Source organism: Harmonia axyridis, chromosome 6, assembly GCF_914767665.1.
Source record: "Harmonia axyridis chromosome 6, icHarAxyr1.1, whole genome shotgun sequence".
NCBI classification, from domain to species: domain Eukaryota; kingdom Metazoa; phylum Arthropoda; class Insecta; order Coleoptera; family Coccinellidae; genus Harmonia; species Harmonia axyridis.
Genome location: NC_059506.1, coordinates 24,486,764 through 25,063,479, shown reverse-complemented (window position 1 = coordinate 25,063,479; position 576,716 = coordinate 24,486,764). Strand labels below are relative to the sequence as shown.

General features: G+C 34.8%; 12 protein-coding genes and 2 long non-coding RNA genes across 24 annotated transcripts; 5 read left to right on the top strand and 9 right to left on the bottom strand.

Moving 5' to 3' along the window:
- Positions 1 to 84,116: 84,116 nt before the first annotated feature.
- LOC123682625 lies at positions 84,117 to 84,562 on the bottom strand. Its single transcript, XR_006747840.1, has 2 exons — positions 84,433 to 84,562; positions 84,117 to 84,378 (listed from the first exon to the last, which is right to left on the bottom strand). It is a non-coding gene; the product is annotated as an uncharacterized LOC123682625 (long non-coding RNA).
- A 48,054-nt stretch (positions 84,563 to 132,616) lies between these two features.
- Positions 132,617 to 138,310, bottom strand: LOC123682423 (poly(A)-specific ribonuclease PARN-like). Of its 2 annotated transcripts, none has more exons than XM_045621025.1 (13): positions 138,058 to 138,310; positions 137,958 to 137,988; positions 137,704 to 137,896; positions 137,490 to 137,653; positions 137,286 to 137,436; positions 136,904 to 137,192; positions 136,163 to 136,284; positions 135,988 to 136,106; positions 134,900 to 135,010; positions 134,717 to 134,842; positions 134,256 to 134,342; positions 132,968 to 133,286; positions 132,617 to 132,911 (listed from the first exon to the last, which is right to left on the bottom strand). In XM_045621025.1, the coding sequence occupies exons 2-13, from the start codon at positions 137,974 to 137,976 to the stop codon at positions 132,824 to 132,826; spliced, it is 1,788 nt and encodes a 595-aa protein (XP_045476981.1). In that variant the 5' UTR covers positions 137,977 to 137,988; positions 138,058 to 138,310; the 3' UTR covers positions 132,617 to 132,823. The 2 variants fall into 2 exon arrangements, with proteins under 2 accessions (XP_045476981.1, XP_045476980.1); XM_045621024.1 differs by having other exon boundaries at positions 137,958 to 137,993; positions 138,058 to 138,308.
- Positions 138,311 to 138,636: 326 nt separating this feature from the next.
- Positions 138,637 to 141,580, top strand: LOC123681602. Its single transcript, XR_006747696.1, has 4 exons — positions 138,637 to 138,804; positions 139,072 to 139,193; positions 140,284 to 140,464; positions 141,298 to 141,580. It is a non-coding gene; the product is annotated as an uncharacterized LOC123681602 (long non-coding RNA).
- LOC123681600 (stimulator of interferon genes protein) lies at positions 139,216 to 144,777 on the bottom strand. Of its 2 annotated transcripts, XM_045619789.1 has the most exons (9): positions 144,656 to 144,777; positions 142,918 to 143,018; positions 142,735 to 142,846; positions 142,638 to 142,679; positions 142,099 to 142,391; positions 141,739 to 142,011; positions 141,334 to 141,508; positions 139,566 to 139,679; positions 139,216 to 139,514 (listed from the first exon to the last, which is right to left on the bottom strand). In XM_045619789.1, exons 2-9 carry the CDS (start codon positions 142,951 to 142,953, stop codon positions 139,435 to 139,437), a joined length of 1,125 nt encoding a protein of 374 aa, XP_045475745.1. In that variant the 5' UTR covers positions 142,954 to 143,018; positions 144,656 to 144,777; the 3' UTR covers positions 139,216 to 139,434. The 2 variants fall into 2 exon arrangements, with proteins under 2 accessions (XP_045475745.1, XP_045475744.1); XM_045619788.1 differs by lacking the exon at positions 144,656 to 144,777 and having other exon boundaries at positions 142,918 to 143,532.
- Positions 144,778 to 146,825: 2,048 nt separating this feature from the next.
- Positions 146,826 to 150,648, top strand: LOC123681601. 3 transcript variants are annotated; one of them, XM_045619793.1, is made up of 6 exons: positions 146,826 to 147,592; positions 147,646 to 148,368; positions 148,631 to 148,912; positions 149,065 to 149,509; positions 149,569 to 149,751; positions 149,803 to 150,648. In XM_045619793.1, exons 4-6 carry the CDS (start codon positions 149,367 to 149,369, stop codon positions 150,440 to 150,442), a joined length of 966 nt encoding a protein of 321 aa, XP_045475749.1. In that variant the 5' UTR covers positions 146,826 to 147,592; positions 147,646 to 148,368; positions 148,631 to 148,912; positions 149,065 to 149,366; the 3' UTR covers positions 150,443 to 150,648. The 3 variants fall into 3 exon arrangements, with proteins under 3 accessions (XP_045475749.1, XP_045475747.1, XP_045475746.1); XM_045619791.1 differs by having other exon boundaries at positions 148,444 to 148,912; XM_045619790.1 differs by having other exon boundaries at positions 147,646 to 148,912.
- A 735-nt stretch (positions 150,649 to 151,383) lies between these two features.
- LOC123681598 lies at positions 151,384 to 164,355 on the bottom strand. Of its 2 annotated transcripts, XM_045619786.1 has the most exons (4): positions 164,030 to 164,355; positions 159,951 to 160,424; positions 155,372 to 155,700; positions 151,384 to 151,926 (listed from the first exon to the last, which is right to left on the bottom strand). In XM_045619786.1, the coding sequence occupies exons 2-4, from the start codon at positions 160,415 to 160,417 to the stop codon at positions 151,535 to 151,537; spliced, it is 1,188 nt and encodes a 395-aa protein (XP_045475742.1). In that variant the 5' UTR covers positions 160,418 to 160,424; positions 164,030 to 164,355; the 3' UTR covers positions 151,384 to 151,534. The 2 variants fall into 2 exon arrangements, with proteins under 2 accessions (XP_045475742.1, XP_045475743.1); XM_045619787.1 differs by lacking the exon at positions 164,030 to 164,355 and having other exon boundaries at positions 159,951 to 160,471.
- A 2,221-nt stretch (positions 164,356 to 166,576) lies between these two features.
- On the bottom strand, positions 166,577 to 185,283 carry LOC123682940 (SET domain-containing protein SmydA-8-like). The gene is made up of 8 exons (XM_045621793.1): positions 184,984 to 185,283; positions 181,566 to 181,684; positions 175,686 to 175,826; positions 174,892 to 175,261; positions 173,932 to 174,126; positions 171,767 to 172,020; positions 169,286 to 169,545; positions 166,577 to 166,925 (listed from the first exon to the last, which is right to left on the bottom strand). The coding sequence occupies exons 1-8, from the start codon at positions 185,005 to 185,007 to the stop codon at positions 166,684 to 166,686; spliced, it is 1,605 nt and encodes a 534-aa protein (XP_045477749.1). The 5' UTR covers positions 185,008 to 185,283; the 3' UTR covers positions 166,577 to 166,683.
- Positions 185,284 to 187,976: 2,693 nt separating this feature from the next.
- LOC123682941 lies at positions 187,977 to 190,822 on the bottom strand. The gene is made up of 3 exons (XM_045621794.1): positions 190,668 to 190,822; positions 188,916 to 189,181; positions 187,977 to 188,399 (listed from the first exon to the last, which is right to left on the bottom strand). The coding sequence occupies exons 1-3, from the start codon at positions 190,723 to 190,725 to the stop codon at positions 188,214 to 188,216; spliced, it is 510 nt and encodes a 169-aa protein (XP_045477750.1). The 5' UTR covers positions 190,726 to 190,822; the 3' UTR covers positions 187,977 to 188,213.
- On the top strand, positions 190,788 to 195,769 carry LOC123682942. The gene is made up of 3 exons (XM_045621795.1): positions 190,788 to 190,945; positions 193,188 to 193,438; positions 195,480 to 195,769. The coding sequence occupies exons 1-3, from the start codon at positions 190,891 to 190,893 to the stop codon at positions 195,669 to 195,671; spliced, it is 498 nt and encodes a 165-aa protein (XP_045477751.1). The 5' UTR covers positions 190,788 to 190,890; the 3' UTR covers positions 195,672 to 195,769.
- Positions 195,770 to 199,796: 4,027 nt separating this feature from the next.
- Positions 199,797 to 209,038, bottom strand: LOC123682939 (neurogenic locus Notch protein-like). 2 transcript variants are annotated; one of them, XM_045621791.1, is made up of 8 exons: positions 208,884 to 209,038; positions 208,251 to 208,439; positions 207,768 to 208,058; positions 206,518 to 206,841; positions 205,261 to 205,572; positions 203,777 to 204,103; positions 201,337 to 201,596; positions 199,797 to 200,066 (listed from the first exon to the last, which is right to left on the bottom strand). In XM_045621791.1, the coding sequence occupies exons 1-8, from the start codon at positions 208,954 to 208,956 to the stop codon at positions 199,860 to 199,862; spliced, it is 1,983 nt and encodes a 660-aa protein (XP_045477747.1). In that variant the 5' UTR covers positions 208,957 to 209,038; the 3' UTR covers positions 199,797 to 199,859. The 2 variants fall into 2 exon arrangements, with proteins under 2 accessions (XP_045477747.1, XP_045477748.1); XM_045621792.1 differs by lacking the exon at positions 208,884 to 209,038 and having other exon boundaries at positions 208,247 to 208,433.
- Positions 209,039 to 210,819: 1,781 nt separating this feature from the next.
- On the bottom strand, positions 210,820 to 214,633 carry LOC123682938. Its single transcript, XM_045621790.1, has 3 exons — positions 214,474 to 214,633; positions 213,218 to 213,465; positions 210,820 to 211,060 (listed from the first exon to the last, which is right to left on the bottom strand). The coding sequence occupies exons 1-3, from the start codon at positions 214,520 to 214,522 to the stop codon at positions 210,869 to 210,871; spliced, it is 489 nt and encodes a 162-aa protein (XP_045477746.1). The 5' UTR covers positions 214,523 to 214,633; the 3' UTR covers positions 210,820 to 210,868.
- A 6,611-nt stretch (positions 214,634 to 221,244) lies between these two features.
- LOC123682937 (SET domain-containing protein SmydA-8-like) lies at positions 221,245 to 231,318 on the top strand. Of its 3 annotated transcripts, none has more exons than XM_045621786.1 (7): positions 221,245 to 221,591; positions 224,191 to 224,451; positions 225,668 to 225,922; positions 227,198 to 227,508; positions 228,042 to 228,409; positions 230,340 to 230,443; positions 231,103 to 231,318. In XM_045621786.1, the coding sequence occupies exons 1-7, from the start codon at positions 221,451 to 221,453 to the stop codon at positions 231,268 to 231,270; spliced, it is 1,608 nt and encodes a 535-aa protein (XP_045477742.1). In that variant the 5' UTR covers positions 221,245 to 221,450; the 3' UTR covers positions 231,271 to 231,318. The 3 variants fall into 3 exon arrangements, with proteins under 3 accessions (XP_045477742.1, XP_045477744.1, XP_045477743.1); XM_045621788.1 differs by lacking the exon at positions 221,245 to 221,591 and adding an exon at positions 221,601 to 221,713; XM_045621787.1 differs by lacking the exon at positions 221,245 to 221,591 and adding an exon at positions 221,661 to 221,763.
- Positions 231,319 to 234,119: 2,801 nt separating this feature from the next.
- Positions 234,120 to 246,217, bottom strand: LOC123682936 (cell division cycle 20.4, cofactor of APC complex). Of its 2 annotated transcripts, none has more exons than XM_045621785.1 (8): positions 246,101 to 246,217; positions 245,102 to 245,286; positions 244,017 to 244,198; positions 243,550 to 243,767; positions 240,717 to 241,007; positions 239,575 to 239,748; positions 236,275 to 236,422; positions 234,120 to 234,350 (listed from the first exon to the last, which is right to left on the bottom strand). In XM_045621785.1, exons 2-8 carry the CDS (start codon positions 245,137 to 245,139, stop codon positions 234,226 to 234,228), a joined length of 1,176 nt encoding a protein of 391 aa, XP_045477741.1. In that variant the 5' UTR covers positions 245,140 to 245,286; positions 246,101 to 246,217; the 3' UTR covers positions 234,120 to 234,225. The 2 variants fall into 2 exon arrangements, with proteins under 2 accessions (XP_045477741.1, XP_045477740.1); XM_045621784.1 differs by lacking the exon at positions 246,101 to 246,217 and adding an exon at positions 245,932 to 246,078.
- Positions 246,218 to 276,151: 29,934 nt separating this feature from the next.
- LOC123683465 (Ig-like and fibronectin type-III domain-containing protein 2) lies at positions 276,152 to 573,200 on the top strand. 2 transcript variants are annotated; one of them, XM_045622528.1, is made up of 17 exons: positions 276,152 to 276,407; positions 362,750 to 362,795; positions 443,566 to 443,671; positions 500,938 to 501,144; positions 532,508 to 532,648; positions 533,401 to 533,562; positions 536,267 to 536,494; positions 547,016 to 547,383; positions 548,957 to 549,246; positions 562,660 to 563,002; positions 567,257 to 567,584; positions 568,468 to 568,643; positions 568,785 to 568,923; positions 569,009 to 569,138; positions 569,227 to 569,666; positions 569,722 to 570,830; positions 571,709 to 573,200. In XM_045622528.1, exons 3-17 carry the CDS (start codon positions 443,626 to 443,628, stop codon positions 571,901 to 571,903), a joined length of 4,302 nt encoding a protein of 1,433 aa, XP_045478484.1. In that variant the 5' UTR covers positions 276,152 to 276,407; positions 362,750 to 362,795; positions 443,566 to 443,625; the 3' UTR covers positions 571,904 to 573,200. The 2 variants fall into 2 exon arrangements, with proteins under 2 accessions (XP_045478484.1, XP_045478485.1); XM_045622529.1 differs by lacking the exon at positions 362,750 to 362,795 and having other exon boundaries at positions 276,154 to 276,407.
- The last annotated feature ends 3,516 nt before the right edge of the window (positions 573,201 to 576,716 follow it).

The following is a 576,716-nucleotide window of genomic DNA, read 5'->3' as shown; positions in this document are numbered from 1 at the left end:
GGCACATGCAAGTGATATTTTCACTGCTGAAAAAAAGGGAAAAATCGGTTTCACAATTTTCACGAAATGTATAAAAAAGATTCCAAAAAATCATTATTATTTTGTTTGTTCAATTTTTTTTGACCTGCACAAATACACACTTGGCAAATATAGGGTTATTCTCTGTAGGTTTCTTCATTTTGATCTGATTTGAATACTATGTTGAAAAGAGATATGATTTATTTGAAATAAAGTTCATTTTTCACAATATTCTATGGAATTCAAAGGAAATAAATAAGTTTTAGGAACAAATTTGAAATCATAAGTGCCAAATTTGAGATACTAAAGTAAACGAAAAATATCAATAGAAGACTAAAAGTTTCAATAGATTAATATACACTGTGTCCGTAAAGTATGGAACAAATTCATTTTCAGCTAAACGGACCATTTTAAGGAATAATCCTGAAACACGTCGATCCTTGTTTTAATTCACCGTATTTTAAAATAATAATCTAATATACAAGCTGAATTACTTTCGAGTAATTTTCTTTGAATGTAACATCCCCATTTTGTCTCAATTTTTCGATTACTCTAGCTGAGCTGATTCCAAAAATGTATCACATATTGATTCAAATTGGTGCAAGGTGGACAAAAATACAATAGTTTTGTGTGTGCTCATAAAGTAACTCGTAACATTCTTTATCAGTTAAATTAACAATATTATCCAAAATACTTATTGTCTAGCGGCAATTGGTTTGAATGTAACACCCTGTAGTTTGTTGCATTTTTAGATCAATAAAAATGAGCTGTTTCCAAACATGTTTGGTGCATGTGGTCTAGCAGACAGTTTGGTACATGTGGTCTAGCAGACAATATGAAAGAAATCATTTCTTATTTTCATACATTTTTATTAATCTGAAAATGTATCGAACAAACTACAGGGTATTACATTCAAACAAATTGCCGCTAGACAATAAGTATTTTTGATAATATTGTTAATTTAACTAATAAAGAATGTTGAGCGTTACTTTATGAGCACACACAAAACTATTGTATTTTTGTCCATCCTGTACCAATTGGAATCAACATGTGATACATTTTTGGAATCAGCTCAGCTAGAGTAATCGAAAAATTGAGTCCAAATGAGGATGTTCCATTTGAAAAAAATTACGGTGGCGTCATTACTCGAAAGTAATTCACCCTGTATATTAGATTTTTGTTTTAAAATACGGTAAATTGAAATCAAAAATCGACGTGTTTCAGGATTATTTCTTAAAATGGTCTGTTTAGCAAAAAATGAATTTTTTCCATACTTTAAGGACCCAGTGTAGAGTATGTCCCCCTCTAGCGTTCATCACAATCCTATATTGCCTTTGCCTAGGCATACATGAAATCAAATTATGGAATTGTTGCTGAGGTAAATTCTGCCAAGCTTCATGTAGGGTAATTCTTGTTTGTTGCGTATCCCACGCATCCTCAATCGGATTGAAATGAGATGACTGTGCTGGTCACGGCAAAGAGTCTGGGTTGCTTGATCATTTAGAAAATTGGTCGTTTTGTTGTCAAATAATCTGCAGACAAAATTTTTTTCAAGAAAACATGAAAACCGAACAATATGGTAACAAAATATTATCAACAAGAGAGTAAGAATTAAAGTAATCTTTACCGAGAAAACTGAAGAAATAATTCACCTGGTTACCTGCAGAGTTGGTATTTCTTGCAACCTGAACTCGACCGGTAACAATTTATTTATCTAAAGTAAACGTCATCACTGAATTAATTCGTGTCATGTCTCTTTCCGTAATGAAACGAGCTCATTTATGAGTTAAGAATCAAGAAACGATTTCTTCTTGGAAAGTGGTTGGCAGGTATAAATTGAATGATTGTTGATGCAATTATCCGGATAAACAACATATAGCTTGAAACCAGAAATAAAGAAAACCATCTTTATTAAAACGAATGCAACCTTCAACGGATGGCATCATAGGAACAATACTTCTTTGCCATTTTTTCCGATTCGACTCGGTTAAAAAAATGACCATTACATCAAAATAGCAGAAATTCGAAGAACCAACTCTTGAATAGAAGTTGAATACTCATTAATGAATATTTGACCATTTCGAAAAATAAAAGTATTCCCCATATTCTCATACAATGCGTCAATTTTGGATATTTAAACTGAATACTTCTGGTTTATTTTCAATGCCAAAATCAAGATGAATCAAGTAGTAGAGTTCAGTTAAGGTGTAGGTACCAATTAATAAACGAATTTGATCACAGGTGAAGTCTAACTTATCAATTATTCGTTGAATACAAAGTCATAACAGTCTTTCAATTCATTTCCATATTTTCATATTGATGGTTTCAGAAATATCGAAGCAATAATGATGCAAATCATAATTTTCATATGAGATAGTTGAAACAAATCGAATTTTTCATTTTATAACGGAATTGCTTTCGATGAGAATGAAGTGTACATCCAACACAGTAATTCATTTTGTTTCACACAATTTTTTTGGAAAATGTACTGAAATTTATTGAAATTATGAACCGAATATCCAGCTTTTGTGTTTTTGATTTTTTTCAAATCTTTGACAATTTTCATTTCATAAGATAACTTTCTCTGGACGATAACGATAATTACAATGGATAATACATAAACAAACAAACAGTTCAAATATCTGAGGTTAGAACTTAGATTATTCTAACATAGATTTAGGATTTTTTTGTCATTTTAATATACTGTGTTTTCAAATTTGGCAATACTCGAAATTTTAAGTTTAAACTTCGAACGTTCAAAAATCAGTATCATTTATTTATCGAAAAATATAATGTTGAATGGTAACTCTTGTACGAAATGAAATAAAGAACGATAATAAAATTAATGGAGATGAATACCAAAGCTAATATGGGTGGTTGCAAGCTCAATTCATTATTATTATCGAAAATGGAATAAAAGTCCAGAGAATAATATTCAATATACGAAATTGCATTAACTCATTCATTGTATTATAAATAATAAATACAACTTCGTTCAACAAATGGAATGTTAAAAGTGAGTTTATGATGGTTTTTCTAATTTAGTATCTTATTTCCAAGGTTGAACCGATATACCTTATGGAAAAATTTCAGTGTGCCGGTTTTCAGAGGTGGCATACCTCATTGTAAAAATTTAAAATGGATAAATCTTTTCATCTAGGCTGAATCGGAAAAAATTTTAAAGGAAAAAAATGTTATTTTGACTACAATAAATAATAATAATAAAATTAAAATACTCACCCTGTATATGAACATGTACTCTCAATAAAAATGAGGAAGCGTCCTTTTCATATTGTGTAAGTGAAATTTTACGCTATCCTCGATTTTTATCAGTAATAACGATGATTCTAATAAATCTTAAAAAAAAAGCCGAGATGAACATTCTCAGTTTTATGATCAGAGTAATTACAGTGAGACAAGATTAAAAAGATGTAATGCGGCATAAACCTGAAAGAAATGATATAATCATGCAAATGAATGAAATATTATATAAAATAATGCAGGAGACGAAGGATTTAGCATTTATAGTCACCTATTTTATGTTCTTTTTTTCTTGAACAGCACAAATTATAAGGGGAGCTTGATTGATATTTGAAATAATTCTATGGAAATATTTACTGCCGATGTGTTATAATCTCTCATACTTTAATTCATGGTAGTGAGGAGGCATTGGGAATTTCTCCTCGAATATATGATTCAAAGCAATAAACATTCCCAAAGTAATAACTGAAGAAGAATTTTATCGATTTAGTTTATTGAACTATATAAAAAATATGTGAAAGATTTATGATCTATTTCCAGCAAATAATTTTAAAACAGTTTGATATAAACGTCTTAGATATGCCTAAAGAACTATATATAAATGGATATAACGTACATCTCCAAAATTCGATTATACCATAATTATCACATTGTTCATATGAAATGAGAACTGTTTTTCTTCTAACAGAAATTTTGCGATAAATTGAAAAATATTCAGAACAATATAAAACCACATTAACATCTAATGAATATTTGTATATAAAACTGAAATAAGCAAATTAATTATAAGCAATATTCCAACCCAAAAAAGAAAGATATGGGCATGCTTTCCTCAGAACTACTCAATAATTAAAAATAAAAAAAAAATTTTTGGTTGATTCATCATCATTCATTAAAAGGATGTTACTTATCCACTCTCATACTTCCTTCGAAAAAAGGATGACTCATTTCGAGTCCATTATATAAATTTAATCATGTGTTATGACCATTTACGTTTCAGCAGTTTTTTTGAAACGTATAGTCGTCAATTATTATAATTAGGGAACGTATACACGTTTTGAAGCGATATAATGACAAGTTTCATCGTTCGTATTGAATTTCCAATATCAAAGAGCCTTTCATTCTTCATATACACGCCTGGTTGTCACACACGAGGTGAGTTGAATATACAGTTGCATCGTTGAAGGTTTTCGAACCATGCAGGAAAGAATTTTGCAACGAGAGCTGTAGAAATTTGATTTCCAACTCAATTTTTCTATAATTCAGACAATGTGATGCCTGAATTTGGTCTAGCAAAATAAATAGGTCACCATTAAAATGAAAGTTTTTGCCAATACCTACTCATTTTGAGGATATCATTAGTAAGTACTTAGGTACATAAAAATCTCATTAAAATTCAAATTTAATATTTGGTTGAATATATCAAAATGCTCAATCAAGAATTGTTATCGCTTTTTAAACTCTACAAACTAGACACTAGTTCCAAAAAATGGTCAGAATCGGAGAATATAGGAGCCTAGGGTTTATTTACCCATATTTCTGACTAATAGATAAAACAGAATAGTTATTTTCCTAACAAGTGCGGAAATTGGTACTTTACCGCACGAAACTGCCAGCAGTTGAGTGATTTTGTATTGAAAAATGTGGGTTTGGCAGAACAATTTTCTGTATCACAAATTTAACATATAATATAATAATAGATAAATCCGTGGCAGTTACCAATAAATAATAAGGAATTATAACCATGAAATCTATTCGAATCTGAGATATTCTCTCTCAATTTTGTTCTATAAGATGTGACAGAATGAACAGAGTTGCCACGGAATTAATTAGAGAAAAAGTTTTATACAAACATTATCTAGATCAAGTTGTTTGCCAAAGAAAGCCCCACAGTATTTTTACTGAGAAAATTGAACAGAATGTCGGCTAATACACAGAGCCGGCGCGAGCAATATTGGCGTCTGAAGCGAAGAATTTTTTGGCGCCCCTGCTGAAAAAGTATCATTAAACATCGCCACCCAACAAAACTCCTGCCTCGATGATAATTCGCCATTTTTTATTTCTTTAGCGATTTTGCTAATCGTTTCTTTCTAAAGTCGTTTTCACTGGGTTTCTTTATTTTTTTAATAATTTAATTCCTGGATTTCTTCGAAGCCGATGAACAATGCGTAAGTAATATATCTGATTCTCACATTCAAAATCAATCACATACGATCGATGAAAGATTACCTATCACACCACAAGGTACAAAGGGCGGTATGGCATGAAAGCTTCGAAAACTAAATGGGACTGAAAACATATGTTCTGCTGAAAACATTTAGCATTCATCAGTAACTAGTTTCGAATTCAGAATCATAAGAATTTTCCATATGTTGAATGTGTAAACAGCTTCCACGTAATTCGAAGTATTGTTTTTCGTTTTTGTGAAATACATTCCATCCCTCAGTCAATTAGGGTAATAGGCAATACTGCTTATATTTGTTAGGTTGCCATGTGTTATTTATTGAACAGGCGGCTTATTAATGACGGTTTGGAGATTATTTTATTGCAACCTTATGTTGTTTTTAAGAATCAAGATTATATTTTTTGAGAAATATGAAAGGGCGGCCATAAACTAGGCTTCCACAGTTTGGACTACTCAACCTGTAAATTGTCCAAACATTCAAAAACGCAACATTAAATTGGTCAAATATATGAAGTAGTTCTATTACTTCTGAGGAGATCGGAGTTTGCTGATCATTATTACAAAGACTAAACGTAAATTGGATCCAGATATAAATCTGGACATGAATGACACTGGCAGGTTGATCGACCCCATGCTTATTCTGTGATATTTTCCCAAATATTTACTTTCCAGCACGAAAGTAAATGGAAGAGGCATAAATATTCAGTCTGTTCATAAATTCTTCATTACCATAAATAATATTCCACATTCCATCAAATTCAGTATGTAGGTAATAGAGTATTCTCCATTTCTACCTCAATCTCCCAAGTTTAATAACATCTCGAACTATCTCAAATAAGCTACCGAATGCAATAAAACTCGTAAACTTTACTCCTCACTTAAACTCCTCAACCGTGAATCATTAAAAATGAAACTCTCATAAAACGATAAACACATCAAGTGATTAAAATCAATTGAATATAACTAAATATCTGTCAGATACAGTTTATTTAGCGTTAAATTCTTTCAGGAAAGCCGCCAAACGGATACAGGGATCATAATTATCGCTTAAATTGCAATTCGAAGGAGATAATCAGAATAAAATGAGGAAACTAACCAATTTGGAAGAAAAGGAGCCTTAGAGAAACACATTCCTTTGAGATTTAATAAATTAAGTTTATATCGCACGCATAATATCTTGGTTTTCGTGATTTTGAGAGATGTTATGAGGTTGTTTATATACAACACGCTTTTTCATTAATATAAATATGGTTAATAACATGAATTGAGAACATGATAATAGAGTTCGGATAATATATTGCAACAGAGATACATCAATTAAGAGAGAACACCACCACGTGAGTGCTCGGTTCGAAACGAAATTAGAGATATATCTTCTTAGGAATTACGGATTTTTATGAGGTTTCCTCATAATATTATTCAAACAATAATCTGCATTGTAGTATTTCAATATTTTCAATTTGCCAAAGAAAAAATAATAAATTTAGTAACTTTTCGTTTTTCGCAAAGAAATTGACGATATAGTATAGTATAGTATAGTATCTCTACAATGCACTGATGTCTTTTTATATATTTATTATATTCGTGACAATTTCAACAAAAAATCACTATAAAAGCGGCAAAACTCTTATTTTATGGAAATTTATAAAAAGACTCCTGAAGTACTTCCTTCTTCTGATAATTCATTCATTCGGGTTACTCTGCACAGTATTTTTGTCCGTGCTTCTCTGGGCCAATAGTGACAGATCACGAGAATGGCACGTGATGCTGTTCCCTCTTGAGGTTAATCAAGAATTTCAGTTGTACAACTTTGCTTCTGCCTTCTTGCAATAGATGTCTGTAGCGGTAAATGGTAGTGATAGATAGATCGTTGATAGCATACAATAAGCTTAGATATTTATAAACATAATGCCATCGAAATATTAGTCAATTTGTGTCTGCATTATAATGTTATTCTTGATTAAACATGTCAGCTTACGAGCCAAATTCTCGTTATTAGAGAAAAAACGTACCGAGTGTGGTTTCAACGTTTCAAGAACAGTGATTTTGACGTCGAAGACCAGCATGCCGGTGGAAGACAGAAGGTTCTCGAAGATGAAGAATTGTAGGCGTTACTTGATCAAGATTCGTGCCAAAAGCAACAATAATTGGCAGGATCATTGGGAGTGACACAACAAGCCATTTCAAAACTCTCGAAAATCATGGGAATGATTCAGAAACAAGAAATTGGGTGCCGTGCGAGTTGAAGCCGAGAGATGTTGAACGACGTTTGTTTGCTTGTGAACAGCTGCTTGCAGAGCAAAGATGTAAGGGATTTATGCATCTCATTGTGACAAGAGACGAAAAATGGGTTCAATACGATAACCCCAAGCGCAGAAAATTATGGGGATAACCCAGCTATGCTTACACGTCGACGGCCAAACCGAATATTCACCATTCCAAGGTCATGCTCTGTATTGGGTAGAACCAGCTCGACGTAGTGCATTATGAGTTATCAAAACCGACTGAAATAATCACATAATAATATCGTTATTGAACGCAATTAGTGCTTTTGAGCCGAGAATTGCAAGATAAACGGCAACGAGATACATGATGAAGTCAATGAAGTGCTTTTACATCATGACAATGCTCGAGACCATGTTGCGAAAGTGGTCAAGACATACTTGAAAACGTTGAAATGGGAATTCGTACCCCACTCGCCGTATTCTCCAGACGTTGTTTCCTCGGACTATCAATTGTTTCGATCATTGGAACACGGCCTGGCTGAAGTAAAAAATTGTATCGTTTCGTGGATCGCTTCAAATTATGACCATTTTTTTCAACGCGGGATTCGTTCACTGCCATAAAGATGGGACCTCTCCCATCTTTATGGTACCTAGTACCTAGCGATGGACAATACTTTGAATCATGAATGTATAACCAGTTTTTTACAATAAAGCCTCGAATTTCGGAAAATAACGGCGGAAGCTGCAAAGTTGTACGCCTATGTAGAAGGCAGTTGAATGAGGAAAAGAAGACCAACTGTAGAATTCTATAAAGACCATATCACACAGTTTTAAGTTATTCATAAAAGTTCTTGAAACTGAAATTTTCCTCTATTCTAGATAATATTCACACAGAAGCTTGCCAGTTAACGTTAGCACTTTCATTCAATATCATTGTCCACAAACTTCGACAAATTGAAACAATACATATCAAACAACGACAGATACTCAACTTTCATCACACCCTGTTCCCATTCAACAAAAGAACATGTATTAATTGCTGTCCACCCAAGCAGCCAGCTATCTGTCCGATCGCCTAACGTCAATAACAAAATTTCAGTTGTCGCAAGACAACTGTTCTCTACTTGATTGAATATTTAATTGACAATTCAATTTATAAAATTAATATCCAGGATAGGAACTTCCGAGAAATGCGGGCTCTATCGGAGTTAGATCTTGATTCGTGATCGTCAGCGCAAAATGAACAATCATTGTAGAAGTCGTAACATTGATGTTGAGATCTGAAAGGAATTCAATCTCCTTTGAGATGTTCCGAGAACTATCTTAGGTTAGACGTTCGCTCGAGATGAAGATGATGTTGATGACGATGGAGATGATAGTATCTCAGGGAATTTTATTATTCATTATCCAGATGTACAATATTCTCGTTTGTCATTCTCTTCTTTTCTGAGTGGTTGATACACCTACCTTAATTTTTCTTATATTTATTATTTTTATCTCTCTTACGTATTTATTTTCCAAGATATGAATAAACAACTAAAAAAGATGATTATATCGATTTAAACGAAAGACAAAATAATCCAAGAGTGGAACTGTTACCTATGTGAATGATATCAGTGTAACAGGCCAATTGAAAAGTCCCCAGTCTACCATAGTGAAACACATTTTTTGGCAAAATTCGATTTTATTATTCAACATCGTTGCATTCGAGAGCGATTATAGCGATCTTCCAACTTTTCGATACCATTTTTGTAGTACGATTTGTCTTTCGCTTCAAAATAGGCCTCAGTTTCGGCGATTACTTCTTCATTAGCGCTAAATTTCTTTCCAGCGAGCATTCTATTGAGGTCTGAGAACAAGAAAAAGTCGCTGGGGGCCAGATCTGGCGAATACGGTGGATGCAGTGCAATTCGAAGCCCAATTCATGCAATTTTGCCATTGTTTTCATTGATTTGTGACACTGTGCATTGTCTTATTCTTTTTTTTTGTTCAAGTGGGGACGTTTTTTAACGATTTCATCCTTTAAACGATCCAATAACACTACATAATTATCGCTGTTGATGGTCAAGCCCCTTTGGAGGTAGGTAATCAATGAATTTTATACCTTGCGCATCCCAGAATACTGATGCCTTAACTTTGGCATCTGACTGCTGACTGTTGGGTTTTCCTTGCTTTGGATTCGGTTCATTGTATGCAGTCCACTCAGCTGACTGCCGATTGGACTTCGGTGTGAAATGATGGAGCCATGTTTCATTGTCACATATCGACGCAAAAATGCAGGTTTATTGCACTTGAACAGCTTCAAACACTGTTGAGAATCATTAACACGTTGTAGATTTTGATCGATTGTTAGCTCGAGCGGAGCCCATTTTGCACACAGTCTTCTCGTGTACAAATATTCGTGAATGTTATGATGTACACATTCAGATGATATCTTCACAATGTCTGCTATCTCGATCAACTTCACTTTACAGTCATTACAGAATTATTTCGTGAACATTTTAAATTTTTTCGTTTTGGGAGACCACTGCGTTCGCCGTCTTCGGTGCTCTTTTCACCACGTTTAAACTTAGCATACCAATCAATGATAATTGATTTTGCTGGTGCAGACCCCGGAAACTTTTCATCAAGCCAAGATTTTGCTTCAACTGTATAATTTCCTTCAAATAGCAATATTTTATCAGCACAGGAAATTTTTTTCCATATTTTTTCAAATAACAAAAGTAGCTACACTCACAACACAATATCTCATAAACTAATGGTCGGACTGCTGTCAAATTTTGACACGTATCGTTTGAGGGTGGGTACTAACTAAAAATCATATGGATTTAATACTAGCACCCCCATCTGTGCATCAGACCGGGTACTTTTCAATTGACATAATATCATTCCTTATTATTTAGTGTCGTTTAGAAATGTTACAATTCAAAATGATTATATTGGTAACAACCTTGTGGTTCACCGCAACAAATACGAGTATCTAAAGGATCTCCAAAATAGAAGTTTACAATCGAGTAAATTAGTTCTAATCACTCATTTCTTCATATTAGGTTAGTAGAAAAAGAAGAAATATTCCGAAAAATTTCACTATCAAAGTTGCAGTATTTTACTCATAATTATCCCAATCAACCTGCAATTTTATTCTAGTAATAGTGGCTCAGAAATCACTTCTTAGAAATGGTTCACATTAACATTTATGAAGCTCAAGCGTAAGATAGATTTTTTGTCAAACCTTGAACGAGAAATTCAAAAATTACGCAAGGAGATACAATTTTTCCTTCAAAAAAAGAAATTATTACCCGTATGCTCGAAAATTATGAACATAAAATTATTAATTGCATGTCAATAAATACACCATAAAAACCTTTCGAAACCCATCAAATTTCGATTGAATATCTCGACCAGTTTCATAGCATCAAATAAATCAGTCAGTTCTCAAAAGGAACTTAAACGTCCCATATCTCGAAAATGATGCATTTTCAACAAAAATTATTCACCAAACTGTCATTATGTTATGCAGAATCATCCCTTGAAGTTTTTCGCACCTATTCTCTAATGCCCTGTATAAATCAGCTCCACTAAGGCTTTTGCATTTTTAAATTTTTGGACCCAACACTGTACCTTGTGGTATTCCACACCGAATATTTAAAGTATAACCAAACTAAATCATAATCGAATAAATGAGTTTTAGTCTCCCACTACTCCACTTTCCTCATACCTAGTATCAAGTTAGTTACTAAGGCGGCGAGTATTTCTACATCACAGCGAAACCATGAATAGAAACGACCTCAAATTTGTACCCTGTCTCTGTATCGGCGTCGTAGTCGCCTCCATAAATCAAACATGACTCGATACCAAATTGAATTTACGAGGGAACCCGGTGACATCGTAGCGCGGCAGAAAGTTGGTAAAAGATGTCGTTGCGTCCTCCATCTAGAACACGTGCAACTTCTACTCCATAAATAAGATAAACTCATTGCGCCAGAGCCAACGTTTTCTAATTAAACTCGGATGATAAACCCCTCTTTTTCATGTATGTTGAAGGATATCCCGAGTAATTTCTGCGGCGGTCTTCCCTCTCTTTCTACCTCTTCCACGCTACTTCCCCCTCTGATTGGCATGAATCGCCATTTCTCAGATGTCGACCTTTCTCTCGTCGCTTGACTGAGCCTAGACGGAATTTTGAGGATTTTCTATGGATTATGGTGGGTTACGTTGGTCTGTGATTCGTTGCTTCTTGTTGGATTTTTCTGTGAATTGTTGTTCTGTAGGAGGGGACAGTATGAGTACTCCTTCAACGGTAACGCTGCAATTGTGAGCGTTTCAAATCTTTACTTCGTCATTTGTTGTGGATGGGGATTGTTGGAATTTAGTTGGATCGAAATCTGAACGAAAGCCCTTTCATTTAACATATCTGAGAACTCTATACACCAGACATAGACAGAAGACTTGGCCCCTAGGTTTCTTGAGAAATGAAAAATCTATATTCTGGAAATGAGATGAATATTTTCCTCTAATTCAACTGCAATATATTTGAAAGAAAATCTCTCTTTGTTACTTTTTGCTTCATGCAAGATGAGAGGAAATAGGAAATATAAGAAAAAATCTAAATTTATTGATTATTTATTTTTGATGAATCATAGTTATTCCACAACTGAATCCAAATTTCATTGTCCGTATTACCACCTCTTCTTTCAATCAACTGCCCAATACGCCTAGGCATCCTTCGAATCAAGTCATTAATGAAATTTTCAGGCATATCGTTCCAATCATTCTGAAGGGCTAAACTCAATTCCTGAAATGTTGAAGGTGGGTTTTGACGATTGAATATTGCTCCCCTAAATAATACCATACGTACTCAATTGGAATCATGTGTGGTGAGTTTGCTGGCCAGTTCATTCTCTGAATATTGTTCTTTTGAAGAATGTTTTGAACCCTTCGTATGGGGCGTTATCATCCTGATAAATGAAATTATCCCCAAATTCGTTGCGCAGAGGAAAAATGATTGGTTCAAAGATGTTTTCCACGTAGATGGCACCAGTCGTTGTCTTGCTGGTGTTCTGCCCATTGCCGATGGGTAGCTCTATGTCCAGGTGATAACCGAGGTACTATGAATGGTCTTCTTGCCCTTGAATTTGAGGAATGCAACCGTCTCCTCATGGTAATGGTTGAGACTACCAGTCTATAGATCCTCAAAAAATGACTTCGAACAGCTGTTACAGATACCGTTCGATTCCTTGGAGTAAAATTTTCGATATAATGGTCTTCCCTTGCAGATGTTACTCTGGGTTCACCAGGCACAGGTTTGCGGGCAACACTACCGGTTTCCAGGAAAAGGGGCACTATGCGCCTCACTGAAGTCCGTGGAATATTCAAAAGTTGCGCAATCTGGTGGTTCGACAAAGCATCTTCATGTAGGGCTGCTATTCTTACCCAGTCAAACAGAGAAATTGGATGTCTCTGCATTTTCCTCGGAATATTCTCAATATTACAGCTCTCGTAATTCGCTGAAAACTGATTAACTTGAAGGTTTATTGTTTTCATTTAAGTGATAAGATATTGAAGAATCCACACATGCGTATTTTTTCATATTGTTTCGAAAAAGACAATGTATAATATTAATATTTCATCAATATACCTGATGAGCTTCTATGTGAATGGCAGTAATATCTCTCTCTTCTTAGTTTGTTTTGACAATGAATGAAATATGAATAGAGCATCTATTTTAGATTTCACATAACGATGGGAATTGCTCTATCAAAATTGACTCTTTTTGATATAAGACTTCTGAAGGTTGACCTTTGCAATCGTTCAAGAAAAAATTCCTCTATAAAATTATCATAGTTTATGTATTGTAATGTCTAGAATTCAGAAACGATGCATGGGAATTTCGTTGACCCCATTTTAGCTGGAAAACACGACCATAAACTCAACCTTATTCCCTTGGCATTTCGAAAAGTGACTACCTCCTTTTCCTATCTCTCCAGTCTCTGCAACTATACGATACTTGAGAAATTGAAATGTCATGTTGATGTCATAAATACTCTAAGTACTATAAGTATTCCATCAATTGTTTGATTTCAAATTTATATATTCTAACAGTTATTCCGTCAACCAAAATTAGTGTCAAAGTGGAAGAAATTCAACTGAGTGTAAGGGTGATAATTGGCCGGAGTAATAGTGTATTTATGGTTTGTTTTGTTGTATTTTTCTTTATTTGCTGTAAAAAAATACAAAGTTTTATGGTTTTTTGTTATTTTACAATAATATATTCGTAAAGCTTATTTTCATATATTCAATATTGCTTGCACTCACAAACAAACCACTCAGGGTGTAATTCTTTAGGATTTACGATAGACCCTGCTCATGCACTAATGCCAAATACCTCAGATTCCAATATTTTGCGTTGTGCTACTCCAAATTTAATGAAATTTGAAGAAATTTAGTTATTCAAGTTGACATATGCAATATTCCTCCATAGAAATATAAGTTTTTTAAGGAGGAGGTGCAATCATTGGCAAAGAATTCGTTCATGTTACATATCTACTTGAACCATTATAACTTGATCTTGATTTTGAATTCAAGAAATGAACCGAAGTGAAATCGAAATTTATATAGCAGTGATTGATTTACTTCTAATAAACATAATGAAAACGATCACTGAATATCTCCTGTATGGTGTTAAAAAAGGAGTATTTCACGAAATAACATAATCTTTTCTTAGGTGAAGTTCGTTTTTCAAAAATTAATATGCCTGTTGAATTATATTACACTTTCTGCTTTTTGTAGTGAAATGACATATACGCTGTTGAATTATTATCAAAAACCGTAACCTTAATTAACGCATCTCTAACACCATTTACCTCAATCCTATCCAATGAGACAAGAAAACTCCAACGAAATCAAGTTAACCATCAATCAAAACGCATCGAACTGAAAAATTTCGCAGTCACCCATCTGATCCACAGCTGGACCCATTTAGAAGTCCTTGACCAACAACAAGTCAAGCCTGAACTTGACCCGCATATGATCATTTTTGATCCGGTTTCCAGTGACTGAACAAGAATTCCCAATCACTACTGCATTTTTAATCATGAGTCACAAGAGTGCATCAAAAATGCCAATATACGTCCGCATTGTACATTATACGACATATCCTATTTGGCGTCCTGTTTGCATGTCCGTCCCTGATTATTCCTTGAAATACCGAATCGACAAATCGTTTTCAATGGGAATTTCATATTAGCAGGCCAATTGAAAAGTCCCCGGTCTACCATAGTAAAACACCATTTTTTTGCAAAATTCGATTTTATTATTCAACATAGTTGCCTTCGAAGGCGATACAGCGATTATAGCGATCTTCCAACTTTTAGATACCATTTTTGTAGTGCCATTTGTCTTTCGCTTACAAATAGGCCTCAGTTTCGGCGATTACTTTTTCATTGGTGCTAAATTTCTTTCCAGCGAGCATTCTTTTGAGGTCTGAGAACAGAAACAACTGGCTGGGGGCCAGATCTGGCGAATACGGTTGATGCAAAAGCAATTCGAAGCCCAATTGATGCAATTTTGCCTTTGTTTTCATTGATTTGTGACACGGCACATTGTCTTGATGAAACAGCACCTTTTTTTTCAAATGAGACAGTTTTTAACGATTTCATCATTCAAACGATCCAATAACGCTATATAATATTCGCTGTTGATGGTCTGGCTCTTTTGGAGGTAATCAATGAATTTTATACCTTGCGCATCCAAGAATACTGATGCGATGCCATAACCTTGCCAGCTGACTGTTTTTCCTCTCTTTGGATTCGGTTCATCATGTGCAGTCCACTCAGCTGACTGTCGACTACGGAGTAAAATGATGAAGCCATGTTTCATCCATTGTAACGTATCGACGCAAAAATTCATGTTTATTGCACTTAAACTGCTTCAAACACTGCTCAGAATTATTTACACGTTTTTGCTTTTGATCGATTTTGATCTCACGCCGCACCCATTTCGCAAACAGATTTCTCATGTACAAATATTCGTGAATGATATGATGTACACGTTCAGATGATATCTTCACAATATCTGCTATCTCGATCAACATCCCTTTACGGTCATTCAAAATTATTTTGTGAACCTTTTTCGTCAGTGACAGCCTCTTTTCGGCGTCCACTGCGTTCGCCGTCCTCGGTGCTCATTTCACTACGTTTAAACTTAGCATACGAATCAATGATGGTTGATTTTCCTGATGCAGACCCCGGAAACTCTTCATCAAGCCAAGATTTTGCTTCAACTGTATTTTTTCCTTTCAAAAAGCAATATTTCATCAGCACAAGAAATTATTTTTTTCCATCTCTTTTCAATTAAAAAAGTAGCTACACTCACAACGCAATATCTCACAAACTAATGGTCGGACTGCGCTCAAATTTTGACACAAATCGTTTGAAGGTTGGTACTAACTAATCATCATATGGATGTAATACTAGCACCGCCATCTGTGCATCAAAACGGGGACTTTTCAATTGGCCTAATATTCGTCGATATCCTGATACCTACGCAGATATTGTCGATTATCAACGTGGGACGAAGTCCTGCGGAACATCGCATAGAAGAGCCATTAGAATTAATAATTTCTTAGTGTTGGCCGTTACACCCTACCGTTTTCAACGAATACTACCGGGACCTCCTCTGGCGTCGGTATAATTAACTCATCACATATTCGGTGTAAGACGAAACCGCATAAAAACAAATTGGATTTTAATCACTTGAAAAACTTTCATCACCTACGGTTTCGAACGTTTGGGAAGTGTGGGATATTGATTTCTTTGTGTGGATTGGACACACTGCTCAACGGTCTATGTGGATTTTTCCATGCCCATCGTGAGAAGTGATGACAATTGAAGAAAAAGCTATTATTCCATACGAGGTTAATTAATATTAGAAATTATCGTGTAATTTCTATGGAAAATTGATTAGAGATTGTTACAACCATTCAATGCTGTTTGATTCAGTTCAAAAGTTTTTGATTCATATTTTCATTCAGAGATGCAAATGAAAACATATTATTCAACTCTGTGATACTTTCGATACATGTCATTCATCACTTTTCGAAAATATTTTTCTTCATGAAAGAAATAACACATATAGTTGGGGAGATTTAGATTTTCCCATTTCGTCCTATGCCATCATACAAGGTATTTCTATCCTTTGTTATGATCGGATTCCTTAGCCTAAAATAAGGATAGATTGTAATATAAATTTCTCTTCCAAGTATGTAGGAATTGCACAATTTTGATTTTTCTCATGAACTGATAATAGCCTCAGGACAAAATCAGACAGAAATGATAACACAACTCTTTTCCATTTTTCGGGAATCTTAAATAAATTCCTAGGAAGTCCTAAATATTCCAATATTAGAAGCACGAATTATTGAAGGCTTCTATAACGCCACCGAGCTTTTGGAATATTTGGAAATATTCGGCAAACTCTAGCATGTCGAGTACTTGTATGTTTAGTTTTGGTGATTACTGTGATTTTTTTATGTTATGTTCCTCACCTATTTTTCTGCCACATTTTCCACTTTTGATTTTTCAAACGAGGTTTCAATTTTTTGAGTTTAAGTGAAGTGCAACTATTGAATTGAGTTAATTTTTTGTTGAGCTGTGATTTATTCAAGAAGTATCGTTTTCAGGACAAAAAAAGGAGAATTTCAAAATGAAATGAATGAACTGTACACTGGTTCTAACATATATCAAAATCTGTATTCATCGAACAGGAGCTGAACTTTCGAGAGAAATTTATATGATAAACTACCATTATTTTCGATTAAGGAATCTGTTCAAAAAGTAAATATATCATTTATGAATCATCCTATATATCAGTAACAAGTCTTACTGTTCATCAGTTCTTCAGGAATATTGATCGCATATAGCATATAAAGTGGCATTTTAGATAAAATTCCATAAATTATTCCAACGCAAGATGATAAGCAATTGAGGAAACGGAAAAAACAATATACCTTCAAATCACAAATTGAATCATTTTTTTCTAATAATTCAAGAAACAAGATGAGCAGAGTTTGAAAATAATATATTCATCATTTTGAATATATATATCCGAACATAGCCATAAGCAGCGAGTAAATTTGAACTCAAAATGCACAGTACCAAATAAAAAACAAACGAGAAGACGTTTCCTCTCAATCATAAAAAGCGGAAATTCCACAAATACCAAAGCTATGAAAAACGCTAAAATTTTCAAACGTCCATTCGACTTGTCGGGCAGTATATTACCGCGCGTCTGCCCCAGCACTAGTTGCTCCCGAGATAAATGTTTTCTGCGAGAGCGTCTAATGGCTTTCATCACGCAGATAATCTGGGCAATGTAGAGGTCTGCAGCTAGGTTATTTCCCGATGACACGGTTCGTTTTTTTCAACGGCAATAACTGAAGACGGTTCCGTAACATATTTTAAACTGGACGGGTGTTATAGCATAGAGAATGGGAAATAAGTAGTTATATGTACGATATAAATCATTCGAATATCAACTACTAAATTATTCATTCATTTTTTTCTCATCAACAAACATAACTCACTTGTGATTTGTTTCCCAATTATGACCTGTGAATTCAATCAGTTCAACGAACTGGAAGAATGTTTGTTATCGATATAGCCGTTGACTTGCTCCTCGTTTGTACTTTTGACAATTTTTTCATAATATAGTTTACGGAATCTTACAGAAGATTTTCCAAGACTGTAGAATTACATTATTCTGATTTACCTACACCTACGAATGTTAATTCTTTTATGCGCTGAACTTTGTTGAATAGATAATTGAAACCATAGTTCGTTACTATTCATTTGATATTTTGTTTGTGCTTTGTCAACATTCTCTTGTGTCATAATCATGTTCGCTATTCACAAAATATGATGAAAATATGAATATTGGTTTTATTTATGAGTACAATAAGTAGTTGAAGTAAAATCCTTTATTCCATCATCATTCTGGTACTCATATTTTGTTTTTCCTTTTCTGTTTTCGTTTGTGACTAGAATCCATTCTAGTCACAATCAAAAACTAAAAATGAAATTTTCAATTAAGCATCATAAAAAGATAGATTTCAGAAAAAACGAAATCATATCAATTGGCACCCAACGTGGGGCTAGATAGTCCAACAAATTATTAATTTGATAAAAATTCACATCCATATGAATTATTTCATTTTCTTTAAGTAATGAAAAGACTCATTCCTGAAATAATACATGAAATATCATTTGAAAAAAAATACGAAATTCTTTAAAATTGAAAATTTAATTTTTATTTTTTAATTATGACTATAATCCACCCCAATTCCCAAAATTCAAAAGAAATAATAGATAATCAACATGAACATATAGATTTCAGAAAACCAAATCATATCAGTACCTACTGTTTTTCACCACCTTGTCTGTCATTCACATCGACTAGCTACTCCATTCCGTAACATCTAACGACCTGAAAAATCCAGGACGCTCCTTCATCCAGCCTCAGATTTCAGAGGAGTCCTGTTGTTTCAATGCTCGATGAAGTTTATTAATTAAAAGGTGGTATTTTGAAGCATTTTCGATAAACTAAATGATGACTTTATTGTAAAATCACGATTGTGAGGTCTATGTATACGAAAATTCTTGATGAAAATAACATGAAAACGAGGTTTTTTTCAGTAGTTCAGCATCCCTTTTTGGTCCCCCAAAGTTTGCACTCTTGGTGTAGGTATTTATATGACTTTGTTCTTTCTGAAATGTATTGTATTATGTTATTTCTTTTAAATTTCAAAATTGGGATGGAATCAAGTCATAATCGAAAAATGGAGATAAAATTCTCAGATAATCAACATGAAAAGATAGATTTCAGAAAAAACTAAATCATATCAATTGGCGCCCAACGTGGGGCTAGATAGTCCACCAAATTACTAATTTGATTAAAATGCACATCCATATGAATTATTGAATTTTTTTGTAAGTAATCAAGAGGCTTATTCCTGAAATAATACACAAAATATCAATCAAAAAAAAAAAATTCTAAATTTTTTCAAATTGAAAATCTGATTTTTATTTGTTTATTGTTACTTAATGTACCCCAATTCTCAAAATTCAAGGGAAATAATAAATAATCAACATAAGAAAATAGATTTCAGAAAACGAAATCATATCAGTACTTATTCACGATTTTGTTTATCTTTCACATGGACTAGCTATTCCATTCCGAAACATCTACGATCGAATTCAATACTTATCTTTTCTCTTCTCGAAATAATAGGTGACACTTATGACATTCTTACGACCTAAAGAATCCAGGACGCCGCGCGTTCATCCTACCTCCGAGTTCAGAGGAGACGTGTTGCTCGCTGGATTAAAGTTTCGAATTAAAAGCTGAATCACCAAATGATAACATTCAATTTTTCAATATCTCTAACATTATAAATAAGTATAACCGAGCAAAAGTCAATTACTTGATTGTAAAATCACGATTTGAAGGTCAATACGACCTTCGGTGTTCGGTAGTTCATTCATCCTTTTTTGGTCCCTCAAAGCTTGGACTCTGACTGTACTTACTGTTTTTCACCACTTTGTCTAATCTTTCACATCAACTATCTCCTCCATCCGTAACAGCTACGACCAAATTCAATACTAATATTTCCTCTTCTTGCAACAAACTACTCACATAGGTGACACTTATTCTTACAACCAAAAAAAAAACCAGGACTCCGCTCATTCAAGGGAAGACGGGGTGTCCCCGCACAAGCCAGTTCACCGCTCCGCTGAAATCTATCTTTTTATGTTGAATATTTATTATTTCTTTCAAATTTTTAATATTCGGGTGGATTCTAGTGACAATCGAAAGATGAAAATAAAATATTCAAAAAATCAACATTGAAGGATTGATTGGAATAATATCAATTGGCGCCCAACGTGGAGCTGGATAGTCCGACAAATTATTAATTTGATTTCCAATTTGATTGAAATTCACATCCCAAATAAATTATTCCATTTTTTCAAGTTAAGTTAAGTTTTTTAAGTTAAGTTTTTTAAATTTTTCAGATGTCAGGAAACGAAATCAGATCAGTACTTATTCACCAATTGTCTATCATTCACATCGACTAGCTACCCATTCCATAACACCTACGACCGAATTCGAAACTAATCGTCACTCTTCTAGCAACAAACTACTCACATAGGTGACACTTATGACTATCTAACAACCTAAAAAATCATGGACGGTGTTCGTTCATCCTGACTCCGAGTTCAGGGGAGACGTGTTGCCCCAACGCTCGCTGGGTTGAGGTTTTGATTTGAAAACTGAATAAGGTATTTTGAAGCATTTTCGAAAAACCAAATGGTGACGTTCATTTCTCCAATATCTCCAAAATGATAGATAACTACGACCGAGCGAAAGATGATTAATTTATTGTAAAATAACGATTTGAAGGTATACGACAATTCTTGATGAAAATAACATGAAAACGAAGTTTGTTTAGTACCACTTTTGGTCCCTCTTACAATCTTGCTGTATGTTCTGATATGATTTCGTTTTTTTCTGAAATCTATCTTTTTATGTTGTTTATTTATTATTTCCTTTAAATTTTGAAAATTGGCGTGGATTCTAGTCACAATCGAAAAATGAGAATGAAATAATCAAACAATCAACATAAAAAGAAAGATATCAGAAAAAACGAAATCATATCAATTGGCGCCCAACATGGGGCTGGATAGTTCGACAAATTATCAATTTGATTCCCAATATGATTAAAATTCACATCCCATATAAATCATTTCATTTTTTTCAAGTAAACAAAAGGCTCATTCCTGAAATAATACACAAAATTTCAATTAAAAATATAATTCCAAACTTTTACTAGTTCCTCGTTCATTTTTGGTCCCTTAAAGTTTGCACTCTTACTGTTACCTACAGTTTTCCACCACTTTATCTATCATTCACGTCGACTATCTACTTCTTACATTCCATAACACCAAATTTGGCTATTTTCTTTCCTCCCAACAAACTACTCACATAGGTGACACTTATGGCATTCTAACAACCAAAAAAAAATAAATAAATTCAGGACGCCGCTCGTTCAGGGGGAGACGTGGTGCCCCCGCACACGCTAGTCCACCGCTGCTAGCTGGATGGAAGTCTTAAATCATGTAAATAATTATTTAGATGGCCGGCGGCGTCGTCGGTCATAAATCGAACACTTCCGCCACGGACGGGCTCGTAACCTGCACCGAATCATTTGCTTTTCGCATCCTTCAGTTATCGTTTTCCGCCGTCGGTACCGCGACCGGTGCGTAGACGAGGGACGCCTCGGGCTCTGGCAACGTAATGGCCTTTGATGAGGGCTGGGATGCGTTCGAAGGCGACTCCGGGTCCAGTGGACATGCTAATCGGTTTGGAGATGCGCGCAACGTGAATTGGGGGCAGCAATTAATTTCCTACTGTTGAGCGTGGATCGGTGGGTTAGGTCTTGTAGAGCAGCTTGAGGAAGTTAATTAATAATAAGAGAAAAAAAGTTTTTTGTTATACTTTGAATTTAATGTAGTGGTATTTATGAGAATTTCACCGCTGAAAAACCATCATAGAGGTTTTGCTGACAAGAGTGAGGGGAAAGAGTTTCGCCATTAGAAAACAAGACGTTTCATCATTCTAATGAAATTTATCAAAGAAGGATACACAAAAATAAAGACACTTTGAAATTTCGAGAGATCTCCAAAACAATTGAAGAGGTAAATATTGAATGACTGAGCTGCGAGAAGAGAAAGAAGCATCTAGGAAAATAATTACTATTTCAGCACTAACAGAAAAAATAAAAGAAATGTTGGGTTTATAAAGCCAACGAATCATCTTTCAAGGTTTTTACAATTCATTGAAAAGAACATTAGAGTTCAACGATAAATCAAAAAAAAAACTTTTCGACTCAATTTACGTAGGCGTACAACTTTGCTTCCGCCGGTTTTTCCGAAATTCGAGGCTTTATTATGATTATGATTAAAATTCAAAGTATTGTCCATCGCTAACCACTACTTTCTCTTTCGGGCATCGTACGAATCCCGCGTTGAAAAAACTGGTCATCTTTTGAAACAATACACGAATCTATAAATTTTTTTACTTCTTCATAAAATCGGAAGTGCTGGTGCAAGTGATAGTCCGAGTGAACTAGGACTTCCCATTTCAACGTTTTCAAATATATCTTTACCATTTTCGCAACGTGGGGTCGAGCATTGTCATGAAGTAAAATCACTTTGTAATGTCTGTCGTTGTACTGCTGCCGTTTGTTTTCCAATATTCGGCTCAAAAGCATAAATTGCGTTCGTTGACGATCACCTGTGATTGTATCAGTCGGTTTTAAAAACTAATAATACACTTCGCCGAACTGTTTCCACCAAATACTGAGCAAGACCTTGGAATCGTGAATAATTTTGCCGTCGTGGAAGCATGGCCAGGATATCCCCAGGATTACTGCGCTTAGGATCATCGTAATGAACCCATTTTTCGTCTCCGGTCACGATGCGATGTAGAAATCCCTTCCGTCTTTGTTTTGCAAGCTCCTGTTCACAAGCAAACAAACGCCGTTCAACATCTCTCGGCTTCAACTCGCACGGCACCCCATTTCCTTGTTTCTGAATCCTGATCCTGCAAATTCCTCAACATCAAAATCACCAATCTTGAAGCGTTGAAACCACTCTCAGCCCGTTCTTTCACTAATAGCGGCTTTACCATAGGTATTTTAGAGCATTCGATGAGCCTCAGCGGCAGATTTCTCCATATTTGAGCAAAAAATTAAAACCTCCCGCAAATGACGAGTATTTGGCTCATAAGCTGACATGTTTAATCGAGAATAGCTTTATGATGCACAAATCGACCAATATTTCGATGGAGTTATGTTTACAAATACCTAAACTTACTGTATGACATCTGCGATCTATTCATTTCATCTACCACTTACCGGTACAGCCATCCTCTGCAAAACGGCGGAAGCAAAGTTGTTCTCCTAATATTTTTTCGTTAAAATTACATGATATTTCATATGGAAAAGTTTTCCGGTGAGATGATAAATCACCCTGTATAAGACAACAAACCATCTTTCCAGGTTTTAAAAATTCATTAAAAACAACAGTGTAAGCTTTAAGAAGCTTTAGTTCATTGAGGGTACTCAATATTTGCTACTTAGGGGCTCTTGGTTACAAACAATAATAATGATGAACCATCTTCATCCTGCTATACGATACTGATATTCTTTCACTACTAGTTCTTAAGGAACACTTCACAATCTGAATCAAAATTCTATTCTTCATATACCAGGGGTTCAATTGTTGGGTAGTATACTCTTCCTTTGTGGCTTTACATTGAAATTTACTATTCTAAGATCTATGACCTCCATTGGCTTCGCTAAAGATCTTGAAGTACCATAGGCGTGCAATTTGTAGCAACTTGCTTATTGTTTTTTGCTCATTGTCATTTCGAGCAGCATAAATCCACATTTAACAACTTCACTTGATCTCTAGACCAAGTCTTCTTTCGACTTGTCGTGGTCCACAGTTGACGACCACAAGGATTTCATCAACTTTATCAAGTTAACATTTCAAATGATCAACATAAATATGAAAAAAACTATTATCGCATCAATTCCTAAACATTGATTCAATTCCAATCATTCACGAAAATTAATCACAAATAGTTTCTCATTTTACTGATTCAAGTGTGTGCCCAATATCAACTATTGTTTTCAATCTAGTGAATGCAATTTTAGTTTTTGATTATTCCCAATTTTTTATTAACCGTTGAACAATAAAGTCAAACCATTCATTTCAAAATGAAATCATCCCAGTAAACAATCACAAAGCTTCAAACTATTATTTGTTCCCGATGTGCGCCTTCGTATTAGACAGAGAGAAATGTTTAATATATCTGTTCAAACACTCTGACATTTGGATCATACATTTATAGCTCGAGGGAAAAGTGCTCAGTCATTCAGAACAATTTAATATCCATTCATCTGGCGTAATATAATATACCGAAACATAATTATTGAGTCGAATAAAATAGGGAGTAGCCATTGCGCAACCATCTACGAACATTGGTTTCTATCTGGTTGTGGAATCTTATTGCTTACGATCAATTTCTATCAGGGGTAATATGTAAGGTAATTGCTTATTGTATTGATAGCGATACTGGTGATAATTTATTCGACACTGATTACTTGGGTGCAATGAGGCAGAGAATAAATCTGTAATGAAGACCGAACATTATTGTCTTTAACGCTTTTCGATTATTTACATCACCGTTTTACCTCATTAATTTTATCCGCTTTTCTTTTATCTTGATTATTTTATTACAAGTCATATGAATCCATCATAGGGTGTCATCGAATGAGTGGGAACGTTTTTAGGAGTTGAATCTTTGCCAAAAATTAAAAGGGGTCTTTATTATCAACAAAATTTGGGACTTTTCTCGAAAAGTTAGAGGCTTCTAAATAATAAAAATAATTTATTTCTTGTAATTGAAGAAGATTTGAAGTTGATATTTTGTATTGTAATGATGTTCTTCCTAAAAAAAAACCATTCGTGTATAATGTTGTGTTTTCCTTTTTTTACTGCACTTATTGCTTTCACGAACACAAACACAAATTTATAAATGTTTGAAATGAATCGTTACTTATGTATATATGAATTCCTAGTATCCGTGGAATATCATTATGCTGATACTTTTATATCTATGAAGACATTGAAAGATACCAATATGTAACTCGTTAATTTTAACACATATTTTTTCAAATTGAGAAATTTTGTTTCGTTGAAAAGTTCTTGTAAAATAATGAATGCTACACCTCTGAATAGATCTTCAAAAATTAAATAATACTCATTGGTAGCCTTTTCATTCGTAAAATATTCACACAATTCTAAGAAATAAAAACAATTTTTTTTTCTCATTCTTGAAAGAATGCAATTTTTCAAGAAGAGAGCATTGAAGTGCTTTTGTTTATGAAAGATTCATCCTCTGAAAACTTTCCTAATTGGGTAACACCCTGATGTAGTGTAGTGATATTGCCGATATTCCAAACCTATCATTCTCCTTCGAAATTTTTTGACAATAACTCGAACAAATGAACACATTGTTAACCTTTCAACATAATTTGCCAAATAGCCCTCGAGGTTCTAAATTATTGTATGCGAGCAGAATCATGAATCTCTCATGATATCATTATAAATACATCAAGTTCCAAGTATTATGTAAATTGATACAAAACCAATTAAATATTTTACTCCCTCTTATTCCTCTGAAGATTTTCATGTTGCTGATCAAAGCCAGGCCAAGGTACTGAAGGATACATCAAATTTGTTGCTAAACAGATCAAATTATTGTCTATATGAGCAGAATACCAAGTCTAATCATTTAACGATGACTACACTATTCTGCAGAGTTATCACAAACTCAACGCTCTTAAGAAACCACTTCTATCACGTGAATTGACTTGTCTAGCACCAAGAGTTTGTTTCTTACAGCCTATCAACATGACCGAATATGGACGAACCTCGAGCACCAACAAAACAGAGAATAAGCAATGATGTGAGATGTATCGGACGAGCATTCATTAAAGATACAATCGAAATTTTCAGCCTTGTTTTCGAAATCATAAATTCAAAAACAACTGTGTATTGTTTTTTGTTGATTTGTAATATTTCTCGAGGTAATGAGATGTACCTGAAGGTGTTTTTTCATTTTCATGTTACTTATTGACAGCAATCCGGAAAATGTACAAATTTGACGGGAATATAAGCAACTGATATCAACTAAGTTGAAAACGAACGATTATCATGATTTAATTTATTGTTGCTAATACTACTATTGCTATACGTACATTCATTAGTTTTCTTTTTCCCTCCTTTTTTATCAAATGATATAATATTCAGATAGGTAAAATCTGATGTTATAACAGTTATCAAAATTATGACATCACTGTGTCTAAACTTTCACTATCTGATTATATTTTTGATGCCCATATCATTTTTTCTCTTGCAACACAATTCTAACTGAATATTTTAACTAAATATTCCAATAAAATATAATATTAACCAACCGAAAAAATTGAACAATACAATATTGTACAAATTGATTGTACGGTTAATGAATTGAATTAACATGAAAACGAACGTGAGTTTTAGAATTTTCAATAAAATTTTTCCTCATCAGTGTATTAGGTACAGTTATGGAAATATACTGAATTTGCACCTTTACAATTTGTATAATGATTTTCTAACTTGTATTTGAGAAGACTGAAGGCTAATTGAAAAATACTGTTTCTCTGATAAGATATTACAGGGACAGCAGTCTCAACAAGTAGTCATAAATCTTCCCTCTTACTCTCCTGTGGAATGGGTGAACAAATCAATATTTATATTATAATTGAAATAAAACTTTCAGAAAATTCAATCTTCTTAAATGATCACTTGAAATTATAAAGGTCTAGAAATTCAATTTCAATCAAAAAAATATTTATACCAAACATAAGAAAAATAAATTATCCAAAACTGTACAAATTGAGTAAACGGTTAATAAATTGAACAAACGATCAAAACATTCCGATTTATGAATACCTAATCTTTACAATCAACATAGCGCCTAAATCACTTGTAATCTACGTCTAGAATGAACACAGAATATCAGTCAGTCCTGTCACATAGAACCATAGAAGGTTCATAGAACATTATATCAAACAATACCAATTGAACACATCGACCGAGTACGTCCTAAATCAACGTAAGCTACAGAAACAGGAACGACACTAATATATCCTATTAAGAAATCCGTTCTTCTTGTAACTGATACTGATTATGCCGAAACAAAACTAACAGAATCCTACTCTCTTTCCAGATCAGGGTCCGAACAAAAGCCGTCCATATCAGGATTCCTCCGTTCTGGTAAGTGTCTCTTAAACCTCCGTTTGTTACATGTACAGAGTACGACAGACACATGTAATCAGCTTATGCGCTATTATTTCCCTGTACGTGAGTGTGGAGGAGTCGCTAAAACCTAATCAGTGGCGTGCTTATCTCCACGAGAATAATCCTGCATTCCAGTGATTTATAATGTTGTTAGGAAAAAGGATACAATGGGGAATCCTACCTTAAAAGATACATTTCAAACATGCTATTTAAATATTTATTTGAAAAACTTAATAACCTCAAAAGTAAAATAAATATGAGGATTTAAAATTTGAAGTGATTCATTTTCATTACACCACGTGGCAACATCGACTGTAGATTGCATGGATTTAAAAGATCAAATCTCACATTTAATTAGCCATTTTTAATGCTCTATGATATAACAATAACATAATAAGAATTCATATTTAGCCGTTTTGCATTACAATTCAATTCAATCAAATATAGGTATCAGAGATTCACTGTTCTACTTGATATTCAAGCTACTCAACTTGGCTTGACTTTAAATCAAGTATTTATTTATCAAGTACCTTATCTATCAAGCTACTTGATCATCAGCAGTTTTATTATGTGGTGTACACATCAATGAAAAATTATGTTATTAAATCAACCATGCAAAAATACACCAAAAATAATACCAATTTGAAATGGAAACACAAATAAAATCACTATAGAACATAAAAAAAAATATAAAATAAAAAAATATATATAATTTTTTAATACTAGTATTAAAAACCTCCAAGCACTATTTGATTACGTTATTTTCCATTCAGGATCTAGACACCTTATGAATTCAACAGGAGCTGAAGATGATGGCGTTGATGAAAAATCTTTGGCCATTTAACTAAGTTTGGAAAAACGTTTGCGTAACTCTTCCACCATTCTTAAATATATTCAGAACAAACTCAGTATTGAGAATATCCTAATTACGTCATAATTACAAGTTTCTCACTACGGTACTGAATTTCGTCTCTAACTCGTTTGTTGACTACTCGAAACGTCTTCGTTTATCACGTCTTCGTCGTACTTCAAGTTTTCGGTCTTCTCGTCTTTAACTTGTTCGCGACTCGGCTTAATCTAGTCCGCGAAACGTCTTTTCGTCTTACGTCTTAAGTTGACCGCCCGAACTTGACTCGTCTTCGATTTAAGTTAAACTGTACCGTCTGTACCCGTCTTCGGTTTAATTTGAACTCCTCTCTGCTGATTGAAACTACCCTGTCTCGAATATCGACCTCCCTTCTCTCGGTTTGACCACACCCTTAGGGAAAGTACCATCCCCTTGTCCAATAAGAGCTTTGCCGTACCACCCACAAAGATCTTCGCGGATTCCTGGAAATCGAATATTCTAGAAGGACTAGAACCTGATTCACAGATGTAACACATCTGGTACAACCGTCTTGTTCTCGAACTTTCCCAACCCCAGTAAGTCTCTTAATATTTACAACCGACATGACACATCTTCGACACCCCGAAGAATTACACATCCTTTTAACATTATATGTACAATAACAATTCGCTCCCTGTAAATTCATTGAAACTGTCATGCCCTCGAAACTTGAAGAAACTTTTAGGTCTCCAAGCATCCGGTTGACCATCTCAATTATTTACAGGGAACAATAACTGGATCCTACATATGTATTCACATATATTCTCTCAATTTTCTTTTAAAACTATACATAAGTCATGTTTAGCTTTTTGGAAAATATACATATGTTTCTATATACAACTTTTCAGTTTTGCGGGTGTTGTGGTTATTTATTTTCAAAATCAGGTTTACTCTTTCTTCTGAATAAACCATCAAAAATCCTTCATCATTAATTTAGGTACAGAAACGAAACGATTGAAAACCATATTTCGCCTTAAAGAAATAACTATAATAGTTTACAACATCTGCTTCACTGAGGAAGAAGTAAGTTTGTTTTTATTTCTATTTATTTCAATGCTTTATAAAAAGTATTACAATCACCCATTTAAAGTCAAATATGTGTTCGATAATTTCTTGCAAACGAAAATCCACCTTCATAATGCCTCCCTCGTCTAAGCCCTTGTACCTATTGGCAAAAACTGGGACAATCAATTTTCACAGACCTCTATGGAGGCCAAACTTAAATCCCCAAACGCGTTGATCACAGATAGGAATAGGTGGTTGTCACTTGGTGCCAGGTCCGGACTATGGGGTGGATACATAAAAATTATCATCCGAGCATTTGGAGCTTCTAGCGCCTCATCAAAAACGTATGCAGTGTGGCGTTGTTCTGATGAAATTCGATTCCTCTCCTATTCACCAATTCTGGCCACTTCTGTTCAATAGCCAGCTTCAGACGGTCTAGTTGTTCACAGTAGAGCATTTGACCAAATACAAGCAGTTCATAGTAGAGTATTCCCTGCCATTTCCACCTAACACAAAGCAACACCTTCCTGGACGTCAATCCAGGCTTGGTCACAGTATGGGCTGCTTTGTTGGCTTCGACCACGACCTATGTCGCTTGACATTGTCATAAGTTGCCCAGTCACCATCTGCTTCAGAAATGGGTCGATTTTGTTGCGATTCAGCAGCTATTCGCAGATAGAAATTCAGTCCATGTGGTTTTTTCGCATCAGAACGTGTGACAGATCGAGCATTTTTAATCCAGTCAGCAGGAAATGGTTCAAAACGGTTATAGGTCATAAATGATTAATGTTCAACTCCTGGACAATGCTAAGATTGTTAACGACGGACAGAATATAGTGGAAGCAGCTCATTAAGTTTAGATAGATGTTCAGAAATTGTTGAATTGATTTATTATACTCACATACCCGTAAGGCTTTACGTTTAGGCATATGTTATATGGTGAATCTTAAAGTGGTTCCCTTAAATATTAACTATAGATTTCTCTCATCAAATAAAACACTTTTTCATTCATCATTTTTCCAGATTCGGCTCAGGTAAAAAGATATAAGCATTTTATGGTCTCATAATGGGCTAATGCACTTCTGTCTTTTCGATGTTTGCACCACCCAGATAAAACAGAACTCAATCGTTTTGAACTTATGAATAATAAGAAAAAATGTATTTCAGAATAGGAAAGTTTGATTCAGGAATAAATTGGATTTCAGGATAGTTTATCCAATTTCTGAAAAATGAAATTGAAATTCAGATAGTTCAGCAGTAGTAAAGAATAGTGAACTGAATTTCATAAACAGCGGGTTATATTTCAGAAGAGTAAAATTGTATTTCGAAGGTCATCAATACAATTTCAGATAATTGAAAAAACTGGTCATCTTTTGAAGCGATCTACGAATCCATCCAATTGATTCAATCAAGTCATAGTCCGAGAGAGCAACGTTTGGAGAATACGGTGGGTGGGCTGGGACTTCCCATTTCAACGTTTCCAAGTATGTCTTGACCACTTTCGCAACATGGGGTCGAGCATTTTCATGCTGTAAAATCACTTTATCATGTCTCTTGTTGTATTGCAGCCGTTCGACATTCACTGCTCTGCTCGAACGCAATAATTGCTTTCGATAACAATCGCCTGTGATTGTTTCAGTTGGTTTTAACAATTCATAATACACTACACCAAGATGGTCCCACCAAATACAGAGCATGATCTTGGAACCGTGAATATTCGGTTTGGCCGTCGACGTGGAAGCATGGCCGGGATATCCCCATGATTATCTGCGCTTGGCATTATCGTTATGAGCCCATTTTTTCGTCTTCTGTCACAATGCTATGCAGAAAACGTTTTGTCTCTGCCTTGCAAGCAGCTGTTCACAAGCAAACAAACAGCTTTCAACATATCTCGGCTTCATCTCGTCCGGCACCCAATTTACTTGTTTCTGATCTTCGAAAACCTTCTGTCTTCCACCGCCATGCTGGTCTTCGACGTCAAAATCACCGAATCATTTATTCTTCAGCAGTCGTAAAGAAAAATTCTTATTTTAATACCCATCGTGAGGAACTAAATTATCTAAGACTTCAATTATACAAAAGAGGTGAGCTGTGTCCTTTGCTCAAAGATGGATCCATAAAGGTGCAAGTAATTTATCGAATTTTTCACTGATTTTCTTGAATAATCGAGAAGGCATTCTTATAGTAACTTTAGATTATCTTGCTTGATTGCTTTCTTCATACTAATTTCGTACAGTTTTATAGATCAGTGAGGCTACACCTTAGATACAATTAGAACCAAAAATCAAATTAAATTGATAAATGATAAATGTCTCTTAGATATAAAAAAACCTAACTAAACTAAAATTAATTTCAATACGAATGAATTTTTTCCTGGTAAATTCAACAAAAAAAAGAAGAACTCTGTATATACCTATTCACATAGGTTTTGTCGACGTTAAATCTAATGTATTCAAGAAGCAGTGTTTCAAATTGATCACAACAAAAATGGACTAGTTTTCATTTTTTTGTTAAGGATCAATTCTAAAAATTTAAGTAAAATGAAACAAAAATGTGGAAGAATCATTGAAATATCTCTAGAAATGAAAAAGTTATGGGACTTTGAAGTTGCACTTGGAAGAATAATTTCATAGTACGTGTAAGTGGCGTGACGTCACACACTAGATGGTATTCGCAGAGTGCTTACGAATTCATTGGTGTACAATCACTTGTGCCGTTCGTGTCGTGTTTTGTTCGTTACACGATGGCTGAAATAACTTACTATATACATACATATAAATTACTTTCTTCTCTTTTTACTTTTTACTCCTCACATAAATATGTTTTGCCATTGATAGACTTCAACAACCAGTACTCAACTACATACTGTTTATGAAACGTTATAAGTTGATCCATGATGAAGCAAACTCAAAAGTAGATACTTACTTGAAAAGTTTAACTCCTTTTATTTCAGCACTGACATAAGATGGATTTGAAGAAAAAAACTCCATCACTGCGAATATATCTATTTTAGGCAAATTGTCACTTTGTCCTTTCACGAAGCCTTCTTCCATTATGGTGACATAAAAACCAAAACTCGAGTTAAAACTACTCTGTACAACTACAAACGGCGCGAGAGCCTTGGCGCGGCTAAGTATTTAAACGTAATTTATGGTGTAGCGATCACAGGCGAGTGCTGTGACGTCACAGACCAAAGACGTTCCGCGCTAAAATACGTAAATTTAAATAATCTATTTCTCAGTCATTTATTGATGGATTTTCAAAGTTTTTCACTGATTTATCAGTTTTGCTCTATATTTTAATTCTATCGTGTCAAATATAGTATTATCAACATCACTAAACTAGTCCATTGAAGAGAATAACCCATTGCATTGTCATTAACCTTTCATCGACATAAATCATATTCTTTCTCCAAGCCCTCCAGTAATTTACTCCACCGCATCAAATCTTCTTTTGTACGTTCGTTACGGAACGATCGTCCGAAATTTATTACCGAATGAAACGTTAATGTCTCCCTTCATTCAATTATCAACAAAGTAATTCCTCACTCAGCGTGAACGCCACTGTTTTAAGCAATCAATTACACCGTGTAGTTATTTCAGCATTGTCATAAATTATGGACACTTAGGCTGTTCATCCTTTTGGTTATGCCGACTGTTGGCCATCTGTGTTATCATTTTTAAAATAGGTATTTGATTTATGCTCGTGGAAGCATAATCAGGTTGTGTGTGGGTGAGTAGATGGATGATTTTGCATGTGAGGTTCTCGGGCTTACTTCTTTCAAATGTGATGTGCATAAATCATTGAGTATCGTGGGAAATGAATGGGAGAAGTTATGATACCGATAAATTTTAGGTTTTCAACATGCTGATGGGTGACATTGCCTTTAACATTTCATAGGGGAACTCGTAGCTCGTGCATGATAAGCTGGAGTAAGGATTAAATTCCTCACTTGAAAAGATACAGATGACCTCCAAATGAGGAGTTTCATTAAATTTACACAATTAACATTGTTATCCGGAAAAGCTTTTCTTTCTAGAGACTCAATATACTCTTCCTGTAGAATAGCATAGTAATATTCGTTGATTTAAAAAGAAGGCATTTGACATTTCTGTGTGAAACAGCACTCGTACCTACTCTACTGGATTTCAGTAACTCTATTGAATACATATGGCTATATTTCGTTCTATATTCTAATTCTGGTCTTCAGTTCTTCAATAGTCTCAAACATTAGTTCATTTTTTCATATTTTGAATAATTAAAGAATCTCTGTCACTGAGGTGGCACTATACTTGCTATGTAGCACTACAGTAGGTACGTTATTTTAGGTCTTGTAACATTATACCTCTCGGAAAGATCTAATATGCGCAATGCACTCTGTAAAATCAAAATAGCTGAAGTTAGGTACTTTAATATCCTTACTCAAATAATGATATCTCTCTGGATATTTTTAATGGGTATACTTTCTTGTTTTTTTAAAATATAGAAAATTTACAATCATGTTTTCAATAGACCAGTTCATTCTAATAATTTCCTTGTTAAATTTCTGTTGATTTATAAACTTTTTTCTCTAACATTGATGGACGTATGATAGTTTGGCATGTAACACATTTACTTCCTGATATAGCTTATCGATTTTTTTCAGGATAATTTTTAGTATTGTATTTTGAGTTGTTTGTTCAATATTGAGTGGGTTGTTGATAGCCTCACTCTATAACGTGATGCAGTAAGACAATATTAATTCGGCCAGGGAGTTTAAGAGACTATTGTATTTGCTGATCAACGACTACTCCGAAGATAAATGACACATCCACATAAGTTTTTGTTACATTTTGTATTGTGTATTTCCATTGACGAATTATGTAGTTGACTTACGACCGTTGGTGTGAAGGCTGCAAATTTAGTCTCATTAATATTCAGGATGAGCTTATTCAAATGTGTGATTAGTATGTCCTACCAAGTTTTTCCCGTGCAGATCGAAGTAGTATAGTCTGCATAACAAAAAAGGTGTCCCGTAACACTTATTTTAGCCATATTTTTCATGTATACAAAAAACAATATGGGACCCAAAACCGTTCCCTGAGGTACCCTAATCTTCATTATTGACTCCGTACTAACCTCATTCCGAATTTTTACTCTATGAACTCTATTTATTAAGTAGTTTGACATGAGTTTATTTGGGAGAGGCCTTGGCGAGACTCAGAAAAACTGCAATGCGTTTCGAAGATTCATCCAAGGCTCTGAGTGTTTGTTCCAGAAAATCAACAAATTCTATCAATCTTCTTCAAACTACTTTCCCAAAAATTTCAGCTAGATTATTGATTAGAAATATTGGTCTATAGTTATTTGTTTGACCACGGTTCTTCTTTTGAAAATTGGTATGATGACTGATTCTTTCCATTGAGAGGCATAAATTAATTATATGAATAAGTGGTGGTACAATGTATTCATGAAAATTTTCATAGTGTTCACAGAGAATTTATCCGAGACTGAGAAACATTTATTCTTCGATTTTGATATATCATATTTTCGAAAGAGCAAGTCACTTAACAATAGTCATCAACATGGGACTAGTAGAACGCGACATACAAAAATTCGGGTAATTTAACCTTTGCGCATGCTCAACGCGTAGCCTCCATATAGCTGAAATCAAAATTTTCATGGGACCATCTACAGTCCAAAGTAAATATTCAAACGGATCAAATCCGATCGAATTGAAATTTTTCGTTGAGATGATAAATTTCAAAAGTATTTCCTTATTTATACGATTATAATAATGCGTTCTTCTAGGATTCAGTCGAACGAAGGTTAGAGCCAATTAAATTTGAATAAAATAACCCTTCAGTCCCAAATGAACTATACATATTCATGCGAGAATATGAGGTAGCCATTAAACTCACCATTAAAACTAAGTTCAACCTCAAAAGGAATGAAATTACACGAAGAAGCTATCCATAATCAAACTGATAATTGCTTCAATTAACCTAATTGAGCAACGAACGTCTTGAGAAGGAAAAACTGCAACCCTTTTCTCGCCAGTCATACCACATTCCCACACATAATTCATCTAATCGATGAAAAACACCAAACTTGATAGCCAATAACGATTAATCACGTGGTAATTTCGCCATAAACCATAAAATAGTTTAACCACCATCAACTAACCATATAATTATCGATAACCAATAATAAGATAGTAAGACTAGAAGTGAAATAATCAAGGATCAGAACTCAATATGCTGTTAGTCGAACGGCCACAAGTTCCATATTCCAGGCACGATCACAAACTCGACCAATAGTTGTGGGTCGCACTTTTCTTCTTCTTCCTCCTCCAATCCCTGTGCTTTACATTTGTATGGGCCATTAGTGGCTAATCTGCGCTTCTTGTGCAAGAAGTGACGCAAAGAGCCTGTTTGCCATTCCTCAGAGATCAGCTGCCGATAGAAAAGCTCTCTTAATTGTTATTGTTCTCTTTTTAGTCTAACTATTATTGTTATGATTGAAGCTTATGTTGGGGTTTTTGTGATGCCCCGCATTCCGATTCAGTGTTCTGCGTTCGCTCTATGCTCGAGTACTGGCTATAAAACTCTGAGAGCCTTGGAACGCTTCCTGTGTATCTTCTTTCTGTTTATTTACGATGCTTTAGAATTACAATAAATCAGTCGTTTAATTAATAGCCTGGTTCTTCTTTCACTATTGCTGCTTGCTGAATGGAGCACTGAAAGATGAAAAAAGAAGAGGAAAAATGAAGCTCGCCGGATATCGGAGATGAAGGAAATTACGAATGAATTTTTCTATGAGTTGTCTAGAAATTCACAGTTCGCAATTGTTAGTCAATGTGGAGATGTTGATTTATGAGAATAATTGGAACTGTTTCTAACATGATAACATTTACATATACAAGTAATGTTTGAGGCTGAAGTTCTAGCATTTTCATTGAATACATAAGATAGATTAAACTTAAATTTAACATTTGAAATCTCTCGAAAAAACCAACACTTTCCATGTCGAAAATATAATACATAATAAGTATTATTCAACCGAATCTATTGAGTGATAATCAACAAATCATCTAATTATGAAGAAAATTTTCAAAAGCACTTCAAATCGACTTCAGTTCATCTAACTGATGACTTGGATCAGAGTCAAGCAAATTTCTCACCATATCTTGACCGCTTTCGAATGTACTGTACGCTTTGGTTTTTAATATTTTCGCCACCCAAAAATTTCATCATCTACAATGTTAGATTTTTTTTGTTTATTCATTATAGAAATCGCTAAACTCGATTGAAATTAACCTACAAAATGGGACACATTGAATACCAAACTCCGCGTCAGTTGAGCCAATTTGATTCACAAAGAAATTGGAACAGTATATGTCGTACACTATCTATTAAAAATATGTGTTTGTGTTTTTTTTTGGGGTAAGTAAAGGGTACCCAAAGTAACTTCCTCGGAAAATAACTTATTTTGTAACTACATATGGATTTTTTTAAATTATCTTCAACGGATCTGCTCTTTTTATGGAATTAATTAGAGCAAGTATAAGAAATCAAATTGTAGGAATTATCTGATCTTTTGATATGGTTAATTTTTCATCAATTCGATTGATGTAAAAAAAAAGTTTACCGTTCTTCATTTACACGGCACAATGAACTTTCCCAAATGTACCTATGGAGCTATTTTGTGCATTCCTTTGCGAAATGCTAGACCACAATTCAAACCGCAAACTACCACATCAACTGACTTGTAACCCATAGTCATAAAACAACACAGTCAATCAAGTTTCATTCAAATTCACTGGTCTGGTAGACTGAGTTAGAAGTTGCTATCATTGTCCATAAACATAAACATTTCCATAGCAACCAATCGCGCCAACGATTGTCATTTCTATCAAATTTTGTTCTAATTTTTTACCACGAGAAAAATAAAAATTTCGGGAAACTTTTATTAATTTAAAAATACATATATCATTATAAACAATCTGACAAAAAATTATATGTTTAACTCAGCAGCAAAGTAGATTGAGTGGCTTGGCTGAATATCTAGACTCGCTATGCTCGCCTATGAACTATCAGCCGAGGCAGTCAATCTACTACTTTCCTTCCTAGTAAAACAAATAAATATTTATCTAGAATCAAAACCTCGAACAGAGAGGGAGTACTTTTTGCAAGAATTTAGGTACTGAGATAACTTGAAATAGAGAAATTCAGGTAATCAGTCCGATATTTGAATGTAAAGACCAATCAAAAATTAATTCTACGAAAACTAACTGACGGTTACAATATTTTTATATATAGCAATATAAAGGGTGTTTTTAGAGCTATAGAACTTTAAATTGCAATAAATCAACTATGGATTATTCGATTGACATGAATTTTATTTATCCGCAAGATAATCTTGTGGCATTACATTTAAATATGACTTCTGGCATATGACCGCCACGGCTGGCTCGGATGTAGTCCAATCTGGACGTCCAATTTTCGATGACTTTTTCCAACATTTGTGGCCGTATATCGGCAATAACACGGCGAATGTTGTCTTCCAAATGGTCAAGGGTTTGTGGCATATCCGCATAGACCAATGACTTCACATAGCCTCACAGAAAGTAGTCAAGCGGTGTTAAATCACAAGATCTTGGAGGCCAATTCACAAGTACAAAACGTGAAATTAGGCGGTCACCAAACGTGTCTTTCAATGATTGTGGCACGAGCTGTGTGACATGTTGCGCCGTCTTGTTGGAACCACAGCTTCTGGACATAATGGTTGTTCAATTCAGGAATGAAAAAGTTAGTAATCATGTCTCTATACCGATCACCATTGACTGTAACGTTCTTGTCATCATCGTTTTTGAAGAAGTACGGACCAATGATTCCACCAGCCCATAAAGCGCACCAAACAATCAGTTTTTCTGGATTTAACCGTGTTTCGACATACACTTGAGGATAAGCTTCACTCCAAATGCGGCAGTTTTGTTTGTTGACGTAGCCATTCAACAAGAAGTGAGCTTCATCGCTAATGGACGTAGTGCGCGATACGTATTCCGCACAGAACCATTATTTTCGAAATAAAATTGCACTATTTGCAAGCGTTGTTCAAGCGTGAGTCTGTTCATGATGAATTGCCTAACTAAACTGAGAATAAATCACTTGACAGCTGTTAAATCGGTCGTCATCTTGAACAGTAATGCCAACTTAAAGTTATATACCTCGAAAAGAAACACCCTATATAACAATAATTTAAATCATTCTCGGCTATGAAATTTTGTGAATTTTTTGTTTTCCATTTAAGAATAAATCTCAATCAAATACAAAAATCTCCATAATTCTTGACCTAAAACGTCAAATGTCAAAAAAATCTGTCAGTCAAACCTGCTCCAGTTTTTTTTTCGACCAACTCATCACGAATTTCACCGGCATTACCGATATCGATTCCTGATCAAAAAAAAAAACGGGATCAAACTGTACTCGGCCGTTATTTTTCATTACTGCGATCAATTGGCTACGCGATGATAACAGAATTATGTATGGGAAATAAAAACGGAATGCCACGGTATAATAACACTTCGATTCCACGGTTGACATCTTTCGTTCCGTGAGCGCGCTGAAGAAATGTCATTGTTTGTGTCACCGTCCAGGCGGCTGTGCACGTTCGACAATGAATGATTTGATTATTCCGCTGAGACGCCGTGATTTAGTCCGTCATGGTACAGAGATTCTGCAATATGTTCGAACAGACGCAAAAATTGATAGCGGCTTTCGTTCTTGGACGCTTCGGAATCGTTATGGGAAAAAAAAGTGTAGAATCAAAAAATTAAAAGAAAAATCCACCTTATTAACGGCTTTTTTTTATATAAAATATTCAGAATCAGACAAAACGAAAAAAATCTGGAGATGTCAAATCAGGATATCTTGAAGGTCGTTCAATAGAACCTCTTTTTGTCATCCAATTCTCGGAAATATGTTCATTCAAAGAGTTTCATTACATTGCAGTAATCAGGGTTGCTGTTAGGACCAGCATACCGGACAGTTTGCCGGGCGGCAAATTTTGGGGTCGCAAATTCAGTTGATAAACTAAGACATACTTTTTGACATAAAATGTTTTCTAAGTGAAAATACCACTCTTTGAAGTGAAATAAAAATTTCGAAGCGTCAATTTTATTGAAATTAAATAGGTCATCAACTACTTGTAGCGAAACTCGTAGTTATCGAATTACAAAAAGATACTCAAATGTACCTTCAAGATCTACGTCGTCTGTTTACTATAAAGCGTCCTACGTTTTTCGATGATATCTAAAAAACGTCCTTTCAGATAAATTAGCCAGAGCAGGGCGGCGAAATTTTATTTTGCCGAGGCGCCAAAATATCTAGTGCTACTCCGATAGTGAAAGTGATTACTGCCGATAATCAATCAACAATTGGAATATCCTAAGCTTGAATTCATTGGTGATAATTTGAATATTATCACTATTTCATTTTTAACAATAAGCTGTTATATTATAACGTGGAATTTAATTTTCATTTTCAAGTTTTTTAGATTATCCTGATCAATCCATGTCTCCTTCAAGCAAAACTCAAAAAAAAAGTTTTGTTCATAGGATGATCTTTTTTGTAAGTATCTACGTTCTTTCTCGAATAACAATTCATTTTCGTGGATATTTTTCATTGATATTATATACGAAGTATTCTAATTTTCACCAATTTATCATTAATAGGGTTTGATTTTGAATTGCCCGCTATTTAGGCAGCTATCATTTTGAAGCTGTCATATTTCGACATTTGACATATAAAAACTACGCCATCACTGAAAATGTAACGATATACACTTCAACAACGCATTGAAGTTGTTAAATTTCAATACAAAAATGCAGTCACAGTTCCAAAACTGAAGCACTGTTGGATCGTCGTGAAGCAATCTCTCGGCCGAAAATATTGTAGCTGTTGGAAATACTTGAGCTGTTTGGACAATTTAGCGATGTGAAGAATCGAAACCTGTTCGTTGATCAAAAACAACTAGGAATGTTGCTGCTGTAGCCCGTAATGTTGCCAAAAACCCAGGTTTGTCAATTCCACGTCGAACTTGGGAATTGGGCATTCCAAAACGATATTTCACCGTATTTTTCATAAAGACTTAACTCCTTTGAAGTTCTGTTAACACAAGAACTCAAGCCGGTCCATCACCAGCAACATCTGTGCATTGAAGCATATTGATGTGGACTACATTTTATTCTCAACAAGATGACGCAACGTGCCACACATGCAATGAAACAATCGTATTTTTACATGATAACTTTACTGACCGTGTTATTTCTTTAAGAAGTGATTACTATTGGCCACCAAGATCTTGTGATTCAACACCTTTACACTTTTTTCTTTGGGGCCATTTGAAAGATAGGTTTATGGCAATGCTGCACAAAAAATTCAATTCGAGAGGTTATCGAGGACATACTGCCGAAAATGTACGAATTGATCATAGAAAATTTCATGAAAAGGATGTGCTGCTGCATCCGTAGCCGGGGCCACCATTTGGTTGATTTTTTTTGTTAATGGCGTAGCTTCCTCTTTAGAATGAAATAAATATCTATTGATTTCTGTCGAAATTTACTTTTTTTTCCATATTATAATGAAACGTTTTATTGGAAAACCCCATATTAATATAATTGTTTCGCTACACTGTAGCTTCTTCAGATTTCATGAATTTCGAATAACTTATTTATTCAGATTGTACTAGTCTAGAGAAACATTTATTAGGTATTTACATAATAAAATAATGTGAATCAAAATAATATTTGATAGCAATTAAATGGATTTCCATCAAGTAACGACCAAGTCAATCAAAGAAATTTTATATTTTTATATGAATAAATAATCTAGATTGTTGCTTTACATTATCATTCATTGGTTATGATACTTGTGAAAAATATTCAGAAATAGAAAAGATGAACATTTGAACTGTTCCTTTTTGTTGACTGTATTTCTTCCTGCCTAGAAAAACATCAAAAATCTTCAATCAATTAAAGGAGAACAATCTCCAGACAATAAGATTAAACACAATGCAATACGCTCGACTCCAGAAATTATAATCTCATTGTTTGTCATTACCAGCTTTTGAAGTGTCATTAGATGAAGATAAGTTCCTTTAGAGTTAGCTGATAAATAGATGCGATTGTCTGTTGAAGGATTTATAAATCAGTAGGTACTTAAGAACTTATATCTTTCAAATTTATCTGGGTACTGAAGACTGAACAATGAGCACGTCGACAGTTTTTAATTCAACTAATGAGGATTGACAGCTTTAGAGCACATGAATACAGCCAGACATTGGACTGTTGAGGTTCTTTTCAATCAAAATCCCATTCTTTCGATTGTTAGCGTTGCGTTGAAAAAATAAGGTGTCAAAATAAAAATGATTTTCTATGGTGGCCAAAAACATTTGATTTGAATTGAAAGAATTTATTTGGTTGGTACAGGTCAAAGTACTATGATTATATGTTAGGTATCTAGTTAGCCAATAACGTAGGTATGACATACTTGCTGACATTTTAATGATTAGTTTCATATGAATTTAACCCGTACTGTATCTATACAATCGTGAAATACTATAGAAGATCATCGAATAATAGAGGAGAAATTAGATATGTTAATTAAAAAGTTATCGCATATCGAACTGAGTGAGATATTTTCTTCAACATTCTGTTTGATTATATTGTTTTTTTCTACTGAAAAAGAACTTATAGACCTTTTTGTTACCATTACGCAATATATATTTTTATAAGATGAGAAATCTCTGCTCCTTTCATGATTTTTTCATGAAGGTTTGCAATAGATATGTTTATTTTTCGACCTTTATGGAACTTCATAAGATATGAACTGAGAGAAACTGCTCGCTAAGATTCTCACTAATCCTGTTAAGGAGCCAAGTACACACATAAGTACATAACAACATTTTTTCGATATCTGATGGTACATGTTCAATTCATTTCCACATATTGCTTTGAATTTTCACTAGGTAATCTACTTCAATACTGAATTTGCTTATCTTTTCGAATGAAATTTCATTTTATACCTATGTGGAAAGTTATAGTATGTATTACTGTGCAATTTGAAGACAAAGGTCAACTGTATCTCAAGGAATATCGGAAACAATCTGAAATTTTCGAAATCTTATACTGTTATATACTTTTTTTTTCCATATCTTCTTCCTAGGTATTATTATCATGAACTAAAACAGTATCTTCTTATTGTGAGAACATTTTTCCATATGATTACTCTATTAATAGAGAACCCAGTGGGAAAATTCTTTTCGTGGATAACTTTGGGTGAAAACAAGTGAAATTTTCGCTGTTTATTATTTTGTCTATTCATAACAACGAAATATTGATATTTATATATACATATATATATTGATGTTAAATTGAGGTTGAAATTGATAAATAAATGATTATTTGTGTGATTTCCAGAATTTATGGTAATTTATTTGGTGAGGCAATGCCTCATCTGCCTCATGGACAAGCCGTCACTGGTTTCAACATCTCACATTGAATTTTTTATATTACATCATCAATAGAAATGAGAAACTCAGCATATCAGCAACAATTTCTATCAATAACATTCAGAAACCACACCAGTCTTTTCATAATTAATATAAATAAGGAAAAGTATGGGCCCCGGAACTGATCCTTGAAGTACCCCAAATTCACCCCCTGCTCCGTTGAAAAAACATAATTCCACTCGACTATCTGTTTTCTCCTGCTCAAATAACTCAACGGCACTTTGAACATTATGTTTCATTCATTATAATTGCACTCAACTCGAAGCACCGATTAAACTCAATATCATTTCTCGATAAAAATCTACCGGAAAGATTGACCGTTTCAAATTGAACCACCTAGTCAGCTCACTCTTCTCTCCCACATTGGGCCATTCAATTTATGCAAATAATTCTTCATTATTGGTGCCGCCGAAGAAAGCCGAGAAGAAATTGATTCATCATCTTAGAGTCATTATTAACTCAACGGCACTTGAACATGAACTGAATTTCAAAGAAAAAAATTAATTGATATTGCATAAATTGACAATAATTGTAGGCCGTAATAATTAAAACGATACCAGTGCTCGAATATTCAATTAATGTATAAATTGGTTTCCATCATACATAAATAATGATGTCGATCTGGTCTGAGGCTTGTTGGTAGTAAGGGATTCTTCACATGTTGCCTCCTTGGTTCATTACGGTTGAGATTTCAGATATTCAACCGATGCCAGGAATACAGAAGAGTATACATTTTTTGTTAAAGATACACGACAATTTGATCGACCAATCAATTATATATCGTTAAAGATCTATAATAAATTCCAACCTGATTTCATGCACCAGCAAATTAATTTGAAGTTCAGTAGATCGGAGAAAAAAAATTGGTTTCCAACAATACAATTTTGTTTTCAATTATGATGATTTTAATCAATTATAAATTGTTAAGAGTTTTTTTGAAGTACATATATGTTTTCAAAGTTGTTTTTTTGCATACCATACTCGCTTGATACTGTTCATTATTCTGATAAATCGTGTAAACTTTTTGGCGTTAAATCTTAATCGTGTAAATCATCACTTAATAACCCATCAATGATGTTGACTTTGATGAATAAAAATATAGAGCAACTGTTTGAGGTTTGTCAGGGCTTCTCTGGGGCTGGCGCTAGGTATGACAGCATGCGGTGGCAAAGTGCTTAGTCGACGGACATATGTCGAACAACATGCTTTCGGTACCACAAATTCAACATTCAAGAAAAAAAACACCAATTTTTCCGACTTGCCACGCAAGATTCTGAACCTGCACTCACCCAAGCAGGTCTACTTAGAAGACGTAGGTCTACTTAGAAGACGCATGAAGTGACAAAAAAGGAGAAGGATGAAATATGCTATCGGCAAGGCTGTTTGTAGAATTTCAAAAGAACTACCCTGAACAGAGTAGCAAATCAATAATTGGTGATATTAAGAAATAAACTTCAATGAACAATATGAGACTGAAAACCATAAGAAATGAAGTCCTACAGAACACGAACCTAACAATGGAAGAAAACCACTAATGTGGCTAAAATCAATGAGACTCAAAACCATAAGAAATGAAGTCCTACAGAACAGGAACCTAACAATGAAAGAAAACCACTAATGTGGCTAAAATCAATACCTACTACATCAATATCAATACATATAAACATCAATACTATGACAACATTGTGCCAAAAACTTCACTATCTGATATATTAATAATGTAGGATCCAGTTATTGTTCCCTGTAAATAATTGAGATGGTCAACCGGATGCTATTAGTTTCTTCGTGTCGAGGGCATGACAGTTTCAATGAATTTACAGGGAACGAATTGTTATTGTACATATAATGTAAAAAGGATGTGTAATTTAATGTCGAAGTTGTGTCATGTCGGTTGTAAAACTTAAGAGATTTACTGGGGTTGGGAAAGTTCGAGAACAAGACGGTTGTACCAGATGTGTTACATCTGTGTATCAGGTTCTAGTCCTTCGGGAATATTCGATTTCCAGGAATCCGCGAAGATCTTTGTGGGCGGTACGGCAAAGCTCTTATTGGACTAGGGGATGGTACCTTCCCCTAAGGGAAGTCTATATTCGAAAGAGGGTAGTTCCAATCGGCAGAGAGCTTAGTTCAAATTAAGCCGAAGACGGGTAAAGTTGAAGTTGAGTCTAAGACGGGAGACAGAACAAGTTCGGTCGGTCAACTTAAGATGTACGACGTAAAGACGGTTCGCGGACTAGATTAAGACGAGTCGCTAACAAATCAAAGACGAGACGACCGAAAACTTAAAGTACGACGAAGACGTGATAAACGAAGATGTTTCGAGTAATTAAACTAGAGTTAAAGACGAAATTCAGTACCGTAGTAAGAAACTTGTAATTAAGACGTAACTAGGATCTTCTCAATACTGAGTTTGTACTGTATAAGTGTGGCTTTGTAAATAGATGTAAATAATTGAAAAGAGTTAAATTATTACAAATCCAACCAAGTCACGGAGAAAAAGACGAAAGGCCAGGTAATCGAATCATACCTCTGGACGATCGATTAACCAAGCCTACATTAATTTGATATATAATTTTTTGTTGCGAAATACAACTTCCAATGACAAAATTTCAAAACCAACTGAAAGATGAAAGGAAATTCTTTAAAATTGTCATTTCAATTTCAAATAATGATTTGCATATTCATTTCACAGAAGAGTAAGAGAAAAGATCTATGAATATCTACTTGCAAAACTTTCATTTCAGTTATCCTACGGTTTTCTCAAATGCAAGTTGGTGAAATGAATATTCGAATTGCAAGTTTGTGAATTCAATAACATTGTTGAATTATAAGACACTGATGAGGAAAAATTGTATTTTGGTTGGTTTTAATATTTTGTCAGTTGGAATTGTATTTTAAGATGAAAGGGTATATATCAAAATATATCAGAAGGTAAAGCACAATGATGTTATATTAATTTTGAAATTTATATTAGATTGCCTCTATCAAGTAAACTCATTTGAAAAAAATATGATTATATGATTTAAAAAAAAATTATGGAATGCTGCATGACCTAACACCTACATAATAATCAAATTCTAAATAGAAGTAAATGAACAAATACGTAGATATCAAATTTATTCATATCCTTCAGAGGCGATTCAATATATCTCTTCACGTTATTACTGAAAACATGACCCAACCTAAGTAATAACAATGATGATAATAATATGTTGAACTCAATGCACACCTCAATCGACCTAGTGAACTGATCATAGACTCAAAGTCTATAACTCCTTTCTTCAGTTCAATAAGAAAGTAAAGGTTATACTTTAACGACTACAAATAATGAAGGGTTGAATAAAAACACCATTGGTGAAAAACTACAGAACGTAAAATCATAAAATCTAATGGGTGTGTTGGCATGATGCTGATTTAAATATAATTACAATAGAGGATAATGTTTGTGATAATAGTTTTGGTTTATGACTGGAAAGAATAGTTCATATTTCCTAATTTGTCGTTGATATTCCCGTAGAGTACATTCAATCATTAGCGCAATTTGAATATCAATTTTGATTTTGTGTTGTTGGATTCCTCAGGTATCTATTCGTTGAAACAATTGTTCTTATAAATAAATATAGGTTATTTCACTTTCAATTAAGTTTAAATGAATATTCGTCAAATAGAGCTCAAAACTGTGAAATATATATTTCACAGAGGTTTCAGTTTAATTTTCCAATAAAGTTTATAGTGTTGCCCAGAAAAAAAACCGTTTTTATACTTTAGGATAGTAAAGAATGAGGAGTCAGGAGCTTTTGAGCACTCGTTCATTCAAGCGACAATAATTGTACACTAGTATATCCCAGAACAAAATTTCACATGAAGCGTTAAATTGCTTTTTTGTATTCAGTCAACTGAGTCCGATCTGTTGTAACAGAATTATTAGGTATTTTTTTTTTCAATATTTCGATTAATTTTTCATGGTTCTGATTACATTTCATCAACATTAAATTTCGAAGCAGGCTTCAAATTATCATTCGAAATAATATAAATGCAAATATTTGTTTCGTTCTAACCTGCAATTTTTTAATCAACAGTAACATATTCAAGATCCGAACCAACCCTGAAAATTTCAAGTTTCTACGTCCTTCCGTTCGAAAGTTATCGTGTATATGGCCGGCCGGACAAAATTTAATTTGACGAAGGATTCATCATCAGTGAACCTAATCATTTGAGATCATTCCCGCGTAAAATACAAACGAAATGCTAGAACGATCATTTCAGAGAACGAACGCTGAAAAAGTCAAACCTCTTCAAAATTTGATCGGTCGTGTGTGGAAACCTTTAAAGATGCCACCTCATAATCTCTCCAGCTATATCCACCTTTTTTTCTTGCATATCTGCCCGTGTCTACTTGATGGAGAAACTGGATTAATGACGCACCATTAGTATTAAAAAAGTGAGATAAGTTTCTTGCTACTGTATCTCCTAGGGATCCATTTCTCATTTGGTTGGATGTTGTCAAGCCTCTTTTCCCGAGATTATATTCATACCTTACGTGGTCATTGTTCATTATTCATCGAGGTAAGAGATTAATTTTGTAGACTAGGTACTGTTATTTATTAAATTAAAAATCATGTGTCTCTGAAATGATACTTCCTCACAAATTACTATTGTGGAATTTTATGTGGGACGAGATTGTATGAAATATATCTGAAGAATGAAACGTTACTGTGAAAAATGAAAAATAAAGAAATAAACTTGATAGCTGAAGTAACAACTATTTAGTTTAGTTAGTAGTCTTACATTTCTATTCATTACCATCGTAATGAATTGGAATGTAAGACTGGCAGAAGTCTAGGTTATGTATTAAGCACAAAGAACATATTATAGTCTTCGAATGTGAGTATCGATATTTCTTTCTTTATAGAACTCATCATTTGAAACAGGACAACCAGCTGATGTGTGGGTATTTCTGAATAAATTCATGCAATATCTGGTGGTTTACAAAAAAAAAACCGTGAGCCACCCAGTGTTAACAGGACAAAAAACTATATTTCCCCAAATGTATCTGAAATGTTAGATTTTGAATAGAATTTCTCACATTTCTATTGAAGTTAAAGGAATTTTGAAGCCGTTAATGCTGTGTTTTGAGACTACAACAATAAATCAAAAATATTTCAACGTCCATTATGCTTGAATATTAAATATCAATTGCATAATTGAATAGAAAGGTTTTTAATTTTGAGCCAGAAATTGTCCAAAACGATGAAGTTCGATTCACCAATAAATTAATTATGTCCGTTGTTCTTCGGTTGAGAGGGATTACTATCACATGGCTTCTCGCGTATCAGTCAAACATAAGGTACCCATTCATTTCCCCTCTGGCGCTCCTGAGATGACCAAACTTTATACGGTGTACAAAGTTGGACATTTACCCTACTTTCTTTCTCTTTACGGAGCGTATAAGTAGAGGGCAGTACCCTACCTTTTTTGTAATGATTTTTTTAAAGTGTTTTTCATGAATATTTCAAAAATATATCAGTGCTTACTACATTTAGCATATCATCAATTCTTTTGCGAAAAACGAAAAGTTATCGACATTTTTTTTCATTCTAAAATTGAAAATATTGTCATTCTACCATAAAGATTATCTGTGGTTGTGAGGGAAAATCTATAATTCCATTTTGGAATGAGCAGTCTCGCGGTAGTATTTCCTCTTAAATTAGTGAATGGGCAAATATTTACGTGAATTGTGTGAATATGGCCCTCCGAAATTTTGTTTTTTTTTTCAAGACTACGCTTTTGATCAAGATGAAATTCAATACATTGGTGTACAACTTTACTTTCGCCGTTTTTTCCCGAAATCGAGGCTTTTTTGTTTAAAACTAGTTATACGTTTATGATTCAAAGTATTGTCCATCGCTGGCCACTGCTTTCTCCCATCTTTCAGGAAGCGTACGAATCCCGCATTGAAAACACTGGTCATCTTTTGAAGCGATCTACGAAGCGCTGGACCGAGCTGGTCCCACCAAATACTGAACATGACCTTGGAAGTGCGAATAGTCGGTTTGGCCATCAACGTGGAAGAATGGCCGGGATATCCCCATGATTTTCTGCACTTGGGATTATCGTAATGAACCCATATTAGGTCTCCTGTCATAATGCAATGCAGAAATCCTTCCAGTTTTTGTCTTGCAAGTAGCTGTTCACGAGCAAACAAACGCTGTTGAACGGCGTTTGTTGTTATTATAGTAATGAGCCCATTTTTCGTCTCCAGCCACAATGCAATCCAGAAATCCCTTCCGTCATTGCCTTGCAAGCAGCTGTTCACAAGCAAATAAACGCCGTTCAACAACTCTCCGCTTCAACTCGTACGGCACCCAATTTCCTTGTTTCTGAATCATTCCCATGACTTTCAGGCGTTTTGAAATGGCTAGTAGCCTCACTCCCAATGATCCTGCTAATTTTAGTTTGACATAAGTCTTGATCAAGTAATGCCTACAATTCTGCATCTTCGAAAACCTTCTCTCTTCCACAGCCATGCTGGTCCTCGACGTCAAAACCACCATCTTGAAGCGTTAAAACCACTTTTGGCACGTTCTTTCAATAATAGCGGCCACACCATAGGTATTTGAGAGCATTCGATGAGGCTCAGCCGCAGATTTCTTTATATTGAAGCAGAAAATTAAAACCTCACGCAAATTACGAAAATTTGTATCGTAATCTGACATTTTCAATCGAGAATAACTTTATGTTGCAGACACAAATCGACTAATATTTCGATGGCGTTACCTAAGCTTATTGTATTGCAAAACGGAAGAAGTAATAATAATAAATAATATAAATAAAATTAATTGGTCTTTATATGGAATAAAATAAATCGTGACTGAATTTTCCCTATTCTCAGGAAAAATCGCCAAACCTGGCATCGTTGACCCCGCCACGAGAGCCGCATCTAGACCGCTTCCTCCTCGAATAAACCACAACAATCGCTTAAATCTAGGAATCTTCCCCGCAATTAGTATCTACGTTTCCTCTCTCGATCCGAAACAAAGGCATTCTAGGCACAAATCAAGATCTCACCGGCCAATTCCGCGAGTCGCGGAGGCCTCGTTTGTTGCAACGCCGCGGCATCGGGGGCCCCCGGCTCGGGGCCAAGCGGTGCGCGATGGCCCCATCGGAATTCGAGATCTATTTTGAATTAATTAGCGCTAGATGGGCCCGCTGTCTGCCCGGGCACGTTTTCCCAGTAAAAGTGCACCTTTATTACATTATTCTTCGGGAGTTTTACCGAAGATCGAATTGCGTTTATTACCATTCCTTGATCCAGAGTGGTGAGGCATTATTTCTGCTCGCGGTTAGCCTCAAACGAACGGTGCTGCAGGTCCGTATCGGTAGGATTTCGGTTGTGGTTGATTTTTGAATTTTGTGCTCGTGCTTTTGGGACGATTTCAATACGTTATTAGAACATCAATAGTGACCTCTAGTGAATCACTTATTCATTTCAGATCAAACAAACCTTTTTTTGTTTTAATGGACACCCAACAAATCTCGACAGCTTCTGTTGGCACTTTTTGGGTAGTGTGAAGCTCTCGCGAAAGGCATAGATGTAGGATCCAGTTATTGTTCCCTGTAAATAATTGCGATGGTCAACCGGATGCTTGGAGACCTATTAGTTTCTTCTAGTTTCGAGGGCACGACAGTTTCAATGAATTTACAGGGAACGAATTGTTATTGTACATATAATGTAAAAAGGATGTATTATTCTTCGAGGTGTCGAAGATATGTCATGGAGTAGTGAATCTTGAAGATATTTACTGGGGGGTGGGGAAAGTTCGAGAACAACATGGTCGTACCAGATGTGTCACATCTCTGTATCAGGTTCTAGTCCTTCGAGAATATTCGATTTCCAGGAATCCGCGAAGATCTTTGTGGGCGGTACGGCAAAATTCTTATTGGACTAGAGCATGGTACTTTCCCTAAGGGTGTGGCCAAGCCGAAAGAAGGGAGGTCGATATTCGAGAGAGGGTTAGTTCCAATCGGCAGAGAGACAGTTCAAATTAAGCCGAAGACGGGTAGAGTTCAAGTTAAGACGAAGACGATTGAAGTTCGGTCTAAGTCGAAGTAAGAGTAAGTTCTGTCGGTTGAAACTTAAGACGTAAGACGAAAAGACGGTTCGCGGACTAGATTAAGAAGAGTCGCGAACAAATCAAAGACGAGACGACCGAAAACTTGAAGTACGACAAAGACGTGATAATCGAAGACGTTTCGAGTAATTAAAACTAGAGTTGAAGACAAAATTCAGTACCGTAGTGAGAAACTTGTAATTAGGACGTTATTAGGATCTTCTCAATACTGAGTTTGTACTGTATAATTGTGGCTTTGTAAATAGATGTAAATAATTCAAAAGAGTTCAATTATTACAAATCCAACAAAGTCACGGAGAAAAAGACGAAAGGCCAGGTAATCGAATCATACCTCTAAACGATCGATTGAACAAGCCTACATAGATACTTAGTGAAAACCTCCATTACACTTCCGCCAAACCCACAGAGAAAGGTTCCAACCTTCCTCTTACGCATTCAGCCTCAGTGCGGCCGGCTCACCAAGGGTTTGGTACTCTACGGCGGAATACCCGTCTTTGTGTAACGCTGTCCTACCCTGAGGAGTGTGGAATAGGGTAGATGCAATTCGTTTCTGGTGGTAGAGCCATTCAATAGATAGCCTAAAAAGCGTGAGGCAACTACCCATCAATGGGCTCCTTTGTTCCATGGTTTCCCCCATAGCTCTGAGTACGGAACCTAAACCGGTGTTAGTTGCCCGCAGGGACTTGGTCGGCAAGCCTCCTCCTCCCTTCGAACTTAATCCTCCACGAGGAGACGCCTCTTGGCCCTGGTCTCGACCCAAAGGTCTTGCAACCTTTGCGAACTAGCATAACTAACGCAAACCCTAAGTCCTCACAGAATAGGATCTGCCTCAGTTCGTGCCAGGAGATTTTCTCAAAGAAATTATTGATTGTTTTTTTTATAATTATTTTTTTTTTAATAATTTTAATGTTGGTATCTTCTTGTTTCCTTTTCAGCCTTTTGTGTCTCATTCTTCTAGACTTGTCAATAGTTTCCACCTACCTTTATCGCCACTGTCTGGTCGGTTCTGCGCCTTTATCTCCCCTTTGGTGGACCCAGCTTGCTCGTTTTGCTAGAACCTGTCGCTTAGAAGGGTAGAGCTTAGAGGATGTTCTTAGGGGTCTGTAAGGTTAATGGCAGGAATGTGGTTTTAGAGGGAACATGGGATTGTTGAGGTATGAGGAATGTAGCAGGCTGGGATTAGCCACGCCACATTTTTTGGTAAGTCTTAGTTTCACTGTTTACTTTACAGCAGGCAGTTACTACAGCCCTCCCACCATGACGAGGTGCTGACTTCGGGAGAGGTCATACAAACCTTAACCTACCATAGTCCATCAAAATCCGATCTATATTGAGTCAGATCGGGAAAAAAAAGTTAGCAAAACTAGGGCAGCAAAATTTTAATTTTGCCGCGGCGTCAAAATGTCTGGCGGTGGTCTTGTTGCTTAGTTAACAATGTTATTATTGCGTATCATGTACTCACCGTGCATAACTTATTGCCCTTGTTCATAAGCAGAAAGACAGTGTTCATAACATTTATTTTATCGACAATATAATAACAAATCATGAACACTATCAGCAATTTTTCTTCGAATTATTATGAAATTGATAAATGCCTTCAATCATTCTTTGAACCTCTTTTTTTAAGATATAGTATAGTTATATTCTTCAGAAAGAGACGTATACTTCCAACTACCATGATATTTCAGCATAGTCATACTGACTCTTGTTTCTGCCAGAAGAGTTGCTGAAGTTCGACACAGATAATGATATGTATATTTTTAGAAATCGCACAAACTCAAATATTTCACAACGGTACATGAGATTTTGCCAAATGTGTTTTTTCCAACTGGTTTAAGGGTACAATGTTCTAGTCAATAGATGAGAAAAAGCCTCCTTTCTGAACAATCCCTATACTCTACCTTTATGAGCTATAAACTATCCTTTTCATCTTTTTCAACAATTTATTGTGAAAAAGCACTTTTTATCAGTATTTGTTTTTGTATGTCCCTTTGATATTGTATGAAAAGTACAATAAACCTCAATAAAATGGTAAAATTTCCAACGGTTTCATGTGTTCCTTTTCGATAATATTCTTCTGAAAGTTAGACGATTGGAAAAAATTGTAACAACCTGAAACGGTTTTGTATCTCTAGAAATTTATTTTTATTTTCCCTCTGATTATCTATTATACTCATTGTAAATTATATGGAGCAACTTCGGTATTAGCACCTTCGAAAAGTGAGAATTTATCGTTCTGTTCATTGAACAGTTTGTTAATTCTATTGTTTGGAAAGATCAGTTTTTCTGTCGATAAACTGAAACTAAACCTTCTTGCTTATACAAAATTGTTGTATTATGTATCCACGGAAGGAGGAAACAGATTATCATAAAGAGGTTGTTAATACTGTTCATTGAAGCAACAATTCAAAAAATCAGCAAAATTCGACCGAAATATTTCCTGAACCAGGGGTCAAATAATCGAAAGATGGGACCAATGTACCAATTTTGAGTATTCTACAACGGGTACGATATATTAAATATGGATTCACTTCAATATCGTAAAAGTAAACCAAGATAATTCAGTGAATGATAAAATAGTTAAAAACCAGCCATCTGCTCTACGTTTCACCGCTTCCACACATATCGGTGTACCAACTATTAGAATAAAAGCAGACCGAACAGCATTCAGCAATTAGATGCGAGAGCGTCTGCGTTGTAATTTGCATAGGTAATTTCGGGAGATAGCTATCTGAAATTGACAGTGACATGTTTTAATGGTTCTGGAACCGCTAAACTGATTACAATTGAGATTATGCGAAACGCCCTAACTTGGTAACCCATTAGCATATGGTTATTTATATGTTCGTATATACGTGGCGGATACCTACAGTTTCATATGGAATCCCACTCTGCTTCGATGGTGTATCCCTGAAATTGGACCGTCTTCTGATTTGATACACGTATCGCATTATGTATTCAAATTCCTAATGAAGATGGACATGGAGGATTTGGGCTTGTTATTATTTCTTCATGGATTTTAAACCGCTTAATGGTTCTGATCTTATATGGTCCTGTGTGTGATGAGAAAATGATATTTCGGTAAACGGTTCATCAAAATGCTTGTCGTTCGTGATATTAATCTGAAATAATTACGGTCGAAACGAGTTGGGGCTTCTGGTTTTTTAATGGCGAATTGAGCGTGTCTTTTCGTTTAGAAACCGAAAGAGAGATAAGTGAAAATTTAAGGTGAGGCATTGGAAGTTTAGAAGAATTTTGTTGGGTGATTTCATTTTATTTTATTGGTCGGGTTTCGTTCCTTATCGACTGTTGAAGTCTCCACAGAAATATTCACATTATCTTCTAAATGTTCAACCATGATCTTCAATTCAAGATATTCTTCTGACCCAAATTTCAGAACGAGGTCCAATATTTGTATTTTCCTTTGGTTGCATTGAGTGCATTTCTAGAAAATTCAGAATAAGGGAAGCTTGAGAATTATGACTAGTCAGGAGCTTTTCCCTTCTCTCTGATCCAGATGTTGATCTTGCTCGAATTTTATAACTACAGAGTGTTTGGTGACCAGTGAAACAACACTGAGGTTTTCGAAACAAAACCTCTTTTCATATTTTCTTTGTCGTGGTAGTGTTATCAGCCTTTTAAAAACCATAAAACTGACGCCGTCGAGTTCAAGCAAACATTCAGGGTATTCATCTCAGTTCAAAATCTATTGAGCAATTGCGATATATAAATGTCAAAGATATTTCTTCAGAGAATATCTTTATTTCTTGAAATATGGAAAGAGTTGAAGGTCTTCTTAAAATGTACCAATTGTATACTCATATGGCACAGAGTGAGAATTTCATTATCAATTTTCTCTGTAGAGCGATCATTCTCAATTCAGAAGGTGATGACATTGTACACATTGCATGGTTTTTCACTTTGTTGAAGGTCTTCACACTTAGTTCTATTAGATGGTCTAGGAATGCTTATTGCAGGTCTTCATGTTTCCAAACGTTGCTGACTAACCATGGTGCAATTACGACTCGTCTCAGGATTGCATTTTGCAAGACCTGAAGTCCTTGCAGTTGGGACTGTGTGGCGTAAGTCATGACCGGTCGAATGAAGGACTTAAAATAAAAAAGTTTGTTGGAAAGAAACATTTTGCTGCTTTTGCAACGAAGCTGCTGTTGTCTTTTCTTTCGTAACCCCAGCTTTGACGTGTTGTTTCCAAGTATCGCTCCCAGATACTTGACCTCGTGTTTCCATTCGATCTTCTAATTCGTTGCCATTTTGGGACACCACTATCTAGAATGGAGAATCGTCAGCAATGCAGGTTTTTTCCGTTTTCGGCATGTTCGATGCATATAATGTAAACAATAACGTTAACAGCAGAGAACCATGGGGGATTCCGGCTGAGAATGCTCTGTCTGAAGATAACATTGATCTAAACTTGCAATAATACAGGTAACAGGTTACAACCATGTAGAATGGACAATCGGTAGCAAGCAATATATATAACAATCCTTTATACCGTCTTACGATTTGGGCATGTTCAATAACACAGCCCCTGTGAATTGTTTGCAGTTGAATCCATCCGTGATTTATTCCACTATTTGGAGCACAATGGATTGTTGACTTTGAGAACCGAACAGCTCCAGCTGTATAATCTTCTTTTATCTACTACGCCAGCAATCTGTCACAACTTTATCTTTCTATGTGACTGGAGGTCTAGATTGTTCTAACTTGGTTCTGACATAAGCTGGTAGTGCTGCATCCAAATTTACCTAAATTATTCCGTTTTCTTTGACATTGACGCTTCTCTTTTTGACTGTAATAGTGACTATTGTGATTTGGTTGACAGAGCATATTTGATAGCTAAGACAATCACTGAGCTTCAAATATCTCGAAGTGGAAATCACCAGCTACAGAGATCTCTATGCACAAGCTATTGAGGCAGGACAAATTACTGGATTCCTGAACACAATGGTTTGGCAAAACAAATACATGCTCAAAGGAAGTAAGGTGAGAAGGTATAAAACAACGATGCGGGAACAGAGAGAACCAAACAGAAGCTCGAAACGGTAAGAATGAAGATCTTGAGGAAAATTTCTGTGGTAACATTGACAGAAATAGACAGACCAGCAAGTCAATAAGAGAAAAAAACTGGACGCTCACCGAAGATATGGGTACATAGTTGTTTTTTCTCATCTACTGAATAGATGCCTAGGCCAGACAAACAAGGAAGAAGAAGATAGCTAAATAGTCAAAACTTTTTGGACTGAGCATTGAAGAAATAAATGGATGGAGTATGTCTTACTCAAAATCCAAAGTGTCCAAGGAGTGGAAAAGTGCATTCTCAATGTTTTGAAATTTGTGTTGCTACTAATTTCGCTCTACAGCACTGACTCTTATATAGATGTGGAGCCACTCCTTATTGCATTATTAAAATTAAACAAATTGCGCTTTCAACTGTTTGATCAGCTTTTTCTCGAGATCTGGCCTCCAGCGATTACTGGCTTTTTACAGACTTCTAAATGATACTTCAGAGAAAGAAATTTGGCTCTAATGAAGACAAAGAAGGGTAAGTGGAGCTGTCCGCCGTGCCTGAGTAGCAAACGATTGCTACGGAGTAACTCGCAATCTGATCAGCCTGTAACACTCGAACATTTTTCTCTCCTAATGAGTAAAATGAGTTCAGTATCTGAGGATATAAAATCAATAAAATCCGATCAGTCTCTAATTTTGGCCGAGCTGCGTGAATGCAAAACAACTCTCGATGAACATACCTCGCAGTTGAGTAGCCATAGCTCCATTATTGACGAGTGTCAAAATAAGTTGTCTCAAATAGAGTCATCACAGAACGCTGTGGTTTCGAGAGTTGATGAGATGACTTACGATATAGTAAAGATTAAATCTACTCTATCCGCTGCTCCCGATAGACTACCATCTGTATGTTCTTTGGATTCCGCTGAGATTTTAGAGCGAGTCAAACGTTCTTATAACATTTTGCTTAAAAATGTACCTGAATCTGACCCAGAGGAGGGTGACACCGACGTGGCTGTCAAGATACTGGAATCTATTGATAACTCTATACAAAGCGCGATTGTCAAGATTTCCCGTATTGGAAAACGTAATCCATCCCACCCACGTCTGCTGAGGGTTTCCTTTTCGAACAACGGGGTTGTGGGAACATTGCTGAGAAACAAGAAGAAGCTTCTCAATTCTGGAGATTTCAAGCGCATACTAGTTTCTGATGACAAGACTCCTCACCAGTTAGCAACTCAGAGTCAGCTTCGCCTTGATCTGAAGGAACGCGAAACGTCCGGAGAAAGGGACTTGACAATAAAGTACGTCAGGGGAGAGCCAACAATTGTATCCCAGACTCCAGAAAACTGAGTGGTAGTGGTGCCATGCAGGAATAGAGTTTTATTTATACTTAAATTCAATCTCTCCATTCGAAATATCATGAACTTCTCTCATTTGTTAGAGTGCATGGTCCATCGCTCATTTTCATTACTGAATCTTGATTGCATACTGATATTTCTGATTCTGTAGTCCTTATTCCGAATTACCAATTATATGTATATATTATACGATGGATGGTGTACTCGGCGGTGACTTTGTACATTTACCTTTGTGCTTTTTGGTTTACTTTAGTTTACTTTAGTAATGTACTTCTGTTTAATTTAATTTTTATTTTTATTTTTTTTCTCCATTTCTGAGCTTTTATAGGTTACCAACCTCAGCTCTTATTCCATGTAATAATAATAATAATAATGAAAAAAAGAAGAATCTTTGAACAGAAAAGATATTGAAAAGTTAGGGGATCATTGGAGGTACTTACATCTATTGCTCTTGAAGGTGGCTTTGTTGATGAATAAATATGAATGAAGACTTTGAAAAAAATATGTGTTTTTACTGGTTAAACGCTTGGGACCTATTGAATGAAGTATTAACAATGTTTTTTCAATCTTGTTTTTTATAAGAATATCATAAAAAACGAAATATAATATTATTATATTTTGGTTTTGAATGAATGAATAAATGAATGTTGAATCTGAGTTCATTCTAATAAATCCATCATATTAAGAACTATTCTCACAGAATTTACACTTTTGCATCTCCCGAAATACAGATGGAGCAGCATCTCTCCAAATACGTCTCTGCACAAACCTCCTTCCTACAAGCCTGTGCATCGACCCAATAATCCTCATGATATCGTGCCAAAACGAAGGAGCAGCCTCGTATAATCATAACTTAGAACGAACCCGAAAAAGCATGATATGATCTCCACTTACCGCGAAAATCACGATCCAAAAAAAAAAAAAGAGTCGAACTACCAAACCACGGTATCCGCAAATTGTCTAGCGGTTATTTTTCGCTGCCACTGATTAATGAACTCTCGCATTGACGAGAGCATGTTAAGACGTTACCAAGGCGAGATAACTCGTAATAATGCATGATTGATTGATGGCATTCGCCGACTTTGACCCCACGTTACTTCGGCACGCTCTGCTATACTGCGGTTGTGTTAGCTTTTGCTCGACCTCTGCGAACCGACCTCATTGTGGACAACAGGTATGTAGCTGATTGGTTTCCCGCTATGCTCTGGATTAGACCGCCACGGTGTGGTATTGGGATCGTAGGGGGTTCTATGGTTGCTAAGGCTACGTTGATGTGCGGAGGTTCATGTCTTTGGATTACTCAATATAGGTTAGATGATTGTGGTTGATATTTCGTGGATTAATGGGTGACAGGTGACAGGTCTGTTCATTGCAATTCAAATTCTGTATTATGGTTATTTCGGAAAAAAATAGCGTGATGTTTTATGTTATGCAGAATCTGTTGTGGATCTTTCACTCAGAAAAATCCAAAAAAATGTTTATATTCCAAAAATATTTTTCCATAATCTTCACAACATAAAAAAAATACATAAAATGAGTTATTACATGAAAATTCAGCTGATTATTTCAATCTCTTGACGAACATGAGCCATTATTGACTCTGGCGTGTCTGGTTCGTTGTTTTCAGATTTGTGTATTAGACAACTCAACATCAAATACAAATAAATCTGTCGTGATTTCAGGTTTTTCCATTTTAATTCCGTTTGAAAGGGTCTAAAAAAATTTCACTTATGATGGAATTTATTTTATAAGTGCAGGGCCGTCGCCTAGGGCGCCAAAATTCAAGGACGGCATTTGAAGCATGATCAATTAAAATTACATGTGTATGAGATACAATTCGGTAAGCAAGGCTTGTCGGCCTTCGCCTGCCGACGTTGACGAGTTTTATTGCCACTTGGGGCAGCTTCTGGATTTTTTTTTCTTTTCAATGCTCCAATCAGAATATTGATTCTTCAGAAAGAACGTGCCGATACTGGTTTCAACGCTTCAAGAACGGCGATTCTGACCTAGAAGACCAGCAATGCGGTGGAAGAGAGAATAATTGGAGGCATTAATCAAGACTCGTGTCAAACGCAACAAGAATTGGCAGCATCATTGGAAGTGATGCAACAAGCCATTTCAAAATGCCTGAAAGTCGTGAGAATGATTCAGAAACAAGGAAATTTGGTACCGTACGAGTTGAAGCCGAGAAAAGTTGAAAGGCGTTTGTTTGCTTGTGAACAGCTTCTTGCAAGGCAAAGCCGAGAAATGTTTAACGGCGTTTGTTTGCTTGTGAACAGCAAGGCAAAGACGGAAGGGATTTATGTATCGCATTGTGACTGGGAACGATAATCCAACGCGCATAAAATCATGGGAATATCCCGGCCATGCTTCCACGTCGATAGCCAAACCGAAAATTCACGGTTCGAAGGTCATGCTCAGTATTTGGTGAGACCAGCTCGGCGTAGTGTATTATTAGTTGTTAAAACCGACTGAAACAATCACATACGATCGTTATCGAACCCAATTAATGCGTTTGAACCGAGCATTGAAAGACAATCGGCCGCAATACAACGAGAGACATGATAAAGTGAGTTTACAGCATGACAATACTCGACCCCATGTTGCGAAAGTAGTCAAGTCCTACCCCACCCGCCGTATCCTCCAGAAGTTGTTCCTTCGGACTATCACTTATTTCGATCAATGGCCCACGCCCTGACTGACCAGAACTTCCGGTCTTATGAAGAAATGAAAAATTGGATCGATTCGTGGTTCGTTTCAAAAGATGACCCACTTTTTTCCACGTGGGATTCATACGCTGCCCGAAAGATGGTAGAAAGTAGTGGCCAGCGATGGACAATATTTTGAATCATAATTTCATAACCAGTTTTTCACAATAAAACCTTGAATTTCTGAAAAAAAAGGCGGAAGGCGTTGTACGCTTGAGTATTTCTATTGAAAATTATGATAAGTGTGGGATATACGATTATTCTGAAATTTTGTACTTTGTTATCCTTTATAATTGTCACCGAAGAAAACAATAGAACTACTCAAATCATCTTACTTTTTACTATGAATGACTGAGACGTTACTTAAATTTAAAATCGAATTCACTAAACATAGATATTCGTTATCAAATCGAATGTCATTTGGGATCTTACACCATGAAAGATTCAATAACATCCGAATTACAGTATAAAATTACAACGATATGTGCAAACCTCACAATAATAATAATAATAGTCGTTTATTGATCTCATAAAACATAAAATATGTGTGAGATAAGTCAGAAAGAAAAGAAAAAAAGTAAACACAAATAATAATCAAATGTATCGTTTGAAAATTCATCAACTCAATTACTGAAATTTATGCAACCCCGCTTCAGTACTTCTTTCAAAATGTTCCCAATACAAATATACCAGATCCCTATCGACAAACCAACCGTACAGACCCAGAATTCCACACGAATACCACTAAAATCCCCACCAAAACCACAAAACCCCTTCATTATCCACCATAATCCCAGTGCGCCACGTGAATTGAATTACATTAGTCACCCGTCTTCATTAGACGGAACCCAATCAGGACCGACAACGCGCCTTGGTCGTTGCGCCTCACACGCCGTCGCTTTGTCTCCTCAGCTGATCATTACCGACTTTCTATGTCTTCGGGAAGCCTTTGTTCGCCTTTCATTGGCGATCCGCGATCGTTTTCGTACCTTGTTATCGGGACTTTCAGACCTCCTGTAAGGTGACTACCTCCGTTAACAAAGCAATGGATTCTCCACTTGTCGCGCCAAGTTGCTAGAGGTGCCTATTGTTGGTTGCTGATGAGAATTGTTTCTGGTACTGTCTTTGTGATTGTTTAATTTGGGATGGCATTTACTATCATCTTCAGGTGCTTCTATAAGTTGTGAATGATCGTACTTGGTAGACTCCTGAGAACGGATATGGTAGAACGGGTAGAATAATCTATTCCACAGATTATTGAATTAGTCGGATGTCTGATGCAATATATATGATTTCTTGAAATATCATTAAAAACACGAGAGTTTTATATTTCTTAAAATATCTTCTTATTCCAACTTTCCTCCTATAAACTCAGTAGTGTATCAACACTAGCAAAGAGATTTAGATTGGATCAGATTAGAGAAGGGGTGAAAGATCATCCTACCTCGCAAGCACCTTGACCTAAAGATCAATTGTGCTTCCTAGCGCTCTTTACCACTCCGGTAGTAATGTTTCAATGAACTTTATTTCCTTTCTGGGGTCTACATTCATCACTTCGTCTTCTTCAGGTGCGTCTTCGTTCCGAAGTTTAGCTATCATCAAAGCTATGCCTATTTTCGATACTGCAGATCTAAACAATTGGCAGTTGATGCAATTGTACAATTCTTGGTATCTATCTTTCTTCATAATATGTCCCAGGTAATGCAGTTTGCGCTTTTTGGGCATTCTCTGCAAAATCTCCACATTCGTTACTCTTTCTGTCCATGATACTCTTAGAATTCTCCAGTACATCCACATTTCAAATGCTCTTATCCTTCTTCCATGTCCACGCTTTCATTCCGTAGAAACGAATCGACAGCACGTAACATCTCACAAGGCGAATTTAAAGTTTAAGGCTTATATTTTGTCTATAGAATATCTTTTCCATTTTTGTAAATATGGCTCTAGCTTTTTCCACTCTGATCCTGATTTCTTCACAGCTTTAATCACTTGTTCTGGTTTTTAATACCAAGAGCCAAGGTGTTGTAGCCTTCCTCGATGAACAGCTTCACATTCGCATTGTGTTTGGCTGCCTCAGTGGCTTCATGAGAGACGCTTTTCCCATGTTTTTCAAATGATACCTTACGGGACCTCACTTTACTGAGTGGGAGAAGTTTTTTAGTCCAGTTCGTCGAGTAAGAGAGAAGTCTGTCTTTGACCATGGACTCAAGAGCTAGTATGGCTGTTTTGCTCTAGCATGCTATATATATTTTTGCTCTTTGGTAGTTGCACAAAGAGTTAGATATTTGCCTTGTCTGACTAGTTGCTAGGTGCTTATTGTTGGCTGCTGATGAGAAATATTCCTGGTACTGTATTTGTGATACTTTCATTTAAAATGGTAATAACAATTGGTGATCTCGATATTTATCTCCTGTTTCTTGTCAAAGTCACTCTTTTTACTTTTGCTCTGGTGATGAACTTGATACACCTTGACCGGATTTCTTTCAGTCTCTGCAGTTATTTGCATAAATATACCTTTTTGTGACTTGCAATATTTTACTTCTATTTTTTTAACTTGTTTTATTTCATCAGTTTCAAGAAGTCTTTTTGTTATCTCTTTTATATATGTTTATTTTTTAATCTGTTCCATGACCTCTGTCTGCAGATCGTTCCTTATTTGTCGGTTTATCATGTACCATGCAGCTTCGACATGTCATTTCCAATCATTTTGTCAAGTGCATCTTGTAAAGTCTTTTTCTACATTGGCGAATATGCTTTCTGCAAACTCCAAGAATATGCTCGTTGAGTTTAATAATTTATATAGACCTATGAGATTTTGCGTTATTATCTTATTATTATACGTTATTATTACCACAAGTATGAAAACAAATTATTATTATGGTCAATATTTTCCAATCAAGTGGAGTATAATTGTTTCATAAGACGTATTATTCTCAACGAACCGCATATCAATAAAAAACTATTGGTCATAGAATAAAAAATTGATAGAACAATCGCAAAAAGGCTTCATTAAGAAAATGGTAACTAAACCTCATTTAAATAGTTTAAAACAGATTATTCATTGCAAATACCTACTCAATAAAATAGATGTGTCAACAAATGGAAAAATAAAATAAATGATTTACAATCCATAAAAACGCTTAGATTTAAAAACCATTACAGCAATAAATCGCTAGAAAAAAATGCAGAATATAATTCAGTTGAATTCTGATTTGAATAAATATTCTTAACATATATCTAATATCATCCATTCAATAGTGATGAATGAATTGTAGCGTAGGTGCAATAATGTTATATTAACATTGGTTGTATCATGCTCTAATGTCATGTAAATTTATACAGTCGTCTATTCTAATGATGTTTTGAAATGTCCGTCAAACCCTTGAGTACCTGGATGATACTTAAGCTTCATCTTCAAGTATTATCTAGACTCTAGAGAATAGACTCAATGATGCATTTTGAAATACCGAAACACTAACGTATGTGTAATTTTGTTGCAGGTTATGGAAGCTGCCTTGAAATCTTGGTAAGTTTTCAACGAAGTTTTTTCTCAACATCCAAATCAATTACTGAAAAAATCTTGGAGAATCCTAAATGAACATTTTAGAAAGTCCATACCTGACAGAAAAAAAAATAGAATCAATAATGTTGCCTCAATTTACTGTGCAAATGTAATTTTTTGTAATGAAAAACTTCTTCATCGGATGAGAGTAAGGTGGTCAAATGCTCAGGAAATCTCATCAAAATACCAGTTCAATCCTCTGATATGGCTCCGAACGGTTTTTTTCTATTTCTAAACTTAAATTCTCACTTTTAAGAGTTTTGTTTCAGTCAAAACAAGACATACACAAGAAGTCACTGCGACTGCTGAATCGCAGTTTGCCTGAACAGATCGCTTTATTATTTCATCACAATGCGTGTTATTCTCGAATTTTGAGCCAGGCATGTTTTCAAACGATGGCCGATTTGAAAGAAATAGTTTTGTTATCGTATTTTCAAGAAAAACAAATAATTCAACCTTGTGAAGCATTATTATAGTCCAAGGAGTCTACTTGATGAAGGCAATCTAATATAAATATCAATCCATCATTTTGCCAAAACCTTTAGCCCCGGTGCACACATCCGACATTTGCAGTTGCGACATCGTTGCGGTGTCGTACGCTAGTGTGCATGCTCCCATTTGATTCTTTGTACCACAGCCCGTATGATGGCAGTTACGATGTCGCAACGGCACGGCGGGTAGTGTGCATGCTCCCATTTGATTCTTTGTACCACAGGCCGCAAGTACGACACAGCAACGGTGTCGTAACTACAAAAGTCGGATGTGTGCACCGGGCCTTACTGTCTGATAATGTCTTTCTGATAGATAATTTTTCTTTAAAATACAATTTCAACTATTTAGACAAGAAGTATTTATCAAAAAAATTTATTGGAATGCAGGTTTTGGCACAATGATGTCATAATTTCAAAATTTATTATTACTGCCGTAATCAATTAATCTTCGTCGACTTTTATAATTTATCATATATTGATTAGGGCCCGGTGCACACATACGACTTTTGCAGTTACGACACCGTTGTGGTGTCGTACTTGCGGCCTGTGGTACAAAGAATCAAATGGGAGCATGCACACTACCCGCCGTGCCGTTGCGACGTCGTAACTGCTATCATGCGGGCTGTGGTACAAAGAATCAAATGGGAGCATGCAACTGCAAATGTCGGATGTGTGCACCGGGGCTAAAGTCGACATCAACCGCACGATAAAATTAAATTCTCGAAAATTGTAATTTTGATAATCATAAATGGTGATTTACATATCCATTTCACAGAAGAGTAAGAATGAAGATCTATGACTTCAGCTGTTGATATTCCCAGAGTAACTTCCATCTCAGTTGACATAAGGTGTTCTCAAATGCAATTTAGTGAAATCAAATCAAATATATTTTTCAACGGTTTGACATAGTAAGTACATACAATTCATTGCAAGTTACGACTTTGTAAATTCAGCATGATTTTTGAACTATAAGACACTGATGAGGAAAAATTTCATTGACAAATACATAATATCGGAAACGTATTCCTGTCTACATGCTAATTCAATTATTCCATTGATTACCCGATTGGATATTTTTTCTGTTGATTTAAATAGAGAAAAATACGTTCTGTCGTCAAATGTTAATATTTAAATGAGAAATTCCAAATTCTTTGTATACCGGTCACTTTTTCTGTTGATCATCGACCTTTCTAGGATTTTGCAGCTGTTTTGCTGATGATCAAACAGCATGGGGAGTGAGATCCCAATAAAAACTATGTTGTCAATTGTCAATTGGGGTCAATATCACTAATTGTGCAGATTATATCATAAATACTTATAAATAATTTTTTATATTCACATGTTTGAAATGAATAAATTCATAAATCTTTTCGATTTGTAATACATAATATTTAAAAATAATACATAGGTAGTTCAAGTAGTAATTAGCTATAAAAAGTAAATCGTTTCAAAACGGCAACGAGTTTTAAAAAGACTCAGGTCATATGTCAAAATTGAAAAGAATGTTTTATCGAATTCCCTCGAGTGAATTGATTGATTTATTCAAAAGCAATTAGAAATAATCCTCTTATTCCTTGGACGCAGATTACAGTCAACTAATGCAAATGCGGCCGTTTGAAAAACGATGTCGATAGACCATATAAGCTAAGCCCCATCAAAAGATCTCATCAATGTTTTGTTTAATGCTTATACCATAAATAATTCTGCTCGTTAACACCACTCATCGTCCTCTATTCAAATTCGAAAACAAGCAAGGATTAAGCTAATACCATCCTTAATCATCGAAAAAACTGTCGTCCACTCTATTCTTCACTCGCTTATCTGCATTTCTCCAACCGGCCAGAAAAGCAGATCGGAATCTGGAAGATTTAAGCCGTCCAGATATCGTAAATATGGCTGAGTTATTAAAATGACGGCCTCGGGTGTATACAGATAGAGAGATTTCTAATTGGACTCATTTCCTTCCAATAATTGTGATTATAAAAACCGATTAGGCAGGTGAAATACGCCAGGCGACTCCCCATACAGAAATCTTATCGTGAGGATATGGGATTTTTTGAGTTGCGTTGAGTTTATTATCGAGTTTTCTGGTTTTTGTGGCACTAAGAGCGGGATTATTATTATTGCCGCCGGGTGATTGTGCAGAGATTGGGATTATGCCGTATTGGCTGGATATATATATATGCAGGTTTTTGCCGGCTTGTTCGAGTTTTTAACGAGTTTCTACGGTTCGTTACTCAGAAGTTACGGTAGATGTAATTGGCAGATTAGAATCATCGTTGCGAATTTTTAACCCCTCATTTGGCGGGTCAGAGTATTCTACCGTGTTCGAGCACTGTAGGCTTTATATAGAGTTTTTGCTCAAAGTTCATTATGAACAGATTTGCGTAATTTGCGTTCCATAATAAGATTAAAGGTATTGAATCAAATATTCTTTGGGGAAAAATATTACAACATAGAATTGGAACGGTATTTCCAACGTATAAAGTCTTTACTGACTTATAAAATGCATAAACTTTAATTTTAATGAATATTAATGATGATAAAAAACTATTTCATTCACGACTAAACACAATGTCACATTGATAGGACAATGGAGGTTTTCTCGGTGAGAAAAATAAAATTTGCTGGGAGTACCGCAAGGTTCAATTTTAGGGCCTATTCTTTTTATTATTTATGTAGGCTTGGTTAATCGATCGTCTAGAGGTATGATTCGATTACCTGGCCTTTCGTCTTTTTCTCCGCGACTTTGTTGGATTTGCAATAATTAAACTCTTTTGAATTATTTACATCTATTTACAAAGCTACACTTATACATTACAAACTCAGTATTGAGAAGATCTTAATTACGTCTTAAGTTGACCGAGTTTCTCACTACGGTACTGAATTTCGTCTTTAACTCGAGTGTTAATTACTCGAAACGTCTTCGATTATTACGTCTTCGTCTTAGACTTGCCTTGAACTTTGCTCGTCTTCGACTTAACTTGAACTGTCTCTCTGCCGATTGGAATTTACCCTGTCTCGAATATCGACCTCCCTTCTTTCGGCTTGACCATACCCTTAGGGAAAGTACCATCCCCTAGACAATAAGAATTTTGCCGTACCGCCCACAATGATCTTCGCGGATTCCTGGAAATCGAATATTCTCGAAAGACTAGAACCTGATACACAGATGTGACACATCTGGTACGACCGTATTGTCTTCGAACTTTCACAACCCCCCAGTAAATCTCTTCAAGATTTACAACTCTTGACATATTTTCGACGCCTCGAAGAATAACACATCCTTTTTACATTATATGTACAATAACAATTCGTTCCCTGTAAATTCATTAAAAGTGTCATGCCCTCGACACTTGAAGAAACTAATAGGTATCCAAGCATCCGGTTGACCATCTCAATTATTTACAGGGAACAATAACTGGATCCTACATTTATTTTTCATAGTTTGCGAAGTTCATTTTGTCGCACAATTACGCGAATGATACTCAACTGTATATCTCCTTCTTTTTGAATTAATCTTCTCAGGCTATTGCAGCATTGAATTTTGACTTAAATATTATCAAGGATATATGCATAATTAAAACAGAATAAAAACAAATTAATTTTTACAAATATTCCATTGTCTGCGACAGGATGTTGTATATGTCTGGTGATGGTTAATAAAATTGAAAAGAGTCTTATAGAAAATGAAATGTTGGTTGTGTTGATGGTGTAGAAACGCCTAGCACATATAAAAAAAAAAAATTGTTCCGCCATACATTGGCTCCATAGAGTATTAAAAATAGATAGAGGAAGTATACGCAATTTTACATGTCCTTACATTTGAGTGAATCTAAATTAAATATGCAAATTTGATTATTTGGAATCCGATATTTTGCCTAATTTTCAAATTTATAGTATGCAAAATATTTATTATTTTCTGTGTCTACCTGCTGAAATCCAAGGTTTGGCAACTTTTGTTCTCCTATAGTCATTTGTTTCACGTCGTTTAGCGCGATAGAAGTTTGTTTTCTGAATTTTTGATATATTTAGGTGTTCATTTCATTATATTTTGGGTAAATATGAAACGTTAATTCACTATGGGACATAAGAAGTGCGTTGTTCGTGTAGAAACTCGCGAATTGAGTGAAATATCGTATCACTGATATGTTTTTATTTCCGCGCGCTTTATGTCAAATTTGATGGTTCATGTTGTGAACGAAATTTGCCCACTGAAAATGACATATGCTCCCTCTATATATGTTTATTACTCTGAGTATAACACCACATAAGACCTCTACGTATCTAGATATTGACCAGACTTAAGGATGAGCAAATGGCTATTCTAACTGATTCATATTTTTTTATTGCACACAATTGAAATTCATTTATTTTCATTCATTTTATGTTTTGCTGGTTACCATATATATGAATAATTTTTCTATTTTTGAATCAATGAATCGTGGGACTATATTTAATGCTCGATGAAGTGTGTTGAATCTCATACTTTCAATTATTTATATTACTATGATAGTTTGAATTTTGTTTCATGAAATTATCCGAATAAAGACCTTCATTATCATCATTATTATTTTGGAGAATCGCTCAGATCCGTCATACGAAATGTAAACCGTTAAAAGATCAAAACTGAAGCAGTTCTCCTCCAAAGGAATTATATCGAATAACAAATCTAAGCAGCTCTTCCCAAAGCCATGAGTCAACATTTCTCTGGTCCTCCTATCGAGGATCTCTTCACTTCAATTGAATTGTCGCACAGGGCTAATAAATACTTATGCGCCTAGCGTCATTCAACAGGCCACTTTAGACACGTCCGAACACCAGATCTTGTCCAAGCCGAATGGTGCAGCGAAATTGAGCCAATAACATCTATCGGTACAACAATACTGACATGAAAATGCGAACCACGCCATGGTCTGCGGTAAATGTACCTACATTTCTTGCACGTGCTGTGCTGAAAATTTTTAATACTGCTGCGCTCTCGTCGTTAATCTGTTGAAGTTTATTCAGCTATTTTCCTCTATCTCGTAGTAGGAAGTGCCATCTATGATTAGTTGGATAGCCTTGGTTTTCTTAGAAATAGTTTCTCCAATTGGCAGGAAAGTAGGATTTTGTTAGTTTTGTTTCGAGATAATCAGTGCCAGTTAAGAAAAACGGAATTCTCAATAAGATAATATTATTGTCATTCTTGTTCCCGTGGGTATTGTTGATTTATGACGTACCCGATCTGTTCAATTGGTGTTGTTTGATATACAGGGTGATCCAGATTTTAATGCAATAACTTTGGCATCGGATAGAACAACTCTTTTCATAAAAAAAATGTTGTTATATACACAGAGCTACATTGAAAAAAAGGTCTCTTGAATTATTTTCATAGAGTGTACCATTTTCAAAATAATCGATTACAAAGCAAATAGGTACTATCCACAAAAATCTATGGAAATTAATTTTTCAAATTCTCCTATAAGTGATAAATGAAAGTACAAAAATTGGCGAGTGTATTACAACGCTTTCAGATGGCATTTAATTTTTGTACTTCCATCTATCGCCAATGGGAAAATTTGAAAAATTAAGATTTTAAGTGGATACTGGATAGTATTTGCTTTGTATTCGATTATCTCGAAAATAGTACATTCAATTAGAATAATCCAGGAGTCTTTCATTCAATGAAGCTCTTTTGATTTCAGAAATGAAACAATTTTTTCGAAAAAAGACAGTAGTGTAGATTTTCAATAAGAAAAGGATCACCGCACCCCTATACCTACGCCACTGGATAAATTTTGCTGGAGACACCTAATTCGAAACATTACATTATCAAGATTTCAATAACTAAAAATTAAAAAAAACTGATTATTCTTTCAAACTTTAACACCCTGTATCTCAAAAACGGAGGTTGTTAGGATATATGTTTATAGGAACTTTTTTCATGAAAAGAGTTATTCTATCCGATGCCAAAGTTTTTGCACTTAAATCTGAACCATTTCTATGGTTCAATGTGACAGGGCTGAGAACTGATATGATAACGTGCTCATTGTAGACGTAAATTGAAAGTGAGTTAAGGTCAGCTTCGATAGTGAAGATTAGGTTTTTGTAAATCCAACTTGTTAAAACTTGCCTAATTTTATACTCAAAAAGTTCTTCATCAGCTCGAAAAAGCAGGATCTCCAATATTCCAATTCTTCAATACCAATGTCGAGACGAACAATTAAAATAAATTCGACCACCCAACCAAATTCCAAGGAATTTTTGTGAAACTCGGCAATTTTTCCAAGTGTACCTACTGCTCAGCGATTCTCGAACTCAATCTCAAATCCGAGGCTAATGAGATCTGAGCCGGTATGTTCAAAAGAACAGCATTCCACCTATAAGATATTGGACGACTCATTTTTGAACCGAAGATACCATCGCCAACACAACAGGTGACGTTGAAAATACGGACCATTTCCATACCCAAAATTTAAAAGACGTAATCGCGTCAGCCTCAATAAGATGAAAAGAATTCATTACAAGAAGAGAGAATATTATAGCAAATGCAGGGTTTAACATTTTTACTCAATTTTTTCAATTTCTGTATTAAAAAATAGGGAAGGGAGTATTTGAGCGCTCGTCAATGATGCGTCAATTGTTCCCTTGTGATGAAGACGACAGTTCTGTTTATGTAGTAGGTATATGCAGTTTCCAAGAGCGCAAATGACGTATGAATACAATAGAGCTCGGAAGCTCCTGGTTTCATGGTGGTGCTCCCCTCATTTGCTTTAGAAAAAAATAACATAATATAAAAACAAGTAAAGTTCCTGTGGATCACTCTGTCATAATGAAAATTGGACAATGTAAGTGAATATATGTGAATTCCTCACGAATTTCAATCGTTTTCATATAACCACTGTTACCGCTAAATTCAAATAAGACCTTATAGCAAGTGTTTGAAAATAATTGTTAATCAGTCATAGTAATTTTATTGGATAAATAATATCAAGACTAAAATTAAAATTTTGCATTCAATTAGTACAAATTCAAAAATCAGTTTTCTCACATGAGAAGTCCTATATCCTGACAACAGTGGATACTATTGGCATGCGCCATGTGGAATTGTTCAATCAAAAAGGGCAAAGATCGAGTCGCTTTAAAAAGATTTCTGTTGTCAGTTACCCAATTTTTTTGTTCGTTAATTCATTCTTACGTTGGAGATAATTAGTTCATGCACGTAAGAAAGCTTCCTCATATCTTCAGTTAACTTAATTGGTTCCTAGAACCGCTCGGCGTAGTTAGTGAAACGCGCTATTATAGCATTTTTTTCACCTTTCATCAGTTAGTGGGCAGCAATTAACTCCCTGGCTACTAAAATCGAATTAAATTAATTCAAGAAGGAACACGCGCATTCCTGCTATTAATTGTAACGTATTAGGGAAGATGGAATGATGGACGAAAAATCATTCATAAAGTAATTATTTTTTTGTCAGGAAACTGCAACGTGTGCTGTGTCATGAACACTCCAAACTACACATTATGGTTTATCATTTTGTCATAGCTAAAATACTATCACTAATATACAAGATGTTTCAAAATGAGATGCTGACCCTCAACAATGTAAATTTGTAGGAAAAGTTCGTATAAACATATGTCCTAAAGCTGAACTAAAGGGCAGATAATAAGCCAACATCAAGCAATCCAACTTAGATTTACTTGAAACTCAATATTTGGAACAACTTCCAAATAAGCCCTATAATAACTCTCGGTACTGACGGTACTTACATCAATACCAAGTAAAAAGTTTTTCATTGCAATTTTTAATTTTTAAATTTAGACAAATGATCCCATCAATGTGAGAATTTGAGTTGTTCTGCTTTCCATACTACTGAATCAGTATCTACAATACGAAATTACCACATCTGTGATGACCATTGTACCATCAATCATATCTACTTGAACATATATATCGAACGATATCAAGAACTACAAGTAGTAAAATTTGGAATAGAACTGGTCCCTACAAAAAACGGTATAATAACTCCCGGTACTATTGGTACTGATATTGTTCATCGGAATTTTTTCATTGCCAATAATAAGCCAATATCAAACAGTCCAACTTGAAGACAAAACCATTTGAAACAATTCAAATCCATCGTACCTTTTGCAATAATTTCGTATCTACTAAATTTTAGTTGATTCCATTTATGTAGACATTTGAGTCTTTTTTTCTTAGAAGCAGATCAGCATCAGCAATAGCCATTCAACACGAAATTACCACATCTGCGATGACCATCGTACCATCAATCATAACCGTTCGAACACGCAGATCGAACAATACCAAAAGAGGTGTTAAATCAAGAAGTACCACAGCAAAAGCGGATAAAGAGAAAGATCTAATCGGCCGTAAAATTTCGAAACAATCTGGTCATCCCAAAAGAACAATATAATAAACGGCATAATAACTCCCGGTACTGACGGTACTAATATTCAAACATCGTAAGACTTTTATCTTTGCAAGCAGTACCATTTGCAATAATATCAGATTTTCTGAATTTAAATTGATTCCTTTTATGCAGATATTTTTTTCTTATTTTCTAGAAGCAGAATATACGGATTTTTAACTCCCGGTACTGACGGTACCGTAATACTTTTATCATTGTGAAGAGTAGGTACCATTTTCAATAATTTCGGATTTACTAAAATGAAATTGATTCCATTAAGGTAGATATTTGTGTCTTATTCTCATAAAAGCAGAACAGTATCAGCAATAACCATTCGACACGAAATTACCACATTTGCGATGACCATCCTACCACCAATCATAATCGTTTGAACACGCAGATCGAACGATACCAAAAGAAATCTTAAATCAAAAAGTACCACAGCCAAAGCGGATAAAGAGAAATATCGTATCGGCCGCAAAATTTCTAAGAAAATCAGGTCACCCCGAAATAGCGACAGAATAAACGGCATAATAACTTCCGGTACTGACGGTACGACCATTCAAACATAGTAAAACTTTTATCATTTCAAACAGTAGGTACCATTGGCAATAAATTCGGATTTAATAAATTTTAATCGATTCTATTTAGGTAGATATTTGTGTCTTATTCTCATAGAAGCAGATCAGCATCAGCAATAGCCAACCAAGACGAAATTACCACATCTATGATGACCATCGTACCATCGATCATAACCGAACACGCTGATCAAACGATACCAAAAGAGATGTTGAATCAAGAAGTACTACAGGAAAATCGGATAAAGAGAAAGATCGTATTAGCCGTAAAATTTCGAAACGATCAGGTCACCCCGAAAAGAACAGCACAATAAACGGCATAAAAACTCCCAGTACTGACAGTTCGACCATTCAAACATCGTAAAACTTTTATCATTATAAAGAGTAGGTACCATTTGCAATAATTTCAGATTTAATGAATTGACATTGATTTCATTTATGTAGATATTTGAGTCTAATTCACAAGAAGCAGATCAGTATCAACAATAACAATCCAACACGAAACTACCACATCTGCGATGACCATCGCACCATAAATCATAACCGTTCGAACACGTAGATCGAACGATACCAAAAGAGGTGTTAAATCAAGAAGTACCACTGCAAAAGTAGCAAAGGAAAGATTGTATCGGCCTTAAAATTTCGAAACAATCGGGTCCCTCAAAAGAGTTGCAACAATTTCAGATTCACTAAATTTTGATTGATTCCATTTATGTAGATATTAGTGCCTTATTCTCATAGAAGCAGATCAGCATCAGCAATAGCCTTCTAACACAAAATTACCACATCTGCGTACCATCAATCATAACCGTTCGAACACGCAGATCGAACGATACCAAAAGAGGTGTTGAACTAAGAAGTACCACAGCAAAAGCGGTTAAAGAGAAAGATCGTATCGGCCTTAAAATTTCGAAACGATTGGGTCAACCCGAAAGAACAGCACAATAAACGACATAGTAACTCCCAGTACTGACGGTATTAATACTCGAACCTCGTAAGACTTTTATTATTGCAAATAGTGCCATTTGCAATAATTTCGTATCTACTTAATTTTAATTGATTCCATCAATGTAGACATTTGTGTCTTTTTTCATAGAAGCAGATCAGCATCAGCACGAAATTACCACATCTGCGATGACCATCGTACCATCAATCATAACCGTTCGAACACGCAGATCGAACGATACCAAAAGAGGTGTTAAATCAAGAAGTACCACAGCAAAAGCGGATAAAACGAAAGATCGTATCGGCCGTAAAATTTCGAAACGATCAGGTCACCCCGAAACAACAGCAGAATAAGCAGCGTAATAACTCCCGGTACTGACGGTACTAATATCCAAACCTCTTTAGACTTTTATCTTTGTAAGCGGGCACAATAGACTATTGGGTAGCAGTGAAACGAAATCTCCTTAATCAAATCTAATCTATCATTGCAAGTAGTACCATTTGCACCAATTTGTGATCTACTTAATTTGAATTGATTTTATTCATGTAGATATTTGCGTCTTATTCTCATAGAAGCAGATCAACATCACCAATAGCCAACCAACACGAAATTACCACATCTGCGATGACCATCGCACCATCAATCATAACCGTTCGAACACGCAGATCGAACGATACCAATAGAGGTGTTAAATCAAGAAGTATCACAGCAAAAGCGGATAAAACGAAAGATCGTATCGGCCGTAAAATTTCGAAACGATCAGGTCACACCGAAACAACAGCAGAATAAGCACCGTAATAACTCCCGGTACTGACGGTACTCATATTCAAACCTCCTAAGGCTTTATCATTGTAAAGAGTAGGTATCATTTGCAATAATCTCGGAAGTCAGGTCACCCCGAAACAACAGCAGAATAAGCGGCTTAATAACTCCCGGTACTGACGGTACTAATATCCAAAACTCTTCAGACTTTTATCTTTGTAAGCGGGCAAAATAGACTATTAGGTCGCAGTGAAACGAAACCTCCTCAATCAAATCTAATCTATCATTGCAAGCAGAACCATTTGCACCAATTTGTGATCTTCTAAATTTAAATTTATTTCATTTATGTAGATATTTGCGTCTTATTCACATAGAAGCAAATCAGTATCACCAATAGCCAACCAACACGAAATTACCACATCTGCGTTGACCATCGTACCATCAATCATAACCGTTCCAACACGCAGATCGAACGATACCAAAAGAGGTGTTAAATCAAGAAGTACCACAGCAAAAGCGGATAAAACGAAAGATCGTATCGGCCGTAAAATTTCGAAACGATCAGGTCACCCCGAAACAACAGCAGAATAAGCAGCGTAATAACTCCCGGTACTGACGGTACTCATATTCAAACCTCCTAAGGCTTTATCATTGTAAAGAGTAGGTATCATTTGCAATAATTTCGGAAGTCAGGTCACCCTGAAACAACAGCAGAATAAGCGGCTTAATAACTCCCGGTACTGACGGTACTAATATCCAAACCTCTTAAGACTTTTATCTTTGTAAACGGGCACAATAGACTATTAGGTCGCAGTGAAACGAAACCTCCTCAATCAAATCTAATCTATCATTGCAAGCAGAACCATTTGCACCAATTTGTGATCTTCTAAATTTAAATTTATATCATTTATGTAGATATTTGCGTCTTATTCTCATAGAAGCAGATCAGTATCACCAATAGCCAACCAACACGAAATTACCACATCTGCGATGACCATCGTACCATCAATCATAACCGTTCGAACACGCAGATCGAACGATACCAAAAGAGGTGTTAAATCAAGAAGTACCACAGCAAAAGCGGATAAAACGAAAGATCGTATCGGCCGTAAAATTTCGAAACGATCAGGTCACCCCGAAACAACAGCAGAATAAGCAGCGTAATAACTCCCGGTACTGACGGTACGTAATATTCAACCTCTTGATTTTTGCGTGATGGGCCGAGGAGCGGGTTCCGATAGGTACTACAGGTATCGCAGGAATCTGAGATCGCTATCTCGCCCACACGCTCGCCATTGTTGCGCTCGCGGAGACGAAATCGGTATCGGCGAGATAGAGAGCCTGGCAGCACTCTTTTTATGGGCGAGCGTGCAGGTGTTCCGCCGGTACTACCGTATCAATGTACACACTCCTTAGTTATGCCGGCTAATTATAATATCGAAACGTGAAGGATGCTCCTTTAAACCTTGCCTGGCTTTGCATAATGTAAGGACTGCACGGAGATCGGACGGGCTGCCGAGATTTTAGCGAAATTTATGCAGATCGTAATCGGGCGATGGTGGGGGGATATTTGTGCGGAACGTTCCTCAATTCGGATTGATTTAAGTACCCGCGATGCGCATCTGGATCACGACGTGAAGTACGGTATGCAAATGCGTTTTGTATGAAACATACTGTGTTATTATCTGCCTGTTGTCCGTCGGTTGGTGGTGGGTTTCGAATTAGCCTTAAGAATTGTCGTGACGATGGGATTGGTGGCTATTTTGAGGGACAATTGAATAAATAAGTCAGTACTAGTTTCTGTTTACCTGTTTCTTTCGTGAAATTACCCAGGGATCAGTTGTTGGGCCATATTGATACATACCGTACATTCTAGCATTAGTTAGCATGTTTTTTATGTCTCGATAAAGAATAGGAACAAATTACCACCGACTTGTTTCAATTTCACCCTCAAAGTAGCCTGATACATCATCTAGTGGTTTCAGCTACAAAGCTTAAATACCTACTTTATGAAACAGAGATTGGTGTTGAGTTCAGAATAAAATATACAGGCTCACTTCCCATTTCAACGTTTCCAAATATGTCTTAACTACTTTCGCAACAAGAAATCGAGCATTGTCATACTGTAAAATCACTTTATCATGTTTCTCGTTGTATTGCTGCCGTTTGTCTTTCAATGCTCGGCTCAAACGCATTAATTGCGTTCGATAACGATTGCCTGGTATTGTTTCAGTTGATTTTAATAACCCATAATACACTACATCGAGCTGGTCCCACCAAATTCCGAACATGACCTTGGAACCGTGGCTTGGCCGTCGACTTGGAAACATGGCCGGGATGTCCCCATGATTTTCTGCGCTGGGGATTATCGTGATGAACTCAATTCTCCTCTTTAGTCACAATGCGATGCAGAAATCCCTTCCGTCCTTGCCTGGCAAGCAGCTGTTTACAAGTAAAGAAACGTCGTTCGATATCTCACGGCTTCAACTCGTACGGCACCCAATTTCCTTGTTTCTGAATCAATCCCATGACTTTCAGGCGTTTTGAAATGGATAGGTGCGTCACTTCCAATGATCCTGCCAATTCTTGTTGCGTTTGACACGAGTCTTGATCAAGTAATGCCTCCAATTCTGCATCGTCGAATACCTTCTCATATTGAATGGCATCTACGATCTATTTATTTCAACTACCATTTACCGCTACAGCCATCTATTGCGAAAGGTGTACTGATAATAGAATATTATATTTAATTTCCAAGGTTCTCCAGACGAGATCAATGTATCCTGTTGCGGGTTCATTTATTAAAGAGCCAAAAATAAAAAAAATTAATGAAAAAACATAAGACTTCAATATTTCAAGGTTCAAACAATATTAGATGGCAACATAATAAAGAAAATCAAGTAACCAAATGATTGAAGAAAAAACATGTCCGGAACTAAGGAGCGTTGGAGATCTTATTACTTCATATAATTATATATGTGGTCTCCAAAGATGCAGTTGATGACATGAATGAACGAGCATTGAATTCTTGAATTGGTATCGAATCTTATGACGCTATCAGCACGAAATTCTCCAACAGACTTTTCATTAATCTTCTCAAAGATCTACACGATGATTGAAACTGTCATTCTTAATTATTATCATCAAATCCAAATTTCATCTTGATAGAAATTACAGTTTTGAAATCAACAGAAGAAAAGAGAATGTTCTTATTTGCAGAACTCCTAGTCAGATTTTACCTGTTATGGGTTAACGCGAACTTAACTAAAGCATTCAAGATCCAAATCTACCCTAAAAACAGCACCTAAGTTAAAGATCATAATCACAACGTATGCAGGAGAAATCTGGTACATTACGAAAAATTTCAACTATTGTAAACTAAACGCATCAATAAGAATATCATTGGTAACCCATGGTACATAAGAAAACCAGCAAGTCAGAGAAGAAGTGAGAATTCAAACTATTGAGGATATAGTTATAAAACAATAAAGAAGCTAATAACACTAAAGAAGCACGACAACAGTGAATTGAGAAGAATGAAAGAAAAGAACAATTAAAAAAGACAGATATGATTATCTATCTTTCCCAGAAGAGCGAATAGACGAAAATTTTGACAAGTAGAAGATAGAAAGTTCTCTTTAACAATCAATAGTAGAAAAACAATTAAATGATAGCAGAGGCGGAGGGAATCAAATGCCAGTCCTCATACAATAAGAAGATCTATGAGGATATTCAGATTGAAAAGATAATACCCTTTCATCCATTAGCAGAATTGAAAATGAGGAATCTAGATTCGAATACGACGATCAAAACCATCGTAGGATCAGATTACATTCCTGATTATATTCGTCGACATTTTCCTGGTTGCTTTCCATTCAAAGCCCAACCTTATAAAATTTGACTTCTACCATGCGTAAGTTCCCCAGATACCTCTAATCAATCATCTGGTGCAGGTGTGTGCTGTCATAAGTAGATACGCCAAAGTAACGATTCGTTACTGTTGTTCCTGTCATGCGCTCGAGAGTAATACATAGATGCATATTCTAAATAAGTCGGACATGATATTTTCCAAAAGAACCGAATACCTGAATTAATCCGTACTACTGATTTGCTATTCATGGAATGTACTCTCTTGGGAACTTGGGTAAAATGCAAACAATGTAGGGATATCAGAAACTGTCTGTCCGGTGACATGCGTTCAATAATATGAATATCTTGTTTGTTAGTCGGAATCCACGTCAGATATAATTGGCAGCCACTGATGGGGATATAGATTTCGATCCACAGATGACTGTTCAATATTTTATGATTCCTAATCTGGAGGTTTCACATTGGAAGAATGTCGGTTGGAACTTCAACAGATCTCCGAAGAGGGCGATACTGTCCGTCGTATCCGAAGACTAAAGCAATGTAAAGGACCCGGCACGTTTAGTATGGGAAATGGCTTTCCGTGAATTTGGCTGAATTTTGATAGACAATTTGATGTCTCGAAATTGATGATAGCATCTCACAGACAAACGAATCCGTGAAAATGTCTGCAGTTTTGATACAATATAGTACTATCCGGGTAGAATATAGAAGTCCAAGTGTTGGAAGCAAACTATGAATGGAACTTCCGATATTAACCCACGAATTTTTGATAATAATTTTTTTTTTCTATGAACTTTTTGAACTTCACACATACGTGGTTAGTTTACATATATGTATCTACAAATTACATTTCAAATTCGTCGGATCTATTTCATGAATATTGAATATTTTTTCCCCTAAATTATCTGCATGAGGTTTGAAATTACTACTGTATACTGTGTATATCTTAATGCAGATTTTCATCTAGATCGAATACGTAGTTATAGTATATCTACCTAAAATGAAAACTTTAAGAGTTATCGAGGAAAAACTTGAACTAAGGAAAAACTGAATGGAGTAGTCCATAACCGCAGAAAACATAGAAAGAAACTTGAATTCGACATTTCATGAATTGTAATAAGTTGTTCGTTAGGATTATTGAGAATCCATAAACCAATAAAATTTTCAATACCAAATAATTAATGACAATTCATAAAACGTCAAATTCAGTTTTCCAAATTTCTACTTCTAGTTTCTATGTTTTCCACTGCGTGATATGCGTATTCTACATGATTACTCAAACTGGTAATAACATTGATAAAATCAGAAAATGTAGTGAAAAATAGCACACTGTAAAAAATTTGTTGGTTAACCTCATCTAGCCCTTTTGTATTCCACCAAAAAATTTTTCTTCAGTAGTAATAAGGTCTTCAGCATGCGAAATCATTTTCTACAGAACTCGGCGTATCAATCCCTACTCCAAAAGCAAATGGGGGAATAGATTTGTTCGCAAAATATTCACCTTTTTTCACATAAGCCATAGAATTTTGCCAAACGTCATAGTCGAAATCATTAAATATATATATATATATAAAAAACGAACTAAAACTGAGTAAAAATGCATTTCATTTTTACCCCAAAGGACCACACTGGTTTATGAGAAGCATTAGGAAGTAATTAAGAAGTGAGTGTAACCAAAAACGCCCCCGAAGTGGAGTATTCAGCCAATAGGAAAAACCAAATCGGAACATTCTTGTTTCCAAGACGGTTTGCTAATTACTTGAGTTCATTTGAGACTTAGGCAATAATTTTACTGGCTGCAAAGGACCTTGGATAACCCTTGTTCAATTGATAACCCACTATGTGAGTGTGGTGTAGAAGAAACCATTGACCACTTGGTGAATAATTGTCCGATTGATAAATTTCATGGTGGTTTCCAAGCTATCCATTCAGTTTCAGATTCTTTTTTAGAATGGGTCGCTAACTTCGATATAATGAAAACTAATATTTAGTACTCCTTTCTGCTTCTTTTGTTTGTTTTAGGATCCAATTGGAAATTATAGAGTCGTCAACCGTTGATGAAAAGAAAGGATGAAGAAAATTTTGTTTTGGTTGAAGGGGAAGTCCTTCAATATAAATTATGTCAGTTTATTCTGTAAACGTTTACACAAACCAGTCACTACACCGATACGGGGAGACAGAGTTTTTGCTGAGGTTTTTATTTGTTCTCTTGTATCATACGTTAAAATGTATGATGCCCCGTTACATTTCCTCTGCTAATACTGAGATTCATCGCCACATATTATTCATTATTTGAAATTAATAATTTGTATTGCTCTTTCTCAAAAGAATATATATATAATTGAAATATTCTGGATTCGTCCAAGTGACTTTGGATATACTATACAAAATTATCAGAAAAACCATATTTCAAATGGTCATACTTACATAAATCTTGGACAGATTTTATTACTTCGATCTTTTCAGCTATAGAACAAAATTCATGAATTTTGAGGCTAGATTTGAAGGAATTTGAAAAAATCATTTTTTATTAATACACAATTAATTGATCAGTAGCATTAGATCAATACAGGTTCAACCTTCTGTAGGAATTCTATGTTTATCGTTAGCTAGAAACTAATTAATTAATTTTTGATTATTTCATTAGAATTCCGAAGAGAATAAACATAAGTTCGAAGTTTTTTTCAAGAATATTTTTTCTCAGTGAATATATTCTGTAACGTGGCAATTCTCAGGAGGTTACAATATTGAAACATTGCTGCAATACCAATATTGTACAAGATTTAGAGTTGATATTTCCTCAAAGCAATACATACATTGATAAATACAAAATAACCTCAGCCACAACAAACAAATCAAAATTCTTATATGAATCTAAAAAAACTGTGGGAAATAAACATGCAATATCTGACGCCAAGCTTGCACGTGCATCTATAAATAAACACAATTCCCATACAATTTGTAACAACTTTTTTCATCTTTATGTAACTTTCAAAGAAATACACGTCTCGGTAATAGCAAATACACACCTAAGATACCGCAGTGCAGACCTACCTGACTTTTTCATGGATATCAGCAGCAAATTTATATCACATTCAAAATTGTTTCATGGATAAAATAGTGTGAAATTGCATTGATCGAGAGTATGGATTATAATAATGGGAAGTTATGATGGGAAAACAATCTATGTGGACTCAAGATCCAATGCTGGATCAATAGAAGATAATTGAGCATACACATAATTTGCATTCCTTGGTAAATGAGAATAGCAATATGCAATAGAAATGAAATGCAGTGATCAAATAAATAATATAAATAATAAACTTCATTTAGCACTCGGCTATTGAAAACAATACAAATGTAATCCACTAACTTAATTAAATTCTTCATAAATATAACTCATTAAACATTTTTTGAATTCTCTATAATTATTACAATATTTGATTTTTTCAGGTAGTTTATTGAGGATAACTAATCCCCTGCTAAATGTGGATTTATTCATTAATGTTGTATTAACTTTTTCTATGTAAAAATCATCTCGACGTCGTGTATTATAATTATGTATCTCATTAGCAAATTTTAGGTTTTCACTCAAATATTCAGGTAACATTTCATTCCTTGCTTTGAATATTAAATCTAATGTTCTATAAATAATCCTTTGATTAACACTCATCAATTTCAAACAATTCAACATATTTCTTATGGGAGTTCTTTTATTACATTTCAAAATAATTCTCATACCTCTATTTTGTACTTTTTGTAACCTATCTATGCTACCTTCATTTAAATTAAACATAACTGACGAGCAATAATCCACATAAGGAAGTACCAATGATCTAAACAACATCAGTGACGTATTCATATCAATTTTACCCCTTATTCTAGAAATGAAACCAACCTTTTTGGACATTTTATTTGCGATATAATCCACGTGAAACTGAAACTAAATTCTCGTCTAAAATCAATCCTAAGTATTTCATTTTAGTAACCCTCTCTATTTCATCTTTATCAATATTAATTCTGAAATTACTTATGTCGGTACTACGTGTCCTATATTCACTACCTATTAACATATACTTCGATTTTTTTATATTGACTTTCAAGTTATTGTTGCAAAGCCAAATGAACAACCTATCCAAATCCTCGTTAACTAATTTGAACAAAATTTCAACATCATATCCAGAAACATATATCATAGTATCATCCGCAAACAAAGTTATCTTACAATTCCATACATATTTCACTACATCATTTATATACAATAGAAATAAAATTGTTTCCAAATTTGTACCTTGAGGTACCCCAAATTCATTTTTCCCAATTGATGACACAAAATTTCCGAATTTTACTTTTTGCGTCCTTCCTGTCAAATATGACTCAAACCACTGCAAAACTTTACCAGATAACCCTAGTTTTTTTATTTTAAGTAACAGTAATTTCCTATCAATTGTCTCAAATGCTCTTTGAAAGTCCAAAAACACTACCAATCTCATCTTACCAATATCCCCCATCTACTTGTCACAACTATTCAACAATGTAGTTTCACAAGAATGAGCCACTCGAAAACCTGATTGGTTTTTATTGAGAATTTTATTTCGATCACAATATTCTACGAGTTGTTGTTTCACCGCAATCAGAGAAATAGTGTTTTATTTTGGAATAGCGAATACAAAAAATTCAACAAGAGCACGTGAAGACCACATAGGTATACCTAAATACATCAATAAATCGTAACTTATCATTTGAAATGATCCCCACCTTAATATTCTGAAATAAAGACCTCGTGATAAAATGATTTAGAGCTTGAACAAATGCTCGAAAAATAGAAAAACTTCAATCAATTTCAAATGATGAACTAGGTCGAAAAGAACCGATTGCTGACTTTTGATCAACTTTTTCGAATCGGTTGAACTGAAAAATCCTACGAGAAAAGAATATACACTTAAATTCAATGGAACATTGAAAACATCAACAACAACAATAATTGAAATATATCTTCGACAATTTCTTCTCAAAACCTATTTCATATTCAAGTAAAAATATCAAGAAAATTTAATCTAGATGAAAACAAAATTCTGGAAATTTAGTACAGTAAGGAAAGGTAATTTCAATCTTAACTCATTTTCCATTTGATTTTTCAGCAAATTTTCATCAATAAAATAGCTATGAGACTTACTCTTTCATAATATATTTTCCATCAATTTATTGTTTGAAATAAAATTCAGACAGTGCTTGTTCACTCCAAAACGTCAAGCACTAAACTATTCTAAAAAAAATAATCATTTCATTTTATCTCAATTCCTTCCGATAGCTCTGTTTCCTTTGGATCCTCTTTGGAGGGATCCTTTCTTCTTATGGATTTCAGGATATTAGAAGCCTCATTCTCGATCTCGTTCAATCGTTTTTTCAAATGCTCAAACGTTGGTTTATTTTCCTTAAAATAAATTGGGGTATTACTTTTTTCAACTGTATATTCTTGGATTTTTACCACGTCTGTTGATGGCATCCTGCACGAAAATTTTGAAAATATCTCAGCTCAGAATGCAACTATCAATTTAAAAAAATATTTGGCATGACTAAATTATCAGACCTAAATGACATATATCAAATTTTCATATGGATTCTATGGAGAAATGGATAATTCAATCTATGATCTATGTTTGAACCTACGGTGGAGATAAAATTTGAAAAACTGAATATTTGGTCTCTATGTATTGTTGGTTTTTTGTTCGGTAATAATTTTTTTTTTCGAAAAGCAATGACATGAAACCTACAACGCTTTGAAGCGATATATCCAAGTGTATAAGTGGCGCTTGAATTACGAAAACCAAAAGCTCCTGACTCAACGTCAATGTTTTCTATGGTTTTGATTATGTATCAACATGAAATTTTCCACGAAACTCTTTCATTCTTAATATACACTCAAATTTCATCGCAACCAATCTGTTCCTAGATCTTTCGGTTCTAGAGTTATCGTGTTTACGGCCGGATGGATGAATAGAATCGGATTTGAGGACGAATTATTTATGAGTGACTGGAAACTCATCGTTTGAGACCATTTTCATCTTGAAATTTAAAAAAATGCAGATTTGTGACAAAATAGAGTTTGATCTAAAATATTTCAATTAAGTAGTACTTAAGCAATAAGGCTACTTAAAAAAAAAAGAGATGAGAATATTTTTTATTCTTCTGCATAAAAAACAGCGTCCCATACGAATAAAGTCATGCGAGATTTTTAGTCACTAATTGAACGAGGAATTTGAAAATGATTTCCTGTTTGGATTATCTCAGTGGTGAACACTTATAAAAAAATAAAAAATTACCAGCATGCACGGCAATGATGAACATAAAATTCTTAATTGCATGACAATAAATTCTAAGATAATTGGGTTCCGTACGAGTCGAAGCCGAAATATGTAGAACGGCATTTGTTTGCATGTGAACAGGTGCATGCAAGGCAACGACGGAAAGGATTTCTGTATCGCATTGTGACTGGAGACGAAAAATGGTTGCGATAACTTCAAGCGCAGAAAATCATAGAGATATTCCGGCCATGCTTCCACGGTTCCAATGTCATGCTCAGTATTTGGTGGGACCAGCTCGGCGTAGTGTTTTATATGTTGTTAAAACTGACTGAAATAATCACAGGCGATCGTTATAGAACGCAATTGAAGCGTTTGAGCTGAGTGATTTTTTACAGCATGACAAGTCCCACCCTACCTGATGTATTCTCCAGACGTTGCTCCCTCGGACTATCACTTGTTTCGATCAATGGCATATGGCCTGGCTGAGCAACACTTCCGGTCTCATGAAGAAGGTAAAAATTGGATAGTGTCGTGGATCGCTTCAAAAGATGACCAGTTTTTTCAACGCAAGATTCGTACGCTGCCCGAAAGATGGGAGAAAGTAGTGGCCAGCAATGGACAATACTATAGATCATAAATGTATAACCAGTTTTTTACCATAAAATCATGAATTTCGGAAAGAAACGGCGGAAGCAAAGTTGTACGCCTATGTAAATAGTCAGTGTAAAAAAAAAACTTTAATACCCCGTATCTTGGTATATACAGCATTTACGAAGTTGTATAGGAATCTGTTTTTATTTTATCTTGATGAATCGTCTCCTGAAACTGGTAGCACTTATTTACCAACTCCTTCTTAATTAATATAACTATAAACACCTTTCATATATTGCATAATGAAAAAATGAACTGTTAGTTGTATATTTTTCGAAATTGAATATTCTGACACAAAAATATCTTATCTATTTTCGACATCTGTACACAAGCATGCATTTTTGTAATCTTTTTAAAACAAATAACAACGGAATCAAAATTCAAGTCATCAATTGAACATCATCATGAATACTTTCCATCAAGTTTAACGCTCAATTCTAAGCGCCATAACCACATGTTTTATTGAGCCATCATTCACTTCTAGATTCTTCTCCATTCGGAAAACGAGTCAATAAGTCTTTCTCTATTCACATCCTGCCAAAAATAATATCCCAATACTGTTTGTAGCCTTAATTGCTTTCGAAATTAAAACGGACAAAGCGGATGCTCAGCTCCATCTGCAACAAAATTCATTACCTCAGAGCATGCTACACAAATAACTGAAAATATTGATGAGATGTAAATGGTCTGGACTTGGTGTTTAGAGTGTGTGTGGATTGTTGAGCTTGAATCATAAAATACACTCATCACATACTCGTACAAAAGCCGTGGCTGCGATAAATCAATTTAATTATGTTGTAGAAATATTTAATGGATATTTCACGCTTGTTGTGTAATCATCCGTAGGTACAGCTATTCAATTCGGTACGTGTTTAATTTCAGCGCGAATACATCTTCTTCATACGCTTGGCTGTCAAAAATGCGATCAGTTGATTTCCTTTAGATTCATTATCAATTAGGGATAATGAATGATGACTTCCTGGGTACTTGACTGGAACAATGAAGCTCGATCAGTCAGTGTTATATATTTCATTATTCAACTTCAATTTAAAATCTCAGCAAACGCTCGTCCTATAAAATTTTGACTGTATCAATTTTACAGCGTGAAATTGCAAAAGAATATATTTGAATGTGAAAGGAATTGAAGAAATTCTCTGAAAAATAATTATTACATAGGCGTACAACTTTGCTTCCGCCGTTTTTTCAGAAATTTGAGGCTTTATTGTAAAAAACTAGCTATACATTTATGATTCAAAGTATTGTTTATCGCTGGCCACTTCTTTCTACCATCTTTCGGATAGCGTACGAATCCCGCGTTGAAAAAACTGGTCATCTTTCGAAGCGATGCACGAATCCATCCAATTTTTTACTTCTTCATAAGACCGGAAGTTCTGGTCAGCCAGGCCGTGTACCATTGTTCGAAACATGTAATAGTCAGAGGGAGAATACGGCAGGTGGGACTTTCCATTTCAACGTTGTATTGCTGTAAAATCACTTTATCATGTCTATCGTTGTATTGCGGCCATTAATCGCGTTAGATAACGATCGCCTGTGATTGTTTCAATCGGTTTTAACAACTCATAATACACTACTCCAAGCTGGTCCCACTAAACACTGAGCATGACTTTGGAATATTCGGTTTGGCCCCGACGTGGAAGCATAGCTGGATATTCCATGATTTTCTGCTTGGGATTATCGTAATGAACCCATTTTTCGTTACCAGTAACAATGCGATGCAGAAATCCCTTCTGTATTTGCCTTGCAAGCGGCTGTTCACAAGTAAACAAACGCCATTTAACATATCTCGCCTTCAACTCTTACGGCAGCCAATTTCCTTGTTTCTGAATCATTCCCATGACAGGCGTTTTGAAATAGCTTGTTGCGTCACTTCCAATGATCCTGCCAATTCTTGGTGCGTTCGACACGAGTCTTGATCAAGTAATGCCAGCAATTTTGCATCTTCGAAAACTTTCCCTCTTCCATCGTCATGCTGGTCAAAATAACCGTTTTCGAAGCGTTGTAAAACCACTTTCGGCACGTTATTTCACTAAAAGTTGCCTCACCATAGGTATTTGACAGCATTCGATGAGCCTCAGCCGCAGATTTCTTCATATTAAAGCATAAAATAAAACCTCTCGCAAATGGCGAAAATTTGGTTCATAAGCTGACATGTTTAATCGAGAATAACTTTATGATGCAGTGGCGTTATGTTTACAAATAACTAAGCTTATTGTATGACATTTACGATCTATTTATTGCGACTACCACTTACCGCTACAACCATCTATTGTAATACGACGGAAGCAAAGTTGTACACCTGATATAATAAAAAAAATTGTAAATCAACCTGTGTAATTAAGTCAGAATTTTTAATGTTGACGTTATAATAAACAAGCTCTATGAGGAAATTTTTCAATAAAGAGAACACCGAAATTGTTTACGACAGCCGTACATCTCCTAGGCATGCTTCTTATCAGGTTATCAATCTGATTTCAATCAATTTGTGCTACTGTTCTCTCAAACAATTAAGCAGTTGATCTAGCAATTGAAACACCTCTGCAAGGTTCAAAATACACTTTTGCAATGTAATCCATTCGTGTTCAATGGGATTCATTTCAGGAGACAGTGCTGGCCATGACAAAACCTCGATTTCCAGTTCACGTAAAAAACTAGTTGTGTACGCTATATGAGAACGAGCATTATTGTGCATTAAAAGAAAGCATTTCAATTATCATAAATTTAGTTCTAATGGATTCCCACAATTACATTTTTGAATAAATTTACATGATACGTACTTATTTCCAGTTGAAATCTCATATTTGACTACCTTCAATTCTGAAGTTTGCTACTTGGGAAAGTCAAAATCTCAGAATTATTCATTTTTCTTCTTTTTCTCTATTATCAGCAACACACTGATTGTCAAACTGACATCAACCTATATGCTGCCACTGGGTATCGATTGTCAAGATCTCTGTTACCTATTCTGTCGTCTACTGTCAGATGATAGATGCAGATAATAAATTCTTCGGTGTCTATAGGTAGAATTGTCAAAAATTCAGGAAAATATCGTACCTATCACTTCTATGTACAGTTCATAAGATACAATACTACTGAAAAAAAATGATATCTATCGGAATTTCCAAAATTTCTGGATTCAGGTGTATATTTCTTCAAAAAAAATATCGAGCACCCTGTATCTCATTCAATATGTATTTAGGGACTTTTTTTCACGACATAGCCTGAAATATAGTCAAGTCTGTTTGGAACACTCGATGTATAAAACGTATTTCCTCCTACGACTCAATACAAAATTGAAAAATCCTCGCTAACTAATGTCCATTACAGATTTCTATTCGCTCATAGTGCTGACACAAGCTCCTGAAACCTTTTCATACCGTGGCATACAAATTCGTTCGTACTGCTCCGTAGCATTACCATACTGGTATCATTATCATCAATTTCAATCACCTTAAAGACTTCGGACTTACAGGTACAAACTATAGGACTATCATTTTCATTTCGATTAGATCTTCGAAACAATGCCCGGCATTCTGGTAACAATAGTAGGGGGTGGTACCGTCAGAGGTCACTGTTATACGCTCACTACCTGTAGGTATATACCGCGATAGCATCATCGGAGCCGACTGTTAATTTAATATGAATGGCTTCTAGATACTCCTACACAAAACTTTCCTTATAATAATTATTTATCTCCGTTGGGCAGCTTTGTATTGTTTAAATAATTATTTTGTGAGGATTCAGATTCGTTTCCTTCCAGCTGAGGAATGGTTTCACGATTTTCCGCGTTAGATGTGTGATATGCTAAAATGGTATTGCGGATTTTACTGCCTCTAATTATAGGTTACCTATGGTTATTGGGTCTTTGCTGGTCTTCTTCGTTATTGTTGACACAAAATGAGTCGCTTACAGTTACAGCCTCTTCGAATAAACCTTTGTTGCGCTGGTTCGCAGAAAATAGCGAATATTGAGCCTGAAATGGTTTGAAACAAGATTTGGCTTACTGATGACATACATGGTCAAATTCATTCATGTGCGTCCAGCTCTGAACACGATAACTCTCGAACGGAAATTTTTAGGATTGGTTTGGATCTCGAATAGGACAGTTCAAAAGTTCATTAAAGGCCAAAATCGGGCTAGGGATTCCGTCAATATGTCTCTTCGAAATTAGATTTCTTTATAATTTGAAAACTTTAGAGAACAATATCAAGCTCCATATATTGATTGCGTTACCAGAATCAGAATTCCAGAAGAATACGGAAAAAAAAGCTCAATATTTCAGTGAAAACATAGCTGATCGAATTGAGCATTAGGTTGTAGGTATACAGGGGGGCCACGGTCAATGGTACCCTTGACTTTTACGAACAACGCAAGGTACGATTTTATTGAAAATTAGGTTTTTTGGTTAGGAACCACTGCTCTATCAATCTGAAATATTTTCAGCCCTGGGGCGTTTCCGCTTAAATAAAAAAGTACTTATGACTTCGATATTTCAAATGGAACACTTACTTTTTCTATATATATTTATTACTCTATGGGCGAATCGAAAAAAGTAAAAATATACAAGTTTTTACTTTTTTCGATTTGCCCATAGAGTAATAAACATATATAGAAAAAGTGAACGAAATTTTTACATGTCCACAACGCGGTAAGATTACGTTCTCGGATTATAATGTATTTTCAAATCCACAATTTTACTATATCATTATGAATGTATATTATATTGAATGAAGGTTTATTTGAGTGATTCCCGATCAAATATCCAAATTTGAATATTTGAAATTCGATATTTTCCCAATTATCGAATGTTTGATAAGCAGAATATTTATTACTTCCTGTATCTACCTGCTGAAATCTAGGGTTTGGCAACTTTTGCTCTCCTAGTGTCTTCGGTTGTTTTACGTCGTTTGGCGTGATTGAAGTTTGTTTTCTGAATTTCTGAGATATTTAGGTACTTATTTCAATATATTTGTAGTTAATGTGAAACGTTGATTCACTATGGAACATAAGAAGTGCGTTCTTTGTGGAGAAACTCACGAATTCAGTGAAATATCGTATCACTGATATGTTTTCATTTCCGCGCACCTAATGTCAACTTTGATTGTTCATGTTGTGGACAAAATAAGCTTACTGAAAATGACTATGTATGTTGGCAAAAGTTGCCAAACCTTGGATTTCAGCAGGTAGATACAGAAAATAATAAATATTCCATTCACTATAAATTCGACAATTTGGAAATACATATATCAAATTCCAAATATTCAAATTTGCATATTTAATCAGGAATTACTCAAATAAATATATTTCATTCAATATAGATTCATAATAAAATAGTTAAATTGTAGATTTGAAAATATATCACAATCCGACTACGTAATCTAACCGTATTGGGGACATGTAAAATAATGAACATTACATTTCATGAACAAACATCAATGAACATTAATGAACAAGTAGGTACTCAGAACGTCCTGAAACTCCTGATACCCCGACCTCAGTGCTAATTCTCATTTTTCAGATTTTTTTAGAGTTTTCTTACTTCAAAAATACCCCACTGAATTCATAAATTGAAATTTGTACACAAGAGAATATAAAACGAATTAATTTTTCGGTTGTTTTTGGAATTGTCAAAAATTTAATAGGAACATTCAAAGCACTAATGAATTTATTAAGTACGTAATATTACAGATACACATTATAATCTTCTGTCGATCACTTCCACTAAATCAATGAATGACAGGGAATTTGTCTTCTCGCTATAAAAATACGACAAAAATAGTATTCGCTTCTACGGTCATGCGATATTTCAATGTATTTTAAGCATATTTATGAGCTGTAAACGTTTAAGTGCTCCTAATGCTGAGGAAGTGGCCATCTGCATATAATTTACCCGTACATCTTTATTACTTATAAACGTCTGATGCTCATTAACATATCCAATTTATAACATTTGGACATTTTAATTTACGTCTATTGGATGAGATATTTGGAGACAGACTAAAATTGCGTTTCAAGGTATAATTCTAGATGAAATCTTAAATTGTTATAGTCTTGTTACCGTAAAACTGAATGGCTCAATTTCCTCAATTGAAACTGTTATTTCAATGGAAGAGCGGCACTTTAATCAAGGTAATATCGTATTTTAATGTTGTGAGAACTGTTTATTCAATTTAGATTCCGGTTTTGCTTTTCAGCGCGTAATTGATATGAACTATTCAATTTTTATGTTCCGGTTATATTATTTAACTTAATTAAACGTCATTTAAACTTTGAATATTTAATATTATAATTTATTGTTTCATTTAACTCAAACAACATGAAAATTTTAACTATTGATATTTTCATGAATTTTTTTGAAGATCTTCTGTGCTTTTTTCATATTCAAACTAATTGATGTATCAATTATCAACAATGGAAATTTTCTTCGCATACAATAAAATATCTCGAGTGAAAATAAAAAAAATAATTCCAGGAAATTTGAAAAATATTGGCATAACACAGGTTGTTGCAAATTGGCGAATGCGCCAAATCGAAAGCACCGTTTTAAATTTTATTTAATTTGTGTTATCCGAATTAAAATTGAATTGTATTGAATCTAATACATAATCGAAAAGTGAATAAATGATAATTATTTACAGAACTTGAATTCAACAATATCAATAATTCATATACACTCACATGGTAAAATTTGAGGTCACATAGTTTTTTAAATTTTAGTTTTATTTTCAAAATTTTTTCAGTTAATTGTAGATTAAATTATTAGGTTCATCTTGCATATTAATTTTTCTGTTAAATTCTAGCTCATCAAATACAGGGTTAATTAGGAGTTTGTTAAACCCTAATCTTGAAACATCCTGCGGAATAATTTCGAATCAAATTTTTTTAAATTATCAATTTTAGTAAGAACCATTTACCTTCAACATTTTTTTTTAGTTTATGGCTATGGTCAAGAGCATTTTCGAGAGAAATGAACTTGAGAGTTGTAGACGTGGTAATACCAAATATTTAAGTTGAATTAGATGTAAAAAATACTTTTTTCAGGTTTTGCAAGTTAAGTTGAATTTGTTGATTTTGAACTCTGATTTTTAATTCATATTCGATAAGTTTGCATAGATGAAAAAATTGCTCATCGTTATATCTGAACAATACAGGGTGATTCACCGGGATGGTCTATTAGACGTTTATGGAAAACTAACCATAATTTTGGGCTGAAAATTTGCATATTACGGTGAAATATAAAATTTAGTTTTTTAAACATCGAATTTTAGTTTTTTCCTGTGTTTTCCGAAAGTCACATACTACTCCACACAGTGAGGAATTGCGGTTTTCCCCCATTTAAGATTCTTCCTCGATAACTCTTAAAGTATTCATTTAAGGTATAGGGTTTGCTTAAGTAACTCCAACTATTTTTTTTACGTAGAATCGACTGAAATACTAAAAAATAAAGGTTCTTATTCGAAAATCTTGAGTTTTTATGATTTCAAGTTGTCCAAGTTTATGATCTTCTTATGAAAACCCTGTACATTTTTGGTACAAACCGCAAACAGTCTTATAATACTTCGTATTTTCAGAATCGAAAAAGAAAAACAAGTTTTTAAAAAAAGCTTTTTCTGCCATAAATTCAAAAAAATGTAAGTCCTCATCGCCACCATTTTTTTGTTAAGAATTCCATTAATTCATGAACCGTTGAGTTTTCACCCAAGGTGTGATACTACTGAAATTGTCACCAAAAAAGATATTTAATGAAGCAATAATATACTGGGTGTGCTATTTGAAATAAGGAAGTAGTAGACTGTTTTCGGTATAACCGGAAGTTGTAGAGATCTGAAAATATTTCAGAGAGAGATTATTGTCTCAAACCCCAATATACAAAATTTTCCATAAACTTCTAATAGGCCATCACGATGAATCACCCTGTATATTGTTGCCTTCTCTTTGCCTACTGATTGGGTAAACTGTGAATTGGAGTTCATTTGTCTCTTAAAAAGCATGAATGTCAAAGTTGAAATTAATAATTTGATCTAAAGTTTACAGAGAAAATTTTGAAAATTTAATTAAGAATAAATATGATAACCTCAAATTTCACTGAATATCAATGTTTTTTTGCATGTTTAACATTTCAATTCAACCTTATAATTCGGACTATATCGATCTTTTCATAGCAATTTACATTCTCTTGAAAATAAATACTTCATCTTCTTGTCACTTGAGCTTTCACGAAAAATTTTTTCTTCTTGTATTTTCCTCTAACTTATCATTTTTTTGACCCTCCCTGTAAATAATCTAAAAAATCGGTCCATGTTTCTCGGGATTATCAGATTGAATAAAAATTTGTAACTTGCTTTAAGTAGTGATTTTCGAGGTTGAAGCTTATGTCAAGTGGATAGACGAATCTTTCTATAAAAAGATACTTATTGAGTGGAGTGTAATTTGAAATTATATACAGAGCAAGAAAGCATAATTATACCTAAGGCTAAATACCCAATTAGACTTCAGTTCAATTAAGCATACAATCCTCTAATATTTCCAGTATTTCTTTCTCTTCAACTATCTCTCAAACGCAATAAATAATTGTAAGTAATAACTTCAAGGGGCTTATTATTTCTCAGTTCTAAACCGGAAAAATTCATTTTGCAATCGGATATGGATATTAATTTACTGAAAACATAATATAAATTTCGAACAAATTGTCATTGAGGTGTAATAAATCTGAATTATTCATAAGGTTCAATATGTTTTTCCATACCCAGTAATGTTGAATTGACAATTATCACAGATTTGTGATTCAAGCTACGACATATCTAATGATGTTATTGAAATTGTGTTAATCATGTTATTTATTACTCAAGAAATGGACAGTATTTTTACTATCAGATTTTTTAGAATCAGTAGTAAGGATATTAATTAATGAATATTTTTTTATGTGGAATTTTTTTGTCATCAACATAAACATACTAACATACATAAACATTAATTATATTAATCGTCCATTACAAATGCACAAACAAGTTAAAATTAGATATAGCAATTTCCAATAAGAGGTTTCATTTTGAATAGCCCTCTACTGTTACTTATGAAGTTATCATATTTTGTTGTTTGATAAGTAAAAAATACGCCATTACTAAACGTGGAAAAATCCTTTGCAATTTCAGTGCTCAAAGCTAAAGCAATTTTGGGTCTCAGTGAAGCACCATCTCGGCTTTTAATAGTGAAACTGGTGAAAAATTCTGAGCTGTTGGGACAAGTGATGTGAAGAGAGAACGATGATTTTGACGTCAAAGACCAGCTGGCGGTGGAAAAGGAAATATTTTCGAAAATGCATAATTGGAGGCATTACTTGATTAATACTCGTGTCAAACGCAACAAGAATTGTCAGGATCATTGGGAGTGACGCAACAAGCCATTTCAAAACTTCTTAAAGTCATGGGAATGATTCAGAAACAAGGTAATTGGAAGCCGTACGAGTTGAAGCCGAGAGTTGTTGAACGGCGTTTGTTTGCTTGTGAACAGCCTCTTGCAAGGCAATGACGGAAGGGATTTCTGGATTGCATTGTGGCTGGAGACGAAAAATGGGTTCATTACATTAATCCCAAACGCAGAAAATCATGGGAATATCCCGTCCAAGCTTCCACGTCGACGGTCAAACCGAATATACCAAGGTTATTATTATTAATGCGTTTGATCCGAGCATTGGAAGACAAACGGTCTCATTACAACGAGAAACATGATAAAGTGGTTTTATAGTTTGACAATGCTCGACAACATAATTGGAAACGTTGAAATGGAAAATCCTACCCCACCCGCCGTATTCTCCAGACGTTGCTCCCACGGACTATCACTTGTTTCGAACAATTGAACACGGTCTGGCTGACCAGCACTTCCGGTCTTATAGAAAAAAAAAATTGCACCGATTTGTGGATCGCTACAAAAGATTACTAGTTTTTTCAACGCGAAATTCGTACGCTGTCCGAAAGATGGGAGAAAGTAGTGGCCTGGGATAGACAACACTTTGAATCATAAATATATAACCAGTTTTTTACCATAAAACCTCGAATTTCGGAGAAAATCGGCGGAAGCAAAGTTGTACGCCTATGTATTTCTTCAGAATTACAAATAATCTACACTTAAATCTAGGAAAAGTTCATTTATGGCTGGGTTCTGTTAGATCAACGGTAAAACTAGCAGAACCCTGCCTCGGATTTTTCTTGAAGGCATAAATTCAGATACTTGACAGTGGGTTCAAACGTGAGCCTTGAATGAGCCTAGAATTATGGTGTAATCAGATCGTCCATAAAAAATCGATAAGCTTGTTAGTACTGTGAGCTCAACATTAAACTAGCAATCTTTACCACAATTGAAGAGAAAAAAAATTTCAATAGGGTATTAAATTAGACTAAAATTGAAAAAAAAATTTTAATTCCAAAAGTGGTTCTGCTAATTTTACTGAGGTAGTCAATGGACCCCTCTCGAAAATTTTCCCTAGCTACGGCCTTGGTGTAGGCATATCTTCTTGAGTATCCTTCGACTAAATCCTGAATGTAATCCAAACCGGCGCCAATTCAAGCCTTCATACCTCCTCGGTATTTGCATTCTTCATTAAATCCTTCACGGCCATCTTCACGATGACAACAAAATAAAGTATCGCAACTCTGCATCAAGAGCAGCCTTGGTATCCACTGTCGTGTGAATAATGCAAAAAATTGCGTCTAGGTACCCGAGGTGCTCGGTTACCATGGGAATACGGATCGACAAATAACAGAGTATTGGCTAAGTTTGCAAATCTATCAACATAGTAATATTCAATTTTTAGGTGGTCTTGGAGTTTAAAGGAAATACCAGAACCAATTCTATTATAGGTTTTTGAAAACATTTTATTAGAGAATTTTGAATGAATATTCAGTAGTTATATCCCGAGTGCTTGCCAAATACTCGAATATTCAATAATTTGGCAAGCACTCTGCCGATTGGAACTACTCTGTTTCGAATATCGACCTCCCTTCTGTCGGCTTGACCACTCCCTTAGGGAAAGTACCATCCCCTAGTCCAATAAGAATTTTGCCGTACCGCCCACAAAGATCTTCGCGGATTCCTGGAAATCGAATACACTCGAAGGACTAGTACCTGATACACAGATGTAACACATCTGGTACAACCGTCTTGTTCTCGAACTTTCCCAACCCCAGTATATCTCTTAAGTTTTACAACCGACATGACACATCTTCGACACCCCGAAGAATTACACATCCTTTTTACATTATTTGTACATTAACAATTCGTCCCCTGTAAATTCATTGAAACCGTAATGCCTTCGACACTTGAAAAACTAATAGGTCTCCAAGCATCCCGTTGACCATCTCAATTATTTAAAGGGAACAATAACTGGATCCTACATATATTCAGTTATAATTATGCAAGAGCATATAGACAATATTCGATTATACACCGATTCACGAGACACTTTAGCTGAGCTCTCGTGATGTTTCGCGAACTACGTCGAGTGAAGAGGTTCGTATAATCGAAATATATTGTCTATGCTCGAGTGGTATTCGTTACGATTATATAACGAATAATTTCAATAACTATAACCAAACCACTGCATTTTGATAATTCAATGACATTTCACTGAGCTTGACTTTTATTTTTTTGGCGAACATTCAAGAATGTTACTATGGAAATGATCACAATATGGCAGGAGGCAAAACACAAAAACGATCATACCACGTCGTCGATGGTATATCCACTTATCAATACGCCGTAACTATGGGAAATTTACAGATTCTATTGGTTGATCAGAACATGAGTTGTATAATCAAAAATATCATTGAACTGTTGTTGGGACATGATTGGCAACAGCTGTTTGATCAATAAGAATTTTTCCTTATATTATCCATTTACTCCTTGTATCTTGTAAATTAGTACTACTCTTGTATAAATTATATTTATGTAGGCTTGGTTAATCGGTCGTCTAGAGGTATGATTCGATTACCTGGCCTTTCGTCTTTTTCTCCGTGACTTTGTTAGATTTGTAATAATTAAACTCTTTTGAATTATTCACATCTATTTACAAAACCACAATTATACAGTACAAACTCAGTATTGATAAGATCCTAATTACGTCTTAATAAACAAGTTTCTCACTACGGTACTGAATTTCGTCTTTAACTCGTTTGTTGATTACTCGAAACGTCTTCGTTTATCACGTCTTCGTCGTACTTCAAGTTTTCGGTCGTCTCGTCTTTGATTTGTTCGCGACTCGTCTTAATCTAGTCTGCGAACCTTTACGTCGTACGTCTTAAGTTGGCCGACCGAACTTGTTCTGTCTCCCGTCTTCGACTTAACTTCAACTTTACCCGTCTTCGGCTTAATTTGAACTGTACTCTCTACCGATTGGAACTACCCTGTCTCGAGTATCGACCTCCTCTCTCTCGGTTTGACCACACCCTTAGGAAAAGTACCATCCCCTAGTCCAATAAGAGCTTTGCCGTACCGCCCACAAAGATCTTCGCGGATTCCTGGAAATCGAATATTCTAGAAGGACTAGAACCTGATACACAGATGTAACACATCTGGTACAACCGTCTTGTTCTCGAACTTTCCCAACCCCAACCCTCTTAAGATTTACAACCGACATGACACATCTTCGACACCCTGAAGAATTACACATTCTTTTTACATTATGTACAATAACAATTCGTTCCCTGTAAATTCATTGAAAATTTTATGCTCTTGACACTTGAAGAAACTAATAGGTCTCCAAGCATCCTGTTGATCATCTCAATTATTTACAAGGAATAATAACTGGATCCTACATTTATGTAAATCATTTTCGCAAATTAAAACGTTATGTTGCATTCACAATGCTCACATCATTCTCCTCCTCTTGCATTTAGATATTTCAACTGAATGAATGATGCCTATTTCTAATGATTAATTCTTTTCAGATGCTTGCGCGGGGTACTATTTGGGTTGCAGAAATATAATAAGGTGAGTAATTTTCAAGATGATAACCTTATAATCAATAACACATAACTTCTATAAAAAAGTTAAACTTGAAAATTTGAAAATTTGCGTATTTTATCTTTCCCTGTGAAAACCCACTCCTTGGGTTAATTTTAATTTTTTCGATTTTATATGTTTTTTGGGGTGCCGAATCCGAATCTAACGTGTACCGCCAGGTTTTTTGCGTTTAATATCAATTTTTTGTGAATAGCCTTCCTATAAAAAATTTGAATTTGGGTACTCTAATATATAAATACTGCGACGACGGTATTATACACTCAATATATTCATTGAAATCAATATAATTGAATAAACTAATTTCAAAAACCGATATTGAAAAAGCTTTTTTCTTTAGTGATGATGACTTTATAGTTTAAACTCATCTGAATTGTATTGGAAAAAAAAATTATTGAGTAGAACACATAGCATTGATAATAAATTAAGGTTATGGAGTGGAAAAAGATGATTTTTCTAGAGACAATTGAAATACGTCAATTTTCACCTATAGTTTGAATCAGAACGGTTTATCAGACAAAACACTCAATTAAATAAATTCGTAAGAAATTTTATATATACAGAAATCCCTTCAGTCTTTCCCTTGCAAGCAGCTGGTCACAAGCAAACAGACGCCGTTCAACATCTATCGGCTTCAACTCGTACGGCACTCGATTTCCTTGTTTCTGAATCATTCTCATGACTTTTAGGAGTTTTGAAATGGCTTGTTGCGTCACTCTCAATGATCCTGCCATCTCTTGGTGCGTTTGGCACGAGTCTTCATCAAATAATGCCTCCAATTCTGCATCTTCGAAAACCTTCTCTCTTCCACCGCCAAGCTGGTCTTCGACGTCAAAATCCCCGTTCTTTGAGCGTTGAAACCACTCTCGGCACGTTCTTTCAATTAAAGTGGCCTCGCCATAGGTATTTGAGAGCATTGGATGAGCCTCAGCCGCAGATTTCTTCATATTAAAGAACAAAATTAAAACCTCCCGCAATGACGAAAATTTGGCACGTAAGCGAACATGTTCAATCGAGAATAACTTTATACAAATCGACTATTATTTCGATGATGTTAACAAGTACCTAAGCTTATTGTATGATCTATATATTTCGACTCCCACTTACCGCTACAGCCATCTATTGCAAAACGGCGGGAGCAAAGTTGTACAACTAATACTTTTTTTTTGTAGGAGGAAAAAACCGCCAAAAAATGCAATTTTTCGCATTTCCGTCACGAAATTTTGATGGCAAACGTCAGATTCGGATTCAGCATACCCAAGAAACATGCAAATCGAAAGAATCAAAACTAAAAAATATTGACGGGACCATAATCAAACAGTTTGAATTAAGAGCGGTGATGCAATGAAGACATTTAATAAGCATCAGGAATTCTACAACATATAAAAAATTCGAGCAAATTCACCACACCCAATGGACTCGTTTAGTGATGTTGATAATACTATATTTGACACGATAGAATTAAAATATAGAGCAAAACTGATAAATCAGTGAGAACATTTTGAAAATCCATCAATAAATGACTGAGAAATAGATTATTTAAATTTACGTATTTTAGCGCGGAACGTCTTTGGTCTGTGACGTCACGGCTCTTGCCTGTGATCGCTACACCATAAATTACGTTTGAATACTTAGCCGAGCCAAGGCTCTCGCGCCGTTTGTAGTTGTACAGTGTAGTTTCAACTCGAGTTTTGTTTTTATGTCACCATAATGGAAGAAGGCTTCGTGAAAGGACAAAGTGACTATTTGCCTAAAATAGATATATTCGCAGTGATGGAGTTTTTTCTTCAAATCCATCTTATGTCAGTGCAGAAATAAAAGGAGTTAAACTTTTCAAGTAAATATCTACTTTTGAGTTTGCTTCATCATGGTTCAACTTATAACGATGATTTATTTAAAAAACGTTTCATAAACAGTTTGTAGTTGAGTACTGGTTGTTAAAGTCTATCAATGGCAAAACATATTTATGTGAGGAGTAAAAAGTAAAAAGAGAAAAAAGTAATTTATATGTATGTATATAGTAAGTTATTTCAGCCATCGTGCAACGAACAAAACACGACACGAACGGCACAAGTGATTGTACATCAATGAATTCGTAAGCACTCTGCGAATACCAGTCTTCTAGTGTGTGACGTCACGACACTTACACGTACTATGAAATTATTCTTCCAAGCGCAACTTCAAAGTCCCATAACTTTTTCATTTCTAGAAATATTTCAATGATTCTTCCACATTTTTGTTTCATTTTACTTAAATTTTTAGAATTAATCCTTAACAAAAAAATGAAAACTAGTCCATTTCCCTTCGATGCAGCGCGTGGTCAAATATTCAAAAAAATCCTGTACAAAAATCAAAACCCAATATAAAAAACTGTGAACCCAGAAAAGACGTAGGAAAAGGCGCCTAAGTCTCGGCAAAGCTGCATCGAATATGCAGATAATCCCGCTCATGTTTATCAATCAGCAAGCCGCTTGAAGTTGTCAAGTCCTGCTGTCCGTTGAAAGTAAATTATGCGGACAACTTCGTGCAAACTATTCATTTGTTGATTCCTGGATCTTCTCTGCTCTTCCTCCGTATTTATTACGCAGCCACGTATTAATGTCGTCCTGCGTCTTCGATCCGCTAAACGAGGGTATTGAGTCTTCAGCGAACTGGCGTGAAAAATGGTGGATTCCATTCTGAGAAATGTCTTTGATGAATTCGTCACTGTTGGGTTGTCGGGTTGAATTAGTATCGACACTGGCATAAAAACGTCCGCGTACGTATTTTATTTGAGGATGACTTCGTTACATTGTTGCTTCGTTGAATAAAATTACCGTGAGAGGTTGGTGAGGAATATTTTGGATAGCTTGAGTTATTTCGATTGGCAGGTTGATGCAAGTTTAACGAAACTCTATGACTGTTACTTTTATGAAATATTTAAAAAAATTTTATATTGTGCAACAAGTGGGGACGTCCATCTTTTCTCACGAGTGTGGAAACACACAAGTGAGAAAAGGACTTTCTCCACATGTTGCACACTATACTTTTCCAACAACTGCACAAATTTCAATAATTCAAGTAATGTCTAATTCAATTCAAAATGGCCTACGTGCACATTGTCTGTTCATTTCTTCGTTTCCATAGAAAGGACTATCAAAAGCCGAATTTCATTGGCCTACCGAGCAAAGGTGTGGGCAAAGTGCCGTGTGGAATAATTTCTCACAGTATGAGTAAATAGTATATTGTGCAACAATGGGGAAAGTCCAACTTTTCTCGAGAATGTGGAAGTTCGTGGCACGAGCCTGAAAGGCGAGTGCCGCAAACACACCCTAGAAAAGGACTTTCTCCACATGTTGCGCACTATACTCTTCCTACAACTGCACAAATATCAATAATTCAAGTAATGGACTTGATTCAAATCAAAATGGCCTTCGTTGACAGTATGTGCTAATTTATTGCGTTTCCATAGAAACGACTCAAAAGTTCAATCTCATTGGTCTACCAAGCGAGGTGTGGGCAAAGTGTCGTGAGAAATAATATTTCCCACAATATGAGCAATACCTACATAGTTTTGAAATTGAGTAAGCTATGAAGAATAATCTACTTTTCATAGCAGTTGTAGGAAAAGTCTTTTTCTCACTCGTGTGTTTACACTCGCCTTCCAGGCTCGTGCCACAAACTTCCACACTCGTGAGAAAAGTTGGCCTTTGCCCACCTGTTGCACAATATACTATTTCCTCAAACCAATTTCACCAAAACGATTGTGGTGTCTTCTTGGTGTCATTAAACTGTGATTACCGTCAGGATGTTTACTTAAGTGAGCTACAATAGTAGAACAGAAATCAATGGACTCGGAATTGAACTATGCCTTTTCAGATGACTTTTATATTTTCCTATATATGGATCACAGAAACACTCAGAATTAAATTGAACTCAGTTACTTTCTCGGTCGATCATTGAATTCTCTATTCTGCATCGTTGGTAAATTTCGCTTCAAATCTTGTTTGTTTAAAAGGATGTAAGTTGAAATATGAAAAATAGGATCATAGGGAAACAGCTCCATTATCAATTCCGATTATCTTAGACGTTAAAAGAATTGATATCTCTCAGACCAAACTTGATAATAATTCTATGACAACTTTATGCGCTGTATGCACTCGTCAATTTTTTAATTTCATTCCATAAAAAAATGACGAGTGCATACACCATGTGTTTAGACATCTTAGTTACTAACTAAAAATTTTATGGATTTAATACTAGCACCGCCATCTGTGCATCAGACCGGGGATCTATTACTTCTCCATTCAATGGTCATATTATATATTATTCTATGGTGTGTACTAACCGATCTGCACAGATCATTCACAACTATAGAAATATTAAAACATATTATATTTGTTCCCATCCACGCCCAACCGGGAAGCGTATTTCGAAATCGGTCTAAAAATCAGGAACCGATTCCAACCGGAATCTGTGGTCTAGAATAAAGAAGGTGCGTGGGTTCGCTGTCAATATCTGGTTTATGTAACGGGCACCATCTTGCATCAAGCCCGCTGAACGTTCATAGATGCCGTATGGTGTAATAACAATATCTCTGAACGAGTTATGTGAGACCAGGCCGGACCGTACCACCAATACACATGTATTAAATGACACATCCATGAATTATACATTAAATGGCACGAGCTTTTTGCTCACGGCCTAACCTCTAACGAGATCCGTACATGATTTACACTATTTTATTGGGGGAATAATAGTCTTTATCAGCTGTTATTACTCTAAGTTACGTCAAGTGATGTAATGGTATTGTTATCGGACGCCGACAAAAAATGGTTTCATCGTTCTTTGTACTTTTCTGAATGAAGCTCGAGGTCCAAGGGCGTAGATTTTTTTTTTTGTTGGGTGGTAATCGAAAAAAACTTTCGTCAGATAAACATCAATTATTTTATCAGAAATGAATACTTATAAAACCTATATACACAACAAGAAACATTTTGAAAATAACAACAAACTTTTTTCCAGTAGAAAAACATTTGATAAATTCGTGAATAATAAACAGGAAGAACATAATTAAACAAACTAATGACTAAAAACCAACTGTGGTGAAAAGGCTATAAAATTATTTACTCGTAATATAATTTATCAATTCCAAGAATCTCCTACAACTTTGCTTCCGCCGTTTGTTCCAAAATTCGAGGCTTTATTGTAAAGAACTGGTTATACATTTATGATTCAAAGTATTATCCACCGCTAGTGACTACTTTCTCCCATCTTTCGGGCAGCGTACAAATCCCGCGTTGAAAAAAACTGGTCATTTTTTGAAGCGATCCACGAATCGATCCAATTTTTTACTTCTTCATAAGACCGGAAGTGCTGGTTAGCCAGGCCGTGTACCATTGATCGAAATAAGTGATAATCCGAAGGAGCAACTTCTGTAGAATCGGACTTTCAACGTTTCCAAGTATTTCTTGAGCACTTTCGTAACATGGAATCGAGCATTGTCATGCTGTGAAATCACTAATCATGTCTCTCGTTGTAGTGCGGTCGTTTGTCTCTCAATGCTCTGCTTCGAACGCAATAAATGCGTTCGATAACGATCGCCTGTAATTGTTTCAGTTGGTTTTAACAATTCATAATACACTACGGTGAGCTAGTCTCACCAAATATTTAGCATTACCTTGAAACCGTGAATATTCGGTTTGTCCGTCGAAGGGTGGAAGCATGGCCGGGATATGCCCCTGATTTTCTGCGCTTCTCATATGGCACTCAATTTCCTTGTTTCTGAATCATTCTCATGACTTTCAGGCATTATGAAAAGGCTTGTTGCGTCACTCTCAATGGTCCCGTCAATTTTTGTTGCGTTTGACACGAGTCTTGATCAAGTAATGCCTCCACTTCTGCATCTTCGAAAACCTTCTCTCTTCCACCGCCATGCTGGTCTTCAACATCAAAATCGACGTTCTCGGAGCGTTGGTACCACCTTCAGCACGTTCTTTCACTAATAGCCGCCTCGCCATAGGTATTTGGGAGCATTAGATGAGCCTCAGCCGCAGATTTCTTCATATTACAGCAGAAAATTAAAATCTCTAGCAAATGAAAATTTGGCTCGTAAGCTGACATGTTTAATCGAGAATAACTTTATGTGATGCAGATACAAATCGACTAATATTTCGATGGCGTTATGTTTACAAATATCTAAGGTTATTGTTTGGCATTTACGATCTAATTATTTCTACTACCACTTACCGCTACAGCCATTTATTGCAAAACGGCGGAAGCAAACTTATACACCAATATATTAAGGCCAAACCTGCCAATCTTTCCTAACCCATTGATGATCTGTACCAAGTTTTCAACCTCTTCAATTATAAAAAATTCCTCTTGAACTCGCCTCCCCTACAGGGATTACAGAGATCAAATAAAGTGCCAAGTAAACATTCAGATATATTGACTTATCGCAAAATTTTAGTGCAATCATTGCTTCATCTGGCAGATTTTCAGTCTCACTAATGCAGTTTTTATACCATAACTGTAACTCTGTTTCCATTAAACTAGAAACTAATCTTTTTTTTTGTAATTTTAATATGAATTCCGTTGAATTCTATCTAAAAACAATCAGGATCATATTTCCTTTTTAATTCAATGAGTGTGGAGGGAATTAAATTATTTATATCGAAAACTTTGGAAACGCTCATATTCATAGATGGCAAAACAAGAAGCGACAAATCGGATAGATAAAAGAAAATAATAAACCTCGAACATAGACGTGCTCATAGTGCAATAAAAATAATCATCTTGAAAGCGATAATGAACTCATAAACCGTAAAATGGTCCAATTTTTCAATGCCTTTTCGATTTCAAAGAAAAGTAAAATGATTATTGGTTCATTTTCATAAAAAAATGTTGCCTTGCAAGAATTCTGAAATTTCATATTTTGGAAGTCTTGGGGGGTAATTACCCCCAGTACTCCCCATATCTACGCCTCTGCCGCTGTCTTCGGAAAGATTGTTATTTCCATATTGAATTCGCGTCAGGGGATATTAAAGCTAATTCTACTAGTCAAAAGCGACGTTTCACACCGGTGTTATCTTTCGAACACGGCTGTATAGTTTTACACGAGAAATACGATAAACCCGTAGAGGTGAGTACATAAGGAACATTAGCTTTCAGCGGAGTGTACGTTCGTCGGGATGTAATTAAATTTCTACGAGAGATTATAACAATAACTTTCAGATCTAAGCGGTGTTTCGTTTGTAGAATTGCCCATAGACATCAGTTGGATGAACAAGGTGTCCTAAATTATATGGCTTTGAGTCAGCATACACATTGCAATTTCTTTCCATTACGTTTACTTCCAGATTGTTTTGGTTTTATCGAAAAATAGCTGGCACCATTTCACAGTATGAAACATGAATATAATCAACTCCAGGTTAAATTCAGTTGGAATTTCTACAATTTCCATAGATTGGATGTCCTTAGCCTAATGACTTGAGAAAAATATTACTATTAACCTTTTTACATCAAGACATCAAGATTTCATCATATTCTCGTAATAACTTGTACGTTCTGGTGAATGGATTACCTAAAAATACCCGTATAACATAATACGAAATCAGGCATAACAGTTATTAATAACCAAATAGCACACCATTTAACAATTAGAAGGATTACTTCACTGAAGCACTGTTAATAAGGTTCAATAATGCCTATAGACGAGAAAATTTAAAAAACTGTGACTTTTGAGCTCTGAAGGAAAATGTTTGTCCAGTTAGGCAATGTTGTCCATTAACACACACTGAGAGATGTACGTGAGCTTCATCACTGATTTGTTGAGGGATTGCCTGGCAACTTATTTTCAACATGCCTCTCTCAGTCCCTTTGGATGATTCCTGAATTATCATAATCTTATACTGGTGCATTTTGAGTTCAGTATGAAAAATCCCTTTCAATGTATCGCCTCAAACCTGAAGAGCAACGCATTTTTTGTACAGAAAGCCTGATCGATAGAAGCCATCACTCTGGCTTTGTTTCAGTGAATTCTGGATCTCTTCCTATTCATTGCCGAATCTATAATTTCAAAATTGTGGACCAAAGAGGCAGTTGCCAAACGAAGTTCTTCAAAAAATGTGGTGGAGATTCAATTTTGGTCAGAAGGTCATGTAATCTTCATTTCCGTTTAAGGCTTTTTGACAATGATTTTGATGAGTAACTTTTAATTTTTTTTTGAAAACATCGTTTTCGAAATGGTCTTAAAGCCATGTGTGGGTAATAGTGTAGTTTTTTCAATCAGAGGTATGTTTTTTAATGGACTGAGGATTTTGAATCGGTTAATCGTTCAAATATCAATATATTGGCATCAGATTTAACAAGACGCCGTCGTTCACTTCAGGATGCTCAGCGTAGGCTGATAGTATACATTATGAGTTAGTAACATAGAACCTCTGAGAAATAACACGCACACAGAGCTTGAACTGTTATTCATAAGATTTTCCAATAAGAATGATACCATTTAAATTGGTTATTTTGGCAACATTGTGTTTTATTTTTTGTTATTTTTCATGTCATTTGTGTTCAAAAGGTTATGTTAGTCAATCATGGAAAGATACACGCTTCAATAATGTTTTTTGTTATTATATTTTTGATATATAGTAATTCTGTTTAAAAATGCATTTTTAACTGTAAAAAAATTTTAAAACCAACCAAAAGAAAAATACAAAACTGTACAATTGAGTGAACGGCTAATAAAAGAGATGTAATAATGTTCAGAATCTTTCGTCAGAGAAATGGTTAAATGAATTTCCGAAGTCGAAGGCTCATGTAATAATGAAATTTCTTGATAAAATAATAGTTTCCTGTTACTTTTGGAACTCTTGAAATGAGAGCTGTATGAATTGAAGTTCTTCCAATATGCTGAGGTAATTGAAAATTTACTTCTTGTTTGCATAAACTCTTGGCATAAGTAGATTGTTTATTGGTACAGTTTTTTCAAAGATTTTAACTCTGACTTGAAGATAAAAAACGCCATCTAGTTATTTGAATTCCTCTATACATACCTGTGTCGAAGAGAAGCCCACCCTGTAAATCGATCCTTGACTTTATAACTATTCGCCTATTGAAGAAATACATTTGCAGTAATCTATTACAGGTAACACCATTCTTATTCATAAATGTTAAGGTTTCCGAGAATATTATTTATAATATTTATAGGCAAAACTTGCTGTTACGAGCACAATTGGCTTCGGCAATGACATGGAATTATGTTAAACAATTTCATTATGAGTTGCCTGCCACAGGTGTACGCCTATAGATTGTTGATGGTAATTAAGGATACAAATTTTTTTAAATATAATGAGAGACATTAAATCTCAAGTTGGCATTTTAATAGTCCAGTTTGTTTGGAATGATTGAACTGATACGGAAATAATTTGAGGTTAGAATGAATTATATTGATTACTCGACATACACAGAAGTCATAAAAGAGATGGCAAAAGTAACTTACCTAAACCGGAACGAATTCGGTTGACTGTTAATAGAGTAGAGGCGCATTTGAATATTCTAAACTGCATGAGGATCGAGAAATACACTTGGCGCTATGGTTTTCCTAAAAATTGTTAATGTTAATTTCAAAGTGCTTTTGCACTTAACTCTACACTCCTTAAATTTAATTTCAGAATGAGATTTAAATAGGTAGTTAAATCTTATGAGCTTTTGCACCATACCTACTTACTCACACACCCAAAATCTAATTTCAAAATGAGGTTAGGTTAGGTTAGGGCAATATAACTCTAATCGCTAGTTCGTTATATACTTATTCTTTTCTTATCATAACAATGGATCGAAATCTGTTCATGTTAACAGAAAATATTTTCTTTTAAATTATTTTATAGAAAAGATAAAAGCTGAATTACAGTACAAACATCGTGAAATATTTCTCGATCATTCCTATTGTGTCGATTTGTCAAAAATTGTTCGCTACTAGTGGGTTTTTTAACGTCTTTGAAATAATTACAAGGAAATAACACCATGGCATGCACACAATAGTTCAACTCCGAAAAAAGTACCTCCTCGTGCGGGACTCGAACCCACAACCTCCGAATCACTAGTCCATCGCTCCACCACAGAGCCACCTCGGTAGCTCAGTATATACATTTTTTTTAGCTTTCTTCGAGTCTACCGGTGAAATATATGTAGTATTGTGAGTAGCAATTCGCCAGCTTATATAGTTCATATCTAAACATTATCAGATACCTGCGGCCAGTTCATCAACGAAGTGTCAAGTCTAGAGAGTTATTTCAAATAAGAAATATTTATGTAATTGAAAAATACACTGGAATCTGTGGAATATACTAACAAATATCTCTATCAAGAGCGTAAAATAACTGAGTTTTTATATCATGAACCACCACCTGTATGATATAATCAGCATTTAAGAAGTAATGCCACCACGTGTCTGCTCAGTCAAAACGAATTCATAGATTTTTCCTCCTACAACCACTTATTCTTGAGGGGTTTCAACAGAATTTCTTTCAACAATAATATACATTCCAGAATGATAATTTGCGAATGAAAAAAATTTTGGAAACTTTCAGTTTTTCGCATAAGAATTGATCATATTTTCAATGTACAAAGCACTGACATATATTCAAAATTTTCGTGAAAAATCATTACAAAAGAGTTAAAACTATAATTCTGTGAGAAACTAATAGACCGTCGTACAGTGCTGCCCTCTTCATAAATCCTTCGTAAAGAGAAAGAAGATAAAGTGAATATACAACTTCGTACAGATTGGTCATAATAGGAGCACCAGAGGAAGGAAATTAATGTGCACCTAATGTTTGATCGAAACGCGGAAAACCACGTGGTGATAATTCCTCCCTAGAGCGTGAAATAACTGAGTTTTTATCTCACAAGCCATCAAGATATCATCAACATTTAATAAATACAATCAACTCCACTGTTGATTGATCGTTTAATTTGAAGTTAAAGTTTCCTCAACATCATATTTAATAATAATGATCCCTGCAACATCCAAGCCTTCCTAACAGAGTTACCCATACAGTTCTTCTATGAAGTCATGAACATTTAACTGACAAAACCGATCGGATTCATTTGTAATAAACCTCAGATAGTCGACTAGAAAAAAAGACCTACAACTAAATAATTTTTTCCTCCCAACTAACTAAATTGGAGATTCGCATTGCAAGAAATCCTAGCAATATAAAAATATGAACAACTCCTCATATAAATCAGTTACTTGTGAGTTATACTTAGCCGAGAAGAAATCATCCTAAAGAACCTTTAGGCCGGCCATCCACGTACAGTTGAAACTGTCAGTTTCGACTGAACAGTTAAAACTGTCAGTTTCAACTGTGAACTGAGATGTGCACACATGTGCAGTTCAAAGCTTCAGTTTGTTCCATGATGGATTCGAGAAAGTCCGACGATCTGGCGGTCCTCGGTTCAATTTTTGAAATTTTACCAAGAATAAAGAAGAGAAAGCATAAACAGTGGTGCAAGCAGTGGCTACAAAAAAGAAATTTATCTTCACACATAAATTTATTGAGAGAATTAGGAGAAGAACCATTAGATTTTCTCAATTATTTGCGCATGACTTTTCACTACTCTCTAAATTAGAATATAATACTCTCGGGGTGTCTTGGTCATTCAGAAAATCAAACAGGTCATAGTACCAAAGTACCGGCTTGTAAATGCTATCCACAGATGCTCCAGATTTTTTCGAAGCCTCAACTTTTTTTTTTTCTTTGCGGTAAGCAGATCTCAAGCTGTTTATTTTTGACAGCACCGATTTCTTGGCCATAAACAAGGTTCTGACCTATATAGTTCGATAAAATCGACTATAACCTAGTTATGTTTACGCGACATTGTGATGCGCACCCTTGCTCGACACGAAATCAACTGAGAACTCCACAGTTGAACCCCCACACACTGTCAGTTCAGTTAAACCTTTCAGTTAAAAATATGAACAATTTAATTTCTCTCAGTTGAACTGTTCAGTTGAAAAATTCGAGTTGAACTGAGACTGAAATACCCACTCACGTAGAGTTTCGACTGACAGTTTTAACTGTTCAGTCGAAACTGACAGTTTCAACTGTACGTGGATGGCCGGTCTTATCGTTATCTGAGACCGCTCTGAAGGTCTAGAAAAGAGTTAAAGCTATAATTTTGTGAAAAAATAAGCGATGATCATATAGTGCTGCCCTCTACATAAATCCTTCGTAAAGAGAAAGAAGATAAAGTGAATATACAACTTCGTACAGATTGGTCATAACAGTAGCACCAGAGGGGGAAATGAATGGGCACCTAATGTTTGATTGATACGCGGAAAACCACGTGGTGGTAATTCCTCTCAACAGCGTGAAATAACTGCGTTTTATCTCAAAAACCATCATGATACCATCAACATCTAATAAATACAATCAACTCCACTGTTGATTGATCGTTTAATATGGTTTGACGAATTATCTAGGAAACATATCAAGTTTCCTCAACTTCATATTTAATAATAATGATCCCTGAAACATCCAGCCTTCCTAACAGAGTTACCCATACGGTTCTTCTATGGAGTCATCAACATTTAACATACAAAACCGTTTGGATTCATTTGCAATAAACCACAGATAGTCTAGTGGAAAAAAGACCTACAACTCTATAATTTTTTCCTCCCAACAAACTAAATTGAAGATTCGCATCGCAAGAGAGCCTAGCAATATAACAATATGAACAACTTCTCATATAAATCAGTTACTTGTGAGTTATACTTAGCCGAGAAGAAATCATCCTGAAGAACCTGTATCGCTATCTGAGATCGCTCTGAAGGTCTAGAAAAGAGTTGAAACTATAATTTTGAGAAAAAATAAGCGACGATCGTACAGTGCTGCCCTCTACTTAAATCCTTCGTAAAGAGAAAGAAGATAAAGTGAATATACAACTTCGTACAGATTGGTCATAACAAGAGCACCAGAGAGGGGAAATGAATGGGCATCTAATGTTTGATTGATACATGGAAAACCATGTGGTGGTAATTCCTCCCAAGATCGTGAAATAACTGAATTTTTATCTCATAAACCATCATGATATCATCAACAAATAAATACAACAAATAAATACAATCAACTCCACTGTTGATTGATTTTTTAATTTGGTTTGACGAATTATCTAGGAAACATATCAAGTTTCCTCAACATCATATTTCATGATAATGATCCCTGAAACATCCAGCCTTCCTAACAGAGCTACTCATACAGTTCTTCTATGAAATCATCAACATTTAACATACAAAACCGTTTGGATTCATTTGCAATAAACCTCAGATAGTCTAGTGGAAAAAAGACCTACAACTCTATAATTTTTTCCTCCCAACAAACTAAATTGAAGATTCGCATTGCAAGAAAGCCTAGCAATATAACAATATGAACAACTTCTCATATAAATCAGTTACTTGTGAGTTATACTTAGCCGAGAAGAAATCATCCTGAAGAACCTGTATCGCTATCTGAGATCGCTCTGAAGGTCTAGAAAAGAGTTAAAACTATAATTTTGTGAAAAAATAAGCGACGATCGCACAGTGAGGCCCTCTACATAAATCCTTCGTAAAAAGAAAGAAGATAAAGTGAATATACAACTTCGTACAGTTTGGTCATAACAGGAGCACCAAAGGGAGGAAATGAATGGGCACCTAATGTTTGATTGAAACGCGGAAAACCACGTGGTGGTAATTTCTCTGAAGAGTGTGAAATAACTGAATTTTTATCTCATAAACCATCATTATATCATCAACAAATAAATACAACAAATAAATACAACAAATAAATACAATCAACTCCACTGTTGATTGATTTTTTAATTTGGTTTGACGAATTATCTAGGAAACATATCAAGTTTCCTCAACATCATATTTAATGATAATGATCCCTGAAACATCCAGCCTTCCTAACAGAGCTACTCATACAGTTCTTCCATGAAATCATCAACATTCAACATACAAAACCGTTTGGATTCATTTGCAATAAACCACAGATAGTCTAGTGGAAAAAAGACCTACAACTCTATAATTTTTTCCTCCCAACAAACTAAATTGAAGATTCGCATTGCAAGAAAGCCTAGCAATATAACAATATGAACAACTTCTCATATAAATCAGTTACTTGTGAGTTATACTTAGCCGAGAAGAAATCATCCTGAAGAACCTGTATCGCTATCTGAGACCGCTCTGAAGGTCTAGAAAAGAGTTGAAACTATAATTTTGAGAAAAAATAAGCGACGATCGTACAGTGCTGCCCTCTACATAAATCCTTCGTAAAGAGAAAGAAGATAAAGTGAATATACAACTTCGTACAGTTTGGTCATAACAGGAGCACCAAAGGGAGGAAATGAATGGGCACCTAATGTTTGATTGAAACGCGGAAAACCACGTGGTGGTAATTTCTCTGAAGAGTGTGAAATAACTGTGTTTTTATCTTATAAACCATCATAATATCATCAACATTCAATAAATACAATCAACTCCATTGTTGATTGATCGTTTAATTTGGTTTGACGATTTATCTAGGAAACATATCAAGTTTCCTCAACATCATATTTAATAATAACGATCCCTGCAACATCCAGCCTTCCTAACAGAGCTACTCATACAGTTCTTCCATGAAATCATCAACATTCAACATACAAAACCGTTTGGATTCATTTGCAATAAACCTCAGATAGTCTAGTGGAAAAAAGACCTACAACTCTATAATTTTTTCCTCCCAACTAACTAAATTGAAGATTCGCATTGCAAGAAAGCCTAGCAATATAACAATATGAACAACTTCTCATATAAATCAGTTACTTGTGAGTTATACTTAGCCGAGAAGAAATCATCCTGAAGAACCTGTATCGCTATCTGAGACCGCTCTGAAGGTCTAGAAAAGAGTTGAAACTATAATTTTGAGAAAAAATAAGCGACGATCGTACAGTGCTGCCCTCTACATAAATCCTTCGTAAAGAGAAAGAAGATAAAGTGAATATACAACTTCGTTCACCGTACAGAGATTGGTTTCAACAGGAGCGCCAGAGGGGAAATGAATGGGTACCAATGTTTGATTGATACGCGGAAAACCACGTGGTGGTAATTCCTCTCAAGAGCGTGAAATAACAGAGTTTTTATCTTATAAACCATCATGATATCATCAACATTTAATAAGTACAATCAACTCCACTGTTAATTGATCGTTTAATTTAGTTTGACGATTTATCTAGGAAACATATCAAGTTTCCTCAACTTCATATTTAATAATAATGATCCCTGCAACATCCAAGCCTTCCTAACAGAGAAGCCCATACAGTTCTTCCATGAAATCATCAACATTTAACATACAAAACCGTTTGTATTCATTTGCAATAAACCTCAGATAGTCTAGTGGAAAAAAGACCTACAACTCTATAATTTTTTCCTCCCAACAAACTAAATTGAAGATTCGCATTGCAAGAAAGCCTAGCAATATAACAATATGAACAACTTCTCATATAAATCAGTTACTTGTGAGTTATACTTAGCCGAGAAGAAATCATCCTGAAGAACCTGTATCGCTATCTGAGACCACTCTGAAGGTCTAGAAAAGAGTTAAAACTATAATTTTGTAGTGTTGTGTAATAAGCGACGATCGTACAGTGCGGCCCTCTACATAAATCCTTCGTAAAGAGAAAGAATATAAAGTGAATATACAACTTTGTACAGATTGGTCATAACAGAAGCAGCAGGAAGGGGAAATGAATGAGCACCTAATGTTGATTGATACACGAAAAGCCACGTGGGGGTAATTCCTCTCAAGAGCGTGAAAAAACTGAGTTTTTACCTCATGAACTACCATGATATCATCAGCATGAAAGAAATACAATCAACTCTACTGTTGATTGATCGTTTAATTTGGTTTGACGATTTATCTAGGAAACATATCAAGTTTCCTCAACATCATATTTAATAATAACGATCCCTGCAACATCCAGCCTTCCTAACAGAGCTACTCATACAGTTCTTCTATGAAATCATCAACATTTAACATACAAAACCGTTTGGATTCATTTGCAATAAACCTCAGATAGTCTAGTGGAAAAAAGACCTACAACTCTATAATTTTTACTTCCAACTAACTAAATTGAAGATTCGCATTGCAAGAAAGCCTAGCAATATAACAATATGAACAACTTCTCATATAAATCAGTTACATGTGAAATATACTTAGCCGAGAAGAAATCATCCTGAAGAACCTGTATCGCTATCTGAGACCGCTCTGAAGAAGTAAAACAAATATTAAGCCGTTCTGAACTATCTGTTTCCCGTAGCGGAATATATGAAAAGTGCCCGTTTTGATTTATTCCAAGCTATTTCCCACGGGAGCTTTACCGGCAGTCGCACGACCGAGCAAGTTATGACAGAGATGTTTTAGAGCATTCCGAGTCCATTTACGGTTCTGTTACGGAACATACAGAGTCGGACTTGGCCCATTGGAACATTTCAAGATCAACTTGACCCCCCTCTTTGTCAGACTAAGAGCAGGCAAAATGAGTAAAATTAGTGAAGAAAAAAATAGAAATTGGATTTGAAAAAATGTCAGTAACATCTGGGTTATTATGTATTTCATAGTCCCCTTGATGTCAGCAGCAACCCCATCATGTTTTAAATGTAATGAGGCCCGAACTCGGAGTAATGAACATTAAGATGGAAGTGAATCACTGATGCAGCTAGCTGGGAGGGGAATTTTAGAGTTGCAGATTTTTTAATTGTATTTTTGAACATTTACCTAATGTGAATACAATTTCATCTCCAATACCACTTGGTTATTTTCTAATTAATCTCCCAATGAGCAAAACAAAATGAATAAAAATATACAGGATGTTTCATTGAAGAATGAGTAATTTATATCAATATCTCAAACACTGCGACACCCAATAAAATTACTTATTACAAAATTCATGTCTTAGTTGTTTTTTTATGTTTTATGAGATATATTTATAAGATTCTTCATTTATTGCCCCTCTACCTATTGGTTAAGTTGAAAGGTTAACAAAATCAATCGAGTTCGAATAGGTTGAAATCATCACCGTAACTGATGCACCAAGTGTGTGAACTTTTATTTCCACAGACGTAGGAATACAAAGTCAAAAGACCAATTAAATTTTAAAAAAATAATTGATGCATGTTCATTTGAATAATTTCCTCAAATAGTGGAGAAATAATTAATTTCAAACTTCAGTTAATATAAGAAGCCAGGAAAATATAATATGCACACACTTGAACGCAATAAATTATCAATGTTATTATACTCCAAGAATATACTCGGCCAAGAGCAACAGTTTGTATTCAATACCCACCTATTAAAGTTGTATTTTTTCGAATTTGGTACATGTTTTCCACTTGCACTTAATGAGTACTTAATTCCTGCAACTCTAATCCACTTTGATCGCTCAATTAGTAGATGAAAAGTTTGTCTTCTGAATAATTTCCAGTTCTTCCGTTGTTTTTCGCTTCATAAAAAATTTAAAATGTTCATTTAGATTTACCAGAATTACTCCATAAATTAATTTTATTATCAACAAAGACGGCAATTTATTCTCATATTTAACTTTCAATTCATTCGCAAAATGGTATTCTTTTCTTATATTATTTAAGGTTTAAGAACTGAAAGTGAATTTTTTATGGTAATTGAGCTATTAGACTTGGGAATAAATCTTTTAATACGGCAACTGGTGATTAGTGAGATGTTAGTATATATTCGATTTCGTTTTATAATGGGCTGTTAGATGGTGAAATGGTTATGATTTTTTTGTAATTAGTACAATAAGCAAAAACTCCGAATGTGGTATAAAAAATACATTGAAGAAATAACAACGCTAATTGTTCGGAGAAATAACTATTTATTTATTGATGTAAGCATTACAGCGATATCCAATTAAATTGAATACTTCTGTGCTATGTGACCATTGAATATAATTAAGTGTTAACATGAGGAAATCGAAATTGAATACTTGAAAAAATCAAAACAAAACAATCTCTGAACATTAGTTATGTTATAAATGTTAAATCTTCTTGGAAAATAATAACCATTCAGAAACAATTTGATTTTATATTCTGATACTATTTTTTACTATACAGGGTCATGCAACAGTGGAGGGGTGCTCCATCTAATTTGTTATAAAGTCACCAGGTGTTAAGTTTTTCCTGGGCAAATCCAACTTATTCTTTACTTATTTTTTTTTAATTCAAACTAAATTTTTCAATTTCAAACCTATTTTTTCATTTTCGGTTTCTGCATTGAAAATAAAATATATTTCATTTCATCCTTCACTTCAAAAATATTGATTGTTTTCGTGATATTTTACATGACATTTTCTTTCAATATTACTCATTCATAATATATGACATCACAAAAATACAGTGGGTATTACCTACCAATCGGAAAACATTCTGGAGATTGAATGCTTTCAACTATAGAGGTATTGGCCTCGTATGTTCGTCACTGATAAAACAGCTCATCGACGTAGACATCCCAAATAACAACAACATGCGTCGAAAAAAATTTCAAAGATAGGGACCTTTCAAAGTGAGCAATTTTGATGAGAAATTTAAGGATCATATGGTAATCGATAAGATCTTCAAAATGAGGTATCGCAACACTCCTCATCTTTGTTCAAAATCAAGGGATTCTGCTCACCCCCATTATGGGTTTTCAGTTACGGAGATGAAAAAAGCGGAAAAATTGTTTCCCTCGAATCAAAAACTGACGGGTCCGTGCGATATTCCACATTTTCATTTTGAAGTTGGGAAATCGAGATGTTAAGTTTTCTTTGGACCACCTTGTATATACATACACTATATCTTCTTTCTATACAAATTTTAAGAAACAATAAATGAAGCGTCACTTTAATATCTCGATTCACACTCAATTCTATGTTCTGAAATTTTGACACGTATTTTTTGAAGCTTGATACTAACTAGAAAAAAGTGAGATGACACTGGAGGCGCCATCTATATATCAGATCCGGGATTTGTTCAGATTTGCAAGAGTCGTTACTGCATAACCAGTCCAAGCTTCTACGTATTATTCTTATTGGATGAAATTGATGGACTGAACTGGCGATTGGAGAAGATATTAGATAAGGTAATTCACTGACCAGAGACAATATCAGTGTAGCAATCATTCATTGGAAAATATGCGAAGAAGACAAGAACAATTTGTAAGCTTCACCGATAGGCCCATATCTAGTCCAGTGATCGTAGAGTTTCATCAAATGCCGATTCCAGTTTCTCTTTTTATTACTTCCCTTCAATCGGTCAACATTCATCACTTCAATAACAAGACTCCACTATCTAAGGAGAATATCATAAGATGGAGTAGAATTCTCTTTAATTGATTGCATAAAAAAATTATTGATTTTTGTAGAGTTTATCACTTTGAAGATCATTCTCATAAAGCTTCAACTAATCATTAAATCACCGATTTTAATATATTTTCATATAATTTCCCTAAACAATAATCTACATTGTTGTATTTCAATATTTGTAGTTAGTGAATAAAAAAATATATAATTTTGGTGACTTTTCCATAATATGGTATCCCTGCGAAGCACTGACGTATTTTGAAAATATTCTAGAAAAAATCATTAAAAGAGAAGCAAAACTCTTTTTAAAAAGACTCATATAGTACATACTTCTTTTCGACGGAAGTTGGAACTACTGTAATATTCTTAACTTCTACTGATTATTTAATCGCTCTGGCAACACTGTACGTTAGTTCTGTCCCTACTCCTCTAGGCAAATATTGTCAGATCACGAGAATGTCACGTGGTGGTGTTCCTTCTAAAATCCATGGTTTCAATGTTATCTAACGGGTGTTTTTTTTCGAGGTTTATAACTTTAAGTTGGCATTACTGTTTAAGATGGCGACCGATTTAACAGCTGTCAAATGATTTATTCTCAGTTTGGTTTGGCAATTTATCATGAATAGACTCACGCCTAAACAACGCTTGCAAATAGTGCAATTTTATTTCGAAAATAATGGTTCTGTGCGGAATACGTATCGCGCACTACGTCCATATTATTTTGTTTAGCGATGAAGCGCACTTCTGGTTGAATGGCTACGTCAACAAACAAAACTGCCGCATTTGAAGTGAAGCTAATCCTCAAGTGTATGTCGAAACACCGTTACATCCAGTAAAACTGACTGGTGCGCTTTATGGACTGGTGGAATCATTGGTCCGTACTTCTTCAAAAACGATGATGGCCAGAACGTTACAGTCAATGGTGATCGGTATAGAGCCAACTTTTTCATTCCTGAATTGAACAACCATGATGTCCAGGAGCTGTGGTTCCAACAAGACGGCGCAACATGTCACACAGCTCGTGCCACAATCGATTTATTGAAAGACAAGTTTGGTTACCGCCTAATTTCACGTTTTGGACCTGTGAATTGGCCTCCAAGATCTTGTGATTTAACACCGCTAGACTACTTTCTGTGGGGCTATGTAAAGTCATTGGTCTATATGCGGATAAGCCATAAACCCTTGACTATTTGGAAGACAACATTCGCCTTGTTATTGCCGATATACGTCCACAAATGTTGGAAAAAGTCATCGAAAATTAGACGACCAAATTGGACTACATCCGAGCCAGCCGTGGCGATCATATGCCAGAAATCATATTTAAAATGTAATGCCACAAAATTATCTTGCGGATAAATAAAATTCATGTCAATCGAATAATCCATCGTTGTTTTATTGCATTTTAAAGTTCTATAGCTCTAAAAAAAACACCCTTTATATACATATCTGTGTCGCAGATCATCACAGGATTAAATCAAGTATAAAATAATTTCATAGAACTTGCATTTCACTGATAGTTTTCGAAAAAAACTCATTTGAAAATATTGTAATTGCGTTTTCACGTGGCAATCTAGTAAATAACCTACCGCCAATATACAGACGAGGCGCATTTCAAAGAAATTAGGCCTGTTTAGAGCCTCCGCGTCTTGTAATCCCGAGTCGAAGGACCATAAAATTACCTCGGATATAATCCAAGAAAAGACCGTTGACAGAACGGGCTTATGGATTAGCCGCCTGGCCTTGTCTTGCTGATGATAATTAAGCCACTTCTCATGAGGAAGAGCCCATAATTGCTGTGGTTCCAACAAGACGGCGCAACATGTCACACAGCTCGTGCCACAATCGATTTATTGAAAGACACGTTTGGTAACCGACTTATTTCACGTTTTGGACCTGTGAATTGGCCTCCAAGATCTTGTGATTTAACACCGCTAGACTACTTTCTGTGGAGCTATGTAAAGTCATTGGTCTATGCAGATAAGCCACAAACCCTTGACCATTTGGAAGACAACATTCGCCGTGTTATTGCCGATATACGGCCACAAATGTTGGAAAAAGTCATTGAAAATTAGACGTCCAAATTGGACTACATCCGAGCCAGCCGTGGCGATCATATGCCAGAAATCATATTTAAAATGTAATGCCACAAGATTATCTTGCGGATAAATAAAATTCATGTCAATCGAATAATCCATCGTTGTTTTATTGCATTTTAAAGTTCTATAGCTTTAAAAAAAATCACCCTTTATATACATATCTGTATCGCAGATCATCACAGGATTAAATCAGGTATAAGATAATTTCATAGAACTAGCAATTCACTGATAGTTTTCGAAAAAACTCATTTGAAAATATTGTAATTGCGTTTTCACGTGGCAATCCAGTAAATAACCTACCGCCAATATACAGACGAGGCTCATTGCAAAGAAATTAGGCCTGTTTAGAGCCTCCGCGTCTTGTAATCCCGAGTCGAAGGAGCATAAAATTACCTCGGATATAATCCAAGAAAAGACCGTTGACAGAACAGGCTTATGGATTAGCCGCCTGGCCTTGTCTTGCTGATGATAATTAAGCCACTTCTCATGAGGAAGAGCCCATAATTGCCTCTTGTACACCTAGGCCTTACCGTAATTAGACGAAACCCGTGTGTGTCATTTGGCGTTCTCTGCGGCATAAATGCCGACCGGCTGAACGTGAAGGTACGTACCTATACGTTTGGTGCGTTCATGTTGGTTGGACTGGCGTGTTGTAATTCTATGATCGTGTCAAAGGATACTGTGATTGATTGATGGCATGCTCGTTTCGATCATTTTTCGAGTGATTTTATTAGGATAAGCCGTTAAGTTTCGTGAATATCAATGATAAATGTTGGTTTTGGCTTTTTGATAAACTTGTGATATGGTTCGTTGAAATTTTCATAATTCGGTGCTGTGACTCTTCGCTAGCCCGAGAGATGGCGTCGTGTGTTAGGCATCTTTCGGAAGATCGGAAATGCTCGGGATATTCGAGTATTTATTGTGAAAAAGTGGTTATATATTTATGATTCAAAGTATTGTCCATCGCTTACCACTACTTTCTCCCATCTTTCGGGCATCGTACGAATCCCGCGTTGAAAAAACTGGTCATCTTTTGAAGCGATCCACGAATCGATCAAATTTTTGCTACTTCATAAGTCGGGAAGTGCTGCTCAGCCAGGTCGTGTGACATTGATCGAAACAAGTGATAGTCTGAGGGAGCAACGTCTGGAGAATACGGGGACTTCGACGTTCCAAGTATGTCTTGATCACTTTCGTAATATGGGGTCGAGCATTGTCATGCTGTAAAATCACTTTATCATGTCTCCCATTGTATTGCGGCCGTTTGTTTCTCAATGCTCGACTCAAACGCCGATAATGATCGCCTGTGAGTGTTTCAGTCGGTTTTAACTACTCATAATACACTACGCCGAAATGGTCCCACCAAATACTGAGCATGACCTTGGAACCGTGAATATTCGGTTTGGCCCTCGACGTGGGAGCATGGCCGGGATATCACCATGATTTTCTGCACTTGGAATTATTGTAATGTACCCATTTGTCGTCTCCAGTCACAATGCGATTCAGAAATCCCTTCCATCTTTGCCTTGCAAGCCGTTCAGCATATCTTTGCTTCAACTCGTACAGCACCCAATTTTCTTGTTTCTGAATCATTCTCATGACCTTCAGGCGTTTTCGAATGGCTTGTAGCGTCACTCCCAGTAATCCTGCTAATTTTTGTTGCGTTTGACACGAGTCTTGATCAAGTAATGCCTCCGTCATAATAAATTATGAAATCCCCTAGTTTTAATTGAAACAGTTTTTTTTCCAGAAAAATACCCAACTAGGAAAACTTTTTTCTGAAAAAGAACTCTTTTATGAAAAAATAGTTGATATCATCAAATGGTATCCTCAATTGAATTTGTAGTGCCTTTGTCGGCGTATCTTGAGGACGATAAAGTAAAGAGGGTTCAATTTGAAATAGGGATTTCGAATGCAAGATTTCATTTCAAAATTTGGAAAGCTGTTTTTCATACCTAATTAATACAGGCTATTTTAGAACAACTGTCCTAGAGTTACTCATGTCTAATATTCTACCAAAAATAAATTCCCATAGGTAGGTACTTGTAATATGGAAAAAAATTGAAAGTTAAAAATCGGAGATCTGTATCAGGTGAATACAACGAAAGGATACTTCACACTTCATTAGGGAAAGTTGCCTCTTGTCGAATTGGCTGAATTTTTGATGTATTATAGTCCAAGACATTCCAAACAAAAAGTTAAATAGGCCAAAAAATTTTATAGGCTAGTTCCGACGCTAGAGACCCCTGAAAAATCTCATTTGTTCATCATTGTTAAACAATACAAAACGTTATTCTGGATAATTCTCACTATTCTGAATAATCAAGAAGTGAACAGTCATTAATATGAAATACAATTAAAAGCACACTCGAAAAAATATACGGAGTGATCTTCTCTACCATCATAATTCATAGGCATGAGAAATGATAAGAAATATTACAACGCCATATATTTTTTCGAATGCGATCTAGAATAATGTTTAAAATAGGATTCATAAACATTTTTTATTGGCGATTTGTTACCATTTTCGAATAATTGAACTTAAAAAATTGGAAGTAGCTGGGACACACTGTATATTTGACCAAATGTATCAACACCAAAGAACAATAATTTTAATAGCATCTCATATTAATGACTAATCACATCTTGATTATTCAGAATAGTGAAAATTATCGAAAATAACGTTTTGTATTGTTTAACAATAGTTATAATAATAACAATAACAATAGCTGATAGTTTTCAGGGGCCTCTAGAGTCAAAACTAGCCCGTAGAAAAACTTTTGCCTATTGAACTTTTTGTTTACAATGACTTCGACTATAACATATCAAAAATTCAGCCAATTTGGCATGAGGCCACTTTTCCAAATAAAAAGTGTGCGATATCCTTTTTTTTCCAATTTTCTTTCCTCAAATGCATAACATTTCCGTCTGTTCTCCAAAATTTACTGCAGATTCTTCGACTTGAAGATGCCAAACTGATGTGTTTGAATCTTTATCGTCAGCCGAGCAACGATTCTGTAAGGATTCTTGAACGTGAACATCACTTTTGGTCTTGTATGCTTTGCGGGGTTAACTTTACGACCTACCTTGCCGCTTTTGTCGGAATAAGATGTTAAAGGGGGTCTGATTACACAGTTATGCGGTAAATTACATTTAACTGTCACTAACGAAGGGACACGTCGTTACTTCATTCAGTTCAACATCAACTAGAGTCATTACAGGTCAGATCAAGAAGTCTACTGCAATTAATTACTGCTTAGATTTTGAGAAGGAATTTGCTCGCGAATGAAGTGGATGCTTCTTCAACAGGAGCTACTTCCATCTTTATGAAATGAAACAATTTATAGGGGAATAGTTATTTATAGTACAAGTGCAGAAGGCATTGATATTCTTCCACGAGTTCAAAATTCAAAAACGAGCCACGAAGTGGCGAGTTTTTGAATGAACGAGTGGTAGAATGAGCCTTCTGTACGAATATTATACATTATTTTCTCTAATTCATTGCATTTTCATTGAAATTAATGAAATAGTTCCATAAATATCATTTAGTGATTTTCGCATTGAAAAATATTGGTTGGCAGAGCTGATTTCTTTAAGGCAAATTGATGAATTGACAGATAAAACGTGGCGGAAAGTTCAGAGTACCAACATATAATAATAAAATATAACCATGAAAACAGTGCCTTTCTGATATATTCTCGCACGGTTTTGTTCTACAAGATGTGGAAGAATGAACGGAATAACCACAGAATTAGAGAAAAGCTGTTCTCTAATTCTGTGGTAATTCCGTTCATTCAGTGGTATTTTGATATTTTTTCTGCTCTGTAATAAGCATTTACGCCAGTGGCGTTTTTGATAACTTAATAATAAAATAAAAATTGTCGGCAATGTCTTGCGACCTGTTTTCAACCACGCCACTGAATGAATTATCGTATTATTTCTGCGCCATCTATAGCTCATGATTCAGCGCTATCTATCATCGAGTTACTTCTCCAAATCCAAATCCAACTACAGTAGCGACCCCTGGTGACTATTTCCTTGCCGTCAAACGGCGGTTGGCTTACTATCCTTTCCTTATACTATGGTACTGGTCAGCCTGACCGTGTGCTATTTATCGAAACAAGTTATAGTCCGAGGGAGAAACGTCTGGAGAATGCGGCGGGTGGGGTAGGACTTTCCATTTCAACGTTTCCAAGTATGTTTTAACCATTTTCGCAACATGGGGTAGAGCATTGTCATGCTGTGAAAACACTTCATCATGTCTCTCGTTGTATTGCGGCCGTTTGTCTTTCAATGCTCGGCTCAAACGCATTACTTGCGCTCGATAACGTCGCATGTGATTGTTTCAGTCGTTTCTAACAAATCGTAATACACTACGCCGAGCTGGTTCCACCAAATAATAATAATAATAAAATGGTTTATTCTGTGAGCTACATATATAAACATATAATCACAGAGGCATTAGACTGTACGTGACTTCTAAATAAATAATAAATACTGAGCATATCCTTGGAATCGTGAATATTAGGTCTGGCCGTCGACGTGGAAGCATTGCCGGGATATCCCCATGATTTTTTGCTCTTGGGATTATAGTAAAAACTCATTTTTTGTCTCCAGTCACAATGTATGAAATCCCTTCCGTGTTTGCCTTGCAAACAGCTGTTCACAAGAAAACAAACACCATTCAACATCTCTCGGCTTCAACTCGTACGACACCCAATTTCCTTGTTTCTGAATCATTCCCATGACTTTCAGGCGTTTTGAAAAGCTTGTTGCGTCACTCTCAGTGATCCTGCCAATTCTTTTTGTATTCAGCACGAATCTTGATCAAGTAATACCTCCAATTCTGCATTTTTGAAAACCTTCTCTCTTCTGGTCTTCAACTTTAAAATCACCGTTCTTAAAGCGTTGAAACCACTCTTAGTACGTTTTTTTACTAATAGTAGCCTCGCCATATGTATTTGAGAGCATTCGATGAGCCTCAGCCTCAGGTTTCTTCATATTAAAAAACAGAAAATTAAAACCTCCCTCAAATTTTCCTTCCATTTTCGATCTGCTTATTTCGACTACAACTTACCGCTACAGCCATCTATTACAAAACGGCGGAAGCAAAGTTGTACACCTACCTATATTATTGTACAATTATTGGTCTCAAACTCCACAATATTTTTTCTAGAGCTAGAGTCAACCCATTACATCGAACTTGACCAATCGGAAAAACCGATATTGAACAAGTTTCAAAAAAAGGAAGACTAAGACTTCAAGACACTCAAAAGTTTTATAATGGACATTCAATGTTTAACGTTCGTGTATATACGATACGCGCTCATGCTTGATGTCTGATTGAATACAACTAAGTATTTAAATCAGGCCCTAAGGACAGAAACAAGTCTGTATTTAACTTGCTACATTCAGAAGACAACTTACGATCACGTTAGGGCACTTGTCATGTTGAATATAATAAAAATTAATAACAAGCCAAAGGATAATCGTTGCATGTTTCATTAAAACCTCATTAAAATATGCATGTTTGCCATCAGGCAGGTGGACCTTATCGCTTATCCGTTATTACTCTTAGAGCTAAAATCCGATTTTATTTTTGACAATATTAGGTATGGGCAAGAAAAAATTTCAAAATAGCAGCTCTACTAATGAATTCTGATACTTAAAGCCACCTACCGCAGATGAAATTTTAATGTCTTAATGACCAATGAGTCATCTTTGTCAACACAAAGAAGCATGAACCTATAGATTGTATACTATCTTCCTATACAGGGTGTTCCTTAATGACATGCTTATATTTAAGAACTTGCAGCAGAAGTCTGTTGATTAATGATTAGACTTATTTGAAGAAAGTTTATATGGAAGTTACTAGTTATGTTTTTTATTTTGAAAATATATTTACACAGATAGATAAGATTTATAGATTCTATAAAAACTTCAATTTTATTCTAACTGAATAAAAAAATTTATATAAACCAATGACATAATATTTTGTTGTTGTTCTTTTGTTTAGTTCTGCATAAAATGAACTTAACATACACAGGTTAATATAAATGATAGTTTTATTCAATACAACCTTCATTATTTTGAAAAATATTGTCAGAATCTAAGAGGAACAATTTGCCTCAAAGGTGGAGCAACTCGCCCCAAGGCGGGGTTGAATGTTCCGCGTCGAAATTTGCTTCTGTAAAAAACACTATTGAGATATCAGTAAAAACGACTATAAGATTTCCAAAAAGGATAAATATTCTTTCGATATTATCCCAAGTTGAAAATTAAATCCTTCATTATCATGATGAAAATTCGTATTATTTGAAAATCGGAACGTCCAGCCCCGCTCTCCTCTACCTAGTGATAAATGGTTTTTCTACAGAGCCCTCAGGTGCCAAAAATATTTTTTCTGATAAATAATGAAATATGTATACATAGGTATAGTATTCCAAAGTCACTTGGAGGAAGCCAGAATATTTAGATGATACAAGAGTTGTCCAAGTTTCCAGAAATTTCGTTGAAGCCAGTGAATTTATTGCCTAACAATACTTTCAAATAAACCCCGGTATTTGGAGGATGGCGGTATTCACTTCAGAGGGACATCTATGGCCAACCGTTTTTATGGACTAGTTCAAGTGACTTTGGATATACTATACTATTGCCTATAATGAATTAACTCTGTATTGAGCCAGATAAATTAGGCAAAGCAGAGTGGCGAAATTTTATTTTGCCGGTGCGCCAAAATATCTGGCGGCGGCCCTGCTATCACTTCTTCGCAGTGTTTGTATTTTTCAAATTGAAAAGAAATATACAATTTCTATTACAACTTTTTTCAATGAAATCCAAACAAAATCAGTAAATATTGTTTATTTATTATTAAAATGATTAATTTTTTCAGGTTCCAGTGCTGCAGCTCCTCAGGCGGACAAAGACGTGATGTCAATTCGGGCCTTTCAGGACCAGTGGTTTGTTATGATACTACTGGCCTGTTAAGTCCCAAGTTGATGTTAACTTTTTACTATTTCCCTATTCATTATTGAAGCTAAACTAGATGCACAACTATTGGTGACGATTTTGGGGTTTCTAAGCGGCATTTGCCAAATAGTTTCACAATTGCAATGCCCTTGGAAATCCCAAAAATGCCCATAATTCTACAAGAAAAGAGAGAAACGCGAAGTTCTTCATGTTCCTTCAATTGAATGGGTTTTAGGTACTTTATAGAGTTCAACATAGAGTTAGAATTTTATATTTTCTAATCATTCTTTTTTTGACTTATCCCATATGTATACACTTGATAATTTCTTACAAATTCATTAAATTATGTTATGTTATATGTAATATTATGTTAATTCATATGTTATGTTATGTTATGTATTTATGAATAAAAGTTTTCACCAAAATTCTCAGAAAATTCCGGGTTCATTCAGAAAATGGAATTCAATTTGGCAACCGAAAAAAATAATCTCGAACGTTATAGGTTTTCCATCATTTTGAATTGTTATTTTCAGAGTTCTTCACCATTTCTGAATTGAGAACTCAGATAACTCTGATATGACCAGAATCCGTAACTTCAAAGGTTATACATTATTGACCACACTCAATAGAATATTGCTCAGAAATGACGTTGCACACCCTGTATCTCTCTTATGCTTCGAAAAAATCAGAAGAATTCTGTGTAAAAACTTGAAATGATCAAAGCCACACCCCTAAGGGATCCGTAGAAAGGCTTTGCAAACGGCCTGAATGCCCATAAAACTCGGCATTTCAGAGCGAATAATTCAATTGAGTTCAGTCCAGTCCGCAACTACAACTTATGTGCAACACTTGCACCGACAACAAGAAGAGTAAAGATTTTCACATCTGTTCTAGAGTTGTTAAAGAACAGGTTAAATGAAAAAACAGTTTAGAACTGTTCGGTTCTTTTAAAAGAACCTGTTTATTTAACCTGCTCTTTTGGTTACCTGTTCTTTTATGAAAGTCCACCAGGTTGCCGATCGCAGCGGGTTCAAACCCCACGAGTGGTTACGAGTGAAAATTTGAATGATCACTTACAATGGGACACTACAATATAGTGTCCAAGCGAAGGTTTTACTGCGTCTAATTAAGGATCTATTTTATTTTGTACGCCGTCATGTAACAATAATAATAATTGCTGGATTTTCCAAGAACGGGATCATATCCGACAACAGGCAGATTCAGTTTAGTACCTTCTCTTCAAACATCCAGAATGGGGGATACAAAAATCATCATCCAATTCTCGAACTAGGAATTTATTTTCTTATTTCTCATTATCAATTTCCTTCCTATTACGGATCAGACGAAATAATTCGATAATAGATACTCTTTGACAAAACGATTAATTTATTAGGCTTCAAAGAAGATAATATATATCATATCTGACAACATGCAGATTCAGTTTAGCAACTGCTCTTTTCGGAACAGCCTATTCTTTAAAGAACGGGAGCAGCTTCGGTGTTTACGGAACAACCAACAATTTGCTCTTTTAAAGAACAGGCAGCTCATACGTTCTTTACGCAACAGGCAAGAAAAGAACCTGTTCTTTTGAATAACGATGGAAGCTCCGACTTCCAAGAGCAGATACAATCTTACTTACAATTTTTCATTTATTTTAATCAATAACCCCCTGGGTACGCCTATGATCGTGTGAATAAACTAATTTTTTTCCAAATTTTGTATATCGGATATATTCAAATCATTTTTCTGATTTTATGAGTGCATATTTCTTTCGAAGCCGCAATTCAGAAAAACATAATTTGATTTTATCTTTGTTGAAATATTCACCCCAATCAAATTGACTAATTATCAATATTTTCATCAATTCCAATGATTATCCTGAAATCATGAATTTCAAGATTTCTGAAAAAAAAATTGAGAATTATGAAAGAAAAATTATGAATTGGGATTTCAACAGGAAACGAACACACAAAAAATATATGTGGAAATTGCTGATATTCGAAAAAATTTCCTTCTTACGGATCAGACGAAATAATTCGATAATACTCCTTGACAGAAATATTCATTTATTAGACTTCAAAGAATATATATCATATCTGACAACAGGCAGATTCAGTTTAGTAACTGCTCTTTTCGGAACAGCCTGTTCTTTAAAGAACAGTCAACAACCTGCTTTTTTAAAGAACAGGCAGCTCATCTGTTCTTTACGCAACAGGCAAGAAAAGAACCTATTCGTTTGATATACGATAGCAGCTCCGACTTCCGAGAGAAGATTCAATTGACCATATTCACCGTCGCCATATTGTTGTGCGACAATACCAACTACCCAGTGTTCCCAACGAAGAAATATTGAGTTTACTAAAAAAATTCCACAATAGAAAGTTCATAATTGAAGTTTATGTGTACCTTTTCTGGCTGCTACGCCACATAGGCTTGTTTGGGACAATATTTCGCAAAAATTTCAACTTTTGGAAATAAAAACATTAGTGAAAGACGGTTTTATGAACAAATTAACTGTGGCCGAGTGTATAAATGAAGGCTTCGCTCCATTTTTGGAAATAGTCAGTGGAAGAATAATCTCTATGGCTGATAGTATTTTTGATATTAGCGGTATTTTTCTAGTAAACTCAATATTTCTTCGTTGGGAACACTGGGTAGTTGGTATTGTCGCACATCAATATGGCGACGGTGAATATGGTCAATTGATCATTGCGCAAAAGCACTGAATCGTTCGAAAAGAACAGGTTCGGTTCTTTAAAAAGAACAGGTACCTGGAACAGCTAGGCTGAGCTAACCTGTTGCGAAGAATCTGTTCACTTCTTTTCGTAACATCCCTAATCTGTTCCCGAGACCGGCGAAAAAGTACCTGCGACCGAGCCGCTTCTTCTTCTTCTTCTTCTTCTTCTAGTTCCATCTCCTATCGAAGGTTGGAAACCACAGATTAGTAGTTAGTCTGTGTTGGAAACCATCATAGCAATGAGGATTTTGTTAAACGCCGCTCTAAATAGATCTGAGCTGCTGCATCCATACCATTCTCTCAGGTTCTTGAGCCAGGATAGTCTGCGTCTACCTACATTTCTTCTTCCTCTTATTCTGCCCTGCACAATGAGCTGCAGCAATCTGTGTCTTTGCCCACTCATGACATGTCCCAAGTACTCCAATTTTCTTCTTTTGATAGTCAACAGTATTCCTGGTTCACTTCCAATTCTTCTGATTACTTCGACATTTGGCACTCTTTCTACCCATATGGTATTCGTAGGATTCTTCTGTAGCACCAGAATTCAAAGGCAGCCAGTCCATTTAAATGACTCTGTTTCAAGGTCCACGCCTGCATCCCATACAGAAGCGTGGAGAACACCATAGAGTACATACTTGTTCTATGGAGAACACATAACCACAGAATAGAGAGGTATTACAGAAGCGACACTCTTTGACATTTCCTTTGTTCTCGATGTAACCAATTTTGGTGACCTTGAAGAACTCTCAGAAGGCTGGTAGTTCTACATGACCACAGAATAGTAAATATTTATATTAAAACTTCTCAATTCTATGACATGGCGGTCCATTTGAAATTACATTTGTATGATTACTGTATGATATTTGGGACATGACTGCGTATTGAATGGAAGTAGTAATTCTATTTCAAAATATTTTTCAGCCTAAATTTGTATTTCATTTCAAAATTTGAATTAATGGTAAGTTTCCGACTTTTATTATCTTACTTGAATTTCCTGAAATACAATAAAATCGCTTTTATAGAATACATTAATAATAATAAATAATAATTTTATATATATATCGTACTTGTGTCAAACGGGCAATGAACTCGAACACCGAAACACGTGGAAAGATGTAAACATAACTACTGACAATATGGCGGTTGGGTACCATGAAAAAGGGAGAGTGTCGCTTCTGTAATACCTCTCTATTCTGTGACATAACACTGAAGCATCCTCAGACGTAGCGTCAACTTTATATCTCGACGACACAAGAACTTCTTAAGTTCAATAAAAGCGGTACGTGCAATGACCGAGCCGCAACGACCCTTAAAAAGCGATTAGATCTAAATATCATCTTCTTCACACATTTTTAGTGGGTTGGAAATAAATTGAATAAGTGTTTTTATCCCGTTCTTTTATTTCCCTAATTTGTCCTTGGCCGTGAACTACTTTAGTTTAGTCACAGTATAAGGACCACAACCCACAATGTCATAAGGCAAGGAAAGTTAGGAAGATCGGAAAATGATGAGATAATTGCTGATATCATTGAGGAAAATGAAAGCTCTTACAACGAAGATGAACCTGTTTCAGAAAGTGTCCACTAAAGAGGCGATCATGCGGATCATATCAATCAATTCATGTCTTTGATGGGCAGAAATACATATTTTTATATAAAGTACATTTTTTTATGGAAATGAGTTTGCACACTCTAGAAATGTGATTCAATATGATTCCTATAATCCGAATGATTTGATAAACCGAACGGGTCCTACAAACTTTCTGTTCGTATTATCCATACATCACTGTATACGTCGTTGAAAAGCTTTATAAATTATAAATATAGCAGTTGTTGCATATAATTGTCATGGGGTTTTTACGGGGCGGAATTCAAGGTAAACTTTGACCAAAGATTATGACTTAAGAAAATTTTAATATTTTTTCCTTAACCACCCTATAACGAGTTTTTCATGAAAATCTCCATGGAATACTCCGGTCCAAGTACAATTCATTTCCAATGGAATGCAATGAATTTTGATTAAGATGAAAGTTTTCAAGTTATGCTTTGTTTTCAGTGAAAAAATTGTGAACTGTTTCAAAATATTAGAATCTTGAATTACTTTAGAACAAAAGATAATTGGGCCCTACTTTTGTTGCAAATTGCCTGTAGAATATTCTTGTGGAATTTGGCAACAGAGATAACTTGGGCATCCTGTTTATGATGAAATTGTTTCTTTTCAAGTTCATCCACAAATTTACATTGTTTACAGTCACTAGAACGTATCAAAAATGAATAAATAATCGCCAATTTTTTTTTGACCTTGAAGTTAAGCACAAAAACTGCTAGTATTGAAATGGGAGTCCTTTTGGAGAACGAAAGTCCTGTTTAGCTTTTCTTCCAAACATGCCAAGAATTTTAATCATTTTTCATGATTATTGAGCTTATCAAAAGCAAATAAAGCGATCTCTTTTGATAGATCACTGAGGTGTATATCTTAGACTTTGTTGAATAATTCTTAAACCTAACAAATAAAACACAGAAAGATTGTTGTAGAAATTATAATATCATGTCTGAATACTCATTATTTTCGAAAAATACAAAGTATCAATTGTTTAATCAGAATCAACAAATATGAATATCATTTTGTTAAGATTCTCACCCACAAATTGACATTATATATGGATATATACTGAAATAATAAATCCAAATTTATACATATATACACATAAAAAACTTTAATACCTAGAAGCTAGTCCCAATCATCGCTCACGGCAAATACCATCGGCGATTTCTTCTTCTTACTCACAACCTTTTCCTTCGGAGAATTTGAGATTGATCTGGGAAATACGGTTATCTTTTAAAATTACTGAAACCAAACCTAAAAAATACTCACCCTTCAGATATTTTGCGTTTTCTAAGATAACCAGAAGGAGTCTTAGAAGAAGTCTTAGAAGGTGTCTTAGAAGGTGTCTTAGAAGGTGTCTTAGAAAGTGTCTTAGAAGAAGTCTTAGAAGGAGTCTTGGAAGGCGTTGTAGAATTTTTTTGGAGTGAGTGAGAAGAAGGTGTCTTTTTCGCTTCTTGATGTTCATTATATGATTTTACAATACAAGTGTCGCTTTGTTTAAGGGATTTATATGCCATTGGTGCTTGATCTCTCTTATATAAAGCCACAAATGCAGATGAGTCATTTATCCATGAAACCAACACATTTCCTAGAACCAAAAGATATCATAATGCTTGAAATGTTAACATTGAATATTATAAAAATATAAAAAATATCATAAAGGGTGGAACATAAATTTTTTTATCCAAATCACGATTCTTATTTATAAAAATTTATAACTTTGGATAAATTTCCAGTTTTTTCTTATCCAATATCCTTTTTAGTTTTTACAGATTCAATTTTGACGAATTTCAAAGAAGATTGGAAAAATTTTCACAAAAAAATGTTTTTTAATTGTATAATGTAAACTAAGGAATTTTGATAATGCCTTTAATGTATTTATCTACATTACAGTACTAAAAACAGTGCTGTAATGAACTCATCACAGCATTGTTTTCAGTTATATTTTTCGTTTTGTGGTTGTCAACACAGACTATTCTATCGAATTTCAACTCACGTTATTTTGATTTTGACGATACTAAAACATCATTTGTTATTTGAGCAAATAAAGTATATTATTATTATTATTAATTGTCAATATAATTTGGATATAGTGAAATGATTTCCAACATTATTCTAGATTTCTCTTAATCCTTAATTCTAAATCGATTTTGTCAGGCATAATACATGATTTCATTGCGTAATTATAAATTATTTCAAGATTCGAAACACACCATTCAACTTCAAATTCCGTAATCTGTCAATTTTCGTAGCAGTCAAGATAAAATACAAAAGTCACTAGGATGTATAATCTGGATTTTTTGTTGAATTTCGACAATATTTCACAAAACTCGACTGAAATAGGGAGAATATCGTCCAATACTTGTAGCAGAAGGCAATTCCGACACTCATGCGTTCGAAAACTCACTCCTTTGTCATTCTTTGTAGAATTTCGCATTCGTGTTGGAATGGGAGCCCATTCTGCAACTTGTTTTAGAATATACTATTATTCAAATGGTATGGAATAATGAGAATACAATAATAGTGCCTTTATTTTTGGAAATAATCCCATACTTACCGAAAGGACTGAACATCTGTTGAATATCACTTGTCTTCCAATGAGTTGGGAAAGTAATATGGAAAACGTGATCCCGAGATGGATTGGCTGCAGAAATATACATAGAAATAGAAATATTTATTCACTATTTAGAAATATTATTCATATAAGAATATTAATAAAAAAATCTATGAAAAATTATCTTTGTAGTTCAAAATTATAAAATCTGAAACCAACTCTGTACCAGAAATTACATTTTCTTTATAAACAATCAACCCTAAAATTATCTTCTGATTGACCCAGATTATCTTCTTCCATAAAAAAAATTATGTTATTAAATCGTTTTACAGTCATTTTCAAGAATATGAGCTATAGTTACAACATTATTGAAAAGTATACCAAATAATGCTGAAGGCAAAATTATTAGTTTGTCTCTGAACATTATGTTAAAAATAAGGATGAAACATTTCAAAATTACTCACGATCCGTTCCACCTAAATGAATAAAAGGATTATCTTGTAACCTCATAAGGAATATTCGATTGTTATAAGGCAGCAATAAATCGAAATTAGAAAACGTTTCTTCAGGTGAAAGTTTTGCTTCCTTTCCTGTAAATGAATAATTTAAATTGAAGGACATATCAAGATTAGAATTATGAAATATACCTAAATAGTTCCACATGGCTAGCAAACTAACTCCTGTTATAAATGCATCGAAAGCAGCTTCATGTTCCTTTTTATCATCTAGGGAGTAACCACAACATCCATCCTCAATGACTGCGAAAAAGTAATAATGCCAAAGACATTAGGTAATGAAATGTGGAAATGACTCCAATATCAAATTAGTTTGATTGATATTAACAATATTATTCAATCAAATTATTAGCCTGAATGAAATTACATGGAAATAAATAACAATTTAGCTCTATTCTAATCTATATTTCTCCAATATATGAAAGTACCAACAATTGGAAAGACAGCATGAATTTAGTCTACCATACAGGGTGTTTCCTAAACATGCGGCAAAAATTCAGGGGGTTGTTCCTTGGACTATTTTAAGCATGTTTTGTCCTTGGATGATTTTTGGAAAACCTCTTTGTTTCGAAGATACAGGGCGAACAACATTTTTCATATTTTTAAAATTAATAATAGTTTAAATAAAAATGCGTACCGCACTGTGTTTACTAAGTAGATACAATTTATTTTTAAATTTGTTTAACAACATTCCAATTACTAAAAACGGCCAGTTTTTTGACTAAAAATTGATAAGTGCAGATGGTAAAGGAATACAGATTAAACACGGTTTTCATTTGAATTCGAAATCGGATCATTGCTGGGTGTAACTTAATAAGAAATGATCCTGGTGTTTTTGAAAGGGTTCGGCAGTCAATGAGGAGAAGATTGGATGCTTGTATGCTGGCTAGAGGTGGTCATTTTCAACAGTTTTTGTAGGTTGAGTTGAATTTTCATGTAATTTTTCATAATAAAATGTTATTATCTGAAATTTTGTTTCCCCTATATCTTCGAAACAAATAGGTTTTTCAAAAATCATCAAAGGACAAAATATTCTTAGAATAGTCCAAGGAACAACCCCCTGAATTTTTGCCGCATGTTTAGGAAACACCCTGTATAATGAAATATTGTCATAAAAATATTAACCAATCAATCATAAAAATCAAAATATGTGATATTCAACCTATAATAACAAAGTCATTGACCCAAACACTTTTTCCCATACTAAGGTGAAAACTCACCAATTTTTGGAATTTCAAAAGGTTCTTTCCTCACAGTTTCAACTAAGGGACCAAGAGCACTTGAATTGATAAGATCTCTGAATCTTATACTTGAACTCATAAATTTAGTATCTAAAATACTTGTGAAAAATATTAAATATACAAATTGAATGATATATCAAAATGGAATACATACCTTGGAAATAAATTGTGTGCACACTCCTTGAATTCTTCATAATCATCAGGTAGTGAAGTTAAAAATTTGTCTATTGTGTGAATAATATCTAACAACAAGTTGTGCCCCACAACTAATTTGCCCTAAAAATATAAACTATGAGAAAGTTTTTCATATATTAAGAATGATATCAGTATAACTGTACTGATTTAAATTCTCAAATAAACAGGAAAAGTAAATGGTTCATATCGCATACGATAAGCGATTTCCAGCAAATAATCACTAATAAACACGGTCATCTGTGGTCTTAACTTTGGTTATGGCCCTTTAGGAATAACCAAGCTCTGTTTGAACGCAGTGTAGTGATAGTCCACTATTTTTGTTAATGTAGGTCAGTGCTGTGATCAAAACAAATACTACCAACTTCTATTATAATATCATCCTTCTGTATTAACACTCTGTTTCAATAATACAAAGCTTTCCATCAACAGAAAATTGTGTAGGCTTGCATATTATTGAGTTTGGAATTCATCAAGTCTTATTTCAATCAAATTTATCCTCACTTCTTCAATGACCAAAAGTTCAACCTAACCCTTGAGTGTGGTTACCTTTGGTTATCTGCAGTGAAATCAGTGATGTTAAAGGGCAGGACGTCATGTGATATAACCAACAATGACCAAAACCACTTGAATACAGATTATTCGCTTGAAATCTCTTTGTTTTTCCGAATGATTGGTGTATTGTAATTAAATAATAACTTACTGACTCTACAATCATCCTCAACACTCTAGTAAATCCAACACATTCATTCAAAATATTTAAATCTTCTTCATACTTTTCTTTAGCAATTAATTCTAATTCTTCTTTTGATTTTATACGTGAAACATGTAAAACTCTGTCTTTGTTTTCTAATTGCTTGGTTTCAACCATTATTTTATCACCAAAAATGTCTGCTGTCTCTTGGTAAATCAACTTTCTGCAGAATGGATTACATTTTGGCAACTGAAGTGGTTTTGTCTCAGTTCCATTCAAATATTCATTGATGGATTTTCTAGAACATTTTAGATTTTCATTAGAACTGTAAAATCAAATGACAAATAGGAAAAACTTGAAACAATTGAGAAGACCAAAACAAGATACACACATAGCATCATTGACTAATGGTTGTTCTGATGGAGGAATGGCTATTTTATCTTGCTTAGTATTTGGTGTAGATGATTCAATCCTTTCAGAACGTTTTTCCTCTAAATTTTCCATGTATTTAGTTTCTTCTTCCAAGTTGAGGTATGATATACCTAAAATCAACTGATTAGAAATATTTTCATTTAATTCCGATGTCTGTACAAACCTTCCCTAAATAGTTTGTTGAAATCAAAACCTTGGGAAATCAAGAAATCTATACTAGAAGCCTGGCATAAAAATCTTTGGTCAGGAATATTCCTATTAAGTGGTCGTCGAAAAATATAAAAATTATAACTTGATTGCTTGAACAAATTGTGTTCTTGATCATATCTAAAAATCATAAATTAATTGTTGGAACTATAATATCCTAATAAAATTACCTGAATGCTGTAATTCCATATTGTATAACTAAAAATTCTCTACAATTTTCCTTCACTTTATTGTAATATTGTTGAATAGTATCAAAAGCATTAATATTCCGTATCGTATTCAATCCTGTGAGTTCACAGTCAATAGAAAGAAAAGTGGCCTCTTCAATAGATTTCTTCACTTTAGTTGAAACAGCCTCAAAATCTGCATAACAAATTAACAATTACACATCTTAGGAACATGCATTATTGGTATAAATACTAACTTTGCCTGGTGACATCCATTGCATCTGGTTTCTTTGCTAATAAAAAATTGAATAGAAGTTTCAAAATATTTAAAAAATACCAAAAAAAATTGTACATTACCACTAATAAAACGATAAACGAACGTAGAAGAACGTTTTCAAATTTTCAATTTCTTGTATTTTTCGGCATTAACGGTATATTCAGAAATACTAGTCTGAAAAGTGAAGGGATCACACCAGATGAAGAATAATCGTTGATCTAATTTTTTTAATAAAAATAGTCGGTTATAAGTGTTATAACCAAAATTGAACCGAAAGTTTATTTTTTTATTTTTCATGAGGATTTGAGTACTATTTGAGCTCTATGGTCGAACAGCTGCTAAGGACACATGACATCAAAATTAAAAAATATAGGTTTCTGTGGAAATTATGTGGAGTTTGCGGTTTCTAGTTCTGTTATTCCCTAAATAAGACTTTGGACATTACAGCGATGTCCCAAAACATTTTGTTCCTTGAGTGCGCTTTGACATGAGCGACATATGAAACGATTATAAATCTCTGTGCTTTTTTTGTGTTAGGATTTCTGTTCTGTGGTTATGATTCTTGATATTCGGATTGTTATCCGGTTATTGAAATAATTCGATTATGACTTTTGCTTTTACGAAATTTTTAGGAGTTCTTTAACCTGGAAAATGCAGACGGATCAGAAGGAAAATAATGCATTTATTTGATATCGATATTTATTGATCGAATGTTTGGTACTTTGGTATCTCCAATTCTATTAATTTTGAACAACCGAAGCTGTTTCAAGATTCAATTATTTTTAGTGGGGATTATTTCTGGAATATAGTAATTTTTAGTATTTCCTGTTAGTTTACTTATATAAAATTGTTTATCATTCTAATCAAAAAGTATCTATTCGTCTTGATTTGAATATTCATATGATGATTATTCTAAATATTATCGGTATTAATTCATTTCAGAAAGCTCTTTATGGTTTCACTTTAAGAACAATATATAGTATAGGTATATAGATAGAAGAAAGTACAGAAAAGAAATCAGTTTTTATACTGATAATTTATCAAATCTATTTGAAAAATCATAGAATATAAGCTTATTGCTTTTTCTCTTCAAGGTTCTCAACTGGAAGGGGAATCCCCTGAATCCCAAAAATGAATATTGATTACATTGTATAGACTTTGATGTGTATTTAAAGTCAAGTTGATTTGAAGTTATTATTTTTTAAAAATGATTAAGGTAGGTTTGGCAAAACACATTGTTTTCATAAATGTATATTTAAAAAAATAAGTAGTGCTGAAGACAGAAAATATAGTGTAAACAACGAAAAATATTGATAAATTTCTTTACTATTAATAATAACTAACTCAATAATCTATAAGATCGCATGAGCAATATTAATGAATTTCAATGAGAGCAAAAACTTGAAATATGAAGGTATATATATAATTCAGCTTTCAGTTCCCATATCATTCTTTGTTCAAACCAGTGATCTATTCTGTTTTTTCACTTTACTCAGTAATAACGGGGCTATATCTCTCAAACCATGTTCATCACGGTCTGAAAAATTCTTAGGATAGATTATTTTAGCACATAATTACATTACTTTACCATCATAGTAAATCAATTCACATAGATCACAAATATCAGGATCATTTCTGACAAAATCTCTCATAATCAAATAAAAATTCAATACTATGTCGTCAGCATGTTTCTTGAAAGTTTCTGGAAAAAAATATTAATATAAAAATCTTGATACTTGATTTGCTTGACAAATACTCCCAAGGAGAATTGGAATGATTGAGATCTCTTCGGATATTGAAGAAAGTATAACAATTCGATTTGGTCATTAAAACAGCAACAATGGTACCAAAAGATGAAGTTTCAAGCAACAAAGATTTCAAATTATTCATGAATAAATGTACACAATAATTACAAGGTAAATACATAAGTAAATGGGTAAGTATAAATATTCAATAAAAATTCTGTGTCGAAAAAAGGCGAGTCATAATGTAAAAAATTATTATTTGACCAATCCATATTCAAATATAGCTCTAATGGGGGTTTTTATTCATTTAAATGATAGAGCACTCAACAATATTTAGATTGTTTGTCCTTACTTATATCAAAGAAATAGAAACATACACTGAGGATTTTATTATTCATCCTATTGAACAAAAGTGTTTGATGTACCAGTGTTACCTCTCAATTTATATACTTTTAAATTGTAGCATATCACTTGTGCATGTTTCTATTTAGATTGTAATCTGGTATCGATATTGGATAGACATTAAATCGAACTAAAAAAACTGTTGTTTTCTTATTCCAGTCTATGGAGGTGAAAATTTGTTTTTCTAATAAATAAGAACAATGACCATTCAAATTCCATGATTGTGAGAACCCCTATTTCTCTTAGGAGGGAAGAACAAGTTACATCACAAACGTAAACCCCAACGATGATTCCATAACAAAACATATTTTCATGATCATAAGGATCGTGAAAATATATGGTGAGAAATGAAGTTGTACTTGAATAGTGTCCTCTGCAGTAATTCTTGATGATAAAACACAGTTGACCAAATAATCTAGAAAAACCATGCATTTGATTAATTTTCAATGGATTTTGCCTTTGTCTTTCACATATGTAAATTAAAACAAAACTTAATATCCATAAATCAAATTAGATTAGTTTTTAGGGTCACACTTCATACTACTTCTAATCCTAATGTGCGCATCAAGTTTTCCTAGGCATTTTTAGTTATGAAATAATTTTTCTCTATTTCAGTATCGTTACATACATATCATTACAGTTCTGAAAACAGTGCTGTAATGAACTCAAAGCAGCATCGTTTTCAGTTATATTTTTCTTTTTGTGGTTGTCTCTCCGGATGCCAATCCTATCAAATATCAACAACCGTCAATAATTGCCAATATAATACAATTTGGATACAGTGAAATGTTTTGTAACATTATTCGCAATTTCTTTTGATTCTGGTGGTGATAAATCGATTTCGTCAGACATAATTCACAAATTTAATGCGTAATTGTAAATTATTCTAAAATTCAAAACATACAATTCATATTCAAAGTCCGTAATCTATCAATTAACGTAAAAGTCACACCAGCTGCCAAGATACAATACATAAGTGACAAGGATATATAATCTGAATTTTTCATTGAATTTCGACAATAGTTCACAAAACTTGACTGAAATAGAGAAAATATAGTCTAATACTCGTTGCAGAAGGCAATTCCCACACTCTTTTGCATTCGTTTTGCAACTTGCCACTCAAATATACTGAATACTTCATGGCTGTCATCATAATAAATTCTTATTTTCTAGAACATGGAGGGTAAAATTCAAATTGAACACACTCACCGTTAAATAACCCACTAAAATCCAGTGATGCTTTAAAGGTACGTAAAGGAGTTGCATACTCGGCACAAACATAATACACCTTTCTAGGATTATTTGGGTCTCTTATTTTATAAACAGAGTTTTTGTATGATCTCTTTTGAACACCAGCTATTGTTAACTTCTTTTCATCTAAACTCTGAAATAATAGTATAATTTTTTGAAGGTATCATATAAATATAACTACTCCATGTTAAAGAGAATAAAATATCATTTTTTCCGAAAAGTTATCTTTTAAAGTTCATATGAAATTGTTACAAGAAAAATATTTCAAAACCTTGAGACCAATGTTTTAAGAATTTTCTACATAGGAGGGCAAAACTTCTACATTTGAAAACCTATTTAATAATTTCAATTATCATGACTTACAGAACTTTCCTCAATACTTGGACTAATTGAACTTTTTAAAGAAATTTGGCAAAAAGCTGACTTTGGAACCAATATAAAGAGTTTTGGAAACACATCAACTTTATTTCTATCAGAATATATATCAATTATTTCCATTAGGTTCTTGTCTTCTCCACTCGTTTTTGGTAATATCAATTTCAAATACCCATGATAAAATGAATTTGCCATTGCTGTACTGTAGCTCAGGCCATCATTATCTTCAAATTTCAATGAATTATAAATGGGAGCATGTTCCTGAAATACAGTATTTGTAATGATTTGGATAAATATGTATTGTATATATGTAATATATTGAAATTCTTTGACAAACAAATTACATACTATCTTCAATACTTTTCTTAGAAAAAGTAAGAGAAATAAACTTTTAAGGTATGAGAACTTATGAAGTTTCGTAGTGTCAATAAATCCATGTTCCGAGTAGAACTTGCCAACGATTGCTAATGAAGATATCATAATAAGACATGCTCCTTCACTGAAGTAAAAGGTATGCTTCAAAACCTTTATCAAACTTTTTCCATATCTTGGTTGGAAATGGTTCATCAACTCTTCGAAACTTAGTATTATCCTATCAATAAATTCCACTATGAAATAAATGGCAATGGTATAACTGAACACTAAAACAAAACATATTTCAAGAGATATTAACTTCATTTAATGTTCACTGTCCCCTGTCTTAAAATAATTTCTTCGCAAATTTTCTGATGAAAGATTTGTTATTCATAGAGATGAATTCCAATTATTACAAAAAAAATATAATGCTGAAGGTTTTCAAACCAAAAAAACTTGAGAAGAAAAGATCAGAGGAAAATTTGAATTATTTCAGAGTTTCAATGGGATGCAAGTAATTACTATATACTCACTTTCAAGAGTTAATTTGAAGTCTTTAATCTCATAAAACTCGCCTGCAATGTTCAAAACTGTCAAGAAAACTATATGACCAAATAATACAATACCTACTTATACAGCTATACAAAATAAAACATCCTAATATAAACATCCTGATTGAGCTTCGTTTCTTTGGTATTGTAGAAGGGAAAGTTAGCTTTCCTCCCTTGTCCCTAACTACATACTGCAATTTCAGAATGAAAGTTAGTTAAAAAAATGAACAACAGAATTAAATAATCCCAAAACATGATTTACCGATTTCAAATGGAGTTCAGCAACTTTTTTTTTCATCTCATTCAGCTATTTCCAAAAATTTTATAGAATTTACTTGTCGTACTCCGTAGTAGGTAATCAGTCTGTTGAATGAAAAATTTTATAGCGTTATTCAATTAACAAGTTAATTAATCTTCAATTTTTCACTAATATGCAGTATCTAGGATAGGTCATTTTCTATAAATAGTATCATCAACCCTCCTGAGGAGACATTTGACCATCGAAAATATGATTTGATTTCACAGAATATTGGTTTTCCCCCAATGGGCCTGTGGCTCCATCTTGTGCAAATGTTTATAATTTAAAGTATGTCGTACGTTAGGGAATACTGAATTCACTGATAACTTGAAATTTTACTCTGAAAAATTATACTATTTTGTACTGAATACTTATCGAGTATATAATTACATAATACGACCCCATTCTGATCATACGACATATTTTAGAATCTTCATTTGTTACTTGATATTTCATGATAGAATCACAGATTACTAGTTAGTCTGTGATAGAATATTGTTAACTCATCAATTTCAAACACGAGATAATGTGGGTGGAATGAATGCCCATTGTAACCATAATACGCTCTTTGTTCTTACAATGTATTTTTGCTATTTTAGTTATTCTTTGTGTGACGCTTAGGATCACGCCACATTTTGCATTAGAGATAAGTAATGTTATAAATTCTCAAATGCATTGTTTTTTAACCAGTCAATAATAGTTCATGACAGATAGTTTTTATTGCATTTCATAAACCGTTAGATAATTTTAAGCTTACAATTGCAAGTTAAAATGTACTGAATCATCATGATCGCTCTAACTTGTTTTCTGTTATACCTTATCAAGTATTTCAGTCCTTCGCTTTTGGAAATTCGTACGCAGGTTGCGACATCTGTCAATATACTCTATTTGGATGTAATGTCAGCTGATTTTCATATCTGGTTATCTGTGATTTTCATTTGGTGAATTGCGAGAAAAACATGTTACTTAGTTGAAATGCATATTTTTAGATATTTAAATTCTTATCGGAATAGTTAGAATGAATCAGACAATGAATTTGTGAAACTTCTGGATATTTTGAAAGTAATCTTGAATGTAGATCGTGTGTAGAAATATGATGAAAGCAATGGTAGAATTGTCAGTAAAAATAATCCTTTCTGCAGAACCACGTGAATTAGAAAGACTTTTATTCATAAGCCAGTAATATAAGCATTTACATGTTTGTGTGAAGATAATTTACTACGAAAATACGGAATCGAATCATCTTTTAGAGTTTACAAACAGAAATAACCTGGTAATAAAACTTCTGAAACAAGCATGTGAAATTTACCACATCTTGAATTCCTTGACAACACTACACATCCCTGAAATTATATTGAACTAAATTAAATAAACCCTTGGTGTAGTAAAAGGTAACAGTATTTATTTTCAATACTTATTGGTAAAAGTATATGTATAGTAGTCAGGAAAGCAATGCGAACATATTATTTGATATGTTGTACGATATTGCAAAAATTGTTTAATTTGTGAATAAATATAATTTTCATGTTGTTCCAAGAGCTCATCTTTAACATAGGTATTATCCTAAATATGGAATTTATCCAGTAGTAGATTATTTGAGGAAACAGTAATAGTTCAGAAAATACAATGTAGAATATTAATATTCCAAGTATAAGCTTAATGAGATAACCTTCACAATGAATATATTCAGATCAATATTTACCTATGTCTATCAAATATGTCAACAATAATAAATAGAAATGAAACTACAGTGGCCCTCAAAAATACAAAAAAAAAAACAATATGTGTTATTAGATCATTTTTCTCCATGTGATATATAACCACAGACTAATCTGTAATCTGTGATATAACCTTACTTAACCTAACCTAACCTAACCTTACTTAATTTCAGAGATATGCTAACGAACCTAACTTGACGTAAGTGTTTTCTTTATTTTGTTTTCGATCTTTTTATGATACTGATAAAGGTTTAATGCAAGAAATTTTGCGATAGGCTTGAGACGGTTATTCTTTATACACGTATAATCTATGTTTATATATTCTCCAAGTCGTTAAATTTCAATATTTTGGATTAAAATACATATCTTTTTTAATACGAGCAAAAAATGTGTATTCTGCAGTGTTACCAATGCTACTTCACTGAAAAATCCGAATTCTGTGTCAAAAAATCCGCGCCATCCGAAAAAAATCCCCTAGTTCAGAGAACCCTATATTTACAAAAAAACTCTTGCAATATGGTTTCGCTGGTACTGCCATCTAGCGGTAATATTTAACGAAATCGTTTGCCTATAGGTTCCTGCAATACATGTAGGTGGATTGTGACTTACAGGATTTTGAATCTAGAAGAGAGTTATTGCAACGCACAAATAAGCGATCTTTTATTAAAGGATCCTGTAATAAAGGATCCTCTATCGTGGACGTTAAAAGTGAACTATTGCAAGGTGCTTTTAACGAAAGTCAGTAAAGTGACAGATCTTTAAATTTGACATATTTATATTTTGTCACCTTTATTTTGTATTCTGATAAATAAAATAATTCATTTGGTAGAAGTTCAAAATCGAAAATGAAAGAACAAATAGCGTTAGCAATTTTAGCTGGGACCATTATTGAGGAATTGATTTTTCATAATAGATACAGTTGGTGTAGAAAATATATCAAAACCAATTCAAACAAATCGACTAGTTGACTTGGAAAATTTTTACTACAAGTCTCGCAATCATTATCGAAGTTTATTTTTATAACTGCAAACTTCATTGTGGAAAATTATGGACACTTCTAAGATAATTTGAATGCACATAAGTGGCTTTATAGAAATAGTTATCAGCTCTAGTTATAGGTAAGCTATTAGCTTAATTGAAATTAAATTATTTATTATATTACCTTAATTCGTTTTTAGTCTACCAATTCGTAATATGGGAGGAGCTGTACCAAACTACTGGGGTTTTATCGATGGACATATTAGAGAAACTTGTTGACAAAGTATCATCACTATGTAAAATATCAGTCTACTTTATGTACTTGTTTGAATGGAAGTCAATCAGGTATTTCTTTTCATGTAAAACCACCAGTATTGGAAGATTATTTTGTTTAACAGAATTATGTTATGTATTTTTGTACCTTTTCCTACAATAATTTTAAAAAAGTGTACTTAACGTATAATTTTATAATAACATTACTGATAATTAATTAGGTTCTGCATTGTGATTTGCTTTTTTTATGCTATGTTGATCCAATATATAAAAAAGTACTTAGGTAACAAGTTTATTATTTTTCTTTCAAAACAATCCCATTGGTGTTTCTATATTACAGAATAAATTACTTATATTCAATATAAAAAAATAATATTCAGTATGCAGTAGCATTCTGTAACAATACTACATTATACATATAGGTAAATTCTTATTTCTAATAAAATTCAGGATTTATCAGTATTATTTTTAATTCTTTTAGTAGGATCAAATTAAATATGATGTTTTGTTGAGAATCGTATAAGTTCTTGAAAAATTCGTTATTGAGAGCACATTTTTTTCCTCGAATGAAATGGTTCCCACAGATGCCGAAAATCAAGAAATAAAATGCAAATTTCTCAAAAAGTTTACTTTGTTTACCTAAACAGCTACCAATATTTATAGGTTAGTTCTTGCTGCATAACGACGGCAAATATTCGGCATAAACAGATATCTGTCAAAATAAAGGATCCTTAAATAAAAGTTGGTCGCCTGTATTTAAATAAAGTAAGGGACGCCTGTATTTTAGATTTAGCAATCCTTAATATCTGACTCAGTGCGCATGCGTACATGTCAAAATAAGAGATCCTGTAATAAAAGATCGCTTATTTGTGCGTTGCAATAACTCTCTATTATCAATAGGGAAGGCGCAATATTCGAAAAGAAAATTAAATATTGGAATTCTTGTCGTGAACAGATTTTTTTCTGATACAAGAAAAAAAATACAAGACATGTAATTCTAACAGTTTACTGCAATAAAAACCAAATATATGTAGGATTGCATTCTTGAAGAGAAGAAAGTTGAAATGGAAATGTTAATGCACATAATAAAACCCAGATGGAAAACATTTCTTGATTCATAACGAATCAACATCACAACATATTTCATCACATTAAAGATTCTCAATAGAATGCATAAGCCCCTGAAAGCAATATGCCTCAGAGAATTCCATATCTTTTAAACCGCATCTATTGCCTCAATCAAAAAATCGAAAAAAACCCGAAATATTTTAAAATTCGAAAAAAATCCACCAGACCCAAAAAATCCGCAAATCAGATTAAAATCCGCCGATTATCAACACAGGTATGTGTGAAGGAGATAATTTGGATTATATTTGTGTTCTGTGGTGTCAAATGTCAATGAAGTGTCTACAATTTAAAACTTGAATGTCATAATTCATAAATTAAATGTTTTCATCGTAGATGTACAGAATTATATTAAAAAAATTCTAAATTTTTCCTGAATTGATCGTATAATTGAATTGAAATGACAATCGATAGTGTTCCATCGGCTCAAATTCCTGTTCAGTCTGCAAATAGTTTAGCTGCTAGAAGAGAAGCAAGAAGAAGGAAAATCTTAGAAAATGCAGAAAATCGTTTGAAGAAGTTGACTGGTGTAGAACAAAAGTCTCGTAAATATCCGTTTATTATCATTTAACATCAACATTATAAATATTGATTTCAGATGTTCTCATTGATGATTATCGGCCTATTGATTATGAAGATACAAATACAGAAAATCAAATTGAACACAATAGGCTTGCAAAAGAAAACCTTTCTAACATAGGCATGAACCATATAAGTCCAAGTTCTTCCTCACAATCACCACTTAATGAAAACCCATTAAATGGAGTTGGTAAATTGAAATATACCAAACTTGGCAATCTGGTGGGAATCTCATTCTTAGCAAATTTGTTTACAATATTGTCTAAAATTTTCTGTGATGAAACTGAATCGAATATTGGTCTCAATATGATTTTTTTGCCGTTTTTAGGATTCAAATGTTTAGAATACTTTTTACAAAAAGATGTTATACCTGAAACTAATATTTTTCAATTACTTTTAGTGGCAAATCTACGAAATGATGTTTTCAAGCAAATATTTGTGTATACTCAATATTTGACTAGTTTTACGCAAGATTTATGTATTTATTTTTTTATCTTTGTATGTGTAAATCAATTGTTCAAATTAAGTTTAATACTAAGATGATACACATTTAATTGAATTTCTTATTAGATCTAAGTCTATTTTCATAAGAAATTTTCTATATTAGTTCATACAATAAATTGTTCCAAATTACTTTTATCGATTACAATATAGTAGCAATGATGAGATCTGCAAAATATTGACATTGTGGTTAAGGTATTAAGCGCTGCCTGAGAGGACTTCACCATAAGATCTATCTTAAGTAAGAGATTTTCATAATATAATAATAGACATCTTAATATAAACTCAAGACATTCAAATATATATTTGTTTTCAGAAATAACATGCACAAAGACAATGAATTATAAAAAAATGAGAGAATGAGAATTGCAGTCCTTCTATTTTAATGCACATAAGAGTCTCACAAATCTAATTTGAATGTTTTACACAAGAGAAATTGAAATACAGGACTGTGATTCATCAGTTTTACAGATATCTTAAATTTTCATATTGCAATATTTTAGGATGGAAGTTTATCTGATATTTTCAGAAAAAACATGAATATCGAGAAATATACACTAGGACTAACAAAACTTTGCTTATTTTGAAAACTCATTGGGCTTTCTGAAAATAGGCATTAGATATATAAAATGTTTATGATGCTGGAAATGACCACCTCTCTCTAAACATTTTTCACATCTTTTTGTGATGGCATTGAAAACATTAGCGAATGTATGACTATGGGGTGAATTGTTAACTTTTTCATACTTTTCGTTATTTCGGTCCTTCAGTTGGACCAGATATAGGTAAATAAAATAATTTCTTTGGAACAGTGTGAGTAATTTGATTATGTCTCTTCAAGAAAATTTTAGAATTTCGTTCATAGTAGAGTTAAAATAATTAATTTTATGTAATTTTTTAAAGATTATACTTCACCATACGTTAAAATTACTTTTAGTTCCTGCGTCTGATCGCGTGAGGCCGCTGATGTTAGCATGCCAGTAGGTAGAATACTTTCATTGCTGGCCAACTTAAAGTAAAAACATCAAACTGATATTCTGTGGTTCTAATCATTCGAAAGCTGCACAATTCCAAAAACCCCGATAAAGGGAACATAGATAGAAGAAGAAGAGAGCTACACAATTCTGTGAATTTTATAACCTTCAATTAATAAACTCAAATTTCAAACTGTTTATAGTATAGCAATTTGTTTTATTTTTAATTTCTATACTTCTTGTGAACTTACATGAAGAAAATACCATGAACCAAAAGGTCTCATCAAATTTACAGAAAATGGAGACACCGGTTTTGAGTAAATCTCAAAAAAAAAGATCTCTCTCTGGAAAAAAATCTAAGAAAGAAACTATAAAAAATGTAGTGGTTGATCCATACCAGAATTATTGGTGAGTTGCAATTTTTATTATCTAGAAAAATAAATATAATCTTATTCTTTCTTCAATAGGCCATTAGTACAAAGTGAATTGGAGCAATTGACAAATACTTTGAAAGATAATCTTCCCAGAGTTAGACCCTTAAAAATTAATGTTCCTTGGAGGCTTCTGCAAGATATTCCTAAAGGTGATAGAAAAATTGTTAGGGATAATTACATTGGAAAACATTCTTCTGGAGAAAAATTTACGAAGAGGTAAATATATTCTACCCTATTATAAATTATTTACTAATAGGTATTTTTTAGCGAGTTTTTGATGTTTGGAGTGAACGAAGTGACAAAATTTCTGGAGATTGATGCATGCTCTATTGTTTTAATTGCAGATGTTAAGCCCAGAATGGTTGTAAAGCACATTGTTGAAATGGCAGTGCTTAAAAGTGTACCAGTTCTGGTTGTTTCTACTTTGAAGCAAATTTTGAAGGATTCCTGTGGCTTGGAAAGTATGGCATTCGCTATCAAAAAAAGTGTTCCAGATACATCTACTTTAGCAAGGATTGTAAACACTGTAGTTGAAATAAGCAAGAATTATCCACCCAGTGCAAACCATATAAACTTGACCAGGAGTAATATTTTTCAAGATAAGAACGAGAAAACCCAATATAATTTAAATAAGCCTGCTGAAATCAAGAATGAAGTGAAACCACTTAATTATCACCTTATGAGAACATCCCCCAATCAGAGAGTATTTGAATTAAGTGAAAATGAAAAAGATATTGTTTTAACAAAAGTTAATAGATATGAAAATATACATTCTGCAGCAAATGAGTTACACTATGATAAATTGAATGAAGCTTTAGGGAAAAAGAAAATGAAGAAGCTTTATAAAGCTTTAGTTGTCAAAAGGTTGAAAGGAAATAAGAATCGACATAAGGACAAAGTTAAATAATTGAAAATTAAATGAATTGAATCATTTTAGTGATCATTGCAACAACCTAAGATTAAGGTCTCTGTTCTACAAGTAATGATGAACACAAAATAATTATTACTATATGGAGATGCTCCAATATCAAATGAAAGTGACTAGTTTATTTTATAATTGTTATATTGAAATTTATTACTTATTTTTTTACTATTAAACTGCTGTCTATATTGTTTTGAAGAAAGTTTTTTTGTTTTATATACTGGATGATATTCACAATATCTTAGTTGTGGTTTCAAAAATATCCAGAAAACATCGATTTCCCACCTCCCTATTCAAATGATGGTATGAACATTCCTTTGACGTCACTTATAATTTTCACATTTGTTTTGGGAATATAGAAAATGAAATACAAACAATGCTGATATTCTCCAACTATGTAGGTAATTTCTGGTCTAGGAATGATCATACTTGTAAATATCATTAGTAACCTGCTTATTTCTAATCCACAAGTGTGCACTCATTGGCTGATAGTTAAGTCTACTATGTGTGGCCTTTCTTAGACTCTTACTGACATCATTATTTACTTCTTTATTAGAAATAAACAGTGCATAATCTTAGATGATATAAGAGCAAAACAGCTTTTCTAATTATTATTACAAGAATATTTCCTAGCAAACCAAAAACGATAACAAGTACAAATTAATATTTTCTTTATGATTAATAAAGCAACTTCTGCAGTATAATTTGTCATAAAAACTTAGCTTTTATTCAAACTATTCTGGTTGTGATATCTATCTTCTTTATGTATCAAATCCAAGAAGAATATCCACATGATATCTAAATCAATGAGAAAATAAAATATACTGCTGAAATCGTTCTTTATTTGGTTCCAATAGAGACATGGTGGAAATATATATTTCTAGAATTTGATAATGGGGGAGTTTGGGGTAATAAATATATAAATATTAAATAACAAAATATTTTAATTGATTTTTTTAAAACAAAACATAATATCTATATGTAATAAATTAAAATAAATGAGTATTCAGGTAACTAGAAACAATGAGCAAACTAAGGTAATATCCCATGGAATGTAAAAATGTATGAAAATGAGTATTAATTTTTCATTTTAGGAAGTTCATCTTTACTTTTAATTGCGAGTGCACTTTCATCAGGTTCACTTTCTTCTTGATGATCATCCTCTAACATATATTTTTTTATATTCTTTTCTAGTACTGTTCTTAATATTTTACTTTCCCGTAGTATGTCATCATTGGTAGATTTCTTTCTTTTTCCATTTTTTTGATTAGGGGAATCGGAGTTTGTAACTTCATTAGTAAAAATAAACTTTTGCAGTATACTACCAAATATCGGAATTAAAGTCATCAGTTGATTGCCAACATTTTTGTTGTATTCTAGTCGTTCTTTCTCTAGTTCAAAGCGTTGCCTTTCCACTGTTAAATTTTCTCTTTGAATATCTACAAGATCTTTGAGGAGAATACTTATGTCTGAAAGAGAAAAATTTTCATTATTACTTTGCTTTCATTAAATTGAAGAAAAAAGAAACAGGTGAGTAGTTAAACAATATTTTAACAAATAAGTCTGGAAAACAAAATGATCAATAAGAGATCTTAAGGTTCTAATGGATCAGAAAAGCCTATAACTCTTAAGCAAAGGACATACTTATTTAACGTCACGCCACACAATCGCAAAATTCAGTATTCTCATTTGAATATTTCTCTGTACAGAAGTTGAAAATGAAGATTTTAGATTGTTCGGATGAATTTAAGCAGGAAATAAGAAAGAAACGAATCGATAGAACTGATTTGATATTAAGAAGGAAAAACATTTTTCAAATGTATTACTTAAAAATTAGGAAGGCGGTCACAGCTCCCTCTAAAATGTAGTTAACGTGTCCAAGCGTTTTGCCGTTTTCATGTAATCCGGTTCGCCCACCTACAGAGCCGCTGTTTCGTTTTTAATGGCCCACTCTATACATGTGGAGAATTTAAGAAATCGCCAATTCCCGGCATTTTCTCGATACATGTAGATGAGCGATACCGTGATTTCCAAATCACGTTGTGAAACGTGAACGTTACTTTATGATATCAGTGAAATTAAAGCGTGGCGTGATCATTGCTTAGGAATCGGATTCGGTTAAGTTCCGTGCTGTGCTTGCTAACAATATATTTGTATGAATTACCCAAATTTTAGCTCGTTTTTTTATGCAGATCGAATTGATAACATTTTCTGATAATTCCTAGCAGGGGTAAAATGAGCTAGCCAAAGATGTCTATTTTTCAGAGCTCACAGATTTGTGGAATCCTTATAAGGATATGAATAACTTTGGACATGAAATAAAAATAATTCACACAAATTCAAACGTAAATATATAATAAAAAATAAATAAATAATGAAATTTTAATTTTATTGTCACCACTAATTGGGCACTAATTCAGTAGATATTATTTCTTTGTACCTAGCAAGTATTACCTATGGTTGAACAATACAAAAATACTTCCAAAAACCGACGAAATTGCCAACGGATGCTGGGATTGTCATAAAAATATACAATTATGCTAGTCGAAAAAGGTTCCGAAGCAATAGAAAATTTCGCTTCAACATTTACGATTGCAATTTGCAACAAGGAATACAACGCTGTGAGAATAATTATTATGATACGGATAGTACAAACTGTGATCTGTTCCAACTGTGATCACGTCACGCTCTTTATTCCTTTTGCGGAACTGTGAAATTCTGATATCAGTGATTAAATCCATAGACGTATTAAATCATAGACGTATTAGGATAATAAGTCTATGATTAAATCACAGTTCGTGAAATATCGCCCATCTCTAGATTCAATATAACATAACTTGTGTTTCAGAATAAGATGTTTAATCCTGGGAATGTGAATTCGTGTAGATATGTTCTAATAAACCACTTATTATGGGTGTACACTATAAACAAGGATATTCAGATTCTGTGCGGAAATCTCTTGTTCGAGATTCTGTCAAATTTTGGAAGGAAAACCCATCGTATGGTATGTTTTTTTGAATTCGAAGGTTTTTCATTCGTATCACAATTATTTCAATGATGAATTTCAGAATATTTGGAATTTCCTTCTTCTGATGAAAAAATACAACAATCTATTTTGAGTTTTTAAAAAAAAATTTTACGATTCGTGTATTTCGATTTGAAAATACAGAATATCAATCTTTGGTAATATTACCAAATAAGAAAGTGATAAATGACAATAGGTTGAAAGTAGTGTTTTAGGAATATTGGTAATGGTGACAAAATATATTGAAATCCATCATTTAAATAACTGAGATACGATTGATGAATCTTTCAATTTTAAAAGTTATATAAAACAAAAAGTATACCTACATTTTTTTGTGAAAAAAATCGGGTGTTTATTCTGAACTGCCATACGAAGGTATCTTCCAAAAATTGAAAGAATCGTTCTAGCGATTTCGGCAAAAAATCAAAATGAATTTGCACTCGAATCTAGTGAAGAAGGTAGTGTACACCCTCTAGTTTTGAGCAACAGGGTATTGAGCAGGTTGAAAGCCCCAAAAGATTCACAACATTAGGAACACCTTTTTATTCTGAAACATCACTTTGTACAGGGTGCGGCAGAGCCGATTGACGAGTTTTGACAGGTCATTGCTCGGGATCTAGTGGGGGCAGCTAGGTGCGGAAGGGGTCTTTGTGTCCCTTAGAGTCAGCAGTTTTTATTCAGCACCATTATTTGGACCAGAGTGCATCAAGGCTTTGCCGTTTGCACGTTTTTTGGAAATAACCGTTCTGAGATCGCGACCCAGCGGGAATTTCGGCATTCCTGTCAACGTTTCAGTCACCTCTGCAAACACCACCAAAACTTGGGCTCGTCCACTTGAAGAAACAGGAAGTATACGACGAGGGCGAGGACCGAGAACGGTAAGAACACCGGAAAATGTGCAGGCTGTTCGAGTAGCAGTCGAGCATTCACCAAGAAGCACTGCACGGAGGCATGCGATAGCTTTGGGAATGTCAGACTGATCTTTGAGGAGGATTCTGCATGAGGATTTATCATTCCACCCGTATAAAATCATGCTTGTTCAAGAGTTGAGTGCTGCTGATTACGTGAACCTCAAAAATCGTTGTGAGAAAATGATTCAGCGCATCGCCCCAAGATAAACTTTTTTCAGTAGTGATAAGGCACATTTTCACCCTTCTAGAACAATAAATAAACAAAATTTCTGGTACTGGGCTGCATGTAATCTTCTTCAACTCTATGATAGGCCACTTCATCCACTTAAAGTCACAGTTTGGTGCGTTGTGTCTCAATTCGGAGTGATAGGCCCTTATTTTTTCGAGGAGGAAAATGTCACCGTCACAGTAACTTCCAAGCGTTATGTGTCAATATTGGAAACCATCCTACAGCCTGAATTGGAAGAACTTGCTGAAAAACACGATCTGGGTGACATCTGGTTCCAGCAGGATGGCGGTACAGCCCACACAGCTCGAACTTCATTAGATGTTTTGAGGCAGATGTTCCCAGGAAGACTGGTCTCACTGAGAGGGGACGTGGGTTGGCCAGCGTGCTCACCAGATTTAAGCATCTGCGAGTTCTTTCTTAGGGGCAACCTTAAGGATAAGGTCTTCAAACATCGTCCCCACGGCCTACCAGAACTGAAGCAGCGAATAACCGAAGAAATCCGGGCCATACCGCTCGAGATATGACGAAAAGCGGTCGAAAACTTCCAAAATCGACCACATCAGTGTGTCGCTGCTGACGGCCGCCATCTTAGTGATATTGTTTTCAAAACTTGAGCAAAAAAACTATATTTTCTACTGCTTCGAATGAATGAAACAGTTTTTCTCTAACTTTCACCATTTTTTTTAAATAGCCCTTTGAAACTCGTCAGTCGGCTCTGCCGCACCCTGTAAGATATTTTGAATTCTTACCATGGTTGCTGGAATTCATCGGCTGTTGCATCTGCTGCAGCGTCTGTACCGTTGCAAGGTTGGACGTCTTTGAAGAATTCGCATCTGGGTTATTCGTTTGAGGCTTTTGTTGTACTATCAACAGGGGAAAGGGCAGGGATGACACACCGTTCGGCCTGCCATTGGCTGCGTTGAGTTGTGACTGTACTTGAGTTTGGAGGGGTATGGTAAAGTTAGCCAGGTTCGGCATTATCGTTGGATATTCCTTTGTTGATGTCTTCGGGGTGTTCGCGTCTTCTTTTTTAGGTAGCGGAGACAACGGTGCAGCATCTTCACTTCCGTATTCGGACCTGAAATTTTATTACTTTTTGAATACTCTGCACGGCAATTGAAGTGGATATTTGTGTTCTGATGAAATTTGTATTAGAAATATCAAATAACGTGATAAATACGGAAAGCACTGATGTGAAATGAGAATCCTTTGAGCGCTTTTTCATTCATGCGCTAATTGCATAGTCTAAGGGCCAATGGACTGCAGACCACACATATTTTAGAAAAGCCTAACATTTTCTCGGTGAGTCTGTAGTAGGTACCTACCGACCATGATATGTAGGCAAGCTGAGTGCTAGCATGAGGTTGCGGTGGCATCAGCTACAATCAGGAGCGACAGGTGTGAAAATTTAATGAACTAAAAAAAGTATTTTAGGAAAGCTGCCATTTTGATGTCAAAAGTATTTTATGAAACTTAAAATTTATATACAGGGTGATTCCACAGGAGACCGTCAGATTTCAGGAGAAGTTTACACTAGCCAAGGCAGTTTCGAAACAATGTTTGGTTTATGGTTGGGGACCATTATTGAGAGTCTACAGGGTGATTTGTCTGATTCGACCGATTTTTCTTCAATTCATAACTCTGTTATGGCTTGATCAATATTGATGAAATTTTCATTGTAGAACAATATAATTGTCTACTTTCAATAATTCCAACACTTTCTTGATAATACAGGGTGGGAATTATGATGAGTTCAGATTGAATTTGCAGGTTTAAAAACACCCTGTACATTCCGTTTTCAAAAATTCGCTACCTGCTTCAGATTCTACCAAAAGTGGACATTACTGCAGCGCTTAATTTTTTTTGACACACGTCTAGTTTTCCTAGAAAATTTTTTTAAAGATGAACAATATCGTTATTTCGCAATGAGAATATTCTGAACTAGATAGTAAAGCCGTATCGTCCAACGATACAAAGCTATTTCTGAGTTCTAAAGTAGTTTCGAAATTCGAAATTCATATTTTAGCACTCATATTCTGATGAATAAAATCATTTGATCCAGAAAATATTTCTATACGTACCTACGTAAACAAAAAATCCACAACAACTTCAACATAATAAACATTCGAAACATATTATGAAAGGCAAAACTAAGGATTAACACAAAATTTACATAGAATGTTCGAAATCATTTCCTCTTTTTTGAATACATATTCGCGACCTTGGTATTAAATTTCCAATTGACCTTCTGATGAGGGATTGATTTTGCTTTAAGATATTATTATTATATTTGTGAATAATTGTGGCATGTTGAAATACACTTCTTGTGACAGATTATTTATTTAATATTCTCATTCTGTTGTTCACTGTGATGGTAACCATGGATCTTAACGAACTTGATTTGAATTGAGATTCAAGCATCATGGCGAATTTTCAATTTGATAAAAACTGTTTTTCATACATTCGGAAGAGCTTTAAATCATTGGACGATACAGCTTTACTATCTAGTTCAGAATATTCTCAATATTGATCAAGCCATACCAGAGTTATGAATAGAAGAAAAATCGGTCGAATCCGACAAATAACTATGTAGACTCTCAATAAAGGCCACCAATCATAAACCAAACATTGTTTCGAAACTGCCTTGACTAGTGTAAACTTCTCCTAAAATCTGACGTTCTCCTCCGGAATCACCCTGTATATTATTCCTTGAATACGTAGATTTCTTCGACCTGGCAGACAGTAAAATCTATCCCCCCTGCGAGTAGAAAAATTCAGGTTGGTCCAGATTTCAGTTCAATAACTTTGGCGTCGGATAGGACAATTGTATTCATGAAAAAAAGGTTTATATAAACATATACCCTAACGAGCTTCGTTTTAGAGATATAGGGTATTAAAGTTTAAAAAAAAAAATAAAAAATCTATGAATTATCAATATACCATACCCGAAATTTCGTCTTTCTAGGATCCCAAGTATACCGAATTGATGAATGTTTAATTGAAGCTATGCTTTGCACAAAAAAAGAAGTAAATCAATCAATTACTTGAAAACCGCTATATATAAGAACAAGAAAGTCTACCTTTATATAAATAATCAAGAGGCTACGGCAAACCGAAAAAAGTTAATATACAGGGTGTTCTATTTGAAATATCGATGTATAGTTAGTGGAGAAAGGACCTTATCTTCTTTACGGACAGGCGGACGGGTAGAATCAAATTTGAAGATGAAGTCGTCTACAGTAAGCCGAAGTTTATCGTTTTAGACCTATTCCGGTTCAAAATTATGAAATTACAAACCAAATGATAGATCTGTTCGGAGACCAGTGTTCAAAAATAATGAAACTACAGAGGAGATGCGACGTTTTCCGTAAATTCTGACAATTCCTGAAACCGGAGATATTACATATGCTCCATCTATCTATGTTTATTACTCTGTGGGGTAGGTTTTTTGCCCAATATAAGTTGACGTCAGTTTGACAGACGTTATGTTGCTGCCGATCATAGAACGGGATGGTACAACAATTGGTCAACATAGGTTGCTCTGCATTCGAAAGAATGGTCTTCATATTTTCTTTTTAACTTCTAGGGGTGAACATCTTCTGGTTCCTCTAGTAAGAAATAAAAGTTTTATCGAGTTTTTTTCAGTGCGCCTATCTGCAATTTTCGAATTTTGAAATGAATTTGGCCTCTAACCTAATCGTTCAATAATTGCTGAAAAACTCGTGGTCACAACCTCGGTCAAAAAATAGATTCTTGAAATGTTATGGTTTGAGACGGTTAAATGCGTCAATGTACCCATATGAAATGCCGATTGACGATTATATGGAATTACATTTCAGTCCTTTGTTGTGAAGCAACAACATGGAGGTTATGAAATAATTTGTGCGAATAGTTCCAATACAAAATTGAAATGTTCAATGTCTCAGAATTCAATAGCCATATACTGAAATTTGGCGTCAACATAAAGTACCTACATCGATCAAATTATTAATTTTCAGCTTGAAAGCCCTCTCATCATAAAGAAAAACGAGATATTCTCGGAAAGTTTTGTACAAAAGTGATGAATCTCGCCATTTTTGACATCTGATCCAGAATTTTGGATAACTCGAATACCTTCTTCATAATTCCAACCAATTTCGGACAAGTTCTGGGGACAGTGAACCTGCATCATTTTGAGTTTGGTATCTCAAAAATAATGATATGTAGCATATTCACAAGAAGGCGTTAGACACACTAAAACATATCTACACACGCTAAGTTTTTCACGGATTCAGAATCTAAAGAAAAACAGGGTGTAAAACAAGCGCATATAAGCACTGCTTAGGCAATAATATTTTTCGTGAAATAAATTGAGTTTTTTTTGGGAACCAATCAGGTAAAAGGTGTAATTGAAATATTTTAAGAACATGTGTGCAACACTCAGTTGATAAGACATTTATTAACTTGATTAATATAGGTACGCGATCAGAATCAACAAACTCTTATTTTAGAACTTGAAAGCCGAACTTTATGATAATGCCATGATAAAGAAATATTTGAGAGTTAGTACCTACAATAGTTTTCCAATTACGTACTTTTGTTGATGATTATTCACAAAATATTCATTTTCCTTTTGCAAGGTGTCAAAACTTCAAACACTGAAATTTTTGGCTATAATTAAGAATTTCATCATCCTGAGAGATTTTCAACAAACGGATATTCTGTTAATGGCAAAGAAGAGAAGAAAACCATAAAATGTACTTATGAGCCAGTATGAGCACTTAGAAATATTCATTTCTAGGAAAGTGAAGAATATTAATTTGTCAACTACAATTGTGGATTGAATAGATTTTTTGAAATTTGAATGGAAGCTTCTTTCGACTCTCCTGCAAAACAGTGAAGAATTTTTAGATCAAGCGATATTTGAACTGTTGTCAAGTGAAAATCTGAAACAATCAAGCAGTAAAGTGCGATCGTATTTTATGAAGAATTTTACTCCATTTTAAGCTAGCAGAACGTCAAATTGACGTTAGAAAAATCTTTTTAACGGTTTTTACTCACATAACAAGGGAATATTCTCGAAAATCGCATTTTCACTCACATTTTCTACCAGATTTCTTCGTTTCTGTTTCTTGAAATAAAACGTTCATTTGAACAACATTATGAACGTTATATATGCAGCAGCATTTCGATGCATTTGTGAATTTGCTCTGATGTTGTAGTCATGGAGAACAATTTGAAGTAGACGAAATATGTAACTGGATTATATTTGAACGATAAGAGAATGGAAAATTGGAAATTTAGAATACTGAAAGAGAATTTAGTTATATAAATCTAAGAGGTACTTACCCGTGATTGCTGGTGGTTGTATACGATTCCATATCATCCTTAATTTCTATGTCGTCTATTTCTTGCTTTATATCCTCGCATCTTGGTCCTTCCAGGACGTTATCCTTGTAGAGGTTCTCCTTCTTCATGCCTTCTTTGGATAAAATTGAATCCAATGCTCGGTAATGGGGCCAGTCCGGATCTACAGTGCCAACTCCAGCGCCGGACTGGACAGTTCGCCTAATTCGGTGGTATAGACATTTCAAATTTCTGATTCTGGTCTTGATCTCATCCGGCGTTCTGTAAAAACCATGTCTTTGCATGTTGGCGGCCAAAATTCTCATTACAGGTGCCTTGCGATGCGTCAGATACAATTTATTCTGAATCTGCGGGCTACCCCACAACTGTATGAGCAATTTGGTCTCGTCTTCGCGAAAATTCGACGTTCGCTTCTTTTGTAGCGTTCTCATAGAATGATGCGACGCCATGTTTTATCTGGGAATGATAAAGCAATGTTTTTGACTCAGCACAATTCGCTTGTTATTTTGGCAACCTAGCCTGCCCAAATCAGTGCTCTTTGGTCTGTCAGATCTGAACTAGGTAGGTCGTTTAATGAAATTTTTACATATTTAAGTGCGCCAATAACTATTCGAAGTTAATTACAAATATTGAAATATTGATTCTTCAGTATACTCAGGGTGCGCCAATTATAGTCTTTTTCAAAACCCTTATCTATTTTGCACCATAGAGTATCTCGAATCATAGAAAACAGCAAACTTAACTCTATGGTTTATAATTTCCTTCTTTCTTCAAGAATATTTAATATTATTGAAAAAAAGCCGTGGAGAATCATAGCTCATCCAATAAATTATTAAAAAAATTGCGGTGTCTATAATGAAATACTAATCTTCCAATATTCATTATTGCTAATCTATCAAGGCAGGACTTGACGATCGAAAATATTGTATGTATTTAGACAGTCTTGGCTCGAAGTCCTTGAATTTTATAATTTCATGACGTAATTTTTTCGATATATGCAATTTTGAAAATTTGATTTTATGATTCCTTAAAAACTCTTTGATTGTACCTATTCAGACTAGATGATAATATAAATGAATAAAAAACTTAATGGTTTGAAAAAAAAAATATATTAAGAGGGGTCTATACCGTTTCAGCGATCAGTTCAAAAATTAGTACGCTTTATTTTACGCTGTAGACAATCGAGTTATATAAGGTTTTCACTATTATTCATTTCAAAAAGTTCGTCATTGCGGAAAGTTATTTTTTATAAATTTTTTTGGAATGGAAAGAAAGAATTAATCTTTCTTTTGAAAAATAAATACATATATGCATGATATAACTTTCCTCACAAACCTTTATTTTTTTATGAATTTTCACATAACTATATTATACAAAAAGTCTTGTCGAAGGCTGAGAATGCGTTTTTTCTGAAATTAAAAATAATGACGTAAAAACGTATTTTGAATTCTTGCATGTGGTAGAAAAGACGATAAATCAGAGGAACATTTGAGATTGCGGTACTCAACCTGAAAAGTGGTGAAATCTCAAAAACTCTGAGGAGACAAGAGAAGTTGAACTTTGGTAGATCACGAGAAAGTAACGTGGTATAAACCCCTCTTAATAGTATTTTAAAAAATGACACTGTGTTAATTTTAACTTCGAGATCAATAATATTTTCAAAAAAGTAAATGCCATGTTATCTGAAACACCATTGATAAAGCAATGTTTTTGATTCAGCACAATTCGCTTTTTATTTTGGCAGCCTAGCCTGCCCAAATCAGTGCTCTTTAGTCAGATCTGAACAAGGTAGGTCATTTAATGAAATTTTTATTTATTTAAGTGTGCCAACAACTATTCCAATGAAGCTATTTACTACGATTGAAATATCGATTCTTCAGTATACAGCGCTTATTATTTTATATTTTGCATTATAAATTATATTAAATCTTTTAAATATTTTGCATTATAGAGTATCTCAAACCATTGAAAACAACAAACTCAACGTTGTGGTTTATAATTTTCTTCTTTTTTTTTAGAATATTTAAAACTATTGAGAAGAACCCGTGGAGAATCATAGCTCATCCAATAAGTTATTGAAAACATTGCGGTGTTATAATGAAATATTAATCTTCTGATATTCATTGATGATAATCTATTAAGGTAGGACTTGACGATCAAAAAAATTTTATGTATTTAGACAGGCTCGGCCTGCGGTTCTTGAATTTCATAATTCTTAGACGTCAATTTTTGGATATAGATATGCAAATTTCAAAATTTGATTTTGATTCTAATAACTTTTTCATTGTGTTTTAGCTCTATGATAATATAAATGAATCCTAAAAATTATTGGTTTGAAAGAAAAAATATATTAATAGGATTTTAAAAAATGACACTGTGTGACTTTTAACATCGAGATCTATAATATTTTCAAGAAAAGTACGAATTACAGCCATGTTATCGGAAACACCAATCAGAGTTTTTAAGAAATTATAATTTTGTAACATAGGGTACCTAGATTTAAGGTCTCGCATCACCAGCATATTGAGTTGTAAGAATATACAGGGAGATTTCTTCAGGGGTCGAGCAATTTTTCACCCAATAAACATTCAGCGGTGCGCCACTTTGTTTTGTTCCTGAATTCCTAAACTAATTTGTAGGCATCTGAGACCATAAGCAAGAAAAATTTCTGTCAATTTTTATGTTATGTCTGTATCCAATTGAAACAAACCTAAACTCAGGGAGCGAAAACAGGTTTGATCTCTGAAGGAATATCTCCCTGTCGATTCGCATGATCAGTTGGACTACTTTATGATATGATTCCTCAAAGGTACCTAGCCTACGTTTGAAATTTGACTTTTATATCCAAAAAACTGAAAAAGTAATGAAAGAAAAATTGAAACGTGAACTCCCTGTAGATCGGGAACAAAGCGTTTGCTAACACATATTTATGAAAAGCCCCATTTCGACCTAAAAAATGCGCCCCTGTAAGCTTCATAATAAATTTCAACCTGTATAAATTAGTGTTATTTAAAGATTGTTGTGTTTCAATTAATTATTTTAATAGGCATCAATTTTCCAGTTTTGAACCAATTTGGCCAGTTTCGTCATAAACAACAGAATTTTATTGTTTAATCATCAAAACACCTCATGAGGTCCTAGTGTGGACATTTTTTTATTATATTAAAAATATTTTTCATATGGAATTAAATCCATGTAGGTAGTGAAAACCGAATTAATCAAATACAGAGATTATTATCATTTATTTTTACATAAAATTCTCCAAGTTTTTTGTCCAACTACGGGAGCTTGTAATAATAATAATAATAATTTATTCATCCATGGCGACATATTACAAATATGTATTGGACAAGTCAATAAAACAACAATAGAATGAAAAATTTCACATACTAGCCATTATTTAAAACATATGTTGAATGATTTCAATTTTTTTGTGTGTAAATTCCCATTTTAATTTTTTCCGCCAAGTTGATAAAGTTCCATTTAGCAACATTATTTTCTAAAATTCAACAGAAACAATATACTTACCAACTACACTCCGCATCAATCAATAAATATCCCATAGAATTAAGCCTCTCATTTAAAATTCAAATAAATCATCAATTTACAAAACTCAAATCAAACACCCTGTACAATTTGAATAGGCAATTCCGCTAATAAATTAAGAAACGCACTCCTCTTAACCGAAATGCGTCAGTGTTTGTTTACATCAACGTCACATTCAAAACGTTTCTCTGAGCCACCCAGTATAATAAGCAATGAATTACCTTTGGAATTACCCATGAAAATTTTATCGAATATCCAATAAAGTGGAATAAAAAATATCCCTATTATTTGTTTGAGAATACAATGGAAACTGACTTTATTTTTTTACAGATAAAGAAATCAATTTGAAGTAAATCCTTTTTATTTTCTGTAAGTGTGAGTAATATACAGATTTTTCACTGTTATATTGTGTAAAAATTAAAAAACCACATGGTATGTTATCAACAAGGCGCGCAAAAACAACAACATAGCTCATTCTGCTGTCTAGTCGACTAATAAAACTGTAAATATCTCACCTGAATATTCAAAATATATCAGATCCAATATTGCACAGAACACTACTTAGATAAAGACAATCAGACGCATTGAACCGTTTTGAGACACTCTGATATAGGTTATAAATTCCCGGTAACTTTCGTAAACAAAATCGAATGAGTATAGAACATTTGCAATTGTGTAATCTCCGTCTGGCGCGGGTATAAGCAACCAGGGTGCTTTTCTATCACAACAAAAGGGGCTCAGCCAGAGCCCTGTACTAAACACCCTACTGAAATAAAATCGATGGGATTCAGCAAGCGCAGTATACGCTCCACTTAAGTATTAACATTTCGCGGTACATTTCGCCCTATACGGGGGACGGTGACGTAATATTCTTGAGAAGGGAGGGGAGAGAGAGAGTCCTAACGGATTCGGCTGTAAGAAATGCCGCGAAATTCAATGCTATGTATTTTCCGATATGGCTTGGATTTATTCTGCGCGCACACCTTTTGCTGACACTGTGCGGTCATACTGGGAGTTGGAGGGGTAGTAACGCGCTGGGGTTTGACTTATGGGGGAATTGGGGGGGTTGATCGATACTGGTGGTTCGTTTTGGTTCACGTGATTGTTGACATGCAGCGTTTTAATTTTTTTTAGGGGTGAGTCATTCGTTACTAACGAATGGAGGAACGTGAAGGGAGTCAACAATGCGCCAAAATGTTCACGTTTTGATTTCTTGATTTCACCACTTATTAATGGGTTTATATAATTTCGCAAAGGGGTGGAATGGTGAAAAATTTAAACCTCTAATTTTTTATTGATGTGACACTACACAATAAAACTGCTGAAAATAGAGTAGCTTGGTAGAATTCTAGTACTGTAGAGCGGTGTGACTTTGCACCACTTTTTATAGTTTTCTTGGTGTAACTTTTTCGTTTTTTTTGTGAAATGAGGCCTGTGCAAAGTATGTTTAATTTGAACATTTTAGTTGTCGAATGCTGAGGTTAGAATCAGATGAAAAGGTGCACACTTCTTTTTTTTATCTTTAAAATTGGCAAAGTGACCCGCAAATCGGTGCGAGTTTGCCAATGCCTTTAAAATGCGTTTTTTGGCAATTTAAGTGCAGGCGGTAAATGTTAGTGCACTAATGCCTCGGGGTTCGCCCATATATCTTTTGTTAATTTTATTCCAAAAAGTTCTTCTGGGAATGTTGTACACTTCGGATGCTGTCTGTATTGAAATGTTTTCATTTCGAACTGCATTGATGGCTCGGATTAGTGTTTTTTCCGTATAATTACTATATTTCCTTGCATCCAACTTCTTTTTGTATCGACGACCCATAATTGTGCCTCAAAACAAGACAGGTGAAACAAATTTGGTATGTGGCAATGTCGACTGCCAAAGGGCCACAACGAAAAATTTCCTTAAATGCCGAAACCCTCTCAACCAAATGTTTTCAATTTTTTTAAGGGGGCGTTTAATGAATGTAAAGTAAGCCGCTCAATAATATTATGATGTACCGTTCGCCATATTTTCTGCGCAACTCCTAGTATTTCGCATATATGTATATATACTCACGTTAAAAAATTACCCGCTCACATAACATACCGTGCACACCATTAAAGTACGCCAGACGACTGCGACGGTTGCAACATGTAGGTATATAGTGTGGTTAAATGTTCCGATTCGTGATTTCTTTACGAAAACAAAGTAAATTTAAAATATTAGGCAGTTCGGCAAAGTCACCTTCGTTGGCAAAGTCACACCGCTCTACCGTACCTGAAATGGACATACAATGAATGTTCACTGACTCACTGTTAGATGTACAGGGTGGGTAAATTTCGATGTTTTAACACTACAAGTTTTAAACCAGAGGAGATAGACAAAATTTGATACCCCATTCTTGGTCTCTTATCCTGAGAAACTTACAAGAGTAGTATTCATTTTCGGCCACCTTCTTTTGTTTTCGAGTCATAAGCGAAAATTGAAAAATGGCGATATCGAAAAAAAATTCATATCTCCGGTAATACTGATGATAGAGCTCTGATAATAAAATATCATAGAGGCACTTTTTTACGTAAAATCCAGTGGCGTGCTCGTCTTCTTGACAGAGTTTTCAATTACGAAGCTATGAACCAAAGTTATGTTTTCTCAAATGGGATCACTATATTTCTGTTCCATTTTTTGAAAGCTTAATTATTCCTAATTTCAAAAATATGTAACATCGTATGGTTTGTATCAATATAAATAATAAAAATGATCAAAAACCCTTTTTTCAGTTGAGAGTTTCAATATTTCTAAGGTTCCGAATGTTGCTGAGCACAGAAAAATTTAGCATCGTATTGAAATCGGACATATGTTCCCATAATGATTTGTTTTGTTAAAATAACATGTCTTTTCATGCAGCATTGTCGGTGAGCTAATAAATCACCCTGTATAGCATGAGCATTTATTTCATAATTCAAATAGGTATTATTGATGTTGAATCCAGACAATTTCTCCACACGGAAATTTCAACATCTAGTGAAACTTCTTTTTTCTGATGATGGGGTATGGAGAATATGTTATTAAATCAAAATACTTCATTAAAACCAAATGAAAAAACATATATTTCAGACCTCTTCACAAAATTTGAATTCAAAATTTCAAAATATTTCATTGAGGAAACTTAATATAAATGAAAAGTAGTTTCTTATATTCTTCCTATTATTTTTTCCCAGTCTTTAATTTGGAGTAGAGCCTCTTTTGCAGCAACTCCCATAGTACCTTCAGTGGATATCGTTGGTTCAAGTTCTAGTATGTTTCTTGCTTCGATCAAACAACTTACAACCTCTCTAAGCCTGATTTTGATCTCTTCTTTCGTGACAGTGCCCCTTTCAAACTGCCTAGTCAGTAGAACCATTAGAGGTGCGTGTAATTCATATAGGGTAACACCTAGAATAGATTAGGCATCACTAATATCTTTAAAACTGACATCACTTACTCAAAAGCTAAATTAACCACATTCATATATTCATTGGATTTCTCAATAAGTGATCAAAGCACATTTTGACAAATAAGTTGTTAATAAAATGAAAACAAAGTAATTTCCACTAAACTATTTTATTTTCTGCGACAACTGTTTCGCCACAATGTGATTTCATCAGGCTATATTTTTGACTGATAAGAATACAGGGCTAATAGAAAACTTATATGGGTTACGACAAAATTCAACATAGACAAAAAATATGATTATTGCATAGGACATCATAAATTTTATAGGTATATTGTACAATTTACGGCCTTGGAATTCCAAACTATCTGAAGAAAATTCCAGGTGGTAAATTGTCCAATATAATGGATTCGGTCCTTTCTTGGACGAAATTTATTATAAATAAAATGAAAACGAAGTAATTTCCACTAAACTATTTCATTGCCTGAGACAAAATTGTTTCGACACACTGTGGCTTCATCGGGCTACATTTTTTGACTGATAATAATAGAGGGCTCGTAGGAAACTTATATAGGTGACGAAAAAATTCAACATTGTCAAGAAAATATGAATATTGCATAGGACATAATAAACTTTACAGGTACATAATAATAATAAAGTTTATTCACCAAAAAAATGTGTTGCAGAGTTAACATAGGCGTACAACTTTGCTTTCGCCGTTTTTTCCGAAATTCGAGGCTTCATTGTAAATCTGGTTATACATTTATGATTTAAAATATTTCTCATCGCTGGCCACTACTTCATCTTTCGGGCAGGGTACGAATCCTGCGCTGAAAAAACTGGTCGAGTTTTGAAGCGATCCACGAATTGATACAATTATTTACTTCTTCATAAGACCAGAGGTGCTGGTCAGCCAGGTCGTGTGCTATTGTTCGAAACAAGTGATAGTCCGAGGAAGCAACTTGTAGAGAATACGTTCCGAAGTATGTCTTGATCACTTTCGCTTCACGGATTCGAGCATTGTCATGCTGTAAAATCACTTCATCATGTCTCTCGTTGTATTGCTTTTGTCTTTAAATGCTCTGCTCAAACGAATTCATTGCGTTCGATAACGATCGCCTGTGATTTTTCCAGTCGGTTTTAACAACTCATTATACACTACGCCGAGCTGGTCCCACCAAATACTGAGCAGGACCTTGGAACCGTGAATATTCGGTTTGAGTGTCGACGTGGAAGTATGGTCGGGATATCCCCATGATTTTCTGCGCTTGGAATTATCGTAATAAACCCATGTTTCGTCTCCAGTCACAATGCAATGCAAAAATCACTTCCGCCTTTGCCTTGCAAGCAGCTGTTCAAAGTAAACAAACGCCGTTCAACATCTCTTGGCTTCAACTCGCACGGCACCCAATTTTCTTGTTTTTGAATCATTCCCATAACTTTCAGGTTTTTTGAAATGGCTTGTTGCGTCACTGCCAACTATCATGCCAATTCTTGTTGCGTTTGACACGAGTCTTGATCAAGTAATGCCTCCAATTCTGCATCTTCAAAAACCTTCTCTCTTCCACCGCCATTCTTGCCTTCGACGTCAAAATCTCCGATCTTGAAGCGCGGAAACCACTCTCGGCACGTGCTTCCACTAATAGCGGCCTCACCATAGGTATTTGAGAGCATTCACTGAGCCTCAGCCACAGATTTCTCCATATTAAAGCAGAAAATTAAAACCTCCTGCTAATGACGAGAATTTGGCTCGTAACCTGACATGTTTAATCGAGAATATTTTATGATGCATACAAAAATCGACTAATATTTCGATGGCGTTATGTTTACAAATACCTAAGTTTATTGTATGACATCTACGATCTATTTATTCCGACTACCTCTTACCGTTAAAGCCATCTATTGCAAAACGGCTGTAACAAAGTTGTACACCTAGTAGGTAATATGTTGGACAATCTACCGCCTGGAATTTTTTTCAGATACTCGTAGTATAGAATTCTCAGACCGTAAATTGTCCAATATACCTGTAAAGATTATGATATCCTAAGCAATATTCATATTCTTGTGTCAATGTAAAAATTTTTCGCGTCACCCACAAGCCCTGTAGTATTATCAGTCAAAAAAATGTAGCCTGATGAAGCCACAGTGTGGCGAAACAATTTTGTCTCAGACAATAAAATAGTTTGGTGGAAATAACTTCGTTTTTATTTCATTTATAATAAATTTCCGAATCCATTAAAAACCTAAGTTTTCTCCTTCAGAAACTACGGTTTACCGATGATGACATTTAAATTGAAAAGAGTAGTTCAACTTTCAAGTTTACCAACACATTCTCCTATAATTATTTCATTTCTTCACTTACCTCTGAGTTTGGTAAGACCAGGTTCGATAATGTTGAAGACCTGCATGATCTCTTTGCATAATTCTATCTTGCGCGAAAGCTGCTGGTCAGAAAGCTGGTAAATGAGGTAGTTGTCTATTTTTCCGTATAGTTGACTCAAAGACAGTTTTACCGCTAAACATATGTAGTGGTTTGGATGAAGAACGTTTCTATATTTCTTGAGCAAGAACTCCAAAGAAATTACGTCATTGCAGTCTATGATCATGTACTCCTGGTTTATTCTGGAAGAAGGTTATATTGTAATTTTTGGAGTATATATGTGGTTTTCGTCTACTTAGATTTACAAATCTTGAGTCTGAATATACAAATTCGAATAAGCGGGGTAATAGTTGAAAGTTATCATTGCTAGGCAACATTTTTCCCTCCGGCGGACGCAGAGGTAATTCATCGTTGACATATTAGGCCAATTGAAAAGTCCTCAGTCTGATGCAAAGATGGCGGTGCTAGTATTAAATCCATATGATTTTTAATTAGTACCAACCTTCAAACGATACGTGTCGACATTTGACAGTAGTCCGATCATTAGTTTGTGAGATATTGCGTTGTGAGTGTAGATACTTTTGTTATTTGAAAAAAGATGAAAAAAAAATTTCGTGAGTTAATGAAATACTGCTTTTTGGAGGAAAAAAATACAGTTGAAGCAAAATCTTGGCTTGATGAAGAGTTTCCGGGCTCTACACCAGGAAAATCAATCATCATTGATTGGTACGCTAACTTTAAAAGTGGTGAAATGAGTACCAAAAACGGCGAATGCAGTGGACGCCCAAAAGAGGTATAATTTTGAATGTCCGTAAAGTGAGATAGTAGACATTGTGAAGAAATCATCTGAACGTTTACATCATATCATTCACGAATATTTGTACATGAGAAAGCTGTGTGCAAATTGGGCGCTGCGCGAGCTCACAATCGATCAGAAGCAACAACGTGTTAATGATTATGAGCAGTGTTTGAAGCTGTTTATGTGTAATAAACCTGAATTTTTGAGTCGATATGTGACAATGGATGAAACATGGCTCCATCATTTCACTCTGGAGTCCAATCGACAGTCAGATGAGTGGACTGCATACGATGAACCGAATCCCAAGCGATGAAAAACACAACAGTCCGCTGGCAAGGTTATGGCATGAGTATTCAGGGATGCGTAAGGTATAATATGCATTGATTACCTCCAAAAGGGCCAAACCATCAACAGCGATTATTATATAGCGTTATTGGATCATTTAAAGGATGAAATCGTTAAAAAATGGCCCCATTTGAAGAAAAAAAGGTGCTATTTCATCAAGACAATGCGCCGTGTCACAAATCAATGAAAACAATGGCAAAATTGCATCAATTCGGCTTCGAATTGCTTCTGCATCTCGCGTATTCGCCATATTTATTTATTTGTTTATTTATTCATTTATTCACAATAAATACAATAATAAATTGAATAATTTTAACCCATCAACATATTCCATGGGGCGTCAATACATCAGTAAATTCTAGTTCAAAGCTGTTAAAATGAGTTTCATCCAATCTATAATAAGTAAAAGTAAATATAAATAAAGTCAAAATTCAAAATGAATTAACATTGAAATAAATTGAATAAAATCAATAAATTAACGTTCAAAAGAGGCTAAATCTTGAAAAATTGATAGCCTACAATCGACTATAAGACAAACATTACATACATGACAAACTATTCAAAATGACTAATCCAAAACTCACTCATAGTGTAGAAGGCTTTATTGTACAAAATTTTTTTAAATTCATGTTTCAACTTATTATTGCTCATAACTTTGAAAGCTTCAGGGATCTTATTATATACTTGTATGGCCACATGGGGTTTATGCTTAGCTGAGTCGCCGCGACCCTATGATATGGAGTTAAAAGTTCCTCGCATTCATTGTGGTGTAATTGTGGAACTCTCCATTTCGCGTCAGTTTCTCCTTGTTGTCGTGGATGTAAAGGATGCAGGAAAGTATGTACAAGCAGGTGAATGTCAGTATGTTCTCTTCTTGGCTGTCCTACAGCTTTCAGCTTTCCCCAATCCGCACAATATACGAATGGCATTTTTTTGTTTTGTAAAAATCTTCTTCATTTCAGGTCATCTCGCCCCCAGCGACTTTTTCCTGTTCTCAGACCTCAAAAGAATGCTCGCTGAAGCAAAAGACTTCAATATACGTACTACAAAATGGTATCGAAAGATACCAATTGAATTTTTCCAAAAAATGTGTTTTACTGGTAGACTGGGGACTTTTCAATTGACCTGTTAGCAACAATTTTCCTTCTGGCGCGGCGGAGGTATTGTAGCAATGTTTTCAAAATCATGACTGTCATCAAGGATTTTTTATAGTTTTAAGCCTTTGAAATTAGTTGTTTCGGATATTCGATTATAAAAGGACTTCTGTACAGAAATTTATGTAACCTAAAATGGAAATTGATATTTTAAAAATAATGTACCTGTCAATCAGTAGCCTCACAGATTTCGAAGAAATCGTATAACCTGGACAACTGATATTTTCTTTTGTTGTATTGTAGCAACTCCAAGACGAGTCGAAATTCAAGGGGTCGTTTGGTAACACGCATCCAGTCTTACACTTGGGGCACAAAAGGGCACTCACAAAAGTATTTAGTTCGGTAGGGTCACTGCACCTTCTGCAGTAACATTCGAAAAACTTGTTCTCTAGGAGATGCTCCCTTCTTCGTATTGTGTTCTGGAATATAAGGTAGAAAAAAATAAGAAACAGGAACGTCTAACCAAACCTTTGCACACTTGACACACAAAAAAACTTGTTTTTTTTCAGAGATTTTAGATAATTTTACGAGTATTTAAATATAAAAGTCTTGCCGTAGAATTTGAACCTGAGTTTATTTCATGTTTCAAGTTCTGATTGAAATGTTGGCAATAAAGAATGTTCCATAAAATCGGATTATATTAGGTGTTCAACTTTGCTTCCGCCGTTTTGCAATAGAAGGCTGTAGCGGTAAGTGGTAGTCGAAATGAATATATCGTAGATGTCATATAATAAACTTAGCTACCTGTAAACATAACGCCAACGAAATATTAGCCGATTTGTGTCTGCATCATTAAGTTATTCTCGATTAAACATGTCAGCTTACGATAGGGCTGCCATACGTCCCAGTTTGGACCATTGAGTCCCCGTGTCCCGGTTATTTATTCAATTGTCCCGGTCATAGTAATTTGCCTGTTATTTAGATGTATATTTCCTTACATAGAGTAGGTAAGAAAAAAATTTTCTTTTTATAAAATCTCAGCGGATTCCAGTAATCATAAAGCTGTTCCCGTTGCTCTTACATTATTTTCAAAAACTAAAGGATCGAAAATAAAATTATTATAATAAAATCAGTCACATAGCCAAATAAATCGTCTTCTTCAATCACTTCAATTTGTGTTAAATCCTTAGAGAACCTTAATATTTCCATACAAAGTATTTTCGATTTCAGAGCGTATAATACGAATATTTACTTCGAAAATAAAGACGAGTTTTTTTTATTTAAAGAGGTTTTAATTTTCTACAGAAAAATCATATAATCCGTTACTAATTAGTCTGCTCGTAACATGTTCACTGAAGCAGGCCTTGATGGTCTGCAGACGTTTGGCTGGTAAGACTTGGAGATGTAACCAAAAAACACTCTGATGGATGCACGACATGATTGTGAGGCCGATAAAAACCTAGGGGTCATAGTCCGGCATACCAGAGCAAGTCAGAACAGCACGATAAAAGCCTGTGTTTGTATCACAAGAGCTATGAGAACGTGCCGAACTAGAGCATTAGAGATCGTTACAGATCTCACACATCTTCATCTAGTAATAGAGAGAGTGGTCTATGAGGCCATTTTAAGACTCTATAAGGAAGGTACCGGGAATGAGGGAATTAGGAATAACAGAGCCTGGTACTCCCTGACTAATTACAAATCATCAGCGAACCTTCCCAGATACGAGATGATAAAGGAAATTAGAACCAGAAAAACTCTCATTACGATACTTAGTAGAAATAAAGATTGGAAAAAGGAGTCCACAATCCCAGTAAAAATACCATTAAATGGTACAGAGATGGTTCCAACTGGTGGTGGAGTATTCGGGACTGGTGCCAAATGCACGCTGTCTAAGTGTTAGAAATGTGATATAGCGATACATTCTGATAGGCAGGCTACAATCAAAGCACTCAGCTCACATATCATCGATTCTAAGATATTATTGAAGTGCCGAAGAAAACTCAATGAAAAAGACAATAATAACAAGGTCTTTAAGACTTGGTTCCCGGCCACTCGGGAAATAAAAAGGCCAACACAGTTGCCAGAAAAGGAGCAAATACTCCTTTCATCGGCCCAGTACATTAAAAAATGTGTTTCAGGAGAAGGAAAAAACCGAAAGAGAAACAACCTGGCGAAATCTTTCTAGTTTGGATCACTGCAAAAAGTTTCTTCGAATCTTTGACACTGCGAGATCCAAGAAGTATCTGGATCAGAAGATCAGAACTCTGAATCTGGAAGGCGAGCTGTAGATCACGGTATGGATGCGGGGGTTCAATAGACCATTAGGTCACAGTTGAACGGAACTTCCTTTATTAAATATTAATCTAAATCTTAACATGTTCACTCACCTCTAGAGTATAGGCATAACTCAGTGTTATCGGATAGTTTTCTGGAATATCAACGGAAGCTCTCACAGTCAGTGTAAAATCAATCCCATCATCACTATGGTTTGTATTTGGCACGCAGTCATGTGACATAAGGAAGGCTGTTGGATATAGTCCCCTAACATTAATTCCTTGATGACCAATTTCGAAGGCGTTCACCTATATATACAATTTCAATGAGGCACATAGTATTTCAATGTAGGATAGTATTGGCTAAGATACCTAATGTGAGGAACAGCGATAAAATCCTATTAGTTAAATAAATATAGTATGATGCGGTAATTCAAACATTTCCCCCTCCAATATCGCTTTGAGAGAAGGTGGGTGCAAGTAGGCATTTTTGAAATGATTCGGTCTAAATCTTTGTCAATTGTTAATCAATTTCAATTTCAGAAAAGAGAACATATATTTCAGAAAAGGAAAATTGTATTACAGAAATTATTAATTCAATTTTAGATAATTTAATATGTAACTCAGAATAGTACCGGATGTGAGGTACCAGTATAATTTACAACACAGGTATTACATAGATACGGCTATTCATTTTCATTAATTTTAAAGAACAGTTACAATTTCGTATTTCTGAATTCCAAATTTACAAATCCCAATTTCAATTTATATTTTCTTAAATCAATTTTTCCTTTTCTGAATTACATACTGCTATTCTCAAATACAAATTAATGTTTCTAAATACAAAGTAATTTTTCTGAATTCCCTATTCTGAATAACAACTTCCAATTCCGATCTTCTGAAATTCAATTTATTTCCCTCAATAATATTTTACGCTGTCTGGATTACAATTGAAAAATTATAGAAGAATTGACTATTGTTATAGACAATCCCAGTTGCATAACTATAATATATCTGAGTTATAATTCGCATTCTCGGATCATATAATTGTGATCATGAAATTCAAATACCTACTTCCAAAATTCCACATAAGGTATGGATTTCTTCTTCGGTATATTCAGTCAGTTTCCATTTTCTCAAAATAGTATCGACAACTGTGCTCTGGTTCATCAACCAGACTGCTGGAATGTTTTTTCTGATTTCGTTGTGGCTCTCCATGTCCATCAGGATCTGGAAAGCTGATGGATCTGTGCTCTTCAAAATAAGACATCTTAAGGGTACTATGGAATGGTAATTTGTTCGCATTTCTTCTAAATCGTCCCATTTGAAGAAATTTTTCGATAGGCATTCCTTCAACACGGAACATTCAATTCTTGTGTGACCATAGACTGTGTCAACTTGAGGACACTTCGACGAACACATAGGCCATCCACAGCCAACGCATCTAAAGTAAAGTTAATAATAATTATGTTAAATTTTTACATGCTTTTTCGGTATACTTCCATGGAGCAAAACAATTATCTAAAACTTTAAACGCAATATGAGAATTTTGATGACAAAAGCAAACAAGTACTATCCAAAAAACAGCATTGGTACTTTCGTTAGGTTTATTTCAATTATTTAATATTTTGTAATTCTCATCTTTATTCATTCGAATAATTCATTCAATGAGCTGGTATTATTCCCGGTGAAACCGAAATCGAACGAATATTTTCCAGGTTCCAAGTTTTTTCCAAGAATTTACTTCTCCCAATGAAGTTTAACTATAAAATTTCAAGTGTTTATCTCGAGTCTTTCTTTGATATATTCTGACCAACGATTTACGGGAATCAATTTGTATAGTATAATAATATAATATTGTGGCTTACCTGTATTTCTGCTCATCATTCTCCAGGTTTTTGTAACATCCTAAACATTGTATTCTTCCACCAACGCATGGTCCCACAACCAAGGGATTCTCTCTTATAATGATTTTTCCTTTTTTGATGTCGTTTTTTGCAACCATATATCTGAAGCAAACATCATCAAAGATAGTTGAAAGACTTCATTAACCACATGTTCGATTTAAACATCTCTTTTTTGATTTCAATCCTCACGTGTTGAATTTTTATGGCTTTATGAAGAATTATATACGTATTGTGCAACAAGAATAGTATATTGTGCAACAAGTGGGGAAAATCCAACTTTTCTCACGAGTGAGAAAAGGTTCACTACATGTTGCACACTATACTTTTCCTACAACTGCACAAATTTCAATAATTCAAGTAATGGACTCGATTCAATTCCAAATGGCTTTCGTTGACTGTATCTGTTCATTTCTTGCGTTTCCATAGAAACGACTTCTCAAAAGCTCAATTTTATTGGTCCACCAAGGGAGGTGTGGGCAGAGTGTCGTATTTCTCACAGTATGAGCAATAGATAGTTTTGAAATTGAGTAAGCTATGAAGAATATGGTACTTTCCATAGCAGTTATAGGAAATAGTATATTGTGCAACAAGTGGGGAAAGTTCAACTTTTCTCACAAGTGAGAAAAGAACTTTCCCCACATAATTGCACACTGTATTTTTCTCACTACTGAAAATTCAAATAATAAAATTAATATACCTGATTCAATTCGAAATGGCCTTCGTTGACAGTGTTTCTGCGTTTCCACAAAAACGAATTTCAAGAGCCAAATTTCATTGGTCTTTCAAGCGAGGTGAGGCCAAAGTCCATGAGGAATAATATTTCTCACAGTATGAGAAATATATTGTTTCGAAATTCAGTAAGCTATGAAGTATACGCTACTTTTCATAGCAGTTGTAGGAAAAGTCTTTTTGCTTACTGGTGAGACATATTGCACACTATACTTTTCCTACAAAGAAAAGTAGCGTTTTCTTCATAGCTTACTGAATTTCAAAACTATGAATTACTCCTTCTGTGAGAAACATTATTCCTCACGGTACTTTGCTCACACCTCACTTTATAGACCAATGCTCTTGAAAACTCGTTTTTATGGAAAAGCAAGAAATGCATAGACACTGTCAACGAAAGCTATTTTGAATGGAATCAGGTATATTACTTGAAGGTATTATTTAAATTTATGCTGTTGCAGTAAAAATTCGTTTTGATTTGGTTACTTGTAGTGCGATATATTATTGCCGAGGAAATGTAGATAATATGCAAAGTTAATAAATGCCTATATCTTCGTTCTTTAATAAAAATTCAGATTATGTAATGTCAGAAGATTAAAGGAATTAAAGCACAACACTTCAAACAAAACATCTTTCATTTCTGAAAATTGTCATATTATTTTAACTAACAGCCAGATCATTAGGCATGAATTGGAAGAGCGCCATGTGGAACAGATGGTGCTGGCACGGAAATGCAAGTTTCTCTGGAAGATTTATTCAACCTATCAAACACGTTCCATACTGTATGATTGTCCGCTTATTATTCTAAATTTCAAGGAAAATGTTTATGGACAGTTTGTGGGACAAAGATATTTTTGTACTGTGCATTTGCTGGCTTCCAAAACTTATTTTCATACGACGTTGTTGATCATCATTGAATACAGAAGAATTCTTCAATATGCAAATTATTTGATTTTTTTAATTTCAGAGGGTTCTTAGTGGATTGCTTCTCTCTTAACTGATTTGATTTTTAAGGAAATTTTTTATAATGTCACATTGTTTAAAAAAAGAGAATCGAGGAATATACCTACTGACTGATTGAGCAGGAGCTCTTTCATTCGTGCGATTATTGCGCTCTTGAATATCACAAAACTGTAGGAATAACTGATATGGCATGTGATTTGTTATGATGTTCTTGTTGTCGATAACTTTATTTATATCAGGGTTTATGTTGATACAATCCTCCTGATAATCGGCATGAATATCATTATTTAACGTATAGGGTGTCCCGGAACTATAGTGCCAAATTGAAACAGAAAATTCTCCTTGAAAAATAAATAGAAGTTCCCTCATATTTTTTTCTCAGATGTCGTTCGTTGCAGAGAAACAGTGTGTTGAATAGGAAAATTTGAAAGTGATTTGAATTCATAACTTCCACAGTTTCCAAAATTTTTCAATTGAATTTGAAAGAATCTTCATGTTCAACAGGTGCTTTATTTCGAAAAAAATCACATTTTCAGTTGACACCAGTGGCGTATAAGAAGGACATCATAGTCCCTTGTCTCCTCTTCTTTATACGCCACTGGTAAAATCAGAATTTTTCGTATTTTTCATTCAAATTTGCTACTTGTTCGAACCGTTTTCAAGATAATTACGCTTTTATGAAAACAAGCATACTACTAATAATAATAATAATAATAATGTTTATTTCATGATTAGTCTACATTCAAAACAAAATACAGTCATTTTACAATGTAAGAAAATATTGAAAGATAAAAAAGAAAATCGTGACATGAAACAAACATAATGAACATAATGAAAAATGCATTTGGCAGAATTCAATTTTATAATCCCAATTTCAGGTAACAACTGGATATTAAACCAAAAAAATAATACACTTTCACATGCATTTTTTTTCACCAAAACTGCTTTCTTGCTCTGCCAATGGCGTAAAAATAGGGGAGAAAAGGACCATGATGCTCTTCTTGTACAGCATTGGTAACAAATGAAAACTTGATTCATTTGATCTATTACAATCCATATTTGAAAACAAAAACAGTATAGGGATGTGGAGCGTAAATTCACAAAAGCAGAGGAAGACCTGTTTCACAAATTAAAAATTCAATGGATTCGTGGATTTCCCTCAATTATAAATAGTAAGAATAATGGTCTAATTGCAGTTACTCTCAAATCACAAATTGTAAATTATTTCCTAATTTTTTAATGGAAAAAGGCACGACCAATTCTACTTTCTGCCACATCGCTGAATAGGTAATCAAAATACCTTTCATTTGATATATCATAATCCATATATTCCAACTTGAAAAAATTAAGTAGAGGGTGAGGGGCGTAAGGGGTGAGAAATATCAAATTCAAAAAAGCATACGATAAATTGCTTTGAAATTAAAAACTGACATTTGCGAGGATTCTCGTCCAATTCTTTGTTCACTTTTTTATTTTTTTATTGACGAGTTACGTTACTTTTTTAGCTCGCTGTAGATCTGGAGATGTAAGTTGAAATTGATATATTTTTTTCAATTTTTTATTTTTTCTCACAAAAACAGATATGTACAAGTTGGAAGTGGAGTTTGTATATCACACAAAGGATTGAACATTCATTTAGGACAATTTGTACCTTTTGAACAAAACAAAAGTGGCTGTTGAAATTGGGCTTTGCTGGCTTTGGCTGCAGTAAAGGACTCGATTATAGAGTCCAAATCAATTTTCTGTCATAGCATCGATAGTACAGCAACATGATTAAGCTGAACAAGAACGATGATAGCTAATCATTCTTGCTGAAATACTAAAACTTCGTTCGGCACTAGTAACTGATACCGGCAATGTAAAAAATATTCATATACAATACAAATATTTTAAAAATTGCTTCGATGGTCTTGATGAATATGTTACTCAACAATTCGCGTTATACACATTCTTCAAATGAATTTATTTCAGCGAATGATTCTTCAGAAACATCTACGAAGTATTTTTCGATGATAATTTTTGCTGTATAGATTTATATCTATACAGCATTTATTACCTATTTTACTACTGGATAATGGTTTAGTTAGATCAAAACTTCCAAATGGGACACATTGTAACCGAGATAGCTACCTATTTGTAAATTCTAAAATGGAAATATCATTCTGTAGGTGATATTTTTGATTAATTTAAAATTGATGCATTATGATCTCCATTCTGACAATAGTCTCCAATTGAACAACAAGAAAATAATCGTACATGAAGATGTGCCAAGTAATATCAGCTATAATGATTCTATTTACATTTGATTTTTCATTATCAAACTATTCTTCCGAAATTTTGGCGAAGCTCCATGTCATAAAATGAATCCAGTCGTGATCTGAACGTTTTCCCATTTTATGATCTCTTGTAATGAGTTCACGCAAGAATACTTGTGGATAATGCGCAATTTTAGAATCGTAAATTGGATTGTTGTATCTGTTGTTTTCGTTACTGTTTTCTAATGAGGGGGTGATCGGGTGATTTTATTTCTTTCCTCATGCAGAATGAATTTATGCTCTTTTACATCACACTATTAAAAATGGTTGCACCACCAGCAAAAATTTGTGCTGAGGTAGGTACACCACCAATCATGCGTGAAAAATATACACATTTTTGTGTATCTTTGATTGTACAATAATTCTATCAAATTTTTCATAAATTAGAATGACACTGTTAATTACGGAACCAATTCAAAAGATTTAAGTCAAGAATATGCTAATTTGATAAACAGATATCGGGAATACACCTTAAATGAATTAACACATGACTTCTCTATGAAGATCAAAATGTCACTCATTCGCATTTAAAAGTTTATTCATACACTTATAGACTAATATCAATGAACACAGGTCTGTCGGAATAATTGTCGTAGAAATTGGAATATTCGTGGGAATAACATTGTTTTATTTCATTTATAATGAATTTCAATAATTACCAAATCCAGTACCCAAGCCGGATGCCATTGATCGAAGAAAGTGATAGTCCTAGAAAGCAACGTCTCGAGAATAAGGCGGGTGGGATAGGACTTCCCACGTTTCCAAGAATGTCATTGTCATGCTATAAAATCAATTTATCATGTCTCTCGTTGTATTGCGGCCGTTTGACTCTCAATGCTCGGCTCAAACGCATTATTTGGGTTCGAAAACGATCGCCTCTGACTGTTTCAGTTGGTTTCAACAACTCATAACACACTACGCTGAGCTGGTCCCACCAAATACTGAGCATTATCTTGGAACCGTGAATATTCGGTTTGGCCGTCGACGTGGAAGCATGGCGGAGACATCCCCATGATTTTCTGCGCTTGAGATTATCGTAATGAACCCATTTTTTGTCTCCAGTCACAATTCGATGCAGAAATCTGTTCCTTTTTTGCCTTGCAAGCAGCTGTTCACAAACAAACAAACGTCGTTCAACATTTCTCGGGTTTAACTCGTACTGCACCCAATTTTCTTCTTTCTGAATCATTTCCATGACTTTCAGGCGTTTTAAAATGGCTTGTTGCGTCAATGCCAATGATCGTGCCAATTCTTGTTGCGTTTGACACGAGTTTTGATCAAGTAATGCCTTTGATTCTGCATCTTCGGAAACCATCTCTCTTCCACCGCCATGCTGATCTTCGACGTCAAAATAACAGTTCATGAAGAGTCTAAACCACTCTCAGTACATTCTTTCACTAATATCGGCCTTCCGATAGGTATTTGAGAACATTCGATGAGCCTCATCGGCAGATTTCCTCGAATTGAAGCAGAATTTGGCTCGTAAGCTGACAGAATAACTTTATGATGCAGACACAAATCATCTAATATTTCGATGACGTTATTTTCACAAATATCTAAGCTAATTGTATGTCTTCTACGATCTATTCATTTTGAATACCAATTACTGCTACAGCCATTTATTGCGAAACGGCGGAAACAAATACACCAATATTTTCGATGGGATTTAACTCCGGTAAATGGGGTTGCTACAACGAAATGTTAATCTAGGGGTTTTGTATGTAGTTATCTCAGTTCGAACATAATTGATAGGCGATTGCCAAATGATTCATTTTTGTGGATGGTATGAAAATGTTAAAAAAAATTGCATATCGTATAAATTGAAGAATAGGCCTACCTTCCAATGGCCTCTGAACTTTTCACATAAAACATAGGTTTATTTTCTCCATCATAACTGCTGACGTCGTCTATATCAGATGAGGTGAATGGTGATTTGCACTTAGAAGATTTGCTGGTCTGAAATAAAATCTGTTAGTTCTCTGATCACGAAAGATTGATGAGATATTACATCAAATATTTGTAGTTATTTATGATCATTCTATTGAAGTTTATATTAAGTAGGACAGATAGTTTATTTTGGAAACTGAAGCATTTATCGATAGCTCCCGAATTTAACATTATGTGAAAAAAGAAAAGAAATAATTCCTAGGATTCTATCTAAAATTATCGATTTCATATATTGGTTCATATCAATAGAAAACTCCACAGACCATTTTCGTGGAAAATATCGATTTCTCAAGTTGAACAATCTGTTCATTTTCAAATAAATCAAGCGGCAGAACAGGTGGACAATATTCATGCATGTAAACATTGTTTTTTGTTTGTGGAGTTGATATACGTAAGTTCACATTTTTAACTCGTAGATTAGATCTTTCCCAGAATTGTAGACGGATCTTATGAAAACTTTTGTAACTGATCTATTTCTGCAAAGTTCTATGACTCATTGAAAATTAAAAGATTTTTCTGGTCGTTCCTATTATGTGAATTCTGTCCGAAAATTTAAATCGATTTTAATAAAAAATCCCTCCGAACTTCGAAATGAACATTCGGCTAGTTATTGAAGATATACAAACCATATTTAAACTCGAGCAGATGTGGTGCTTTGGAAATATTGAGTATTTTTTTAAAAATTTTTCTAAATATCAACAAGGTCGGATCACTTCTCAAAGAAATATTTTTTTTTTGTAATATGTTTGAGTTTTTGACGAGTTTGATTACGTTATTAACACGAAATTTTGCAGGAAGATTTGAATGATTATTCTATATTGGGATGTTCCTAAAATAGAGGTATAAACAAGAACGAGAGATTCCATGGATGACTTTAATGAGAAAAAGTCCCCCAAACGCTTTGTTTTCGAGATGAAGGGTGTGTAGGCGGTGTAGGGTGTAGGATTTTTTTTTTCTCATAATATCTGCAAAATACAAGAAATTCAGTATAGCTATTTCCATTTAAAATTTACATCACTTGATATGTCAATTTCGATTGCAAATTTACGAGTAATAAAGGGTGTTTTTTTTAGAGCTATAGAACTTCGAATTGCAATAAAACAACGATGGATTATTCGATTGACATGAATTTTATTTATCCGCAAGATAATCTTGTGGCATTACATTTTAAATATGATTTCTGGCATATGACCGCCATGGCTGGCTCGGATGTAGTCCAATCTGGACGTCCAATTTTCGATTTCTTTTTTCAACATTTGTGGCCGTATATCGGCAATAATACGGCGAATGATGTCTTCCAAATGGTCAAGGGTTTGTGGCTTATCCGCATAGACCAATAACTTTACATAGCCCCACAGAAAGTAGTCTAGCGGTGTTAAATCACAAGATTTTGGAGGCCAATTCACAGGTCCAAAACGTGAAATTAGGCGGTCACCAAACGTGTCTTTCAATAAATCGATTGCGGCACGAGCTGTGTGGCATTTTGCGCCGTCTTGTTGAAACCACAGCTCCTGGACATCATGGTTGTTCAATTCAGAAATGAAAAAGTTAGTAATCATGACTCTATACCGGTCAACATTGACTGTAACGTTCTGGCCATCATCGTTTTTGAAGAAGTACGGACCAATGATTCCACCATAAAGCGCACCAAACAGTCAGTTTTTCTGGATGTAACGGTATTTCGACATACAGTTGAGGATTAGCTTCACTCCAAATGCGGCAGTTTTGTTTGTTGACGTAGCCATTCAACCAGAAGTGCGCTTCATCGCTAAACAAAATAAAATGGACATAGTGCGCGATACGTATGCCGCACAGAACCATTATTTTCGAAAAAAAATTGCACTATTTACAGGCGTGAATCTATTCATGATGAATTGCCAAACCAAACTGAGAATAAACACTCAACTGCCCGCTCTTTTTCTCCAGAACATTTTTTGGTGGACCACTAGCAGTTTGAAAAAATGTAAAAAGGAACTGTGGTTTAATACTAAACTTTATGGTGTTTTGTTGTATCTACTTCAGATTTTGAGAAGAAAATTTCAATCAATTATCTCAAAATCCTCGGGAAAATTCAAATTATCATAAATTTCAAATCAGTAAGCTGTGATGTATAAATTTATCATTAGTTTTGATGCTTATTTTCCTGATATGTAACAATTATTCATAATAATTCTTCTGTTGTATGTATTTCATTTCTGTAAAGACATTCTTGTTGCAAAATTTTACGTAGAATCCAATGACGTTAATTGAAATTTCCGCAAACTGATATTTTATGAGATATAGCTATGAAATTATTTTTACAAATAGAACACCCCGTATATTTCTACATATTTCGATAGAGCTTGAAATTATCATTCCAAGAATATAGCTAGCTAATATTTTTCTGAAGTTGTGTTTGAAATTTGAATTTTCAAATTTTATTTCTTGGATAAGTTTGCTTTGGACGATGCGATGATGAATTGGGAAATTATGAATTATGGAGAAGTTAGTTGTCAAACATTTATTGGAACACAAAGTTCTGTTCAGTTCGCAATTCAGAAAAAAATTGAAAACTCAAATGTCGAACGTGACTTCAGAAAAAAATCGAGTGGCCCGTATTATTAGAATGGTAATTTTAAGCTCTATCAAACAATTTAGAAATATATGGGGTGTCCCATTTGAAAAAAAAAATTCATAACGATATCTCATGAAATATCAGTTTGAGGAAAAATTAATTAACGTCATTGAGTTATACGTGATAAGTTGCTATGACAATGTTTCTACAGAAATGAAAAATTTTCAAGGCAAGAAAAGTTACAGCAATATTTCGAAAATGAACATCTCCAAAAAACACCCGGGAACTATGTAACGGTAAAAGTTATGAAGTTGTAGTTTTTTTATGAAAAGAGGCTCTCAGACACTGACATCAGTTTTCATCTATCTAGTATAGAAATAGGACTTCCTCTTCAGAAGAGTCACATTTGGCTCAGCCTGTACATTTAATAATATTTCACATCATATTGAAAATCTATTGTACAGATCTGTTCAGCAGTTATTAATGATTATTTCTGGATTTACATTCGCCAGACATCCGAGATCTAAAGGCGTTTTACGAGCTGCATAATCGATGTTATTTGTGTAAGTGCAATCTGACATGTAATGGTCTAATTAGCAATCATAACAATAGGTGTTGAAGAATTTTATTCAGGAAATATGAGTAGAAGGGCTGAATAGGTTGTCAATAAATTATAAGCGAATTGAAAATTATGAGTACTTAAATTAAAACAAATTGTATGTTTTGCAATGGATGTTGATGAAATTTTACTTACCCTTCTCTTATGATGTTTTCCCATTTTGACCTAACACTGACTAATCTCTTAATTGAAAAATCGGGAGTAGACGATGAATAAAAGTTCTATCACACTATCTAATTGGAAATTCTAATTTTCTGGATAACATAGGAAAATAAGCAGATTGAAGCTGGCACTCAGCACATCGTGGATATCATACGAGCACATAAGATTTTGGCAAGTTTATTTAAAGCTTATCTGAATCCCACTGTTCTTCGAGTTGAGGGAGTATACGTGAAATTGTGGCCAACTTCTATTTTCAGCCCATTTTTATGCCGGTACCTTCTTGATACCAGCGCGGGAGAAAAAAACTTCTTACCAATAACAATGGAACCAGCAGAATTCAGTCTATGGTTTCCAATAACAATCTCCAATTAGGATTTTGTTATTCTCATTGCTACTATATTTTATCGTTCAAACGGGTGAGGCAGATCTATTTTTATTTGATATAAGATTTATGGACCACAATGATTGAATTATATTCCTGAAGATGTTCTGGAGATCGTTAATTTTTTTCAGTCATTTACTCTATACCGTAATCCTTGTGACTCACTTGTAAAACTTGTAAATTTGAATTCCAAGGAGATGTAATCGATTAGGTCGCCACAGGAGAGGATTTTGAATAAACTGGACCTCTTAGTAGGGATCAATAAATAAACACAATTTTTATAAAATAAATCTATTGGCTATCGATTTCGGCAGTTACCCATCATCAAGCCAGATGAAAACAATACAATAGTGAACACTTTCATCTAAATTTTTATAGACAAAAAAATCTGACCTCACCATCAGTACACATGTTACAGTTACTAAAATCAGTTGACATTTAAAAAATAAATATATACAGGGTGAATCAATAGTGCTTGATCGGTCGATAACTCTTAGAAATTTTGGCCGTTCGATATGATCATATCTTGAAACGAGATAATTATAATTTTTTTTTATTGAATCCCTGAAAAGTTTTCAAGTCTTCTGCAAATTTAAAGATCGCACTCTACAGATGGTCCGAAAGACAATGCAATTTTTAAAAACTGTCAATGACTCCATTCATTTAAATGGCATGCTCAAAATTTTTTTTGCTTGTCGGATAGCCAAGTGAGTTGTCTTCATTTTTTGTTCAGACATGTTGTGCTTTCAATAGTTTTTAAAATGCTTCGAATTTTATAAAATATTTATTACATTACTAAACTCTATTACCTACTAATAATACCAATTGAAGAATTAGCCAAACCAAAGAAATCATAAAAATATGCATTTTGACAGAAAGAAATGTTGAACATAGACAAACAGAAACTTATTCTGAATAATCTTAAGTAGTTTGAAGTGAAATTTTAATTGAAATTATACTAAAGGGTATATAAAATGGGCTTCATTTTGAATAGCTGTCACTTTTGAAGCTTTCATATTTTGACACTTGACAAGTGAGAAATACGTCATTAATTACAATTTTTTTTCCGATCGGATTAGAAATCAAATGATTTTAAATCCGATTGGAAAAATATTTGTTTGTAATAAAAACGTTTTCTAGTTGGGGATCTCAGAATCACTTTGAGCTAGAAAAAAAAGAATGGCAAATTTTTGGGCTCGATTTTTGAAAGAATTAATTTGGTGAAAACCTCAAACTTATAACTTCAACTGTTTTCAAGCTAAAAGAGAAAAATGGCTGAAGTGAAAAGTTCTTTAATTGGGGAATGAAGAATAACTTCTTTATTATTGGTGCATTAACATGAAACAAAAACATTCTACTGGAACTTTTTTCATTATAATTCATTGGTGCAATCATCAAAGGTTTGAGTTTCACAGGTTAAATAAACTAAGTGCATTTCTTCAACAATCTGTGAACTTCAGATAATTAAAATATTCGGTGGCCACCAAGCTCTCCGGATTTAACACAGTATTAGTTTTCATATAGAGTATTTGGATTTTATTATTATATGTTGAAAGTATACTATCAGATGCATAACTTTTTCAATGTGCGTGTACCTTTTTTTGAATGATTTTCCTGTTTAAGCCATAATGAAATCATTGCAAGTCAAGTTGAAGACATCTGATTCCTTATCTTTTCTCGTTATATCTATATTATTTTTGATGGAAATTCCTGAATTAATCATGGTTCTGAAAACCATTGTGCAACTAAATTTATTTTTCAAGTATTTAGCATTTTTTTATATATGTAGGTACTATTGACATAAGCTAACAAAAAAAATTATTATTAATATTATATTGACCATAGGGTATGCTAGATGTAATGCTTGTTTTCTTTGTTAATTAATAAAAGCTATTCTGATGGCGAAACAATTGTCGTAGATAATAAAATTTGTGTAAATAGCTTTGTGTTATTTTATTAAAATTGTTAACCATAGATATTCATGCAAACATATTCTCATCAGATGTTAATTACACATCTGAAATATAAATCAAACTCTTTCGTATCGAATAATAAAAAGTCATTTCTATTTTACCCCCAACAGTGAAATTTATTCAATTGCTCTTTTTTTTTACCGGTTGTCGAAGAAATCTTTTTATCTTCCAAGAGCTCGCACATCATTGTACTATAACTACACAATTTTTTTCATTGCTATTTTCAACATTTCCTAAGTTGTTTTTAGAAAAATAAAATACTTGTATCTATGTAGAAATAACCAAATTTTTTTGTGATATTTTTGATCAGATCTACAAGTCTATGTTCATTATCAGCTGTTTATTTATTTTTGGTGTATACTTGAGATGCGGTGTTTTCTACTATAAGATTCCAGTTTATGTTGATAAATGAATAAATGGAATGAAAATAAACATAATTGAATGGAACATTGTGTACATTTTTAATTTAGAAACTTAATGTTATTCACAGTGAAATAATAATTGTTTTATTAATAAAATAAAACGAATTAATTTCCACTATATTAATAATATAGTGGAAATTAATTAGTTTTATTTTATTTATAATGAATTTCCGCCAAGTAAGGACCGAATCCATTAAATAATTGTTTAATTATCGAATAGTCGCACAAAAACTTCTCACCAAGTGTTTTTCTGACATGTTTTGGTACTTTTTTTCACATTATTGAAAAAGTGAATAATTATAAGAGATATTATTAGCAGTTAGTACAAATCAATACATCATCATACATGAAGCACCCATTGATCTGAAATGTTTGGTGCTTTAGTTCTGTAACGAATTATACTCTCCTCTTCTTCAAATTATCAATTCACACATAATTGCATTCTTTGGGAAACCAATTGTCTGTAACGTTCTTGATCCCATGTCCTTGACATCTGTCGAAACGTTTTGATAGTCCGATACTGAATTTTGATTCTGGTTTTTGAGCGAGAAGTCCAAAAACATGGGCAGCAAAAGTGTCAGCGCAGTTTCTTAAACCGTCGCAGTTGACATCCTGGAATGAGATATGATATTGAAGAAATCAGAAATTCACTGACGTCAAGAGATTTTGGTTTTTTTTTCAAAATTTCAATTTCTTCCACTCCCTCCACTAAATTAAAATCTAAGTCAAAACTTTCTAGAGTCTGATATGCTATGAACATTTCAACAAAATGTCATATACCATAAATACCTAAACATGGTAAATAAATGTGGAAGGTTTCATTTCTCCCTTTCGATATATGCGTCATATTTCAGCATCAAATTATGAGATGAAAATATCCTTTATTCAAATTCAGATGTAATTAATTGATTGAATCGATATTTTCATTGAAAATTCCATAAAAACACTTGGCCAGATGTTCCTTTGAATTGGATACCACGCTCCGCTAAATATCGGGTTTATTTTGAACTATTGTTAGGCATTATATTCACCGCTCCCAAAGGAATTTCATGAAACTTGGACAACCCTTGTATGATCGAAATATTCTGGCTTCCTCCAAGTGACTTTGGATTTTAAATACATACTCACCATATTAAGAGTTCTTAGAACTCTATCGGTGTAGTGATATATTGTATTCATTATACAAATTCTATCTTCCGTACATTTTTGGTAATTGAGATTGGAGTCTTTCAGTCTATTTTCATCTCCACCAGCAATGTTCTCTCCAGCATAATTCCAGTAAGCCTTATTTATTGTTTTTTTGGCACACTCGTATATGTCATTACAGCCACTGGATGCAATGCAAATACATTGGAAACATGCCTCATCTTTAGGAGAGACCAGGCCAGAATAACCTGTAAAACAAGTGGTTATCAAAAAAAAATTATTTTCATTAGTGGGAGATAATGACTTCTGGTTTTTGAATTCAAAGTGAAAAAAGATAATAAGATATGTTTTCTAGAATATATCCTTTTTCCAAATGCTGTAAATATATTGCCTTGAATTTTGTTTATACAAATATTGTTATTTTTAATACTGATGCTTCAATGATAGAATGCCGCCTGAAAATTTGGGTGAATTGAAAAGTTTCTTGATTGAAAATGATAACCATATAATATATAAAAGCTCTAATCGAAAATAATTCAAATTAAAATCAGAAAAAACAAGCAGAACCAAAATACAAATCAAATCAAATTTATTTTTGCAATTAGGGAACAACGATTTTTTCGATAAGAGGTGACCAATGAATACACTAGACAAAGTCTGTTTTGCATCATTGATCCCTTCAATTGTCTCATAAAATGTTTATAATATTCATAAAAACTGATATAGCAGTCCAGTTTTCTTCAAAAAGAAAACATCAACAGGAGAAAACAAACAACACGAAGGAAACCAGTGGGGACAGGTAATTAACTTCATTCAATCAAACCTACTAGGTATCAATCTCACAATTTCATTTACTTAAAGTCAATTTTTTTCACTTGTTGCATATCTGAGATTTGAACTGTTTTATTAGTAATTTTTGTCATTTTCTGAAGTAATTCACCATTTGTGAAGAAAGTCTAAACATTGTCATTCTATCTAATTGAGTTTCTCTTAAATCCAGATCAAAAATTACCTAAACCTGCCATCATTTAGAAAGAAACAGTTATTTGTGACCTTGAGATTTGGGAAATACATTTTTTCATAGTATGATTCTTTTCATAAAAGAATTCTTCAGAATATTTCATAGTTATGCAAATATTCGGCTGGCAGTTTTAGGTGAGCCACCTGTATTTTGAAAAGAAACTATGAATACTATAAAAACGATTTTGTGATTAAAAAAATAATGAAACTCATTATAGAAAATAATATATTATTGATTGAATGTATTAGTTGATGAGTCAGTAGAATAGTGAATCTTCATTTCTCTCATTTAGGCTTCTGTAGATAATAATTTATAATTTGAACACAATGAGTGCAACCCATAATACATAGTAAGAGTTTCATGAGTCGCCTACATATATTAAAGTTGCAGTTTTAATTACGTCTTATTCAAGTTTTACAATTCATTTTCAATTCAAATATGAGAATGATTGTCCTCATTAATGGAAGATATTGCAATTTCAGAAAAAAACCTTCGTTAGCTTAGTATCTCAACACAAAATAAAATTCAAAACTATTGCGTATGGAGATTCATCAAAATGAAAAAGCTGTGTTTCAAATCAATAAATGAAAAGGTGAATAGATCAAATAATGTGAGCGTAGTTATATTTGTATACGTTGAAAAATATTGGATTTTTCATATTGAAATGAATATGGTTTTCCAAAAAATGAGCAATTGCCCTGTTTATTACATACCTCTGACGACAAAAATATTCCAAAAAATAGCTAGTAGAATTAAAAGTAACTTTATCATTATTATATTGATTGACAGAACTGAAATAATACAGAAGTATCATGAATGTCCTTCAATCAATAGGGCGAATCAAGTGATAACCTCAGATTCGAATTGGAAAACCCAGGTCGAACATATAATCGACTATAAAGCAATTCAACAATCAATATTTGATTACACATCAAGATGAAAGTTCTTTGCTTATTACTAGTTCTCACCATCTTATTCATTCAGGGCGAAGGTGAGATTTGATTTTTTCAATATTTTTAGTTCATTATTATTTATTACATTTATTGTATACCTACTGATGAATTATTCATCTAGTGAAGTTTGAAATCTTCATCATTCGTCATTAATTATCAATTTGTCCGTCCATCTTATTTTGTATTATAGTTATTAATGCAACAAAACGTCTGAGGTGATTCTTTTTTCTCAAAAAGAAGAAAGCTCTGATATGAAAATAATAATTTCGGGAACGTGACCTATTTTTAAAATAAAAAATCAAAAATTTTACTAAACAATAACTATTTATTACCTCAACAATACAATGATCACTTCATGATTGAACTTAGATATATATACAGGTATTTCGCTAATGAGGAGAGTAGTGGTAACTATTCGCAAGCAATTGTTTTAATTCCAAATCAAAAATAGATTATGGATATTTTCCACCAGATTTCTGATGAAAGCGAAGTTTATCATGGTTAATTTAGATTCGATTTTTCAGAAGGGAAATGAGATGTTTGTCTTTAGCGTTCACCCAGTATATAATTTTATGATAATTTTGCGTCATCCAAATAACGTTTTTAATATTTATCCAATGCCATTGATCTCTGTGGCTTTTCGTTAAAAATATAGATCTTTTTCTACTATGCTATAGGGAACTGCAGTCGTTCAATAATGGTCAGCAAAGTTTTACATAACAAAACAATTTCGAAATAGAAAGATGAAAGCATATTGAGTGGGTAACCATCATACATATTGGATTTTATTGATCGAGATTAATATGAGTCGAGTTAGGAGCCAGTTTCCATGAAGAAAAGTCAATTTATCAGATTAGAAGTCGATGATCTATTTAAGATTGAATTTTTGAAAGTTCAATTTAAATCGAAAATATTTGAGAGCCCATATGATGGCAACCATTCTTCTTCTTAAGTTTTTAACCGTTTTTAAAAAGTATGTCTATGCAAACTTTTCTGACTGCGTGAAGTTGAATTTTCCACACTGATATACAAAGAATATTAGGTGTACAACTTTGCTTCCGCCGTTTTGCAACAGATGGCTGTAGCGGTAAGTCGAAATAAATAAATCGTAGATGTCATACGATGAGCTTAGGTATTTGTAAAAATAACACCAAATATTAGTCGATCATAAAGTTAATATCGATTAAACATGTCAGCTTTTATATTATATAAGAAATCTTCGGCTGAGGATCATCGAATACTCTCGAATACCTATGGTGAGGCCAGCATGGGGGTGGATGAGAGAAGGTTTTCGAAGAAACAGAATTGGTGGCATTACTTGATCAAGATGCAACAAGAATTGGCAGGATCATTGGAAATGATACAACAAGCCATTTCAAAACGCCTGATAGTCATGGAAATGATTCAGAAACAAGGAACTGGGGTGCCGTACGAGTTGAAGCTGAGATATGTTGACCAGCGTTTGTTTTCTTGTGAACAGCTGCTTGCAAGGCAAAGACGGAAGGGATTTCTGCATTGCATTGTGACTGGAGATGAAACATGGGTTCATTACGATAATCCCAAGCGCAGAAAATCATAGGGATATCCCGACCATACTTCCACGTCGACATTCAAACCGAATATTCACGGTTTCAAGGTCCTGCTCAGTATTTGGTGGGACCAGCTCGGCGTAGTGTATTATGAGTTGTTAAAACCGACTGAAACAATCACAGGCGGTCGTTTTCTAACGCAATTAATACGTTTAAGCCGAGCAATGAGAGACAAACGGCCGCAATACAACGAGAGACTTGGTGATTTTGAAGCATGACAATTCTCGACCCCATGTTGCGAAAGTTGTCAAGACTAATTGAAAACGTTGAAATGAAAAATCCTACCCCACCCGCCGTATTTTACAGACGTTGCTTCCTCGAACTATCACTTGTTTTGATGGGTGGCACACAGCCTGGCTGATCAGCACTTCCGGTCTTATGAAGAAGCAAAAAATTGGATCGATTCGTGGATCGCTTCGAAATATGACCAGTTTTTTCAAGGCGAGATGGGAGAAGGAAGTGGCCAGCGATGGACAAAATTTTGAATCATGAATGTATAACCAGTTTCTTCAATTAAGCCTCGAATTTCGGAAAAAAAACGGCGGAAGCAAAGTTGTACGCCTATGTATTATTTTGATTTCTGAAATAAATACGAGTAGGTCCGTTGGTTTACAATTTTAAAATATATGGCAATATATATTATGTAGGTAGTTACATAGTATAATAAATAGACAATTTTTTCTGGAATTAGCTCTGAAGAATTTGATGGGAACTGATATCCATAAGTGCATAAGTTGCCTTTGTCATGCCAGAACAGGATGCTGGAGGAGGAGAAACTGTGCTAGTTATTCGATATCTTTTGACTACTGGAAAACAGCTGGCAGTCCAGTATTAGATCCTAGCCATGATCCTGATTCCGAAGAAAGCTATAAAAAATGCCTGCTCGATGAAAACTGTATAGTTAATACAATTGATAAGTATACATCTTCCTTCGGTGAACTGGTAAGTAATAACAAATGAAAATTATTTACCTTTGCAGAACTGAAAGAATGTAATTTTATGTATTATAAAAATAATGAGGAAAGCATTGTGTGAAGTCAACTATCAACACGATAATTCACAAGCAGCTTGAAATCCTTATTGTAGATATCTACACGCATATTGAAAACAGGAATAGAACAAGAAATATAAAATATTTTTCAGCAATAAGAGAATTTCATGTGATATATCACTAAAAATGTAGAATAAATCTTCGAAAAGAATAAAATTTGGACAATACCTATATCCCAATAAAGGAAAACAGAACCAGTTTTTTGATGAAACACTGCAATCGTTATATAATCCGTGAAAAAAAAAAAAGAAAGATTCATATACCACTGACAAAAAACTGCAACATCCAGAAGGAGCTGTTTAAATTGAAATTTTTGTTTGTTGGTGAAACATAGATAGTAAAGCAAGGAGTAAATGATTGAATTTGGAGAAAAAAATCGTTAAGTTTTCTTTATGTAAACAATTTTTGTTACTGAATATTGTAGTCGTTCTTTGCAAGTTTTTTAAATTTTACAAAAAACCAGCTAATCGAGGAGATGCAAAGTCGATGTTCAGTCGTTGTTAAAATACCTAGAGCACGTGTACACGGATTTATCGCCAGCTACGTGAATTTGAAAGAGGTCGAATTATTGGTTCACGGAAGTGTCAAAATCACCTGAAAATCAACTTTGAATGACATTGTATGATATATCGTTGAATTCAGCGTTAAAAGTTATTCCGAAAAGTGTCATAAAATATGCAGGTCCGTAATGAAGAAAAATGAGGTTGAGGGTGGCCAAGAGAGTACGAAACGTTGGATACGAAATCTGTTTACTTCAAATTGAGGATAATTTACTGTCGAATAAAAAATTTCTGTAACATTTTTTGTGATATTTGAAATAAAGTGGCAAAAACAGAAAAATCAAAATGACAGAATTTACTTTTCTTATGATATCTCAATAACCGGCCCTGATAATCTCGATTTGTTTGAACTGCTTGACAATGCTTCTATGTATGCAACTTTTTCTCCATTTTGACCGACTTTCTAACTCTTATAGTTTTAAAGTTACCAATACAATCCTATTAGAAAAGTGGCCACTCTGTATACTAAACCACTTTTATATTTGTGGATTTTAACAAATCGATCCATGTTTATGTTCTTATATATTTTTTCATTTTTTTCACACTATTGGGATACTTTATTCAATATAATTTTCAACTATGTCATTGTTGCAATTATTTCCTATCAACATTTGGCATTGTCATGTTGCCAAATGTATAAAATATCGAAATAATTGTTGCATTTAAAAAAAAATAAATAAATTGAAAATTAAAAAAAAATTGAAATTAAAAAAATATCGAACTAATTGTTGCAATTAAAAAAAAAAAATTGAAAGTTGTAAAAAAACAAGTAGGTGAAAATATTCTCAAAATTATATATTATGCAAATGCACAATCAATAATGTCGTACGGTATTATTTGCTGAAGCACTAACCTGAGATCAATCTTCGTTGTGCAAAAAAGAATATTGAGAAATATGTTTTTATTAGCATATAGGGAATCTTGTAGAGGTATATTCAAGAAAAATAATATACTGACTATTTATGGTCTGTATATATTTAAATTTCTTTTATTTTTTCATAAAAACCAACATCTTTATAGTTCCTACAAGAATACAAATAACGATCATCTAGACGACTAGAACCATATTTTTACCCTAAACATTCACTATCACTAACTGAAAAACATCCAGAGCATGCTGCATTGAAGTTGTTCAATGCTTTAACTAGAGCTTTGCACCTGATAAGTGTAGATAAATAATTTAAAAAGCTAGTATATAAGTTAAAACTTGATTGTGAGCCTTACAATATGGAACAATATTTTGATTTTTGTAATAGATAAACTTTGTATATAGGGGTTATTCTTGTAATTTGACCATTTTCGTAATTTTGTCATGTTGATGTGATAATTTGGGAAATAAAGTAGTTATTATTATTATTAATTTGACTTACAGGACTGCAATTGTGACGGTAAATTCGACTGCAAAGACAGGTTTGCCATTCATCTCAATGGAGAAAGATGTGTGAATCCTAATTTTGGAAGAACATATGCAAGAAGGTTCAATGAGTGCGCACAGAGCATAGGGGTTAAAGAGATGCTGAGTCAAGAAGGATACAAGGGATGTGTGCTTCCTGATGTTCAATAAAATGGATAGCTAATGAATATTCCATAAATCTCACAAACTACTTTTTCAATGAACCTGTATGACATTATTTAGAATAATCAGATATAATAATAATAATATTTTATAATATTTATTTGCACACAAGAAAATCCTAACATGTACAAATATTTGCCATCAAAAATTTACATGGCTTGTCAATAAAAAAATCTTGAACTATTTATAATATAAACAAATAGTAATTGATAGTCAATAATATAATTGAAAAAAACATAATATAATATATAAATCGCATTGACAGTCATTATATAAATCAAAACATCATATCAGGTAAAAAGCATTGAAAGTCAATATATAAATAAAAACATCATAACATGTAAGTACAAATCATCGCACAATATCAAGAAATACACATATGCACAAAAATGACTACAAAATAAATTCACTCATTCAAGAAAAAGCTCAACTTGTATACTTTATGATCCAATAGTATTTCCTTTACTTTTTCACTGAACACAGCTGGACTCAATTTTTTGATATGATCTGGAAGTTTATTATAAGTTTTTAAACATGTATGATTCGGACCTTGTTGGGTCTTCTTTAGTCTTGCTGAAGGGATAGCAAATTTATGTTTCTCGCGTGTATTATATTCGTGGAAATTTGAATTTTTCGGAAACTTATCATGGTGTTGGTGGACGTAATTGGCGCAAGTAAGTATAAAGGCTGCCGTAATAGTCAAAATTCTCTCTCTCTTGAATACCTCTCTTCAACTGTCTGTATTTTTCATGTGGAAGATGGCGCGTACTGCTTTCTTCTGTTGGATTAAAACTCGCTCAGCATCTGTACTCAGACCCCACAGCAAGACACCATACAGGGCCATACCGTGAAAGGATGAATAATACGCTAGCTTCGCAATATCAGGACCAGCAATTTTTCTCATTCTCCTGATCATCAAAATGGAAGTTGACAGTTTCCGACAAAGGTTAGAAATGTGGTTCTTCCAACTCAGACTGGACTGGAATTCCAACCCCAGATAGGATAGAGATGTGTTAATATCAGCTTTGTCCGTAAAAATGATTGTTTGTGTTTTGGAATCATTCATTAATAGTCCATTTGCTGAGAACCACTTCCCTGCCTTCACTAAACAATCTTCCGACTTTTTGAACAAATTTTCCCTCTTTATATTATATATATTTTATATAATTTAATGTTCAGAATGAATTCATTAGATATATTTATGTGAAATTTCATCAATTAATCTATTCATAAACGATAACTTGATGGAATTATCAACCAATAAATGAATGACATATTAGAGTTATATACAAAATAATAATAATAATGAATGTCCTTATTTCTATGAGATAGTCACAAGTCATCTCTTAGATCATCTAGAGTTGTTCTTTCACTCAACCCCAATACTCGCATGCAATTCGAATATAAATTACGAGCAGTGTCGTCGAGTGACAGTATAAGATGGTAGGGCACATTAGAAAAAAATATTATTAGTGTTATTGTGATATAAATACCAGTATATATTTTAAGTTCACGAACAAAGTTCGCCTATTTACCGATTCCACCAACATCTTAAACCAAGGTTTAGTTCCTCTAATTTCCGTCAGAAGCAGTTTTCAATTCCACCAAGAATATAAACAGAGATTAGACCTAACTTATGTTAAGAAAAGTTACGCTTCTTTTTTTTTCAACGATTTTTCGTGACGTTCGTGTTGAGATTTGTCAATTATACTACTAGTAGTCTATGATAAGTATAGAGATTAGTATAGCAAGGTGTAAATGAAATTTGGTGAAACAAACACTTTTTTTGCAATTTTATATTTATTATCTATACACTCCACAACACTTCTCGGCATTGATGCAATAAAATGGTCTATCACTTCATGTCTCAGAGCCACCAAAGTACGTGGAGGCAGGGGTATATTTCCAAGTCTTCTACCCATAATAGTGCTCTGTGGGCGAAAGATCGAGGGATCTGGACGATTCACATGGATCGCTTCGAAAAAGTTTAAACTAACTCTGGCAATATGAGGTCAGGCATTATCTTGCTGAAATATTAGATTCTCTAGCCGGTTAAGGTAAGGGAGAACATATGGCTCCACTATTTCTTTGAGGTAATGCAGCGCTGTCATGTTATTTCGAATAAAGATTGAAGGTGACCTACTTGCATGTGCAATAGAACCCCATACCATAACGACCACTGTCCGGTGTACATAACGCTCAACATCAAACTGAGGTTCACGTCTTTCTCCCCGACGTCGTCTTACACTTCTTCGGCCTTCATGTGCACCCAAGAAGAATCGATATTCATCAGAAAAGATGATCTGATGTCATTCCACATTCCAATGTTCACTTTCTCTGATCCACTGTAATCGTTGCCGGCGATGCTCAGATGCGATTTTAGAGGTAACACAAGATAGTGTCGACAATGCTGCAGTCCGAAAGACCTTATCTGGCGGTAAACCGTTCGGACAGTTACAGGATGAACTTGTTCTTCTAACTCATTAGCCAAAGATCGAGTTGTCGCGAATCGGTCTCTAATGGCCATAAGTCTTAGACGTCGATCTTGAACTTCGTTTGTGCCCCTTCGACGTCCAGTGCCTACTCTTCTTTGATTTTGGGCATTATCAAACCACGCTTGACAAAATCTCATAACAGTAGTTGGAATTCTGTTCGTACGGTTAGCGATTTCTCGAAATGACAACCCCTCCACCCGTAGACCAATAATTCGACCTTTTTTAAATTCACTCAGCTGGCGATAAATTCCGCGTACACGTGCTCTAGTCATTTTAACAATCATTTACTCCTTACTAGACTATCTATGTTATATCAAAAAAAAAAATAATAAATTTAAACAGCTCCTTCTGGGTGTTGCAGTTTCGTTGTTAGTTAGTATATACAGGGTGGCCATTTGAAAACGAAACAGATGAGATTACAGACGAAATAAAGTTTTTCGATAGAAATGCTCGGACAGGTCGATTTTTGTTTCGAGGGGGACAACTTAAGATGTAGGTTACGGACGCATAGCGCTTCAATCCTTGCTACTACAACCCTCACCCCCAAATTTTGAATAGGGAAGATGGGGTGAGTGAAACCTCATTTGAAAGGTATTTTTATACTGATTTCAGCACAGTAATTGTTTTTTCATTTTATGCATTAGTTCTCGAAATATTCTCAACTAAGTATTTGAAAATGAAGTGGTGTTTTCATGGCACTTGTAGTGTTTTGTGAAAAATCGACATTTTGAGCTTCAAAACAACCATTACTGTGGCTTCCTTCCTAACTAACTAACGCATGAATATTTCGAGAACTAATGCATAAAATGAAAAAACAATTACTGTGCTGAAATCAGTATAAAAATACCTTTTAATTGAGGTATCACTCACCCCATCTTCCTTATTCAAAAATTGGGGGTGGGGGTTGTAGCAGCAAGGGTTGAAGCGCTATGCGTCCGTAACCTACATCTTAAGTTGTCCCCCTCGAAACAGAAATCGACCTGTCCGAGCATTTCTATCGAAAAACTTTATTTCGTCTGTAATCTCGTCTGTTTCGTTTTCAAATGGCCACCCTGTATAATGATAAAAGGAAGAAAAAATGCAGAGGCTTTAGAACTGGGATTTGAAGATAGCGACAGTAGTGACGAAGATTTTCAGATACGACGTCCGAGATGGATTAAAGTTTGAGAAAGATTTAATGATATTTCGTTTATCAAAAAGATCTGTCTTCTTTGTTTTAGAGCAAATTTAGAATCAGTTAGAAAATGCAAAGTTATTACTCACCTGACGTACATGGACTTCAATTTCAAACATAAATTACGGTACCAACATCTACCACAAATAAGCACAACATCTTAATTTTTCATTTGTTTCCTATAGATCTTTCAATTACAACAGAACATAAATACACCACTCGCTGTAAAACACATCAATTATTTGTTGATTAGAACCACTCTCTAATTTGACAATGGTGTATCCAACACCTAACATCAACTGTAGTCTGTAAAGGTATTGTCTGGATGATTAGATAAGCGGTCAGAAGAGGCTGAATTCGTATTTTTCCATTTTATAACTCGCTGTTCTAATCAAAATACAAAACGTCAACTGTGAAAATTTTGGGTAGGGCAAATGAAAAGAATCAAAACAACATTCTTATTATACAAAAAGTATCTTCCATAACAAGAGTGAACTTGATGGGACATTAACTGAGCAATTCTACATAAGATGGTCCAATACAAGACTTGGGAGTCCAATTGTTAGAAATATCTTTGTTTCCATGACCTTCACATTGGTCGAATGATCTGGCTTCAGAAGCGTTGAAGATTGAATCCGAAAATTTCGCAGTCAGTCCAAATTTGTGTACAGCAAACATATCTGCGCAGGTTATTTCTCCATCACAGTTTATATCCTGTATACAAAATTATATTTAATTGATACATTCATTTATTGGTAAAGAAGGAAACGGCGAATATGAAGATTTCAGTTCTACAAGGTTCTCAATAACATAAGCATCAACAAGAAACAAAATAAAAAACAGCACTTCACAACATCATTGCATCTGGATTATACTGTTACGACTGACAAAATTTTGTCTTTCTTTTCAAATCTCTAATGGTACCTGGCAACTAAGGGTTTTGGGGAATGCAATTGTACACTCGAGGATTCAAAAACACATTTTACTTCTGATCCCTCGTTTGATTCTTCGCTGGTATACAACCCATGGACCTCTGATTCTGGTATTGTAGCATACATGCTCGTTTAAATTTGCTGCTCTCAATATTTTCCTCTGGTGAACTGCCAATTTAAAAAAAAATAGCCTCACATCCATAATCCCAGCTATTTCAAAAAACTATCAGTCGGTTGGCTACCAAGGGTATGGTCCTTATATTGCCGAAAATTTCAGAGCGGTTACTAGAAGTTTTCAAAAGTTAGCCTGTTTCTTATATTTGGACAGCTTGCCACTTGTCTTTGGTTAACAAAGTTTTGCCTCGACAGAAGTTTGGAGGTTATTAAAGGTTAATTTCTTGTAATTTGTGAACAAATAAAAGTTCATAAAAAATAATATTAAAATTGAAATGTCAAGACGCGTGGGAGTGGTAACTGAGTTCTATAAGAATAAAAAAGTACGGGTGCGTTGGTGACGCTTAACACACCGAAGTTTGAGGACATAGTATCCGCTTTTTGAGGAATTTGATATATACCAACCGCCAACTTACTAACCAATGTAACCAAGGAGATATACGGACCATACCCTATATATGATCTTCAAAATCCACATCTGAGTTATCGACAATTTGTGTAGAGAGCATTTTAATATACCACCCAGGCTATCCTCCGCTACATAAGGCTGCACTGATACCAAATAAAGAGTTCTGACCTGATTTGGTTTATAAAAACTTTTGAGGTGGGTACTTGAACTTCCGCAGTGTATATGTAGATTCCTTCTTAGATTCCTGTCTATAATCAAACCCAAATGCTTCTCAGAATCTGATGCCCGCACAGAATTCTGTTGATCCAATTCAAATGATTTGAACAGAATATTGCAGAATTAGAGAAAGGAACAGAAGCACTCTTACAATAGTTTAAACTCTTAAGAGCAATCAATCAACCCTTTGGAGTATGAATCAATCAATAGGTATAAGTTTTATGTGGGTAAACCTGTAAATTAAAATACTCACATTCAATCTGCTCAGCGCTCTAGAAGTGTAATCATTCATAGTATTTAGAATGCATATCCTGTTATTCATACAAGTTAGGAAATCGATTGAGGAATTTCTGGTTCTAAATTCTTCGCCTCCAACAAGATCTTCTCCAGCAAAAGCCCAATAACCAAAGTCGATTGATTTCTCAGCACAGGAGAATATGTTATCATTACCTGTGATTGCTCTACAAATGCATTTGAAGCAGGGAACTCTGCTGGGGTTGACCAGAACACCCTCTGAAAAAAAAAAGTAGTTTCGCTTGACCTACTGGTGGAAAAGCATGTTCCTTAGTTTTTATCTGGAGCAAACTCAAGCAGATATCGAAATAATGAGTAGTAAAACCACAATTCTCTTATCAAAAATGAGAAAAGACTTTCCTGAAAATTTTGTTGTTTGAGTTCTTCGTATTGATCCAATAATTTTGAACGTATTAGGTGTACAACTTTGCTTCCGCCGTTTTGCAATAGATGGCTGTAGCGGTAAATTGTAGTCGAAATAAATATATTTTAGATGACAAGATCTGAAGTGGTGATCCAAAAATTTACTTCACTATAGATTGGTGGTGTAGGATCAGAGAAACAGGAAAATGATACTCTGTTAGTTCGCCGACGTTTCGGAAAAATTTATTTCCGTCCTCAGGGTTCATAACGGTGCTTGATGTCCTCCATAAAACCCATATTAGAGATGATGTCAAAAATAACCATAAACACATTTTTGACAACATCATCTCTAATATGGGTTTTATGGAGGACATCAAGCACCGTTATGAGCCCTGAGGATGGAAATAAATTTTTCCGAAACGGCGAACTAACAGAGTATCATTTTCCTGTTTCTCTGATCCTACACCACCAATCTATAGTGAAGTAAAATTTTGGATCACCACTTCAGATCTTGTGAAATAATTTATGGTTACTTTTGACAACATCATCTCTAATAATCGAAATCTGTTTTTTGTACCAAATTCTATGTAAATATAAAAAATATGGGTTTTATGGAGGATGAGCCCTGAGGATGGAAATACATTTTTCCGAAAAGTCGGCAAACTAACAGAGTATCGTTTTCCTGTTTCTCTGATCCTACACCACCAATCTATAGTGAAGTATATTTTAGATTTCATACAATAAGCTGTGGTCTAGTATCTGCATCATGAAGTTATTCTCGATCAAACATGTCAGCTTACTAGCCAAATTCTCGTAATTTGCGGGAGATTTTAATTTTCTGTTTCAATATGAAGAAATCAGCGGCTGAGGCTCATCAAATGCTCTCGAATACCTATGGTGAGGCCACTATTAGTAAAAAAACGTGCCAAGAGTGGTTACAACGCTTCAAAAACAGTGATTTTGACGTCGAAGACCAGTATAGCGGTGGAAGAGAGAAGGTGTTCGAAGAAATTGGAGGAATTACTTGATCAAGACTCACGTCAAACGGAACAAGAATTGGCAGGATCATTGTGAGTGACGTAACAAGCAATTCAAAATGTCTGAAAGTCATGGAAATGATTCAGAAACAAGTAAATTGGGTGGGCTACGAGTTGAAGCCGAAATATGTTGAACGGTGTTTGCTTGCTTGTGAACAGCTGCTTGCAAGGCAAAAATGAAACGGATTTCTGCATCGCATTGTAACTGGAGACGGAAAAATGGGTTCATTACGATAATCCCAAGCGCAGAATATCAAGGGGTATATTCCGGCCATGCTTCCAAGTCGACGACCAAACCAAGTATTAGTGTTTCCAAGGTCATGGTCAGTATTTGGTGGGACCAGCTGGGCCTAGTGTATTATGAGTTGTTAAAACCGACTGGAACAATCACAGACGATCGTTATCGAACGCGATTAAAGCGTTTGAGCCGAGCATTGAAAGACAAACGGCCGCAATGCAACGAGAGACTTGATAAAGTGATTTCTCAGTATGCTGAGAAATCACTTTATCAAGTGAATGCTCGACCCCATGTTGTGAAAGGGGTCAAGACATACTTGGAAACTTTGAAATGGGTAGTCCTACCCCACCCGCCGTATTCTCCAGACGTTGCTCCCTCAGACTATAACTTGTTCCGATCAATGACACACGGCCTGCCTGACCAGCACTTCCGCTCTTATGAAGAAGTAAAAAATTGGATGGATTCATGGATCGCTTCAAAAGATGACCAGTTTTTTTCAACGCGGAATTCGTACGCTACTCGAAAGATGGGAGAAAGTATTGGCCAGCGATGGAAAATACTTTGAATCATAAATGTAAAACCAGTTTTCACAATAAAGCCTTTAATCTTGGAAAAAAGAAGGCCGAAACAAAGTTGTACGCCTATGTAAATCAGAATGAAATTCATTTAGGTTCAATAATAAATTGATAATATGGGACAACAAATATTAAAGTCACGAATCATCGAAGTTATAAGACAACTTTGCTGTTTGGAATACTTACTTTTTTTTGGAAAACATATATTCAACGGATCTCCTCTGTAATTCTCTGGACATTCACATTTTGGTCTATGATTATCAGCTTTACAAATGGCGTTTATTCCACAGCCATTTTCACAAACGTCTTTGCATAGACCCTGCGCACATTTATCGTTTTTGGCACAATCTTCATTGCTTCGGCATTTTTTGACACACTTTTTGTATGGATTACCAGAATGACCAGGAAGACAAATGCATGTTTCTGTATCTCTGTATTCACATTTGGCATTTAAACCACATTGGAATGAATCGCATAGATCAACTTCTATTATTCTTGGTTCTGGTTTCGTTGCTGAAATAGAAAGTATTAATAATATCAGACTGGCAAAAATTTAGGTTGAGTCCCTAGAGTTGAGCACAGGGAAACGTACTGTCATTGATGGTGAGTAGCGATAGACACATTTTGAGCTTTTTTTTTTATTTTTCATGAATTCGACTTCAATCCAGTTAAATATTTTTGAAAGAAATATAATTATTTGATGACTCCAGTATATTCATCGAATTTGCAGAAATTTCAAATCCTCTTTCAATGGTTGAGAATCCCTCTTTATTAGGGATTCATCAAGCCAAGTAGCTTGACATTTTAACCAACTACTTGTCTTTAAAATCAAGCTCGTGAAAAATTACATACTTGAGCTTGACTTGACTTGATTTTAGATATTTATTACTTGACTTGTTATTAAGCTAATTAATATTGCTTGAGCTTGATATGCACGCGTCGCACGGCATATATTTCAGCAATCTCGTGCGCGCTTAAACTAAATAAATGGATTCCTCGAGCGCCGAGAGACTGAAGTATTCGCTAGTGTGACTTCATTAGTAGTTTTCTCACATTTTTATGAAATTTATTGTCAGATTTTGGTAGTTTCAGAAATATCTTTCCAAACTTGGCTAAAATGTCCAAGGATTTTTATCGAAGCCAGCATCTTCAGCTCCTGTTGAAAGACAGTTTTCCAGAGATTACAGTTACAAAAACCCGCAATAGGTTAGGGGACAAATCTATAAGATGCCTCATGTGTCTTAGATCATGGATGGAAAATTATGGAATCAAAAAAAGCTTGGAGGTTCCCCATTAGTAAGAAACTTTAATTTTTAATTGTTTTTTATTTTGTTTTGATTTATAGTGATTCAATTGATGTTTCTATTTCGAAAAAGTTGATATTTTCGGTTCTTTTATACAATAAGTTCAATAAATAAAAGTGTTTTCTGCAAGTTTCCTTCTCATTTAATCTTTTTTTCTTATTGATGTGACACTACACAATAAAATAGCAAAAAATTAAGTAGCTTGATATGTTTCGAGTACTTGATGAATGACGACCTTTATTTGAGATTGAAAAACTACTACTTGACTTGAAATCAAGTCAAGCTCAAGCCAGGTAGCTTGAAAATTAAGCCAAGCCGTGAATCCATACCCTTAAATGATACAATTCAAAAGTCTTATTAACGTACCATCTTTCCTACAAAATTCGAACGCATTTCCGCTGTAACCATACGGACATCTACAGAAAGGCACGTGTTTATCCATACTGCATATAGCATTCTTGCCACAAGCTGTCAGACAAGGATCTATGCAGTCTCCAGAACTGCAAGATCTATCCTCTGGACAATCCGCGTTAACTTCACATCTTTTCCGACAGCCCCCGTAAGGGTTACCAATGAATCCAACTTTGCATTTACAGATGCCATACTGAGTGTCACAAGTAGCATTTGCTCCACATTCCGGATGACAATTGAGTTCTTCATCTGCAGCGAACCTGTTTTCTGAAAAGAATAATAGATCGTTAGTCACAATTTGTGGGAAAAATACTCCAGGGAAGATGAGTATTGACTTTTGTTTCATAAACTTTGTTTCCGCCGTTTTGCAATAGATGACTGTAGCGGTAGTCAGTGGCATGTCAGCTTACGAGCCAAATTCTCGGCATTTGCGAAAGGTTTTAATTTTCTGCTTTAATATGAAGAAATCTGCGACTGCGGCTCATCGATTGTTCTCAAATACCCATGGCGAGGCCGTTATTACTGAAACAACGTGCCGAGAGCGGTTTCAATGCTTCAAGAACGGTGATTTTGACGTCGAAGACCAGCATGGGGATGGAATAGAGAAGGTTTTCGAAGATGCAGAATCGGTGGAGTTACTTGATCAAGACTTGTGTCAAACTCAACAAGAATTGGCAGGATCATTGGGTGTGACGCAACAAGCCCTTTAAAAACGCCTGAAAGTCATGGTAATGATTCAGAAACAAGGATATTGGGTGCCGTACGAGTTGAAGCCGAGAGATGTTGAACGGCGTTTGTTTGCTTGTAAGCAGCTACTTGCAAGACAAAGACGAAAGGGATTTCTGCAACCCATTGTGACTGGAGACAAAAAAAGGGTTCATTACGATAATCCCAAGCTCAGAAAATCAATGTGATATCCCGGCTATGCACCACGTTGGCGGTCAAATTATTTGGTAAATTATCCATATCTCGACTTTGATCCCTAATAAAATTTGTTTTTTGTCAAAACTCTTTTAATAAATGAAGTAACTCTCTTAATAAATGGAGTCTCACAGACTTCGTGTCATCAGAAACGTCACTTATTCGATTGTCACCAGTTAAGGGTTAACCTCTAAGCTTGGTGGGATTGCATAAAGGCTCAAAAGATATTGAGGACCACTAGCCAACTGAGATGAAAAGTTGATAACATTATTGGGACTTGTTTTTTCTTACCTATTTTCAAAGTGCATATTCGGGAAGGATCACCAGAAAAACCATCCTGACATCTACATACCGGATTGCGTTTAATCTTGTCTACAGTACATTCTGTGTTAACACCACATGCACCTTCACAAGGGTCTTTACATAAATTATGAACGCATAACTTATCAGATGTGCAATCCTCATTGGAAAGACACATTTTGTAGCAGGATATGTAGGGGTTTCCGAAAAATCCTCTTGGACAGACACAGTTCGTTGCAGTATTAGTGCTAATGCAGAGTGCATCGTTTGCACATTGATCACAAATGTCTTCCTCGGTTAGTCTTTGATGCTCACCTATAAAAAAGAGGAAAAAATCATTAAGAGGAGATCAGAAGATAATTTTTGGCGATTCTTTGGGACACATTTTGAGTTAAATTAAAATATTTGGACCTTCCAAAAGTAAATTTTTCTTTGATTAGGCAGTAAAAGGTTGCATCTAGCAATGAGAGCTGCATTGAGGTGTTATTCTCCTACTTGGTAAGATAAAATCTTCAGAGAACTCACGAAAGAGCACTGTTGAATTTATAACAAGAGTTAAGTGATATTAAACATTTTGCAACCAGATAAAAGGTGAAAGAAGCACTTTTTGCAATACATGTCAAATGTCTGAGTCTCCTGAATGTATTGAAGGCTCCTACAACAGGTAGATATTCAATAGACCATTTCTCAAATACGTTAGTCTCCAACAATTATGGATTTAAATGTGACATATACACTAATTGATCAATGTACTTGAAATCAATCACTTCAGCTGAAATCTCAAACTTTTCTAATAAACTGAAGGATAGGTTCAGTAGTGAAAGGTATTGATGAAATGCCATCAGTATTGTTAAGTCATCTATGAACAGTAGTCATGTCATATTCTTGACAATTCATTTGAATTTAGGATATCTCCTGACCAAATTAAGTGGCCTGTCAGTGATAATACTAACATTTAAATCGAGAGATCCTGAGGATCTGAAAAATTTTAGACCCTTAACAGCTGCTTCAAGATGTTTGAACAATAGCCACTCGTATTCTAGCATATTTCGAGAGTTCAAACTAGTTCAGTCCTTTACAACTATACACATCAGCTGATAATGGTTCACTCAAAATGACTTTGAAAATCAATTAAAAATCTTCTACCTATCATGCACGATCGATATACTTCTTGTATGGTTTCTTGTATGAAGAGCTTTTATCTATCTACCTAAGTATTCATATTTTGATAATATACTTACTGATAGGTCTGCAAATTTCGAATGAGTTACCAATATAACCAGGTGGACAGCTGCAAATACTGCTGTGGTTTTTCACAACACATAGAGAATTGATGCCACAGTCATTTTCACATGGATTCACACAGACACCGTTTATGCAGGACTCTTCAGAGGAACAGTCTTCGAATTTTTTACATTTTCTGGAGCAGTTCTTGTAAGGATTTCCTGAGTACCCAACTTTACATTCGCAATATCCTATGTCAGTGTTGCAGACTGAATTGTTTTCACATTCTGGTTCACAAGAATGAGATGCTGAAAAGTGAGAGAAAATATATCATGTGAGAAATAAATTCAATATCCCTCATTCCAATGAATTCCGTGAATTCGTATTGCCACTATACTGTACATTTTTTGGAGGTAAATGCTGAACCTTCAGCATGAGGAAAGGACAAAAGTTGATACTTTATAACTATTATCGAGTTATTCATCAGCTTATTAACTTACTTTTTTTTGGAATACAGCTATCTGTGTTATCTTTGCAGAAACAATATGGCTCATGATACATCACAATACATAAAGCTTCAGGTCCACATGTCTTCAAACAAGGGTTTGCACAGACATTTCCGATGCAAGAATTATTACCTGGACATTCTGTATCTACTTTACATAATTTCTGAGCACCACTATATTTACCTAAAAATTGATAATGCGAACTATAACATTTGCAAAAAATTTTCTCAGACGATTTAATGAAAATAATTATAAACACTCTTTAATTTCCACAGATTTTCAATTAATTCAACAATTGTTTCGCCATCTAAGTGGCTTCATAAAGAATAGGTCACATTGCAAAGTGTTCTCTAATTTTTTACCGAAATGTTTCTCTGATTGAAGATAAATTAGATTATGAAGAACATCGTTGCCAGTGAGATAAATCAATTAAAATATTTTTCTCAAATTTTTTTTTCTGGATATTATCTACTGCGCTTTCAGGAACATTCGTATTCACTTATGATTGTAGAATAAAAACGTAAAATGTTATCTATGTTATATGACATTGAATAAATTCAATATTATCAAATTCATGATTTACATGAATAATTTTATGCATTATTAACATATTTCCAACATTCTAACCTGCCAAACTAAGAGTAAGAAAACACAACAAAACGGAAAACATCACACAACTATTATTTTGAATGATTCCCATATTACTCCTTTAGAGTCATTAATATTTCTGACAAAGTATAACCTTTAGCCTTTAATATCTATACGTATGTAAGGAATTCTTCAATATCCTTGGTTATTAATCTTATCTTCTTATTTTAGTTCTACATAATTTCGAATTGAGGTCGCAATTTTAATATATTGTCGTCTATTCACCATTTCTCTATTATTTTTTCCTTGTTATATGGAATTGAAATATGCATTCCATCATATTTGAAAAGAAATATAATTCCTTTGATTTGTATAATATTTTGAAAAGAGAAAACAAAAACTGTCAATTTGAATCAAGCTAGAGTTTTATTATTCATTTGACTTCGAAAATTAATTAATAGATAATTTTAATAATGTTTATTGACCTAAATAAACATATACTTATTGACAAAGAAACTGCAACACCCAGAAGGAGCTATATAGCAAGGAGTAAATGATTAAAATTTGGAGAAAACAACGAAGGGTTCACAAGTTTTTTTAATACATTTGTTAATAATGTGTTTGTCCACCGCGATTATCTATATACTCCGCAACACGTCTCCACACTCATCCAATAAGATGGTCTATTTCTTCTTGCGGGATACTATCCCAAGATACCTGTACTTCATGTCTCAGAGCCACCAAAGTCCATGAGGGTGGGGTAAATTTCCAAGCCTTCTACTCATGATGTCCCAAACATGCTCTATGGGCGAAAGATCGGGGATCTGGTCAGCCATGGCAAAATATTCACATGGGTCGCTTCGAAAAAGTTTAGACTAACTCTGGCAACATGAGGTCAGGCATTATCTTGCTGAAATATTAGATTCTCGAGCCGGTTAAGGTAAAGGGATAACATATGGCTCCACTATTTCTTGAAGGTAACTCTGCGCTGTCATGTTACCTCGAATAATAAGTAAAAGTGACCTACTTGCATGTGCACTAGCAACCCATACCATAACGCTTACTGTCCGGTGTACATGACGCTCAACATCAAACTGAGGTTCACATTTTTTCCCCCGACGTCGTCTAACCCTTCTTCGTGTGCACCCAATTAGAATCGAGATTCATCAGAAAGACGAACTGATGCCATTTCACATTCCAATGTTGACGTTCTCTGCACCACTGCAGTCGTTGCCAGCGATGCTCAACCGTCAGAGGTAACATAAGTTGTGGTCGATAATGCTGCAGTCCAAAAGACCTTATCCGCCGGACAGTTACAGACTGGCCTTGTTTTCTTAAGCACTCATCAGCCAAAAATCGAGTTGCCGCAAATCGGTATCTAATGGCCATAAGTCTTAGACGTCGATCTTGAACTTCATTTGTGCCCCTTCGACGTCTGGTGCCTACTCTTTTTCGAATTTGGGCATTATCAAACCACGCTTAACAAAATCTCATAACAGCAGTTGGATTTCTATTCGTACGGTTAGCGATTTCTCGAAATGACAACCCCGCCTCCCATAGACCAATAATTCGACTTCTTTCAAATTCACTCAGCTGGCGATAAATTCCGCGTGCACGTGCTCTAGGCATTTTTAACAACAACTGAACATCGACTTTGGATCTCTTCGAACAGCTCTTTTTTTTTGTAAAATTTAAAAAACTTGCAAAAAACGACTGCAACATCCAAAAATTGTTTACCTGAAAATACCTTACGTCAAATTCAATCATTTACTTCTATACTAATTATGTGCACCAAAAAAAAAAAAAATTAAAATTTAAACAGCTGCTTCTAGGTGTTGCAGTTTATTTGTCAGTTAGTATATTATCATGTTACAGAGTATTATTTGTGCGCGTCAGTGGGTCTATGGTAACTATTAGTTTTATTCTTAATTTATCAAGAAGAGAGGGCAAATTGAAATAATTTTTGCTTTTTCAATTAAATTGAAATAATTTAATTATTTTATTAATACCTGATGAACATTCACTTAGAAAAATACAGCATTTATGGCTTTTATATTACAGCCTGAGAAACCTTCATCTACAGGTACTTTTTTTTCAACAGCACAGTTATCAAATCGGATAACTTGGTAATTTTCGAGAGTATAGTTGTCTGTCAATCCGTTGAAATGTATGGCAAGTCTATCCTTACAGTCAAATTTACCATCACAATTGGTATCCTGAAAAATTAAAGATTGGTATTAGTCAAGTTGGTAGATATGGGTAATCAATCAAGTTAGGAGTTGATAGGGGTGAAGCAGACTTTTGACAATGTCTGTATATAGCCATTTTCGTCATATTTCTCTATGTATGTAGGCTTGGTTAATCGATCGTCTAGAGGTATGATTCGATTACCTGGCTTTTTGTCTTTTACTCCGTGACTTTGTTGGATTTGTAATAATTAAACTCTTTTCAATTATTTACATCTATTTACAAATCCACACTTATACTGTACAAACTCAGTATTGAGAAGATCCTAATTACGTCTTAATTACAAGTTTCTCACTACGGTACTGAATTTCGTCTTTAACTCGTTTGTTGATTACTCGAAACGTCTTCGTTTATCACGTCTTCGTCGTATTTCAAGTTTTCGGTCGTCTCGTCTCTAACTCGTCTCAATTTAGTCCGCGAACCATCTTTTCGTCTTACGTCTTAAGTTGGCCGACCGAACTTGACTCGTCTTCGGCTTAAGTTGAACTGTACCCGTCTTCGGCTTAATTTGAACTGTATCTCTCTGCCGATTGGAACTTACCCTGTCTCGAATATCGACCTCCTTTCTTTCGGCTTGACCACACCCTTAGGGAAAGTACCATCCCCTAGTCCAATAAGAGCTTTGCCGTACCGCCCACAAAGATCTTCGCGGATTCCTGGAAATCGAATATTCTCGAAGGACTAGAACCTGATACACAGATGTGACACATCTGGTACGACCGTATTGTCTTCGAAGTTTCACAACTCCCCCAGTAAATCTCTTCAAGATTTACAACTCTTGACATATCTTCGACACTTCGAAGAATAACACATCCTTTTTACATTATATGTACAATAACAATTTGTTCCCTGTAAATTCATTGAAACTGTCATGCCCTCGATACTTGAAACTAATAGGTCTCCAAGCATCCGGTTGACCATCGCAATTATTTACAGGGAACAATAACTGGATCCTACATGTATGTTGCTGATGGTTTCAACTGATGTTTGCTATCGCTGATGTATACTTGTATGAATGTTCTCTTTATTGATTTTGTACTTGCAATAAATCTAAATAAAGATGATTCAAACAGAGCATATGGTTACATAATCTCCTAGATGCCACGCCCGTCGGTCATGAACACCATAAGCGACCGACTTAAGTGAGAAGTAGCCTCCCATACCTCAGTTCCTACAGCGTGGTGCACTTGTATTTTCATAGAAATTGAGTATCTCCTCTTGTATCAGATCATCTTCTCACTTTTTCAAACAGAATCCAGATTTACCACTGAAGACAACGAAACTCCATTCTGAGTTCTAGTTCTGCCATTATCTGTACCAATACAGTCGACCACTACCGTGCCTAAGAATAACGGGTAGGAAAAACTCAAGACGGTATAAAATAATTTAAAAACATTTGATCTGGTGATAAATTGTTCCCATTTTAACTGGCTTTCTATCTTCCCGAAACCATTGATACGGCATTGGTCTTGTATAGCCAGAAGTCTTTAGCTAAACTCGATGAGATGCTGGTAATATTCATGTCTTTCCAAACTGGTTATAATGATAAAAATATAAAGATTAGGGTAGCTCTTCCCAACGATGTATCACAATTGCAGGTATGAAAGACAACCATAGCTAAGCTATTTTTTTTATCACAAACATTAGTTCATCAATATGGTTCATTTTTTGTCATAATATGATATAAATTAAACAAACATCTTTCAATGTCATTGTATGTAATATTTCTTATTGGGAAGTTTTCAAATTTGATATTTTTCAAAAATTTTGATACTCCTTGATATAACTTACTTATTCTGAAGGCAAGATCATGTATATTCAACCAAAATTGTCGTTCCTACAATTGAATCTTTTGTAGGGATACAAAAATTTTGAGTCACGTTATTAGCTATATTGATAGTAGCTAATCTAATGTGGTGTTATGACTCTTTGCTAACTCAAGAGATGACTGTTCTAAAGCATAGTCACCACTCTTAGCTATGACAGGAAACAAAGAATTTCCTGAGAGAGGTCGCACCACTAAAATTGTTTAAGAAAGCCTCGCCAAAGTAAAATGAAGTAAGAACAGCAATGCTTCTCATTGAGAAAAAATAAATAACATTTTTCGGATTAAACCTTTCACTTACTCTTTGAGCACCTCTACCTGTGGTATAACTATCCATAGTGTTCAAAACACAGTTAGTATTTGCCATACACTTTCGGTAACTTTCTGCAGACGGTTTCTCATAATCAAGTGTTGGAGAACCAGCTTCTTCCCAGTATTGCTTAGTGATGTGAGCCTTCACACAGTTCGGTAAGTGATTACAGAATGTTGTAGCATAACAGATGCACCTGAGACACTTTTCAAGTTCAGTTCCCACCAAGTTCTTGAAACCTAAAAAAATATGATTGAAAAAAATACCTTCCTGATCTAATTGAAATCCAGAAATCAGTTTGTAAATTAAAAAAGAAACGAATATTTATTCAGAATTTACCAAAGATTGTATCATAAACCGATTCATTTTTTTGTTGTTAAATTTCGATATTATCAAGTGGGGTAATTTTAAATATGGGGTAATTCAGGGCAAATTAGACTTTTTTCAGTAATAGATAAAATAAAAAGTAGTTTATATATTTAGTTCACGTTTAGAACGATAGAATATGGTTGTTTTTCCCCTAATCTCATTCACTGTTGGCATCATTACTATGTTTGTTAAATATCTCAGAATGTTAGATTTTGCTGAAATTTTGTTTCTATATGGAATTCATCAATGAATAATATTTTCGAAATTTCTAGTTCAATTATATTGAACTATCTTTTGAATGTTTATTTATAAATCTGTCACACATTTTAAGGCGATCGATTCCATACTAAACAGAAGATTTAAATGTAGAATGTTCTTTTCATTGATTTGGTGATTTTCATACAGGCGTATTTCAACAGAAGAAAACTTCAAACTTCTAAGCATGCCTATAAGTTTCACAATTTTCACAATTGTGAAACGTTTAGTCAAGTGTTTTATTTTATTTTCAAATTTTAAAGTTATGTTGCACCAAGCGATATGGGAGGAATTAATTTTGATTCTAAGCATGCATTTATTATTTTGTATGAATTCAAAAAAATTAAAACGATGTTGTCACTCTTTTATGTTTTCGTGGCTTGTCATATTATGGATACGATCAAACAGAAATAAGTATTGTTAAATTATGGTTTGAAGGAATATGCGAAATTTTACGAAAAAACTACATGAATACATGAATATGGATTCGAAAAGGCGCAGGCGCTCAAAAGATCCTGACATAATGTCAGTACAGTTCCATTTATTTCTTCTTATAACCTACATAATGAGAAAATTATGTCTGTATGATTCAAAATGCGAAATGAGGACATAAAATAACTCACAATTCACAGAAAAAATACACAATAACAGGAAAAAAATTGCGGATTTCATCTCTTATTTTGATGCGAATTGTCTTGAATGAATGAAAGATACACTATTGAAAGGTCTAAGTGTACGATTGATAATGGAATCTCTTATCATGCATTGTAATCAAACATTGGTCAACATTCTAGTTTCGGAATACTCTGTAATCGGAATTGGTTTTCCCAGAAGAAATTTTTCGAAAACAATAATATAAAGGGTATCCCAAAGTCGCTGCTCTTTGAGAACATCTCGAGAACTATGAGAGTTAGGGAATAGTTATTTATAATACAAGTGCAGAAGGCATTGATATTCTTCCACGAGTTCAAAATTCAAAAACGAGCCACGAAGTGGCGAGTTTTGGAATGAACGAGTGGTAGAATGAGCCTTCTGTACGAGTATTATACATTATTTTCTCTAATTCATTGCATTTTCATTGAAATTAATGAAATATTTCCATAAATATAATTTAGTGATTTTTGCATTGAAAAATGTTGGTTGGCAGAACTGATTTCTTTAAGGCAATTTGATGAATTGACAGATAAAGCCGTAGCGGAAAGTTCGGAGTGCCAACATAGAATAATAAAATATAACCATGAAAACTGTGCGTTTCTGATATATTCTCGCACGATTTTGTTCTACAAGATGTGGAAGAATGAACGAAATAACCACAGAATTAGAGAAATAATATTCCAGGACTCGCGATTTATTTTTTTGAGGTAATAAATGAATCACTGCTCTTGACCTCAAGCGTCGATGACTATAAATTGAAGAAATAATTAAAAAATATTCACGGAAAAAAATGAATAGAAAAGTATTTAATTGTACCTAGGCATGAGAGAAAGTAGTTGAAGTGAGAATATTCAACATTTTCATAAAACATCGAATATCTCGAAAACTTTTAGCCTGTCAGGTAAACAAATTTTTCACATCAGGTAAAGCACATTCTGATCTACATTCTGTTATTGTTTGAAGTGGTCTTTTTGGGGCATTCTGTATACCCACATAGATATATTAGGTGTAGTTAAAAGAAATCAATTATTTTTCCAATAGATGGCTTTAGTTATCTGTATTTCGCGTTATATGAGTCCGATCAGGTTTCACTAGATGGCGTCGCAACAAAATCGACCCATTTTAGAAGCGGTTGGGGACTGGTGATGGAGACTGGATCACTTACGATAACGTCAAGCAAAAACGGTAGTGGTCTTAACGGGGTGAGCAGGAGGAAACGATGGCCAAGCTAGGATTGACTGCCAGAATAGTCTTGATGTGTGTTTGCTGGGACTGGCAGGGAATTTTTTACTATGAGCTGCTCTCCTACGGCTCAACTGTTAACTCCGAACTGTACTGTCAACAATTGGACTGTCTGAAGGAAGCAATTGCCCAGAAGCGACCAGCTTCGGTTAAGAGGAGATAAAGTGTGTTCTATCAGGCCAACGCCAGGCCACACACATTGATAGTGATTCGATAGAAGATCCGGGAGCAGGTTTGGGAGGTTCTCAATTTTTTGCCAATAGTAACGAGGGCTTCTATGAGAGAGGCATAATGATATTAACTTCAAAATGGCAACAAGTTATCGAACAAAACTTATGCCATCTTTCAGTTTTTTCGAGATATCTCGGGAACCATTGAAGATATTTTGAATCTGTTTACACCAACACACTCATCCCTAAATAACGCCTCTTTTTCGTAGCTTAAGCCACCCTGTATTTCTAACTGTTTTCGATAATCTTTTCGTGTCCCTCTAAATAGTCCAAATAGTTCTAACCCTGTGTGTCAAGTTGTCTCAAAAACTAATTTATATTTGTTCAGCTTATTGTATGAAAGCAATAATTCGGAGGGACGTGGTGCATATGTCGATCAATAGCCTGACTCTTGATAATTCAGTCGATATGTAGAGTCCCTCAGGAGAGAATCGCACGAATTTCAGAAAAATTTTGCGACTGCGGTAAGAAGAAATTTCTTCAATATTCGAGGTTGCATCACTCAAATGATTCATTTTATCTAGCTTCTCATAAACAAAGTTGAAAAATGAAGAAGTAGCTGTTTGAGTAGATCTGCCTATATCTATGGATCTCAGAACAATCTTCAAACGGGTCAAAGAAAAACCATTTGGCCATACAAAACTTTCTCTAATACTTCGGAGAATGAATAGTTGTCGACAACATTTTTTTAGAAAACAATGAAGAAAAATACAAAAAGATTTCTGGGAGAATCAATACCTTACATTCACTGTGTGTTTCCCCTGAAATTAATTGCAAAGTTTTTATCATTTTCTTGCAAATGAGCAATAGAGTGACCAAAATACCGAAATAAATTCTCTCAACTTCAATCGATTGTGAAAACTAAATCGAGATCCGACACTCGTGACTCATATGCGGAAAATATAATATTTATAAGTAGGTGTCAAATTAGATATGCGAATAAACAATGGTATAAAATGATCAACCGAAGTATGTAATTGCAGTCACTGAGAATTAGCGTATTATGTCCTCCAGAAGGTAATCCAAATAAACTTGCGAGGCCACTAAAGGATCCAGACAAGTTCAGACATATCTACCTGACTGACGAATCGTTTGGTTACGTTTATAGAATACTGTAGCCTTCGATAATATCTAGAAATGATTACAAAAATAAAATCAAAATAACATCAACTCGTACGGCGCCCCATTTCCTTGTTTCTCAATCATTCCCTTGACTTTCAGTCGTTTTGAAATGGCTTGTTGCGTCACTCCCAATGATCATGCCAATTCTTGTTGCGTTTGACATGAGTCTTGATCAAGTAATACCTCCAATTCTTCGAAAATCTTTCTTGAAGCGTTGAAACTACTCTCGGCACGTTCTTTCACTATAAGCGGCCTCACTATAGGTATTCGAGAGCACTCGATGAGCATTAGCCGCAGATTCCTCCATATTAAAGCAGAAAATTAAAACCTCCTGCAAATGACTGAAATTTGGCTCGTAAGCTGACATATTCATTCGAGAATATTTTTATGATGCAGACACAAATCAACTAATATTTCGATGGCGTTATGTTAACAAATACCTTTTCGACCACCACTTACCGCTACAGTCATCTATTGCAAAAACAAAAGTTGTACACCTAATAATAGTTTCGAAATCATGAATTAAAAACAAAACTGGGTTATTCCAAAATATTCATTGCGTTCAGTTAATAGGTACTTGATAACCTAGACATTTGCAGAATGGTCAAAAATGTTTTCGCCTTCTTTACCGAATTTTACAACACTTTTTGGTTTTTCTTGTTAGCATTTATCTACCTCACTTCATATGAATACTCTGTACCATTTGTAGAGCTTTCAATGTCTGATGATTAACTTGAAATAAGTATGCAACTTGACACAATGTGATACCTAATTTTTGGTATTAAGAAAATAAAAAGTATGTAGCTTGTTTCAATTATGATGACCTACCAAATGGTAACGTCTGACAAACAAACAATTCAAGGACAAATTTAATTGTACGGAATTTCATTTTTTATTTATTCAATCAAATTGATAACCTCAATGCAAATAAATGAATTCTTTTCTTTCCATGAAACTAATTAAGTATTCACTTATGCAACTGATTTCTCCGAATGAATAATGTTGACCTGTAGAATTTCATATGTTTCCTAGAAATTTTAACTGTATGTTACTGTTCACTTACCGTGACAATTTCAAACAGATTGGGCAGTTTGTACAAATGTTTTCTCCTTTAGATACATTGATGCGAAATAGCAATTAATTTTTCGTTCCTATTCAATAAAAGAATAATTCCTGAAAAGCATTGGACGCCTGACTAGAAGATTTTGCGTGATGAATTTTCATCTAATTTTTTCGATGCACTAAAAGTGGAAACAAAATTTTAGACGAATTGGGCGTATAATTTTTGGCAAATGAAATCTTCGTTTGTTTGTGTTTCCTATAAGCTTTTTCATCATAGTCGCAAGCCTTCCTTATGAGAGGGTTTGCGTGATTTTCCATTTTAATGAAGGTCTTCACGCTCAGATCTTTTAGATGGTCGTTTAATTATGGTATTTGCAGGTCTTCATGTATCCGTACGTTACTGACAAACCATGGTGCATTTACGGCTAGTCTCAGGATCGTATTCTGCAAGACTCTGCAGATGCGTCTTTGCGGCGTATCCCCAAAGACGCATGCGTAAGACATGACCGACCGAATGGTGGACTTATGGAGAGAAAGCTTGTTGGAAAGAGAAATTTTGCTGCTTTTGCAAAAAAGCGGATACAATACTACCGCTGCTGCCTTTCCTCTGGTCACAGCAGATGTGACGTGTTGATTCCAAGTGAGCTTCTTGTCAAGTGTCATTCCCAGATACTTGGCCTAGTTTTTCCATTCGATCGTCTTACCGAACACTACGACGTGTTCTTGAGGATCTTTTTTCTTTCTGGTGAAAAGAACGGCTTCGCTCTTCTAAGGGTTTACTTCAATTCTTCATCGAGCAAACCACGATTTAATTTCCACCAGTCACAAACGCTCAATTTTGAATAACAAATGGTTTCTAGTTGGGAAAACTGCGAGACAGCACTTGTCGGCAGATTTTTAGAGTTTACCCGTTGCAAAATTCGACAGCTGTTGCCATGAAATGAACACTTTTATACTTGAGTATGTTTTTAATAGAATGAAATCTTTTTATGAGCATATCCAATAGGTTGAGTACAAAGAGTATATACAGGGTGGCCACTTTTTCAATGGGATTGTATTGGTAACTTTTGAACCATAAGAGTTATAAGGTCGTTCAAATGAAGAAAAAGTTGCATGCATAGAAGCATTACCAAGCAGTTCAAACAAATCGAAATTATCAGGGCCGGTTATTGAGATATCATAAGAAAAGTAAATTCTGTCATTTTGATTTTTCTTTTTTTCCCACTTTATTTCAAATATTATCAAAAAATGTTACAGGAATTTTTTATTCGACAGTAGATTGTTCTCAATTTGACGTATTCAGATTTCGTATCCAACGTTTCGTGCTCTCTGGGCCACCCTCAACCTCATTTTTTCAATACGGACCTGTATATTTTATGACACTTTTCGAAATAACTTTTAATGCTGAATTCAACGATATATCATACAATGTCATTCAAAGTTGATTTTCAGGTGATTTTGACCCTTATCCAAATTTCTTTAGGTCGGATCTGTATTACATTCAGGTACCTTTAATTTAATTAACAACATGCAATACATTTCGATGAGAAAATCAACTTACTCATCTTGAACTAAAAGGAACATATCAGAATCAAATCAAGAAACAAGTAATAATTATTTACATATCTCAATTCATAATAATTATCATTTAATGAACGAAAAATCGAATGATTATTCGAAAGTAAATGAAAATGAATGAAGTAAGTGTTCGAAATGTCCACCATTTTGTAAAATGCACTTAACGGTTCTGGAACCCATACTTCTTATACATTTGCTTATTTCGTCTTCTTGAATACCTTCCAATACATTCTCAATCTTCTCGCGAGAAATCACTATTGTTGAATTTGTCGTTTGTTCCGTTGAAACAAATTACAGAATCGAACTTTATTTTGATATCATTACGATATAAGTTTTGCAAGGCTTGGTATTCAAATTTAAAATCATTGTATTCGCGTCTCTTGACTATTTTATTAACAGCAGTTTTTGATAAATTGCATTCACTACAGATCCGACCCAAAGAAAATTGGATAAGGGTCAAAATCACCTAGAAATCAACTTTGGATGACATGGTATGATATATCGTTGAATTCAGCGTTAAAAGTTATTTCGAAAAGTGTCATAAAATATACAGGTCCGTATTGAAAAAAATGAGGTTTGGGGGTGGCCCAGAGAGCACGAAACGTTGGATACGAAATCTGATTACGTCAAATTGAGAACAATTTATTGTCGAATAAAAAATTCCTGTAACATTTTTTGATAATATTTTAAATAAAGTGGGAAAAAAAGAAAAATCAAAATGACAGAATTTACTTTTCTTATGATATCTCAATAACCGGCGCTGATAATTTCGATTTGTTTGAACTGCTTGATAATGCTTCTGTGCATGCAACTTTTTCTCCATTTGACCGACCTTCCAACTCTTATGGTTTGAAAGTTACCAATACAATCCCATTGAAAAAGTGGCCACCCTGTATATTGTTAATATTCTGCATTCTTGCGGATCCGCGATATTGATAATTTTTATCCCGCGGATTTGCAGGATTGATATTTAGGTGCGGGATTGGATTCCCTAGTTCTAGTTGGAGTGCATGTTCAACTCTTGTAGTTGACTAGATGGACGAATAAAGTCGAATATTTAATAATAAATGACGTGCTTTTACTGTTTACGCCCGTGACTTATACTGACACAAATTGTAGGTGTTTTTTGCTGGGTATTCTCCCAAACTTACTTATCCTTTCTAACTAAGAATGAGGTTCTCCCTCTTACTTTATAATTGTTCGATTTTTTATCGGATTCTCTAGAATACAATCATAACTCTCGATAAAAACTCAATAACGGAGTTATTGATAGAATCCTGCAGAAACTCGATTAGTCAAAGAAATATGGAAAATCAAAATTTCGACCGAAAACATAAATCACCCTGTAGATCCGAAAATTTGATAATTGGTATTGGGGTATTACGTTTTCTCTCTAAAGGAAATGTGTCTTTAAGCAAATTGATTCCGAATCAATTTATCCCAACGTGTCAGATCACCTTTAAAACTCACCAGAAACGTCAGATCAGAACGACAGAATGCATTATTTTTAGTTCGACTCGGAACTACTCTTTTAAAACACCGACGAAATGAGTTACTCTTGAAATGAAGCTCAGTGCATAGTCACCGCTTCAACAAGCATAGATAAGTTCCCTATAACTTATTTTCGTAACAGGTTCAGTGATGGCGAAACAGTTCTTGGATCCCGTTCAAGACGTCGAATAATTGAATAATTTAGTTTTTCCCTGCTCGACATGAACCAGATAGGAAGCTGCGATCTGTGCGAGAAACCCGCAACTCAAAGATGCGGAGGGTGCTACAAGATCTTCTATTGTTGCAAGGAGCATCAGAAGGCGGGATGGAAAGAACATAAGCAATGTTGCCGGCCATGTGAGGTGAGTTTTACGCTTTCATTCATCATTTCCGCCAATTGGTTTCGTAACGCTCGAGACTAGGAGGAGTCTCTGTGGAATGACTTCAATTATTGTTGCAATTCAGTAATTATACCTGTTCGAAAGTAAGTAGTTCAGTTGTTGCTGGTGTGATCTCATGTTGAAATTTAAAATTGTAAGTTGTGTTTGTGACTTTATATGTCAAATTATACAGGGTGTTTTCAAATTAGACGAGAACCTTGAAGGAGGTGTTAGTTATACTCATTTGGTGTCGATTGAACTATATTTATTGATAACCGAAAATAAACAGTTCCCAAGATATTTGAGTTCTTGTATTTTTCAAAAAAATTCTCACCTTACTTCATTTTTTGTCAAGTATTTCTACGTTGACCAAGTTTTATTCAAATTTTGGATTATTTTCATCAGAAAAGGATATGATATGTAAAAAAAACATGTATTAGAATATTAAATGTTGAAAAAGAATAAGAACTCGTTTGCTTTGAGAGTTGGTATATGAAGAAAATAATAGCAAATTTCTAATATAAATGTGCCTGTAAATCTTGAATTTCATATTTTATGTATGACAAAATTATTTGAAAAACCGAATTCCTTCTTTATTTCCTAAAAAGTTTTCGTTAGCATGCAGACACTAGTTTTGTTTCAACAGATTTGGATTTGAAAGGGATAAGAACCAAAGAAAGGAAAGTAATGAATGGAATATTTTTTTATTGCAATTAAACTCAAAATTTCAGTAGAAAATGTATTCATAAATTATGTTTGAAATGACCTCAACCATTCCTTATACGAGCACGTGGTCTCTTTCTTATCTCTTCAGTTGTTACTTTCCGCCTGAAATCTACTCTCAATCTACTCGCTGCTTCGTCTATTCTAATGGTGTTAGATCCGGACTTCTCGCTGACCACAAAATATTAATAAATATTACAAAATTATAATCGAATTTAGTCAACGTAGAAAAAATTGACGAAAAATGATGTGAGGTGAGAAATATTTTAAAAATCACAAAAATTCAAATATCTCCTGAACTGTTGATTTTTGGTTATCACTAAATATGGCTCAAACGACATCAAAATAGCCTTACTAACACGCCCTCCAAGGTTCACTATATACAGGGTGTTACATGAGTTTAGTCTAGTGGTGAATGCAGGTATTCTAGATAGAAATTTATTTAAAAAAATAAACAGATATCACCTAAAGTTTTTGTTACCTAAGGTTTGAATACTAAATTAAACTAAATTAATACATGATTTCATCCAAATAATAGGTAGCTCACATCAGAAAACATCAACTTCATAACGCTCACTTCTGTTCAAATGCAGCAACAAGGTAATATAGACCTTTCAGAAAAGTAGTGTAAATTAAGAATGTTGGCCTTAATTTTCGATATCCATAACTTGGGAATCAGCTGTACTATTTTGTTGAAATTTTGTGGATTTGCCCACCTCATACAGCCCTCCAAAACTTTTCAAGTAATTTCAATATTTCCAAAGTAGTACTCAGATTATTGAGTTTTTCCCTTTAGACATCGAAGTCTATATTTTTCACACTCTTTAGAGGAATGTAGTTATTGCAATGAAAAAATACATAATTCATTTTAATGATTGTACTTTTTACTTTGCATGGAAACATTTTCTCCGAAAGAGTAGTAGCCAACGAAATAATTCATGTTTTATGTAACATTTTCAAAGTACGGTCCTGTTTTATTTTCTTTTCCTGCTAATATTCGATGTGAACTGCAGATATTTTGAATTTGATAGCTTTCTGTTTAACTTAAATCTAAAACCCACAGCATGAATCACATGGTATCTCCGAAATTAACTGTCTTAGGTTACACAACAATCTAATTTTCTTTTCACTAGGATATGGCCAACCACTCATTTAACATCCTGTAGAGTGTTTATTCTTCGATAATTGTCTTTATTTGAATGGTTCTATGATTTCAATGGTATTTGCCAGTAATTGCTATTTGTTTCAATGAAGTATTATCAGAGAAAATAAAGTAAACTGAAAAAAGAGATTTCATATCTCAGAGAAGATTTCAACTGTAATTGTTGTAATTCAACGCCAAGTTGTTTGAAAATGTATAGTTAGTGTGATCTTATGTTGAAATTCAAAATTGTAAGTTACTTAGGTCCAATTGTTGAGGTTGAAGATGAAATTATAGAGGGTGTGCTTGTAGCTTGAAATGTGAAATTATATATAGAATGTCTATTCTGCAAGAGTTGTCTGTATTTGGATGGTTCTGTGATTTCGATGGTATTCCTAGTAATTGCTTTTTATTTATTAAATTTTATCAGGAAATAATGTACTGAAAAAAAATTTATATCTCATATAATATTTAAACAGTAATTTTTTGAATTCAGTGTTAAATTGTTCGCAAGTACTTCAGTAGTTTAGTTACCGGGAGTGTGATATCATGTTGAAATTCACAATTGTGAGTGACAAAGTGAGAATTGTTATGGTAGAAGATTAAATAAGAGAGTGTACATTTCGAAAAAGCAAACAGCTTTCCTCGAAATCATATAGACAAATATTTGAAACTTAGGAATTTTCAACTTACCTTAAATCTTTTTTTTTTCCAAAGGTTGCTGAGGATGATCGCCTCGGCCGGCATCTGGTGTCGACAAAACTAATCAAAAATGGCGAAATTATATTCAGGGAACGTGCCATGATACAAGGACCAGCTCAAATTACCATTCCTGTTTGTTTAGGCTGTGGAAAAGCAATAAATGAATCTAACAGTCATCCTTGTACAGAATGCGGATGGCCTATGTGCAGCGAGATATGCCAAAAGAATCCAAATCACATACCAGAATGTCGTTATACCGTACAACGTGGTGATAAGGTGAGAAGTCATTTTCTTGAAATCGTTCACTGTAATCTTGTAATCTTCATTTTGAACTATTGAAATGTAGTTTGGGAGGTTTCTATGGTCAACTTTAATAGTATTTTCTAAGCGCATTTCCAAGACGAAGAAGGATAGTGCATAAAAGGTTCTGTTGAAAAAACTGCAAGAAATTGAACCAAATAATAACAAAAACCGTTCTTCTTCATCAATCGTTCACATTCAAAATGACATGTTTGACAAACAAGAAGTCTGGTTTGTGCGTTGAGCATCAATGACATGCATGGATGTCAGACATGTGTTCAACTTTCATTTCACGCATTAATGCCAGTTTATGGCAACCCTTATATGGCAAAGTCACCATGCTCCGATAGTTGCTGTTATTAAGCAACAAAATCCCTTTGAGAGAGAGCGCACCATTCAAAATTGGATATCAAAATTATATTCACGAAATTTTTCATGAACATTTATTGCAAGAGGAGACCATCTATCATCTCAAAATTCATAATCATTTGAAGTCTACTGCTGGACATACGCCTCCCTTGCTATGTTCTGCTGCGTATTTAGTTGTTCGCTATCCTGTCTACCAATGAAGTTCCCAACATTGATCTGTCCATGGCGTCCTTGAAGATGTATCTCAGTTTCCTAAATGCCGCCCATGCCAAACCTATTCTTCTTGAGCAAGTTCTGCACCTTAGTTAGGATAATATATATTGAGTTATTGGGTATAGGTGACCAAATTTATTCCAGTGAAATACTCTTTATTTTTATTCAGCAATGACGACGTTTAGGCTATTGTTTGTAGCCATTCTCAAGTCTAAAAAAATTATCCTACTCTAAATCCTACAATAAATACTATAATATCACAAATACTCTTTAAAAAACAAAAAATAAATACAATAAATACTATACAATTTTAAATACTCTTCAAAAACACAAAAAAAAATCACACTTTGTGACACTATCTCAAACGACAGAAGACAAGACATGGAAAATAGAGAATTCTCTCACCATTATGAAATAAGTATTTCTACAACAGAGTAAGCACCATCGTTATTATTATTTCATCATTCATGATCTCTAAGATGCGAAAACATATATATTATGTAATTATATTCTTGGGAAATCTTCTCGCCAAACAAATTTTACGGAAATATCAGATGGAATTAGAAAAACTGAAATCCTGTTTTATCAACTGAATTATTAAATACTGCAGGTTTCCATCAAAAACTTTGGGATGATCCATCCGATCTACCAATGCGTTACAGTATTAAGATGTTTGTACCAGAAACAATTTCTACCAGAAGTTTGGGCCAAACTAGAAAAACTTCAATCACATTCTGAGGAGAGAAAGAATACGCCAAAATATAAAAATGAAAGGGTCCAAGTAGCTGAGTTTATCAGGAGGTTCTTCAAGTTGGATCAAATTTTCACTGAGGAAGACATCATGGAAATTTGTGGTATTGTGATGGTGAGTTGAAGAATTATAATTTTTTTTCCAACCAGATTATTTCCAAATACTTTGCTAACAATTAAATAGTTAAGCGGAAATAACTTTTTATAGAACTGTTATATTTTGAGTATTAGGTTTACAACTTTGCTTCCGACGTTTTGCAATAGATTGCTGTAGCGGTCAGAGGTAGTCGAAATAAATAGATCGTATATGGCATACCATAAGATTAGGAATTTTTAAACATAAAGCCATCAAAATATAAGTCGATTTGTGTCTGCATCATGAAGTTAATTCCGATTAAACATGTCAGCTTACTAGCCAAATTCTTGTCAATTGCGGGAGGATTAAATTTTCTGCTTTAATATGAAGAAATCTGCGGCTGAGGCCCATCAAATGCTCTCAAATAACTATGGTGAGGCCGCTATTAATGAAAAAATGTGTCGAGAGTGGTTTTAACGCTTCAATAACGGTGATCTTGACGTCGAAGACCAGCCAAGAGAGAAGGTTTTCGAAGATGCAAAATTGAAGGCATCACTTGATCAAGACTCGTGTGAAACGCAACAAGTATTGGCAGGATCCTTGGGACTTTAGGTGTTTTAGCATGACTTTCAAGTCATGGAAATGATTCAAAAACAAGGAAATTGGGTGCCGTACGAGTTGAAGCCGAGAGATGTTGAACGAAGTTTGTTTGCTTGTGAACAGCTGCTTGCAAGGCAGTTAGGGACCTGCTGGGTCTGACTTTTCAAATATGACCGAATCAATCACAGGTGATCATTGTTGAACGCAATTGATGTGTTTGAGTCGAGAATTGAAAGACAAACGGACGCAATATAACGAGAGACATGATAAAATGATTCTACAGCATGACAATGCTCGACCCCACGTTGCGAAAGTGTTCAAGACATACTTGGAAGTTGGAAACGTAGAAATGGCAAGTTCTTCCCACCCACCGTATTCTCCAGACGTTGCTCCTTCCGACTATCCCTTGTTTCTATCAATGGCATACGGCCTGGCTGACCAGCACTTCCGGTCTTATGAAAAAAATTGGATCGATTCAATATGACCAGTTTTTTCATCGCAAGGTATCGTACGCTGCCCGGAAGATGGGAGAAAGTAGAGGCCAGCAATGGACAATACTTCGAATCATAAAGGTATAACCAGTTTTTTACAATAAAGCCTCGAATCTCGGAAAAAACGGCGGAAGTAACGTTGTACGCCTATATGTACTTTGAATGAAGTTTTTAAATATCTCCTTGGACATGAAATATTTTTGACAGAAAGAATCATTTTTAGGTGAATTGTCATGAAGTACCCTTAGGCGATCCACCATATATCGGAATCTATGACACCTGCTCAATGCTCGAACACAGCTGCAGACCTAATTGCAGCAAAAGCTTTGCTAACGATGGCAGCATAGTTTTGGTGGCATCAGAGGACATAGAGAGGGGTGATCATCTCAGCATATGCTATACTGATCCACTCTGGGGAACACCAAATAGAAGACATCATTTATATGAAAGCAAATTTTTCTGGTGTAGTTGTCCACGATGCTCTGACACAACAGAATTTGGGACTCACTTCTCTGCAATGAAATGCCGAAAAAAGTAGGATTTATTCATTTTTTTATAACTATTCAAACCCAAGATGACAAATTTGTGGTAAAAACGGGCCAACAAAATAGTGTTAGACAAATAATGCGAAAATCCATACAAATTTACATGATCTACTAATTATACAAGGTGTTTCAGATGTGAACCTTGAAGGTGGTGTTATTATAGTATCATTCATTTGCTGCCGATTGAGCTATATTTATTGATTACCGAAAATCAACAGTTTCCGAGATATTCGATTTCTTGTGATTTTTAAAAAAATTCTCACTTCACTTGATTTTTCGTAAATGTTTTGTACGTTGACCAAGTTTGATTTAAATTTTGGATTATTTTTATCACAGAAAATTCACGTTTTGAAGGGATGGTATAAACAAAGTCTCAGAGTTGATCATATTGGCATGATTTTTCGAGAAGGTTTCAATTCTTACTTTTTTTTAGGCTTATCTAGGCAATCCTATCATCATTATCAATGCATACAATGAGAAGATTTGCAAAATTGGCCAAATATTCTAATATGTTTTTTTTAGGAACTGTGGAGGATATCTACTTCCAAAAACATTCCTTGAAAAGACAGACAATACCAAAAATTCTGATTGGCATTGTGAAAAATGCGAAGAAACCGCCTCTTGTTTCTCAGTACAAGATATTCTTGAGAGAATAGGGACTGACATGATTGAGTTGCCGAAAGGAGATCCTGAAGCGCTCAAGAAATTCATAGATTTAAACAGTTTGTATCTGCATCCCAATCATTATTTTTTGACTGAAAGTCGACTAGCCTTAATACAAAATATTGGACAAAGCGAGGATGGTTTGGTCAATGTTTCTGATGAAAATTTGGATATCAAGGCTAAAACAGCTGCTCAATTGTTGAGCTTGTTCAGTGTGTTAACTCCAGGTGAGGGAATTGTTTCTTACTCAAACGTTGGAAAATGCGGACTTAGTGGTAGCATATAGTATAAGGAAAGGATAGTAAGCCAGTGTAGTGCTTTTTTCGATTTTGTTGATGTTGAGCGCCATCTAGTTGTACTCACGTTTAACTCGAATTTTAATGTCAACAATTGGTCCGTAAAGTGGAGCCCTCTGAAAAAATTTGTGTTATTTTGAAAAACTAAAATATTTGAAATAGAGTGGTCAGAAGATTTCTATATTTTGAATAAATATTCAATGAATATTCGAATATTCAAATGTAGTGGTACCTTAATAATAACATAAAAATTGTTGGCAATGTCATGCGACCCCTTTTCAACCACGCCACTGAATGAATTATCGTATTATTTCTGCGCCATCTATAGCTCATGATTCAGCACCATCTATTATCGAGTTACTTCTCCACTTTGGGTAGTCACGAAATCCAACTACAGTAGCGACCCCTGGTGACTATTTCCTTGCCGTCAAACGCTGGTTGGCTTACTATCCTTTCCTTATACTATGGAAGTAGATAGTGACATATTTGAATGCTGAAATGATCACAGAAATATTGGGATGGAAAGTAAATATCAGCTGAAATTTGAAAGAAAGTTACCTAATATTGAAAACGGTGACATTCCAATAATTTTAGATCATCAAGCAGTCGGTTTCGACTGCTTGAAGCAGTCCGTGTGTGGCCACACTTAGTCTGGTCAAGCATATTATGCTACAGTCATGGTCATAAAAAAAGAAGAATTAATATGCTGTTTGATAGGTATAATATGGTTATTACTGTTTGGAGAGTTGTTCTCGAGCCAAGTACGAGGTGCACCCTCTACCGGGGTTAGGCTATCCAGCGGTCTCTGCCTAAGACTCGCTTTCTCACACCATCGTGGAGAAGTGACTCGGTTGCAATTCGACGAATCCTTTAAATTCGCCGGGACCGATGTAGTGTGGCCCATACAGCGCCATCTATGAGCAGACCGAGTAACTACAATTCATTTCATACACATTTCAAACACATACATATTGAATAGAAATTTCTTTCTCTAATTCTGTGGTTATTCCGTTCATTCTTCCACATCTTGTAGAACAAAATAGTGCGAGAATATATCAGAAACGCACAGTTTTCATGGTTTTATTTTATTATTCTATGTTGGCACTCCGAACTTTCCGCTACGGCTTTATCTGTCAATTCATCAAATTGCCTTAAAGAAATCAGTTCTGCCAACCAACATTTTACAATGCAAAAATCACTAAATTATATTTATGGAAATATATCATTAATTTCAATGAAAATGCAATGAATTAGAGAAAATAATGTATAATACTCGTACAGAAGGCTCATTCTACCACTCGTTCATTCCAAAACTCGCCACTTCGTGGCTCGTTTTTGAATTTTGAACTCGTGGAAGAATATCAATGCCTTCTGCACTTGTATTATAAATAACTATTATAAGAAGGCAATATTCAGAAACTAAAGATAACATTTAATAATATTTTTTTAAGAATAATGAAAAAAATTTATGTTAATCATCACTCCTCCTTTTCAAGAAGACGGATAGAATGACAAAATGTCATTAATTTTGTATATGCAACATTTGAACTCGACGATTCTGGATTCTATAACGATGATCATGTAAGAAATCTGATGCGATGATGTTAGATGTACGATGTAGAAGCTATATTTCGATAATATTCTAGCTTTTTTTTTGGAAATTGATTCAAAATATTATGTAGGTTATCATTTCTTTTTATATTGTTAGATATTTCTCAGAGAACATATGTAAACTAACATATTTGGAACGTTTGAAACTTTTGAACTTTGGATAAATTTAGAAGGTACTTTCTTCAATTTCTACCATATTAATGTGTCGAGAATTGGTATTATTATAAATTTTTGGTCTATTATTTTCCAGCTGAGAGAAGATTAAGAGGAATGGTGTTTTTCGAGCTTCACGCTGCAGTTTCTGAAATGGGTAGAAGAAGTTTTGAACCAAATATCATGCATTCCAGGCTTGAGGTAAGTTAATGATTTCCGTATTTGAATTGTTCCGAATATAAAAAAACGATGGAGACGAAATCTTAGATCCATTTTGAATTCTACACCCAAAAATTAATCAGGCATAGTTGAAAAGTGGCGACCAGCAAAACGTCTATAGGCATTTGTTATAGTACCTTCCTTGGTGAGGCGTTCTCTGCCATTTTTATTGTGTGCTCTTTCTCGGGGATTTTGGTGTTTCATACCGGTTACATTGATGGAATCGTCAATATGGCAACGTTGTGGTCCCTGCCATATACACCAACCATCTTCACTGCAAAGCGTGGTGATTTTACCGATTGTACGTTTGGGTTCATGTCCGAAGCCGTTGTTCTGGGAAATGTCCAGCCTTCGAAGGTATCTTTCAGTCTAGAAATGAGCCAAAACAGTACCAAAATTTTTTGGGGCAAAATATTGTATTTTTTACTTTGATTAGAGTGAGTAAGTGAGGGTTTGTTATGATGATTACAATAATGAAAATAATTCAAGATCAGCTAACTTTTGCTAGTAAATAATCTAATGAAACATTGTCGGAAAATATCCAAACATATATGTATTTGACTTGTCCCATACACTAAGGTGTCTTGAGGGACCAATAAAGATTATTATTATTATTATTATTGAAAATTTTGCTGTTACAGGAAGCCAAAAAGTACTTGAACGAATGTATCGATCAGTTGAAGAATGAACCTAGTTGTTTACCAGAAGGACAAATCTTGAATCAGGCGAAGCAAAATTTGAAAGACATCGATGTAATCCTACAGAAAATCCAGAACAATGGAAGTGATTCTGTCCCGGTTATTTTATAGCTTTGTTATTCTATAAATGAAAGAATGAATATTAAATGGTTTAAGGAATACTGTAATACTTTTCTCATTAGATCAATTCTCGGTTTTGTAAATTCTCGTGCAGATATCTGTTTCGGACTGTAATAAGTAGAATGTTGACTTTAAGAAGAGAAAACTGTTGGGAGTTTACAGCACCAAAGAGAAGTTTGAAGTATTGACCCATAGGTGGCGGGCAGAGTATTCCACAAATATAGTGACTTGATTGAATATACTGGCGACAATTTGTTCGAATTGAGCCTAAAAATGGCGAATGGAGAGATAGAACCATAGAACTTGAGAATACAATTGACTGAACTGAACTGACATTTGGTTAAAATTAAAATTATTGGGCCCGATAGTCCTTGATTGTTTATAGAACAAATTAATTCAACTGAAGAATATACGGTGATTTAATAAAATGGTCCTTACATTTTTAATAGATCCCAAAAATCAGGTACACGGAGAATGTAAACGAAAAGCCGCCATGTTTAGGCTCGGCCAATTTGGAGTCAAAATTTCAGAATACAATTAGTATCCAATCAACTTGTAAAATGAATAATGGAATGATATTTTGGATAGGTACATTTATCATGTGTACGTACTATTCCAACTTCTATATCTCAAGGAAGTTCTTCTTTACGATATTTCAATCCCAATGGAGATTTCTATTGTTTAATCCCGAAGGAGGTTGTACTTCTTGATATTTTTCAATTCCAAGAGAGGTTAATAATTAAGAGAGATAAATTAAATTAAATCTCAAATTAAACTAGTGAAGGTACTTATCGTTCCTGAAGTCTCGATAATTATTGAAAATCTTTCAGAAAATTATCTCTGTTTCTTTCTCTTCATACGCGCATCCGTTGGTGTTTCATCGGCGACCAACCACACACGATGAATCGACAAACCACCGCGTCTTTGAAAATTTCAGTTGAGTAACATAAATTGAAGCGTGCAAAATCGTTGCATAATACGTCCTCCAAGGTTCACGTCTAATTCGGAAGCACCTTGTATAGGTAATACATGACTGAACTTGATTATCGTTTTACATCTATGTATACACTGATGGAAATACATAACTGAAAATTTAGAGAAATTCGACTCACCAGGAAGAATTAATTCAGGGATAGCAGTCATCCAGTGTACTATGACTGGCTAATGATTTCATTTCATCTTTGAAATACCTATGACAAAATAACTTTTCCGCATATGTTCAGGAGCTTTATCTCTAAGCAATGAATTGTTCACTTTTACGAGACAAAAGTTTTCTTATTATTGGATGATTCTGACATTTACTATAACTATTTTCATATCGAGCCATATAACATTCGCCGCATTTTAAAGTATGTTGGGTATATTAAAGTATATTAAAAAGAAATAAAGTTCTAAAGCACGAATCTCGGAGCAATAACGAGGTACAGTACAAACACCGGATCAACACAAAAACAAAGAGTTTTAGAAAATTTCCCCTCAAGTACATAATTGGAAAACCAGCGATGCTAGCGTCCTTTAGCGGACGTCACGGGAACTAAATTACTATTCCAGAGGTAAGTACCTTAGTTCCTCCACTATATATACTTACTTTATGATCCTATTCACCTTGTTTGACGCTAGAATTTCAATGAATAAATCAACATCAATTCCGTCATTCCAGGCCCACCATTCAAGAAAAATTTCCCTGAAAATTCCAATAACCTCATCTCAGACCTCCACTTCGGAAGATGAATTAACATCAGGGTAGTAATTTAAGATGTAGAGTGAAATTTCAATGAGTAGAAGCAGTATTTTCCCCTTCTGTCCTCGCCTTTAATTTTAGAGAAGATAAAACACCGGGCGACTCAAGTAAGAGGTGTGTTAATCGTTCTAATTATTCTCATTATTATATAGTGCATAATTTACACCCCTAAGAAAGTGTGCTCAACTTCATTATGAGAATCGTGTCGTTTTAACTTCCCTTTTCTACTTCGAGGGAATAATGAACGAACTACAGAAATTTATTGTGGTTTTCTTGATAAAGTTGGATGGAATTCTGCCATTCAATTTATCAAAAAGGTACAAACATACCAGGCCACTTGAAAAGTCCCTGGTCTACCATAGTCAAACACATGTTTTTGGCTAAATTCGATTTTATTATTCCTTCGAGGGTGATACAGCGATTATAGCGATCTTCCAACTTTTCGGATAAAGTTGCATGGAATTCTGCCATTCAATTCATCAAAAAGGTACAAACATACCAGGCCAATTGAAAAGTCCGTGGTCTACCATAGTAAAACACATGTTTTTGGCAAAATTCGATTTCATTACTTAACATAGTTGCCTTCGAGGGCGATACAGCGATTATAGCGATCTTCCAACTTTTCGATACCATTTTTGTAGTATCTACGATTTGTTTTTCGCTTCAAAATAGGCCTCAGTTTTGACGATTAATTTTTCATGCGAGCTAAATTTCTTTCCAGCGCGCATTCCTTTGAGGTCTGAGAACAGTAAAAAATCGCTGGGGGCCAGATCTGGCGAATATGGTGGATGCAGAAGCAATTCGAAGCCCAATATTCGCAATTTTGCCATTGTTTTGATTGATTTGTGACACGGCCCATTGTCTAATTATTCTCAATTTCATATAGTGCATAATTTACACCCCTAAGAAAGCTGAATTATTTTGAACCAAAACAATTGAAAAAAAAATTATGAAACTAAATGGACAGAAGGTATACTTAAGTTTAGATTCAAATCTCAATGATTATGTATTTGTACAAAAAGTTAATGTACCTACACAATCCAAAGTCAATCTATCGAATCAAATCAGAATCGAAAGTCAAAATTAAATCTATCAAACATCAAGCAGTAAAATTATTTAATTACAAAATTGAAGACAATAAATGTACAGAAAAACACGACATGCAATAAGTTTATGGTTAAAATATAAATAATTACAGAATTCTTCTATCTTATACTATATATGTTATCTTTGAAAATACTGGTCTCCTTGATTGGTAATTTATATTTCTTTTCCTTTTCCTTACCGAAGAAATTCCATATAGCTAAATTCTCATCAGGCCCCAATGATGCTATAAAACAAATTAGACTTTTAATTGGCAATTCCTTTTTTCTTCATTAAACCTACATCATGATAAAAAAATGGGCGATATGCGAGAGATATGCAACTGGCTGAGTCAAGCCAGTAATAGACAAATATGGAAGAGAAGGTAAAAAGCTTTCATTCAGGATGATGGAAAACATCTTAAGAAATTTCAGATGTTTTGGCTAGTGGTCCACATGGAATATTGAAATTGTTGACAAATAGCGGTGTTTCATATCATGACAACTGATGGAATCTTCAATAAGGCAGCTCGGTGGCCCCTGCCTTATAAACCTCAAATCTGTATAGCGGAACGTGGTGGTTATAACCCGAGCTCGCATGGTATGGCTTAGCAGGTTTTCAGTTCAGCTCGTTTCTCGAAAAAGAGCTTGAAAATGTACCATTTTGCTCTAACTGCTCTATTTTCTGAGATTTCATCATTAGATATCAAATTTGAACTTGCCTGTACGGCAAGTCATCCTGTCATCAACAAATTGAAAGAAACATTTTTCGGATTCCCAGAATTGTATTCCAATTATGATGCAGATATAATGAAAATAACGTATGATACATGTCTTGCAACGCTCTCAAACTTGTTGCGAGTGATTCATGCTATACCTACTGAATATGATTGCATGTAAACTCTCATTATATTGGTGTACAACTTTGCTTCCGCCGGTTTGCAATAGATGGCTGTTGCGGTAAGTGGTAGTTGAAATGATTAGATTGTAGATGTCATTCAATAAGCTTAGGTATTTGTTAACATAACGCCATCGAAATATAAGTCGATTGTGTCTGCATCATAAAGTTATTTTCGATTAAACATGTCAGCTTACGAGCCAAGTTCTAGTTATTTCCAGGAGGTTTTAATTTAATGCTTTAATATAAAGAAATCTGCAGCTGAGGCTCATCGAATGCTCTCAAATACCTAGGGCGAGGCCGCTAATAGTGGAAAAACGTGCCGAGAGTGGTTTCAACGCTACAAGAACGGTGATTTTGACGTAGAAGACCAGCATGGCGGTGGAAAAGAGAAGATGCAGAATTGGAGGCATTAGACTTGATCAAGACTCGTGTCAAACGCAACAAAAATTGGCAAGATCATTGGGAGTGACGCAACAAGCCAATTCGAAAAGCCTGAAAGTCATGGGAATGATTCAGAAACGAGGAAATTGGGTGCCGTACGAGTTGAAGCCGACATATATTGAACGGCGTTTGTTTGTTGTGAACAGTTGCTTGCAATGCAAATACGGAAGGGATTCATACATCGCATCGTGACTGGAGACGAAAAAATATGTTCATTACGATAATCCCACGTGTCCCAAGTGCAGAAAATCATAGGGCCATGCTTCCACGTCGACGGCAAAACCGAATATTCAAGGTACCAGCTCGGCGTAGTGTATTATGAGTAGTTAAAACCAACTGAAACTATCATAGGCGAACGTTATCGAACGCAATTTTTTTTACGCAATACAACGAGAGGTCTCTTACTTCATCATGTCTGATGAAGTGATTTTACAGCATGACAATGCTCGTACCCATGTTGCGAAAGTTGCCAAGATATACTTGAAAACGTTTAAATGGGTAGTCCTACACCACGTACCGTATTCTAAAGACGTTGCTCCCACGGACTATCAATTGTTTCGATAAACCAGCACTTCCGGTCATATGAAGAAGTAAAAAATTAAATTGATTCGTGGATCGCTTCAACAGATGACCAGGCTTTTCAACACGGGCTTTGTACGCTGCCCAAAAGATGGTAGGAAGTAGTTTTTACAATAAAGCCTCGAATTCCGGATAAAACAGCGGAAGCAAAGTTGTACGTTTTTGTATTATGTAGTTGAAAAATAAGATGATATGAAATTTTATCGAATGATAATGAGCACTTATCGAACTTGTATAATTATTTCACTCACCTAATCTTTTTCCACTTTTATCCCATAGTAGATATGACAATCTTGTTGAATGAAAGTTCATGTCATCTACTACTGTATTGAGGTTACTCTGTACTACAATGTTATGAGGCAATTTCCCATCTATTGGTCGATCAAGCCAAAATCCCACCTACAACAACAATGTTAAAAAAGTTTTCCAACCGTGTTTCTTCAAAAATAGTATATTGTGCAACAGGTAGAGAAAGTCCAACTTTTCTCGCGAGTGTGAAAGTTTGTGGCACGAGGCTGCAAGGCAAGTGCCGCAAACACACAAGCGAGAATAGTATATTGTGGGGCAAGTGCCGCAAACACACAAGCGAGAATAGTATATTGTGCAACAAGTGGGGAAAGTCCAACTTTTCTCGCTCGTGTGTTTGCGGCACTCGCCTTTCAGGCTCGTGCCACAAACTTCCACACTCGCGAGAAAAGTTGGACTTTCCCCACTTGTTGCACAATATACTATTCTCGCTTGTGTGTTTGCGGCACTTGCCTTGCAGCCTCGTGGCACAAACTTTCACACTCGCGAGAAAATGACTTTCTCCACATGTTGCACACTATACTTTTCCTACAACTGCAAAAATTTTAATAATTCAAGTAATGGATTTGATTCAAATCAAAATGGCCTTCGTTGACAGTATGTGCTAATTTATTGCGTTTCTATAGAAACGACTCAAATGCCCAATTTCATTGGTCTACCAAGCGAGGCGTGGGCAAAGTGCCGTGGGGAATAATATTTCCCACAGTATGAGCAATACATCGTTTTGGAATTGAGTAAGCTTTGTCCTTCATAGCAGTTGTAGGAAAAAGGACTTTTCCTACAACTGCTATGAAAAGTAGCGTATTCTTCATAGCCTACTCAATTGCAAAACTATGTATTGCTCATACTGTAGAAAATATTATTTCTCACGGCACTTTGCCCACACCTCACTTGGTAGACCAATGAAATTGGGCTTTTGTGACGTTTCTATGGAAACGCAATAAATTAGTACATTCTGTCAACGAAGGCCATTTTGATTTGAATCAAGTCCATTACTTGAATTATTGAAATCTGTGCAGTTGTAGGAAAAGTATAGTGTGCAACATGTAGAGAAAGTCATTTTCTCGGTCGTATATTTGCGCCACTCGCCTTTCAGGCTCGTGCCACAAACTTCCACACTCGCGAGAAAAGTTGGACTTTCCCCACTTGTTGCGCAGTGTACTATTCTCTACATGTTGCACACTATACTTTTCCTACAACTGCACAAATTTCAATAATTCAAGTAATGAACTTGATTCAAATCAAAATGGCCTTCATTGACAGTATATGCTAATTTATTGCGTTTCCATAGAAACGACTCAAAAGCCCAATTTCATTGGTCTACCAAGCGAGGTGTGGGCAAAGTGCCGTGAGAAATAATATTTCCCACAGTATGAGCAATACATAGTTTTGAAATGGAGTAAGCTATGAAGAATTCGCTACTTTCAATAGCAGTTGTAGGAAAACATCTTTTCCTGATGAATCAATCGATTTACGTCATAACAAAACTTATTTGTATGGAAAAGACAATTCGTCTTCTTAGTGTTTTCTTTGAGCAACTCATTCGAGTTATGAAATAGAAGATAAAATCATGAGATAAACTCAATAATGAGTGAAATTTACTCAGGATATTCCTACAAAAAAAAATATATAAGGTGAAAAATCTGGAATGACGCAGAATTATTTGTCATTGAACTGGAATCACATGCATATCTGAAACTTGACATGCCAATCAGAGACACGAGTCAAATTTGGATTATAGAAAATTCGAACATGACAAGTGCTCTTGATTGGTTCATTCTACAAAAGCATTAAATACGTACTAGTAATACCACAAGTAAGATTAAATTATGGCGATAAGTCTGTCGATATATAACTTAGCAAATGTTAGTTACTTGCAAACCTAAATGGAATAAATTCAAACAAAATTGAAATCTCTCAAACCCAATGAAAGGCAAAAATCAGAAATGACGGCAGAATTGTTTGTATTGTATTGACAGGCCACTCAAAGTCCAAGTCAAGTGTGCATTATAGATAATAGTCTGAACATGACTAGTGCTGAAATTAGTTCAAAACCCACATACATGATAATTTGCTATTGAAATTATATTCTCAGGAGGTGAGCATAAATTTTGTACTGAAGATTGAAAAAACTAGTGCCTCATCAGTTTCAGATGTCGTGTTAGCATTTAACCCTAAAACTTGCAATAGAACGTTGTGTAGAGATTAACCTAGCAATAAACTATCAGAAATGTGATATAGAGTTAAATTCTGATAGTCAGACTGTAATCAAAGCACTGACCTCACATATCATCGATTCTAAGATGGTATTGGAGTGCCGAAGAAAACTAAATGAAATAGGCAACAATAACAAAGATCTCTTTATTCAGGATTCTTGTCCACTCGGGATAGAGGGAATGAAGAGGTCAACACACTTGCCAGAAAAGACCTTTCTGTGGCATAGACAATTGTACCTAAAAAAAGGAGATTCAGGAGGAGAGAAAAACCGAAAGAGAAACACTCTGACGGAATCTTCGTTGTTTGAATCATTCCAAACAGTTTCTCCGAAACTTTTACACTGCGAGATCCAAGAACTATCTGGATCTTAGCAAGAATATACTATACCTCCTCACTGGATTCCTCACATGTCGCCTTAGGAAATATCACATGAGAATGGGTCTAGCAGAACATGACGAGTGCAGATTCTGTGAAGAAGAGGAAGAAACTTCGGATCACCTGGTGACGGAATGCCCCACCATAACTAACCAACGCGAAATCTGCTTTGTACAAGAACTTGAAGAAGTGAGGAATTAGGCTCCTTGAAGCCATCCCAGATACTGGAGTTCATTAGAACTCTGGAACTGGAAGGTGAGCTGAAGATCACGTTATGAAGATAATAGCTGTGATGTGGAGCACAATAGACCAATAGGTCGCAGTGAAGCGGAACATTCTCAATTAAATTTAAATCTGAATCCAACCCCAGAACAACTGTCATAGTATTGTTTTATAGTACTAGCAGACATTTGTGAGAAATTTAGCATGGGCAGGGGCATGAAAATGGAAATGAAAAATGACATAGGGTAATGAAGCAATAGGAAGAAGAAGAAACTCATGGTTGAAGAACTTGAGAATATGGTACAATTGCAATAACTACCAATTGTTTAGCTCTGCAGTATCGAGAATAGGCATAGCTTTGATGATAGCCAAACTTCGGAACGAAGACGGTACCTGAAGAAGAAGAATGAAGCAATAAGATTTGCACTCACCACCAACTCGGCTGAATTAGGATTGAATGCAAGACAGTCAACTCTTGCGCCATTAAGATTTATTCCTGTGTGAACGTTCTCTGGTTTGTTGATATCCCAAAGAGTGCAAAAGCTATTTCTGGTACTTTTTCCTATAGACAATACTGACTCCTTCCAAGGATGCCAATCAATTGCCTGAAAAACAGTTTTTATCATTGATAATTTGTTATCATATATATATATCAACAATTTTAATTCCCAATATACAACAATAGTAATAAATTTGATAAGGGGTGTAAGAAATTGATAAGTGTTATAATGTCACTCTTCTTTATTCCATTTAGTCGACGTTTCGATCCCGATGGGGACCTTCTTCAGGACTCTACAATAGCAATAGAAAACAGTCAAAAATGATACATTACAGAGCATGTAAAAATAAAAATAGTTAATACCGAAATACAGAGTTGTAAAGATCTTATTTGAACACAAATCAATAGTTTTCAAGAAAACAATGAACAAGAACATCAACAATTTCAGCGAAAAAAGATCTGATACTTCGTTAGCAAAGGAGTAGAAATCAATTATAATCATGTAAATAAAGTAAACAGAATAATCAAATGAGAGGTTGTCAAAAATGCTGTCAACCAGACTTTCCACAGAATACAAGCACATGACAGATGAAACATAGAATTGCATTAAATCACATTGGTCGCAGCAATTCACTCTCTCCGAACTCAGAACAGATGCGATTGTTAAAAGATGCCATGAACCGAAATCCAATATCCCTACGACTGCAGAACTTGTGGAAATTCTCCCTCCATGTGATTCATCCAATTCCCTCCCACTGAACTGGTCATAATGAATAATATTAGCTCCATCTATTCTTCTTTGATTCATTATGACCAGTTCAGTGGGAGGGATTTTTTGTTTTGCAACTCTATATTTCGGTATGTACTATTTTCATTTTTACATGCTTTGTGATGTATTATGTTTTTACTGTTTTCTATTGCTATTGTAGAGTCCTGAAGAAGGTCCCCATCGGGATCAAAACGTCGACTAAATGGAATAAAGAAGAGTGACATTATAACACTTATCATTTTCCCACACCCCCTATCAAATTCAAACAATAAAGCATGTGTAGATGTAATCTCAGTATTACTTACCATAACTGGATGTGAGTCGCAGTGAACTTGAAACATTAAGCTCATTGATGGTAAATGCCAAATACGGATGTAAGAATCATCTCCATTCGTAGCTAGGTAATTTTCATTGCATGATAGTTTAGCGCTGAATATTATTCCTTTGTGAGCCTGGCATTTGGAAATTATTTGGGTGAGATCATGGTCCCATAATATTATCATGCCGATTGTTGTGGCTATGATTAAAAAATCGGTTGTATATACGATATAGGTAATTTTACCTTTAAATGGTAGCCAGTTCGCTGTCCTCACCATCTGTGGAAACATTATTAATATAATATTCGATCCATGTTTTAACAATAACTTTAAGCTTTGCATATTGATATACATATGCTCCAATCAGTTCTTTTAAGGATTGTATACAGTCCGCACCATAGCCAATTCCGTTATTATTGATGCTACGATTTCGGTTGAATGGTCAAACAGGTAGCATTTTTAGTGTTCTTCTCGATACCGAAAACAAAAAAAATTGACAGTCGCGTTGTCATAATATTTCATTGAATGATATTTTTTTAAATGGAACACCCTATATTTTTTCATGCATTTCGATTCATAGTAACATTTTTAACAACAAAGCTCATATCACCTTTCTTCCTAAAGTGGAAAATGAGCGACTTATTCTGAAATATTTATTTCTTTCACTAGTACAAAAAATTAATTTGTTGAATAAAACCTCATGATTGTCCAAACAACCATTTTTTGTACTTATACGAATGACAATATTTTGTTACTAATAGCAAAATAAGACAGTAAAAAGAAAAAAGTGTGCTGGGATGTGAACTCGTGGAACCCGTGATCATCATATCGCAATACTCAATTGACACCACTAAGCTATTTGGTATCTATTGATATACAAAACGATAATTTCCATCTGAAAGCCATTTCGCTAGCCGCATTCATTTTGTGAATCAATAGTGTCAATAGAAGGGCCCAAATATGTGTCAACAAGAAGGAGTAGTTTTTGAACATTTACTCGATATTTTATAGCGCTTTATCAAATCCGTTTGTCATAAATGTTTCCTATTAACACAACTGTCTTATTTTCACCTTTACGAAAAAAAGTCAAATGAGCTCTATTGTTGAGAATGTTATAACGCATCGAAATTCATGAAAAAATATAGGGTGTTCCATTGAAAAAATATCATTTTATAAAATATTATGACAACGCGACTGTCAATTTTTTGTTTGTTTTCGACATCGAGAAGACCACTAAAAATGCTACTAGTTTGCCCATTAAACCGACATCAATCGTATCATCAATAAGAACGGAGTTGGCAATGGTGCCGACTTAATTTGGAACACCCTGTATACATTTAGGCAACAATGTCACATTTGATGAATGAATTATTCGTCATTATTATAGGTCCGATTATCATGGAAGAAAGTGAATTGAGTTGAGCTGTATACACGTATGATATGAAGAAATGAGGGTTTGAATTGTACCGGGTTTTTCACCATAATTTGACCCCCCCTTTAACTTTGTTACTAGAAGAGTTACAAAAAAATGTTTTCTACAAAAGTTTTACGAAATCGACTAGTGTTTTTTAAAATGATTTCACAAAACGAAATATATACAGAGTGGGCAACATATTCATAGCAACTTCATTTTTTCAAATGAAACACCCTGTATATTTCTCTATATTTGACTAGTTCTTTTTCTCCTGATTTCGAATATATAACATATGTTTGGCCTATCTCTCTTATTCTGAGTACCACAGAGTTTCAAATTCTAAGAACCACCTGGCAAAAGTAATCAATTTTCAAGTGGAAGGCTGCGATAACTCAAAATGCCCTTTTTGAATTATCTCGTTGGGAACGATATGACATACGTTTTTCACTATAAATTGGATTTGGATCATTTGGATGCAACTCCATATATTCTCCCCTTGTAGCTTTCTTATTTGATTGTTCTCTACATAAAGCGAAAATATTTCAAATTTTTCCGCTTCTGTGTAGTGCATATTCGATGAATAGTTTTTTCAATGACAAACGTATGTTATATATCGTAGCCAACGAGATAACTCAAAAAATGGCATTTTGAATATCGCAGCCTTCCAATTGAAAACAATTACTTAGCTTGCCAGGTGGTTCTTAGAATTTGAAACTCTGTGATACTCAGAATAAGAGAGATAGACCAAACATATGTTATATATTCGAAATCAGGAGAAAAGGAGCTAGTCAAATATAGAGCAATATATCGAATATGTACTACACAGAAGCGGAAAAATTTGAAATATTTTCGCTTTATGTAGAGAACAATCAAATAAGAAAGCTACAAGGGGAGAATATATGGAGTTGCATCCAAATGATCCAAATCCAATTTATAGTGAAAAACGTATGTCATATCGTTCCCAACGAGATAATTCAAAAAGGGCATTTTGAGTTATCGCAGCCTTCCACTTGAAAATTGATTACTTTTGCCAGGTGGTTCTTAGAATTTGAAACTCTGTGGTACTCAGAATAAGAGAGATAGGCCAAACATATGTTATATATTCGAAATCAGGAGAAAAAGAACTAGTCAAATATAGAGCAATATACAGGGTGTTCCATTTGAAAAAATTAAGTTGCTTTGAATATGTTGCCCACTCTGTATATATTTCGTTTTGTGAAATCATTTTGAAAAACACTAGTCGATTTCGTGAAAATTTTGTAGAAAACATTTTTTGTACCTCTTCTAGTAACAAAGTTAAAGGAGGGTCAAATTATGGTGAAAAACCCGGAACTTCGATAATTTTATTCAGGTACACGAAGTGCAATTTTCATGAGACATGCGGAAATTTTCAAGATCATTTCTTACTTTTTTCATTTTTACGTCGCATATTCCTATTTTTCCGCCCTTGAGTGACAACGCTAATAGGTCTCCCTCATTGTTCCATTGGATCACATTATCTACTCCTGGCAATTTTAACAAGAACTCTCTACCAGAGAAGTCTGGATAATGCATATAAATGGTACCATCAGGTAAGGCTGCTGTGATAAATTCACATGGTCCCCATTGTACTGCTTGTCTGGTCCCTGAAATATGATATTGATCAATTGCTTGATATGACTACATCGTCAAAAGTTTTCGCCCCCTAGGTTTCCCAAGAAATACAAAAATCTATGTTCTGGAAATGGGATGAATATTTTCCTCTATTTCAACTGCATGATGAGACAAAATAGGAAAAAATTATCGATTAATTTAGGTAGGAGATAAACATAATTTTGTTTGATTATTTTTGATCATAAGTGGTAGTAGATATATCAATTTCAATGACAACTTACCGTTTGTATAATCACTTCCTATTGCCATATCGCACACGTATTCTGGATTTTGAATTAATGGCTTTTTTCTTGACTTCACTGGCCAATGAACATCTACTTCATCTTCGTTATCTATCCTTGCTTTTTGTTTGGGTGAGAAATACAGAACTCTACGAGGGCTTTGAAATAAGGTGCTGGCTAGTCTGGAAATTAAAAAAAATAATATATATATATATATATATATATATATATATATATATATATATATATATATATATATATATATATATATATATATATATATATCAGTCCCGAAGTATTATTCAATAGCAAGATAGAAATGTTATTCGATATTATAAAATACAGTTCCTTATTCAATGACATTCATAGCTTGGAATTTTTAGAATATACTTCAAAAAATGAAATGAATCAATGTATTCTTCACAATAAAGTAAAGAGTTTATAACTCACATCAAAACGATTTTGATAAAAAAAAAATTGGACTGATTATAACAATTGTTTTCCCATATATCATTGTTTTTTTCAAGTGACGTTACTGATCCCAGGTTGCTTAAAATTATTTTAGATTCCGCTTTGAATTTTATTTGATTTATTGCCATTTTTGTGAAATATTTATGCAAATTGAAAATATGTACTGTTTATGAGATCAATAAACTTAATACTTTCATTTGTGAGATATGTCAATCAATAAATATGATGGAAATTGTTGTTGAATAGTGTTTAACAAACAATAATAGAAATGTTAGGAATACTACGAATAAAATAAAACTTGCCATGTTGATTTTCAATGTCCTGAACGAATAGGGCACGACAACAAGAAGAAACAATAGTTAATATGTAAAGTCCTCCAACGAAGCCTATACAGGAGGGTGATTCATTGGTAAAAGGGTGGAAACTGAGGCTAGAGAGGCGACACTGAGGTGAGTCAAAATAACCTATATTTGAAGGTCTAATCTCTCTTTATGAGAAAAATACCGAGTGTTTTATTGATTTTGTCAATTTCTTCAATTAACAATAACTTTCAAACCCTTTACTAATGAATCACACTTTATAAACAAGGTGGTAGATAAAATCACTTTACTCACACGTCTTTATATTGATTCTTCTTATAGAAATATTGCATGTAGTTGACCCCATATTCCTTTTTGGGAAATTTTCGGCAATAATCTCTACATGAAATGCTTACTGGAATTGGATGTTTATGAGAAACTTTGAGAGATTCGAATGTACTACCACGAAGAGGAATGAACCTTTCTGATGATGAATCGAGCTGTAAAATATTATGTTGTTACCAATAAATAATAGTTATAATTAATAATATAAGTAAAATATATGGATATGATAAATAAACAATTCTTATAGGAAAATATTGCAGTGAAATATTCTGTACATTGATGTGACTAGAAGGGACAGGTATGAATAATAAGGTATAATTCGTTTTATGAAATATCTGAAATGAAAAAAAAACAATACAAATTTACTCATATTATATTTCACTTATAGAGATCAACCTATTGATTTCAACAATTAACAATCAGATTATTTTGTATAAGCATAATTTCATCTGAGATATGATTAGTATTTAGATTTCATATTGTTTCAAATTCTGAATTAAATATATATTGTTTTTTACTTGTATGTTAGATATTATGTTTATATATTCATCAAGATATTTTATTCCTCTTGAAATGATTTAAATGTCAACTTGTTATTATCATATTCAAAACATTGTTTCTACAATTGCATTATTATTTCAATATCTCATCTATTATTGAAAACATATGATTAGGATTATTGAATATATTCATTGAGATGGCTTGAAGATACTAAGAGTACTCTTTGTTTATCACGAATGGAATAATAGAAAAACAAGAAATTTCATTGATATTTAATATAATTTGAAATAAAAACTCACACTAGTGTTTGATTCCATCGATAATTAGTATTATGTCACTAACATTCGAATTATTAATGAAAAATTATCGAACTCTACATCGATTTGACTGCAGTCAGTTGAACAAATATTATTGAAATGAACATCTGGTCCCATTTCTTATAAATCAATACAAATATGAACATCTTACCTATTGGTCTTAGTCCACAAAATTTCTTCATTCGATCTGAATATTTTGCTTTACTCATTATTTTTACTTTCAAGTGAGTTATAATAGCGATATGAAATATTGCTATGTTTATCTGATCAAACCTTGAAAAAGTCTTAGTGTTCAGGTTAATGCAGAACAAATTGTATCGAATGTTAGAAGAAATTACAAAATGCAGAGGAATATATCAGAAGGAGTGTTGAGTTCATGGAAAGAAGGCAAAGATTTAATTTTCGAAAAATTTGTGAAATCTAATAAAAAAATTGGTTCCGTCCTAAATGTAACTTTGAATGAAAGAAATTCGAACGGAGGAATATTTATACTTTTTCTATGATTTTATGCCATATTTTTTAGGGAAAATTGTTCCGAAATAGTTATAAATTATATCTAAAAAGTATCATGCCATTTTATGTTTTCATGGTAATTATAGATCAAGAAGTTCAACTTCAGATTCATCTTCAGTATATTCGAATAAAAATCTATTAACGAGATTTAATGAAAAATTACATGAATACGAATAAATCCAATTGTGTTTTCTCATTATAGATGTTTCTCGTCTTAACTACCATTTTTCCAAAATCTTCTAAAAGCTTAAGTTAATATGTCTATGCGAAATGTTATTTATTTCTTTTGAGAAATAAAATGGATGTACAAAAGTGAAAGATCATTGATGTTTTAAGGATCTAGGTATTCAATGAAAATTGTAATTGGTTCGATACCTGTGGAACGAATTGGAATATAAGAACATTTATTTATTGCATAGAAAAATAATAATTGCTGTTATTGCTTCTCAAATGATCATCGGTTTTCACGTTTTGTTCGAAACTTTTTATTCAAGAAAAGATTGGAAAATGAGACACATCCATTGATTATATCAACATCTCACTTGGATGCTAGTGGCCCTTGATTTATGTGGATCTATATGAATTCGATAAACACTTTTTTATTACAATTACAACGTTGCTTCCGCCATTTTGCAATTTATAGCCCTAGCGGTGAGTGGTAGTCGAATTAAATAGATTGTAGATGTCATACAATACTCTTTGGTATTTGTGAACATAACGCCAACGCAATATTACTCGATTTGTGTCTGCATAATGAAATTATTCTCGAATAAACATGTCAGCTTACGAGCCAAATTCTCGTCATTTGCGGGAGGTTTTAATTTCCTGCCTTAATATGAAGGAATGTGCGGCTGCGGCTCATCGAATGCTCTCAAATACCTATGGTGAGGCCACTATTAGAGGCAAAACGTGCCGAGGGTGGTTTCAACGCTTCAAGAACAGTGATTTTGAAGTCGAAGACCAACAAGAATTGGCAGGATCATTGGAAGTGACACAACAAGCCATTTCAAAATGCCTGAAAGCCATGGGAATGATTCAGCAACAACAAAATTGGGTGCCGTACGAGTTGAAGCCAAGAGATGTTGAACAGCGTTTGTCTGCTGGTGAACAGCCGCTTGCAAGGCAAAGACAGAAGGGATTTCTGCATCGCATTGTGACTAAAGACAAAATATGTGTTCAATATGCAAACTAAAGCGCAGAAAATCATGGGGATATCCCGGCCATGCTTCCACGTCCAAGTCCAAATCGAATATTTGCGGTTTCAAGGTCATTCTCAATATTTGGTGAGTCCAGATCGGCGTAGTGTATTATGAGTTTTTAAAACCGGCCGGAACAATCACAACCGTTATCGAACGAAATTAATGCGTGTGAGCCGAGCATTGAAAGACAAACGGCCGTAATACAACGAGAAACATGAGAAAGTGATTTTACAGCGTGACAATGCTCGACCCCATGTTGCGAAAGTGGTCAAGACATACTTGGGAACGTTGAAATGGGAAATTCAACCCCACCTACCGTATTCTTCAGACATTGCTCCTTCGGACTATTTTTTATTTCGATCAATGGTACACGGCCTGGCTGACAAGCACTTCCGGTGTTATGAAGAAGTGAAAAATTGGATCGATTCGTGTATCGCCAGTTTTTTCAACGCGGGATTCGTACACTGCCCGAAAGATGGGAGAAAGTAGTGGCCAGCGATGGACAATACTTTGAATCGTAAATTTATAACCAGTTTTTTACAATAAAGCCTCGAATTTTGAAAAAAAAAACAGAGGAAGCAAAGTTGTACGCCTTTGTTATTGTATGTACAAAAGCATTATATCATAATTATATCGTCTCGTTCCAAGGGATCCAAGGGACAATTTGTTTTGAATCCCAGATTCAGAGGTTAATCCTCATTTGCATGTTATCTAATCCAAAAACTATTAATTTCAAGTATTCAGCTATACGCGGTTGTCGAACACAAAATTTATGTTTTCTGATCAAATGTTCATAGAATATTCTGAAAATGTTATTGTTTTATTCTTGATGATGGACAAGTACATTCCTGAAAAAAAAAGTTCAGGAAGTTACTCTTCCTGTAACACTCCTAATGTCACTGAGTATATTTGAGCAGCTGATACAAAACAAGAGCTTTTGTAGAACATAATTTAATTCTAGACACCGTGCATTTCCATCGCATTTAATGGTACATCAAGCACTGTGGCAATCCTCTTGTATGGAAGATTGAAATGCCTGCGCACTACACAATACGCAACAAATTCTCACATTTGAAAAGCCCACACAGAAACCAAGCGTTGAAATTCACCATGAAACATAATAATGTACCATTCCACCACTTATTTCTAGGATAAATCACAGGAAGTGCTCTCTCAGTTCAGGTAAGTATTGTCTCCAAGAGGGCGAAACCGCGGTGTGTTATAACCTGCACTGTTGTGCGAGCGATTAGATTGTTTACAATTAAATATAGAGCAAAGGGATTAGGGCCCCACAAACATCCTAGTCTACGCCGGCAAATTCACCTGAATATTGCATTAACATAGCCGTTATACGTAATATATCCTCTCAAGTTCCCCCAGAAATATTCGGCAATTGTAATGAGAGACCCTAGAGTATATGTTTAATTCAACGCGGTCAAGGGTAAACTATGTTATGCGTGCTTTGGGAGTTCGTTCCTTCGTTATGGCGGTCATATAGGACCTAAAATCGATTAATTAGGAGACTGACACGAATGTGTGCTTTATTCTTTTGGTATTTTTGGAATGGGGTGATTCTGAGTTTGCTGCGTTCATTGAGACTAGCTATATTTTTGTTGCATGAATGAGTCAGTTTATGAAATTGGACTTGTATTGGACGGTACAACAACCATAATCTACTTTGTACTAAGTTTTGACGGAACAGCCCTGAGTTTTTTGAGTGCTACCATTTTGGAAGATATCAGTGTACCTATTAGGTTGCGTGACACCTTTTTGTACAATCACCTCAGAAGTTCCGCAGGGTTCTATTCTTGGTCCACTACTATTTTTTATTTATATTACTATGAGAAAAGTGTTTATTCGATATCATCGAAAATGCATTATAGTTAATAAATCATTTATTGGATATATAGACAAACAAATATTAGTCTCATGGGGATAAATAATTTATTTGAAATCCCACCAATAATCATCATTTATTATTACACTTCATTTATTTACGCATGATTAATATCAATAATGCTGAAGAAATATCCATTTGAAGACAATAAATATAGTTGAGTTGAGGTTAATATATCATTGAGTAATAATTAATAAACCTTATTTATATGTAATATGTATCCATGCTGAATAAAAATTTCAATTCAGTAATGGTTAACGTATTTCTTGGATAATTATTTTGGTTGTTTCTATTATCCGATTGTTAGGGTCTGAGAAGAACCGTTTGCCAAACTAGGTAATTTTTCAGAGTTCATATTGAGGGTATCCGGGTTTGAACCCTAGTCATTTTGATTGCATCTGTTCACTCTAACCACTGTTCTTCCAACATCACTAATAACTAAGCAGGTCAATCGATCTAAACAAGAATTCAGTACAGATGTGCTAAGCAGCGTTCAATAAGCCCATAGTAACAAAGATTTTATGTTTAAAAAGGAAATTCAAATCAAGGGAAAAGTTCAAGGACAGATCCTTCAAGGAGATGCGCTTCTCTTTGAGGGATGTGTCCTTAAACTTTTCCACAGATTGGATCGCAAGAATTATGTTTGTTAATTATTAATAAATCCTTTATTCGAATAGCAAATAAATATAAATAGCAAATGTTCGTTAAATACCATTTGAAAATTTGTTGACAATGAATCTATGTTATTTGTGGAGATAACGTAAGTTCATATAAATTGTTTATCACCGAAATTTATTAAATATTATCAAATACCTTGTAAACAAATATTTTATTATCTATAAATAAACTTTTTTGAATGCATAATTTAACTATTAATGAATATATTAAATACGACTCCAGTTCAAATAATAATAATAATATATTAATTATGAATCTGCTGTAATAGTTGTGAATGAATAACCTACAAATGAGTGCTTTATTAATAAAAAATATGGAAATCTCTCAGTGTATAGTACTTAAAATCGATTAATTAGGATACTGACATGAATGTGTGTTTTATTCTTTGGTATTGTTGGAATGGAGTGATTCTGAGTTTGCTGCGTCGAATTGCTTGTTCTTTGAAATTACCTAATGCATTATTACACGATTGAGTCAGTTTATGAAATTGGACTTGAATTGGACGGTACAACAAGCACAATCTACTTTGTACTAAGTTGAACTATTTATTTCGGTTTTGACGGAACAGCCCTGAGTTTTTTGAGTCCTACCATTCTGGAAGATATCAGTGTATTAGTTTCCGTGACACCTTTTCAGATTTTTGTCCAATAACCTCGGGAGTTCCGCAGTTTTCTATTGTCGGTCCACCAACATTTTCCATTTATTAATAAAGTAGTTACCACCTTTATTCATTGCGATGACACCCAGGTTTTTCTATCGCTTCATCCCTCTCTTGTTCTTCGAGCAGTTTAATGAAGATTTGTCAGCAATAATAGGATATTGCCAGTCAACTAATTTGAAAAACTGTTTCCACATACCTCACACCCCCAGAACGCTTTACGGTTGAAGCAAATATGCGTGGTGAGCAAATTCCATCATCGGAGGGATCATTCAGAGAAATTTTGAGGCAAAAGTTGTTAAGAGAACATATAGGTTGTTCAAGTTGAATTCACTGTTATTTTTATTGGTGCTTCGAGGATATTGTTTTTTTTTTCAATTTTTTTTGGTATTTTATTTATTTTTATTTTGGGATAGCTGGAGTAGCTTAAAGTAGCATGTTTCATTCTTTCTTACAATAAAGGTAGTATTATTATTATATTTAAATATTCGAATTTATCTAATCTAGTCTTATAGTCGGTGGTTCTTCGACCACGTTGAAAGTCAGCCTATTACCTCCGAACCGTTGTTGTCAATGGAGCAGAGTCTGAGTAACATTTATTATCATGCTATTGTTCTTCTGAAACAGTATTTTTTCCAATGAAAAAAAATGGTTTTTGTCTGATTGATAGCAAATATTAATTTTGTAGACACATATCAGCAAATTATCAGCATATCAGTAAATGGTAACTTTTCATGCTAAGGCAGTGAAATAATTATTTTCAATAGGAATGAAAAATTCCATAAATTGTCAAACTATATTTACTAGGGACATATTTATTTCCTTAGCAACCAACCATTCCAACAATTGCGATTTGTGTCAAATTTCGTTTTTATTTATCACTACAGGAAGAATAAAATGATTGTGAGAATTGTAATAATTTGCAAATACAATATCTTACATATGTATCATTATGAACAATCGATGAAAAAATGGTATCAGCAGCGGCAGTCAATATACTAGTTTACTGCCTGGTAAAAAAAAAACTATTGCATCAATTGATATTATTATGCAGAACCAGCGTCACTCATCTCAATCAACTATTTGTTCCGAAAATTTGACACCTAACTTTTGAAGCGTGTCACTGGTGACAAAAAAAGCAGTAGTAGTAGTAGAATTTACAACTTCAGTAGTGAATATTTGGTCAATTTGTTCGGATGAAAAAAATTGAAATAATAAAAAAACATTGTTTTTTATTTTCCTCTATAGATCTGATATTGCTTCTTGTGGTACTTAATTCATATCTGAAGTCGGTGAAATCAATTTCAGATTAATGGTGTTGAATTCCATCGAGAAAAAGAAATAACTGAAGAATAATTCCATAAATCCTCTTATACTCATAACTTTACTTCCGAGGATTTACAAGACGTACTATCACATTGCCATTTATATCGAGTGAAAAAATTTGAACACCACTCACTATTCTTCTCTGTTATCGTTCTATTGTATTTTAAATGTACGTTACATGGGTGAAAAATTCCTTGACAACTTCTGTTGTGTAAATAATTTCAGTGAAACGTGAGAGCCATAAAACACCATTCTTTGGTATGTCCAAGTTACTGTAATAGCCCACATATTTCCAAACTTTGATATAAATGGCGCTCTAAAGTTCGGACATATATTTGTTATCAGAGCGATGAGCAAAATCGCTTCAATACATTTAATCTCCTCTTCTTCTTTCATTTTCCATTTGAGAGTCCAGCCCCGTCCAGTAAAAAAAGAAAGAAACTCGATGGTTGATCCCGTCAGGATCGGCTCCAGGATTTTAGTTTCGCGATAATACGAGAAACGTATGAAGTTTGTCTCATTTTATCAATATCTCTGCCAATAGTAGTTCAGAAAAGGAAACATGTATTCCAGAAATGAAAAGAAGTCTGAAATTCATTTTGCGGAAATTTTGAAATACAAGACCAACTTCGTGATCACCTTTGGTAGACTTGAAAGCAATAACCCAAATATTTGCATCTGTTCTGAATTGATAAGCTTGCATATGTTGGGTAATTGATTTTCAATCATAGATATAAATTCAGGCACAGGGCCAAAAAGGAATTTTCGGAAAATTCTAATTTTCATATCAGATGAAGGAGAAGCTATGAAGCTGAATTTTATGGAACACAGTTTTCGATGAAACTATATGATGAAACAATTTCCGGAGAATGCGGCTAATAATGTCTACATTAACCAGGTTTTTTAGTGAAATAATTTCAATGAAACTTTGCCCGATCCAAGGCATTGTAATTTAAGACCTATTGAAAATTTGAAAATTGAAAGGCTATGAAGAACATTTCAGATGGATATAATTCTGAAATTCTTTGCTTGATTTGGCCGATTGATGAACTAAACTGAGATTATTTGGAGCTTAAACCTAGTGAACCACATTGAATATTTCAGTTTTCAACACTTTTTAATCAAGAGTTATGAACCCGATGGGCGATGAATTGAAAGCATTTGTTTCAGAATTAAAAAATTATAGACATTTAGATAAAATGTTAATCTAGTGTTGGCTTGGCGTATTCAGACCTCACTCTAACGTACTCTGATTTTTCGAAAAGTCTTGTCTTCCCATTTCTGAAATATTTACGAACATATATCTCCACCTAATTTGAACATTGCGCTGTAATGGCACACAGGGAGGGCACGCAAAAATTAAAAGTTATGAGTGAGAAACTGCTCAATTTTAGTACCTTATCAGAGCGAATCTCTGAAAAGAATTCAATAACTTACCAGGGTTTGATTTGAATTAGATTAACAATTGTGACTATCAGGATTGCTTTGAATTTTTATGGTAATCACCTCACCCAAAAAAATGTTTGGTAAAAATTATCGAAAGAATCGTTAATTTCATGACTACATTTATTATACAGAGTTTTATTGATCCTTCATAGTGGAGTAGTTAAGGAATCTATAATTTACGTTGGAAATAGGAATATGATAATCATCATTAATTTAAAATTGAGAGTAACGTATACTCAAAATAAATGATCGAAAACCGGAAACATCCAATGACATTCATACTACATGCAGAATGAAGAAAAACCTTTCAACATACATAGCGTTCTCATTCTCAAGTTGTCAAACTATATACCTATGTGAAATATGAATATTATGTGAGGGCATCACGTTCAAACAACTGAACCAAATTGAATAATTCTTCTTTTTTTCTCATCATGAGAAAGTTTATACAACAAAATAAAAAAAGACTTTCCTTCGTCTTCTGACCGAGCCAACAATCATAGAGTATAATTTAACTTTTCGAAGGATGTATTTTGGGTAGTCTGACAGAAAGTAGATTCGTGAATTGAAACGAAAAATTTTTTTTTAAATTTTATTTTGGGTTTTATTTGATTTCATAATATATTTTGTCCAATATATCTTTTTCATTAGTAACACCGCCTGTGCGAATCCGGGGCGGGCAGTCTAGTCAAATAATAATATGAAGGGTTAATTGAATTTAATAGTTAAATACCTTAAGTGTGTTCAGTAGGTTACGCCTTTTAATTATGGAAAGATACATGCTTCAACAACGTTAGAAATTATTTAATTATTTAAGACTTTCTGGGAGTTGTTGACGCACGTACCGTTCCACGATTAAATGGCATACCCTACTGATCACAAATGACGTAGGAAATGTCAAAAAATTGCGCACAGTGTCGTTATTGAAACCATTGGAAATTGTATAATTCCTACTGCTAAATCCTTTATAAGTGAATTGATAATGACATTATAAAGCTCTTTGATTGTATAACATGGAAATGTCTGTAGTAACCAGTTAGAGGTTTCAGTCGAGCTACGATATTATTTTTGTACAGGATTATCACGATCTAACACGTGTTCATGCACGAGTGAAAGAAAATGGAAGTTTTCAGTAATTAAATGACAACGTCTGATTTCAAGAATGACGTCATGTAGTTCTATTTCAATCCCGAACAAATACTAAATTGAGTAAGTATAAGGTCAACTCGTGAACATGGATCGAATTGCTGCGCTAAATGAGCCAACGAAGAATCTAGGTTAAAAGGAAGAATACGATTTAACGCTGAAATGTTACTTTGTGTTCTATCACCTTTTTCATTCGAATTCTATAAAGATAAATGTTTTTTTTTATTTGAGCAGTATTTTATAGGTATAATGTATCCATATAGAAGATTGATTGACAGAATTTTAATCTGACTGCTTGCAAGATGTTTTATTTATTGCCATTCACAGTCAAGGAACACAACAAGCTTCGTTGTCGGCAAATATTCGTGAAAAAAAAATAGTTCTGGAAGCTTTTGCAATTATGGGGATCGAAAAGGGATCCACCTCTGATTGCTAGAACTCCTGAAAACATTGCTAGTGTGAGGGCATCTATCATGCAGTTAACATCTCCTTCTAACATTCTTCAGCTTTCATATATTACGTTGGGGCAGATTTAGAATACTGACCTCAAGATACATCGACAAAAAAATATGATTATCCAGAAATGATCACCAAAAGACTGGGGAAGAATTTTTAATAACAATTCTCTGGAGTTTCACAAAATATCCTTCCACAGCTCATTATAATTATTTACTGAATTGGGGCATTTTATTCTGAACCCTATCTATCCATACAAATCCAGGAAGGCCGTCGATGCTGTTAATGAAACCAACGAAACCCTTAGAAGCCTTGGCTCTTACTTCGTGAGTAAGTGGTTCTTAGGCCAGTCAGCTCCAGGCATTTGCAAAATATGTGTTCGGCTGTTTCTATCTCGTTTCCACAGACACCTGGCTCAATAGAAATTGAGGTAATTTCCTTTTCAACTTTGGAAGGTGAGTGTAAATCGATAACCCTTTTGTGTATTCTCATCAGGAATCTGTCCCAAGTTTTAGAACCTTCACCACAAGGAGTTTTACGGGTGGTGAGTCTGTAGATTTCATTTGCTGACTTAACCATGCGGTGCAAAAGGTATTTGCACCGACAGTCTCCTGTCAACAGTCCCACCATTACCCGAAGCTCAGCTCGTGGTAGCTTCAGAAGCCTCCTGGTCTAGGTCGGTGACAGCACCACAAATTTCTTTGCCTGAGCAAGACCCGGAGTGTTTCTCTAGAGGATCCCTCTATTGTCCCTCTCCCATTGTTGGACCGCTGCCTCAAATTGGTCTTTCCAAAACCCACAGAAAGGCTGATGACCAACAGGTTTTAACCTTGATGCCCTTTTTGCAAGTTCATTCGCTATTTCGTTTCCTTCAATACCACAATGCATGGTACCCATAGTTGAGTTAATTTATTCTCTCTGGCCAATTGCTTTATGGTATTAAGGCACTCCCATGTCAGTAGAGACCCCTGGCTATATAATTCCGGGATCTCAGAGTGGCCTGACTGTCCGTAGAGATGTAAATATGCGCCCCTTTGAGACTTCTTTTGAGACACTTTTGGGTGCAAGTTTAGAAAACTAGTGTTTCGGTTTGTAAGATAGAGGGCTCACTTCATAGGGATCTAGAGATCCTCGTTTTAGGCACATATACCATCAGAACCCCTGAAAACATTGCCATATCGTTCTGTATGAAAACATTCTTCAGCTTTTAGGTATAACGTTGAGGAAGATTTTGCATACTGACCTCCAGATGCATCAAAAATGAATTATGAGTATCCTGAAAACAACACCAAAAGATAGGGCATAGCATATTTAATGATAACTCTCGGGAGCTTCACAAAATATCCTTCCACAGTCCAGCAGTCATAGTGGGTAGTAATGTCTTGGTATTATTGTGCCTTCTTCAAAGAAGGTAGCCTCATCGTTACAGTGAACTGACTAAACTATGACTTTTGGGCTGTGGAAGCATATTTTGTGGAGTTCTCAAGAGGTGTCTGTGAATATACTTCCCTTGGATGTAAAAATTTTTCGGAAGAAGTATATTCACAGACACCTCATAAGAGCTCCGCAAAATATGATAAAAAGTCTATCGGAAAAAGGTATAAAAGGTAAAGATTCGAGATTCAGCATACGTATATACCAGCTATGCAGAAATACCATAAAGGAATATCTGCAGACTTAGGTACTATATAGTACTTATGTTTGGTACATATATTGAATACTAAATTAATAATGTAGAATCTGTTTCATGAGGCTAAAATCATGCTTTCTCTAATTAAAATCTACAAATTGGTACATTTATTCGAAATGCTATATCTCTCAATACCTGTTAGTTCAAAGTCTTACGCCCAATGATCTTCATAAGAAATTTGAAGCCCCTTTACTTTATACTCATGGAATTTTTCCGTTTGACGCGTAGTGTTCGACAAGGACCACGTAGCCGCAAACTCAGCATTAGCATCCAGAGGACCACCGAGAGGACCACTGAGTGAGCTATACCATTTCTTTAACTTCAAAATATAGGGTGTTTTTTTTCGAGGTATATAACTTTAAGTTGGCATTACTGTTCAAGATAACAACCGATTCAACAGGTGTCAAGTGATTTATTTTCAGTTTGGTTTGGCAATTTATCATGAATAGACTCACGCCTACACAACGCTTGCAAATAGTGCAATTTTATTTCGAAAATAATGGTTCTGTGCGGAATACGTATCGCGCACTACATCCATTAGCGATGAAGCACACTTCTGGTTGAATGGGTACGTCAACAAATAAAACTGCCGCATTTGGAGTGAAGCAAATCCTCAAGTGTATGTCGAAACACCGTAACATCCAGAAAAACTGACTGTTTGGTGCGCTTTATGGGCTGGTGGAATCATTGGTCCGTACTTCTTCAAAAACGATGATGGCCAGAACGTTGCAGTCAACGGTGATCGGTATAGAGCCATGATTACTAACTTTTACATTCCTGAATCGAACACCATGATGTCCAGAAGCTGTGGTTCGAACAAGACGGCGCAACATGTCACACAGCTCGTGTCACAATCGATTTATTGAAAGACACGTTTGGTGACCGCCTAATTTCACGTTTTGGACCTGTGAATTGGCCTCCAAGATCTTGTGATTTAACACCGCTAGACTACTTACTGTGGGGCTATGTCGGATAAGCCACAAACCCTTGACCATTTGGAAGACACCATTCGCCGTGTTATTGCCGATATACAGCCACAAATGTTGGAAAAAGTCATCGAAAATTGGACGTCCAGATTGGACTACATCCAAGACAGCCGTAGCGGTCATATGCCAAAAATCATATTTAAAATGTAATGTCACAAGATTATCTTGCGGATAAATAAAATTCATGTCAATCGAATAATCCATTTTTGTTTTATTGCAATTTAAAGTTCTATAGCTCTAAAAAAAAACAACCTTTTCTATCCAGTTCGACCTTGGCTTCTCGATCTGACCTCTAGACTTAGCACCATTGCAAAAACCTCCATATCTCGAGCGTTAAATATTTCTTGATCGAATAACATCAATTCCCGATTGTTTTAATGAAATATGGTTCCATCTATCGTGAAATGGCTGAATCCCCAACATGTTTTGAAATAATAACGTCCCTGACGACTATGGTTTCCTCAACACCGAGATGCATAAACTAATTAAAAGCTACTTGATGGATTCGTGTCAGGCGTCTGCGAGCACAACAACTTTGTTCTCCTTAATTTCATTAATCATTCCATTAGGTCTCACCATATACTCCAGTTAGAGTCAGGGTAATTGATGACTCTTGGATCCAAAAGGCATTCGTTGCGTGGCTCCATTGAAAATTTCGAGGACGAATTGAAGGAACCTAAGTGACGGGAAGGATGTAATGTGGAGTGGATTCAATTTGATTGAATTATAAATATTGAGTTTCTTGATGTAGGCGACAAGTCTTAGTGGAGTTTGAAGGCGCTCATCTTGCGCTTCTCTATTCTCGTTATTTGAGAGTCATAGGCGTCTAAAATACAGCTTGCTATGTCAGGGGCTGCCGTTGCCTCTTCTTTCTGCTTCAAATTTATTTGAATAGTCAGTGACTTTGCTTTTTTTTTTCTTCGGAAACCGTTGAAAATTTATATCCTCCAAGCATGTTCAAAGCAATTTGTTGCGTCAAGTGAATTTCACACAAACTTAACGGGCAGTTGAATATTCAGAGATACGCATTTAGGTCGAAAAAGCAACCCCAGCAGGTACAGCGAGGGATAAAAATAGAACAGGAACATAATTGGCGCCACATTGGCGCTACATATGGTGCTCCTGAAGTCACATCTAAGGGCAAGGAATGCAGACGTGGACCAATCAGGGACTTGGATTGCGCTTTGGTATGCAAAATCCAAAGCGATGCTTAACATCCCCAGGAAATCGGGATACAATATTCAGTACGCTCGTAGCTGTTACCATGTAAACATGTAACTTGTACAGCCAAATTCAATATATTAGTTAAGAAATCCGGTGTTTCATTATCCCAATTTAATAGAATTACAGTTGATCGATTCAATCAAAAACACAATTACATCTGCATCAGCATTGACCAAAATTGTTGTAGAGCACCGACAGAATGGATGCAACGTAGAGTGGATTCAATTTGATTGAATTATAAGTATTGAGTTTCTTGATGTAGGCGACAAGTCTTAGTAGTGGAGTTTGAAGGCGTTCATCTTGCGCTACTCTATTCTCGTCATTTGAGAGTCATAGGCGTCTAAAATACAGCTTGCTATGTCAGGGGCTACCGTTGCCTCTTCTTTCTGCTTCAAATTTATTTGAATAGTCAGTGACTTTGCTTCTTTTTTTTTCGGAAACCGTTGAAGATTTATATCCTCCAAGCATGTTCAAAGCAATTTGTTGCGTCAAGTGAATTTCACACAAACTTTACGGGCAGTTGAATATTCAGAGATACGCATTTAGGTCGAAAAACCATCCCCAGCAGGAACAGCGATGGCTAAAAATAGAACAGGAACATCCTTGGCGCCACATTGGCGCTACATATGGTCATCCTGAAGTCACATCTAAGGGCAAGGAATGAAGACGTGGACCAATCAGGGACTTGGATTGCGCTTTGGTATGCAAAATCCAAAGCGATGCTTAACATCCCCAGGAAATCTGGGTACAATATTCAGTACGCTCGTAGCTGTTACCTTGTAAACATGTAACTTGTACAGCCAAATTCAATATATTATTTAAGAAATCCGGTGTTTCATTATCCCAATTTAATAGAATTACAGTTGATCGATTCAATCAAAAACATAATTATATCTTCATCAGCATTGACCAAAATTGTTGTAGAGCACCGACAGAATGGATGCAACGTAGAGTGGATTCAATTTGATTGAATTATAAATATTGAGTTTCTTGATGTAGGCGACAAGTCTTAGTGGAGTTCGACGGCGCTCATCTTGCGTTTCCCTATTCTCGTTATTTGAGAGTCATAGGCGTCTATAATATAGCTTGAAATGTGAGGGGCTTCTGTTTCCTATTCTTTCGGCTTTGAATTGATTTTAATAGTCAGCGACTTTGCTTCTTTCTTTTTCTTCGGAAGCCGTTGAAGATTTATATCCTCCATGCCTTTTTGAAGCAACTACATCTGCACCAGCATTGACCAAAATTGTTGCAAAGCACCGACAGAAAGGATATAACGTGGATTGGATTCAATTGGAATGAATTATTAATATTGAGTTTCTGGATGTGGCGAAACCAATTTATGACCAGTCTATGTAAGGTCAGAGTTTACAAAACTTGCGTACGCCCGATCATGACATAGGGTTAAGACCAGAGCGGACACATCCAAAACAAAGAGGATGATGCGTACTAATGAGATGAGGACCTTGAGAGCCATAACAGGTAATACCTTGAAATATAGATCATAGGAAGAGTGAGGACATTCGAGAGGAGTGTGGGATATTGGATGTGGTGAGATGATAACGTGCAAAAGGAAGATGATGGAATGAACATGTCTCCAGTATGAACGATGAGAGACTTACAAATATTGCACGGAATGGAGAGCCAGCTACTAGAAGATAGATACCCCTTCCCCCATCAATTTTCGTATGTGTTTTGTTCTCGAAAATTTCCCTTTTTTTTGACACCTGCAAGCTCTTGTACTGAATGTTCTGCAGCTTTCATTAGCCTTTTTTTCTGGTCCACTATTTATCTTCTCACATGCTGCTTGAATCGATCTGAAGCTTAAGATATCATTTATTTCCAATGCTATGTGAAAGATCACTGAAAAAATTTGTTTACTCTGAATTCAACCCATTTCAAAATCTAAGTGGCTCAAGCTTCCACACAGGCTGAATGGAGTGACATACTAAAATTTTGAATCGAGCATTTGCTAGGGCTCTTGAATGATGAAAGCAATATTCCAAGAAGAAATTTACGAGAACAAAACACATACGAAAATTGATGAGGGAAGGGGTATAAAAGAATTCATTTACGAAAATTTAAATGAGATGTCGAAAAGTATTTCTTTTTGTATGCGTGTGCCTGATTTCAGCCAGTTATAAATTTTTTTTGAATATCTAAAATTTTTCCCTTCGGTATGCTCGCGTCCCCTTAGGGAGCGCCTCCACAGGTTAGAAATGTTGCCTTAAGTCTTGATACTGAGAAATTAAAAAATGGTCCGCGTTTACTATAAATCGAAAATTCCAGATATTCAATAGCTCATAAAATATTGATGCGAAGTGTGTCATTATTTAAAATGGTTTGTTTGAAAGAGTATCCATTGTAGATTTCGAGGAAAATTTCACTTTTCGAAAATTCGATGTACAGGGTATTTTACAAGATGTGGAATAAAGAATATAATTACTCATTCCCTCAAATTTTCATGAAGATTCATGCAGGCGTTCAAAAGTTATGCCGATTGGAAGTTTTTGATAAAATACTTAAAACAGCCTGTATTTCTTAAACGAATATAGGTAGGACATATTTCAAACACTGATTCAGGCTCACCAAAATGTCCCCCATCTGACCTGAAAGCCTGTACAATCATTCGTGAAACACCCTGTATACGAGTCTCGGTCTACGCCTAGCTTATAATTGCGAAAAGATTTGACCCTTTTCCAGGACTCGGTCAACTTGGGTTCAATTTCACAGATTAATAGTCTTGATAAGAATCGACTCGGATATTGCGTTTTCTAGAGTTACGAGGGTACTTCTGAAAGAATATTGTTGAAGGATGCTGATATGAGTTTGAAAAGCTAACCTAGAAAGAGATTTTTCCTTCGATTTACCGCGTGGGATGTATTTTAAATTTAAAAATAACCCTCTGAATAATCGTCAAAACTCTTTGTATCACTGTGTTTCAAAATTGTCCTCTATATTCACGCGGAGTGTGAATATCATCTGTTATTAAGCTCAGTTACAGTTCGCATTATACTTTGACCTTATTATTTACAACTGATTAGGTACTTCAAAGCAAACGTTAAAATGCAGGGGGAAGAATACTGAATTGGATATCAAGATATGGTTGAAAATTTCTTTAATAATTGGATTATTCCTTGGCGTAGGAGTATGATCCGCGTTTTGTTGGCCAATTCCTGATTCTTTTTTGACATGGAAGTGAGTTATTCTACGTTGACTGTCAATAATATGTTGCTTGTATTGAAACGAGGACAGCGAGTGAAATTAGAATATTTCATTCAATTCCGGTATTCATACATATTTCGTATAGTGTGATAAAAAGTTTTTGTGCCATATCGGTACGTTGACTTCATTGTTATCCTTTTTTGTGAAAAATAACAATAGTTAAAACTGAGGTTTTATCTGGCTGTATTATTTTAGAATGTATATAGTGAACGTGGTGTATGATATCTAGCATATTCAAATATTTAATCGACTATGACATAAAGGAAGAGCATAAGAGTTAGTACCACATTATAGATTATAGAAATGAAATGGTAGGTATTCATTTAGATTCATCAGTACAGGGTGGGCAAATTTCGATGTTTTAGCACTACAACTTTTGAACCAGAGGAGATAGACAAAATCTGATACACACTTCTCGGTCTCTTTTTCTGAGAAACTAACAAGGGTAGTATTAATTTTTGACCACCTTCTTTTGTTTTCGAGTTATAAGCGAAAATTGGAAAAATGCCGATATCGAAAAACATTTATATCTCCGCTAATACTGATGATAGAGCTCTGAAATTAAAACATCTTACAGGCACTTTTTTACGTAGAATCCAGTGGCGTGCTCGTATTTTCAGAAGGGTTTTTAATTACGAAGCTATGACCCAAAGTTATGTTTTTTCAAATGGGAACACTAGATTTTTGTACCATTTTCTGAAAGCCTAATTTTTTCCTGATTTCAAAAATATATAACATCGTATGATTCGTAGTGAATTAAATAACAGAAAATGGTCAAAAACCTTTTTTTACTTAAAAGTCTAAATATTTCTATGGTTTCAACTGTTGATGAGCACAGAAAAATTGAGCTTTTCATAACAAAAGCAGTGTCCTTCCGGCAATCTGATTATTTCTATGCTCTTCACTTATTTCTACAAAATTCGAATCTATATTTATTTTATACAAATAGTTTCGAAAAGGTAGCTTGAACACAGTTTCAAATTATAAAAGTTATACTTTTATAATTTGATGTAATCATTTATTGATTAGAGAGTCAGTATCAACCAATTGATAAAATTTAAAATTTCTGAAATTGTTTATTCAATTGTAAATGTCGACTTGTATATGTATTTCAAAAGGAAAACAATGAAGAAATCTATGACTACCTTAAGTAATGGCGTGTTCTGTGAATCCTCACCAGAACAACTGATACGTTTAGTTAGTTTGTAGTTTCTTACTTGCAATTTTGTTGAGGTAGATATACACGTGGTAAGTTTGTAAATTTAATAATTCCGTTGAACTATAAGGCACTGATGAGGAAAAATTGTATTATTAAATACAAAAATTCCGAAACGTACGTCTGTCTTTATGTTAATTTAGTTGTTCAATTTATCAACCGTTTGCTCAATTTGTACAATTTTAGTCATTTTGAATTTTTCTTTTGGTTGATTATTAAATTTGTCATTTTTAGAATTGGAATATATTCCAAGACAAAAATAAACTGAATATATCATACAGATATATTATTGTGCAGGATTAGACACAAAGTTGTCAAATTATTTGATTTACAGTTTCAAATATTCATCTATTGAAATATCGATAAGAGGTGCCGACTGTGCATTGTGCAATTGTTGTCATTATTAGGTTAAATATTATTTCGTGTTTGTCCCTTCGTAATTAAATTGTTGAGTTCAATCATATATTTCATCTCCTCTGGTTCGAAAGTTGTAGTGCTAAAACATCGAAATTTGCCCACCCTGTACATTTGAATGAATGAATAAATAAAGGCATTTCCGAATTCTCAAAGATCAAAAATTGAATGAGTAGTGCATCCTGTAAAATTGCGTACTAGAAGTACTCGGAATCATTATTGTTTCCTCAAACAAATATATACATGGAATAAATGACAAACAGATCTCCTTGTGAGACATCGAAAAATGTTCAAGCTAATTCAAAATATGAGCCATTTGTTAGATGAAATCTACTGAAGTTGCAGAAAATAAGTCTTCAAAAGAGAGGAAATCTTGACCATCACGGCAGTTTTCGTACTCACTTGTCTCAACTTTGTCCATCAGCTTAGGTTGGAATTTCGAAAAATTCAGATTTACATGATTACAACAAGCGTCGGAAATAGTAATTTACGTAACAAGTCCGGATAATATGGTTTTTTTGGACGAATAGACAAAATGTGAGTCCAAAAAAAACATTTTCGGGCGTGTTGCGTACAATATTTTTTCGGCAAGCATGTAAAATAACACTATCGCTGCTGCTTTCCATATTTTATTGCGATTGCGATCAAAAAACATGCAAATTTTTGACAACTAATTTCATATGAGCTGTCAGCCGTTATCTCGGTTGCTATGGATTTTATGATTCTATGATTCTTTTCCGGACTAGGCCGGTAAATGCTACTTTCTCAGAGAAAAACCGTCCGGGAAGTGCTCACTTCCCGGACGGTTGCCGAAAAAATGTATTTGCCAGAATAGGGGAAGAGCCAACAGGGGCCAAACCGCACCTGTATCAAACTGTATAATGAACTTCTAGAATCTTTCAAGAAATTGAGTCCTACCGTTTTTTACAAGAGAGTTAAAGAGTCAATTTTGGAGAAAACGATATGAAGGTTGAGTGATTTTAAATTATATTAAATTTTGAACTGTGAGTTTATCATGTTTCTATTGAATTTTAACAATTTCTATACGTTGTTGAAGGGTTTTGTGTTGTTCCATTTTTAATAATGGCGTAATTTTTAGTTGTTGAATGTCAAAAGATGACAGCTTGTTTCTAGAAACCTCTTAGTGGAAAACCTTCTATTGGAAAACAATTTATATGGTTTTAGCACATTTCATGCAGAATCTTTTGTATTGAATGCAGATAAATGATAATGAAAAAATTGTGGGTAGAGTTGATTTTTAGAATAGACAAAATAGGCTGTATTTCCTATTCGAAGATATTCAGGAGACAGTCCTCAGGAGAACGAATTTTTTTATAAAATTCCTCAAAAAAATGTCGAGACAATCCTGTTCTATATTTATTACGAGTGAGGCTATATCTCCACAGCTTCTCCGATATATTACTTTTGATTTCATGCCGAATTCATTTTTGATCGTTCTTTTCTCCACATCACGTCTCTTCTTATTGTTCTACGAATTACTTCTGTCCATTTACTTCCTTGCTTTTATTACTTCTGGGAGCCAAACTTTTGACAGGGTCGAGACGAATAAATCCCAATATTGTGAAGCAACTTCACAAAACAATAATAAAGGGGGCCTATTGAACAATATTGGGTGAGCTGAAGTTGGTAAGTTGAAGTTTTCTCATTTTGTCCGCTGATGAAAGATGCAATGGCGGACGTGTTTGTATAAAATGGATTTTCATAATGATGAAAATCGTTATTATCCACTATATGTTTTTATCGAAAGAGCAGTTTTCCGCAGAGGAGAGTTTATTCACAAACTAAATTTAAAGGATACAAAATGGATTCTTGACATCATGCAATAAACATTGAGACAATAATTGGTGCTGTCTGTAGAAAAATAGTAATTTACATAACAAGTCCGGAAAATATAGGGTTTGTGAGTCCAAAAAAACCATTTTCGGGCGTGTTGCGTACAATATTTTTTCGGCAACCATGTAAAATAACACTATCGCTGCTGTTTTTCATATTTTATTGCGATTGCGATCAAAAAACATGAAAATTTTTGACAACTAATTTCATATAAGTATAAGTACGTACTTTCCGGACTAGGCCGGGAAATGCTACTTTCTCAGAGAAAAAGCGTCCGGAAATTGAGCACTTCCCGGACGGTTGCCGAAAAAATATATTATAGTAGAATCAATACTGAAAATTATTGAAAATGAAATTTCAACGGAATTTGATAGAGTGATCGAAATTGGGTTAAAAATTTTCAAGACATTCCAAATCGAATTATATTATTATTGTAATATAAATTGTTACTAGATCTTTAGAATCATTTCAAGGAAAACGAACAATCCCCATGTGTATACCCTTTGGTAGGTGAATTCGATACCTACTGAAAGTATCTCATAAGATATACGATTTTTATGGAGATATAAGATTTTTTTAAAATATCTTGGATTCTGTTCAAGATATTAAAAAAATTCTAATATGTTTTCTAAGCAATTTTCATAGTTTAAATGATAGTCATAACACATCACAGAAAACCAATTCACTTGGTTTTCTCTATTTTTTGTATATTCATGTCATTAGTCCCTCATATAAATCGATAGTTTAATTTGAGGGAGTACTTTTTGTTTAATTCATGTATATGTAAACTTTGATGATGAATATATGTTATTATTATTATTATTATCATAGAAATTTTTTATATATATATAATATATAATATAGCGGGGAATTATGTTCCTCATATGGGACATCCTATATTTCAAAGCAGTTTTTTAGCCGCAGATGTGTTAAAAGCATCCTGTTATTGGTTTTTCAAAAATTTCATCATCATCATTACCAAGATTTTGAGTTTTCCGATATTTTTTTATTCATTTTAAGATTTAATTACTTTTCTGCCCGTTGTATATAAGTATAGGGTGTCCCATTTAAGAAACATCAATTCTCCACTACATCTCTAAAACTAAGTATACAATAAACAAAAAATGAAATAAAAGTCTAAAACTGAAAATCTTTGTAACGGATTGCAATTTTGAAAAACCGATAAAGGGAAGCTTTTCGACAATTCTGGCGTTGAAAATTGCGTTGAAAAATATAGTACATCCTATCCTTCAGTATGTTTATGAGAAATTATCCCATTGATAAGATTGGAGTTTATTTCGGTAAATAAACGAAACATTGTATTGTCATTCTCCAGTTCCTATTGTAATTTAAAAAATATTTTGGTATTCTGTGATTTTATCCACATTAAATCTTGCAGAAAAAAAAGTTCTGACGTAAATTCGAACACGCCAACCAACAATAAACAACAACTCGCGAAAACGATGGAACTGTATAAGCACTCAGACTCGATTATAGTTGACACACACTTTCTATGACACTCAAAATCATTGCTTTGTATGTATAGTTGAGAGGCAGTTTGAGTGTGAAATTGGTCATTATTGTTGCCGAACACGATGCTTATTGTTCTTTATTTTCGCTTTTGACTGAATGTGGACCATGCATAATCCATTTAACTATTTGAGTATCAACAGAAATCGTAATTGAACCATTAGAAGTAACACCGGCTCCCAATGTCGTAAGAAAGTGAACAATACTCCGATATTAACTAACAATCGATGTTTTGAGTGTGGCTTTTCAGCATCTAGGCTCAATTAACAGGTCTAGTTTTGTTGAAACTATTATGTACGTGAGGTAGGTATGATCTGGAGATTTTGAATTACGTAACGAAAAACCAATTTGTCGACTTCTGCTTAATTTTATAGGTTGTTTTTTTTCGAGGTATATAACTTTAAAGTGGCATTACTGTTCAAGATGGCGACCGATTCAACAGCTGTCAAGTGATTTATTCTCAGTTTGGTTTGGCAATTCATCGAGAAAAGACTCACGCCTGAACAACGCTTATAAATAGTGCAATTTTATTTCGAAAATAATGGTTCTGTGCGGAATACGTTTCCCGATTTTCATAAGCGAATTTTGTTTAGCGATGAAGCGCACTTCTGGTTCAATGGCTACGTCAACAAACAAAACTGCCGCATTTAGAGTGAAGCTAATCCTCAAGTGTATGTCGAAACACCGTTACATCCAGAAAAACTGACTGTTTGGTGCGTTTTATGGGCTGGTGGAATCATTGGTGCGTAGTTCAAAAACGATGATGGCCAGAACGTTACAGTCAATGGTGATCGGTATAGAGGAGCCATGATTACTAGTTTTTCCATTCCTGAATTGAACAGCCATGATGTCCAGAAGCTGTGGTTCCAACAAGACGGCGCAACATTTCACACAGCTCGTGCCACAATCGATTTATTGAAAGACACGTTTGGTGACCGCCTAATTTCACGTTTTGGACCTGTGCATTGTCCTCCAAGATCTTGTGATTTAACACCGCTAGACTACTTTTTGTGGGGCTATGTAAAGCCATTGGTCTATGCGGATAAGCCACAAACCCTTGACCATTTGGAAGACAACATTCGCCGTGTTATTGCCGATATACGGCCACAAATGTTGGAAAAAGTCATCGAAAATTGGACGTCCAGATTGTACTACATCCGAGCCAGCCGTGGCGGTCTTATGCCAGAAATCATATTTAAAATTTAATGCCACAAGATTATCTTGCGGATAAATAAAATTCATGTCAATCGAATAATCCATCGTTGTTTTATTGCAATTTAAAGTTCCATAGCTCCAAAAAAACACCCTTTATCTGGTAAAGAAGTTATTGGTGCAGAATTCACAAAAGCTATCAGATTTTGTTCAGTTTGATCTAGTGCTCAATATGAAGTATTTTCATCGATTCACTTTGACTATTTTCTAGAGGTAGTCTCAATCGAATTAGAATCACAAAAAGTCTTCACATGCATTCATTAATTGAATATGATCTTCAATCTCAAATAAAACAATATAACAACTACAAGCCAAGTCCTATGTAAATAAAGGATAATATGTATACATATACCGGAGGGCAGTTTGAAAAAATAAGATGATGAGTTCAAGTAGTAAGTAGTAAATTCTTGTATATCCGAGTGATAGTATTCCAGTTTTTATTGAAAAGTTCTATTTTGACCTCAAAAATTCTTTATTTTTGAGTAATGTTCAATAACAAATTCAATAACTGACCAAATCCTATTGAATTTACAGCAGAAGTTGAGATTTTATGTTTCCGATACTAAAAAAAAAATATTTTGTTAACCTGTATACATTTCCCAGCTCTGACATCCTTCAATGAATAATACATGCACCTCAATTGGGCAGAGTCGAATAACAGATCTTCTTCTTTCTCATACATCACCTTATTGCCCCTTTTTCTCAAAATCTATATCTCTTTTTCATTCAAACCAATCGCTTTGTCGAATGAGCCTATTAATTCTGCAGCTATCTATTACTATTATTGAATTACCTTTTACCAAATCAGTTAAAATTTTATTGGTCTGTGATCAAATCATCATATTATGTAAATTATTGTAGAATAACAATATTTTCAGCTCGACCAGTTGTCCTTTATAGTCATGTTATGTAAGGAGTCATTGTGTTATGTATTACTGAAGAAATTAAATTTTTGGTGATTGAATTATTTTCTATTCATCATAGGGATCAATCTCCAAGATCCATGAATAACCCAGAACCCAACCTTTGAATTTTCTACAAAGACCATGGTCAATTCATTCATCGAAACTGATTATCCACTAGAAAAGTAGTTGTAGATATTATGAAAATTTACATTGTTGAAGCCTGACCTTCAACACGGCTGAAGAAGAAGACAATCGCTAAAGAGCACAAACAATTAAGTGAACAATAACATGAATATATCAATCTCCAATTATAAATAAATGAAGCAATTATGTTGATTACCCCATATATCAAATGATAAAGAAGTCAGCGAGATAATATGGATGAGAAAAAGGAAATCATCTTTCATAACCATAGAAGTGAATAAAATAACATATCATCAGGTCCAAGGATAAAGGAACTATTCAGAAGTCGAATGTGCAGATGTGAGTAACTGAAATGCTCAACTAAAAAAAAGGTATCCTTTGAGTACAAGTATGGAAATTCATAGTAGATCCAAAAATAATATAGCTGAAGCCTTATGGATCAACGATAATTAATCTATTAATGTTGAACCTTTAAGAACACTTTATAAAGAAAGATTATCTCTAAACTAAAACTAAACTGAATATAAGTCAATAATGATGCAATTATTAACAAGCAAATAATGACAAAATTGACTCAATAATGAAACGACACCTCATTATGTGATTCATTCAACTGAAAACTTATTCATATCCAATTGCTCGTTGACGAAAATATATATATGCATTCATAAAGCTGACTGGAACTGTTTGAAGCCAGATATGAACTTGCGAAGATACCACCTACTGTAGATTCAAAGAGCTCCTCTTCATAAGGCAGAAAACTTTTTGTAATTCGTATATTTCACAAAGAAAAGTGAGATAGAAGATCTATAACTACCCGTTGTAATTGCTTTCTCTGGATATCCTTATAGTTTCTTTCAGTTAGCCAACGCTTCCTAAAATGCAATCTTTATGAAATAAAGATATAAGTTTCAAGTTGCTGAATTCAGTAAGTTATTCGAACTTCAATAAGACACTAGGAAAAACTGTATTAAAAAAATACGAAAATTCTAAACAAACGTCTTTATGTTAATTTAGTTATGCAATTTATTAACCGTTAACCAATTCATTAAGTTTCGGATGATTTTATTCTTAATATTTTGTCAATTCAGGATTGAATTCTTAGACAAAAAAGTATATATCAAAAAGTTATGACCAATAGTTAGGTGAGTTTTGGACATTTGATAAATATATTGAATAGCCTTCACTAAGTAGACTGTGTAAACCTTTATAATTTTGGATTTCTATGTACAGTGCATCCCATTTTGGGTGAGACAGCCAGGTTTCTCGCTTGTTATTTAAGATATAGCCTTGTGGTTTTCACGTTCCTGTCCTACTTTTTCGTGAAACTCAAGTTAGTCTAATCAGATTGTGCATAACTGTTTCCGTTCAAAAGATACAGGGTGATTTTGGAAATTGATACTTTTCGGACCCCTTCTTTATCTCCGAAGTTATTAGAAATAATGCTGAGGTAAAAATTACGTCTGAATCAGAATTCTGTGTAGAATCCAGTGGCGTACTCAATATTTTTTTTCGGGGTATGGTTTTGAAGATTCAACACAAACTTATGTTTTTTTAATGGAACACCATGTGTATCATTACTTCGTTGAATTTGTTATTTTTTTCCCTTCAAATGGATATATGACACTATGTAGGTAGGATGTTCAGAAATGTTAAAAAAAAACTAAAACATCAAATTATGATGATTTTTTGTTAATGGGTTATGGCTTTCCCATAGAAAAGAAGAATCAATAATGATAACAATAATTTATAGCGATGACAGCTAGATCAGATTGGTTTTTTCCCTCCAATGCCTACTTGATAAAACAATGCTCCCAAACGCATAGTAGCCATAATAACAACAAGGATGTTTGTGTCATCAATGACCTACTACTTTTAGAAATCGAAAGTAATAATCCTCTTATTGAAACATAGAAAATTCATGGCCCATTTACAAAAAATCATCATTATTTGACGTTTTAGTGTTTTTTTAACATTTCTAAACATCCTACCTACATAGTATCATATATCATTTTGAAGGGAAAAAAATAACGAATTCAACGAAGTAATGATATATAGGGTGTTCCATTAAAAAAAATATAGGTTTGTGTTGAATTTTCAAAACCATACCCTGAAAAAAAATATTGAATACGCCACTGGATTCTACGCAGAATTCTGATTCAGACGTAGTTTTCAGCTCAGCATTATTTCTAATAATTTCGGAGATAAAGGAGGGGTCCGAAAAGTATCAATTTCCAAAATCACCCTGTATCTTTTGAACGGAAAAAGTTATGCAGAATCTGATTAGACCAACTTTAGTTTCAAGAAAAAGTAGGACAGGAACGTGAAAACCGCAAGGCTCTATCTTAAATAACAAGCGAGAAACCTGGCTGTCTCACCCAAAATGGGATGCACTGTACATATTTAATGAACTCGCAACTGAGTTACCATACTCACCTGATGAAGTTGAAATGTGATTTGACGAAACAATTGTTGTGTAATTAATAAATTCAAAAGGAATAGAATTGTTTAGTTTCTTAACATATATTACTCGATGTTGGTTATTGTCTTCCTGAAAATATATTATTAGAATGAGAGTAACGATAATTCCCTTTCCATGATCAGTTTATTGAACACAAAGAAATCCTCCTTCGTTTGAATGAAAAATCATTTTGTGAATCAATCAACTTGTGAAAAATCCATATACTTTTCTTCATTGACGAAAATATTCATTTTGGAAAGTCGACTGAAACTTATAAGTAAATATGACCTGGTGAAGATACCATCTAATGAAAATTCATACAGCTCTCCATCGTAAGGCATAAACTTTCTGTAATTTTTGAATTTCCATTTGTTCGATAAACTGATCATAACATTATCGCCCCTTTCATTTCATTGATATAATTCCACAATGACAATAGCCAACATACCTACAGTTGAGTACCGAGAATAATTGGGAGTTTATTAGAGGAAATCAGAATTCCATCAACAAAAAAACCAAACATTATCTTTAATTGAATGCTCAATGTGATCTTCATTGGACGTGGTCAACCGCTTCAATGAAACTAAGTATCTCCATAACCAGGCTGAAGGCTTATGTATCGGTGGTAATCAGTCTGGCGTCTATTGATGTGTGAAGATTGACCTAAGAAGACTAGGAAGGAAGACCATCTCTAAACAGCATAACAAGGCAATCAGGATGGCTCTATGAACAAACAAATAACGACATAATTGAATAATGAAACCACACCTTCTATGAAATCAAAACTTATTATGTGGATTAATCAACTAAAAACATATTCATATTCTCATCTTCGTTGACAAAATTATACATTTCAGAAAATCAACTGGAACTTTTCATAAGCACATATAAACTAGCGATATACTATCTACTGAAGATTCAATGAGCTCTCTATAATTAGACAATAATCTTTCTTCAATTTTTGGATTTCTATGTTATCAATAAACATGGAAATGACATTATGCATACTCTTATTGATATTTTTGACGACAATAACCAACACAAAGTTGAAGGAAATATTTTTGGTTTAAAAAAGGAAATCCATAGACAAAAAAACCAAACATTATCCACATGATGTTTCCCAACTGTGCAGAAAAACTTCAGAAGGTAATAGTACTCATTAAGATAAGAAAAAATCACATAATCATATGTCCAAAAATGCTTCCTTTTCGACTTTCATATATTTCATTTGTTCATTTTAATCATATATTTTCTGCTTTTTAATGCTTTGAATGATTTTTATGGAAATTTGGTCATAGGTGTAACTTTTTCCGGCAGATCTTATGCCGATTATATTTTTTCCAAGAAAAAGTTTAAGGAGTAGGTACTTTACTCAAAAAAAAAAGAATGGATGGGTGATGCATTAAACTCCAATTTGATATACTTACTGACAAAGAAACTGCAAAACCCAGAAGGAGTTGTTTGAAATAAATTTTTTTTTGGTATAGCAAAGAGTAAATGATTGAATTTGAGAACAAATTCGTGAAGGTTTTTCCATGAAAGCAATTATTGTTACTTGGATATTGATGTCGTTTTTCGCAAGTCTTTCAGATTTTACAACAAACCAACTCTTCGAGGAGATACAAAGTCGATGTTTAGTTGTTTTTAAAATGCCTAGAGCACGTGTACGCGGATTTATCGCCAGCTGAGTGAATTTGAAAGAAATCGAATTATTGGTCTATGGGAGGCGGGGTTGTCATTTCGAGAAATCGCTAACCGTACTGTTATGAGATGTTGTCAAGCATGGTTTGATAATGCTCAAAATCGAAGAAAAGTTGGCACCGGACGTCGAAGGGGAACAAATGAAGTTCAAGATCGACGTCTAAGACTTTTGGCCATTAGAGATCGATTTGCGACAACTCGATCGTTGGCTGATGAGTGCTTAGGAGAACAAGGCCATACTATTACTGTCCGCCGGATAAGGTCTTTTATACTGCAGCATTATCGATCCCATCTTGTATTTTCTCTGACGGTTGAGCATTGCCGGCAACGTTTACAGTTGTGTAGAGAGCGTCAACATTGGAATGTGGAATGGCATCTGGTCGTATTTTCTGACGAATCTCGATTCTCTTTGGGTGCACATGATGGCCGAAGAAGGGTTAGACGACGTCGGGAAGAAAGACGTGAACCTCATTTTGATGTTGAGCATCATGTACACCGGACAGTAGGCGTTATGGTATGGGGTGCTATTGCAAATCGAGTAGGTCACCTTTAGTCTTCATTCGAGGTAACATGACAGCGCTGCGTTACTTTCAAGAAATAGTGGAGCCATATGTTCTCCCTTATCATAACCGGCTCGATAATCCAAAATTTCAGCATAATAATACCCGACCTCATGTTGCCAGAGTTAGTTTAAACTTTTTCGAAGCGACTCATGTTAATCTTTTGCTATGGCTGCCCAGATCCCCCGATCTTTCGCCCATGGAGCATATTTGGGATATCATGGGTAGAAGGCTTGGAAATTTACCCCAATCTCCACGGACTTTGGCGGCTCTGAGACAAAAATAGACCATATTATTACATCAATGTCGCGACGTGTTGGGGAGTGTATAGATAATTGTATTGGAAAAACACGTTATCAACAAATTTATTAAAAAAAAATGGTAAACCTTTCGTTTTTTTCCTTCAAATTTTAATCAATTACTCCTTGCTATATTATACAGGGTGTTTCCTAAACATGCGGCAAAAATTCAGGGGGTTGTTCCTTGGACTATTCTAAGAATATTTTGTCCTTTGATGATTTTTGAAAAACCTATTTGTTTCGAAGATATAGGGGAAACAAAATTTCAAATAATAACATTTTATTATGAAAAATTACATGAAAATTCAACTCAACCTACAAAAACTGTTGAAAATGACCACCTCTAGCCAGCATACAAGCATCCAATCTTCTCCTCATTGACTGCCGAACCCTTTCAAAAACACCAGGATCATTTCTTATTAAGTTACACCCAGCAATGATCCGATTTCGCAAGTCTTCCACATTTTCTACTGGAGTAAAAAAAAAAAACATGCTTAAAATAGTCCAAGGAACAACCCCCTGAATTTTTGCCGCATGTTTAGGAAACACCCTGCATGTTCTACCAAGAAAAATTTAAAATTTTAATAGCTCCTTCTGAGTGTTGCAGTTTTTTGTCAGTTAGCAAATATTATTTGGAATCCGAGAAAAATTTCGATATTTTTTTTTAAATATCTGATGAACTATACGAGAAAAATGTAGTTTGTGTTTTTTCGATAAATTTCTAAATCACTGAAGAAGTAGGTTGGAAAAAAAGTAAACAGGAGTTTTATACAGTACCCATTAAATTTTTTGAGAAAACTACTCCTAAAACTTTTATTGTGAAGAAAATATATGATCAGCATAAAATCTGTCGTCAAAAATGTTGAGCCTATGACCAAATTTCCATTGAAGTCAATCGAAGTGTTCAAACATTATCGCAGAAAAAATTATATGGATAAAATGAAAACTTTAGATAGCTGTGATTTGAAGAGGGAACATTTGTGGACATATATGCTTATAGCAACTTTTTTTCTAACTTTGATGAGTACTATCACCTCCTAAATTTCAGTCCCAAAATTAGGAAACACCCTGTATAATTGAATGCTCAACACGATCTTCATTGGACGTGGTCAACCGCTCCAATAAAACTAAGTATCTCCATAACCAGTCTGAAGGCTTACGCATCAAGGATAATCCATCTATTGATGTGTGAACCTCAAAGAACACAAGGAAGGAACTCCATCACTAAACTACTTAACAAGCCAATAATGATGTCTCCAAATAACGACACAATTGAATCAAATAATAAAACGACACCTTTTATAGCACATAACCTTATGAAGTGAATTGTCAATTATCCAGAGTGAAAAAACTGCTTTCCTCCAATTCAATCCTCTAATTGGAGATCCCTCCTGCATCAATTTGATCCCATCCCGAGCACTCGGAGTGCATAGAGCGAGCGTAGGCGATCTGCTCCGATCAGATCCCCCAGCACTCTTTGTTGATATCGGCGCCGCGACGTGTTCAGTTCTTCGCGCTTCCTGTTCGAGGATAGTCGGACGCTTTGCTCGCGACGTCGCTTAGGTCCGTGCGACGCACACTTCGACGCTTTTTTCGATACGGTTACGGCGTAACCAACGGTTACAATTCTTGCGTCTCTGTACGATTTTGTGTTCCGGTTTGACCGACAGAGTTCCGTTGGTTTATTTCAAGCTGACATTTCTCGGAGAATTCTATACAAGGTGAGCGAGAAGTCTTGGTTTACTAGTAGGTGTGTTTGCTATTTGTTTTATTCCCAGTAATGATTGAGAGACCTTTGAAAACGAAAGGAGCGGAACTGTTACTTTGGCTTGTTGAAGGATCGATTTGTGTTGTAGTTGAGTACAGGTGCATATGTATTTGTTATTGTTTGGACGAATGAATACAGAGTTTTCCTACAGAGGAAATTTTGAGAAAGAAAAGTTCTCTAAATATGGCCATGCAAACGCATTTTTTTGAGATTCAAGCTGTTCTTTTAGTCCTTCTTTTTTGTGATGATTACGAGTATACCAGTTTATCGAACCTTCATTAATCTCAACTACAAATTGGGTGAATAAGTAGCAGAAATTTTAGTCAATTTTCTTCATTACAGTTTAGTGACTGGATCTTCATGCTAATTTGGATTTTCTTAAGGATTACTGCAGATAATTGTTTGAATTTTTTGAAAACTACAAGAAACAAAAAAAATTTTGTCTCGAGTGTAGTATTGAACCAAAGTTTCTTTTTACAATTTCCTAAACTACCAGTGGTCCACTGAAAGAAGTTCTAGAGGAGAAAACCGGGCACTGTGGCAGAAAAAATATCACCCTGTAAATTTGTAATGAAAACTAGCATATCGCATGATGAAAATTTTAAATTGGAATATCTATGTCAAATTTATCTTGAGTATCTTGTGAAGTGGAGGTGCTTTGAGAGAATACTTGAAAACAATTAGATTTCAGCGTTGGCGGGCCCATGTTCATAGGACTTTTTTTCTTGAAATGATTCTTGAAATGATCCGAGGATTCTGTAATTTTTGTTTGCATCTTCAATTTAGGAACACCCTCTATATGAGTAGGATATAGGGTGGTTTGAGACATCGTTTCATCATACTGAAATATAATCAGTCAAAATTCGGGAAAATGTATGAAAACACCAATATTTTGAAGCAGGGTTTGAATATTTTGAATATCGCACCAAAAACTATTGAATATTCATCAATGACACATAGAATATGATATGACCCATCCGAGGACCCATCCTACCCACAATGAAAATTATTCACATTTAAATGCTAGTCTATTATCAAAAGTAGAGTGCAAAAAACTTTTGGCTTGGCGTGCAAAAGAAGTAGAGACCCACGTTGTTCATCTACAAGGTGAAACATCTCATCGCAATCGTTTCTCATTAAATTTATTACTAATTCTATTCTTATTAATTTTTCATTAGATTTATAATGATCCTACTGGATTAATACAAATTCAAAGTTTGATGATGCTATATTTGGAATCGCAAGTATCTCCATTTCTGCTGAAAATATATGATATATCTTTTTCAAATTGAAAAAGTAATATTCATTCAGAGTTATGAAACCGACACAAGAGGTTCTCATGAAAAAAAAATAACTTTGTATATTTTTGAACTTTTTTTTTTCAACAGAAAAATCAGATTCTATGGAAATTTGTTTATTTTTTTCATTGTGATAACTCAAGAATGTGAAAGTTATTATGGTTCGACGAAAATGAAAAATTTCCAATTTTAGCTCATATATTGAAGATTTTTTCGTTTCTCTAAAAAAGGGTTACAAAATATGTCATCCATTTTTCTCTAACTGTTAGAACCACCTTTACTGTTATTCTGCATTCCTATTATGCACGATGATTTTGGTGAATCAAACAAATTTTATTGTTTTATATCACAAGTACTAGTATTCTTGATTTCGACTATTTTTGACTAATATTTTTTGTATTTCTTCAGATAATATACCTCACGATTGTCCAAAATGATCTTGTTTAATGCCACTGTAATAAAACAATGAAATTTGGACTTTTATTATAAGGCATTTGAATCAAATAGCTCGCAGATTATATCATTACATATTGTAGTCAGCTTAACATAACTCTTGTCATCTATGTCATTTATGGGTCATCAGCAATACTTATCAGGATCCCTGTATCATTGATAAACATAAGAAATAAGAGTAGTCTCAGGATAGAACCTTGCGGAACTCCTAATTTGATTTTAACACCAACTCTAACCGATATATTATTATGATCTGTAATGAAACTGAGAATATTTTGATAGCGAAATCATTCAGTCGAATTCAGCATTTCATCATATCAAGTTTCTTCGAATTATCACCAAAGGTTGTCACTCAATATTAAAAAAAAAAACAATTTTGACTTCAAACATAAACACGTAATTGATAGGTAATATTGATACGAGAAAAATAATGAATATAATTTGACGAGATACAATACAACTTTTGTTCTAGGGGGTCACCTCGTGAATCCCTCTATATAAAAACCAGTAGAAATAATACAGTATTGTTTTCGAATTGTTTTGATGATAAAGATACCGCACAATCTTGAATATTGATTTTTATCTGTCGCATTAAAATTGGATAGCTATTTCAGTTTCTCATCTTCATTTGAATAATTCAACATAAGATTGATGACTATTGTTTTATTTGTGTTTTCTTCGAGAATTTTCTGGTATAATTTTTCAGCAACAAGTATTATTATCGATTTTTCGTTTAATGAATAATTGTTGAACAGAGAGAACTATGGAAATGGTTGGTTTAAATATTGTTTCATATTTAATTGCTCTAATGATATTCAAACATGCTGAGGTTTATGATGAGATTTTATGTTAATTCCAATCTGTTTTGATTTAGTTCGGAATGAATTTCTATATATAATGAACATGAATTCAGTTTTTCTGTAACTTCAACTGGAAAATTGTGGAATGTAATATATCTTTGGGGATGGAATATCATGTATTTTTGAAATCATTAGAACGGTTGTAAGCAACTTGATTATTGCTCTTAGTTTGTGGTTACCTAGAATGTCCTCGATTTTTGGAAAAAATTACGGAAGATTCAGCGGTTAAATTTGTGGTGTGGTGATTTAAATAATTATTCAGTTCTGCCAATTGTTTCACTTCGATGAGCTGAATAATTATTTTCATAATTTGATTTTGGTATAATTAAACATGTCAATTATATTTACTTATTAATGCCGTAATCGGAAAGTTATGTAGAATAGTAAAAATGATGAACTTCGATTCTAAAAATTTTTTATGAAAAATGAAGTTTCGCCAGAAGTCGTAAGGTTCACAATTTCAACTTTTTTTTCATTGGAATATCAGCACTCCTTAGATATACGATTTATAATCCAAAATATCTTATTTTGTGTTAGAGAAGGAACAGAGATATAATACCTAACCTAACCTAACCTAACCTAACTATTAAGGGATATTTAACACAAAAAAAAAACAACAATTGTTTGTCCAGTAAAGACAATATAAATATTATTTTCAATACGAAATGATTACTCGCATTGAAAAATTTTTTACTTGAGTAATTTTTCATCATTTATTATTATTTGAATAAGGTTGAATAATAGTATGCGTCTGTTTTCTTTCGATTGTTATTATTAATTATGATCTCTCTGTTTGATCTAGAATTGGAATTCTTTTTCTCCATTGAAATAGCAAATATGTCTACCCCAAAAAAGCATTGTTTGAATTGGCAGCGTAACTGGGTTCTTCATTAAATACCAATAAAAAAACTCTATATTTTCAATTTTTCGCCATTTCATCGTGAATGATGCTTCTAAAGATGAAATCATTTGAAAAAACACATCAGCTTGCGATTTCATTTTTCAATCCATATACAGGGTGTTACAATGAAAATAGTGTAACTTTGGTCTATATCTTTGTCTTAGAACACCCTGTATATATAAAAATAATTTCAAATTGTGCTTCTACCTACCCTATACACATCACAAAAAAAGATTTTCCAAATATCATCATTTACTCCCTCAAAATGAAATCCGCGTCTGAGGTGGACCACCTGGTATCTTATGAAAATAATTGACATTCACACTCCTAGAAATAATTATTTAAATGAAGATTCTACTTCAACATCCTAGCAAGAGGAAACAAAGAACTCAACACAATAAAATTTATGATCAATGAACTTGAAGAATACCACCTTCGAGGTAAAGATCTTGAAGGTCACTCATATTTCAGAAGAATTATCTGAACGAGTTCCTTCTATATAATTATATAGGACGCCATCCTTATCTCGATCGACGTTTATAACAATCCTCTGCCAATGTCACGTGAGTGTACACAGATCAGGATGGATGTCGATCTTGGATCGGAAGCTTATCTTGGGAAAGAATCAAGAATTTGGCGGTTGCAACACGAATCCAGTGTATTCAAATATCGGAACCTGACCTTTCCTAATGAGCACTGCATCGCATCCGATTCTGATGGTACATTCTAAGTAATTAGCGGAGAGGACGAAGATCCTATCTAGAGTGTCTCCTAAGGTCGAAATGAGGATTATTGCCATTGTTTTCAACGCTCCTTAGACAATCGATCTGTTGATTCGATTTTAATTCGTTCCGTGACGAAATTGGCGAATTCTGGAATTATTGAAATGATATTGAATCCTATTTCTGCTTTATCTAATAGACGATAATTGAAATAATGTTTTCTTTTCGCTACTGACTTGTGATTACATCATGAGTTGAATAATTTATCCTTCGATAACTGATACAAGGTTTCTCGTATACGAAATAATCTTGTATGTTTTCTGGTTTTTATATCTGGTACCTGGATAGATTGGAGTTATGAAAAACAGGACGATTGGACATTTCACGGTGTGTAATGGAGTGATAAAAAGTTTGAGATAATAAGTTGTAGAAGAAAATATATTGTTTTTTATTATTTGGCTTTGTTTTGTGGCCTTCACAAAATAGCGATATTTATTTGGTTCGTGATTTCAAACGTGAATGATTCGAAATGATTATCGACGAGCACTCATAACAACTTTCCTCAATAAAAAAACAAAAAAAACACATTTTTTCCTGAAAATTGGACATCATTCGTCAACGTAGTCCCTTGCAACTTTTCTCCGGTGGTTTTTCCCGAAATTCGAGGCTTTATTGTAAAAAACTAGTTATACATTTATAATTCAAAGTATTGTCCATCGCTGGTCACTACTTTCTCCCATCATTCAGGCAGCGTACAAATCCTACGTTGAAAAAACTTGTCATATTTTGAAGCGATCCACGAATCGATCCAATTTTTTACTTCTTCATAAGACCGGAAGTGCTGGTCAGCCAGGCCGTGTCCCATTGATCGAAAAAAACGTCTGGAGAATACGGCTGGTGAGGTAGGTACGTTTTCAAGTATGTTTTGACTACTTTCGCAACATGGGGTCCAGCATTGTCATGCTATAAAATCACTTTATTATGTCTCTAGTTGTATTGCGGACGTTTGTCTTTCAATGCTTGGCTCAAACGCATCAATTGCTTTCGATAACGATCGCCTGTGATTCTTTCAGTCGGTTTTAACAACTCATAATACACTACGCCGAGCTGGTCCCACCAAATACTGAGCATGACCTTGAAAGCATGAATATTTGGTTTGACGTTGACGTGAAACCATGGCCTAGATATCCCCATAATTTTCTACGCTTGGAATTATCGTAATGATCAATTTTTTGTCTTCAGTCACAATGTGATGCAGAAATCCCTTCCGTCTTTGCCAAGCAAGCACCTGACCAGAAGCGAACAAACGGCGTTCAACATCTCTCGGTTTCAACGCGTACGGCTCCCAATTTCCTTGTTTTTGAATCACTCCCAATGATACTGCCAATTCTTGTTGCATTTGACTTGAGTCTAGATCAAGTAATGCCCCCAATTATGCATTTTTGAAAACCTTCTCTGTTCCACACTAAAATTCGATGTCCGTTTGCGAGATCTTAAAAACGAGCCTTATGACTTATGGTGCGATCATTTTTGGATCGCTTATTCTAGCAAAATTTGATCGCTTCATATTTTTATATATTACTATCCAATAGCTCTAGTGAAACCATTGAAAACTGATTTTGAAATTCCCTTCTATCGTTATTAATCATTCGAATACTACGAATTGTATTCCAGTAGAAATTTTCATTTCAGAATCAAAAATAATTCATATGTGTGTTAGCATAATTAAATACTAACCCCATGTAATACTTCAATACTTCTTCATCTTCTTGTAATACTGAGATCATAAAATCCCAAGCGCATCATGCTGAGGCTATAATTGTCAGAATCGATCACTCGCATCCGTCTCTATGATCGAACCCAATCTACAGAGCAGATACCAAGGTACTCTCGCTCTAACACAAACTGTCGAGGTGGCCGTCAATGGTATTACTTCGACTTACATCTGGCATAGTAAATTAGTTCAACTGTGTTTGTTATAATAAACTCTGCATCTTGGTTATAATATTATTTCTTACATTATAGAATTACCATTATTTGACATGTATAACTTTTCGAAGAGTATTAATTTTTGATATTCTCTAATCCAAAATTGAAAGAAACTATATGAAAACATATTATTGGCGGTTTGACAATCGACAAAATACCTCTAAAATTACCAGTTTCACCAAAGGGACCTCCATGAGCTTATAAAATGCTCTTTTCCGCAATTCCAGTACCTTACAATATCGTGATAGAATCTCGAAGAAATACCGGTTTCCCTTATTTATAGAATTTCACCATCACTTCCGTTGATTCGGGATTCGAGATAGAAATATGACATTTTCACGGAATCGTAAGAATTGAATCGGCTGATCGATAAAAATGCTCACTTCGTCCAACCGATGAGTCGTTCCAGATTTCTCTCGCATGATGTTATGAATTGAAGGATGTCGATTCGTCTGCTTCCGATAAAAACTTAAAAAAAAATACAAATATCATACATTTATGATCCGATTCCAATAATCCTAATAGCAGTTAAACAAATCTCAAACATAATGAAACAGTAGCTATATTCGTAAACTATATTTCATTCAATTATTGATGGATATTAGAAGTAAATAAATGTGACTTAAACATCCTAAATAACAATCCAATCAGAAAGCCTTATTCAATCGAACTAGTGAGACGTTGCGTCGCTTGAGCTTAGGCGAAAGTATAATGATAATATGCCAAGGACACGAAATCTACTACTATGGTAATCATCTTTAGAGGTGTCTAGGTGAAAGATTGTGACTCGACATTTTATTCCACCGAAGTGGATGTCTATTGAGTCCAGATATAGTATAATTTTTCTATTGAAGGCTATGTTGTTCATCATTTCCACTTCTGAGAGGTTTAGTTTGAGTATCATCTATTGCTGATAACTAGGCTCTATGAACTATTGGTGTTACTTCTCTTCTGTTGATTCGAATGTTTGTAGATTTTGATGGCATTCATATCCAAAATTCGAATAGTATCAACAGCAGAGAAGAAACACGAGAAGTTCTTAAGGCCTGGTTACCGACAATAGATCGTATCAAAATCACACTCAAAATGAAAAATCCTCGGAAAAATCCTAAAATATATGTATCAGATGTTTGTCAACAAAGAGATCGTATTAAAAAAGATGTTGTACTTGTCATTAGGTTGCTGTACCTCTATTGTCTCTATGTGACAGTTACAAACGATACTCACTATAAAAAGTTTTTAATTAATGCATAGTGAAAAGTGTATTAATGTTATATGTGTTCAATCTATATATGTTATAATATGTGATCAACAGCGAACAGCGGAAACAATTCATTATTGAAAAATAGTTTCATGAGAACAATATTTGTACCTCATATTTAATGATATTTGAAAGATTTAGGTAATCGAATAATTTGAAAGTGTTCGCTGTTGTTGTTCATTTGGGGGATGCAACCCGAGGCAAGTGTATAAAAATATCCCAGCTGTTTTTTGTCTCTTTCGTCATTGATTCGAACGAACTCGAACAAATTTGCAAAATTTCTAGGGAAATCTAGAATCTAATAATGCGCAGACAGGGTGAAACTTTTGATCCTGGGGGATTCGATTTGATTCGAGGTGGATGTATTTCGTTTCAGTTCGCCTTATACCAATTGGGAATTATCCCAGCAAGTGCTCTAATTTTGGCTTTTGTAATCCTTGAACTAGGTTCCGACTATTTATTTCGACAGAAAATTATGAAAGGCCTTCAAATGTGATACATGAACATTACGAATGATCTTGAAAAATACGAATTATTTCTAGATACTTAGGTGCTGATACCAGAATTTAAGAACATTATTTCAGCATATGAAGCGCTTTTGCCTATTCGTGAAATAAAAACTAATCATTAAATTAATTCAGAAAATTTTGCAGAAAATTTGAAAACTTCATGGGTAATATCATACTCATTCAGTTCAAACTTATACATGGTGTTGCAAAATTTGATTCGTATCACTGATTTCCCAACGAAAGAATTCCCTATTCTTTCTTCAAATACAAGGAGGTGTTGTTCGTTGCCTTCGATCCAATTGTAGCTGCAACATAAATTCAATACCACTACTGCTTGTGAACTATATCCTGATTAATTCACTGGGTTTCGGCTTGCCTTACTGACTGGTCCATTGAATATTCAACATTCTGATCAATACCTCTTTGCTGACAGTTTCTTTCAGCTATAATTGTTTGCAGGGATCAAGATATCTACTTTTTCAGTCGATATTCTGTTGGCTTCAAAATTTTATTCGAAATTCGTTGACAGATCCTGAAAGTTTTTTTCTGCTTGGAATATGTATTTTCGACAGTGCCTTTCTTTTGTTGCCAAAATGATGAAAAATAGGTCTAATTTTTGTATTAGAGCAAAAATTTTTCCTCTGAAAATTAAAGGTGAAATTGTATTTTCAAGCTGCTAGTTTTTTGGTGAATTCCACAAAACTGATAGACTGTTCAAATTGTTATTTGAATATGAAATCGATAGTTATGGCAAAAATTGAAACACAAAATTTCACTAGAATTAAAGCTTGATAGAGCCTGTTATCAACCTAACCTAACTCTTTTTATCTACTGTGTTATCAATCAATTTTTTAATATGACATAAAAAATTTTCCATATCGTGAAAATGATCATTTACTTCATGGAAGAAAATCGACCCATGACTTGAAACCATTGGCTGTTTGATTCCAAAATAATCTTTCGTGATTTTCATTAGATTCAACATACTTCTCATGAAAAATCTAAATAAAATAACTATGGTATGGTATAAATTTGAAGATATTTTCTACATTTTTTTCTGATGTGATAGAAGGATGTAAAATTTTAAAGCATGGAAGCAAAAAAAAAGGAAAACTTCAAATAGCAGCTGAAAATTTTCAGTGGATTTCAAACAGTATATTGTATCAGGCTGTTTGTAGAGCCACAAAGAGTTAATCTACTATGAAATTCATTTTGGACATCTCTTCTCTGCAGCATATCCCATGCATGCTCAATCGGTTACAGAACAAGTAACTGAGCTGGCCATGGCAAATTCTGGATGAAGAGAAAATATTCCCCAATTGCAGAAGCATATAAAACAACTGTACCTGTGAACTTCCTGCACATGCTGCAATATTTCATTATTCTCTGACATTTCCCAAATACGAACTCTTCTTGAATATGCATCGAGTCTTAATCTCAACTCAACAAAAAATAAGACATTCCCCCAATTACAAATTACTTATCTGCATATTATTGATCTCACTTTAAGCTAGCTGCGTGATTTTTTTTTGGCGAAGGTCTCGTTGAGACCTTCTGAAATGTAGGATGCCTTGATACAATTGTCTTCTTAGCTTGTTACTCGTCAAAGAGCGATTTCGTAGTGATATTGGTTGTACAAATCTATCTTGTTCTACCACTGTGATACGAGAGCGATTAGGATGACGACTCCTCACTTCTCCTGTTTCCCCATGAGACTCTGGTGTTAAGAGATTTGCCTACATCCAACTGTTTTATACCTGTTTGCTTTATGCCTACAGCTCTATTCATTTGAGCAGATTTCGAATGGTTTCGAGGCATTCGAATGCATAATTGTAAATATGTGAAAATACATGTGGGATCCAAATTCTTAACACCCAACTGAATAATACGCTACTGACTTGACTATACGAAAACTACGCGATCGATCCTAAAACGGTGCAGTTTTATCGATGAAGGGAGACGTAAGGGGAAGAGGTACTTGAGACTGGAGACTGAGACTGGAGTACGATACATACGAACGAGGGTGGTATTCGACGTTAGAGAATAGACGTACATAGTAAGAATTCGACGTGATAGACGCATATGATTCGACGTAAAATATATTAGACGCAGCTAGTTAGATAATTCGACGTTAGATATAGACGGATCTACTCGAATAATCAGACAATAGACGAAAGTTCAGTGGCTGTACATTCAATTGAAGTTGAATTGTACATAGTGTAAATAAACAATTGTTAAGTACCGGCGGCCTTTTTATATAAACCCCTAGACAACCATATGAAAACCCTACATACATAAGAGTTAGACAATAGTAGAAAGACTTTTCTGAACGAATGCTACTAAAGAATAACCGAGAGAATAACATAGTAACCGTATAAATCAATATGTAGTAAAGCGCTATGTTTTTGTCGGATAATCTGCAGAAATGAGATTGATTTTCATAAGGAAACTCAAAAACTCTCCATGCCAACAATATGGTAGCAAAATATTGTCAACTATTGGGCCGACCTAGAATAGCGTAGCATGAAATATTTCATGAATAAAAGAAAAACCTCAAATTCCTGCCAAGTGTAAACCTAAGTCCAAAAATAGTAAATTTAGAATTATAAAACTTTCAATAGATACTCATCTGAAAATTGAAAGCGAACATCTAGAAAAACTTCATTAGGAGTTCCAAAATATTGTCAGATGAGTTGAAACACTCCATGAGATGAACTATAACAACAATTCCCAAAAGTTTGAGCTACGTGCTTAAAAAACTATATCAATTAACGTCCTCATCAAAGCCCTTGTTCAAACTTATTCATTTTATCGTGTCTGCAATTTTAAATCGATTTTTCATCGGAAGTACCAATTATCTCCATTCACAGTTGAATTCGAAATGAAGAGTCTATTCTCCATAAAGCTGACACCTTCTTCAACAAATCATCATGCTCTTCTGCTAGTCCCAGCGCTAGAGTTGAATGCAAGCGATTTGGTCTGAAATATCTCAACATGCTAATGATATGCAATTCGCATTATAATCAAGAATTCTGCAATTTCTAGATCTCGTTTACTTCCTTTTAAGAATATCTTAAACTTTTACGCCGAGAAATTGTCGTAAAAGTCGTGCTCGTTCGGAATGTTTTTATTTCTTAGCGTGCCATGGAATTCAAATAGGAACTGTTTTATGCAATTAAGTTTGGGATGGAAGAAGATATTGGAATTTTAAACATCTTGCTGCTTATTTCAGATAACGTTATTGGAGTTGTGAAGAGGCAATGAATAGAGAAGGTTGATTATCGAACAAATGATATTCAATAGGTAATTGATATGATTTTGAATAGTGTTATGAATGTTTGATATTTGATAGTAATAATAATATTAACATTTAGAATTTGGCTAGTATATACCTATACTATTATATACCCTATACGGTTTCTTGATATACATGTTAGATTTGAAAAATATAATACATAGATGTAAATCTTTGCTTCCGCCGTATCGATCCAAATTTTTTACTTCTTCATAAGACCGAAGTTCTGTTCAGCCAGGCGGTGTACCATTGATCGAAACAAGGGATAGTCCGAGGAAGCAATGTCTGGAGAATTAAGTGGGTGAGGTAGGTCTTGACCACTTTCGCAACATGGGGTCGAGCATTGTCATGCTGTAAAAACATATTATCATGTCTCTCATTGTATTGTGGCCGTTTGTCTTTCAATGCTCGCCTAAAACGCATTAATTGCGTTCGATAACGATTGACTGTGGTTGTTTCAGTCGATTTTAACAACTCACGATACACTATGAGCTGGTCCCACCAAGTATTGAGCATGACCTTGGAACCGTTATTATTCGGTGTGGCCGTCGACGAGGATGGCCTGGATATCCTCATGATTTTTAGCGCTTTGGATTGTCGTATTGAATCCATTTTCTTCTCCAGTCAAAATGCGATATAGAAATCCCTTTCATCTTTACCTTCCTAGCAGCTGTTCACAAGCAAAACAAACGCCGTTCAACATCTCTCGGCTTCAACTCGTACGACACCCAATTTCCTTGTTTCTGAATTATTACCATGACTCTCAGGCATTTTGAAATTGCTTGTTGGTCAATCCTAATGATCCTGCCAATTCTTGTTGCATTTGACACGAATGTTTATCAAGTAATGCCTCCAATTCTGCATCTTCGAAAACCTCCTCTCTTCCACCTCCATGCTGGTCGACGTCATAATCACCGTTCTTGAAGCTTTGAAACCATTCTCGGCACGTTCTTTCACTAATAGTGGCCTTATCATAGGTATTTGAGAGCAGTCGATGCACCTCAGCCGCCGATTTTCATATTAAATTTGAAAATTAAAACTTCCCGCTAATCTCAAGAATTTGACTCGTAGGCTGACATGTTAAGCTGAGAATAACTTAATGATGCAGACACAAATCGACTAATATTTCGATGGCGTTATGTTAACAAATACCTAGGCTTATTGTATGACATCTACGATGTATTTATTTCGACTACCACTCACCGCTATAGCCATCTATGGCAAAACTGCGGAAGCAAAGTTGTAGACCTATGTATTATATTTTTCAAATCTGTTGAACCTAGAGTTCAACATTCACTCAATTCTCAGTCTAAATGGATAAACAAATCCATTTTCGAGCTCAAAAATAACACTGGAAACTGTGGAAGGATTTTGTGAGCTGCGAAATGAGTTCTGTAAAAAAAGGAGCGAGAAGTGATGAAAACATTTTTTAATAAGAATCTGCAATAAGTTAGACCAGATATATCTAATGCTACAAATAGGATACATCTGATAGCAATTTCAAGATAATTGGGAGACAAAAGCCATACATTTTTGAGAGCAGATGATAACATAACCGTCTTCAGAAATCGACGACGCATCCTTTGAAAAAATATATATTCAAGTTACATTTCCACCGAGAAAAATTGAAAAAATCCAAATCTGAGTGCCAAAGAATTTTCCAAAGAAAGAAATTGAAACATATAAGTCATAAGTGGAGCATTTGAACATGACCGTTAAAAATTTCAATGAGATAAATAAATGAACAAGAGAAACAATGAGCAATTAGTAAAGAAAAAGAAACCACCTTTCAGAAATTCTTTGTCCATTTCAATGACTTTATAACTTGAAAATCACCAGTGAGGAAAAAAAAGAGGCATAAAGGAAAAGCAATTGCATACAGAAATGAAGAAGATGTCCGAGTGATAAGAACAGACGCATAGTCGTTACACCAGAACGTTGCCTACAGTTTTCAACAAATTCGCTTAACAATTTATTCAATTGGAATTTTTAAGGATTGTAAATTTTGATATTTTACCACCTCGCCCTATACTGTGTACTGATAAACATGTCAGCTTTGAATATGACTTCTGAGTAATATATTGAAAAAACTACTTCAAATTTCGGTGTTTAGTATTCCGATAACTTGAACAATCTCATCTAATTTTTCATGGAAAATTCCGACGAAATCCAACCCCAAATGGCTGTTTCGAATCGAACATGTCGAAATCGAAAGAACACGCGTAATTTCCTGTGGGATCTATGACAGTACCAGAAATTCAACGCTTCTGCCAAACACAACCGGAAACATAAATCTATAAACATCATAACCATCACAAATCGCGGTAATTGTAACATCGTGCCCAATCCTGAGTACATGCGAATGCATTCAGCACAATGGTTGCATAGCGACAAGTTGTTGAGATGAAAGGCAGTAATATGGTCCTCCTTCCTACATGTTTGTTACAGGACAATCTATAGAAACAATTTCATGCAACAATGTTCATAGCGCTTCCATTACGCCCAGGAAATTCATCTATTAACGCGGATGTGGAAGGCATGAACGCATGCGCGGACTTTGCATCAATTCATCTCGAGGAAAAACCATAGAATACAATTTATTTCTAGTTACTGCAATAAGCCAAAGAAGAACAAATGTTCGACAATGTCAAAAAACATTACAATTCACTGTTAAGTTCTCCTAAATCACTAGGCTCTAAACTTATTCATTGGTGTACAACTTTGCTTCCGCCGTTTTGGAATACTTGAATGGCTGTAACGTTAAGTGATAGTCAAAATGAATAGATCGTAGATGTAATACAATAAGCTTAGGTATCAATTTGTTTTATTACATTTTCACACTGTTCTATAGGTGCCTTAAGATCTTGTGAAATCTACCTGACCTAACCTAGAAAACTTTCAGAGAATTTTCAGTTCTTCTACCTGTTGTAGTTACTAAGTTCAGACTTTTTGAGGTCTGATCGTGAACTGATAAAAAATAGAAAAATTAACCAATAAACCTGAGTCAAAATGCATAATGAGATTTATATTGAATTAAAAGGTGTACAACTTTGCTTTCGCCGTCTTGCAATAGATGGCTGTAGTGAAAGTGGTAGTCGAAATAAATAGATCGTAGATGTCATACATACATACATAAGCTTGAGTATTTGTTAACATAACGCCATAGAAATATCAGTCGATTTGTGTCTGCATCATAAAGTTATTCTCGATTAAACATGCCAGCTTGCGGGCCAAGTTCTAGTCATTTGCGGTTTCAATTTTCTGCTCAAATATGAAGGAATCTGAGGCTGAGGCTCATCGAATGCCCTCAAATATCTATAGTGAGGCCACTATTAGTGAAAGAATGTGCTGAGAGTGGTTTCAACGCTTCTAGAACGATGATTTTGACGTCGAAGACCAGCATGGCGGTAAAAGAGAGAAGGTTTCGAATATGCAGAATTGAAGGCATTACTTGATTAAGACTCGTGTCAAACGCAACAAGAATTGGCAGTATCATTGGGAGTGACGCAACTAGCCATTTCAAAACGTCTGAAAGTCATGGGAATAATTCAGAAACAAGGAAATTGGATGCCGTACGAGTTGAAGCCGAGAGATGTTGAACGGCGTTTGTTTGCTCGTGAACAGCTGCTTGCAAGGCAAAGACGGAAGGGATTTTTGCATCGCATTGTGACTGAAGACGAAAATTGGGTTCGTAACGATTATCCCACCCGCAGAATATTATGCGTATCTCCCGGCCATGCTTCCACGTCGACAGCCAAACCAAAAATTCACGGTTCCAAAATCATGCTCAGTATTTGGTGGGACCAGCTCGGCGTAGTATATTATGAGTGGTTAAAAGCGACTGAAACAATCCTAGGCGATTGTTATTGAACGCAATTAATGTGTTTGAACACTTTAAGATAAACGGCCGCAATACAATGAGAGTCATGATAAAGTGATTTTGCAGCATGACAATGCTTCACCTCATGACGCGAAAGTGGTCAAGACATACTTCGAAACGTTGAAATTGGTAGTCTTACCCACCCGCCGTATTTTCCAGACGTTTTAGAATGACGATGAAGAAGTAAAAAATTGGATAGTCGTGGATCGCTTCAAAAGATGACCAGTTTTTTCAACGCGGGATTCGTACGCTGCTAGAAAGATGGGAGAAAGTGGTTGCAGCGATGGACAATACTTCAAATCATAAATGCATAAACAGTTTTTCACAATAAAGCTACGAATTTCGGAAAAAACGGCGGAAACAAACATATTGTGAAATGATAACAAATAAACCTGAGTCAAAATTAGGTAATCATCGTCATATTCAGCATGGGATTTCCATCGAATTATTATATTCTGTTGAACAACCAGAAATAATCAACTATCGTTTATAGTTTGCAGTCTTTTTTGCCCGAGTTTTAATTTACCTGAATCCACTCCTCATCATTCAATCATCATATCATGAAAAAACGTACAAAATTGTTAATTCCCCATAGAATTATCGATCTCATCCTTTTCAATTCTTGGGCAGCATTCTTGCCTCGTTCATGGATCTTTAAGCTATTATTCTTGACCTTGTCTACCACTAATTATCGAGGTACCACTCCGTTATGGAATAAACACCCAGAACAATAAGCCAAGGTGGAAAATAAGATTCCGTAAAATTAAAAAACCTCTGTATTTACATGACTTTCAGTAGAGGAGAAGCGCTTTGTTCTTTTATTCATAAAGTACTTGAATCCGACTAATTGGGCGCGGATAAAGAAAATTCAAGCAGCTCAAAATTATTCGGTTTTATGTTGCTGCAGCCGAATAAACGAGAAAATTCCTTTTGCATTCGGCATAAATTAATTTTGTTTTGCACAGATGGGGATAAATGGTATGGAAAGTAGGTACGAATGCTTTACGTCGTGTTTTGTTTTTCGGATTTATGGTTACTCCAAGTTGGGGCGGAATATCCACCTGATTGAGATGGATTTCGAATGTGTTTTACTCGTTTCGGAGGAAATTTGAACAGTGGGCTTGAGGGAAAAAGGAACTTCCAAAGTTTTGTTTGGAATCAGTGCAATTATTCTTTTTTCGATTCATTATTGAACCTAATAAATATCAGAGGCGGCTCGTGGCACTCGAAACAGGTGAGGCCCGGAGAAGGAATACATTTCCACGCCACCTTGGTGCTTAGACACCTAGACGCTTTGGCCTTAAATATGGAAGTCATCAACAATATATCTACCCAAACCATTAAAAACTCTAACATTTATTTTCAAAAACAAAAACTTTTAATTGAAAAACATATAATATTGTGTATTTATGAAACAACAAAAATAACGTTTTCTGCTCCTTTGTCTCAAACCCCAACATGCAAATGTTCAGCACAAAATTATGATAAGTATTCCATAAACGTCTAATAGGCCATCGCGGTGAATCACCCTGTATAAGATGTCCTATTTCAAGAATAAAGTCTCTTTCAACGATTCATCAACTGGTAAGACTGACGGAAAATATTAAGGAGCAAATGAACCTCTCTACAGATACCGGTGCAATTGTCTTGGATATAGAAGAGGCATTTGATAAAATGTTGCATCGGGGTCTGATAGACAAAATGAAGTTGATGAAATTTTCAATCAAACTTACAAGATTAATACAATTGTACCTGGCAAATAGAAAGTAAAAAGTGAATATCGATAGTACCAGGTCAACGATTAGAGAAATAGAAGCCGGAGTTCCCCAAGGATCGGTGATAGGACCGCTGCTGTTCAACTTATACATGGCAGTTTGCAGATGACACTGCCATATACTATCACTGAAGAATGCGGAAAACAGTCACTAGGCAGTTACAGATAGATCTAGATAAACTGATGGAATACTTCAAGAAATGGAGATTCAAAGTGAATACATCGAAAACTGTTGCAATCTTCTTCGGAGGAACAAAAGTTAAGAAAAAGAAAGCAGCAGACGTCAAAAAAAAAAACCAGACGATAGAATGGAATAATATCTGGGAGTAATTCTGGATGAAAAAATGAATATCAACAAACAGATAGAAGAAAACAGAAAAAAGGCAAAGCAGGGGAGACTATTCCCGCTGCTCAACCCTAAAATCAAGCTTTCTTCAGACAACAAGCTGAAGATAATAAAAATAGTGCTAATACCAAGCATTACGTATGCAGGAGTTAACTGGTACAATACGAAAGACAATAATAAGGATCAGTTGCAAAGTACGCTAAATTCAGTTATCAGAACAGCGGTTGGCGCCCCATGGTATATAACCAACCAACAAATTAGAAAAGAACTGAAAATTGAAACTATTGAGGAAATTGTCAACAAACAAAGAAAGAAGACAATAGAGACGCTGAAAGAGCACGAAAATAAGGAATTGAGAAAGATATAAATCAAAATAAGAATGATAGATAAAAGGAAATACTTCTTTCAAAGAACTAGATAGATGAAGAAAGTGACATGAAGTAAGGAGGAAAGTCTCCTGATCAGACAACAGTAGAAAATAAGAGGTATTATATTAGAGGCATAGGGAATGTAAATTCCGGACCTTAAACAAAAAGAAGATCTGAGATTAAAGTCGAAAAACTTTATCTTCGACACGGATGACATATTAAAAAAACCGATATAAATTGCGTTGAAACTATAGGGTGTTCCTGTGATCAGTTATGAGTATCATATGAACCATAAAGACTTTTGAGAAAAACGTTTAAGAATTTTTCGAATATCTCGAACAGAAATCAAGAAATATTTGAAATAGGACCTAGATTGATGGGCTTCAATGCGTTCAAAAATTCCCGTATTTTACCCACCGTGTGCACCTAAAGCGGTATATGTGCCACGGTAGCTAGCATTTTCGAAGATATCCAATCATCTATATATATCCTTTAGCATCAGACTTAGGGCCAGTTTCATAATCCACCCAAAAGGCTCCTCTTGATAAAGACCGCTTCATAAGAAAGTCGCCTTTAAATGGAGCTTGAAGGTGGTTCCGGTTTCATGAACATATTCCGACCGTCTTATAAAGAAAGCTTTCTTTCATTGGTAAGTTTTAAATTTCGGCTTCTTTAAAAATGAGGAAAACACGTTTTCTTCCATCTCTTCTGTCTGTAGTGTATCACTAGAGAATTTTTCAGGAATCTTACAGTTTCCCTCAATGTTTACGTTTCAATTTTGACCGTTTTTCTATAGCAACGATACTGTTACTCGTAAAAAATTAATATACTCGTATGTACGTTTATTATAATTAAATAAAATTGAATTGAATTGATTTTTCACATTTGTGATGTAGTAATTAACTGATGTTCAAGCGATTGCCAAACCAGAAGCTTTCCCTCGGGTTTGCAAGTCGTCGCCCTCCAGGCATAAACATCTATTTAATGCCCTTGGTACATAAATAACTATTAATGCAATCTGGTAATTGATAACGTCCTTGTTTTCTGCTCCCAACACAATTATATCGATCTTTTCTATTTTTCCGATGATCATTGATTCATCATAATCTTACTTCACATGAACATTAACAATTATCTACTCTGATAATACCTATATTCAATGCATCCATTGAGATTCTTCTCAACTGCGTCTCTATTACATTTAAATAGGATATATTTACATATTCATCTTATTTAGATGTAGGGATTTCACAGCCACGTTTGTATGCATATTCATGGCGTTCTCTCGCTTATGCTCGTTTGTTTTTAGTGGAAATATCAGAGGATTTTCCTAACCGGGAGCTAACAAATGATGAATATTTTTTTGACACTATTTTTACTGTTTTATGCGATGTTTTTCACCACTTGAAACGTGCAATATGGCAATTAAATGAAAAAACTCTTTTATATTCTGTTTTATGTGTGGTGTACATGTTTATGATATTATTGTGAGTGTTGGGTTATATAACCTCAAATCTATGCATCATGATACTTTCTGCGACAACAGTATTGTGAACTTATTTTTAAAAAATCTATTTTAGGGAATAGACTTTTTGTTTCTATATTCTGTCACAAATGAAAAGTTTAAGTGTAAAACAATGTCATTTTATTTGCCCGTCGTGCTTCATTCTATCAGTTCATTTAATGTTTGAAAAAATCTGTTCAAAACTTTGTAATGTGAAGAGCTTTCAGCTCTTCACATTACAAAGTTTTGAACAGATGTTACTTAATTTATCAAAAAGAGATTAGATATGTAGAGAGGTAACTTTCAAATTCTGCAACGAGATCCGAAAATTACTCTATTGGGTAATTTTCCTTTCGATATTTTCTTGTAGTTTCTGTGGTTATGATTTCGCGATCAACATGAAATTTCGAACAAGGTTTCAAAAAGATTTTATTGGAAATTACCAATACCAATTTGATTTGCTGCATTTTCTTTTTCCATGGTTTGATGCCGGTATATAATGACATATATATCAGAAGTGGATAAATCTAACCCTTTATGCATGCATATATCATTTTTAATGCTCTTTATTTTCGTCATGGAAATTGGTCCAAAAATGTGAGTGCGTTAAGAGAATTATTCTATGTTTTCATGACACGTCACTCTGCATGTTAACTGAATTTTGTTTTCTACGTGAAAGTGAACATACCTACGTGTGTATGTAGGAACTTTGATACAGTAAAAGGTTTATGCAAAATTCGGAAAAATCATATATTCATATGACATAAATGTTAATTTGAAAAAGCGCGCAAAAGATCATAACTTTGGTCCTGAATAAAAAAATTAACTCTTACATGTAGTTTCAGTGAGTTATCACCCTCTTTGGAAATACTTTGAGCTGAAGGATATCATCCTCATAGATAAATCGTTGCCTTGTTAATCCAAAAGTTAACCTTTGGAACACTTTGGTTTTGTCTAGTGTCATTTATTGATGGCAGGTGTATTTTCCTTGCAACATTGTATGGAATGCAAAAGGTTCAGAACTCTTGTCTGAGATTCGCTTTTGGAAAGAGGAAATTGGATTGTATTTCTCATAAGCTATATTCTGTCGACTAGTTGAGTATGAATTATTTAATATTGCCAGAAATATCAGAGATAGAGTTATCTGTTGGTTCTTCTGAAGAGTCTTTGAGAAGAATATTGTTCAGTCAAACTAGTGTTGGAATGTTGAATGGGCAGTGTTGGTTTCTGTGTATCTTTTTATTAAATTGCTGTTATTATTTTAGCATTTTCAGAAGAATGATGATAGTTGTATTGCACAGTATATTCGCATATCCGAGTATGGAATTGTTGTCTCATTTCAGTTTTGCTATATCCTTCAAATTTCGTACCATTGTTTCCATTAGAATTTGAGTGGTAGTGCAGGGGATGCCAATTTGTGTCCACCTGAACACTTAAGTTCATATCTCAGATATCATATACTTTTGTGGGTTGTAATTTGTTTATTGATGCGTGCCTTACGAATTAATTGTATTTCAGAAACTGTTTTTCGTTATATTTTTGTGCTTCAATAAACTTATGTATTCATTTATTCATATTCATTTGTTTGATTATATTATTTTTGGGTATTTTTTTTTTATATACACCATCATTTCGATTCTGACAAACTGTCCATATAAACTATTGGTTTCATCAAACATTCCTCAGCATTCGATTTATTTCGAATAAGAGGCCAAAGACCGAGCTATTCAGCCTCGTATTGAGCTTACGCTACGGACGAATACCGGAATGATATGGAAGGCTTGATATTTCTTCAATTTCCGTTGAAATATTGACAATCATGAATTTGCCCGATCGTTATTGAATAACACTTATATTTGTCCCTGAGCACCAGAAAGGGGAGAGGAATGTATACAATGGAAACAAATCGATACTATAGCAATTCGACTTCTCGGTTCATCAACAAGATCAGCCAACATTTGGATTCCAGAGCAATAATAATTGTTATGATTCCAGCTTCGGATTATTTATTGATTCTCTTCCTCGTTCCTCCAAGGAGTTTTGAACGAAGGTGTTAATTAATTGGGAAAACATCTAGCAGTCTGGGAGACGGGTTAAACAGCAGCTGATTAGTTTTAGTTGCAAATACTGCCTCGTGTTGACTCAACTAATTGAATTTTTATAATTCATGGTGTAGATATGGATTAACGTTCCCCACTTCATGGATGTGTGTTCGGAGTAGAATAGAAATTATTTATTCGATATATTAGATGTTGATATAATGTCACTCTGTTAGGAATTCGTCATTAACTATAATTGAATCTATCTTCATTATGCTCTTGAATGATTATAATTTGTGTTAGTGCCTCTCATTTCATCCAATTTCCGAATGACCTGAAACTCTGGCTACAAAGACCCTATTTGGAAAAAATATTAGGTTATAAGGTTTCTGTGCACTCGAAATCAAAGAGAACAAAGGGGCCAATATTTGCCAGCAAGTGAGAACTAACGGCATCAACTAGCTCGGAACCATCCTGTGGTGTGTAAATAAATGTAAACTGGGGTATTGTGATATTGAAGGAAACAAAAAAGCCGATGAACTTGCAAAAGAGGCATCAAGGTTAACACCTGTTGTTCTTAAGCCCTTCTGTGGGCTTGGAAAAGACCAATTTAAGGCAGCGGTCCAACAACGGTAGTGGGACAATAGAAAAACTCTCTGGAGAAACATTCCGTGTCTTGCTCAGACAAAGATATCGACCTATACAACGAAGCTACTGAAGCTACCACGAGCTTAGATTCGGTTAATGGTGGGCTGCTGATAGGACACTGTAGCTGCAAATAACTTTTGTAATCGCATGGGTAAGTCAGCAGATGAGATTTGCAGGCTCTGTGCGAATGTCCAGGGCTGACTGGCTTAACAACCACTCACATGGAAAAGTCAGTTCTGGATACTACCTAATTCGTAACCAAAGCTCCTAAGGATGTCGTCGGCTTCGTTATTGTGTCGACGGCTTCCCTAGTTTTGTATGAATATGTAGGGTTAAGAACAAAAAATCAAATTGGTCGCAGTTTCCGGAAGGCTAACAGAGCTGCAACGATCCAGATTCAGTGAATAATAATAATATCAAAGTGCGGAAACAAGATAATAAGGAAACCAATAGAAATCTTGTAGCAAAATCTTCCAGGAATAGATTGATCCAAGAAGTCGCTTGGGAACTTACTGCCAGATCCAAATAGTATCCGGTTATCAATGAGAACATCTTCTCCAACCACTTCACTGGTTTACTAACACAGCATTGCCACCTCAGGAAGTACCTACCTCAGGAGAATAGGGTTTTCTGAAACTGATGAGTGCTGAATCTATGCGAAGAAAGAAAAAACTCGATCACTTGGTCACAAAGTGCCTGGCCATTGCAAGTCAAGACTAAAAATGCTTTGGACGAGAAACTTGTACAAGTGAGGATATGACCTCCTTGAAGCTATTCCAGATATTGGGGTTCATAAGAACTCTGAAATTGGAAGTAGATAATTGAATTGGTGCAAAGGTGAGAACAGTTATAATGGGAGTCCCAACAGACCATAAGATTGCTGTATAAGATACCCTCTCACACAGTAATCAATAGCATCTCATACAGGGTGAGGCAAGTCATTTTTTTTTCTAAAATGTGCTGAGCTTTAATCTTCCAATCTAACGTTTGCTGCCAAACTCCAACAATAAGAGAGGAATTGATATTGGATTCCCTATAGAACCTAATAGATATTCAGGCAGCAATAATACCTTCAATATTATGCTCGAAAGTGTGATGAGAGATGCCAAAGACAGTTGAGCATTATCTCTGTTGAACTCATTTCATCTGCTTTGAAAATAAGGATCACATCGTGGTTATGACTTTATATCCTTTAAGTTTATGTTGGTCTTCTCTGATGGTTTGGTTTTCATGGTGATTCGACAATCTCACCCATTTCACAATTGAAGCTTGTATGCTACAGGTTCCGAAATAGCATGATTGAATCAAAAAATAACAATTTTCAGATTAGTAAATCTTTTTCGTGGAAACAAATCTTATGCTTGAAGTATGACTGGAAAACATCTAATAAAAGAGCTCAACCTCGATACGATCTATATGAGGTCATAAAAATCTAGGACAAGGAATAAAGGGTGAAATCGATCGTTCGTCGCTAGCATGGTTTCACAGAATACCGTGTGATTGCAGTGGGATGTACATTCGAACTACTAAAATAACAATTTCCTTAATATTCCTTGAACGGGAACTGCAAAATACCCATTTACATGGAAATCCCAGAATCTCCTGTTGAATAAGAGCTTATTGCAGCTCTTATCTGGGAATATTAATCACCAGCACAACATTAGGATTGCTTTGAGAATCCTAAGACTTCTTCAACAGCTGTCGATGCGAAGACATCTGTTAATAGATCCGTTTTTCGGAATTTACCAACTCTAAAAAGATTAAATGAGAACTTTACAATAAAAATTAGTTCAAAAATGGTTTCCTTCAATTCAGTGTCGAAGATAAACTCGTATCGATGTACCATTTTTTGTAATGCTAATATTCCAAATATTCCAATATGCCATTCCAACTAGATCTCCTGCAAATATCGTAGGTGTTTTCTTTCGAAATATGATAAGAATGATTGTTAGAGACTCGCTTCCATCATAAACATAAGAAAATTGAACCATTTGGCAGCCATTCATTAGAAAATTAACTTCTGAAATTGAGAATTCTTGATGATGAGGTCATAAGCTTGAAAGATTCAAAACATATATAATTGCGTTCAAACCTGGTCAGATGATTAGATTTGTTTAGAATCTTTTTTTAATGGAAATATTGCGTGAGATTAGTGAATATCGTACTAAAATTTACTCATGGTATAATATAGAACCACTGAAATAATAGTGCTTTGTGTAGGTCTGGAGCATTTTAAGTAAAATAAGTATGGCATTGTCTCTATTCTCCTTCGTTCGTATGAACAGTTTGATTACTTCAGTTGATTGTGTGATTTGCTGCCGAGTCTATCGAAGGTAGATCGAGCTTTTTGTTCTCTTTCGAGATGAAATTAATTTTTCATCTCTTTCGAAATTTCCGCTTTGTAAATGAATTCCACACCATGTTGGATTTTCAACAATTTTTTGTACGTCTGTTGGTAAGTGTGTCCGGAAACTCTTGTAACAGCATTAATTCGGCGACGAAGTGAACAGTCACGAATCCCAAGATGATGCAACTAGAATATTTAAAACTATCTCTATTGCACGCCACTGCATATCTCATACAAGATTCACGCCATGGCCAAGCCTATGCGAGATTACATTGAAATTGAATTACTTATTCTAATACTGGTCTTCTTATACGTTATCCAATACGCAGAACAAAACGAACGCTGGAGAGAAATAAAGAGGAACGTGTTGTTCGGAAAGCGGAGAAATTCCGAAAGGTTAATTCGTTTTGCCACGCCTGCTTTTTTCACCCCCCTGGTGCATTCTCAGATGAACATGTCGACGCGCTGGGATGCGAACAAGATGAAATGAAAAAAGCATCTAGAATTCAATTATAGGAAGGGGATTCGAACTGTTGACTTTTACTAACAGCAGTTAATTATTGGCCTGAAAATTTTCACGTTCGGAGGGAAGTAATCTTATTAGGGGTGAACTAATGACTTTTGGTAGGAAGCGGATTCCAGAAATTTTCGAAAACACGGGGTTTTTCAATAAGAGGTTTCATTTTGAATAGCCCGCTATCTGTGCAGCTGTTACTTTTGAAGCTGTCGACATATGACATCTGATAAGTAATAATTTATTCCTTTTGAAATATACTGTTTTTTTATATCAAAATGTTATTGAAATTACACTAGGAGATAAAACAATAATAATGAGGATCTTCAGTCAATTAATTTCATGAAAAATAATGACAAACTCTCACAGTAATATAAATAATTGAAAGAGCGAGATCCAGTACACTGCATTGAGTGTTTCTCCTGATTTATTGACTGAAAAATAGAAAAATCATCATAACAACCAACCCCATACCAAACACTCAAAGACCTGGTGCGGCAGAGCAGACTGACGAGTTTCAAAGGGCTATTTGAAAAAAAATTGTGAAAGTTAGGGAGAAGCGGTTTTATTTATTCGAAGAAGTAAAACATATAGTTTTTTAGCTCAAGTTTTGAAAACAGTATCACTAAGATGGGGGCCGTCAGCAGCGACACACTGATGTAGTCGATTTTTGAAGTTTTTGACCACTTTTCGGCATATCTCGAGCGGTATTTCTTTGGCTATTCGCTGCTTTAGTTCTGACAGGGTGTGTGGATGTTGTTTGAAGACTTCATCTTCAAGCTGGCCGCAAAGAAATGCTTCATCACTACTGAAAAAAATTGCTCTTGGGGAGATGCGCTGAATCATTTCATCACAACGATTTTTGCGATTCAAGTAATCAGCAGCACTCAACTCTTGAACAAGCATAATTTTATACGGCTGGAATGATAAATCCTCATGCAGAATCTTCTTCAAAAATCGGTCTGACATTCCCAAAGCTATCGCATGACTCCGTGCAGCGTCTTGGTGAATACTCGACTGCTACTCGAACAGCCTGCACATTCTTCGGTGTTCTTACCGTTCTCGGCCCTCCATATCCTCGCCTTATTGTGTACTTCCTGTTTTCTTCAGGGGACTGAAACGTTGACAGGAATGCCGAAATGGCACCGAAATGCCGTGCGAACGGCCAAGCCTCGATACACTTCGATCCAAATTATGTTGCTCACTAAAAACTACTGATTCTAAGGAACATAAAGACCCCTTTCGCACCTACCAGCCCCCACCACATCCCGAGCAATGACCTGTCAAAACTCGTCAATCGGCTCTGCCGCACCCAGTATATTTTAACCACACAAACCATGATATAACTTGAATTATATTACAATTGTATTCAAAATGAAAAGTAAATGCACATTTATAAGTATAAATATACAGGGTGTTTCCTAAACATGCGGCAAAAATTCAGGGGGTTGTTTCTTGGACTATTTTAAGCATGTTTTGTCCTTGGATGATTTTTGAAAAACCTCTTTGTTTCGAAGATACAGGGCGAACAACATTTTTCATATTTTTAAAATTAATAATAGTTTAAATAAAAATGCGTACCGCACTGTGTTTACCAAGTAGGTACAATTTATTTTTAAATTTGTTTAACAACATTCCAATTACTAAAAACGGCCAGTTTTTTGACTAAAAATTGATAAGTGCAGATGGTAAAGGAATACAGATTAAACACGGTTTTCATTTGAATTCGTTTGATGGGTGTAACTTAATAAGAAATGATCCTGGTGTTTTTGAAAGGGTTCGGCAGTCAATGAGGAGAAGATTGGATGCTTGTATGCTGGCTAGAAGTGGTCATTTTCAACAGTTTTTGTAGGTTGAGTTGAATTTTCATGTAATTTTTCATAATAAAATGTTATTATCTGAAATTTTGTTTCCCCTATATCTTCAAAACAAATAGGTTTTTCAAAAATCATCAAAGGACAAAATATTCTTAGAATAGTCCAAGGAACAACCCCCTGAATTTTTGCCGCATGTTTAGGAAACACCCTGTATATCCAGATAAATATCTAACGGATAGAAATTATAATCTATTATATTATAAGGAAATCCCCAAATGTATGATATTTCGAAGAATAGTCTATTCGGGTAGAAGAAGACATTCATGGTTGCACAATCTTAGGAAGTGGTTTGGCCAGTCATCCATACAACTTTTCAGAAACGCAGCGAACAAGATAAAACTTGCCATGTTGATTGCCTACGTCCGGAACGGATAGGGCACGCCAAGAAGAAGAAGTTTATTCAACTGAAATTTAATATTCACTCATTGCAATATGCTTTCATTTTTTCTAAATTTCTCATCACAAATTTTCACACTTTATGACTGGAAAATTCTCTAAAATTCTTCGAAAACGTTACTTTACACCACTTGAACAACGGATATGTCATCCTGGCATAATTGCATATATGATATTTCATATGAACATCCGAAATTTCACCACCATTGGATTTGTAGTCTCGGAAAAATTCGGTGAATCTTTTCGTTATTTTTCTTGATATTTCTTATGATTCTGGTTATGCTATCGAAACAAAAATCTGCGAGAGGCTTGAAATTGTTTTTCTCTATAGAGAATAACTTAAATCATGATTTAAGTTCTTTTTTCAATTCAAGAAAAATAGTCAGTATTTAGTATTTTTTTTTTCATTATTTTTATTGAATTTTTCACGGTTCTGATGATGTGAACAGCTTGAAATTCTGAACGGAGCTAGGAGTTGGTATTTAATGTCAATTTCCAAAATCTCCACTCTATCGGTTTCATGGTCACGGAAATATTGATTCATTTTCTCCCGATATTCTTGAATTTTCTATGATTCTTATTAAACGATCCTTTCGGAGAAAAACACTCAAAAATAATGTTGATAAATACTTAAGGTAGGTTCATTTCTACGATTAGGACTGGTAGGTTTTCTTCTGATATTCCAGAGCAAAGCTCAAATAGAAATTCTTCACGAAGAAATATGTATATTACATGGTAGAAAAATCTCATTCAACTCGAAAACGTATATTTTGTTTGTGGAAAAAAAACACTTCATCTCAAGATGAATCAATGCCCATCCGTACCGTTCAGATGAACTAGACATTAAATTAGATTTGTATTCGAAAACTACCAGTTAGACTGAAAACTTTTGTATTTCCTCGAGGATTTGAAGGGAATGTTTCGTCGCTATAGTAATAGATTGAGTTGTTGGAATTCCGAGAACATTTCCATTTCTCTGCCTCGCTACATTTCAATATATCAAGGAGTGAGAAAATTGCTTCATTCACTTTTCAGCGATTTCTCCCCAGAGGAAATGAATGATGAATGAATGTTTGTTTAACGTTTTTCAGCGAGGAGTTTCATCCCTTGAATACGAGATTTCTTTCAGTTTTTCGAAAGGGGAATATTTCATAATGATAAATAAGACTCAAATTGGTCAGTGAACATCGACAATGATGAATATTGCTGGTAACCCACACAATTCCCTCAAGAACACCAACAATGAAAAATGAAGAAGAAAGATGATGGCACTGAAGTAAAGTCAGGAAGTTTTGAGCGTTCGTTCATCCGAGCACCAACTGTGCCCTTGGAGACCACGCTCTAGAGCTCCAGACAGTGCTTTCCTATTTTTCGTTCGATATTCTGCTTGGATTTTCTATGGTTCTTATGACGCTATAACCGAAAGCTAAAATTGTTATTCTTTATATACAAAAATGGGGGAGGCTTATGTCCAGCAGTGGACGCAGAGGGCTGAGTGATGATGATATTTTAACTCGGTCAGATCTATTGTTACTGAGATATTTTTTTTCGATATCAGGCTTAAGGTTTCTATAGTTCTGATGATGCTATCTACATTCTTCATCTACGCGCATAATCTCAATCGTACCAGATCTGTAAAAAGTAAATAGCAGGTATGTTCTTCCCAATATTCTGGTCGAAGTAAAAAATTTCATATCAAAACCCAGAATGTTAAATTCGTCGGGAGCAGTGAAAATATTAGTTTTTTATATTCTTCTTGAATTTTCTATGATTCTAATCACATGAAATAAGTGACATCATATCCTACTAAGCTAAGATGACAGCACCAAAACTGTAGAAAATTCAATTAAAATATCGAAAGCCATATACCCACTCAAAATTTCTGGAATCTGACAGAATTAAAATGATGAACAATGTCATAGTAACACATAGTAAAGCACAAGCACAAGTAAAACCTCATCTATACTCACATTGAAATTATAAAATTTTTGATTAGTTTCCTTATATTTTTGCAAATCGAGTTACAGAAAAATACTATAATCACAAATTCACAATTTAGAACAGTGCCTAATATTACGCAAGTGTTCTTAAGATGATTTATGTCCACAACATGTGTATTATTGTTAAACCTAGGAATTGAATAGTAAACACAATGCATTACTCGACTTCTTTCAATAATTTTTAACAAATCACTAGTACCAACAATTTATAATGAATTTTTTTTTGCAGGTAATGAGAGATTCAATATAGATCTTGACCAAAAGCGGACCAGAAGTATGAAAACAGTGAGTAGATATCGAGTACAAAATATACTAAGGATTCAGTCAACGCTAACTTGTCATTATTGTCATTACAGTTTTTTTGAAACCATGTAATTCTTCATGGATACGGATTATTGTGAAATGGGATATTATATTCTATAATTAGTCTTCGATGTCATATATCGAATTTGGTAATAAAGAAAAGGTTATATAACGATTATAACAGTATCATCATATATGGATGGATTTCCGTCTCAATCAAATCTTATGGAATCACTGATAGGATTTCTATGAAAAGTTTTGCTTCTCAATTTGTCTGAAAGTATAGAAAGGATGTTTGGAGATGAAGATTGTGAGATTTTAATATGGTTCCTCTGTAGGAAAAAAAACATCACATTATATATGTGAGTTTCATTTCAGATTGGAAGATATATTTCTGAACTGACTATAAGTTTTTTTTTGTTGGTATTTCTCTTAATTGATAAAAATTGTTTCGCCTTTTTGCTCATTACAGCAAACCCATTCGAACACAAATGGGGAATATTTCTGAATAAGATTATAAGACGAGAAGTCTGATCTTTAGTATTTTATTTTATTTTTTATTAAATTTCTTGCCTTAAGAAAGAAATTGTCCCTAAATTCTTGATATTGTTTTATGTATCAGGCTGATTGACGTTAAACGAATTTATTTGATTTTTTTTGTCTTTTATCCTCAATAGTGTTTGCATTTATCACATTTCGCAAGTAGCTCAAATTAATTTTCGAATTGTTTTTCAATCGATGATGATTGAAAAGCAATTCGAAAAAGAAATCAACTGAATAAGTCCTTCAAATCTCATATCCTGGCTTCATAGCCTGGCACGAGGACCATAAGTTTCACATTTCACAAAATCTTGAAGAATTTCGGTCAGAAGCAGTGTTAATTTTGGAAAATTCGCAGCGTGCTCGGGTTGTTGAACGTTTCATGTAATTTGTCCGTCACAAGTGTCACTTATAGAAATCGTGAAAAAAAATGTCATCATTTTCTTTCTGAAATGTAGAAAAGAAGTTATTGATTTCCAATTTGTCTTAAATTGGGGTCAACCCAAGGTAAATATTTGACGATGTATGGTCCCAGTCACTTTCCCTGTCGCCGAAATGAGCAAACCAGGTAAATATTTTCGAGACAATGGTTATTATTGTGTATCATCAGTCAAGAGACGATTACTGTATTCATTACGAAATCGCGAACTAGTTCATTCAAATGTAACTTAAGTCGCGACTGTATTTGAGGAGTGGCATTTTGTCCTCCTGCGGAACTGATAGATTACAGTGAAAGTAACTTGTCATTATTATTTTATCAATCAGAGTATGATGTCAACATAGCAAGGAAAATTTTTCTGGTGAAGAACATTTTCTTAGTTCTGTGTTAGTTACCTTTAACTATCTCGCTATTGACCATTTGTTTCTGGCATCGTCTGATTACAACTGAGAGCCCAATAAAACCTTAATACTTACTGGATTAAAAAAACACTTTTGGTTCAACATGAGTTGGTTCTCTCGTTTCCTCAATCTGAATTTACTTAAGATGTGGGAATATCAACCACTGGCTCTTTAATTAAACAGCTGGAGATTGCTAAAAAAACTATTTGGAACGTTTTCATAAGATTGATCTGAAGAAGTAACTCATTGTATGGGTACTACACGAGTTAACGAATTTTCATCTGCGAATTGCTGCTGAATCGCTACAAAACTGAACTATTTTTAAAGCGTTTGGTAACTGGTGATACTTACGACAACGTCAAGCGAAAACGGTCGTAGTCGAAATGCGGTGAGCTGGCGGAAACGGTGGCCAAGCTAGGATTGACGGCTAGAAAGGTTTTGCTGTGTGTTGGGTGGAAAATTGTCTACTCAGTACTGTACTGTCAACAATTGGATCGTCTGGAGGATGCAAACGTCCAAAAGCGGCCCTCTGACTCAGATCAGACAGATATATTCATTGTGCATTTTTTCTTGTAATTTCTCATTTATCAGCTGGCTCAAAGTGGTAGGTATAAAAAAAAATTGTCGAAAATTAAAAATAGTAATTTACGTAACAAGTCCGGAAAATAGGGTTTTTTTGGACGAATAGACAAAATTCCAGGACGAGCGTAAGCGAGTCCTGGAAGTCTGTGAGTCCAAAAACACCATTTTCGGGCGTGTTGCGTACAATATTTTTTCGGCAACCATGTAAAATAACACTATCGCTGCTGCTTTCCATATTTTATTACGATTGCGATCAAAAAACATGCAAATTTTTGACAACTAATTTCATATGAACTGTCAGCCGTTATCTCGGTTGTTATGGATTCTATGATTCTTTTCCGGCCTAGTCCGGGAAGTACGTACTTTCCGGACTAGGCCGGGAAATGCTACTTTCTCAGAGAAAAAGCGTCCGGGAAGTGAGCACTTCCCGGACGGTTGCCGAAAAAATATATTTTTGATGATTTATTAGATCCGAATCTCGCCTCATTCATTCATTACATAATCAACACTCATGAATTGTTGATTGTCGTGCGAGATAAAACTCTGCTGAGTTAGCTTCAACGATAATGGGATCAATTGAAAAGCACTAAATTTATAAATGAGCAATTGGATCTCTGGAAGTGGTCTTCTTTCAATTCAAGAAATGTATCTGGATAGAAGATGGTATCTAGATATAAATATATTTCTTATGCTAGAAAATCATGAGATTTCCAGTTGGACATAAAGAGTTGCAACATCCCTCACTAAAATTGTAATACCTGGGTTCCTGGATAACTTTGTTAAGAAGTTTCAAACTTGAAGCAAGAAATTATACAGGACCCAACGAAGCCTCTGGGGACAAAGTGGGTATTTTCAGGAATTAATTCTTAAATAGAGTCTTTATATATTAAAACCTGCCTATTACAGTTCATGCCCCCAACGCCAATCTCGAACACTTTGGACTTGTTTGTTCTAAGTAAACTTTCACCTTTAAATTTAATCTCTTCTCTTCAGACCGGAGAGAAGTGTCATCTTGAAGAAGGAGACTTGTAAATGATTTATGAGTCTAACCGATCGAAAGACTATTTGCGAATTGCACTGTCAATTGCTGTAAATTGACGCAGAGTTTTATGTTTTGAAGCGTGGTTCATCTGTGTGTCCTATTTTATGGAATATTTCCATTCATTGAAAAAGCACTTTAAATTACGCTCAATGTTCGATCTTGAATGATCAAATTATTTATGTTTTTGAAGTAAAATCTCATTTATATGCAGAATGTCAATTTTCAGCATAATTCATAATTTCATTTTAATTGTATAACCAGAAGCAATATTTAGCTTACAAAGTGTATATTATTGATAGGTTTATGCCCATTTTATTAGTGGGGCAAGTTAACAGCGATTTGAATGCAGAGACGTTAACATAAGATATTCAAAGAAAAACCTGTGTTGACTTCAGCAAGCTCAGCAGGGCAACTTCGAGTCGATTACGGCTGTCGAAGAGCATGCTTGAGAAGATTGAATTGTTGATGCCAGATGGGTTAGATGACAGAGGCTTCCGAAGTCTATTATGCGATAAAATAACACATTGCTTCAAGAAATTTTTTTTTTTTGACGCTTTTCCCAAGAAAGCTTCAACTTTAATTGAAAGTGGAAAAAATAACTAGTCAATTACATTGTAAGGTGCGTAACTGAGTTGCTGCTTTTTCTCATGAAAATGTAATTTTAAAATGAAATAATGGTCACAAATGAATCATTCCAGTATTGTCAATTGTTAGCTACAAATTTTTTCCATCTTTATGGTAGTGCTGGAATACCGTTACGGCAAAAGTGTTCATCTTTTGACGCTCTCCTCGAAGTCGAATTAAGCCATTTTTTTATGTCTTCATATGAGTGGAACTAGTGATGAGACAGATCATAAGTTATTGACCGGAATAAGTAATAATCTGACGGCTCAATGTGTGGGGAATACAGCAGGTGGGGTAGCACGTTCCATTTGAGCGTTTCGAGATAGATTTTGAAGTGTTTAGCAATCAGAGACACTTTATCGTGCCTCTGATTGTATTGTGGTCGTTTTTCGAACAGTGTTCGGCCTAATAACATTATTTGAAGTCGATACCCTTCTAAAGTTATTGTTTCACTCGGTTCTAACAGCTCAAAATGAATAACACCGACCTGGTCCCATCAAATACACAGCATACGCAATGAGCAGTCTGAAAATTCAGCGTCATCGAAGGTTTTTGGTCTTCCTTCATGAGTCCAGAGTAGATACAGTTTGACTTAGAAGTACTTATTCTTCCAGAAATAAGGGAGGTGGCAAAAAATATTGATTTGTCAAAAAATGTCGAATATTTTATTCTCATTGAGAATAATCGTTTGGTGCCTATAAAGAAAAGTGGTTACTTTGCTGCCTATGCAGGAAAACTGATACTTGATTGATATGCGTCTGCAAAATTAATATTTGCTGTCAATCGGAAAAAATATTCTTGTCGAATTCCCTGAAATGCTGAACAACTACTCTCAATTCAAAATATTTCAATAATCACCTATTCTCTAAGTTTCGAAACAAACAAAAAATTTCAATCAGCGATTTCTTCATTTTCACCGTAGTTACTCAACATTTATCCATATGTGCGTGAAAGGCCAGATCAGCCGACGTGCCAATTTTACGGAAATGTTTATTACTTCTTTCTTCCATTGCACAGTGATAAACTGAACCTGATATCGCGAATAGTTCACTAGATACCGAAGGTCAACAAACGGACGGGAGCTGAGAAAATGTAACCAGTTCCTTCGAAACAGAGGAGAAAACGGGGGTCCCAACACAGCTGATCCTAAAAATTTGTATTCCGGAGTCACACGAACCCAGTGTTTACATTGCATCACAATGACGTCGATGTCGATTGAAGGAAATGACCGTAACAATGGAAAGTAGACGTAAATGTGTCCAGCGAGACCTGATGTCGAGCGATTGGCAATGTCAATTCCAAGGCTGCAGAGCCTGAGGTCGAAGATAGCCGGAGGCCCTTGTCCAGAGATGGACTAGTGCCGAGGTGAAAGGTGATTTGATTTTCGAGATTTTGGGGTGAAATAAAACGCAAATATATTTTAACAACAATATAGAGAATGATGATGAATTATACAGGGTGTTCCACCATTGACGCTCTATTACATTCAAGAGGGATTATCATCGAGTGGTATTTCGCGTATCAGCTAAACTTTGGTAGCCATTCATTTCCCATATGGCGTTCCTACTATGACCAAACTTTGTAGGTGTACGAACTTGTATATTTTTTTCATCTTCTTTCTTATTTCGAAACAAATAAGTAGAGGGCAGCACTTTACGACTACTCAATTAGAATTTACTTCTTTTCTAATGATGTTCGACAGGTATTTTTCACGATTATTTTAAAAATAAAAATACATATATATACATAGGGTGTACCAAAAAAGTGTGAACGACCCAAGATATGTTTTCCTCATAGAAACACTTTTTTTTATAGAACTTTCGGATTGCAAGGAATTAACCAAACACAAGTTTGTTCGTTGTTTGCTGCTTAAAACTTAGCGTTTTTGAAATATTCTGATACAACATAAATTAGAGGTACTCCGAAAAACCGAATTATTTCGAAATGAATGAATTTATTTTAATCGGACTCTGAAAAGGAATACTAGAAGACCGGAGGTAAGTACATGAATTTTTGATAATCATTGAGAACTCTATTATTGTTGAAAATGAGGCAACTCACTGATGACTTATTCAAACGTTAATATCGGGCTTTTTCCAAATGGCACACTCTCTATTTTATGTTCTTATTTGATAGAGAATTTCTCCAAGATAATAAAATTTGTTACCTGTTAAAAAAATACAATACACGGTATGCCATTTGGAATAAGCTCGATATCAACGATTGAATTGCGTCATTTTCGACACTAAGTTTTTAATTATTATCAAAAAATCAGTACATACCTCCGTTCTTCTAATATTCACTTTCAAAATCTCATTCAATTAAATTCTTTCTTTCCAATAACCTTCCAATTTATGAAAAATCGAAATACCTCAAAAACGGTAAGTTATATACTGCTTCAATTAAACTTTGGTTCATTTATTTTATTCGATTTGAAAATTCAATAGAAATAAAACTTACCTATGTTGGGTTCACCCTGTGTTTTTCTGAAAATGTTGAAGAGGTCTGTCCTCCTGAATACGACGGTGAAACTTTTTTTTTGAGAATCAGGTTATTCTTTTACGAAATATTCAATTTGAAAATCAATTTATCTGGAGCATAAAATGATTATAAATTGTGATGAGACAATATAGGTGGGAAGAATTCAATAAGAAAAATGAGATGAGTGTTCCGAATAATTTGATTTAACAAATTTTAAACTGAGCCCCGTCTAGGAAAGTAAGGATAAAACATTGAACTAATTTTTTCATCTTAGAAATAAATTGCCGTAAGACTATATCGATATTGATAACCATAATCTGCATGCAATTTTCTTAAGGTTCTAACACAAGGTCTATAATGTTCCATATCGTTTATAACCTTATGTGCATAACAACCAAATATTTGATTTGTTCATGTGAGAGTGCTGTGTAAATTTCACTTCCAACTTCCTCAACACTTATCATCCTTTATCAATGAAACTTCGCATTTAAAACTTTCAACTAGGTACTTGTTTCTGTTTCATTGACGATTATATGCTCTTTCGTAAATAGAAAACAACGAATTCGATTACTCAATCAATCAAACAATTTTCTGTTCGATAGAAGACTAACTATTGTAGAATTTATTTGTTCTGTCTGTTTCTATAGCATATTTATGGCGGATCAATATGATCTATATCATTTATTTTTGTTTTGACTAACTTCTTCTTCGTGTTTGGTCTATGGCTGTCTGCTAATACAAATTAATAAGTTTGAGATGTAATCTCATTCAAATTCTTTTATACTAACTGTTACTTATTTATGCAATCTGATATATCCCTAAAAGGCCTTAATTTATGCATCACACATAATTTCTGATTATTTTGCTTTATATATATCTTTCTGGTGTTCCAAAAAAACACAAAATTCAGAATAATCTCGAATAAAATCATATTATTTCGTATAGAGTGTAGCTTTGAGCATGTATTAATTTGACCAAAATGTATATGCTTTTAACTAGATAAATGAGGGAAGTACGTAGGTATCATTTATATTTTCAGATCGAGAGGTCGTCTGGTTTTGGCAATAATCCATCAAACTTATTTAGGCTTACTTACATATTGTTCCTTAGAACAAAGTTGACATTTTCAGAAGCATTCACTAACTCCAGTGGAGTTCTATATATCTGAACATCATCATAACTTTCCATTTCATTTTTTTTTCCTGAAGTTAAGTAGATATTGAATCGAAATATTGCATTATTATGTGACTCTTATCTCAACAATAAACGAATCGATTGTCAAAGAAATGATTTTATAGGCAATGAGATTGTAATCGAAAAAAGTTATTCATTCCGAAAGATTCTTGATACATAATAATGTTGATTGCGATTTTAGACAAAAAACTATGGATGTAAATTGTTGGTATCGGTTTAATACCAGAAAATGACATTATCATCTGGGAAAGTATCGCTTTTACAACTGGATACTACTATTTTTGGATGAACTATTTTTGAAACGAGCTCATAGTAAAGTTTTTATACTTACTGTTTCTATATTCATATAAAGTTAGATTCTATATTCTATAGATACAAAGTTTCCGTCATAATTCGATTTGCAAATTGAATTTGAAAGAATTATTTTCCGTATGTGGAGGAGTCATACATAAAAATTACAATGTATTGGTGAAACAAAGAAGTTCTGAATATTTATTGAAATTTCATTATTCAAACGCTGCTCCACTAGTCACCATAATTGGCGTTTCTTCTTATTATGCCATGTTAGTATTAATTACGTCGTCTTAAGGAGCTCATTATTCACCACATCATGATTTGTTGAAAATACTTTCAGGAATAAAATCATAAAATATTCCTGTAATTCAGAACTATAAGATATCCAGTAGCTTGATTTTGTAAATAGCGAGTAGAACTACTGATGTTTTGAATTTTGTGGATATTTTTTCATATAAACCTGTCAGAGAACTGTAATATAAGAAAAGATAAGCGTGAATAAGAAATGAGAATTTTTCACTGAGCTCCTTCTTTATTGTATGTATTTATGTTTTTCTTTTCTCTCAACTGGAATCGTTTGATTTTCATCTATTTCACCGTGCAACTAAGTACCTTACCGGTAAAATGATAAACCAAAATTATTGCCAATGGCAGCAGCACTATTATATGTAGTTCCCTTTTTCTACGTTCACTAACGAACAGGATGAATAAAATTGAATTTGAGGACAGATTCGTCATCAGCGAGTTGAACCTTATCGTTTTAGACCATCACTGACTCAAATTTCAATACATACATTGTGATGAAATGACCGGTTCGAAAAACTAGTGCTCAAAAAAATTGAATTAGCTAATCATCAACAGACCTCTATCATCCATTGAATACGATCCTGTACTATCTCATAGAAGATTCTCCAAAGAAGACCATCTCATTGTTAGTGTTATTTTTTTCGAAACAGTGAAGGATCTTGGTTCAATATCAATGAGTTCATCAATCGCTACATGGTTATTATTTCATCACGATCCAATAAAAGAATTGTGTTTTATTGCTGTAGGAAGGAATGGTGTTACTTCATTGGTGAGGTAATTGATTGGAGTCGGATGAAATACAATCAGGTAGAAAATTGAAACAACTTGTAATTTGAGCGATACGATACCTACCTATATTCTACTCAGAATTTTTTTTAATGAAATGAAAATCTATATTTCATAATTCTTCAAAGTTTGCGTAAAGTTTGTGAACAACAAAAATTTATATAACAAATATCAAAAAATTGATAACTTTGTGTCCATTCCCTTCACAATAATGTATCTTTATGATATATTTGGTTTATTTTTGATTTGAAGAGCAATTCCAATTCAAAAAATGACAAAATTAATAACCAACTAATAGAAAATTCAAAATAACTAAAACTGTACATATGAGTAAACGGTTAACAAATTGAATAACTAAATTAACATGAAGACAGACGTACGTTTCGAAATTTTTGAATTTATTAATACAGTTTTTCTTCATCAGTGCCTTTTAATTCAGTAGTATGTTAATATTTTTGTCATTTGTAAAATTGTAATTGTATTCCAAGATAAAAATTAACCAAATATAACATAAAGACATATTATTGTGAAGGGAATTAACACAAAGTAGTCAATTTTTTGATATTTATATTGAATTACCTTCATCAAGTAGACTCAATAAACTATTATAAAAAAATACATTCTCATATCAATAAGGTAGGGCTAGCGGAAATATTCCTAATACCTTTATGAATCTCAATATGGGGATTGTCGAAGAAAAAATCTGCAAATCGCATGAAGAAATCTAAAGCAATACATGATACTGCTTTGTGACACAATGTCAGTTGGACTTACCATGTCTGTCATAAAAATGTGGAAGATTAGAAGAGAATACATGCGAGATACTTGAATATGACGTCTGTATATTCGTAATAGAAAAATATCAAGGCCTGATGCCTCGATAGCGAATCCAATCGGTTTAAAGGTATAAAGGTGGGGCCCCATTGTTATGTGTTTCTCTCATCGATGTTCAGTCACGAGTTGAATATAAGTATGCCAACAATTATATAATACGAAAGAATTGATCATTAACAAATATTCATCGACAGATGTTTTCATTGTCAGTCCAAGGTCGACTGAACTTTACCTGAAAGACTTCTTTTCTCGGATAATTCGAATGTTCGCATCATAACAAGTTACACTCTTAACATCTGAGATCACATCATTTTTATGGAGATTCATTATCATTTAATTCCTTGATGAAGGTATGTAATGGAACGTGAACGAATTATTCATCATGGTGGTCAAGGTCGATCTCTCAATATGGTTTTTTCCTTGATTTCATTGAATTAGATATTTTCATTCACGTAGACACCATTTCTGGTTTTATTGTACCAATTAAAAATATGAAGCTCTTTCAATATTTATTTCACCCAGAAACATTTTTTCTGCCTTACAAATTTAACAAAACACATCTACTAAAGATGCATGCTCTGAAAATTAGATCGAATTGCAAGACAACAACACATCTGCAAAATGGCATCCATGCTTATGCTGCATATATGGACGCTTTCGTTGAAATTTTCGATAATTTTATTGCATACATGTAGTGGAAATATCTTTGATACAGTATCTGGCTTTTCGCTCCCTATCACTCAGTGATCATGGATTTTTCGACTCGAAATTGTTGCTCGGAATAATTCTACGATAATAAGTTATAAACCCTAAGAACGTGGGGACAATTTTAGTAACCGAATGTAAGTTATGAACTGTCAAAGAGGGTCTCATTTTGGATATATTGCTTCTATATGAATCATTCGTGGATTTGGATATTCTGAGCCTCAAATGTGGCAGTTCTTCATAAAGCCAGCGAAATAAAAATGGACCTTATCGTCGAAAATGAAATTCTTCGTTAATGTTTACGACAGATCTATCACTGATAATAGTAGTGCTACTATGAACTACTAATGCCCCAACTTAGTTTACTCTCCTTGATGCTTCCTGACTGACATGCCTTCAAATTCAAACATTTCCAATATTCCTCTTCTGTGAGAAAAATTTGCCCTAGCATCTCAGTTCTTTTATCTGCTCTTCGGTGTATATCTAGCAATCAAGCAAATCTATAAGCTAGGTAGATCTACCAACTCTATAGATCACAAAAAAAGTAAATCTGCCAACATTTCATGTCCATCAGGAAGGTGGATCTGCTGGCCGACAAGTCTACTATGAATGCTAATGATGCTGCTATTAAGTCTGTTAATTTTGGTTCCACGAACTTTTTTGTTTTGTCATATCCCTATATAAGTCTTGGACCAGAACAGTAAAAACAAATTTTTTCTTGAAAATTCTACTTTATTCCTCGTTCAAATTCAATGCAGATACTCCAACGTTTCTCTTACTTTTTAATAACCCTTTTCGAAAATATCTGTGTTTGCTTTCGAAACAGACTTCAACCTCGGCATTAACTTCTGCATTACATTTGAATTTTCTTCTCAGGACCATAATTTGAGATCTGCAAGAAGTACTTATCCCTGGATACCAGATCTGAAGAATGAATTTGGTTGTCAAGCAGTTGGAAGTGCAATTCCTACAATTTGAAAACGACATTCTTCAATTTGCGACAAACAACTCTGAGTGATTTTCTTAACTGCTGCACTCAATCGACCCACTGACATGTAATATTCACTGTTAATGATTTCAACTTCATATTCAAGGAACAATATATCATGCAGGTCCCAAAATACAGACGCCATAAGCTTGCTTACTGATGTTTGGAATTCTGGTCGGTTTGAACGGCTTTTATAGCGATTGATTCCACTCAGCTGACAATGTATTTAACTCAGGAGTATTGTTATGTTTCATCCATTGTCACATATCGACACAAAAAATTCAGCTTGAACAACTATAAACAGCATTAGGAATCGAGTTTGTTCATGGACAAATGTTCAAGGAGAATAATGAAGACACTACTTCTGATATCTTGAACTCCACCGCTATTCATTCCAATTCACCATCACTTAAAATCATCTCAAGAACTTGCTTGATGTATTTCTGTTTCGAAAATTTGGCACGCATCTTTTGGAGCTTGATACTAACGAGAAGGCCTAGGACTTATTAAGTGTTGCATGACAGTTATTATGTCATGGGATATGGTTTCCGTATTGTGACATAATCTTATTGAAATATAATTTTCAAGTTTCTTCAGTTTTTTGTGTACTTATAATATGGCTTTCCCCATCAGTTCCAAAAACTAAATGTACTCAATTATAAAAAAATATTGCTCTTGTAGATGTGACAATATTATGTGACTTCCAAGTGCGTCTAAAGTAATCAGAAGCAAAATGAAGAGTTTACAATTCATTCTAAAGTTAAGTCAAACCTGAACAGAATAAATTTTTCGATGAATTAAGTTGCCATTCTGAACAACTCTTGTTTTCACCCTGAAAAACTCCAACTACGTTGATGAACCTCCAGTACCACATAAATTAGAACTGATCTTCATGTTCCCTAAACTCCTATCATCACTGATTCCATTTGGCTCCACATTTGATCAGTGAATTCGTACTGTAACATTGTTCTTAACGAACGAGGTGTAATTACTTGAGGCAATTCGAGAAGTTTATCCATTTCTCCGAGAAAAAACCCGAACAAAGTGGTGATGCTAGACTCGTAACTTGAGCATTCTTCGGCATAGCAATGTCGAAGTATCCAATAAAATCGATCCAGTGCTCGTGGCATATGTTGAGATCATTAGGTGGGGAATTGGAAGAGTCGTAACAATTATATAAGTCTAAATATAGTGTGGAAAGCTATTAAGAAGCCCTTTCTCAATGCGAAATCAGCTTTTGTCAAAGAACTTGCCTCCATCGTTTGACACAAAGGGTCTCATTAAAGTTTTAAGTGAGACCGTTTCATCTGGAGTTAACATGCATTTTCTGATTAAACATCGTGTGAAGGACTTGTATGATTAACGCAGAGAAATATTTCGCTAATACCTGTTAAAGTGGTTCAAACACATAGCTTCATTATCTGGAAATTTGTGGATACGAGGAATGTTGAGATCGATGGATAAGTTTCGAAGGAATCATCCTTCGAGAATTTGGCATGATGAAGGCTGAAGGTGTGACCTTTTATCAGGGAACTACAGAAACTGACTGTTCCACAATTTAGGTTCACCAACATGTAAAATACAGTGTGGTCCAACGAAAACTTAATAACTCGATTTTCCAGCTTTGGACCTGTTTTTTTCTGCTCGTTTCATCTCCGTAATCTAACACTAACCACTTGATTATGAATAGAGATGAGGGGTGTTGCGATACCTCATTTTGAAGATCTTATCAAGTACAATTTGATCCCGATATTCTGCGAGTACTTACTTTTGTGATTATTTTATTGAATGATGGAAATGGGCACCATTCACTTCCATGCATTGATGTGTTTTGCAGAAAACGTTCATGTACGTTACCCGAGATTTTTGGTGTAATTTGACGACATTCATTAATGACCCGAGTTCGGAAATCATCCAGTGAATCAGGCTGGGTAGCGTAAATCTTTACGCCATAGAAAAAAGTTCTGTGGAGGCAGATCAGGTGATCTGGGTGGCCACTCAATATGTCCCCTTCTTACAATCCAGGCGTTAGGAAAATTTTCATTGAAGAACATCTGGTTAAAAAATGATCGCTTGATGGTCTTCTGCATTCTTCAATACTTGCAGGAGGGCTGGATAAATAGTGTTCTCCAAGAGATCTGAATAAAATTGGACAGTGAGATAACTGGGTATAAAAAAAGGCCGATTATGTGATTCCCATGAATGTTCCCCCAAAACATTCATTTTTTGGGGACGTTGAGTATACACGTCACAAAATAATCTTGGATTTTCATCTGATCAATACAATGCAGGTTTACAATGCCATCAAGGTAAAATGAACATCCGAAAAACAGATATCGAACATGTTGTTCATTTCATTTCATTTTAATTCTACTACAAATTTACGATCGCTTTGACACACTTGTAACGTTCTCAAAAATTCACGATAGATAAATGTAAATTTGGTCCGCCCACTTATTTTGCAAATGAAATTAATACTTTCTTCGGCAACCGTCCGGGAAGTGCTCACTTTCCGGACGCCTTTTCTCTGAAATAGTAGCATTTCCCGGCCTAGTCCAGAAAGTACGTACTTCCCGGACTAGGCCGAAAAAGAATCACGTCGTATGTGTTATTGTGAATATAAAAATCTTGGTAGGTATATTTTAAAAAAATGCAGTTGATCATTACCATAGCAACCGAGAAAACGGTTGACAGTTCATATGTGGTATTTTCTGTTCTGTTTGATTGGAATAAGAATTAAAATGTATATAAAAGAAATGTGTCGTCTGATTGATTTGTTATTCTATACGGTTGCCAAAAAAATATTGTACGCAAAACGCCGGAGAATAGACTCACAGAATTTTGTCTATTCGTCCAAAAAAACCCTATTTTCCGGACTTGTTACGTAATAGTAATTTACGTAACAAGTCCGGAAAGTCCGGAAAGTCGCTTACGCTCGTCCTGGAAGTCTGTGAGTCCAAAAAAACCATTTTCGGGCGTGTTGCGTTCAATATTTTTTCGGCAACCATGTAAAATAACACTATCGCTGCTGCTTTCCATATTTTATTGCGATTGCGATCAAAAAACATGCAAATTTTTGACAACTAATTTCATATGAACTGTCAGCCGTTATCTCGGTTGCTATGGATTCTATGATTCTTTTCCGGCCTAGTCCGGGAAGTACGTACTTTCCGGACCAGGCCGGGAAATTTTGAAACGAAATTTTAGTGTCAGATAGTTCTGGATACGATATGCAATCTGCTGTTGCTGTTATCGCAACACCACTCATCCCTATTCTAAATCAAGGGCTTATGCTCACCCCCGTCAGGTGGTTGAAGTTACGGGGATGAAAAAAGCGGAAAAGTTGTTTCCCCTCGAATCAGAAATTGACGGGTTCGAGCGATTTTCCTCATTTTCATTTTGAAGTCGGAAAATCGAGGTGTTGAACCGCATACCACCTTTTATTCGTTGTTGTCGATGAGGCAGGATATGAATAACACTCACTAAGCCCTTGCTTTGCTTCCACAGTATTTTTCTCATGAAAAACAGTGTTTTTATTCATATACATTTATTTTTATCGACAAACATTCTACAATTTCAGTACGAATTCGACGAAATGATAAAGCGATTAAAACATTGGATAAAATAGAACCAATCAGTCAAAATTGTTGATTTTTCTACAAAAATAGGTAGAATGAGAAAATAAAAGAGGTACACTCGCAGAATAATGCCATTGTGTTATTAAAATTGTTTTTATCATTACATATATAGTTCAACAGAACCCTGATAGGTGATCAAATATTCTGTGCTGATATTCATATTGTAATAATATAAAGTACATGCCATGAAAAACTCAAACTCACGTGCCTTTGTTTGTGTACGCTTCATGTTTCTCAATTCAAACTGATTAACGTGAAATATTGAGAACAAAGTTGCATCAAATCTAAAGCAGACGTGACCGCTTAGAGATTTTATCTCGATTCCACCACGAACTTTCCAAAACCAGAGCAAGGAGCGTAATAAACTCATCACGAAATTTGTATTCAAATTTCCATTTTAAGCTCGGAGATACCGACGTTATAATTCACTGGCAGATTGAATAGAGGTGGTTTAACATTTTATGATGGATAAAAAGGACATCGGTATGAATTACTGTAGCATCATCACGATCATCATCTCACCTTTTTAAAATCTATGTCTGGCCAATGACAACGATTTTAAAAAGGTTTGTTGTTTTTGTTCTGTTTTGTTTGTTCGTTTTTACATGATCAGGCATTCATTGATATTCGTTGTACTTCCTTATGTTTTTTGGTGATCTGGATGTTTCAATTGATTTAAAACTTTGAACTGTGCAATCTTCATACGAATCTTCCTGCTGCTGATTGCTGAATCTTGTTGTTCTGTTTGGTAAGATGGTGCTCATGTTCATAACATTGATACATTGATGCAAAAAATATCAGAGGAATCATTAGATCCACACCTTCATATTGGTTACCACGGTACCAGTGCTATCGATTATATACTAAATGACAAAGAAACTGCAACACCCAGAAGGAGCTGTTTAAATTTTGAATTTTTTTCGGTAAAACATAGATAGTATAGCAAGGAGTAAATGATTGAAATGTGGAGAAAAATACGAAGGCTTTACAAATTTTCTTGATAAATTTGTTAATAATGTGTTTGTCCATCACGATTACCTATACACTCCCCAACACGTCTCGGCATTGATGTAATAAGATGGTCTATTTCTTCTCGAGATACCATCCCAACCTACCTGTCCTTCATGTCTCAGAGCCGCCAAAGTCCGTGGGGGCTGGGTTGAATTTCCAAGCCTTCTACCCATGATGTCCCAAACATGCTCTATGTGCGAAAGATCGGGGGATCTCGGCGGCCATGGCAAAAGATTCACATGGGTCATGAGAAAAGACGACCTGATGCCATTCCACATTCCAATACTAACGTTCTCTGCACCACTGTAATCGTTGCCGGCAATGCTCAACCGTCAGAGGTAACACAAGATGAGTTCTATAATGCTACAGTCTAAAAGACCTTAACCGGCGATAAACCGTTCGGACAGTTACAGGATGGCCTTGTTCTCCTAACCACTCATCAGACAAAGTTCGAGATGTCGCAAATCGGTCTCAAATGGCCATAAGTCTTGGACGTCGATCTTGAACTTCATTTGTGCCCCTTCGACGTCCGGTGCCTACTCTCTTTCGATTTTGGTTATTATCAAACAACGCTTGAGAACATCTCATAATAATAGTTTGACTTCTGTTCGTACAGTTAGCGATTTCTCGAAATGACAACCCCGCCTCTCGTAGACCAATAATTCGTCCTCTTTCAAATTCACTTAGTTGGCGATAAATTCCCCGTACATGAGCTCTGGGCATTTTAACAACATCAAAACATCCATTTTGGATCTCCTCGCAGAGCTGGTTTGTTGTTGAATTTAGAAAACTTGCAAAAAATGGCTATGACTGAACAGCTCCTTCTGGGTGTTGCAGTTTCTTTGTCAGTTAATATACTTGCGTCTCACATTCGTAGAAAGACTGCAGTCAAGAAATTTAGTTTTTAATCAAACATATCTTCAATTGTTTGTTACCTTCCAGATACTATAACAGCCAAATTAAAGTATCTTATGCTTTTTTCATTTGGATTCAACAATTTTTTATATTGCACCTTCTCAAAAAAAATTCCACCCAAAGAAAAAGGCGCTTTTTCTGGCTCAACTAAAATTTTCATCTCAAAGATTCAGTCACGCCACTAGCAGTTACTTTTAACATTTACTTTTAATAGCACAATATACCCTTCTCTCGATACATATGATCTCAAACTAATCTAATTAACATGAAGTTCAATCTAACCTTTAAGGACGGATGTTTAGGTAGAATAAGACATCGTTTAATTGTTACCGTTGAAGTCTCTCTCTATTGCAAACCATTTACATGTCTTCCCATTGTCATCAGCTTGCCGGTAATTTATGGATTCAGAAATTTGCTCCAACAATCATACAGTCGATAATTGATACCTGATTCCTAATCGATCTAGACCTCAATAGCTTCATTAGGTAATATGAAGGTTGAGCTCAAGACTAACACAAACATTTGCACGAGATCAAATCATTTGCATTGTATTATTTGCGGCTCTTCTACCATCATTTTTTGCTCTGGTATAACCTTGAATATTCCATTGTGATCTGAATGAGACATAGAAAGAGTAATCACTCATAATTATCATATTCATTTTTTCACCTGTATAGGTATAACATTGAATTTATACCTACCAGCCAATTTGAATCATGTTTGCATAGATGTTAGCACTGCCAGCTTAGTTATTCGTGTAACTATGTAATTTTGCCTTCAGGAATTATCCAAAAAAGAATTATATTCTATTTAGAAAAATAAGTTTACATCTGAGGTTGTTTGGTCGTCGTTTCCTTAAGGTAATGAGTTGATAGTTAGCAGATAGTCAGATGCAATAAGGTACCTATCTCAATAAATTTTCGATTTCAGATTACTTATTTTGCTTGCAAATATTGTTAAATATAGTCATACCATAAAATCTTTTCTTTCTTTCATTTTTTCTTTGATTATTCTCCTTCCACATTTTTTTATTCGGTTTCTTTTTCCATGAGTCGATTCTTGTCATTCTACTTCACGATTTCACTTTTGCTCTAACGTTTTGTTTTTCGAAAAACAACGCTTCTTTTTGGACACTTGTAGTGACTTCGTGAGTTACTAATTTACAGCTGAGAAGGACAGATTGAGCAGATCATACAGTCCCTATGATTGGTATCCAAAATGGCTGGAATATAAAATAATAATTATGGTAACCAATTATAGCGACGCTCATTTTATAGTCATAAAACAAACAAGCTGGCCAAACCAACAAGTTGATTATTCAGCTAGGGAATTTTGACATTTTTCAAGCTCAAGAAAGGGAATGAATATTTTTCGTCCATTCATTCTATAAATGAACTATCAAGAAGGTGATAAATTTGGGATTATTTCCTCAATAAAAGTTCAGAAAGACATTATCAAACTGGTGGCTATGAAAATAAAAACTTTCTGTGTGGGACCACTTTCCGGATTTCTTGCTGAACAGAAATTAATCCTCAGATAGAGATATAACTCCAGAAAACTTGATGAAATGCGCAGAAAGCTGCAAATTTCGATAGAAAAAAGAAAATCGAAGCTTTTTTTACAGAAAAGTCTTTCGGGATATTCAACTATTAACATACTATTAACCTCATGTTGAGGTTGAATCACTCGGACAACCTGAACACATTTTTGTTTCATGATAGAAATCTAAATGATACCAGATTTCAATTCAACCATTTAAAGAAAAAGAAATGTTACAGCATACTTCTCATATTGAAACACAAAGGTCAAATGTGGAAGATTCAATAACAGATGCTGTTGGTATTTTGTGCTTCAATAGTTTACTCATTATTATTTAATCTCAGCTTTGATCTCTCTATCTAGAGCTCAAATTGTTGAATAGGCAGGACATAATCAAGTTTCTAAAGTAATTTCCTCAACAGAGTCTGGAAACGACAGCGGCTAAGTAAACATTTGTTTCAACATCATTGAAAACAGCAAACTGGCCAACTTTCAAGAGATTCAAATCAATCGAAACCTCCAGTATTTGACACTGAAGATTTTTTCATTCATTTTTTTTTCCACTAGTAGATGCTTTTATTCTACATCACATGATTTTACTTTTGCTCTAACGTTTTTTCTTCGAAAAACAACGCTCTTTTTTGGACACTTGTAACGACTCCGTGAGTTACTAATTTACAGCTGAGAAAGAGAGAATGAGCAGATCATATAGTCCCTATGATTGGTATCCAAAATGGCTAGAATATAAAATAATTATTATGCCTACCAATTATAGCGACGCTCATTTTATAGTCATAAAACAAACAAGCTGCCAAAACCAACAAGTTGATTATTCAGCTAGGGAATTTTGACATTTCTCAAGCTCAAGAAAGGGATTGAATATTTTTCGAATAGTCAATTGTAGAACCCATAATGATCATATTTTTCATTCATTCATTCTAAAAATGAACTATCAAGAAGGTGATAAATTTGGGATTATTTCCTCAATAAAAGTTCAGAAAGACATTATCAAACTGGTGACTACGAAAATAGAAACTTTCTGTGTGGGACCACTTTTCGAATTTATTGCTGAATAGAAACTAATCCCCAGATAGAGAAATAACTCCAGAAAACTTGATGAAATGCGCAGAAAGCTGCAAATTTCGATAGAAAAAAGAAATCCAAGCTTTTTTTACCGAAAAGTCTTTCGGGATATTCAACTATTAACATACTATTGACCTCCTGTTGAGGTTGTATCGCTCGGACAACCTGAACACATTTTTGTTTCATGATAGAAATCTAAATGATACCAGATTTCAATTCAACCATTTAAAGAAAAAGAAATGTTACAGCATACTTCTCATATTGAAAAACAATTGTCAAATGTGGAAGATTCAATTACAGATGCTGTTGGTATTTTGTGCTTCAATAGTTAACTCGTTATTATCTAATCTCAGCTTTGATCTCTCTATCTAGAGCTCAAATTGTTGAATAGGCAGGACATAATCAAGTTTCTAAAGTAATTTCCTCAACAGAGTCTGGAAACGACAGCGGCTAAGTAAACATCTGTTTCAACATCATTGATAACAGCAAACTGCCAAACTTTCAAGAGATTCAAATCAATCGAAACCTCCAGTATTTGACTTTAAAAACTAATATAACACCATTATCACAGAAGATCACTAAGCGATCTCAGAAAAGTAATGATTTCGGTCTCAGTAATAGTCTGGCATCTGCGATCGGATTCTCAAACTTTGATCTTGCCGAAATTTATAACTCAGGAGGTGATCTGGTACTGAGGACAATCAATATCTTATCGCAACTATTTAAGTGGAGAGTTTCCCAAGCAATTCAAGTTATCTCTAGCCGTTATTCGTTATCCATTTGGATCGATCGTAAGTTCTGATTTGAAATACGCGAACCCATTCCAGCATCTCGATTTTTCCCATTTCAGCAGGAAAATTATATTATTGCTTGCAGTCTAGTCTGCACTCCAATACTGGAATGAGTCGTCTGCTCTAATTCCTCGGGAATAGTGAAAAAAGCGTGTGTTTATATTGATGTTCTATACCGAATGTTACTTCGAAAATGATTCGTCACAAATGTTGGGATCTTATTACAATACATCTCTGATACAACTCTTCGGTAGTGATGACAACAAGATGTATAATAGATAGTTGAGTGAATTATTTATAAAATCATATATTCAAAGATCTTTCCAAGGGTTTTCCACTAAGACGTTGCGTTTCGCAATTGAAAAAAGAGTATTTTTTGTGAGAAATAAATGGATGGTTATTTCAGAAGAAGAAAGTTTGAAGGCGGTTAACTGTGATCACCTCTGCGAGAATTGATATGATCAAGAAACTTTTCATTCCTAATTTCCAAGATCGACTAGGAATCGACAAACCTGGGTTTCCGACAACACTATGGTCCACATCGCCAATATTATTAGTTGTTTTTGGGCGACGCACGAGTTTTCGATGTTTCACATCACTAACTTGTCCCAACTGCTCAAATTTTTTCACCAGTTTCACTATTGCCTGCTGAATAGGTACCGGGTTTTTCCCCATAATTTGACCCACCCTTTAACTTTGATACTAAAAGAGGTACAAAAAAATGTTTTCCACAAAAGTTTCACGAAATCGACTAGTGTTTTTGAAAATGAAATATATACAGGGTGGGCAACATATTGATAGCAACTTAATTTTTTTAAATGGAACACCCTGTATATTTTTCTATATTTGACTAGCTCTTTTTCCCCGGATTTCGAATATATAACATATGTTTGGTCTATCCCGTCTAATCTCTCTCATTCTGAGCACCACAGAGTTTCAAATTTTCAAGAACCACCTGGAATGCTCAGTAATCAGTTTTCAAGTGGTAGGCTGCGATAACTGAAAATGCTTTTTTTCTTGAGTTATATCGTTGGCAACGATATGATAAACGTTTTTCACTATAAATTGGAATTGGATGATTTGGATGCAACTCCATATATTCTCCCCTTGTAGCTAGCTTTCTTATTTTTATTGTTCTTCACATAAAGTGAAAATATTTCAAATTTTTCCGCTTTCTGTGTATGAAACGTATATCGTTGCCAACGAGATAACTCAAAAAAGAGCATTTTGAATTATCACAGCCTTCCACTTGAAAACTGACTACTTAGCTTGCCAGGTGGTTCTTAAAATTTGAAAATCTGTGGTACTCAGAATAAGAGAAATAGACCAACATATGTTATATATTCGAAATCAGGGGAAAAAGAGGTAATCAAATATAAAAAAATATACAGGGTGTTCCATTTGAGAAAATGAAGTTGCAATCAATATTTTTTGTTTTGTGAAATTATTTTTGAAAACACTAGTCGATTTCGTGAAACTTTTGTAGAAAACATTTTTTTGCACCTCTTCTAGTACCAAAGTTAAAGGGGGGGCAAATTATGGTGAAAAACCCGGTACTTTACGACGATCCAAAAGTGCTTCAATTTTGCTGTGACTGCACAAGTTTCTCCATTTTTTAGTGAATTTCAACAAATTCAATGCGTTTTTGAAGCATGTATCGTTTTATGTTGAGTAATGGAGTAGTTTCGACTTGTCGAATGTCAAAAGATGACAGCTTCAATAATGACAGCTTGCAAGTTATTCAAAATGAAACCTCTTATTGACAAATTCTGTATTTAGAATCATTTCAGTGGCAATTGCAGAAATTTTAATGACCGTTCATTAAAACATGACCAGTTGTCATTCACTATTCACCAAGGTCATTCAACTACCATCAAAAGTCATTTCTAAGCTAACTTAACCTTTTTGTTGATGAAGGGAAATCCAACCAATCTCGACAAGTGTGAAACTGCTGTTGACACCTTTTGGGTTTTTTGAGGCTCTCCTGAAGGGCATACTTACTAAAAACCTCCATGGACACCTTGCTGAACACGTAGAATAAGGTTCCAAGGATGCCAATCTTCCCCAGCGTGTTCAGCCTCAGTGTCACCGGGTCACTAAGGGTTTGGTACTCTACGGTGGAATGTCCAGATTTGAGGTACGCTGTCTTACCCTAATGGAGTATGGAATAAGGTAGAAGTAATTCGTTTCTGGTGGTAGAGCTATTCAATAGGTAGCCTAAAAAGCGTTAGGCAACTGCCCATCAAGGAGCTCCCTGGTTTCCTTCAATGCTCTCCTCCTCTAGAACTTAGGCACAGAGGAAGGAGTCGCCTTTTGACCCTGATCTCGACCCAAGGGTCTTGCGACCTTTGAGAACTAGCACGACTAAAGCAAATCTCAAGTCCTCACAGCAAAAGATTCACCTTAGCTCGTGATGGGAAGTTTTTAAGAGAGAAGTTTTTCCAAAGGTTGGTTTAGTGATTTTGACCTTGTTTAGTAGGGTTGAGCAGAGTGCTAACATACTTTTTTTGGTATCCTCGTCTCCTAAAATTCGAGGGCATGAGAGTCATAGTTATTCCTCGAATAGTGTACCGAGAATAACTCTCTAGGTCCTAAACTGGCGCCTGCGGAAACATAAGTAGCCCCTATTCTACTCACAGCTGGATGTTGGAATCTTCTTGCTTCCTACTCGGCCTCTTGTGTCTCGTTTTGCTTGACCTGTCAATGATTTCCACCTACCTTTGTGGCCTTTATCTGGTTGGTTCTGCGCCTCTATCTTCTCTTTGGTGGACCCAGTCAGCCAGCCGGCTGGCTTGCTGCTCTGCTTCTCTTCTCGTGTTGATTGTTCTGCTTGAAACTGTCGCTTGTAGGGGTAGAGTTTTGAGGATGTTCTTAGGAGTGGGCGAGGCATTGGTGGGATTGTTGAGGTATGAAAAAGTAGCAGGCTGGTATTAGCCATGCCAAATTTTCTAGTCAGTTTTAGTTCAACTGTTCACTTTACAGCAGGCAGTTACTACAATCCCTCCAAATACGTCAAAGTGCTGACCTCGGGAGAGAACCTAATCTTACTTGACGCAATCTAACCTAACCTAACTGATTATAGGTAAGGTTCGTAATCTACGTCACAAAATTGTTATTCTGGAAAATTTCATTTCGTTCCAAGCAATATGGGATGAATTAAATGATTACCATTTATTTCATCAACCATATCGATACTTCAGGCACCTAGTGAATATATACGAATTATGATTGATTCGAACACAAAAACCAAATAAAATTTAGTTTTGCCTTAGAATGAATTCCAAGAAAAGCAAAAATAACATAACTAATGTGAGCTTCACAACCGTAACCGACCTAGCGAATTTCCTGAAATCCAAACTTTCTGTTAATGTCCAACCGTTGTAATTGTCCTGATGTGCTGTGAAATTTTTGACGGAATGCTCAGCATTCTTCTAGAGACTAACATGATGTTTCATGCGCTTCATGAGAGTTTCTGCAAGATTAAATTTTCTCGTAACTTGAATGGAACCAGAAATATGATTGTTATAAGTTCATGCCTACTTGAAATAGTCGAGTCGAAGTTATTCGTTTTCTGAATTGGAGAAATTAGGGTTATAATGTGGATATAAGTACTTGTGAAACTTCTGAACTCTAATCGATATTCAATTGGAATAGAAATTCAGTAAGTTTCTCTATAAAATTGATGATTAATTGGTGATTAATTAAGAATCTCCGAATTGTAGATTCTAGACCTCAAAATATGATGATTTTACCCAACATGATTGCCAATTTGAACTATAATTCAACATTGATATTAGAGGGCGCTAGTTACACTTGGTTGTATTCAGTAAATCGAAGCAAATCTTTTTGCGGCTGAGCATTATTTAAAAAAAAATTGAAATTGAAAATTGTTAGTATATATGTTTCAAAGAATTTTTTTTATAACAAGAGTTGTTCTATCCGATGTAAAAGTTATTGCACTAAAATCTGGACCACCGTGTATAATAAATACACTTCACAATTTGCATGGATTTGATTGAGAGGGCTATTCACTGGAAACGATAATGATTGATGTTATTTGAAGAATGTATCCTTGTAAACAATCTTATCTTCGAAGTTCAATAATTCCCACTCAGATAAAGACATTTTTTGCCGGTTCGTTATTATTCCAAACCCTATTTCAATTGATGGAGCAACTTCCATTAACTATAAAGAAAATATTTAAAAAAATCCATTCAAGTTCAATTTGAATTTTCAACAATATAAATTGATATTTCTATTAGATATGTTTCTTCATCGTTGAACTCTATAATAGCTCAATATCATCACAGTGATAATTTTGGTTTCAGAATTATATGAAGGAAACAAAATAGATACAATTAAATATTTTCGTGGTCTGATAAACTTTGGGTTGCTAATTAACTGTAATTTGGGGCCAACTCTTTACACGAGCGTACCCAGCCATGGGCAAGGGGGGAAAGCTGAAAGCAAAAAAATTAATCGTTATTGAATTTTGTTGCAGGAATTCATTACAATGCTTGAAATAACTATTTAACAGTAAAGAAATACTTGCACTATTGGAAATTATGAAAATAGGGTAATTTATTGTTATTTTATATAATGTCACAAACTTAATGACCATGATTTGCCCCCCTAATTTTAATCCTGGGTACGCCCTTGTAACATTACGTGTTAACGGCAGACAAACAAATTTCTGGATAATATCAAAAGTTCGTATGTGCCATTACCTTCTTTTCTTCGATAAAACCTAAGAATCGTCATAATTAATGTTTTGTAAAGTTGAAAATTCGGCTATCTAATGAAAAATAATCCGTCTATACCCATGCCCTTCATTTTTTTCTCGTTAAGCTATCGAAATTGGAGCAGATATCTACTGCATGATTAATGCAATCAATATATTGATCCTCGTAGCTGGGTAATATATTCCATGAATCTCAAAGTCTAAAAATAGAAGGACGAAATCCATAAAAAAACAAATTTTAACAGAAATAATAATGAGGTTCGAAACACTTGTTGTTACGTGAACTTTGCAGTGGTTTCATCCCAACTAGTTTTAATTAATCTATATTAACGAGAAGAACGATATCTTCCGAAAATAAAATATCAATGAAATGCACATTGAATGTTTGGTCATATTATTATCGCAGCCCATTCCTTAGAACTGTTTTGATTCGCATTCAATTCTTGTTATTCATCCTGTTGACTATTCAAATCGTTTGTTTTTAAAGTCATCCATTATTTAAAGTTCAATGAATTTTGAAATGGCTGAAAATAAGGTCACAAATAATTCTTGCTTCTTGAATCTCGATTAGGGATTCATCAAGCCAATAGGATAAACATTTTAACTACTTGACTTGAAAATCCAACTCGTGAAAAATTACATACTTGAGCTTGACTTGACCTGATTTTAGATATTTATTGCTTGACTTGATATCAAGCTACTTGACTCGACTTGAGCTTGATATGCATGCGTCGTACGGCATATAATTCTACAATCTCGTGCGCCCTTAAGCTAAATAAGGGGACTCCTCGAGCGCCGAGAGACTGATGCATTCGCTAGTCTGACTTCATCAGTAGTTTTCTCACCTTTCTATGAAGTCTATTGGAAGATTTTGGTAGTTTCAGAAATATCTTTCTAAACTTGGCCTAAATGGCCAAGGATTTTTCATCAACGCCATCATCTTCAGATCCTGTTGAGAGACAATTCTCCAGAGCTGCTCCTACAGTTACAAAAACCCGCAATAGGTTAGGCGACAACCTCATGTGTTTTGTATCCTGGATGAAAAATTATAAAATCAAACAAAGCCTGAAGGTTTCTCAATATTAAGAAACTTTATTTTTTCAGTATTTTTCATTTTGTTTAGATTTATAGTGATTTAATTTAGGTTTCTATTTCAAAAGAGTTGATATTTTCGCTTCATTTATACAATAAGTTCAATAAATGAAAGTGTTTTTTTGCAAGGTTCCTTCTCATTTCATCATTTTTTATTGAAGTGACACTACACAATAAAACTGCTGAAGTACTTGCTGAATAAATATTTGACTTGACTCGAGATTGAAAAACTACAACTTGACTTGAGCTTGATTTGAAATAAAGTCAAAATAAGCTCTAGCAAAGTAGCTTGAAAATCAAGCCAAGCTATGAATCCCTAATTTCGAAACTTGACATATATTTCCTGGAGAAGACGATTTTTTATGGAACGGAAACCATTCCTTTTCTCTAATTTTAGAAACTTGATTTCTAACATGGCTTGTAGTATGAGTAAACCGTCAAAAATCATCAAGTGAGAACAATCTTACCGACCTGTATACCGGTAGTAGGTATGTAGACGCAATAACAACTCAAGCATTTCAATCAATTGTGTATAACTCAGTTACTTTGTAATTTAACACTTCCTCCGAAGAAAACCAACTGTTTCAAGGTTCATTGTTGTCGTTGATGTGCTCCAAATTATATAGCTATGATGAAAACTTACGAATTTTTTGATACAACTCATTTGGAAACTATAATTGTGACACGGTATTTGCAGCTACGACCTACTACCGAAGTAGAGCACTAAATTTGTCCAAATTAATTATTACTATCATACATTGATATCGATTCATCTAATTGATGAACTAATTAATATGAGCTCTCACATGTTTATGGAGAGACCAATAAGGATTTCATGATAAGAGAAATCGGTAATCATACAACGTGATGATATTTTGGGTGATTATTTGGTTTGTACAGTTCTTAGATTTTCATCAATTAACTTCAATCATAATAAGTGGGTAGCACCATTAAAATAATTCGTTAAAATCTCCCTCTCAAATAACGAAGATGAATATCTGATTTCTACTTCATATTCTCGTCTGGTTGAATATAATAGCTCTGCTAATATTCATGTTTTCCACTCGCTATGAATTCAACTTCATTTTTAATCTAGATAGTATAATTACTAAACATTCACATCTTCATCGCTACAAGATCAGTCATAATGATTAATTTTTGAAGCATCAACACTTCTGATGTTTTCATATGTACCTACAATGTTTGTTCAACAAACAATGAAGAACTATACATTATAATTATTCAAACGATATTTCATTTCTGGAATATATTCGTTGAAGTTGAATAACTAGTTGTCAGTTTAACATATGATCAAATAACGTTTCAGAGAATGATTAGAAGTTTATAGATTGGCTGAGTTATTTTCTGAGAAATAAGAGAAGAAGAAAAGGAAAAGGAAAAGGAAAGAAAAAATAATAAAAATTAACACAACGTAACTAAAACTCTCGCTAAAAATTAATCAATTTGAATAAAATTGAGACTAAATGAAAGCTTAAACATTCAAAAAAGAAATAACATAAATTGAGAGGGACTATTCCGTGCAATTGTTCCGAAATTGAAAAGACAATTTTGAAAATTGTGAAAAATAATAAAAACACCGATATGAAGAATTAATTATACGATGCTTAAAAGAGAAGGAAATCTATATAATTCAAAATAAACGACTATTTTGAGCTACACTTTATTATGAATTCTGAAAAATAAAACAAGTGACTAAAAAATTATTACCGAACTGAATTGAAGTTTACTCAGCTATTTATTTACCCGTTCGAAAAAATACTACGATATGAAAATTCAAAATAAACAAAAAAGAATTGCAGGAAATAAGTTCAATTTACACCTTAATATAATTCTAGTACTTACATAACACTTTTGCTGCAATTATATTGATTATAGTGATTTCCAGAAAAAGAAAATATACAAGCGAACTATGTAATAAAATTTTTTCGACGAATGTTTTGTAAATGAAGCACTTCATTGTAGGATTGCGTGAATGCAGAGCAAGTCAATCATCACATTCTATCAGCACTGATCAGATAAATTCATTGCAGAAACAAATTAATTAAATGAATGAACAAGCTCTTTCAGTTACATTTCCTACACATTGAATTAACATACACAAATCGGGATGAACTAGTTGTTTATAGCCACACCTCGAGCATTTCAATTATTATTAATTGATGTATGTGTATCACGATAAATTTGCTGCTATGTTTTTTCAATTTTGAATTCGTTTTGCTGTATTTGAATAATTGATGCAATCAGTATTGTTGTTGTGGGTTTCCAGTTTTCATTTCTCGTTATTATTATTATTGTTGAGCTGTTATGATATTGTTTATCATCAATGATAAAACAAAAATTGGATTTATCCTGGAGTCTGGACTCATTTCCATTTCGGATAATAATTTCCACAAATATATTTGTGTACTTCAAGCTAAAATGGTACTTTATTCAATGAATTCGGTTCTTACTTAATATATCAAGACAACAAAGTAATTCACACAATTATATTAGGCGTACTTACAACTTTGCTTCTGCCGCTTTGCAATAGAAGGCTGTAGCGGTAAATGGTAGTCGAAATGAATAAATGCTCAGGTATTTTCAAGCATAACGCCATCGAAATATTAGTCGATTAGAGTCTGCATCAAAAAGTTATTCTCGATTGAACAAGTCACCTTACAAGACAAATTCTCGTCATTTGCGGACGGTTTTCATTTTCTGCTTTGATATGGAAAGAACTACGGCTGAGGCTCATCAGATGCTCTCAAATACCTACAATGAGGCCGCTATTAATGAAAGAACGTGCTGAAAGTGGATTAAATGCTTCAAAAACGGTGATTTTGACGTCGAAGACCAGAATGGTGGCGAAAGAAAGAAGGTTTTCTAAGATGTAGAAGTGTATTTCTCGATCAAGATCCGTGTCAAACGTAACAAGAATTGGCAGAATCATTGGGAGTGACGCTACAAGCCATTTCAAAAGGCCAGAAAGTCCTGGGAATGATTCAGAAACAAGGAAATTGGGTGCCGTATGAGTTGAAGCTGAGATATGTTGAACGGCGTTTGTTTTCTTGTGAACAACTCTTTGCAAGGCACACACGAAAGTGATTTCTGCATCGCATTGTAACAGGAGGCAAAAAATGGGTCCATTACGATACTCCCAAGCGCAGGAAATCATGGAGATATCCCGGCCATGCTTCCACGTCGACGGTCAAACCGAATATTCACGGTTCCAAGTTCATGCTCTGTATTTGGTGGGACCAGATCGACGTAGTGTATTATGAGTTGTTGAAACCGACTGAAACGATCACAGGCCATCGTTATCGAACACAAATAATGCGTTTGAGTCGCGAATTGAAGAGTAAATGGCCGCAAAACAACGAGAGTACGATAAAGTGATTTTACAGCATGTCAATGCTCTACCCCATGTTGCGAAAGATGTGAAAAAGTATTGGCCAGTGATCGACAACACTTAGAATGTAGAACCAGTTTTCCACAGTAAAGCCTCGAATTTTGGAAAAAAAATGGTGGAAGCAAAGTTGTACGCCTATGTAATTTGCAAATTACTTTGTTCTATTTTATTTGTTCAATTTTCAAATTTGTTTTTGTATAATAAATTCAAATATCTCATTTTTCATTCTGGTTGATGTATTGATTTCATGCTATTATAAAATTTGAATTTCTAGGGAAATAAATCTGAATATATCATATTGAGTGAGGGCTCAACACAATATCCATAATATTTTTGTTATTTATTGTTTCGAGTGAAAGAAACGAGATTCAAGTCAATCCCTATATTCACCAATATTTACTTTGTGAAGCCGAGAGCAATGATGCACATTTAATCCAAAATCAAATCATCCGAAATTGGCATAAAAATTTCCACACATAATTGCAGAAAAAATAAACACCGTAAAGCGTGAACTTCACGCACTAAATCGAAAAAAAAGGTGACTTCAAAGATCACATAAATGCTGCAAATTTTATTCGAGAGCGACTATTCATCCCCTAAATCCACAGGTGAACTCTTCCAGAAATAACAGCGAATAATTTATGGGAGCGAACGGGAAATTTCCGATTTTTTAGCCTCCCTTCTCTGGGAAAACACGTCGGCCGCAACGGCTCTCGGAAAATACGACTTTACCCGAAATAAACGACCGAACCGACAACTAATTCCAATCTCTCGAAAAGGTAGCGGTGCTCAAAGAAGTTTGAATATATAAAGTTATATTTTTCCCAATTTTCGAACGGATCACGTGTTCAGGTTCGCCCGGGAGGATGTGAAGGGTCTCGTTAGGACCCTGCGTTGCCAATCCTAAAATATGATTTCTTCCAGAATGTGTTTCGAATGTTGCCAGATCTTGAATGAAATTTCACAAATTTTCGTTTTATATTTTTTTTATATCGAAGATAGCATGTACTGGATGTTCCTAAACTGGGGGTATAAAGGTAAATGGATACTTCTTACAACTTAGAGAATAAGAAAAGGAAGAAGAAATTCACGGCATACAATATGATTTTATGTTTGTAACCCAGGTATAAAACTGGGAAAAGGGAGAGTTCAGTAAGGTGTACGAGGTGATGACCAGTTGAGTTAGTAGAGTGTTCAAGAATGTTTTCAAGTGCTGTACCACAATATAGTTCTCGTCTGTCTTATGAACATGGGCCCACAAACGTTTTTTTTTCAAGATACAAGGTGTTTCTTGTAGTCTTACTTTTATGTGATGATTAAACTAGTTTATCGAATCTTTATAAATACGAGTATTTGCTACAGATTGGTTAAATAATTAAAAAAACTTCTAATTAGGTGCTATGAGAAATAGACTGGAAAAAAAACAATCTTTAATCTCTATCTTGGGTACAAAGTGTTTGTGGGGGTTTATAAGACTTTTAAATGATCCTCGAATGTGTCATTTTCATTTTTAACTTGTGTACATATTTATTCCTTATAATTCCTTTACCTATCAAAGTTAACATATGTTTCATTTTGAATTCGTATAATTTTTTTTCGATTCAAAGTTTTTTCATTGAATCTGTGTTACTTTTGGTTGCACTTGAAACAATTCAATGAAATTTCGAAATCTACAATACGAATTGCGAATTATCAATTCAGAACACTGATAATTAAATTGAAAATATTTCAACACCCACTATGAAATTATAATCATGCATTATATCCCTGTATTATATTTTAATATACAGATAATCTTTTTGTTATGAATGAAATATCCATCTCATAAATTTAAAAAAAATCCCCAACTTTCGCTTGGTTTTGAATTTTTGCTTCTGTCTCGAATTAACATTGGATTTCCCCAGGTCTGAGGAAAAATTGCCAAATCTGGCATCGCTGCTTGTTAGACATCAATTTGGTGTTGGAAGGAGAACAGGTTCGGCGGAGTGGGGATGGTAGGGTGAATATTGGTAAAAATCATTTGCGTGTGAGTGGAAAGGATTTATTTCGGTGGAAAATTGAAGGAATTATGAATATTAAACGATCGCAGAATGATTCTTTCGAGACAAACTCGTTAGGATGGGGTGAATATGGAGATTAGTTCGAGTTCCTGAAAATATCGGAAACGCGTGAAGGTGGAAGTTTTGCGGTGTTTTATAGATCAGATATTTTGCGAATTTCATGAGGAAATGAAAATGAGGTTACTAGAGTTCAAGGGGCGCAAACCAAAATCAAGAATATATTGAAGCAAAAATAAATTCATCTTTATTTGCCTTGTACAAACAAAAGTTCATGTAAAACAATGTTTTTATGAATTATTGTGACATCGTAGTTTTCTTCGAAATATTTTTGATTAACTTATGTTGGAATTGGAGACAGATATTACATGGATGGTATATACCCACCCATCTTATGGAAGTCAATTTCTAAATTTCACCATAGTTATAGAATATTCAATGGATTCGGACTTTACTTGGCGGACATTCATCATGAATAAAATAAAAGCAAAGTAGTTTCCATTTAACTATTATATTTCATTGTCTGCGAAAATTGTTTCGCCACATTGTGGCTTCACCAGGCTACACTTTTTGACTGATAAATTCTTATCAGTCCTACTTAATCCTTATCCTACAAGCCCTGTATTCACAGGGCTTGTAGGATACTTATGTAGGTGACGAAAAAACTCATCATTGACAGAAAAATATGAGTATTGCGTAGGACATCATGAACTGTACATGTATATTGGACAATTTCCGCCTAAGATTTCCAAACTATCTTTTTATTCGTTTAACAGAATCATTTGGGAATTTTTATTTCGATGGATTCTAAGAGTTTTAATATTATACTATTATTTTCTATATGGAGAATTTTGAAGTTGTTATCAGAGGTATGGTCCCAATCTTTCAAATGATTTGCATATGTTGAAAGCTAAGCATGAGATGTATAACTCTTTCGGTGTTCGCTTATCCTTTCCTGAAAGATCTTCCTGTCTGTCCAATATAAACCATCATTGCGAATTAACTTGGAGATACCGGAATTATTTTCTTAAAAAATACCAAGCGAATGAAGGGAATAAATCCTGAGTCTACAAGAAATTTTCAAGCCAAAAATATTTCTTTCAAATACTACAAGAATGTCAAGAAATGAGAAACAGTACTTTATTGTAAAATACGATAAATTTGTACTTTATCTTTGAGAGTTTCGTTTAGCATCAGATAATGCGATAATATCGTCCATACAATTTTTTTTTTGTGGCAGAACTCCAAATTGAGGTGAAAAAAATTTAAAAGAAACTTGCTATTTTTAGCACAAAAATCGTAACTCTGTTGTTCCGTTACTAAGGATATGAATTACTTCGTCAACAAATCTAAAACAAATTATACATTCTGGTTTTTACGGAGTGTTCAGTAATTTTGATTGCTCAGTTCCAAACAAAATATTTCTTCCTACAAATCATCGATTTTTATGTGTACTTTGTTCAAAGCACTGATATATTTCGGAAATATTTATAAAAAACCTACCAAAACTCATAACAAAAAAAGGAGAATTATTATTTCGTGAAATTTGTCGTATAGTGCTGCCCTCTACTTATTTGTTTATAAAAAAAGAAGATGAGGTGAATGTACAACTTCATGCATCGTACAAAGTACGGTCATCGCAGGAGAGTCAGAAGGGCAATGAATGTGTACCAAAGCTTAACTAAAACGCGAAAAACCACTTTGTGGTTATCCCTCTTAACCAAGAATCACATCATCATCAACTTCTACTTGCAACACCCAGTTCAGAACAGCTTTTTTCTTCGTTATTTCTAATGCATTTCGGATGAACTAGCAATATAAAAAACTATGAGTAAGCTAATTAACATACAACACTTAAACTTCACATTCGTAAACAGTCCAAGGACAAAGGAATACAAACAGTCCCTTCAACAGTCTTTATGAATAATCAAGTTCTTGTAACTTATCTTTCTGAAGTTCAAAACCAATTCTAAATTGACTCATGGTGACGAATAACAGCTAAAAAAAATCATCCAGACATCCGAGCGAAGTTTTCGACGAACTATTCGCTCTCCAACAAGGAAACTCACAACCTCTGTTATGGATAATGCAGTCAAGTGGTGCTCATTACTTATGTGATTCGCCAAAGTTTCTGGCAACGGAGTGCTTTTAGATTCACATCTGTACGATCTGGAGAGTGTTAATTTTGCACATTCACCTCTTCGTGACCTATCATTGGGGTATTCAATTAATAAGTTACCAACTCATTTCATTTGCATAGGTCGTGTCGTCAAGTGGATCCATATTTGAACCTCTAATGAAGCAAGAGGTTAGGTATTGATTCATTTATGGGATGAGAGGATCGTGAAAATGACTGGAATGAGCTCGAATGTGCTTGTGGTTTTATGTTGGAGAGTATATTGCCTGGGAATTGGGAAAGACTTCAAGTTTTACAGTATTTCTTTTCCTCTCAAGAAATTTTCCAAATTTGAAAGATTGTATAGAGTTATAAAGAATGAATGGCACATTTTCAGGTTCGATTTTTGGGATAATTAATTTGGTTGGAACCTCAACCTTATGAATTCAATTGATTTTAAGCTATATAAGAGAAAATTGAAAAATAGTTGATATGAAAAGTGCTCATAACTACTTCAGTACTGGTAGTATGAACATGAAACAAGAGCATTCTTTTGTCAAAAGAATCCGTTGGTGTAATCATTCGTTTTTCATTGCTATTAGTTTTGAATTTATATAAGAGAAACTTGCATTATTTTAATGTGAACCATATAACACTTTCTATAACAACTATAATCGCTTCTTCTCCTTCTTAAAAAAAAAATATATGATTTATGAATTTCTTATCAAACTGAAAAAAATTATCGAAAGTTTCAGTTTCACGAGGCTAATCAAACAACTGCTGATCTGTGATAATCTCTTAATAGATATTTGACATATTCGGGGACCCCAAGGTCTCCGGATTTAACACCGTTCGATGATTTCAACAGTTTCAAATTGATAAATATTGTTTTTTAAAGTGATCGAAGGACCAAATCGAACAGTGATAAATCCTGAGACCTTAGTGGCTATCGAATATTTAAATTATCTGAAGTTCACAGATTATCATTGATGGGCACTTTGATTAGGCGTGTTAACCTGTAACTTTTGATAATTTTCAAAATTTGATAAGAAAAATATTTATCAAGTTATATCTATATTCTTCGAGAAGGAAGAATAAACCGATTTTATTTGTTATAGAAATGTTCATGGTTTTCGTTTAGAAAAACACAAAATTTGTATTAAAACTAATTGTAATAAAATCACTTGATTACACCAATTATTCAACTGAAAAAAGTGCCTGCAGAATGGTTGTCTTTTATGTTTATAGCACAAGTAATAAAAGAGTTATGAGAACTTCTTTTTTCACGCCATCTTCCAATTCTCTCTTATAGCTGGAAAACAGTTCTACACCTCATTATACATCACATTCGAAAAAATATATGGTGTGTTCCTTTCAAACGAAAGCGGAAGTTATATATGAAATGTTCTGTTATGAAAACGGAACTTTTTTTTGAAGATACACTCCGTTTATTTTTTAGAATTTGATGTAGAATAGAAGTTTTCCTTTCAAAAGAAAGCTAAAGTTATATTGTGTGTGTGTATATATGGAACAAGTTGTAGAATTGGATCCATACCAATTTTTTATTGTATAACACTAAAGCGATTTGTAACTATTTTCGAATACCTATTTGAACTTTAAAAATTGTGAGTAGCTAGGACACACTGTATAATTGGCCAAATGTAACAACATCTAACAACCATGCTTTTAAAATTTTCTCATATTAATGACTGCTCACATCTTGACTATTCAGAATAGTGATGATTATCCAGGATAACGTTTCGTAGCTATTGTTTAACAATTGAAAACAAATAAAAGTTTTCAGTAGCTTTTATCGTCAAAACTAGCTCATAGAAAAACTATTGCTTATTGAACTTTTTGTTTGAAATGACTTGGACTATTTTACAAATTTAGCAAATTTGACAAGAGGCAAATGTCCCTAATGAAGTGAAATAAGAATGTTGAAGCAAAAATCTATAGGTATTCAGAAATCCGTGAAGAATTACATGAATACGTATTCAAAAAAGTGCACAAAAGCTCTTGAGCAATTTTCCAATTTTTCGATGCGAAATATCACGCTGAATCAAGGATGATGTAAAAATCAACCAATTGTGAAGCGATTAATAAAATGATCATGGAACTTGAGCGCAAATTTCAAATACTCATACTTCGCCAATAGCCAAGTTATTCCACTTATTACCCTGATGAAGCGCAAAAAATGGTTGGAAATTACTGCATGGAAGCAAGAACGAATTCTGTGATAATTGTCGAGATGGGGTGCCTTGACACCATTTCGCATTCCTAATAGACTTTTTCAACCTAGTGACCGTCGCAATGATATTATGTAAACAAGATTCTCTCGCACACAGGACAATGTTAAGAGATAGCCTCAAGGTGATTGATGACACACGAAGAGGGATCTCATGTTGTGAGGCAAGAGGCAAGGATGAAATGGATATGAAATTTCGGATCTGGATGTGGATACAGATATAGGAATAATATGATTCTGGTTCTTGATATGGTAACGGATAAAAGTATATTTCAGAATATTCGATAGTTTTGGTTGAGAATATCAGATTTTTCGTAAATTGTTAAGGTGAGATACTATTTTTGAAATTTTAGCCGGGAATGATCACTAATGATAATCTTATATGAATTGATAGGGAATTCGTGGTCGAATTCAATTCAGATCGGCCAGCCGGTAGTAAGAATGAAAACTTTCGAACGGAATGAACTAGAGCCTTGAAATGTTCAAGGTACGTTAAGGATCTGATATCTCAGTTGATTATTATAATGGGCGAAAACCATAGGGTACTAAACATGAACAAAGGGAGTATACGCTATTTTTACATGTACCCAACATGGTAAGATTACGTTGTCGGATTGTGATATATTTTCAAATCCACAATTTCACTTTATCATTATGAATGTACCTACATTAAATTGAATGAAATATATTTATTTGAGTGATTCCCGAGGCAATATGCAGATATGAATATTTGGAATGCGATATTTTCCCTAATTGTCTAATTTATAATAAGCAGAATATAGTTTCACCTTTCAAAAGAAGAAGATTGATTGTATACTAAAGGTAAATATTTCATGTTTGTTTCGTCCAACTGTGAAAATAACTAGTTAGACTAGTGTTGTTGATGTGAATCTCCCAATAATCCCAATAGTGAGAATTTTGTTCGTAATCAGTTCGCAGTTATTTCAGAACTATCAAAAACATTACCCACTGGCTCTGTTGTGAATAATAATTGCCCAGTCAAGTAATGTGCGTCGCGGTTGGAAATAAATGCTGATTGAAATATTCCAGGAACATTGCCAAAATGAATTCAAAACTTTATATCACCTCATTTCCGTTTTGAGAGCTTGTCGTGTCGACAATTTGAAGGAGGTTGACTGGAATTTTGTTGATTATTACCAATATTTCGAATAACTTTCCTCTTTTTTTTATTTCTTTGGTCGCTTTGACTCCGATAAGGCAAAAGCCTTTCCGCTCGATAATTTTGTCGAAATACTCTGAGGCTAGCGTTTTCTTTCATGAGTTTGGAATTGCTTATAGTGTTCCATTTTGTCAAATTTCAATAATCATAAAAAAATCTGATTGAAAATTTTAAATTATGCTTTTCTATTGATTAAACCTCCATGACTCATTCAAATTATCTTTTGAGTTGGTGTTATATCTTTCTTCACAATAATAATGATCATATTTTCAACCATGGAATAATAAAAAAAATTAAGGAAAGAAATGACATTTGTGGTGTCCATGGAAAGATCTATGTATTTCTATATGCTATTTATTATACTCCCTCCAACGGGGCAAATGGCGTATGAATGAATGAAAGCTTAAAAGTTCCTAATTTCATGTCAGTACTTCCCTGTTTTTTTGGTTCAGATATTATTTCCTTAATTGTAGTCGAATATCGTGAGATGTAGGTACAGAAGACATCATATAATAATCACCAATACGCATTTTGTAAGCTTGTTCAAATTCATATTGATCTAATGTTCTCAAGAAATATCATTATCTGATTTAGTAGATTCCTGCTTGATTGCGTTAACTCTTTAATGCTCACTTCGATAAAGATATTGTATATTTTTGCATCAACATATTTTACTTCTTCTGAACATTAGTTGGTAGTCCATATATACTTTCTGGCTATCAATTTTCAAAATATGTGTCACCAGAATTCATTTATTTATAGATACAATTTATCTTCAATGGGACATGTCTTGAAAAATACCTATAATTTAAACGCATACGCTTCTATACACATCAAATTGAATCATGCCTTCAATTATCGAGGTTCAAATTTTGTATAGGAACATTTCATATACAGGGTAGGGAAGTATGGAACCAAGTAAATATTTTTGAACGGAAAGGACAATATTTTGAAATTTCACAGGTAAGTTCAATGGCGTAAAATGCATCTGATGCACAATTATTTGTCGATAATATACTGTCCTTTTCGTTCAAAAGATATTTACTCAGTTCCATACTTTATCCCAACCCTGTATATTTCTGTGGAATCGAAAAATCAGATTTTTTTTCAGTGTTATATGGCTTCAGGCTTAAGATATCCATTTTACAATAAAATACCAATTTTCATCTCGATCCAATATGTATTTTTGAAATGAGAAAAGAACACATAATTTACAATTGCCATATTTACGAAACCTCTATCCAGATTGTGTTTATCAACATACCTAACTGAGGCATTAGAGGTCCGAACCTACCCTGAAAATTTCAAGTTTCTAGCTATCTTCGTTGGAGAGTTATCACAATTGTGAATGAACAGAATTGAATACAATGACTCATCAGTGAGTCGAACTTTATCGTTCAATTACAAAAATTATGACAAAATTACCGGAAGCTACACTGAATCAGTTCATGCCAGAAAAATTCTTACACCACTTCCAGTCCAAAATGTTTCAACGAATGTAGCATTCAAAGCACCCCCTCATATGATTCAATAATGTTCACCGTCAAAGAGAAAAAACATAAATATCAATATAGCAAATGTGCTCTAAAACGCTGGAATGGGGAGAGAGCTTTCCATAAAACGGAATTTTGCTCAGCTTAACATTCAACATAAATCTTTCACCTTCATTTCAGGGTATGGTCTTTAGTGAAAACGCTTCCGGTATAGGGACTTATTTTTCTGGCAGTTTATATTTCGACGCTCATATGGTTTTCCATTATGCGTTATGAATGGAGTAGGGTTGTGTTGGTTATTCCGGGAATCCTTTTGTAGAAAATACCACGCATGTCGAAATAAAACTTTTTTCATCCGTTATAGCATTAAAATATATGTATACACAAAAAACCACTGTCGTGAAGTCAGAACATCAGTTTATATGTGGCCACCAAGGGTGCAATCGGCGCATTAGAGAACCATCGTTTTGAAGCTCCTGCATTCTTCATTTTTTTGGTTCGAATTATCGAATTTTATTCATGAAAATATTGAGGGCTCTATTGACATACAGGCTTGCTTAGGTCATAGAGTTTCTCATTGTTTTACCTGTGTTTTGAACATGTATTTTTGGGATGAATAAATTCATTACTTATTACTTTTCTTTATTCTGCTTGAATGGTTTATGGTCTTAACTTCTGATGCCACTATTCACACGAAATTTTAAACGAGGAAAAATTCATTAATACACTCTCTACTGAATTTTTGAGTTTAATTCCAATAAAAAATATTAAATTCGTTACTTTCCTTTCTTTTCTTCTTTCCCCTTTTTAAATCAAAATATGCTGAAACAAAACTAGTGCCTGCATTCTAAGGAAAACTTTTTCAGGAAATAAAAAAGGAATTTGGCAAATTTCAAAAATAATTTGATCATAAATAAATTGTGAAAATCGAGTGTTGCAGGAAAATTTATATCAGAAAAGGACTATTTCTTTCTTCATATACCAACTTTCAAATCATATCAAATTATTCAAAATTACTGTGCACAGTTAATATTTTAAACTTAACTCTTCAGTATTATAGAGTTTATTTATGTAATTTTCTGAATAAACTCTCTTATTATTATCTAATACAGAATAGTTGTACGTTTTTCATACATATCATATTCTTTTCTCTGATGAAAATAATCCAAATTTCAAATCAAACTAAGTTGATGTTAAAAAAATTGACAAAAAATGGAGTGAGGTTAGAAATATCCAAAAAACACAAGAGCCCAAATATCTCGGAAACTGTTGCGATTTTCGGTTATCAATAAATATGGTTCATTCGACAGTAAATGAGTGATACTTACACCTTCTTCAAGGTTCACATCTAGTTTGAAAACACCCTGTTTTGACAAATGAACAAATGTGTTTTTATTGGTTAGGTTCAGGATTTATTGAGTGAAATGTTAATAAGAATCGTTGTTGAAGTTTCAAACTTCAAATTTTAATAACACAGGGCAACAAAAAAAAAACAAAATAAATGAGAGCTATATTTGTGACGCTTAATCTGTACATGTAATCCGTTTTTCTCTATCAGCTCTACATTTTTTAGATACATCAACTTATCTACCAATGTGGGGTTTCATTCAGTATATTCATTTATGAGAGTTTTGAAATTATTATATATTCATTAATGTAGGTACAATGGTTTTATTGTCAGTCTGTAATTGTGTAAATTTCAGGTAAATATATAAATAGTGGAACCTTTGCTTATCAGGTACCTGAACTGACTCTTTTAATCCCCTAACTCGGTTATGTAAAAGTAAAAATCATACTTCCTACGTTACATATAGAGTTGGCCTTAATGAAGCAATTTGTAAAGGCTCTTGATAAGAATGGGTCATATTTTGCATATAAAGTTATAAAAATGCATCAGTTGAGTACAGAAAAACTCAAAGGGATATTTGATGGCCAGAAATAAGACATGAATTCAATGAATCAAGTTGAATCAGAAGCTTGGACATCATTTGTTGCAGTTGTAGAACATTTTCTAGCCAAACATAAAGCTCAAAACTATGTTGAAAAGGTTAACAAGATGCTTAATAATTTCAAACCCTTAGGGTGCAATATGAGTATTAAAATACACTATTTGCACAGCCACTTAGACCGTTTTCCAAAAAATTCAGGAGACATGATTGACGAACAAGGTGGAAGATTTCACCAAGATATTAAAGTTATGGAGAACAGCTACCAAGGAAGAAGGGATATGCACATGATGGAGTTTAAAAAAACATTCAAGAATGTCGCGGAAAAGAAGCTTTCGAAGTGTTCAGTGACTTTTGGATTTCTTCAATGGTTTTTGTTTGTAAGTACGACATAATATTGTATTTTGTATAACTATCTTATCTTCTTTTGTTTACTACACTTACGGATTTGAGTTTAAATAATATGTATAATTTATATTTCTCTCAAATTGTATATCTTGAAAATTTGAGGTCCCAGGTGAAAATGAATACGTTATTTGAATTCAGGACATCAAATCGATATAGAATTAGCTCAAAAAACATCGACACCAAAGCAGTTGTTCCCCTGTGAAATTTATTATCAGCTCCCTATACGCAAATTCGAGAATAAATTATCAAACCGATGCTGTCTCCCATTTGAATTGCTAAAAAGTTCATTGACTGTCTTAAACCCATCTCTGAATTTTAATCACCCTTCAGGTGCGACACTACTAATGACCACCTTCCTACCAACCCACCAGTGGTTATATTGCCACAAGATTCTTCACGGCTAGACAAGACTAGTTGCAATATAACAACTTAATGAAATTATTGATTGCTCCGAGCAATCCAAGTTGCTATCCTTGATACAGGTCGTTCCTACTATACACATCTTCACGCCAGTTTATGAACTTCCAAACGCCAGATATGGTGAAAAATGGCCGAGATGCCTCGTTAGATCCTGGAAGGAATCTGATTTAGCGGAGATAAGGGCTTCGTGCACTTGAAAAATTGCGGTTATGTTGAAGTTCGAAGAGAAGGCGTCGATGCAAGACCTCAAGGATTTGGAGGGGGGATTTTGCTGATGGGAGGTAATAATCTTGGAGGATTCATGGGTCTAGGAGGAAATATTGAGATGCATAAATTTTCGATAATTAATTTATCCTGTATTTCATTGAAATATATGTATAGAGTTTTGAATGTTCAGCAATTTTTTCTATTTTCGATTAATTTTCATTACTTCTCAGCATTTTTTTATTGCTTATCGATTTTCTCCCATTAGAAAATGTACAAGTTGCTTTCACGAGATACCTATATCACTATAACTATAACTATTGAAAGATACTCTTCCTGCATGCATTCCAGATGTGTAAACTTTCAAACTCTTCGACGTTGTCACGCTCACAAGAATATACTTTTCGATAAATCTTTCTTTTCGATTAGAATACCATTTCTCCTTTATTTTGAACAATTGTCGATCCAACAAAGATGATCAACAATTAAATATTAGGTGTACAACATTGCTTCCGCCGTTTTGCAATAAATGTCTGAAACGGTAAGTGGTAGTCGAAATAAATAGATCGTAGATGTCATATAATAAGCTATGGTATTTGTAAACATAACGCCATCGAAATATTAGTTGATTTGTGTCTGCATCATGAAGTTATTCTCGATTTAACATGTCAGCTTAAGAGCCAAATTCTCTTCATTTGCGGGAGGTTTTAATTTTCTGCTTTAATATGAAGAAATCTGCAGCTGAGGCTCATCGTATGCTCTCAAGCTCAACGCTTCAAGAACATAGATTTTGACGTCCAAATACAGTATGGCGGTGAAAAAGAGAAGGTTTTCGAAGATACAGAATTGGAGGCATTAATTGATCGACAAACCCAACAAGAATTGTCTGGATTATAGGGAGTGACGCAACAAGCCATTTCAAAACGCCTGAAATTCATAGGAATTATTCAGAAACAAATTGGGTACCGTACGAGTTAAAGCCGAGAGATGTTGAACGGAGTTTATTTGCTTGTGAACAACTACTTGCAAGGCAAAGACGCAAGGGATTTTTGAATCGCATTGTGATTGGAGTTCATTACGATAATCCCAAGCGCAAAAAATCTTGGCGATATACCAGACATGCTTCCACTTCGACGGCCAAACCGAATATTCACGATTCCAAGGTCATTCTCAGTATTTGGTGCGACCAGCTAGGCGTATTTTGAGTTGTTAAAACCGATTGAAACAATCATAGGGTATCGTTATCGAACGAAATTTATCAACTCCTTTACAGTTACACAAGGAGCATCTTTCATACAATCACCAGACAATCCCAGAATAACGGCAAGAATATGGAGAAGTTCTTGTATGAAAGACATTTCAACGAAGTGAACCAGGCTCATGTCGACATCGCAGCGTCGAGGTATTGGTTCGTATCACGTGGAATGTATCCTGAAAACAATTTAGCCTTTCAAGTCATCAAGTGATTTCAACGGGAAACTGCTACAAACATATTATGAAAGGATCGAACTGTCACTATCCATCGATGCTGATATGGATGTCCAACGAAGGAAACAATCCAACATATCTCGGGTGGATGCCCAGTGTTTGAAGGTGACAAATATAAAGTAGGACACGATGTGGTTGGGAATATATCATACGTCAACAAGAAATGACAACCATATTAGTAGTACTACAGTCCAAAAAAGGACATACCTACTTCAAGTACCAGCCAAGAATCATTCTCCAGAATGATTCTTTTGAACTGCACTGGAACAATGTGGTTTTTACTGATAAACCAGTTCCTCACTACAGACCAGATATATTATTAGTTGATCAACGTCCAGAACACACTCATTGATGTAGTAGTACCAAATAATACCAACATGTTTAAAAAGGAAGACAGAAACATTTCGAAATATGGGAACCTCGAGTTTTAGATGAATTATTAGTGGGAAATGACATCACAATATCATCCCAATTATCTTTACAACATCTGAAATAGTATCCAAAAACCTCAAGAGGGTCACAAGGCCTGTGTAAGTTTATATGTAATATAATACAAAAGGCTGTTCTCTTAAGTACAGGGTGGGCAAATTTCGATGTTTTAGCACTACAACATTTGAACCAGAGGAGATAGACAAAATCTGATACCCACTTCTCGATCTCTTTTTCTGAGAAACTAAAAAGGGTAGTTTTCGTTTTTGGCCACCTTCTTTTGTTTTCGAGTTATAAGCGAAAATTGGAAAAATGGCGATATCGAAAAACATTTATATCTCCGCTAATACTGATGATAGAGCTCTGAAATTAAAACATTATACAGGCACTTTTTCACGTAGAAACCAGTGGCGTGCTCGTATTTTCAAAAGGGTTTTTAATTACGAAGCTATGACCCAAAGTTATGTTTTTTTGAATGGGAATACTAGATTTTTGTGCCATTTTCTGAAAGCTTAATTTTTCCTGATTTCAAAAATATATAACATCGTATGATTCGTAACAAAATAAATAACAGAAAATGGTCAAAAACCTTTTTTTACTTAAGAGTCTCAATATTTCTATGGTTTCAACTGTTGATGAGCCTTCCTATAACAAGAGCAGTGTCCATCCGTCAATCTGATTATTTCTATGCTTTTCACTTATTTCTACAAAACTCGAATCTATATTTATTTTATATAAATAGTTTCGAAAAGATAAACGAACTTGGAAAAAGTTTCCTAGGTAGCTTGAACACAGTTTCAAATATTCATGTATTGAAATATCGAGAAGGGGTGTCGACTGTGCATTGTGCAATTGTTGTCATTATTAGGTTAAATATTATTTCTTGTTTGTCTCTTCGTAATTAAAATGTTGAGTTCAATCAGATATGCATTGTTTCATATGCTGTTTAAAATGGATTGGTACTTGCGCGTATTGATTCTGGAGACCTATGTAAATAATCTCCTGATACATGCATCTCAATACAACTCTTTCGATTGAAAAATTCGATCTTGTGGTTTCTCCGTTATTTCCAAATCAATTTTTAGATGAAAAATTCATAAAACAAATCTAGATTCGAATTTTGTAGAAATAAGTGAAAAGCATAGAAATAATCAGATTGACAGAAATACACTGCTCTTGTTATAGAAAGCTCAATTTTTCTGTGTTCATCAACAGTTGAAACCATAGAAATATTGAGACTCTTAGGTGAAAACAGGTTTTTGGCCATTTTCTATTATTTATATTGATCCGAATCATACGATGTTACATATTTTTGAAATCAGGAAAAATTAAGCTTTCAGAAAATGGCACAAAAATCTAGTGTTCCCATTTAAAAAACATAACTTTGGGTCATAGCTTCGTAATTAAAAACCCTTTTGAAAATACAAGCACGCCACTGGATTCTACATGAAAAAGTGCCTGTATAATGTTTTAATTTCAGAGCTCTATCATCAGTATTAGCGGAGATATAACTGTTTTTCGATTTCGCCATTTTTCCAATTTTCGCTTATAACTCGAAAACAAAAGAAGGTGGCCAAAAACGAAAACTACCCTTTTTAGTTTCTCAGAAAAAGAGATCGAGAAGTGGGTATCAGATTTTGTCTATCTCCTCTGGTTCAAAAGTTGTAGTGCTAAAACATCGAAATTTGCCCACCCTGTACAGCAAGGACGTTTAGAACATTCCTAAGAGGTTACAGGCAGGCCAAAGGATCGGTGAGATGGTGTAGATGAGGACCACATGAGCTACGAGGATCGGACACTTTCGAGCTGTATATCCTTCTGATATTCCAAATATCTGAGATTGAGTGAATGTCCCCAAATCGAGGAGTGAGAAAGGTGACTGCAAGGTTAGTTTTTTTCTGATAGACAAAAGTCGGGGATAAAATAACAATTAATTAACGAAGATCTCAGTATCAACTTTGGAAACAGCCATCTAAAGTTGTGGATCATCTATTACTTTCTTGTTTTTCCTGAAATCAAAGATGGGGCTCCTTCGACTATTAAATATTGATGAATGAGTCCAAGCGCCCATTGGAATTGACATTTCCTGAAACACTGGCAGACAATTATTTCCGATTGGAGAGACTGTCCGCTTTACGCTCCATTAAAATCAAGATCTCCTGGATAATTAGATTGCAGGGTCGAGAAGTTAAAAAGGATAAAATGCCAATTGAATATTCAGGTAAGGGGTAAAATTTTTAGACAATGCGACACCGTTCCAATGAAATGTAACTTCAATTAATCTGGAAATGTTAAGGCCTTTTTCTGACTTGGAAAGATATATCGATGCAGGATCGGTTAGCTCTGTTGGATACATGTATTTTATGCATATTCTTCGAAACTTAACATATTTTCATATGATTTCTTCAATATAAACTCTGATCATCCGATTTTAAACACAACAAAAAAACTAGTCGAAAAACTGGTTCTTCTTTTATTTGTTCATCTCTATCCCCTTCTTCTAACGTTTAAAATTGCCTCCTTTCTTTTTTTTTTGTTGGAGTTCACCATCTATGTTTGAACCTTTTCTTTTCCATATAGCATTGTTTCTGATTAACAGTTTTATAATTAAGGTTGATGTTGATGCAATATGGGCATAAGAGTTTCTAGAAATCTCTCAACAAAATACACAACGGCTAAACCACATATTCCCTATGTGTAATTTCATTTGAATAGAATAGTATTTAGAGAAAAAACAAAAAAAAATTAATCTGTTACTGAAATTGTTGCGTCAAGTGAATTTCACACAAACTTTACGGGCAGTTGAATATTCAGAGATACGCATTTAGGTCGAAAAACCAACCCCAGCAGGTACAGCGAGGGCTAAAAATAGAACAGCGCCACATTGTCGCTACATATGGTCATCCTGAAGTCACATCTTAGGGCAAGGAATGGAGACGTGGACCAATCAGGGACTTGGATTGCGCTTTGGTATACAAAATCCAAAGCGACACTCAACATCCCCAGGAAATCGGGGGTATCATACCCAGTACGCTCGTAGCTGTTACCTTGTAAACATATAACTTGTACAGCCAAAATCAATATATTAGTTAAGAAATCCGGTGTTTCATTATCCCAATTTAATAGAATTACATTTGAACGATTCACCCAAATACAGAAATCATAATGAAAAAGACTGAATTAGAAAGTAATACAAATGCTATTACAATAAAATGATACGAAACTTCAAGAACTTAACGAACATTAACAAGATTCACCCAAGTTAGTGCGAATAAATCCTCATTCATTGTCAGCCTGTTTCTTTTCCTTACGGTCCCATTCCACGTAAAATACCCACTTCTATCAAGAATTATGACCCAGTAGTAAATCTCCATGTATATTCAAAAGTTATTGCATTTTCCACCACACTCTATTCTCATCAAACTTATGTATTAACATATAAATGTTTACGGTTTCATACTATAAAAATTCACTCATCGCTCTCATCTCTCGTCTAAATCTGTTTGGGGAGTGATTCTTCTGAAACAAGTGTATTCCTGTCCGTTGAAGTCCCTAACTTCTTTTTAGCACTGACAATTTAGATTACATGCATTTATGCACCATTTTATGTTCAGCAGGTTGTAAAACTTCGGGATAATGCAAATACTCTGTTATGTTGTCGTAAATAAGCATGCTACGCTAGTCCCATTCTGGTCTAGTCGCCAGGAGAAGTGTTGGTTTGCGGAACTGAAAGAAAATTTTATCAGAGATGATGGAGAGATGGAGAAATGGTTGTTGGAATGAATAGCTTATTATGCGTTGAAACATAAGTGTATAGATACTGCTTTAATGCTGAATTCGATATTTGTTATTCGATAAATAGTTGACCTAAATTTATCTTGAAATATTCTATTGATTGATTGATGATTCCAATAATCCAAAATACAGGGAGTTTGGAAATTCGACGTGATCCTTTGAGAGGGTCATACTTGAGTTCATTGGTAATAACTTAAGTCCAGTCAACTAAGGGTTGAAAGTGATTGGATGTTAATTGTGTGAAAACTATTAGAGTATAAGTGAAATACCAGTTCCTTGATATTTCTCTCAAAATTTTTGGGTCCTATTTCAGTTGTTGAGATGATAATTGGGTTATTTCTTGTTGAAATCATTCCCCACAAACGCTTTATCTGAAACTCGAGATCCCTGTATTTCGAAATGTTTGTATTTAGGTACAGGACAATTGAAAAGACCCCGGTCTACCATAGTTAAATACATTTTTGTCAAAATTCGAATTTATTATTCTACATAGTTGCCTTCGAGGGCGATACAGCGATTATAGCGATCTTACAACTTTTCAATACCATTTTCGTAGTACGATTTTTCATTCGCTTCAAAATAGGCCTCAGTTTCGGCGATTACTTTCTCATTGGCGCTAAATTTCTTTCCAGCGAGCATTATTTTGAGGTCTGAGAACAGGAAAAAGTCGCTGGGGGCCAGATCTGGCGAATATGGTGGATGCAGAAGCAATTCGAAGCTCAACTCATGCAATTTTGCCATTGTTTTCATTGATTTATGACACAGCTTCAAATGGGGCCGTTTTTTAACGATTTCATTCTTCAAACGATTCAATAACGCTATATAATAATCGCTGTTGAATACTGATGCCATAACGTTGCCAGCTGACTGTTGTGTTTTTCCACGCTTTGGTTCGGTTCATCGTGTGCAGTCTACTCTGCTGACTGTCGAATGGACTCCGGAGTGAAATGATGGAGCCATGTTTCATCCATTGTCACATATCGACGAAAAATTCAGGTTTATTGCACTTAAAGAGCTTAAAACACTGCTCAGAATCATTAACACGTTGTTGTTGTCGATAGTGAGCTCGCGCGGCACCTATTTCGCACACAGTTCAGATGATATCTCAACAATGCCTGCTCTCGCGATTAATTCCAATTTATGGTAATTAAAAATTATTTTGTGAACTATTTTTATTTTCCTAGTGCAGACCTGGAATACTTCATCAAGCCAAGATTTTGCTTCAACTCAATTTTTTCCCTTCAGAAAGCAATATGTTTTCAGCACACGAAATTCTTTTTTTTTTCTATCTTTTTCCAAATAAAAGTAGCTACACTCAAAACGCAATATCTCACAAACTAATGGTCGAACTGCTGTCAAATTTCGACACGTTTCGTTTGAAGGTTGGTACTGTGTAAAAAACATGGAATTTAATACTAGCACCGTCATCTGTGCTTCAGACTGGGGACTTTTCAATGGGCCTAATATCACTACGTCGTTGAGCATCTTTTTTAATGTAGATTTGGCGTAACTCTCCTATAATTCAATACTGAGGCTAATCTATTTATCATTAATTTTTGTCACGGTATTCTATTAGTATGCTTATAAAGAGTGTGTTTCATGATATTAAACATTATTGCAGAAATCAAATATAAAACTACTCTCCAATCGTGCATAACGAACATGTGGTCAAAATATGAAAATTATGACATCATAAATCAAAATTTTGCCGAAAGCTTCATGATATACTTCGTCATCGATATCAAAATTTTGATATTCATAAAAATATATATTAAAAAGATATATCAGATAAAATGCAGGTTTTGGCAGTGATTTCATGAATTTGATTTTCATGTTAGATTGCCCTCATGAAGTAGAGTCCTGGAATCTTCTTATTTAAAAAAAAAATTTATTGATTTGAGTCAACAAAAATCAAAAAATAATATCAAATTCTCTTAAATCGTTATTTCAATTCAAAATATTGATCTGTATATCCATTTCACAGAAGAGTAAGAGGAATGATTCATGACTATTTGCTATGTCTGTGAATCTTACTATACAGGAACATCTTTTTAAGTAAGTCTAACGTATCCTCGAACACAAGTTAGTGAAATTGATATACAAGTTGTAGGTTTGTAAATTCACTTACTTTAAGATTAGACACTGATGAGGGAAAATTGTATTAAAAAATATAAAATTCCCTATCGTTTGTCTGTCTTGATGTTAATTGATTTATTCAACTCTCCGTTTACTCCACGTCAGTGTTTTAAGTTTGGATATGAGGGATAGCAAGTTTAATGTGTAGAGGGCAATTCAGTGATATCAACTCATTAAAATATGATATTCAACTCATTAAAATATGAAATAATTAGCTCTCTCATGAATATCTCATTAGGAAATATTACGAGAACTTTCTATGATCAAATCGAAACTTTCTAGTATACGAAGAAGATCAACAAAATTCAACGATCTAATTTCTGAAAATAAACACTTCACGTGTTCCATGTCACTGATAATGCAAATTACCAACATGTAAAATCGAGGAGTTATCCGAATTAAATTTCGAAAGTCAGCGGCAAATGCCATCCCTTGAAGAGTGCTCGAAAATACGGTTGGAGCTGCTCAAATTAGAATGTCCTCCAGGGCTCAGCAAATATTTGTTCAGGAAAATGTTCAGACTATGAATAATGCACCTCTCTTTTCTGATAGGATCGAAAGTTCGTGTCGTTAAACTGTTTTACATCTATGAATTCTGAATGGAATGAAATGGTAATGGAATTGAAATAACGATAGTTATGATTACGGGATATGTTTGAACATAATTTAATTCTCCATTCCATATAATCGATTCGATTCGACAACTCATTTTTAACTCAGATTGAGTTGATTCACTACATTTTGAGAATCAAATTACTCATTCGATTTTGAACATTGGTTCTCCGAATCATTTCGTACTAATTTTTTAATTTTGATCCTGAAATGGTCTCAAACGGTAAGGGTCAATCATAGAGTAATAAACATAGATAGAGGAAGTATAAGCAATTTTTACATGTTCCCAACATGGTTAGATTACGCTGTCGGTTTGTGATATATTTTCAAATCCACAATTTTACCGTATCGTTATGAATGTATATTATATTGAATGAAATCTATTTATTCGAGTGATTACCGATTAAATAAGCAAATTTGTTCATTTGGAATACGATATTTTTCCTAATTGTCGAATTTATAATAAGTAGAATATTTATTATTTTCTGTGTCTACCTGCTAATATTCAAGGTTTGGCAATTTTTGCTCTCCTAGTGTCATCGGTTGTTTCACGTCGTTTGGCGCGCTTGCAGTTTCTTTTCTGAATTTCTGATATATTTAGGTATTTATATCAATATATTTTGAGTAAATATAAAACGTTGATGCACTATGGGATATAAGAAGTGCATTTTTTGGAAAAACTCGCGACTTGAGTGAAATATCGTATTACTCTGATATATTTTCATTTCCACGCGCTTCTTGTCAAATTTGATAGTTCATGTTGGGGCCAAAATTTGCTCACTGAAAATGACATATGCTACCTCGATCTATGTCAATTATTACTCTAAGGGGTCAACTCACTGATGGTGAATCCTTCCTCAAATTCAAAGTTATCCATCCGTAGATATACAGGATGGTCCTGATTTTAGATCAATAACTTTGGCGCCCATAAAAAAATTCATATTCATATAACTATATATCCTAACAAGCTTTGTTTTAGAGATACAGAGTGCTTAGGTTCGAAAAAATATCAGTTTGTTACACAGAACTCGTAGATATAGGGGTGCGATGATAGTTTCACTATCAAAAATCTACATCACTGTCTTTTTTTAGAGAACATTTTTACATTTTTTAAATCAACAGAGATCAATTGAAAACAAAAGGTCCCATGAATTCATTTCATAGAATATACCATTTTCGAGTGCAAAGTTAACACTAGCCACGAATTTCTACAAATATAAATTTTCAAATTAAGGACAAATGAAAGCACAAAAATTGCTGTAGTGTATGATAACGCTTTCAGCTGGCAGTCAATTAAACATTTCAAAAAGAACATTTGTCATACCCTCGAACAATGAAAAAATACTCGTTATATGAAAATATAATGACATAACAGAATGTGAAAATAAATGTTGAAACAAAGACACTGTTACTGTCTAGAATTGAACGCTGGGTCATTTGAACAGCTTATCAAGTAAAATTCGTCAAGAAACTTGACTCGAAGTGATCCCTCAGAAAAGAAAGACAAACTGAATTGTTTCAGCATTTTCATAAATAGAATTGAAAATCCTTTAAAATGATGTGTCACTCAACATCTACTGCTATTCACGACTCTTGAGAGGGTTGCTACCCCGCTTAAGGGGATAAAATGCAATCACAATATGTCTCCCTCTAAATGAGAATTGACGTGTCTCTACGGATAGATTATCGTGTGCCATACATAATGATTGATGCTGAAATGGTTAGTTTTTTTAAATTCTTTCACCATTTCTAGATTGGATGGCGACGCTCTCATTCCATTTTCAGCTAACTTCGAATGATGCTTACTAGGATATTACCTTCCTGAAAATTTCTCCTCACCACACAATATTATTAATATACTCTCAGTTGGAGGGAAAATCCAATATTCATAGGGATTATTAAGTCGAAAAAAAAAATAAATGAGCAGGGATGGAAGTCAGGTTTTTATCGATAAAGTCTCGGTAGGTTATAAAGCCACAGTTTATTAAATTATGGCTTCGTTCACGCTAGATATAACGAGCTTCATGCTAAGAAATTTCGAGTTTATATCACCCGATGATAAATAATGCAAATACAAGTTATGTTAGTAGTTTGAATGAATCTCATTTGAAGATATTATTCCTGAGTTTGAAGAGCACAATAAAAGTGGGTAAAAATCTGAAGAAATATCGAGACAAGCGTCATGAGCTTTGGAACATCCATTCATTCATGCGTCCTTGGATACCACAAATTTTTAATCACTTGAATATTTTGTATTTTCTTCTCTTGATTCTTCTCCAATTCCAGTGACACGACTAATATGAAATTTGTACCTAAGCTTGAAATGATATCTTGAATCTGAATGCATTGTTTCATATCGTTCGTTATTATTCAAGATTCGAATGTTACCTGAAAATTTCAAGTTTATTTGATTCGAAAGTTATCATGTTTACAGCCGATTGGATGGACAGAAAGAACTAAATTCTAACATCTTATCATTGTTATTACTGGGTAAATCCTTATCGATTTAATGTTCCCAATTGCAGACGAATGTCTGTAGATATGTTCCATGAACAGGCGCTAACAAAACAAAATTGTCTGCATATATTTATGATAACAGGCATACAGAGAATTGCAAAACTGTTGTCCCTTGATATTAAAGGTCTATATCATCAGTTAGCTTATCGTGATTTTCGCGTGAGCAGAGTATAAAAGCCATGAGTTTCATGATAGCAGTTGCCTCATCAGGTGGATAGCGATGAAATGAATTATTCACGTGTCGTGTTTCAAGTTTCAATATGAACTGTCTGGCGAACAATTGATGTTATTGATATAATTTTTTTGAACCGAAAATTTACTCTCTATCATCCATTATTTGAGGTTGTGTTGAATGATAACAATAAGATTGAATGAGTCAAAGAAACACTGAGTTCACTTGAGCAGATTTGGAGCACTTCTCACCATAGATCTTTATATGTATAGGTATAAATGGGATGTGATTTATTATGATGATATCGTCGTCTGTTTTTTTATCTCGATGAGGAGTTCTGACGTTCTGTTTCTCCTCCTGAAATATACTATGAAGTTAGAGTGATTGCTGTTGCTGTTGCAATACTTGCGGTTATTATTTTTGTATATTCTGCTTCTAATTAGTAATTGTAGTTACGCTATCAAGATGATAGGGTGCATGAAGTTTGAAACTCATCTATATTTGAAAACGTTTTTGTAACTAGTAACGAAAAGTTGAATATTTTCCAACACTCGCGAAATATACAAACTGTTCCTGAATTGCAAGTATAAACAAAAATGAACATTCAATTTTGAAAACCAATTTGCAAAAAAAATTTTTGGGAAAACGGGTTTTCCTCAATAACTTCCATGATTGTGTTCGATAGTTTTTCTGATAACCTATTCGAATGGCCCAAGAAAAATACTAATCATATTGATGGGTCACTTTTCAATTAGCTCGAAGAATTAATCACAAAATCCAGTGACCTGTTCACATGAACGAACATGTACGAAACTTCTGGTATGTTCGTTATGAGGAAGAAGATTTATAATACAGAGAGCCATTTCGAGTGACCTGAACGTACAAAAATTATATTTTTCATATTTATCTGTAATGTCCAAGCATTTACACACTAAGCGGTTATTTACTATACACACTATACACTTCTTGTAAATCAGTGCTAGTCTAGCAAAGTCACCCATATCACGCTGAAATTGTCAGTTCACGTGAGGTTAGAATACTGGAGCCAAGTGGCGCGGTAAGGATGGGTGACAGTATAGGAACACCACTTGTTGTGAGCAAAAAATTAGCTTGATTCGAGTACGTCTCGCCCAACATTGTATTTGAAATATTCCGAATGTAGCAGATATATAACCAGAATAATTCATAAGTGTATATTTTATGTTCTGTGAATATATAAAAAATTGTTTATATTCTTAAGTGTTTGATTAACGTTCCTGCTGATATCATAATAAAAAAGTATATATATGTTTTGAAATAATATTGATAAAATACATCAAGAAAATAAACGTTTTTTTTTCTCGAAATTTTTACTGATAATGAACTGTTGGTTACACAACCATTTTACAACGTTATATCAACGTACCTGTGCCCATTGAGACGGACGTGTTGAATCAATATGAATTCGCAATGCAATTTGATCAGGAAATAGCCTGATTTTTGCCTAATTGTTTTTTTATTCGCCCTATTTGCAGCATTTCGTTTACCATTGCTGCCTCATCCCCGCATTATTCTTAAGAGTCGAATTCATGAATATGCCAGTGAGACTAAGAGAACGAACCTTATCAGAGTCTTTCAGATTATGATAAAGGCTGTCGAACATCCAATTACTCCCTGTGCCCCGTCAATTTGAAGGAGGATCAAGCAGCAAATCCCAATTTTCCCTTTCGGAGGGAGATCTTATCGGGTTTATCAGTTCTTATGGAGCTGCACCCTTAATAGAAGGCCTGTTTTTCTCGGAATTCCCGGAAATTTCCCGCCATAACGAATGGAACTAATTGATGGAAAATTCCGGAAAATCCGTTCGTTCCTTCTATGGAACACACGTTTGTCGAAAGCGGATTATTTCGGGGAAATTTTCACGTTCATAATTTTCCTTTTGAGGACTGTCATCTTTCAGATGGCATGAAGGGGGAAAGCAGTTGCCAAGCCAGGAGAATTCAGGGTATTTGCTTCGGGTTTTATTTTGATGAAAACGTGGAGCTCCGGTTGTGGCATTATGTGGAAATCTTCTGGTGAATATAATCTAGACGGACTGGAGAAATATAATGTGTTATAGTTTATTTCCCATTAAATTATTTGGAATCGTTCGAAGGAGAATTCTTAGAGTTTTCAGCGTTTGAGTTCTGTAGACATCGACTGTTGTCTCTCACTTAGGTTTTTCGTGGAATATCTGAATGATTACAATTTCATATTGCTCATTCTGACCCATTTTTAGTATTCGTAAGAAGAGAATGAAATTGAATATTATTCAGATATGAAAAATTAATACAGACTAGATTTTGATTTCGAATATACATCATAAGGTAAGGCATCAGAAAACAGTGAATAAAACAAAAAGGAGAATTTGAAATTTTAAAATGACTACTGCACCCACCAGTTTTCATACTTTTTTTCAAACAAGGTATATCACTTTATACACGCTGAAAAGTATCGTTTTCAGATTTTGGAGTTTTTCCACAAAATCAACATCAACACGTGGCTGTCAAAATATTCCCACAGTTTGAATTTTGAATTCGATTTCGTAAACATTCAGTACTTTTCATCGATGAAAAGTACTTGTTATTTCAAAGGAAATTACAAAGTAGAAATCTACAAATTCCAATTTCAACAAAAATTGGTGGACACCAAAGATAACAGTAAAGCAAGCTAATGTCTCGAAATTTGTGGATACTTCAAGCAGTAACAAGAAGATGGACCAAAATCTCATTCTCCATCTCACTAGATATAATTTGATATTCAAAATGAAAATACTATACGCGTTATGTCTTGAGGTCAAAGAGAGTCAATTTGAAGTTGGATAATAAGTTAATCGAATTCTTCGATACGACACCTTTGGACTTTTTTCTGAGACGGTTTCCCAAAAAACTGGTTTTATGAAATAATACTAAGTTTTTTCCCTATTTTAAACATGATCAACTTGGGTAAATATAAATATGGAATCTAATTATGACAAGACAGTTTAGTATGTATGGTTTAGTGAATTCGAAAAGAATATTGAATTCTGGATGCCATTATTCAACCATTTTTGAGCGTTCGTTGATCGCACAGATCGCTCTAATGCATTCGTTTGTATTTTTCCAATTTCGAGCAAAAAATGATCTCGAACGATAAGTTCGGTTGAAAACATGATAACCTCCGTACCTATAAAATAAAATCATTCATCGTTCTGACGTCTACAATTTGAACATTCGTTTCAAGAGCACCTTGAAGCCACCCATTCATTTTAGTGAATTATTCAAACGATATTTTTGATATATTACAGTACAATGTGTTAACGATGTACCAATGGATTTCGAAGCTATTATCAGTAGAAGCCTTTTCAGGGTTTTACTATTCAACTTGCACTTTGATGAATTGATGGTAGTTTTTGACAGGGCAGATTTGATATTTTATGTGGTAGATTTATGACATTTTTTTCTCTTCCATTTACATGTCTACAAATAATATACTCTTCCAGTTGCTGTTGTTTCATTTTTTTATTATCATATTCGAAACCTTTGAATGAAAGAATGAAGACATTATTATTATCATTATTAAGAGAGTTAGAAACTTTAAATTTTGATATAGCTTCGGATTTGAATACCACGTTTTCTAATGGGAAAAGGCCGACTTGGGGTTCCAAATTTTTTTTTGATTCAAGTTCAGCCTTTGGACACCGCAAACACCCATATTCAATTCTGTGGCCTTCAAAGATTCAATTGACACTTGTATGACTAGCGCTCAAAAGCTCCTGGCTCCATGTTAGTGCTTTGATTTTTTTTATAAAATTAACGGCAACTGATGAAATTCTAATAAAATTCATGAATCAACATTCAATTTCACTCTCAAATTAGAAAAGAAACCCTTCAGTTTGCACTGAAAAGTCTGGATGGAAGAACGAATTAACAGTTCTTGTTCAATTTGATTTTTGTTCCTGAATCTATCGGACTAAACTAAATGAATACTGATATAATGTATGTTCTGTGTGGTTCGATTGTGTTTGAGACGGACTGTGGGTTCGTACCTTTAGCGGATGAACAAAGGATGATTTTGAATGCTTGGCACAGAAAAGTATTTCCCTGCATTTGAATTTTTTCTACCTTCCATTTCTCTGTTTTAATTCAAAAAACGTTTGTCAATTGTCTGTTCCCCAGCGAGTGGTTTTTAACCATCGGATATACAGATTTCCTGCTCCACTCTCAATGCGAATCAACTTCAAAGGTATATCCGCTATCTCAGGTATTTCTTTGAACTTGAAAACTCCGTTCCATCCAATCCTTTTTCCTTTTTTCACGAGTTTGACCACCGAAAATGAGAACCTGTTTATTTTTCAGGTTTGCTGATGCTTCGAGGTTGATAAAATTGGTTTTCCAGATATAGGTGAGTGTTCAATCTCTTTTTCGGTTTATTCATGGGAATTTCAATAGGGGTATGAGATCCAAAGAGAATTTCGTGCCAATCAGGATTAGTATTTCGTGAAACTCCTCCTCAATGCCTCTTTGAAAAAATGTATAATCTCAAGGAAAGTAAAACAAGATGGACTTCTTTGATCGAATTGAAGCTGCCAATAAAAAAAATCCTATAATTCACATTCCATCAAATAAAATAAATATTGATCAATTAATCGAATGAAGATGAACCAGTTACACTATTTTCAATATAGAAAATACAAATAATTTGCTCCACTGTGGGCTTACTCCAACTGACGTTTGATGTTAACCGAAAAAATCCTAGAATTAAAAATTGTTCATGAAAAAGGTTTGAATCTTTGTGGAGGTTTTTTCTAGGTGAACAGTGGCCTATTCCTTTGCCCAAAAATAATTTGGGGACAAAAGAGGGTACTTAAGTGTAATGGTAAATCCATTATAGACCATTTGAAAAGTCCCCGGTCAGAAGCACAGCTGGTGGTGCTAGTATTAAATCCATATGATTTTTAGTTAGTACCAACCTTCAAACGATATGTGTCAAAATTTTACAACAGTCCGACCATTAGTTTGTGAGATATTGCGTTGTGAGTGTAGCTTCTTTTGTTATTTGAAAAGAGATAAGAGAAAAAGAATTTCGTGTGCTGATGAAATATTGCTTTTCAAAGGAAAAAATTTCAGTTGAAGCAAAATCTTGGCTTGATGAAGAGTCTATGGGATCTGCACCAGGAAAATCGACCATCATTGATTGGTATGCTGAGTTTAAACGTGGTGAAAAGAGCACCGAAGTCGGCGGACGCAGTGGACGCCCAAAAGAGGCTGTCACTGACGAAAACTGCAAAAAAGTTCACAAAATAATTTTGACTGACCGTAAAGTGAAGTTGATCGAGATAGCAGACATTGTGAAGATATCATCTGAACGTGTACATCATATCATTCACGAATATTTGTACATGAGAAAACAGGGTGCGAAATGGGTGCCACGCGAGCTCACAATCGATCGAAAGCAACAACATGTTAATGATTCTGAGTAGTGTTTGAAGGTGTTTAAGTGCAATATACCTGAATTTTTGTATCGATATGTAACAATGGATGAAACATGACTCCATAATTCCATAATCAATGAACCGAATCCAAAGCGGGGAAAAACACAACAGTCAGCTGGCAAGTTTATGGCATCAGTATTCTGGAATGCGCAAGGTGTAATATTCATTGATCACCTCCAAAAGTGCTAGACTATCAACAGCGATTATTATAAAGCGTTATTGGATCGATTAAAGGATGAAGTCGTTAAAAAACGACCCCATTTGAAAAAAAAAGCTGTTTCATCAAGACAATGCACCGTGTCACAAATCAATGAAAACAATGGAAAAATTGCATGAATTGGGCTTTGAATTGCTTCTGCATCCATCCCTGCGACTTTTTCCTGTTCTCAGACCTCAAAGAGTGTTCGCTGGAAAGAAATTCGTTGCCAATGAAGAAGTAATCGCCGAAACTGAAGCCGATGTTGAAGCGAAAGTCAAATCGTACTACAAAAATGGTACCGAAAAGTTGGAAGATCGCTGTATCGCCCTCGAAGGCAAAAATGTTTAATAATAAAATCAAATTTTGCCAAAAAATGTGTTTTACTATGGTAGACCGAAGACTTCTCAATTGGTCTGATATGTCATCCAATGTAACATCGTTGCGAAAATTCCTGTTTAAGTCGCTTCAACAGCGTTAGGAATCGACAATGCTTATGATTAGTGATGAGCAAGCTCGGCAACCATTTCGACCTGAGTTTTCTCATAGACACATTCCAACGAAACATATTGAATACGCTGCCTCTTGGTAACTTCAAATTCGATTTTCATTTCTTGAACTTTTTTGACGTTTCTTGAATAACACAAGCAATACACAAAACTCTGTTATTCATTTTTCGAAGAAAAAACAAATAAAGAAAAAAAATTAATTAATTAATCTTCAATATCTTAACCCCAACTTGACTCTTTATTTCGAAATTTCGACACGCAAATTTCGAAGCTTGATGATAATAAGAAAAAAAGCGGTATGTCACTAACAGTTCCATCTGTCCATCACGTCCTGAACTTATTGAGTGACATGTTACGTATCAACACACATCTTATTTCGAACTCAACGCAGAGAAGATACAACGCGAAATTCACAGAATCAAACACAACGCCAACTCATATAAAATATTCCTCATGCATCCCATCGATATTCGAGATAATTCCTAGTCCATTCAACCCAAAACACTAATATTTCATGCAGATGGTCGATTCTTTGCCTCTTGTACGATTTCATTCGACAGAGCTCACTTCCATGTAACTCCGTGAACTTGAATGGAATTTAACATCTAATTTAAATATATGCAAATTAATGCGGCAGAAATATATCATCTGGAATCCAATTTGCAGTATCTTTTCGATCTCTTTAACATATCCATAGGGCGAGTTGAAGAGCAAATCGGGAAGAGAGGTATCATTTGAATAATAATCGCGAAAGAGATGTCTTTGATCCCGGAATGATACGGCCAATCTTTATTTTTGTGTCGGAGACAGTTAGATAGGAGATTGGAAGGTATCTTTTAATTTTACGGTGGAAAAACGATTTCGAAAAAGGTCTCTGATACATTACATGGAAGTTGGCTTACTTATCTTGGACATGCTTATCTGAATTAAAAAAAAACCTGCACCATTGAGTTGATGAGAGTTCGTTTTATTCAATAAATGATTCGAATTTGTGAATTGCAGTCATCCTGCATTTTAAAATGAAACTTCCAACAACTTTAAATTTCATGATGAGTTTTGTGAAAATGAAGATATGAAATGAAACAGAACCGTTCGACTTGGACAAAATTATTTTTTATCATATTAGGCCAATAGAAGAGTCCTACTGTCTGATGCACAGATGGCGGTGCTAGTATCAAATCCATATAATTTTTAGTTAGTACCAACCTTCAAACGATACGTGTCAAAATTTGATAGCGGTCCGACCATTAGTTTGAGAGATATTGGGTTGTGAGTATACCTACTTTTGTTATTTGAAAAAAGATGAAAAAAAATTTCGAGTGCTGATAAAATATTCCTTTTTTAAGGGAAAAAATACGGTTGAAGCAAGATCTTGGCTTGATGAAGAGTTTCCGGGGTCTGCACCAGGAAAACCAACCATCATTGATTGGTATGCTAAGTTTAAACGTAGTGAAATGAGCACCGAAGACGGCGAATGCAGTGGACGCCCAAAAGAGTATGTCACCGACGAAAATATCAAAAAAGTTCTCAAAATAATTTATAATGACCGTAAATTGAAGTTTATCGATGTGAAGATATCATCTGAACGTGTAACGGGTTTTTCACCATAATTTGACCCCCCCTTTTACTTTGTTACTAAAAGAGGTACAAAAAAAGTTTCCAACAAAAGTTTCATGAAATCGACTAGTGTTTTCTGAAATGATTTCAAAAAATTAAATTTATTCAGAGTGGGCAACATATTGCAAGCAACTTCATTTTTTCAAATGTAACACCCTGTATATTTTTCTATATTTGACTAGCTCTTTTTCCCCTGATTTCGAATACATAACATATGTTTGGTCTATCTCTCTTATTCTGAGTACTACAGAGTTTCAAATTTTAAGAACCACCTGGCATGCTCAGTAATCAGTTTTCAAATGGTAGGCTGCGATAACTCAAAATGCCCTTTTTAGAGTTCCAATTCATAGTGAAAAACGTATGTTATATATCGTTAACAACGAGATAATTCAAAAAAGGGCATTTTGAGTTATCGCAGCCTACCACGTGAAAACTGATTACTGGAGAATGCTAGGTGATTCTTAAAATTTGAAACTCTGTGGTACTCAGAATAAGAGAGATATGTTATATGTTCGAAATCAGGGGAAAAATAGCTAGTCAAATATGGAAAAATATACAGGGTGTTCCATTTGAAAAAATGAAGTGGCATTCAATATGTTGCCCACTCTGTAAATATTTATTTTTGTGAAATCATTTTAGAAAACACTAGTTGATTTTATGAAACTTTTGTTGAAAACATTTTTTTGTACCTCTTTTAGTAACATAGTTAAAAGGGAAGGTCAAATTATGGTGAAAAACCCGGTACATCATATCATTCACAAATATTTGTGGGTGCCGCGCGAGCTCACAATCGATCAAAATCAACAACGTGTTAATGATTCTGTGCAGTGTTTGAAGCTGTTTGAGTGCTATAAACCTGAATTTTTGCGTCGTTATGTGACAAAAGAAGAATCACGGCTCCATCATTTCACTCCGGAGTCCAATCGAAAGTCAGATGAGTGGAGTGCACACGATGAACCGAATACAAAGCGAGAAAAAACACAACTGTCAGCTGGCAAGGTTATGACATCAGTATTTTGAGATCATTGATTACCTCCAAAAGGGCCATATCATCAACAACGATTATTCTATAGCGTTATTGGGTTGTTTAAAGGATGAAATCGTTACAAAACGGCCTCATTTGAAGAAAAAAAGGTGCTATTACATCTAGATAATCCGCCGTGTCACAAACCAATGAAAACAATGGCAAAATTGTATGAATTGGGCTTCCAATTGCTTCTGCAGCCATCGTTTTCGCCAGATCTGGCCCCCAGCGACTCTTTCCTGTTCTTAGACCTCAAAAGAATGCTCTCTGGAAAGAAATTTAACGTCAATAAATAAGTAATCGCTGAAACTGAGGCCTATAATGAAGCTAAAGACGAATAGTGCTACAAAAATTGTATCAAAAAGTTGGAAGATCGCTATAATCGCTGTATCGGCTTCGAAGACAACTTTGTTGAAAAATAAAATCGAATTTTGCCAAAAATATGTGTTTTACTATGGTAGACCGGGAACTTTTCAATTGGCCTGTTATCTGCTTCATTAATCTTCGAAATTTCGAAATTAAAACACGTGTAAAAACGAAAGTATCCATTGAACCTATCTGATCTTGAGACAATTCTCTCAGTGAATTGCGGTGTTTCAACCTGGTTCTACTGATGGTATCATGTGCTATCATCAGTGTAGTGGTCCCTGCTATATACATCTACCATCTCCATAGCGGAGATTTTTTCAGGCAAGGAGTTGAATGCGTATTAGACACTTTCCGCAAAAATTAGAAACAATAATATTATACAAAATTAATTGAAACTCGAATGTTCATAAATACTATTTTAATAAAAAAGAAAACGAGACTTACTAACAGGTCATCAAAAGATGTATCTATTCCAATACAGTATTGTTGTAGCAAAATTCGATTATTGAATATGTATCTTTTTGGTACCATGTTTTGTAACTAACGCTTACTTTTGACGGTCCTACATCACTTGGCAACATAAATCAACAACACAAACTTGCTTCATATTATAAAAAATACACTTATATAGAGATCAAATTTGATGTGATTAATTATTCACACATGGACATATTTCTGCCTGTCGTTACCATAGTTATTTCATCATTAGCGTTAATTAGAAGTTCGATGCATAGAGCCAAGACAGAATTAAATTTACTATTAAATATTTACGTTCGGGAAAACCCCCTGCTATTACTTTTCCAAACTCATATGCGTGCGGAAAATAATAAGCATGTGTTTTTCCCGCACTGTGTGGGAAAGTGACTCTTAAAGGCTAAAAATGCGTGTGTGAAAAAATTTGGAAGTGCATGGTTGTTGGAAAAAAATTTTTACTCGCAGTATATTGTTCGGATGGCGGTATTTGAATTATCTGTTGAAGAATGATCACAAGGCATAGTCCCAAATAGTTTTATGAATCATTTTCATTTGGTTTCTTCATTCAAGTTATTTTGGGATTTTATGGTCTGAAAGAATATGAGAGTATTGACGTTTTTATATCAGGATGGACCTTCCCTTTCAACTATCAGAAAATATTTCTTGAGCAATGTACCGTGAGTTGCAAATATTTGTATGAAGTAGCATCTTGATAGTTTTTTTTCTTATTCTCTTTCAGTTTTTACCTTGAAATTATTCCATATGAATTTGTCGGGCAAGCTTTTCAGTAACTGATGGACAATAATACATTTGAACTAATGTTTTTCTTTGTAATGTTACAAAGTAATTATAAGCCGAACTCTCAAGGAATAATCTGGTAGGTAAAATGTCCATCAGGAAAAAGAGGCTTCGAATTCCATAATACTCTGCGAAAAATGTGACCAAACAGCCAAAAGATGAGCTCAATACATTAACTAATGATTTTTTTATGTTTGACGTTACTTTCCCTTTTAAAAATTACTGCCTGAGTGGTATTTTCGTCATTGTCTCCATTTATTAATTCATTAACCTACTTCCTTAGATTAACTCTGGAGAGAAGCCGAAGAGATACTTACTTCTCACTCACTCCCGTCAAGAATGGGATTAGCTCAAGCTAATCATAATTCTGTTTCAGAAATCTCTCAAAAACTAAAAGTCAATCAACTACTTCCAAAAATTTTGAAATTCACGTTTTTAAATCTGTAGAATCTACAAATCCAATGAAAGGCACCTTCGAATGCAAAAAATAAATTATTAAAACACAATAAGTAATTAAATAACTATTACAGATAAAATGTGTTCCATAGTTAATTAATTGAAAATTTGTGTCAATTGAACTACTCGATTTTTTACATTTGAGATTCAAACATTGTCAATTCAGAATGACTATCAATGTGCAGTAGCTGATTTTTTCTCCAATTATATAAGAATTATCACATCCCAATCAACAATTTTTTTTCTGCTGAACTACGAGTGAAATAATAAAAAAATATCGAAAAGGCTCAAATGTTACAATGAAAGATGACATTATTATGCTATATATTTGCAAAATATCAACCCTATCGAATACGTAATATTATTACGTGTATTGTGTATTTTTTCCAAAATTCTTCTTAACATTTTGTATAGCTGTGATTGTATGATTTTGTCTCTATTATTCAACATAGTTGTCTTCGAGGTCGATACATCGTTTATAGAGATCTTTCAACTTCTCGATACCATTTTTGTTGTACAATTTGTCTTTCACTTCAAAATAAGCCTCAGTGTTGGCAATAACTTCTTCATTGGCGCTAAATTTCTTTCTAGCGAACTTTCTTTCGAGTTCTGAGAACAGGAAAATGTCACTGGGGGCCAGACCTGGCGAATACGGTGGATGCAGAAGCAATTCGTGCAATTTTGCCGTTCTTTTCATTGATTTGTAACACGGCGCATTGTTTCGATGAAACAGCACCTTTTTTCCTCAAATGGGGCCGTTTTTAATGATTTCATTCCTCATGATCCAATAACGCTATATTATAATCGCTGTTGATTACTGACCCGTTTGGAGGTAATCAATGAATATTCTACCTTGCGCATCCCAGATTATTGATACCTTAATATTGCCAGCTGACTGTCGTGTTTTTTCTTGCTTTATATTCGGTTTATCGTGTGCAGTCCTCGCAGCTGACTGTCGATTGGACTCCGGAGTGAAATGATGGAGCTATATTTCTTCCAGTGGCACATATCAATGCAAAAATTCAGGTTTATTGCATTTAAACTGCTTCAAACACTGCTCAGAATCATTAACACGTTGTTACTTCTGATCGATTGTGAGCTCACGCGGCATACATTTAGCACACAGCTTTCTCATGTACAAATATTCGTGAATGATATGATGTCGTTCAGATGATATCTTCACAATGTCTGTTATCTCGATCAACTTCACTCTACAGAATTATTGAGTAAACTTTTTTGATTTTTTCGTCGGTGACAGCCTCTTTTCGGCATCCACTGCATTCGCCGTATTCGGTACACATTTCACCACGTTTACATTTAGCATACCAATCAATGATGGTTAATTTTCCTGGTGCAGACCACGGAAACTGTTCAAGCCAAGATTTTGCTCCAACTTATTTTTTCCCTTCAAAAAGCAATATTTCATCAGCACACGAAATTTTTTTTTTGCCATATTTTTTCAAATCACAACGCAATATCTCACAAACCAATAGTCGGACTGCTGTCAAATTTCGACACATATCGTTTGAAGGTTGATACTGGTTATTTTGTTTTTACAACGTAATATTGCCAAATTCTATATGAAAATCTTCGAAGCATAAAAAATTATGGCAGAAATCAAAATACATATTCAAATATCAGGTATCTCAGAAAATATCCCTATTTGTACGAGACAACTTTGAGCAGAATCATCTATATCTTCCTGGTACAAAACCTTCTAATCAAGTGATTACCTTGATAACCACTGTTAGTGGTGCAGGAATTGCTCTACATCTCAGATCATTCCCTCTCTATTACATACAATCAACAGCTGGTATTGTTTCAAGATTGTCTGAAATTAACCACAGGATTAATAATAACAGCGAAATGGATCCAAATGAGAAAACAAAATGTTCGGCGAACTTTAGACTCCGCAATTTAAGTTTGTAGCAAACAAAAACAACGCCGAGATAATATGAAACAACTTCAACGCACTTTGCCTTTCATTAAGTAGATAACTTAAAGGCACCGGTGACTGCGAAGAATATTAAATAACTCGAACACGAAAAACTGAAATGGAATTTCCCAGGTCGCGGCAGCTCCCTAGAAGAATAAGAATAATTATTTGTCCTTATAGCCCTTGGATAATACAGTTTGAAAGTTTTCGGGATTTATATAAAATTAAGCCCTGTGAGAGAGAGTAAAGCCGACCTGCGATTTCCAGTGGATTTGGACGATATTTCTGGATTAAAATGGAAGGGGAGCTTTGATTTCCTTCAGGGTTGAATTGGATAGAATTTTATTTGAATTTGATCGAGTGCATTCGAAATTGGGGTACCTCAGGGTTTTATCTTTGGGCTCGTTTAGTTCATAGTGTGGCTTGATACTAAGGTTGAAATTACTTTTTAGGCGAATAACGTATAGTTCTTCCAATTTTACTTGAACAACTCTATAAAAACGCTTGTCCAGAAGTTTGTTTGATCATATGCAATGCAACCATGGGCGCAGGCTTTCTGTTGAAAATAATATTTACGCGATTGTATTAAACTCTGACATCGATTCTTTCAGATAATTCGCGATGTGGATAGATTTTTTTGACCGACTATTGAAAGTTGTTCTTCTGTGTTTTAATTCGATTATTCTATATTCTCGACTTACACTAGTAAGGAACATTTTTTCAGCTATGACATGATCGTCCCATAAAATTATGGACACACGAAAATGTTTTAGATGAATTTGGAAATGTAAAGTATGAAGATAAAGCAAACTAGTATTGATATTGATAAAATTGTGCAGAAAACGCAGTGGAAATTACACTTATTTGAATGTACTGTTTGGCAATACATTCTCGAGCCATAAATAAATTTCTTGAAGCTTCGACAACCCTTTTATAACCGAAATATTCTGGCTTCCTCCAAGTGAATTTGGATATACTATATACCAACAATATTATTTAGTGTCTCATGGAATGTTTAGTTATACACTTGAGAAACTCCCGCTCGTAATGCAATTCTTTATTCAATTTTTTTTGCTTCAATTTGTTACTATACCGTTTCATTATCTAATTATCTTGTGATTGAAAATTTGTAACTCATCTCTCCAAGCGGAGTGGCACGTAATCATGAAGTCATTGAAAATCTATTCATAAAAATGCCAAAAAAATTTCGTTTGGTATTCATTTCGTTTTGAAAATTATTTTTAGGGAAGAACATGAAGTGGCCAAGTTTCTGACCATGAAGAAAATGTTAAACTTGCCTCTCTTGTATTTCAAAACTGTAAACAAGTGTCTTCATTCATTTTACCCGAAACATTTCTGTTCATCAGTTTTATTACATTCTAACATTTTTGAAATGACAGCAAATGGAAAAATCTTGAAGGCCATTATTTTTATTCATTCCTTCTAACCCAATCCAGAATTTCAATAAGTACTTACCGGGGCAGCATAGTCTGGCCGTACTTTATAAAATTATATAATTCTTGAAGAATCTCAATTGCATGCTATCAAAAAAGATTCTTCCATATAGATCTTCACATAAAAAAATAGATAATCGTGAAAAAAGAAGTAGCGCTCCTCACAAAAACTGAATTGAAAACCCTAACTTCTTATTTTTTTCTGGCAGTGTAACCCACAAGATATCACCAAATCAACAAGGTTGTTGAAGCACGATATTATGATTTTTAGATAAACTCACACAGGTTGATTAAACTATGAAATTTTTCAACAATCAATAAACAATTCTTCGTTCCTCAATAAGGTCGTATGTAGTGTATTACTATATATATATATATATAATTCCCTATATGTGTGAATGAATTAATTGGGCCAATTCAATTATTATACAACAGACAAATAATTGAGTGCAAAAACAGAATGTTGTGGATAAATATTCATTACACATTTGTATAAAGTAAATGATAATGGATGTCCTGCACACTATGTTTGGAATGAATTGAATTGATACCAATTCATTTTACAGTTAATCGATTCACAATAATTGATGGATTACTTTGGTTCCCCAGAATTTATAATCAAGTGGGATTGAAAAATTCGATGAATTTTCTTCCATAATGCTAACGTGGAGGTAAATCATTTATGTTTCTGAAAATGATTTATACATTAAATGGCTCAAAAATGAGATTTGATTACACAGCCGAACAAAATATAAATTACATCTTGTGGCTGGAAATGCAACAATCAATCCAGCTCTTGCTTTTGAGATACTGGTTTATTGATGATAGTACTGACGTAGGATCCAGTTTATTGTTCCCTGTTAATAATCGAGATGGTCAACCGGATGCTTGGAGACCTATTAGTCTCTTCAAGTGCCAAGGGCATGACAAATTCAATGAGTTTACAGGGAACGAATTGTTATTGTACATAATGCGAAAAGGATGTGTTATTCTTCGGGGTGTCGAAGAATGTCATATGTCGATTGTAAAACTTAAGAGTTATGGGGTTGGGAAAAGTTTCAGAACAAGACGATTATGCCAGATGGGTTACATCTGTTTTCTCAGGCTCTAGTCCTTCTAGAATATTCGATTCCCAGGAATCCGCGAAGATCTTTGTGGGCGGTACGGCAATAATCTTATTGGACTAGGGGGATGGTACCTTCCCCTAAGGGTGTGGTCAAACCGAGACAGGGTAGTTCCAATCGACAGAGAGCAGAGTTAAGATTAAACCGAAGACGGGTACAGACGGTACAGTTTAACTTAAATCAAAGACGAGACAAGTTCGGTCGGTCAACTTAAGACGTAAGACGAAAAGACGGTTCGCGGACTAGATTAAGACGAGTCGCGAACAAGTTAAAGACGAGACGACCGAAAACTTGAAGTACGACGAAGACGTTTCGAGTAATCAATTAAACGAGAGTTAAAGACGAAATTCAGTACCGTAGTGAGAAACTTGTTATTAGGACGTTATTAGGATCTTCTCAATACTGAGTTTTCACTGTATAATTGTGGCTTTGTAAATAGATGTAAATAATTCAAAAGAGTTTCATTATTACAAATCCAACAAAGTCACGGAGAAAAAGACGAAAGGCCAGGTAATCGAATCATACCTCTAGACGATCGATTAACCAAGCCTACACTGATACTAGCTGGAAATGAATAGAACGTACATCTTCATTGGACAAATATAAATTTTCTACTTCAATCGAAAACTGATCAACCATATATATACCTGGAACTATACCCGAGTGCACATTCTTATACTAGATGAACACGTCCTTTCACTCCCATGCTCTATGTATATTACTCATTTAATTCTTTCTCTCATGTCATATTATTATTGATGCCTTTTTTTTAAAATATTCCTTGCTTCAGGCGCCAAAATAACTTGCGCCGGCTCTGCATAGTGCAATGCCAAATTAAAGATATCTCTAGTTAATTATTCACTGAAGGAATTTTGATGTCGGCGCATTCGCCATTTTGCAATACTTAGCTTCTGGTTCGTGATTTCCAATAATTAAGCAGCTTTGGAATCGTTAAATCGGAACAAAACGAATTCAACCATCACCTGTCTAAATTTTTTCTCGGAAACTGCAAGAGCTCTCCACTAGATTGGGAATGCATTACATGAATTTTAAGGTAAACTATCAAGAAAAAAGTTTGAAAAATTCATATCTAGAAAAATTGACAAGACCGTTTTCATAACATTTTAATTATGCATTGTTATGATTGTACTGAATTCAATATTTTTACCGCAATGTTTTAGTTCATATTGTTTCGAAGTTTTCAATATTCCTCTCTGAATGTAATCTGATATTATATTATAAAAGTTTAATGAGTCTTCTTGATGAAGGATATTTAATAAAAATCAAATAATTTGACAACTTTGTGTCTAATCCTTCACAATAATATATCTGTATGATATATTCAGTTTATTTTTGTCTTGGAATATATTCCAATTCTAAAAATGACAAATTTAATAATCAACCGAAAGAAAATTCAAAATGACTAAAACTGTACAAATTGAGTAAACGGTTAATAAATTGAACAACTAAATTAACATAAAGACAGACGTACGTTTCGGAATTTTTGTATTTAATAATACAATTTTTCCTCATCAGTGCCTTATAGTTCAACGGAATTATTAAATTTACAAACTTACCACGTGTATATCTACCTCAACAAAATTGCAAGTAAGAAACTACAAACTAACTAAACGTATCGGTTGCTCTGGTGAGGATTCACAGAACAAGCCATTACCTAAGGTAGTCATAGATTTCTTCATTGTTATTCTTTTGAAATACATATACAAATCGACATTTACAATTGAATAAACAATTTCAGAAATTTTAAATCTATCAATTGGTTGATACTGACTCTCTAATCAATAAATGATTACATCAAATAAACTGAATATATCATACAGATATATTATTGTGAAGGATTAGACACAAAGTTGTCAAATTATTTGATTGATATTATATATTACCTCGTTCCTAATAATTCTCTAATGGCCTAGTCCTAGAAGGTAACACGCTGTGGTGGTAATCTCGTTAACTCAGAATATCTATACATTTTTTTGTTAGTTGCTTTTTATTAAAAAACTTCGGATTTAGAATATTCTCCGACATTATGTGAAATTTGCAATGTCTTCGTATTGAATTAGATCACTTTGAAAGTTTTTTTATACTGAGTATATGACAAGATACAATTGAATCTCTCTATGATGAGTTTACCAAATAGTAACAAAACGCCATGGAAGAGCTGAGTTTTTATATTGATGGAATATCCGAATATTTTTCTATAGTCAGCCTGTTCATTTCGTAAAAGATTTAACAGCAGAATCCGATGAATTTGTATCATATTTCTGTAGTTCATAATCCTTCAAATTTCCCTTCTTGCGATATAAGATATAAATGATTTTGTGTTAAGTGAATTACTCATTATACACAATGTTTAATCAAAGTACTGCAGTGTTCATATTCAATCTCGTTAGTGAGTGACAGAATAGTAAATCACTTTCCATCTAGCAATTAACGTATAGAGTTTCATTACATAATGCTGCTTTCATTGTGGAAAATTTGATAATGCATTTTACGTGAGTATTATCAGCCTAATGATATTGTGGTTATGGGGTGAATCAAAACATTGCTAGTTGGATGATACAGCGTGCATTTCTAATTTGTAGATACAGGGTTTGGCAGAAAGGAAGTATGTTTCTAAAGCATTAAGTACTCCATAATAATGATTAGCTGTGAGGGGGGTATAGTAGACTTCATGCGAGATTCGTTTTTTGCACACTTGTTCCTGAAGAATGTCTTCATCATAACAATATTCAGTGAAGATGGTTTCAAACGATGTGGTTCGATTCTCTAATGAAGGCTAGTTCGAAATGGATGCTGTTTGGCTTCTCAGCGTTCGAATGATTTCTATCGATTTCTTCGCAGATCGAAATGCTTCTGATGATTTGTTTTTTTTCGAGAAAAATACTCATTCCATCGAAAAAAATTTCAGTAATCATTCGCAGAATAATTGTTGTGCAATATTCCTTGAGTTATTGCATTTTTCTGATCTGATAATTTTCTGAACTACAAAATATTTCGGAGGAGGCAGTGATTCGATTGATTTTTTCCCTCTATTTGCAGAGATCGAATAAATTCCAAAATGCAACTAGACTTATACATGAGAACGAAATTCGTCAAGATCATGACAAGAAGATGCAGTATTTTTTAAGTTTGTGAATTTCAATGAAAAGATCGATTCAACACGAGATAATTGCATACAACTGGATGGTGTCTTTTTGAGTCGCCATTAGAGAATGGTTTAATAATAATTATCCGTAACGTTGGATAAGCTGGCGAGGGATAGATGACAATAATGACATGCACAATGTAATTGTGTCAGTGGTTTGACTTCTCAGATCACGGGGTCTAAATCATGTAGATAGGGGAAACAAAAAATGTAGTTTACGTTACTGCAAGAGGAGTGAAGATATGATTCTGAAATCTGGTAATGGTAAAATCAGCAACTGCAATAAAATCATCTAATAAAAATATATTGAGTTCATTCTCCATTTTTATAGGTGAATGTTTCATTTTTCATTATTTTATTGAATCATTTTTCATGAAAGGTGATTATTGCCGAACAAATGGAAAAAATCCTTTGTTTCACAGACTGAATGAAGAAAGTTTATATTCATGGAAAGCAGAGGTGTTTTTTTTTCTTCAAGAATATCCAGTTATGTACTAGTATGGACGCCACTGATACTCTAAAAAAATTATTCATTACAGAACTTTCTAACAGGCTTTCAAGTGAGGCGTAAAAAATTTCATTTAAATTTCTTCATCCGTTGTTTTCGTGGTCAAATACAATTTTGTTCGTACGTTAACAGGATAACCCTCAAATAGAAAAGGCTTCAAACTTGACATTTCCAAGGTTGGTTCGGATATGAAACACAGGGGTTGAGTTAGTTCATCCAAAAACCGATTGAGGTCTTTGTAAATATGGCTGAATAGATACCTGATAGTTTCAGAACTACAGCGTTCTGTTGTTTTAGATATCCAAAACTTAAATAAGTCCATAAAAATGCTTGGCCAGAAATCCCTTTGAAGTGGATACCGCGATCGGCTAAATGCCGTAGTTTATTTGAAAGTATTGTTAGCCAATGAATTCACTGGCCCCGAAAGAATTTCTGGAAACTTGGATAACTCTTGTATGATCAAAATATTCCGGCTTCCTCCAAGTGACTTTGTATATACTATACCACCCTATCCAATGAGAAGCTTTCGCCACTTCGCCCACAAAATACTGGGTTCTTGAAATTTAGATGGATTTCACCATGGAATATTCTCGATCCAAAGAGTTTGGACCGAAAAATTGGTCTCATTGTAAATGAGGTGAAAACGATACGCCTTAGACATTTAGAGGAACTAATAAACAATAAGTGAGTTCCTACATTTTTCAAGGTTTACAACAATTATTGATTCCATTGTAATTCAATCGAAAACGACACATTGAGGAAATTATGAATTTTGAAGCATATTGGTGACCAAATGTAACTATTCACTAGAAATAATTATTGGACTCCTACAAAAATATCCAATATTTCCTTGATAAAGATCAAATTGAAAGTTTGCTCTCATGAAAGAAATAACCATTTCAAACTTCATGCGAAATTTCATGTCAGAAATGGACTAGTTTTCATTTTTTTGTTAAGGATAAATTCTTAAAATTCAAGTAAAATGAAACAAAAATGTGGAAGAATCATTGAAATATCTCTAGAAATGAAAAAGTTATGGGACTTTGAAGTTGCGCTTGGAAGAATAATTTCATAGTACGTGTAAGTGGCGTGACGTCACACACTAGACGACTGGTATTCGCAGAGTGCTTACGAATTCATTGGTGTACAATCACTTGTGCCGTTCGTGTCGTGTTTTGTTCGTTACTCGATGGCTGAAATAACTTACTATGTACATACATTACTTTTTTCTCTTTTCACTTTTCACTCCTCACATAAATATGTTTTGCCATTGATAGACTTCAACAACCAGTACTCAACTACAAACTGTTTTTAAACGTTTTTTAAATAAATCATCGTTATAAGTTGAACCATGATGAAGCAAACTCAAAAGTAGATACTTACTTGGAAAGTTTAACTCCTTTTATTTCAGCACTGACATAAGATGGATTTGAAGAAAAAAACTCCATCACTGCGAATATACCTATTTTAGGCAAATTGTCACTTTGTCCTTTCACGAAGCCTTCTTCCATTATGGTGACATAAAAACAAAACTCGAGTTAAAACTACACTGTACAACTACAAACGGCGCGAGAGCCTTGGCGCGGCTAAGTATTTAAACGTAATTTATGGTGTAGCGATCACAGGCAAGTGCCGTGACGTCACAGACCAAAGACGTTCCGTGCTAAAATACGTAATTTTAAATAATCTATTTCTCAGTCATTTATTGATGGATTTTCCAAATTTTTTCACTGATTTATCAGTTTTGCTCTATATTTTAATTCTATTGTGTCAAATATAGTATTATCAACATAACTGAACTAGTCCATTGAAAAAATTACTGATATTTCCAACAGACTAAACTCAAATTCATTTTGAATATTCCGAATGTTCAAGTTGAATTTCAGGAGGTTCGTAGCAACTGCATTCTTGGCCTAGATTGAATAGCACATCTCATATAATCCTACATTAAGTTCTGTGGTCTCCAACAGCGCAATAGATGAATGAATGAACGAACGTTCTACATATTCCAAAAAAAATTCAGAAGAATGCAACTTTGTGTTGCATGATTTCCAAGTATCGTTATTGGAAATAATGAATCAAACATCTATCAATTCCGAGTAGAACAGCACAGGTATTTTCATCTCTTTAATTTCCAGAATAAAATTCGAAATTCCCGTCCTGCTGTCAACAAGTGGTATCCATCCATTACCAATTACTTTATTCGATTCCCGAGATTGAAAACTTTTTCCTAATTGGATCGAAACTCGAATTCCAGGAGTAGCCAAAGCCTAGCTTGCAAGGCTAATTATTTCCTATGCTATAGACTGCAGAGTTTCTTAACAAAGATGAATTGGCGCACAAAACAAAGCCTTTGTCGGATGCAGCGCCCTCGCTCAATCCTTCAGTAATTCGATCTCCTAAGGACTTTTTCAGTATTTCAATAGCTCCGCTCTTCCGTGAAAATGCCACTGTCCCAACAGCACTTCGACTTTTGTCGAAAAAACCATTTCGCCCACTTCGTCACTGTCGATACATAGGGAACTTGAAAAGGGACCAGATTATGTTTTTTGCTCTGCGCATTTTATTGGATCTCAATAAATGAAGACAAAGATATATGGAGTTTCTTACAATAAAAAAGCACAAAAGCCGTCTCATTTGTATCGTTATAATAATTTTCCGTCGCTTCGAACCTCTCGATCTCCGTTTTTGCATGAGAATCGTTTTTCGCTGAACGAGCGAATTTATAACAACTCGGTATTGTCTTTTGTCCTCTATTTATGTTCGTGTTCTTTTACATTCGGAGGTTTTTTACCGTTGACTCTGGATTATCTCAAATGGGGTAGACGTTCTGGCTAGAAAAGGCGTTTTTATAACAGGGAAGTTATGGTTTTGTTTTATATCTATTATTATAGTAGTATAATCCGAATCGCGATAGTTGATGTTATATGTTGTTTTCGTATTTGAATTCGACATGACCTAAAAAATGAAGCTTCATCTCCGGAAGAAATATATTCATGATTATCTTGTATAATATTTCGCAGAAAAATTGTTTTTTTTTTTCTGTAGGTTCTAAACAGCTGAAATTTCTTTGAAATCACTTTTGATCCTGTTTAAACTCACACAAAATATTCCAACAAAATCGTTGCCTCACTGCTCACTGCCTCGTAGTTTTTTCAGTGACATTTATTGGGCTCTTAGTTAGAGTCACCTTGTGTACAATTTCCTACTCTGGGGCAACAGTATTACTATTTCGAGATTGTTTGTTGTACAAAAGAGAATAATTGAATATGAATAATTGAATGAGAATAATAATTCTCATTTTGACACCTAGTTCACCATGCAACCAAAGATTCGTTTCGAATAAAATATAACCACGTTTTTGTGTTTTCATTTGATATATCTTATTAATGCTTGAGAGAATATAACAGAATGGAAATCAGTTACAAGCTATCATGAATATGAAACCAGAAATTCTCAGATCCTAGTGCCAATACATACGTAGAATGAATACATTCGAATGCTCTCCTCCATATTGGAGCATTATTTTATACAATTATCCATCATTCTTTGTGAAATCACCGAATATACATCTGTAGTTACTCTGTCTGCTCAAGAGATGGCGTTATTGGTGTCGCATCTCACTCAACTTCGGCTCTGGCGAATTCATATGGGTCGCCGTGTTGCAGCAGAGTCACCTCTCCACGATGATGTGAGATGGTGGGTCCTAAGCAGAGTTCGCTGGATTGCTTAACTGAAGAGTCCACTAGCGATCTCGGGACGAACCACCAATTCCCTGGGAGAGAACGTCATCATTTCCAAAAAAAAAAGAAATGATTTTATTCAGTATAACAATATTTCTCCGATTTTTTGTTTTGGGTTCTTGGTTTAGCTCAGAGTTAGAATTTCATGCTTTGTCATCATTCTGTTTTCAACCTATTCTATCAACTTTTTATTGTCTAAGAGGATCAATTAATTATGTTATATAATCGGAGATAACACTTTAATAAATAAGTCCAGGCCTCTTCATTGAATGCACCTTTTCTCTAGAAAGATTCTTTCTTGCTTCCGAAAGAGGATTCAATTTTAGCCATCACTTTTTCGTTGTAGCCAAATTTCTTTCTCTGTTGTATTTTTTTGAGATCTCCAAAAAGTCAGTAATCACTGGAGGCCAGATCTGCGAAATCAGCCGGCTAGTCAAGCAGTAGGAAGTGAAATTCGTTCAATTTGACCACTATTTTATCGATTTGTGACTAGAAGTCAAAGTATCTTGGTTGAAAGAGAATTTTATTTTGCATTTCAGGACGTTTTTTCTCAATTTATACTTTCGCTCGATCCAATAACGATATGTAATATTCGAGGCAAGTTTGTTTAGGTGCGCCCTTTCCCAAGGGATTATGGTGTTTCGTCCCTGATGGACTTTTCAGTCAGGCAATCTAGCGATCTCTGCCTAAGACACACCTTCTCACACCATCGAGGAAAAGGAACTCTGCTGCAACGCGTTGACTCCTATAAGTCCACCGGGGCCGAAGTAAAGTGTGGCGTGACAACTCTAACGCCATCTTTAGATCAGACAGAGTCAATATTAACCCAAACTACGGACCCCATAACTTTGCCTTACCTTGATGTTTGAGAAGATGGTCGCTTTAGACGGCTTTCACCGAATGATTTCCCTGCAGCTACCGCCGGCTTTGACTGAAGAATGTAGTGATGAATTCATATTCATCTACTGTCACATATCGACTCAAAAATGAGTTTTTGCTTTCGAAAGCGTGTCACACATCTCGAGCAATGCTTTCTCATCGACAAATGGTCCCGCAAGGTAGTGAATACCGTGTCTTCTCATATCTTGAATTCCACTGCTATCTCAATTAATTTCAATTAACTATCACTAAAAACTATTTCATGGACTTTTTTTATGTTTTCTGATCAGAAAACCGAACTACCGAATTTGGGTCACCAAGTCTTTGTTCAGGATCGTCGGTAGTTCTTCGACGATGTTTGAAGTCAGCATACCACCTCTTAACAAATATTGTCGTTAGAGAAACATCTAAATGATACCCTTCACGCCATTTATTTGCTTGAACAGTATTTCATCCTATCTAAAAGCTGTGTTTTATCAATACAAGATACTCATTTTCATACAGTTTTCGAACAGCAATAAATGTAGCATCACTTCAATATTTCGATGCTACTGAATTCGCATCTTTCAAGCTTGTTGCTACCCAGGAGTAAGTGGTATGGAACTGGCGATGCCATCTATTTTCCAGGACCGAGACTATATATGTACCGAACGCTGAAGCTTCATTTAATTTCCAAAAGGATGAACCTATATCAGAATAAAACTGACTAACTTCCAAATCTCCCATACAACATCCACAATCTGGGAAACAACACACGTATCCAGGATACAGCTCCGGAACCTACATCCGCTATAATACGATAATTTTTATCTATGCGTTTTTAAGGGTTTCGATGACAACTCTACGTTACTGAGAATCCTCGCCCCAGTAGCAAATAATCCCTATCCCAGCACACATCTGCAATAATGCAGGATCAGCGTTATTCGCCCAGGACCAGGAACAATTCCAGAACTAGCGCAGTTGAATATGCTTTGTCTGCTCTATTATCATCACTTTGTTTGCTCCATCTTTCTACGTGAGTTAAGCGTGAATTTGAATGTAAACGGCAAAAAACGTTGTCGATGACTCGGCCCTGCCGATATGAAGAGAGAAAAACTCGGGGAGAATGGAAACAGCGCGAAGATGTTTTATGCATAAGTCGAGTCGGCATAGAAGAGGCTTTCCACAGAATTTGAACTTCATTTTATAACTCTGGGTGCGTATTTCATTTCTCGTATCTGTGTATTTGCTGTCGGTTGTTGTTTCAGAGTTGGGGTGGCTTGTGTTGTGGTTAAATGACCATGAAATGTAGTTTCTGTGGTGTGTTGGGTTATTCATGAAATATGTTTTAGATGGGGAGATGAGTATCCACTTATTTGGAGTTTCTTCTGTGGTGTTTTGGAGATGAAATGAATGATTCGATGGAGAGGGTGAATTATTTCTTCTCTTCCTTCGATGTATTAACTCAGGTGGATGAAAGCTAAAAAAAATATTTTCCTGAAAGGGTCGAAGTAAATGAATACACTCTGCAAATTCAACACAATGTTTTATTATTTTCTGCAATATCATTGAATTCACCTTATAATTGAAAAACAACTAAAAAATTTGAATTCAAATGGAGAAATAGATTTTTTCTGTATTTGGATATCAATACATTTGAAGCTAGGACTGCGAGTAAAATTTAGGAAGATTGTAAGGATTTTTTTCGAAGAGTTGCTCCTAGAATAGAACCCTGTGTGCATCATCGATCCAAGAATAAGAATGAGACATTTAAATATCATGTTTTATATTTTGGAGAGAGGAAAAAATGAGCCATTCAATTTGTTGTAGAAATTGTTATGGTTTACATTGAAAAAAAAACCAAATTGTATTATAACTTGAAAACTGTAGGATGTTGTTCCGTGTTGATAGCACCAATAATAAAGAAGTTATGAGAACTCTTCATTTTACGCTATTTTCCAATTGTATTTTGTAGCTTGAAAACAATTGAATATATGAGGTTGCGGTTTCCACCAAACTTATTCTCTCAAAAATCATTCATTTTTTCTACCTCAAAGAGGTTTTCTGATCCTCTTACTAAATAATCAATTTAGGACATAAAATTGTAACGTAATTTCAAGGTTTTTGCTGCCAGATGGTTCACACAATTTATTCTTTAACTGCGCTGCTTTCAGCACTTCTTGCAAATCAATTGATAACCGTCCGACAATATTCGAATTTTTGCTGCAGGTTGCACCTCAGTGGTATATTGATGGTTTCACAATAAGGGTGTACACTACTTTTCTCACTAGGTTTTTCAGTGCAAATTCATTTCGATTTTGTGCGAAAATGGCTTGATCGATTCTTTCAATTTTTGGAAGAAACCTTCGTTTGACAGTTTAGAACAAACTTGCAGATTTTTCTCACAAAAAATTATAAATCTTGTTTTATATCACGGTGATAATCTGATAGATTTGAAATCATATCCTAATTTTTCAATGATGAATTCCAAAAATTTTTCATTAACATGGAACTTTCAATTTTTTTAAAATTTTACCATGAGCCAATTGTTATTTATCGCTTCTTCATTTGATAATGAATGTTTTCATTTATTGTTATTCTGAATTTTCAACTCAAAATACACAAAAACGTGTAATTTTTCTTAAAAAACTCGTAGACGTCATTGAAATAATAAAAGTAATATGAAATGAAAACTATTAATTTTTTAGTGGGAAAAACTGCAATACCAAGGTTTCTTCCAAAAATTGAAAGAATGGATCCAGCCATTTCCGAACAGAATAAAAATTAATCTGCTCTAAAGAACCTTGTGGCGAAGCAAGTGTACACCCTTAAGTAGTTTTTTTTTCGTGCATCATTTTATGCCTTTCAATTCCTGGAGACAATTTTGTCAAGTCATAGATAAAATTTGCCGAATATTGAATAAAAATCCCAACTGAGTGATAGAATAACCACATTTTCTAAAAGCTTATGTTTCAGGATATTCATCATCATCATCGTTTATTCATTATTATCGTATTATTCTACTAGAAAAGGGTACTAAAGTACTACCTACTCAATGTGTGATCAAAAGCTCATGACCTACCTTCGGAACCTCTGAAATTATTTTTGAAATATGGATTTACTCTGATGATTGTGAATTACCAATTCAAGAATTCGTAATTTATAGTCAGAAGTATTATATTCTATTCTGGCTTACTGTGATTCAAAAACGATGTGTAGATTATCAGAACTTAATAATTTATGCTACTCTCGAATATTTTACGTGCCATAAGTTCATTTGGCATCAAATAACCCGATATGGGCTTAACGTGATCCACACAATAATCTATGTTCCGTTGAAATCAATCTCTGACTGAAATTCAATCACTTTATTCCAATCACTATCATCATTAGATGAAATAGAAAGACGGGTCAAAACAGCGTTTCAGGTGATTCATGTTACACATAGCCCAGAATCCCCCATATTGCACAAAACCCTTGAACAATACATATCGCTGGATCATTATTCACCATATCTAATTAATAATGCTGAAGGCATTAATACTGTAATTACTTCGGTATCGCCATATAACACCTAGACTCAATCTCCTAAATCACATTGTGACACTGCATTGAAGAAGAACGATATTTACAGCCATTTTGCACCAATATGTCACTGTTCATTACAATATTTCACGCCTGTATAGATATATCTATATTCTGCCTGACGTCCTGACGGCAACGAATGTGTTGTTCAGATTAGCGGAGGCATTGTTGCAATTCAGCCTAAAATGCATTCCATCCGATTGAATTAACACACGCTGAAGTAGTTCTATGCGAGCTGAAATGTCGAAATACATTTCTCTCATGATCTTATCAAAATGCTCAAATCGAGTTATAAAAAAACCTGAAAATTAACCAGAACAAAATATGTGGTATTGAGCGGTATTTTTGCTGTTATTACCACAGAATTATCAAAAATAATCATCAACAGTAATCATCCTATACACGATACATTCTTTTTGATACCATTGATCGGAAAATTGACACTTAGTACCCAAACGGTCTCGTAAAGCTAGTTGGTCTTCTAAGTATTCCTTCACTACATCTGTTCACACTTATCACCGTTATTACAATTAACAAAACGTCCTATTCCACAATAGGACAAACCAATATCACATAGCTTAATTTTCACTAATTTGAACTTAACAATGTTAATTTCAATAAATTGCTGGAAATGACCTTGAAAAAAATTCCATCAGGTTTAAATCTCTCTTCATCTTCCTGTTATTTACTGCTTGCTGTATTGGCAATACATTTGTCAATATATTGGTTAATCAAATTTTTAAAAGCTCGATAAGGAAATGAGTTGAGGCGAATCTGGTAAAACCTGTAAAATGAAAATAACTGCATATCATAGGGGAAAACCATCCATCGTAAAAAGCAAGTATCATCGATTGCTTGGTCTTTCGAGTATGCAGCATCCATAGCCACAGAGAACTGAGTGTTTTTCATCCAACTACAAAGTAAATACGGACATAAAGACATGAAAGAACATCGTATCGTGCATTCAGTGGTTATCTTCAGGGACAAGGAAAATAAGTTTAATACTTGTTTGAAGTTTACTCCACAAAATCTCTAGATTCATTTCACAATTCAAATATAAAGGGATTATAGAGGTAATTCCTACTTTGGAGGTACAAACGGAAGACAGATTCCTTGAATCATACTGAGAAAGAACGTCCTATAAACAAAATAAAGAAAACACTTCATTTTCGAGATACAGACTATTATTAAGTAATTTATCACAGGAATTTGGACAGAAATAAATAATCATCTATGATTTTGCCAACGTTTCGGAACGTCTTGTTCCTTTTTCAAGGCTGAAAATAAAGCATTTATTATTCATGAATAGAAACATTAAACATTGGATTTCATACCTCATCATACAATTAATAAAATATATATTTAAAATAGTTAGTCAAAGTGAAGAATAAACAAACGGTTTCGACGTATGTCAGTCAATAGATTAAAAACAAAAATCGGAACTACATATCAATACATTCAATAAACTCTATTGAATGTATTTTCATGAATGAACTCTCTTATTATTATTATTATAACACTTACTGTACGGTTTTTTGGGTCTTCTGTAAAATTGTTCATTATGGACATAGCAGATTTACACTCTTAGCCGACGATATGTTCTGGTGCGATGTATCATTGACACATATTTTCAAATTAAGCCTCGGCTTATTCAACTATTCGAACCAGCAAATACACAGCACAAAAATAAAAACAAACACAAACACAAGAGGCGAACATCAATCTGGCGACAAACACGAAATTGCTATCCATTAGGTACCGTTATCCTGGATATCATGTAGTCATGAACAGTACTCAAGTTATTTGTATCCTCTCTATAATTCACACTCTTGTTTCTTCTGATGTCAAAAATTGGCAAAATCATAGTTGATTATTTATTTCTGTTCAAATTGCTTAATTTTCAAACATGGACGTGAATAGTACATAACAGACTATTATTTTTTGATTCTTTTTCAAGTGCTTTTTTCATATCACCTTCATTTCACAAGATATTCAACTTCAGTTTTGCATAAATATTCCTATTTGAAGTTTTCATCGTTTAACATATTAATTTTGAAGGCGAAAATAAACCTTACATCGCTGAAGAGTGCCATATGGTACTATTTTTCTAGTGGTTGTAAATACAACTGGTTAATTATGCAGAATGCAGGGTGATTTATTTTCTGGAATAGTGCTTACTCATTTCTTCCAGAATTAGATTTTGGTGGAGCACTGGTAGTTGTATGGAGAAACTTTGGTCCAGTACTACACCTTTTGATTTCTTGTAGTTTTGTCATATCCGCTCTTGATTCCGAGAATTAACTTTCTAACAACTCTCTAGTAATACTCAGGAAAATCAAAAATCCAGTTGGTTGGAGCGAAGATCAAGATTCGAAATTTAGTATAATCAACATAAAGTAGATAGTTTTTCAAAATTAAAACAAGGATTTTCCTCTGTACCTCCTATTGACGAACACCCGGTATAAATGTTGTTTCTTGAGCTGATATCTCCTCAATGAATTTAATGAATTTTCAACTTTGTGCATTAGCACTAGGAGTTGAGTGAAATGTTTTTTATTGCACTCCAGATAGAAGCACTGATATCATTGGGAGTACGTGAAATCCTCTTTACTCCAATAAACCAGTATCCGTTCAAGGAGCGGATGTTAAGTGCCTGGTTGGGAACGATATATAGAGGAAATAAGGATTGAGTTGATGCTGGAGATATATGCAATTCTGTATCAAGCAGAAATCCATTACAATGCACTCCACTCAAACATGGGGCATTGTAGGGTAGAAATGGAGGTTTCGAAATGAGATTATCGGAGTATTAAAAAGTACAATGAATATTTGTTGCTTTGGAAGAGTTATCAGTGGAACGAGTAGGGAAACTAACTATTTTTCATGAATAACATGAGAGGTTCTAATATTTCCTCTGATTTTGAATGAGATGTAATGATTAGAAATTGAATTAAAAGTACTGAAAATTCCTAAAAAGCTTCCATCGTAGACTAATTCTTAATTTTCTAGTGAGTTTGAGACAAATTTATATTAATTTTTTGTTATGTAAGCAGGTGTTATTTAATGCCTTGTTTAGTGATTTTGATAGCGACAAAAATGAAGAATTATCTGCGTCATCTATAATGATTTCTTCGGAGTTGATTTTGCTGAATAAAATGGAATATTGAGCTCTTAGAAATCCTCAAAAACCCTTTACCTACATCATGGAACAGACAAAAAATATCCTCTTCAATTTATATGAAGATTTGATTACATAATATATGAATGTGCTATTGGAATGCTCCTCTTATACCATTCTGAATGTCAAAATAAAGTGGAGCAAATAAGAAAAATCCACCGGATGAAATTCAATTTTCTTAAAATGTCGACTTCTTGGGAGGAAGTGATGAAAGAGAAGCAATATCGTATTCTCCTCAGGGCACTGATAAGTTTGCGAAGGAATTTTTCTCATTATGCAAATAGGTTGATATTCTATCAGGTAATGATCGGGATACGAATTGTTCAGATCATTGAAGATTATTCGAGAAATCTACTTAAATGGAATTTTAGAGGAAACAATTCAATATACTTCGGGAAGATTTGCAAATCTCGCAGAAAAGCAAATATTCTTGGATAATTTGAATTGAAAATTCAATCTTGAAATTGTTACTTAAAGAAGTCACGCCGTTTCGTATAACGATTTAGTTGAATATTTGCTAACTTTTTTAGTAGGGAAATGATTATTAGGCCAATTGAAAAGTCTCCAGTCTGCTGCACATATGGCGGTGCTAGTATTGAATCGATATAATTTTTAGTTAGTACCAACGTTCAAACGATAAGTGTCAGAATTCGACAGCAGTCCAACCATTACTTTGTGAGATATTGCGTTGTGAGTGTAGCTACTTCTGTTATTTGAAAAAAGATGGAAAAAAATATTCGTGTGCTGATGAAATATTGCTTTTCGAAGGGAAATATTTTAGTTGAAGCAAAATCTTGGCTTGATGAAGGGTTTCCGGGGTATGCACCAAGAAAATCAACTATCATTGATTGGTATGCTAAGTTTAAAAGTGGTGAAATGAGCACCGAAGGCGGCGAACGCAGTGGACGTCCAAAAGATGCTGTCACCGACGAAAAAATTCAAAAAGTTCACAAAATAATTAAGAAGTAAAGTAAAGTGAAGTTGATCGCGACAGCAGACATTGTGAAGATATCATCTGAAGAACATCTGAGAAAGCTGTGTGCAAAGTGGGTGCCTCGAGAGCTCAAAATCGATCAAAAGCAATGACGTGTTAATGATTCTGAGCAGTGTTTGAAGCTGTTTGAGTGCAATAAATCTGAATTTCTGCGTCGATATGTGTCAATGGATGAAACATGGCTCCATCATTTCACTCTGGAGTGTTATCGACAGTCAGCTGAGTGGACTTCACACGATAAACCGAATCCAAAGCGAGGAAAATACAACAGTCAGCTGGCAAGGTTATGGCATTTGTATTCTGGGATGTGCAAGGTATTAATTCATTGATAACCTCCAAAAAGGCCAGACCATCAGCAGCGATTATTATTAGCGTTATTTCATCGTCTGAAGGATGAAATTGTTAAAAAAAGGCCCCATTTGGAGAAAAAAAAGGTGCTGTTCCATCAGGACAGTGCGCCGTGTCACAAATCAATGAAAACAAAGGCAAAATTGCATTTCCGAAGCTTCGAATTGCTCCTGCATGCACCGTACCAGATCTGGCCCCCAGCAACTTTTTTCTGTCTTCAGACGTCAAAAGAATGCTCGCTGGAAAAAAATTTAGCGCAATGACGAAGTAGGTAATCGCCGAAACTGATTCCTATTTTGATGCGAAAAACAAATCGAGCTACAAAAATGGTATCGAAAAGTTGGAATATCGCTTTGATCGCTGTATCGCCCTCGAAGGCAACTATGTTGAATAATAAAATGGAATTTTGCCAAAAAAATGTGTTTACTAATGTAGTCGGGAACTTTATTTTTGTCCTGTCATCATCCATTCTTCTGCGAAAAACGAAAAGTTACCAAATTTTATTTTTTTTTCATTAGTTGAACAAAAATATTTACTTCCTTTCATATGATTTATTTTCAAGGAAATTATGTTTAAACCTCATCAAAATCGATGATTTCTAAGATAGATATATCTCCAATTTCCTTTCGACTCTTTAGGAATGATTCAATTTGAAAATGTTAGGTTAGGTTAGGAATGATACAATTTGAAATGGTTACAATAGCAGCACTGTTTATTATTTTCGACATTTCTTATGTCATATTATCAGTTCCGTAGATTTTGTCATTTAAATTTAAGGAAATATAAGCTTCAACAGCGCACAGAAAATGTTGAATTGTTTCATCAAAATCAGAAAATTTTGGAAATTGAAGAATAATAGATGGAAAATATTATACATTCAATCGAGTGAGTCGATAATTTGAATAATAGCCTCCATATAAAATCTTTTTTAATTGATTATATTCTAAAAGTTGTTGAATCCTGTATATTTACATTTCTATGATCAAATTAACACAAAATGACTTAATAAATGCAAGTAATAAATAATACACAGCGTTGCCATTTCTACAATCTTGAATCGAATAATTCCAATTGGAAAACCCTGTAGGTACAATAGAAACCACCCTCAACCCCACTCCACCCTACAACCCACCGCAAAAATTCACCCCCAAACGCCCCAAATCTTTTTAATTAATTCCATTGAGTGCGTCGCAGGCTGCGTGGGGGGTTCGAACTCCCGTACCCGCATTTTGTAACCTGGCAAAAAGGCCACGGCGTCAGAATTAATGACTCGCCTCATCGTTAATGCGGAAAATATGATTCGAGCGGAGGAGCAAAATGATCTACTATCCTATTGACGCCGTTCGGGGACAAAAACCTTGCGCGCCTCATCAGCAAGAACTAATAGGCCTCCAGTGTATGTATGAGGAAGGAATGAAAACAAGTCGGTTTTTGTTTCTCGAGCACCTAACGAGCGATCTCGTGACTGAGGTCGTTATGTAGAATGAGGTGAAGGTAAAAAAAAATGATTTTTGAATGGGTGGGTTGAGTGGGAATGGGGATATTAATTTGGGACTGAGTGACGTTTTTGTGTCAATATAGATTTTAGTGCGCCAATGGAAAGTTTAATCCTTAAGAGGGGTCTATACTGTTTCAGCGGTCAGTTCAAAAATGAGAATGTTTTATTTTACGCTAGTGACTGACCACCGATGTATGTAAAGTTTTCACTATTATTCATTTTAAGAGTTCTCCATTGCAGAAAGTTCATTAATTTTTTGGAATTAAAAAAAAGATAATTACATAGCCGTTCAACTTTGCTTCCGCCGTTCTCTTCAGAATTTAGTGTAAAAAATTAGTTATACTAATATGATTCAAAGTGTTATCCATCGCTGGCCACTGCTTTGTCCCATCTTCTGGGCAGCGTTCGAATCCTGCGTTGAAAAACTGGTTATCTTTTAAAGCGATCCACGAATCGTTCCAATTTTTCACTTCTTTATAAAACAGGAAGTGCTGGTTAGTGAAGCCATGTGCCATGGATCGTAACAAGTGACAGTCCGAAGGAGCATTTCAACGCTTCCAAATAGGTCTTGATAACGTTCGCAACATGGGGTCGAGCTTTGTCATGCTGTAAAATCACTTTATTAGGTCTCTCGTTGTATTGTGGCCGTTTGTATTTCAATGAACGGCTCGAATGCATTGATTGAAAGCAATAACAAACGCCTGCGATTGTTTCAGTCGGTTTTAACATCTCATAACAGATTACGTCGAGGTGGTGGGAATAGTGAATATTCGGTTAGGCCGTCAACGTGGAAGCATGGCCAGGATATACCCATGATTTTCTGCGCTTGGGATTATCGTAATGAACCCATTTCTTGTCTCCAGTTACAATGCGATAAAGAAATCCCTTCCATCTTTGGCTTGCAAGCAGCTGTTCACAAGCAAACAAGCCGTTCAACATATCTCGTCTTCAACTCGTACGGCACTCAATTTCCTCGTTTCTGAATCATTCCCATAACTTTCAGGCATTTTGAAATGACTTGTTGTGTCACTTCCAATGATTTTACCAAATCTTGTTGCATTCGACACGTGTCTCGATCAAGTAATTCATCCAATTCTGCATCTTCGAAAACCTTCTCTCTTTCACCAGCATGCTGGTCTTCGACATAAAAATCACTGTTCTTGAAGAGTTGAAACCACTGTAGGCACGTTATTTCACTAATAGCGGCCTCACCATAGGTATTTGAGAGCATTCGATGCGCCTCAACCACATATTTCTTCATATCAAAGCAGATAATTGAAACCTCCCGCAAATGTACGAGAATTTGGCTCGCAAGCTGACTTGTTTCATTGGGGTAACTTTATGATGTAGACACAAATCGACTAATATTTCGATGGCGTTATTTTTTACAAATATCTAAGCTAATTGTATGACATTTACGATCTATTTATTTCGACTACCACTTAGATCCAATACAGCTCAAGGATAAGTAATCAAATTAACATAAAAAGAAGATATCTTTTGTTTGGGTCAATCTTTCTATTCAGATTGTTGTACGTCTGTCTTCTTCAATTTGAAATCGAATATCATCACTAGACTACAAATAGTTCTGAATAGAGGCATGAGAATAGTTCTCAGATGAAGTAGAAGAACACCAATCAGGTCAGTGTCAGAGGCACTGAATTTGATAACTGTCAGAGAAATAATTTATTTCAAAACGTTAGATTTCATATACAAAATTGAACATATTATCATATTATTACATATTGAAAATATTATTTATCTGCGAAAATGAGATTCATCAGTATAATACCAGAAACCAAAATAGTTTTTTTAATTGATACATTCAGCAATGAATTGATATTGGATTCCACTCTGATTAAAGGCTTGATTTGTTATAACAAATTGCCTAAATTGTTTAAGATCTGCAACAAATATGTAACCTCCAGGAAATTGTTAATATCTTATGTTAAGGAGCACTATCTTAAAGAAATGTTTGTTGATTTTATTGTGGTGTTATAACTAGTAATTTTCACTAAATAAAGAAGACAAGGAGGAATGGGCAGAAATGGGGGAGGCTTATGTCCAGCAGTGGACGCAGAGAGCTGACTGATGATAACTAGTAATTTTCAATAAATAATGAAATATTATTATTATTATTATTATTAATATCTCTTTGGAAATTATTGATTACAAAAAGAAAATAAAATGTTTCAATATATCAAGTATTCTTCTTGTCTTCCTTTCTCGAACCTTCCAAAAACCACCGATACAGCATTATTATCCCAACTCGAAAGATATAAACAAAATATTCCCATGAGCTTTCAACTAGACATCATAACTATTCATCACAATTTTTTTTTCCGATAAAGCTCCCCCTGTCAGAATGGACACTCGGAAAATAATTGGATCGTATAAAAGGTGGAATGTCCATTCTCCCCACACCATTTCGTGGAAACGCTGCGAATCTAGTACGGGGCTTTATCGAAACACATATTTCACGAGGGGTAGTCCGCCATCTAGTGGCCCATTCTGGAAGTAATTCGGACCGTAGGCTTCAGCGGCGTCTCGTCGTAAATTAGAAAGTTCTCCGAAGCCTGCACGCATCTCACGTAGTGGTTCGGCCCGTTCGATGATAGCTGTTCAACATTTCGGTTAATGAAACTATAAAAACAATGAAATAATCCGGTGTGCTATCATTGGGATGTTAGTAATTGTAATTTATGGCGCACGAAGAGTGGCGTGGGATCTGTTGCAACATGATTTGATCGCTGTGTGCTTTGACTTGTGTCGAGGCGGTTTTTTTGGTGGAGAATCGAAATTTTCGTTTATTGAATTGAAATTTTTAATAGTCGCAATTTTTCAGAGGAAAATTGGTATCTTGAAGGAAAAGGGCACTTATGAATTATGGTATTTTGGCTAGTCTTTCTCAAGGTGCGCTCTCTCCTAGGGGTTTGGGTTTTCGTCCCGAGATTGCTGTTGGACTCTTCAGTTAGGCAATCCAGCGATCTCTGCCTAAGACACATCCTCTCACACTATCGTGGAGAGGTGACTCTGTTGCAACGCAATGACCTCTATAAATCCTCCGGGGCCAAAGCACGTGTGGTGCAGAACCCATAACGCCATCTTTGAGCAGATAGAGTGACTACAGTATTAGTCGTTATCAACAAATAATATTGAAAATATTGGACTGCTAAGTACTTCCAGATACACAGCAAAGGAAAATCATGTTTAACCAAAATTTTTTTTTCATTATTTTTTCTCTTCTGATGTGATGTGAGTGTTCAATTCTGAATGCCTTTCTGATATAACTATTGCAATAATACAAATAGTTTTCAAAATGTCGATAAAAACTGAAAATTTGTTGTCTCCACTAATACTTCGGCATGACATCTAAAGTACAGTCATTTTTCTGTTTTTCCGAAGGATTTTCAATGGGATTATACAGGGTGTGACGTAATTAATGGATAATACTACACTGGCGAATAGGGGAGGTCATGGCCGATCAGAAAATGTAAAGTTATGTTCAGTAAAAATATCATAGTTTTCGAGATATCGAACAATTTCATTTTTTTCTAAAAAGTGCACCTTTACTCACTAAATTCATCGCGGTGATCACAAATATTGTTATTTCTTTGGGCATTGTTTTTTATTTTACTCTCAAATAGCTGTACTATGAGATAAACTACCAAATTCCTACCATCTTGCTTAATTAAGAGAAAAAAGTATGATAATCCTCATGTTTGCACTTTTTAGAAAAAAATGAAATTGTCCGATATCTTGAAAACTATGATATTTTTACTGAACATAACTCTACATTTTCTGGTCGGCCATGACCTCCCCTATTCGCCAGTACAGGATTATCCATTAATTACGCCACACCCTGTATACAATCAATCAGCAAAATGGCTTATGGGGCTTCAATTCCTCAGCATGATCTAATTGTCTATTGTATTGTATATGTGCGTCTCTTTAAAGTTCTTTTCAATAACTTGAAACACATTATATACCTAGACATAAAACAACATGTGTTTTCTATGCCAATATTTTGAAAGCTTTGTCTGTCACTTTGAAATAAAAACTGTTCAATTGGATACATCTTCGAGCTGAAGAAAATAGAGTTGAAATAATTCCTTCATTTGTGATATCAATCTATCTCTCATTGAACGAATTCGCTGTCAACATGATGAGTTGGGACCACCATTCAAGAAGGCTAAATGAATTTCGAAAAAGAAGCTTCGAATTCAGAAGCGATCTGAAACGTCAAGATTGAGGAATGCTGCAGTAATGTTCCTGCTGCCAATTTGCTCAAGGGTGTTGACTCAGTTTCCGTACCTACTTCCAATAATTACCTGAAGAGCTAATGAGAGACTCCGAGATAGATTCGCAGTAGCTAATTAAATTCACGTTTGTGGAAATTTATTTGCTCCCAGTGCATCATCTTTCATTCGCTTAATATACGTGCAGGATCATTTTGCATCCGTTTCACGCGGAAAGGACTATCTTTTGGGTGAGTGGATTAATATTCTTTCAGCCTCGTTATTCATAAGTAACGGTAAGGGAAGATATAGCCTTCAAACTCATTAGTGAGTAAAATTGCTCTTGAAAAAAGGGCTTAGGAATTTCAAGTTGATTTCTCATTTGTTGTTCATATTCAGTGCAATATAATGAAGTTAGTTAGGGATGATACGAAGTGGGATCATCTTATTTCACAAATATTCGATGAGATTCAAATGAACTAATGATATGTTGATGTTGAGCAGAATCTAGAAAAAGTTGTGGAACAGTCGAACGAAAACAAATCCAAACAAAGTATAAACTCAATTCAGAAAGGGCATGAAACAATCTTTCAAACACCTTGTGAAAATAACAATATCACTCGAATTCTTCATTTCATTATCCAGTTTATTGAATATATGTATTGTATGCTCTAAAGAAAGGTTTACTTGACGTTTAACTAGAAATCCTGGTTATACACCTTATAACTCTATTCTGACCTATAAATATATTGTCAGCATCTGATGGAGCACCCCAGAACACCAATATATATCTAAACCTAGATGATACTTGTGCGTGATATATTCAAAGAATTTTCCCAATCATCAAGACTCCCTTAAATTCCTGAAGAAGAAACCAATGGAACTTAGTTTCTTAACGAGACTTTCACATTGATGTTTCCAATAGAGATTCTCATCAATATCTATACCTAGAAATCGTTCATGATTTACTCTGCTCTGTTCAATTTATCTTAGATTAATGTTCATACTTCTATTTTAATTATGAAAAACCATAAAAGTTTCATCTAAATTTATATGCAGTGAGATCATCTTGAACCAACACTATAATTCACCTAAATTTCTTTATTGATTTTTTTTATGGGAAAACAACAATGGTATTATTAGCATATACGAATAGATCACACTCGATATGATTGAAAAATATCATTAACACACATACAGTATGAACAGTACCGGACCCAAAACCGAACCATGTGGTACGCCTGTTACCAATTTCGAGAAATTCCATTTCTGTTGTGATTTCTGGTGAGATGTTTTGATCGCTACAAATTGTCTTCAGTTTTCGCAAATATCCATTTTCTCGATTTTTAATAAGAGTATGTCATCACAATCACCAAGAATTCCGCCAGGGCGATAACCTTCTTGTATACGTTGAACAACACACTTCAGAAGGGTATGAACAGCGTCGTTTGTACTGCACTTCTATCGAAAACCGAATTTATTTCATTTAGTGATCTGTTTGAAATACACTAGGTACTCAAAGAATTTTGGAATCGTTGGAATAAACGGAATAGAACGATATTGTTGACCTCCTTGTCACCCTTCTTGTCGAGTGGAATAACTCAAGTTATTTTCATGTTTGCCCCAGAAAATATTCATGTCTGATTGGAAAAACGTTGATGTTGAAAGAATGCTTCAGATAAAGTGAAGCCAAAGAATTAAACCCTGCCATTCATGTTAGTTAATGTGTTTCTAATTTTTCCTCATACAAGTTAAACAATAAAACTCGGTGTGAAATTTGCAGTGTTTATGTTACTTCACTCAGCTCCCATATGGCATCTACTAAATTCGTTCGTTAACAGTGTCGTGAAACAAACGTTGACAAGGTAAAGTCAACAGGGAGAATAATATTCAGGACTTATACCAAAGTGTAGCATGTAGGTATAAAACATTATTGCTCTCACTTCCGAGTTTATATTGGGCATTCATGTGCTTTAATTAAATTCTGTGAATTTATGTCTGGTGATGATACGGCTCAGACTACAAGGGGATGCTGTCATTATCTTATATGGGCGAATGACTCGGAAGTGAATGAAACTAATATACTCAATTTGGAAGCTATTAGCGTGATACATTCGAAACAATAGATATTTGGTCAAGAGGGGGACAATTATTGAGTCATGTTTTGAAAGGCTTATTCATTGTTTTACTGATTTCCTTGTGATCTGGGGAGTTTTTATGCAGTAAATTCAGTCGCAAACGTACATAGATCGAAAAATGGATGCACAAGGCGACTGTATCCATGGCCCATGGGCTTTTAAGAATCCATCCATAAGCAACATTCGTTTTGGGAATCGAAAAGAATTATCCTTCACTTCACGATATTAAAATAGCCATACGACTTCTCTAAATACTGACAAATTCAATACTGGTGCAGAAATAATTATCGACAATTTTTGTGATTGGATGAACTTGTATTAGCCTTCATCATAATCATACAAGAGGGATTTTGAAGAGGCTAACTTAGACTCTTAAATCACTGATTTTCCTCTGGCTATCGACTTCCCTTCTTCCAACTTGGCCACAACCCTAGCATCACCCCGATATCGGGGGAAAGTACCAAGTACCACCCCTAGTCCAATAAGAGTTTTGCCGTACCGACCAAAACACTCTTCGCGGATTACTGGAAATCTCAGCCAAGGAACATTCTTGAAGAAACAGCACTTGATACGAAAATATGGAATTCGGTACCACCGTGCTCGTTTTCGAGCTTTTCCAACCCCCAGTAAATCTCTTAAGATTTACAATCGATATGACATGTCTTCGACACCTCGAAGAATTAACACTTCTTTCACACATTATTAACAACAGCAATTCATTCCCTGCAAATCCATTGAAACTGTCATGCCCTCAACACTTGGAGAAACTAATAGGTCTCCAAGCAATTTGGTGACCATGTCAATTTTTTACAGGGAACAATAACTGGATCCTAAATGAATGAAGTAGTATTCTTGTCATTCTTTCCACGTTGTAATACTTGAACAAACTGAATCAAAATATCAAAAGAATACATTTTTATTATGTAACAATCGAAACCTGATGAGCAGCTGAGAAATAGATTTGAAAAAGAAGTTTTGAATTCAAGTAAAATCAAGGTTTTGAATGTGTGGATACCCAAAAAGAGTTTATGAAGAGACTGCATTCTATACATATAGTTAAGTTGAATTAGAAGTGAGAATTTTGAAGAAAAACATTATTTTCGGGAAGAGCTAAGCTATGAGCTCTTCTTTAAATATTGTATTTATTTTAGGAAAACTAGAGAAGTTTTTTAAAACAATTACGTGAAAACATTCGATGATGCCGATCGGTAGTTTTGGGGAGCTCAATTGAGCAACGAGCATTTACTGTTGATCATAATAACGATCCATCCTCTTTACGAACAAGCAATGGAGGTTTAACGAGCTCAATTATACAGTGCTATTATACGTTTTTCATTCAGGGAGTCAACAAAGCTTTCGGATTTTGTGTTTTCCAGCATGTCAGTTGTTTTGTAACGGTCTGCTGAACTCTAGTACGAATTTTGTTGGTTCGACGACCGAGCCAAATGACCCCATCTGCAGAAAAAGTTTTTTGTATTAAGTTCAACTAAACATGTTCCATATTCAGAAAATAATGATCATATATAGCAAGAGTTGAGTATTTTATTTGAACCAGAACAAGGTAAGCTACCTCGCTTTTGCGTATTTTCTGTATTAAAAGCTTTCCAGTGGAGGTTAGTTCGTAATATTTCAAAATTAATAATCTGTATTTTTATTTTTGAATATAATTGATAGATACAAAAGTTTCAAAATGCCTGAAAAATATTCTCAAATAAACATTTAATATTTAAAAAAATCGAGGCATTATGTACTCTCCAGTCATGTTTCCATATTTGGTCTTGCCTATGATTAAAGAATAGATGTTAAAATCTTCGTCTTGTCTAATAAATCTGCCTTAAAATCCCAGACAGAACAACTAGTTTATGGTATGAGTGTGTTATGGATACTGAAAGGGGATGAATCTTTCTGTTTGTCTATCTATAAACATTCAAATTAAAATAATAAATGGAGTTTTGATGACAAACTTTTGTTAGTAAGGTGAAATTTCTGTTGAAAATAAGTTACCTAAGGCTGGGTAAACTTTATCAATGTAGAAAGAATTCAGTGATCTCTGTTGACTTTAGTTGGTACTTAGCTATCGTTATTGAGAGTGAAAGTAAGGAAAGGTAGAAGAATTTCTATATTAAAACTCGTTTTTTTGGATGAGAATATATTGAATGGTATAATAGCTATCGAAAGTGCCTTTAAATTATTTATACGGTTCACCACAACATTTAGACATGAAAAATAAAAGTAAAAGAAAACAAATTCATTGGAAAATTTCAGAAATCCAGTTACTACTGATATTTGGGGCTACTGCGTTTATATAAGGAGCAGAATGTCTTGAAATAAATGGAGTTCTCCCCATTCTCATACCATTCTGCCCCATAAATTCACTATTAGTGTGTATTACAGTGTGTAGAAGAGACTTGCAATATAAACTGCTGAATTCCTTGAATAACTCTCTTGTGTCTGGTCGAAGATGACGGAGTTCTTATTATACAGGTGGATATCCTGGCATTGCATCTTGACGTTGGAAACCATCAGCTATTACAATAAATGAATTTACTCACATTACTTATGTGATGACATATCACAGGCAATCAGTGGGAATTAGTGAACTATTATTAAACAAGTAGAACACAAAATATGCATGCGACATGCAGTTTTGAAAAGGAAATAATTTTTAATTCATTGGTGACTTTAAAAAAAAAATTCAAAAAATCGATGAATGGAAAATGAGGATGCAAATTGTGACACCCTTTGCTGCTGAGGAATTACTAGTAATTACTAAGTGAGCCCAATTGTCTTCAAAGACGAACCTGGATATGCTCATTTCCGGCCAGAAGTTAGTCCTATCAGCAAAAATTCTACGTAAACGATGGTCATTTGGCTTCAATAATTGCACGAGCTGTATTTTAGTGGCACATTAGCCAAAATCCTCCCGTAGAAATGTTCACGTAGTCGAAGGACACAGGCCAAAAAGTTGAGAATGGCGACGTATGGATATTTCGACGTTTCCTTCCACTTCGCGCTACAGCAGCAATATTCTCCTCGCTACGTGAATTTCCGTGTCGTGTTGATGGTTTTGAATCGAGAAGAGTAAATAAGTGCAAAAAAGGTCAATAATTCTACGAATTGCTTGCTCACTAGGCCGATAATGATGACTGCAAAATGGATGAATTGCTCTATATACCAGGATTTGGGAGCGTTATTCTAGCGTTAAACGATTCATGATACATTGCCAAACCTACTGAATAGAAATGTCAACACAATTTGAGATTCTCAACTGTCAAACCATAGGCAACAACTAAGATGACTAAAAACATGGTGAATGCACTCGTCAATTTTTGAATGGAATGACATTCGACCAAATTGAAAATATTAGTTTTAGTTCGTGGCGGCGCCGCAATGTCTTACTTGTCATTTCCGTTGATTTTGATTGGATACATTAATTAAAACCCGATACTGACCAATCAGAAGCGATGTGTAATCGAGTATGATCGTGCAAAGTCGTGAAACAAAACACGAACCGTTTACTGGAATGAATTCAAATATTTTTAATAGAGAGAGAGTTTATTGGTATTTCAATTACAAGAATTGCTTCCATAGATCATAACTATAATGAAAGATATACATATATAGGTCCATAATGGCACAAAACTCATATATAATAAATAACAAGAATATTAATTTGTTGATAGCGCCACCTACAGTTGACATAACGAAGCTTATCTAATATTCTCAAAACTGGCAAAACAAAAGCTAAGCAGTTGATACACCTGAATTTTAGACATCTTAGCAACAACCATTGGAACGGCTCATGAGGCTAAAAAGACATCTGTCATACGAAAATAACTGAGGATTTACTCTAGGTTCTTTAATCTTCAGGGCAGATTCATTTTGAATGGGTGTGGAAAGGGTTTGATCGACTCTTCAATTTTTGGAAGAATCCTTTATTCAGTTAAGAATGAATTTTTTCACAAAAAAGTTATAGTTTTTTTTATCACTTTGAAATTTGAAAGGTTTATCGATCGTATCTCAAGCATTCCAATTTGGAATATGGGAATTTTTGACATTTTTACATTCCTGATGACAAAAAAAAACAAGCCATTTAGAATTCTTACGAATTATACCTTCTCGTGTCTTTCAATTCAAAAATTCAGTATATCAATAAATGGAATTATTATAAAAAAACGATAAATGACAATTGGATCGGAAGAGTGTTCAGAAAAGAACTTTTATTTCTATGATAATGATAAAAAAAATGAAATTCATCATTGAAACTATTGAGATACGATTGAAAAATTTTTCAATATTCAAAGTGAAATAAAACAGAAACAATACATTTATTCTGAACTGCCATACAACGATAGTTCCCAAAATTTGAAAGTATCGATCAAGCGATTTCCGCACAGAATCAAAATGAATCTCCACTGAAGTACCTAGTGAGAACACCCTTGATCATTATTAACTGTCGCTTGCTGATCTGCTATCTTGTTAGGATTCACCCTAAACTGACTAGGCATTCACTCGAGGTAAAATCTTTGTTTATAGAATTTCTGAATTCAACACGCGGGAAATTCAACGAAAATATTTGAGATGTTGAAATTATTCAAACCACAACAATAAAATATCCAAACTCCCAGCTGAATCGTAAAATGATATTTGGCGCTGAAAGCTAGCCTCTTGACAAACGTTCTTGTTTTGGAAACGCACCATCACAAACCAAGAAAACTACCGAATATATCCTTTTCGAAATTGATATATTACGCAAATATAGCAAGAATATCAACCCCCTTTCCTCGACCACAATCCAAAAATATACCTCAGCGACCTTTTCCAACTACCCGTTCCATAAACAATATCCCAACTTCGTCAACTTTTTCAACGTCAACAACCGATATTTCAGGCTGGTCCTGACGCAACGTTCGGGGGTTAACCGCATGTTAACCCGCACTTTGTCATCCTCATTACCCGCTCTTCAGCTGGACCTGACACCGTCCGGGCCGAAACTACCCCGAAACCAGGAATCGAATGTGCAAATTCCAGATTTATACTGTCCTCGAAAAAGTCCGACTCTCGCATATATCGGGATTTTGGAATTGTTGGCTCCTATACGGGAGAGAGAAGTTCCACAGCCGCTCTGATCCTGGAGAAACATTAGCGTCTGAATTTCTAATAAGAGACTGCTTTTCTCTGGATTTGGGATTTATGGGTCTCTTGAGTGGTGGAAGGGGAGCTGGAAGTCGTTGTTCCAGTCGCCATAACAATTTTTCAGATGGTGTCGTCTGAGACTTATTGAAATACGAATGGTTGAGATTATTTCATTTTAGAAGTCTTCTCAACTGAAATAAATACGTGAGAACCTTAGTTAAACATGTTAGGACCCAACTTACACATGCTTAACCCTTAAATGATGACACTCACATAAGTAATGTTATTGGTGACACGGAGTCTAGGAGACTCAACCATTTATTGAGAGCGTTTCAACGAAAAACAATTTTGATAAAGGATCAAAATTGAAATATAAATAGTTTACATTGGAGTACAACTTTTCTTTCACGGTTTTTTTTTCCGAAATTCGAAGCTATATTGTGAAAAACTGGTTATACATTTGTAAATCAAAGTATTATCCATCGCTGGCCACTACTTTCTCCTATATTTCGGGAAGCTTACATATCCCGCGTTGAAAAAACGGATCGATTCAATTTTTGACTTCTTCATAAGAACGGAAGTGCTGGTCAGACAGGCCGTGTGCCATTATGAAACTAGTGATATTCTGAGGAACCTACTCCTGGAGAAAACGGCGGGTGGGGTAGGACTTTCAACGTTTTCAAGTATGTCTGGACCACTTTCGCAAAATGTGTCGTATATTGTCATGCTGTAAAATCACTTCATCATAATATATCTCGTTGTATTGCGGCCATTTGTGTTTCAATGCTCGGCTCAAACGCATTAATTGCCTTCGATAACGATCATTTGGGATGTCGGTTCTAACAATTCATAATACACTACGCCGAGCCGGTCCCACAAATACCGAGCATGACCTTGGAACCGACGTGGAAGCATAGCCAATGGATATCTCCATTATTTTTTGCAATTAGAATTATCGTGATGAACCAATTTTTCGTATCCAGTCACAATGCGATGCAGAAATCTCTTCCGTCTTTGCCTTGCAAGCAGCTGTTCGCAAGCAAACAAACGCCGTTCAACATCTCTTGGCTTCAACTCGAACGGCACCCAATTACCTTGTTTCTGAATCATTCCCTTGACATTCAGGCGTTTTGAGAGGACTTGTTGCGTCTCTCTCAACGATCCTGCCAATTCTTGTTGAGTTTGACAAGAGTCTTGATCGAGTAAAGCCTCTAATTCTACATCTTCGAAAACCTTCTCTTTTCCACCGCCATGCTATTATTCGACGTCAAAATCACCGTTCTTGAAGAGACACTAATATTATAATTAAATGTATCTAATGTTGTATCGAAGTTCTTCAGTAGTCGAAAACTCCGATATCATAAAGATATTGATGAGAGTAGATAAGAGGAAATAGTCAATAATTCCTAGGCCTGGCACACGTAATGCACTGAAAGTATCATACAACTTTTTTTTCCAAGTACTAAGTTCGTCACAATATAATAACATGGATTTGTTGTAGTTTGGAGAATATATTGAAATGAATTTCGTGTATTCACAAAACATTGTTTTTCATGGTAAAAAATATTGTGCGAGTGAAACAATGGCTTTATGAGTGTTATTTAGATTCTGCTAGATCGATATGAATGGTTGAAATAACTTTGAATTTGGTAATGTAGGAATTATTGCCGAAATTGAAGCCTATTCAGAAAACAGAACGAACCATTTTATAAAAATTTTTGAAAAAATGAAGTAAATGTATTACTCATGAAGTTGATAACGTTGATGAATTTTTAAGAAAAAATTCCGTTTTTGCTGGTGAGGCATAGGATATTTTCAGAATATAGCAGTGATAAAAATATAAAGACTAACTTTTTTTTATTTGTTCCAGGTGCGTATCCAACCCTTTAACCAAGCAACACCGATGAATAAATCACGTGAGTCTATTCAGCGATGTCCGCCATTTCCATTTCATTTTGTACGACACGAATCCACCTTGTTCATCTTTCACGCGAACAAGCGCTCCGCGCAACCCTGAATTTCCTGACAAAATGGCAATTTTCATCTGAAGAGTCGTCTGCTGCACCACATCAACGCCCGTGCATCAGAACAATTTCCAAAAGCCGTCCATCAAGCCCGGTGCGGTTTTTTCATTAAAGCCATCCGGCGCTATAGTATGAGCCCCACCACAAATTATCGCCAATCCCACTCCTGACACCCAAAGCTTGACGTTATTTATAAGTCTGCGAAATGGAAATTTTCAGTCAGAATGCGTAATGGAATTCGGATAGTCCGTGTCGGGCTTTAGGGTGTAATTCATGCTGGCTGAAAGTGTAATTCCGGAACAGTTTCGAAGGATTCATCGAAGACGGAATGACGAAGCTCGGATTAACCTATTGTAAATTATCTTCGAATGATCTGTGTTGTTAGTTGTCACGAGAGCTGGTTAAAAACAAGGTATCTATCAATGTAATAGAAGGCTCAAGTACTGGTAGACCAATGTACCAGTAGTTCAAAATAACGGCGGATAAGTGTACTAGTTGATGAACCCTAGGAATTGCATTGATAATAACCATAGATAGGGGAGTTAAACGCAATTCTTACATGTCACCAACATGTTTAGATTACGTTGTCGGATTGTGATATATTTTCAAATCCACAATTTTACTATATCATTATGAATGTATATTATATTGAATGAAATATATTCATTTGAGTGATTCCCGATTAAATATGCAAATTTGAATATTTGGAATCCGATATTTTTCCTAATTGTCGAATTTATAATAAGCAGAAGTTTTATCATTTTCTGTTTCTACCTGCTGAAATCCAAGGTTTGGCAACTTTTGCTCTCCTAGTGTCATCGGTGGTTTCATGTCGTTTGGCGCGCTAGAAACTTGTTTTCTGAATTTCTGATATATTTATGTGTTTATTTCAATATATTTCGAGTTAATTTGAAACTTTCATTTACTATGGGACATTAGAATTGCGTTCGTTGCGGAGAAATTTGCGAATTGAGTGAAAAATCGTATCACTGCTATGTTTTAATATCCGCGCGCTTCATGTCAAATTTGATAGTTCATGTTTGGGGACAAAATATGCTTACTGAAAATGAGATATGCTGCCTCCACCGGATGCTTGGAGACCTATTAGTTTCTTCTAGTGTCGAGGGCATGACAGTTTCGATTGATTTACAGGGAACGAATTGTTATTGTACATATAATGTAAAAAGGATGTGTAATTCTTCGGGGTGTCGAAGATGTGTCATGTCGGTTGTAAAACTTAAGAGATTTACTGGGGTAGGGAAAGTTCGAGAACAAGACGGTTGTACCAGATGTGTTACATCTGTGTATCAGGTTCTATTCTTTCGAGAATATTCGATTTCCAGGAATCCGCGAAGATCTTTGTGGGCGGTACGGCAAAGCTCTTATTGGACTAGAGGATGGTACTTTCCCCTGAGGGTGTGGTCAAACCGAGAGAATTGAGGTCGATATTCGAGACAGGGTAGTTCCAATCGGTAGAGAGTATAGTTCAAATTAAGCCGAAGACGGGTAAAGTTCAACTTAAGCCGAAGTCGAGTCAAATTCGGTCGGTCAACTTAAGACGTAAGACGAAAAGACGGTTCGCGGACTAAATTAAGACGAGTTAGAGACGAGACGACCGAAAACTTGAAGTACGACGAAGACGTGATAAACGAAGACGTTTCGAGTAATCAACAAACGAGTTAAAGACGAAATTCAGTACCGTAGTGAGAAACTTGTAATTAAGACGTAATAAGGATCTCCTCAATACTGAGTTTGTACTGTATAAGTGTGGCTTTGTAAATAGATGTAAATAATTGAAAAGAGTTTAATTATTACAAATCCAACAAAGTCACGGAGAAAAAGACGAAAGGCCAGGTAATCGAATCATACCTCTAGACGATCGATTAACCAAGCCTACATAACTATGAATAGAAATGTATTTGTAGTCAATACAGTTTTGTAACACTTTTTGTGAGAAGTTGTTATCTGTTTTTGTCACATCGTGCTCTTTAGCTATGTTTCCATATGTTCAGTACCTAACAGCTATTCAATTCAATAATAATTCCATTGCTAATTTCAATGTTGATCATTTTTATTTAAGGAATTACGATAACGACCTGCCAATATATTCATTGTAAACAGATCAGCTAGAAACATCTGATAATAATGTTCGAATCGCAATCATACCAATCCAGCTGGCAATGTTTAGTCACATATTTTCGTTATAGCAAAATTAACACTGTCGACAGTTTCACTACATTTCAGCGACGTGTTTTCGGTATAAAGTCCATACCATGCGCTCTTCAAAAATAGTTACGGGTATATTTGTATCGAGCCTAATGAGTTTATGCAACGCCGGGCTGATCGCAACTCGAACATGTTTTGTTTTTACGTATTTGTCCTTTATGTTGGCTGAGAGCATTCGAAACATCATGGTGGAACAATGGTATTGTTGAACCGGTCATAATTCAGCAAATTCAGCCTGCGTCAAGCTGTGCACAAGGGTATTGATATCAAAATATCGTACGCTGTGCATTTAAGCGAACAAAAGAGAAAAATTCTTTCGTTTAGAGCGTTGTTTCAACTTTCGCTGATAATTCATATAGGTAGAAATGGATTTAATTGAATGGAAATATGAGTGGATGAAATTTATCCGATAACTCGAAAAATGCCAACAGAAAAAAAATATGCAAAATGGCGAATGGTCTACACAAAATGGCGAATGCGCTGGATATGTTACACTAAATATAGATGTGTTTTACATATTTCCTTTCGCAGAAAAACACGGTCGTTCATCCTGTTTCGAAGCTGAAAAATAAGCTATAAGGCCAGAATATCTGTACTTGCACTTTTGATTTTATAATGCGTTTATATTAGCGAATCCAAAAATTTAAATGCCTGCTGATTGAAGATGTAGAGGATGGTAAAATTTCGATGTTTTCGCACTACAGCTTTTATACTAGAGGAGACAAAATCTGATTCCCGATTCTCTTTTTCTGAGAAACTAATAAGAGTACGGGCAAGGGTACTGCTCATTATTGGTCCCTTTTAGTTTTCGAGTTATAAGCGACAATTGGAAAATAAGCGATGTCGGAAAACATTTATATCTCAGCTAATACTGATGATGGAGCTGTGGAATTGAAACATTATTCACCAGATTTCACGTAGAATCCATTGGCGTGCTCGTCTTTCAACAGGATTTTCAATTACGAAGTTGTGTTTTTCGAATAGGAGCACAAGATGTCTGTGCCATTTTTTGGAAGGTGAAGTTTTCCTGATTTCATAAATAAATATCATCGTATGGTTCCTATCGATATAAATAATAAAAAATTGTTAGAAACGTTTTTCCTCAAAAAGTCTGAATATTTAGATGGTTTCAACTGTTGATGTGTACAGAAAATGTCAACATCGTATAATTACCACAGTCTCCTTCTATTAGTCTTTTCATTTCCATGATTTCCACTCAATTTCTCTCAGATTAAAGGGCTGCTGTCATAGAGATACGAGCTTTGACTGTCAAATCATCGAAATGGGTACTTTCAATTTGTATCATTTGAAATCAAATCAGCTTCAAAATGAATTATGGAAGTAACGAAAAGTTCAATTTGCTTGAATGTTACACTAGGTGCAATTTATAATGAGGATGCTGTATCGCACTACGAACTATTTAAAAAGTTCTCCAGAAAGGATTCAACCGCACAAGTCAATATTTGGACGATTCAAAAACAATTTAATTGAACATAGTTTCGGATTTTTTTTATTGAAGACGGTGCGAAGTATTGAGAAGATGTGTCGACTGTGCATTGCTGCGGATGGTCAACAAATTAAGCAAATTCTGTAAAAACTTGATCCTCATTCGAAGTTGACACTGACCAATTGTTATAACTATTAGGTTAAATATCATTTCATGTTTGTTCCTTGAATTGTTGAGTTCATATGCTATTTGAAATTGATTGGAACATGTGCGGATTCTGGAGACCTATGAAAATTATTTTCTGATGCATCAATCGCATTACAACTCGATTGAAACAGTCGATCATGTGGATCTTCTCGTTTTTTCAAATTCCGTTTCGAGATAAATAATTAAAAAATATATATCTAGATTCGAATATTGCAGATATCAGTGAAAAGCACAGAAATAATCAGATTGATGGAAGGACACTGCTGTTATAGGATGCTCAATTTTTCTGTGCTGATCAATATTGAGACTCTCAGATGAAAAGGGGGTTTTTGATAATTTTCTATTATTCATATTGATCCAAACCATACGATGCTATAAATTTTTGAAATCGGGAAAAATGAATCCACCAAAAATGGCACAGAAATCTAGTGTTCCCATTTGAAAAAATATAACTTCGGGTCATAGCTTCGTAATTGAAAATCCAGCTAAAAAATGAGCAAGTCACTGGATTCTACGCTCGTTTCTACGTAAAAAGTGCCTGTATGATGTTTTAATTTCGCAGCTCCATCATCAGTATTAGCAGAGACATAATTTTTTTTTCGATATCGCCATTTTTCCAATTTTCGAGGTTTGCTCTAACGGTATTGGCCTCGGTGTTGGCGAACTCGCGCCATTATCGGATTGTGGAATAAATGGTGCACCAAATATGCAAAATATATAAAGGATTCATTTATGATGCGATTTCTACCACTATGGTATGCATCACGTCGGACTGATCCGAAAGTTTCATATGAAATACTAACGGGCCAAATGAAGTCCCCGGTCTACCATAGTAAAACACATGTTATTGGCAAAATTCGATTTTATTATTCAACATAGTTGCCTTCTAGGGCGATACAGCGATTATAGCGATCTTCCAACTTTTCTATACCATTTTTGTAGTACGATTTGTCTTTCGCTTCAAAATAGGCCTCAGTTTTGGCGATTACTTCTTCATTGGCGCTGAATTTCTTTCCAGCGAGTATTCTTTTGAGCTCTGAGAACAAGAAAATGTCACTGGAAGCCAGATCTGGCGAATACGATAAATGCAGAAGCAATTCGAAGCCCAATTCATGCAATTTTGCCATTATTTTCATTAATTTGTGACACGGTGCATTTTCTTGAGGAAACAGCACCTTTCTTTCTTACAAATGGGTCCGTTTACAACGATTTTATCTTTAGAACGATCCAATAATGCTATATAATAATCGCTGTTGATGGTCTGGCCCTTTTCGAGGTAATCAATGAATATTATACCTTGCGCATCCCAGAATACTGATGCCATAACCTTGCCAGCTGACTGTTGTGCTTTTCCTCGCTTTGGATTCGGTTCATCGTGTGCAGTCCACTCAGCTGATTATAGATTGGACTCCGGAGTGAAAAGATGTTTCGTCCATTTTGTCACACATCGACGCAAAAATTCATGTTTATGGCACTTGGACAGCTTTAAATACCATTCAGAATCATTAACACGTTGTTGCTTTTGATCAATTGTGAGCTCGCACAGTACCCATTTGGCACACAGCTTTCTCATGTATAAATATTCGTGAAGGATATGATGTATACGTTCACATGAAATCTTCACAATGTCTGCTATCTCGTTGAACTTCCCTCTACGGTCATTCGAAATTATTTTGTAAACTTTTTGTGAATTTTTTCGTTGGTGACAACCTCTTTTGGGCGTCCACTGTGTTCGCTGTCATTTTACCACGTTGAAACATAGTATACCAATCAATTAAGGTTGATTTTCTTGGTGCAGACCCCGGAAACTCTTCATCAGGCCAAGATTTTGCTTCAACTTCATTTTGCCCTTCAAAAAGCCATATTTTATCAGCACACTCAATTCTTTGTTTTTTCATCTTTTGTCAAATAACAAAAGGGGCTACACTCACAACGCAATATCTCACAAACCAATGTTCGCACTGCTGTCAAATTTCGACACGTATCGGTTGAAGGTTGGTACTAACTAGAATCATCAATTTAATTTAATACTAGTACCGCATCTGTGCATCAAACCGGTTTTTTTCGATTGGGCAAATATATTCATCTAAAATTGCTGCATTTACCAATAGTTCATTTCATAACAGCCTTTATCTATCAACACCAGAACAGTAGAAAAAACAACGAAACATGATCGAGTTGCAAGACCACAGAAATTACGTGACAGCTAACACCTCTGAATTAGTAGACTGCTGAATACCCGAGATTCGATTCAATTCGATCCATTCACGGGTTGAATGATAATTCTGTAATCAGAATAGTCGAATGTATATTCTGTTGAATTATTATTTGGATGATAAAGCACGTGAATGAAGTGTAAATGAGCGTGTACAGACAATACATCTGAGTTAGAAAACGTTAATATTGACGTGGGAACAGAGTTTATCTAACTAAACCAACAGACAAGAGATTGATGAAGCTGAAGCGACGCTGTGGATCCATTCTATGAACAGGTATTCAACGCCAATCACGTGTGCTCATAGTGTTATGATTGAGAGTTATTCATTGTTTTCCATGATCCTCTGTATGCATTTGGTGGAATTCAATAATCATCACTCGATTATGATTTTCGACTTGAATTTCTTTCTGAAAAGCAGAAAGAGAACTTTTGGAAATGCTGTTTTTGAATCTAGAATCTCATTCCATATTTCATCCTCCAGAGTGCATTCACCTCTTTGGCCGAAACCCATTTATGGTGAATGTGTGGACCCTTTAACTCTTCGTACTACTTGATGATCATTGGATGATTTCGATCACAAAAAATACATTTCAAAACATTATATACAACACGAATTTCAGAGAATCAGTTTATCGAAATAAATAAAAGAATTGAAATTTTTGTGAACTGACATTTGAAAAAAAATATGGGCAATTTATCATTTGGCCGACTATGACTATTATTTTATGTGCAGAATATAGATATATTTTTTTCAGATAGAGTAATATGAAAAATTATGAACGTCAAACAAAGCATGTGTAGATGTAATCTCAGTATTAGCAGAGCAATGGAAACGGGGCATTATACATTTCAAAGTATGATACAAAGGCACATATAAAAACCTCAGCAAAAACTCTGTCTCCCCGTATAAGTGTAGTGACTGGTTTATGTATACGTTTACAGAATAAGGATGAATGAACACTACAAGAGATTCTCAAAATTTGCTACTAGCTCAATTCGTGATTCAATATGGATTGAATCGTCGAAAAGATGAATTCAACATTGAATATCAAATTTCGATAAGAAATTAACCTGAAACTTCGATGAAGCTTTCAAACTGCATCAAACAATATTTCTACTTCTGAGAACAAAATATTTTTAAAAGCGCGAAACTTACATTTGTTTGAATTTTTTGAATACCTATAATTTTTGGTTGGCTGATGTTTTTATAATAGTAATAATAATAATAATAATTTATTCAATCTTTTTTTTACATATACATATGTATGGGCACGTCAAAATAAAACAAAAATCAAATAATCAATACAATACATGCAAGAATATGATAATAATGAGAAATAAATGTCTTACTATGGACATAGTATAAGGAAAGGATAGTAAGCCAGTGTAGTGCTTCTTTCGATTTTATTGATGTTGAGCGCCATCTAGTTGTACTCACGTTTTACTCGAATTTTACTGTCAAAAATTGGTCCGTAAAGTGGAGCCCTCTGAAAAAATCGGTGTTATTTTGAAGAACTGAAATATTTGAAATAGAGTGGTCACAAGATTTCTATATTTTGATATTTTTTCTGCTCTGTAACAAGCATTTACGCCAGTGGCGTGTATTTGTGATAACTTAATGATAACATAAAAATTGTTGGCAATGTCATGCGACCCCTTTTCAACCACGCCACTGAATGAATTATCGTATTATTTCTGCGCCATCTATAGCTCATGATTCAGCGCTATCTATTATCGAGTTACTTCTTCAAATCCAAATCCAACTACAGTAGCGACCCCTGGTGACTATTTCCTTGCCGTCAAACGGCGGTTGGCTTATTATCCTTTCCTTATACTATGCTATGGAGAAGAAATAAAACTAAAATTAAACCTGCAAAACAGCATCGCATAAGTATTAGTTAACACTATAGTATGCCTTACCCACTAACATTTGTTTCAGTCTATTCCTGAACACAGGAAGTCCACGCTCTCTAATTGCTGGTGGTAGATGGTTGTATACCTAATACTTTGAAAGAAAAAGAGTAATCATATTTGTATGTTCTGTGAACAGAAACCGACAGAGTCATCGTATTCCTAGTTTTATTATTATGACTAGAAGAAAGATGTGGTAATTTTTTCATTCACAAGCATTAAAGATCTATAAATATACAGTGAAGGCACTGTCATTATATGTTTTTCTCTGAAAAACCTTCTACATGAAGTACGAACATTCAACCCAAAAATAAGACATACAATTCTCTTTTGTGCTATTGATATTCTCTAAACGGACACTGAATGTATAGTTCTCTATTGTTTTTATTTACAAATACTGGCGCTTGAATACAAATATTTTCTGGAGTATCTCTCAATTGCACTTTAATTTTGATTTTTTTTTATAGAATAGCGTAGTTTTTCTTGAAGGTTGAATTCTTTGTAATTGAACCAGAATGCAGCTTCTGCTCAGCTGAATTTTATCGACAATGATGCGAAAGAAATAATTAAGTAAGAAGCCAAGGCAAATGCAAAAATATAGATAATAAAAATTAATATGAAGTTATGTTTTCAACATTTTCCATGCTCGTTCATTACGTCATTACATATATAATAAATACAAGCAGAACACCATAATAAAATTTCTGATACTGCTGATATTAAGTTTGTATCTGTTAAATAGTCAGAGAATAGTCTAGAAAAGGGTATCATCAGTAACCGTCATCTAAAGTAACTAACCGACCACGCAATTTTCAATACACGCAGTAGGCGTATGGATGACGAGCGCTCAAAAGATCTTGATGCAAGTTCAGCGCTTTTCTCGAATTTTATATAACATCAAAATTCTAAAAGTTTTCTCCTAAAGATTGCGCAGGTTTACCCCAAAAATGAAAAAATGTGGAAATCATTATTCTCGATTCATACTTCTTATGTGGCTTGGTAGACCAAAGACGTTGATTCCAAACTTTCAACTCTAGATGATGAACATTTCGTCTCTTTTTCACCGATCACAATCAATAACCCTCAGGGAAATGACACGTAAGGAAACATCTTCCGGAAATGAAATTATGCAGAGATTCCACGTACTGCAACTTCCTCTCAGACGGTTTCGTGAACGAGACTCAACCTCCCTAATGAGAGCTCCAGGGAGATGGAGTTCATGCAATATGACACCTAACATTTGTAACTAGGCAATCTGAGGATGATTCTAAAGGTTGCCAATTCTACATGTCAGTCACGTACCTAAGTTTCCTGAAATGAACACTCATCTTGGAAAGATTCAGTAGCTGGGATCAGGCCTTATTTTATTCGTCTAATTGAGTTCATAATCACGAAATCGTTGGCAACGAAAAGAATGGTTGATTCGTTCCATGAATGAAAATAGTAATTTACGTAACAAGTCCGGAAAATAGGGTTTTTTTGAACGAATAGACGCTTACGCTCGTCCTGGAAGTCTGTGAGTCCAAAAAAACCATTTTCGGGCGTGTTGTGTACAATATTTTTTCGGCAACCATGTAAAATAACAATGACAACTAATTTCATATTAACTGTCAGCCGTTATCTCGGTTGCTATGGATTCTATGATTCTTTTCCGGCCTAGTCCGGGAACTACGTACTTTCCGGACTAGGCCAGGAAATGCTACTTTCTCAGAGAACAAGCGTCCGGGAAGTGAGGACTTCCCGGACGGTTGCCGAAAAATGATATTTGTTTGTCTCTGAAAGTTACATATTATTTTCCTTTCAGAAATTTCAAGGAAATGATACTGTGATTTCACGTCCTTTATGTTTGTTTTTTAGATTTATTATTCTAGTCATTCAAAAGACCAGATTGTTTATCATTTGAACTAAACCAATATTCTTGGTTTACCTATTTCAATGGTTTCCTCTGTGGATTTGATAAAGTCTAAAATATAAGCGTCAGTCACTGAGTGAAAAGAACTTCAGAACGTGATTCTGCTTGAAAAAAAGACGAAAAAATTCGTTTTATTCAAGAAATTTTCCAACTTTGACACCCTGTATCTCGAAATCTAGTCAAAGGATTGAGTTGGACCCATGTATTTTTTTTTCAGGTCATATTCTACAAAATGAAGAAAATTCAAAAAATTTGACTGGGTTCAATTTTCCCATACGGCTGCGGCCTTTTTAATAAAATGATTATGAAAGTTAATACTCAAAAAATTTAATTTTTCGATGCCTGATCGTACAATTTTTTGTCGAATGTGTTCACTCTGAGATATTGAACTCAAAAAATGTTCAACTAAGTTCTTGTGAAACAATCTTCACCAAATTTTCAGTCCATATTCAATTAATCTCTAGGTTTCAAATTGTTCAAACTCATTCATAAAAAAATCTTTCTAATGCAACAGATCATTTAGTGCGAACGAAATTTAGTCTTGGTGAGTTCATTTTTCAACAAAATCTAAAGTTTCATTCCAAAGGAATATTTGATTGAAAAGAAAAACAGAATGTCAGAGGACTATAACTTGAGAAGTATGGTTTAATCTGAGCTCATAAAAACCTTAGACTTATTGACATTGATACTAGAATAATGGCAATGAAAATGTAGTTAATGAAAGTGTTTTTGCATGATATACATGTAGGATCCAGTTATAGTTCCCTGTAAATAATTGCGATGGTCAACCGGATGCTTGGAGACCTATTAGTTTCTCCTAGTGTCGAGGGCATGACAGTTTCAATGAATTTACAGGGAAAGAATTGTTATTTTACATATAATGTAAAAAGGATGTGTTATTCTTCGAGGTGTCGAAGATATGTCATGGAGTTGTGAATCTTGAAGAGATTTACTGGGGGGTTGTGAAAGTTCGAAGACAATACGGTCGTACCAGATGTGTCACATCTGTGTATCAGGTTCTAGTGCTTCGAGAATATTCGATTTCCAGGAATCCGCGAAGATCTTTGTGGGCGGTACGGCGAAGCTCTTATTGGACTAGGGGATGGTACTATCCCTAAGGGTGTGGTCAAGCCGAAAGAAGGGAGGTCGATTTTCGAGACAGGGTAGGTTGCAATCGGCAAAAAGACACTTAAAATTAAGCCGAAGACGAGTAGAGTTCAAGGCAAGTCTAAGACGAGTCAAGTTCGGTCGGTCAACTTAAGACGTAAGACGGTTCGCGGACTAGATTAAGGCGAGTCGCGAACAAGTTAGAGACGAGACGACCGAAAACTTGAGGTACGACGAAGACGTGATAATCGAAGACGTTTCGAGTAATCAACAAACGAGTTAAAGACGAAATTCAGTACCGTATGAGAAACTTGTATTTAAGACGTAATTAAGATCTCCTCAATACTGAGTTTATACTGTATAAGTGTGGCTTTGTGAATAGATGTAAATAATTGAAAAGAGTTTAATTATTACAAATCCGACAAAGTACCGAAGAAGACGAAAGGCCAGGTAATCGAATCATACCTCTAGACTATCGATTAACCAATCCTACATACAAATCAATGCTCTCCTCAGAAAGATCAGAAAAAACATTAAGAATCGCTCACTAATAAAGAATCTATTCAAATAGCTTTTTTCCTAGGACGTTACTTCGAGCGTTATTCACGCTGGCTGAACGCCATTCAGTAAAATATCGAATCATATTCGCCATGAAACATTTACTACGTCCCAACCTTAAGAGAAGCGTTACTCAACGTCAATATTCACTCTATAAGGAAGGAAATAGCAACTCAGCCGTTAGAAAATATCGGCACAAAAACTAATGTTCTGTTAAATCGTTATGAATTCAGGAACGGCCTCAAATCTGTTCTTTCGTCGTTTTTAAAAGGACCAATACGGTATTCGGGACCATTTACGTCCCGGAAAGTTCTCTTTGATGCGGATTCCGGTTTCGAGGAATTATCCATATCAAAGGAATAAATTCACCCTTACGGGTTTAAGTTCCGTATGAGATCGTATATGCCTGATATGCAATACGGGCACGATTTAATTCTGTTATCTGAATGGCAGGTTCGGTGAAGGATGTTCCCGGATTTCTTATTTGTAGGGAGGATGCCACCAGAATTATGTAGGTCTTTCAAGAGATTATAGTACTCTTATAATTCACACGCAATATTCGTAAAATAATATAGAAATGAATCTCTGAGAAAAATTATTACATTTCAATACAATAAAATTGGGAATAGTCAAAAGAAAACCCAAAACAAAAATTAATTTGATCGATTCAATCCTGAGAGGAACTCTGAAATGTTTTGATGTTCTTGATGAAGCAATTACCTGAAGATCTCTTTCCGAAACAATTTGAATATGAATGAATATTAAGTACATTGTAGACTTCATTTCCTGTCTCAAAATTGAGAATTAGAATCAATCAAATGCAGAATTATCGGTAATCTTGTTATTTCCGGAAAATATTCCACAATGGCGTCATTTATTAGATAAGATTTTATTGCGATGCGAACTTGACAGTTCTGAAGAGTCTCTTATTGTACTAATTTTTCAAGGTTGATTCAAATTCGGTATCAATATTTCAGGAGTGTATTTCTAAGGTCGACATATGACTCTTTTTCATGAATAAATGTCCGAAATCTTTTCGTTACTGAACTTCAGAGCATTAAATTTTCAACATTTTTTTCTTCATAGCTCTTTCAGTTTTTGAGATATTTGGATGAGATTTGAAATAAACGTATCTTTTTAGAGTTCACATGATCCATTATGACAAGTGATCGTGACAAGCTAGACAGAGATATTTCTTCAGAAGTCGTATAATTTTTCGCCCCATAAATTTTCTGTAATTCGCTACATTTAAATTAAATGTTCGAGAGAAAGTATGAACCCTTCATCACAATGAAAACAAAACTCTACTTATTTGATTTCTGATCTTAATCAAAAGTTTTATTGTAATACCCTAAAAACTCAAAAAACTACGTATTAAAAACTGAAAATATCTCGAAAATTCAAAACTCTGTTGTTCGGTGATGAAAAATTCGCGGACAAATGTTTATGGAAAAAAATCATATTTCAACCTGAAGAACCGTCCCTGAAATCTTGATACTGAATTTCAAATCACACTGTTAAAAATATTGCAAGCTCACCCATTGATTGAATGGAAACGGAGATATTTGAGGCTCGCTTCAGACAACATTAGGCAGACAGATGTAGTTCAAAGAATGTTACTGCAGATAATCGAAAACGAGAGCATAAATCTACATAGATCGTGAAGTGGATAGACGTACTCAAGTATCTTCTCATTTGGAATTCAAATAGTAATTTGAAGTCAAAGTCAATGACCATACTTTCATTCTTTTTCATACGGTAGGAGAAGAATGTGGTTATTTTGCTCTCCAGATGATAGGGAAATCTATTTTTTTTCACGGACGTACGCTTTTAACTCTTTCGTTGTATGCGGTGCAATGGATTTTCCCGCATGCAAGTATTGAAGGATAATAGTTATTCATAATACAAGTGCAGAAGGCATTGATATTCTTCCACCAGTTCAAAATTCAAAAACGAGCCACGAAGTGGCGAGTTTTGGAATGAACGAGTGGTAGAATGAGCCTTCTGTACGAGTATTATACATTATTTTCTCTAATTCATTGCATTTTCATTGAAATTAATGAAATATTTCCATAAATATAATTTAGTGATTTTTGCATTGAAAAATGTTGGTTGGCAGAACTGATTTCTTTAAGGCAATTTGATGAATTGACAGATAAAGCCGTAGCGGAATGTTCGGAGTGCCAACATAGAATAATAAAATATAACCATGAAAACTGTGCGTTTCTGATATATTCTCGCACGATTTTGTTCTACAAGATGTGGAAGAATTAACGGAATAACCACAGAATTGGAGAAATTAAATTCTGTCATGTCTATGCGCCGAACGCCCAATCAACATCAAGGATGAGATAACTATGGTAACAAAATAGATAAAAACGTCTGTATTTCGCTTCGCGTAGTCCGGTTAACAGCATTTTTTTTGCTGGAAAGTGCCAATTTCCGTACTTGTTAGGACAATTACTATATTCACTAGTGTATTGAATAACAAAAGTAGCCAACGCATCAATAGAATTCCCCAATTGATATGCAACAAATAAATATCGAACCATTCTCTTAGAAAATAAGCAAAGTCGCGAAGATCACTTATTGGATGTGTAACTTTATACATTTTTATTTTCATCACTGAAAGAGCACTGAAAATCGTTCTGAACATCTACGAACGAAAAATTAAGGTCAAAGCGAAAGACCATCAATATCGTACAAGAACTGCCGAAAAAAACTTTGAACGCCCAAGATCAGTAAAGAGGATAGGCCAAAGATGTTGCACCTACATAGCCCCTGTGAAATGTGAAATGTGAAAACAAAATATCATTTAAAAGAAAATTGAAAAAATGGATAATAGACTTTGATAAAACAAAATTACATAAAATAATAAATCAAAACTATTAATGTACACACGAATATGACAAAGAGAAATACAGAATATGACACACAGAAATCACGATTTCGACAGATTTTCGACAAATATAATACAGGATTTCGACCATTATCTGTGATGAAGCACACGATTGTTCCACTTAATTAGAAGATAATATATTTTGCGGTGTATAAAGAGTAAATTTCATGTTCATTACTGAGCACAGTTTATATTTTTATAAAACTCTACAGTATTATAGAGTTTATTGAATGTATTTTCATGAATGAACTCTCTTATTATTATTTTTATTATTATTATTATCACATATTAAACAACACAAATTCATGATATAAAAATGAAATCAGGCTGAATCTTTGAATACTTCCCTCATATTCATAACCTCTTTATGAACAAATGCTTCTACTTTGCTTTTCATTGAATTATCCCTGAATGAAATTCATTCATTATTTTCATTGAGAACTATTTCCATGTTGTATTCTCTGAATTATGGAGCCATTTTTCTTATAAATATGACGTTATAGTCGGACCTTCGCCACCATCAAAACTTCAGATGTCCCTCAAGAAACGAAAACGATTTCTCAGGTCTAATCCATCAAAACCACAACATCCATAACGCGAACAAGATAAGTGAATACCTACCCTTCTTGACACTCCATCCATAATCCCCAATATCGAGAGAGAACAGGTCAACTTTCTCCCCTTCCTAGTCCTCACGAAGTGCCCAAAATTGATCAGATAACGTCAAAAATCCATAGCGATAAGTCGGACGTTAATAACGCTGAAACGCCTCTTGTCGCCTATTAGGCCAACTGAAAAGTCTCCGGTCTGATGCACAGATGGCGGTGCTAGTATCAAATCCATATGATTTTTAGTTAGTACCAACTAAGATGCATAGAATACCTGGTGTGTTTACTGATTCGATTTTGTTTCAGACTTTTTGAGAGACCCACCTGTTGCTTTGGTGGTCTGCTTCACCAGAGTGCTGTAAGGTGGCGCTCTTTGAAATTTTCGAATTTCCGCATCTGTCTGGTGCCGTTTAAAAAGGAAATACTGATTTTAGACACTGCAAACATTCACAATAAATTACAATTCAGTTCATATCGAATTTTTACTCAAATGAATGGAATATAATGACAGACCATAGAATATAAAATTTTATTGTTCCATACTCAAAGTTCATAACATAAATGATGAAATATTGCCTTTTGAAGGGAAAAAATACAGTTGAAGCAAAATCTTAGCTTGATGAAGAGTTTCCGGGGTCTGCACCAGGAAAATCAACCATCATTGATTCGTATGCTTAGTTTAAACGTGGTGAAATGAGCACCAAAGACGGCGAATTCCGTGGACGCCCAAAAAAGGCTGTCACCGATGAAAAAATAAAAAAAAAATCAAAATAATTATTAATTTTGAATGACCGTAAAGTGAAGTTGATCGAGATAGCAAATATTGTGAAGATATTTTCTGAACGTGTACATCATATCATCCACGAATATTTGTACATGAGAAAACTGTGTGACAAATGGGTGCCGCGCGAGCTTACAATCGATGAAAAGCAACAACGTGTTAATGATTCTGAGTAGTGTTTGAAGCTGTTCGAGTGCAATAAACCTTAATATTGTATTGATATGTGACAATGGATGACATATGGCTCCATCATTTCACTCCGGAGTCCATTCGACCGTCAGCTGAGTGGACTGCCCACGACGAACTGAATCCAAAGTGTAGAAAAACACAAAAGTCAGCCGGCAAGGTTATGGCATTAGTATTCTGGAATGTGCGAGGTATAATATTCATTAATTACCTCCAAAAGTGTCAGATTATCAACAGCGATTATTATATAGCGTTTTTGGATCCTTAAAAAAATGGAATCGTTAAAAGACGGCCACATTTCTGTTTCATCAAGACAATGCGCCGTGTCACCAATCAATGAGAACTATAGCGAAATTTCATGAATTGGGTTTCGAATTGCTTCTACATCCACCGTAATCTCCAGATCTGGCCCCCAGCGACTTTTTCCTGTTTTCAGACCTCAAAGAATGCTCGCTGGAAAGAAATCTGGCGCCAAGTAATAGCCGAAACTGAGGTCTATTTTGAAGCGAAAGACAAATCGTACTACAAAAATGGTATCGAAAAGTTGGAAGATCGCAATAATCGCTGTATCGCCCTCGAAGGCAACTATGTTGAATAATAAAATCGAGTTTTGACAAAAATATGTGTTTTACTATAGTAGACCGGGGACTTTGCAAATGGCCCATTAGTATTTCATATGAAACTTTCGGATCAGTCCGACGTGTTGCATACCATAGTGGTAGGAATCGCATGATAAATGAATCCTTCATATATTTTGCATAAATGGTGCACCATTTATTCCACAATCCGATAATGGGCGCGAGTTCGCCAACACCGTTAGAGCAAACCTCGAAAATTGGAAAAATGGCGATATCGAAAAAAAAATTATGTCTCTGCTAATACTGATGATGGAGCTGCGAAATTGAAACATCATACAGGCACTTTTTCAGTAGAAACGAGCGCAGAATCCAGTGACTTTCTCATTTTTTAGCTGGATTTTCAAATACGAAGCTATGACCGGAAGTTATATTTTTTCAAATGGGAACACTAGATTTCTGTGCCATTTTTTGATGGATTCATTCCTCCTGATTTCAAAAATTTATAACATCGTATGGTTTGGATCAATATGAATAATAGAAAATTATCAAAAACCCCCTTTCCATCTAAGAGTCTCAATATTGGTCAGCACAGAAAAATTGAGCATCTTATAACAGCAGTGTCCTTCCATCAATCTGATTATTTCTATGCTTTTCACTGATATCTGCAATATTCGAATCTAGATATATTTTCTTTAATTATTTATATCGAAATGGAATTTGAGATTGTGAGATGCGCAAGGTTATTATAACTTGCGCATCTCAATTGATTATCTCCAAAAGGGCCAGACCATCAACAGCGATTATTATATAGCGTTATTGGATTGTTTGAAGGATGAAATCGTTAAAAACGGCCACATTTCTGTTTCATCAAGACAATGTACCATGTAAGAAATCAATGGGAACAAAGGCAAAATTTCATGAATTGGGCTTCGAATTGCTTCTGCATCTACTGTATTCGCCGGAACTGGCCCCCAGCGACTTTTTTCTGTTTTCAGACCTAAAAAAAATGCTCGCGGAAAAGAAATCTAGCGCCAAGTAATCGCCGAAACGGAGGCCTATTTTGAAGCGGAAGACAAATCGTACTACAAAAATGGTATCGAAAAGTTAGAAGATCGCTATAATCGCTGTATCGCCTTCGAAGGCAACTATGTCGAATAATAAAATCGAATTTTGCCAGAAAAATGTGTTTTACTATTAGAGACCGGAAACTTTTCAAATGGCTAATTTACGCGGCATCAACGCATCGCCAAGTATCATCCGTTTACGAGCCTCAAAAAGCCCTCATTTCCGGCGTACCTGACGTAAAACGTATCCCTGCGAAACAATTACGATGTGCAGAACACATCTCTACAATTTATCATCGACCCCCGAGCACCGCAATCATATGAAATGAAACGTGATATTCTCCCAAATGAACGATGTCGCCGTGTGAGCCCGAACCAGCGAGGGGCTCGAAAGTTACACCGTTTTATTAGAATGGAATTTTCGCCAGTGGCGGAGTGCGGATGATATGAAGATTCGTTGGTATTATATTCGAAAATTGGACTAGCGGAATCTAGGTTGGAAGTTGAACACATGGAAACCTGTTAACATTCAAGGCGAAAAGCGACAGATTGGTTTTCCACTTCTTTCTCAATTTTGACATCCAACTTTGATCGTTTCTGTTATAATTGTTGAATTGTTGAATTGTTCAGATCCGCAACTTCAAGGGTAAAAATCACCATGATGATAGCCAACCTTCTTAAAGGAGACGGCACATAAAGAAGAAGAAGTTATAAAAAAATTATATCAGACTAAAAGTCATTCTCCTGAGTGAAATTTTCGATAAGATATAATTTTTGGCCTGACATAAAAGTATAGGGTGTTTTTTTTCGAGGTATATAACTTTAAGTTGGCATTACTGTTCAAGATGGCGACCGATTTAACAGCTGTCAAGTGATTTATTCTCAGTTTGGTTTGGCAATTCATCATGAATAGACTCACGCCTAAACAACGCTTGCAAATAGTGCAATTTTATTTCGAAAATAATGATTCTGTGCGGAATGCGTATCGCGCACTACGTCCATTTTATTTTTTTAGCGATGAAGCGCACTTCTGGTTGAATGACTAGGTTAACAAACAAAACTACCACATTTGGAGTGAAGCTAATCCTCAAGTGTATGTCGAAACACCGTTACATCCAGAAAAACTGACTGTTTGGTGCGCTTTATGGGCTGGTGGAATCATTGGTCCGTACTTCTTCAAAAACGATGATGGCCAGAACGTTACAGTCAATGGTGATCGGTATAGAGCCGATATTAATTTCTGAAATGAACAACCATGATATCCAGGAGCTGTGGTTCCAACAAGACGGCGCAACATGTCACACAGCTCGTGCCACAATCGATTCATTGAAAGACACGTTTGGTGACCGACTAATTTCACGTTTTGGACCTGTGAATTGGCCTCCAAGATCTTGTGGTTCAACACCGCTAGACTACTTTCTGTGGGGCTATGTAAAGTCATTGGTCTATGCGGATAAGCCGCAAACCCTTGACCATTTGGAAGACAACATTCGCCGTGTTATTGCCGATATACGGCCACAAATGTTGGAAAAAGTCATTGGAAATTGGACGTCCAGATTGGACTACATCCGAGCCAGCCGTGGCGGTCATATGCCAGAAATCATATTTAGAATATAATGCCACAAGATTATCTTGCGGATAAATAAAATTCATGTCAATCGAATAATCCATCGTTGTTTTATTGCAATTTAAAGTTCTATAGCTCTAAAAAAAACACCTTTCAGTTGACATTTCAAAGAAAAACCTTTTTAATCTGAACCATAAAAAATTCAAGAAGCATATTGGGAAAGAAAACAAAATTTCCATCATCACAGATCCAATCAGGTTACCGTTTCAAATTGTACACACAATACCGTGTTTATAGAGTGTAACTGAAGATGTGGTGTTAATGATGTCACCATAAAATGTAGGAGAAACACCGGAAAAAAATATCATAAAAAAAATCAGAAAATTCAAGCATAATATCCAAATGAAATGAACAGAAAAGCACTGATGTGAGGTTAAGAGCTTTCGTTCATTCATGTCCAAATCACTCCTTGAGAGACCACAAAAGTGAAATTTGGCATGAATAAACTGGTGCTCAAGAGCTGATTCACGTCAGTGCTTTCCTCATTCCGTCCAGCTGAACCTACTATCAGACCAAACCATTATTGATCTTGAAAACGAAGATGGCAATGAAAGAAATTCCTCCTTTGAGAATGCTCCACGTATTTATATTCTTTTCATATCAGAAAAATCTGAATATGTTATGGGTCCATCTACCATTAAAACAGTACACCCCTACCAAATCTCATTAAAATGGAATGAGACTCCAAACCAAAGTTGTTCCGAGTAGTGGAAATTTTACATCCATTTAACTCGGAAGCAATACAAAGTAGATGAACAGATTCAATATAACAAAACAGTTTGTAACGAAATATGAATATAGTTAATTTATGAATATGGTTTTCATTTTCCATCATGAGGTTTTTTTATCGCAGAAATGCACAGTAGACTTTGTTGTTTTGAAAATTGAATATACAGGCAAATCTTGCTTATTTGTGGAAAAATAGCTATTTTTTGCTAACATAGTCATGGCTGGATATCAGTAGGATGACATGCAATAACAGAGTAGTCCCACCTCGTGAAGCGTCAAAGAGAGGCTCAAGGAACGGGAGTAGAGAAAGGTGTATGTGGAAGGATAAGAACGGGATCTTCATTATTCGAACCGTTTCTTCATAACTCACATCCTAGGAGTGCATCACCCCTTATTCCATCTCCATAAACCCCTCAGCCCGGAAAAATCCCTCCACTTTACCGCCAATGTTTTATTCAATTTGTGTCCAATAAAATCGGGATTCAAGGTATTATCTTGCCGCCCTCCCGAAATCATTCGGTCCGAAACCCACTCAAAATCCGAAATAAAGCATCTCCGAATGTTCGGAACAATAAACGGTCACTGATGCGCATTAGCTCGGTCACATGGTTTATTGTGCTCTTATTGCCCTTTTTTCAAGCCTTTGTCCTGATGAATTCCATGAGAATTAATTCGCCCCGTGCTCCTGTTTCGCCCCTGAAGATTTATGTTTTTTACGTCCACCAAGTTCCGGTGTTCTAGCAATCAGAGGCGTCTCTGGAAGGTGTACATTCGCAAAGGAGGCTTCTTGAAAATACAAATTACATTAAATGCTGCATTGACTTCTTATATAACGTACTGGAATTTTTGTGCTCTCACCGACTAAACATTTATGAAAAGAACAAGGTGTATTAAACAGCATCGTGAATAATATTTTGTTCAAGTCTTGATTAGGGCTGGGATTCATGAATGAATGATTTGAATATTCGAATAATCATTGAATAATTATTCGACTAATTGCATTTTGCATTATTCGAATAATCATGAATATTCACTGAATAGTTGAATAATCAATGACTACTTTTCTATTCATGAATAATCAGTGAATAGTTGAGTATTCACTGATTATTCAGTGAATAGTTTTCTATTCAGTGAGTTGTTCGATATTTATGAAGTAACGAATGAAAATTTGAATGATCACTTGACTCACTATTCAGGAATGATTAAAACAAGGTTTTGTGATTCACTACGGACGAATCGTTTTATTAATATTAAAATTACTGGAAATTACATAATATTGAAATTGATAGATACAATGGAATTAAAATTATTCATTTAATAGTAGTACAAAAAGGTATTAAGCCAAAGAAAAATTGATAAAATTTGGATTTCATCAATGAAAAAATATAAAAATGGAATATGAGATTCTAATATATGAATTTAGTAATTAAGAGTTCTCATAATAATAATATAAGATTCTACATTCGAAAATATAATCTTGCCTTCATATTCCGTATGTATTGCTATTTCTAGACATAGCTCTATTTCAGTGGTCAAATATTGTTTTATTCTGAATTGCGAACCGACGAATCTTTATATTCTTTCAAATCTATGGTCTTAAAATGTACACACATCGACTAATGTAACATCCTTCCTTAACAAAACTGAATCAGAAAACAAAGTTTTTTTGAAAATTCCGAATAATTGATCACGAAGTGTATTCTTGAAGAATTTAATGTTCTCAGAATCCGCTTCATCATTCTTTTTGTACCTCTAGACCTGTAAAGGGTCTATGTAGATTGTATTGTCCCAGTGAAGGTTTTACTGCGTCTATTTAAGGATCTATTGTATTTTGTACGTTCTCATGTGATGAAAAAATCTCTGTATTTACCAAACGACAATTTGATTATAAAAATAGGACAATTTTTTCGGTAGAACCAGAATACTCCCGACATTTCCAGGAATAACGAACGTGTTTACACTTATGCATCAGATCATAGTAAACTTTGTTCAATATTACCTGTTCGTTAAATAGATCTGTTAAATATTTATGCATATTTTTGCTAGATCTCAAATTCTCTTATTTATGAAAATATGCCAATTCCTTCAACGAGACCGTACTAATTTGAATGACAATTTATTTGTTTGGATTCCGAACACTGACAGGAGAACCAAAAATGGCGGTGTGTGACGTCACACTAATAGAGCGTATATGGCGAGAGGCAAAACACCAAAACGATTACACTCATCAAAACGCTCAGATTTTATTGGTTCATTAAAACATGAGTTTAATCACTGAATATTGACTGAATATTCATTGAATAATTATTGAATGATCCCTGAATAATCACTGAATAATCATTGAATAATCACTGAATAATCAATGAATAGTTAAATATTAATGACTACTCATGAATAATCAAGCATGAATATTTGTTTGAATGAATTATTCGAATAATCGAATAAATTCATGGATGAATATTCGAATACAAAAAGGCAAAAAAGTCCCAGCCCTAGTCTTGATATCAAGAAAATTAAGGAAAAGGAATTCTCAAATATTTTGACTTCGCAAGGTGGAGTTTCAAGGGATTGGTTTAGAGATAGCCTAGATCAAACGTCTTCTTCTGGTCGACTTCGTGCAGGGATGGCTTGAACACAGTTCAACTTTGTATGTATTAATTTACAGAGTGCTTAAATTGATAGACACCATATCGGTATTCACGTCTCATATGAAATATCTTAATATGGCACCGAATTCTATTCTTCTCGGAATATTCAATGATAATTCAATGAGATGGTCTTCAAATTTCACGTTTTCTATTGTCGTCTCAATTGTCATCTCCAAGTTTTTTATTGTACCCTTGTCAACCTTCAAGTGTTTATCGTCGTTTGAGATAGTGCCGATTACAAATTGAATATTTATATCAATTAATTGGCATCAAGGATCATTTCTGTCCCTATATTTTCGCCAAATGATTAAGGATCCTCTACTAGTTCAAAGCTGAACTATTATTTCAATTTTAACTTCACATCACTGAATAGTCACATATGGTACTACTATGGTTTCTGGTCGTAAATAGGACTGCTCTATTTTGCAGAATGTCATATGGTTATCAGAAATTTATATGAAGAGTGTCCTTAATTTGGAGCTACAGATGCAAGATTCCCAGATAATTTCAACCCTTAACTCGTGACATGGAGTCTCAGACTCCGCGCAATATTTAAATCATTATATATTCCACAACAAACTGCTCTCAATGATGTGATTTGCAGGAGCTTCCTAACTCACAGAATACTGTAACTACTGAAGAAGGCGAGTTTGTCAAGCTGATTACATGTCGAAATACATAGTTGTCGAAGTCTAGGAGACTTCCTTTCACGTACCATAATACAAGATTGAGTATGTCTAGTTTGCGTAAAATTTAGATCCCGATTTCGAAGAAACTTATTAAAAACGATTTTTAAGAACTTGTCAAGTGATAGATAGTTTATATGGTTCAACAAAATATCTCACATTCTCCAAAAAAATATAAGGCAATTGTACTGCTTTCATATAAGGACCACACCAAAGCAATAGATAAACAAATCGAAAAATGGTTTTATTGAACAAAAAAGATGAGAAGACTTCGAAATGAAAAACCAATGTGCTTATAATGTTACTGTAAATGCTACTTCAACTGCAGTGATGGTAGAAATAGGGAACCATGAATTCCTCCTGAATAAATGGTTGTTGTTCTCTAGTTTTTTGTTTGTATTTGAAATTTTTGTATTTTCATGGAACTGACACTATTTCCCCTTCAACTTCCTTATATTTTCATATTGTGAATTTTTTTTTCATTTAAATCTCCAAAATACATATTCTGTTTTAAATTATGTTTCTTCTTTGTTGAAAACTCTTGACTCACCCAAATGATGAGTTTTATACTATTTTCCAACGTGTTTGTGGAATAAACATTTCAGTACTATGTTGAATATTTCGATTTTGATCCCTAATAAAATTTGTTTTTTGTCAAAACGCTCTCAATAGTTGGCGATACTTATTTGAGTGTCACCAGTTAAGGTTAGGAAAAAAAGTCTCATAAACATGGATCCGCAATAGCATCTGCCCTTCACAAAATATTCGAATAAAATTTGGCATAGATATTCCATTTCAGAGTGTACATCACATAATATGATTTTGATTCCGAATTCACAGGGTGATATTTTTTTCTGAAACAGTGCCCGCTTTTTTCGTCAAGAACTTTCAATTGGCCATTGGTAATTCGAATCAACGTGAAAAGGAACTTAAATCTTGGACAGATTTTTTTGGTTTATTATAGTTTTGTCGTATTTGTTCACAATTTCGAGGAAAAAAAAATTAGAATACTACACTTGAAATTATCAGGAAAATCTAAGTTAACATGAAAGCTAGCTGAGATGAATGAATTAACTATAAGATTTGATGTTTATTATCCTGTTCTGTAGCAATGATTGATAAGGATTCCATAAAATCCTATAATCATCATATAAAAAAAAGGACTACAAGAAACACCCTCTATCTCGACAATAAGGCATTTGCGAGCTCATTTTTGTCGAATTTTTTTCCCAAAACCATCCAAAGAATCTTTCATTTTAGTTTGTTCCCTCAATTTTGGAACACCCCGTATAAGAATACAGTGTTCATTCGATATTGATGAAATATATCAATATATCATCCAAAAGATGAATTAATTCCAATAACATAGCCGTCTGCCATAAACTCAGTGTTACAAAGAAGTTTTCAAGACGTGACCCATTTCTAATATAACAATGATACAGGATGAACACGTCAAGGTTAAGAGATGAAAAACATAAAGAAAATCCGATTAGAAACAGTGGAAACCGTAAAGTACAGACGACGATAAACACGTACAGTCAGGTTGAAATATATCACTATCAAGTACGTGATCCAGGTTACTGAAAATCTCACTGGAATATTAAAATTTCTGTCGCTCTTAGCTCATAATCAGTTTTAAATGAATTCACGAAGAATTTACTAAAAGTTGAATGGAAAAACTTCGAATATCATAAACGGTTTATTCCCTTCACACTTCAACTTGTTGAAAGAAAGCTAATTGACGCTTATAGAGTTCAGAAGTTCTTGGTTATCCTCGCCCCATAAACCTCACTCTGCTGATCTTTGGCTTAAAATGTATGGTATTTTGGAGAGTTCAATAACTGAGACGAGAATTCATGAATAGTATAGCGCTTTGCACTAAACCCCTATACACGATGTATCGTTATTATTCGGATTAGGGATAAGAGCAATATCAGGACCTTAATGCACTTGAACTTTAAATTAGCTGGAAAATTCTATACATAAATTTGAATTTTGTTCTTATTAGATCATAAAGGTATATTATCAGTGGATGGAGTTCACAAATTCTGCTTAGCAAAGATTTATATTCCTGTCAGATGAGTTTTTCAGAATAATGGTTCAAGATGATAAATATTTTGTTTCTCAATATTGTTTTATATTTTGTCAAAAATTCAAGATACATAGAATATATGCAGGATCCAGTTATTATTCCCTGTAACGAATTGAGATGGTCAACCGGATGCTTGGAGACATATTAGTTTCTTTTAGTGTCGAGGGCATGACAGTTTCAATCGATTTACAGGGAACGAATTGTTATTGTACATAATGTAAAAAGGATGTGTAATTCTTCGGGGTTTCGAAGAATGTGTCATGTCGGTTGTAAAACTTAAGAGATTTACTGGGGTTGGGAAAGTTCCAGAACAAGACGATTATGCCAGATCTGTTACATCTGTTTCTCAGGTTCTGGTCCTTCTAGAATATTCGATTTCCAGGAATCCGCGAAGATCTTTGGGGGCGGTACGGCAAAAGCCCTTATTGGACTAGGAGATGGTACCTTCCCCTAAGGGTGTGATCAAACCGAGAGAAGGGAGATCTATATTCGAGAGAGGGTAGTTCCAATCGGCAGAGAGCACAGTTCAAATTAAACCGAAGACGGGTACAGAGTCTGTACTACAGACGGTACAGTTTAACTTAAGTCGAATTAAGAGTAAGTTCGGTCGGTCAACTTAAGACGTAAGACGTTTCGCGGACTAGATTAAGACGAGTCGCGAACAAGTTAAAGACGAGACGACCGAACACTTGAAGTACGACGAAGACGTGATAATCCAAGACGTTTCGAGTAATCAACAAACGAGTTAAAGACGAAAAACAGTACCGTAGTGAGAAACTTGTAATTAAGGCGTAATTAAGATCTTCTCAATACTTAGTTTGTACTGTATAATTGTGTCTTTGTAAATAGATGTAAATAATTCAAAAGAGTTTAATTATTACAAATCCAACAAAGTCACGGAGAAAAAGACGAAAGGCCAGGTAATCGAATCATACCTCTAGACGATCGATTAACCAAGCCTACATATGTATGTATGTCATCATTTCCTATGATGAAATTTGACTCTTTATACTCGGTAAAGTTAAATCAGTCAAAAATCTCGAAAAAAAAAATATTACGGAAGAATTTTTCGAATAAAAGGTTGATGGTTTTGAAGGGGAAATCCACTTATGCTAAAATATCTTCAATTTAATTTTTCCTTGTGGAGGGTAATGCGGTCAACTTAGGATTTCCAATAGAAACCCGTGTTTTAAATTTCAGATTAGTAATCTCAAACCGAATGAAAACACTTTTGTAGCAATAACTCCTTAATTACATTTTTTGAAGAATGTTTGTTCAAAGATTTCAAATGGAAGGGCAAATGGTTGAACAATCTAATACCCTGATAAAGTGGAAAATGTACGAAACTGTGAGTAAGATGTTAAGGAACCAGAAGCACCTGTGAATTACTTGTTCCATCATCATTCAAACTAGCTAGTGTTTTTCAATTAGTCTCATTATCCTGTAAATATATGAGACACTTGAATATGTATAAACATGGGAGTGACAGTAATTTATTACCGACAAATATAGGCGACGAGATGCTCGATGGTTTAAACTGAACACTGTACCACAAAAACTCTAGAGAAGGAACAACAGTCTACCCAGAGCAAAATATTGTAAGAGATATGACAATAATAAACCCATAAGTATTCGGAAGGTATGAATAGACAACAGCGAAGAACATCCAATTTTATAATTAGACCTTTTTCAAATGCTGAAAACATATAACGACCAAGGGTAACAAAATTTCATTTAGCGGTATCTATTCCAATATTATTGATTTTAAACGTATATTACTGAAAATAATAAAGCAAAATAAAAGTTGAGAGAATCGAATTGAAAATACAACTCGACTGCTTCCATTTACTTTGGGAAAATACAGTCGAATAATGTAGAATGAACAACATCTAGAAATTCCGATGATACTCGTTTTCCTCCTAGTCGAGCAAAAGCAGAAATCTCTTTCTTTCAACATTTCTATTCCACTGATGGCTTCCATACGATGCCGTTCTTGTGAAAGCAAAGCTGTTTCTGAATAACGTCTTTCATGGCAGACAGCGATAGCGTAAGCCGCTTTGGAAAACAATAAATACCCGGAGTGATTTTATTGTTTATAAAAACTGCGGTAGAGTTTCCTCCCGAAGAGCAGATAGAAGAACAAAGGCATGTCACAAGTCAACCTTCCTTAGATTCAGACGTCTTTTCCTCTTATCGAAACCATTCTCTTCCGGATTCCATACGGAATTCTAATTTGAAATTGAATACAAATGAAATTGGCGTGGTAAGGGTCTATCCACTTTATGTTTAGAGGGAACGGATTTTATCTGGCTGAATAGGAGCAAATTGATATGGATGGAGGATGGAGAAGTCAAATTGAGAATTTTTCATGAAAGTTGTGTATGCGATAGTTCTCTATTCATATCCGTGAAGCGATTTTATTCATTTTATATTATGATTTATTTTATATTATTTTTGTTTATATTATTATTTTTATTATAATATGATTGTGATTATGTTATTGATAGACCACCATAATGGTTGAAAGAAAATCATTTCAACTTATATATTATCGTGGTCAGTTTATTTTATATGACAGATCATTTCAGCTAGCATGAAAAATTTCTACAGAACCAATGATACGAAGTCAGATGCTTTTTAGAGCTCGTTCAGTAATAGTCGCATGAATTTGACTGATTAGTTTGAAAAAAAAGTATTGAGAGGTGGCAAGCAAATGTGTTTCAATTATTATGTTTTTCACTTCATTCATAGAGTTGATGTTGAAGTAATATCTGATTTGAGTACCCTTGTATGAGTATTTATGTGTTCAAAGGTTGGATGTTGCAAATCAAATCGACACCTATTCTTTCATGGAAGAAATCTAAATATTTATTCGTGACTTGAGCATAGTAGTGATAGAACGATATAATCAGAAGTCTTTATTTGTTTTGAGATTATGGAGCTTTGAAGCTCACTTATGAATAAGGATGCCCTATATTTTACTATAGAAACATACATAATATACACATAATATATAAACGATAAAAGCAGATCGGTCTATAGAAATCAGTCATAATTTCGTCAAAAGAATGTCAGTGGCGAAGTACAAGTTAAGAGAGACAAAGAAGATTGTAAGAAAAAAGGATTCTTACCAAGCATATTTCAGATACTTCCACAGTCTCCTCCAACAATTGCTTGTTATTTTTGGAAAGAGTGCTGAAAATTTCAGAGGTTATTTCCAGCTTGAGAATATTTTTAAAATAACCTCTCTGTACATACTTACTTGTTTCTTATCACGAGAATTATTTTATGAAATGTATGAAACAAGAAATGCGAATATGTTCACAACTGAGTATCACAAAATGAAGACTGCTCAAATGACTATTACTATGAGGCTATCCAGTAATACAATAACATCTCAGAACGATTAAAAATAATGAACAAAAAGGCAATAAAAATATACTTGTTTAAAAAAACTACTACTGGAGAAATACTGAGTGATCAGTTTGAATACTTCATCTCTTGTAAACATGTGTGATATAAAGGAATGTTTTGTTACTTCACTCGATCATTTTATGTTTACATTCAATTGTTGCTTTTCCTTTCCTTTCCATGTCTTTCCCTCCCTTCCCTTCATTTCCCTTTCTTTCCCTTCCCTTCCTTTTCCTTTCCCTTTCCTTTTCCTTTCCTTTTTCTTTTCCTTTCCTTTTCCTTTCTTTCTCTTTCCTTCTCTTCCCTTTATTTCTCTTCTTTTATCTTCTCCTCTCTTAGCTTCCTCTGGTCATTTCACAAATATCTACCGAGAATACCTGCATCGAAACTCTTAATTTCAGGAGGATTATTTTGTCAGACGGCTGAAATTCTGAAACCGTTGGTGAGATTTGACGCTGGATAGAACCAAACAGGTTCAAATCCAATGCAGCCTAAATATTTCAAACTCGTAGAAAAACTGGAGTTTACCTACTCCACGGTACCACTGATATATGATACTTTATCGAAATGAATGACGTACAACCACAAGCGCGGCACAAATGCAAAGTTATTTTTTCGGACACATTATCTGATAAATGCGTTTACACGAATGTGGAAAGTGCCATAGATTGATTACTGCACCCCCTTTTTGTTAACTCAAGTTAACCCAATTATTCCGCAGATTTTTCAATATGAATTCTCGGAAGGGTAAATGCGACAACGAGTATTATCATCTTTATAAATCTGTGACAAGACACAAACTCTCATAGTGAAGTCTAATCAACCAGAGTGCCTTATTCTCCTCGTTACGCAAATTTTTCAACATGAAGTCGAGGAAGAATGGGAACTCCTTTTACAGTAGCCACATTAGGAAACATCAACAATATCGGGTTTTCTGGTGTTGAGCCTAAACAGAAAACTCTTTTGATGTAGCTCATCATCATTGTTGAACATTTCAATCATCTCAACTCCAGCCTTAGTAACGTGGAAAATAAAATGCTCCGAATTCATATTTGCGAGACAAATTTCATAATGAAGATTTTTTTTTCTAGAATCACCGATCATATGTCAGTGCATTTCCGAAAGCGCCAATCTGGAAACCTATGGAAATGTTAACTGCAAATGTAGGTGAATAGTCAGTTGAAAAACCAGCCAAGCTTAGATTAGAAAGCCTAGAATTCACTACTATTCATTACTATATTGAACGTTCCATACATTATTTGTAATGTCGAAGGGATCAATAAAGAATTTGAATTTGAACGGTAGGGTCATGAGAACCCTGGACATTATGCCCTGATTAAGCTTCAATACTCCTTTAAAAAGACAAGAAGTCTTCAGGCGATTCTCAAAAATATATTTGATTTAATCGATAGATTCTTCATAGGTACAAGTACTTAGATATTTAAGGAGATCATCTTGAATGTCACATTATAAATTTTTTCGAATAATACTAATTTTTTGCACGATTCAACTACCTTGAATCCATACCGCATCGCCTGCAAGATGTTAGGACTTATTTACTGAATGCTGGACCAAACATCTATGTCAAAATGGGTTACCGATGTTCCCTAAGTAGTATATCGATTTCACAAGAATAAAAATATACACGGCTTTTCTCTTCTTTTCTCATCTTTTCTTTTCTCTTCTTTCTCTTCTCTTCTCCGCTCTTCACTCCAATTCTATTCTCTTCTTTTCACTTCTTTTCTCTCCTCTTCCCTGCTCTTCTCTTCTCTTTTCTATTATTCTCTCTTCTCTTATTATCTCTTCCTTTCTCCCTTTTCTCTTCTTTTTTTTCTTTCCTTTAGAAAATTTCGATATATTGTTGAACAAATTACACACAATTATTGGACTCAGTATTCACTGATGCACTGATGTTTCAGTGCTGAAAAATCAATTATTTAAGTAAAAATAATTATTGTATCGTGAAATGAATGCTTTAAGCATCGCGAACGATAGGACTCTGCCATTCTCAATAAATTGTCCTCAACGGATAAAATCTTACTGTTTTGATAGTTACATAGTTCAGACATATATATAGCGCTAGTGTTTCTGATGATACGATGGTCACTTTGTAAACAAGAACAAAATCTGGAAAGCACGTGAAATACCCAAAAGATTTCACTAATTTCCTTTCAATTGTTGACTGAAAAAACATATACCACAACATTCTATTTTAAATTGTAGACCGTTAAAATTTAATGAGTATAAGTCGACAGACTCCAGACAAAACAATCTTGAACAGCACTGATGAAACTATAGTTGATTATACCAGCCCCTCCTGTCTTAATTAAGGACTCGGGTGTTCAGTCTCACGACATATCCCAAGTGCGAAAACAACCACTTAATACAACGTATCCTCAAGATTTGTAATATCCCTTTGAATAACCCATCTAGATTGCACAATAACTACATCACGATTGCCTCAGCATAATCCTCGTAATGGGTCGACTTACCCTAGGCGCACCCTTAGGTAGGGCTTAGTCCAAAATCACCAATTGATTATACAGAATTCGAGGCGAATTTGGTAGACATCATTGTGCCGAACGATTCTCTCTCCCGGTTCCAAAACAACAACAAGATCGCTCGAATGAAACTGAACTGGATGCCTGAAGCGGTTGCGGTTGAGTTGTTATTGGTTATTGCTATCTTCGAGTGTTCTGATTATTAGTTTGCCGGAATTATTCTATTGTGTTTTGATGCTATTAGGATTGAGAGGGATAGATAATTTTGAAAAATTTAAGTGTTCGTAGGGAATTAATTTAATACCTAACTCGATGATTCCACAAGACAATAGACATTTTGGTGGCCTCGATTTTCGAAGTGATGTTTCAAATATTATTATCGTGAAGCTATCTCTGTTAAGAGATCAGTAGATCTTCATTGACCAGTTAAATCAATCCTATTCTTTGTGGATGATATAATAAATTTCAATACACCAACTTCCTACGAGTAAACGCTAAAAAATCGATATTTGAAGAGAGAAGAATTTGCGTTGATATTATAATTAATTTTGAGGCTTTTCATGGACGATTCGGAGAAGACATAAAATACCTTCATCTTAGAAATTCCAACCATCCACGTAGTCATTCACTAAAACTACTTGACTTGATATTCAAGCTACTTGACTCGAGCTCGACTTGAAATCAATTCAAGTTCAAGTCAAGTTGTAGATTTTCAATGTTAATTCAAGTAAGTCACGAGTTCTCAATCTATAGTTCAAACTTCCTGAAAAATTTTAACGTCAGCTCCTTCAACAACATCTGATATGATATCTGAATGTCGCAGAGTTCATCTACTTGTGATTGTTGAACTGTTTCCTCTTTCTTACCTCATTTAAATTTGTGAGATAATCACTTTTTATTTGTCTTTTGTGAATATTTTTTTTGTCGTGTATAACTTTGTATCTTATGAACTTTTTAAAGCTGAGTTATTGAATTTATTCGTGAATCTCTACTCTTGTAGGCATAATAATAATAATAATGATAAATTAAATTTAACAGGGGTAGTTCATATAATTTTTTTTCGAAATCGACCTCATTTCAAGATTAAGCCTACAAAAGTCGTTGACGAATTGACGATTTTGAATTTTTTCTACGGTTACTGAAAACACTGAGTCATAAAACTCCACATAATTTGAAGACCAAAGTAGATATTGTCTACACAATTTCCTTCCATCTCATAACCTTGTTATTAGGGGTTGAAAATAGTAATCTTTTATAATTTTCTTTCATTGATTGCTTTCGTAGGAAAGATTTTTGGAGAATTAAATGGATTTTATCTACTCCTATTGAATCATATATTCATTATTATTATTTTGAGCAATTCATAGTATCTATTGAAAAACAACGTGAGTTATAATAACTCACTGCTATAACTTGGAAAAGATGTGCTTCTATACTTCTGTTCTTCTATTCGGTTGGTAGAAAGAAAACATTTCATTATTGTTGTTGAGGGGAGTAATGTCACTTTGATAATTTTATCGTTTTTAGGTAACATTTGAGGTTAGTCAAAAAGTTCTTTCTCTATTCTTCTATTTCAGTAATTATTGTTATAGTCGTAGATAAAGTACAGTATTCAACTTGCGGTATAACTCACTTGATGAATTACTGCACTAGCCTGTGGCTCGTGCTGAAAACTTCATCTGCGTGAATTATGACCTACATTACCGCTCGTTGAATAATGTACTATTATGGTTTTCCATTCTATTCAGGGGAAAAGAAAACCTTGCAAGAGTTCGATACAATCGATTCTTTTATCAGAATGAATCAAAACTTTTAAGCGGTGCTGGCAAGTTTCCATTACATTTTATCGAATACATGTTCCATAGAATAGAATACCTACATATAAGAAGATTTGGTTGTTATATTTAATCATTAATAATAAAGTGATGGTTTCAAATTGTGTGAGCAACATCTACTTAGTGGTTCATATTATGTAGAATTTCAAGACTCATGGTTTTCTAGAACCTTAAAAAAAATTAAAAACCCACAATTCGTCAACGACTTTTGGAGGTTTTATCTTGAAAGGGTCGATTAGGAAAGAAAAATTAAAATGAACTACACCTGTTGATTTTCATCAGGGAATCATGTAGCGAAGTCCTTCGCATTCCTTAACAGACACCCTGTATATCAACGAGACAATTGTAATTCATGTATATCTAAGGATGAAGTTATATTTTCAGAAAAATGTGAATGCAAAGAATTATTAACATCATGAGGTTAACAAGGGAGAAATTTCCGAAAATCGTTAGTAAAGAATTGAAGAAAAAACACGAACGTTTCCATCCTTCGCAATGAACATTTTTTACGATGATGTCCCCACATTATTCCACTTCAAGGCATAAAAGGAAAAATAAGCTTGACATATAGCATTTAATTCTATTTCCCCTGTCTTCTTTCAAATGAGTTATGTATTTCGCAGTAAATAACGCGGAGATATTTACATTTCCACATTTTCATCCAGAAGAAAACGATGGAAATTTCTTCAAACAGAGCCATATAAAGAAATGAGTCTATTTTTCAATGTTGACGTTCAGACTGGGATGGAATCTTTCCAACCACTGTTCCATCCAAGTGAATATATGCGAGGAGAGCCTTGGGATTTATCTGAACGGATGGGATTGAGAATTCAAGTCTTTCCAGAATGAAATTGGTGAAAACTTCGACTGCAACAGTTTCACAAATACGATTGAATCTTCCTCCTAGTTCTTCTCGTTGAACGTTATGCCTCTGTGTCTCGTCATTGTGTTTCCCTTGTTCGTTCTGAACGCGTACTGTTTCACACTGAGGGAATAAGATATCTGCAGATTCGATATTGGGTCCCACTTGTTTGTAGGGGTGAAGGAGTATTTGAATAATTGCTTCAGTGTCTCTAGACACAGATTGAAATTAGGCCGTATGTGAACAAAAAATTCACTTTTCGTTTCATAAAGGGAATATACTCAAATATTGGAAACATAATCTATACTTATTATTATTGTTCTCTATTCATCACTACATACTATATTTACAAACTTTTTAAGTACACTCTCGCCAAGGTTTCTGTTCGAACATAATGCCTGAATGAAAATATGTGACAATTTTAATGATGGAACTCAAACCTTCGAATTCGCATTTCCATATGCTAAGTTTTCCCTACCAAATTGAACAACTACAAAATCTACATAGGGCACCTGAAACTTTCAGATTGAAAGAAAAGAGCCTATCTATCCATATACTTATATTACATTTTTTGGTCGAATAACAAGAAGTTTCTGCATTTTTTTTCAATAAGAAAAATGACCTGGTATTCTGTAACAATAATATTAGTGAATAATGGTTTGGCAGAATTCACTCCTGAGGAAAGATGTGCTTTATCCACAATTTATATCATGGTTTGAAATGTGTTCTTCTACATAATTGTAACAGATATGAATTGCTTAATATTTGTTATTCTTCTATTATGTAGGCGGAATAAGAAACAATTATAGTTGTTTTGAAAACAAATACAAAGGCGTACGACTTCGCTTCCGCCGTTTTTTCCGAAATTTTGTAATATTGTAATGAACTGGTTATACATTTATTATTTGAAGTATTGTTCATAGCTGGCCACTACTTTTTCTCATCTTTCGGACAGCGTACGAATCCCGCTTTGAAAAAACTGGAAATCTTTTGAAGAGATCTACGAATCGATCCAATTTTTCACTTTTTCATAAGACCGGAAGTGCTAGTCAGACAGACCGTGTGCCATTGAACAAAACAAGTGATTTTCCGAGGGAGCAACGTCTGGAGATTACGGCGGGTGTGGCAGGACTTCCCATTTGAACGTTTCCAAGTGGATCTTGATCACTTCCGCATCATGGGGTCGAGCATTATCATGCTGTAAATCCACTTCATCATGTCTATCGTTGAATTTCGGCCGTATATCTTTCTGTGCCCTGCTCAAACGCATCAATTGCGTTGGATAACGATCGCCTGTGATTGCTTCAGTCGGTTTGCACATCTCATAATACACTACGACGTGCTGGTCCCACTAAATGCTGAGCATGACTTTGGAACCGTGAATATTCGTTTTGGTCGTCGATGTGGAAGTATGGCCGGCATATCCCCTTGATTTTTCGCGCTTGGAATTATCGTAATGAACCCATTCTTCATCACCAGCCACAATGCGATGCAGAAATCCCTTTCCTCTTTGCCTTGCAAACAGCTGTTCACAAGCAAACAAACGCCGTTCAACATTTCTCGGCTTCAACTCGTAAGACACCCAATTTCCTTGTTTCCGAATCATTCCCATGACATTCAGGGGTTTTGAAATGGTTTTTTGATCACTACCAATGATCCTACCAATTCTTGTTCGATTTGGCACGAGTTTTGATCAACTAATGCCTCCAATTCTGCATCTTCGACAAAATCACTTGAAGCGTTGAAACCACTCTTGGCACGTTCTTCCACTAATAGCGACCTCGCCATAGGTATTTGAGAACATTTGATGAGCCTCAGCCGCAGATTTCATCATATCAAAGCATAAAATTAAAACCTCCCGCAAATTATGAGAATTCGACTCGTTATCTGACATGTTTAATCGAATATTTCCCTCCTGTCAAAAATTATATGTGTTATATATGGAGAACAATTATCGAAAATTACAGCGATATTTGCATTGTAGGAAGCGAAACAGCACTGCGATAATTGTTCTGTTCATAGATGCATAGTTTCTATGCATCCACACTGTTCGAATCTATGGCAATTCCATTCTACATCAGTTTGATAAGTGATGTAACAGTTTATTCGGGAAATATTCCCCCGAATTACACTCCTGCATCAAAATGACCTAATAATTTCGCATTCCAGCGTGTTTTCTTTGGAAAACTGCATTCGGTCATTTTCATTTTTGGAGAAAGAGCCCGACACCGAAGGTGGAGGGCTGCATGAGATGAACTCATGCAGTTTTTATGACAACACACTGTCAGGCAAAATTAATGGTAATTTTGTTGCACTTGTGCAATTACAATAACTTCAAGAACCAGACGACTAATATTTGGATAGCGTTATGTTAACAATTATTGAACTTATTGTACGAAATCTATGACCTATTTATTTTGACTGCCATTTACCGCTACAGTCTTTCATTGCAAAACGGCGGACTCAGAAAATTAATCGCTAATTTGTGTTTATTCAAATATTTTAATTTTCTCCTTTGGAGAGTAAAAAGTATTTATTAACAAGTCTTGTTTTCATGCTTTTGAGATAGCATAGTCATCATAGAAAAAAAGATCTGATACCAAAGACAACAATGAAAAACATAGGAGTTGCCGAAAGAGCTTGCCTTAGAAAAATAACAAAACTGAGACACCCAGACAATCCACTGCACAACCCTTCTAACCAACTACTATACGAAACTACAGAAGTAGAACCAATACTGGGAACACTCAAAGAACTTGACAAAAAGTTCATCACTAACCAGAATAACCTTGATATTATGGATCCACTGATACATAGCTACCAAAGGACAACACCACCGAAAGCCAAACTACCAGCACTCCCAATCTTCGAATATTTGAAATATCTTTGAATGTCAACAATAAAACAGCTGCACCAAAGGCAAAGTTACCACTATTTAAACACAAATCAAAAGAATAATAATTGTTTTTTATAGTTTCTGATAATTTATAATAGAATGTAACATAAAACTGTGTATAACTGGCTGGAAGACTGCGGTCGATAGCCATTTGATTGAAAAATCAATGAATTATTTCTCTCTCTATCTCTTCTCTAGATCTGATATAGAAAACCTAAGGAGGCTTTTTCGGATTCACTCAACAAGAGAAAGTTGTAACGTTACAACTGCCCATGAGACTCTAAAGACTAATTTCTAGGTGTGGTTTGGCTTATTTGGCAACAAAACTTCTACCCAGGTTTTTACTAATTTAATAAAATTAAAATATACAATCATCGATACTTTTCACTCTGAACAAATAATGAAATAAAAACACAACAAATTGGTTTTAAATGAGTTACTCTGCTATTAGTATGGAACCTCTTCTGTAAATCATTTTCAGCCTTCTGAACACCAGATCTTATCAGGAAGCTATAGCACTCCAATCCCCATTCAACGAAGTTGATGTGATATTACGCAGGTATTCGTTCAGATTCAGGAACTAAAGTGGTTTAACATACGTACTATTCCAAATTCTGTATTTCAAGGAAGTACTCTCTGATATCTTCCAATCCCAAGAAAGGTTTCTGTTGTTCCAATTCCACGGGAGGTGCTTCGAGAAAATGAACAACGATATTAGAATATGTTAACTGAATTTATAACTCCCTCTCGGATTTCTAATCAAGAAATTACAAAGAAATCATTACATTCATTATCAAATAAACCTGAGAAGGAGTTTTGTTGAAATTGTTTGACACAAAAAAAATCCTACCAAGACAAGATGGATGACTCTAAAAAAAACGACTGTTTCAAATTAAATTAATTCTTTCTGGTGAGATTATTACTTGTTGAATACAAATATTCATGTCAACACTTATCGAGAATCCCGACACAATTCTCGCCGATAAATTAGAATCCAAATTTCAAATTAAATTAATAATGACTGAAATTTAAATCTTAGGTGCGTATCCTTGCTGAAAGTTTTGACAACTTTTGAAAATCTCTCAGAAGATTCTCTCTAGATCCGCGCATCCGCGTTCCGACCGATGTTATACGATATGATACGATTAATTGGCAAATTACCGCGTCTTCGAAAATTCCAGTAGCGTAACACGGAATGAAGCGTGCAAAATCGTTTCAAAGTTAAAAAATCGTTGGCACCTGTTACCTCTCTAATTTTCACAAAGATAAACACATCAACCTTCTTCCCTCGCATTATTCCATTTTTCTGTTTGATTTCAGATTGAGAAACCCTCGCTCGGTTCTTGCCATCCTGGATCTCGTGCTGGCAGATAGGAAACAATGTGGATTCTTCTGTTCCTGAGCTTAACGGGCGGGCTAACCTCTGGTAAGTACCCAATATATTATTCAGACCGCGTTTTTCGGCTCTTGCTTAAAAGGCCGCTTCGGAGAGACCGCAATGGGGTCCTTTTCTTTTTATTTGTTCCTGACTTTAATCTCAGGAGACTACCTGTGGAACATAAAGCTATACCTACGGTAATTTCTGACTCGTATAATATTCAGGTCGGATGGTAATGAGGTATTTGTTGCAAGAATCTAAATGGAGTCATCAGGGTTAGAGATTTATTCATATGACCTTGCACGTAGGTCATTCATGTTTGATTTGAATGAAAGGATGTTAGTTTACTATTTTATTATGTTTCTGTTAATGTTTCTTCGGAATCAATAGGTAAATGAGAAAATTTTGAAATCTAAATTCATACAGAGAATCGAGATTTGAAGAAATGGGAGTGTATCATCAATTCTTCCTATAATTGACAGTTTTTTTTGCAGTTCAAGAATCAACACGACACTGGATAAATCCTATGAGTAACCAGTAACCAGTACCTTTTTTCTTGAAAATAAGACTTTATTTGTCAACATGAAAACCTTCAGAAGTAATGAATATGATATTTGAAATTAATTCCTCGCATATCCTCAGGTGAAACATACTTTCAATATTAATAAAAGGATATAAATAAAACACTCGACTAAACGTTTTACAATTTTAATAAAATATGAAAAATCTTGGATATGTTTTTACTAGTTTGCCTCAACTTCAGACAGAAAATTTTCAAGTTCATCTCGAACATTTTTGTGAGCTTATGATTCTATGAAGGAATGATGTTAATAATATTCCTTGGAATACAGGAATATATAGTCAAATTATAACACAGTAGAATAACATAGTAATATTAATAATTTGACGACAGTCACATTCACATTCGAAATCTCTGAAAGAATACCTACACAAAAAAATTCACACATTTGCGTAAGTTTTATTTTCAATTCTAGGATTAAAGAAGTATGCGGCCATGATTTATGACGGACGAACGTTTTTATGTAGTTTTATGTATGAGTATTTCAAGTAAGATTGGAAGAACTGTACGAGTACTTTCATATAATTTCGATTCATTCACCTGCGTGAAAATGCCCGAAAATTTGAAATTGAAATAATAAAATTTAATCGTATCATAATGGAAAAATTTGAAGATTGGTTCATACCATAGAGTAATAAACATAGATAGACGGAGTATACGTAATTTTTACATGTTCCCAACAGGGTTAGATTACGTTGTCAGAATGTGATGTATTTTTGAATCCAGAATTTCACTATATTATTATGAAACAGTCAGTTTTTCTGGATGTAACGGTGTTTCGACATACACTTGAGGATAAGCTTCACTCCAAATGCGGCAGTTTTGTTTGTTGACGTAGCTATTCGACCAGAAGTGCGCTTCATCGCTAAACAAAATTATTCCTCACAGAACCATTATTTTCGAAATTAAATTGCACTATTTTCAAGCGTTGTTCAGGCGTGAGTCTATTCATGATGAATTACCAAACCAAACTGAGTAATGCCAACTTAAAGTTATATACCTCGAAAAAAAAAACACCCTTTACTACGGGACATAAGAAGTGCGTTCTTTGTGGAGAAACTCGCGAATTAAGTGAAATATCCTATCACTGATATGTTTTCATTTCCGCGCGCTTCGTGTCAAATCTGATAGTTCATGTTGGGGACAAAATTTGCTCACTGGAAATGACATATGCTCCCTCTATCTATGTTTATTACTCTGAGGTTCATACAAAAAATATTATCAAAACTAGACTTCAGCATAATTAACAAGCAAATAATTGGAAATTTTCACTAACGAACCACGTAGAAAAATATGGTGAACTAAGCAATTTTTTGCATGAGCAGTGAAAAGCGTCGAGTTGAAAAGAACCGAAAGTTTGAATTCAATTCTAACATGCAAAAATGCCAGACGGGATTGATTTGATTGGGAATCGTAATTTGGCTGATGACAAACTCATGAATGCGAAGCTCCATGGAATGAAATACATTCTACACATTCGCATCGCGTACATGGTTGAATAGAAAATATTTATGGCTGATGAAATCATAAAACTGAAAAGTAACGATAGTTGGACAGTTGTATGTACAATTCATACATGGCACCACTGATATGTCAGTTGAAAATTATTTTTATACGGCCTGTGGAAAATGAAGAATTTTCAGAAAAATATTCTCGCCTAGAAAAATAAAGCTCACAATTCATTTATATCAGTATTGAAAATATCCACAGTAATTTTGGTTATCGGATTAGGTTCTTTCTATTGATGCATTCATTTTAATGGGAGGTATTTGGAACCATAAAAAAATAATTTTGATTTTCAAATGAACAATGACGGAAAACGGTTCATCATGAACCGTAAAAGTACGTTCAGATGGAAAATTAGAACTCGAATGCAGAGCCATCTGTGATTATTCGGGTGAAATTGTTAGTAGTAAACATTCATATTTTTTGCCTTAGAATAAAATCTGCAATCTTCCAATTTCAAATTGAAAGTGTACCCCTCATAGGGGGAAATTAAATGGAATAGGTTCTGTCATATCCGTAATGAGTTACCTTCCCGAGAATTTTGACTTATTCAACCTGAAATACTATTTTGACATAACCCAATATTTAAAAGAAGTTCAATCCCTCAGGGTCATGTTACATTTCTTTGACACTACAATTAAGTGACGCATCATTGGTGCTGCGCTTGCTCACCGCTGATAAAAATTAGCAAATAACCAGGATTTTTTTGCATCGATCTGTGACAACAGATCACACATTCTTTCATCACTATTTCCTGAGTCTATGAAAAGAAATTTGCTTCTAATGAAGAAGTTGTTGTCAAAGTTGAAGTCTATTTCGAAAGTAAAGACATTTTTTTTTCTACAGAAACGGTAGTTTTCAGAGAAATCTCGGAGAACATATAGGTACTGGAAGTTGTAGAGAAGTCTTCAAAAAAGAGAGAACCTGACCATCACGACAATGTTTCTACTCACCTTTCTCAACTTTGTTCATCAGCACTGGTTAAAATTTCTAAGAAACTCAAATTTATTTGTGAGTGTTCCGTCTCGAGTATTTTTTGATACACAGATATGTCTGCATCATATCCTCGAAACAAAGACATCTTACCTACATTCAAATTCAAATTAATTTTCTTACTGAAATATTAATTTTCCGAAATATCCATGCTACTCTTTTTTTCCATGAATAATTCGTTTTTCTTTCACCTTGACATATCTCCATCTTTCTGATAAAAAAGCAAGAAAATTCAAAACAAATCCGTGTCTTTCGCAAAAGATATCTGGTGATTCAAGGGGCTCTTATTTCAGAAAATTTTGAATAGTTTTTGTTCATAGCTACTTAGTCGAATTTTTGGTAGACTCATTGAATCGATACAAAATTTCACTCAACTATATCGAATTGTTCCTGGAATATATAAATTTCGAATAAAATGATGTTTGTAACTTCCGAAATATATATATGATCCTTACGAAATTTCGCATGAATATTCATTTCATTGTTTCCTGAAGTTTCTTCAGAAAAATATCCCGTAGGCTGTAGAATTTATAATTAGGCCCAGTATACATTGCTGTGCCATCTGCTGTGATACGATCATTGTTGGAAGGGTTGTCAGACAGTGAGAAAGTTTGAACCCTTCCACAGTTTCACTCAACATTTCACTTAATTCTTACTTCACCAAGTTCATGTTGGATCTTCAATTAACAGTAACAGAAATTTATGAAAAGAGGTTCGAAATAGACAAATGGTTTTCATCTCTCTTGTATGAAGAGATCTGCCACTTGAATGTTATATACTTCCTAGGAACAACGACATTCACATCAGGATTAAATTATTATATAACAAATATAAGAAATAACCAAATTCTCCGATTAGCAGCAAATATTGATTTCGCACACACATATCAATCAGCAAAGTATTTATTTTCCTGACTAGGCAGCAAATTGATTATTCTCAATGTGCATGAAACATTCAAAATTTTGTGGCAATCAATATTTTTGCCACTATATTCGATATTTCTCTTTTAGTTGTCAAAATATAAATATCATGGACATATACATTTCTATAGCAACCAACCATTCCAATAATTTCGATTTCTATCGAATTTTGTTTTAATTTAACTGTACAGAAAAAAAAGATTGTGGGAATTGTAATAATTTGCAAATATAATATTCTACATGTGTCATTCATAACAATCGAAGCAAATCATATATTCAACTCGGCAGCAAAGTAGATTGACTGCCTTGACAGAATTCCTAGCCTTTTACGCTCGGCTATGAACTATTAGCCGCGGCAGTCAATCTACTCTTTTGCTGCCTAGTAAAACAAATAACTGTATCTAAATGTCAATGCTTTCAGTATTGTACTGAAGTTCAATTGTACCGGGTTTTTCACCATAATTTGACCCCCCCCTTTAATTTTGTTACTAAAAGAGGAACAACGAAATGTTTTCTACAGAAGTTTCATGAAATCGACTAGTGTTTTTTTAAATGATTTCACAAAACGAATTATATACAGAGTGGGCAACATATTGATTGCAACTTCATTTTTTTAAATGAAACACCCTTTATATTTTTCTATATTTGACTAGCTTTTTTCCCCTGGCTTCGAATATATAACAAATGTTTAGTCGATCTCTCTTATTCTGGGTACCACAGAGTTTCAAATTTCAAGAACCACTGGCATGCTCAGTTATCAGTATCGGTACCTACTCCTATCCACAGAATATCCTCTTGCGTTCTACACTGTTTTATTAAAGATGTTGTCATCATCATAAAGTAGAAGATATAAAAATAATAGTCATATTTAATACAAATGCATTGTGTTGCTTAGAAATACAGTGAAGAATTCCGCCATCTGTCGCTCTCAATCAAGCTCCGTTAGAAAGCTTCCTGAGTAGGAAATCACACTCGTTGCCCTTTTTATGTCCACTAATTGCTGAGGAACAAACTGACCGAAAAACAACTCAGGCAGCCAAACACAGTAAACACGGTAATCTGTCTTCTCAATTAGTTTTCTCCTCTTTCCCTCTGTAAATATGACCTCGAACGATTCGAACTTGTTTGAAAGACTGGGATAATTCTCTCGTGTGGCAGTTAACAACAAACTTTGATAAATTTTTCCGAGGGGTTTCTGTTTCGTATATCCATAGAATTGAGGTTAGGTTTCTGCTTCGGCGGCTCAAGGATCTTTGGTTCATTTATCCGAATGGCATTTAGATCAATGCCAGGATATTATCATGGATACAAAGATTTTTAATATTCTCCACTTTTTTCTTTGTTATTGTTGTGGTTAATTATTGTCCAGTTATTCAATATGGTCTATAAAGACTCTGTCCTCTGATCCGAAGACTTCAATGACATCAAAATGAATTAAAAAATGAAACAATTCTCTGCTCTTCAACAGTTGCTTGAATTGACAAGCATGTCTCGTCTTCCTCGATAGCGATTCTCCATAACTTTAATATCTTGATGAAATCTTTCACCTTGTTCCTCACTCATATCTCCTAAATTTTCTAGAGAACGGTCTGTAGGATTTCACATATGCCTACTTATGCGTTTCGTCCCTGGCACACACACCGGACTCATTAGTGTGACTTTGGTATATTTGTGTGTGCCGTGTCACAGACGCTTGGGGAATTTATTATTATCGGGAGCCGCCGGTACTCGAACCCGGCACCTTGTCGCATCTCGGTGAGTGAGTCTACACTCTTAACCTCTAGGCCACCGAGTGCTGTGTTTATTGTTGCTATGTGAAGCTTTATGAGAAGCCGTCTTAGTGGCTGTGTAAATAGTGTATTTTATACTTATATTGCACCTTAAGGATTTGACACTTTTAAGCGTCTTGTCAACCAACAACATAATTTTGAGCTTTATGTTTTCCTAGAAAATTTTCTACAACTGCAGCAAATTACGTCCAAGCTTCTCGTTCAACTTGATTCATTGAATTTATGAAGGCAGAATCCTCAATTAAATGTATTTTTTGTGGGCCGTCAAATATCTCTGCTTTGAGTTTATCTGTTCTCAACTAATGCATTTTACCCCTTTATATGCAAAACATGACCCACTCTTATCAAGAGCCTTTAGAAATTGTTTCATTAAGCCCAACTTTATATGATTTTTTTTTCCTTAACCGAGTTAGGGGATTGAAAGGGTCAGTTCAAGTACCTGATAGGCAATGGTTCATAGATTTATCTGGAATTTACTCAATTTACTCAATACAGATAATAAAACCTTTGTACCTATATTAATGAATATATAATAATTTTAGAACTCTCATGAAAAAATACACTGAATGAAATCCACATTGATAGATAAGTTAATGTATCTAAAAAAGTAGAGCTGAAAGAGAAAACGGATTATAAGCACAGATTCAACGTCCGAAATATAGTTGAAATCCGCACTAAAATCTAAAGCACAAAACAAAAGAAAAGAAATTTTTGTTGCCCTGTATTTTTAGAGTTTAAAATTTTATTTTCAATATTGAAACTTTTTCTGATGATATAGAAGGTGTAGATCTACTAAATCATAATAATTTTGGAGAGATCTCGACAGCATATTCAACTAAAAATCTGGTATAGTCTGATACCGGATACATTGATGCTATAAGAATTGGTCTCCGCATCTGCTTCACTTTCTGTGTTGAATGGTTCATCTGATGCCAAAACTGAAGAGTTTCAAGATATCCTCAGCACAAAACTTGATAAAAATCGTCAGATCTCCATTTATACTTCTTCATACAATGTGGCTATATCGTCTAATGTATATTTAATGTACTTGGATCTTAGTTTTCATCCTCTGATAGAGTTGTCAAAGCCAACTTCAGCCCTCTCGTTTTATCAATCCCTCCATTTTCGTGAAGGGAACAGATGATGATCTGAGTATAAATATTGCTGGTTATAAATCCTTCTGATGCTTACAAATCGTTCCATTTCATTACGACTTGGTTTCAACCGATATTTCTCCAGCTAATCCTGCGATGTGTAACGAATATTACGAAGATTAAGCTATGTGTCATTTCGCCTGCAAATCGATAGGTTCCGATATTGGCTTCGAGGTTTTCCCATCAACTATCGACTAAGGCTTTGCCTCAATTCGTCGAAAAGATAATTCTGATAGCGGTTTGGAATGGGATGAAGTTTGGACTCCATAACTAATCGTGAACTTGTTGAAAATGAGGGCCTGCCATTGGTGTCAAGTTTATGGGATGAAGTTCGTTATCCTGTGAGTACTTCGAGTTTGGCTGGATGTCAGTTGTGGATGCTCCATTGTCAAGCTTGAAGTTTATGCCAAGAAATGAGTGGCTGAGAATTTTATTATCGAGTATCTTTAGAGTTGAACGCAGCCGTTATTCTACAGATTGTGGCTTTATCTGCATTGATATGAAAATATATTCATATCGAAAATTTGTGAATTGTTTTATAATTTTTCTCCACAAATTGACAGTATCATATTCACCCCCCACTGAACTGAGTTCACATGGAATTGATACCATTGTTTATTGGATTAGCATCGAACAATATGATATTGACCATTGTTACATGTTTGGATAGATAGAGTATTGTATTTCACTCGTGAAATTGATTAATAATGTTTACATGTTGGTAATTATGGCATGAGATGAGATAGAATGAAATTTGAGAGTGAAATACCATCAGTTCATTTTCGGTTTATTTCATATTCTGCGTATTTGTTCTCGGTTGCAAAAGTACCTAAATGAATAGATTCAGCAGTAGAGGATCTTCTTACGATATCTGAGAAAAAAAAATCCATCGCAAAATACTGCTGATAAAAGTTACAGATTTCTAGTTTTATTTTATGTCAACTTGATCCATAAGCTGATAATTACTAGTACAACTCAAAGATATTTGGGCTTCAGTGAAGAAGATATTTAGAAATTAAATCTGATAATTCACCCTGAACACCATATTTGAACATATTTTTCGCCACTTTGTAGCTGAAAAGAGCCATTATTCATTGTTCGCTAAGGTTTTTTGTATTTTTTAGGGGTTCTTATCGTCTTTACTCGAGAGTAAAATGACTAAGCAGAAAACATAACAGTTTTACTGGTTTGCACGTATAATGTTTAATCTAATTATTCGTTTATTTTCTGACTATTTTTCTTGCATTGCAAAAAAAAATATGATAAGAGAGTACTTGATTGGCACACTGTCCAGTGTCTCTGATCTGAAGCGGGATTGGGCAAGTATCGTCGGATTAAAAATTGAAAAGGATAACTTATTATTACTTGGTTATCATCCATCGTTATTTAATAAATAAGAAAATATTGTGTCCAAGAAAAGAATAACGTTGTTCTCTTTTAATAATTGATTATTGCCATCAACACAACCCTCAACTACCGCAGTCCAAATGCAACTATTGGAATATCAAAAGTTGATATTTTTTATGGAAATAACTTCTAGGCCAATTGAATAGTCCCCGGTCTGATGCAAAGATGGCGGTGCTAGTATCCGATCCGTATGATTTTTATTCAGTAAAAACCTTCAGTCAAAATTTGACAGTAGTCCGACCATTAGTTTGTGAGATATTACGTTGTGTAGTTACTTTTGTCATTTGAAAAGAAATGGAGAAAATGTAATTTCGTGTGCTGATATAATATTGCTTTTTTGAAGAAAAAAATACAATTGAAGCAAAATCTTGGCTTGAAGAAGAGTTTCCGGGGTCTGTACCAGGAAAATCAACCAACATTGATTGGTATGTTAAGTTTAAACGTGGTGAAATGAGCACCGAAGACGGCGAACGCAGTGGACTCCCAAAAGAGGCTATCACCGACGAAAAAAATCAAAAAAGTCAACAAAATAATTTTCAATGACCGTAATGTGAAGTTGATCAAGATAGCAGACATTATGAAGATAGCATCTGAACGTGTACTTCATATCATTCACGGATATTTGTACATGAGAAATCTGTGTGCAAAATGGGTGTCGCGCGAGCTGCACTATTGGATCAAAAGCAATAACGTGTTAATTATTCTGATCAGTGTTTGAAGCTGTTGAAGTGTAATAAACCTGAATTTTTGCAACGATATGTGACAATGGATGGAACATGGCTCCATCATTCCACTCTGGAGTCCAATCGACAGTCATCTGAGTGGACGTCACATGATGAACCGAATCCAAAGCACAATCACACACACAACAGTCAGCTGGCGAGGTTATGGCATCAGTATTCTGGAATGCGCGAGGTATTATATTCATTGATTACCTCCAAAAGGACCAGACCATCAACAGCGATTGTTATATAGCATTATTGAATCGTTTGAAGAATGAAATACTTAAAAAACATTTGAAGAAAAAAATGTATTGTTTCATCAAGACAATGCGCTGTGTCACAAATCAATGGAAACAATGGCAAAATTGCATGAATTGGGTTTAGAATTGCTTCTGCATCCTTCGTATTCGCCACATCTGCCCCCCAGCGCTTCTTTTCTGTTCTCAGACCTCGAAAGAATGCTCACAGGAAAGAAATTCAGCACCAATGAAGAAGTAAACGCCCATTTTGAAACCATAGACAAATCCTACTACAAAAATGGTATCGAAAATTTGGAGGATCGTTATAATCGCTGTAACGCCCTCGAAGGCAACTATGTTGAATAATAAAATCGAATTTTACCAAGAAAATGTGTTTTACTATGGTAGACCCGGGTACTTTTCAATTGACCTGTTACAGTGGCTTAAAATCGCCAAAAGTTAAATCCATATTTTGGCAAAGATGAAATTTTCAATTTACTGAAAAAAAACAAAAATTGTGCTGGTAAGTCAAAATGTTATGAGTTCTTAAAACACCAAAATTTCACCATTTCAATATCAGATTTCACCTTGCAATATCGGTGTTGCCAATTCTCAATAACTAAATAGTAACTCTCGTATCACAGCTGAAACTCCATTAGGGATTAAGTTGTATGATGTGCATAAACTTTGATGTGACTGATGGTTCATGTGACTAAACTCTCAATTAACCCGTCGGAGCAAAGCGGAGCGTCATCCACCGTCACTCCGATCCTGCAACTCCCAGTTCTTGAACTAATCAGAACTCCGGTAATCCAGCGGCGGATTCTGGCTGCAATTAACGTAGATCGGACATGTTTGATGTCAGGATATTGAAAACCTCTTTAAACAGACCTAGGTACCTCGTATAGGAATTTCAGTTGCGGAATGACTAATAATAATTGCGATATTGTCATGTTCGAGCTACACCGGCCTCATCATCCGTCATGAGATGGGGAATTGTAGGGATGTAGTTGACAGGGTGATTGGGCACACTTGCGGTTGAGATGTTGTTTCGGTATTATTCTCTTGTTTCGTTTGTCATAAGATGACGTGGAATTGAATGCGCGTTCTTGGCCTGAAATGGAGGGGAAAGTCTTATACGTTCGTGAATTATTAATATAGTTTTTCTGATCATTTTTCTTCTTCTTTTGGTGCCTTCTTCATTACTGAAGGTTGGCAAAAATTTCACTAAACTTCTCCCAATTCAATAGTTTCCTCAAAAGAGATAATTATAATTCAAATCAAGTAGCTCATAGCTTGCTTTGTTTCTTTATAGCTGATATATCTATTATAGTTAGCTGATAATTCAATAGAATCTGCTTGAATGATGTACTTAAGGATCGAATATACTTATTTCCTTTATATGTGAAGAAATAATTGAATTTCTATTCAAGAGAACTAGTTTGTTTGTGAATCGCATGGCAAGTCGTGTACATCTTGAATGCCGTTTTTTATCTGCCTTCTATCTCCGTCACTAAAATCGAATCTGATTCTCAAGTATCTTTTGGTACGTTTGATAACACTCTTACCAATAGTGTCTATGCCAAAGCCAGGACAACAGAAAATACGTACATCTAACCTCTTTCATTCCTTCAACTCATAGACGAAAACTTTATTTTTGATCGACTTCTTTTACAGATGTATTGAATTGACATTTTACTCCGATTGTCAATACCTTACAAATACAAGAATTTCATTTACAACCTCTTGAAAAGAACCGCCTTAAGCAACTATTAAGATTTGTCAAGTGCGGGAGTCTCATTTATGAACACCATATAAGGTAGTACCATATAGGAATATTCAGCGTTGTTAAGTTACAATTGCAATATTTCAATTTCATTGTGAACTAGTTGTCAGCAATACAAGCCCTTCCACCTTTTGAATAATTCAGAATATAAGACAATTACCCCTCAAAAAATACCATTGTTACATGTAGAAACTTGAAATGATAATTGAAGTTGAACTCACGGGACACTATTGATTTACATCATATACAATTAAAATCTTAGATATTTTTACTGAATGAAGTGCTCATCAAATGTTTATTATATGGAATTAATCTGTGTTTTCTGGCAATATATTATCTAACCTAATATTTTGTGGTACCACATCGTTGATCACCTCATCAACACATATCTCAGACGTCATGGTTAAAAATGCTAATGCGTCAGTTCTGCTATCGAATTACCTATAATTGTGTCTCGTCAGAAAGGGTGAACTTGAACAAAGCATTGGTTCATCGATTTATTTTAGTGGTGGTATCCACACCTAAAATCCTTAAGTATCTGAAAAACGTCCATATCTGGTAAAGTACCTATCGCCCGTCATATGGACAATGTAACCTCTTCATTGCTCACTTTAATCCTTGATGCTTTGTTAGCCATTGAGTGAAGCCTTCTTCAGGAGCTATTAGACTTCATATAAACGACGTCTTAGGCGAATTAAAGAACCTGGTACATTTTCTGGACGTTGACTTGTCACTCTTCAAGAGCTGAGAGGTCAACGGTGTTTATAAAGGGTCTCATATTGTCTTTGTAATGGACAAAAAATCATTCATTGCATTGTTGACAATCATCAATTGTTTCATTGCATTTTCAAATATACTTTGTGGATTCTTCGAAACCTTGCGCATCAGATTGTCGTTTCACTTCATGAGCATGTAGTAGAGATTCCGAAATAATCCCATTGGAATATTTCATTGAATTGAATAAATCTTTTCTGATATTCTCGAAGAGTTGTCAGTTACCAAGGTAGTTCCTGAAGACCTTGAAATCTCGAATTATTTTCTATAGATGTAGGCTTGGTTAATCGATCGTCTAGAGGTATGATTCGATTACCTGGCCTTTCGTCTTTTTCTCCGTGACTTTGTTGGATTCGTAATAATTAAACTCTTTCGAATTATTCACATCTATTCACAAAGCCACAATTATACAGTACAAACTCAGTATTGAGAAGATCTTAATTACGTCTTAATTACAAATTTCTCACTACGGTACTGAATTTCGTCTTTAATTCGTTTGTTGATTACTCGAAACGTCTTGAATTATCACGTCTTCGTCGTTCTTCAAGTTTTCGGTCGTGTCGTCTTAACTTGTTCGCGACTCGTCTTAATCTAGTCCGCGAAACGTCTTTTCGTCTTACGTCTCAAGTTGACCGCCCGAACTTGACTCGTCTTCGACTTAAGTTAAACTGTGTCTCTCTCGATTGGAACTACCCTGTCTCGAATATTGACCTCCCTTCTTTTCATCTTGGTCACACCCTTGGGGGAAAGTACCATTCCCTAGTCCAATAAGAGCTTTGCCGTACTGCCCCCAAAGATCTTCGCGGATTCCTGGAAATTGAATATTCTAGAAGGACTAGAACCTGATAAACAGATGTAACACATCTGGTACAACCGTCTTGTTCTCGAACTTTCCCAACCCCAGTAAATCTCTTAAGTTTTACAACCGACATGACAAATTCTTCGAAACCCCGAAGAATTACACATCCTTTTTACATTATATGTACAATAACAATTCGTTCCCTGTAAATCAAAGTTTCGACACTAAAAGAAACTAATAGGTCTCCAAGCATCTGGTTGACCATCGCAATTATTTACAGGGAACAATAATTGGATCCTACATAGATTTCGTGTCGAGATGTTCCTCAAGATAAACACCCTCCACCTAAAACTCGTCAGTTCCTGCAAAAATTCATTTCTCACCTCTTCATCAATTCAAACCGGATCCTCCACCTAAAATCCAAAGAGATGTAATCGACTCTCTCAAAAACTTCCCCCAAAATTATCTCAACACGGCTTCCGTTAGTAGTCCTGTTAGCAGGACCCGAAGGCATGTCGTTATCCTTCCAATTCGGGTCCTCCGTCAAACAGCTTCAGCATCATCAGCACGGGGAACATATGAGTCCCCACTCCGGCCCCTGGACACTTCAATAACGCGTTTTATAGTGAATAAAGAAAGACGCTCCTTCTCCCGATCTGATAAGCCGCCAGAACACCGCACATCCAGAGGACGCGGTCGTATTATTTCGGATTATATCACCTGAGGAACGGAAATTCCTCGGGAAATACGGCCTGAATTATTCACCGGGGGCAGGGGCGTCGGATGGAGGGGGGGCGATGCGCGTCTTCGGTGTGTTCCTGCCGTATGAAAAATTCATCGACTGCCGTGCGTTCTGAGTAGTCGGATCAGGGCGGCTGGTTAATTTTTCAGGAGGGCGTTCAGGCAGATGGTTCTCGCAGGGTGCACGGTTGGCGGGCCGGATTGAAGAGGCGGCGGCGTTGAGGAGAGAATTTTGGAATAATTTAGGTTTCTATTTTGTTGGTTGCGGGGTTGGGAGATGAGGTAGTTTTGATTTGTTGCCAAGGAGATTTCACTTCATATTTGTTTTTTTTTTCGAGGAAAATATTCGAAATGTGTGAAAACCCATGGTTATATTTTATGGAAAGACGAATTATATTTCTGAAAATTTATTTCAGAACAATAAAACTCAGTATACTACGGTGGAAAATGTTTTATGGCAGTTCATTTCCGAGGAATTCGTTTCATCGTGTTCACAAACCAGAAGAATGAAGGCTTCAATAGATTTTACGAAAAGCTGTGAATGGGGGACGTATCAACATTATTCCCAATGATGAATCATTGAAATTGTTGGCAGAAATCATTTTTCAAATTCTCCTGAATTCAAATGAAAAAATTCCTGAGCTCATCAAAGTTTTCCAAAGAAAATTTTGTCCATTTTGTTCAGAGTCAGTAATATACAGGGTGATCAAAACGACAAATATCGGAAATTTCCATCCAAACCAGTGAGAGTATTCTGAAATAGGTAGTGAAGCTTCATCGCCCAAGGATGCGAAGATGTTCCCAATTTCCTAAATAGTTTTTTTTTTGGCGAACGTCCAAGAACGTCACTATGGAAATGATCACAATATGGCAGGAGATGAAACACCAAAACGATTAAACCACGTCGTTAAGTAGTATATTCACTTATCACTACGCCGTAACTATGGGAAATTTACGGATTCTATTGGTTGATCAGAACATGAGTTGTATAATCATCTTTATCTGAATAAATTTATCAATTTATAAAAGAGGATTTATGAGAGAAGAAAGAGAAGGAATATTCAAGAAAGAAATCAAAAGGGGAGCTATTTTAAAACTTTGAGAGCAACTGATTCTGACTGAACAGTGAATCGGAGCGATTGGATGCAAACTATTGGATCATAAAGATACAATGCTTTGCCGAGGAGAGGAGAGAACAATGAGCGGTAGATCAGTGAGCTGTAGATCAGTGAGTGGTAGATCAGTTGGTGGTAGATCAGGAGCTGAAACGAAAGATCTGGGATTGGTCGTGAAATTGACTCTATATTTGTTTTTGTTTGATAAACTGGACTTAGAAGAGTTTTTTATATTGACATTGCTCCTTACCAGAAACCGGGGACACTCATGGTCAAATTGAACCAATTTCGCTTCCAACTGTATGATCAACCAGCTTATTCTCCATATTTAACCTCCAGTGATTAATGACAAAACTTAAAAGAATGCTTCAGGAAAAACAATTTGCCTCTAAAAATGACAAATATGAATCTTTCTGCTGAGAAGTCATTGAAGAATTAGAGGAGTGTTGGAATACATGAATATCACTTTGAGGTAACTAAGTTGATGAATAACATCGTCTTTTCAAGAAAATTGTCTAATACTATCATAGTTAGGTTGGGAATCCGATTTCAGGAGTTGTTATCATCTGCTTAGCAAATTGCTGTTATAACTTTTTTGATTCTATTGATTGCATAACGTTAGGGAAAAAAGTGCATGTTCCATTCAGAGGAAAGCATGTTTTTGTTGCTGAATTGTTTGCTGAATTGTCAAGCATTCATCCAACTTCCTAAAAAACTAATAAACTATTATTACCATAATGAAAAAGTTTTTCATAACTAGCCGTATCTCCTCAAATATATGTGAATGGAATTTTATGTGTGTAAAATCTCCACTTCCTTCCATCCAGAGATGATATTAGCCAGGGGAAATGATGTAGAACGAATTGGGAATAATGGACGATCCAGCGGCCCTTTTATGGTCGAGGATTAGGTCCGGGATCAGCTTTTTTGCGTCAAGTTGTCGTTTAACTCGCTGCCGCGTCCCGAGTATTCAGTCACTTTTTCTGACGTGAATGAATAGCTCGATGCTCCATTAGTCGCGTCGTTCATCATCATACTCCAGAAATTAATTTGAAAAATGATAGTAACTTATGGAGGTTACAAAGTAACCGACTTTTTCAGTGTAGTATCTTTTTTATGAGGCGACAGATAATGGGTTGAAGCATATTTTTCTAATTTGTTTTTTCTTCTCGGACTGACAGAGCGTCAGAATGACATAAGGATAAGAATATTCAATGATATTTCAATGATATTTAGTTTTAACATTTCCTAAGTGTTCCTTGATTGGAGGCACAAACAAAAATGACAGATTTCTTGGGTCATTCTAAGAAAAAAGGGTTGAACATGGTGTTGCAATACTACCTTCCCTTTTTGAGATATTCAACTAAAATTCCTCAATATCACAATGTGAAGATTTTATCATATAAATTTTGAATGCAAATATACAAGGTGAAATACATTTTGAATAGTGCTCGCTAATTTCCAGAAAAATGTCAAAGGAAACTTTGGTCTAGTACTGAACTTTATGACCCCTTGTAGCACTATCGCATCTGCTACCAATTTCGAGGAAAAATTTCAAACTATTCTCTAGTGATGTTCAGGAATATCCAAGTTATTATAAAGATCCAGTTAGTAAGCTGTGATGAATGAAATTATTATGAGTTTTGATACTTATTTAACCAATATGTAACAAATATTAATATAAATTCGATTAACTGGCATGATAATCACAAAATTGTAGAACTAAAAGAAACACCCTGTATCTCGAAGAAAAATAGTTCGTAGTCCCCGGTTACGGGGACTTACTTTTTTCGAAATATTTCTAAGAATCTGTCATTTTTCTTTGTATTTCCAGTTTAGGAACACCCTGTATATAATTAAATGGTGTTTTTCGAACATTATCTTCTCGTTAAGAAAAACTTTTAGAATATTGAGATTTTATTCAGATTCAGAGTATTCTAGATGACCTTCACTCAATGGCAAATTTGTTGACACATAATATCTATCAATCAGCAAAATTTTTCTAGAAGAAATAATAAACAGACTGCGTAGGTTGGCCATTAGTGTAGATTTTCTTCAAATGAGAAAACAGGTTTTCAGAAACTTAGAAATATCACCTGTAATATTAAGATTTATGTGAAAATTTTCTTACTATCAGACATGTTTCCTCTTTGAGTGCTTGCTCACCGAATAGTTCGCTTTATAGTGTGGTCATAATGTCTGTATTTTTCTAATTTTCAGCCGGAAATGGTCTTAAACGGTAAGGTTCGACTTCATAATGACGAATTATTGGTCTAATTAAAGAATATCCGGCCGTAAATATGGAAACTAGAGAACAAAAGAGGTAGAATGATTCAGGGTAGGTTTTACGAATCTCAAGTGCCGTGGTTAAGTTTGTTATTTAGTAAGGGGTTCCGTGAATATGGAAGTGATATTTAGTTTTCCTTTTTATTTCAGAATTGTATATTCGATCAAGATGAATAATTGAATTGGATCTAACATTCTCGAAAAAATTCATTTTAATCGCCAAAATGATTAAAAATACAAGAAGACTACCAAGAAAAGATTAGTCAATATTTCTATAAACACAGAACCGACTGAGTTGAGATTTTAGGTTTGCATTAAAAAGAATGCTGCGAGAAAAATTCCAACATTTCTATGATAATTAATCAATCAGATGGGGTTGAGATTCAGTGTACAACTTTGCTTCCGCCGTTTTGCAAAAGATAGCTGTAGTGGTAACTGTTAGTCGAAATAAATAGGTCATGTCATATAATGAGTTGTGGTGTTGTAAACATAAAACTCTCGAATTATTAGTCGCTTTGTGACTACATCATAAAGTTATTCTCGATTGAACAGGTCAGCTTTTGAGCCAAATCCTCATAATTTGCCGGAGGTTCTAATTTTCTGTTTCAATATGAGGAAATCTGCGGCTGGTCTTGATCGAATGCTCTCAAATATCTATGGTGAGGCCGCTATTAGTGAAAGAACGTGCCGAAGACCAGCATGGCGGTGGAAGAAAGAAGATGCAGATTTGGAGGCATTACTGTAGGCTTGGTTAATCGATCGTCTGAAGGTATGATTCGATTACCTGGCCTTTCGTCTTTTTCTCCGTGACTTTGTCGGATTTGTAATAATTAAACTCTTTTGAATTATTTACATCTATTTACACTTATACAGTTCAAACTCAGTATTGAGAAGATCTTGATTACGTCTTAATTACAAGTTTCTCACTAAGGTACTGAATTTCGTCTTTGACTTCGTCGTTAATTCTAGTTTCGGTCGTCTCGTCTTTAACTCGTTCGCGACTCGTCTTAATCTAGTCCGCGAATGGTCTTCTCGTCTTACGTCTTAAGTTGACCGACCGAATTTAAACTGTACTCGTCTTCGACTTAACTTCTTTCGGCTTGACCACAGCCTTAGGGAAAGTACCATCCCCTAGTCCAATAAGAGTTTTGCCGTACCGCCCACAAAGCTCTTCGCGGATTCCTGGAAATCGAATATTCTCGAAGGGCTAGAACCCGATACACAGATGTGACACATCTGGTACAACCGTCTTGTTTTCGATCTTTCATACCCCAGTAAATCTCTTAAGTTTTACAACCGAAATGACACATCTTCGACACCCCGAAGAATTACACTTCCTTTTCACATTATATGTACAATAACAATTCGTTCGCTGTAAATTCATTGAAACTGTCATACGCTCGTCACTTGAAGAAACTAATAGGTCTCCAAACAGCCTGTTGACCATCTCAATTATTCACAGGGAACAATAACTGGATCCTACATTACTTGAACAAGACTCATGTCAAATACAACAAAAATTGACATGATCATCATTAGGAGTGACGCAATAAGCCATTTCAAAACACCTGAAACACATGGGAACGATTCAGAAACAAGGAAATTGGGTGCCGTATGACTTGAAGCCGAGAGATGTTGAACGGCGTTTATTTGCTTTCGAACAGCTGCTAGCAAGACAAAAACTCAAGGGGTTTCTGCATCGCATTGTGACTGGAGAAGAAAAAAAAGTTCGTTACGATAATCCCAAGCGTAGAAAGTCATATGCATATCTCCATCAGCTCTATTTCAAATTCAAACACCGATCAAATCAAGTATATGAAATAATTTGAGTGAGACATTTCCTACAAAGAAGATTGAAACCATTACAAAGGACCCCGCACGTTTAGTATGGGAAATGGCTTTCCGTGAATTTGGCTGAATTTTTGATATGTTGTAGTTTTTGATGAACTGATTAGAAAAGTCCCTAGCCACAAAGTTCAAAAATGGACAGTTTTCGAGATATAGAGCTTTGAAAATGGATTTTTGGCAATTTTCGGGGTTTTTGCTCATCAATCGGGGAGCTCTCATTTCTGGTTTTGATGTAATTTGGATGTTCAGCGGCCAGAACCCGACTGAGAAATGATCTTCCTTGGTTATATTAGGCACCGCCATCGGTAATTTTTCATACACTGCTCCACATTGGCTATGAAATGAGATACAAAATCCAAGATCTTCCATACATCTTTTCATGCCACAAGATGACGCCAGAATAATTCACATGACGGAGAAACGACATATTGTGAGATTTTTTTATGAGAGACCATAATAACTGAATCCTCATATATCTGATGTCCAATAATATCAAATATGTTAGCCGAAATGTTCATAACCAGGCATCGCGAGCTGTAATGGGGGAAAATGGGAAAATCATAAACATATATCCTCAGGGATAACAATTGTGATCACTATTGATGTAATTTGCATATGATATGTGATTTGTTTCTCACAAATCTCGATAATCTGACAATGGGGTGCCAAGACAATTTCCTCAGAATGTCTCGAAATTAATGATAGCATCTCACAGACAAACGAATCCGTGAAAATGTCTGCAGTTTTGATACAATATAGTACTATCCGGGTAGAATATAGAAGTCCAAGTGTTGGAAGCTAACTATGAATGGAACTTCCGATATTAACCCACGAATTCTTGAAAATAATTTTTTTTTTCTATGAACTTTTTTAACTTCACACATACGAATGAATACTATCTAAAAATATGATCGTTGGCAAAATGAATGAGTATATCAATCAAAAACAATATAATAATGAGAATAACATTCATAACAATAATAACAATAGTGATAATTTTGCCCTCGATTCGATTCATAATATTCTGAAGGATTTCTTGCGATTGCTAATATAATTTTAAATTGTTTTTTGTTTATTATAATTATTGTTATTATTATTATGAATATCACTCTCATTAATATATCATTCAGTTATTATGGTCTCTCTTAAAAAAATCTCACAATATGTCGTTTCTCGGTCATGTGAATTATTCTGGCGTCATCTTGTGGCATGAAAAGATGTATGGAAGATCTTGGACTTTGTATCTCATTTCATAGCCAATGTGGAGCAGTGTATAAAAAATTATCGATGGCGGTGCCTAATATAACCAAGGAAGATCATTTCTCAGTCGGGTTCTCCAATTTCCATCCCAACCAGAAATGAGAGCTCCCCGATTGATGAGCAAAAACCCCAAAAATTGCAAAAAATCCATTTTCAAAGCTCCATATCTCGAAAACTGTCCATTTTTGAGCTTTGTGGCTAGGAACTTTTCTGATTAGTTCATCAAGAACTACAACATATCAAAAATGCAGCTAAATTCACGGAAAGCCATTTCCCATACTAAACGTGCGGGGTCTCTTCAACTCATTCTCAAACTTTTTTTCTTTCATCTCTCAGCAACAAGAAAAGTTCACAACTTTCAACATATCCTTATCGTCCCAAAACCCCAAACTTTTTTTTTCAACGAAAATTTTCAACGGCTTCGCAACCGATGAAGTATCGATCACCACACCGTATCACTTTGCCTCAAACAAATATCAGACCCCCAAGGGTATAGGGTTTATCATTAAGCGAGATAAAATAGGCGCGTAGTTAAAAGAGGAAACTGATACCCCGTCGCGCTAGGTGAGAAAATAGGGTCCTATTCGTAGTTGGCGACGTATTTGAATTGCAAATCTTGATTGACTTCGAATTTCGTCCGACGTCTGTTTGTAGTCGAACCGAATTAATTGCGCCGTTCTGGCCGTGGCGACATGTGTGAAAACAACGTCGAATTGGATGGAAGATGGGATAAGGCTAATCGGGGGAGAGATGTCGAGTGAAATGTCGAACACAGTGTGAGTGCTGGAGGTATATTTTACATCGATCGGTGTCTGGTGCGGCTGGTCTTTTAGAATGGGCATCGCATATTCGGGGAACTTTGGGGAGAGTGTCAACATGGAAATTTGTTGCATTGAAAATTATAAGTTATCCATGACAATTCTGAACGATATGAGTTTATATGATCTGCTATATAGGATGGTTTCGATGGAGAACTTTAGATTATGAGAAAAGTTCACACTGGTCGAGACATTTTCTTAACAAAGAAGTACCTTATGTAACTCTTCAGCTTTGTTAAGTTATAATGGATTCTATATGAACTGATAATCAACAAGGTTAGTTCTTCAACGTCTACAGACCATTTTCAATATTCTCAAGTACCCCTTATATATTTACCTATATATGAATAGACTGAAACACATCACTCACGAATCTGTTGCAGTAATAGCTTTGGTATCATCAATTCTGATGAAATTTCCTTTGTAGTATAATATGAAGGAGTACATTCAATAATTCCCAATTTTTTCAGAATTACAGGGTTGTTATTGTGATACATTTGAGATTCTACCATAATGAATCATTATTTCAGTGTTTTCAGTTTTTTTGGTACACCTCTGCTTCTCTGAGGAAAAATTTTCAAAAAAAACACAATATAAAAATTTCTCTCCAAAATAGTTGAAATATTTCGAAATGCGTAATGAAGTTTTGTTATCATAGGATCTAAAGCTGTTCCAAATTTTGGAATAGTTATTTATAATACAAGTGCAGAAGGCATTGATATTCTTCCACGAGTTCAAAATTCAAAAACGAGCCACGAAGTGGCGAGTTTTGGAATGAACGAGTGGTAGAATGAGCCTTCTGTACGAGTATTATACATTATTTTCTCTATCTCGTTGCATTTTCATTGAAATTAATGAAATATTTCCATAAATATAATTTAGTGATTTTTGCATTGAAAAATGTTGGTTGGCAGAACTGATTTCTTTAAGGCAATTTGATGAATTGACAGATAAAGCCGTAGCGGAAAGTTCGGAGTGCCAACATAGAATAATAAAATATAACCATGAAAACTGTGCGTTTCTGATATATTCTCGCACGATTTTGTTCTACAAGATGTGGAAGAATGAACGGAATAACCACAGAATTAGAGAAAAGATTTTTCAAATTCGCTATTAAATTGTATATATTCACCTCATTTCAAGTTCCAACGATAAAAACGATTTGTTTGGAAAATTTTGAGACTGAGAAGACTGAGGAAAAAAAATAATAGTGACAAACGTGGTAATAAATGCTTTTCGATGTTTCTGCGAAACAACTGCCTATAACCTATAAACCAGAGCGGTTTTTAATTGTTTCCTCTGTACCATTCTTTCCTTATTCAATAAACTACGGAATAAGAATAGTTCTGGATTCGAATTTTTGAGTTTATTTCTCTCATTCTAACGTTCAGCAGAAGATCTAGCCCATTTCACTAATGATTCAATCTCTTTTGAAATTTTTCAAGATACACTCAAACTTGATGAGGTCATTCTCATCCATAATTAAAACGAATTTGGGGAAATCTCCAATTACCGTCAAATTTGAATTTTGAATATCCTATCTGAAGTAGCTGAAAGAATAATTCTTTATAGAACAAAGTGTATCTAGATAAGTTCAATTCAATTAGCGAAAGTCAACATGGCTTCAGGAGCAAACGTTCAATTTAATCTCCAGCCATTGATTTTACTCCTCATCAAATAACTCATCTCAAGCCTTCAACACCAATCATCAAGTTCAATTGTAATTAAACTTTAATACCTGGATTTCTGGGGATATTTTTGAGGTAGAAGATTAGCTATAGCTCGAGTGGAAAAATATCAGTGAAGATTCAAAACACTTACCCTTTCCCCCCTGTTGAACTGCACCTTGGAGTTCCTCAAGGTTCTGTCCTGGGTTCGTTACTCCTTATAATGTAATAAATGATGCACCGTGATATATTTTAAAAGAAAAAATTCTTAATGAAAAAAGAAAATTATACATGACACTTCCTACGTAAAAGCAGAAACTGTAAGCGAACTTGTAAGTCCCTGTGAAATTCTATCAAAAAATTTACTTGGGTCACGCGAACTGACTTGAAAATGCAGAATGTATCAAATTGGAATTGAGGGAAAGCTCTTATTCCTGAATTGGTGCTTGACAGCAGGTTGAGTTGGACTGTCCATATTGAGTATTCTAGTAAGAAATATCTGCTTCCTACTTCGTTATCAATGTACTTTTTTGTGTCCTCTTGATTGATTGTTATCAGTGCACTATAGTATGGTATATAGTCATTTGTCATAGAACATAACGATCTGTGGTGATTCTATCAAGTTGCATGATATATTTGTCGGACACACAAAAACATATGCAAATGATGTTCACTCTGAATTAAAGATCGTCTTGTAGACTACTCCTTGCGAAACTTGGAATATTAGGACTCCCTTGCACTGATATTCTTATGAATATTAGAGTTAATCAGGAAATCTGGCAAACTTTAGCTCATATTGCTCGGCACATGGGAGAGATATAAATCTTTCTAGGTATTCCGGATTGCCTGGTTTTTATAACTATACGAGAAACATCTTGTCAGTACACAACAAATATGAGAAAACACTTATATACCAGGGTATAATGCTTTATATTATAATATATGTGGGATCCGAATTCTTAACACCCAACTGAATGATACGCTAATGACTTGACTAAACGAAAACTACACGATCCATCCTAAAACGGTGGACCATGCAGTTTTATCGATATAGGGAGACGTAAGTGGAAGAGGTACTTGAGACTTAAGACTGAGACTGAAGCACGATACAAGGGGACGAAGGTAGTATTCGACGTTACAGATTAGACGAAAAAGGTTAAAGAATTCGACGTTAGAGAATAGACGGACATAGTAAGAGTTCGACGTGATAGACGCATATGATTCGACGTAAAATATATTAGACGCAGCTAGTTAGATAATTCGACGTTAGATATAGACGGATCTACTCGAATAATCAGACAATAGACGAAAGTTCAGTGGCTGTACATTCAATTGAAGTTGAATTGTACATAGTGTAAATAAACAATAGTTAAGTACCGCCGCCCTTTTTCATAAACCCCTAGACAACGATATGAAAACCCTACATATATCACCGCATAATATACAAATTATGAATAGATAAAGATTTCATTGAATGAATGGTAATATAACCAGTGCGAAAGAATATTGATTATTGAATAGATTGAGTTACTTCTGACTTATCTAATACATTAAAATATTTCTTGCAAGATGAACAAAATTATTATTTTCTAATTTCTTGCGTACAGACCGTAACGCATATACTTTCCCCTGCTGGCTATCCACCCTGTAAGCTCAAGTATGTAAAGAGCAAACGTATGACACAAAAGCACTGTTCCCCGGAGATTAATTACGACAGGTAGAGTCACACACACATACATACCGTCCACTCAAAAGTGTTCTGAAGCCCGAAAGCACGATCAAAGGGTCCTTTCAAATTATCGTTTCTAGCGTATTCTGCCTTTAGCGTTTATAGCCCAGTTAGTCGGCGGAGATTTATATTTCCTGTTTCTGCCGTCCACTCTCCATAAGTCGACGTTCAAATTAGTTTTTGCGGGACGACCTGCAGATGTCAAAAAGCACTGGCGAAGTTCGGAATAGGAGAGTTTTAATATAGCGAAATAAAATGAGATTTGGCGCGGAACGTGAATAATGGGGAGAAACACGAATGTTTAAGATTCATGAACTCGTGCTTCGCTTGTCTGGTGGAACGGAAGTCGAGAGAATTGCCGGAGTTCTTTCTCTGCTTAGGGTTGATTGGTTGAGGGATTTCTCATGCTTAACGTCGAAGAAGAGTGTGTTTGTTAGAGTGAGATTTGTATTATATAACAGAATTTTATTATTACTTTTTCAAGAGGTTGTTTCTATAGAACTCTGTGAGAAATTCTTGATGAACATTGATATTCATTGAGTAGCTTTTGCAAGGTCGTTCGATAATAGTGGAATAAATATTTACTGTTTCAGTTTTCTTTATATTTAATTGATTGTGATCTTTCAACTTCATCCATATGTCAGATCTCATATTGACGGTTGAACATAATGGACTAGCTGTCATTTTTTTGTTAAGGATTAATTCTAAAAATTTAAGTAAAATGAAACAAAAATGTGGAAGAATCATTGAAATATCTCTAGAAATGAAAAAGTTATGGGACTTTGAAGTTGCGCTTGGAAGAATAATTTCATAGTACGTGTAAGTGTCGTGACGTCACACACTAGATTACTGGTATTCGCACAGTGCTTACGAATTCATTGGTGTACAATCACTTGTGCCGTTCGTTTCGTGTTTTGTTCGTTACACGATGGCTGAAATAACTTACTATATACATACATATAAATTACTTTTTTCTCTTTCCACTTTTTACTCCTCACATAAATATTTTTTGCCATTGATAGACTTCAACAACCAGTACTCAACTACAAACTGTTTATGAAACCTTTTTTAAATAAATCATTGTTATGAGTTGAACCATGATGAAGCAAACTCAAAAGTAGATACTTACTTGAAAAGTTTAACTCCTTTCATTTCTGCACTGACATAAGATGGATTTGAAGAAAAAAACTCCATCACTGCGAATATATCTATTTTAGGCAAATTGTCACTTTGTCCTTTCACGAAGCCTTCTTCCATTATGGTGACATAAAAACAAAACTCGAGTTAAAACTACACTGTACAACTACAAATGGCGCGAGAGCCTTGGCGCGGCTAAGTATTTAAACGTAATTTATGGTGTAGCGATCACAGGCAAGAGCCGTGACGTCACAGACCAAAGACGTTCCGCGCTAAAATACGTAAATTTAAATGATTTATTTCTCAGTGATTTATTGATGGATTTTCAAAATTTTTTAACTGATTTATCAGTTTTGCTCTTTATTTTAATTCTATTGTGTTAAATATAGTATTATCAACATCACTAAACTAGTCCATTCCCGAGTCCATTCCAAACAGATGCATACGGTCGATACTTTCTCATTGAGGTTCATTAAGATGCGTGTCAAAGTAACGGAACATAGAGGTTAAGTTTTGATCAAGATAATGAAGGTTAGGTGTTGTTGTTTTAAAAATGAATGAAAACAGTTTTTTGAAGGACAAGAATCATTTTGCAAGTAGAGCAATGACTTGATGAGTGTGAATCAGACTCCATTAGAAATCGGTTGAAATCTGTTCTGCTGACTCAAAGATCTACTGAGGATACTGAAATTCTGGTCACCCGAATTCGTCAGTTATTTCAGAAATTATTAAAAAAATGGCAAAATGGTTTTGAGCGATCATAAATGCAAGTTGTGTGAGATAGCAGTCGAGTTGAAGAAGGCAGAGTTGTCACTATTTCGAATGAATATTCATCTTTTTTCAATTCCACTTCAATACCGAATCATTGATGTCATCAATTCCGCACATTATACTGATGTTCTCGATCCTTACCTGATCCGTAAGACTTTTCACTGATATTTTGCGTACCACTTTCATTTCAGTGACCGGCAATATTTGCCTTATTTCGAGGTGGGGGTAAAAACAAGGGTCTGATTGCCGATTAGATCTTAGAGTTCACTTCAATTCCTATATGTCTATTATTCCATACGATGTTGTTGACACATGCAATAAAAAATCCACATCCTCGAGTGCAAAAAAATTGAGATTCTTTCACCAAGACATTTCTTCTCGTCACAAATTGTGAAGATTTGCACTCATAATTTCTCGGCCACACAGGTTATTCCTCAAATATGGCTCCTCACTGGCTTTTTGCAGAAAACAAAAATGAATTGACTTAGAAATTCAAGTGTTTGTTTTTAAACAACGACAGTAAGGCTTTTCCGGGCAGTGGTGAGTAAGGTCGCAATAGCCAAAATTATCTCCAATATCCTATCATGGATTGGCATCATCAAGAAGAAGAATAAGAAGGCCCAGGCCTCCACTGTCACCTCAGGAAACTACTCATGGGAATGGATCTAGCAAAAACTGACGAGAGTAGATTATATGGGGAGGAGGAAGAAATTCTGGATCACCCGGTGACGAAATATCACGCCATCACTAGCCAACGCATACTTTGCTTTGGACAAAATACTTGTAGAAGTAAGGGTGTAGCTTCTTTGAAACCACCCTAAATACTGCAGTTCATTAGAACTCTGGAACTGGAAGGAAAGCGGTAGATCACATATGGGCGAGAAAAGCTCTGATGGAGGACGCATGGACTATTAGGTTTCAGTGCAATGGGGTCCCTTAGAATGAAATCTCAATCTCAAACTTAGAGCCCAGGGCTTATTTAGTAAAGTACTGAAACTGGAATTGATGTGTTAAAGGAAATCCATATTTTTCCATTTGCACCGATTTGATTGAGTTACTTCACATATTGTGTAATCATAAAATGTAAGATCATTTTGCTGTATCTTTCTTGAAGCTAACTCCAGCTTTTAATATAAAAAGGTTAAACTTATAGAGCAAACGAACATGAAAATGCGCGCAAAATCTATCCCCTCGTCAACCATCTCATTTTCATCCAAAAAAAAAATTCAATCAAAATTCACATCGGAAATTACCACTACCCTCTCCACCTATAGATACCGTTGCATTCCGTACAGGAAACGATTTCCGAATTAAAATCGAGCTGTGCATAGCGCGGTATGATTCAGACAGACCGCCGGCCCATTTCCTAGACGGGAATTGTCCGGAGATTGCGAATAAACAAGCCGGCCGATCCGGGACCCGGTGGGCAACGCAGGGGTTCCCGTGAACTAATTCATCGAAGTCACGAACCGCGATCGGGCACAAAGCCTATACAAAGACCGATAATCCGGGACAGGTGGAATTAGCGGTAAATACGTTAGTAGAGGCAACGATTTCGTTTGGAACTAATCTGAATTCGGAACGTCGGAAGTGGGATTTTGTCGGATCTGGAGAACGTTTGGAAGTTGTGACGCGGACCTTCGGTTTTCATTTGGTTGATAGTTTAATCTTTGGCGTAACCGTGACTTGCGTTCAGACTGTGTTGCAGAGAGTTATAAAGAGGAATGAAAAGCTAGGTAAAACTGAGTTGGACCTGTGACTTGGTCAGTGGCGCAGCTGGCAAAGGTGCTTTGGAAAGAGAAGGCTTCTTCTCTTTGTCATACCTAATGGGTACATATTTGATGTCTGATAAATTGCAACTCATCAAACAAATAAGAAAAATCTGGATAACAGGGAGAAAATACCTGAGAACCTTACCGCATCCGAAGTTTTGAAATCAGACTGGAGTCAATCAACATTTGAAGTTCTCGTTCCTATGGATGGAATTGACGAAGTATAGGTACAATTAATAGTAGCGTGTATTAATTTTATCCAGTGTAGAATAACAGATCAGAATCTAAAAACCCCTATGAATGAAAATAATTCACCAGTTCCTAGAATCTATTATAACTTAACAAAGCTGAGGAGTTACATAAGGTACTACTTTGTTAACACGTCTCAATTCAACTGAGGTTTCGACATGTATGACTTTTTTGGAGAAAAAGTTGATACGAATTTCGCTAATTTATGAGGCATTATCATGAAAATTGTGCTGAAAATACTACATCTAAATTTTCAATATGTTATGAAAAAAATCGAAAAGATATCGATTTTTGTCCAAATATTTTTATTGTTGAACATTGATGCAATAAAGATTTAGGTATATTGAAGTGGTGCAAGTTTCTGGTTCTTAATAGTCGTACACGGAGGTACGGCAATATTCTCAAGGATTGAAATTGATGGGAAGGATCTAATCTAACTTTCGTATAAATATATATAGGTGTACAACTTCGCTTTCGCCGTTGTGCAGAAGATGGCTGTAGCGGTAAGTACTAGTAGAAATAAATAGTTCGTAGATGTCAAACAATAAGGTGAGGTATTTGAAAACACAACTCCAAATATTAGTGGCTTTGTATTTGCATCATGAAGTTATTTTCGTTTGAACATGTCTGCTTACGAGCCAAATTCTCGTCATTTGCGGGAGGTTTCAATTTTCTGCTTCAATATGAAGAAATCTGCGACTGAGACTCATCGAATTCTCTCAATCACCTATGGTGAGGCCGCTATTAGTGAAAGAACGGGCCGAGAGTGGTTTCTACACTTCAAAAACGGTGATTTTGACGTCGAAGTGCAGTATGACGGTGAAAGAGAGAAGGTTTTCTAAGATGCAGAATTGGAGGCATTTCTAGATCAAAACTCGTGTCAAACCCAATAAGAATCAGTTGGATCATTGAGAGTGACGCAAAAAGTCATAGTTTGTAACTAATCAGAATTCGGTACGTCGGCGTCGGAAGTGAGATTTCGTCGGATCTGGAGAACGTTTGGAAGTTGTGACGCGGACCTTCGGTTTTCATTTGGTTGATAGTTTAATCTTTGGCGTAACCGTGACTTGAGTTCGGACTGTGCGAGAGAGAGTTATAAAGAGGAATGAAAAGCTAGGTAAAATTGGGTTGGACCTGTGATTCGGTCAGTGGCGCAGCTGGCAAAAGTGCTCTGGAACGAGAAGTCTTCGCTCTGCAATACTTGCGAATGAAACATATTGGGAGTCTGATAAACCTCAAGTCATCTAACAAATAGAAAAAATTTGGATAATGACGCTATGATAATTCGCGGATTTTCAGATCCTCCAAATTTTGAGGGTATATTGACATATAAAGCCCTGCATGTATCTAACTCTATCTATCTACTGAAACTGAGAACCTTACCGCATCAGAATTTCTGAAACCAGTTTCCAAAGGGTCACTCATCTGTTGAAATATCTCGTTCTTATGGATGAAATTGACGAAGTTTTGGTGGAATCATATTGGCATAATAGTGGTGAGTATTTATAATTAACACCAGCGCAGAGCAACAGATTTGACTCTGAAGAAACTCTATAATCAAAAATAATGCTACAGTTCCTAGAATCTATTATAACTTGACAAAGCTGAAGAGTAAGATAAGGTACTACTTTGTTAAAATTTCCACACTCAACTGAGGTTCCGACATCTATGATTAATTCCACAGGACACGAAGATAATTGAATGTTTTCTTGAAAGGTTCTTAACTTAGCTCATTATCTCTGAAATAGTGACAGAGGCATAAAAGAGAAAGCTGCATTTTAGATGAAAAGTTTATACGGATTTTACTTTTGGCTAACCTGACATCATGTAGGATTTAGTCAATAAAGATTACTATTATTATAATAAATGAGGCATTATCATAAATAGTTGTGCTGAAAGCACTACATCGAAATGTTCGATATATCATGAAAAAAAGCGATACTATCGATACTTTCAGCGGAAAGAAATATTTGCATTGTTGAACATTGATGCAATGAGCATTTAGGTATATTGATGTTGTGCAAGTTTCTGCTTCTCAATGGTCATTCCACAAAAACCCGGAGGTACGGCAAGATTTTCTAGGATTGGAATTGATGGAAAGGTCTAATGGTGTCAAATTTCCTGAGAAAAATAAAGAGATAGGTTGAAACTGTTTTGGGCCTGTAATTATCAATGCCGTGGCTATTAAAAGTGCTCTGCAACGAGATCCTCAAATCCGCACCATTTAGCTCGATGAATCGAAATCAGCTCGGATCGAAAAACATGTTGATTTACGCTTGCGAAAGAACAAAGGGCCAGCGTTTTACTCGGATGTCTGTAATTTTCCAATGAGATTCAACTCACTGATGAAGAATTTGAGATCAAAATCGTATGGCTGTGGTGTATATAAATACGTAAAAAGATTGTAGACTTCACTTCAAAATGATTCATTGTAACAAATTTAACCATTGATAGTATTCTCTAGTATGAAACCAATAAGAAGACTGGGTTGAGTACTTTTTAGTTAAGAACTAATAAGATACTGATTGTACAATGAGCAGGGTTGCTTATTCAAAACCTTGTCAGAGATAACAATAATTTAGAGAAACAATTTCACACTTCGTGAGTAAACGATGCGATTATTAAAATTGACAATATTCGAACTCAACAGTGACTCAATAAATGAAATGAGTTTCGTTAATTATATCAAATGCCAAACAGTTCTCTGACAATCTAGCAATTATGAGTGTAAATACTGATATAATGCCGGTGACGGTCATCTGCATTGGAATTTGGGTGGTCTTCAAGAGATATCTGATATAATTATTCCCCCCTTTAAGACAAGACGTCCTCGTCTTGTGGAGCTGTTGGTAAAGAAAGATATATTACCTCTGATGTTGACATTTCTGCAAGATTCTCTATTTTCTTCAGAGTTTTTCTTCTCCATTGAGAAATTAGGGATAATCTTCAAAACGATCCCTGGAGTTGGTGGGGTTTTTCTTCCGAAAATTTGGCAGGCATCTTTTGAATTTTTTTGATCATTTCCAAGAGTGTTTGTAAAATTGGCCATTTGTAGAAGATAAGAGGAGGGGTGAAAGACCATCAGACCTCACAAAGACTCAAAGATCCAAGGTACATCTCCTCGCTGTTTACCAGTCAGGCAATATCGTCCCATTGAACTTCACCTTTTGGGGGCTTCATCCATCACTTGTTCCGACAACCAAGAGCCTAGGTTTTGTAGCCTTGTCTGGGAAACAGCCTCATATTAGCATAGCAGGGTTTTTTCTATTCCATAATGAAAATAAAGAAAAAATTAAGTGTTGGGCTGTTTCAGTGGCTTCTTGGCAGTAGTGGAATTCAGTTTAGGTGTTTGTTTTATATTTCTTCCTTTGTTCAAATTGTTATGTCGAGACTTTGCTGTCAATTCTATGCAAAAAACTTGTGGTTCGTAGTTAACGAGACTTAATCCAAAAAAATAAACGTATAATTACATAACCTAACTTAAAAGTAGGCAAACTTCAATTACATCAGTTAAAATGTTCATCGGAATGTTTCACAACTTTGTTAATTTCGTTGAAAGGTGTGTTTAACGGAATATCCGGCCTCTCGTAAAGAAAATTCGAGAGCTTTGTGCAACGCCGCGCCATTCGGGATATACCAAAACCCTTTGTCGCGGATAAACTCAACGTAAACTAACAAAGTCTATGCATAATGAAATTTCGCCGGCGGCGCTTTCTTTTGATGTTTCTTATTGAAATTATGGTTACTGTGATTGAGGAGCGTATCAAAGTCGCTGATACAATGCGTTTAATGGAATTCAATTTTCCCAGGTATTTTCGCAGTCGGAAAGTTTCCACTATGAAGATCGAGATATAGGCGATTTCGTAACAGTTGCCAACTTTACGATTTCGAATTGTTTTCATTCTGACGAAGGTTTTTTCCTGAATTTTACGTCTTTTGGAACAGAATCCGAATTATTAAAACATCAAATATTAACCACAAAAAGCTCTTGAATAATTTTGATTTATAATATCTTAGACCTGTGAAACTTTTCGTGGAAAATTGAAAAAAAAATTTGTTAATTTCAACATAGTTGCATTCGAGGGCGATACAGCGATCATAGCGATCTTCCAACTTTTCGATTCCATTCTTGTAGTACGATTTGTCTTTCGCTTCAAAATAGGCATCAGTTTCGACGATTACGTCTTCATTGGCGCTAAATTTCTTTTTAGCGAGCATTCTTTTGAGGTCTGAGAACAGGAAAAAGTCGCCGGCGGCCAGATCTGGCGAATACGGTGGATGCAGAAGCAATTCATGCAATTTTGCCATTCTTTTCATTGATTTGTGACACGACGCATCGTCTTGATGAAACAGCACCTTTTTTCTTTAAATGGATCCGTTTTTCAACGATTTCATCCTTTAAACGATCCAATAACGCTATATAATATTCGCTGTTGATGGTCTGGTTGTTTTGGAGGTATCAATGAATATAATACCTTGCGCATCCAAGAATACTGATTACATAACCTTGCCAGCTGACTGTCGTGTTTTTCCTCGCTTTCGATTCGGTTCATCGTGTGCAGTCCACTCAGCTGAATGTCGGTTGGATTCCGAAGTAAAATGATGGAGCTATGTTGCATCCATTGTCTAATATCGACCTCAAAATTTAGGTTTATTATTGCATTTAAACAGCTTCAACCACTACTCAGAATCATTAACACGTTGTTGTTTTTGATCGATTTTGAGCTCGTATGGCACCCAATCTGCAGCCAGCTTTCTCATGTACAAATATTCGTGAATTTTATGCTAAATCAACTTCACTTCACAGTCATTCAAAATTATTTTGTGAACTTTTTTGATTTTTTCGTCGGTGACAGCCTCTTTTGAGCGTCCACTGCGTTCGCCGTCTTCGGTGCTCATTTCACCACCTTTAAACTTAGCACACCAATCAATGATGGTTGATTTTCTTGGTGCAGACCCCGGAAACTCATCATCAATCCAAGATTTTGCTTCATCTGTATTTATTCCCTTCGAAAATCAATATTTTAGCAGCACACGAAATTCTTTTTTTTCAAATAACAAAAGTAACTACACTCACAACGCAATATCTCACAAACTAATGGTCGGACTGCTGTCAAATTTTGACACGTATCGTTTGAAGGTTGGTTTTAACTGTAAATTATATGGATTTAATACTAACACCGTCATCTGTGCATCAGACCGGGGACTTTTCAATTGGCCTAATATATTGTTGTTTCTCTATTCACCCCCCCATCGTCTCCTGAGGCTCATTTTTTACTTAACACTCGTTAACCAAAATTATAGAGAGTAATAAAAAAACGATATATTATGTTATTACAATATATGTGATTTTCTAATTTCGAGTCGGGAACGATGAGGTTACAGGATGAGTGATATAATCTCAAACGTCCCTCTGATTTACTCTTCTTTTCTACCACATGCAACAATTTAAAATATGTTTTTAGGTCTTTATTTTCAATTCAAGAATAACTGTTTTCTCAGCTTTTGACAAGACTTTTTGTATGATATTTTATGTGAAGATTCCTGAAAGAATAAATGTTTGTACGGAAAGTTATATCTACACATATTTATTCTTCAATAAAAAAAAATCATATAATTCTTTTTCTTTTTCTATTCCGAGAAAAATAATAAACAAGGACTCTCCGTAATGACAAACTCTATAAAATGAATAATAGTGAAACCTTAATGTGAATCGATGTTCTCTAGCATAAAATTAATGGTACTAATATTTGAACTTATCACTGAAACGGCATAGACGTCGCTCAAATTTCTGTCAATATTCCAAAAATGAGCAATGATTCCGATTGAATAATTCAGCAATTTATAAACGTTGTTGAAACGTGTATCTTCACATTATTAAGTGTCATAACCTACTGAACACGAACGACATAAGAAATGTCAAAAAATTATATTCAGTGCTGCTATTATAACCATTTCAAATTGTTATAATTCCTATTAGAAAACCCCTTATATTTCGAACATTTCATGACCCATTTCACTAGTATCTTACATCACCGAGTTCACCTCGTTACGTTCCTATTTGAATCCATCCAAGATTTATCAAATTAGTTGCCACTACGGCATAGTAATGAAATTATATAATGAACTCGATCGATGAGTTTCTTCGAATCAAGTAACCGACGAACCCTTCAGACTTCCCCGATCACGTTTTATGCAACGTTGTAAGCAGTGCTAATATCCTGATATAATAAGGCTTCAGAGATATCTAGAGAAGCCATACCTGCACCATTATCCAATCCAATATAACCTTTTCGCGGATAACAAACTCCAATACTCGACATAATTAAGATACAGGCTGAGCCTTTCGGGTCTTATTAACGATAAGACGTTTCAATTAGGAGGAGCTTAATTGGGAGTTTCTGCAATCTTTCCCTGAATTCAGTATTTTTCTTGCGTGCGAAATATCCTGCAGAGGGTATTAAGGGGATTGGTCTGGCTGGGAAATTTATGTCATTTTGAATACTTAATTGGGGTTGATATTGATTCGGCTTTTATCTGAATGCTTAAGACTCTTCTGCTGTATTTATTCTTCTCACTTTTTCGTGGTTCTATTCCAGAAGATGCTCAACGAATTGAACTTTTCGATTTAGACACGCAACAAATATCTGAATTGAATAAGGTTTAAGATTATCTTGAATAATATCAGTTCGCCAAAGTTTGACATCTTCAAGAATAATAATAATTTGCAAAATAAATTTCTACTCATTAGTAATACGTGGAAGCTTGTAGGTATTATTTCATGTTTACCAAATTAATTTTCTCTTTGAAATTGAATTGAAATTGCAGAATTAAAAAAATATTATAATCATACAAAAACCAAATTACGAAAATTAGAGAAGAATTAACATATTCAACAAAAATCAACAAACAGAATAAGGAATAAGTTACTAACATCCTTAGAACAAGAATTCAGGTCTAATAGATGAACGCTGGACGCAATATTCATAGTTTGTTAGTTGGTAGAAGAGTCGATAAGGTTTTGTTGACTTTACCAAAGCATTTGACAGGATTCGACTAAGCGACGTAACTAGGTGTTTTGAGAGAAGAACATAGTCTGTAAGTATCAAAGAATGATCAAAGAACTTCATACCGAGACCAGAACTTGAATTGAATCTAGGGAAGGACTCTTTGAAGAGGTTCAAATCAATCCTAGTATTCGACAGGGAGATGCAACATCATAATGGACTAAATTATTGAAGATGTCAACAGAGTCAACGCTAGATACAGAATGGGTCACCGCTTCCTAAAGGTATTGTTTCATGCATACAATTGTGTTGCATAACAGAAAATGAAAATGACTTACAACGTCTACAATATAAGATGAAAACTTCTGCATATGCATCAGAAACTAGAGCCCAGACATCAACCACAAAAAGAATAATGAGAACCACAGAGATGAGAATATCGCGAACCATCAAGGAAGTCACACTGAGGGACCAAATAAGGAGTAATGACATAGAGAAGAATTGGGCGTACAGGATGTAGTGAGATGAGTCAGGAAACGAAAAAGATTCTGGAGGGATCACGTAGAAAGAATACCAGAAGATAGATGGACAAAGTAGGCTTAAACGCATCCTGAATACATGCAGACCACCAGAAAGGCGATACGAGAGCTGGAGTTCATTATCTCAGGAAGATCCCAGAAGGGAGCCAAATGTACAAGTTTGAACAGGACATGGACCTATTGAAAGATAAAGAAGAACAGAAATCGAAATATAGTCCTGTATACAGAACCAAATACTCAATATTTGGAGTCCTTGTATAGTTTCAAAACATATGCCTCACGTTACTTCAGAAGTGGTATATGATTGTGATATTCTTCGCTTAAAATAATGTTTTTGATAATCTTTGCTGTGAAAATAATCAAGGATCTGACATGGTACCTTAGTTTCAATGATACTAACTGTAAGGGTGGATTGACAAATACAGGTATTTTGTACAATTTAATCGAGGATTTAACAAACTTGGAAACACAAATATAAACAAAATGGAGGTTAGGTTTGCTGCTTAAGGTGTGACGTCGTTATCTATTCGTGTCTGACAGAACTGACATCTCCACCTTAGCGGCCATATTACTTTTCTAGCTGCGCATGCGCACTAGACGGATCATATTAGTTGTCAGCAGGTTGTTTTATAGAAGTGGACTGGCGCCAAATATATATTTGGCCAGCAGTTCTTACTTCAACACCCCCTCCCAAACTGAGGAACTGACAACTAGTCAACAGATAAGACATATACAGATAAGTTCCAACCAACTGATTTCAATAGTTAAAATAGAATATATACAGTACAATAAATACAAATAATAGTTAATATTTCATTTGAGTTTATATAAATCAAGCCTTAAAACTAAATCAACAGGATTGTCAGTGGAACTGTAGAGGCTGTTACTGTAGGCAATCGAATAGGGTTCCTTATAGCGAACCAACTTTCCTTAATATTTTGTATGGTATCAATACATTGTTTCCAGGGACCGGAGACCCTTCCAACAAGTGATATTATACCATCAGATCAACATATACATATAACAGATACATATTAAGTTCCTTCATATAGAACTAACTTGATTAATTCATCACACACATACGTGTCCGAATTTTTTGCTTTCGCATCTATCATTACCAGGGACCGGAGACCCTTCAAATCAAGACACTGGTGTTTATGAAAGTATGTAACCAGGGACCGGAGACCCTTCTACATGACTTTGAATAAACACTTAACATATAAACATATTTATTAGAGTATATTTCCAGGAACCGAAGAACCTTTCAATAAAAACTCCGACATATACACAACAGATTTTTAGTATTGTCTAAGCATGTTTCCAGGAACCGAAGAACCTTTCCACACAAACAAATACTCAACAGATTTTTAGTATTGTCTAAGCATGTTTCCAGGAACCGAAGAACCTTTCCACACAGACACATATTCAACAGATTTTTAGTATTGTCTAAGCATGTTTCCAGGAACCGAAGAACCTTTCCACACAGACACATATTCAACAGATTTTTAGTATTGTCATAGCATGTTTCCAGGAACCGAAGAACCTTTCCACACAAACAAATACTCAACAGATTTTTAGTATTGTCAAAGCATGTTTCCAGGAACCGAAGAACCCTTCCACACAGACAAATACTCAACAGATTTTAGTATTATCCGAGTATGTTAAACAATACATGGATAAACAACAGATAACTGAAAAAAAAGAGAACATATTGGGTTATTTGTATACAAATCAACTGAAAAATCAAGCCTCATAGAATACAAGGTGATTACGAAATTCACTTAGCTTTGCTGCACTTAAAGGTTTTGTAAGAATGTCAGCAATCTGATCATTGGTATTAATCTTCACAATATTAATTTTCTTGTCACTTACATGTTGACGAATTAATAAATATTTACGTGCAATATATTTTAAACGACTTTTACTTGTACCTGCAAGACAGTTTTGTCTTGCTGCTTCATTATCTTCATATATATCAACAGGAAATGAACTGATACCCACAGTTTCTGCCAATAACTGTGCTAGAAATAGAACTTCATTAGTAGCATGAGTAAGTGCAATAAATTCTGCTTCTGCTGAACTTTGTGCTAATGTTGATTGAAGTTTTGAGCTCCATACAACCGGATTACCGAATGCAAAAATCACAAAGCCGGTTGTAGATTTGTGACTCTTCTTATCACCTGCAAAATCTGCATCACAATAGCATGACAACGTTGGGGAACCTGCTGTATATTTTAGACCCAACTGACTGGTACCTTTCAAATATCTGAAAACCCTTTTTACTAATGTCCAATGATACTGTTGTGGATTGGCTTGGAATCGAGATAAATAACCTACAGCAAAAGATATATCGGGTCTTGTAAATAAACTTAAATACAACAGAGAGCCTATGGCTTTCTTGTACGGAAAATCTGCTTCATTAGTAACTTCGGGAACTTTATGATCTCCTTGAGGAACCAATGGAGTATCAACAGAATTTGAGTTTTCCATTCGAAATTCTTTAAGCATTTCCTTCACAAATTGAGTTTGATGAAGGAACAACTGATTTTCTGATCTACTGATTTCCAAACCAAGAAACTTAGTAGGATAGCCAAATTGTTTGATATTAAAACGTGATTTGAACATATTGACATTTTCTTGAATAAGCTTTTCACTGGTACCTGTAATTAATAGATCATCAACATATACTAGAATCAAAATAATCTCACTATCTTCCTCTTTCTTATACAAACATGGTTCACGTAAATTTGGTTCAAAACCTGAATTCTTTAGAAAATTATCGAGTGTCATAAACCAACATTTTGGTGCTATCGATATTCCATAAAGAGCTTTTCGTAACTTAAGAATTACCTTAGTTTTATCCAGATTGATTCCTTCAGGTACACTTACATATTTTGGTCTATCAATTTCACCATAAAGAAATGCTGTTTTGATGTCCAACTGTTCAATATGCCATTTTCTAGAAACTGATAATGCAAATAATAATTTAACTACTGATAGAGTTGGTGTAGGAGATGCAGTTTCCTCAGAAGTATACTTTTCAGTATCTTTGCATCCTACAACAACTAAACGAGCCTTATATACACCATTGTCTTTAACTGTAAATACCCATTTTAACGGAATACTTTTCATACCTTGTTTTCTTTCAACAATTTCCCAAACATTGTGTTGGTTAATTGCTTCAAGTTCTGACTGAATGGCAGTCATCCACTTACCACTTTCTGAACTGGTGATTGCTTCTAGATACGTTTGAGGTATTTTACTTGTCTGATATATCTTTTAATCATATACAAAACCAAATGGATTCAAAATTGTGGCATTAACTGAAACTTTTATGTCATGTCCACTGGTTTCTTCATTATCAAAATCTTGTAACTCGGGAATTTCTTCATATTCTATCTCATTATTTATCTGAGAATTAACTGAAAAATTTTCTAACATATTCATTACACTTGTTTGATCAACTGAATTATCTGAGTTCCTTTGTACTAGACTTCCAGAACCAGATTCTTGTTCAACTTGTATGTTTGTAACAGGTTCGTTTGCATTAGAAACAACAGATTTGCCATCAATAGGCATAACAGGTATGTCCTTACTGGACTCAGGTGGTTCAGATGAAATTATAAGTTCATCACTAGGGACTGATAACTTTGATTCACATGACTTGTAGGTAAGATTTTCATTAATTAAAACATTACAAGATGTAATTGTCTTATGTGTTTTAGGGTCATACAACAGATAACCAGTATCGGTATACCCTACTAAATACATTGTACTAGATCTTGTGTTCAACTTTCTACCTTTTGGAACATTTTCATTTTTAACTTCTGCTTGTGAACCAAAAATTCTTATATTTTGCAGATCGGCTTGTTTTTCATAAAGTTTTTCATATGGAGTGAGAAAATCTACAGATGAATGAGGCGTACGGTTGTATAGATAGCAAGCGGTCAAAAAAGCAAAACCCCAAAAAGTAACTGGGAAGCCTGATTCAAATAACAAGGCTCTAGCTCTTTCTTGGAGTGTTCTGTTAAACCTTTCAGCTGTTCCATTATGTTCATGCTGATAAGGTTCTGCTAACTGAATTTGTATACCAAACTGATCGAGAACTTGTTGACTTGTTTCACTGATAAACTCTGTTCCATTATCACACCGTAACTTACTGAATTGACCAGGACCAGGAAATAATGACTGAAGACTATTAAGAGCAGATTTCAAAAACTTAGAAGTTTCAGACTTTTGTTTCAACAGGAAAATTTGTGCATATCTAGAATAATCATCAAGAACGATTAAAACATACTTTTTCTTAGTGTATTGTGTTGGCGGATTAATAACTAACAGATCAGCATGAAGAATTTGACAAGCTCTAGTAGCTCTATCTCTTTCTTTCGCGCATGTTTTTCTGGTCATTTTCGCTTTTGAACAAACTGAACAACTACCTGTACTTAAATTATATGTGAGTTCTTTAACTCCTTGAACAACTTTAGGTAGTTTTCCTAAATAAGATGAAGATATATGACCCATTCTACGGTGCCACATACTACCTTCTTGAGCCAACCTTTTTAACTGATCACGAGTGAATCTTTTACGTAGCTTACGCGTTTCTCTTTTTGTATTATTAACGGTATTGGTTTTGATAACTGAGAGTTTCATTTTACTACAGGAATTTTCTTTCAAATTAAACATTTTATTTGTACTTTTATTTTCTTTATAATTGACATTATTAACATTAACATTATTCGTTCCACTTGAATTTATCCTTGCTGATACTCTATACACGCCTTCCGAAACGAAAACTAGTGATATTTTTCTTCTTAATTTTCTAGACAAAATAAAACCATTATTAGCATTTAGTACAAGACTTGTCCCAAACTGAACGTTAAATGCACGGACACTGAGAACATTATCCCTTATTACCGGGACATACTGAACATTAGCTAGATGTACAATGTGCGAACTTTTTCCAAACTGTACAAGTAATGGAAGAGTTCCCTGACCCATTGACACTATGTTCCCAGTTTCCGATGCCAAAACAACAGGTATAGGCTTATCATAAGCCTCATAATCCAACAGAATATTTTGTACATTCACCACATGGTGGGATGCACCAGAATCAACTAGAAATGTTGCAAACGTACAGAACTTATTTAGATCAAACAGTGACTTACGAGATTTGTATTCCTTCAGTTTCCTACAGTCCTTCTTTTCATGACCTTTCTTATGACAGTAATAACAGAATCTCTCTGTGTTGGTACATGCAGCTGACCGATGGAATAATAAACCACACTTTTTACAGCTGGCTTCTCGTTTTTCAGCTGGTGTCATATTCCTAATTTTTTTTAGTTGCTCGATAGAATAGGGACTACTGTCTCCTTTCTCCTGTTTAAAATACGAAGGACTTTTGAAAGAATTTGTTTCTTTCTTCGTATGGGGCTCCCTATATGACCTATCATGTCGACTCTCTAAACAGAAATCACATATATTATTATCACTCTTTCCACATTTAATGCAGAGAACTGAAACAGAATTGAGATTATTCGTGAACATATTAGATTCTCCAATGGGATAATCAAAACATAAGGAACATGCAGTATAAACTTCATTGATCTCGGTCTCGAGATTCCTATCTGTGTCATTAAAACATTCAGAACAAATATCATTCAAACTACTACTTGTATACATACTGTTGTCAACCTCTCTGAAATACTGGCAGTTTGCTACCTCTAGAAATGCATTTTTCACAAACTCATAGGTTCTGGTTGCCTCGGGTAAAGTGGTCATCGTTGTAAAGAATGCCAGGAATCCATTAGCATTCTTAACCTTGTGAAGGAAATACGCCACCACTATTTTTGGGTCCAATGGAACACCTAGTTCCTTGAATTCTTGTATACCTTTCTCGAACTGGGAGACGAAATTGACCGGATTCATCCTTGGGTAGAACACCGTCTTGCCGAAGTTGTCCAGTAGTTCAACCATCTTCTGGACGTCATTTTTTCCAAACATTTGTGTCAGCTTTTGGAAAGCTTCGGCTGCTGACTGCTCATTCTCTATTACAGTTTTGGGAGCATGCTGCAACGATGCTTCCAAATATTGTAGCACTTGAGCATTGTACATGTGCTTTTCTTCTTTAGTCATTGTGCAGTCTGGTCCACCCATGTCGTATTTCAGGAATTGGGAGCGTCCTAGAGCAAGCATGTCACGCTCGACTCTTTGTTTCCATGACCTATAGTTGGAGTGGCCCTTTAACTTGTCACTATTTTCGTAATGCGGTATCACAAACGCCGGCATGGTCACCTTCTCTGCTATTTCGGATCCGCTACACGTGGACGTGTTCGAATTGTTTAGATTTCCAAGCTTTTCTGCAAGTAGTCGCACAAAACTTTGGTTGGTCAGCATCTCGAAAATGTTTTCTGGAACTTCCATGGCTGGCACGTGGGATTGATCCATTTGAATCATTTCTTCTTGATAACTCATTTTATTACTTAACACTTAACTTCTTCTTAATTGTGGATTGCTTTTAACGTCACAAGCTCTGCTACCATGTAAGGGTGGATTGACAAATACAGGTATTTTGTACAATTTAATCGAGGATTTAACAAACTTGGAAACACAAATATAAACAAAATGGAGGTTAGGTTTGCTGCTTAAGGTGTGACGTCGTTATCTATTCGTGTCTGACAGAACTGACATCTCCACCTTAGCGGCCATATTACTTTTCTAGCTGCGCATGCGCACTAGACGGATCATATTAGTTGTCAGCAGGTTGTTTTATAGAAGTGGACTGGCGCCAAATATATATTTGGCCAGCAGTTCTTACTTCAACACTAACCATCTGGGAAGAGTTGATGTCTCAAGGACGATGGAGAACAAACCAGAAGGTTAGAATTTGATTGATCGAAAATGTAATCGATATGATTGTGAACTGAGGTGTCAAAATTCAGAGGGGGCAAAAGTTGAATAGTATACAGACGGCAAATCTGTAAATCCGCTAATGACTTTTAAACCAGAAGATCTACCTCGTTGATGGATCTACAAGCTCAAAGGATCAGGTCAGATACCGATCTATCTAACCTGCAGATGAATTCTAGACATATAGCTACATGCATACGAAATAGTAATACAATTTATATCGAAGAAATTAAAACACTATCCCTCCGAGATATTATCCTGGATGAAAATATTTGTTCCCGAGGGTACGTTGTAGGAGTTATATCGAAAATAACAGAGTTAAGGCCATACTTCGTGTTAATTGGAACTCGCGTTCATTTCATCCACCTTCTGTTCTATTCGATGAGTTCCCTACTGAACTCAACCTATTCCGAGAAAATATTGTATCGAATTTCCTTCACCAGACCCACGGGAGTTTCTTCCAATGGCTCTTGTTGGGGATGCCCGTAATCATAAAGAAATTGGAAAATGTAATTGAGATTCAAGTTCCGAAAAGATAGAAATCAACTTGATTCTGGAAGGAGAATCAGAATTCACTTCGTATCATATTTTCATTCGGGATCTGAGAGTTGATTATAAGGGTTCATATTACATTTATCACTCGTAAGTTATCTTCAATAAACATATACTGTCACAGCTAAAGAAAAGGATGATGGAGTAAAATATTTCTTAACCTAGGAATAATTGAGCTACAAGAAACTAATTCTGTTCTATTGAACTTTGTTTCTGAACTTTCGCAACATGGGGTCGAACATTGTCATGTTGTAAAATCACTTTATCATGTCTCTAGTAGTATTGCGGCCGTTTATCTTTCAATTCTTGAATCAAACGAATTATTTGCGTTCGATAACGATCGCCTGTGCTTGTTTCAGTCGGTTTCAACAACTCTTAATACACTACGCCGAGCTGGTTCCACCTTGAAACCGTGAATATGCGGATTGATCGTCGACGTGGAAGCATGACTGGGATATCCCCATAACTTTCTGAACTTGAGATTATCTTAATGAACCCATTTTCGTCTCATGTTGCAATGGGATGCCGAAATCCCTTCCGTTTTTAACTTGCAAGCAGCTGTTCACAAGCAAACAAACGCCGTTCATCCCGAACGGCACCCAATTTCCTTGTTAATGATCCTGCCAATTCCTGTTGCGAGACACGAGTCTTGATCAAGTAATGCCTCCACTTCTGCATCTTCGAAAACCTTTTCTCTTCCACCGCCATACTGTTCCTCAACGTCAAAATCACCGTTCTTGAAGCTCGACACGTTCTTTCACTAATAGCGGCCTCGCCATAGTTATTTGAGAGCATTCGATGAGCCTTAGCCACGTATTTCTTCATAATGAAGCAGAAAATTAAAACCTTCCACAAATATTTAGAATTTGTCTCGTAAGATGACATGTTTAATCGAGAATAACTTTATGATGCAAATACAAATCGAAAGATATTTTGATGGCGTTATACCTATGCTTATTGAATGACATCTACGATCTATTTATTTCGATTACCACTGACCACTACGGCCATCCATTTCGAAACAGTGGAAGCTTAATTGTACAGGGTGTGCAAATTTCGATGTTTTAGCACTACAACTTTCAAACCAGATGAGATAGACAAAATCTGATACCCCATTCTCGGTCTCTTTTTCTGAGAAACTAACAAGGGTAGTATTCATTTTTGGCCACCTTCTTTTGTTTTCGAGTTATAAGTGAAAATTGGAAAAATGGCGATATCGAAAAACATTTATATCTCCGCTAATACTGATGATAGAGCTCTGACAATAAAACATTCTACAGGCACTTTTTTACGTAGAATCCAGTGTCGTGCTCGTATTTTCAAAAGGGTTTCTAATTACGAAGCTATGACCCAAAGTTATGTTTTTTCAAATGGAAACACTAGATTTTTCATCATTTTCTGAAAGCTTAATTTTTCCTGATTTCAAAAATATTAAGCTTTCAGAAAATGATACAATAATCTAGTGTTCTCATTTGAAAGAACATAACTTTGGGTCATAGCTTCGTAATTAAAAACCCTTTTGAAAATACGAGTACGCCACTGGATTCTACGTGAAAAAGTGCCTGTAGAATGTTTTAATGTCAGAGCTCTATCATCAGTATTAGAGGAGATATAAATGTTTTTCGATATCGCTATTTTTCCAATTTTCGCTTATAACTCGAAAACAAAAGAAGGTGGCCAAAAATGAATACTTCGCTTGTTAGTTTCTCAGAAAAAGAGACCGAGAATGGAGTATTAGATTTTGTCTATCTCATTTGGTTTAAAAGTTGTAGTGCTAAAACATCGAAATTTGCCCACCCTGTACACCTAATAGTATACAGATTCTAAACCTCAAAATATGAACATTCTGCTCGACCTGGATTATGATTTTCTCAAAAATTTTTCATGTTTTTATGTTTGCAAATTGTCAATTCAACAATGACGAATTTGTGGTGTTTATCCCTTCACCTGTATACGAGATCTCAATATGAAGATAGTTGCACAGAAACTCGTAGTTCATCTGACCTTCAAATTTCTCCTTAAACGATCTACACCATTAGGTACCCAATTTGCTCCATCCAGCTCCTACTCTATCGATAGCCACAAATCCAACGAAAAACAAATTTAATTGAAAAGGAAATTTATGTCCCATAGCTCCACCCTGTAATCTGAAAATCATTCGCAAGGCCATTAATTTCGTACTGAGTGACATATAAATTATTACATTCGATTTGCTAGCCCCATTCACGTTAAACTGCAAACTGTATGAACATTCCATTCTGGATACGTAGAAATCCATCCTATAGGGTTATTTCGCAAGGCATGTCGCGATTGACCAATTTCAGAGCTTGGATTGGATTGGATCTGATACCAGCGGATGACTGAAATTCTGTTTCCAAGTTTCCAAGAAATTAATCATTTTGTAATTTCGTTGAATTGAATTTTTCTCCGTATTCAACAAATTTTTGTTGGGTTTACACTCGGGTTTACAGTCCTGTCCACTGATCGTAGTGTTCAAATGTAATCCTAGGCAACTATTTAAAGCAGTTTTCGAGTTTTACGACTGAGGAAACATTCCTGAGGATTGGCTGTTTTCAACAGTGGGTAACCAGGTTATTAATTTTTGTTATTTCTGAAGTTATTTCTGAAGTGTACATTTTAGAGCTCAAAATCTTATATTGAATTTCGCAATAATTGATAATGTTTTTATATTTGCAAATTGGCAATTTCACGTTTCTTGACAAGAGGATTTCCAATTGGACTCGAAGCAAAGTAATTTTCAAGGTTGAACGAACCATGACTCAGAAACAGTTCTTCAAATAAAAATTATTTGAGCTTTCATCAACAAAGCTTGTGAAAAGATCCATGAATTTTAATTTCATGAAGATTTCATTCTCTTCATATGTAACAATAACACAAAAAAAATTTAAAATTGTTGGTTAATATCCAAAATTTATTTCAATACATTTTCGTAAAGCTTTCGTAAAAATCTCACATTATCAAATAACCCTCGTCAATTTTTTCTGAGCCAGGCAAAATTTGTTATACATCAAAAAAAATTTAATTAAAAATGATAGGTACAGGAAGAACTGTCCTCCAAAGAACTATTCTAAGGAACATCAGAAAATACCACGCAGAAGATAGAACTCCTGAAGCTAATCTACCATGGCCTGTTGGAGCTTCAGCGAAAACAACTTTGGCCTTCATCTTATTTTTTGCTCCACTTTTCTGGGCTCCATTCTTAATCACAAGGCATCAAATAGCTAAAAATTAAAAGGCGTATCTATATCATTTCATATGTAGTTAATAATAAAGTAAAACTCAATTATTTTAAACCGCATAAGCGAATTTAGCCGTGGTTTAATTTAAAGTTTTTTTTCTATTTAGGTTTGTTTCATCATTAATGCATCTTCGAATTCTAATTCATTTATGAATTAAGCTGTGGTTTAATGTATTTCATCGACTGGAAAATACAAAAACGACAAGATTTTCTTGAGGATCGATTTAATGGCAAGAAAATATTAATCTCCTCAAAAACCGAAAGAATTTGATATTTTTATTGCTTCTATGCTTAAAAGTTAAGCTTTAAATGAGAATGTGTTGGAAATACCATTGAGTTCTCTTTCATGTTCCTCAGCAGGTTAATCCAGTGATTGTATTCTGAATTTTACACTTGAGAGGACACACACAGAAACTTGACATAGTACATCTTTTATCTTTATTGAAATTGCTTACAATAATAGTGTTTCGGTGACTAGCGCATTCGCCAATTCGTTTCAACTTCAATCAATGAATCTTAATTTATAGTTTGTGATTTAAAAATGCAACTCCAAGAAGGCTTTTGAATATAACTTCTTGAATTAGCAGAACATTGAAACTAGTAAAAGGTTACAAAGTATCAAAGTTTCAGAAAAATTAAACAAAAGATAAAGGTATAAACGGAGTACATAATATGCATATTAATAGTGCCTATATTACATAAATTCGTAATAAAAAAATCAAAATTCATTATTTAATGTCTCATCATATCTCTGACGATTCACGGTCGTTCCTGCATCATGAAATGAAAATACTCACTGTTTCAACTGATGTGCACCTCAGCTTTAATACCATTAACAGAAGTTAATCCAAGTTCAATGTTCCACATGATGTGGGTAAACCTGATTCATTTGATTTGAACACCAGCCTTCATTAGTCGGGTAATACCTTTCCTCTCCAAATTGTACTGAAATTGGATACCTAATTCAATTTTCCCAATGGAGTAGACATAACATCCTCAGTCAATTAGTATTATTGCTTGCATCTGTAAAGAATACTATCAGAATTAGTGTAATGATTGAAAGGGCAAACATCTATTTGTTCATTTGATCAGTGAAATGAACAGATTCATTATATTATTATCGATATGAGAACTAGATCAATTCTACATTATTTGATTTGTATCATTATAAATTGAATTTTGATTCACATTTTATATCATATGAAAATATGTAATGTATGATTGAAATATATGATTTTTATCCCTCCGATATATTCCATCACACTGAGTGTTAAACAAGCTCTATAATAATCTTAGATAGACAATAGCTCATTCTGATTATTTTTTCTATGAACATAGGTCCCATTTTTGTTCTTTTAAGAGTTACAGAAATTTGAAGGAATCTATTTTCATATTTGAATTAGTAAGAGGGTTGATAGAGCCACTAGCGTTTTTATTGAAAATTCACCGCTTTTTTTCATTTGCTTCTACATTTTTCGCCAAGGGACTGTAGTTGCACTCTAATTCTTTTTTATCAGCCACATATTGTCCACTCCTAGACATAGGCCTCTTTCAAATAACTTCATGCTGTCCTATCCTGTACCCTGCTTGCTTCTTCATTTTATCAAGCCAACTCTTCTGTGGTCTACCTGCGATCCGCTTTGACATTCTTGGTCACCAATGTGTCATCTTATTCGTCCAATTCGTTTGATGTTCTCGCGTCACATGTTCTACGCATCGCCATTTTAGGTCAGCGATCTGTTCTATCACATCTACCACCCTAGTCTATAGTCGGATATCCTTGTTCCTCTTCCTGCCCTGAGACTCATCCCAAGCATCGCACGTTCTATAGCTCTTTGCATGACTCTCATTTGGTCATTGCCATCGTCTCCAATCCATAGGTAGAGAGTATACAGGTGTCGGAAACTCTTCGTTTGAGATTGATTGGTATGCTGTTATCTCTGAATATATAATTTAAATTTCCGAACCCTGTCCAGGCTTCAAGTATACATATTTTTCCATGTTTTCTAGTTTGGTATCATCTATGTGTATCGTTCCTTCCGTGTTACTCATTAATTTTGTATTAGCGATTTTCATTTTCAAGCCGATCTTTTTTGAAGCATTGTTCAAATGTTTTATCATGTTTTATCTTGTATGGTACTACTCTAGAGGACTTCGTCATCAGCAAATCGGAGAGGGCTCAGATAGGATCCGTAGATATCTAGGCCTTTTGTATTCCATTGCAGCTTTTCGAAAACGTTCGCTAGTGCCAACTCACTCTCAAATTAAGCTGGCTGCAGCTGGATGAACATAACATAAACATATACTCGAAGATTTGGGAGGGAGCCCTCTATTTTACAGACCGAGATACTGGCTGTTTACGTATGCGCTCAGGAGTGTCCTAAAATGAGCCTCAATGTCTACATCACCGCGGACAGCCAGACCACGCTGAAATCGCCGTTATCTTACTGCCAGGAGTCTATACTGATCTGGAAGTGCCTTAACACCATGAAACAACTGGTCAGAGGCAATGAAGTGGCTCTACTTTGGGTACCAGGGCACTGTGGTATTGAAGGAGACGGAAAAGCCGATAAACTTCCAAAAGGTGCATCAAGGTTAACACCTGCTGGACCTGAGCCTTTCTATGGGCTAGGCAAATATCAATATAAGGCAGCGGTCCAGCAATGGGAGTTGCTACCTATACCAGAAAGCTCTTGAAGCTGTTACGAGCTGAGCTTCGGGTGATGGTGGGACTACTGACGGGGCACTGTCGGTACGAAAATTTTTAAACCGTATGGGAAAGTCAGCAAATAAGATTTGCAGGCTCTGGATCAGAAGCAGATACAGCTGAACACATGGTATGCGAGTGTCCAGAGCTGACTGGCCTAAGAACCTTTCATATGGGGAAGCCGGTTCTGGATACCCGTAAGGTATCCAGACCAAAGGCCGTTAAGGAGGTTGTCAGTTTTTTCAACACCATTGACGACCTCATTGGGTTTCCATGAATGAGTAGGGTAGAAAACAAAAGATCCACATGGTCATAGTTCCCGGAAGATTTTCCGAGTCACAACGACCCTAGTTCTAATGATGGTAATAGTAATATTCTCGAAGTTGAACCCAAGTTTAGCCGGCTAATCTTGAGTTTATATTCACACCTACCTTCAGAAGTAACATATTCACATGGATACACAAAAGACAAACAAAAAGAAGAACAACTAAACTTTCAACAAAAGTATAAGACTCTCTCAACAAAGCTCAAAAAAGTTGAAGAGTGAAATTTCCATATATCCTCAGACCATAAAACTTTCACATGTCGAAGGCGCGGAGGTGTGGATGCGTTCGGTATGAGTATAAATCAATGCTATAAATATTGCATGATAGTCGCAGATTTGATGGAACGAACGTTTTCCACATGGGATTTCCAGCCCTGGCAACAGTTTGTAACATAATAACTTAGTTACGAATTGGATGTCATTAGTCTCCGAATTCGAGCAATGGAAAGGTTGATTTATTACATTTGTGTATTCCATGTAACCTGCTTGGAATTGATTTGGACTGGGCTCACTTTCAGCAAATTGTGAAACAATTGAACGTTTGTTCTGTCCGGTCCATGTTGGTTTCAATCATGAATGAATAATAGTGGAGAATCCACGGTACTGGTAGAACGTAGAGATAGAATAAATATTTATTCTATGTAGAAGGGTCGAAATATTAACTTGATGACTCATCATTCAATATGGTCGAAGCTTGGTACTTCAAACATGAGGTGCGCAAATTCAGTATAATAAAAAAAATTGCATTATAATGAGAGATTCATCCTATTATAATTCAATGGTAACAATAATAATAATAATAATAATAAACAAACTTTATTTCAAATAAAGAAGATACAATGTTACAATGTCACATTATCCACCTGAATTGAAATTGTGTCACTGGGTTCAACGCCCATTAATTATATTTGTTTCCATTTTTGATATCATAATTCAAAAATTCTTCTATTGTGTATGGTTCAATTTGCAGCAATAGTTTGTAGATTTGCCTTTTGAATAACTTAAGGTCTGATGAATCTTTTATGAAGTTTGCTATCTTATTATAATACTTTATATATCTATACTCAGGACCTCTCTCTGTGAGTGTGAGTCGATGTTTTGGAAATTTTAATTCTACTGTTCTTGTGTTATATGTGGTGGGGGTTTTGGTTTCAAAGTTGTTCTTATTCTTGAAGAGGAATATCAAACACTCCTGGATGTGTATGGCAGTTGCCGTAACGTAAGGATTATTCATATTCAACAATAGATTTTATTCAAGTGAACCATGTGAACTTTCAGTTTATTCCGGGAACTAGGTATAGGTATTCTTCAAAAACAAATAAAAGGAGCTGACGCTAAAGTATCTGGGGTAAGCACCAGATGCTTTTTTAACATGAGGCGCTTGTTCTGGAGGATTGATGAACAAAATAGTTGAAATCGAACGAGATGTAACTTCTGAAGAATATAACCGAGCAAACATTCAAATAAAGCTACTATCAAAGCTCGGAACTTTCATGGTATCGATTCAAAGTTAATTTTAAATTGAAACATCAACAAAATAGGTAAGAATTTAAAGGCCTGGGTTACCAGTCAGAAACTGGTATTCGACACAAAAAGAGTTCGCTACGTTTACTTATTTTTGTGGGAGTCAGGTGATATAAGATTGTTATGTATATACCTAGAGAGCTATATACATAACAATCATATATCACCTGAAGATTCAGCTTCAACTCCCGATATAGTGAAGGACTACCTTGGAAGTGATAATTAACCTTGTCGTGAACAATTTGAAATATGAAGGATCCATTTTTTATTATCTTCCGTTTATGACACACCCGCAATAAATGAACGAAAAATAAAAGAAAAACAGAGGATATAATGGAAAATATCCGTTTGAAATGACTATATTGTTAGTTTTCCAGATCATTCATTTTCCACGACCCCAAAACAAATATTTTCGACTGAATTCTTCTGTCAGTCTCACTATAAATCATTGTTATTGATATTATATTTGGTCTTTTGTTGCCGTCTCTTCGTAGTCGAAAGAATTTCGGTTATTTATCTGTATGTCGAAAACATTCGATTTGAAAACTCGACGTGATAAGATCGAAGTTATACTTCGATTTTTGTATGCATATTATGATATATTTCTATAACTTGAATTCTTTATTGGTCGTTTTCATGCGCCGTTTTGTTCGATAACTTGTTGCCATTTTGAAGGTAATATCTTTATCACATAGTAGAGAAAAGTAATCGACTTTAGGATTGAGACAACAAAAATTATTGGAATAAATAGTCAGGTAGAAATAAGAAGACTCTTTTCAATTCAGCTAGCGAAGCTCGAATGAATTGAAAATTTCCCAATAATTTTTTTTGTATCATTATGGCTTTCTCATAGAAGCCCTCGTCGCTATTGGCCAAAAAATGAAAAAGTCAATTTCCGAAAGCCTCTGTTGAAGCGAATTTTTCACCAGCAAAATTGTTCGCCAGGGACAAAAACAGGTCCAAGCTATAAGATGGATGCATTCCCAACCAAGCTACCGGAGCTTTTAGCGAGTCACTATCGATGTGTGTAATCTGGCGTTGTCCTAGAACGGAATCCCTCTCCTAATGATCAAAGATTTCCGCTTCTGGGCGATTGCTTTCTTCAGACGGTCCAATTATTGACAGTATAGTTCAAAGTTAACAGTTGTTTTGTAGAGGAGCAACTCATAGTAGATAATTCCCTTCCAATCACACCAAACACAAAGTAAAACCTTTCTGGCCTTCAATTCTAGCTTGGCCACTGTTTCCGCCAGCTCACTGCATTTCGACCACGACCGTTTCCACTTGACGTTGTCGTAAGTGATCCACTACTTTCACCAGTCACCAACCACTTCAAAAATGGGTCGATTCTGTTGCGATTCAGCAGTGATTCACAGATGTGAATTCAGTCCATGAGGTTTTTTGCGTGAACTTATGTGGTACCCATACAATGAGCTTCTTATTCAGACCAGTCTTCTCCAAATAGCTTAATGGTTGTTTGTGCAATTTTTAGTTCTTGTGCAATCAAAACAATGCTTACATGAGGGTCGGACTGTGGAATGTCCATGATTTCATCGACATTTCCAACAATTGGCTTCTCCTTTGACGTCGAAATTACCGAAACGGAATCAACAAAACCAGATGACTGGCTGTTAAAGTATCAAAATCACAAACACCATTACATATTCAGTCGCCTAGCTTGCATTTTCGCCTTTATCGAAGAAAAACTGTGAAATAAAGCGTATGTTCTCTTTGCTGGTGTCCATTTTTGACGCGAACTCAAACTGAACTGAGTCAACTTATCACAAAACTTTCACAGAAGTTTTTGTAGGAGGAAATCTCATCTTTCTAACGCCATATAGTGGAACTCGATCATACTCTTACAACGAAAGATACATATAAATAAAGCCATCTATTGCAAAACTGATGGATTTTTCTTCACTTCACCTAATATCAACCGCATGGATGAGAATAGTCTGGTTAGAATAACGAGAGACATATCCATCAAATGTTGGATTGATAACCTCAGTATTGAATTGAAGGAACAAAGAAAAACAAGCAATTTGATTAAGCATAAGGAAAAACAGAATTAGGATACTATGGATAAACTGAACGATATAGAAAGATCAAACTTCGCTTGACTACATAATGTACCTATTTGCATCAACTCCGTGATATGTATGATTACCTTGCAACGATTTTGCACGCTTCATTCCATGTTACGCTACTGGAATTTTTGAGGACGCGGTAATTTGTCAATTAATCCTATCATATCGTGTACTATCGGTCGGAACGCAGATGCGCGTTTCTGGAGAGAATCTTCTGAAAGATTTTCAATGATTATTGAGACTTCAGCAAGAATACGTACCTAAGATTTAGATTTCAGTCATTAATAATTTAATTTGAGACTCGGAATCTTATTTATCGGCGAAAATTGTGTCGGGATTCTCGCACCTCCCGTGGGATTAGAACGAAGAAACCTCCCGTGGGATTAGAACAAAGAAAACCTTTCTTGGGATTGATAGATATCAAGAACTACTTCCTTGAGATACAGAATTTGGAATAGTACGTATGTTAGACCACTTTAGTTCCTGAATCTGAGAGAATACCTGCGAAATACCTGGCATTATCACATCAACTTCGTTGAATGGGGATTGGAGTACTATAGCTTCCTGATAAGAATTGGTGTTCAGAAGGCTGAAGATAATTTACAGAAGAGTTTCCATCCTAGTAGTAAGTTACTCATTTAAAATCGTTTTAAGTTAAGTTTCTATTTTATTATTTGTTTGGAGTGAAAAGGATCGATCATTGTATATTTTAATTTTATTAAATTTGTAAAAACCTGGGTAGGAGTTTGGTTGCCAAATAAGCCAAACCACCCCTAGAAATTAGTCCTTAGAGTCTCATGGGCAATTGTAACGTTACAACCTACTTACATAAAAGAAGATAAAACAGAGAGAACTCGTCCTGATAGTCACAAGGAAGAAAAATGTTCCACTCCAGTCAAATAAATGACAAGGACAACTATTCGATCTGGCAACCATCACAAGTTTATAGGATTCTATCAAAACGAAATGCTTTCCCACGAAAAACTAGAGTTTACTTGAAACATTACGAATAGACGATACGCCCTATTTTTGAGCGTATAACGAAGCAAAATCTCGCCGATGCCAAAGGCGAAATTGTTCAAATATGGCAGTATCAAGCACATATCCCGTAGGAATATTCATCACGAGCCGCATTTATGTTGCCAGCACTGCGGCAGCTTAACACGTGAACTATCCATCTTATTCAAGATGCAATATATGCCAGCTATTTTGCGACCGAAATACAGCATTCGTTTCATACGTGACATTCGCCTTGAATTTAGGTGTGGGAAACGACGGATTTGTTCGTGAATATTACAAAATACAAACATCTCATAACATGACGAGAGCTCGGGGCATGCTAATACTAGATTCCTATTTCCCCGTTCCCTATTTAGAGTAGTAAAATCGAAATTGTGTAGAGTTTTCTGTTTATTTTCAATGTTTCAGGATGCACAGCTCTAGTAATGAGAGGGTAGCTCTATGGTTATTGCTTCTAAGAACGTTTCTTTGTACATCAAAGTTATGTTCAATTCCAAGAAAAGTAACTGAAAAAACAATTTTGTCTGATTATGTGGCTAATCCGTTCATTCTATCACATCTTCTAGAACAAAATCGCGCGAGCATATCGCGCTTCCGCTTCAATATAAATGCGACTGAGGCTCATTCAATGCTCTCATATACCTATAGCTAGGCAGCTTTTAGTGAAAGAACATGCCGAGAGTGGTTTCAACGCTTCAAATCGGTGATTTTGACGTCGAATACCAGCATAGCGGTGGAAAAAAGAAGGTTTGCAAAGATACAGAATTGGAGGCAATACTTGATCAAGACTCGTGTCAAACGCAACAAGAATTGGCAGGATAAATGAGAGTGACAAATGATTCATGCACCGCATTCAGCAGAAAATTATGGGGATATCCCGGCCATGCTTCCACATCAACGGCCAAACCGAATATTCACGGTTTCAAGGTCATGCTCAGTATTTGGTGGGACAAGCTCGGCCTAGTGTATTATGAGTTGTTGAAACTGATTGAAACAATCTCAAGCGATCGTTATCGAACACAATTAATGCGTTTGAGCCGAGCATTGAAAGACAAATGGCCGCAATACAACAAGAAACATAAGTGATTTTACAGCATGACAATGCTCGACCCCATATCGCGAAAGTGGACATTCCTCCCCCACCCGCTGTATTCTCTAGACGTTGCTTTCTAGGACTTTCACTTGTTTCGATTGATAGCACGCGGCCTGCTGACCAGCACTTCCGGTTTTATGAAGAAGAAAAAAATGACTAGTTTTTTCAACGCGGGATTCGTACGATGCACGAAAGATGGGGGAAAGTAGTGGCCAGCGGTGGACAATACTTTAAATCATGAATATATAACCAGTTTTTCACCATAAAACCGCGAATTTCGGAGAGAACGTCGGTAGCAAAGTTGTACGCCTATAATAATAATAATAATAATATCCTTTATTTGATCAAATATCAACAGATGTAGATCACGTCAATACATATCAATACATATGAAGACTATAATGAAACAAAATCCCTTTCACTTAAAAAATCCTTAACACTATAATAACATTTACCAAGCAAAAACATTTTTGATCTTTTTCTTTGAATTGCAATAGGCATGCATTTAAAATTTTGAGGAAATTTATTCCATACTGTCATTATAAAATATACAGCATTCCTTTGTATATAACTAAAATTTGTTTTTTCTCTACTGAGATAATTTTTTTCTCTGGTATTGTATTCATGACTTAACAGTAATTCTTTAAAATCATTGAAGTTGTTGCTTACATACATAACACATTCATAAATAAACAGACTGTACAATGTCAATAAGTTATTACCAATAAATATATTTCTACAGCTCTCATTGTATTTCATTTTGAAGATAGTTCTCAAGCATCCCTTCTGCATTATGAATATTCTCTCAGCCTCAACAGAATTACCCCAGAAAATTATTCCGTACCTGTTTGTATTAAAAAAAAAAAAATACAAAAAAATTTATGCTTCGAGGTCAAATTTTTCGTCACTGAACCTCGCAGCATCTTCTAATTCTGTCGACCACTATGTGACAGATATAAGGAATGAAGGAGCCAAGAAAAATTTCGATAACAAAATATATCAATTGAAAACAAATTTCAGTTCAATAATAACACGTCACACAATAAGTCCCAGGCCTGGCGCATAGATGCCACCATCAGTGCCATACCACTTTTTCATCGTTAGTGTCAAGCTTCGAAAGACACGTATCAAAATTTTGGATCGAAATATTTAAGTTTAAAGGTCATGTCATTTGTTGATATTCGTAAAATTGATAAAAATGATTTTTTTTTAGATATTGATGAAACGCTGTTTTCCGATGGAAAAAAGTACTTTGCAAGCAAACCAATGGCTTAACTCTTACTCGAGTTTTATTCGAAGAAAGGTTTTCTATCGGCAACAATGTTTGAGCTACCTCAAATTTTGGTCCTTCTCTTGAAATAACGAATAAGCAGAAAAATACGACATGAATTTAATGTAAATTAAATGGACCTGGAAATCTTTCCAGCCCACCTATTCTTGAAAGCTGGCGTCGCCACTGTTCACGTAGAGTATAGAGTTTTTCTACTAGCGTTTCGAAAGTATTACTTTCCACACGCATTGCCGTTTGGAAAGTAGTACTGTTCCAAATTCGTGCGGAAAAAAGCCCTGCTATTCACTTTCCGCATGCATATGCATGCGGAAAGTGAATAGTGAGTTTTTTTCGCAGGCAAATATTAAAGATTCGCATCAATCAATTTTGACATATCTCTTTGCGCCAATCATAAATTCAAACGTTTCTCTATATGACTGAGCGCACAGAAATATGAGTTCCTATGACGTCAGTCGGTGTCAAGACGAAAACTCTGCGGAAAAGTGTTTCATTTACGCTAGTACGAAAAATATTGTTTTTTACCCATGTGGAAAGTGCCTTTTCCGTACTCGAAAAGTGCGGAAAAGTATCATTTTTCACACTCGTTAGGAAAATATCTAATGTGGAATGTTTACTAAAATAATGGTATTTCTTATAGATATTCATCGTCGATATGAATTCAATTGAGTTTACTTTTTCTTTTGAATTTTAATCATTGTATCATACAAAAAAATATTCTTTGGATGTTCAAACCCAGAGGAACGAGTTACCTAGATCTGTGAAATGAAACTTCATAATTGAGATATAATAATTAAGCCGACATTTTAGGAGGTTTACGAAAAAAAATCTTGTTTATGTTCCATTCCATTTAATGAATAAACCTTGTTGTTCTTTGTTTCAATCAACAAATGAAATTCCTGCAGACCGAAAACATTTTTACATTTTCGTTTTTTCTTTTTCAGGATTACCCTCGATGCGGGACAGCCTCACAAATCCTGTTCATGTTCACGAAGGGGATGATGCACTTATCACGTGTGTGGTGAAGGACGTGGGCGAAAACACCGTGATGTGGAAAAAAGAGGATAGGGAAAGGCACAGCGCAAGGGTCTTGACAGCAGGAACCGTCCGGGTGACAGCCGATAAGAGATACGTTATTTTGCATGACGCCGGTAAGAATTTGTATTGAAATTATTTACCGTCTGCAAGTTCGATTTCTGATGGTGACGTGTTTTACTTCCAGTGTTATTGATTTAAAGGTTGTTTGATGAATCATGATACTTATATTTGATAACTGAAGAAGTTTCCTAAACCTTAAACTTCGAGTAGCACATTTTTTTTTAATTCTAACATAACAACAATAATAAAAACGAAATATAAACAGATAATTGACAATATTGTGTCCTTTCCTTTCACAATATAATATGTTTTTATGATATATTTGGTTTATTTTTGTCTTAGAATACAAGTCCAATTCGAAAAATGACAAAATATTAATAACAAATCAAAAGAAACTAACCAAAATAATAAAAATTGAGTAATCAGCAAACAAATTGAATAACTAAATTTACATGAAGACAGACGTAGGTATTGGAATTTTGTATTTATAAAAATAATTTTTCCTCATCATTGCCAAATAGTTATTATTGAATTAACCAACTCATAAGGAGACAATATGATATTTCCGTTTTTTTATAATCCTTATCAAAAAGGTTTTTAACAATTTCTTATTATCTATATTGATACAAACCATACAATGTTGTATATTTTTGAAATCAGTAAAAATTAAGCTTTCAAAAAATGGCTCAGAAATCACATAAACACAGCTTTGGGTCATAGCTTCGTGATTGAAAACGCTGTTAAGACGAGCACATCACTTGATTCTACGTAAAAAATGCCTCTATCATGTTTTAATTTCAGAGCTTTATGGTCAGTATTAACCGAGATATGAATTTTTTTCGATATTGCCATTTTGTAATCTCCTCTGAATTTGAAGTTGTAGCTAATACATCGTGAATTGCCCACCCTGTACATTCACTTCCTCTTCTATCTTTTCATCAAGCATATAAGTAGAGGGGAACTTTGTACGACGGTCGATTATTTATTTTCACAAAACTATAGTTTATTCTCTTCTGTAATGATTTTTGTGAGATTTGTTCTCACTGAAGTATTATATTTTTTTTTCGATATGCCACTGGAATATTCTATGATAATGAGAGCGTCCTTTTATAAACACGATGCTTTTGAATATACTTGTGAAATTTCGACCAAATTTTTTATCAAGGAAATAATGGGTATTTTTCCCTATATTCTAATCGAATTTCCTCTACCTTCCCAAAATCTCAAATCGCTCGGTTTTGCGAACACAGAAATATTGAAAATTTTCATACGATCAATATGTATTCAAGCACTATGATGCTAGAAATTGCTATTTCACATGAAAATGAAAATATTCATCTGTAGTTATCAGGAACACATATTTCACGGAACTCCCAATCCGATTATGTCCATCAACGAACTCAAACGCGGCTTTGGAAATCAAAACATACCCGTAAAATTCAAACTCCTACCTATTCAGTAACGTAATTAAAATAACGACTCAAATATCATTCAACTAAATCTGTTAAGAGGGATAACTACCACGTGGCTTTCCGCGTATCAGTCATTAGTTACACATTCATTTTCCCTCTGGCGCTCCTGCGATGACCAAACTTTCCACATAATCAACTGTCACGTAGTGTTATTCTCTCTTAACGTCAAATCAAAACACTTCTCGATTTTTCAAAAAAAAAAGTACAATGGCGCAATAAAGAAACGGAAGCAAAGCCAATCCCAAGATCTCCTCCCCATATAATAAACCCAACAAATCCAGCAATAAGAATAAATGAGGGACCCAACTGTATCTGATTTAAAAGCAATAACGCAGCCCCATTAAAACGTCCGTGGGCGTCAAAAAAAAAATAAAATTGAACGAATCAATTTCCGAAGGGAGCGCTTCGGAAACACGTCACACCTGGTCCCCTCCGCGTTATAGAAATCCATAAAAACCGATCGCCTCACCTCCACCTACCGGCAGCAGGAAAGTTATAAACACTACAGATTCAAAATTTTACGATCCAAGTATATTTTATTACGCTAGATAATGGCGGAGTGAAAGAGATCCGCTGCAAGAGGTCGCTCTAGTCGAATTAAATACTTACTGCGACTTGCTTCATAGTCGCTCGGATGTAACCTATTTCTCTCTCTATAAAAATTTTATTGGCCGGATGGTATTTTTCCATTTATAAAAGGTGAACGTTTTGAGGTAATGATGCCGAAAAACGATTCTGTCGGGGTTGTAACTAAGTATCTTATCGATTGTTGAGGAGGTGGTGGTTGTAGGTGAACTAAAAAATAGTTTAATCTCTTGTGGAATCTCTGGTGGGAGTTATTTTTGTAGGCTTGGGTTATCGATTGCCTGAGGGTATGATAAATTGACCAAACGTCTTCTCCTTGCCGACTCTTGCAAACTTGAACAATTGATACACTCTTTAATTACACTTGTCCAATGAATCAAAGCACCACTAAAAATTAGGCAAAAGTTTTAGATACATTTTCGTCAAAACTGCTTGTCCAATTCGGTCTTTTTTTTATGACAAATTATTAACAAATGAACGTTAAGGTGTAAACTACATGAGCATAAAAACCTCTTTTTCACAAATACCTAGTGTCTCAACTATAGTAATATGTTTTTCCATCGAATTTGTACACTCTTCAGAGTGTAATAGTAACTTTCTCAAGTTGGAATTAAACTTACACTTCAGCCTTATCGTTTCCAACATTTTCTTTTTTGATTCACTTCCTTAGTACTCAAAGACCTTAGTAAAAATATGCTACACCTCCTCACTGGATTCCTCACAGGGCATTGTCGCCTTAGGAAACACCTCATGAAAATGGGTCTTACAGAAAATGACGAGTGCAGATTCTGTGGGGAGGAGGAAGAAACTCCAAATCACCTAGTGGAGTAATGCCTCACCATCACTAGCTAACGCAAAACCTGCATTGGACACGAAACTTTTAGAAGTGACGAATTGGCCTCATTGAAGCCATCCCAGATATTGGAGTTCATAACAGCTCTGGAACTGGAAGGCAAGCTGTAGATCACGTCATAGAGAGAATAACTCTGATGAGGGGCAAAATAGACCATTAGGTCGCAGTGAAACAAAACATACTTAATTAAATCTTAATCTTTATCTTAGTATTCAAGGAACACCCTTTGATGGCATTATATCATTTTATTGAATTTATCTAACAATATCAGCACGGAAGTGGCAGGGAGACATTTCACATCTAGACTTAGTAACAGGCCGTGAAGAAACAAAAAATACCAGTAATTGTCAAATATAAATGCTTAATGTCCGTGTGGTATTTTTTGAAAATTCATTCATTGATGAATACGCAAATGGAAAAACTTAATCTTATACGCGATGAATGTGGTCAAACAGTAATATAGTTTGAGGAAGTTTAGAGTTACCGAAGAATTGGTGAAAGATTTCATGTTAGTCACACAATCGATTCATTTCTTTGACTGGTCGCAGGGAACTTGTGATCATTAATGGAAAATTTACAACTGAAAGGTTTATATTGGAGATTTTAAAACCACATGTACTGCTATTTGCGCCATATATGTATATGTATATGTTGATGTAAGATAATGTAAGATGATGTAAGGTAATGCCAGTCCTCGTGCTCAGTTGTGAGAAATTATTCAAGGAAGTCGGTATCTTTACTAGGGTATGGCCAGGTCGGAGTCCAGATTTAAATACCATATACCAATACCATAGAAAGTATCTGAAATATTCCTGGAAGGAGATTAGAAGAGAAACATACCTTGAATACTTTGAAAGACGTGTACGGCAGAGACTGATTGCAAATTGGGAAGACATGGACCACAATGACATAGAGTCTCTTTTTTCAAGTATGAGCTGTCTTTTGCAAGAAGTTATTCTTGCCAGAGATGGAAATACATACTCGCTTTACTGACACTTTTTTAACTAAATAGTCGGGCAGGGGGTAGCAACTGTCATACGTGTCCGACAATAGATGACTAGTTTTCTTAAGTTATACCGAAGAAAATAAAAAAAAAATTGAGCTTTATACTCTTACGAGTTCAATGTACTATTTTATTCGCCTTCACTATCTGTTACTTGCTAAAGTACCAAGAATCCCAAACTCTATAGTCACTGGTCGCCTCTACCTGTGAATCATCGTAATAAAAACGTCCCATATACTTAGTTCTGTGTTCCTCAAGGGCGCATCAATGACGATCACTCAAAAGCTCCAAATTTTAAACCAGTGCTTTTCTCGAAATTAATGTGTTCATTCTTTTTATCGAATATACGTTCAACATAAATGAAGTTAAAAAATAAGCCCTTCATCATCAATTTAAATGGAGATGATATCCTCTCTAATGGAAGCTGTTCCGGGTTCATTCAAAATCCATGAATATTTAATTATCTTCAAAGCTCTGTGCTCAGCGGGAAACAGTGCAAATTCTATGCAGATGCTCATAATGTCCTCTATGCCAGAAATATCTCAACTCTTGAATAAATTGTTGAATTATTGAATATTATCAGCTACGCTCAGTTCGAATGAGGTGTATTTTATCCGAATCTGTAATATTTCCCGCATCTCATCAAGACATTATTCGACTTTCATCTACTTGGGGTAATAGTTCATCGACTATTGATAATATCCTATTTCAGAAGCGATTCAAAAACAAAACTAATAATAATTAAGATGTACCTAGGAGTTCTCAAATGATAGAATCGTCAGTCATTTCATAATAAAGAAGCTCTAGTCTCGTCAAATTGTACACGGTATGTACTATTATACTCTATAACAGACGTAGCAGAAATGTTCAACTAGTTAAAGATTGTAATTGATTAAAATTCCGTTTAATCTAGTAGGCATAATGAATTTGACGTTTTATATACTCATTGTTACAATTGAATATATGTAGAACACTTCATGAGAGATTAAGTCGATTTCGATATTTTGGTGCATCAATGAGTGTACGCTTCATAAAAATTTGATGAATCAAAAGCATCGAAAAAAAATTACTATAGAATCGTTTAACATGAAATATTGAAATTTCAATTGAATAATAACAGGAATAAAGATTATCAAGCCGATATTCCCTAGACATCCTAAAAAATAATAAGAGTAAAGTAAGGAAGATGATCCTCGTAACATCAGGCAGTTTTGTCCAGCAAGGTCATCGAAAATTTCATAGCTCCTCATTAACATCAAATTCACCAGAAGATATAAAACAATTTTACGACTCCATTTCATCGATAAGGACATGTTCCCCAGGATCCGTCTATTAAATGGATTATAAAGGACGAGAACTGTTTGAAGGTAGAGATAGGAAAATTCGAACTCACACAAATATATGATATGATTCATGTTGGTCTGCACTTTTGATATAAATCCTGTGTTGGATCAAAACTTTTGTCGGTGGGTAGTTTTTCCTGTTCTTATTTGGTGTTAACTCCAAAAAGCTCTGTCTAGTATCACCCTTATTAATTGCGATGTTAATTTTTTCAGGAAATTTTTTGACAAGCAAAACAGGCATTTAAGTATTTAAACAAGCAAAAAATTAAAATGAAAGTGTGAAACATAAATTAAAGGGCTAAAATGTTGTGTTCCCTCTGACACCTTTTGAAGCTTTTGTCCAATTTCCATTCTCGATGAATTAATTTACGCTAATCCTGAATTTCTTCCGCTATACAATTTTATATCAGAAATTGCATACGCTTTCAAGACTATGTACAGAAAAAACTTTACTACTTATATTCACTGGTTTTTCACTACTTTCACTTCTTACTATATCTGGAATTGAGTTATTCATACATGGAGAAGTGTTTACGATAATTATATTCTCTATGATAATGTTGTATTTGCAATTATAAGCATTCAAGGACTAGTTGTACAAGAAACAGAATTCATAAAATTTCTCAATGCAAAATTCATTTCAATATCAGCGTTCCAACATCTGCAGATTCCATTGATATATGAAATGAAGAGGAGCGGTCCTAAATGAGAACCCTGGGGCACTTCTGATTCAACCCTGCAAACTTCATTTATAATGAAGAATTGAAATCTATCGCACATGTATGACTTAACATATTGATTCCCCGCCATAATTCGAGAGAACTTGCAATCGTGCGGTAGATTCACCAAACATCGAATATATTTTACCAGAAAAAAGCGATTCTTGATCTTTGTAGTATATTGTATAAATAATGATCACCCTTTCCTCACAATTCTCAACATGAAAATTATACATGTGGACTCAAATGACAGGTGGCGACTCAACCTTTTATGAACTATTGATATTTAAAGCTATTGAAAAGAAATAGTTTTGAAATTATGAACGAAGAACCAAAAACTGTGTTATTTCAAAATATTCAACTCGTTCAAATATCACCTGCAATCATTAATTCTCAAGGGTCAAACATTTTTCTCCTTCTTTACCAGATTTTATAGCCTTTCTTTGGTTTTTATTACCACCTCTTGGTTTGTACCTTGTATTCGTGTGAATACTCAGTATCATTTGTCGAACTTTCATCAGTGTCTGAAGATGAACTTGGAATATTCTGTGAAAGGTATGGCCTCCTCAGTCATCAGTCACAGCCTGACAATCCCTATGCATTTTTTGGATAAGATTGTTGAAGTAGCCTTGATCAATCTCTCTCTCCAAAGTAGTGGTAAAAACCGTCTGAATTCTTGAAGTGTATGTGGAAGTGGCTGATGAGAATCCAAAGCTTTTTGTAGATGATCTCAAGCTTGTTAAATGGAATTGAGTTCTGGCGACTTAGGGGGCAGAGCCATATGCGAAAACCGAGGAATGGTATTGTCAATAACTTGCTCTATGTGAATTTGCGCCTTCATGGTAGCATCAAGCATCAACAATTTTGTACGTGCAGGGAAACAAATGCCTCTCTAAATAGTAACTGTACCACCTCTATCTTAAATTCCTGGAAATCAAGGCTTTCATAAAGCCCTCATTCCATTTCGTTGGTTGTTCTCTTTTTCGGTTTTGTATGGGGATCCACTCCAACACCTTCTTTGGAAACCACTTGTCACTCATTCTTTGTAAGTGCCCATACCAGATCAGTGCTGTTTCGCTCCTTCATTTACGTTTTGCGTTCCTTCTACTCTCATTTCTCTACGTATCTCTTCTGATCTTCTGGGAACATCCATTTCAACTTTTTTCAGTCTTCTCTTATTTTCATCCGTTTTCTTTCAAGTTACTGCGCAATACAGTAGGTTACTTTTTATCATTGTGTTGTACACATTCAGATTTCATTTTTTACTGAATGTGTACAACAAAATGATAAAAAGTAACCTAGTGTATTGCTCTGTAACTTGGAAGAAAATGGATGAAAATAATAAAAATAATAAATTATGTAAAATGGAGGCCAAGGGCATTGAAAATTTTATGCTATGCGGATGATGTTTTTTACTGGCTGCAGACGAAGATAATCTACATCGTCTGCTCTATAGATTCCAAATTGAAAATTCAATATGTTCACATCAATCGAGAAAACGAAATCGATGGTCATCTCAAAAGAACCTATACGATGCAAATTGGCTATCAATGATAGACCTAGGAGAAGAAGTATCCAGCTGCAAGAACTTGTACCGTGAAGTACGGACTCAGACGAATGAGGCATCATGAATATCTGGATGTTCAATTGAAATTATATGGAAGAACAAACATATAACAGCAGAAAGAAAAGAAACTGATGAGAAGTACGGAGATGAAAAGAACAGTAAAGAGAATAACACTCAACAAGAAGCAAGGTTATACAGAAAGAACTGGAAGTGCAGGATATTGTTCGGTTTTTACGGACAAGACGCCTAAACTGGCGACACCACGTGAAAAGAATGAGCAACAATCGATGGACAAAGTTAGCAAAGAATTGAAAGCAACATTCAAATCGCTCCCGGCCGACCACCGAAGAGATGACATGAGAGTTGGACGTTCTCATCGCAGGAGGCTGAAAGAACAGAAGATATATAACAAGACATGGCCTTGAGAATAGGGAAGAAGAAGAAGAAGAAGAAGAAGAAAAAGTTAAAACCGAGTAAATCCAAAATCATTTTTTTTCCTTGGTTGATTTTCAAGGGGCTGATTAGTTCTCTAAATTTTCCAAATAATGCAAGATTTCGTCCATGTCTCCTCGAAGTATCTCCTCCCAACCTAGTGCATAACTCAAAATTTCCAATTCGTCAACAGATAGCGAGTTATCCGATCCTCCCCTTCCCATCTCTCCCCAAGTGATCCTCCCCGATCATTTAATGAATCTAATAAGGGGGATCCGAAATTGAACATTCCGATGTTGAACAGTCCTCATATCCGACGTCTCGAATATCTATAAAATTTTGGAAGACGCATATTATTCGAGATCTGATTCAGCCTCCCCGACTGCAAGATGATCCTCGTAAAGGTTAGGATGAATGTTCGATATGAATTTCCATATCGGAATGCGACCCGTTCGGGAACTTCGACCCCTGTAATTAAAAAGTTTTCGGTCGAAAAATGCTGAAAAAGCGTTATTCCGAGTCTGGCAAAAGACATTGGATCAATCCGGTTAGAGGTTTCGGTATCGGCGGAGTCTTTTAGTATTCGAGCTATGAATGTTAGCGGTTATTACCACAATTTTAAGGGTTTTGGGGTGAGTTTGGGGGTTGTTGGGGATGAGATGGGGAAGGGAAGGAGAAAAATGTTTTTTTTTTTGAGGAAATGATCAGTATATACAGGGTATTTGAATTGTGTTTCCTTAACACTGCCCTAAGTTTCAATAAGTTCCGGGCCCACCTGCGCCTTTTCCAATTGTAATTCAGAAAGCAAAAAATCTAATTCAGAAATCGAAATTGAATTTCAGCAGATGGAAATTGTAATTTTGAATAGGCAGTTGTTATTCAGAAATGGTAATATGTATTTCAGAACAGCAATATGTAATTCAGAAAACGAAAAATTGATTTCAGAAATTGTAATTCAGAATTGGTTACATGTATTTTCGAATGAATAAAAACCAGTTGTCATATCCATTAGTATTATAATATCTGAATCAGGGTTGTTGTGGCTTTGTTAGCCATCCTGGAACTGCGTCCAACTTGATCTTCATTTATCAACCCAAGGTATTCAAACAAACGTAAGGAGGCTGTAAATATTGTTAACGAAGCCAACGATATCAATAGGAGCCTTTTTTGTCACTTCGTGACTATCCAGGACTGACTTTTCCATATGGGTGGTTCTTAGGCCAGTCAACCCTGGACATTTGCATACCTTGTGTTCGGCTGTTTCTATTTCCTTTCCGCAAAACCTAAAATCTCATCTATTGAATTACCCATGCGATATAAAAGGTATTTGTTTCGACAGTGTCCTATCAGCAGTTCCTCCATTACCCGAAGCTCAGCTCGTGATATAGGTCGGTGAAAGCACAAGCACAACATTCTTTGCCTTACCCAGACCAGGAGTGTTCCTCCAGAGAGTTATTCTATTGTTCAACTCCCATTGTTGGACCGTTACCTTATTATGTTTTATTGCAGGCCCAAGACCAACAGGAATTAATCTTGATGCTGCTTTTGCAAGTTCATCGGCTTCTTCATTTCCATTTCCACAATGCCCAAGTAGCCGAATCTATCTAACTGTGTTGCATATTTTACTGGTACCTCGTTTCAGGTACTGTGGGGAATGACATATTATTACATTATTTGAAATTTAATTGATAACTTCTGAAATACAATTTTCCTTTTCTGAAATAAAATTTGCTGTTTCTAGAGCCGGTTAAGATGAGGGAGGACATATGACCCCGCTTTTTCTTGAAGGTAACGCAGCGCTGTCATTTTACCTCGAATAAAGACTAAAGGTGACCTACTTACATGTGCAATAGCACCCTATACCATAACGCCTACTGTCCGGTGTACATGGCGTTCAACATCAAACTTAGGTTCACGTCTTTCTCCCCGATGTCGTCTAACCCTTCTTTGGCCATCATGTGCACTCAAGGAGTATAGAGATTCATCAGAAAATACGACCTAATGGCCTTCCACATTCCAATGTTGATGTTCTATGCACCACTGTAATCGTTGCCGGTGATGCTCAACCGTCAGGGGTAACACAAAATGGGATCGATAATGCTGCAGTCCAAAAGACCTTATCCGGCGGTAAACCATTCGGACAGTTACAGGATGTCTCCTTTGTATCGAACTGCAGCCACATCTTCTCTTCAAGTTGTGACTAGTAGTCTACCCGCACACTATTATGTCGTTCATCGGGCTGCAGCTTATTTTCTGAGGAAAGGATTTTAATTTAGTTTCGGAAAGATTTAAATTCCAGCCGTGTCCTTGGACGACCCTGGTAGGGCCTCTGCGATCCGTCGGTCTATGGATGTTCAACTGCGCCATTTCTTTTCTTGTTGGCAGTCGAACTGGGAGACGTCTGACTCGGGTCGTTGTACCTTCGACTGGATCCCCTCTGTTCATTTTATTTCCAACAACCCTTGGTTCCGCCCAAGTTTTCCTCTGGCCTGTTTTATTTCAGGCCATAGTCCTTTCAAAGGTAATCTGTTCAGGCTGGGTCTGGTCGAGGAGGAATATTGTCCATGTGATCACCCACAGTTCAGCGACCACATCCTTAGAAACTGTCCCTTGTTTAGTGACCTTAAGGTCCTTTACAGCCTATCATTTTAGCCCTTCATCTGCATTCGCGACTGACGCTACATGTCACCTCAACTCCTGGCATTCGTCCTACACGAGATTCCTGCACGGGCAGCAATGATGTGAATGTGCCTAAGCAAAGTGACGAGCACTGCTCATGAACTACTTTTTGCACTGCTGAGCTGAGTTTCAGGATGGCTTTGTTCTCCTAACCACTCGGTCTCTTATGGTCATAAGTCTTAGACAAATTGGATTTCCTCGAACACATGGTTTGTTGTGAAATTTAAAAAACTACAATATTTGAGTAACAAAAATTGTTCGTATGAAAAAACCTTCACGATTTTTTTCACCAAATTCAATCATTTATACCTCACTTTACTTCTATGTTCATCTAAAAAAAATTTAAATTTAAACAGCTCCTTCTGGGTATTGCTGGTCATTTGCCAGTTAGTATAATAGCAAATCGCCCTTTTCAGAAGACGTGGAAAACAATGATTGACATTCATCGAATACTGAAACGGCCTTCCAGACACCGATAAATAAGTCAGAAATCGAATCATCCCGATAACAAAGGGCGAGAATCGAAAACCGCGCACAGCATTCTGTAACAGTTTTATTTTGACAGCGTCTTGGGGCGAATTTCATTATTTACCGGGGCAAACTGACTCAACTTTCGTACCGTACCTAATTGATTTCAACCTGATAGAAATCTGATTTTTATTCGAGTTGGGTATCTTCGACTTTTGTGCACAATTAAATTCCTTGATTCGGATTCGATGAAAAGTGGATCTCTCCGTTCGAAGATAAATGTTCCGGTCTCGTTTTTATCGTGGAATCCCCGGAAATGGGAGAATATAGGGGATGATGAAACTCTCCCTTTTCACTGTTGATTGGGATTCTTAATAATGAAAATGAGGTGTGGGAGGAATCTTCGTTAATGAACTTGAAGTTATGATATACAGGATCAAAAGAAATTATTGTAATCGACTCAGATGCATCGTTGGATACAAATACATATTGAAAATCTTAATTTTTAGTAAGAAAATTTCAATAATTTTTTTAACTTGCTAGTTCAATGTAATCTACAAACAAGGTTTTCCTGAATTGGAAGTACAAACGAAAAATACAGTTTTCTCTGATTATTTCACGAAAAAAAGCATCATAAACATGGGCCTGCAAATTATCTGTTTTTGAGATTTAGAGTGTTGAAATTTAATTTTTTTTCAATTTTTTTTCTAATAGCATCTTCCCTTCAGAAAATTTTTGACTAAAATTTGGGGTAGATATTACAATTTGAAGTTCTCATCATGTGATATACTAATGTTGAGTGCAAATCTACAGGGTGATATTTTTTCTGGAAAAGTGCTCCAGAAATTTTGTTTCATAGACAGTTTAGAAGAATGTAGAAATGAAGTATGCTCGAGTACTACTCCTCTTGGATTCCTGTCGTACAATCGTATTTGCTACCGATTTCGGGAAAAAATTTCAAACAATTCTCTAGTAATACTTAAAAAAATTCAAATCATTATAAAGATCCTGTTAGTAACCTAAGATTAATAAATCAATTTTTGTTAAGTGTTGCTACTTGTTTACCAATCCGTAGTGAAGATTAATAAAGGTTCGATAAACTGGTATAACCATTACAAAAAAGTAGGACTGCAATAAACACCCTGTATCTCGAAACCAGCATTTCGGGGCCAAGTTCTCTTCTTCTCTTTCTTCTTAAATTATCCAAGGAATCTCTAACTTTTCTTTATACCACCAATTTAGGAACACCCTGTATAATGTTATCGATATAGATGCATAATTGAATTCTTTTGAATCTCAGAAGCCATAATTTATAATAAGGAAAGTTTGAATAATCATTATAACCTTCTAATTAAATTTTATTCTGCACATTCACCATTTTAATTATCCTTTCTTCAAATCCTGAAATTCATTCTTGAAGCGAAATTTTAATTCAACTAATATCAATCTGATTGGTATCATTTGAAGACATAAGAGCAACTGGTTAATCATTTAATGCACAATACAACAACTATTCTAAATATGAAAACGAAGAAAACGAGATATCACGAATGAATAATGATGGTCAATATTATTCCCGACAAATAATTATAAATTAAGCCACAATAGTGACGGCGTATTAATATTGCTAGGTAATAATAGCCATTATTGTTAAATGATTGCTTCATTAACGTTCAATTCATCAATATGACAATTTCAATGAACCATTTTATTTGTCACTGATATAACAATTATAGAATATTTAGGTATTTGTGCAACCTGTTGAGTGAAACAACATTTTCCAACGTATTTATTACAATATTTTTTTCAATTTCGAATCGAATGTTACTATTGGGATTTCAATCAAAATTACTAGAATTGTTTTAAATCGTCAAGTGAATTCGGATATATTTATTTGTTACTTCTTTGCTCTGGAAGCAAGAATTCTTCAGTACCATAAATATAGTCCATATAAAATATACAGGGTGTCCCAAAAGTTAACCAACACATGTTTTCTATGAATTAAGAAAAAAAAATAACCCTATTCGTGTTAATAAATTATACCCCTAAAAGGCTTCGTCTTGGATATATGCTCAAAAAAAATTATAGACATTGAGAAGTACACAAATTTACTGGTCACTTTAAAACATTATCCTGAAGGATATCAGCATAAGACCCCTCCTGTATAGTAGTCGAATGTTAATTTTTTTTTCAGCTGGCGCAATGTTTTATTGACATATTACTAGTGCCTTTTGAAATTTGTAGCCCTGAGTGCCTTGATGTAGGAATGTACGAATGGGTAATTGAACATTCATTTGTTGCAAATCAAGAAAGTTTTGGCAGGCTTCAAACTGACGAGTTTCCTTTTATCTTCGTAGTATTCAAAAACTTCCTGTTTCGATTCATTGAGCACTGCGACTTATTGAGAAATTCCTTTCTAAAATGAACGTTACCAATTCGTTCTCATTAATCTTCAGTGGATCTTTGGGTATTTCCTTTGTCACAAATAATTCTGCAGTTTCGATTCACTTACTAGTGAATATTTATTTTGGAGAATTCATTGATATTATGACCATAGAATCGCCGGTGATATGATTATTCGAAATTTTTGAATAATCGTTATTGTGAATTGAATGAATCGCTGGTGATATGTTTATTCGAAATTTTCCAATTATCGTAATTGTGAATCGACTCTATTTTTCATAACTGATGGGTATTCCACACATAATAAAGTTGTTCTCCTTCACAAGTTGAATCTTATAGTAACGAAATTGATAATTCAAAATTGAATGCACAAAGTGCTTCTAATAATAATAATAATAATAATAATAATACTCACTCATACTCATTCGGTATAGTTCCATGGAGCAAAACAGACATCGAAAACTTGCAACGTAAAATGAGAACGTTGATGACAAAAGCAAACAAGCACCATCCGAAAAGCAGCATTGAGAGGACTACACTGCCGAGAAATAAAGGAGGCAGGGGTCTTACGGACATCATGGAACTTGCTAGTGGGCAGATAGAAAGCCTACGGGAATACTTCAGAGATCAAGCAAGTACATCAGAGTTCTACAAAATACTGTGTGAAGCAGACGAATCAACACCTTTACAACTTCACAAGGAGCAATTTTCATACAACCACCAGACAAACCAAGAAAAACTGGATAGATGGAGAGAGAAGCCCCTGCATGGAAGACATTTCAACGAGGTGAACCAGGATCATGTCGACATTGAAGCGTCGAACTATTGGCTCACATCAGGTGCAATGTACCCAGAAACAGAAGGTTTTCTTTTAGCCATCCAAGATCAAGTGATCTCAACTAGAAATTATTGCAGGCATATCATAAAGGATCGAACTATTACCGACGATCGATGCCGATATGGGTGTCCAACAAATGAGACAATACAACATATCACGGGTGGATGTCAGATGTTTGCAGGAAATGAATATAAAGAGAGACACGATGCAGTAGGAAAGATATTACACCAAGAAATGGCAACTAAATTAACACTAATTCAATCTGAAAAAGTACCATACTACAAGTACCGACCGGAGACCATCCTGGAAAACGAACGCTATAAACTGTACTGGGATCGTACAGTTTTGACTGATAAAACAGTCCCTCACAACAGGCCAGATATATTGCTAGTTGATAAACATCAAAAGGCAGCTGTACTCATCGACGTAGCAATTCCTAATAACAACAACATGCGTCAAAAAGAGGTCGAAAAAATTTCAAAATATAGGGACCTCGAATTTCAGATAAAGCGCCAGTGGGGAATGATATCAACGAGAACTATTCCAATTATCATCTCAACAACAGGAATAGTACCAAAAAATCTCAAGAGAAATATCAAGCAACTAGGGCTTAGTGAGTATATATGTAATGTAATGCAAAAAGCTGTTCTTTTAGGTACTGCAAGGACGGTGAGAAAATTCCTAGGAAGCGAAGGACAGGTCCAAGGATCGCGTGTAAGAGAACCAGAAGTTCGACGACAACCAGGGAGACCACAAGGACCGGACACGACCGAGCTCTACCCTTCTGATATTTTAAATATCTGGGATTGAGTGAATGTTCCTCTTAGCGAGGAGTGAGAAGCCGACAGCGAGGAGAAATCCTACGCGTATAGGCAAAAGTCGAAAAATAATAATAATAATAATAAGCGGGTAGCGGTAGGTGAATTCCTAGCGATTCACCTATCAGGAGAGTTGAATCGACTCCTGCCCACCGCAGATTCCAGGAGCTCCCTGACCCGGGAAGCTGAAACCTGTCGAAGGGTCCCTGTCCAGGGTAACGGACGAAGCCGTGTGGAAAGCAGCTCAAGAATTCTCCCACCGTAGCTCTGCGGATTGTAAAAAGCGATCGAAGGCCGTCTCCCCCACGACACGGGGGAACCCATGAATGATGGTGAATTTGAGGAATAGGAATATAGAGCCGCTGCCTGAGGTTCGTCAGGGCGTGTCTGGAGCCGGCGCTGGACATGACAGTATGCGGGACGTCGGTGACAGAGTGCTTAGGAGACGGGCGTCTGTCGAACAAAATGCTACGCCTCCACAATCTCAACATTCTAGGAGAAGAATAACACGAGTTTCTCCGACCGCTGAAGGTGCTGCGCAGGATCCCCAACCAGCACTCACCCAAGCAGGTCTACCAAGAAGACGCATGAAATGGACAAGTTCGATTAATGAAACGATCATGCGCATATAATATGAAGTGACTAATATGGAAGAGGATAAAATAGGCTACCGGCAAAAATTATTCGCAGAATTCCACAGAAACTATCCCGAACTCCAAGTTTCTGAGCAAAGAGTAGCCGACCAATACCGGGTCATATTGAGAAATAAACTTGTACCCGATGAGAGACTTAACACCATAAAAAATGAAGTCCAACTGAGGCTACAGAATAGAGACCTCAGTAACAACGAAACGACAATTGAAGAAAACTACGATTGTGCTGAAAACCAACAGAACATCAATGCACAAATGAACACTGAGGAACAAAACAACGCAGATGTGATAGCAATAAGTGATGCTCAACGACGGAATGTATATGCTGCACCCGTCGAAAATCCAGAAGAAGACCAAAGAGAACTACTGGAGCGATTATCTGCCACAATGAATAGATGCGTTTTAGATTTTGAGGGCACAGATCCATTGAGACGACCGATTCTACCAAGATTGAGGACATCCAAGAAACTATCTCATCTTCTGGTCATGACCAACAAGGAGATTATACCAAAGTATCTTTCTGACTACCATGATCTCGAATCATTACATCTCATCATATACTGTGCAGCATTTTCAATAGCCACAGTGCTAGGTGTGAAGCCAAAACCTAAAAGTCAGCAACCAGCCAGAGAAAAACAACAAAATAAACCACATTGGCAAAAAAGGCTAGAAAATAAAGTGCATAGCATTCGCCAAGATATTGGGAGGCTCACCCAATTTGCAAAAGGTTCGCCGTCTAGAAAATTACAAAAAATGGTGAATATAATAATGGATCATCACCGGCAACATACAACATATGATCCAAACAATGAAAATGCTCAACAAATTTTAGACACACTGAAACAAAAACTTAGTGTGTACTCCGAAAGACTCAGAAGATACAATGAGAGCTATAGAAGAAAACAGGATAATATGATTTTTGAAAACTCCGAAAGAAAATTCTATAGAATGTTAAACAACAATATGTCAGCAACACCAGGAAGTTATCCAACCGTCGAGGATATTGAGAATTTTTGGACAGATCAACTGGCTTCACCAACCCCCTACAACTCCCAGGCTGATTGGATAAGAAGTGAAGAGGAATCCTGTGAGACAATAGAACACATGCCGCATAACGCAGTTTCTATAGAAGAATTCCATGAAATATTGAAAAACGCACACAATTGGAAATCACCCGGCCCAGATGGAGTCCACAACTTTTGGTTGAAGAAATTTTGGTGTATACACGGCAGGCTAGTTGAAACCATAAATGAGGTTATGAGGAATCCAACGGAAATGCCCAAATTTCTAACAACAGGGACCACTTATCTCCTACCGAAGGATCTGCAACACACAGCGGATCCATCGAAATACAGACCCATTACATGTCTACCAACAATATATAAAATCATCACATCATGTATAGCATCTCGTATCTACAAACATTGCGAGACAAATAACATAATGACAGCACAGCAGAAAGGATGTTCCAAGAATGCACTAGGATCGAAGGAACTGCTGATCATAGATTCCATCATATGTAACCAAGCCTTCAAAAAACACAGAAATCTTTTTATGACATATTTTGACTATAAGAAGGCCTTCGACTCTATTCCACATGGGTGGCTGACAAAAATTTTGGAAATATACAAGATCGATCCAATTACAATAAACTTTCTGAAGTATGCAATGTGCAACTGGAGAACGAATATCGAACTCTCTACGGCGAACATAACTACTAAAGAGATTCCAATAAAAAGGGGAATTTTCCAAGGAGATTCATTGAGTCCCTTATGGTTCTGCTTGGCGCTGAACCCCCTTTCTAAACAACTGAATGCTACTGAAAAAGGTTTCAATGTCAAAGGAAATAGAAATACCATTGCACTCAATCATTTGCTATACATGGATGACCTAAAACTTATAACAGGCAACAAAAACCACTTGCAAATTATGGTCAAACTAGTGGAAAATTTTTCGAAAGACGTGGGGATGAAATTCGGATTGGACAAGTGTCGTACGATTAGCGTAGTGCGTGGAAAAATCCAAGATGAACCGATAGCTCTCTCCAATGGACAGGAGATAGAAGCAATGAAATCGGACGATCTCTATAAATACTTAGGAATGAAACAAAACCGACGAATAAACCATCAAAGAATGAAGGAAGACTTAACAACTGAGTTCATTAGGAGAATCAACAAAATTTTAAAAACAAACCTCAACAGCAAGAACATGACGAGAGCCATCAACACATATGCATGTTCAATTCTCACATACTCTTTCGGTATCATTCCATGGAGCAAAACAGATATGGAAAACCTGCAACGCAAAATGAGAACCTCGATGACGAAAGCACACAAGCACCATCCGAAAAGTAGCATTGAGAGGACGACACTGCCGAGGAATAAAGGAGGCAGAGGTCTGCTAGACATCATGGAACTTGCCCATGGTCAAATTGAATGCCTACGAACATACTTCAAAGACAAATCAGGCACGTCAGAGATCTACAAAGTACTGTGTGAAGCAGACGAATCAACACCTTTGCAACTGCACAAGGAGCAATTGTCATACAACCACCAGACAATCCAAGAAAAAATGCAAAGATGGAGAGAAAAGCCCCTACATGGACGACATTTCAACGAGGTGAACCAGGATCATGTCGACATTGAAGCGTCGAACTATTGGCTCACATCAGGTGCGATGTATCCAGAAACGGAAGGATTTCTTTTAGCCATCCAAGATCAAGTGATCTCAACAAGAAATTACTGCAAGCATAATAATAATAATAATAATATTTTATTTAATCCTTTAAGACACTACATGGTGTATAGGACAGGTCACAATAAGAAAACTAAACAACTAAGAAGTCACATAAATACTCGTTTACAGAATAGAAACCTTTTTTTAAGAGGAGGTTCTTGATTTCTTTTTTGAACAATTTTAAATTCAAAGACTTCACAGATGGTGGCAAATGATTGTATAACTTAATACTTCGGTACAATGGAGAGCATTCAAATTTATGAGTCCTATGTTTAGGTAATAGAAAAATTTGCGTATTTCTAGTTACATAATTATGATGACTTGATAATTTCATCCATTTGTCTTCATTTTCCTTTGCGTATAGTAAGCATTTGAAAATGTATATCGAGGGTAGGGTTAAGATTCCATTCCCAATAAAGACTGGCTTACAAGACGCTAACATATTGAGGTTGAATATTGTACGTAATACTCGTTTCTGAGCTACAAAAACTCTGGAGAAGTCGGGGCTACTTCCCCAGAGCAAAATGTTATAAGACAGATGGCTATATCGGGTGTCCCAAGGTGAGTGGCCTATTAGATTATTATGGAAACTATTGATGGTAAAGATTTCAAATTTTGTGGATAGATATTCGGCCAGTCAAGGTACATTTTTAAAATAATTTCACATTTCCAGTGTTGCCGGATGTACGACAATTTGGCAACAACTTTGATATTTTGAATGGGACATCCGGTATTTCTATTTTTTTATGATACTCCATAAAATATTAAATCTATTCACTCTTACTTTTCCATCCCTATCTCTAACGGTTTTTGAGTTATTAATTATTTTTCGAAATTTTAGATCAAATTGGCGTATTACGAAAATGCCTCTAGTTCGCTCAATATTTGAGATTTAAGTCAGAAATTTTGCAAGTCCTTAGATATTGATCTGATCTGTGTCACTGCTTTTGAATTATGGTTGTCAATAATACAGGACGGACCAAAAAAAATCATCATTTGCCAAGTTACAAAATTGTGAAAAAGTTTATTTTTTCAAATTAGACACCTAGTATATTTTTCAATTTTTGGAATCAGTACAACACATTCTACAATTTTTCTATTCACTTACACAGACTTTTTTACTATTTTGTAACTTGGCAAATGATGATTTTTTTGGTCCGTCCTGTATTATTGACAACCATAATTCAAAAGCAGTGACACAGATCAGATCAATATCTAACGACTTGCAAAATTCCTGACTTAAATCTCAAATATTGAGCGAACTAGAGTCATTTTCGTAATACGCCAATTTGATCTAAAATTTCGAAAAATAATTAATAACTCAAAAACCGTTGAAGATAGGGATGGAAAAGTAAGAGTGAATAGATTTAATATTTTATGGAGTATCATAAAAAAAATAGAAATACCGGATGTCCCATTCAAAATAACAAAGTTGTTGCCAAATTGTCGTACATCCGGCAACACTGGAAATGTGAAATTATTTTAAAAATGTACCTTAACTGGCCAAATATCTATCCACAAAATTTGAAATCTTTACCATCAATAGTTTCCATAATAATCTAATAGGCCACTCACCTTGGGACACCCGATATACCAGGCTGTAGTATACACTCATTACAGAGGACCTAGGTAAAACATTCCTAATTCTAGCGATTGCAAACACTGAACTGTTTAATTTTTTACATAACACGTCAATATGAGTAGTCCATCTTAAATTTCTGTCCACATGGATTCCAAGAAATTTAGTTGTTTCTGATGTTGTGATAGTGTTATCCCCACATTTCAAACTAAAGGTACTAACTTCATTATTTTTTATAGAGAAGTAAACGCATACAGTTTTATCAACGTTCACCATCAAATTGTTTGAGCGGCACCAGTTTACAAATTCCCACATAATACATTCACAGGTACTCCGAAGTTCCTCAGGATTCCCGCCAGAAACCACTACAGACGCATCATCAGCAAATAGCGTTATTAAGAAAGAAGCTAATTTTATAGGCAAATCATTTATAAATAATATAAATAAAAGGGGTCCTAGCACGGATCCCTGAGGAACTCCAAGACCAATATCGTGCCTTTCAGAATGAGTAGATCCTACTTTAACAGTCATAGTTCTTTCATTTAGGTAACTATGCAACCAGTCCAGGAATACGCCCCTAAAGCCCAAATTATAGCACTTTTCGAGTATGAACTCGAAAGAAAGTGTATCAAAAGCCGAAGATAAGTCAAAAAATAGACCTGCCACGGACAGGTTCCTATCCAAACACTCGTAAACGGATTCGAAAAAATTTACAGCAGCTGATTGGGTTGAATGACCGCTCCTGAAACCGTGCTGAGCAGGATGGATTATGTTAAATCTATTCAGAAAACACATCATCCTGGTGAAAACTATTTTTTCGAATACTTTGGAAAACACGCTCAAAATGGATATTGGTCTAAAATTCATTATGTCATTCAGATTGCTCTTTTTTAATACTGGGATCACTATGGATTTCTTAAGAACATTTGGGAACCTTCCCGTTGTGATTGAAGCATTGATGAGATATGCGAAGTATTCACTAATAATTTGGCTTGCGACCTTCAAAACTTTAGCAGATATGAAATCGATACCGACGCTTTTTTTATTTTTTAAAACTTTAATGGCATCCTCAACTTCGATTTTAGAAACAGGATTGAAAAAAAAACTACTGTTCACCAAAGGAGTCAATGTGCAAGATTGTGATAACTGATCTCCATAACGAACCATCAATTTCGAAGCAGCAATTGTGGAAAAATGTTTAGCAAAAATACTAGCTAACTGACTTGAATCGCTACACATAATCCCATTTAGATGTAAGGTGACATCATTTTGGCCACCACTTGATCTCCCAGTAAGATTATTTACAATATTCCAAACCGTCTTATTTTTATTTCGGGAAGAATCAATAGTTGAACTATATAACTTATATTTCGAGGTCTTTATTAGTGCCTTATGTTGATGTTTGGCCTTTTTGTAATTATTATATGTCAGAGAGGAACCAATATGCCTATGCAGCCAATGAAGATTTGACAAGTTGCATTTACTTTGAACTATCTCAGGTGATATCCATCTTTTCACTGGACTGGCCGACGATAGTTTACATATAGGACAGGACTGTTCAAAATAGTATTGAATATTATCTACAAATGCTTCAAAGCACCTATCAATATCACTATAATAATGAAGATCAGCAAAATTGCATTTAGACAGAGAGGCCTCAAATTTATCTAAATTTTCCTGACTAACATTTCTGAATGAGTACGTTTCTAACTTTTTTTTGTTTTCCGGTTTGAAATCTACCTCAAGTAATATTGCTTTATGATCACTAAGATGGGGTTCGAATACCTCAACTCTATAGTTATTTGGATAGACATCAGTAAATATGTAATCCACTTTTGAAATACTAGTATGACCATTTATGTTAGTGAACTCTCTAGTAGCATGCTGAGACGTCACCTTCAAACCGAAACAATCTAGTACATCTTTCAATAATTCAAAATTTTTACAATTACCTTTTAAATAATCTATGTTCAAATCTCCACATAGAAAAATATGATCAACGTTTACAAAACATGACTGTAGTGCAGAAAATAGTCTATCAAGAAACAGTTCCAAGTTACCATTACACGGTCGATAAACACTAATGATACCTAGACGAATGCCTCGATCCGAAATCACAACACCACAAATCTCGACGTGCATTTCCACGGAGAACCTTGAAACTTTCAATTTATTGAATTTTAAATTTTCTTTTATATATAAAACACATCCACCATGTTCCCTGGAGGTGCGACAAAAGCAATCTGCTCGATCATAGCCCTCAATAACCATGGAAACAATACCATCCTCACAACACCAATGCTCGGCTATACTTAATACATCAGTATTTGTTTCTACTAATAATAACTCTAATTCATCCAGTTTGTTAGTAATACACTGGGTATTCAGCTGCATTATTCTTAAAGATTCATTACTAACACCAGAAACTAACCATATCATAAAGGATCGAACTATTACTGACGATCGATGCCGTTATGGCTGTCCAACGAATGAGACAATCCAACATATCACGGGAGGATGTCAAATGTTTGCAGGAAATGAATATAAAGAGAGACACGATGCAGTAGGAAAGATACTACACCAAGAAATGGCAACTAAATTAACACTAATTCATTCTGAAAAAGTGCCATATTAAAAATACCGACCGGAAACCATCCTGGAAAACGAACGCTATAAACTGTACTGGGATCGTACAGTTTTGACTGATAAAACAGTCCCTCACAACAGGCCAGATATATTGCTAGTTGATAAACATCAAAAGGCAGCAATACTCATCGACGTAGCAATACCCAATAACAACAACATGCGTCAAAAAGAGGTCGAAAAAATTTCTAAATATAGGGACCTCGAATTTCAGATAAAGCGCCAGTGGGGAATGATATCAACGAGAACTATTCCAATTATCATCTCAACAACAGGAATAGTACCCAAAAATCTCAAGAGAAATATCAAGCAACTAGGACTTAGTGAGTATATATATAATATAATGCAAAAAGCTGTTCTTTTAGGTACTGCAAGGACGGTGAGAAAATTCCTAGGAAGCGAAGGACAGGTCCAAGGATCGCGTGTAAGAGGACCAGAAGTTCGACGAGAACCAGGGGGACCACAAGGACCGGACACGACCGAGCTCTGCCCTTCTGATATTTTAAATATCTGGGATTGAGTGAATGTTCCTCTTAGCGAGGAGTGAGAAGCCGACGTCGAGGAGAAATCCTACGCGTATAGGCAAAAGTCGGGGATAATAATAATATTTCTTTATTTCAAGTAAATTCAAAGTTACAGTATGAAACTAAAACTGACAATTTAAATGAAATGACGTCAAAATTCTGAGCTTTATCCAGCTCGATCAAAATATTCCCTTAAGCTATATGGTTCTAAACTAATAAGCAGATGTTTTACTCTATTTCGAAATGTTTTATAATGTGTTATACATTTTATTTCATTGGGCAATTTATTAAAAGTTTTGATAGCCATATAAGAAGGACATTTCTCAGTTAATGTAAGTCTATGAGTTGGAAAATTTATATCTAGGTTTCTGGTATTATAACTACTGGGATTTTCAACTGAGAACTTATGCTTATTTTTATATAAAAACAACAAACATTCAAACAAGTATAAACCACATACCGTAAAAATATTCTTAAGTTTAAATTTTCCCCTACATGATTCTCTATAACCCATTTTACAAATAATACGTATCGCTCTGTTCTGAATTAAAAATATCTTTTCTATATTTTCATTATTTCCCCAAAAAATAATACCATACTTGAGAGTGCTTTCGAAATTTCCAAAATATATAATTCTCAAGGTGTTCTCACTCATATACTCTGTAATTGATCTAAGTGCAAAACAAATTTTACTTAATCTTTTACAAATAATTTCCGTATGCTGGCGCCAGTTCAAGAATCGATCAATATATATGCCAAGGAACTTTACTGACTCAGATATTTTGAAATTAAATTGTGACAAAGCAATATTATCTGACTTTTCTTTTTTTGATCTATTTGTATCAAATAGCAGGACTTTGGATTTATTTTCATTTAATATTAGATTATTTTGATCGAACCATGCTTTTGACTTTACAAAAATGTGACTTGCTCTTCTTGTCAGCTCTTCAAAATCTTCTGCACCAGTAAGTAAATTTGTGTCGTCGACGAAATTGACAATATTTCCTTCACTATTTTGAATTATATTCCCCAAGTCATTCAGGTAAATTATGAAAAGTAATGTTCCAATGACGCTTCCTTGATCTATTCCTATTGATCTTGTTAGTATTTTCGATTTGCTAGTAATATTGTCTTTTGTGACGGTAACTCTTTGTTTTCTATAAGACATGTAGGATTTCAGCCAATCATTTGCATTTCCTCGTACACCATAAAATTCCAGTTTTTTAAGCAAATATTCCATATTCAATGAATCATAGGCCTTGGAAATGTCCAAGAATATTCCCAATGCCATTTTTTTGTCTTCGAGTAATTCCAAGATGTACTGTACAAACTGAAAGATGGCAGTTTGTGTCGATCGTCCATGTAGATATCCGTGTTGAGTGTGATTGAATATTTCTTCTTCATTGAAAAAATTTATGATTCTTGCAGAAACCAGCATTTCAAAAACTCTAGAGAAAGCTGGTAGTAGACTAATGGGCCTGTAGTTGCTTAAAATTTCTGGATGACCTTCTTTGAAGATGGGTTTTATTAATGCCATCTTTAGACTCTCAGGAAAAATACCATATTTGAATGAGTTGTTTATTATATATGATATTATTTTGCTAACTGCTGGCAATGCTAGTTTGACTATCATAATCGGGATATCATCATCACCACTACTGAATTTGTTTTTAATCGATTTACCTAAATTTTCAACTTCTGTAGGAGTGGTAGGTTTCAAATAAAAAGATTTATCGATATACTTCATGTGGGAATAATTTATAGCTATTGTGGGTAAGTTTTTCAATATATCAGTTACTGTATTGTTGAAGTGTATATTTAAATTTTCCGCAATTTCTTCTGGGCTTCCTTCTAGCTGATAATTCTCTTGATCTTTTATTGTACCTGATATTTCCTTGCAGATTTGCCACATAGTCTTGCTTTTATTGTCAGATCTAATCACCCGTTCCTCATAAGATTTTGTTCTCTGTTTTTTCAGTGCGTGGTCATATTCTTTCTTTGTATTTCTGTACAGATCCATATGTTGTTTACTAGCGTTACTCATAATCAAAAGAATATCTAGTCTCTTTTTTATTTCTTCAATTTCAGGTGATCTATACTTGCTCAAATGCTTTTTGTTCATTGACAGTTTTTTTGGGAAGTTTTTATTGAATATATTCGTAAAGTCCGACATAAAAATATTCCATTGCTCATCAACATTTTGTGTGTCTGCTTCTCTTACAAGCTCCCAGCTCTGACCAAATAATTCCTCCAGAAATGTCTTTTTTTCTTGTAGACCATAAAATCGACAGAACCTAAGATTATTATTTTTCTCTATTTCTATTAAGAAACTGAGTTTTTGCGCTTTATGATCTGATACATGAATGTTGAAAACAGAACTTTCCCAATCAGAAATATTTGTGAAAATATTGTCAATGGATGAACTTGACCTATCAGTAACTCTTGTATCCTGGTTAATGACTGGATTGAGATTGAAAGATTCCATCAGATTAAGTTACTCAGATGCATCTTTATTTGGTCTTAATAATTCAATATTGAAATCACCTGCTATTATTATCTCCTTATTTTCTTGATGAATTTTCTCCAAAACTTTTTCCATTGCGGACAGGAAAGTTTTTATGCTACCATTTGGAGGTCTATATATTGACAGAACTATGAATTGTCTCTTTTTTGTGGTCCACTCTCCAGCTGCACATTCAAACTCTCCACACTTGGAAAATTTTTGCAGTTGTTTTCTTGTTTTGCCTTTGATGTTTTTGTGAAAATATAAAGCTGATCCACCATGACTTCCCTCAGGTCTACAGAAACTTCCAATCAAATTAAAGTTAGCAATTGGAAAACTGGTTAATTGTTCTTCTGACTTCCAATGTTCTGTCAAGCATAAAATTTTGCATTCTTCATGTTTTTGGAGTCCATATTCAAGTTTGTTGACAGCATTACCTATAGACTGTATGTTCTGATGTATTATACTTATTTTGGAATTTTTTGGACTATATACTTTTGGATGTTTGATTTTAGGAACTATATGATTGTTTATTATACTAAAAAAGTATTTTCATTATTTCTTTTATGGATTTCAAATTTGAATCTTCTTATTCCTACATTTGGTGGCCAGAAAGATGGTTCGTACATTTCATTCTTCTTTGTAAGTGGAGCTGTAACACAAAAATTTTTGAGTTGTCCTGGTTTTGTCTGTAGTTCTGTTACAGTAATTTTCGTATTTTCGAAACCAGGTTGTTTCTTGATATGACCTTCCACCATTTCAGTTGTTACATTATTGTTTACTCTATAGATATTCAGCCAAACTTTTCTTTCCGGGCCTGAAAAACCATTTCCTGAATCACTTCCCGTTCCAAATCTCTTCTTTGCATACCGTTTTCTTCTTTTCACTTCAGTGAACTCAGATTCTTGTGACATATTTGTAGTTTCAGTATTGTTTTCATTCATTTCTGGGGACTTTGGAGTTGACGGAATTTTCTTGTATTGCTGATCTATTTTGAGGTTATCATTGTTTTGTTTATCACCTGGTCTGTCAGTCACTTGAACTACTACTCTCGGAATAATTTTATCTGAGGCAGTATTTTCTCTTTGGGAACTACTTTTCACAATACTTGAATATTGCGTTACATTCTTTATGTCACTTTTTTTTTCCATGTTACTTATCTGTTGTTTTAATAACCTATTATTTTCTTTTAATATCATGTTATTTTAGATGAATTGAACGTAAACTGGAAATGTGCCAAATGTTATTAAAAATGTAAAATTTGAAAGAGCTAGTGAGTAGCGAAACAATTGTTATTTTAATAATTGAAGTGCGGAAATAACTGTCATTAATTTCGATATATTATGATATGTATTTTTCCTCGACAAAACGTATCATCAGCAATAATTCAATTCATTCCATTCAGAGGTTATCTTTGGCAAAATTTATATAATGCAAACAAATGACTGTCGTGTGTGGTACCTTTAGCCTTCTTGATATTACTTAGAGACAAACAGCTTCGGTCAGAAGCAGGAATATTTCATATTTCAGCCTCTAAGTGCCTAATGCGTTTACTGCGGAGTGCAAAGTAAAGTGCAAAACAGATAAGATTTCAGGGCTTATAAAATATTACTGGCAATGTCATGTGTAATTTATCTAGAACACGCCATAAAAAATTACAGGTTAACCTAGTTCGAGGGAGTAATGTTGGTAGAGAAAAATTCAACTAACGTGGGAGTAATTTAAGTACTGAAGAATATTATTTAATTTAATTTAATTTAATAATTTAATAACGCCTTCATTTCTTTATAGAAATCTCAAGAGGAAGTTGACCCATAGGTGTTCTACCACTTAACCCTTGTTGATACATGAAAGAAAAAAAAATTAAATACATACATACATTGTGTGCAATCCATCCAATAAAATTCATAAAAAAAAACAATAAAAGAGCATAAAGAATTAAAAAAAAAATAATTTCCTTTTTTACCCTCTCGGAGATAGAAGGTGAGTTAGGAGGAACTGAGCAGGTATTCTCTGATTTTGTCCCTGAATCTGTGATCAAGTTGTTTCAATTCATAAGGTATAACATTTTACAATTTACAGATGTTGTATCTTAAACTCCTTTGAAATGTTGAGGTTCTATGATGAGGACATGTGAGCAAATTTCTATGTCTGATATTAACATTGTGAACATCAGCTCTGTATTGCAACTTGCAATAGATAAGGTGGTCTTCTCTTCACAATTATTTTATGAAAAGTACAGAGAGCATGATAGTTGAAACGAAGTCTCATAGGAAGCCAACTCAACTCTACCAGCTTATGAGATACATGTTCAAATTTTCTAATCCCGAAGACAAATCTTATACAGTTGTTCTGTACCCGTTGAATTCGACCAAGAGAGTCCTGGTCCAAGCAAAAGCTATACACAGGGGAGCAGTAATTGAACTTCGATAATACCAGACTCTCACACAGAAGTTTTTTATTATAGATAGATAAATACGATCTAAGCGGATATAAGATTCTTAATCATTTTAATCATCTTAATTCATTCGAAATCAAAAACGAACACATTATTGTGTACTTAGTACTACACAGGATAAAAGAGTCACACGAAATCTGTAAAAACAAGTATGAAAAGATGAAACTTGCTAATTGATAGTCTGTAATTGCATCGATATATCCTGAGCATTCTCTTGGAACAGAATCCAATCAACAATGGCCTGCCATGATATCTGATCCAATACAATGGGTTGAATTGGCTCTCTCGATTGTTCTGGAGTGTTAAGTGACGGATTGTGAGATTTAACTGATCATCTGAAGATGTCCTGAACAGTTCCTATTCTATTGAAGTCTGGCGATCTGATTCAGAGTCTCAAATGAATCTTGTTCAGTGGAGTCGATATAATCTCCGGTCTATAGATTACGTGATTGGGAATTATCGTCAGAATAGTAATTTACGTAACAAGTCCGGAAAATAGGGTTTTTTTGAACGAATAGACAAAATTCCAGGACGAGCGTAAGCGAGTCCTGGAAGTCTGTGAGTCCAAAAAAACCATTTTCGGGCGTGTTGCGTACAATATTTTTTCGCCAACCATGTAAAATAACACTATCGCTGCTGCTTTCCATATTTCATTGCGATTGCGATCAAAAAACATGCAAATTTTTGACAACTAATTCCATATGAACTGTCAGCCGTTATCTTGGTTGCTATGGATTCTATGATTCTTTTCCGGCCTAGTCCGGGAAGTACGTACTTTCCGGACTAGGCCGGGAAATGCTACTTTCTCAGAGAAAAAGCGTCCGGGAAGTGAGCACTTCCCGGACGGTTGCCGAAAAAATTGTTTTTCTTGATATAATTTCGTGAGAATTAGCACAATTGCGATATGTGATGTTTTTGAACGCTCGTTTCAAGAGAATCCATCAGAATAATCCTAAAATGTAGTAAGTTCACACCTGTAGTAGTCATGCATAATTAATTGAAAGATTTCTTAGAAAGAAGAGGAAATTTTTATGACTACAATATTAGGTCAGCAAAAAACTTCAATATCTGCACAGTGAGAAAAACTTCTTTACAGAAGTCTTTGTTCTATGAGGGTGTTCGTTTGTATAATGGACTCCCAGAGGAAATTAAGACGGCACCATCTTTGGGTGCATTTTGCGGAAGATTGAATGGCCACTCCAGAGAAATGTGAATGATTAAATTATTGTTGTATTGATTGGCGATTTTTTGTACTAGCCGGGTGCTAAATAAATTTTATTATTATTATTATAACAGTGGACTATCATTTTGTCGAACGTCGAATGATTTTTTGTCGAGGTGTTCCCAGACATTTTAGAACGTGCAGCCTCTCTTAAGACATTCTGATAAAATCATTAGTTTAGCAGTTAGTGATCCCTGCTAAATACAATTTCTATCTACATAGCGGAGCACGCTGGTTTATATCCCAAACGGTTCCAATCTTCCGAAGGATAGATAGCCCACGACGCTATCTCTCGGGAAAGCAAAGTGTCACTACACTTTCCATGCTTTTACCACAAAAATTGGACTTTAACAATTTGGGAATTGAGTGTATTCTCTGCAAAACTTCAATTTACCTGCTAGCTCAGTCGGCAGAGCATGATACTCTAAAGACTAATTTCTAGGGGTGGTTTGGCTTATTTGCCAACAAAACTCCTACCCAGGTTTTTACAAATTTAATAAAATTAAAATATACAATGATCGATCCTTTTCACTCTAAACAAACAATGAAATAGAAACTTAACTTAAATCGGTTTTAAATGAGTTACTCTGCTATTAGGATGGAACCTCTTCTGTAAATTATTTTCAGCCTTCTGAACACCAGATCTTATCAAGAAGCTATAGTACTCCCATCCCCATTCAACGAAGTTGATGTGATAATGTCAGGTATTACGCAGGTATTCTTTCAGATTCAGGAAGTAAAGTGGGTTGACATAGGTACTATTCCAAAGTCTGTATCTCAAGAAAGGTTTCTGTTGTTCCAATTCCACGGGAGGTGCTTTGAGAAAATGATCAACGATATAAGAATATGTTAACTGAATTTACAACTCCTTCTCGGATTTCTAACCAAGAAATTAAAAAGAAATCATTACATTCATTATCAAATAAACCTGAGAAGGAGTTTTGTTGAAATTGTTTGACACAAAAAGAATCCCACCAAACCTGAAATACGTTTCGACAAGATGGATGACTCTGAAAAGGACGACTGTTTCAAATTGAATTAATTCGTTTCGGTAAAATTATTACTTGTTGAATACAAATATTCATGTCAACACTTACCGAGAATCCCGACACAATTCTCGCCGATAAATTAGATTCCAAATATCAAATTAAATTAATAATGACTACAATCTAAATCTTAGGTACGTATCCTTGCTGAAGTCTCGACAACTATTGAAAATCTCCCAGAAGATTCTCTCTAGATCCGCGCATCCGCGCTCCGACCGATGGTACACGATCAACTGGCAAATTACCGCGTCTTCGAAAATTCCAGTAGCGTACCATGGACCTAAGCGTGCAAAATCGTTGCAGATTCTATTGCTCAATATAATTACCTTCGAGAGTGGTACATGTACTCCAATGCTCTTCTAACTTTTCAATACCATCCTCCACCTCTGCTCCAGGTCCGGCATTCAAGGTCTATGGTGTGACATAGTGACATAATTTTTGAAAAGATATATATCACCCCAAATAGACAAATTTGTATACAAAATATTCGAAACAGCATTTATTATTTCCATATTTTTAGATCATTCGATCAAATTGTTAAAAATCAACAAACGTTTGAAAGTTCCTGACTTGACGTCAGAGATTCTAAATTTTTTTTTCGCCAACCAGATCTTTTTGGAACCTCAGAGAATATCATTTGAGATCATCAGTTCATTTTGTTGAGGTTCTGTAACTGTATACATAATCTTTATCGGCACAGCCCTATTGATGCAAGATTTTTTTCTGGTTATAAACTCAAACTTTAAATCTCAAAAGAAAATAAGCTATGGCATTATAACCGTTAGGACATTATTGTTTAGTATGATTGTCTGAAACGAATTCTTTGATATAAACCCTACTGTATTATTAATTCTCATTTCATTTCTTTGCAGAATCTATGGAAGAAACATCTGTACCTTCAGGAGGAGATGTTTGGGTGTTACTCATTAAACAGGCAAAAACAACTGATTCTGGAATATATGTTTGTGAAGTGAACAGTAACCCTATTGTTAGGAGTTTTCACAAATTGAGTGGTGAGTTTATTATTATTTCATTCCTACTTTGAAGGGAATAATGTTGACTACATAATAGATTTTGGAATACATGATACATTGATACATGAATTTCAAATACTACTGCTATGACAAAATTTCTCATTTCTCTGTTACCCAACTGTTCATAATTAATTGAAATTTTCTTCCAATAATTTTAGAATGAAATCATCATACTTATATATTATTATGAATTGATGAAATTCTATTTCCTTTTGAGTAGAATGTATTTCAATTATTTATTCGATATAATTAATATAAGAAAAAATTAGAGAGTAATAGATTACTGACGCTCCTAGTATATTTGAATGTGTTCATCAACTGATTGGAAATTCATATGTTCGATGTTAATGGAAACTGCTTGTAATCACCTAAAGTAATAGTTCTTGTAGCATCATGTACAAACCTTGTCTTTTCTACATATTTCCGAGCAGGTCATGTGACATTGGAAAGACTTTTCTCCTAGTCACTTGTTGAACATCTTCAGATTGAGTGCCAAGCCCAAAAACAACATTTGACTTTTCTCTATGAAGAAAAACTATTGAAAATCTGATATATATTGGAAATGTTAAAGTGATGCCAAAGAAATATTGTTTTCTATTTCAATATTATTCAAAATAGATTTACATTATCAAATTGGAAGGAAGTAATTTTTAGAAGCCATATTATACTTCATCATAAAGATAAGTTCAACGCAACCTTCAAAAAAATCTCAATAACATTTTTTTTTCCAGTTGTTTCTAAAGCGCTTCAACCACCTGCCAATATGACCGACTCATCCTTGGAACCAAAAACGCCTTTCAGCAGTAGGAACCACAATTATACTGACTGTTGCCAGATGAGAAACGTGTCATCGAATTGTCTTGGATTCTGCAACATTCAAAGCATACTAGAGGGTATGTGAGAATTTTCTAAATTATAGCCGGAAACCAGATGATATTGATTTTGTCTCAGTCGAAATATACCTCTCTATTTGAATAAATTTTCAGGCGAAAACTTTCATTTTTCTCTCTGGATATGCCGTAAATATCAGACTGAATTATTCTGAACGATTCTTTGAAATATGCAAGATATTATGACAAAGCTCCATCCAAATGTAAAATAAACAGATTTATTCATTTCTGATATTTGTGAGTTCGTCCACTCGAAAGAATATCCAAATTTTTTCAACCCACTCTATGATTGTGGATAGACATTCCGAATTATTCAGAGTTTATAATTCTCTCGCCATGTTCAAACCCGTTTTCGTTTTGCAACACTTCAGCGCTAGTTCACTGAACATCACTTTATCATTTCATCACAATTTCTGTAGATTTTGAATTGAAGAATGAATCGACCTAAAAACTTGCAATTTTTAGATAATATGTTTTTCGATAAGTTCAAAGTTTATTCGATTGAAATGAAACATTGTATTCAGGTATAGGTATATAAAATAACAATTTCGATCTTCATTCAAAATTTGAAATTGATTCCTTCAAAAGAACAATATAACATTCATGGACAATATTTAAAATAAATAGGCAATAATCTCACCGGGTTTGGAGTTTGCATGATAATAAATTACGCATTTGAAGCTTGAGGCAGAAACAAAGGAAGATCAAGCAGAATATTGAAAAGAAATCTCATATTTTTGTAATATTATATATGGTCTAGTTGAGATTTTGTGTGTATACTCATACATATATTAGGTGTACAACTCGGTTCATCCGTTTTGCAATAAATGGCTGTAGCGGCAAGTGGTAGTTCCGGTCTTATGAAGAAATAAAAAATTTAATCGATTCCTGGATCATTTCAAAAGATGACCAGTTCATTCAACGCGAGATTCCTACGCTGCTCGAAAGATGGGAGAAAGTAGTGGCCAATGATGGACAATATTCTGAATCATAAATGTATAACCAGTTTACTACAATAAAGCCTCGAATTTTATAAAAAAAGGGAAGTAAATTTGAACGCCTAAGTAGAATAACAATTTCAAGCTACGTTCAAAGTCTTGTGTCGTCAGAATCATGAAAAATTCCAGCAGAATCAGTAAAGAACAAATGAGAAAGGCCCTGACTCGGTATCAGGAGCTTTTAAGCGCTCGTCATTCATGCGCCAACTGAGCTCACGTGAGTGCTCTCCTAATTTTTATTACATCCATGGGTTTTTTAATACAGTTCGAGCGTAAACAACGTATGACCTGATTTATGTATACAGCCAGAGAGTGAAACTAAAAAAAAACGAAATATACTAGCGGAAAATTTTCGAATGCTATATAAATCTTCCTGGAACCAACTCGAATACCTAGGCGAATAATTCAATGTAAAATCACTTATGGAAAGAACTTTACTCAATTAGTTCCAGCACATATGTTATTCGGTAGGTGAATTACATACATAAATAACTGAATACTGGGTTGTACTTAAATATGAAAATACCGCACACTTCGTTGGAGAAAGTGGTCTCCTGTCAAAAGTTTTTCTATAGGCTAGTTTTGACGCTAGAGGCTCCAAAAAATTTCATTTGTTCTCCATTGTCAAACAATACGAAGCGTTATCTTTGATAATCATAACTGTTCTGAGTAATCAACATGTGAACAGACATTAATATGAGATACTATTAAAACCATGGTTCTTTGATGTTGTTTTTATATTATACAGTATGTACCAGCCCATTTCAATTATTGGTTACAGATCGCCTTAGCGATCTACAGTCAAAAAATGTTTATTATTCATTTTGGAGACCTATTAAAAAAATCTTCTGATCTCATTACAACTCTCTCTATTGAAACAATCGATCATGTGGATCTTTTCATTATTTTCGAATCTATTTTGAAATGAAAAATTTATATAATATATCTAGATTTCAATTTTGTAGAAATTAGTAAGAAGCATAGAAATAATCAGATTGACGGAGGATACCGCTCTTGTTATAGAAAGTTTTTTTTCCTGTGCTTATCAACAGCTGGAACTATAGAGGCTCTTAGATAAACAAAGGTTTTTGGCCATTTCATATTATTTATACAGATACAAACCACCGATGTTATATATTTTTGATATTTTTTTAAATTTTATTTCGGACATAGCTTCGTAATTAATAACCCTGTTGAAACGACGAGCACGCCAGTGCATTCCACGTAAAGCAGTGCCTGTATGAGGATTCAATATCAGAGCTCTATCATCAGTATCAGCGAAGATATAAATGTTTTTCAATATCGCCATTTTTCCAATTTTCGCTTGTAACTCGAAAACAAAAGAAGTCGGCGAAAAATGAATACAGCTCTTGATAGTTTTAAGTTTCTCAGAAAAAGAGAACGAGAGTGGAGTATCAGATTTGGTCTATCTCCTCTGGATTCAAAGTTGTTAAAACATCGAAATTTGCCCACCCTCTACATACATGAAAGACGGACGGAAAGAAAGATTTGAATTTGAACAACACAATTCTGAGATCCTTTGAGACCATTCTCGGCTAAAAATTGGAAAATTACAGACATCGTGATAAAATGAAAGCGTTGTATGAGCGATCGCTCAAAAAAAAAACATTTCATTCTGTTTGCACCGCGTCCCCAATCAATAAAAAACAATATGCGAAACTTCCGATTCACATCTGAACAATTCACAGGTAGTACCGGCCAAGACCCCGAAAATTGCGAGGTGGATTTCCCATCGATCGTGAAATGCATGGCTGACGGCAGGAACCACGTGCCCTGCTGCATCCAGGAGCGGGTCCCGGACATCTGCCAGGACGTGTGCCGTGGAACGTACACCGAGATCACTGACAACATAAAAACGCACTTCTCCTGTTCGGCTTACACCGAGCAAACGCTGGCATGCATCGTGGAAGGCATAGGTAAGTCTAGGATATTTACAAGCTCTCAAAGAACGTCCTGGGAAATCCCAGTAATCTTTTTTATCTTCTTGGAGGATTCCGTTGCTTTCATGATTTCGCATTCTAGGTGGTTGTTCTCAGATGGAGTAATGTGAGAGTTATTTTTATAGGTGAGGTCTGGAAAATTTCGGGATTGAAGTGAGGATGTTTCGTTTTTCAGTGTGAATTTCGGTTTTTATTTTAAATCTCGTTGGAATATACTAACCACCATAAATGAAGATCTCGATATTTCAATAATGGTGGTCTGATGTTTTCGACTCAATTTTAGTATTCTGTCAACCAGGAATGATAACTTTCGAAAGAAGACCTAGAGACTTGAATTTTCCAGGACACACTTAAGGTCTGAAAACACTGATGAGATTCGTTGATGGATTCTGACAAAATGTCAATTCTATTGAATTCAGAATATCCACAAAATTTTGCATAATCTTTTTTATGATCATCAATAACTTACAGTTGATTATTTTAAAAGGAATTTGGACACGTTTTTGTTCATCATCTTTATTACTTGGCTTACGTCTTCAAGAATATCAACAAATCAACATGTCCAAATTCCTGAAAATACGACCAATTGTGAAAAAGAATGGACGTAGAATGAAAGAAAGTAGTTCAATTTTCTTGAAAATTGACATTATTCGTCAATAAAGTCACAATCTCAGAGTAGAATAGTCTTAGAAGAAGGAAATGAGTCCTCTATCTTACGAACCGAGACACTTGCTGTCTATACTTACGCCCAAGAGTGTCTCAAAAGTAACCTCAAAGGGTGCGTATTTACATCACTATGGACAGCCAGTCCACGCTGAGATCCCTGGAATCATATAGCCAGAGATTTCTACTGACATGGGAGTGCAGTGATACCATAAAGCATCTTGCCACGGGACATAAAATAACTATTCTATAGGTACCGAGGCATTGTGGTATTGAAGGAAACGAAAAAGCCGATGAACTTGCGAAAAATGCATTAAGGTTAACACCTGTTGGTCCTGAGCCCCTCTGTGGGCTTGAAAAGACCAATGTACGGCAGCGGTCTAACAATGGTAGTGAAACAATAGTAAAACTGCCTGGACAAACACTCTGGTTCTCTTGTTCGGACAGAGAAATTTGTGGTGCTCTCACTGACCAAAACCAGAAAGCTCCTGAAGCTACTACGTGCTGAGCTTCGGGTAATGAAGGGACTGATGACAGAACACTGTCGATGCAAATACTTTTTGTACCGCGTGGGCAAGTCAGCAGATGAAATCTGCATTCTCTGTGGAAAGGAGGTAAAAACAGCCGAACATATAGTGTGCAGATGTCCAAGGCTAACTGGCGTAAGAACCACTCACATTGGAAAGTCAGTTCTGGATACTGATGAAGTATTAGCTAAGGCTCCTAAGGATGAGGTCGGTTTCGTTTACAAGATCGACGGCCTCCCTGGGTTTGTATGAATAGGTAGGGTGAACAACAAAAAATCAATTTGGTCGCAGTTCCTGGTAGTCTAAAATAGCCGCAACGACACCGACTCAGTGAATAATAATAATAATAATAGATTAATACATGTACTCCAAAGCTCCGCTTACTATTTCATACCTTTTCTGAAAAAATACCTGTCTTGTTAGGTGTTATGTAATTTTCACTGTTAATGGTTTGACCTTTTTTTTGAGATAGCCATTGAAAAATATAGCATGCACGTCCCAAAATAGGGTTTGAAATTCTTGACACCTGATCTTTAAGATTTTGGCTTTGGACAGCTTTCACAATTTTTCTCATCGACAAATTTTCACGCAAAATAGTCAATATAGTGCCTTTTGATATCTTTAACTCAACCGCTATCTCACACAACTCCAATTTATGATGGCTTAAAACCATTTCGTGTACTTCATTGAAGTTTTCTGAAACAACTGCTTAGACCAAAGCATTCAGCAATGTCGGTGGTTCTTCTTGCTTGCAGAGTAATTTATCCACCAAGCAACAATTCTTCATCAATACCCAAAACTCGTTCGTATCCATTTTTCAAGCTACCAGAAATAAAGTTTCACCAAATCTTGAATATGTCAATCCAGACTTTTTAAAGTCCATGTTTCGAAATTTTACAAGGATCTTTAGACGCTTGGTACTAACGAGCACAAAGTAATAATAATAATACTGGCAGTACCAGCTGTGTGTCAGGCCTGTTCTTTTCATGTGACGTGTACCTAGACAAAAAGAAATTCGACTATAACTTTTCTAGCTTTTTGAACGTCTTGATTTCAAGTGTGTTGCAAAATGGCGAAGGAGCTAGGAAGCATGTTCGCTACTATGTAAATTCACAGAATACATGTAAGCGAAACTAATATTTTGAATATGATTGAATATTGGATATCAATGAGAATTTATAGTTTCTCAATTCAAAACCACTCGAATATTTCGTTCATAAAAGAAGTCCTCCGCAAAATGAACATCTCCACTTTAAACCAATAATCCGTAGTTTGAATTACTCCAGCAACAGTATCAGCTCATTACCTCCACATAACTTCCCCATAACCCTCATCCTAACCTCATTCAGCCATATCTCTGCACCAGAATCACAAATTAAGACTGCAAAACTGCCACTTCGGTCGACGTTCACAGAATTAAGAAAAGATAATATTAAGATCGATGCTCCAGATCCAGCTTCATTCCCATTCACGGCGCTCCGATCGGGACGGTTTTTTCCCTAATCGAAATTTATGTTCATAGCCTCCCAGCGTTTTCGACGCGCCCAGTTGAAGAGGACGTCATTAAAGTGAGAGTTTCTGCCGTTTCACCTCAATCCCGTTTGGAGCGCTGATCCTATTAATGCCCCTTCCTCATCAATTCGAACATCGCCTTTTGTCGCCAATGAAAAGATTCCTTCGGACCGATAAATTTGAGGGGAGTTCCCACGGAAGAATGGCCAAGGGAGGTGGGAGAAACGGGAGAAAACAACTGGACTCGTGGCTTTATGGCTACATTTGAGTCAGACCTGGAATTGAATGGAATACGTACGCTGTTCTGAGATTTGTTGGGGTTTGAGATACGTATATTTTGCCTTTATTTTTGTCGAGGTTGGGAAATTTGTGATCATTTATGTATAGGCTACGTCGAGTTTTTGTTTAGGTTTTCTTTCGAATAGAGTCATAAGAATTGTCGAAGAAAGCATTATCACTAAATTTATTATATAATCACATTTCATCGATATTTTCTTTAGTAACATATCAGATCACTAAGGGACTAGTTTCTTCATTTTACTGATCGAAGTCTTTTTCTTTGGAGAGGAACGTAACGACCACAATAATTGTGTGACATCAGTAGGTCTTAACGTTTGTGATGCATAAATGTAGGATCCAGTTTATTGTTCCCTGTAAATAATTGAGATGGTCAACCGGATGCTTGGAGACCTATTAGTCTCTTCAAGTGCCAAGGGCATGACAAATTCAATGAATTTACAGGGAATGAATGGTTATTGTACATAATGTAAAAAGGATGTGTAATTCTTCGTGGTGTCGAAGAAATGTGTCATGTCGGTTGTAAAACTTAAGGGATTTATGGGGTTGGGAAAGTTCCAGAACAAGACGGTTATGCCAGATGTGTTACATCTTTTTCTCAGGTTCTAGTCCTTCTAGAATATTCGATTTCCAGGAATCCGCGAAGATCTTTGGAGGCGGTACGGCAAAAGCTCTTATTGGACTAGGGGGATGGTACCTTCCCCTAAGGGTGTGGTCGAACCGTGAGAGGTCTATATTCGAGAGAGGGTAGTTCCAATCAGCAGAGACCAGAGTTCAAATTAAACCGAAGACGGGTACAGACGGTACAGTTTAACTTAAGCCTAAGACGAGAACAAGTTCGGTCGGTCAACTTAAGACGTACGACGTGAAGACGGTTCGCGGACTAGATTAAAAGAGTCGCGAACAAATCAAAGACGAGACGACCGAAAACTTGAAGTACGACAAAGACGTGATAAACGAAGACGTTTCGAGTAATTAAACTAGAGTTAAAGACGAAATTCAGTACCGTAGTGAGAAACTTGTTAATTAAGACGTAATTAGGATCTTCTCAATACTGAGTTTGTACTGTATAACTGTGGCTTTGTAAATAGATGTAAATGATTCAAAAGAGTTTAATTATTACAAATCCAACAAAGTCACGGAGAAAAAGACGAAAGGCCAGGTAATCGAATCATACCTCTAGACGATCGATTAACCAAGCCTACATATAGAATATTTTGCAGAACTCCACATCTTAAAAAAATTGATTGATATCAGAAATCAATTATAATAGCATAATGTATGATGGCTAAGATTTAAGATTCAATTAAGGAGGTTCCGTTACACTTGTCTATTGTGCCCCCCATCAGAGCTATCCTCTCCATAACGTGATTTACAATTCGCCTTCCAGTTCCAGTAATGAACTCCAATATCTGGGATGGCTTCAAGGAGGCTAATTCCTCACTTATACAAGATTCATTTTGTTTTTTCTTTTTGCAAAATATAGCTTCAATCAAACATTCATCACTTCGCTACTTTGGAATCCCAAAAGAATGAAATTTCGGGTAAGGATAATCAATATTCCGTGTAGCATTTACGTGTAATAAAATACGTCCCTAGTCACCTTGTCATAAGTTTTATCTATTTCCAAATAATATCAAATGTAACTGAACATAACTGTCTCGATTTAGACAACATTTTGACTCGCATCTTTTGAAGCATGGTACTGACGGAAAAAAGTTATAGGGCACTGTCAGTGGCATCTGTGCTCCAGACACAGGATTTACTTAGTGACACGTGATGTACTATATCTGAGTTAGTGATGGGACAAAACACAAGTTTTCCCGAGTAGTAAAAGCTTTAAGTTTCTGAGAGGTCTCACAGAAGCTTAGGAGAGTCAGGATAAAAAATTTTGAACAAAAGAGCTCAACAAAGTCATATAGAGTGTTGAGATCTTTCCAAACAACGAATCGCACACAACGAACCGCACAAGCTCTAAACTTAGAGAGACTTAAGAATTTAACCATTATTTTAAATTTCATTAGGTTCAGATTTCGATCATTTATAAAGAAATTCTAAAGATTCCGAATAGTGTCTTCCAAGTGAACCAAAACCGAAAGTAGAACGTCAGTTTTTTCCTCTATTATCACGATATCAAGACGTTACTTCTTGTTCTGGCTAAAAACGTATCTTTACTTATAACAATCGCATTGCCTTAATATCACATCTTCTGATTTTATTGAAGCCAAAAACAAAATAATACTTACTTTGAAGATTTTATCAAAAATATAAGAAAGAAGAAAGAGGGGTACTTAATGATTTCTAAAATGACTCCGAAGTTTTTATTGGTAAATAAAGATGAAGAACATATATTCTATGCTACATTTTTTGAATTTTGGTAGATACTTTTCGAACAAGATATTCAACTTAAATTCCTGACTTTCAAAAATGTCCTCAACAAAAATAGACAACTAACTGTTAGATAGACAATAGACAACGCTGTTTACCGCGTTAGGTCAAGAAGATAGTAGAAGTAAACTAGTTTACAATAATTCTTAGTTTCTCTTATGACAATTCCACTCCAACCTCGAATTCTCGCATTATTGTTGCAAATGTAACACGTCAAAACCCTCGTAGTTCAACAACATTAACCCAATGAACGGAGACGAGTGATATTTGAGTGTCAACCTTCCAACTGCTCGAAACATCCTGCTTGCATTTGCTTCAGACATCTCCGCTTTCTTGAGTATCTTCTTAGGCGAAAACGACGTACTCAGTCGGGGTTAGAGTCAACAGAGAATGAAATTAATATTTGCACATGCCCCTACAATGCAGACTCCGAGGACTTCGTTACCCACAGGACGAGGCTAGAGTTCCGGATATACGTTGCTTATGTCCGTGAGTCCCGTGTTAAATCTCCTGTAAGCGTTCCTGGAAGAGGAGGAAAGGACCAGGATGTAAAAATGCTGGCATCCCTCAAGACAATTCGGAGTAGCATTCGTGCATAATGGAGTTTCGCGACGAGACATTTCATTTTTCAGATGGATTCGAATATGAAAAGGCTCTTGGGTATGGAATAGATTGATGCGGTTGAACGTTGGTTTATTGAATGTTGGAAATCACTCGTCGGTCATGGCTTTTCTGGTTCTCTGTTCGATCGGCGATGCCAAATGACTTCAACGTTCCCGCTTTTAAAATTTTCCATTGGGTAAAATGGAAAAAAACGTTACCGTCTTTCCTTTTATTCTTGTTGCTGGCACATTCGCCATTTTGTAATCGAAGTTGTTTCAACTAGTATCATTTGTTTTTCGAAGGGCAAGTTGGAAAACGAGTATCAAACTTCGATAACCAATATTTCAATTCCGCTAAAATTTAAAAACTGCTTCTAAGTTTGCTTTTTGTTGGGACTGGCACCTCCGCCATTTTGCATTCAATCATATTTTGTTTGGCCCAGCATGGAAAATTATCACGAATGTTCTCCACGTTCTATCCAAAACATCAATACAATATTGTTTTTCTGATGTTGTGGACAATTGTTAATCAGAATCATTCAGAGTGTTCGATCGGTTGATAACTATTGACAATTTTGTGCTAAGAGAATGTTGAATATTTTGACAATGATTTGAAATCAATAGTATTCAGCGCATAAGCTTGAATTATTTTCTCTAGAGGCTGGTTCGAAAGTGAAAAAATATAATACCACTAGTTTTTTTTTTTTCAAATGACAATGCCTAATTTTCAATCATACTGATAATCTTCCTGAAATTCTAATTCATAAAAACCCGGCACTTTTGGACGTAGGCGACTTTTGTCGAAAAATTCTATAGATATAATTGTTCAAATTAGAAATAATAAATTAAAAACCGTTGGAGATAACTATACGATTTTTTTATCGAATTACCAAAAAATTTTCAAGTCTTCTGAAAATTTCCGGATCACTCTTCAGACAATGCCATCTTCAAAAAAGACCTTTAAAAATGACAATAAATCCATTAATTCAAATGGCATGCCCCGAATTTTATTTGCCTGTCGGGAACTCATTGAGTATTTTTTTTTTGTTGGGACATGTTGTGCCTTAAATGAATAGTTCTCAAAATGCTCCTCATTTCATATTTTGTACAGGGACTGGCTGTATACTTTCCACGCATACAGTTTCGAAGGGATAAGTTTCACCAACTCTACCCAGTACTTACTAATAATATCAATTAAAGATAAGCCAAATCAAAGAAACCATCGAAATATTTGGAAACATTTATTTTGCCAAATGAAATGGAGACCAAGTGAACAAAGAAAAACATAGTCTCAATTTCTCTCAAGGATTTCGAAAAGACTACATATTTGCAAAGGAATAGTTCCAATCAATATTTATCGCTTGTATGATCTGCTCATGACTGCAATTTTTTTGATAATATTTATATAATTGAAATGATGTGTAGTTCTATTTAAAAAAGTTTGAAGACATCTGAGCAGATCATACGAGAGATAAATATCGATGAGACTTTTTTCGCTGCGAATATTCAGTTATTCCGAACTCCATAAGCCCAAGAGAATTCAGACTATGTTTCTGTTTTGTTATTCCACCGATCAAGCATTATTAATCTATATTTTTTGAAAATTTTGTTTGTGTTCATCAAGACAATACAGAACAAATTTTTTTACTTGACATATTTCTGCATCAAACATTTTATCTTCCAGATAGATCACAAAATGCTAAGACTTTGGAGTATAAATAAGATTGATGATGGTCAATATCATTTTATTAGAATTGGAATAACACTAGGTTTTCCTAGTTTGTTGTAGTATCGATAATGAGGTATTACTTTAATGATCTCGTTGCTGATATATTCTTGGTAATGCTTAATTTCCTTATCAGAACCGACAACTTTCATCTTACCTTGGTATAGATTTTTCATTTTATTCTTACTTCATATCGAGATACAAACATTTATTTCGATAACAAAAGAATCAGTTTTTTTGCTATAATCAAAAGTAATTTCATTATGCTAAAATCATTTCATGCTACATGAGTATATCTGTTCTTCCTTTAAAAAGTACTGAATTTGTCAGTCAATCAATCAACAAATTTCACTATATTTCCAGAAAGGATAATTCCTTTTTATAAATGACGATTGTTTATTCATGATCAAATTTGTCTTGCGAAATTCCGAAAGTATTGAAATATCCTGCAAGATACTTGCGAAACAATCCAGATCATTCATGCATAACAGAATACCGGGAAAGACATTTCACTTTTTCGATGGATTGAAAAATGATATCGCTGTCGAATACGAAATAGCTCGTTCGATTCGGCCTTGTTTTATTGAATGATGGAAATAACTCACTGCTTTTGACTGCTCTTGTAATGGAAAACAGCATGAAATTTTCTCATATTATCGGAACCGACGCATTCACCATTTTGCAACTCTACCTGTATCAAAAACCTGATCGGAATAGTTTGTTTATTATGAACCCATCATTATGGCCTATTACAACAATACAAAATGAATGCTTTTAATTATAATACGCCGTATTATATCTATCTGAATAAATCAAAATCATTAAATGTACCTCTACCATCAGTTCGAATTATTAGTGTCTGCAATTTTAAGGAGACAAACACCAATCTCCAATTTTTTTTTGGCCACTGTAACGAAATGTGTAATATTAAACCTTTGAGATTTGGGGAGCGTGGTATTATAGTATGAATGCTGAAGTTATTTGTGAAGTAACTACGTATAATCCGTAATGAGATCTCAAAACGACCATTGATTTATATGAGGTTTTCACTATTACGTTTCATGGATATCTGAAACAAATTTATCATAATTTTTCATTCGGATGAAAATTTACTTTCAATGAGGAAAGCCTTCAATTTAGGTATAGGAGCATGTTATATCATCTGAAAAGAAATTTCATTTTCTGTCGATACATTTTATTAAATGCAGGTTATTTCATTTGAAAAAATTAACTTATCATTATTATGTTGTCTCCTTGAATCCTGTGGCTTCGAACAATGCTGTATGATTTATTTCTCATGAATGATTCGCGGAACATTGGTAATCCATACCCGAAATTTCAGCTTCCTAGGATTCCAAGTATCGAAAAGATTAATGTTTAATTGATGCTGTTTTCTCACAAAAAAAGTGAACCAATCAATTATTCGAAAATTAATAGGGATAAGGAAATTTATACACTATTTGTCAAGAAAGGCAAACCGGAAAAAGTAATATTATACAGGGTGTTCTATTTGGAATATCAAAATTGTTAGTACTTTTTGATATTAGCAAATAATATTTTAAAAGGATGAAATAGTGGTTCCTACTTGAAAAAATAAATTTTCAATGAAATCTTAATTTCCGTTCAAAGTTGAAGTTCAGGGTATATATTCGATTTAATCGTTAATGTATATAGGGTCCTGCAACACTGCGTTAGGCTTCCATAGCTGCCAAACCAGACGTTTTAGAAATTTAGTTGAAGAACATCCCCTTTGTACTTTCGATTCTGTAACTCTGGAAATTATTTTCTGATATACAGGGTGTTCCTAAATGAAATTATTCAACAAATGAGTGAATATTTGAATGGAAAACCATTATATTTGCATATTTTCAATGCTCTTCAATACCTCTATCATGATGCAAAATGTTAGGGATATTTTTTCAACGGTACGGATATTATTCAGAAAAAACTGAAAAATTTCGACGAAACAGTAGTTCGGTAAAAGCCCTTTACCGATTTTATTTTTCCTTTCCTTTTTTCCTTTTTTTTTCAGTTTTTTCTGAATAAGATCCGTACCGTTGGAAAAAAATCCCTAATATTTTGCATCATGATAGAGGTATTGAAGAGCATTGAAAATTCGCAAAAATATAAGGGGTGCTCCATTCAAATATTCACTCATTTGTTGAATAATTTCATTTGGGAACACCTTGTATATCAGAAAATACAGAATCGAAAGTACAAAGGGGACTCTTTTCAACTAGATTTCTGAAACGTCTGGTTTGGCAGCTATCGGAGCCTAACGCACTATTGCAGGACCCTGTATAATTGAAAAGTCATTTAGAACTGCGAGCAACATTCTGCAGTTATCATGTCATCGAAACCATAAATAACTAAAGCAGAATAATGAAAAATTACGCAGTCCCTAGTTTATATATTACCAGTAAATATAAAATATTAATTTTGAGCTTTATGTAATATCTTGTGTTGACTACATCATCACAAGCATGGAAAATTCAACCAAAGTGTCAAAAGAAAAGAGGAAAACCAACGTGAAGTCTGGAGTTTCAAAAGAAGGTTCATTCGTGCGCCAATCACACCCTTAGACCATTTATATGCAAGGTGTATATGAATAATTGGGAAACAATAAAAGCCATATAGGTACCAGTACCTGAAATATATCTCAAGCTTTGAAAATTCGGTTTTCATACCCCACCTAGTATTATGCCATCTCCTCAAAATTAACTGAAAACGGAATCCCCATTACTGTTTACTTATTCATTATGTACATATTTTTTGTCCACAGAATTGCTGCCCAGTCAACCAGAGGAATTGGAGGTCGAAGCCCTAAATGAAAAATCCATAAAAGTAATGTGGGAATATCCCTATATGAATGCAGAGACAGTCACGCAATTCTCCGTCAATGTAACCTCCCTTCACACTTTCGACGAAAGAATAGAACCGATTCACGACAACCCTCCGCCACTGCCTACATCCATATCAACCACAATGTCCCACGCGATTCACCTCAATGTTAAAGCACCACAGAAATCGATAGTTATCAACGACCTCGTTCCTTTCACTATGTACGAGGTTACGGTGACAGCTGTCAACAAACATGGATCCAGTTTGCCAAGCTACGCCGTGAGGACATTGACCTTGACACCAACGAAGGTAAGGGAGGAGGTATTGATTAAGATAAAACACGTTCAAAATAATTACATACTTTCGATGAAAATCTTGTATAACAGAAAAAAATTATGAAAATTCGGAAGAACCTCACTTCAGTATTATCTTTCGATATACATATACATATTTATCAGTATAGAAAGATAATTTCATCAATGACAATTATTATATTGATCGAAGCAAAAGCAAAAATTCCTTAAATTGCAATAAAAATTCTACGATGCTATTAAATATTATGAACAAAATAAACAGATACTAAAAGGTTACAGAACATAAATACTGAGAGATTGAAGTGAAAGCATTATATTGAGCGATTAAAATTCAGAAAAAACCTCGAAATCATAAAATAAAAATTTCTATACAATCTTCATCGACTTGAATCTGAACCGACAGAAACTCTATTCACTTACTAGTGACAGAAGTCAGATCCTGTTCAAGAAAATTCATATAATAATCCTCATATTCTGTGATGAACATTATATACAATTATACCAAATGGATTTGCAATACTAATATTCGAGAATGAAATTTCTTTTTTTAGTTGATATTGACTTTAGTAGAAGAACATTTTAATTTCAAATTATGAAATTGGAATCATACTTGATAAAGTTGATCAATATAAATGAAATATTACATAAATTTCGTAGAACAAACATAAATAAAACAACAGAAATTAAATTGAAAAGCTCCAAACAAGTCATATTCAAAATTTATAATGGAATGCTTTGTACTCATAATGATATTTTTTTATCTCCTCCTTTGTTTAATTAAAAATGCATTTTGTAAATTGAATTGAATATATTTAAGTGAATGGTTCGATCAGATTAAAGTCTTAATTTAGCCTAGTTTCGTTGTAAATAACGTGTTATTTGCTTTATCAAACTCATTTCTACTATCGCAGCATTACACAGTCCTTTACTACCAGACGCAACAAATTTTGAATTATTAATTGATGCATCCTTTGGATATGTATTGTTCACTTTTTGCCTTGATTAGTATTTCCTTAATTTCTAGCATTTTGAGTGTTTTATACAGTTTTACAACTGAAATTCTAGTATATTACGATTCGAGAGCCTGGAATTTAACGACTATGTTGAAATATATTCGATTTGATCGTTAATGCAGTTTATACTCCTGCTTCTGCGTCAAAATGCTTCTTTCCACATTCGAAAACTCATTCCGCGTCGTATACTCGTTGAAAGGAAGGATGAAATTAATAATTTATTTATACTAGCTAGGGAAAATGAATCGATTCTATCCTTGACACTTAGTCAGTCTTCGGAATGGTTTATACAGCGGATCAATATCTCCGAGTGTATTTTAAGATTCATAGAATGATGAAATATAACTTTCATCATTTAATAACACATCAATGAGACAACCAATATACTCAAGCGTGTGAAATAATTTCCTCGTAGTCTTTTCAAAAATATAACAACGACATCATTCTAATGTTCTTAGAAAACATAATATTATGCGGAAGTTGTAGTACCCACAAGTTTAATGAGTCGTTTCGACAGCATTGCTTGATATACTATAATTCACCTTCTTGTTGTAGGTTCAACAGAAAGAAGTTGGCGAAGCACCAAAACTTCCCGATATCAAGACATGCTGTAGGGACAAAGGTATCAGCCACCCCCCATGCATAAACAAACTATGCGACCCAACAGAAACAGCTTCAGCTGAGATCACCGACTTGATGATCTGCGCACCATGGGCTCCAGCTACCTTCAGTTGCTTGACTCAAGGTCTGGATCATACGCCATGCTGTAAAGAAAGAGGATTGCCAGATTTATGTCAACAGCTTTGTATGGGCAATGTGTCTAGTATCGATTTCAACTACCTCAAGTGAGTAATTTTACTGATATTCAAACAATAAAAAAAAACACAGGTTGAAAATTTGTAACTCCATTCTGGTGATCCCAGCCTATTTTCAACTCACCAAAGTTTGATCTGTGGTAGGTACTGAAACTGGTATAAGAATTAATTTACATCATTAATCAAGTTTTATTGATGATAATTTCAATTCCAATAATATTTCAAAATCTGCCAGAAGCATCGAGCTCCAAAAAAAATATAAAGAAAAAACATTACAAAATATTTTTGTGATGGCGAAACGGGCGTAGTTGTGTTTTAGTGTTGAAATTAAATAACAATTCCATATTCCCTGCGAAACTTCAACCAATTCACATCATTAAAATCATGAAATATCCGAGAAAAATATTGAAAAATAATATTTTCCTGATTACTCATATCCAATTTGGTTGATATTTCACGTTTCAAATTTTTGCTGATTGATATTCGAATTAATTCCAATTATATTTTAAAATCTCGTAGAAAATTGTATGTTGATCGTGTAGCCAGAACCATTAAAGATTCTAGAAAAATATGAAGAAAAAACATTATCAAATATTTCTGTGATCGTGAAATCGGCGCAGTTATGTTTCCTGCAAAATTTCTAGTAGATCACATTATTAAAACATGAAATATTCAAGAGGAATATTGAAAAAGAATATTTTCCGGATTATTTATCCAATTTGGTTGATATTTCACGTTTATAGGAGAAATATCCATTTCATGTTTTCGCTTGTAGATGTTATCATCAAAACCATAAAATTCAAGCAGAATATCGAAAAACGAAAAGGTAACATTTCAGTGACTACAGATCCGACAGAAAATAAATTTCGAATGTATAAATAGAATCTTGCGAAATTTCGTGTAAATTCGAAAAAAATATCGAAAAACGAAAAAAAAACACTGATGTGAATCTAGGAGGTTCTGAGCGCTGAGAACACCCTTGGAGAACACATATACACGGTGTTCTATTTCAGACGAGCAACCCCGTATATTTTTTATCCCATAGTGATTGGAAAAATTTCCTGAAATACGTCGAATGATCTGTTCGAGGGACAGACATCTTTCGACGTATATTTTAGGCTTGAACGAGCAATCCCTTAAGAGGGGGCGTTTCAACCCTTCAAAATTGAATAGGAAAGAAGGGTTGAGTGATAGTTCATCTTTCAATAAAGGTGTATGAAAAACGTAATTCTGATGAAACTTTTTTGCCGAAAATCCGTTTTTTAGCTCAAATGAGCCACCTTGAATATTTTGGTTATTCTTACGTTGTGAAAGCCCATTTTTATTAAGCTCTTTTTACAAACTAGAAAAATTACATAAAAATTACATTCTTAAGAAAATGCTTTGAATAAAAAAAATTAAATCTGCGTTTTTAAATCAAATGTTCTAATTGTTTTCCTTTGACTTCCATAAAATAATACAATCTTGACAGAAAACGTCTCTCACATGGTTCAGCAAAATGGGAGTTATTTGACGATACTCAATTACACTTCGTTAATTGGCGTAGTTCGTCAAAATTCTCTTCTTGGAATTAGTATGTCCGCACAAGAAGAAGTCCAGAGGGTTTTTGGCGAAAACGGTTCATCAAAATCACGTTTTTTATACACGTTTGTAAAGAGGCTTCCAAGACTTTTCAAATTGAGTATCACTCAACCTCTCTCCTCTACACAATTTCGAGAGGTTGAGGCACCTTCTCTTAGGGGGTGGCTCGTTCAAGCCTCAAATATACGTCAAAAGATGTCCCCCCAAAACCAAAACATTCTAGGTGTTTCGGGGAATTTTACCTATCACTAAGGGATGAGGAATTAACGGATTGGCTCATGGCTCGTCTGAGATCGAACACCCTGTATATCTATTTACAGTTGAGCGGTGTCTCAAACTTTAATTAGCGCATTAATGAACGAGCGCTAAATAGCCTCTGACTCAGTGTCAGTGCATTTTCAACCCATTTTTAGTTTTTGAATATGGTCGAGAAAAACGAAAATTAAACTTTTTTCTCTTGAGCTCTAGTGAAGCGTTTATATTCAGAAATAATGATTCACAATAAAAATAAAAATCTCAATTATATCGACCCTACCAAATACGAGTACCAACTTAAGAACACGAACATCATAATTCGATAAATACCCCGATGAAAACCTACCGGCCGAATCCACAACTTTTACACGGGAATTATGCTGAAACTCTCGAGTTTATGCATTCGCATTACTCCTTGAGGAAGTGCGCTTCCACCCCCGCCGCATAATTCACCGACTCCTCGAAACTCTCAGGCGTAGGAAGTCGTGAACATCTCGAATTTTTCCGGTTCTGCATCACATCGAATAGCGTCGGTTGAAACTACATACGGGTTTTCCTACTGACAATTCACTCAGAAAGAAGTACCCTCACTTATCCCGCAAAGTTTCAATTGAAAGTTTCCGCTCTTTGAAATATTCGGTTCCTGCTAAAATTGCAGGTCCGTTTCCGGGAAGAGTTTCATCTGTAATCGAGGGGGATCGTGAATTGGGGAGATCCGGATTATATCAGGACGTTTGGAGTGTTTTTTGAGTCGCTTTTTCCACACTTTGTGCAGAGTGAGTTATGAGTATGGAACGCCTTAATTATATCGGAAACGAATAGCATATATTTTTTACAGTTTTATGCAAGGATCTTGTGGGCATTTTCATTGTCAGTTGTTTCCTATTTCAAATGGATCACCCTGGTTATTTTTTGACTTTTAAAATCCATGTGAAATGCTGAGTATTTTTTTTTGTGAGTTCATTATATCTAAAGGACATAATTCCGGAGTTATAGCTGAATTCACATTATATACGCCAAGTAAAAAAAACATACATTCAGACGGCTAGGATTGAATGGTTTAATTTTCGAATTTTTAATTTTATTTTTATATACTCCAATATGAACGTAACTCTCAAATAAAACAAACATTCATAAATTATTCAAATTAAACGAGTTTTTCCATGCCCTCTGAATGTACATATAGGCGTAGAACTTTGCTTCCGCCATTTTTCTCTTCAGAAATTCGAGGCTTCATTGTAAAAAACTGGTTATACATTAATGATTCAAAGAATTGTCCATCGTTGGCCACTACTTTTCCTGGAGAATGCGGCGGGTGGCGCGGGACGGCGGGTGGGGTAGGACTCCCTATTTCAAAGTTTCCAAGTATGTCTTGACCACTTTCGCAATTTGGGGTTGAGCATTGTCATGTTGTAAAATCACTTTATCATGTCTCTCGTTGTATTGCGGCTGTTTGTCTTCCAATGCTCGGCTCAAATGCACTAATTACGTTCGATAACGATCGCCTGTGATTATTTAAGTCGGTTTTAACAACTCATAATACACTACGCCGTGCTGGTCCCACCAAATACTGAGCATGACCTCGGACACGTGAATATTCGGTCTGGCCGTCGAAGTCGATGCATGGCCGGGATATCCCCATGTCTTTCTGCGCTTGGGACTATCGTAAAGAAACCATATTTCGTCTCCAGTCACATTGCTATTCCGAAATCCCTACCGTCCCTGCCTTGCGAGCAGCTGTTCACAACCAAACAAACGCCGTTCAACATATCTCGGCTTCAACTCGTACGGCACCCAATTTTCTTGTTTTTGTAATATTCCTACACGACTTTCAGGCGTTTTGAAATGGTTTGTTGCGTAATTCTCAATGATCCTGTCAATTATTGTTGCATTTGACACGAGTCTTCATCAAGTAATGCCTCCAATTCTGCATCTTCGTAAACGTTCTCTCTACCATGCCATGCTGATTTTCGACATCAAAATCACCTTTCTTGAAGCGTTGAAACCACTCTCGGCACGTTCTTCCACTAAAAGCGACCTCACCATAGCTATTTGAGAGCATTCGATGAGTCGCAGCCGCAGATTTCTTCATATTAAAACAGAAAATCGAAATCTCCCGCAAATGACGAGAATAACTTCATGATACAGACACAAATCGACTACTTTTTTGATGGCGTTATATTTACAAACACCTAAGCTTATCCTATGACATCTACGATCTATTTTTTTCTTTATTTCGACTACCACTCCTGGCTACAGCCACCTATTGCAAAACGGCGGTAGCAAAATCGTATACCCATAAGATCCCTATACCTGAATGGTATAATCTCGGAGTTTAGCTAAATTAATATTATCTTCGCCTAAATTGAAAGAAAAACGATACATTCATATGGCTAGGATTGAATAAACGAACATTTATAAATTACTCAAATTATAAAAAAATATGAAGTTTTTCCATAGCATGTATTATTTTAACTTCGGCGACGATAATCTAATATAGCTATAACTCTGAAATTATGATGATAGAGAGATCCTTTTTCTAAATAAATAATTTAAACTCCTTCTGTAGAATGGGAAAATCGATTCAATTTGGGGTATACTTCGAATTATAATGTATTCCCAATCATTATGGGTTTCATTGACGATTTTTCTCAATAACCTGCAGAAACTATTTGAATTTCAGATTGACTAGGTCATTACCTGATGGAAATTTATTATAAATCGAAAATAAATTGTATGTTATTATATTTCACTTCTACAACGATTTTGCTACATCCAAATATTATAGTTGACGAATTATTCATAATATTATAAAAGCAATTTCATCTTGGAAATAATACTTGATTTTTCTTAAGACAAAAGTATTCAAAAGTTCGGCTTCGATGTATTTCATTCATGACTTTTCGAAGATATTGTAGAAAACAATCGAGTACATCAGTTTCCATCGAACTACTTAGTCTGGTAAAGTTAGTATTTCCTCACGATACTGAATATTGTAAAAAGACCAAAACAACTATTTCAACATATGTTTTAGAATACATTATTCAATAGATATATTCTCATAATTTGAGGAAGTGACAAAAACAAATATTACCTAGAATAGCGTTGAATGTTTCCGCACTGACAATTTACGCAGGGAGAAGCACCCTTACTTCTCTCTGAAGTTTCAATTTAAAGTTTCCGTTCTTAGAAATATTCGGTTCCTACAATTTCAGATCCGATTTCAGAAGAAGTTTTATCTGTAATCAAGGGGGATTGTGAATTGGAAAATACAGATTATATCAGGAAGTTCCGAATATTTCTTGAGTTGCTTTTTCCATACTTTATAGAATTGATTCTGTCTAAAAATCTATTTGGTTTGGTACTTTGCATACAGAATAGGAAGGTTCATTTTATATCTAGATGTGGAAGCAATGGTTGGAATACGTCTAACTTATATTTTGCTACGAACATTCGAAATCAGAAGCTTAGATGACTTTTTGAATTCATTATAGGGATGCGTAACCAAGGCATGCTATCATTCAAATTGTGTTCTTGTCCAGTTTTTGTATTTGGTACTTGACTGCTTAATATGTTTGTAGTGTTAATCATATTTTTAACACTGTGCTCAAAATATTTATGACACGTGTCCACGTAAACCATCACTTTTTACACTGTTGGCTGCAGGGCCGTCGTTAGGGGTGAAACAGTGAATCGACTGTTTTCGATGGGCGGCAATTTAGCCCAGTTTATAGCCGCCCTTTCATATTTCTGAAAAAATATAGTCTTGATTCTAAAAACAACATGAGGTTGGTCCGTTTTGCTGCGTTTATCAACATTCCCTGCAATAAAAATCTCCAAACCGTCTTTAATAAGCCGCCTGTTCAATAAATAACACATGGCAATGAGGGATGGAATGTATTTCACAAAGATGAAAAATAACACTTCGAATCACGTAGAACACATTCAACATATGGAAAATTCCTTCGATTCTGAATTCGAAACTAGTTACTGATAAATTCTAAATGTTTTCAGCGGAACATTTGTTTTTAATCCCATTTAGTTTTCGAAGCTTTGCATGCCTTACCACCCTTTGTATCTTGTGGTGTGATAGGTAATCTTTCATCGATCGTATGTGATCGATTGTGAATGTGAGAATCAGATATATTACTTACGCATTGTTCATCGACGTCGAAGAAATCCAGGAATTTATTGTATGTCAAAATATCAGAAAAAAAAATAAACTCAGTGGAAACGACTTTAAAAAGGAACGATTAGCAGAATCGCTGAAGAAATCAAAAATGGCGAATTATCATCGAGGCAGGTTTTTGTTAGAGGGGGGTTGTTAATTGATACTTTTTCAGCAGGGGAGCCAAGAAATTGTTTGAGGCGCCAAAATTGCGAGCGCCGGCCCTGGTTGGCTGTCATTAAGAGTGTCACTTTTTATGGCAGTTGTACAGAAAAGTTTGTTTTTTTTTTCAACTCATCGTAAATTTAACTGAGGACTTTTTGTGAAATATCTACAATTTTCATCAGGAATATGGAGAGAGAACTCTGATTCAATTCGGGTAATCATAAACTGCATCGCAAACTGCAAGCGGAATCAACTCCCGCTCCCCTAATGAAAAGAATGATCTGTTGGTGCCAGTTGGCGTAAAAATTTCATTGTTCCCGAACAAACGAAAACTTTCCACTACCGTTCCAGGCTAAATTTCCTGCCGCCTCGGCTTTAATTAGTTCAGCCTTTGTTTTCGTGTCATTTCATCATGAATTGAATAGTTCTGTGAGCTGAAAATGTCTGAAAACATTAAAAGACCGAGCATTTCCGGTGGTGTTATCGAGCAAATAAACTTTGGCCGTCTTGGTGGTCGGGGCTGCGGCCATCGCAGTTTTATTGGGAATAACTCTGTCCCAAGTTATGAAGAAGTAGACGCTGATCGTTTCATCCGTTTACGCCAGCAGGAATTTTGAATATATAATTAATTCGGTGTTTTTTTTTTTCGAGGAGATTTAATGTCGGAGAAGACTGGTAGTGTATGGCTTCCTTTAGGGATTCGGATTTTGGGGGTTTGTGAAATTAAGAACTTAGTTTCAGTTATTCTTGTCTGAAAAAATTCTTCTGAAAGAATAAAGGAATTTATGACTTTGGGCTTAACGATACAATGATTGTTTGTGCGTAAACAAATGTATTCGATTGGAACAATTATATTCCTCAATGTAAATCGAAGCAATTGAAGATAATAATGAATTTCGTTCGATAAACGATAAAATGTTCGTTTATTGTCGATAATGATTTTCGTTTTATTATATGAATTCATTTTATTTCTTGAAAACTATAATTTTGATCGTGTAATCACATAAATATTTTGACAGGAATGACAATAACAATAACAAATTTGAAAGGAAAATTTGCAAACATTGTATATGAATTATATAGGGTGTTCCATTAGTAATTGAAAGCCGAAGATAAAACTACCCTAGGCGAGTCCGAAAAACCTATAAACAGGGTGATTCATTGAATCAACGACAAACTTTACCGTATAAGGTGTAGTGAAAATAAATCCATTATTTTTGCATGAAAAATAAAGCTTTAATTACCATAGTTAGAATGTTCTGAATCAGATCAAATATGAGCTGCTTTATTCGATAACTTTTTGCCATTTTATGGGTAGGTAATATCATTATGCCTCTCTCATAGAAGCCCTTGACAATACTGGCAAAATATTGAGACCGTCGATTTTCACAAGCCTCTTTTGGAGCGAATTTTTCACCAGCAAAATTGTACGCCATAGTCAGAAACAGATGGTGCAAGATTCGAACTACGAAGTGTATGCATGAGAACCTCCCAACCAAGCTTCCGGAGCTTCTGGAGATTCACAATCGATCTGTATGTTCTGTCTTTGTATTGATGGGACACAATTCATCTCCTATTGTCGAAAGCTGGCAGCTTCTGAGCAATTGCTTCCTTCAGACGGTCCAATTATTGACAGTAAAGTTCCGAGTTAACAGTTATGCGGTAAGAAGTAGCTCATAGCAGATAATTCCCTTCCAATCACACCGAACACACAGCAAAACCTTTCTGGCAGTAAATAATAGCTTGGCCACCGGCTCAACGCAATTCGACCACGACTGTTTTCGCTTGACGTTGTCGTAAGTGATTCACTTTTCATCACCAGTCTCAAACCGCTTCAAAAATAATTCTATTTTGTGGGGATTCGAAAGTGATTTGCAATTGGAAATTCGGTCCATGAGGTTTTTTTGTCTTAACTCGTGTGGTACCCATACATCGGACTTCTTCTTTAGACCAACTTTATGCAAATGGCTCCAAAAGGTTTTTTGTGCAATCTTTAGTTCTTTGGCAATCGAAACAGAGCTTATATGACGGTCGGATTAGACAATATCCATGATTTCATCGACATTTTCGACAATTGGACTTCCAGTGCGTGATGCATCTAGTGGTATCCGATTTGACTTATACAGCGCGATATAGGTACAGATAACTGCAGCTATCTATTGAAAAATAAAGAACTAACGACTTACTCGGGGTTGAAGAATAATTTTTGTAGATCTTCGACTTATATAGGTAAAAATGGTAAAATATAACCGTACAACGATTTCCAGTTATTCATGATAATTTTTTCGACTCAGACAAGTTTTTTGGAGAAGATTGAGAATAATTCGAGGATTTCGAGTTAATGAGGTTCGAGTTGACAAGATTCGAATGTACAGGGTGGGCAAATAAGCGAGGTAAGCGGCTTTATCTCAGGATCCACTCATCGTAGAGACTTTCGGTAAAAATTTTCACCACTAAAGTGTACAAGAAAACCACACTGGAAATTGTTTTGAAGTTCATGCCTCTACCGCTAGGGGGCGTAATAGCTACTGTCTAGTAGAAAAATGAATTTTACTCGAAAATGTTTCATATGGAGTTGAAGAAAAAATATCATCACTGTAATCCTTGGAAAATTCTCTATCTTTTTGAATTGTCACTTTCGATTTTACGACATCAAAAAAGGGTAGGTGGAAGGGATGAATCTGACTGATCGAAATGCCTGTAACTTCAGTTTGGCTCAACATTTTTGAGCAAATTAAATCTCGTCTGAAAGATAATATCTTGTTGATTGAGGACAAAATATACTCCTGATAAATTTGTTTTTGCTGCTTTCCATAGGGAGCGCTAAGTCAGAAGTTCATTGTTTTGGTTTTTCACAGTGCATCAGTTGAAGAATATCTTCTTTCGGCCATAACTTCAGAACGCCTGAAACTATCGCTTTGCGACCTTCAGGTTTTTTCATGCAAATTTGATAGAAATTCTGTTTCTGCTGAGAAAATCCTGTCTTAACATTTGAAATTTCGGAGTGAAATGAACAAAACAATGAACTTTTGACTAAACGCCTCCTATCTAAAGCAGCAAGAACAAATCCATCATGAGTATATTTTTTCCTCAATCAACAAGATATTATGTTTCAGACGAGATCTAATATGCTCAAAAACGTTGAGGCAAACTGAAGTTACAGGCATTTCAATCAGTCAGATTTCTTCCTTTGACCTACCCTCATTTGAAGTCGTAAAATCGAAAGTAACAATTCAAAAAGATAGAGAATTTTCCAAGGATTACAGTGATGTTATTTTTTCTTCAACTTCATATGAAACATTTCCGAGTAATATTCATTTTTTTTACTCGACGGTAGCTATTACGCCCCCTAGCGGTAGAGGTATGAACTTCAAAACAATTTCCAATGTGTTTTCTTGTACACTTTAGTAGTGAAAATTTTTACCGCAAGTCTATACGATGAGTGGATCCTGAGATATAGCCGCTTACCTCGCTTATTTGCCCACCCTGTACATGATATTCGTTCTAGAGTACTTGAAGAAAATTTTAAGGTGATTTTCATTGATGTTATCGAATTCTGTAAGGTGTATGCTCCTATTGTCTAAAGCTGGCCTCTTCTGAACTATTGCTTCCGTCAGATGGTCCAATTATTGACAGTACAGTTTCGAGTTAACAGTTGTGCTGGTGGGAGTAGCTCATAGTAGATAATTCCCTGCCAATCGCACCGAACACACAGCAAAACCTTCCTGGCCTTCAATACTAGCTTGGCCACCGGCTCATGCAATTCGACTACAACCGTTTTCGCTTGACGTTGTCGTATGTGATGTACTTTTCATCAACAGTGCTGTAATCAGTTCATCACAGCACTGTTTTTTATACTCTAATGAACTCATCACGATACTGAACCAGAAAAAAAGATTTCCAGATATGCATGATTAATTTTTGACTCAGACAGGTTTTTTCCAGGGGATTGAGAATATTTTATCGAGGATTTCGAGTAAACGAGGTTCGCGTTAAAAAAATTCAACCATACATGAAATTCGTTCTAGAGTATTTGAAGAAGATCTCAAAGAGATTTTCTTCGATTTTACCGAATATTGAAGATGGGCAACAAAAATTTTAAATTCAAGTTGTGTTGAACGTCTCAATCATCCAATCTCGATATAGTGTAATAAACACCTATGTCTCCCCTCAGTATCAAATCACGCCCCCAGTTCCAACAGCCCATAAAAACGAACATAAACGTTCGTCTACCAGTGACTTATACTCGCACACGTAACTCACTTTCATGTTACATCAAACAGTCAGGCATCCTTTCATCCCAAATAAGGCTGTTAAAGTTCACAAGTGCACTGTCGAACATCCAGCTTTTGCCGAGTAGGCAATCAAAAGACACGGGTGTGATATCCATCGACGCAAACATGAATCTATCGAAACAAAGACCAACCCGTGGCTGCCACTGGTAGAGACCGCGCTGCTTTATGCTTCTTTGTCGTTCGATATGAAAAGACCCCTTTTTTGATTATATCTGCATGTTTTACGTATGACGGGTTGCCGAATTTCATCAAAGAAAACTTATCAGAGCGGTAAGGATTTGGCGGTTTTTTTTTTCAACACAAATGTGATTGTAGGTGATATTTCATTGAGTTTAACTCTTGGAAGTATCACGGTATGTTATTTCAGAAGGAGCGATTCGGCTGTTCATATGATTCATTCAAGCCTTGTTGTGTTTGAAAGCTTTTTGTTTATAGTACCTCGGATAATGAGGTTTTGCGCACAGAAAACGGAACTTTGATCATGCTGTTTGCAATACGGTTTGCACACGGATCCCTTGAAATATTTTGGTTCTGATTCATCAAAGTCACAATTTTGCAACGTGTCAAGTTGTCTGAATTCAATAGAAATCGTCATAACTATAAACTTTGAAAAACAGTAGTGAAGTATCAGAAATGTTGTCCATTATAAAAGGCGTACAACTTTGTTTCCGCCGTTTCTTTCCGAAATTCGAGGCTTCATTGTAAAAAACTTGTTATATATTTATCATCCAGAGTATTGTCCATCACTAGCCACAACTTTCTCCCTTTTTTCGAGCAGCGTACGAATCCCGCATTGAAAAATCTAGTCATCTTTTGAAGCGATCTACGAATCGATCCGATTTTGCACTCAGCCAGGCCGTGTGTCATTAATCGAAACAATGAGGGAGCAATGTCTGGATATTACGGCGGGTGGGCTAGAACTTCCCATTTCAAGTTTTTCAAATATGTCTTGACCACTTTTTAACATGGGGTTGAGCATTATCAAGCTGTAAAATCACATTACCATATCTCTTGTTATATGCGACAGTTCGTCTTATAATGCTCGTATCCAGTGCGAATCAGAAATCCTTTTCATCTTTGCCGTGCAAGCAGCCTGTCACAAGCAAACAAACGCTGTTCAACATCTCTCTGCCTCAACTCGTACGGCACCCAATTTCTTTGTTTTTGAATCATTAGCACGACTTTCATGCGTTTTGAAATGGCTTGTTGCTTCACTCTCAATGATCCTACCAATTCTTGTTGCGTTTGACACTAGTTTTGATCAAGTAGTGGTCTCTTCCACCGTCATGCTGGTTCGACGTCAAAAACACCGTTTTTGAAACGTTGAAACCACTCTCGGCACGTTCTTCTACTAGTAGAGGTCTCAACATAGGTATTTGAGAGCATTCGATGAGCCTCAGCCGCAGATTTCTTCATATTAAATCAGAAAATTAAAATCTTCCGCAAATGACGAGAATTTGGCTCGTTATTTGACATGTTTAATCTATAACTTTATGATGCAGATACGAACCGACTAATATTTCGATGGCGTTATTTAACAAATACCCCAGCTCATTATATGGCATCTGCGATCTATTTATTTTGACCACCACTTACCGCTACAGACATATATTGCAAAACGACAGAAGGAAAGTTGTTCACCTATTATACACTGAAACGAAAGCTGGATTTTTGGCATTAAAAAATTCCTCCTTTCTTATAATACGTAGAAAAATATAGAATAATATGAAGAACCTATTTTTTATATAACATTTTCCATGAAAATATTTCATTAAAACCATTTCAGACATCTTGGAGATTAGCCCAAAGATACCAACAGACAAACTCACCATGAAGTTGTTTAGAAACTTGAACATTCTGAGCGAATTTCTCTCATAAATTGTAAAAGTTTTCTTCAGAAAGGGTGCAGCCATTTCATAGAGATCATCCTGGACGTACATGAAGACAGAGATATGTAATTAGGTATAAACAGTTGTTAATGTCACGGTCTGTTCTTTTAGAATAGACTAACAACAAACATGAATTCGAAATGTTTGAAGACTGTCATTCTGTTTATTCAATGAGGAAAAAAGCATTATATGAATGATGTCATACAGCAATATAAAGAAAAGCTTTGCATAATACATATTTTATTACATCTTGGTATCGATTCCACACTTTCAGTGAAAGCTGGAATGACTTTGAGAGAAAATAATATCTGATTTATTATATGTGTGTGTATTGCCTATGAGGTTGTATGGGGTGAAAAACTTGCAATTTTGATTCATATAAAGTTGGGGGGTAGTTATTGTTGCAAAATGGTGGATGCGAGGGTTAACTAGGCATACCTACAACTATAATTAATGGAATAATATATTCATGCCTCATCTAGACTTACCTAGACTTTTACGGAGAACGGAAGGTAAGATTTTATTGAAAATTGAATTTTTTGGGTAGAAACCACTGCTCTATCGATCTGAAATATTTTCGATGCTGCGGTTTTGCCGCTTATCTCAAGAAGTACTAACAACTTCGATATTGCAAAAAGATCACCCTGACTATTATTCCTTTTGCCAGTTTTCCCCCTCCTTGATTATTAATGGTAAATTAATTCGTTCTCAAGAAATTTTTTTTTGAATATTCATTTCATGCTTTTGACAGAATTTCGTGTTGATAGCGTGGTTTTAGTGAACCATAAAAAAATCAAGCGGAACTTGAAAAATTGTGAAAAGCTTTGAGGTAAAATCAGGAGTTCTTGAGCGCTCGATTCATGTGCCAATTGCACCTATTCAGACCACGTAACTGGCTATAGGTGATCACCAAGGGGGAATGTTTCGAATGAGATCACTTTAAATAAGAATACTGAAGAAATTTCAGCATAGCGATGAATATATTCTTGTCGTCATATTTTTTGGGTGAAATAGTTCTATGGTTTCAAGGATTCATCTCAACTTTCTTTCATTATGTATCAGCAAGTTATCATGAAAATCCTTATTACAGATGCATGCGTTACATGAGCGAATACACAAACTGCCTCCTCCAGGGATACGGAGTCCTCCCAAGTGCTCCCATAGGTGTACACTTAACCAACGTCGAAACCGAATTCGCCATAATCCACTGGGACCTGCCGAAGACCCTGGGGGACACCGTTACCGGATATAGAGTACATCTTCGGAAGTTCGACGGTGACGATGGCGAGTATAGCAACCACTTCGTCAACCATGGTCCTTTCGTGTTGGAGGGACTTGAAAGTAACACCGACTACGAAGTTTACGTTGAGGCCGTTAATACTCACGGAGTTGGAACACCCAGTACAAGGATCACGTTCAGGACAGAGAGTAAGGTAAGAAAATGTACTGAATTTTTTTCAAGTGTTATCTTACGAACACAAGACTTTTGCGTTCCGGTTTCAGATCGTTTGTATTCATGGTACCCTCTGGTATTCCACAGGGGTCTTTACTTGGTTCAATTGGTTTCATCATTCTCATAAATAGTATTTGTTTGTGTTTGTCAAGTTTTTTTTTATGTAGATGATTGTAAATTATTTCGGTTGATTTCGTTGGATTACATAATTGGTGTCTCATGAAAACTCACTCACTTCCAAAGGATAGTATGATGTTGTTAAGCCGCAAAAAAAAGACAACCATAGACTTTGCATGCAATATTGATAGTAATCATAGCATAGTATAGGTAGGGCTGCAGAATATATGGATCTGTGCTTTTTTTCCAAAACTTATGTTTTGTACCTCATATTGTGTGCTTCTGGGTTTTGTCGTTAGATAAAGGTTGGAATATTTTTTTTACTGCTCTTCTGAAGTCATATGGATGCTTGATCTGGAGCCCTGGGTACGGTGTTTATGTTAATAACTTTGAAAGTATACAGAGTTGATTTTGGAATTATGTGAGCTTCAAACTTGACGGTTTGTATCTGGGCAGTGGTACACCAAAGGAATATTTTTAAGATTTACGGTCAACTCATTGTAACGACGTATAACGTATTTAGGCATTTCATATCTGAGAAATATTCTATGCTCAACAATCCACTGTCCTTATTTGCTTGTGTCAGTCAATTTGCTTGTTCCTAAATAACCAAATCTTAGGGTGGCATTTTTTTACTTGTTTTTCCACTTTCGAACCATCCTATTCTCTTGTCTCTGTTTAGAGAATGTTATAACTATATGACGTTTGAAAATATCTTAGTTATGCAAACCTTGCAATATAAAAACAGCTTTTTTCCCATTCTTTCATTGACTTCGCCGTTAAATGTTGTAGAATTCAAATGAATAGAAAAATAAATCAAGGATACCTTGAGGATTCAAATTTGAACCATTTAAACAACTTACTTTCGATCTTCAAAAAAAGCTGAATTATATTTTGGATTTCGTTTTCAAATTCTGAAATTTCATCATTTCTGAATCATAAGCGTCAAAATCCAAAAAAAAAAAAGTTGTTGCCAACTGTGAATGAATCTATGAATTCGTTGTTTGTTCTTCATATGGACGAAATCAATTGTGCAACAGAAATAAACGCAAAAATATAATTTCTGTTGGATCCACCAATACCTTGAAGTAAACCAATTCCAAAATTTCATTACAGCATTGCAGATTGTTTATATACCAATCATGGAGTCCATGATCTGAGCCAAGTTATCTTGATTTAGTTTTTGTCTTAGTAGTAAATGTTAAATTTCCGCAATTTTGATCTGATGTTCAATGTTTCTTGTTTTTTGTTATAAATTCACCAATTGAACGTAAAAATAATCTTCTTAGTACGTCTAACATAATTGAAACTACCAAGCACCAAATCACCTTCAATATTATATTCTTCATTAGAATCGAGGACTAAAAAAAAAACTGTTTCTGGATCTTTATTAGGTGTTACAAATAATTTAAGTGCTCTCTAGCTTTGATTTCAGAAAATGTCTCAACTCTTTTGGATTTTGTAGTCTTTTTTTTCTGAACTGTATGGAGAGTAAAAAAATTCTGTTGCTCAGAAAGCCTCTTACTGTCAATCTAAAATACCATTGATTTTCTTTGAATTTTCTCAGTATGAAATTCTCCTTTATCGAAGTGTTCGAATGAATTACTACCTTCCGACGCATATTTCAATAAAATATACTGAGCGTACATTTTCATGCGATAGTAGTATCTTACCCGCAACAGTTGTTCTTCACTTAGCTATTTTCTAATTTCCATGAAAAATCAAATCGAAATAACACTAATTTTTCTGTATCTGAAATTCTATGAGCTCAGATTTACGATACAAGACAACGGAGAGTACAAAAAAATATAATGATAAAGCAAAATGGATATAATGATTATAGCATTATAAACAATTCGATTGAATCATGAATTTATGATGTTATGTTATTAAATCTAAAATTATTATAAATTGTTGGATGAAATTTGACCGACACCAAACCGTAAAACTAATGATTGAAGCCGCTGATTTGATTCGATTCAAGTAATTCCCAAATGGGCGAATAACCACTCCTAATCCCTTTTAATTGCAGTATTCAGGATACCCGCAGCCTTAACTTCATCTCTGAGTTTTGCCGCTTGTTTTTCATCGTAAGTGGCCTCATATATCTTCCTTTTAATCCAGTTGTTGGGATTGCCGGCCCTGACCCAAAACCTGTAGCTCGTTGTATGTCTATAAACCTCGCCTGGTTTCAAGACAACATTAGGAAATCCGTTCGTATTTATTGCATTAGGATAATTCCCTGGAGTAATTGCAACACCGCAGTGAGCTTTGTACATGTAGTCGCCTTTACCTTGGATTTTCTTATTCGTTGTTCTCTTCCCATCATTTACATCTTTGACGCTATCTAATATTGCGGAAAATTGGGAGAGTATCCTCTCTCTGACTTCGTGGTCTTCCAGTACTTCATCTTCCACTTCAGGTTCTGCAGGTGGTTTAGCTTCTCTTAGAATGTAATCCACTGCGTCCAACACCTCTTGACACTTTTTGAGTTTTGGTTCACACGCCTCGCAATAATGTTGAATCCTCTCCAAGTATTGGCGCTGTATTTTGGTGAGATTCACCTTGTCCATATTATCTTTATCTCCCAATTCGACACCTTTCACCAAATCGATCAGATTTCTCATTTCGAAGTAGTCGCGAGTGTTGTCTATCGCTAAAATTTCTTTGACGTTCCTGTATATACTCCCTACTACGAGAGATGTAGTCGAACACGTATAAGGCTTACCAAAAAGCTCATCGATTGGAACTGGAGCACCAGTACCAAATTCGTTACCAGTGGAAAAGACAGCCCCTTTCTGTGAGCTATAAATCTCTATCATTCTTCCAGATGGTGGATGGAACAGTCTGGAGACAAAGCATTCTTGATTATCCACACCACAGTTTATACAGAAGTTTTGATCATATCCGTCATTGGGTCTGATACCTATTACTTTGCTCAAGCATTTAGGTATCTGGAAGTCGTAAATTGTATTCACAACGTTCTTTATTTCCCCAGTTGGTATATGATCATCATCTTGGATTGTATAGCAGTTTGCGTTAATGCTAAGAATATGGTTGTACATTTCTTCAGGACCTTGGTTTGAACCTGCTAGGTTGAAGTAGCAAAGATGCGTCAGATTTACTATGGTTGGTTCTGAGCAGTATGCTTCGTAGTCTATTCTGAATTGATTTCTTCGGCATAGTTCGAACGTGATTTTAACGAATAGCTGTCCTGGATATCCCTCCTCTTTATTATTACTTACATAGGTCATTATGACTCTTGACTCGTCGACGTAAGGAGTCCATACGACTTTGTCGAAACCAATATCCCCACCATTGTAATGATGACGACCTATATTCTTTGTGAGGTATGACATGTTGTGGTTCAGATAAAATGTGCCTTCTTTTATATAGTTGGCACATCTTCCCAAGCAGGCTCCTAGCGGATAGTTCCCATTTTGTAAATGGCCTTCAATTTCGTCGAACCCTAAAAGTATATCAACCGGTTTTCCCCTTTTATCTGGTGCTTTCATGACTACAATTCTGGCACCATAGTTGATTACTGAGACTGTGATTTTGTTGTAATTTCGCCAAGTGAACTTCTTGATATGATGTTGACAACCTTTTTCGTCAATGAAGGTGCTGTAGAAGTCTTCCACGACTTCGACAGCTTTCGTTTGATAGTGACGTATGAATGCAAAATCAGGTGTGGGGGGAGGTGGGCTTGGTGTCTTCTCTGAAGTTCTTCGCTTTTGGGCTCGGGAGCAAGTGTCTTGGGTTGCTGTGGAAATATCTTCGTTCCCATTGCGATTAGTTCCTTCTGAAGGTCCTTCATCCATAGTACATAAAATACTCAAAATTTAATAAAAAACAGCAATTTCTCGATTCGAACAGATCAATACCGAAGTGTCAAAGTGAGTAACAATAATTTGACAGTTACAGAAATATGTGGTATCTCACAGAATAAAAATAAGTTATTCTTCTATTGAGAGACACTATTCAAAGAAATAATAATGATAATACTTATTGTGTTTTTGAATTATGTTTCTGTTTTCCAGTGTCGTAACTTTTCACTTTTGATCCAGACAGAATGAAACTTTCCACATTGCTAAACTGATTCCTCGTCAAATTACAGGTAATCGAGGAAGAACTTGAAGAAGCCTCCACCTATAACGTAACCGCCTGTTGCATAGAAGCCGATCTAAGCAACGTGTGTCTCCCTCTATGTTCTTACGACGCAAACATGAGCGATATCAAGCAGTTGGCTGCAGTGTGTGCGTCCGAATTCCACAAGTTGTTGAGATGCGGAGCTGGTGGAAGAAACCATGGAGCTTGCTGTGAAAGACGAGGAGTTCCGTCCAATTGCCTTTCGCTTTGTGCTGGAGTTATCGTAACTTCTCTTGCAGAAACAGCCTCGAAATGCATTACTTATATTGGCAACATTGTCCAGTGTTTTGAGGAAGGTAGGTTATATCATGAAGAGAATTTTTTTGCGTTTATTCTATAAAACATATCACATCGCTCAATAAGTCCTAGGTTGGGCGCACAGAACACATTGCCAGTGCCATAATACTTTTTTTTCGATATTACCTACCTTCAGTAAATGCGTGTCATAATTAAAAGTAAAGGAGCGAGATATTGAAGGTTGAGAGCAACTGCATTTATTGTGGTTTGAAAAATGGATATAAACAAGTTTTGTGTATCCATGAAAGAATGTTATGGCATCGGTATTTCGGGTCGTACATGGAATATTGTTATTGACTCCGGACCTTTTTTTATTTTTTGTTTTTTTATTTTTATGATTTCGATGACGCTGTAACTATAAAGTTATGAATAAAGCTCGAAATTATTATTCTCAATACAAAGGCAAAATTTCATTACTATCATATCTGCTGTCACGGAAATATCCGAAGCGACCAAAATCTCAAACATTATCAGCTTACAAGATGGCTTACTCTGATATTTTGAAAGTTTTTGTTTCATTAGCAAATAAAAATAATGTTGAAGATTTCTATCAGAAAATAATAAGAGCAGAAAACACGTTTTTGAAATTAACGTTGTTGTCATTAGAAATTAAAAGTGATTGAAAATAACCAAAGATATTTTCAGCTTCTTTTAACAATATACATTGTTATCAAAACAGCGTCATATAACAGATTTTTCGGACAAAAGTGTGGTTCGTTCAAATTTAGAAGAATTAAACTGTGAACTCTTTACTTTACTTTATACTTTAGCGCCATTATGATATTATTATTTATATTTCATTATCCTAGTCTCTAAGTATCTTCAGAATTCATCGACTAAGTGAATGAAGTGTAATGAAGCTTTCTTCTGTCTGATTTTCAGGAACAGGAATACTACCAGGTCCGATTGCTGAACTCCATGCAACTGTTGTCGATAGTCATTCTGTGCTTTTGGAATGGGAACCTCCACAAGATGGCAGCAATATTACCTCATACATTGTAAATTATCAGAAGGTGGACAACACATCCATGCATGAAACTCTGCTCAAATTAGATCAGGTAAGCATCCTGCCACAAAACTTTTGAAGATATTTGTAAAAATAACACTATAAAAGATTTTTAAAGGCTTGACATGAAGTAATTAACTCCAAATAAAACATTAGTTATGATATGATCAGACTATATTTGTCACTTTTGCAGCAGGTGGAAGTGAACTCAACCACAGCAACTTTAACAGGTTTAGAAAAGAAAGGCACCTACCACATTTTCGTAGTTTCCAAGAATCGTCATGGCACATCACTTCCATCATCGATTATTGTCATCACTCTAATAAAAGCAGGTAGGTTTACTGACACAAAAATACTGTATGCATCAAAATGAGTTATCAAATTCATATTTTCAACAAATTCTACTTTCTGTTCTAGATTCCCAATGGGTGAAAGGTGTCATCTTTCATCCCCATTCTCTAGCTGTTGCATCTCACAGTGCTACATGGGTTACAATAACCTGGCAGCCTCCAGAGTTCAGTCATCCTTCTGACCAAATAACATACAGGTTTGTTATCGTTTGAATATATCGAAAAAAATTAAAAATAAATATATCTCAGTAGGTACCTCATTGAAATATTAAATATCACTTACAGTTTATACTACAAAAAGACTTCTGATGACGATTTCCACATAGTCAACACAACTGTGACCACGCATCCGATCATGTCTCTAGAGCCCAACACCCAGTATATTGTTTATGTGAAAGCAATGACTGACAAAGGAGCGAGTATGCCTTCAGAAACCCTTATAGCCTGGACTGACCCAGCGTATCCAGCTGTTGTTGAAGCTCCTACCGTTCATCCAATCAACCTTGTTATTGAGGGTAGCAGTATGACAATTCTTTGTATAGCAATGGGAACCCCTATGCCAACTATTTCCCTCTATATTACGGGCAGACTTGTGAGGCAAGAAACCACAAGACACATGGTTACAGTTATTCACAACGTTACCAAGGATATGAACCAAATATCTTGTTATGCAGACAATGGGTATGGCACGCCCATGCAAGCATCCAAAAAGATCACAATAAGTCGTAAGTTAGATAGTGTATCACTAAAATTTAAGACTAACTAATACCTTTTTCTCAGATGGTCCACATATACAAGCAAGTGGAATAACAATGGCTATCCTGGGTGACTCTGTAACTCTTGAATGCAAAGTAGACGCTCAGCCAGAACCAAAGATGATCTTCTGGAGAAACCACGAAGAAAGAACCCCAGTCATCCAAGGAGGAAAATACGATATAGTCACAGCTAAAGTGAAGGAAGAAGAAGATAAGTACATAATGCAGCTGACCATAAAACAGATACAGATGATGGACGTCGGTGATTACTTCTGCCATGCCGAAAATGCCTTCGGAAGTACCACACAAGCTGTCTCTGTGAGACTGAGGAACATCAAACCGGTCAAGAACATAACACAGTGTTGTAAGAGTCTTAACGTGTCATCGCCTTGTATGGATGCTTGCTCCTTCTACATGGACATAGATTCCGTCATCAATAAATTGGAATGTGTCAACGATTTCGAGAAACTGATGAAATGCGCTTCTGATGGTTCCGACCACAGAAACTGCTGTGTTCATTCTGGCGTCCAAAGACTTTGCTTGGACTGGTGCAGGGGAGAACCTGTCATCAACAAAAAGATATGCACGTTGTCGTATACCAAACAGATCATCAACTGCTTCCATGAGAACCAAGACAAATTGCCGGGACCACCACAAAATGCTAGAACAGAATTTATAGATGCACATACGGTTAAAATAGTATGGGATCCACCAGTCAAAAATCCTCATACCGTAGAAATATATAGAGTTATCTGGAGGCTACTAGATGGCAAACAGGAAAGGCCAGTATACAAAAATGACACACCAGAAACCAGTTTGGTGTTGACTAACCTCAAAGAAGGGGGTACATACGAGTACGTCATCAAAGCTGGTAATAACAAAGGTACATCTGTTCTGACGAAATCTGTCAGATTCATCACAGGTGACAAGGATGTTACAGCCTCCGCCAATCACAGCAGTGGTGGAAATCATATGGGAGTTGCTGTGGCTGTGATCTTAGCTATAATAGGAGTTATTCTCATTGTTTGTGGTGCCGTTTATCTTGTTAGGAATAAGAAACTGCTGAAAGGAACCAACGGGGTTGCTTTCGAAAACCCAAGCTATTTGAGAGAGGTGAATATGGACCATATACAGGTGAGAAATAACAGATGAATTTTTCATTTAGACATAAGATTAAGATTTATTTGAGGGCCCTATTGATCTTATGGTCTATTGTGTCCCTATCACTAAAACGTCTTCTACAGTAGCCTTCCAGTTCCAGAGTTCTAATGAACTCCAGTATTTGGAGTGACTTCTAGAAGGCTACTTCCTCTTTTCTACAATTTTCTTATCCGAAGCAAATTGTGCGTTGTCTAGTGAAGGCGAGGCATTTCGTCACTAGTGAATCCTAAGTTTCTTCCTTCTCCCCACAGAATCTGCACTCCTCATTTTCTGCTTGACCCATTCTCATGCAGTGTTTCCTAAAGTGACAATTCCCTCTGAAGAATCCAGTGAGGAGGTGTAATATAATTATATAATTGGTCCTCGCAATGTCAAAGTTTCGAAGAAAATTTTCGGATATCCATCCCAGAATATTCCGTCAAAACGTTTCTCTTTCGGTTTTTTCCTTTTCTTGTTGATACATTTGCCTAAACGGTCCGAGGCCAATGAAAGGAGTTTGTACTCCTCTTCTAGCAAGTGTGTTGGCCTCTTCTTTCCCTTTAATTTCCGAGTGGCCGTGAATCCACACAAAAAAGACCTTGTTATCCTTCCCTATGCCATTGAGATTTTTCTGCACTCCAATACCAACTTAGATCCGATGATATGTGACCTCAGTGCTTTGAGCATAGCCTGACTATCAGAATAACATTAAGACCTCAACTAATGAAGTAGATCCTCTGCAAGATCTAAATTATTATCTATATTCAGATCCACATGAATAAAATTAAGAGACTTGAATATCAGTTGAAAACTTGAACTGAAGATAATTTAGAATTTTTCTGTTCCTCAAGAATCAAAAATACATTTTTCAGGTTCCTCAGGGACAAAATGATTCAACGATCTCCAATGGAGGTAGTAATGGTTTGGCTGTTTCTTCCGCATCAGGAGGACTTGGATGGAAAAACGAACAACTTCATGTGCCTCAATCACAGGAAGTGAATCCCACATTGTACGAGGAATTGAAATTAGGACAAGATGGCGCAGGTTTTAAGAGATTGAAACCCTAGTATGAGAAAATGAGAAGATATGGGTTCGAATCCAGATTCTGAAGATATATCATTGTGATTGTGATAGTAAACAAGTTGAATTATGCGAAGTATATTGTCGGAACTCTACCGTTATGAGGATGGTGTACCTATTTTTCGTAATGATATCTTTTATTTCAGTTTTTAGATCTAACTGACCCCTCAAAGAAGGCAGCATTTGTTTAGAATGACATTGTCTCACAATTGAGGAGATGTGATATTTCAAGTTAATTCTTCTGAATACGAAACTCATTCAGATGCAGCTTTGAATAATTTTCTTTATTGGCAGTTACTTTTCTCCATCTTCAAAATAACACATTACTAATAAGTTAATATTGAAGACAAAGTCTTTACCTCTAAAGTAATTTAAGCTGTTCAATTATATTGTTATTCTATCGACTAATATAAAATCCGTTCATATTTAATTTGACTAATTTAATATTCTTATAAAATGATTTTGGCTTTTTACTTTATCAGCCAATACGTTTCATTTTAATTATGTCCGAGACAGATACGCCATTAACGATTTTCTGAAGTATGTACTGAAATAATTCTTCATAATATACCTCACTCAGTTGACATGATAATTTAATCAGCCCATAATATTGTGATTTACTTTAATTTAAAAATTAAATAGGTTTAGATTACAATAACAATGTTGTTTATAAAGTGAATGATTTCCTAATTGATATTACATGATCAAATTTCAATGTAAATTATTGTAAAGAAAATATAAGAATTTGGTGTACGATTGAATGTGATAAGAATATTAGATGCTTTGATTTTGAACACTTTCCCTTCAATGTCTTCAGATGAAATATTCACAATTGTGGAGCATCCTCTGCATATAGCACCTACATACTCTCAAAACTCCTTGCTTTCAGCTGAAAAACTCACTACTATGATATACAGGCATGGCATATTTCTTTCTCAACCTTTTCCCACAACAATAGTTATCAGCTTAATCAGATGGTTGTCACTTCTTTGATCAAAAGAAATAATATAAAAGGAAATGTAATGTTTTCAGGATAACTGTGCTAGTGTCTAGTCCAATAAAACTATGTGTACTTAAAACGGTATATTTCACGAATGAAGGAGTAAATTTTTTTCAAATTCGATGCACACTTGTGTGCACATGCAACGTGCCTTTTCCCAACTAATTGTAATATATTATGTTTTAGAAGTAGTATTTTTAGAAACTTGGATGTACATAATTTTTAAAAATTTGTAAATTATGTCATTAACTGAAATGAAGTGAATAAAAATGATATAAAACGATTGTAGTTGATTGAATTTTAGACCTTTACATTTTTATTTGGCGCAAATTCTGAAAACCTTTCTAGTATCCATAGAAACAACAGAAGAGAGGTGAGTCCGGTATTCGTGTCATTTCTTCTCAAAATTTCGGATGTACATAGATTTGAGGTGTAGTGAAAAGAAATCTTTTATTTTTGAATGGAAAAGAAGGCTTTAATTACCGTTTTCGGTTAACGTTGTCGTAAGTGATCCACTTTTCATCACCAGTCATCAACCGCTTCAAAAATGGGTCTATTTTGTTGCACTTCAGCAGCAATTCGCAGATGGAAATTCGGTTCATGAGGTTTTTTTGCGTTAACTGTGTGGTACCCATACATCGAGCTTTGTTATCGAGACCAGCCTTATGCAAGTGGTTCCAAATGAAGTTTTGTGCAATCTTTAGTTCTTTGGCAATCGAAACAGTGCCTACATGACGGTGAGACACACCAATGTCTATTATTTCATCAATATTTTCAACAATTGGACTTCTAGTATAGTGAGTGGTGCTGGTTCTTTGATATAGAAATCACCGGAACGGAATTGACGAAACCAAAATTGCGCGTAATGGCTGTAACGGTATCAGGACTATAAACACTATTTACATTTTCAGCCGACAGGCTTGCATTTCATCGTTTATCGAAGGAAAACTGTAAAATATAACGTATTTTTTCTTCGGTTCTGTTCATCTATGATGCGCGCTCAAACTGACCTAAATCAACAAATCACAAAACTGTCAGAAAAGATTTCACATCTTTTTGACACCATCTGATGGAACGCGAGATACAGATATAGTATATCCAAAGTCACTTGAACTAGTCCATAAAAACGCTTGACCATAGATGCCCCTTCGAAGTGGATACTGTGGATACCAGGGTTTATTTGAAAGTATTGTTAGGCAATAAATTCACTGTCCCCAAAAGAATTTCTGGAAATTTTGACAACCCTTGTATATCTAATTGAAATATTCTGGCTTCCTCCAAGTTACTTTGGATATACTATAACTAATGCCTTCTGTTACAATGAACACTCATAGTCAAAAACTTCATGGCTTATGACTCGCTATAGCCAAACAAATAATTCTTTTCCATCAATGTCATTTTATTGTAAATTGTCTTTAGCACACGAAAAAGTATGAAAAGTTAATATGCATGCCTGGAAAGTTATTGATTTTCCTCATTCGAATTATGCATTACACAGGGTTTTCCAATAAGAAGTTCCATTCAGTATATATCATTATCTAGGCAGCCGTCATTTTAAAAGATGTTATTTCTTGACACTTGACAAATGACAAAAATCTTTTTGGTCTGTTAAAGTTAAACTGTTCCGACAAATTAGTGATGAAAAGAATATCAGTTTGTTCTCCGTCAAATAGAAGCGGTTCATCGTATCAAAAAAAAAAACTGGAAAACCAACTTACTTTTTCCTGTATAATTTAAGGAGAGACGAAGTTTTTCCTTGTCAATTTCAATGAGTGGGAAAATTTGTTGCTTTCGCAAAAAACTCTGAAAGGCAGGAAAATTTAATGAAAATTCGAGATTATTTTAGTCTCGTAAGTATATTCTACAAAGTTATTTTATTTCCTCGAATTGAACAAAAAAACTTTCTTATTCAACAAGGAAAATCTCGATGTTTTTAGAACTGAATTTGATGATATTCATCGATAGTTGCCTGCTAGGCTACCATCTCACAGATCAGCTCGATTTTGACTTAGAACTATTTATAATCGATGAAAATAATCCAGAATCACTGCTTCAAACCCAATCATTTCAGTCCATTCTTTGATCAAAATTCAAAAATTACATTAATTTTGGAGAAAAATTATTCCCCAGAATGAACATACAAACAAGTTATTCGATGAAAAAAAAACTCATCCACATATCCAAGTCGTGAAAAAGAATCACTTCTGTTTTATAATATTAAAAAAAAATTTTGAGATGCATAGATGAAGAAGAATAACAGAAAAAGGTAACAAAATTAATATAGTGATACATTTCGATAATCTCTTAAAATATTCCAATACACAAAACTATTAGTGAATTATGAGCTGAATGAAATATTTTAATGAACTTACCAGTGCATTCCATGAATTTAAAAATCTGCAACTCCTTACATTATCATAATTAAATACATACAGGGATATGAATTTCTTCACATTAACATATTCCGAGGTTTTAATGAATAATTCAGTTAATATACTAGGAGCTTTTCGAATAAGGTACAATAAAAAATGTCCTAGGACACCTATCATTAGATAATTACCTAATATTCAGCTATCTTATGGATATTTTCCTTGTGGAATTCAATTATTTTTGTCGTTTCCTTGCTATAAAACAAACATACTGATAGAACATAACTACATAAAAATAACAAATCTGCGTTAAAATCTGCTTATATTATCATCACATTAGGCAGCAAGCATTTCAATCACAATTTCGGTATTATTCGAAACTGTGGAAAGATACCAGTCAGGAAGAATCTGATTAGGAATGCAGAAATAGAAAATTCACTTCATCGATCACCGAAAAGAGTCATCTGGAGAGTGAAGGAAACACCTTAAAAAACCGTTATTGTAGCTGTTAGATAATGTCACATTGAAATTCGAATTAATGAGTGATTTTGAATTAAATCGATAAATTAGGAACTAACCGTTTGATATTATGATGAAAGAAGTGAATACCTCAACTTCTTCGATTTGGGATCATTTAACCATGATTACAATATTTGTAAAAACTGTAGTTAGTAATAATATACGATATCCTGAGATCAAAATATTTTAATTGAAGAGAGCAATAAAGACATATAAAATATTTGTTGATCGTATTTTTTATAATTGAAATTCAAATTGAAATTTTTTTTTTTGGATTCGTGAATGAAACTAAAGCCTATTTTCTTGCAGGATAATGTCGCTATATTTGCGAAAAATGAGTAGAGCATTCACGAGGTTTCGTTTTGAATAACCCTCTATCCGTATAGCTATCACTTTTGTAACTGTCGTGTTTTGACATTTGATAAAACTACGCCATAACTGAAAATAGAACGATACGCTTCTACAACACACTGAAATTGTTAAAATTCCCTACAAATATGATAAAAACCTTGTTGTCACTGTTCGAAAAACTAAAGCACTTTTGGGTCGTCGTGAAACGCAGTCTCGGCTGCTAATGGTGAAACTGATGGAAAAATTTGAGCTATTCGCAGAAGTTAGTGATGTGAAGAATCGAAACCGAGTGAGTCGCTCAAGGACAACTGAAAATATACCCAGGTTTGTCGATTTCTAGTCGATTTTTGGAATTAGGATATTATGATAAGATAATGTTTTTTTATGGCCGGAATTTGAAGATTTTTATGTTTATTTCCAACAAGACGGAGCTACGTGCCACACAAGCAATAAAAAAATCGCAATTTGTGAGTCAACACAGACTTTTTCCTTTGGAACCATGTAAAAAAATGCTTCACAATCGATTGAAGAGCTCAAAGATATAATTCGTGCAGTTATCGA

Coding starts and splice junctions, on each gene's coding strand:
- LOC123682423 (XM_045621025.1), bottom strand. Junction 137,193..137,285: donor CCATTAGTCAATGATGCTAT/GTGTGTATCTTG, acceptor AAAATGTTCTAG/AAAATCCATCAATGAATATT. Junction 133,287..134,255: donor ACAGATGTTCAGTCCTTTCG/GTAAGTATGGGA, acceptor TTTTGGTTCTAG/GAAATGTGTTGGTTTCATGG.
- LOC123681600 (XM_045619789.1), bottom strand. CDS start 142,953: ATGAAAAAAAAAGTTGCTGAACTCCATTTGAAATCG. Junction 142,847..142,917: donor CTGAACTCCATTTGAAATCG/GTAAATCATGTT, acceptor CTGAAATTGCAG/TATGTAGTTAGGGACAAGGG. Junction 139,680..141,333: donor TTTTAGTGGGTTATTTAACG/GTGAGTGTGTTC, acceptor ATTTTTTTCCAG/AAACTTTCAAGAAACATGCT.
- LOC123681601 (XM_045619793.1), top strand. CDS start 149,367: ATGAACCAAAAGGTCTCATCAAATTTACAGAAAATGGAGACACCGGTT. Junction 149,510..149,568: donor GATCCATACCAGAATTATTG/GTGAGTTGCAAT, acceptor TTTCTTCAATAG/GCCATTAGTACAAAGTGAAT. Junction 149,752..149,802: donor GGAGAAAAATTTACGAAGAG/GTAAATATATTC, acceptor GGTATTTTTTAG/CGAGTTTTTGATGTTTGGAG.
- LOC123681598 (XM_045619786.1), bottom strand. CDS start 160,417: ATGGCGTCGCATCATTCTATGAGAACGCTACAAAAGAAGCGAACGTCG. Junction 155,701..159,950: donor ACAACCACCAGCAATCACGG/GTAAGTACCTCT, acceptor ATAAAATTTCAG/GTCCGAATACGGAAGTGAAG. Junction 151,927..155,371: donor GATGAATTCCAGCAACCATG/GTAAGAATTCAA, acceptor TTTCTCTTTCAG/ACATAAGTATTCTCCTCAAA.
- LOC123682940 (XM_045621793.1), bottom strand. CDS start 185,007: ATGGGAAAACATCATAAGAGAAGG. Junction 169,546..171,766: donor GTGAGGCTACTGATTGACAG/GTACATTATTTT, acceptor ACCTTCTTCCAG/AATAAACCAGGAGTACATGA. Junction 166,926..169,285: donor TGGTCTTACCAAACTCAGAG/GTAAGTGAAGAA, acceptor AATCTATTCTAG/GTGTTACCCTATATGAATTA.
- LOC123682941 (XM_045621794.1), bottom strand. CDS start 190,725: ATGATAAAGTTACTTTTAATTCTACTAGCTATTTTTTGGAATATTTTT. Junction 189,182..190,667: donor GAATATTTTTGTCGTCAGAG/GTATGTAATAAA, acceptor CTTGTTTTACAG/GTTATTCTGGCCTGGTCTCT. Junction 188,400..188,915: donor TTCTAAGAACTCTTAATATG/GTGAGTATGTAT, acceptor ATCTCATTCCAG/GATGTCAACTGCGACGGTTT.
- LOC123682942 (XM_045621795.1), top strand. CDS start 190,891: ATGAAAGTTCTTTGCTTATTACTAGTTCTCACCATCTTATTCATTCAG. Junction 190,946..193,187: donor CTTATTCATTCAGGGCGAAG/GTGAGATTTGAT, acceptor TTCTGGAATTAG/CTCTGAAGAATTTGATGGGA. Junction 193,439..195,479: donor CATCTTCCTTCGGTGAACTG/GTAAGTAATAAC, acceptor TTTGACTTACAG/GACTGCAATTGTGACGGTAA.
- LOC123682939 (XM_045621791.1), bottom strand. CDS start 208,956: ATGGGAATCATTCAAAATAATAGTTGTGTGATGTTTTCCGTTTTGTTG. Junction 206,842..207,767: donor CGAAATTTGCAGACCTATCA/GTAAGTATATTA, acceptor TCTTTTTTATAG/GTGAGCATCAAAGACTAACC. Junction 200,067..201,336: donor GAGCGCTGAGCAGATTGAAT/GTGAGTATTTTA, acceptor TTTTGTATACAG/GATATAAACTGTGATGGAGA.
- LOC123682938 (XM_045621790.1), bottom strand. CDS start 214,522: ATGAAATCCGCAATTTTTTTCCTGTTATTGTGTATTTTTTCTGTGAAT. Junction 213,466..214,473: donor GTGTATTTTTTCTGTGAATT/GTGAGTTATTTT, acceptor ATATTTTTTTAG/GTTTCAAGAACTTGGTGGGA. Junction 211,061..213,217: donor CAGGTAGAGGTGCTCAAAGA/GTAAGTGAAAGG, acceptor TTAATTTTTCAG/GATACCAATTGTGATGGTAA.
- LOC123682937 (XM_045621786.1), top strand. CDS start 221,451: ATGAACCAGATAGGAAGCTGCGATCTGTGCGAGAAACCCGCAACTCAA. Junction 225,923..227,197: donor AAATTTGTGGTATTGTGATG/GTGAGTTGAAGA, acceptor AATCATTTTTAG/GTGAATTGTCATGAAGTACC. Junction 227,509..228,041: donor GCAATGAAATGCCGAAAAAA/GTAGGATTTATT, acceptor TGTTTTTTTTAG/GAACTGTGGAGGATATCTAC.
- LOC123682936 (XM_045621784.1), bottom strand. Junction 244,199..245,101: donor AAGAATCAATATAAAGACGT/GTGAGTAAAGTG, acceptor TTTAATTTCCAG/ACTAGCCAGCACCTTATTTC. Junction 236,423..239,574: donor CTAATTCAGCCGAGTTGGTG/GTGAGTGCAAAT, acceptor TTGTTGTTGTAG/GTGGGATTTTGGCTTGATCG.
- LOC123683465 (XM_045622528.1), top strand. CDS start 443,626: ATGTGGATTCTTCTGTTCCTGAGCTTAACGGGCGGGCTAACCTCTG. Junction 443,672..500,937: donor AACGGGCGGGCTAACCTCTG/GTAAGTACCCAA, acceptor TTTCTTTTTCAG/GATTACCCTCGATGCGGGAC. Junction 549,247..562,659: donor ATCGATTTCAACTACCTCAA/GTGAGTAATTTT, acceptor TCCTTATTACAG/ATGCATGCGTTACATGAGCG.